General features: G+C 39.2%; 6 protein-coding genes, 5 long non-coding RNA genes and 1 pseudogene across 36 annotated transcripts; 4 read left to right on the plus strand and 8 right to left on the minus strand.

The window, feature by feature from the left end:
• Positions 1 to 10,825: 10,825 nt before the first annotated feature.
• Positions 10,826 to 19,369, minus strand: LOC309634598 (uncharacterized protein). The gene is made up of 4 exons (XM_082404910.1): positions 17,855 to 19,369; positions 16,307 to 16,404; positions 13,551 to 13,619; positions 10,826 to 11,801 (listed from the first exon to the last, which is right to left on the minus strand). Exons 1-4 carry the CDS (start codon positions 18,084 to 18,086, stop codon positions 11,646 to 11,648), a joined length of 555 nt encoding a protein of 184 aa, XP_082261036.1. The 5' UTR covers positions 18,087 to 19,369; the 3' UTR covers positions 10,826 to 11,645.
• A 13,977-nt stretch (positions 19,370 to 33,346) lies between these two features.
• Positions 33,347 to 75,124, plus strand: TRAF3IP2 (TRAF3 interacting protein 2). 5 transcript variants are annotated; one of them, XR_014248200.1, is made up of 9 exons: positions 33,349 to 33,870; positions 46,040 to 46,876; positions 56,800 to 56,992; positions 60,640 to 60,818; positions 62,869 to 62,957; positions 66,659 to 66,727; positions 67,811 to 67,927; positions 71,253 to 71,633; positions 74,524 to 74,639. XR_014248200.1 is itself a non-coding variant. In XM_082404774.1 (9 exons), the coding sequence occupies exons 2-9, from the start codon at positions 46,048 to 46,050 to the stop codon at positions 74,668 to 74,670; spliced, it is 1,692 nt and encodes a 563-aa protein (XP_082260900.1). In that variant the 5' UTR covers positions 33,357 to 33,870; positions 46,040 to 46,047; the 3' UTR covers positions 74,671 to 75,124. The 5 variants fall into 5 exon arrangements, 3 of the variants coding, with proteins under 3 accessions (XP_082260900.1, XP_082260899.1, XP_082260901.1); XM_082404774.1 differs by lacking the exon at positions 71,253 to 71,633 and adding an exon at positions 71,698 to 71,772 and having other exon boundaries at positions 33,357 to 33,870; positions 56,800 to 56,986; positions 74,524 to 75,124; XM_082404773.1 differs by lacking the exon at positions 71,253 to 71,633 and adding an exon at positions 71,698 to 71,772 and having other exon boundaries at positions 33,360 to 33,870; positions 74,524 to 75,124.
• LOC309634610 lies at positions 40,847 to 60,633 on the minus strand. The gene is made up of 5 exons (XR_014248233.1): positions 59,640 to 60,633; positions 54,396 to 54,509; positions 54,173 to 54,290; positions 50,759 to 50,833; positions 40,847 to 44,183 (listed from the first exon to the last, which is right to left on the minus strand). It is a non-coding gene; the product is annotated as an uncharacterized lncRNA (long non-coding RNA).
• A 3,022-nt stretch (positions 75,125 to 78,146) lies between the features above and the next one.
• On the plus strand, positions 78,147 to 130,952 carry LOC309634619. Of its 3 annotated transcripts, none has more exons than XR_014248248.1 (3): positions 78,147 to 78,676; positions 98,993 to 99,251; positions 130,693 to 130,952. It is a non-coding gene; the product is annotated as an uncharacterized lncRNA (long non-coding RNA). The 3 variants fall into 3 exon arrangements; XR_014248249.1 differs by lacking the exon at positions 78,147 to 78,676 and adding an exon at positions 78,703 to 79,061; XR_014248250.1 differs by lacking the exon at positions 78,147 to 78,676 and adding an exon at positions 87,217 to 87,297.
• LOC309634604 (uncharacterized protein) lies at positions 80,054 to 140,252 on the minus strand. Of its 12 annotated transcripts, none has more exons than XR_014248226.1 (6): positions 139,853 to 140,252; positions 135,795 to 135,890; positions 127,743 to 127,820; positions 92,618 to 122,396; positions 87,103 to 87,279; positions 80,054 to 84,027 (listed from the first exon to the last, which is right to left on the minus strand). XR_014248226.1 is itself a non-coding variant. In XM_082404914.1 (5 exons), the coding sequence occupies exons 1-4, from the start codon at positions 140,022 to 140,024 to the stop codon at positions 127,789 to 127,791; spliced, it is 399 nt and encodes a 132-aa protein (XP_082261040.1). In that variant the 5' UTR covers positions 140,025 to 140,252; the 3' UTR covers positions 122,097 to 122,396; positions 127,743 to 127,788. The 12 variants fall into 12 exon arrangements, 1 of the variants encoding a protein (XP_082261040.1); XR_014248227.1 differs by lacking the exon at positions 135,795 to 135,890 and adding an exon at positions 139,406 to 139,442; XR_014248230.1 differs by lacking the exon at positions 139,853 to 140,252 and adding an exon at positions 139,758 to 139,843.
• Positions 140,253 to 140,258: 6 nt separating this feature from the next.
• REV3L (REV3 like, DNA directed polymerase zeta catalytic subunit) lies at positions 140,259 to 330,795 on the plus strand. Of its 8 annotated transcripts, XM_082404699.1 has the most exons (34): positions 140,711 to 140,824; positions 148,347 to 148,577; positions 150,499 to 150,626; positions 202,427 to 202,616; positions 207,952 to 208,026; positions 211,709 to 211,869; positions 217,120 to 217,219; positions 221,589 to 221,683; positions 222,250 to 222,354; positions 223,381 to 223,465; positions 223,550 to 223,701; positions 235,191 to 235,310; positions 238,021 to 238,258; positions 250,390 to 250,532; positions 251,173 to 255,340; positions 258,648 to 259,561; positions 261,372 to 261,451; positions 262,787 to 262,912; positions 274,642 to 274,834; positions 276,010 to 276,121; positions 281,912 to 282,027; positions 284,698 to 284,816; positions 291,639 to 291,757; positions 293,539 to 293,680; positions 295,268 to 295,512; positions 296,459 to 296,567; positions 298,444 to 298,650; positions 309,335 to 309,444; positions 315,569 to 315,683; positions 319,766 to 319,903; positions 321,705 to 321,895; positions 322,583 to 322,829; positions 325,187 to 325,396; positions 329,685 to 330,795. In XM_082404699.1, exons 4-34 carry the CDS (start codon positions 202,522 to 202,524, stop codon positions 329,823 to 329,825), a joined length of 9,171 nt encoding a protein of 3,056 aa, XP_082260825.1. In that variant the 5' UTR covers positions 140,711 to 140,824; positions 148,347 to 148,577; positions 150,499 to 150,626; positions 202,427 to 202,521; the 3' UTR covers positions 329,826 to 330,795. The 8 variants fall into 8 exon arrangements, 7 of the variants coding, with proteins under 7 accessions (XP_082260822.1, XP_082260823.1, XP_082260827.1 ...); XM_082404698.1 differs by lacking the exon at positions 148,347 to 148,577 and having other exon boundaries at positions 140,688 to 140,824; XM_082404696.1 differs by lacking the exons at positions 148,347 to 148,577; positions 150,499 to 150,626 and having other exon boundaries at positions 140,259 to 140,824.
• A 44,605-nt stretch (positions 330,796 to 375,400) lies between these two features.
• Positions 375,401 to 384,095, minus strand: MFSD4B (major facilitator superfamily domain containing 4B). Its single transcript, XM_082404843.1, has 4 exons — positions 383,687 to 384,095; positions 381,797 to 381,965; positions 380,570 to 380,686; positions 375,401 to 379,232 (listed from the first exon to the last, which is right to left on the minus strand). The coding sequence occupies exons 1-4, from the start codon at positions 383,735 to 383,737 to the stop codon at positions 378,274 to 378,276; spliced, it is 1,296 nt and encodes a 431-aa protein (XP_082260969.1). The 5' UTR covers positions 383,738 to 384,095; the 3' UTR covers positions 375,401 to 378,273.
• A 79-nt stretch (positions 384,096 to 384,174) lies between these two features.
• LOC309634624 lies at positions 384,175 to 442,291 on the plus strand. The gene is made up of 2 exons (XR_014248255.1): positions 384,175 to 384,337; positions 441,552 to 442,291. It is a non-coding gene; the product is annotated as an uncharacterized lncRNA (long non-coding RNA).
• LOC309634605 (polyglutamylase complex subunit TTLL1 pseudogene) lies at positions 393,891 to 404,141 on the minus strand (annotated as a pseudogene). Its single transcript, XR_014249607.1, has 2 exons — positions 398,143 to 404,141; positions 393,891 to 394,662 (listed from the first exon to the last, which is right to left on the minus strand). The product of XR_014249607.1 is annotated as a polyglutamylase complex subunit TTLL1 pseudogene (transcript).
• SLC16A10 (solute carrier family 16 member 10) lies at positions 407,981 to 545,254 on the minus strand. The gene is given in 7 exon segments (XM_082404804.1): positions 407,981 to 416,071; positions 416,073 to 416,296; positions 418,609 to 418,837; positions 429,057 to 429,200; positions 452,527 to 452,989; positions 461,846 to 461,990; positions 544,734 to 545,254. Coding segments are annotated over 7 exon segments (1,605 nt in total). The 5' UTR covers positions 545,080 to 545,254; the 3' UTR covers positions 407,981 to 416,017.
• On the minus strand, positions 515,034 to 519,518 carry LOC309634626. The gene is made up of 3 exons (XR_014248257.1): positions 519,115 to 519,518; positions 515,951 to 518,754; positions 515,034 to 515,617 (listed from the first exon to the last, which is right to left on the minus strand). It is a non-coding gene; the product is annotated as an uncharacterized lncRNA (long non-coding RNA).
• Positions 545,255 to 545,377: 123 nt separating the features above from the next.
• Positions 545,378 to 573,025, minus strand: LOC309634620. The gene is made up of 3 exons (XR_014248251.1): positions 568,734 to 573,025; positions 566,506 to 568,617; positions 545,378 to 552,149 (listed from the first exon to the last, which is right to left on the minus strand). It is a non-coding gene; the product is annotated as an uncharacterized lncRNA (long non-coding RNA).
• Between the last annotated feature and the right edge of the window lie 3,691 nt (positions 573,026 to 576,716).

Consider the following 576,716-nt stretch of genomic DNA (forward strand, 5'->3'; position numbering starts at 1 on the left):
ATGGAAGGAGCCAAGGCAAAGACCAGGAGACAGCAAACTACTACCCTCAGGCAAAATCAGCCCCCTGTTCATTTTGTTTTCTTGGAACACAGCCATGCCCATTCACTTCTGTCTTGGCTACAGCTGATGTTTCCCTACAGTGGCAAATTTCAGCAGTTGCAAAAGAGACTGTATAACCCAAGAGCTGAAAATATTTACTACCTGGTTTTTCACAGAAAATGTTTGCCAACTCCTGCATTAGACAAATAAAACTCCAAGTCAGGATCCTGTTGTCCCCACATCCAATCAATCGCTCTGTCCATTCTGCGGACACATGTGCCAAGCTCCAATCTCAGCTCTGAGCACTCCATGAGAACCGTCTTATTTAGTTCTCACAACAACCTTTGGAACATACCGTTATAATCTCTGCTTTACAGAGAAGGAAACTGAGATTTAGAGAGATTGGGCCTGGATGACTGGGTAAATGGTGAGAGCATTAACGGAGGTGAAAGTCCCAGGAGGAGGAGCTAAGAGTAGGCAGGAGCTGGTGGACTCGGTGTGGACTCGGGCACGTGAGGTGCCTGCAGACATCGTGAGAGGCTGTCCTCGCTGATTTCCTGCTTGGTGTGGTGGGAAAGCATGATTTCAAGTCTTGCCCAGTTTTAGGTTCAAATCACAATTCTTCCATTACTAACTGTATGACTTTGGGCCAGCTACTTCTTCACATCTCCAAGCCTCTTAGCTTCTGTCTCCTCACAAGTGAAATGGACTCTTGTCAAAATGAAGTAAGGGAATATGCACACAGCACCTAGCATAGTGCTTTGTACGTGGAAGGCATTTGATCTGTGTGGGCACCTCCCCTTCATCTTCAGTCTATCCTTCACGTGGTGGAGAGTAACCTAAAATCTCAGCTGTGATTGTGGTGTTCTCCTATTTAAAAAATATAATGGCTCCCACTCACCCCCACTGGTGGAAGGGGACACGTTTGGAGGGGCTGCCCAGTCCATACCCCTTTCTTTAAACTCCCTACCCCACAGCACTACACTCTCTATTGAAGGTCAGGTTTTTACCATATGACCCTCCCCGACACCAGAACAGCTGATGATACCAGGTCAGATGCCTGACAGGGAAACCAGTCCATTGACTGGCCGCTAGCTAATGGAGTTGTCTCCTTTAAGTTGGGACCAAGAATTAAGAGGCTGTGGTGACAGACGCTTGGCCTACAGGTTAGGTTGAGTCAGGACCAGAGATGGCCCCATGGGGGAGCAGAGGATGCAGTCTGCAGAGAGAATCAGTGGCTGGAGACCATGGGCCACCAGAGAAAGAGTGCCTGGGAACAGCTGCTGTCCAGCGCCTGTATCTGCAGGTCCAACTCTACTTCCTGAACACCATTTCTATGAGATTCCTCAGACCCCTGAAGATACCATTTTGTCAGTGGAGCTAATTCCAGGGAGTTTAGGCCCCTACAGTCCAGCTCCACTGTTTGCCAGCCTCATCTCTCCTGTCCCCTCTACCATCACCCCCGCCCTGGATCCTGGCTGCTGAACTGCCCACAACTCCTCAAGCATGCTCTGCACTGCTCCAGTGTTTCCCCCTTGCCTGGAATGTTCTTTTGCCGTCTCGTCTCTTCCTTTTTTTTTTTTTTTGAGCGTCATTTTTATTTAACATTTTGTAAAAATGAGTCAATCATATTTTTTGTTCAAGTCAGTCATTTTTTCATTTCAGAATTAAAATTTATTTCACTTTGCACTGTTTCCTGCTCAGCATCAAAAGACGTTCTAGGTTGTATCACCTTGTACAGAATTAGATGATGTTCCCAGCCTTGTTTCTTTTTTTAACATCTTTATTGGAGTATAATTATTTTACAATGGTGTGTTAGTTTCTGCTTTATAACAAAGTGAATCAGCTATACATATACATATATCCCCATATCTCTTCCCTCTTGCATCTCCCTCCCTCCCACCTTCCATATCCCACCCCTCTAGGTGGTCACAAAGCACCGAGCTGATCTCCCTGTGTTATGCGGCTGCTTCCCACTAGCTATCTATTTCACATTTGGTAGTGTATATATGTCCATGCCACTCTCTCACTTTGTCCCAGCTTACCCTTCCCCCTCCCTGTGTCCTCAAGTCTATTCTGTATGTCTTCATCTTTATTCCTGTCCTGCCCCTAGGTTCTTCAGAACCAATTTTTTTTTTTTTTTTTTTTTTTTTTTAGATTCCATATATATGTGTGAGCATACGGTATTTGTTTTCCTCTTTCTGACTTACTTCACTCTGTATGACAGTCTCTAGGTCCATCCACCTCACTACAGATAACTCAATTTCGTTTCTTTTTATGGCTGAGTAATATTCCATTGTATATATGTACCACATCTTCTTTATCCATTCACCTGTCGATGGACACTTAGGTTGCTTCCATGTCCTGGCTATTGTAAATAGAGCTGCAACGAACATTTTGGTACATGACTCTTTTTGAATTATGGTTTTCTCAGGGTATATGCCCAGTAGTGGGATTGCTGGGTCATATGGTAATTCTATTTTTAGTTTTTTAAGGAACCTCCATACTGTTCTCCATAGGGGCTGTATCCATTTACATTCCCACCGACAGTCTTTTGCCATCTCTTCTCTTCTTAGCAGCCTATCCATCCTTGGAGGCCCAACTCAAACCTCTCCTCCCTCCTGAAGCCCTCTCTGATCCCTCAGTCGTAAATGGTGGCCCCTCCCAAGAACTCCCCACACTCGGCTCCGGTCACCCCAGGGCCTCCTGCACCCTTCTTCCTCAGGGCTCCTTCTCGCCTCTGTACTCACTGCCAGTAGGAACTTGACACTCAGATATTACACTGAATTTACTCCAAGGGTTGTGAAACTTAAGATACGATCTGAGTTTCTTCAATAAAGAGTATTATGCCAGTATAAGGCATTGTTGGTTAAAATGGAAATGCATTTAGAGAATGCTTCAGATTAAAGGCATAAAGATCAAAGGGCACATTTTTGGCCAGGAGTTCTGAGTCTTGCAGACCCAAGTAAATTTAGACATTTTATTTCCTGAACTGATTAGAACCATAACACTGGATTTGTTGCTGGAATATAAAACTTGGTGAAACTTCTAGCCTGGTGGAAAGTCTGTCACCTCTTTACTGTAAGTGGATGTTCTCGTCTGACATTAAAGCTCCCGTGTCTCTTGCTGAAACTGGCTAGTGAATCCAGAAGGCCTGACTTAGAAGAAGCTTCCATTGTTGACGGGGGACCTGTAGAGCCCTGCCCTTCGCTGGAGTTACAGGCACACCTGGCTTCCAGCGGATCAGGAGAGGGTATGTCTGTGTTGCATGTTCTCACATGTCCACTTGGATTCAAGATCCTGCGGACCCATGTCGAGAATAGAAAGCAGCTGCTCGTGCAGACAGCGCTTGAGACAATGGCTGCGTTTTGCCAATGTGTGAGAATTTCCCCACCAGAATCCTGACTGCAGCCATGGCCAGGCCGCTCCTCCAGGGCCCTCTGCCTGGGCCTCATCCCTGGGCTTGCTCTCCCCATCACACTCCCAGCCCGGCTGCCCAGTCTCCCTCTGGACCAGGGGCTGGGTTTGGGGCTCTAGGTCACGGGGTGAGCCAGGCCCTTGCCCCTGAGTCCAGGGAGGGAGGGAAACCCTGCTGGGGAGGAGGGACACCAAAGGAGCTGGTGATGGGAGCCCTCAGGACACAGCAGTGGATGCTCTGCTCCAGACAGGGCAGCAGGGCGGTCTTGGCCACAGGCCTTCAGCTTTTGGAGAAGCCAACCAGGCCAGGTCAGGTGGGCTTGACCTGACTCAACCCCTGAGAAAGCAGGTCGCTGCTGCAACAAGGACGGTGACCAGTGGTCAGTCTCGTGGGAGCAGCTGAGAGGTGGGGCCAGGATTTGGAGAGCGGGATAACCTGACTCCCGTCACGCCAGGTGAGATGCCCGGCTCACACCTCTTCTCCCACCTGATCTGGGGCCGCAAAGCAGGGCTTCAGCCTGGACATCAACCCCAGCACTTCAAGGAGGTGCCGTCCTATTGGATTTGATGAACTTGACCTCTAGCAGAACGTCCCGGAAGATCACAGACTTAACACAGCACAAGGGACTGGTTTTCAGAGCAAACCCCTGGTTTTATAGATGAAACTAGTAAAAGAAGAAAAATTCACTGAAGCTCCCATGTGCTTTATCCTGCCCCCGACCTTGTCCTTTCCATGATGAGAGTGTCTCCATGTGGAATGGCCTGCAGGGTCCTGTCCCTGGGCTGGCCACAGTGACGGATGCCCTGCCTCACTCCTCATGCCCTCTTTTGATAAATGTAACTCTCTCAAGTACCTCCCCTTACCCTTCAGAGATTCAAATATGCGCCTGCAGAGGTGGGATGGAGAATGCTGTGTAGAGGGGATTCTTGTAACTGACAGAAACTTTCTCCAGAAGCAGAATGACTCTAGAGCTTTGTGCCCCAGTTGGCGTTCTTAAAACTGAGAAACCCTTGGGTAAAGTTGTCCTCCACCTCCAGCTCACAGGGGAAATCCTACCGTTTGTCTTTGGCCCTGCCTAGTTCAGTTAGCAGCTCTTACCCTGGCTGGCTGCCTCCTCGAAAACTCACTGCTGACTCAGGCAGCTGAGAGAACAGGGTCTGAAATTTCCATTCAGTGCAGATTCCTGGACTCTTCTGATCTTGGGGTGAGATGCAGAAATGTACATTTTTGAATACATAAAGCTTTTCTTTTTGATGGCACAAGTGTAATATATGTAGATATACGTAATATCTACTCAGTGTAAAAACAATAAACGTTCACACAAAGCAATGACCCCCACCCCTTCCCAACACCATTCCTTCCCACAGGTTATCACTTATCATCTTGGTTTGTGTCCTTATAATCCTCTTGGAACACATACGTGGACAGGGCTTTTTCTTTTCTTTTTTTTTTTTTTAATAAATTTATTTATTTATTTATTTATTTTTGGCTGCATTGGGTCTTCGTTGCTGCGTGCAGGCTTTCTCTAGTTGTGGCGAGCAGGGGCTACTCTTCGTTGCGGTGCGCAGGCTTCTCATTGTGGTAGCTTCTCTTGTTGTGGAGCGTGGGCTCTAGGCGCGGGGGCTTCAGTAGTTGTGGCACGTGGGCTCAGTAGTTGTGGCAAGCAGGGGCTACTCTTTGTTGTGGTGCGTGGGCTTCTCATTGCGGTGGCTTCTCTTGTTGTGGAGCACGGGCTCTAGGCGCGGGGGCTTCAGTAGTTGTGGCACGTGGGCTCAGTAGTCGTGGCTCGCAGGCTCTAGAACGCAGGCTCAGTACTTGTGGCGCACCGGCTTAGTTGCTCCATGGCATGTGGAATCTTCCCAGACCAGGGCTCAAACCCGTGTCCCCTGCACTGGCAGGCAGATTCTTAACCACTGCACCACCAGGGGAGCCCAGGGCTTTTTATTTACATGAATGAAGCCATACTACACATACTGTTCTGCACCTTGACTTTTTTTTTTTTTAATTTATAGAGTACTTTATTTTTTTTAACTTTTATTTTATACTGTAACATAGTTTATTAACAATGTTGTGTTAGTTTCAGGTGTACAGCAAAGTGATTCAGTTATACATATACATATACATGTATCTATTCTTTTTCAAATTCTTTTCCCATTTAGGTTATTACAGAATATTGAGGAGCGTTCCCTGTGCTATACAGCAGGTCCTTGTTGGTTATGTATTTTAAATATAGTAGTGTGCATGCACCTTGACTTTTCACTGAGTAATCTGTCTCAGAGAACTCTTCTTTTTAACGAATAGTATTCAATAGGATTCCATAGAATGAAAATAGCATCATTCATTTAACTATTCTTCCATTGATGGATAGTTAGTTATTTCCAGATTTTCACTGTTACAAACAACCTACATCCTTGCACATTTTTTGGTGGATATCAGCAAGGATTTCTCTTGGAGAAATGTCCGGAAGTGGAATTGCTTTGCTATTCATTTAAATACATTCTTAAGTTTAATATGTACTGCTGAATTGTACCATCAAACCACTTAATCAGTGTATGTAAGTAATCATTTTCCTGGAATCTTCATCTTTTTAACAAGTGCCCAGATGATTTGGATGCAGCTGTCTAAGGACCATACTATGAGAACATAGTGTTTGTATTGGCTGACCATGGCTGCGATAACACTACACTTACACAAGTTATCCCCAAACCCAGTGGCTTAAAATAACAAGTTTCGGGGTTTTTTTTTATCGGTGTGATCCACAGTTGGACCACAACCCAGCTAGGCTTAGCTGGACTCTAGGCTCAGAGTTCCAAGTTGCCCATTGCAGGACTTGGATCCAGGCTTCAGGTCAAGTTCAGGTCTGTTCCGGGAGTGTTTGTGCTGGGGTCCAGGTTGAAGGGGTCAGTGGCTTCGTGGAAACGCTTATCTTATGGCTATTACACCCAGCCAAGCCAAACCTGCATACATTTTAAGTACGGTTGTTTCCTGGTAAGCAGGGGGTTGGTTTCCATGACCCCCGCAAACACCAAAATCCATGGATGCTCAAGTCCCTTATATAAAATTGTGTAGTATTTGCATACAACGTACACACATCCTCGTACACACTTTAAATAATCTCTAGATCACTTACAATACCTAATACAATGCAAATACTATATGAATAGTTGTAAATAAGATGTAAATGCTATGTAAATAGTTGCCAGCGCACAGATTCAACTTTTGCTTTTTGGAGCTTTCTGGAATTTTTTTCAAATTATTTTTTTAATATTTTCCATCCTGAGTTGGTTAAATTCTCAGATGCAGAACCTGTGGACAAGGAGGGCCGACAATATATCTAAGACCATACTCATACTCCTTTAAGACCTCTGCTTGTGTTGTGATCACTGATGACACGTCATGTGGCCAAACGCACATCAGTAGGGCAAGAGAGTATACCGGTCCTTGGTGGGAGCTCTGCTGCAAAGTTACAGCAAAGGGAAGTGAAGAATCAGGACCAGTTCTTTCACTCCAGTCTACCATAGTGGTTAAGGGCACAGGCTTTGGCTCCAGAACCACCTGATTTTGAACCCCTGCCTATGTGACCTTGGGGAAATTACCAAATATAGTTGACCACTGAACAACTCGGAGGTTAGGGGCACCCACCCCTGCGTAGTCAAAAACCTGCTTTTAACTTTACAGTTGGCGCTCCATATCCACAGTTCCGTATTCACAGATTCAACCATCCCAGGATCATATAGCTCTGCAGTACATATTTATTGAAAGAAATTTGTGTATAAGTGGACCTGGGCAGTTCCAACCTGTGTTGTTCAATGGTCAACTGTATAGGGCTGTTACTCCCCATTGTTGTGTTGAGATGATCCTCACCAAAAACGTGTTTTGGTCAACTTTAATAAATGCTTTAGACAAGTGTCTACTTTTAATATTTCATTTTTAAATTAGATTTCAAAACTGCTTTTGTAGTGGCAGGGTTGTTCAGTTTCCCGGTGAAACACACATGGCTGCAAGTTAGAAAATCAAGTCCTGGCTCCCTTGTATCCTCTCATTAATGTGATACTTACACCTTCCTTTGTGTTCATTCAAGTGGGGTTTAGAAAGATTCACTTAGTTCATTTTTTTCAAAGAAAAAAAAAAAATACAGTAATTACCATAATTCCTTAAAAGATTTCAATTTTAAAAATGAACAACCCAAAAATGATTAAGTGGAGTTTTCCAATAATTTTATCTATTTTTGAACTTTTTATTGAGCTCTAAAGCATTAATACACACAGAAACTGTCTTAATTAAATAGCGTCAAAAATTATCATGTTATAATTATTTACTATATGAAATTCAGATTGAGAATTTTTAACTTGAGAATTTTTTAGAATTCTGTGTATTTCAAACTTCTATTTCTCAATAATTATCTTTTCCCCCAAAATTTAGTCTCATTTGTTTAAAATTTTAAAAAGGAAAAAAACCTCAGGAATTCCAAGGCACTGCTTACAATCAAAATGTTTTCACACACACACAAAAAAAAACCTCTACAGATGCTGAAAACATGGCCCAGTTTGAGTCCTCTTTAGACTTGGGAAGTTTACATATTGATACATTTTAGACTAAATTGGTCATTGAAGAATATAAAAAGCAACATAGATGTATTAGTTTGCTAGGGCTGCTATAACAAAATACCACAGCCTGGATGGCTTAAACAATAGAAATTTATCTCTCACAGTTCTGGAGGCTAGAAGTCCAGGATCAAAGTGTCTGCAGGTTTGGTTTCTTCTTCAGGGTCTTTCTCCTTGGTGTGCAGATGGAACCTTCTCGCTTTCCGCACGTGGTCATTCCTCTGTGTGCGTGAATCCCTAACGTCTCTGTGTCCTCATCTCCCCCAGTCAGATTAGATTAGGTCCCACCTTATGGCCTCATTTTAACTTAATCACCTCTCAAAGGCCTTATGTCCAAATACAGTCACATTCTGAGGGACTGGGGGTAAGGGCTTCAACATACAAATCTTGGAGGGACACAATTCAGCCCCTAACAATAGATTATGGACAAAATAACTTTTAAAAATTTTAAACAGCTTAATTGAGATATAATTTGATTCACTTATTTATATAATTCACATGCCATCTGATTCATACAATTTAATGCTTTTCATAGATTCACAGAGTTGTGTAACCATCACCACTATCAATTTTAGAACATTTTCATTACCCCAAAAGAAATCCCAAGCCCCTTAGCCATCACTCACTCATTTTCTTCCCATCCCCCCAGCTCTAGGCAACCACTCTCTGTTTTCTGTCTCTATAGATTTGCCTATTCTGGACATTTCATTTAAATAGTATCATACAATATGTGATCATTTGTGACTGGCCTTTTTCATTTAGCATAATATTTTCAAGGTTTATGCATGTTGTAGCATATATTGGTTCTTTACTAGTTTATTGCCAAATAATGTTCCATTATATGGATATACCACATTTTATGATCCATTCATCAGCTGATGGACATTTGAGTTGTTTCTACTTTTTTGGCTAATGTGAATATGCTGCTGTGAACATTCATGTATAATAAGTTCTTATGAGGACATATGTTTTCAGTTCTCTTGGGTATATACCTAGGTATGGAATTACTGGATCATATGGTAACTCTATGCTTAACTGTTTAAAAATACTAAAGATTTACTCAAATACTGTTATTCAAGCTAAATAATTGGGGAAAGATATTCTATCTTCATGGACTGGAAAATTTAATATTATTAAGATGTCAGTTCTCTCTACATTGATCCGTTGAGTCAAGGCAATCCCAGTCAAAATTCCAATGGAAGATTTTATGGAAATTGACAACAAGATTCTAAAATTTATAAGGAAATGCAAAGGACTTAGAATAGCCAAAACCATTTTGAAGAAGAATAATAAAGTTGGAGAAGTTATACTATCAAATTTGAAGACTTTCTATAAAACTATGAAGCAGAGTGGTACTGGGGAAATAATAAACAAATAGACCAGTGGAACAAAATATACTCCAGAAACAGACCCAAACAAATACAGTCATTTGGTTTGCAACAAAGGCACCATTGTAATTTAACAGGAAAATGATGGTCTTTTCAATATAATGCCGCTAAATCATTTTGCATATACATGTGAAAAAAAAATGAACCTTCACATTTACCACACTCTATACACAAAAATTAATTTGAGGGTGAATCATACTTCTAAAGGTAAAACAATAAGAACTCTAGAGGAAAACATAGTAGATTATCTTCACCTTGGAGTAGGCAGACTTCTTTCAACTATAAAAGTAAAACATGATAAATTGGACCTTTTTAAAAGAAAAATTATGAAATGAGAAAGTGATAGGGACTTCCCTGGCGGTCCAGTGGTTACGACTCCGAGCTTCCATTGCAGTGGGCACAGATTCAATCCCTGGTGGGGGAACTAAGATCCCGCATGCCATGCGGCTTGGCCAAAAGAAAAAAAAAAAGATAAATTGGACCTTATTAAGCATAAGAACTCATGTTCATCAAAAACACCATTAAGCAAGTGAATAAGCAAGTCACAGACTTGAAGATATTTGCAATACATATTTCTTACAAGGCACTTAAACCCAGAATATATAAGAACTATAGGTCTATAAGAAAAAGACAAATAATCCATTTAAAAATGGGCAAAAGACTTGTACAGGCCCTTCACAAATGAGGATATCCAGATGGCCAGTAAGCATTGGAAAAGGTACTTTACAACATTACTTATCAAGGAAATGCAAATTAAAGTCACAATGGGATAGCACTGATTGGCTAACAGCAAAAGGGCTGACAATATCGATGTTGGGTGAGGATGTAGAGCGATTAAAAGGTCGTTTATTGCTGGTAGGAGTATAACTTTGTTCCACTGTTTTGGAAAATTGGCAGCAAAGTTAAGCGTATGCCTACTACCCTATGTCCCAGCAATTTCACTCCAGGTATATATTCATGAGAAATTACTGCACATACCTACTTGTACATGAATATTCATAGCAACTTTATTCTTAATAGCCAAAAACTGGAAGCAATCTATACGTTCATCAGTAGAAGAATGGATCAGGGCTTCCCTGGTGGCGCAGTGGTTAAGAATCTGCCTGCCAATGCAGGGGACACGGTTCGAGCCCTGGCCTGGGAAGATCCCACATGCCGCGGAGCAACTAAGCCCATGAGCCACAACTACTGAGCCTGCGCGTCTGGAGCCTGTGCTCCGCAACAAGAGAGGCCACGATAGTGAGAGGCCCGCGCACCGCGATGAAGAGTGGCCCCCGCTCACCACAACTAGAGAAAGCCCTCGCACAGAAACGAAGACCCAACACAGCCAAAAATAAATAAATAAATAAATAAATTTATAAAAAAAAAAAAAAAAAAGAATGTATCAGTGAAATTGTGGATAAATTCATACAACTGAGTATACTACATAGCAGTCAATAAAGAAGAACAAGCTACTGATACACGCCAAAACGTGGATGAAATCTCACACTTACTATGTTGAGTGAAAGAAACGGCGCACAGAAGAGTGCATTCTGTGTGAGTCCATTTATATGAAGTTTTAAAACAGACAGAACTGATCAATGGTGATAGAAGTTAACCTAGGGCTATATTGGGGTTGGGAGGGTGTTAACTGGGAGAACCTTCTGCAGTGAAGGAAATGTTATAAATCTTGATCAGGTCGGTGGTTCCACTGGTGTATACATAAGTAAAAATCCACTGAGCTGCACGCTTAAGACTAGCACACATTATTAAATGTAAGTTGTTCCTTGATAAAAAATAAATAATTGAGGGACTTCCCTGGCGGTCCAGGGGCTAGGACTCCGTGCTTCCACTGCAGGGGGGCGTGGGTTCCATCCCTGGTAACTAAGATCCCACATGCTGCTCGGCCCGGCCAAAAAAAAGAAAAAGAAATAAATAATTGAGAAAGACTGCTCATATTGAAAGAGACTCTACAAGGGTTTAAATTTAAGTCTACTCTCTCTTTGGGAGTCAGAAGGAATGTTTACCTTCTCTGGGCCTCAGTTTCTCATCTGTAAGTAGAGATAATACCTCATTATGAGATAATATCTCATCTGTAAATAGTAGATAATACCTCTACTATTTTGATAATGAGCTAATGTATGTAAAATACGTCATCTCACTTCTCTCTCCCTCAGTCTTCCCATCTGTAAAATGAGTATAAAAGTAGGAACTGCCTCAATAATTCTGAGCTACTTCATAGAAAGCACTAAGAACAGTGTGTGACACAGGAAGCTTTCGATAAATGCTAATAGTAGCAGCTGTTACTGCTATTGTTGACATTATGAATACGGACCAGATTAACTTCAAGGCCCATTGAGCTGCTGGAGGCATCTGTAAAACAAAAGCCAGGAAGATTAGGCGTCTGGCCTCTGACTCCTGTGACAAGGCTGAGATAAAACCCCAGGTCCCTTGACATTCCACCGTGAGGTCTTTCCACCGGCACTTGGCACTGGCTGCCTGAATAAAAGGGAGGAATGGGGCAAGTATGAATTCTGTGTTGATTTTCATGTGCCTGGCCCTCCGTGTCTGCCAGCAGAGTGTCCGTGGTCGTGAAGCATACGGTGAGGGGAGGAGAGGCACTTCTGCCTCCTCTTCCCCTGTAGGTACTTGGATGACCACTGCTCCTAAATTACCCCTGATATGCCAGGTTCCCTTCTAAACAGTTTACACGTCGAAAGGCCTATTATCCTCACATCACAGCTGAGAGAACTAGCAAACAAGGTGGCTAGGTGACTTGCGCAAGGTAATACGTGGGGGAAGCCAGGACTGAGTGCAGCCAGCCCGGTGCCGGAATCCGCTCTCTAATCTCCGCACGGTGCCGCCTCCCTAACGTGGGCTCAGCTTTTGTGGGAACCTTTCTTGGTCATGAATCACTCCTTGATGCACCTCGCCCCCTCTCTTCTCCACCTCACCTTTTTGGGGTTGAAGGAACCACAGCAGCCTTCGTGGTCCAGGCTCCCCCAGGGCAGAGTTCACTGCCCCTCGTGGCACTCAGCTTCCTCTCTAGCCTTATCCTCTTCCAGACCTGCAAAGCTGCCTCTAATGATCTGGCATCTGGGGATGCTCCAGGGCTAACCCAGACATGCCACTTGACATTTTTTGAAGATGACATTTCCTTCCTCTAACACCCACCCCTGTTTGGGAGAGTAATGATTTATAGCACCTGGGCAGCTTAGCCGTCTCCATAAGCAAGTCTGTCAGGGCGAACGTGGTTTGGGGCTTAGGTGTGTGAAAAGCCCTCAACTCTGTAGACTCCAAGGTCCCTTGTGTTCACAGATGTCAAGCTATGCCACCCTGTTAAATCAAAGACAAAGCTGAAAATGTGGATCCTGCAGCGATGCTGGGGGACTGATAGAGATTTCATGTAAAAAGCCCCTCAAATGTTTGGTTCAGTGAGTTCTTTCGGAGCTCCTTTGTCCCAAACCAGAATTCTAAAGTGGAACCATGTAACCATGTGTCAGAGAATAAAACTGTCGTCACCCCCACCCCCCCATCTTTCTAATTCTCTGGTTTCTCTGAAGTTCATCATAACCTCCAGAAAGGTGTCTGTTTGGGGTTAGAGGGGGCTGCCGTCAGGGTAACAGATTTCCTACACCAAGAAAACTCACAATATAAAAAGCTTTTCCGAGTCTGGGTTCAGATACCGTTTGCCAGTGTTTCCCCCTCCCCAGGCCCTCCTTGTGTGTTCTGTTCTGCTCCAAAGGCCTCAGGCTGATATAATTTGCAATCTAATAAAGGAGTGAGCGGGTGTTAGAGCGCACCAGCCTAGCTGCACGTCACCGCAGGAAACTGCTCTTTCCAGACCATCCTACATGGACTTTACACGGTGCCACGCTGCTGTCGAAAGTGATTTGCTCAGCGGGTGTTGGAGGGCAGGAGGCAGACCTTCAGGGGGTTTGCGCTAACCCTACTCAAGTCACATAAAGTCAGCCCCCGAGGCTCAGAGCAGTGTTCCTGAGGGCCTCAGACGGCAGAGGTCTGGGGTGATGCTCCTCCAAGGCTGACGTGGCAGAGGTGTCTCCCGGTGGCTTTAAAGCCTGACAGCCGTAAAACAGAGGAGGCGGCAGAGGTGGATCTTACTTGGTTTTTGCAGATGGCAGAAAACCCATGTGTAATATCCTTCATTACCAATGCACACTCAAAAAGAGTCTGGACATGTTGAAAGGAAAGAAATGAAGGGGAAAACATATTTAATATTTATCCATTTAAATATAGAAAACAATGCATTTTCTAAATATTTGCAGAGGGGATCAAATCTGCCTCTGCTGTTCGGTGAATAACGGAGAGAAGAGTGGAACCCAGAGCTTGGGGCTCTTCCGGGGGCGGAGGCTGAGCTTTGGCAGGAATGTGCTCCCTTCCTGCACCAGGACAAGTTCTGTTGGGCACTGAGGCCAACCGTGGGTCAATCCTTTTTGTACCAACAACTAACTCCCAGAAGTGAGAAAAAAAACAGGCCCTGATGTTCACCTTCAGGGAGTCTTTGTTCTGCTCCGTAAGGAAACCTAGTTGCCATGCTTTGCCTTCCACAGTGGGCCATGGAAAATTATTTCGGGACTCTGATATCCCACACTTATGAGACACAGGATGGAAGAGAATATACGATCCATCTTCCTGGTTTTAACGAGCTCAAACAAAAGGAATGATGGGTCCCATCTCTCTCCTATTTAAGATTGAGGCTGTCCTAGGGGTCTTAATTTACCCAGGGAAATTAACACTAGCTGCAGTAACAAAATCCCAGAAGTCTCAGAAGCTTAACACAATTTAGTCCCATTCTAATATAATGTGGGCTGAGCGGCTCACCTGTATAGCTTTCCTCTGAGCCGTGACTCAGGCTCTTTCCATCTTATGGCACCACCATTCCCGAGAGCTTCTCTGAAGCCTCTACTGGATCCTCTGCCTTCATCTGCCCATCAGTGAAGGGACAATGAACTGACAGTCTAATGGGACATTTTAGGGGCTAGATCTGAAAGTGGCATTTATTACTTCTTCCCACATTCCATCAACTAGAACATGTTGCATACTCTGGGGAATGCTGTCTCCGCATGTGCTTGAAAGAAGAAATAGAACTGGTGGCAATCTAGCCAGTCTCCACCACATCTAGGAATGGAGGGGAACCTGAACTAAGAGTTCAAGGCCTGACAGCATCCCTGTTCTACCAAGAAGCAACATTTAATAATCCCACTCAATCCTAATATACATTTATGTCACCTACATAGTGTGATTTCTGGACCATTAGAAAGCTCTCTGCTCCAAAATACGTTCTCTTGCCTGCCTATTTTGGGACTTTACCATTAGAGAATCATCCCATTGGCTTCAGCATCATCTTGATCTTGTCTGTCTCTTTTAAGATGCGTGCCAGTTATCAATGTATTGCCTCCCCAGCTCCAAATTTATCCTTCATTACCTGCTCTTCAAAAATGGACCTGTACCCTTTAAATATTTTCCTTCGCAGCTGGCGCCATTGTAAGTTACATCAATAGAGGATGCTGGAGAGACACTGCAGGAGGAAGGGGATTTCTGTCCTGGCTCCCTCATGCTTGCCTGGCAGACTCCTGCAGCTTACCAGGCTCCCGTAGCACCAGCAGCTTCTCCAGTGCCCAGCTCCTGTAATGCACAGTGGCCAGCAGCACCCAGTGGTCAGCAGCTTCCCTGGCGCTTCCCTCACCTTGAGTAGTTTTATAGCAGAGTACTTCTGGTGAGATATCGCCCTGTGATCAGCTTCTCCTGAAACCCTAGAAAGCAGATTTCCAGCAAGTTCCCCCGGTGCAGCATCCCGGAGTCTTCTCTGCCATCTGGTGAGCCACAGCTGTGCCCTCTTCAAGAAGGTCTGAATCTCAGCCCTGGGGGCCTCTTCCTCAAGACCTCTATCTCAGCCCTATGGGTTGTTGTTCCTTATCTGCCATTCCTAAATTCTTTGGAGCTCTCTTTACTTCTTACTAACTCTTTGCTACTTTAATCCCCTGTTATCGTTAATAATTTTTTATATTATACTTTCTCTGTCCAAATTACTGTATAGATTTTCCCTCTTGATTGCATCCAGAGTGATATGGGATGCAAATGTCCTTGGGGTTGAATTCACAGGCAGTCAATGACACTTTAGTGTAAAACAGTTTTGTTTTGTTTTCCTGGCATCTAGAGAGCAGCAGGAGCTGAGAGAGGGGACCATAAGAAGAAAGACCCAGCAGGGGATGTTGGAAAAATCCTAATGACAAACTTTGCCTATTTCACAGTTTTGCCATGGGCTGACTGTAACTGTTAAGTGTTAACCTTTATCTCAGTGAAAACATCTTTGGTTCCCTAGGGTCAGCCTAACAGCACCAGAAATAGAATGAAAGCCTAGTTTTTCTGGTGAAGCAGCAACTATTGCACTTTGTTAAGCTCCGTACATTTCCCTTTGTTGTTTTGTTTCTTAATCACACATAAAAGTGTGTTGCCATAGAAAACAGAAAGAGGACAGCTCTGGACATTTTATTTCATTGAACAGAGCCAGGCTACTCCCTGGGTGTACATTAGCTCCTTCAGACAGGACATTATCACCTTCAGGCTGCAAGGAAAATGTGAATCAAAACTATGAGGATTGTCAGACAATGAAATGGCTCAGTTAAGGAGAGGTTGGCATTGCCTTTCTCTGGGGATTATTAAGAATAGGATGGCAGCTTGTGTCTTTAGGATGGTGTACGTGTGGTCTTGATTAAAAGCAGGAGTAGGAACAAGACAACAGCCAAGCTCCCATCCAACTTAAAACAAAACAAAACAAAAAAGCAACATATCTACACAATTTAAAAACCCAGTTATACAGATGGCTTATTTAGAGAATCAACTGTCCTCTCTTTTACCTTCCTTCTCCCACCATCCACTGATTCCTGCTCCTCAGTTCTCTTCATGTTGTGGGTTATATCTTTTTCATATTCCTTCATGGTCATTCTAATGGGTCCTAGGAAGGGAGCAGACAGACACCCATGTGCACAGTCTGCCATCTTGAAAAATAAGCCTTCCTCTCAAGGTTGACTCAATTTTTTCTTAGGGAACAACTTAAGAAACAGAATCCAGTGCTCTGAAAATTCTCTGCTTGCCAAGTCAAAATGCATATATATGTGTATCATTTAAGTCTGTAATGGAAAACATACTTCTTCCATCTAGTCTAGTCCTTTTGACCTTCTAGATAATTTCTCTGTCCGATTGGCCACTTGAGTTCAGAACCCAGGCTTTTCGTCCTCATCCATCTGGTGCTCTTTGGACAAACATTACCTTGAACATCTACACTTTAAAATTTTCCGCATAGGTCAGCTGTTACAATGGCAGATTGTAATATTATTATCAGGATAAAAACAGCAATATTGCAAATAGTGTATTGGTTACAAGCCCAGAGTACTATGCCCTGTGAAGAGAGACACAGTGGCAAAGCAGCTAGAACCAAAGTGGCTGAAGTTTCAGACCCTCCCACCGTGTCCTTCCCCTCTCCTGAGGATGGGTGTCCCCTCTCGCAATAACTGTGTCCTCGGCTGGGGCCTCCTGCTGTATACCTACTACCTCTGCCCTTTCTGACAGAAAAATGGAGGGCTGGGTGGTGCATAGAAGAGAGAAATTAAGCTAAATTGATCTTTATCCAACCCGCCGCCCATGAATCCATGTATACCTCATATTTCCCAATTCCACTTCTCCTCAACTGCCACAAACACCACAGAAGGCCCTGCCCGACAGGCTCAGATAAGCTAGAGCCATGTTTTAATCAGTCAAGAGCATCACATTTAAGTTCCTTTATACTTGTGGCATTAGTCAATTATCTTTGTTTATTGACAATTGTTTTAAAGACAGCTAATTGGGAGATTAGGATTGACATGTATACACTGATGTGTATAAAATGGGTGACTAATAAGAACCTGCTGTATAAAAAAATAAATAAAATTTTAAAAAAAGAAGAAGAAAGACAGCTAAGTAGACAACACTGGTGGAATGCACCTTTATCTGGTTTGGTGTTAGTGACAGGGAAAAGAGCTGGGACTTCTATTTTGGAAAAGAAAAAAAAAAAAAAAAAGCCATCAAAGCTCCTTAGCACATAATACATTTCAGCAATCAGAGCCAGAATCCAAAAGCATAATAAAGAAAGGCAAGTGAAAAATGCTTATAATCGTCATATTTTAAATGCCTTATTTCCTGCCAATCTTATATCTGTTTCCAGAGAAGAGAAAGTTGCCCACTCTGCCAGCGCCTTTGTCAGCTGCCAGCTGTTACTTCCCTGGAAAGGGGGTCAGAAGGCTGCTGGTAGCTAATAGCCAGCCAGAAGCTGCGAGAAAGAACCGTCCCTCATGGGTTTTAGCTGCTGGCTGATTGTCAGCTGAGAGCTACAAGTTCTGGTTTAATAAAGCCAGCTATAGATTTCAAACCTTCTTTTTTTTTTCTTTTTCCATTTGTGCTCTGAAATTGTCGCACACTCCGAATGGAAGTCTGCGAGCACGCAGGCCTTTGTTCTGCCTTTTTAGTGCCAGCAGTAGAGTCCTCTCCAGACAGACACTTTGCAGGGTGGCCAGTGGGGTGAGGCGGGAGGAGAGGGGTTGGGCTGGAGAAGCGACACAATGCCCGGTGGCCCATGTGCAACCCGGGTGCAGATGGACCCATCAGAGAGGGTTTCCTGAACTCTCTGAGAGGTAGGCTCGGACTCTGGTTGTTTTTGTGACAGCTGGTGGTAGAGTAGGATGTGCCGGTAGGTCAGAGTCAAAATTTATTGACTGAAGCCCCCTGAAATGAAATGAGTCACCAGCTCCCTGCGCCAGGCATGAAATCCAAATCTGAAACTGTCCCAAGGCTCACAACTGTTCCCATAGGCCAGCAGTCAAGAATTCCCTTCTCTGAGACGTGGTGTGGAACTCAGAGCTCTGTGGATTTCAGAGGTTTGGGCGAGAGGAAGGGGGGCAGCAGGAATTCTGCACAACGGTGTGCTTTAAATTCAGATGCGTAGGGGCTGTCATGTGCAATGCATCAACGATGAAAAATAAACACCCAGCAGAAGCTGGCTTGGAGTTAAGGCGAGTGCACAATAAATTTCAACTGGTTAAATTAATCGCTCACTGCTTGCTGTGAATATTAATCCCAGGGAGGGAGCTGGCTTCAACCCAATCAAAAGACAGGTGAAAACTGAGAACAGCAAAGCATTTGGGATCTTTAGAGGGAAGGCTTACCTGTGAGCCAGGCGTTGATGCTGAGTCCTAAAGAGAAGCAGAATCTGCAGAACAGCCCCGCCTGCTTCACAGGCACCGCTGTGCTGCGAGGCCAGCCCACCATGCCCTCAGCCCTCACCTGTCCCCTCGGGGGCTCCTCAGGGACTTGTATGAGAAAGGCCTGGCCTGAGGCTGTGCAAGATGAAAGAGCCAAGACTTCTAATTTGTTTTTTTTTTTATTGTAGTAAAATATACATGACATAAAATTTATCATTTTAACCATTTCCAGTTCAGTAGCATTAAGTACATTCACAATGTTCTGCAACCATCACCACTACCAGTTTCCAGAATTTTTTCATCATCCCAAACAGAAACTCTGCACCCATTACACAAGAGTTCCTCATTCTCCCCTCTCCCAGCCCCTGGTAACCTCTATTCTACTTTCTATCCTTATAAATTTGAGTACTCTAGGCATCTCATATAAGTGGAATCATGTAATACTTGTTCTTTTGTGTCTGGCTTATTTCACTTAGCATAATGTTTCCAAGGTTCATTCGTGTTGTAACATGTATCAGTACTTCATTCCTGTTTAAGGCTGAATAATATTCTGTTTTATGTCTGCACCACGTTTTGTGTATCCATTCATCCATGGAGGACATTTAGGCTCTTTTTATCTTTTGACCACCATGAATAGTGCTACAATGAACGTGGGTGAACAAATATCTGTTCAAGTCCCTGCTTTCAGTTCTTAGATCTCTACGGAGATCAGTTCTATTCCCTAAACGACAAAAGAGATCATTATTTTATCTTTTTGTAATGATTTTTTTTCTTTCTGTTACATGAGAAATTAGGGAAATAGTTAAATTAGGAAACAGTCTGGTGATTCCTCAAAAAGTTAAACATAGACTTACCATGTGATCCAGCAATTCTACATCAGGGTATATACCCAGAAGAACTGAAAGCAGGGACTTGAACAGATATTTGTTCACCCACGTTCATTGTAGCACTATTCATAGTGGTCAAAAGATAAAAAGAGCCTAAATGTCCTCCATGGATGAATGGATACACAAAACGTGGTGCAGACATAAAACTGTCATTTCATTCATCTCTAGTTACACTTTTACACAGCAAACTAAAAGATTCACTATCATTTTAGTTCTGAAACAAGTCCTGTCTCTTAGCTGAAGGTCTGGGGATTAGAGCCCACGTGACTAAGGGATTACCCGCCCCACCCCCGTCTCCTCGTCTCCTCAGTCTGGTCCCTCTTCTACACGTCCTACCTTGTTCTCATCCCACATCGTCTGCTCCGTGCAGGTTGTTCACACCTGCATCAGAGCCCTTATCACTAACTCTCAGTCTTTGCCAACACAGGAAAGGAAAACAAATGATACAAAAAATAAACCACTATAGGTGCATGTCTGAATTCTAGAGATGGAGGGTAGTTGGACGGGGTGAGGAGGAGAGGAAGCAGAAGAAAAATGGCTTGATTGTTTAGGAAAACACCTGTTTGGTTATGAAAGGTGAGCATCCTGGCATCATCTGCCAGGAGAACCGAAGTCATCTGCATAACGAGGTTGTAGGAATTAGGGGCTTCCCCCCAGGCATCAAGGGAGACTTGTGCCCCATTACCCAGAATAGGCTCCAAAAATGGCTAAGGTCAGGGCTTAAGGAGAAAAGTAACTCCAGTGAGAAACTCTCCATGATAGGCAAAGCTGCAGGTCCTCAGAATAGCGATACCTCCTCGGGCTTGTGCTGTAGAATTTTGCTGCTTAAATTGTGGTCCACAGAATAGCAGCATCAGTAGCGCCTAAGAGCTTGTTAGAAATGCAGAATCCCAGGCCCCACCCCAGACTTTACTGGACCAGAATCTGTCATGTCAAAGCTCCCCAGGCAATTTATATGTACACTAAATTTTCATAAGCCATGTTTTTAGAGCATTGGTCTGCAGCTTTGGCTGTGCATTGGAATTGCCCAGGAAACTTTTAAAAATACTGACAACTCACCACCAGAACTCTCAGGTGATTCTAATACGTAGCAAAATCTGAGAACCACTGCCTTAGAGGGCTCCAATCTGGGCTTTTTCTGGCTGTGCCCCTGTGTGTGGTGGGAGGTGTCCATGGGCCGGGGGTGCACTGATAAACAGGCTATCCAGAAAAAAAAAAGGTTGATTTGTAGATTGAAATGTTTGCCAGTTTCCACTCCTCCCACAGCACAGCTGATTTCAAGCTACCAGTGCAACGCCCTGAAAGTGAAGTTAGGAAGCAATGACTTTTTTTTTTTTATATAAATTTACTTATTTGTTTTTGGCTGCATTGGGTCTTCGTTGCTGCACGCGGGCTTTCTCTAGTTGCGGCGAGCAGGGGCTACTCTTCCTTGCGGTGCGCGGGCTTCTCATTGCGGTGGCTTCTCTTGTCGTGGAGCACGGGCTGTAGGCGCGCGGGCTTCAGTAGTTGTGGCGCACGGGCTTAGCTGCTCCGCGGCGTGTGGGATCTTCCCAGACCAGGGCTTGAACCCGTGTCCCCTGCCTTGGCAGGCAGATTCTCAACCACTGCGCCACCAGGGAAGTCCAGGAAGCAATAATTTGACTCTCAAGAGCCTGTGCTAACCGGCACACCACTGCATGGGGCCAGTGGGGTGTGTCTACACCGAGTCTCTCCCCGTCCTTCAGGACCTTGGAATTCCCTGATGCTATGCAGGCCTCTTCCCAAAGGGGGTGATTCAGAGTTTAAACACGTGCCACAGTGTTCACAGCTGAGGTCCCTCGTGTGCAGGATGTAGCTGGTGTTAGGAAGGGCATGGGAGAGAGGGTGAGAGTTGGGCTTCCAGTGCTTTCTTGCCCCATCCCTGTAGATGTAGGAGTGGGCCTGCATTATAGGCTTGCCCCATTTTGAGTTTGCAGCTCTTTCCTGAGCTCTGCTATGGCATGGTGGCCCTCTGTTATCACCACGCATCCTCGATCCTTAAGAACACGCTTAACATGCTGGTTTGGGCTTAGGTGTGCTTTGGGGAATCGGTGGGGAGACAGTGCTCCTGCACTGGTTGAGGGAAGGAGAGAGAGGACCCCACATGTTGGAGGCAAGAGGACTCGAAGGATCAGGAATTTAAGTGGGAATACCCAGGAGGACATGACTCACCATCCACCCCCCAGGAGCCCTTGGAAATGTTGGGGAGGCACTGGACTTCCCACAGGATGCAGGAGACGGACTTAAGGCATTTTATTTATTTGTTAAAGGAAGGATGATTTCTAAAGTCTGGAGGACTCAGGACAAGGAGTCCAGAGCCTGGAGTTGAATTGCAAGGGTTAAATTCCCAGCTCCACCACGGACTAGCCTGTGGCCTTGGGGAAGTGGCTTAAGCTTCCACTTCCTACTCTGTTTCTACCTCGGGGAGAGTATCGGAAGCTAGTGTGCCCTCGGAAGGCAGAGAGTTGGGGCAGATCCAGGGCAGGAAAGGGTCAAGGAGGGCAAAGGGCCAGGTGGCAGTCATGCTGGGAGGCCCAGAGGGGACAGCCAGTGAGGAGGTGAGACAGAACAGGCAGCAGCCCCTGTGCGAGGAGTCTCCCGGGAGGATGGTGCCCTGAAAGAAGGGCACCCAGAACCGATGAAGGGAAACGATTAATGAAAAAAGGTCAAAGACACACATCACCTCCTTCCCAGGTTGTTAGCACCAGCCTTCTCCCTCTCACCCAAATGCCGAGTAACACTTCCTTTAAAATAGTCAAAGGGTGAGGACTTGAGCCCCACAAATTGCTGGAAACCCAGCCTCTCAAAGGGCCTGAAAGCTCCCCAGAAGGCTGACATTTCTACCGTGTGTGTGTGTGTGTGTGTGTGTGTGTGTGTGTGTGTGTGTGTACGAGAGAGGGAGGTTGTCTCGTGGGTTGTGAGGGTCTCATGGCCTCAGCTTGTCAGCCTCAATGACTGTCAGAGGCAGGCTCTTCTTTGCTTGTATGTTTCCAACCCCGAACTAGGCCATCCTCAGGGAGTCCCAGCCGGCAACTTCCTCTCTTAGACTAGCTTCCCTCCCTTCAGAGGACGTGCCCTCTCTCCTGGGGCCTGGCCCTATCCAGGAGGCCCCAAGAGGGGAAGAGCTTAGTATCCCATTCTGTTCCAAGGCCTGTCTTAGTCCTCAAATCCTTTCTATGGTTGAGCTTTTCTCAAAGTGATTAATAAGCTTCAAGGAAAATCTATCCTCTACCTAAAGCTCTTGGGGGGAAAATGGTTTCAGATGCAATTTTGGTGTGAAAATTCCAGTAAGACAATCAAATCAAAGCCCAATAGGAGTCTTGTACAACATTACATACCTAGGATATCGGTTCTGGTGTTATCAGGGACCCAGACTCCTTTCCTCTTGTTGCTCCCCCATCCTTGGGGTGTTGCTGTCACCACATGATCCCCCAACAGCTCACCCCCACCACCAAATCCACGCTCTAGCCAATGAGAAGGGGAAGAAGAGGAAGACATGCCCCTTTGCTCAAAGGGCATGACACTTCTCATTTCTTTTTTTTTTTTTTTTTTTTTCCACCACCTCCTTTTCCCACTTCTCATTTCTTGATCAGAACTTAGTCCACATGGCCATCCCTACTGACAGGAAGGCTGGGTAACAGAGTCTTTATTCTGGGGAGCCATTTGCCCAACAAAAGGTTCTACTACTATGGCAGAAGAAGAGAGTGAATGCTGGGGTTCACGCTGAGCCTCCGCTCAGACATCAACAACCCAAACTGGGTTGAGCTGCACCAAGCTTGGTCCAGTTCCCTGAGAGAGTGTCCCGGGGAAGGTGAAGAACAAGTCAGCTTACCCTCCAGGAGAGCCGAGGTGAGCACTTAGAAGGTGCTCGCGTTGTCACCATCTTCAGATAAGAGCAAGGTGCCCAGTGGGACACTGTTTTCACAGAGAACAGAAAAGCCCAACATGGACCTGAGGCTCTGCCTTCACTAATGGGAAGACCCACAGGCTCTCCTCTACATCTAGACCCTATGCCGAAGAGAAAGAGGGAGAAATGCCAAAATGTTCAATAATTACCAAGGAGAGACAGAACTGAAGGAGACTGAATTACTCTCACTGGCAAGCATATGGTCCTTTCCCCAAAATTTAGTGGAATGGGAGCTCACGAGGAGAGGTAGAATAGCTATAGAAAAAAAAGGTTGTGGAGGGACTTCCCTGGCGGTCCAGTGGTTAAGACCCTGTACTTCCACTGCAGGGGATGTGGGTTCGATCCCTGATCAAGGAACTAAGATTCCGCATGCCACCGCGTAGCGCGGCCAAAAAAAAAAAAAAAGGGTTGTGGAGTTTTGGGGGTTTTGGCGTAACCTAAAAGTTAAAACTCTCTCTCTCTCTCTCTCTCTCTCTGACACACACACACACACACACACACACATACACGAGTAAAATTTACTGGCCTATTGTTTTTAAGATGAAGTTCTAAGAGCATCTTTCTTACAGGTAGAACCACCGCTATCCCTGTTTACGCTTTCTTCTGTATGCAATCTGCCAGCCAGGCAAAGCTGAAAGGGAAGATCTTTTAAATTAAAAGAATACATAATTTTTCTCCTGCCAGGAAGGTGTGAGCATCAAGGCAACAAGCTGAGCAAGTGAAGACAAGTCTGCTTGTAATACCTAAGCTTTCAGGTGGCCTGAGAGGTGAGGTGGTCACTCTGCTCCCAGAACAGAACGCAGAGCAGAGCCGGCAAAAGCCCTCAAGAGGTACGTGGTTGGGCCTTTGGTTTTTGCTCAACTGGATCCTCACATGTGTTTGGATTCTCTGATTTGCAGTAAATTCTCTAACATACAACACACCCTTATTTAATTGTTAGCATAAGAATGTCTTATTGCTGCATACGAATATTTTAATATCATCTACTATTTTGTTCAGTTTTTTTCCTTTACAGTATTGACCGATAACTGACTCTTGGTATACTAATTGAATTATGCATTTATTTGATAGTTATTATTATAATACTAGCTAATATTTATCAAGCGCAATGCCAGACACTGCACAGAGGTCATTTTATCTAATCTTCCATAACAATCTCAGGGCTGTGGTACACAGTTAGTTATGCAGTTGGCGCCTGGCTGAGAAGGCAAAATCAACCCTGGTCCCCCACCCACCAAGCTCTGTGCTGGAGCAGAGGTCTCGTGCCCCTGGAGGAAAGGAGATGTCTTCTTTACACAAAGGCAACAGCCAGAATCAGTGCATTGGGAGCCTTGACCACCAATGAAACAGATACCTTATGTCTCCCATTATCCAGATTAAGAAACCGAGGTACAAAGAGGTTAAGAACTTCCCTAAGGTCACACAGCTGGCAGGAGGTGGTCGAGAGACTAGTCCGGCAGCCAAACTTGCAACTCAGGCTCTTAACCCAGATGCTATTGGTGTAGTGTCTTTCCCACCCCTGGGAATGCTCAGTCTTAGGTTGTGAGTGCCCAGAAGACAAGCATTCATGTCCACATGAGTTGCCTTGGGTTCTACACAACACGCTACATCAGTGAGCAGATGAGATGCATTCTTGACACTAAAGGAATGATTGCTCAGATCTTTGGGCAGAGATCTCCAGCTACTGCAGCCAGCTGCTTTAGACTGGAATTTCACGATGTAACAGGAAGAGAAGAGGCATTGAGAACTGTCAGGGAAACAACACCCTGAGGAAATCAACCCTCTAGATTCTGACGACAAACAAAAGTTTGGAGTCTGGAGGTCAGGCAGCCCAGTTTGCTCAGTGGGGAAAGCTTAACGAGAACTGTCCACCTACCTCCCTCGCACCCGCACCTCACATCTTTGTGGAGCCTTGAAAGATCAGTCTGTCCATAAAATATATCTGCCTTCTAACTTTGCACCCCAATTCCCACCATTTAATGCATTTCTCTGGGTTATAGTTGTCCTACCTGCCACCAGCACCCTCCAGTTCCTTCCTGCTTGCTCCCTGATGCCTGAAATTCCTTGAACATGGAACAAAGGCTTTCATTTCATAGAGAGTGCTGAAGCTTAAAATGCAAGCGCCCCTCAGAGAGGTAGCACAGTGATTTAAATTCACACCATGTAGCTGAGGTATAAATGAGGGATCAGGTTTTTTCCTGAGAGGACCTTTTGATGAGGGAAAGGCAGAAGAGAGAATAAGGATACTAGAAAAACCGGTGCTGAAGAAAGGACAGTCTAGAGAGGGTAAAGGGCACAGGAAGGAGGTGAATCTGTGTGGCCTCAGCATATGTCCGCACCCACCTTGAGCCCCTGGTGGGTACTGGGCAGCCCGGTGCAGGGGAGAGGCATGGCTTTCTTAGGGAGTCAGCTCTGGTCTGAAACCCAGCTGTGCAGCCCTAACAAGCTGCCTGACTTCTGTGCACCTTAACTTCCTCACCTGTAAAATGAGGGAAATAAAACCCACCATGCAGGCCTGCTTTGGGGACTATTTTATTATTATTATTATTTTTTTTTTTTTTAAAGGTTGACTACTTTTTTTTTTTTTAATTTTTATTTATTTATTTATTTATTTATTCATTCATTTATGGCTATGTTGGGTCTTCGTTTCTGTGCGAGGGCTTTCTCTAGTTGTGGCAAGTGGGGGCCACTCTTCATCGCGGTGCACGGGCCTCTCACTGTCGCGGCCTCTCTTGTTGCGGCGCACAGGCTCCAGACGCGTAGGCTCAGCAATTGTGGCTCACGGGCCTAGTTGCTCCGCGGCATGTGGGATCCTCCCAGACCAGGGCTCGAACCCGTGTCCCCTGCATTGGCAGGCAGATTCTCAACCACTGCGCCACCAGGGAAGCCCTATTTTATTTTAATTGTGATGAAATAACATAACATAAAATTTACCATCTTAACCACTTTTAAGTGTACAGTTCAGTGGCATTAAGTACATTCACATTGTTGTGTAACCAGCACCACTATTTATTTCCAGAACTCTTTTCATCTTGCAAAACTGAAACTCTATACCCATTAAGCAATAACTCTGCATTCCTGCCTCTTCTCAGTCTTTGATAACCACCATTCTACTTTCTGTCTATGAATTTGACTGCTCTAGGTGCCTCAGCTAAGTGGAATCATACAGTACTTGTCCTTTTATGACTGGCTTATTTCACTTAGAATAATGTCCTCCAGGTTCATCCCTGTCATAGTACATGTCAGAAATTCCTTCCTTTTATAAGGCTGATTAATATTCCATTGCATGTGTATACCAGATTTTGTTTATCCATCCATCCATCGATGGACACTTGGGTTGCCTTCTACCTTGGCTGTAGTGTATAATGCTACTATGAACATGGTGTACAAATTTCTCTTCAAGACTCTCTTTACTTGAGGGTTTCTTTGAGACCCTCAGTTCTTCTCGGTATATACCCAGAAATGGAATTATTGGGTCATATGGTAATTCTATTTTTAATTTTTTGAGAAATCGCCATACTATTTTTCACACAAGCTGCACCATTTCACATTCCACCAATGGTGCACATGGATTCCAATTTCTCTACATTCTCCCTGACACTTGTTATTTTCTCTTTTTTTATAGTAACTATCCTAACTTTTTTTAATTGAAGTATAGTTGATTTACAATATTGTGTTAGTTTCAGGTGTACAGCAAAGTGATTTGGTTATGCATGTATATGTATACATATATTCTTTTTTCTATTCTTTTCCATTATAGTTTATTACAAGATATTCAATATAGTTCCCTGTGCTATACAGTAAGTCCTTGTTGTTTATCTATTTTATATATGGTAGTGTGCATCCGTTAATCCCATACTCCCAATTTATCCTTCCCCACCCTTCCCCTTCAGTAACCATAAGTCTTGTCTCGATGACTGTGAGTCTGTTTCTGTTTTGTAAATAAGTTCTTCTGTATCATATTTTAGATTCCACATATAAGTGATATCACATGATATTTGTCTTTGACTTACTTCACTTAGTATGATAATCTCTAGGTCCATCCATGTTGTTGCAAATGGCATTAGTTTATTCTTTTTTATGGCTGAGTAATATTCCATTGTATATATGTACCACATCTTCTTTATCCATTCATCTGTCAATGGACACTTAGCTTGCTTCCATGTCTTGGCTATTGTAAGCACTAGTGCTGCTATGAACATTGGGGTGCATGTATCTTTTCAAATTAGTTTTCGTCTTTTCCAGATATATGCCCAGGAGTGAGATTGCTGGATCATATGGTAACTCTCCTTTTGGTTTTTGTTTGTTTATTTATTTATTTATTTATTTATTTATGGCTACATTGGGTCTTCGTTGCTGCGCGCCGGCTTTCTCTAGTTGCGGTGAGTGGGGGCTACTCTTCATTGTGGTGCGTGGGCTTCTCATTGCGGTGGCTTCTCTTGTTGCGGAGCACGGGCTCTAGGCGCATGGGCTTCAGTAGTTGTGGCTCGCGGGCTCAGTAGTTGTGGCGCGCGGGCTTTAGAGCACAGGCTCAGTAGTTGTGGCGCATGGGCTTAGTTGCTCTGCAGCATGTGGGATCTTCCCGGACCACGGCTTGAACCTGTGTCCCCTGCATTGGCAGGCAGATTCTTAACCACTGCACCACCAGGGAAGTCCCTATTTTTAGTTTTTTTAAGGAACCTCCATACTGTTCTCCATAGTGACTGTACCAATTTACATTCCCACCAACAGTGTAGGAGGGTTCCCTTTTCTCCACACCCTCTCCAGCATTTATTATTTATAGACTTTTTAAGGATGGCCATTCTGACCCATGTGAGGTGACACCTCATTGTAGTTTTGATTTGCATTTTTCTAATAATTAGCGATTTGAGCATCTTTTCATGTGCCTGTTGGCCATCTGTATGTCTCCTTTGGAGAAATGTTTATTTAGTTCTTCTGCCCTAACCATCCTAATTTTTAAATATAATCTGAATAAAGCTGCCCATGTACATGTCCAAAAGTCAAACAAATGAGTACAGAGAAGACTTGGAGAATAACATGGGATTATTTATCACAGACTTTCTTGAAGGGCAGAGGATCCCTCCTGCTCTCTCACTACTATGCTGTGTCTCCTCCACCTCCTCTGTGGGGCTCGTGCTACTTTCTCATCATCCCTTTCCAAACGTTCCTCTCTCATCTGACTTGCCCTGCTGTGTTCAGCCTCCACAGGAAGTAGAATCTGGTCTCTATGTGCTTTTCTCTCTTGGAAAGCAGCTGTCTGGAATTCTGGTGAATAAAATTTTCCACTTCATTATACAGATAATGAAAATCACTTGACATATAGTAGATAATAAATGCTAGCTAATCTTCTGGTACCTATCTCACAGGGGTACTGTGAACAGTTAAGTGAGTAAATAAATGCACACAAAGTTCTTAGAACGCTTAAGTGCTGAGGTTAGCTGTTATTATTGTACTGGTAGTAATGGGGAGCTCAGTTTGTTAGGATTTAATCACTTTTTAGCAAGAGATGCTGCCAACCACTTCAGGTCCAGTTGACCACTCTGAGGAAAGTCACCTTGGAGCAGATAATCTTTGGCTTTTCCAGAACTTTCAAGTGTTCCCCTTTAAGTATGCAAATGTAAGGTGAATAGACGCCATTGCCCTGGGGTAATGGAATGACAGAGCTTTTGTAGCTTGACAGAAGGTGCTGTTCCCAATAAACCCTTTGTAGGGGAAGGAGATGAATAAATCTGTACGGGGCTCAAGGAACCTCTCGAAAAGAAAAAGATTGAGAGGTAATCCTTTCCACGTGAGAGTTTGTGTTTCCAGGACCTCTCTGCTAGATTTGTGAGGTCCTGACTGAATCAGCTGACAGAACAGGAAACAGTTCTAGAGGGCAACTCGCTGAGAAGGAGGGCCACCTGGACGGTGGGGCAGGATCCCGGGGCTCAGCGGGGGTGGGTGAGAAGGGTGGTGATGGGCTCTGGCTTCTGCCTGCGTCTGGCTGACCCTCTGGACTAGAAACATCCCACCAAAGCAGTGGAGAAGTAACCAGTGGCTCTACAGCTTTGTCTAGTGGCTAGTTTATTTCGAACTGCCTGTATCTCCACAGTTTTTGCTTCCGAAAAAGACACAAGAACATGTTGAGAATCTTACAGTTTGCGTGCCTAGCACCCAGTGCACATCTGGAATAAGGCAAGGCTCACTAAAGGTTGTGGGACTGGAGTTAGCCAGAAGGGCAGGACCAGGCACTGGGAGCCTGGGCGTTTCTCCTCTTCCTGCCTCGGTTCCAGCAGTGACGCCAGAACTGAGCTATGGGGAGAGTTAGCCAATGCTAGGGACACTTTGGGTGAGGACCATCCTCAGAGAAATGCAGGACAGGAGTTTCCTTCTCTTCCTCATGGTGTGTCATAGTTTCACTCTGCCATTTCAGCACTTAAAATCATAGCATTTAAAAATGGAAAATCAAGGTTTGTCCAGGGAATGGATCTTTTCCTTTTTTCTTTTTTCCTTTCTTTCCAACTATTAAAGCTGTAGAATGGCAAGTTCTGGGCATTAGGTCCAAACGGTTTTGTTTACAAAGGTGGGGAAAGCTGACCTTTATGGAATTATGCCTTTTGCAAGAATACTGAGCAACTGTAGAATCTGGCAAACGCAAATCCTCCCCTCCTAGACTTTTAACTAGAGGGAGAGGGCTGGCCCACCTCTTGACTACTCTACCTATTATGTACACAGCAGCCATCACCATATAAACACTGCAGCATGGTAACTGGCACAGTCTCAGCCCCACCCTTTTATTGCCTACACCTTTCCCCACCCACATTAAGCGTTGTCAAGAATTGTGCAAAGAAAGCAAGTTATGTGGGCTCCATCCAAGCACATAGGAGGACAGACTACAGCAGGGCAACAAAGGAAGGGGAGGTAACATCCACCTAGAAGTGACAGTTCAGTAATCCTCCACAGACTAGCTGGGTGACCCTGGAGAGGTTACTCCAAGTCTTGAGCCTCAGATACCTCAAAGGTAAAGTGGGAATGACAGTAGTAAATGCATCTCACAGGACCCTTTGCAGGATAAAATGCACTAACAAGTAGTATATGGTAGGTCCTCAGTGAAGAGTTCCTCTCCTGGGACTTCCCTGGTGGTCCAGTGGGTGAGACTGCATGCTCCCAATGCAGGGGGCGAGGGTTCGATCCCTGGTCGGGGAACTAGATCCTGCACGCACACCGCAACTGAAGATCCCGCATGCTGCATCTAAGACCCGGTGCAACCAAAATAAATGAATAAATGAATAAATAAATAAATAAGAAATATTTTTTTAAAAAAGAGTTCGTGGGCTTCCCTGGTGGCGCAGTGGTTGAGAGTCTGCCTGCCAATGCGGGGGACACGGGTTCGAGCCCTGGTCTGGGAAGATCCCACATGCCGTGGAGCAACTAGGCCCATGAGCCACAACTACTGAGCCTGCACGTCTGGAGCCCGTGCTCCGCAACAAGAGAGGCCGCAATAGTGAGAGGCCCATGCACCGCGATGAGGAGTGGCCCCCACTTGCCGCAACAAGAGAAAGCCCTCGCACAGAAACGAAGACCCAACACAGCCATAAATAAATAAATTAAATAAATTAAAAAAAAAAAAAAAAGAAATTTAGAAGAAAGTGTGTTAAAAAAAAAAAAAACTTTAAAAAAGAGTTTGTGTCCTGTGATGCCAGCTAAAAGGGTGTGTGTATTAGCCTGAGAACAGCAGGGGGTACTCCTGGGGGCCGGAGGTGTTCATTTCCTAGGCTCTCTGACACTTTCCCTGTCATCCATATTTCACTGTAACTGCCTCAGGCATGTTCAGATGGAAGTTTCTTGTGTTCAGGATACCCTCTCTAAACAGTTTACATCCTCAGGCCACTTTTCAGTGGGGCCCCAGCAAGGGCTCCTAGGTAGGAACCATTAACTCCTTCCCCCAAGTGCTGCCTTTCTGCTCGGGATAAACTGAGATGGGAGGAAGGCCCAGCTACCAGCAATTAAAAGCAGCACTGCAACACTTGGTATCTCCCCACAGAGCCCTTAGGCTCACATCTGGGGAAACAGTTGGTGGGAGAATTGGAAAAAAAGATTCCTCTTGTTCTTGCTGATGGGTTGTATTCCAAAGGCAGTACTTGACAGAAGCATCTTTCAGGCTTTTCCCAATCCATTTAAGGGCATCTAAGAGAAATGAAAATTATCTTCACCCTGCCCTTTCTTTGATCTCCCTCTTTTTTCCTCCTCTTGTCATTCTTCGTGTCTTTTCTATTCTCATCTCCTAATACTGATAGCTTTTTCAAAATATCCTGGTATCAACTGCTCCATATGCAAAACAATGCTATTTTCCCCAAACTAAAAAAAATTATTATAATAATAATTTTGAGGCAGAAAGCTCAAGGCCAAGGTTATAAATACAATTTTTTAATCTTTTTTTTTTTTTAACTTTTTGGGTTTATTTATTTATTTATTTATTTATTTATTTTTGGCTGTGTTGGGTCTTCGTTTCTGTGCGAGGGCTTTCTCTAGTCGCGGTGAGTGGGGGCCACTCTTCATCGCGGTGCGCGGGCCTCTCACTATCGCGGCCTCTCTTGTTGCGGAGCACAGGCTCCAGACGCGCAGGCTCAGTAGTTGTGGCTCACGGGCCTAGTTGCTCCGCGGCATGTGGGATCCTCCCAGACCAGGGCTCCAACCCGTGTCCCCTGCATTGGCAGGCAGATTCTCAACCACTGCACCACCAGGGAAGCCCTTAAATCTTTTTTTTTAATGAATGAAGTACTACACACTTGTGGGAAAAGGAATCCAACATATGTATACTATACATATACATATGTATAGTATACATATTTTATATCAATACTATAAATAGGATAAAAGCCCTCCGTTCTGACCCATTCCCCTCAATCCTTTTCCCTAGAGGTGACCACCACTTAACAGTCTAGTATGCATTCTTCCAGACATTTCTGTCATTTTTGGTCATTTAGCAGATACGTAGTACTTGCCAACTACGTTCTGGGCAGAGTGATAGGTGTTGGAACCAATGGTGAGTAAACATAAATAAATAAATAAATAAATAAATATATATATATATATATATATATATATATATACACACACACACACACACACATGTATTTGTCATATCTCTTGGCAAAAATGAGATTATGTTTCTCAATAAATAATATCTCAGAGCCACTTTTCCTTGTATGTAGAAATAAATATATACGTAAATAAATATTTATGGTTTTTAACAGCTGTGTAGTATTCCACTGTAAGGATACACCCTGTATATGTTGTTTTAAAAACAAGCAGCATTCCCTCTGCTTGCAGAACATAGAGCAACCTGCTCCACATGGCTCACTTGAGCAGACCCCGGAGGTCTGGATGGGGATGCCCTGGGGCCCGTCCCCTGCTCGAGGGTAGAGGGGTGGCCAGCCGAGTGGGCTGACCCTCGGGACTCAGCAGGCAGGCGGGGCGTCCAGGAGCACGGTGCGCCTGCCCGGCACCCAGCTGGCCAGTGGGTAACTGAGTTCACACCCGGGTCCCTCTGACTCCAGAGCTGCGGCCAACACAGCTCCCATTACAGTCTGCCATCCTGGTCGTCCTGTTTCTAGCATCTCCTTTGGCCATAAACTCCGTAGGCACTGATTAAGCAAGGAGAAGGAAAGGCGAGGAAATAAACTTGAGGACATGAAAAATGCAGCCAGAGGAGGACTCTGTGTGTGTGTCGGGGGGGCGGGGGGTGGTTCTCAAAACTAGCCACTTTTTCATGCCTGTGGATGGGGCAGGGGGTGTGTGTGTGTGCGTGTGTGTGCGCGCGTGTGTGTAGGGGGATGGGCAGTGAGTCCTCCCTTTGTGATTAAGAGCAGCAAATGCAGTTAGAGACAGTAAGAAGTTGTTGCTTCATACTCCTCCCCATGATCTGCCCCCAGTTTCCTCCTCTGGAGCTGCTAATGAATAACCGATCTTAACACCCAAGTTCAATCCGGTCCCCAGGCACCATCTCAGGCCAGGGTACTACGACGACAACGCTGAGGTCCGGGGCAGTGGGAACATTCCTCAGCAGTTACTTAGCTGGGTGGTGAAAAAAATAAATGCAGCCTAATTGGCCAGTGGCCTTTTCTAGTGAATGAAGGAGGTTTCTGTTTTAAGAAATAAAGTGACTTCTCCGCGGCTGTTGATTCACTGCCCACAGGGAGATTTTTGAGCCGAGGCTTCCTAGCCTCGGTAGAAATTTGCATACAACTTCCACTTCCTGCTTCGGAGCCTGTTCCTGCTTACCTGGGCCGGGAGAGGGTGGAGGGAGGCCCGGAGCGACCCAAGGTGGAGTGACCCAAGAAGGAGAGAGCGTGATCACCCCGTGGCCCGGTCTGTCTGTCCGTGGTGGCTCTAAGGTAAGTTGTTCAGAGTTGTCACCTGCCTCGCCTTACTTCTTAACTTTTGACCCGTTTCCCAAAACAGTTTTCTCCTTTACTGAAATGTGCTGCCTTATTTTCCTCCACCTGCCTCTCCCCACCTTTCGTTTGTTTGTGTACAGAGAGGCCAGCTTGGGCTGAGAAAATGACAGCTACATTTCTGCTGTGAGAAAATGCTGGTGGTTTAGTATTTCAGACGGGCGAGCGAAGATTAACTCTTTGAGGAGTGGAGACACACACACGCCTGTGTTTGAGTACTTAGTGTCCCCACAAGTTTCGATTAAGAAGACAAGCGCCATTCTCCGGGGAGGGAGCCGGGGATGGCACAGATTAAGGAATTGGCTTCCAGCCTCAGACACATCAGTGGCAGAGATGGAAGGAGAACTCCCAAGTTTTCTTGATCCCTGTTACACTCGGGGGGAAAAAAAATCAACACCACGTTCTTGGGCCAGTAAGTTCATCTCCGCTCTGTGCTGGCTGTGGTGCCTTCTCAGCTCCTCTCCCACAGCCCTCCACCCTCCCAAATGACCCAGACATTTGCTGGCACGGACAGTAGGCCTGAGCCTTTAGGGAAAACCTGGGGAGAAGTGCTATTATTTGATCTTAGAAGCTAATCGAGCTTCCTGTGACTTTCAAGTTCAAGATGATTTCTTAGCATAGGGGGATATTTTTCAATGAACGGGGAAAAAAAGAGACCAAATAAATAATAAAAGCAGAGGACAAGAAACTTGGTTTCAAGTTCTCACTCCACTCCTTGCTGGCCCTGTGACTTATGCAATATTACTTTGGTTTCCCTAGGCCTGGATTTCTTCATCAATAAAATATGTGTGGGGTGGTGAACTAACAAGATTATGTCGAAATTCCCTTCTAACGAAATAAGGCTGGGGTGATGGGAATCCCAGAGGGGTAGCCATAATGGGTGGTCTTAGAAGAGTGCGTTTTGTTTACTGATTACTCAAATACATTCATCTTACCTCTCGCTACTAAGAGATAGTTAGTCCCTGGAGGAAAAGGACTCCTTTCTTAATCCTTCTCTACCCTCGAGCACTCAGTATACTATCAAACACCTTGTAGGCACTCAGGTTTCTTCCATATAAGCTGCTCTGATTTGTTTCACTCATCTGCTCTGGAGGCAAAAGGTGAAGCCGTAGTCTGGGTAAAAGGCTGAGAGTGGCGGCGTGATGTGCTGGGCTGCCTCGTGGCTCTGCAGGAGACTGCCTGGAATTTAGGTGGTATTATTGGCTCTAGTTAAATAGGAGAAAGCAGGGGGTTTCTTGAATTAGTTTATGTCCCATTTGGGTTACCCAGGAAAAACCAGTCTGTGCACTTGCCCACAAAGTCAAGGCAGGCCCGAGAGCTGGCAGACGAGCCTGACTTAGCAGGAGCTGGAAACCACTCCTTGGCTAGACCAGTCACTGTGTGGGGGGCCTTTAATGGGGGGTGAAGGGAAGCTGTGAAGCACATCCTGATACCATGTAAGGGTGATGACTAGGATCAGACGCATTATTAGATGACCGACACACAGAATCCTTAACCTTTTCCAAACCACTACTTTTTAAAAGATCCTGATTGTTTCTTTTGAGCTGTTAACTCTCCCTCCATACAGTTCCAACAGGCCCTGACTGTGTGGGATGGACTGACTCACGGCTTTTGGTATTGCTCAGCTGTTTCTGTGGAATATCAAGGCCCTGGTATGGTCCTTGTCATGTTTTTAGATGGCTTTCTCTATCACCCTGGGATGGGAGGACAGGAATTTCAAGATGTTTCACCTGTGATGAGTTACTGATTTTTTTTTTTTTTTTTTTTTCAAATAACATGCACCACTATCTGAAATCAGGCTGTTATTTGCTGCCAGCCTAGCTTTGATCCAGAAAGGCCACCCACAGTCATTCTTCATCTGGTGTCATTTGTGATGGGGTGGCACTAGACAGAAGCCCCCTGCTCTGCTCCGTGCCTGGGGTGGGCTGACTAGGAGTGAAACCGTGTTGGGGAGAAGACTTTTAACTTGGGGGTACTCACTTTGGGAGGGTGCAAAGATGGAAAATATTTAAGCCTGCTTCTCTCAAGATTAAGGTGTTAGTGATTTTCAAATGCTCTGAGAATAAGAAGAGAAGAAGGCAGACATAGTTGCACGAATTCAGAATCATAGTTGCAGGCACTCAGAAAGATCGATTATGCGGGTAGTTTGTCTAAATTAAATCTATGTTTCGAAGAATCGAAATCTCGGAAATATCCTGAATTCTAATCATTTTTCTGCTACAGGAAAATTTAGATTAGCCTTTCAAAACACATATGAATAGCAGGCAACTGCTGCAGGGAAAACAAAAAAGAGCACACAGATTGAGCCATATTAAACTTTAAATTCCTTTCAGATCCAACGAAATGACCCCTAATGTTTGATCACAGTTCCTTATCAAAACAACCCTGCAGGCCTTCCGTGAGAAAGCATCTGAGGATTAGAATCAAGAAGCTCTCCCCCTGGGCCTCTCCTGTTTCTTCCTAGTGCATTGTCACCGAGATATTTTTAGTTCCTGAAGCCCAGGCTGTCCTTCTCCCTCCGACATTTGACATTCTTTGCCATTCTTTGCGTCTCTTGCCCAGCAGGCCTCCTACTCGCCCACATGTGCTTCGATGCCTGAGTGTTAAGCTCACTCTGTGCCTCTGTGTGTGTGTGTGTGTGTGTGTGTGTGCATGTGTATAGATGTGTACACAGACCTTCCTGGGGACCAGAAGTTGTAAATTGGCTGAGGGAGGGAGGTGGGCTTTCATCCCCTCGTGATTCGCAGAGCTGAGCCAGTTTGGCGTGGTTCCCTGATAAAGCAGCTGAGATCAAGCTATTCAGGACTGACTGGAGCCCCCAGCCTGCTTGACCCCCTTCCTTCATCCTGAAGACGCAGGCTGGCTGAGGTCTGGGCAGCTCCCTGAGCGATGATGGAAACTTGGCTCTTCCCCACCTCACTGTTTTCCTGCACTCATGGTTCCAGTGTTTTTCCTTCTTCCTCTCCCAGGCGGGGTCCCCAAGTCTCCCTCCCACCTCCGATTTCCCTTCCTCCTCCTCTGTGCTGTCTGCCCAGACTCCTCCCAGCTCAGCAGCTTACCTCTAACACTCTTGCCTTTTGCCTGCATTCATTCTTTCCCTTCCCTTCCAACTGTAATACGTAAAAATCACAGTTTAAGCAATATGTAAAAATCACAGTTTAAGCAAGCCTCTCTCCTCCACCAATAAAGGACAAGTTTTTTAAACTTTTCCTTCAAGGTTTCCCACACTCCTTGCTTCTCTTCCATTTTCCTTTCTTCCTTTCTATCCCTTCTCCTCCCTCTGCCGATTTTTTCCTTTCTGCCCCTTCTTTTCCTCACTCGGGGGTCTGGACTGAATTAAGACTCACGAACGTGTGTTTAGAGAAACCTTATCTGAAACAAAACAAACAAACAAGAGAACCCATGGGCTGGTTTGAGGTTGTTCTCTAAACGGTTTTTACCAGCTTCCAGCGTGGTGGAGTCCGTCCTTTCCCATTAGCCCCGTCACTGAGTTCAGCAGCTCAGAGGAGTTGCAGAGCAAACTTCTGCACGTCAGGTCGGGTCACGCTGCACCGCCTTCAGCCTGCTGTGAGCTGTACTGTGCAGGGTATGAACAAGGGCCAGTAAATGTTCCCTTGTCTCCAGGGCTCACCACTGCTTCCAATCCTCTGGCAAACCAAATGGAAGAACTTCTCTGTCTGGGAAATTCTGCAAGTAAACTTGGAAATATTTCTTCACTGGAATTTGAACCTGAGCCACACGGTTCACTCAAAACCAACTTCCACTAAGCAAACCGATGTTGGGAGAGTTTGCATGCGTTGGGGCAGTAAACAAAGAACATTAATGAGTTTAAAGATCTTTTTAAAATCCGAAATTTTTGGACAGTTCTGAAAAAAAATTACTCTCTGGAGAATGAAGTGAGACCTTGAGAATCTGTGGCTGCAAGGATCTGGTCCAAATTGCATCTGAGGATCTTCTTAGCTGTAAATTTATATATTTATTAATATGTCCACCTGAAATATTCATGCTGTGTGTCTCTAGTACCCTTCAACCCTATTGTTGACCCAAAGAATGCTTTTTTAAAAAAATCCAAGCAGTTGGTAACAGCAAGCTTTGATCATTTAGGAGCTGGTAATGTGGTTTATTAATTACTCAGGCTGCTCACTCCTGCCCTTCCTCTGTTTCTTGCTCTGCTATTTGTCTTCTTCCAGGGACATAACACCTTCATTAAATCCCATCCATCCTTGCCTCCGAGGCGTCCCCTGGAAGATATCCCCTCTCTAGATGCATCGCCATTTATCGTCACCCTTTGTTTGTGCTCTGTCAACAAGTTTTCAATTTACTTTGAATTCAGTTTATGATTAAAATTTAATGAGATCCAATCAAGTGCTTTTCTCAAATCAAGATGCCTCTGCAGTCTCATCCATATCCTCTATTGTAGTGGCATGAAGGAGAGCCATCACAGGTTTCCAGCCTGGCCATTCTTCATAAAACACAGGTGGCATGTATCCACGCCTCCTTAGCTTCAGGGTGAATGGTTCTGAAACCTATCTATTCCAGGAGCTTCTAGGGTTTACTCAGCTCCTGCCACTCCCTTTCTCCCCTCGCCCCACATTGCTGTACAAGTCAGTGCTCCCAGCCGAGAATCAAGTGGGTTCAGTGCCCAGGCTCTGGTGCTGAACTGCTTGGATTTGAACCCTAGCTCGGCTACTTACTAGCCCTGTGATGTTGCAAAAGTTACTTACCCTCACTGTGTTCAGTTTCCCCATTCCTAAAATGGGGCTGACAACAGTACCTACAAATAGGGTGGCTGAGAGGATAAGTTAATACATGTAAAACACTTGGAACAGTATTTGACACATAGTAAACATTTAACAAATATTAACAATTATTGTTAACAAAGGGTAAGGTTTCTTAAGTATATCCATTTCATTAGGTTTATATTGACTTATCAGCATAATCTATATCAGAGCTTGATAAACTACAACTCGAGCCAAAGGTGGCCTATGGTCTGTTTCTGTACCTGCCTATTGCTAAGAATTTATATTTTTAAAGGGTTGTTTAAGAACAAACAAACTAACTGAAAAGCAGAGTATGAGACAGAGACGGTATGTGGTCCACAAATGTGAACTATTTACTACTATCTGGTTCTTTACAGAAAAGGTTTGCCAGTGCCTGATCTATGTGGTTTAATGGAAAGAGGTAGGAGATCTATAGGCTAGAATTGGCGGTGACTTTGGAAAAGCTACTTAATGTGCCCAAGGCTCTGTGCAATAGGAATGGTGAAGTGAAACCACATACCCCGCCTGTGACCCAGCTGTTTTAAGGACCAGATGAGATGATGTATATCAAATCTGCCAGAAATACACATGTTGGTTAAAAAGATATGGTCTCCATACATTAGGTTCATATAATAGGTTTAGTGTCCAGGTATAAAACAAGTGAACATTGTCTAGAAAACAGTTCTAAAGCCAAATCACTTGTTGTAAAAATAACAAAATAGCCATTGTTTTTGGAGAGCTTAATATGGGCCAGGCCCTACAGCCAGCACTTTATTTACACCTTCTTCTTTTACTCTCACAATACCCTCCTATGGGGCAAATGCTGTTATTTCCCCCACTTTACAGATGAGAAAAATGAGGCCCAGAGAAGTTAAGTAATTTTCTCAAGGTCACACATCTAATCGTGCAGCTAGCAGAGAAAGAATTTAATCATGGGGAGCTTGAATCTAGAGCCTGTGCATTTAAGTCCTGCATATTTTCCACATCCTAGAAATAAGTATTGATTCAGGGTAAGCCCGTCTGGATGGCAGAAGCCACAGTTAACTGTGAACGTGGACATCATATCTGTGAATATGTGCCCTAAGAGAGACTTGTGTCCTATGCACACCAGGCTGGGGTCTAAGAGACCTGCAGAAAGCGAGGCGGGCATGATGGGAGGAAAAGAAGCTTTTGGATGAACCATGAGATAAGAAAGGTAGTGCTGCGAAGACTGATAGGCTCTGTTTCGAGAAACTAATAATTGAAGGCAGAATGTGCTGGAGGAGAGAAAGGTTGCTGGGAACAGACATGAGCAAAGACTTGGAGGCAGCAAAAGAGAGAGAAAGAGAGAATGAATGGGAAATTCTGTGAATGGGACACCAGGGAGCATTGTCACAGGGGATGTCAAAACTGCTGATGTCTGGATAAGGTCTTATCTGCAAAACCAGGCTACGCAGGAAGGGTAGGGGGCAGAAAGGAAGCGAGAGAGGCTGGGACAGAAAAACTAACAGAGGGATTTGAAGAAAGATGCTGGTCAGAATCTAAGAGCTGGAACCACAGCTCACCGTCCAAAGGGCAGTGAGATTCCAGAGAAGGAAAACTGCTGTCTCTTGGGTCAGATCAGAGTAAGAACCAGGCTCACATACACCATGGTTTCACCTGGTTGTGTGGCCCTGGGACTAGCCCTCCATTCCTAGCTTGTGCCACCCCAGTCCCACCCCGGTCCCACCCACTCCCACCATGGACAAATGTCCCCACCCTCTGCTGAACGGTCTGTTGTATTTTTTTGAGATCCACTGAGTTGTTGTTTTTTTTTTTAATTATTTATTTATTTATTTATTTATGGCTGTGTTGGGTCTTCGTTTCTGTGCGAGGGCTTTCTCTAGTTGTGGCAACCAGGGGCCACTCTTCATCGCGGTGCGCGGGCCTCTCACTATCGCGGCCTCTCTTGTTGCGGAGCACAGGCTCCAGACGCGCAGACTCAGTGATTGTGGCTCACGGGCCTAGTTGCTCCGCGGCATGTGGGATCTTCCCAGACCAGGGATCGAACCCGTGTCCCCTGCATTGGCAGGCAGAGTCTCAACCACTGCGCCACCAGGGAAGCCCCGGTCTTTTGTATTTTTATGGGACGGTTCACTCTCTCCTGGGTGGTCTCAGCAGTGCCTCTCTCACATTGGTTCTTTTTTTTTTTTTAATTTTTTATTTATTATTTATTTATTATTTTTATTTTTGGCTGTGTTGGGTCTTCGTTTCTGTGTGAGGGCTTTCTCCAGTTGCGGCGAGTGGGGGCCACTCTTCATCGCGGTGCATGGGCCTCTCACTATCACGGCCTCTCTTGTTGCGGAGCACAGGCTCCAGACGCTCAGGCTCAGTAGTTGTGGCTCACGGGCCCAGTTGCTCCGCGGCATGTGGGATCTTCCCAGACCAGGGCTCGAACCCGTGTCCCCTGCATTGGCAGGCAGATTCTCAACCACTGCGCCACCAGGGAAGCCCCCTCACATTGGTTCTTAATCTTTGTGAACATCAGAATCACTGGTGGAGCTTCTCCTTTTCCTTTTTTTATCTTTTAAGTAGATATACAGGCACTTGGTACAAAACTTAAAAGGTAAAAAATGCTCTGAAAAGCAAGTCCCTCTCCTGCCCCTGTTCCCAGTCACCCAGTTCCCTTCCCAGAGGCATCCTGTGTTGCAGCTTTCGGATGTGATGGTGTGGGCATATACAATCTCAGATCGTACAAAGGGTAGTGTACTCTACACACTGTTCTGCTCTTTCCTTTTTTAACTTCACAGTAAATCTTGGAGATGGTTCCACATCAGTTCACACAGCACTTCCTCAGTCTTTTCAAAAAGATGCAGAGCGTTCATTATAAGGCTGGACCATAGTTTTAAAAAGCAGAACCTTTCTGGACGCGTGGGTTGTTTGTAGTCTTTGCTGTTACAAACATTGCTGCATTGCCTATCCTCATAGCCTCTTCGTTTTACATGATACTTGCATATCTCTGTAGAGGAAATTCTTGGAAATGAAATTACTAAGTCAAAGGACATAAGATTTTAAAATTCTGATAGTTATGGCCAAATTGTACAGATTACACTCCCCTTGGCAAAATATGAGAGAACCTATTTACCTGTGGGACTTAAACAGAAGAAAAAGGGAGCCCTGGCCCCGCCTCAGAATCTCTAGGTGTGAGGCCTGGACATCTGTATTGTGAGCCTCAGAAAGCGCTTCTGAAACAGAAACTCTCCTGGGGTCCCTGGCCAGCCAGCCTCTCCCTTCCCCCAGGGGCTTGAAGCAATGAGCTAGACATGGCTGTCTGCTCCAGCCTCTCCCTGGCTTCCGGCTTCCAAGCTCAGCATCATGCTGATAAGCTGAGACTGTCTAGAGCACCGCCAGCCCTGGGGCTCACCAGGGCCTGGCTGGCAGGTCTTCTGTCCCCCTCAGGGGTCATAGACTTCTCCTCTAGGTCATGGCTAGAAAACAGGGCTTTTCCACTTAAAACCAATTGCCACCCGCTGTTAAGGATGGGAGCACAGGCTGTGCCAGGGTTACAACCGCCTGGACATCATATAGAGAAGGGTCTGGAATAAAACAGGGAAATTAGAAATGGTTAGGAGCGATGAGACACTGAGTTAATTTTTTTCAATGTGCATTATTTATTTATTTTTTTTTTACAATATTGACATTAAAGACCAAAAAGTAAAACTGTCATTTCCGACCCAACCCACTGATCTGCCCAAGGCCTTCTGATGTGGTGTCGGCGTGTAGTTTTTCTCTGTGACACCCTCAGGAGGGTGGCAGGGTTTTTCTGTCAGTTCTGGCCGGGGTCTAGGGCTGGAGGGGCCCTCGTGGTGACTGCAGGCCTGCCCCACCCTCTGCTGTTCTTCGTGAGGCTCTGAGGATGCAAGAGGAGACCAGCTGCCTTCCTGTCTGGAGCAGAAGAGCAGATGTCCCAGCACGCTGGGTGGTGGACTCACTGTTATTCTGCCAGGGAGGGTTCAGGTCAACCCTGCTGTGGGGGGGTGGGACCTCTTCAGGCACGGCCCAGACCCGCCTCGGGGCCTGACACTTAGGGGAACTTAATACATATTTGAGAGAAAGAGAGGAAGAGGGAAGGGTATAATTTCAAGAACTCTGAAATCCTCCCTGCCACCTTTCATGAGCCTGACATCCTCACTGTCCGGGATCCTTCCAGCTACATGGATCTGTCTCCTCTCTGAAACAGGCATCAATCATTCATTCATTCAACAAATATTTATTGAGCACCTACTATGTACCAGGTATACTTCTAGATGCTGGGAATACAGCTGTGAACAGAAGAGTCAAAAATCACGCCCTCATGAAATTTACATTCTGGGGAAGGGGGGAGACAATAAACAAGGAATGTACTAGATATTTGTATTTATAACATATGTTTTATAGTATATACAGTGGTGATAACTGCTAGAGAGAATGATAAAGCAGGGAAGGGAGACAGAGAGTGCAAGGAGCATGTAAAAATTTTAGAGGGTGACCAGGGAGCCCTCACTGAGAAAGCGAGAGCTGAGTAAACACCTAAAAGAGAAAGGGATCAAGCCATGCAGATATGTAGGGGAAGAGTGTTCCAAGAAGAAGGCACAACAAGTGCAAAGGCCCTGAGGTAGGACCTTTGATTTCCTGTATTAGTTGTCTTCCTTTAGCTGGATCGCAAGCAACTTGAAGGTAGGAATAATGTTTTATGACTTCAGAAATAATTTTGTTTACCTTTCACAATATACCCTCTTGTACCTTTTGAGTTTTGTGTCACTTGTAGGTATTACCATTTGTAAAAAAATTTTAACTGAGCTTATGCCTCAGAAGAGGGGGTACACAGCACAGAGCTGGACACATAGTAAGGTTCAGTAATCATTTGCTGTTTGAATATTTGTAATGACAAATTTAAAACATCAGAGTTCATTTTGTTTTTTAAAGATTACTAATCCCATAGCTTTCCTGAAAGGTTGTTTATTGCCATACCAGGTTTATTCACTATCATCCGAGGAACCATCTGTTCATTTTCAGACCAGTTTCAACTCTAGAATTCCCACCCTAGGATGGACCTCAGATTCCCAGGCAGTGACCGCACTCCAGAGATGACCCCATTTGTCACCCTTTTTATTAGCTTCCTCCAAGTCCTTGAAGGTTCCTCAGCTAGAAGAGAATTTGCAACTTTTTAAATTTAATTTAATTTTTTTAGGGAAGCACTTCTAAGGTATTCACATTTGAAGACCCAGGGAGAATATAAACAATTGTACCTGAAGTGTAGAAAATGAAAATGAATTGCATACCAAGAAATAGCTGACAGCATTTAGTTCTCTTGCGGGCTGGCTTGCTGGCTGCCCCTCTTACCCCGACATCCCCCCCCCCGACACCCCCCCCCTTTCAGCTGTGGGCCCACAGATGCTTGCAGGAGATTACGCAACACTCAGCCAGCCCTTCGGAAAATACTTCTGTTTCCTGACCAGCTGAAGAGCATGTTGTATGGCATATCCAATTTCATAGCTGTAGAAAAATTGTAAGAAAGAAAGGAAAACAATGGTGAACATTTTAAAATACTCAGTAGTTGAAATATGTGTGTTTTGGGTAGGTCTCATCAACTGAAATCAGTTGAAATTTGTGTGTTTTTACAGGGTCTAAGCAATTTAGGTGATGAAGTCTATCCTCTGCAGAGTCAAGGGGCAGGAAGTACACCCAGCCTAGACAGCAGCCTAGAAAAGAGCCAGCCCGGGGCAGGGGACACCAAGGCAAGGAGGGAGGTCTGGCAGGGACTTGGAGCCTGAGGGAATTCTCTGTTGTGCCAGAAAATGGTACAAAGGTTGTTTGCAGCAGATGGGTAAGTCTGATACCAAGTGAGAGTCAGAGAAGTGTTAGAGGGCATTCATTTGGCAGGGAGTGCAGGGCAGATTGAGGTCTCTTTCTACAGGCCGGGAAGATACATTTGGTGGGAAACTACTGATCCCATTTCTGCTCTTTGGGGCAGCATTTTAAAATGCGTGCTGTCTTGTTGCCATTGGGTTGGGTACCGGGCACAAGAGAAGGGGAATTCATAATTTTCCAACTTGTCTTAGCACAATAACTGATGGGCATCGTGCCTTTGGGCACAGTAAGCCCTCAGTGAGTGTTTGTGTTTGAAATTCTACATGGATAAAATAGGAATTTAAAAATCCACCACCCCCGGCACCACCCTTTCTCCCTGTATGGCACTTGAGGTATGCTATGTACGAGGCCTGCATGGAACAGACGGCCAGGATTTTTTCTTTTCACTTCCTCGCTCCCACTATCCCTGCTCCGGAGACTTCTGCAGGCCTCCCGTCATCACCCTGTGACATCTTTTTCCGTGACCTGCCTCCTTCCTTCCCCTGGAGCCTAAGCATCCTGGGACATCATCTCAACCAATCTTCTGATAAGGGGAGGCGAATTTTCTTTCTCATTCTGTTATGTTGATTGAGAGTTCTATTTTTATAGGTAAAGCCAATATTACCTGGACTGTGGGCTAACTGCTCTGTGGGCTAAAGGCTAGTTTAGCGAGCCTTGTCCGTGCAGCTACTACATCACAGACCAGATGGTCATGCAGGCATCGTGCAAGAGGGAATTAAGCCCTCCAAATAACCTATAGTTGTAAGTGGAAAATGTCACTATGACCTTTTTTCCAGTGCTTTTTAAACTCAGGCTTTAAAAATCTTTTTTTTTTAATTGGGCAATAGTCACAGGGGGCAAAAGTTTAAAACTTCAGAAGGTAAAAACTCTCCCCCTCCCCCGTCTCCCTCAGCTTAGCTCCCTTCTCAAAGGCACCCAATGCACCAATGTCTTGTGTGTCCTCCATACACGTTTTATACGTGTGCAAGCAATTGTGCTCACACACACACACACATTCCCCTCTCTTTATTTTTTCACACAAAATAGCAGCATCGTATACACATTGGTCTGCACCTTGCTTTATTTTAATCACTTAACAGTATATTTTAGAGATCATTCCACATTCGTTACTGAGATTTCTTTCATCATGGATTCCAAATACACATGAAACAACCCACATGCTGATTACTTCTCCTTCCTCAAAACTTGGCTGTTGATTTTCATCCATGTCTTTCCCTTGCTGGTGTATGACTTCTACCACATAATGGTCCAGTCACATTCTTTGAATCGCCTTCCAGATAAAAATATCTTAATAAGCCTTAGTGCCTTTGCCTGGAGGATAAGTGAACAATTTTACGTGATCAGGGCTCTGCCAGCGCATTGGTGTCACTCTACTGTTAATTTAAACCACATCTTGAATGAGGTCCCTTAAGGTCATAAGGCGGGGGACTCCAAGAAATGATCTGACTTGTGAGGCTGTGGCATGTTTTCTCTTGTTCCAGAAACTAGGATGAGCCGAAGCATTCCTGTGGAGGTTGATGAATCAGAACCATACCCAAGTCAGTTGCTGAAACCTCTCTCAGAATATTCCCTGGAAGAAGAATCCGAACTACCTGCTCTAGATACAAGGAACATGGCACCCAACAGCTTATCTGCACCTCAAACCCCTCACTCTTCCTCAGGAGACTTTTCTCACGCTCACCCAACCCTGAAGCTTTCAAATCACCAGCAGCCTGTGTCCCAGCAGGTCACCTGCCTGCGCACTAAAGTCCTGGCAGAGAGTGAAGACAGCTTCTGGAGGAGACACCCAGACCCGGGCAAAGATTTTCCCTTGGGCTGCTCTGCAGACAGCGAGCCTGAGGCTGAGTCTGTGGCTGGAGCCCACCCCCTGGAGCATCAGTTTTCACTTATGGAAAAACGTAATCAATGGCTGGGATCTCAGCTTTCAGCAGCTTCTCCTGACCCTGGCCATGACTCAGACAAATCAGACCAAAGTTTACCTAATGCCTCAGCAGACCCCCCGGGCAGTAGCCAAGAGATGGTGCCACGGGCCCGGACCCACAGGAACCGTGCAGCCCCAGACCTGCGTACGATAGACACGGGATATGATTCACAGCCCCAGGACGTCCTGGGCATCAGGCAGCTGGAAAGGCCCCTGCCCCTCACGTCCGTGTGTTACCCCCAGGACCTCCCCAGGCCTCTCAGATCCAGGGAGTTCCATCAGTTTGAACCTCAGAGATATCCAGCATGTGCACAGATGCTGCCTCCCAGCTCTTCCCCACAGGCTCAGTGGAACTATCACTACTATTGTCCTGGAGGCCCCGATCACCTGGTGCCATGTAAGTGAGCTTTACCTCCTCTGGACATTCTGGGCTGGGTAACTGAGTAAACGGGAATCTCACCGTCAATGTCTTGCATGGTTAGACCAGCACAGACAGGTCAGAAGGCAGGGAGGACATTTTGCTTCCTATGGGGCCTTCCGCACGTGATTGGATTTGCAAGGGGCTTTAGAATAATGCTTTATCTTGGCCCAAAGCCCGTTCGTTCCGCTTGGAACCTGCTTCTCTAGGAAACTGTAAGTCTAAAACAGATTCCTCTCCAGGGTAGTGTTAAGTGAAACTTGCCGAGAGGCAGGGAGACGACGCAAATAACTTCTAGAAAACTTGTTTGTTATCCAAATTCTTGGGCATCTGGGGTTTTCCTTCTTTACATGCTTCTTCTCCACCTTAGAGTTTTCAGAGAAAGGGGACTTCTGTCAAAAAACTCAGAAGGTGCCCAGAATGTCATGGGGACTCTGAATTCATGCATTACATGAAGATCCAGTTGCTCCTGTGATTATATTGCTTAAAGGCCTTTGGAGATGGAACCACCAACATCTACCCTACCATCTAGCCACACTTGAGGAGTGGCAGTCCCCCTAACTTGTCGAGCTGTTTCACATCCCCCTGCGTTTGCCCACACTCTTCTCTCTACCCAGGATGTTTTTCCCCTTCTTGTACATTTGAACCAGTTCTATACCTTTTTTTCTTTAACTGCTTTTTTGAGATCTAAATTATATATTATGAAGTTCACCCTGCCCCCATTTAGGTGTACAATTCAATTTAGAGTTATACAACCATCACTATATACCTCTTTTAAGACTTAGCTCAAGTGTCCCTCTGGCAGTCTCCCCAGATCAGTCCCTCCTTTGGGCTCTCTGTTTCCTTATACTCTGCCTGTTGGGGCACCTAATGCCAGTATGGCATTTACTTACGGAATTGTTTACTTCTCTTTCCAGACTGTAAGTTTTTGCACATTCAGCAAAGGTGTATTTTCAATCCATAATTCCGCAGCATTTAGCACAGTGACCAGCATATACTAGATTCTCAAAAAATTATTTCTGAATGAATGAATGAATGAATGAATGAATAATATGTATCAGTGCAGTAAGCATCTCTGAAAGTGATAAAGTCTTAGACTGAGATAAAAGGTTCATCACAATTCTTGATGTCAGCTCTCTAAGAGGCTGCTGGAAAATAACAATAGGGCTTTACAGATGAAACATGGGCCTGGGAGATGCAATATTTTTCATAGCAAAAAAACACCATATCGAAAGCAGTTCAAATGGTCTGACCAAAGAGTCTGACCAAATCTGGTGCCTAGCTTTAAAATAAATTATAGAAATAATTACACATCCTATAATCAATCACAATTTATGTATTTATACATGTGCATTTAATATAAAGCTTCCTAAAGCGAATGGAGCAACAGAGTAATTCATAATATAAAAAAAAAAAAAAGTGAGGTAAAGGAATTTAACTTAGAAGATGCTTGGAAGAAAACAGGCAAGAATGAATGTGAGTTAAGAGTGAGGCTAAGAGATAAGGAAGCAGCGGAGCTTCGGGAGAAAGAGCCCCTAAGGTCTACAAGTGGGACTCTGGTGTTGGTGTGGGATGTTGGGAAGTTAGCTGATTGGGAAGCAAGGACGTCCCTTGTACTTTGAGCACCCAGGGATAGGATGGGTGTGGTGGCAGAGTTCCTTGAGCATGAATCACTTACTGAAAACTGAACCTTGGCAGGGTCAGGATTTGCATTTTTTTCTCAAAGATTTCTAGGTTAAAAAGGAATAATTTTGTGGAAATAATACCACAAAATACTTTTTTTTAACATTCTACTATCTGCATTTAAAGATAATTTTTCTGATCATAATACTAATGTTTGTTCACTCTCAAAGTTGAAATATGCCCAAAAGCCATGTTTCCATCACCCAAAAATAATTCCTTATTGGGGTTTGACATATTTACTGGGTTTTTGCATATATATTTAATATAAAACTAAAATAATTTCAGTGTAATTCTTCCAGCATCACCTAAAAATGCTGCATATTATTTCATCAGATGGATCTATCAAGTTGTTTTTAAGCTATTCTCTGTTGTTGGACATTTTAAATAGTTTCCAATTTCTGATCCAATAAGCAATGATATGATACATCATGTACATAAGTTTTTACCTGCATTTCTGATTAGTTTCTTAGATTAATATGTAGAAGTGTGAATACTTCATCAAGGGCTTTGTGATACTAAGTCCCAAGCAGTTGCCTTTAACCACTAACAGGAGAAAGGCCCATTGTGATAGACAGAGAAAGCATGGACTCATAATTTGAGGGTTCCAGGAAGATCTTCTCACTTGAAAATATTTTTCCTGTTGAACCCTGAAATGGCATCGTTAGCAATCTAGTCTTTGGAGGTAAGCATTGCCCTCTTTGGGCAGGCTCTGTTAAAATGCAAACACTCCCACTGGGAATACTTTTAGTCTCTAACACTTGCTTTCTCTCATCAGATCCCCTCCCCTTGCTCTCTATATTATTTCCTTCTATTGAAGTTGGGGAGGAAAGGGAGGCCTAGGATCCTGGGAGTGAAGATAAGTGATGAAAGGCAGAGAGCAGAGAACTTGGACAGAAGAAGGGAATAATTCACAGAAGACTTATAAGCAGCCAATAAGCATATGAAACCAAGCTTACTATTACTGAATTTGAGAAATGCAAAATTTTTAAAGATGTATTTTTCCCAATCAGGCGCACAAAAAGAAAAGAACCCTGGGACAACATCTAGTGTTAGTGGGTTTATGGGGAAATGAACTTTCCCATCTACCCTTGATAGGAATATAAACTGGTACAGTCTTCCAAGAGACAATTTCACTATCAAAATTTTAAATGTGTCCTCTTTGGTCCAGCAGTCTCACTTGTAGGAATCTGTCCTATAGACACATTAAATGAACATATAGAAATACCTGAATGAGGATGCTTGTATTAGAGTAAGAATAAAAACACTAAAATGCCTATCAATAAGGGGACAGATTATCGTAAATAATTATAAATTAGTAAATTATAAATAATTATCAAATTATGTTATAAAGAATATACATTATTGTAAATAAGTTGTGATTTATTTATACCATAGACTACTAGGCCCCTGTTACGTAGACTAAAATACACACTCTGACATAAAAAAGATTAAGGGAGAAGCATGAAGTGTTGATCCCATACATGTTATTTTTTTTTATTATATATGTTAAAAACTCCATTAAAAAGTGTGTAAGATGGCCCCAACTGTTAACTGTGATCATGCGGGAAGGGGAGCAAGGAATTAGGAAGAGACAGGGAGATTTTTCTTCTAACTCTACATAATTTTGTTGAATTTGTTAGAGCAAACAGGCATTACTTTTATAATTTAAAAAATAAGTAAAGGGACTTCCCTGGTGGTGCAGTGGTTAAGAATCTGCCTGCCTAGGCAGGGGACACGGGTTTGAGCCCTGGTCCGGGAAGATCCCACATGCCACGGAGCAGCTAAGCCCATGTGCCACAACTACTGAACCTGCGCTCTAGAGCCCGCGAGCCACAACTACTGAAGCCTGCATGCCTAGAGCCCGTGCTCCGCAACAAGAGAAGCCACAGCAATGAGAAGCCCACACACCGCAACGAAGAGTAGCCCCACTAGCTGCAACTAGAGAAAGCCAGTGCGCAGCAACGAAGACCCAACACAGCCAAAAATAAATAAATAAATAAATTTTAAAAATAAATAAAAGTTAAAAAGGAAAAAGAAAAGTAAGGGGACATGAGAGTGTACAGGTGGGCTCAGCCTAATCCACCTTGCATGTGCCTTGGTCCTGGTTCCCAGGGGCATCTAATCACAGGGAAGAGGGTCAGGGTCGGGCTGGGTTTGTCAGGGAAATTCAGTGCTTACAGTTTTTCTTCAGGGCACTGCAAGCCCAAAATATTTATGAAGCCTCCGATAGCAATGGCTCCCAGGAAGGTTGCTCTGAGGATTAAATGAGATAATGTATTAAAGACACTAGGAAAGTGGCTGGCTTGTAGTAAGCCCTCAATAACTAGCAGCTCTTAGTTATTATTGCTATTATCTAAATGGATCCTGTAGCCAGCCCTGTAAAGTACCCTTCTACTTCTAGATCCCCCTCGCTGGCACAGATTTTAAGCATTCAAAGCAGGTGTATAAATCCTTAGTTTCATGTCAGGGCTGTAACTGCATATAATTGCCAACAAAACCACTTCAAAAGAGCTGTTCACCTAAGTGATGCTTGTGCAGTTGGAAACCATGGCTACGTGGTTCTACTCGGCTTTAGAAGAGTATTACTTCCTCATCCATTAATGAAAATATAAATAAATAATGATCACCATGCAAATGGCATACCTTAGCCTTTGCAAGTTAAAGCAAAAATGGTTACAGGTCACCCCTTTCATGTCAAAAAAAAAAAAAAGTTATCAAAGCAGGTGAAAACAAGAAGTGGGAAAAGACTGTTTCTTTCCTCCCCCCCACCCCCGGGAGCAGTCAGCCTCTTACTGCCTCAAAATCCTTCCACTGAAGGTCACCAGACTGGAGATCATAGCTATGCAATCAAATAAAACCCATGACGCAAATAAATTGGGAGAAAAGAATGTATTAAGTCTAAAAGACTCTTATTTTACTGTAAAATTCTTGCTTTCTCTACCCAGGAGACTGAATAAAATAAACCTGTGGACACATGCCTACTATTGCTCATATGGACCCCAAAGAGTGATTATTTGTATGCTAGAATGCATGCAGAATTAAAAGTAAGGAAAAAACAAACCAGAAGGAAGAGATGATAAAGAAAGGCGTTGCCTTTCAGGAACTACAGCTGTTTACAGCTGTGGGAGTTCCTGTAATAGTTTATGCTGGCCATTTTGTTTTCCTGGCTAAAGTGATTGCGTTATATCATCATGTCTTTTGACAACTTGAAAATCAGATTTTATTTTCTCTCTCATAAATTCTTTTAATACCATTCTTAATAAGGAAGAAAAATGTTGAATGTTTTGACTGATAAGTGGAAAACCTCGTTTAGGATTTGGTTTACAAATTCCAAGTGGTCAAAGCCCAGTAACACGAAGACCGTGTGTACCCAGGCCAAGAGGATCATAAGATTGACAAGTAACATACAGTTCTGGGCACCTATTCATGATTGTGCAAGATTTGTATTTTTATTTTGTGATTAACACTGCATCAGAATCTAGGAGTTACTGTGCTAACAAATCACTTGTCTATCACATTCTACAGAATGCACTCTCTTTATGGAATTTTAAGCATGAGGACAAGTCATTGGGGGAGATATTTTAGGCAGTGATTCTTAAGTCTACCATGTAGGTGGCTGCTGGCTTGCACACCTCTCTTACGCACTGAGTGTGGGTTTGTGTTTCCAAACACATCCATAGACACACAGATTTCCTCTTTCTCTCTCCATTTGTTTTGAGCTACTCAGGAGAACTATAACCTATTTATTTCTATTCACCGCCTGCCTAGCCATAGAGGTTCAATAATATTTGTTGAATGAACAAAAAGAAATCTGTTCCCTACTTCCTGGGAAAAGGAGTGATTCCCTAATCGTGAGTAGAGACTTTGTGATATCAAGCCTTGGAAAGGCCACCTTTACTTGTCAAATGGGAGAGCAGAGGAAAGAAAGGAGGTCAATGAGATTTGGAAACAGACCTTGTTCATTCATTTATCAACTTATTCAACAAATATTTGCCCAGTTCTCTGCTAGGCACTGGGTGTGCAGGGGTGAATACAACACACATGGTCCTGTCTTTGCGGAGTTCACAGTCTACTGGAGATAAGTCTATACATAAGAAGAAATCGGCAAACAAAATAACAAAGTGTACGTGTTATAAAGGAAATAGCCAGGTGTTAGAACAGACATTAATAGGCAGGATGGTGAGAGGAGACCTCTTTGAGTAGGACACGTGTGAGCTGAAATCTAAAGGAAAAGAAGGTCCGGGAAGCAAGGAGTTTGGTGTAGTTAATGTACCAAAAGCAAGCGAGTGGGGCTGGAGCAGGGTGAGCAGGGAGAGAATGATATGCTAGAAAATGAAGGAGGCAAGGACTGTGGTAAGGAATTTGGATTTTTTTTCTAAGTTAAACTTCTTCTTTAGGAAAACAAAAAATTGAACTCTATAATCCTGAATAAGGAACTTAGAACAGTACTTGGCATGTAACAAGTACTCGATAAATGTTAGCCATTATATATATAGTACCCAGCTAAACTAGCAAGCCTTGGTCAAAATAGTGGAACAAAACTATCAAAATTTGAGCGATGAAAAGACATTCATTTACCCGACAAATACAGATTTTATTTCACAACTTTTCCACACAACAAACCAAATTCCAGACAAAACCAGTCAAGTTCCACTTACAAAAAGGAAACCTTGGGCTTCCCTGGTGGCACAGTGGTTAAGAATCTGCCTGCCAATGCAGGCGACACGGGTTCAAGCCCTGGACCAGGAAGATCCCACATCCCGCGGAGCAACTAAGCCCATGCACCACAACTACTGAGCCCACGTGCCACAACCAGAGAAGCCCGCAAGCCTAGAGCCCGTGCTCCACAAGAGAAGCCACCGCAATGAGAAGCCCACGCACCGCATCGAAGAGTAGTCCCACTCGGTGCAACTAGAGAAAGCCCGCGTGCAGCAATGAAGATCCAATGCAGCCAAAAATAAATAAATAAAATAAATGTATTTTTTAAAAAAGGAAATCTTATTTTTGATTGACCCTCTGATATTCAATATTTCTTTGCTTTAACAATCAAAGGACAGCATAGAGAACTATATTGTCAGTACCCTAATTTCAAAAATAGATGAGGTGGATCATTTTCATCTGCTCACACAAACCAGTGTAAGTTTTTATTACAGGTGGTCATTTCAGAAATGAGAGTTACAGCTAATCAAACACTTAGCCCACATGCCTTAGTGATTTTAATGATATGATTGGTTGCTATGAGACAAAAACCTGTTGTGTGAGGAATAATCTGTTAGAAATCATATGTCCTTGATTCAAAGGCTTTTGATTAACAGCACTAACATCCGCCTTCTGGAAAAGAAACAAACCCTATGATTAGAGCTTGGTAGTCCTTTTAAAGCAAATAAAACCTTATTAGCCACTTTTTAATGGATATGGGAAACAAGAATGGCTCTAAGCATTAAAAACTTTCAAGGCCACTGGCAACGTTGCTCCTCTTCTCCTTGTCTTCCTTCTTCCTACTTCCAGAGAAGTAGGAAGAGGATGCACACTGAAAATACCGCAAATGGATAGCAGATGAGACATAGACAGTCTAGAAGACCCAAGACCTACCAGGCAGATTGTGCAGTGCTCCATGGCTTCGCTTGTGTGCGTGTGTGAAGTTGGCTTTGTAACTCTTCAGTCTTCATTCATTCATTTATTGAGCATCCCCTGGGTGTCGGCACTGTGCCTGGAGATGTGGTGGCAAACAGACACAGTTCATGCTTTCACAGAGCTTAGAGTCTCGTACGGAAGGCAGGTAAGAAGGTGACAAGTAAGAGTCATGCTTACTTACACAAACATGATAAGCGTTAGGAAGAAAATAAAATAGGGAGATGGGATTTGAACAGGTGAATCCACTGGTGAACAGGTGATATCTGAGCTGAGCCCTGAATGTCGAGATGTTGATCTGTAAAGACACAGGGCAAAATATTCTGAGCACAGGGGATGGCAGACTCAGGGTCCCAGAGGTGGGGACTAGCTTGGGGCGTTCAAGAAGAAGAAAGACAGCCAGGATAGCTGGGGCTTGATGAGCAGAGTATAGTAGGAGATAAAATCAAGAAGGGCAGAGACCCGATCATGCAAGGTGGATTTTAAATGCAATGGGAAATCTCTGGAGGGTTGTATCTATAGCTGGTTTTGTAAATGGTCCACTCATACAAGACACCTAAAAACATGGCTGGCCTAGTTACCTGATAGCAGTGGCACTTTGTACCCTGTTCTATCTGCGGAAAAGAGCAGCAGGAGAGACCAGCCCTGTAGCCCTGAAACTCCAACTGGTGAGCTGGACCCCTTGGAATGTGTCTGACCTGCCCCAGGAAGGCTGTAAAAACAAAACCTCGGTGGTCTATCTTGTTCTAGACCATAGGGGGCTCTGTGGTCCTGTCTCCCCATTCTTAGAGATGCCTTCCATGTCCTGGTCTTTATCAGCCAAGGGGCTGGGATAGACCCAGTCAGATCCTTTTATCCTCCTCCCTTTCCTTAAGCCCCTAATATCATGACCAGGCTTAAGCAATAGCAGGGCAAGGGTCACGGTCAGGGCCGGGAGACAACCTGGGTTAAGAGGAGTGTGGTCAGTTTTGCCAAAGGAAGCAGGACAGGAAGGACCTAGCTGGTGTCACAGGTCAGAGCAGACAATAGACTAAATCCAGGGATTCTGACCATGCTTGAGAGACTGGCTTGTGCACATTTCCAGGGTCACCCAGCCAAGTTTCCTGAGTCCAGACAGTGGGGCCACACTAGTGAATACACATATTATTTGTCTTCTGTACTTGAGGCCATAGTCCCCTAGATATTCCCATGAAAACTTCAGTGGTTGCTGACTACTTACCAAACTAGAATAAAGTTCTTAACCACATTCTCGCTCTCCGCATTCTGGTTCGAACCTTCTCTATCTGTTACTTTCTTGCTCACTTCCTAGTTTTATTTCACTTTACATCCCGGCATGTATCCTACCTACACAGCAGGCAAATTGGTTATTATTTATATAATCAGAAAAAGAATAAAGACCAATAAATATTTTGAAAACCAAGGTTCTTTCTTGCCCTAACTAGCTATGCCTCCTCGATCATCCAAGTTCTTGCTTGGGCAGAGGTGGCAATGCTTGGATTACCAGGACATGCTCATGGTTCATTTGGCAGGGTTGTCCACCTGACTCTCTCCAGTCCCTCTCCAAGCTAGGCCTACCCCTAAGATATATCAAAGCTCTCAGATTTCCCACACCTGAGCCCCTTTGGGCCTGGACAGTTCCCCCAGAGCCTTCCTCTCCCACCCTTCCTGGGTTCCCTTGCATGCCTCCTCTGACCTTCGCTTCTCTTCTCTCACCTGGTCAGGCAGGTTGCCCTTCTTCCTTTGGGACTCTGCTACTCCTGGGTCTGGCTGGGACCAACTTTCTCCTAGGTTACAAATTCATATAAATCACTGCCAGGCCTGGCTTTGCTCTGAGACTGCCCTCTTCTAACTGCCCTGGCCCCAGGTGCACATAGCCTTTAGCAACAGAGGACTGAGAAAGTTGGGAGGTGTTGCCAACTGGTTGGCTACTTCCCAGAGGTATGAGCCAAGTTTTCATTCATTGACTTCTTCTTGAGGGATTGGTGTGTGTGTGTGTGTGTGTCCAGGGAAGGAAAAGAGCAAGTAGTGATTCTGTATCTACCCTTAGGATAATTTCTCCTAGCCTTGGGTTCTAAAAACTTGGGGAATTATGGTAGGAATAGTGGTGATCTGGACCCCTTGGGATGTATCTCACCTGCCCCAGGAAGGCTGTAACAGCAAAACCTGGGCAGTATATCTTGTCCTAGACCAAAGGGGTCTCTGTGGTCCTACCTCCCCATTCTTAGAGATGCCCTCCAAGTCCTGGTCTTTATCAGCCAGGCAGCTGGAATAGGCTCAGTTTGGATTATTTTAAGCATCTTATTTAAATAGGGGCCTATGTGGAGCTTTGTGCTTTCCAATTAGAACACCAAACTCATGATTTCACAGACATTTTTATTTAGGAAAAAAATAAAAACAATGACTCAATTTCATGAAAGCAATCAAGTAAATAATAGTACAGAAATATGGCAAACATCTTAGAGGTGGTTAACATTATCTGGAACCCTCAGTTGGTATCAGGACAAAAATTTGCACTGAGCTTACCTCTCCTTTCACACAAAGGAGCTAGGGTCAGCCTTCCCTGTTTTCTTTGCTGTCTTTACCTGCAGATGGCCACGACTACCCTCGAGCAGCCTACCAGCAAGTGATCCAGCCGGCTCTACCTGGGCAGGCCCCACCTGGACCCAGTGTGAGAGGCCTGCACCCTGTGCAGAAGGTCGTCCTGAACTATCCCAGCCCCTGGGACCAAGAGGAGAGGGCTCCACAAAGAGACTACTCCTCCCTAGGGCTCCTGAGGTATCAGTAAGTACGATGGGACCAAATTTCAAACAGTTCTAACATGAAAAAGAATGATGCCAATGCAATCAAAATGTATCTAAGCTCTCTGTTGGTTTGCTACCCAGGCTGCTGACCAAGTCACACACTGGAACGCCCCACATAGACTTTTCAGGTCAGGAGGAGAGGGAAGGTGGTTGATAAGAATCTCTTTACCAGACACATAAAGCCACTGGTGACTAGTCAAAATGCTCTTGAAGGAAAGGCTCTTAAGATGCTAAGTCACACCTGCTTCTTTTACTTTCAGATCCCCTGGCCTTTTAGCCCACGAAATAGGTTTTTGGTTTTACTATGACTGACTTCCAAAGCTATGAAGTTCTTTTTTATATCCCTAGTTTCTACACCTGTTTAAGCCCATTTCTTACTTCGAAATTTTAAATTCAATTCACTCTTAATAGAAATTTAAAATAACCTGTTATTTTCTTTTGTAATAAAAGAATTCACGCATGTTGAACACCATTATTAGGTCTTTCCGATACTTCTTCCAGAAAAACAATTTTGGTTTTTCTTGACTTTAATTGTTTAATTGTCTAATTTAATTGTCTAATCCTTTAATCATATTTCTCTTCATTGTTCTCTCTCTTTTTTTAATTTATTTATTTATTTTTGGCTGTGTTGGGTCTTCATTGCTGCGTGCAGGCTTTCTCTAGTTGCGGCGAGCGGGGGCTGCTCTTCCTTGAGGTGTGTGGGCTTCTCATTGCGGTGGCTTCTCTTGTTGCGGAGCACGGGCTCTAGGCGCGTGGGCTTCAGTAGTTGTGACTCGCGGGCTCTAGAGCGCAGGCTCAGTAGTTGTGGCACACGGGCCTAGTTGCTCCAAGGCATGTAGGATCTTCCCAACCAGGGCTCGAACCCGTGTCCCCTGCATAGGCAGGCAGATTCTTAACCACTGTACCACCAGGGAAGCCCCATTGTTTTCTTTTGACTTTTCAAGTTTTCTTTTTCTCTTAATTTATAGATCTAAAATATACAGGAACAACTCATGTAAATGGAGCTTCCTAATTTATGACAAAATTGGAAAGAGTAGATAAAATGTTTGCTCTTGCTCAAGCACGACTTTTATATACCACTCAGAGTAAATCTATATTCTGTTTTGAGAACAGAATGAGATATGAAGGTCCTATTAAAGCAGTTTTTTTCAGAAATAGAGAAATCGGTAATCAGCTCAAAGAGTTTATTGAAAGAAAAAAGCCCACTCTATTTACAATGGCAGATAAGGCACATCTGCCTTTCCTCTTCACTCAAAAGCCGACAAACCCTCAGATTTTCTTTGCAGACAGATGCCTTATTTTTTTAAAAACAAAATTGCGTGGAATTTATATAATGGAATTAAGTAATGATTCACAGCCAGATAAGCACTCTTGCATAAAAAAATATCTAAAATTCCAAGAAAACAAACAAAATTTAAGCATCTTTATGTTTAGTGTTGAATAGGAGAGGCAATAGTAATTTTTAAAATAAATTTTTATTTTGAAATAATTTTAGATATACAGAAGAATAGCAAATGTAGTACAGAGTAATTGCTTTTGTGACATCAATTTAAGCCTGCTATGGTCTCCTTGGATTTATTTTATCATTTTAAGATAATGAAAAATAAGTACAGGTAATGAAGCTAATTCTCCTCTTACTGGTCTTTTGAAAGAGAACCTTAATACAGAAAATTTACTCTGTCATTACTCTCCATGATATTGTTTTATATGAAAGTTTTTGAATATTATCAAGGCCTTAACATTGCTTTGTCAAATGAGTAACCGTCTTTTATAACAACTAAGCAACTTTGGGTACAAAGGCATTTAATCCAAAAAGAATATGGAACTGGATCCCCATTAGATGAAGGCATATGTCGTAAAATTTTTTTCTATATTAATATAAAATAAAAATAACTTCCTCAAGCATTCACAATTAGAAATATAATATAGTTGATGGGCTTCCCTGGTGGCGCAGTGGTTGAGAATCTGCCTGCCAATGCAGGGGACACGGGTTTGAGCCCTGGTCTGGGAAGGTCCCACATGCCACGGAGCAACTAAGCCCGTGAGCCACAACTACTGAGCCTGCGCATCTGGAGCCTGTGCTCCGCAACAAGAGAGGCCGCGATAGTGAGAGGCCCGCGCACCGCGATGGAGAGTGGCCCCCACTCACTGAAACTAGAGAAAGCCCTTGCACAGAAAGCGAAGACCCAACACAGCCAAAAATAAATAAATTAATTAATTAATTAAAAAAAAAAAAGAAATATAATATAGTTGAGATTCTGTATAATTTTATTTTAAATCTTGTTACATAGGACTTTCAGAATTTTTTTAATACTCTTTTGGGTAAAAATATGAAATCATAAGCAACAATCTAGGCATATACACACAGATTTTTATATTCAAAACTTTTGTAAAATTTAGAATATAAAGCAATTTCAAACATAACAAATAACAAACATTCCTGTTCCCACTACCTAGGTTTTTTAAAATGTTAACAATGCCACATTTACTTCATAGTTTTTTGAAGAAATAAAACATTACAGACACAGTTTTAGTCTCCATATCAGTTAGAATTCAGTTACAGAAAACAGAAACAACTCTAGCTATTGTAAACAGAAGGGATTTAATATAGGGAATTGGGTACTTACGACATTGTTGGAGGTTGGAGGAACGAGTTTTAGGCTGGGCTTCCAGGAATGATCCCAGAGCAACGTCACAGAACAGGAGACCAAAGAGGCTGCTTCCTCTGGCATGGTCAGAGAGGCGGAGGGTCAGAAAGCCACCACGGAGCTCTCCATTCTAGGCCATGCTGCCACAGCACTATCCAGAGTCTGGAAGCTGCCACCACCGCAGCTACTGGAAACATTTTGTTCCTGCTAGGTCTGCACTGGCAAAAAACGGATGCCCATGCCCTGCCCTTGACACTGTGAAGCTGTAACGGGACACTGGGATGCCTCCTGATGAACTCGGCATCTCATGACAGACAGCCCTTAACAACAGAAACCACAGAAGTGGCAGAAGCATGGCCTCCATTTCCGTCTACCTTCCAAATCTCACACGAGTGCATCTGGTTGTTCCTCTCAGCAGACTGTTCATGGGAATATTTTGATGACCAAAATAATAATAAAGATGCCATATAATAATATGGTACAAACCTCTTTAAAGGGTCTTCAAAATCAGATTTTTATTCGTATATTAACATAGATACTTTTAAACCTACATGGTCTTTTCTATCTTTTGAGATATAGTTAAATGTTATGTATCGTGAGCTAAAAGTTGTCTTTTTATCAGAATGCCTAAACACCAAACCTTGTATGTCACCCATTGTATTACTTTGTTTTGTTGGTGATCTTGTCTGATCTGTACGTGAGACTTATCTTCCCCATTAGACAGTCCTTAAATCGAGAAGTCAAATCCTTCTTCCGTCTTTGACCCCTAGCACAGGCCCTTACAAATGGCAGCCAGCCAGATTGCTCATGGACCAAAATCTCTGCAGAAAAAAACCTTGTCCTTCTGGGTCAGGAAAGAAATGGAGGCAGAGGAGAGAGATAGCTCACTGGTATTTCCCATAGTCATTAAAGGCTTTCTGTCCCCCTAGGTTTGTGTTTATAAAACATGAACATTTACTGTGAATGTATTCCTTTCCAGGGACCGGCTTTATAACCAGCCACCTCACAGAGCTGGTGTTCCTGAGGAGTCCTTGGAGTGTCCTGCAGAGTTGAGACCACAGGGTCCCCAGACTCCATCCGCAGCTGCTATCCCTAGACCCCCAAGTAACCCTCCAGCCAGAGGAACTCTGAAAACAAGCAATTTGCCAGAAGAACTGCGTAAGTTGTTTGCGATGTTGTTTTTTCCTTCTTCTTGTCAGGTCTTATACTTTAAGAGTACTTGATGATTATTCAGCCATAATCTTGGATATCTCTCACATACTACACAGTGAAATGAAATTTCCTTTTTTGCTTTTTGTTAGAAAAGTAACCAGCATTTTGTAGGACTGTTTGTAGTGATTCTGACACTACCTGCAATACTCACAAAGTGCTTAACAACTAGATTTTCTTCAACATGTACTCCAACAACAAATGACCCCCACGCTTTTTCCTTCTTCTAAATGATGCTCTTGAGTGGATTTGTCCCTGGATAGATTGATTAGATGTCCATGTGGTATTGGCCAGGGATCTAGCGTCTCACCATAAATTAGCAGCAGCCTTCAAGAACGAGGTCATTTCCTGTAGGAATAAGCAATCTTGTTTGGAAAAAGCAGTCTCACATTCTCCATACTGCTTTACAACCAAATGCAAACTAAGCCTTTTATTTAAAGAAACATTCGACTAAGTGTCAGGTGATGATGCTTTTTCCACATTTTGCAGCCAGAACCAGAAATGTTGAAATATCACCAAAATGTTCTCATATTAAGGTCTGTCAGGACAGTAAGTTCCAGAAATCTTAAGAAAACAGTCACTACTTGTGAAATTGTTACATTCTGCTGTGCTTGCTGGAATTCTAATAAGCCCTTTCCAAATCTAGGCACTGCTTTGAACCAAACTTAAAATTAAACCCTTTGCATTTGTTAATTCCAACTGGGGGAATCGATGCTCTTTGGTCATTTAAGGCTCTGAAAGATTTCTGTGACAATGATCCATTGTTGTTTTTTATTAAAAATTTTTGTTTTAATCTTCTTAAAATCTTAGACATTTAAATTTCGAGCATTTCTGGAGAATGGAAGATGTTAGGATATAGTCTGGGTGTCAGTTTATAGACCATATTTATCCTACCATAACCTATAAAGGGAGTCCTAAAATTCTTACAGAGGAATTGGTTGAATACTAGGTGTCGAGAAGAAAATAGAGTGCCATCAATATGCCTGGCTGCTTAAATGAGTCAATATGACCATTGAACATACTTCCATTTGAGAGGTGTGCTTCAAAAAACAAGAGCCTAAGCGTAGATAAGTAGGTTCTCTCCAGCCCCTGCTTTCTTCTCCACCCTCTGCCCCAGGGCTTCCTGAGATGTAGCCAGTTGATTCCAGACTAAAAGCCAACACAGAGAGATTATTCATCTACCACATTAACACGCTAGCCAGATAATTTACCCAAGACTTTAGCCTGGGAAAACACTGGTTCCCACCCTGACTGGGTTAGGCTTATGGGCACAATCCCATCTGCTGCTCTAGGCTGACTCAGGGAGAAGCAAGGGAGTCAATGATGCTGGACCTGCCAGAGGCGGGCTCTCTCCTTCAAGCTGCTGAAGTTCTTAGTAATGTTTCTGAGCTGCGCTTTAGTCTACTCCAACTTCCTGGCCTTTCCCCCACCAGTGAGGGGATGGGGGGAGGAGGGGGAGGAGGGGGAGGAGAACCACTTTCTCCCTCTCCTCACTTGCTCTTGTCAAGTTCAGGGCAGTGGAGAGCATCATGAGATCAAAAGAGGACGCTGCTGGGTGGCCCCTTAGCAGGGCTCAACTTCCTGGCCTGCTGTGAGAGTATTTTGTGGGCACAGAGCCAACTGTCTCTAATATACCAGGGGTGGCCTGATCTTAAGGCCCTGCAGGTTCTGGGTGATGGATTTTTTTGTTAACGCATCATGTGGTTTTTCAGAAGACCTCCTCTGCTTGTCTCAGCCTGCCAGAACTCTCTCTCCTTTCCATGCACCCTGAGCAGTCTGCATTCCCTTGGACAGACCCCCCTGCCCCTTTGGGCCTGCAGATCTATGTCCTGAGGACAGCAATTCACCCTGCTGTAGCCATAAGCCCTTAGACCACTCCCATCCTGAGGCTTCCCTTCATTATTCTAGAAGAACAAAAGACATTGCATACACTTTTCAAGTGTGGTTTAGAGTAGAATTATTTGACTAGTTTCTAATAAATGTGAAAAATCTCTCTTAGGGAAAGTCTTTATCACTTATTCTATGGACACGGCCATGGAGGTGGTGAAATTTGTGAACTTTTTGTTGGTAAATGGCTTCCAAACTGCAGTAAGTATTTTATCCAAAGAGAAGACTGAACAGTTAAAGTGAGTATAATGAAAAGAAAAACAAGAAAAATTGTAAAGAGCTGTTGATGTTTTAAGCTATGTTATTTGATTTACGTGATTATGAACTAAATGCTTATGGATTTAGGTAATTATTTTCTAGAGTTTAAACTACCCAAAGTCTCCAGCATGTTTTTCCTGCATGCCTTTTGCGCCACCCCGAGTGCCTCCGAACAGCCAGAATGGCGTAAACCCTGAGCATGTAGGCAGCTGGCTCCCGGCCTGAAGAAAACGCCAGGCTCTCTCTGCACTTGGCATCTTTGCCCATCCTCACCAATCATGCCCGCTTTGGTTATGCTTCCTGTGGTACAGGAGGCTGCAGGCTTCACCAGGTCACCTACTCATCTTACAAGGTCCTTTCGTTCTGCACTGGGTTGTGAGGTTTGCAGTGGAGGCCCCTGCAGCCTGGGGCCCCGCTGTGCAAAGCTGCTGGACCACACTTTGCTGCAGCAGCAATGCTTCTGGACAGGGAGGTACCTGGCCAGGTTCTCGGCTGGTCTAGGCTAGTTCAGGAAGGTAGACACCCCAGCCCTGCAGTTCACTGTGATCTTAGCCTAAGAAATCTCAGGAAGCACATGCTCCTCAAGTCCCCTGCAGTGCTTTGAAAAAGCTCAGCTTAAACCCATGTAAGTTTTCCTTAGGATAAATAGAGAACCACAGGAGGCTGCTTGGAGGACTGGCTTTCCTCGAACGCTGAGATCGCTTCTCTTCCTTCCCGGAGACCTCCTCTGGGTATTTAGGGACAGTCAATTCTAAAGAGTGGTGAAAAATTAAGGGAAATATCTACAAATAGGAATGTTAAAGGTTAAAGGATAAATGTTGACATTTAGTAGCTAAATGTCAATTTTAAAGATTATTTAGCATTTCTAACAAGAGTTTTATTCAAATTTTTTCTTCAGTCTATAATTCTTTTTAAATGGAAGTACATGAAAGTTGTTAAAAGTATACACTTTATACACTTCATGACTTTATACACTTCATGACTTCATGACTATATAAATATATGACTATATAGAGACCAACATTTCAATTTCTCATTTCTGGGATAAGAAACACTGTGGCAACCATGATATAAAATCAAATTACAAGACATAAGGTCAACATTTCAGAAAAGATCTTACTTTTGGTCCTTTCCAAATATGCATACTGATTATCTCTGGAGAAGAGGACAGGTTTTTGTGACCTTAACAATCAGGGGCTGCTTAGGCCGAGTTTAAATTTGTCCTTGATCCTCATCACTATGAAGCCTGTGGTAGAATCCCATAGCCCCATCCTGGACAGCTAAGTTACTATATTGATACATCAAGATCCCCTTAGTGGAGAAAAATAAACTTCATGGGTAATTTAATAAAGGGACAATTTTCCAAAGTTCTAGGTGAGTTTTAGGGAATCCACAGGGAATAAATAGTTCAATATCCCAGGACTAGCAAAAGCAGGAGTTCCTACCACCCTGAGGTCTAAAGAGGCAAGGGAACAGTAACGCCTGCAACCTAAAGGGGGTGCTGTATTGGCTTGCCAGGGCCGCCACAGAGTACCACAGGTGGGGGAGCTTAAACAACAGACATTTATTTCCTCACAGTTGTGGAGGCTAGTAGTGTAAGATCAAGGTGTCAGCAGGGTTGCTTTCATTCTGAGGTGTTTTCCTTGGCTTGTAGATGGCCATCTTCTCCCTGTGTCTTCACCCGGTCTTTCCTCTGGTCTTTCTTTATAATCTCCTCTTATAAGAACACCAGTCATATTGGATCAGGGCCCACCCATAAGACCCCATTTTACTTTAATCACCCTTTTAAAGGCCCTATCTCCAAATACAGTCACAGTCTGAGGCACTGCGGGTTAAGACATATGTTGAGACATACGAATTTGGAGGGAGGCGATTCAGCTCATAATAGTGGCTGGGTGGAAAAGTTGGCCTGACAGGAGCTGTGGATTTTAGTAGAGATCTGGAGAGACTCATGGAAGATATCCAGCACATTGTGCCGCCCAGAATGTCCACCTCCATAGCAAGGAAGGATTTAGGTGCTGGGGTAATAATGAGAATGACCATTTATTGAGTACTTACTTCATGTCTGGCATTTTGATGCGCCTTTTCCACGCTAACTCATTTTAATCCTCACAACCACCCTAGGAAGTAGGTTTATTAACCACATATTACAAATGAAAATATTAAGACTTAGAGAGTTTTGGGAACGTTTCCAAAGTCATGCAAGTGGGAAGGGCAGGAGCCAAGAGGAAAGCCAAGCCGCCTGTCTCTTCTCAGCCCTGACATCACATTGCTTCTCTCTCGTAGAACAGAAATGGATAATTGGCACAACCTCGGAGAGCTGCAGAAGCTCTCTCCAGATTACCTAATGTAGCCACTGGCCATCGGACATCTTAAAGCAGGAATCATCCAAACCAAAAGGAAAGCCTTTCCATTTTTGATGTTCCATCAGTTAAAAAGAAAAACATTCTGAACTCATATTTGTACTATATGTATCTGAGTTTGGTGTACACAAGGCAGGATCTTGTTCCATAGGAAGCTTAGAACTAGGTTGAAGAGATAAGACAGACATCAATGAGACATTCAGTAAATGAAAGAATGCTATAATAATGTGTTCAGTGTCCAGTACCACCAGTGGTCACAAAGGGGTAGAGTTCATTAAGGTGAGGAGAAGGAAGTCAGTGTGTGAGGAGCATTCACAGAGCAGGGGGGCTTGCACTGTGCTTTTAGGGTGCAGGGGACACCAATGTGGGGAGTAAAGTAGACAGGACATGTGTGGAAAAGAGAGGTAAGCCTGGATCACGGGTGGCACAGAAGCTTGCTGCATGGCTGAGACTTGACTTGATTGGCCCTAAATGGCGGCATAACATTTAGGACAATTGATCTGGGAGTAGTGTGGCTGAATCAAATAACCCCTCTTCAAGGACACTCTCCTTGTATTACCCATTCCCGTATATAATCCCTCTTCCAATCAAGAGCGCCTTGTGCACAAACACACTGCTCTCTGGCTGCAGAACAAGGCTGAGCTCAAGAAAGGCCTTCTTATTTGGTCTTCTGTAAAACAGAAAGTAACTGGTTTTTCTCCCCTTCGAAGGCTTGATATTTAATACCAGTCTTTTCAAGGCCCAGGAGTTCTACTTCTTGACTTTCATCATAAACCTTTTCCCCACCATCTCAGTAATTGTTTTTGTGACTGTTTCTTGGACTTGTTTCAGGTTTCATGCAATCCTTTCTAAATATATAGATCGAAACTGGACATAATACCATAATAATGACCTGGCTAATGCAAGCAAAGTACCATGTCGTATCTCAGTACGCACATACTACACATCCATTAAAATGCTCCAGAATCATGTTTGCCTTCCAAATTACAGACATATATATATGCATATGTTGCTGGCTTACATGCAACTGGTGGTCTACTATGTCTCTCAGATTTTTAAAACATAATTACAAATACTAAATACTCAAATGCCTACTAATCTTGAAATAGGAAACATTTTAAGAAAATTGTATCTTGATTTTTAAATTTACAGGCTCCTCCTTGCAAAAAGCATTAGTGACTTTTTCAGTCTTAAATGTATATAGCCTCCTGTGCTTTCTCTTGCTTTGCATCTAGACAGAGCTTCTCATTAAGAGTCACTTTCCACATCTTTTTCTTGTAGATTGACATATTTGAGGATAGAATCCGAGGCATTGATATCATTAAGTGGATGGAACGCTACCTTAGGGATGTAAGTACTTTCCAAAATTCTGAACTTGTTTTCTGGTGAGAAAGACAATTAGCTTGTGGAGTTATTTTATGAAAGAAGCACTGGCATACCCACCAAGGCCAAAGCTGACCAAGTCCCAACAAAGCTTCCCTTGTTGGCAGCCGTGCAAAGACTTGGAAAGGAAGGATGGGGTCACCCTCCTGGACATGCACAGGCAGGAAATAACTGTCGAACCAGACACAGGTGGTTGATAACAATCACAGCAAACAATTTTTTGACCAGAATAGGAAAGGAGGAAATGAAGGCGGGGAGTGGGGTGGGAGTGGCAGAATTCAATTGAATCTGAGGCCACCCCAAATGTTTTGTGGGATCAGGCTGAAGAGGTTTCCAGGGCAGCCTCACAGGCCGTGCAGCACATTGCCCACACACCCCCAGCCCCCGACGCCCCCTCACAGCCCTGTGATTTGTTTTCCACTGACAGAATCTATACCGACCACTGGGACACTTTGTGCTTTAACAAGATAGAAATTGATTGCTGCCAGCCTGTCCGTGTCGGCCGCCTCTTTCGGAGGGAGCGGTGGGGGACAGAGTCTCGGCAGGCTGGGGTTTTGAGGCTTTTCCTTTTGTCTGCAGCCTGATGTTTGCTTTGTGCCGCAGGGTCTGCTCCTCGGCAAGCAGGGCAGTCAAGGGTGCAGTAACTGACAGCTTAGATCCCGCTGCCCGAGGGAGGGGGTTTACATCGTTGCCCTTGCAGAGCCATTTTGCCACAATGCAGAGTCACTTAGTGATTCCGGTTTTCATTAGACATTTACTAGCGATGGTTGTAGAAATCGGTGTGCAGAACCGCATCCATTTAGGAGAGCCGGAGCCATTCGCTCTTGGTGTTTGAAGGGAGCTGGGGAGGGAGACAGAGGGGAGGAGGGGAGGCGGGAGTCTGCCTGGGCTGGGGCCGTGCCTTTCACTTTCTGCGGATGGAGGCCGGCCCCCCATCCCGCAGTGTATCAGAGAATGCTCACAATCCTGCTGGCCGGTCTCCAGCCTGCCGTCACCGAATGGACCACACTCCGCACTTCCATAAACATGCTTTCTCCCTCTCATTAACAGAAGACAGTGATGATAATTGTAGCAATCAGCCCCAAATACAAACAGGATGTGGAAGGTGCTGAGTCGCAGCTGGACGAGGATGAGCATGGCTTACATACTAAGTACATTCATCGAATGGTGAGTGAGGAAACCACAGCACCTCGGCGGCCCTGGGCCCTCGGAGTCGGGCTCTTTCTTCTGTGAAGGCCTGTCCTTCACCAGAGACCAACTGAGGAAGGCCGGCTGATGGGTGAAGAACCCCCGCAGGAGAGGCGGGTGTTGGTTCTCGCTCCGCTTACCTTCGGGACCTGGGACAAGTCCCCACATCTCTGGGACTCAGTGTACGTCTCAGTAACAGGGAGATTAATCTGTGATCTCTAAGTTCCAAGATTCTGGAAAGCAGTGCTTCGCTGGCTTGGTTGTGTATCAACAAATGTGAAGTCTGGGGGGTGCGGTGGGGTGGCGGGAGACAGGGCTGTGAGGGGAGTGGGCGCCTGCATCTGTGTCCTGCTCTGTCCCCTGCCTTTTCAGAGAGCCAGAGTAGCACAGCCAAAAGGACACCGCCTGTTGTGTCAAAGAGACTGTTCAAATCCAGCTGCCTCCTGTACAGGCTGTGTGACCACCGGCCAAAGGCTTAAACCTCTTTGTGCCTCCATGTCCCTATTCAAAAAATGGGTCACTAACACCGCGTTGTTGTGAAGATTGGATGAACTAATGTCTGTGGAGCATATGGCACAGATCAGATGCTCGGTCAAGGGAAGGGATGGTTCTAGCTCATGATATATGAGCAACACCTGAACTATGGGGGCCTGGTCAAACTAAAACCAGGGGGAGACATTTATAGGAAGTTTGACTTATGCAGCATCTGACAGAACATTCTGGCTGAAAGTATCACCAGCTTTGGAACTGGCTGTGTTATGGGCAAGCAACCTCCGTGCTCTCCATGACCGTATAGACCCTGTGGAGACGGTGCCTGCTTGACTAGGATGCCGGACTAGACTTGTGACTGTCACACTCTCCTGTAGAGTCCCTCCAGGTGCCCATATGTGCCGGGGGCTCTGGGCCTCCCACCCCACCCAGAGCTGTCTGCCTTTCTCAGGCTGGTTTACCAAGGATTCTGAGACTTAAAAAGGCTTGAAACTCACTGGACTAGAACTTGTAAGCTCCATTTCAGCTCGAACATTCCACAAGGGGGGAAGGCACCTGGAATGGGCATGAAAGGTCACTGATTAAGACAGGAAGATGGGGCAGGAAGCAGACATGGCCCAGACGGAATAAGTAAGCAGCACCAGGCAGGAGGCAGTCAGGCAGTCAAGGACATGCAGCTTCACCTCAGGGGAGGCGGACTGAAATCCAGGTCTGTCCTGTGGGTCGGGAGCACCGGAAAAAGGCAGGCTGGCTGGGTGGGTGTTCCCCATCTGGGTCTTCAGGGTCTCTGGCTCCTCTTCTACCAAGTGCCGACCACTTACTTGAGCTCAGAACCAATCCAAAGCAAAAGCCGAGGCAAGGTAGGGAGGTCAGAGAGTGAGGCAGGGAGTCAGGAGATAAGCATCCCTCCTATTCCATTCTTACCCAGCCTGACAGACCCCAGTGGGGCCCAGATGAGCCACCCTTTCTGCCCTAAAAGGTCATGGCTGGCTCTGGGTGCTGCTACCCCTTGGCTGTCTGCGTGGCCCCGAAGCTCTCATCTCTAGGAACTGCCCGTCCCGGGGCCGACAGCTCTTGTGTGTGAAGGGCTCCAGGCCCTGTCAAGCTCTGCTGGTGTGTGGTGACGCCAGGCAGTAATAGGCAGCTGAACCTCAGGGCTTTTCTGACGGTGCCCAGCCATGAACCAGATTGTCCCCAGACTTGATCTCTTGGGGCAACGATGTCTCGGGCCCTTCCTCATCACTGGAGGGGTCGAAGAGGCCAGCTGCAGAAGTGCCTTTCTGCCCACCTGGCTGACTTCCTGGTCCCCTCCAGGCAGCAGGAAACTCCAGGACAGAGGGAGCGAAGAGGTACCCATAAGTAACTGCATCATAGAGCCAACGGCTCCCAGAAGCCCCATCTCTGGAAACATAAGAGACAATAAAAATGCACCGCCACCGGGGTAGCCTAATGGACAAGCAAAATTGTACAGTATGCAGTGTCCTGGAAGTCAGGGACTAAATCCAGTTCTTCACTTTTAACTTACAAGCCCTACACCCTTCCTCTCACTTGTTTGTACTCATGTGGTTGGTGCTTTTAGTTGCACCTCACTCGGGCCATTTTAAAATATGCCTTTGGTGTCGTCTTCTGATTTTTAATGTGAGATGGCTCTGAGAAAACACCTCATGGACGGTTTGTGTGTGTTGTGACTCTGTGTGTGTGTGTGTGTGTGTGTGTGTGTGTGTGTAAGAGTGAGTGTTTATGAGGCTGTTTCTATGGTGATTTCAGTCATCACCACTGTCACTTTCTTCTCTGTTCTGTCTTTATTCCCATGCATGGTGAAGACTTCTCAGTTATAAAAATCAGTTGGAAGATGAGATAGTTGGGAACACATAATTCCTCATCTCCTTTGTCATCAGATGACTGAAAGCTTTGTTCTGGTTACAGGATTTGGAAGACTCTTAACTCCTCTCACATTGAAAATTCTGGTTTTGATAGAGTTCTTGGCAGCTAAATCTTGTGGGGCCACCACTGTGTCAGAGCAAATTGGAAGTAGTGTGGGAAACCTAAAGCTTGGCAGATGGAGCTTTTCTCATTGACCTCCTAGCCTCGCCTCCCTCGGCCTCCCTCGGCCTCTCTTGCCCTCCTGTGCTCCAGCCTCAACACATTACTAGCTGGTCCCAACCCCACAAACATTCCTTCACACCTCCAGACATTTGCTCATGCTGTTTCCTCTGCTGAGAATGTTCTTCCCCTCCCCCCATTTTCCCTGCCTGACCAAATTCTTATTTTCTTTTAGTATCCAAATGACAACTCCCTTGTAACTCCTTCAAGCCACTGGTGTAGAAAAGGATGGCCCCCACTGGGCTTCCACAGCGATTTGTTCATACCTTTCACACTGCACTGTGGTCGGTAGTTTTCCTTTCTGCCTGCTTATTAAACTGCTGGCTTTGTGAGGATAGGAATTATATCCATGATGTCTGGTAAACTGGTTCTCAAAAAAAAAAAGGATCCTGATTTGTAGCATTTGCCCATTTCCATGGTACAAATACTCTCACGTGGCCGATTTCAAGCTACCAATGTGAAGTCACTGAACACAGAATTGGGAAGAGATGCACGTGAGTGGCTTCTGTGAACTGCTATGAGGCAGCTCAGCACACCCTGTAAAGTGTCCTAGTCCTTGAAACCCCAAGTCCAGCACAGAGCATGACTTTTTTTTTTTTAATCTCAAATAGGTTTTTTACATATTTTAAAAATATTTGACAAGTGGTTTTCAATAACAGTAACAGTATTTCCTTTATTTTCTTAGATATTCTATTCTTTCTTGTTCTCTTAGGTGTTTTATTTTCTTACGTATTTTATTTGGAGAAGGGGTCCTTACCAGACTATCAAAGGGACCCATGGCATGAGAAGATAAAGAGAGTGTCTTTAGAAGATTGGGGAGAGACAGAAGCTGTTGTTAAAGATATGCACAAGATGGAGAGTCCAGTGCGAGCACGACCAGGGCACCGGGGTGCGGGGCCTGCCTTCACAGCATGGCGGGGAAGGTGGTGGTGCCGGCCGGGACCCCTGACCACAGAGCATGACTTTCAATAGGCCTTCGATACATGACGGATGAATGTGCAAATGGCATACACGTGTGATGGAGAGTTTAAGATTATGAGTGTGCGGCACTGAAGGAAATCAGAATAAAAATCCTGTGTGGGCTTGCATGATCGTAGGTACCATTAACTCCTCATCCTCATTCCTGAAATTAATCCTTCAGGTGTGTTCTCTTCCAGATGCAGATTGAGTTCATAAAACAAGGAAGTATGAACTTCAGATTCATCCCTGTGCTCTTCCCAAATGCTAAGAAGGTAAACAAACAAACGGTTTGGTTTTTTTTTTTTAATTTTATTTATTTATTTATTTATGGCTGTGTTGGGTCTTCCTTTCTGTGCGAGGGCTTTCTCTAGTTGCGGCAAGTGGGGGCCACTCTTCATCGCGGTGCGCGGGCCTCTCACTGTCGTGGCCTCTCTTGTTGCGGAGCACAGGCTCCAGACGCGCAGGCTCAGTAGTTGTGGCTCACGGCCCTAGTTGCTCCGCGGCATGTGGGATCTTCCCGGACCAGGGCTCGAACCAGTGTCCCCTGCATTGGCAGGCAGATTCTCAACCACTGCGCCACCAGGGAAGCCCACAAACGGTTTGTTTGTTATCTGGGATTTTAAGTGGAAAAGCTTGTCAGCTCTTTATCCATCCTTCGAGATAGCAGTGTTGCCAGAAAGATCAACAGGTTGTAGCACTCAGTTGACCAGCATGAGTCAGGAAGGTTTCAGAGCTTAACCTGATAGACCCTCCTAATTGTTCAAGCAGCCATCACACACAAAGAAGTAGTTTGTGTTTTAACTCATGAGACGAAAAGAGACTGTTCATCTGATACTTCTTATCTCTTGCACATAAAAGTCAAGATGTGTGCATTTTTTGCAGGCTGTTCCAAGGAAATGTTTTGTTGTACATAGTTCAGCTCTCAAAGCTGTAGAATGCGGGAATTAAACCCATACAGTTACCGAAGGGAACTTTGCTGTGGGTCATATGAGGGTTTTTTCACTGGAAGGGCAGGCCAGCAGATTTGGAGAATGGGGGCAAAACCATCTGAGGCCCCAAGCCAGGCTTGGAGAAGCAAAGGCAGCAGTGTAGTAAACATCTTGGGAGCCAGACCACAGCACCCTGAGCTCAGGCCCAGCCCCACCCTGGAGGATCCCTAGATGTCAGGACTGCACTGAGACTTCTGCCCTGGGTGAGGGAGGGTTCCATTAATGCGAACGGGACCCCTGGGGTTGCGCAGTTCACAGCCTGCCAACAGTGTGCTTTCCATCCCTCGCCCAGGCGGCTCTGACTGCTTTCACTGCAACATGTCCTTCCTGGTCTCCCTGTGTCCGCTTTGACCCGGTACAAGCCATCCTCTGTCCTGCCATCAAACAAGAATATCCGAAATGTAGATCTGATCTGTCTCTGTCCAGCTTAGAAATTTTGTGGTGGTTTCCTACTGACTACAAGATCACATCGGTCTTCCTTAGTATGACGTGCTTGGCCCTTCAGAAGAGGGCTGTGCCACTTGCCTGGCCTTCCCTCGTGCCACCGTGTGCACAGATGACACTACGCTCTGGGCACGGTGGCCTGTGTCAGCTTGCCCTCACACACGCCCCACTCTTTCATGTTTCTGTGCCTTTGTACTTGTGCTCTCACTGCTCTGCTGTGCCCTTCCTTGGTTGTCTGTCCGGCGAACTCTCGCTTATCCCCATAGCACCCAATCCCTCTAGCCTCTCCTGACGGCTCCTCCCCCGTGCCGAGGTACTTGAATAGTCCCTCTCTTGAGAGCTCTTAATTATAGTACCTTGAGTCAGTGGTGCGTGGCTGGGGCTGGGCTGTGGCTGTTGGGAGTAATTGTTTAGAATTACTGGAGCGTTATGGTGATAGAAAAAAGCAGACCAGCTTTTAGTTGGGTTTGTTAATGTTTTTTAAACTTCTTCAAACAGTCCCCTTGTTACCGGCTCTCAGGGCAGACTGCTCCACTTGGCATGCTATGGCCTAGAAAATAGTTACATTTTGACTCCATCGTAAGACTGTGAACTCCTCAAGGCAGTAATTGTGTCTTTTTCATTTGGGCATCGTCAATACCCAGCACAGCGCCTGACCTACAGCAGGTGCTGCGTCTAAGCTCATCCTGCAATCCCCAAAGGAGTCCTATCTACTCAGTGAAAAATCTATGAGGTCCTATCTGATACAGCCCCCTCTACTTCCAAAACCCCTCCCCTACTCTCTTTCATTCACTCTTCTCTGGCCGCACTGGCAAGCATGCTTCCACCACAGGGCCTTTGCACTGGCTCTCCTATCCGCCCGGACCCAGACATCCACAAAGCTTGCTCACTCTACTCTGTCACGTCTTTGCTTGTTTTCTCAGTGAGACCTCTCCCTCACACCCTATTTAAAACTGCAGATCTTTCATCCCTGCCCAGCACTCCCTACCCCTTTTCTCTGTTTTATTTTTCTCCACAGCCTGCATTACCATTGAACCCACTATATATTTTACCTATTCATTGTCTTTCTTTCCCCAACAGAATGTCCACTCCCCGAGGGCACTCTGAAACTGCACCCTCGCAATCCCTGGCTTACAGGTTCTGCTTTTGCCCGATAACTGGGATCTGGTGGGCTTCTTCTTCTGTGAGCCAGCCCTGTCGCTGGAGTGAAAGGATAATGAATTAGATTAAGCCCAAAGCCTTGGCACCCTTCTGCGGAAGCCACAGGGGAATTCACATCCCTCTGCATGACTTCTGTCCTACCCCTTTTATGGGAGGGTGGTGAAAAGCACACTGAGATGCAAAGGGCAGGTAGCCTGGGAGACTGAAGGAAGATGCTGGACACCTGTGCTTTCCATAACAAGCTACACAGCTTGCACCCGGAGCCAAGAACATTTCACACTTGAACCCCTTCCGAAAGCAAAACAGTACAACTCCCGGAAGAATTTAGTAGGAGACGCCCATGAAGGAAAAATTGGGAACTGAATCTGGGATCTAGAGTCCAGGTTTTTCCTCTAATGGCTTTTGCTTCTGTCACTCTCTCTCCCCAAGGAGCATGTGCCCACCTGGCTTCAGAACACTCACATCTACAGCTGGCCGAAGAATAAAAAAAATATCCTGCTGCGGCTGCTCAGAGAGGAAGAGTATGTGGCTCCCCCACGAGGGCCTCTGCCCACACTTCAGGTGGTTCCCTTGTGACTCCCTCCATCCCCAGATCTCGGGGCCGTGCCACGTTTGGGCCCCTGTTCTGAGGGGCACTCTTCTGGCCGAGGCTGTGTGGCAGCGTTCAGGGCTGTTGTTTTCAGTCCCTCCCTGAGGGGCCCTCCCACCCCAGAAAACCTGTTCTGCAGGGTCCTCTTCCTCCCGGCCACCCCAGACCTCAAAGGACCTTGTCTTTGAAACAGAGGCCGTGGGTGTTCTGCATTCCCTGCTTCTTAAGCCCACTGCAGGTTCCTCCTAAGAGTCTGACGTGTCCAGAATGGGCTCTCAGCACTTAGCAAGTAGACAATACAAGTGACGTTGCAATAAATGTCAACGACCGCAAACACTCTCCCATCGCTTTGGGCTACTTTTCTGAGTTAGCCAGATGCTGTGTGTCTTCAGACCAAACTGATTCATGTACAAATAATAAAATATGTACTCTTTTGTAAAATTGTGTTTCACTTATCTCAAAGGACATAGATAGATATTAATTTATCTGGGCAGGTGCTTCCAAGGACATCAATAAAGCTGCTTAAATAGAATATTAGACAAATGTAACAGACTACTTTGTATTAAAGGATTGAGGCCAGAGAGTTAAACCATCCCTTTTAACTTAATCTTGAAAGCTTTATTCCTGCAGTAGAATTTTTTGAACAAAACAACTTTGTACCACACACAACCATGATTCTAAATAAAATCATAGTTCTTAGGAAGACGAGTACTTATCAACTATAAATAAGAAACTTTGCTGATGAATTGCAAAGAACACTAGTTTTCTTTACATTATAACCTAGATGTCTACTGGGTACAGTGAATGTCTTTGTTTTTAAAACTAGGAAAAGAAAAGAAAAGCTAGTATACCCGAAGTCCTCATTTGTAAGACTCTATGACGAGTACCTTTAGTGTCATAGCATTTGGGACCTGGTAAAACCGATGTGCTTGTTTAGTTAACTCAGAGTGCCTGGAAAACACCCCAGACACAAACATCAAGGCTTCCTCCTCTCTTTTTATTGTTTTTTTTTGGAGGTGACACCATCATTAAAGATTCTACACACAGTTGTACAAAAATGGCATCAGCAATGATTACTCTGAAATGTTTCTAGTGTGTGGAGGTTTGATAATGTGATGTTATTACCCCTTCCTCACTTCGGAGGCCTGTCCTGAGCCCTCAGCCACTATTCCTCCCCGAGGTGAACGATGAGGGAAGTTACCCTGGTCCTCTTGCATTCATCTGCAGGTATGCAGGGGATGGAAGTGGGCTAGAGCTGACTCAGTAAAAATAACCTCTTAGCCTCAAAGCTTTATTCAGACCTAAACTGATGTTAGGGGTGACGCGTGCAGAGTGCAAGGCTAGAGTCTTGTCTGATATTTAGTGACTAACTGAAAACTTAAAACGTGATTTTTAATTTCAGTGACTGGTTTCAGAATATCTGCCTGGTTAGTTCAATTTCTGTATTATTCAAAGGCATCTCAGCTCATGGCTACAATCAAAGTATTAGACTAGCTCTTTCTCGGCTCAGTGACCCCCAGAATTGTTGTTGATACCCTTTTTCTTTGCTTCCTATTAAACAAATCACCTGTTTAAAGACTGAGCTCTTCTCGGAGCCGTGTCTGCGAGGGAGGCAGGTCCTCTGTTTCGAACATTCCGGACCTTGTTTCATGATGTTTTGCCAGGAGCCTTCTTAACCTCAGTCACTTCATCTGCCACCTCAGCCACTTTGCCAAATGCCCCATTGTCACCATCACCTTTGCCAAATGAATTGCAAAGTCCTGTGACCACTGGGAAATGATCCAGAAAGAGTCTCTCAAAACACACGATCTTTCTGTTTCTTCTTAATGAACCAAGAAGAATCAGTGAGACCCACCTCCTAGTGGCAAATGAAAGAGAAGGAAGGTTAGACTGTGGGAAAATGCCACAAAGAAGAAATGCCTCTCCCCCTGAAGAATTATGCAATATTTTTCAAGCTACATCGTTCTATAAGGGCCCACCAACCAAATAAACCACCACCAGAACGAGAAAGGATGAATGAAATCACCAACAAAAATGTAATTCCCATATCATTTATTTCTGCTGGGGAATCTTCAGTCTGGAAAGGACCCTAGAAGTCATGCACCTCTGCAGTTTTGCTTTAGGCATGAGAAAAGTGAGGTGCAGAGGCACCGTGGCTCTGCTGAGCTCACCATTGGGCTAGAACACCCTGGCTTCCAGTCTACAGACATTTATTCGGTGAACCTAGAAAACTTTCTAGGTTTTGATGGTAGATTTATTCAACAAATGACCCAGTGTCTCCTGGAGGTAAACTGAGCCTCATGAACATAGGAGAAGGCTGAGGGAAGATGCACCTCTGTCCTCTGGCAACTGGAGGATTAAACGATCACGTTGCAGCTTGTTCTGTGGGAAATTCTTTGGGGGGTTAATTATTGCTGTACAGAGGGTGACTTTTCTTGAAGTAGTTTGGCATGTTTATTTTATCCTGCTATTCTATGAAACCAAGGCACAATTGAGAAGATCTTGACACCTTCCAGAAGCTTACAGACAAAACCCGCCAGTAGATTGATTTCTTTTCGTTGTATCTGGCCAATCTCCAAAACAACAACAATGAAAAAGCTTTTATTTTTTAACACTGTGATAGTCATCTTTCCCTCTCTCTTCTTCTTTTCTGTTTTTTCTCCCCCCCTCTCCTAATTCTACACGAGTGGTACTCCTTGGAGTAATACTTAGCTGTTTGGAACACCTGCATTACCCTTCATGAGAAATGTGTGGGTCTGGCTAACTCTCCTTTGGGTGGAGGGAGGCTGCAAGAAGGGAGACACATCAACAACACAAAGAAGCCTCGCTCATTCAATACAGCTGGCACTGGGGAGGCCTGGTGCCCAGGCAGGACAGCATGTTCCTAACTTCATACTGATTTGTTCCATTTTCTATTGCAAAAGGCTTTTCAGATAGAATCGCTGGTGGGAGGCTTTCACAGACCCTGAGCAGTCACGTGCTGCCCACCCGCCCACGTGAGCCACAGCCCCACCATCTGTGATGGTGCATTTGCTCCCAAATCTTTAGCCTCAAGCCAAGCAGGTGGGACCTGTGAGAGGAACGCTATAGTGTAGTTTAGTTCTCTATTTAACTGCCCAAGAAACTTCTGAGTTTGGGGCTAGGTCACACTTACTGCAGTGTGTAGGAAGTGATAGTTGAGCCTTTGCTAAACAATGAAAGTCTTGGAGGAGCGAAGTGTACCTGGGCAAAGGTGACCATGTTCTGGACCTGCCTGCTCTTTTCTAGAAACGCTTGTACGGAAGGAGTAATTGCAGCCCCCAGATCTCCCAGGACTCGTAAACTAAGACCAGGAGGGCACACACTTCTTGTCCCTGGCCTGACCTCCTTTGCTCCGTTCACCAGGAAGGTGCTGACAACGGTAGATGGCAGGTGGGGGGGGGGGAGGGAGAGGGAGTGGGAGAGGGAGGGCGGCGAGAGTGAGAGAACTCATGCCTGATGGATCCCATTAGGCTTAGTGTGCAAAGCAAGTTGAGATGAAGTAGCTGCTCTGGTATGCATCCAAAACTGCTGTTCTATTTTTAGTCTCTCCCGCGTGCTTCTTAGCCCCGCATTGTGCGCCTGGGCACCTGGATCTGCAGCGAAACGTGGAACTGAGCCACTCATTTGTAAAGCTGGAAGGAAGGAGGCCGTGGATGCAGGGCTTGTTTATCGCTGACAGGGAAGGGAGACCTGGAATGTTAATGAGGACGGCTCTCTGAAGCATGCCTTCATGGTTAGCCAGGAGTTCAAAGGAAGAGGCAGGCTCAGTCCTGTGCCGAGCAAATGTGAACCGTTGATAGAGGGAAGGAGAAATCAATTATGCTGTCGCAGGCCTCCATGTCATTGTGTTGCAGTTGTTAGAAAAGGTAGGACAAGGACCAGCTCTCAAAAGGAAACAAAGCCACATGGCCTTGAAGTATAACGAGTTTGCCATGGCAACTGATGGAAATGAGCCTCCCGGGCACTGAGCAGGTGTGTTATCTTACAGAATAAATATACTTCTCTCACTCCCAGGTTTTTATAATAAAACCTGTGTTTGGATTACTTTCCCCTCCTCTGTTACCCAGAGAAGCTGGCTGTTGCTCAATCAGCCCAAGGCTCTGGTGAGGGAAATGGAATCGGTGTTATCAAAAGGGCTGCTTTCGAAAAGCTGGCGCTCGGCTTGGCTGCCAGCCTCGTAGCTGAGCAGCAGCTGGGCCACAGGTACCTGTCTGGCTTTTGCCACCTTCCAGGCGACGCCCGGCACAGAAATCCACCTGGTCACGCATTCATTGAGGCGTGACAGGGAGGCCCAGCTCTCATGCCGGCACGGTGGTCAAAAGCTGCATTCTTCCAGGGGGAGGAGAAATGTGAGAAGGTGAGTCAGGGACCCGACCAATTTTCAGCATCCTGTGTTATCCGGGATAGGGGTCAAGGGTTCCTTGAGTTTAGAGATTAACAGATTCTATCTTCCAATCTGTTGTTATAACAAAGTTCAGTTACTCAGAAACTTGCAGAGAGCTGCTGTTTCCCTGAGCTTTAAATCATCCCTCTCAAATGGGGTCTGGGGCGGCAGATTCTCATGTCTGAAATGTACACAAAATGTGGAGATTTTATAAAACGCTCCTGAGTCAGAAAGAAAAGTTGACTTTGTACTGTTACAAGGCCAAAAATAATACAGCAGGATAGTCCTATTTTCTTTGCTCTCACTTTGTGACTAAAAGAAAACTTCCACCCTGGCTTCAAATTGATTTTCAAAGCAAGATGCTCATTCATAAGAGGTTCCGAGAACACAGACAATTCTAAACTAGGTTTGGGCAAAACAGCCAGCCGGAGGAGAACTGTGCAGTCAGGGCCAGCCGGCTGAGTGCAGAACTCTCAGGCAGCAGTTAATGTTCCACAGCACCTGAACCCCATCCCCTGCTTCCGTATGCGCTCCTCCTTCCCTCCAACGAGATGCCCAGCATCAGCTCCTGCCCCTCTTGTAGAGTCCTGTCCCCCCAGACGATGCCCTAGCTGCCCTTCCACACATCACCTTATCTTTGACCCTAATAAGAAAAAATAATGGCTGCCTGAAGAATGAATTTAAGCTGTGGTGTCAGTGTGGAAAGGGTCTCATGCACTAGCCCTCCCAGGCAAAGTGGTGTCACCAAGTCCAGGCACTAAACCATGCTGTGTAGTATGCTTAAGGGGGGGGGGGCATTCCAAAGTGAGTGGGCAGGGCCTTCCCACAGTCAAGTTTTTAAAATTCAAGATTCTAAGCTAGGTCTTTGGATACCAGCCTATACTTATTCTTTGAAAAGACACGTGAAGCAGAAGTCTCTGATACCCCAGTGTGAGCATGAAAGTTCTGGTTCCATCCTGCTACCATTTCTTTTTTTTTTTTTTTAATTAATTTATTTATTTATGGCTGTGTTGGGTCTTCGTTTCTGTGCGAGGGCTTTCTCTAGTTGCGGCAAGCGGGGGCCACTCTTCATCGCGGTGCGCGGGCCTCTCACTGTCGCGGCCTCTCTTGTTGCGGAGCACAGGCTCCAGACGCGCAGGCTCAGTAGTTGTGGCTCACGGGCCTAGTTGCTTCGCGGCATGTGGGATCTTCCCAGACCAGGGCTCGAACCCGTGTCCCCTGCATCGGCAGGCAGATTCTCAACCACTGCACCACCAGGGAAGCTCCTGCTACCATTTCTAATGAAACTGTCATGTAAAAGCTAAACCAGAAAGGTCAGGGGTGTGGTGGGGAATGGGGAGGTTTAAGCAGCAGTGAGTCACAGATCAGCAACCAACATCCAGTTATTTACTAAATGCCTACTATGTGCAAGGGGCTTATGCTTGGCACAACGATCAGTGATACATGCTCTTGCCCTCCAATTATTTAAAATCTAACTGGGGAGAGAGGCCATCATGTGAAAAGAGATTACCCAAGGCAGCGTACAGTAGATGCTAAGCAAATGGGCCAGCTGGTCCCTTTTCCCTGCTCCTCACTATGATCGGGGACTGAGCTCTCATTTATGCAGTTTCAAGGTCAGATTTTCAAAGAAGCAGATGATTGGAGACTTTTCCTAATAAATAGAAGATGTGCTCACTCCTCTCCACATACACCTTTTAGATTATAATATTCAGGCCCTATAAATCACCATGTAAATGAGATCTGAGTTAGGAGATGGAATTTAAGAAATGGGGAAGTATAAAAATGCATCACAGAGCGTGCATATTAAACCAGTAAATGACAGTGCAGCCCACAGGGCATACATCAGGCCTCTCTAAAGAGCAGCTTAGACCCGTGCCTCAAGAAGTGCCAGACAATACTGCAGACAATACTGTAGTGGCAAGGTGAGGAAGTGCTTTTTACACTGCAGCCTCCACATCTGGGGGAGCAGAAACCTAGCCGGTGCTGGGATCAGCTGCGAGAGAGCAAAGGGATTTCTGCACTCTGTTGGGTAGGGTCTGGGGAGTGTTCGAAGTTGAGTCTGTCAGCTAAATACACAAGTAACTGAGCGAGAGAGCAGAGAATGATAATGTGCTGGAATGGGCAGAGAGACTTTCTCCATGAATGAGTATCGGCATGGTCCAGTTTCCCCAGACAAAATCTGTGGCAGAAAACTGACCAAGCTGATCTGTGATGTGTCTTGACATGTTTCGTACTTGAGTGAGTGGTAATCAGACAAACCTGAGTTTGAATCCCTGTTCGCTAACAAGCTGTGTGATCTTTGGCAAGTTACTTTACCTCTCAGAGTCTCAGCCATTGAAATGGGGACAACAGAACCAACTCCTAGGGGGGTTGTCAGGATAAGGTAAGATGGGTGATATAAAGCTTCTGGAATAGTGCCTGGCACATAGTAAATAATAAATTTTCCTTCCTTTCTTGCCCTTTCCTTCTTGCTTTCCACCTCATAATTAATGATTATTTATGGGAACTTTGGATATTTTCTTATTTCTAAAAAGTCAAATAGCAAATCCTAACAACAACAAAAAACTTTCATTTTAAAAATGAAGCCTTAGGAGAGGTCAGCATATGAGCTGTTAAGCTGAAAACTTCCATCTAGTTTTTCAGAGAAACTAATCAGCACGGTTTGTTTTCTTAATAAGGCCTGCAAGAGGCCATAGCAGACTCAGAACAATCACAGCACCTGGAGACAGCCTTCTTCCCTCCAGCGTCTTGCTAAGGAGCAAAACTCCAGCAGCACTGGCTTGGATGATTAGAGTTATATCAAACTTGGCAATGAGGTTTGACTTTAAAGGAAACTAACTTTAGAGATTTACAATGGGGCCTCAAAAATAGGATAATGGATTTGAAACTATTTTGAAAAGTAATTTGAAAGGCAGTATTGTGTTCATATTATACCTATTACTTAAAAGGAAGTTTTGAATTCAGGTTGGGAAAACTGCTATGCTCGCCCCTGGCTCTGCTTTTCCAAGAAATGAGGTATCACTGCCTTCTCCTCACAGCCCACTGTGAACTATCCAGCCAGGGAGAAAAGTGGGGGTGGGCCTAAACAAACATTTAGATTGGAAATTAATTACCATATTGATTAGTGTTTCTTAAACCTCTTCCTTTTTTCCCAAAAGGAAAAAGTTCTCTTGAGACCACCTTCCATGCTGACTTAAATAATTTTCATCATCTTTTTCCTTAAATATGTGCCAATGTATAATTAGGTATATATAAAATTAGGCTTTATACTTATAGCTCATTAAAAACTGTAAGTACACAAAATGAAAAAGTTCTAGACATCTGTTGCACACAGTGTGAATATACTCAATACTACCAAGCTGTACACTTAAAAATGGTTAAGACAGTAAGTTTTAGGTTATGTGTTTTTTTTACCACAATTAAAACAAACCATAAGAAGAAATCAAATTTAACAAGCTAGATAAAAACAAGATCACCAGATAAATTCAAATAAGAAACATTAATTTAGTGTAAAAGTGGTAAAATTTTGCTGAAACTAAGTAGCCAATGTTGGATTTAATTACAATTTATACATGTAATTATAAAAGCATAAGATGCTTTTATGCATTTTATGTCTCAATTGTTGACCTAAATATTTGATTTTGAGCATGATGGACAGTCCTTTGATTCACAATCATTATCATTACCATAATTTTTCCTTCCGTCAGGTTACTCAGTTGAAACCATCAGTTGATTATTTTAATTGGTCCAACTCATCTAAAAATGGTTTTCTCCAAAATATAATATTGATAATTATTTTTTTAAAAAGCTCCTAACAAAAGTCCTTCATGGAGAATATTTGCAAGCTGATATGTCATATAAACACACACACACAAACACATCTGTCAATAATCTGAAAAAAGTGACTGCTTTGCCTAGCTTCTTTTGAGTTCAAGCTATGATACCAAGAGACCTGTAATGACTCAGTTTTCTCTCTACTTTCCTCTATTTGAACTATTGTAAAGCTTCATTTATACCGGTGCCATGATTCATTTGGCTTTCACTTTGCATGAGTGCATCATTTGTGTATTAAGTCAGCCAGCTCAGTTCTTTTTTCATCAGCCTGTGACAATTAAAGTAGCATGGTTATTTTTATGATGGAAAGTCAAAATTAATTTATTAAATAAAGACATAAATCTCATCACTGAGCAGTTTTAGATTTATAGTTGGTAAGAAAACGCAATATAATTTTTACTGAACAGAAATCAAGATGGTTTTTGTATTTTGATGCCAGGAATGCCAATCTAAAACTACCACCAATTTAAAAGTTAAATATTGACACATTAACAATCACGCGGTACCAACCCAATTTTAAACACAAAGCACCAACACTAAAAGTATGTGGTTATAAAACGAACATCCCAGATATGCTTATATTTTATAATGTAAGTTTTTTTTAGATCATCATTGAAATGACAACACATTATTACTGATGGATCATCGATAATACAAACACAGACCTCTAGTTTAAGGAAAAACTGATACTATATACATAGATAATAGAAATCTTTAAAGAATTAGAACACCGCAAAAGTGGGGTGAGGAGGGCATCCCACGAGTGGGACACTTGGTGCCAGTGTTGGGCCCAAGCGGCTCAAGAGAGCCACCCCTGCAGAGGGTCGGCTTAGCTCAGTGTCAGAGCCAAAGCAGGCTGAGAGGATGGCTCAGTGCAGGGTGGCCCAGGTGGGCTGAGGATTGAGGGTCGGAGGGGCAGCCTGGCAGGAGGTTTCACAGCCCACGTGGGGTAAGAGGAGTGTTCTTGCAAAGGCATCACCTAGTGCGAGATGTTGGTGTCGAGGCAGCGTGAAGAGGATATTTCAGAGCCCAGGTTGGGTGAGAGGAGTATCCGTGTAGGAAGGTGGTCCAGCACAGGTTGTTAGAGCCAAAACAGGTATGTTACCTAATAAGATACAATAAGAACACAGCATCACTTCTGTGGTACTCCTGACAAAGACATAGGCATAACCTAATCATGAGAAAACATCATATGAGGGACATTCTACAAAATGACTGGCCCATATTCCTTCAAAGTGTCAAGAATATTAAAGTCAAGGAAAGACGGAGGAACTATTCCAGATTGAAGGAGACTGGAGAGACATGGGGAATAATTGCATGGTGTGGTTTGGAACTGGACTCCTTTTGTTATAAGGTATGTATGGAGAAATTTGACTGGAGTCTGAGGATTAGACCCCAATGTACCAATGTTAATTTCTCAATTTTGCTGTTTGCACTGGAGTTGTAGAGGAATGTCTCTGTTTGAGCTATGTCTCTGTTTGAGTTGTAGAATGTGAGCTATGATATTCAGGGGTGATGGAGGAATCGGACTGACAACTTCCTTTCAAATATTTCAGGGGAGAAAAGATCTTTGTACTTTGCTTACAACTTTTCTGAAAATTTGAGATCGTCTCAGAATTTTAAATTTAATGAGATTGAGGAATGTTGTTTCTTTCTTTAAGAAAAAGAGGACAAAAAATTCACGTATAAAGTCTGACCAACTATGTAGAAATGTCTTGCAAAGTGGTAAGAGTTCCCATATTAAGCACTTATAATGGGTCAGTCAGATGTTAAACTAAACAGTTTGTGTATCTTATCTCATTTAAATTTCACACCAATCTTACAAAGTGGGTACTACTAGTATCATTTTACAGATGAAGAATCTGAGGTTCAGAGAGGCTGAGTAACTTGCCCAGGCTCTTAACTAACCTACTGTACTGCTCAAAAAAAAAAAGATTGGAAAAAAATTTCCAAGATGATTGGAGAATATTAATAGCAGTAGTCTCAGCGCAGTGGGACTACAAATAACTTTTGGTTTTTCCTTTTGTAGTTTTCAGTATTTTCCAAAATATCTACAATGGCATGTTGCTTTTGTAATTAGGAAAAAAGAGAAAGTTGTCATTTACAAAATAATCATTGTGGACCGATGTTATAAAAATATGTTGATTATTCAAAACCATGCTGAACAACCCAAACTATTAGTAGTGATGCTATCTCTTAGTAGTGATATTATTGATGACTTTCATTTTTAATTTTTTGCTTCTCTGTAATTTACTGTTTCTATAATTAATTCTTTCATTCAACAAATACTTACTGAGCATCTGCTATGATTTATTTTTATAAGAAGAAAGAATTTTTAAAGAAAAAAATGTACTATATAAGTCCAAAGTTGTAAATTTTATTCAAAAGAGCAGTGAGGAACAATATGTATGCTTGGAAAAAGACAGGGCACCAAGATGTTACTAGCAGTTATGTTTCAGTGGTGAGTTAGTGGAAAGTTTATCTTTTCTTAATACTTTTCTATGCTCTCCCAGTTTTCAACAATATGTATTACTTCCACATTCTATTCATGGCTGTGTCTCCAGTGCTTAGAAGAGGAAATGGCACATGGTAGGAGTTCAAGAAGATGTTTTGAATGAACGAATGCTTTTGATTACAAATACCAAAAATATACAGTTTTTAAAAACAGCAATAAGGAGTTCCCCAGTGGCCTGGTGGTTAGGATTCTGGGCTTTCAGTGCAGTGGGCCGGGTTCAATCCCTGATGGGGGAACTGAGAACCCGCAAGCTGCGCAGTGCGGCCAAGGAAAAAAAACAACAAAATAGCAATGACCTTTACTTATTCATTCCATTACGGTAGTTGGCAAACTGTGCATTCAACCTGTGCTCTCCTAAGCTGGAGAAGACATAAGAGAAGGCCCAGGTGTAGTAGGGAGCTCTAGTGGCCATTTGATGGGTGGTGGCGAATGGGGAGAACCATGTGATGGGAAGACAGGGTGAGGAGAAAGAGGGGAAACTATTCAGAAGAACACCATAATGTTATTTTATTGTATTTATTAAGATTTCTATTCAACCTATTTTTAGGAGAATTGGTGACACATCACTATACCAGCATATATTGAGGACAGATCTTGTGTTGTATAGTTGAGTTTCTTGGCAGTGATACCTGAGGTTCACAGAGGAGTGGAGAAGTGGGATGAGGTTGGGATGACTCAGTCATAAGCTTCTGTTTTGCTTGTAATTATGAAGCTCATTTTTCTGGTTTTATAAAGTAACATGGATCAAAACCCTAAGAGAGAATGGATATTAGGCCAGTGTGGGAGAGATGTCCCTTAGATGGTCCATGAAAGGACCACCCTTCAACCACCCAGCAACCATCTCTCCACTTGGCTCTTCAACTCTCAACTCATTTTGGAGGGAGGTTATGTGCTATATGATTTTGCCAAATTTGAAGATTCTCAAAAGTCACATGAAGTAGTCCTTATGTGTATCCAGGGATTACTAGAAGAAACAAACCTTTCTGGTCATCCTTGAATCCTTTCTTTCTCTTACAGCAATACATTGGTAAATTCTGTTTGTTCTACCTTCAAACTCTCTCCAGAGTCTGACTACTACCCACTCTCTTATCTTACTTGGATTATTGCAAGAGCCTCTCAACTATTCCCTGCTTCAGCCCTTGGCCCCCTGGTATATTTTCCTCACAGCAACTACAGGATTATTTTAAAACCTAACTCAGATCATGTCTTCACCCAAAAATCTGCAATGGCCATAGGCCTTATAATGAGGTGCCCACTTGGGTCCCACAACTCTCTCTTATGTCTCTGACCTACTTTTCTACAGCTCTCCCCTTGCTCGCTCCCCTCTAGCCATCTTGACTTCCTTGCTGTTCCTCAAACATGCCAGGCACACTATGCCCTTGCTGTAACCTCTGTAGGATGCTGTCCCCACCCCATCCAAATGGCCCTCTCTCTCTCCCTTGGGATCTCTCCTCAAATGTCACCATATCAGAGAGACCTTTCCTGACCATCTCTGTGAGTGGAAACCACCTCCCCAGACACCATCTCCTTTACCTTGCTTTTTTTCTTCATAGCAATCATCATCATTGGGACAGTTCTGCCCACCAAGTGTGCCTGATTTTCCTAAACATATGATATGATTGCACTTCCTCACCTTTTGAAGTTGGGTGCAGCCACCTGACTTACTTTGTCCAGTGCCACGTGAGGAGAAGGGTCGTGTGTCACTTTCGGGCATAAGCCAGTGCGCAGTTCACCACTCTATCTTCTCCCTCTCCCACAGAGACTGGCCATGCTCCAGATGGGGATTCTCCGGGCAGCCTGGGTCCCAGAGTGTAGCTGCACAGAGCTGAGCCCCCAGCTGACCTGCAATGAACAGCCAGTGTAAGTCAGAGATAAACTTGGTTGTTTTAAGCCACTGAGATTGGGTTGTTTATTACCACAAAATAACTAGCCTATCCTGACTGACACACTCTGACATATTCCATATTTGTTTGCTGTCTCCCCCTTCCCCCGTCTAGGATGCAATCTTTTTGATGGTAGGGCTCTATTCACTGTTATATCTCCAATGCCTGGAACAGTGCCTGGCACGTGGCAGGTATTCAATAAATATCTGTTGGCTGACGGACTGAATGATAAATTGATCACCCCAACTGAAACAGGAAGATTTAACAATGGCAGGTGTTACTATTCCTGGATGCATCTACAAAAGCATTCCTTCGATCTTATCTGAATGGGAACAAAATGGTTCCCGATTCAAGATTAGAAGTGTGGCCGCTCATCTCACCAGACACAGTCTGAAAGCACAAATCACCTATGGGTACATAACATAGCGAGTTGTGAAAGCACATAAAGTAGTTAAAGTTACAACACAAATAGAGATCTGGCATACTGCTGAGGGGACTCAGCGACAACCATAAATAAAAAGCATTAGCGACATTTGTGTCGATGCTGACTGCTGATGTGGTTTCCTTTCCCCTGTGTGGACATTAGCATTTATAATGAACCGAGCTTCAGAGGCCTGGGATTTTATCTGCCGTTATCACAAATTGGTGTGGGAGCCCCTCTCAGGACTTTTGCAAAAGCCATGTGTGCTTTTCTGAGCTGCTTTCTTTTCATGGGCTTCCTCCTGGTATGCCTGAATTTGGATGGGGATAATGCATTTCCTGTATCATGTGGCACCGTACAAGGAAACGCATTGTATCCCCTCAGAGGAAGAGTACATCTGTAAGTAGTTTTTAAGAGTGTACTGAGGATCTTGTTAGGGTGGCTTATTCTCCCAGTTCCATTTGGTTGATGAAGTGGATCACGTGACAGATGTGCATAATAAACTGCTTCAGTTGCTGCCAGTGGGAAGCTCAACCTATAAAATGCGGAATCTCACGGACTCATTGAGGGCCGAGCGGGCTGATCACTGAAGAGAGAAGTCTGCCTCATTCTGAACTGTCATTTCTCACTGCCTCATACAATGCACCAGTGTTACTAGGCTTTGCTTTTACTTCCTCCCAAAGTAACTGCCTTTCCACTTTATCCCTAATTCAAACTGGAAAAGCAGTTGTTTCTGTATATGATTCCCCAGAGAGCAAACATTATTAAGATGTGCAAGTAATCATCCATTAAATATACTTGCGAGGAGTCTTCATGTTTTGTCATTTAAAAAGGAAATGTATGTACATCAGAGAGTAGGATTGCGGGAGTTTTTTTTTTTTTTTTTTTTTTGCCTCTTCCCCATCTCTTTTCCCCTCATCCTTTTCTATATTTTCTTCCTCTGTTCCATTAGCTTATTTTTTCTCTTTATATTCACTGGTAATTCCCTAATGACTACAGTCATAAGGGATGTAACTTGTCTCCCATTTCCATGGGTGGTACAGACAGTGACATCCAAGCCAAAAACCACAGGTGACCAACCTATTCCAGGAGTGGTCTAACTTGCAGCTCATTCTAGATGCTCCTGGGTCACTAAGGAACAGTGACTGGAGAAATAAAAAGCAATAATGCAAATTTTAGCCCTAGATATGATCATAGGGAGAATGATGAAAAAGGCTGTAAGTCCATTTGATTCACTTCCACCTCGGAGCATCCACATGTCCTCAGCACCACACTGGGCACTATGGGGAGCCAAAGAGAAAGCGCACAGCCCTTGAAAGTCAGTGAATAAAATAGGGTGTACGATGACATATACAAATGCCATAGTAGCAGCACAGGTAATAGGGCCTTAAGGTGGTGCCAGGGGGAAGATCTCAGTGAGAACTTAAATGGTCAGGCAAGGATTTGGGCTGGAGGCAGGAACTGAGCTAGACCTTGAAGGACAAGTAGATTTTGAATGCTGTCAAAAGAGCAAAACAGTCTATTAAAGAGGTCAAGAGTGCATGACATCTTGATCAAATTCAGCTGTTAGGGACACCTCACAGCCCCAATTTCCCAGCTAATCACATGTCAGCTGCACAGGTTATCTAAAGAACATTATATATATATATATATATTCATCAGATGTTAGTATAAGGCAATTAACCACAACATGAAGTACTGAGACGTCACATCTGTAAACTTTAAATTGATTGTGAAGACAGCAGAATTGTTTTTCTTGTCTACCAGCGAGTGTCATGGATTAAAAGTGCTGCTGAATTTAAGGAAATTATATTTTAAAATGTAATCTGGGAAATGAGAGCTTAATCTTCTAGCAGCAAAACAGCTTATGAAACTTCTTTTGGAGACTTTTCAAAATGTGAGATTTGGCTTTAGTGAGTTTAGGGAATTTTCCTTTGGCGACAGAAAGCTGGCCCTGGGACACTATAGAAAGCCCCCGGCACCTTAGCTACCTCCTTCTGACTCTGATTTCTGGCAAGAGCCAGAAAATCCCTGGCTCTTTTCTGCAGAGGAATGGCAGAACTTGACAGCAACTGCTGAGTTCACACAGAGATGGGGGGTGCCTCGTTCCTAGGGTCAGCTGGGGTGGGGCTGAGAAGCAGCTCAAGGCCAAGAGTTTGGCTTCCTGACCCTTACAGAAAAGTGTAGTGCTCTTTAATTTATTCCTAATCAGAATACTTTGCTGTGGTTTTCCTTTTAGAAAAGGAAAGACGTGCCCTTTTAACCATTTCCTCTCAAAAACCTTTGTTAGATTTGATTTAGTTGTTTCAATACCAAAATAGCTACCACATAAAAAGTATGACTAAAAATGTCTCCTATTCCTGTTTCACATAACTCAGTAATATGTTTCTGAGGTCTTGAGCCTGGGACTATTAGTCCTTTTGGTTGTGAGGGACTGGAAGGAAAAATTAAATAGAGTTTATGAAAAATAGAAAGAAACCCTTTTGGACCATCTTCCTTATTCTGAACGCTATGAAACCTTGAATATAGGGGTACACGCACATGGTTTGCCCGCGTGCGTGCATACACACACATACTCTGACACATCACCTATTTTACTAAAAAATATTATGATAGAAAACTTCATTATTTTTGTTTGTCCTGGTTGTAGTCCTTCAATGATGGGCACCTGAGAGGCAAATGTTTGCAGGTAGCTGAAGGTACAGCTATGTGTTCTGCCCGAAACCTAAAATTAGATTGAGTTGACAGTTCTATCTGGAGAGATTTTTCCCTCAGTGTTTTCACTCCCAAACTCTGCTACCTCCCACTTCCTGCAGAGAGTGGAATCATCGTAGATAGTACTCAAAAGTAATAACTCCTGAGAGACTCTCTCTGCAAAATCAGCATGCAAAAGGCTGTTGGCCGCAGAAACTAAGGACTCTTGGCTATAGCAATAAAATGTTAAAGTCACACAACAGTAAAAGGAAGCTGGGTTTCCTATATTTTAAATTGTCTATTGTTTCATGCTTCGCTTTAGTGAAATCCAGAGAAATGAATTAAAGAGTTCGCTTTTAGAGTCTTTATAAAAGTAACATATTTTTGTTGTTATTCCTTGAAAGATGATGAAAATTAAGTGCTGAAATTTAGAGGCCTTCTGAAAGTGACTTGGAATAATTATATTTGTTAAACGGGGCAGCCCTGATGTCATATGCTATATAAATCAACTTTCATTATTCTTTAATGATTCTTTGCAATTCTTTTTTCTAGAACTTTGCAAGCTTGACTTGTGTTCACCTTGCTGTGGAATGTTTTAAAGGGCATTTCATCTAATAACAGAGGAAAATGATAGATTATAGATGTCAAATCTTATAGTAGTGATTTAGGTAGCTAGGGTAAGATTGTAAGCAATAAAATAAAAAATTTCCAGATCAACCTCTACATTAGAAGCAAAAAAGAAATCGCTGTCTGCATAATTAAAGCGAAACATGTCAAGATGCTTGTTAATATGCTAATCTGAGGGCTTTTTTTTTTTTTTTTGGCTGCTTGGGTCTTCACTGCTGCTTGAGGGCTTTTCTTTAGTTGTGGCGAGCGGGGGCACTCTTCGTTGCAGTGCGTGGGCTTCTCATTGCAGTGGCTTCTCTTGTTGCAGAGCACCGGCTCTAGGCACATGGGCTTCAGTAGTTGCAGCACATGGGCTCAGTAGTTGTGGCGCACAGGCTTGGTTGCTCCGCGGCATGTGGGATCTTCCTGGAACAGGGATCGAACCCATGTGCCTTGCATTGGCAGGCGGATTCTTAACCACTGCACCACCAGGGAAGTCCCTGAGGGCTTTTTTTTTTTTTTTTTTAAACTTGAAATCATAAAGCAGAATACTTGGAATATTTATCAGTTTAAGCAAAGAAGTTCTGTATTTATGAATGAGTATGAAGTGATTTCATTGTAAGTGTACTCTGGAAATACAGATATCAAGAAAGAAAAAACACCCCTCAGTCTCAATCTCTTAAGCATTTGGGGTCAGGACAACGAGGTGGTTAAGTGTTGGCCTGGGTCTAAATTTTCACCACGTCCCTATCAGCTGTGTGACCTCATGCAAGTTATTACTTAACCTCTCTGGGCCTCTGTTTCCTCGGCTGTAAAATGGAGAAGATAGTGGGTCCTATCTCATAAGATAATTGTGAGGATTACAAATAAAGCATTTAAAATAGAATCTAACAGAGCAAGCACTCAATAAAAATGGTTGTATAATATCTTTCCTCTGCCCAAACTCCCTGGAGCTTTTCCTCTTACTACCAGTGAAAGCCGACATCCTTATCATGTCCTCTAAGGCCCCATACAACTGGCCTGTTTTCTTTCTGACCAGATCTCAGACTGCTTTCCCTCCATGCTCAGCTCACACGCTGGCCTCCAGGCTGCTCCTCAGACACACCAGGCACCCTCTCATCTCAGGACCCCTTGTCTTGAAAGCTGTCCCTCAGACATCCTCAAGGCTGGCTTGTCACTTCCATCAGTTCTTTACTTCAAAAGCACCTTATCAATGAGACTTTCCCTGGATCACCATCTAATATACCTCTTGATATTTTATAGTCCCCTTTTCTACCTTATTTTTCCTCTTAGCACTAACTACTTCCTAACATACTATATATCTTACTAATTTATCTTTTTTACTTTCTACATCTTCCACTAGAATAGAAATTGCAAACGGCAGGGATTTTTGTTTTAGTTGCTGTTGTATCCTCAGTGCCCAGAATGGTGTTCGTTACAATAGTAGCTGTCAATAAATATTTGAAGGCTGAATGAGTGGATGATTTTCCTTAATTTCTAAAAAATAATAATTATATCCTATACATTTACTTCCTCAATCCAAAGTTTAATGAAATGTAGTTTTTTTGTCACATACATTTTCCTTGGTTGCAGTGATGACTGTCAACAGCAACAACAGCTGCTTGAAGGCCGGATAAGCATATAATGAAAGTGAAAGGACAAGGTTAGGCCACCCTGGCCATGATGCAGCTGTTTCTTCTAAGCCTTCATTAGTTCACCTGGAGGAAGAAATAATGCTGTTCGCTGCACCTCCCTAGTTCCTTCTTCAGCCACAGATAAATCAGGGACAACTTCTGATTTTCCCTTGCTACCCTGTTCTTTTAATAGCTACAAAGGGGTAGGGAAGCTTCTTAAGTAAATATGGCACATGATTTCCAATACCTGAATGTATGCAAGGGCAGAATATATAGAATACTATTGAGTTACCAATGTGGGAGGATCTCTCTCTCTCTCTCTCTCTTCTCTCTCTCTCTCTCTCTCTCTCTGCCCCCAGGGGTTATTTAAAGGGCGTTTCTCAACACGGACACGTTACAGGGGCAGGAGGTAACATGGAGGATAAAAGTTCCTGAACATCTACTGTGTTCCCAGTGTGGCTTCACATACTACATCTCCTCACAGCCATCCTGCATGGTCGATATTATCATCCCCAATCTCTAGATGGGGAACTGAGGTGAGACCAAGGCTCGGAGAGGATAAGTGGCCTGTCCAAGGACGCCTGACTATTAAGTGGCAGAGCAAGACACGGAGCGTTTATCAGGAACATGTCAACCACTTTTGTTTTCTCTTTCCTTTTTGCCCCATAAGCACTTTCCTAAGCATTAGACCAATTTGTGTGTCTTGAGCCAACAGCTTCTGAATTAGAGAGTTAGTGCTCATGATGGATTTCTGCCACAGCTTAAAGCTTAAAACTGTTGGGATCTCAGCAGCTTCTCCTCTTCTCATCAGTGAGGTAAGGACCTGCACGCTAGGGATGGGCTGACATGACAGGAAGAGCAGCATCTGTGCCCCATCCATACTCCCCGTTAGTAACCAGATGTGATCTCTCCCTTCCCCAACAGCTATAGCTCCTCACTTTACTTCTTTGAGGGCACTTACACTGCTCTGCCTTGTTTGATGAAAATGTATGTATTCATCTCATTCTAAACCCCTTGGAGGCACAAGGTAGGATTCCAGGTAGGATTCTACAGGCAGGGTGCATCTAACCACCAGACAATGCTGGGGTGGGAAGAGATCACCCAGTCCAACTTCCTAATGTTATGAATGGGCCACTGAAGCCTAAGAAGGACACACAACTTGTCCAAGGTCACAGAATTGAGACCAGAACCCTGGTTTTCTTATCCTTAGTTCCTTAATATTTCATTATACCACATGACTTCCCTTGTCTTTGAGGAGAGGTATGATGCGTATTGAATGTGCTTTGTGAAAAACCATCTGGTAAAAGTCGTGCAGGTAACACAGGGGTCTGCAAAGACTGCATGTTGGGAAAAAATAGCAATAGTTCAGGAAATAAATAGCAAACACTTTAAGTAGGTTGGTGGCAGCAGAAATGGTTGGGGGGAAGGGCCAAATTCAAGAAATATCATGATAATGGACTTGCTAGGACTCATAACTGATTTGGGGGAATGAGTTTATGGGATTACAAAAAGAGCCAAAGCTGAAGCAAGAGCAAGTGTGGCGTAGTGGTTAACACAGGTCTGGTTTCAAATCCCAGTTTCCACGTGTTTGTTGTATGACCCTCCTCCCTTCATTCAGTGAATATATATTGAACACCAGTATGGGCCAGACATTGTTCTAGGCACTTGGGCTATATCAGAGAATAAAACTGACAAAGATTCCGGGTTCTAGCTATGTCTTAACCTTGCTAAGACTCAGTTTCCTCATGCATAAAATGGAAAGAATAACATCCATTCATACTGTTGTGAGGATTAAGTACTCAACAAATATTAGGGATCATTATGCCTAAGTTTTGAGTCTGGGTAGCTATGATAAAAGTGATGTTAACAGAAACTGTGAAGTTGGAAGGATAAGATGATCTTCAAGCAAGATTCAGTGTGGGTGTATTGAGTGATAGTCCTTTATCATCCCAAGTTTCTAATAACATATGTGACCCAGGATTGTTACAGAGTTTGGTCTTGGATTTGGGGAATGGTAGTCTGGATTTGCCTATGTGCCCTGATGTCCTTTAAACAAAGAGGTTGAGACTGTACCAAAAATCCCAGGTTCTTGAGTTTGAACTATGCTAGGTAGGAGGAAGAGGCCTCTGTAGAAAGACACTGTTGGATCTGGGCTCTGTCTTGATATGCAACAACCCTGGCAGAATTGGGAATAAGGTGGTGTATGGTTGGTCAGTGGGCAAAAATGAATACCTAACCATTCTCTGGAATGAACTATGAAACTCTACTGTTGGAACTTAAGACTGCACAATAAGGAAACTTCAAGTGCAGTTTGAGACTCCAGGCTGAGAAAAAACCAATGAATAGAAAACCAACACTGTTCGATGGCAGTACCTAAGTCATCAGAAGTGAGAGAGATTTTGGGGGTGCCTACCACCTCTGTATGGGCACAGATGGGAAAGCAACCTGAACAGCCAACAGGGTCTAAGAACATCCAGATTACCAAGTGCTCCATGTCTAGCCACTAGTGGTTCTCAAAAGTGTGGTTCCTAAAGCAGCAGTATCAGCATCAACTGGGAACTTGTCAGAAATGCAAATTCTTAGGTCCCATTCCAGACCGACTCCCAGAATCTCCAGGGGCACAGCCCAACAATCTGTGTTTTCACAAGCACCCAGATGATTCTCTGATGTTTATTAAAGTTTGAGAACTACTGAGATGCACTGTTGAACTAAGAAATATCTTCCTACCTAGAGGCCTCCAGCCTCTATTTCCCTCCTTCCAAAAAGTATCCCCTTGATTCCCTCTGTGTTTACATATTTTCAGGCTTTTAAAAATGGGACCATGAGGTGGAGAAATGATAAAATGAAGTTCCCATGGGTGCTTGAGTCAGTGCAGACTCCTTTCACTCAACTTTATCCTTTCACTTAAAATCTAACAAGAAGGTTGCACACAAATATTTATCCCTATAAAAATTTTCCACTTATTTTCATGTTCATTAGTAAGCTATCTTTCATTTTTCAGTGTTCTCTGCGGGACTGTGAACAGGATCTAACTGGGCTTTACACCCAATGTGAATTAAAGGAATTATGGATAATAAAAATTACAATAGCAGCTATGATTGAATACTTACTATGTTGTAAGCACTGTGCTTACACTACACGCTTTTTTTTTTTTTAATTAATTAATTAATTAATTAATTTATTTTTGGCTGTGTTGGGTCTTCGTTTCTGTGCGTGGGCTTTCTCTAGTTGTGGCAAGCAGGGGCCACTCTTCATCGCGGTGCGCGGGCCTCTCACTATCGCGGCCTCTCTTGTTGCGGAGCACAGGCTCCAGATGCGCAGGCTCAGTAGTTGTGGCTCACGGGCCTAGTTGCTCCGCGGCATGTGGGATCTTCCCAGACCAGGGCTCAAACCTGTGTCCCCTGCATTGGCAGGCAGATTCTCAACCACTGCGCCACCAGGGAAGCCCCACAACACATGCTTTTACACAAACACAACACTGTGCTTTTACATGACTTACTTAACTTAATCCTCTAATAACTCTAAACTCCTATTAACCCATTTTTACAGATGAGAACATTGAGGGTCACACAGGTTAAGTAAATTGGCCAAGGTCAAATATCATGAAAGGGCATATCTGTCATTTGAGCCCAAGCAATTTGACTCCAGCACCAAAGTTATGATCACTATGCCATTGGTCTGCAACATTAGAATCACCAGAGAGCATTCCAAAACTATCCTTGTCTGGGTCTCACCCCAGAGAGTCTGACTTAATTGGTCTGGGCTGGGGCCCAGGCAAGGATGCTTTTGGAAAGCATCCAGGTGATTCTACCACAGCCAGGTTGAAAACCCCAATATATAACATAGTCTCCATGCTTAAGTATAGTACCCAAGGTCAGCTGCTAGGAAGTGGTGGGGCTGTGTGCTGAATTTAAATCTGTGTGGGGGGCTTCCCTGGTGGCGCAGTGGTTGAGAATCTGCCTGCCAATGCAGGGGACACGGGTTCGAGCCCTGGTCTGGGAAGATCCCACATGCCGCGGAGTGACTAAGCCCGTGAGCCACAATTGCTGAGCCTGTGCGTCTGGAGCCTGTGCTCCACAACGGGAGAGGCCACGATAGTGAGAGGCCCGTGCACCGCGATGAAGAGTGGCCCCCACTTGCCGCAACTAGAGAAAGCCCTCACACAGAAACGAAGACCCAACACAGCCATAAATAAATAAATAAATAAAATTAAAAAAAAAAAAAACTGTGTGGGTTCAGAGTTTGGTTCAGTCATTACCATCACCTTGACCAGTACTCTACCATTTCCACCCCAATACCACCTTACAACTTTCACAGCATATTCCAAGACAGAGAAATAAAGGTTCTCCAGTTAGCATATCTTATGAAAGATGTTGCTTTCAGGAAATATTTTCGTGACTTCTCAAATAATCTAAAGCCTCTTATTCTCCTCCTCCTCTTCTTCTTCCTCTTCCCCTTCCTCGTCTTCTTTTTTAAAGGTTTGGCCTCTGGAGAATATTTCAAGTATAGTGGCAAAACATCTAACTTTCCTGTGAGCTTAAAAAAATGAAGTGGTTCTTCAGAGTAAACAAAAAAATCTTTTCATCTAAAATTTTACTTTAGACCAATTCAGTGCCCTGGGAATTAGTTCCAATGTTTGGCTCAGGTTTCTGGCACTGAGCACTGAGCTCTGGCCTCAAGCCTGCACAGGGTCACCTTACAGCTGCACCTCAGGGCTACTCGCCAAAAAGCTGGTCTCATGGCAGCACTACCCTATGGCTTAATACCAGAACACTGAGCCTTGATAGCGAACCTGGCTGAAAGCACTTCACATGACTGCAACTCTGTTTAGCAAACAACTTATGGAAGTCACCTGGTGAAGCATGGTACCACCCTCCCACATTTCTCGGAGAAAAGAGAAGTAATTTTCATTAGTTTCTCTAGGAGCAGAGAAGGGTGTTTATCAAAGTTGCATTTACAGCCAGAAACTTGTGGATTGATATAACCATCACATAAAAGGAGAAACATCTGTCACTTTCATTTGTAGCCGTGTTTGTAGCAGCTCTTTCAAAAAGGAAGACTAGAGACCAGCTAGTTTGGGCGCTGTATGGTTAGGCCATTCAAGATGGCTGTTTTCTTGCTCTCTATACATCCCCTGCTTGACCAGTGCCTGCGTCACTCACATGACTATCCAATCCTCTTAATTATAGGGCTTAATTTGTCCCTGGTAACTGGTGAGCCCACCTGACCAGGCTTCCCCCTGTAAATGGTAGCCTCCTTCTCCGCCGCCCCGGTAGTGAAGACTGCTGTCACGTCCTGCCCGTTGTCTGCCGCACATGGTGGGGTTTCCCTCCAGGATCCTTTGTGTAAGCTCCCCCTATCCAATAAACCATTGATGGCTCTGTTGCTATCTCCGGGCTCTTTCTTCAGTCTCTGAGGCTGGGCAACTACAGAGCTTGAAGGGTTGGGGGGGACAGCCCAACAGGGACAAAGAGATCAGTGTCTGAAACCTGGTTTTCCCACTAACCAGGGGGGTTTGGGCAAATAACTTAAACTCATTTTGCCTCAGTTTCCTCACATATAAAATAAACTTCGAGTTCGTTAAATGAACTCTAAATCTCAGTCCTAAAATTGTATTACATGTATAAATATTTATAGCTTTTCTAACTGGTGTAACCACTTGAAACTTATCTTCTTACTAGAGAAAAATCTGAATTTCTAAAAGTCTGTGGTTGACATTAAAGATGGAACTTAAGAACAAGGAATTGCAGAGTTTTAGCTGTAAGAAGCTAGATAGATAATATACCCCAACTTCCTCATCTTATCTTCTCCCTCTTAGTCTTTTCTTTCCTTTCTTCTTTTTTCAACAAATATTTTCTGAGTTCTGGTATACACCAGGCACTGAGCTAAGTGCTGGAGACCAAAACTGAGTTCTTAGCCTTAAAGAACTTCCAGTACAGTGGACACAGACAAGTGAACAGGTGATTAAAACACAATGGAGTGAGGCTACAATAGAGGTGAACATAGGGTGCAATGGAAGACAGAGGCCAGTCTCAGGGTGAGGTAAGGGTGGGAGTCAGGGAAGGGTTCCTGGAGAAATGACATCTAAACTGAGACCGGGAGAGGAGCCCCATTTCTAGGCAGAAAAGCAGCATATACCTTTGAACATCACAGAGGCAACTCTGGAAAGGTGGGGAATATTTCCCCAGGGCATGCAACTGGCCAGTGGCAGAACTGGTGGTACAACTAGAGCTCAAGGTGCTAACTCCAAAGTTACAGGCTTGGTTGAATGTCAGTGACATGAAGTAATAGTTTTTGTTTTTGTTTTTTCGGCACAGGTGAAACATCACAGTGCCTGCCTTTGTTGCCATCACCTTAATTAAGACTCAAGCTCTTCCCTGGGTTCTCTCGGTTTAGGATCTCCCCTCTCTGGCTCCAGTGTCTTCAGCAGTAACTCATCAACACAGTACAGTCACATCACAGGCCCATCACCTGAGAAGCACCACCACCAGTCTACTCCAGGAATGAAGATCTTTCAGCTGCAGAGCGTTGTGGATGGATAAAGTGCCTGGCTGACCGGTTTAGGAGACAATCCAGGTTAGTGACAGCTCAGTTACAGGGCAGTTATAAGGCATCATGGTTGTCTTCAAATATTTGAAGGGTTGAAGGAGGGATTAGATCTAGTCTCTGTGGGTTGAAGGGGAAGAAGAACCAAATGGATGTACATAGGTACAGATAAGTTTATCTTCCCTAAATAAGAACTTGAGGCTGGTTGCATTGGAAGTAATGAGTATCTTTACAACAGAAGTATTTAAAACCAGGGCAGAATGACCACCTGACTGGGATGTTTCCAAGGGGATTCATGCCTCTAAGATGTGATTTATAGAAGCCTAATCAAATCCTTCTGGCTCCAAGCTTCTGTGATTCTATATTTTCACACTTGGCCCAGGCCAACTGAGGTCTAACTGTTCTAGTTTCTTATCTACTCTTCACAAAGTATTGACTCTCAGTTCTAATTAATTAGCATTTGCAAGCACATTATTTTTACATTTCTAAGCAAAGATACTCTTATTGTTTTTTTGCGATATTTAAAAAGGCAATTTAGTGTTGGGTTTTCTTTTTCACGTATAGCATTGATATATTGATATTTACCTCTAGGTAGTGAAGCTGCTATACTTCTGTGAGAAAATGGGCAGTGGCACACGCACATGTGCACACATATCCACATATGTAGTCTGGTGTGTGTGTACTGCCTTATTTTAGGTATGCTTTGTCTGTGTACTTATATGCTGTTCATGCTAGGATCCATCCTCTTTCACACCCAAAGAAATTTTACAAATTCTTCCTTTCCTTTCTTTCACTTTTGTTTTTTATTGTGGACACTGTGCTGCTGTTCCCTGAGTCTAAAGATGCGGGGGGAGAGAAGGGAGAGTGCAGTCAGTGAAAATTGAAGGTATTCCTGGCAGTTCTTGCAGGTGCAATTTTGATTTTGTTAACCACAAATTATTTTCAGAGAGCAGTGGCAAAAGATGATTTATATTGTTTTTTAAGGCAGAATTCTCTGTTGCTGACATAGTAGAATAAGACTTATAATATGTTTTTACCTGATTTCTATGCTTGGTGCATGTCATGTGTTATAAATCAGATATATTAAATAATACTTTGTTTAAAATTAGTATTTGGGTAATATACTATGTGGGATCTAAAATATGTATGTTTCAAAACCACATAATAGCTTTTCAAAAGGAGAAAAATAATGCAAGCTTATTTTCTAAGTGTTCAAAATCAAACAACATTAAAAGGACCTGTCGAAATGAGCTGGCTCTTCCCTAAAAGCCATGGAACATAAATTACTTTAACATACTCTGCAAAGGAACTTGTCCTGCACTAGCTCCCATAAGCTGCCTTAGAGAGAGGTTTATGCTCAACTACACATTAGGAAATAAAAAGCGTTCCATAGCTGCTGGTTCGTAACAGCTTATTGTGCACTGAGAGGGATGCTGGGAGTGGCTCAGACAGTCCCCAAGCACTCAGTGCGAAGCTGTGGGTTAGGGCCTCTGGGAGAGCTGTTGACTGTGCACAGGATGAATAAATCATTTCTCTCAAGGTAATCTGTGGCGGGCTTCCCCTCAAAGAGTCGTAATCATCTGGCCTCTGCATGCAAATGTAAAAGTAGAGCATTCTGTTGTACTGAAATGGCAGCACATGGAAAAGAGCACCACCAAAAATGACAGACAGAACTTGCAGGGGCAGCAGCAAGCAGGTCTATATTGGCTGATAGACTTTTTCCCCCTTCCAGCTGTTGTTCATAAGATAAAAATGTTTTCACTATTGATTTTTTGTTTGTTTGTTTACTGTAAAGAATGGTAAAAGCGGGGGGACACCAGGCAGAATCCCCTAAAATCACTGCAGGGACAGAGCCAGGACCTGAGGAGGGCAGGTGATTTTAAAAAGAAAGAAAAGGACAACTGGGAGCAGAGGATGGGACAAAGTCTGCAAAGCCAGAGAGCAGATGACAGAAGATTCTACAGCTGCTCACTGCAGCTGCTCTAATAGTCTCCTCTGCTTCAGAGCAGAGACAAATGTGTTTAGAAATGAAAGGCAAGAGGCAATGGGAAAAATGTACCTTCCATTTCTAACCAACTGGAATATAATCTTCACAAAGCTCATCTTGTTCTCATGAGGTGGTTATTTTTAGGATTCAAATATAGGCAGAATACTAACCAGCAAACCCTATGTGCTTCTTAGCTGGAAGCACAACTGGGTACACCCAAATTACTGAGAGCACATTGCAATTTCTAAGGACAAACTTGTAGTTGGAGACTTGAACATTAGAAATGGTAGCAATTTAGTAATATGATAGTTTATGGCCTTACCCAACTGTTTCTGAACTCATAAAATGCTTTGTCACATGTAACCTTAATTTTTATATGCTTTAGGCCACATAATGGCTTTAAGCCATTATTTCTTCTTTTAAACGCAGTACGAATAAAGATAGTTGATCCCTCTACTCTGACATGATTTCCAAGAACTCTGGACCCTATTGAGCTGTGTGCTATCCCGAGGAGTGGCTCTGGTTGACTTGAAATCCTAGCCTGAGGAGATAAATACATGATTGGGGAGGGGGGGAGGGGCAGGCCAACTCTACCCACCCCCATATTTCCTTCAGGATCCATAGGCCTCCTAAATGGTAAGGTTTTCGCCTCCTTGATAGCAGAGAGCATTTATGATTAGAAAAAGATGTTCTTCAAAAATGTCAGCAACTGAGAGAAGTCACAAAAGAGGAGGAAGAGAATGAACAGTAACTGCATAGTTACTGGACTGTTTTACAGATTTAAAAAATATAACAGGCTCAGAAACTTTAGTAACTTGTCTAACGTCACACAGGAGGGTCAGAAGTCAAACGTCTGTGAGACTGTAAAACTTTCTACTACAAGACAGCATGGCGGGGCGGTGAGCAGGTGGGGCGTCTCAGAACTCCCTAGAGCTCTCCCTCCTGAAGGGTTATAAAATGCAGACAGAGAATGTGTATTTCATTGATTCAAAAAAGTTGGAGTCATTTCTGAGGCTGTATGCCTTCGCGGGGCAGTGGCACCCTCCTCCCAACTCCAGCAGGGCACTTAGAAACCACGTGAGTTTGCTCCAAGGCCTCCTGCCAGGCCTGAGTCTATGCAGGCCTACGGCTAACAGGTGCATGATCCCCCAGCTCAATTAGGCATGACAGAAATCTGAAGGGCCAGCGGTCCACAGTGTATGTTGTAGTCTGAGCAGCCTTAAGGATAACAAACATGCCACTGAATGCAAAGCACTTAGTTCTTTTTTTATTATTTTTATTGGAATATAGTTGATTTACAATGTTGTTAGTTTCTGTGGTACAGCAAAGTGAATCATATACATATGACATATACATATACATATGTCCACTCCTTTTTAGATCCTTTTCCATGTAGGTCATTATAGAGTATTGAGTAGAGTTCCCTGTGCTGTACAGTAGGTTCTTACTAGTTATCCTTTTATATACAGTAGTGACAAAGCACTTAGTTCTATTGAGACATGTTCTTACCAACATGTTTAGAGAATTGAGATGATTGCAATGAGCAATTCAACTAACAGAATTATTCTGACCTCCAGCTTGAGCCATATTCATCATCTGACCCCACTCTGTCTAATCCTAAAGTACCTCCCATGACTCCCCCAAATCTGTCCGTTCCAGAGACAAAGTCTCTTTGTTGTTCCTGCATGGCTCCCTCACTCCTGCCTTCGTGCCCCAGCTGCTACTGAATCCTCTAACATGCCTTCACTTCCCTCCACCCAAGCAAATCCTACACCGTCTTTCAAGGCCCATCTCAACACCCAACTTTTCTCCAGTGAGTGTGCCTTTAACTCCAGTCAGCTTGCCTTTAACTCCAGTCAGCAATGGTCTCTAAAATCCTGAACAGCAGTAACAAGTATCTCCACTCTTCATTTTCATATTATGTTCAACTTAGAACTTGACTGTGAGTGCTCTGTAAACTCTCGTTATCCCATCTTTGTAAATACCCACCGTCATCAAATTGTAAGCATCTTGAAGGCAGAGGCTCTGTTGACAAACTAAAATGACTGGCAAAGAGTACCACAGCAGTGATTTTATTCCTAACCCCAAATCTATTCTTGTGTTCACTTTGGATTTAAACCAGATGTGAGCTGATGAACGCTGTCCTTTGAGACTCAACTAAATTGGCTCAAGTCCTGTTCCTTTGTGCAGTGGGAACCCTACATTCCTTCCTAACTGTTTGGGGGATTCTGGAAGGGGGTGGGGGTAGTTTACAATTTCTCTTTCTAGTCACATCTGGCTCCAAGTTCTTGCTTCTGTAGGCCTGCAGACTTCAGTAGCTGGAAGGAGCGTATTGCTATCCCCGAGACCACCATCTCCAGACATGGAACTCAGCTCCTTTTCTTGTTTCAGTAAGTGGGCTGAAGCAGGAATGATGCCCACTTAACGAGAAAAATCAGAAGTGAGGCATATGTGTCCTCGGTCTTCAAATATTAATGCTTCATTGTGGGTACTATTTGCCTTTGAAGATTTAGAAGAGAAATGCTTTGTATTAATTCTTCATTACATAGAATAGAATGCTAGAAATTTACTTAGAATTTTTCTTTGCCATTTTCTAAGTGACTCTGATTTATTACTTCAGCCATAACCAAGGAATAAACGAAAGCTGCTTCATTATTTTTCATGTAGGACAGCATAGTAATTGCTAATTAAACATATACAGACTTCTGAAGTTTAATCATAATTTTACTTCAAATAGATATTACTGTGTTTTCTGTTTCTTTGGCCCAAATGGGATGCTTCTTGCTGAGAGGGGCAGTATAATGTAGTGGATGAATACAGACTCTAGCGTCAGACTGTGTGGATTCAAATCCTATCCTATTCCTTACTAGCTACGTGACTTGATAAACTACTTAACCTCTCAGTAACAAATGGGGCTAAGAATAGTACCTAGCTCATATGGATTAAATAAATATGTGTAAAGTGTTTTGAACAGTGTGTGACACATAGAGAACACTCTGGGGGGTTTAGTTGTTTTCTTTATTCGGCATCACATGGTTTATGCTATATATGCATTGTTATGGGCTGAATTGTGTCCCTTCAAATTCATATATTGAAGCCCTAACCCCAAAAACCTCTGAATGTGACTGTCTCTATTAGAGGCAGGGCCTTTAAAGCAGTAATTAAGTTAAAATGGGGTCATTAATCCAAAATGACTAGTGTCCTCATAAGAAGAGGAGATTAGGACACAGACAAATAGACAGAGGGATAATCATGTGAGGACACAGAGAAGGCAGCCATCTGCAACCCAAGGAGAGAGGCCTGAGAAGAAACCAAACCTACCGCACCTTGACCTTTGACTTCTAGCCTCCAGAAATGTGAGAAAAAAATCTTCTGTTGTTTAAGCCACCCAGTCTGTGGTATTTTGTATGGCAGCCTTAACTAATACATGTATCAAAATTAAATTTGGTAAAAAAAAAAAAAAAAAAAATTATATCTGGTGAGAAACTAATGGTTTGTCATTACATTTCTCGCAGCATTTAATTGGTAGGATATCTTTAAGTTTTGATTTTTTGTGAGTCTGAAATCATAGTGGTTAAGAGTGCTGAGCTCTAGTCTTGGTTCTGTCACTTTCTAGCCATGTACCTTTAGGCAAGCAAAGCCTAAAGACATATATAAGGACTGTTTAAGCCCCGCTACTTCATAGGTATGTCAAGACTAAATGAGATAATACGTAACACAATGCCAGGCACACAATAATATTAAGTTAATGAAATTCTGTCTGTCTAAATGTCTTCTGATGGTGGTGCAGAGGGGAAAGGGGAAGGCATTTTCTCAGTGCCTGACATTTTCTGCTTTTTTAAAAAACTAGGTAAGAAAGCCGAGGTCCATAGAAATGAAGTGATTTCTCCAAGGTTTTAGAAGGTGCGGTGGAGCTGGGATTCACAGGGAGGGGGGTCTGACTCCAAGATATACTCTCTTTCCACTATACCACATTACCTTTCCCATTAATTTTCTTAGGTTCTAGTATGCTGTTCCCAGTACCTACCTAAATGCATATATATATACATTTGATGCATGGGGCCAAAGCACTAGGAAATTAAATATCATTTTCAAAGGGTCTTTTCATATATGAAAGAAAAGCAAAAAAAGAAAAAATAAAATAAAATCCAACCTTTAGGTAGAAGTAATTCTAGCTTTGGTAACTCTACTGTCCTGCAATGGAGATGTAAGTGATTTATATTCTCATGTTGTGGTGTCCTGATTTGAACCAACAGACTCTGATTTCTAAGGGATTATAACTTGTGCTGCTATTGGACCAACCCCAATGTCTAATTTTAGCACAAAACTTGGTCTGGCAATATTTAGTCCCAGTTAAATAAGTGTGTTCTCAATTGCTAATGGCTCTCTTATTTCATTTTGTAACTTTTCCGTACACACCCCCAACCCGGGTCAGGAGTCACAGACCAGCTACCTATGGAGTTATTTTAAGATACCCAACAAGGCGTTTTCCAACTAGTTTCTTTAACAAAACAATAAGGTAATCATTTCTTGAATCATTTGGTTTTTACTAAATTACTTCCCAGAAAATATTTAATTCCATCACGTGAGCAGTTAACTCACATATTTATTTTATTTTTGTTAAAAATAGACTAGCTCTTAAAGATACCAACTTTTAAATGTCTCAGTGTGAATGGCCACGTACACATTTCTACCACTTCAGTTAAAAACAGAAGTCCAAAGCTGGGTGATGGGACTGTTTTTCTAAGTAGAGCTAAGATGTTTACATGAACTACTTTGTTCTAGAAAGTATTTTTGCTACTTCACTAGTTTTGTATTATGATAGAAGCTTGGTTTACATGATATTTAGATACTTGGGTTTGAAATGTGAAAACCCCTACGTTCAAAAACTCTTTAACCCAGTAGAAATAGTTTGAATGCTTACTGTAGATCACAGTGCAAATCTGCAAGACAAATAACTGGATTGTTACTGTCAACAGAATGCAACAGCAAAAGGCTGAAAACTTTTTAAAAATCTTCACATCTAAGAGAATATAGACAGCATAATTTGAGGCAAACAAGGAAGCAGAAAGGCTTATCCTGCTCCTTTTGCCCAATTTCAAGGGTAGTAGCTATGTGGGAGGGCTCCATAGTTATGTCAAAGGGTCTGAAAATCCACATATTCTCCAAAAACAGTTTGAGGGTTGCATAAGAAAGAGGTTGGAAACCACTGCCCCAAGCCTCCCTTTGACTTTCTTCCTTCTGCGTCTTCAGGAAGGGATGAGTAAGAAAAGGAGAGTAGCTGTAAGTGGAAGTGGAGATGATGGCAAAGCAGTATTTGGTGCCATTTTCATCAACCAAGTTGATGAAAGTTGTGCAATGGAGCACAGTTAGGATGCTATTTCTCCTTTGTTCTATGCTAGCTCAAGTACTGAGTTACAATGCCCTCAAACAGAGAATTCAGCCACTGCATGGACAGAGACTGTTCACCTGAATTTCTGTAATTTGAAGTCCCTCAAAATGACTGGAAGGGCTTGGAGGGTTTCTAAACAAAGCAGGCTATTAAATTGCATTATTTCCTAAACTAAGTCAATATCAAATTGAAAAAGAATCGGTAGAATTTCCAGTCAGGTGGCACAGTGAATTCATGCTTCAATTCATCCTGTATGCTCTAAACACATGGTAAGGCAGATAAAGTAGAAAAAGAGAAAACCAAAAGGTCATTGCTGGGCTCAAAAAAACAAGATAAACATCTTTGTGCACTAGAAACACAACAGAAATGCAAAGCAGTGAGCTGGGCTAAAGCTGCAGCCTATCAGGCAGGGCCTGGGTCTTGAAACAGCTAGTGGCAACTGGAAATTTAGCTCTGGTGGAATACCAAGGCTAAAATGCTCTAGTCAAGATGGAGACCAAAGCCAGCATTGTTCTGAAAGCCAGGAACTGGTGCAGACCCACCATCCTGGTTTCCCTAGGACACTCTCTGCTTTACCAGTGAAACTCCTGAGTTTCTGGAAACCCCTTAGTTCCAGGTAACCAGAGATGATTGGTCACCTGACTTTTCCCAGCCTCATAAAAGGAGGCTGGACAAAACTACTGCCAATATACTTCCTGGAGCTGTGGGTTTATCAGAAGCAGTGGACCCAGGAAAGGAAAAGGACAAAAAACATCATTACAGCAAGTGAACTAAGATACCAGCTGGCTCAGTTACTAGATTAGACATATTCCTAATATCGATAAGGAGCAGGAGTCCTCTAAAGCCATTTTAAGATCTTGTTTCTGGACTGGAGCCTGGAATGGGGATAAGGGCAGATCAAAATATTCATTAAATTGGAGATGGGGTAAGAAAGAATAACAGAAATAACTCCCACTCAGTGATTGTGCAAATCAAAATTCCAAAACACAAAGAAGTTAATGCTAAAAAGACAGTTGTGCAATGATAGAGTAAGCAGTACCAGACTAGATCTCCTGCTATAAAAAGTTATAAAAATAAAACAATATATAAAACAATCATTTTCAGAAGTTGAACAACGGTTTGTATGGGACTTTGTTTCCTGGGAAAAGAAAACAAATGAGTTGAGTTCCACAAATGCCCCAGCTTTCTGCCTGGAGGCTCTCTGTGAATTCACAAAGAAGGAAAACTTAAGCAGAGGTTGGTGGTTTTGCTGAGTTTAAGAGATTGGAGCTCAGGAAGTAACTGCAGTTTGAGGAACAGAGTAGCAGAGAGGAGAAAGATGTGCAGAGACAGAGTTCCAGAAATCTGCGCAAGGGTCATCTTGAGTGTTTGTTTGAATATTAAGATGCACAAGCATAAGATAGGACCCCATAAGGCCAGGCAAAACTACTGGGAGAAGAACAACTCTCAGAGAAAGAACTACTGGGGATCTGAGACTTAAGCAACACTTTAACAGAGATGGGAAGCATTTGAGTTCAACCGGTAGAGAGACCTCTTGAACATGTGGGTGCTAAGAGACAATCTTCCATGGCATTTTTCCATGTCTTGTGACAATTTTGTCCCAGATTACCTTTCCAAGGATATTTGTATATCCAATAGCCTTTCGATGCTATAGTGTCACCCTCCAGGACAAAGGGCAAATTTGTTTCCTGACCAGGGTAATAAAGAGAATGGCTCCTTCCAGGGCAAAGTTTGGACAGGTTTGCTAGCAGCTATCTTATGAGAGGTTTCCTAAGCTCAGGGTTCCTCAGCTGTGATACAGAGCCACTGTGTGTGTAACATCCACTTGGATCCACTCTGCAATGCCCCCATGATGTACAGGGACCAAAGGAAACCAAGGAGAATATGAAGCTCAGGATGCCTGTTGTGCTGTAATAAAATCCTTTGTCTCTGACCTAGGAGTCTCCTGTTTTCTGCCGGCATCTAGGCTACTGTTGTAGGCTTGCAAGTAGGGTAAAATCTCAGACACTGAATAGTCCCTGACTGACAGCATTTAATAGAGACTTCAGAAAGGCCATACTATAAACGTACAGCTAAAGTAGCCCTAAAGCGTTCTTTAAAACAGGCGTTGGCAAATCCAGCCTACAGAACAAATCCAACTGGTTTCGAATGCCTTTTGAGACAAGAATGTTTTTTACGTATTTAAAGTGTTGTTTAAAAAAAAAAGAAGATGCAAAAGAGACTATATATAGCCTGTAGAGCCTAAAATACTTACTACCTGGCCCTTTAAAGAAAAATTTTGACTCCTTCTGCTTTAAAACCATCTTAACAAAGCTTTAAAACAAGACTTGAAAGGACCAAGCTGATCTGGAAGTAAATTAACTGCCTGCTGGAACAAAATACTCTCAGAAGGAAGACAAGAAAGTCTAGAAGCTCAACAGTATGGTGAGTACAATGTCCAGCAGCAAAGAAAATTAGTAGATGCATAGAGAAGCAAGGAAATGTAACTCATAACTAGGATAAACTCAGTCTATTACAATTAATAGAAAAGGACTTTAAAATATCTCTTATAAATATGTTCAATGATGTAATAGAAAACATGAAATAATTTGGAAACAAGTAAAGTATCTAAATAGAGACATTAAGAAGTTTTAAAAATCATATATAACTTCTAGAGCTGAAAATACATTATTTGAAATAAAAAATTTAAAATTTCTTTGGAAGGGCATTACAGCAGCAGATTATACACTGTGGAAGATCAGTGAACCTGAAAAATGGACAATGGGACTTATACAACCTGAAGCACTGGGGAGAAATAAAAGAAGGACAGAGCCCTAGTGAAGTGTGGAACAACATCAAGGAGTATAATTCAGAAGTAGAAGAAAGAGTGTGGCAAGAAAAAAATATTTGAAGAAATGATGATTGAAATGTTCCCACAGTAGATGAGAACCATTAACTCATAGATTGAAGAAATTCAATAAACCCCGAGAGGGATAAACACAAGATCATCACACCAAGGAACATCATAATTAAGTTGCCATAAACCAATGATAAAGAGAAAATCTTAAAAGCAGCCAGAGGAAAAAAAGATATATTACATAGAGGGGAACAGAAATAAGAATGATTACCGATTTTTCATCAGAAACAAAGCAAGCCAGAAGACAAGTGTTGAAAGCAAACAAACGTGCAAATAAATAAACATCATCAACTTAGAATTCTTTATACAGAAAATGTAACCTTGAAAATGAAAACAAAAGAAAGACCCTTTCTGGACGTGTTCGCAAGTGGGAAAGTCTCCCTGCTGGGTTATAGTCTGCTTCTGAGTGGACTTGACTGCTCTGTGGGACCCAAGTGAACCTGTAGGTTTGTTTCTGCTTTTGTTTTTTTTAAGCTGTGCCGCACAGTTTGTGGGATCTTAGTTCCTCAACCAGGGATTGAACCCTGGCCCTTGGCAGTGAGAGTGATGAGTCCTAACCACTGGACCGCCAGGGAATTCCAGAACCTGTAGGTTTGACTCCAGAGCAGGGTTGAATATAAATGTTGCCAGCACCTCATGGCTGCTCTTTACTGGTACTGGCCACTTGCCAGATTCTGCTCTCTCAGATCACAGTCTCCCGAAAAGGAGAGTCATCTGGGACCTACCAGGCTGCACTGAATTGATCTGGTTGTGCCTTCCACACACACACAGGCATAATGACTGATTGCTTAGAATGAGTTCCTCTAGGATTACCATTCTGGTTGTGCCTTACACACACACACACACACACACACACACACACACACACACACACATGCATAATGATTGATTGCTTAGAATGAGTTGCTCTAGGATTACCATTTTTTCTCCAAATTAGTTTTTTCTTTAAATTTAACCTTCAGTTTTGAGTCACTTAGTTGGCTGCTGCATCAAGTGATTCTTTGGTTTTATAGGTTGCCTCCTATATAGTGATGCCAGATGGGATCAGCACAGCCCCAGGTGCTAGTTGCTAATGCCTATAAAATACCACCACCAGCGCCACGCCTCCCCCCCCCCCCCCCACAAAAGGAGAATCATTTAAGAGTTCTTTGGACTTCATCTTCAAAAGTAGCCAAAGAATTCAAGTGACAGGCTATCCCAGAAAATCTTTTGCAGTTAGTGAAATTAGGGTATAACTAAGAACATTCAGAATACTACACACACAGTTTAGGTGATCTTGGTATAGTGGTGGGACAGCAGTGATTATAAAATGAAAGTAATTAACATGTACATACTCTGTTGGGGGAGACTAAAGGAAAAGAGGTGTTCAGCCTAGAAAAACATTTCTCAGTGGATTTCCTATGAAGTCAGTGTGTCTTGGGTTTAACTTTGAAACAAATTAAAGAATTTAAAAACTGAAAAAAAAAAAAAGACCCTTTCTGACAAACAAAAGTGAGAGAATTTGTCAACAACAGACCTGGACTACAAAAAATTGTAAAGAAAATTCTTCAGGCTGAAGAAAATAATACCAGATGGAAAACTGAATACACACAAAGGAATGAACACTGGAAATGGTATACATATGGATAAATATAAAATAAATTTTAGGGAATTCCCTGGTGGTCCAGTGGTTAGGACTCTGTGCTTTCACTGCTGGGGCCTGGGTTCAATCCCTGGTCAGGGAACTAAGAGCCTACAAGGTGTGTGGTGCAGCCAAAAAATAAAATAAATTTTTAAAAGATTATTAACTATTTAAAACAAAAATAATCACAATGTACTGTGGGTGTATAAAACATATGCAGAAGTAAAATGACAACAAAAACACAGAGGATTGGAAGGGAGAAATGGAAGTATACTATTGTAAGGTGAATAGTATTGATATAATATTATTTGAAGGTAGACTCTGGTAAGTTAAAGATATGTGTTTTACCCTAAAGTAACCCTTAAAAAGCTAAAACAGAGGCATAACTAATAAACAATAGAGAAGATAGAATGATTTAAAAATACTCAAATATCCCAAAAGAAGGCAGGAAAAGAAGAAAAAAGAACTTAAAACAGATGGGATAAATAGAAAACAAAGAGCAAGAGAGCGGACTTAAATCAACCATTATCAATAATTATAGTAGCTGTAAATGGACTAAGCACATCAATTAAAAGGCAGAGAAATCTCACTGGAAAATAAAGCAAGACCTAACTGTATACTGTCTATGAGAAATACATTTTAAACATAGAGATAGATTAAAAGCAAAAGGATTGAAAAATATAGACAATATAAACACTAATTATAAGAAAACTGAAATGGCTATATTAATATTAAAGTATACTTTAGGTCAAAGAACATTACCAAAAATAAAGAGGGATGTTTCATAATAATAAAAGAGTCAATCATTAGAAAGATATATAACAATTCTAAATATGCATTCACTTAATAACAGAGCTTCAAAATACAAGAAGTAAAAACTAATAAAACCAAAGGGAGATACAGACAAATTCACACTAACAGAGATTTCTACTCCTGTTTGACTGATAAAATAATTGATAGAACAAATAGACAGAAAATCTGCAAAGATAAACATGACTTTTATAACACAATCAACGAACTTAGTCTAATTAACATATATAGAACGCCTTATCTGAAAACTTCAGGATACGCATTTCTTTTCAAGTGCACACAGAACATTCACCAAGAAAGATTATTTGCTGGGCTGTAGAGCAAGTCTCAAAAAAATTAAAATGAAATTATAAAAATACAGTTTCTGACCATAAAATAGAATTAAATTAGAAGTCAATATAAACATGTGCAAAATCCCCAAATATCTAGAAGTTAACATATTTTTGAATAGCCCATAGGTCAAAGAAGAAATTACAAGGGAAATTACAAGAAAGTATTTTGAACTGAATAATAATGAAAATACAACATATCAAAATTTGTACAATGCACATAAAGCAGTGCTTAGAGGGAAATTTATAGCAGATCATCTTTGATTAGGGACCATAAAAAAATAAGTATAAATACTTGAATGTCTGAATTGAATTAAAAAAAAAATTAAATAGCAAGCTATTGAAAGATATGAGAGTTCAAAAGGAATTGATACATACCTTTTTTTTCCACAGTATATTTCTCTTAAAGTATACGAGAGTCCCACAATACCTCTAAATGAAAAGAAATGCCTATAGAGACCCAACTGAAGCTAAAAGTATGTTTAAATTATGTCTGTAAAATAGAATTGGCGAAATAAATTTAAAAATTTAGTCAGCATGACTAATACTCCCACGTCATTTTCCAGTTACATTCTCATAAAGACAGAGTCATACTTTCAACAAATATTTACTGAGCATTTACTATGTTTCAGGAATATACCAGGAATATGGGAGGGAAGTAAAAAAAGTCTCATCCACTTATGGATTTTGCTTGGGATGGGGGCAGACAGACTATAAACAGCAATTAATAAGTGAAAATACATAGTATTTCACCACATGGAATAAGTGAAAAATAGAGCAAGGAAGGCGGGGTGGGGCGGGGCAGCTGTAATTTTAAAGAGTGGACAGGAAAGGCTTTATTGAGAAGGTGATGTTTGAGGAAAGATCAAAAGAAAGTAAGGGAACGGACCATGTAACAATCTGGTACAAGTGGTATGAGTGTGCCTGGTGTTGGAGGTAAGATGAAGAGGTCCCTGCGGCTGGTGCAGGAAGAGCCCAGGGAGAAAAGCAGAAGATTGAGTTAGAGGGTAAGGGGAGGCCGAGGGCAGGGAAGACCAAATAGGGCCTTGAAAGCCTTGGTAGGGACTTTAGCTTTTACCCTCAGTGAGATGTGAAGCCTCTGGAGGGTTTTGCGCAAAGGAGCAGTAAAATTTTGGATTTTCACAGAAGCATTCTGGCTGTTGAGGTGAGTACAGATTGAAGGGGAGCAAGGGCTGAAAGAAGGAGACCACTTAGGAGGCTACTGCAAGAATCCAGGAAGAGCGCTGAGAGCTGCTTCCACCAAAGTGGTAGCAGTTTATGCGAATGCGAATAAGCCAGTAGAGAAGGTGGGAATGATGATGCAGGAGAGAGGGAAAGGTTGCTGATTCACTGTCTTTGAGTAGGGGGGAAGGGATAGGATCTAGTGCACAAGCCGCAGAGATACAGAGCTTGGTATGTTTCATTCCAAGGAAGGAAGGCAGAGAATATGCACAGATACTGGCAGGTGACTGTGCTGGTGGCCGGGGGATCTCTGGATATTCTTCTCTGATTACTCCTATTTCTCAGTGAAATAGGACACAAGGGCTGAAAAAGAAAGAGGGAAGGAGGTATTGGTGGCTTGAGGAGGAGAAGGTATGAAACAGTGGATTAGGAGAGTAAGAGAATGAATAGTTTGGATTTGCCGTGGTTGGTGTTCACAACCCAAGATACATTTGAAACAGTTCTCTAAACATTTTGCTCCTGAATCTATGTACATGAAGAAAGCATAATTTTGAAGCCAAGTAATTACCAATGTCTATCTATCTTTATTATCCATATTCTATTCTGGAGAGAGAAAGAAAATTCTGCCTGCTAGTAAGGGTAGATGTGCCTAGGAAATGTATAGCTCAATGTGAATGAAATGTTGGCAGATTTGTAGCTTTCTTATGTTTTCACAGAAACTAGATTGAGGTTCTCTGTTTTGAATTCCTTCTTTATTACAAGACTACCTTCAAAAGAGATTCAGCACATTATAAATTTAAATGCAGTTATTATTATGTGTATTTCCCATTTACCTGTACTCTAAAATTATAGCTGAAGTAAAAACTTAAAGGAAGAAATTAATGTCATAGAGGGAAAAAATACTTATTTAAGAGGCTGTAATGTTAGAATTTTTTCCAAAAAGACCATGAATTTTCTAATGACCAACTGACATGGAAAGCTTAGAAAAGATAAGTGAGTGTTTTTTCATAGCCTGAAGATACCAGCTAATAAAATCATCTGAAATAAATAAGGGTGAAAGTTGTGTCATAAACATGCCAAAATTATAAATTTATAAAACCTCTGATGACGTGGCAAGGAGACTAATTATCATTTTATATTTCTTCTATTGACGCAACTCAGGAAAATAGCAAAGCAAGCTTGGTATTATACAAGACATGAGCAGTGTGTTGGTTCTTCTAAAACATCTTCTCCTAAAACTCTGTATTTGAGAAAAAAAGAATTCATACCTAAATTACCACATTATTGGACTACACTTACATGTATATATTTTTCCAGAATCTAAACCTTTTGTAAATGTCTCATCATCCCAAATGCCCCTAATTCGGGATCTCTACGTGTCGATATTCCAAGATGGGTACCTCCTGCACCCCCAGCATGTTGATCCAAAGAACAGGTGTCTTTACAACAGATACATTTTTTAATTTTTAAAGATTTATTTATTGATTGATTGCTGTGTTGGGTCTTCGTTTCTGTGCTAGGGCTTCCTCTAGGTGCGGCAAGCGGGGGCCACTCTTCATCGCGGTGCGCGGGCCCCTCACTATTGTGGCCTCTCTTGTTGCGGAGCACAGGCTCCAGACGCGCAGGCTCAGTAGTTGTGCCTCACGGGCCTAGTTGCTCCGCGGCATGTGGGATCTTCCCAGACCAGGGCTCGAAGCCGTGTCCCCTGCATTGGCAGGCAGATTCTCAACCACTGCACCACCAGGGAAGCCCCAACAGATACATTTTTAAATGATGTCGTAATGGGTTTTCCTTTTGTATGTGGGGGGATGGCAGATTATTATTTAAGAAGATTAGGCCACTTCCTATAATAATTGCTGCTCATGTTTGGGAATAAGATTTTTTAAAAATCATTAGGAATATTTAAAGCCAACTGAAGACTCAATACACTCTACCTTTTGGTGTGAATGAGGCAAAGTTAACCAAATTAACTTGCTGGTTCTTAAGCAAACATTCTGGGTTCTAAATATGCTGTTCCAATTACTCTTTCGTTTTTTAAATTTTTGGCTGCGTTGGGTCTTCGTTGCTGCGCGCCGGCTTTCTCTAGTTGCTGAGAGCGGGGGCTACTCTTCATTGCGGTGCGCAGGCTTCTCATTGCGGTGACTTCTCTTGCTGCGGAGCTCGGGCTCTAGGCACACAGGCTTCAGCAATTGTGGCATGCGGGCTGAGTAGTTGTGGCTCACAGGCTCTAGAGAGCAGGCTCAGTAGTTGTGGTGCACAGGCTTAGCTGCTCCCTGGCATGTGGGATCTTCCTGCACCAGGGCTCAAACCTGTGTCCCCTGCGTTGGCAGGTGGATTCTTAACCACTTCGCCACCAGGCGAAGTCTCTCCAATTACTCTCAAAGAAAGGGGAATGTAGTTACAATTCCTAGGCAGAACTATTTATTCTGCTTAGTTCAAGTTTTGGTTTTGAATGGCTTTAGGCAGTTTTTCACTCTTGGGTAAGGGCTGTCCAGCCATTCTCAGGTAGGTTTGACTTTTTCCAGATGGGCAGTTTTAAAAATATTGGTTGAAAATGAGTAATACAAATGTTCAGATTAGATCCAACCCATGATCACGAGGGCCTTTGGGTCTGTGGATGTACTGAGGGAAGCTTGTCCGCTGAAGCTGCTTCTCTATAGGTTAAGAATGCATACCAAAGCAACCTGATTTAAAGAAGCACTACATTATTAATGCTTGAAATATTATGGGGGGGAGGGACCCAGATATTAACGTAAAAAAATTGTAAAGGGCTATTCATATTTTCAGCCCATGTTACCACTTGAAGTAACAAGAATTTTTATAGCTCACTGAAATGCTTTATTATTTATCCTAAATTTGTCTTTTCATTCCTTCACAGAAAGGAAATGTAACAAATAAGAAAAAATTTCAGTCATAATGCCCCTGATATAAAATATTCCTCATAAATAAGTTTTAAAAAATAATTGCTGAACTGAGCATCTTCTTTTATTCATAGCTTTTAATCATCTCAGCAATTCTTGCCCCTCATTTGCACATATAATTGAAGGTTGGCTGTGCTACACTCCAAATTTCATTCTGCTTCCATCAACCATGTTCAAACTTCCAAAGTTTCTCAGGTTTAAATTTCCTTGCTTTCTGACAATAGCGCATCTATTTTGTGTGAAAGAGGAGAGAGCATGCCTTATGTTGATTGTTTAAATACACATCTAATCCTAAAGCCTTATGTGCACCATTGATATCAAACAGAAGCTATAAAACCTGGGGAAACTCAGAGCCAGCCCAAGTAAGCCCTCTTTGTTTGGAGCTTGTTAGATCTTCCTCAGGAAAATGGGAGTCTGTGCTGGCCTCTGCCTCCGTGTCTGAGAGCACTCTGTCCCCAAGCCTCGTGGGGTGCCGTTACAGACCACTACCATCATTCTCAGCTTCTCCAGGGTAGGCGCTCACCTTACTTACTTGCCCATCACGTAAGTACCTATTCAGTACTTACAGATATTAAGTACCGAATACATCTTTGTCAAATTGATAAATAATTCCATAAGACAAGGTGTGTGAACTTGATGACCTTAAAGTTTCTCTTCTGATCTAAAGTTCTATGATTTCTATTTGTCTCAACCTCTACCTATAGATTTTAAGAAATCCTAAGGATGTTTACTTAATGAATAATATACAAAAGTTGCCAATTTGGTCATTAATGAGGTGTTAATCCTTTTCCTGCATTATTTTAGTGATTTAAGACCCAGAGTGAAGTAAAATCCTGTTAATAGTTATTCTAGATCAGTGCTGTCCAATAAAAATAAAATACAAGCCAAAAAATACAAACCACAAATGTAATTTAAAATATTCTGGTAGCCATATTAAAACAATGAAAAGAAACAGGCTTAAATTAATTTTAATATATTATTTAACGCCATATGTCCAAAAATATTGTTTCAATTTTTGGTGTGTGTGTTAAGTCTTCAAAATCCAGTGTGTATTTTACACCTGTACACCTCAATTTGGACTAGTCACATTTCAAGTGCATATGTGGCTAGTTAGTGCCTGTTCTTTTGACAACAGTGTTACAGCCTGTTGTTCAAGTGCTCTGTGGACCAGGAGCTTGTTAGAAATTCAAATCCTTGGAATCAGAATCTGCATCTTAACAAGTACTCCAGGTAATTTGTATGGACATTAAATTTGAGGAGGGAGTATACAAATTCTTTTTCCAGTGAAACTTTGTTTTGGCTACTTTTATAACTTTCTCTTTTCTTTTTTCGTTTTGGGCCACACCGTGTGGCATGAGGGATCTAGTTCCCTGAGCAGGAACCCATGCCCCTTGCAATGGAAGTGCGGCGTCTTCACTGCTGGACTGCCAGGGAAGTCCCCCACGTTTCTAATTTGTATAAATTTTTCATGTGTCATGCTTCCTGGGTTTCCCACTCCCCGTTTTTAAAATAACTCGTTTTTTATTCTAGTTATAAAAGCATAACCTGTTTATATAGAAAAATTAGAAATTAATTTTTCTATAAAATAAAATTTTTCTATAAAAAAAAAATCACTTGTCATCCCACCAACCAGAGATAACTTCTATTGACATTTTGGGTGTTTATCCTGCCAGTCTATAAAATGTTGTTTATTTCTTAATTATATAATACACAAATAAATTCTTATCGTTAAAACAATAACATGTAAAATGAGGTGCCCTCAACTACTTCCCCAAATGCAGTCCCCGCCTGATCCATTCACCAGGTGAAGGACATTTGGGTTGTTTCCAGTTTTTGGCAATTATAAAGTTGCTATAAACACTGGCTTTCAGGTTTTTGGGTAAATATGTGGGAATGAGATTGCAATTAGAAAACTTTTTTAAAGGCTGCATTGTACTTCAGAATTTGAAGGTATATGAATATATATTCACTTATTCATTCAATTAATGAATATTGAATACTTATGCTGTATTAGGCAATGAGGATATAGCGAACGTAGTGTTGGTCAGCATTGGTCCCAACCCTCATAGAATTTGTTTTTAATCAAATCCCTATTAATAGACATTTAAATTATTTCCAATTCCCCTATCATAAACAATGAGTTTTAAAATTTCAATTCAGTCATCTGCTGTCTACCCAAAATTTTCCTTGGAGTTTTCAAGGGAAAAAATGAGCAACTAGGCAGTTAGTCTTGGTTGAGGGAGTCACCCGACTCTAACCACAGCACTGGTTAGAGGTGGGTGGAAGGTGGGAGGGTAGAATCTAACCTCAGGTAGCTGTTGCAGATTAATTCTAGGTTAATGTGGAGAACCTGGGATCATCCTTCATCTTCCTAGGCCAGTGGTTTTCAAACCTTAGTGAATACCAGGATCACCTGGAGGGCTTGTTAAAACACAGATTCCTGGACCCCACTTTTGATTCAGTAAGTCTGAGATGGCTCATTAATTTGCATTTTTAACAAGTTCCCAGGAACATATTTTGAGACTGCCCTAGGCTATTTCTGGGAGTTTCTGAGCCTGATATCTTAAATTTGGACTCTCCATCAGTGGTTAGGAATTCAGAGATCTAGAAGTAGCTATCTTTGAAGTTACTGGAGAAGTTACTAATGCAGACGAAACGTCTGTGGGCCTAGAGGCTCCTTTGTAGGATCACCTGACAACTCCAGTTCCTTGAATTTTATTTCTTTTCCTCTTGACTGCTATCTTCACGCAGATTTTCCCGCGTTACGCTGGTTGGCAGGGGAGCCTCTCCTCTGGCACTCTCAGCACCGTCAGTAGGCAGGGAGGCACTCCAGTGGAAGGGTTCTTCCGGAGCAGTGCCTTAATATCAAGCTCCAGAGTTTCCTAATCTGGGTTAGGGATGACTGGGTTTCTAGCTGCAGGAGCCTAGTGATAATGGCAAGGCATTTACCTGAGACTTCAGAAGGGCTGAGATGAGACATGCTTACCCTGGATTTGGGGGGATCTTGAGGATATGAGCTAGCTCTTGGAGCTGCAGGGCCCAGGTCCCCCAGGCAGAGGAACCACAGTTCTAAGAGTTGCTGGTTAAGTGTAAAGCTAACTCAGAGAAGGCTTTTTGGTTTTCTTCCCTTAGCTGGTTTGGTGGGCAAGTTCAAATGAGGGATATGTGGGTTCATTCCCCTCATAGTGGTTTGAACCCAGTTTGAATCCAGCCACTCACTAACTCCACTGCTAACTAGTTCTTGGAAATTTTCCTCATCTGTAAAATGAGGACAGCACCCCCATCCCTCAGAGTTACTATGAGGACTAATACAGTAACATATGTAAAGCACCTTGTTAGCTCAGTACTCGACACACAGCAGGACCCTCTTTATCTTCTGGGAGCGTGGGTCGGAGTGAAGCTGTAGCACATCATGCTGTGGGACCTTCAGTGGACTCATCACAAAGGATGTTTGATTTTCTTTGTATATAAGGGTACTGGCATTACTACCTCTGGAAAATGAGGCTAGCTAGCATTGGGGGCCTGCTGTCAAGTCACTCACAAGCATACACGTTCCCTACAGAGGAGGTAAGACTGGAGCCTATAATAGCTGCCAGGATAAGAGCCTGGAAGAGTAGGAATGTAAGGTCAATTTGGAAGAATGAGCGTATAGGTTAGCATGACAAAAGTGTGCTTTCATTTGTCATTCCCAGATACTCTAAAAGGTTAATACTACTTGTAAGTTCACTATATACATTATTCCAACAACCTGACTTATTTGCAGTATAGGACCTATGTTTATATTCCAATTTTACGTTTTACTAGTCAGGAATCTTTTCCTGTTGTCTTGGGCATATCTCAGCCAGTGAAAATAATTTCCCCCTGTGTCAGAAACTTACTCAAAGAAGAAAATAACCAGAAGCCTGCTTTTAAAAAAGTCTGTAAAATGAAAACTTTGGATACAACAGAGTATTTGTGAAGGTGTTTTTTTTTTTTTAATAAAAAGTCCTTTTAAAAAAAAAAAGGATACAAACAAACTCCACTGTCAGAGGAAATAGTAAATCATTTCAGAATGGAATGTACAGAGTGCACTCCCATCCCCACACTCCTACTGTCCTCTCTGAGTTCCTGCTACTTTTGTTGAAGACGCATCATGGATGTGAATCTTCATTACAGTCTTCTGACTCTGCTCCCGTATCTCCCATACTTAGTGGAAGGGAAGATGGGTGGTGCTGTTCCCTAGGACTTCAAATGCTTCAAAGGAAGCATTTTCTCACTGAAATGTTAAAAATGGTGTTTGGGTTCCCTTAACTGTGAATTAGATAAATTACTGAGAGCTAGCCCGAAAAGCTAATAGCCATTTCAAGATTGTTTCTATGAGAAACACATTTGTAGGTCCAAAAATTGGCTAACGACCAACAAACATTTGAAATACAATCTGTTATAGATTGGGAAATGACTGAATATTTGTAAAAATTTGATTTATACAACTTCTTTCAAGTGTGCAGTAAGCCACAAGCATTTCTTGAGTCCCTGAACATGCTGCATTAACAAATGTAGTGTAGTACCGGTACTAACATATCACTTAAAGTTCAGACATAACTTGGGGGTTTGTCATACTATTTGCTCTACTTTTGTGTATGTTTGACATTTTTCGTAATAAAAATAACATTTATTTGAAATTCTTTCAAATAAAAATACTGCATTTCATTAAAAAAAAACCCTTTCAAACATAAATTTCAAAAATCCTCAGGGGATCAACCTAGGGCAAAACTGGGAGGCAATATAAGAACACCTAATAAGACGTAAAAACTTGAATTTTGAATTGCATCCATAATATAGATACAGCAAATCAGCTATCAAAATGTTGAAAACATTTGAAATAATGGACCTATTTTAAAGCCTCCAAAATCTCCTATCAATGTTGTTTATAATTACGAATCTTTCAAATGCCTAAGTAAAAAAAACAAAACATTGCAATTGATGTAAAAAAGGAAAATGAAATTCATCTTTCAGTATATTTATCTCTTTAAGATTTAGCTTGATAAAAGTCTACTAGACTTCCTAAAATATAATTTTATTAAATTCAGAGTTAAAACATTTACTCTTTAGATATTTACAGCCAACTAATAAATTTCCTATAACATCTTTAGTATCTTTTATAAACAAAATATTTTAAAAACCTACAATGTCATGATGTAAAAGAGAGCAATAATTATAATAAATAAAATAATAAATGAAATATGATATGCCTTCTGCTACGTACCTATGAGTTATACCGAATAATCATTACAACAGATGTCCTTAGAGAACAAAGGAGAATGAGAAAGTATAAAGGTAGAGGAAGGCATGGAAGATATTTTCTGTTATCATCTACTGTGTGGTCTTTCACTGCACTATTTTTTAAACAAAAAAAGGTTTCCGCCAGGGCAAGCCCCGCTTCAAATGTCCCCTTACCCTCCTGACTAGAGGATAATGTGTTTGTGTAGTATATGATTTCATCAGACAAGGCTGTGAACACATGTGATTTATTCAATGATCCTATTCCGCTTCCTTTTAAAGATAAAGAATGCATTTAAGTCGATTGTGTATGAGACTGTGGTCATTCCTTAGAAGGCTCCATTCAAACAGAGAATAACATTACCCTATTTTAAAACATTAAGAGTGTAGCCATTTCTTTGGTCTTCATTTTCTTTCCAGGCAATATGAATTAATACTTTCATTTATTTTAAAAGAGAAAAATATAAAACACAAGTAATTACTTTGAAATTGTTTTAATTTTCTTTGTATAAGCAAAACAGCCCCGTAAAACATTCACTTTTCAAAAATCTTTATATACAAACAACAGTGTAGGATGGAAGAAACAACTAAAAACAACACAGCCACCCACACAACAGCTCCTAACAGTAGGCCCCGTCAGGGTGCAGCTCTCATGAAAACAAGCTGCTCACATTCCCAGAACCACAATCCCCAGGAAGGAATCTTGTCCTCTTTAACTTGCTGGGTGGTAGAGCCCAGAGGAATCACTCAAACTATGAAAATCCCAAAGCATGTTCACCTAGGGGGAAATGAGGAGACAGATATGACTTGAGCATGGTAATTATTTTCTTGTAGTAACAGTAAAGAAAACCTTAAGTGGTAAAGGCTGCATGAGTTCCAACTTCAACAGGTAGCTAATTGTGTATGTATTTTCCAGACACAGCATTTGTTAGCTAAGGCAGAACACACAATGTATACTTGCCACTGTCTTTCAAATAATATTCTCTAAAGTATTCACATTTATTGATTATAGATACATGTAAGTGGTATTTAAAATAATAAAACATAGTAAACACCAGACATACTGTTCTAGGTACTTCATATAGTTTATTTCACTTAATCCTCACAGTAACTCTATGAGGTAAGAACCATTATTATTCATGTTTTACCAAAAAAAAAAAAATGTAAGTCATACAGAAATCTAATTATTTGACCAAGATCACATAGCTATAATGCAAAACTAGGTACCTTGTCTCCAGGGCTCTTGCTTTAAATTTAGCTCCAGTTCTGTCTCATGAAATTGGATTTTTAACCCCACTATCACAGAACTATTCTTCCAAGACTGTAAATTCTGTTTCTTCTCTGTGAACTTCCACCTCTTCCAATGAAAACGAATAATTGTTCATCTTCTGCCTCCCAATTCACCTTCTGGTTTCACCTGCTTCCGTGTACAGTCTGGACCCCTAGTCATTTCAACTATGCCCCAAACTCCTCCCCAGGCGTCTCCTACGCAGTCAGACCAAGGTGGTGGCCTGCACCGGCTGCCTCTGTTCCTACCACTGCCTCCCAGCAGTCAAGCATTACTGCTGACCCAAGAAAAAGTCATGCTGCCTGTTGCTAAGTGGGCCTCACTACCGATCGGCAGTCCTTCCGCTGACACTGCACAGCATCCACGGCGGCTGTTCCAAACGTCTCCCAGGATTAAGTCCCCAGACGCACCCGTGTAGCCCTTTGTAGATGACCTTACCATGGCTCTGTTTAAAATGCATCCAAAGTAGGGTTGTCAAAATACAGGTTGCCTGGTGATATTTGAATTTCAAATAAATAAGGAAACATATTTTAGGATAAATGTGTCCCAAGTACTGCATTATAGAAATATTTAAATGGTATTTAAACTGATAAAAATAGCAAACTGTGTACCGAGAGCCTACCAAATATTGCATAGAACATACTTAATACTCAGAAGTTATTCATTGTTTACCTGAAGTTAAAATTTTACTGGGCATCCTGTATTTTAATTTGTTAAATCTAATTCAACCGAATTCCCCTCTTTCCATTCCCAGAAGTACCCTTCCTTTTTTCAAAGGTTAATTCTCTGACCTATGGTATTGATCTTTCCTCCTTACTTCACTTTCTTCTTTATCCTACATATCCCTTCCTTTCTACTTTCAAGCATGCTCTGGTCATTCCTACCATGGTATTAATGGTCCCAATTCTCCACCCCTGTGTGAACTCATGCCCTTTGCCATGTCACTTTGCAGTTTCTCTAAAAGGTGAATTCTATCTCCCACCCCCTTGAATCTGGGCTTGGTCACACAACCTGCTCTGTCCAATATGAGGCAGAAGTGCCAGTGTGCCAGTTTGGAGTCTAGGCCTCAAGAAGCCTTGTACGTTTCTGCTTGCCCTCTTAAAGCTCTTCTTCCAGATAAGAAAAAAACAAAAACATCTGAAAAAAACAAAAACACTAATTCGAAAAGATACATGTACCCCAATGTTCACAGCAGCATTATTTACAATTGCCAAGATATGGGAGTAACCTAAGTGTCCATCAACAAATGAATGGATAAAGAAGATGTGGTATATACATCCAATGGAATACTACTCAGCCATAAAAAAGAATGAAATTTTGCCATTTGCAGCAACATGGATGGACTTCAGCATTATGCCAAATGAAACGTCAGAGAAAGACAGATACTGTATATCTCTTATATGTGGAATCTAAAAAATACAACAAACTAGTGAACATAGTTTTAAAAAAAAGCAGGCTGACAGATATAGAGAACAAACTAGTGGTTACCAGTGGGGAGAGGGAAGGGGGAGGGACAATATAGGGGTTGGGGATTAAGAGGTACAAACTATTATGTATAAAATAAGCTACAAGAATATACTGTACAACACAGGGAAAATAGCCAATACTGTATAATAACTATAAATGGAGTATAGCCTTTAAAAAATGTGAATCACTATAATGTTCACCTGTAACTTACATATAATATTGTACACCAACTAACTTCAATTAAAAAAATGCTGCAATGAAAAAAAAAACCAAAACCAAAACCAAACTCTTCTTCCGTCTCCATGAGAAAGGCATGCTCAGGGCAAGCCAAAGAGTCCCAGGAGGATGACAGATCTGTGAAACAGAACCCAGCCTAGAGGAAAGCCCACATTAGGCTTTCAGATATATGAGCAAGCCCAGCTGAGATCAGCCAACCTTCAGACACTTGAGCTATAATAATAATTACTGTCTTAAGCCATTGTGTTTGAGTGTTTATTATGCAGTAAAAACTGAGACATCTACCCCAACTTTCTTTCTTGCACTCCCAACCTACTGCAAAAAAGTATCCTTTGTTTTTTTTTTTGCCTTTGTTCTCTCACCACTTATTTTCATTATCTGTACTAATTCTCTCTTAATTGACACCAAAAACCTCTTAAAGGTCAGTCCTATCGCTTGGCTCTCTCATCCACCTTGGCCTCTGTATAGCACCTGACACTGTAGATCACCTGACACCTCTGTTAAATTTCCCCCTCCTTGACTGTACAGCACTAGTCTCAATTTCTTTGATTATTTCATCTACTTCAGGGGCTTATCTTCTCTCTTCCACTCTTCTGGGAGGTTATTCATTCCCCCTAACAGCAACTGTCATTCATTTGACTCACACATCTTTATCTCCACCCCCCAATCTCCCTTCTAAGCTCTAGTTCAATTGGTTCTCAAACTATAGTGTGCATTAGAATCACCCAGAGGGCTTACTGATATTCAGATTGCTAGGGCCCTACTCCACAAGTTTCATATTCAGTTAGTCTGGGGCGAGGCCTGAGAACTTACATTTCTAACAAGTTCTCAGGTAATGCTCATGCATCACTTTGAGAACCACTATTCTAGTTTCATATTTCTAACAGTCTCCACCTGGTTATCCACAGGTGCCTCAAAAATCACATACAGTGTCAATTAGAGGTTTTTTATTGTAAGCCCTAGGAACCAACTTGGGCTAACTAAAGCAAAACAAGAATTTATCAGGGAGTTCACAGAATCAATGTGAAGGCTGGTAAACCATGTTCCAAATAAGAAAGGAACAAGAAGAGAGACTGCTTGACAGTAGGAGCCTTACCTCTAAGTCTGCAGAAGTGAACAAGTGTTTCTTGTGTTCTTGAGTCCCTCTGTTCAAGATCAACTCTGAGAGTCCTTTACCCACCCCCGAGTTGTACCAGGGCAGTGACAGAAAGGATTATGGTGGAAGTAGCCACCAAGGACTCCTCTTCTTTCATACTTAGTTCAGACCCTCATAATCAAGCAGGTGGATTACTACAACAACCTCTTAACTGGTTTTCTTGCCCCTAATCTAACTTCCAGTTCATTCTCCTCATCATCTTCTGTTCTCTCTTTAAAACGTGTCATTTTCTTCTTTGCCTTGTATGGTGTCATGTTCCTGTCTTATCTTGTTTTATGTAATAAATTGCTTTTCTTTATGTGCAAGTGGTTGGGATACTTTTGCCTTAGCAGACTGATAAAACGGAAAAGTAATTTTAGAAGGTAGAGAATACATCCTATTATAAAATGAGGATCGATCTAATTAACCTAGTAACCAGGAAACGATCAGAAGTGGTCCCAAAGTTTTGCATAGAGACCCCTCTAGGAGCCTTTAAGAGATCAATATCTCGCTAGACTAAAAACTTCCTCCTCAAAAGGACCCAGTCCTCATTGTATCACCAGCACCAGCTCATAACAGGCACTTAAGAAATCGTCTCCAGGCCCTCCTTACTTTAGATTACTGTCTGTATTAGCCTCCTGATTCCCTGGTCTGCAGTCTCTGCCTGCCTATCTCCTCACTACCAAATCCTTCCTGTACAGCACTGCTAAATCAAGCCAATCATCATTTCCTGCTCAAAACTTTCTGACTCCCCAAAACATGCTTGCCAACTCTAAACTCCTCAGTATTCAAACCCTTCCATAATCTGGTTCCAACCAACTTTTCTAGGCTTTCTTCCACTCCTTACATATACTGTCAACCAGTCTAGACAAATAACATTTCTTTAACTTAAACTTTTCTGCTCTTGTTGGTTTGGTTCCACTTTTTGGAATGTGTTTGTTGCACGTGTCTACCCTACCCTACCTCCAAAGTCTTGTTAAACACCTGTCAGTGTTCCTAATCTTTTTTTTTTTTTATAATTTTTTTTTAATAGCTACATTATTTATTTATTTATTTATTTATTTATTTTAGCTGTGTTGGGTCTTCGTTTCGTGCGAGGGCTTTCTCTAGTTGCGGCAAGCGGGGGCCACTCTTCATCGTGGTGCAGGGACCAGTCTTCATCGCGGTGCGCGGGCCTCTCACTATCGCGGTCCCTCCCGTTGCGGGGCACAGGCTCCAGACGCGCAGGCTCAGCAGTTGTGGATCACGGGCCCAGTTGCTCCGCGGCATGTGGGATCTTCCCAGACCAGGGCTCGAACCCGTGTCCCCTGCATTAGCAGGCAGATTCTCAACCACTGCGCCACCAGGGAAGCCCCCTAATCTTTTTTAATCCATGAATCACATCCCAGGTTCTTTTGGTCATGTCTTCTTGTACCCCATACCCCTTAGTTCCAGGTTAAGGATTTTCTATTTGAAGCTATTTAAAATTAATGTCTTGTTTGTATAAATACTTCATAACAGTTGAACATATACTATCTTAAACTATCATTATATACTTGTATTATTTGTTTTACCAGATTTTAAGAGCATTAAGGAGCTTTCTACTAACTAATTTTCTGTATTTCCCAGAAACTACTCTAGTGCCTTACACATAGTAGTGATGAGTATAATCTGTTGAACAAATGAAAAAATGGATGTTTATAATATAGGGCTAGTGTTTGAAGTAGATCCCCTTTAGATAGCAGCCAGTGGCTGTGCCGGGAATTCCTGAACTGCTGGAATCAGGGGGTATAAATCTTGGTAGCTTGGAACTAGAAGGTGAGTCTAAACCAAAGATGATCAGGTTGTAGTCAAATGCCAGGAGGCCAGACACATGCATCAAGTAAAAAGATCCAAAGGTCAAACCTGAGATGAAGTGTAGAGCAAAGGGTATGGAATCAGGCAAAGACACAGTAGAAGCAACAACAGTTTAAAACAGGTTGATGGGGATCTGGGATAGTGGACTTCATGGCACTTACCAAATCAAAATGAGTGGTTTGTTGGTAAAATGGAGTTGCCTAAGAATCAGAAGTTGGGCTGGCAGCTATTTATCATTTCTAGCAAAGAAACACATACATGGAAATAAATTTATAATAGCAAACATAGGAAAATATAAACAGGCCTGCTTTGAGGGGTAGATTTAATTTGAGCTCCATTTTCTTGCTTCTGCCCTGTCATCTTAATTTATTTCACACCTTTGCACAAGTTCACATCCAAGTTCTAATGTATTTTTTGATTCCTTTATATTATGGATAAAGAAAAACATATTTTAAGAGATATAGTATCATAGTACTCAATACCAAATAGAAAAATTCAGAAAAAAATTTTTGCTATATTTTTTAGACTTTCAATCTACCAATCAGTAAAGCTACAATAAGAAAACTATACCTAATAACCACTGATTTTCCTACATTGACTGTTCATAGACTGGAAAATTCCAAGAATATTTCACAAAGGTTTTTAAAAAAAATTTTAATGCAAAACAAAAAAAATCCTAATTATAAGAAATGCGTATTTTATTATTGAGGGCTCTGAAGAATTTAATTCCTACAACCTACCTTGCCCTATAAACCATTTGTTTTGTTTGCCTGTCAATCTGTGAGGCTGGGTTGAGGAGCAAAAATGCACAGTGTTTCCTTGTACTAATTAGCATCAAGCATTGTGGCAAAAACTAATGTCCACATGAAAAGCACAGCAAAATTCACTTTAAATCCTACTGTAAATATGCAAAAGTCCTCTGCATGAAGTCCTCTACAAAAGTCCTCTGCATTTATTTTTATTGTAAAATAAATTTTATTTTGAATTAAATGTTGAATAAATTATACTTTTAAAACCTATATTATTCTTCCTGATATTACTGAGAGAAGGATAAACTCCCATATTAATTTCTTTAAAAATTAATATTTGGCAAGCAACATAGAAGAGTAGGAAGATCACTTACCAAGGAGCTACATTACCTGGGTCCCACTTACACTTGGGGTCTTAGGCGAGTTATTTATTCTAAGTCTCAATTTCCTCATCATAAAATCTAAAGACTTGAATTAGTTCGGTGGTTCTTGCAAGGAAGATGCATTGGAACTGCCTGTGGACATTTCTGACTTGGTAGATGTGAGAAGGGAGGGCCTGGGTAACTGTGACTTTATAATATTTCATAAGGGATTCTGATGCATATTACTGGCTAAGAACCAATGGTCTAAATAATTTCTTGGGTCCTTTGCGATTCTGAAACTCTACTCTTTACATCCAATCAATGGACTTTTAACAGCTCCTAACTTTCATCATTATTCTCTTCTTAATGAATAAGTGTATTTTAGGAAATAGAGAAGCTGTAATTATTATAATAATAATTTATTCTAAATTATGAATAATAGCTTACAGTTACTGAGTGCTTACCAGTTCTAAGGTATTAACTCATTTAAAATATGTAATTTAATCTTCACAATCACACCGTGAGGTAGGAACTAGTATTATCATCTGTATATTACAGATGGGAGAACTGAGGTACAGAAAATAATTTGCCCAAAATCACAGAGCAGGTAACTAGGGAAATTGGGCCGTAGAGCCTGAACTCTTAACCAGTATGCTACGCTGCCATTCAATAAATGAACTATATGTACAAACATACCCATCCCTGCTCCCCATACACATAGCACTGCTTTCCCTGCTACTTCTGGGGAAAAAAAAGGGTGTGTTTTTAGAAATTTGTGGGATCAGAAATGATGGAAAGGGGAAGCTGGGGAAGGCAAGAATGAAATGACTTAAGTGAGCTGAGCCTAAGACCCCTGTCCTGAGTGACAACAACTAGAGACCACTTGGATTCACAAAGGCCTCTAAAAAGGGTAATTATGTGTAGGAATGATTTCCCTTCCATTATCATTTCATTCCATAATGTCTAAGACATGTTCTTTTTGATCAAATATTAATTTTAAAAACATTAGAAATTTACCTTATTGGATGGACTAGACCCAAAACCATAAAGTAAAACAGGAAAGTAAGTACAAAAGCCAAGTTAGAGTTTCAGAGAGAGGGTAATAATTGAAATGATCCAGCCTAATACTAATTTTGGGTATACAAAGAATTTATAACACTATACCTTGGCTTATGAAGTATGAGGTTCAGATGGTAGAGATTAATACATTATAAGGATAACCTTCTCTTCCCAACAGTATAGATAAAGAATAATCTAGCCGAGGTTGGTGGTCCTGAATTTACAGTGTTAAATGCCAATCTGCACAGCAGTTATTTTTTCTGTCTGGGTGCACTCAGCAATCTGGGAGCAGACACCCAGTTAGAGCTGTTGTTTTGTCAGGTAAGTGATATCAGGGTAACAGGGCAAAGGAGATGTGGTTCCTGGCAAGAGAGTGGTAATTTAAAATAGAACGCAGCAGGAGATGAAAGAAGTGAAGGCAGGAGAAGGCTGATAGGGAGAAAGAAGAGAAGTCTATGGACTGGAGGTCCCAAGTCAGAGAAACCTGAGAAGGGTGAGAGGCTGCAGTGGAGTGAGGAAGAGGACTGGAAATGAGATGTCAGGGAACTGAGAATGGCTGTACTGGGAGTAACTGAGTGACAGAGCTAGGATGAAAGTTCTGGCCAGACAAAGTCAAGTCTGCATTTATGAGGTTAGAGGTGAAACAGATTGGGTGTATGACAAATCCAGGATGTGGCAATACAAGCGAGTGGCTGAAGATCACATCAAGGAACTTTGAGGCTGGTGCTGGGTGAGCTGTCTACTTGAGTGATGAATTCACTCAGGATGACGGGAGGAATGCAGGTAAAGAGGAAGACGTAAGCCACGTGTCACAGTCATTAGTAAATTAAGTCTTCAAAGGCTCTGGATATGCTTAGTACAGGGGACTGTGTATTCTAAAAGGGTATCCTTCCCCCTTATCTATGAGTTTTCTTAAAACTAATCTTTGCTCTACTTTTTAGATTTGGCAAGAACCTCTGCTTCACATTTTCATCTTAAGGAGAGGTCTTCTCTGCTAAAGTCGAATGGAAAATGAAGTTACCTGCTAATTCAGGCAAGAAAAACCTCAGCTCCCTACTCTCAAAAATTTCTGAAAATAAATGTTTTAAAAACAAATTACAACTCAATTGCCCTAGTTCTGGTTTGAAAACATCTGGTGAGACCACTGGGTACAGTTTCCCACTACCCTTTTTTTTTTTTTTTTCTTCTTTAGGTATAAAAACACACATACAAAGGTTTCTTATAATCTTGAAAGAACAGGGTGGCATGCTATTTACTGACAGGCTGACCCTTACACAAAGAACCCCAACCTTCAACAAGCTAAAATGACTGTTACTGATGCCTTCAGAATATTGTCTTCTTCAGAAAGCATCATGTTTTGTCCAAGTCATACAGAAGTGGCTCTATTATGGATACCATTTGGTCACCAGATGGTGCAAGGCAGAGGTCAGGGGAAAATTATTTCTGCAGTACCAACTGTAAGTCTGATACTGTGCGAGGAAAAATAGGAAGTGCCAAATATGATTCCTAATGTCAAGAAACTTACAATTTACTTGTCAGTTACATAATACTTTAGCCCAGAGCTATGTCTTACATTTTTTTGAATCACCCACAGCATCTAACACAGGACTTTATAGATATCAACAAGAAGTTAATAAAAAGTTAAAACAGCAATACAAAATGTTTAGAATTAAGTAATAAAATACATGTTTAATATAAATGACCAAGAGAAAACAGTTTACCTTGTGTCATTGCAATCTACGAAAAATCTTGCTCCTATTCTAATTTTATATTTTTAGTTTGAACATGTACTGACACAGGAAGGTCCCTATTCCTACTCATTGAAATCTTCAGGGAAGAAAAGAGCCAGGTCAGCTTTCCTTAGAGGAAGGAATTGGAGGTCAGGCTTATACTGCACTAGGGAATCAAAAGTAACTGAGTCCTTACCCGTAACCTTTCTCAGATAGTCAAGGAAACTAGCCTTGAGCAATAGCTCTTTTAAGCATGCAAAACTGTAGGTCAACCTGTTACTGAAACCCTTTCCCTCTTGGGTGCTTTGATTTTACATTATACTGTTATCCTTCCATTCACTTATCAAAAAATTATTGAGCACCTACTATATACCAGTGATTTGTTCCTATCTATTATTTCTGATTCCTTCACTACCTCTTCATTTTCTACCCTACCATTCACACTTTGTCGGTCCTCAGGTCTATTCTTTTATATCTATCTATCTAGTCCTTCAGAACGTGTACCAGTTCTCAGAGGTTCCCAGCCTTTAGGCTGGTATCTCCCAACTTACATATCCAACACACAAGATGGAAGGTCTTTTCTTTTTATACAAACTATTCACCTTTTATTTATTTTTAAATTTTTATTGGAGTATAGTTGCTTTACAATGTTGTGTTAGTTTCTACTGCACAGCAAAGTGAATCAGCTGTACATATACATATATCCCCTCTTTTCTGGATTTCCTTCCCATTTAGGTCACAAGATGGAAGGTCTTAAATGTCCTGCTACTGCTACACCTCACTGATCATTCCTTCTGAGTCTTTCCTGCTGGCATCTCTTCCTCTAGGGAAGTACTAGGTTCTGAAATTTTTTCAACATTCTTAGTTTGCCTTTTCACCCTGTACTCTATCCTTACACAATTTCATCTCCCTCTCCGTATCAATCGCCAAGTTTAAGAATGAATTTATTTCTATTCTCGCTCTTTCCATGCTTTAGATCTTCATCAAGCCTGTTGCCCTTACTTTTATCCGGGTAACTCCTCTTCCTCTTTAAATATTAGCTTAAAGTCATATTCTTCAAGAAAGTCTTTATTCTTCTCTCTAGACTAAGTTGGACAGCTCTGCCATGTGACTTTATGTCACCCTGTCCTTTTCTTTGGAAGTATCTGTCATCTCAAATGATCTGTTTAATGGCTGTCTTGTCCACTAGACCAGGGGTCAGTAAACAATAGTCCATGGATCAAACCCAGTCCCCCCGCCTGTTTTTTAAATAACGTTTTATTGGAACCCAGACACGCTTTCCTATATGTATTGTTGATGACTGCTTTTGTGTTTCAATGGCAGTTGAGTAGTTGTGAGAGAGACCATATGGCCTGATAAGCCTAAAATTTATCTGTCCCTTCACAGGAAATGTTTGCCAAACCCTGCACTAGACTATTAGCATGAAGGCTGAAATCATGCCTGTCATTCTCACTTCTATATTCCCAGCACCTAGCATAATACCTGGTACATAAGTATTTTTGGACTAATTGTATTTCAGCCTCAAGCTTTAACCCATCTTGTCAGTGATATGAATGAGATCACGTTAACTGGCCTGTGTTTCTAACAGCATTATAATCACTGCTTATTCAGATAATGATTGCAGTATTCTAGTCCAAGGCAGGTAGAGAAATTAATCAAATAAAACACAAATGAATGGATTATTGCAACCACAGGTAAGTGCTCTGGAAAAAAAGAAACATAGTACAATTAGAGTGTGTAACAGAGAACCATAATCAAATATATAGCTTGGAAAGGCTTCCCTGAGGAAGTGACCTTTGACCTGAAATTTATTTATTTATTTATTTTAAAAAGATCTCTCTTTTTAAAAAATATTAATTAATTAATTAATTAATTATTTTATTTTTGGCTGCATCGGGCCTTTGTGGCATGCGGGATCTTTCTTCATTGCGGCATGCGGGATCTTTCTGCTGTGGCACACAGGCTTCTCTCTAGTTGTGGCACCCGGGCTCCAGAGAGCGTGGGCTCTGTAGTTTGCAGCACACAGGCTCTCTAGTTGAGGTGCGTGGGTTCAGTAGTTGTGGTGCATGGGCTTAGTTTCCCTGAGGCATGTAGGATCATAGTTCCCCAACCAGGGATCAAACCCACATTCCCTGCATTGGAAGGCGGATTCTTTACCACTGGACCACCAGGAAAGTCCCAACCTGAAATTTAAAGAATGAACTAACTGTGCAAAAAGAGGTGGAGAGAGGAAGAGCAAACCAGGCAGAAAGAATATCACATACAATTCTCTCTTCTTTGGAGAGAAAGAACATGGCATGTACTGGAAACTGATATTCTTGTCAAATAATGAACAATAAAGTAAGTTCCTTCAAAGTTAAGAGTAGGATCCAAAATGGAGCTAATCGATGGGATATTTATAACAGTGTAAAATTTGAAACATTCTGTTATTGGCCAACAGTAGGAAAATGGAAAACTGTTGTATGTCCACGGCACAGCATATTATGTATCCATTAGAATAATTTATAGAAAAATTCTAATTTGCATGAGAAATGTTTCTGCTACAATGTAAAGTGAAAAATACCAGGGGATTACTTCCACTGTGTAATATATTTATAGAAAAATTTACTAGGAAAAAAAGGACTAAAATGTTAATCATGACTGCCTTTGGGTGGGATTGAGTGTCCTATATTTTCTTTATGGTTTTCCATAATTTCTTTCCTATGTATTTCAAACCTTTAAGATTGGAAAAATACATTTTATTGAGAAAATAAGGAAATATAAGTGTTGGTCTGTGACCTACACATCTGACAGTAAATAGTCTTTCCTGGTCCCTGGAATGGGGATGTAAAATTAGGATCAAAACCCAGGAGAGTTCACTGTCAATAACAAAAATTATTAGTGGATGTTCTCCTGGAATGTGATTTAGGCTGTGAATATGTAAGTGCAGTGGGGACTCTGGGGCCAGGGAAAACCAGCCTGAGATATGCTGCTCTACAGACACACTGCTTCTGAGATTTTGAATCTTGATTATTTAAACTGAGAACTTAATCTAATCTTCCTCCATGTGTGTTTGGTTTCTTCCTGCCTCGTCATGATCCATCAGAAATGCCCCAATATCAGTTCTGGACATGTAATTTAAATGAGGGTCCTGGAAAGCTCAATCATCAATTCTAATATTACTTTATTCTTTTTTTTTTTTTTTTTACTTTATTCTGAAAGCTTCTTTTTTGTTTCTCAAACATCATCTTTAATTTATAGGCTCAATGGTCTCTCCCTTAAAACTATTACTGCTAATTTATGGAAGTGGAAGAGTTGAGAGTTGTTTTTTCAAAGTTTTGCTTCTCCCTGTAACTGAGTAGATTAATTGGTTAAAATGATAAGAACAGAGGGAAATTCAGCTCTCACCACAATGATTAATTTGACTTTCCTTTAGTTTCTTTTAAAAAGAGACATAAAACCCCATTCTTTTAGTCAAAAAATATTTTATCATTCAGGCAGTACATATTTATGTGTCTACCTTATACCCAGACAGCTGCTATGAATAAATTGGGGGAAACCTGCATGAAGTCGTTTGAGAGTGAGGAGAGCTGATGGCAATTGCCTCCAGAGTTTGCCATACTTAATTAGGTCTTCCAAATCCCTTCTGGGAGGAAATGAGTTTCTTTACCATCATGGTTTCATAGAGGCCAGACACTGTATGAAGGATTGGGTAAAAATTTCCCTTAGAAAAGATCAACTACCATTTATATGCATGTGACACCTAAAACCCACTGATCCCCTTTAAACTTTCATCCCAAATGTTTGTTTCATGACCAAGGTAGGTGGTATTATTTTTCTGACAATGGAAAAAAGGTCACCATAATTCTGCTCTCCCAGGTATGAGAATTTTGAAATCTTTTTAACTCAACTCTGTATTTTGCTCTGCTTGAGAATCCATAGCAAAAACTGCACATGACCTTTCCAGGATCTGCAATGATCATGGTTCCTAGCTGCAGACAGTGGAGTCCACTACAGGAGTTCAGTAGAGAGAAGTAACTCCTCTTTGGGGGGCACTTAGAAATGTATGAGGGCATTTTTATCACAGTGGCATGTAGTGCCCAGGGGCCAGGGATGTTAAATATCCTGCACAATAAAGAATTGTTTCATCCAAAATATCAGGAGAAGCCCCCTTGAGAAACACTGAGCTCAGGGTCAACTTCATGGGCATGCAAACTGTGCAGTCATACAGGGCCCACTGCTTGCTTTAATGCTCTGCAGTTACCATTCTGAAATCTTAATACTTTTATGTTTGAATGTCTGTTTTATAAAAGAAGTGGTACAATGGATCATACCTGCAAGCAGAGGAGGCAATCTGTTTGTCTTCTTGCTTACTACCCAGTTTGCATACAGTCTGCATAATGCCTCACAAGCACAGGATGCTGGTGAACCTAAGCGTACAGGAACTCAGGGAGTTACAAAGTGACTACAAGGCAAACATGTTATATCTATGACTGATTTAGTGGAGGCGCTGACAGTTCCAAGAGGCTATGCTTTCCATTTCAACCAGAACTTGCTTCAGCTGCAGAAAGAAGGTAATGGCATCCTAAGAAATACAAGTGACCAAAGAACTCTATCGTAGCCTTACTTGTGTGTGTTAATTCCCTGTATGACCATTTACACTGAAAATGATGACACAGAAGGAAGGGGAAAGGCAGGGCAACCCATAGTTCCTTTCTGTTCAGTCCTTCCTTACTCAGGTTGGTAGGATGTGTGCATATCAAGAAGGGAAAGAAAAACAGCTGAGTTAGTTTTGTGCTGCATTTACACTGTTCTGATAAGCACAAAATACATCCTCGTGGCATGTACAAGCTACGAAATATGAATTGTGTCATTTTGGTGATTCCATATATGAGTTAAATGTTCTTATATTTGCATTTATAAATGGCACTGCACAATATAAAGACAAATGGTAAAATTCATTCTAATAATTGAAATTCTAATTTTTCTTAGAATGACATTAAAAAGCAAATTAAAAAACAGCATGACAAGTTGAGGGAGAGATGACGGAAGAAAGAAAAAGCTTTGTATTTTAGTACATATAATGGCACTTTTTTCCTGCTTTTTGAACAGGGGCCTTTCATTTTTCATTTTGCTCTGGGCTCAACAAATTGTGTAGCTGACTGTGACTGAGCTAGTTTAAGCAGAAAGGGATTAAAGGATAGTGTTTAGCTCATAGATCTCTGAGAGGACCAGAGAACCAGGCTTGGATAATACACGGCTAGAAACAACATCCAGGAAAAACCAAACCGGGAAGAACACTTCATCCCACATCACATCCGCTATTCTAGCAGAAAGCCATCCTAGCACCGCTTGCCAGTCAGCACCTATGGCTCTCAAAATGGATGCCAGAACTCCTCCCCAGCTACCCGGAAGAACCATACCTCCACCACGGTGTCTGCCAGAACATCCCATCTCCCTGAGTGCAACTGAGGCAGATCTATGTCTTGAATGGGTGCATCTGATTGCTGGAAACTAGGTTACATGTAGTGAAACGCTGAAGCCAACATATAATTGTTAGCATCTTCTCCAACTAACTCCCCATTCAGTGAAGTCCCTTTGGTAGCTTGGGAGTATTCACACCATGAAAATGGGTCAATGCTACGAATCAGGGTCTTTCCCCTCCTCCAGCCATTGTTAATGATTTACCAGCACACCACGCATCCATTCCAGGACTCTAGTATTTTTTAACTTTCTAGCTTCTAAAGTACAGAAAAGCAAGCTAGAAGGGGGGTTGGATAAATGTTGAATAAGCCACCTTATAATATCTGCCAAAAAATTATGGTATCCATTGCCTTCTGTTCTAGATTACAAATTGCTAACAGACATTGAACAGTATTGGTACAGAACGCTGAGCAGGCTTTTACTAAAGGCATGACATGGTGAGTATAGGTTAGTGAACTAGAAGGGATGATAAAATGTCACTTGATATGACTGAAATATATTTCTATGATGCTGGACTATTAACTCTCTCAGGGCAGGAACCATGTCTGTTTTGTTTCTCGCTGTATCTCAAATCACCTGGCAAATAGTCACTCAACATTAACAGCAATAACAAAAAGAGATGCTTTAAGTTTGTTAAGTATAGAGTTCAATTTTGGCATTTCTCATATTGTATGTAGATAACAGTTCCAAATGATTTTACTGTTTTCAAATGAGTTAAATTTCTGGATGTCAAAGTTTATTATGATACTTTCACATACATTATCTCATTTGATTAAGCCTTACAATATCCCTGAAAAGTTAAAACAGGAATTACTATCCATTTCATAGATGAGAAAAGAAACCCCCCAAAATACAGTTACCTTTCCAAACTCATTTACCTAGTAACTGATGGTTTAATTTTTCATTCTCTGACTCAAAACTCCAGAGCTCTTTCTTACCTCAGGAGAATATAATTATAAAACACATTCGATAATGATTAATTAGGGGAGTATTGTCAGGTTTTCAGTTTGAGCATTAACTTAAATTTGATTACATGCAATGGACACAATATCCTAATTTCATGCTGCAAATGTTTTTCTTCAAGAGTGAACATTCTTTCCTTGGAGTTCTAGAAGGATTTGAATGATGGTTGCAACTGCCTTTTTTTAAAGTAAATGAGTTGATTCAAGAGGTAGGAGGAAAGAAACCCTTTTCTAGAAATAGCTAATCTGTGAATCTCATACTTTTACCTTTTTCTAGTTAGGAATAATATAATTTAAATATTATGGATGTACTTGATTATAATATAGTACAGGGATTCTCGATTTTATATTACTTAAGAATCATGACAGAGGTGGGTGGTCCAGGCCCCATCCCCAAAAAATGTAATTTAGTAAGTGCCAAAATATTAAATTTTAAAGAACACACTAGTGCCATGAAATACTGTGAGAATCACTGGTACTGTGCATCTGATATTCAGGTTGTACAAAATATTTTACCAGAAAACGCATTTAGTATGGTAGTCCTATTTTTAAGTCACTTCTATAGCTTTCTAAAACTAAAATCAACTTAGATTTTGCCTCTTAAAATATTAGGTAAGGTCCTGTATATTAGTAGAAATCTTGCCACCTATGTTTACAATCATGCTCTCAGGTTGAAAACTGCAGGCTAATTTGCTGTGGTAATCAGTCTCGAATCCCTAAGAACATAAACTCTTATTAGCATTGCATGTTATGGGATTTATAGACAGCTGACCAGTGATCTGTCCCTCTAGGCCTTTTGATTTTCCTACTTTAAGAACCACAATGGTTCCAAATGAGGATCTCTCACACCACTTAAAATATACGGCAACCTACTAACCATTAAAATAACACCTGTATAATACACGTGTGAAAGAATGATCTCTAATTTGAGTAGACTGAAAATGACTGTCAAAAGTCCTAATTCTGTGGCATATTTCAAACTTGAAACCACGGTTTCTGCCTTCTACTGCTTCAATCTTTTTGCTGGGAAGAAACCCTAATGGATTTTCAAGTGAAACTCTCGTTGCACGGATGAGGAAACTGAGGCCCGAAGAAACCAAATTATTTGTCCAAGGTCATGCCCAATATTAGTGACCAAGTGAGACAAAAACCCAACGGTTCCAATATAATGGCCAAGCCAGCTGCATGTTACCACCCTTTTTTTGCTCTCCGTTTCACAACTGCACCCCTATTCCCCCCTCCCCCACCCCCGCTTTTGGATAAAGTTGTTTTGTCTAACGGTCTTTCCCCACCCCCTTTTGCTTTTATGCCTTAGGATAGTAAACCCTTACACAAACTGTTAATGAATAACACTGGAAGTCCACATCTGACGTGGTGACTTTCTTGGGCCTTTTTCTTCGGCCGAAAATTTCGCCGAAAGGCTCTTAATCCTACGTTCCGCGGGGAAGGGAGGGGAGGAAGGGGAGGAGGGAGGTCACTGGGAACTGACAAGTCCTTACATGTCCAGGAGCGCGCCCGGGACACAGCCTGTGGGCCCTAGGAGAAAATCAAGGAAGGACATACTAGGGCGAGAGGGGAGGAAAGGGGCGGGAGAAAGACACCGCGGTGGGAAATCCCTGTGCACTGCATCTGCCAAGCCCTGGCAAACCTAAGCAGAGCTGAGAGTGAATAAAACTCATTAAGCAGCCAGGCGCACACACTGCGCAACAGCCGCGAAAGAGGGGGCGCGCCGGCTCGCGCCGCATGTAGGGGAACAAACGGCGGGGCGGCTCTTTTATAGGCCGAAGCCCGCGCTCGCGCGCCCCCGCCCCTCGCACCGCCCCTGGGCCACGCGCGAGGCCGCAGCGTTACCTGAGAAGGGCCGGCTGCGTCCGCCGCTCGCCCTCCCGCGAGGCTGCGGCGGCACGAGAGCTGCGCCTCGCCTCCCTGCGGGCGGGTTTTCTTACCTTGTAAAAAGCCGTTTCCGCGGCTGCCCCCGCCTTCTCTGCAGGATGTGAAATGGCGGTCGGCGAGGCGAGCGCGATCACCGGGGCTCCGGCCAATCCTGCCTAGCCACCAAAACGGCCCTGAACACTGGCGCCCCCCTCCCGCCAGGCCCTCCGAGCCCATCCATGACATCGGCGCTCCGCCGCCCCCTCCCTCCGCTGCCCCTCACCCAGGTGGCCGTGCCCACCGGCCGAGTCATCGATCCCCCGCGCCCGGCGCTGGCCGAGCTTTCCGGCAGCCTCCGCCCTCGCTGCGTGCCCGGGGGCGGGGGAGAAAACACCTACTCGGCCCCCGCCTGGATGTCCCGCTGGGGCGCCCGCCCGGTTCCCTCCCTTTCCCGCCGCTTCCCCTCCCCCAGCTACTCACAGCCCTCTCTTCGCCGCACACACAACCCCCCTTCTTCCCTCCCCCAGTGGTTGCGTCCGTGACATCATCATCATGGCAACAAGAGCTGCAGCCTGGGACGGAGGAGCCCGTGTGATTCCCGGCGGCGGCGGCGGCGGCAGTGGCGGCAGCAGCAGTAGCAGCACCAGCACCGACGAAAGCGCGAGAGCTTCTCTCCTGTCGCCCCTCGCCGGGTGCTCCTGAGGAGGCGGCGGCAGCAGTGCCCACACCGCCCCGCCCGCCGCCGCTGCTCGCCGTGTTTGAGTGTGAGGGGAGGGGGCCGAGCCGCGGAGAGGAGGGGGCGCCGCCGCCACCGCGGCTGTGGGGCCGCCGCTGCGGAAGGAGCCGCCGCTGCTGCTGCCGCTGCCAGGTCTCTAGTGAAGAGGAGGTAGTGGCGGCGGCGGCGAACATGTTTTCAGTGAGGATAGTGACTGCCGACTACTACATGGCCAGCCCGCTGCAGGGGCTGGATATCTGCCAATCCCCCCTCACCCAGGCCCCTGTCAAGAAGGTGCCGGTGGTGCGAGTCTTCGGAGCGACCCCGGCAGGTAAGCGGGCGCGGGCGGAAGCGGCGGACGCCCGGGCAGCCCTCCCCGCCGCGCACTCGCGCACACGCTGCCGGCCCTCTCCGCAGATAGCTGCCGCGTCTTCCCTCCCCTTGGCCCTCCTCGCCTTTCCTCCCGAGCCTGAGCCTGACGAGAGGCGCAAAAATGGGGGTCCGCGCGAGCGTTGCGCGCCGCCCCCCGCATCCCACCCCAGGCGGGGAGGCGGCGGGCGCCGAGTGTTTACACTGCGTGCGGCGGTCGGGAGCCGGGTCCGCACTCGGGGTCGCGGGCGGGCGGAGCGGGCACTGCTCTCGCCCCGGAGGACGGGTCAGGTGGCCGCGCCATGTCCTCCGTGAATGGGTGCGCGGGGCCCCGCTCTGAGGTCGGTCGCTGGTGGGACCGCGGACACCCTCTGCGTCTCCCAAGTTCCCCTTGCTGGAAATGGCTTTCTGAGGAGTGGGGAAGTGTCAGCTCTGTTGTCAGTCGCTCCTCGTCGCCTCTTCTCACTAGCGCTCTCCTCTGCCCCTTCTGGAGATGCTGTGGGCTGAAGAGTGGCGCCTGGGGCCAGATAATCTTTCTTGTTGAAGTGACCATGTGGTTCTGCTGTGAGCGCAGGTCGTAACTCCTTAGAGTTTAAAGTAAAGCCTCAGAGTCTGGGGCACAGGGCTGCGTCCCCAGGTGCATTGCTTTCAGGGAAATGTGTATCCACGGAAGTAGGAAATGCGTGTTTATGTTGCCCAACGTATAACATCCCACTTAATAGCGTGAATTTCATAGGAACCACAGCTAAGCCCAGCAACGCAAACATTAAAAAAAAATGCCCCTGTGCTGGGGTGTAGCATTGCATTTTAAATACACGTACATTTAAGATAAAAACTATTTTGAAGAACCAGTGGGGTGGGGAGACAAGCTACGTTCTCAAAAGCTCTTGGAGATTTATGATAATGTAAGTAGGATAGTGGCCAAATTTACAAGGTTTTTAAATTGTTTTGCTTTTCTACATGCTTTGAACTGCCTACGTGAAATAATGGAGCTGCCTCCTAGAAAGAGATGCTCTTACCTCTAGCTATGTACTGCCCTTTGGGATTTTAGATAGCGTTTCCCACTTGATGCTCCTTGCCCTAATCACCATTCATCTTATTACTGCAGTCAGTTTTCCTGTGGGCTATCAAGATAATAGCACTTTCCCAAACACAAGCACTCATTCTAAGCAGTTATCTTTTTTTTTTTTTAAAGCAGTTATCTTTTAATGTGAATTCTCTTTGTTAAAAATTTCAGTGTTGTTAGTGAGATTTGATAGAATGCTTCTTTTTAAAATAGTGAAAAAGATTTTGATGATATGGACTTTTTAAGATGGGACATTTGGGTGCTGTTAACAATTTGTTGAAAGTGTAACACCTGAAACTTTGGAGGCAATAAAGAGTTCTGAAGGATAGATTTTCTGCCCTTTTAAATATAGTGGTGCTGTCTTTGTTTCTAATTGGAATTTCAGTGTAATATACTGTTTTTTGTTTTTTTTTTTTCACTTCAGGTGCAGAGAAGGAATAAGATAGGGATGTTGATATAGCTCTGTTCAGCCAGATTGTGAAATTATAAAGGGACATGCTAATAGGATATACTGTGGCATTGCTGTGTATTACAGTTTGTATGGTTTGGGTTACTTTTCTACACATAGTTTTTTTTTTCTCTGCACAAGTCATGAAATATGTATCCCTGAGTGATTTGCAAGCTCTGTTTTATAGGGAAATTTTGTTTGTGGAAAAAAAGTGAATTTCAGAGTGAGCTAGGAGGAATTTTATTATGTGAAAAAATATTCTTTAAAAAATAAAGAGTATGGTGTAGTTTTGTGTTTCTCAATATTAAAAAAATAGACATGTGAACTAGTCTATAAAAAGAAATACGTGTTTCTTCCTCTTGGACATCTTACAATAGATTACCAGCATCTCCCCCTCCCACCCCTTAAAAAAACACTAGATTAAAAAATCACTTTGAAATGTATAATGTAAATCAATATAAAAGTTAGACTTTTTTGTACATACATTGAAAGATATAAAACCTGATACAGAGAAACCCAAACTACAAGTTGTTAAGGATAATTGAATTGAGTTTGCTATAAATATAGTTCACAAACATAAAAATTTTTGTGTTTCCCAAAAGGTGAAAAATTTTGACATCACTGGCATACGTTTAGAGTTTACAGCTTTCAGAATCAAGCCAGCATTTTTAGCATGTCAGAAACTCCCAGTAAAATTAATATTAATTGAATATAAACAAAAACTGTACAATTATCTGCTTCTGAATTCTCTCCCCAAAGAAAAGTAGTCCAGTCCACCTAGTAAAATAAATTTTGAAAATAATTAATATAAAAAAGAAGTCAATTTGGCTTAGTAAAAGTCTGAATGCTAGAATTTTTAATGAAGACAGATTTATTGTTTGAAAGCACAAACTATCTACTAATTAGTAAAATTAATGAAAAATTGTAACACATGATAAATCTATGTTAGAGTGTTATAAACTTGTCTTTCATACATAGGAAATTTTGGAAGTCCTCAATTCTTTACCTTGGTTTGGAGAAAATATGTTTTTAAACTGAATTTGCTTTTCAAATGAAGTTGTGAAAAATAGCAGCAGAAGAAATTTTCTCCCAAATAAAGTGACCATTTCAGATTTATATTATAAATTTTGAACCGATTGGTTTATTACATTTTTACTAGTTCAGTTTTCCTATTATTGCATGAAAAGTATTTTTCTGCTTTAGAAAACAGTCCAGTTGACTTCTGATTGTCCTGTGTTTTGAGGGCATATTTGAGTAATTTAAGAAATAAATTGTCTTAGGCTTAAAAGCTCTCATATCTTAAGTTGGTGAAATTTGAAAAGGTATTTTAAAAAGTTGTACATTCAAATTTGAATGATAAACCCTGACTGACTGATTTAATCCCTTGGTGGTTGAGGATATTGGTTCCTGAGAGAATCAATTAAATTTTCTATATATAAGTGATGGAATTATTTTTGAAAAACCAAAAACCTCTTCTGCTTTTCTTTCACTCATTTAAAAATGTCTTGAATATTGTTTTGACATACAATGCATTGAGCAATATAACAATTTTTTGGTAACTTGTTTTAGTGGTGGGAAGCAAGATTATAAATAACTAAAGTACAGGACAGCGTTTTTTCACTTAGATTTGAATATGGGTATGAGTGCTCTGGGAATTCACTTCAAATAAAATCCTAAGGCTTTATTGTAAGGATCTGACTCAGGTGGATCTGGGAAGCTGCCCAGTTAGCACATACTAACTCTTGCTTATTAGTTGCCTGATGTAACTCATTTCATGTTGAGCTTAGACAGCTTTCTCAGTTTTCTCAACATCAATTTAAACAGTATTATCCTTTCAAAAAGCTTCCCTGCTGAGATGCAGAGTAGGAGTAAATAGAAGAGTGTGAGTGAGATGTTCACAAAGCAAGTAATTAAACAAAGTAGGACAAACAGACTATAGAGGGAGCTGCTTGACTTTAAGATTACTGTAAGGAACTCTGCCATCTCCCCCCCTCTAAGTCTTTCTCCAGCTAGTGAAAATATTAGTAGATTGTTCTAGATGCTATGAAATCAGGTTATTCAACATAAGAAATTGATAATTGTGAAATGCTATATAAAGTTATGTAGTTGCAAAATAACCTCACTTTTTTGGTATTTTGGTGGATTATTAAATAAATTTGAGATGAGTACAATTTTGAAAGCTAAAGCATTTATCAACAACTCAGATTATGAATAATTTCTCTAATAAAAGTCTTGTTCTTAGGCGTTTTTTTTTTTTTTTGCTAAACCATTTAAAAATATTTTAATATCACATAATGCCTATTTGATATAAATATTAGAAAGATTTTTCAGGAGCACTACTGAGATTTAGTGATTTACCACAAACAAAATTAGTCACTTTATTTAGTAGGTATTTGAAGCTTGAGTTGCAAATTTTATTAGTCTTCTGTATTGTGTTTGACTTAAAATAACCATCAGTTAATCAGAAGCTTATTAAGCAGGAGTCCTCTTAAATCTGTGGACACAGTGGAATCTTGTAATATGTGATTCAGTTCATTCAGTGAACACTTAATGAGAACCTACTGCATATATATTGAGCTATTTTTTAAGTGCCGTCGTTATGAACAACTTTTACTCTCCAGAAGCTCACAATGTAGGAGGGATGATAGACGTGTAAACATAAGTCAAACATAGTTTAATTGGAATATAAAAGAAATGTGTAAGACAAAGTGAGGACTCAAAGGAGGACATGTTCAGTGACCACCTAGCAGGCAAAAAGGGGAGTCAGGGAAGGCTTCATGAAGGAAGTATGGATTAAGTCATTTTAAAGCAATTTCAAAAGAATATAAAAATTCTGATAGAGGAACAGATACAAGGTAATTCACAAATGGAGAGAAAACTGCTCTTGGCTGGGCAGCTTGGCAATGCATGTCAGGATCCTTGAAATGTTGTTTTTTGACCCAATAATTCCAGTTTTAGGGATTTTAATCTATGAATGTAAATCTTTTGGCAAAATCTGATTATCTTTTGAATCCATCTACTTCTTTCATTATCCATCACCACCCTAGTCTAAACTACTAGCATTTTTGGATGCATTTACAACAAATAGCCTCCTAATCTTGGCCTACCCCAATCTTTTCTGTTCCCTTCTAATCTGTTTTCTACACTGTAATCAGAGGGATCTTTTCAAAATGCAAACCTGATTATATCACCATACTACTTGGTATGCTTCAGTAGCTTTCCATTGCATTTAGGATAAGGACAAAGCTACATGTCTTATGTGGTGGCATCTACATGTCTTACAAGGTCTTGCACAGTCTGGTCCCTACCTCTCTATCCAGTCATGGCTTGAGCCATGTCCTTCTTGCCTTGCTCTTTATGTTCCAGCCATATTGACCTTATTTCAGTCCCTTATTCTTGCCATGCTCCTCCCTCAATGAGGCCTTTGTACCTGCTGTTCCCTCTGCCTAGAATGTTTTTCCTTTTCCTTCACCTAAACTCCAATTTGTCATTCCTCAGGGAAGCCTTCCATAGACTCTCAAAGCTCCATAAACTCTCCTTCATAACACTTGTTATAGTTGTAATTTTTATATACATTGGAGATTAATGTTTGTCTTTCCCAGTAACCTCCATAAATGCTGGTAATGCGTTCATTTTTGCTCACCATTATACAGCCAATGCTGACCACAGTGCTTGAAACTCAAGCATTTGTTGCAAGAATTAATCAATAGATGATAGGCATAACAGGGAACAACCCCAAATGTTCAACAACTGAGAAATGGTTACATAAATTGGACATATTCATTTAGTAGAATTTATGTCATTAAAGTCATGTTTTCACGATTATAATATAAATATAATATAAAATAATATGGGAAAATGCTATCAGTATATTACATGAAAAAATCAGTTTGCAAAATAGTCATTTATGCAGGAAAAATGCACCAGAATATAAAGGTTGGTTATCTCTGGGAGGTGTATTTTGTATTTTTCAGATTTTCTTCAGAGAACATATATTGATTTTATAATTTGGAAAAAAAAACTATACAAGATTAAGGAAAAGCTATCAGAAATATGGGAAAAAGACTTGAGGTTGATATTGGGCTCCCAGATAAGTATCAACTAAAATGCATGATTGCATGATGATAGTGTTAAACTTGATTATATAAATTCAGTTTAGGAACTGCAAAATGATTCTTATATTAAAGGAAGCCAGTAATTTCTAGTTTTATTATACTCATTTATATGTAAACTGATTTTAATTTTAAAATGTTTTGCAGAGTAGGATGGCTTTGGCACATGACAGCAATGAAACAGAGCAGAGGCAGAAACAGAGCAGAAATTGACTCTAATATATATAAGAACTTAGTGTATGATAATGGATGCTACCTTTCCTATCAGTAGTGAAAAGAATTCTTTAATAAAGTGTTGGCTTCCAGATAAGTCAGCAGATTGAAATGTGAAAACAAACAAAAAATGTAGGATAATTATTTTAATTTAATCTAGGAATGATGAAGGTCTTTCAAAGTATGAAACAACTGAAGCCAGATTGCTGAATTTTACACTGTAAAAATAAAATTCTGTATAACGACAAAAATCATAAAGTTAAAAGAGAAGTAGACTAGTAAAAATTATTTGTACACTTTTCACAAAGGACTAATTTCCTCTTAATATACAAAGAGCTCCTAGAAAACAATCCAGTAGAAAAAGTGAGCAAAGAGAATTCATATGAAAAGATGCACAATTTTATTATAATGAAGATGTAAATTAAAGCTACAGCATACCATTTATCACCTATCTAATTAGGAAAGATTGATACATAGTATAACTTGGGGAGGGTGAGAGGAAGGGGAAATGGGCATTCTCATATATTGCTGGTGGGAGTATAAAATGTTCATTTTCTATGGAAAGCAATTTGGGAATCATTTTCAGAATTTAAAAGTGCACGTATATTTTAGTGGTGGTTTTTTTTTTTTTTTTTTGGCCGTGTCGCGCAGCTTGTGGGAACTTACCCTACTAAGGATTGAACCCGGGCCCCTGGCAGTGGAAGCGCAGAGTCCTAACCACTGGATCGCCAGGGAATTCCCTTTTTTTTTTTAGTTCTTTTTTTCCTTTTTCACGTATATTTTGATCTAGCAACTTCATTCAAGGATTTTATCCTCTGAAAGATTTTATATATGTGTCAAATGAGCATATAAGAATATTTGTGGCAGCATTGTTTGTCATTGCAAAAGGTTGGAAACAACCTAAACATAAACCAGTAGGGGAGTAGTTAAGTATTATTATGGCATATCTATTCAGTGGAATACTAGGCAGTCTTTAAAATAATGAGGCAACACTATGTGTACTGCTGTGGTGCCATGTCTGATATATTAAGAGGAAAAAAAGCAAGATGCAAGACTCCATGTGTGGTATGCTGCCATTTGTGTGGCTTAAAAAATATATATGTATGTATAAAATGTATAAATATAAATAAATATATGTAAATAAAAAAATATATTTATAAGTAAGTATATATATTGTATACATATATCTGGAAGGATACATGAGAGTTTTGTAACAGTGGTTGTTGCCTCCAGTGAGGGTAACTGGTGGCCTAGAGGACAAAAGTGGGAGTCTAATTTTTTTATAGTGTACTGTTTGGTAACTTTGGGATGTTTTTTGCCATGTGCATGTGATACCTGTTCTAGGTTAATTTTTTTAGGTTATGTTGTGCTTGCAAGAATTGGTAAGGAAGAACAAAAATAAAAGGGCATAGTAGCCCTAAATAGTTGTCAAATGATTACTGCAGTACTGTTTAATTTGAGGTCTTCTAATTCAGAGCTTCCAGTTGATGTTATGTGGCTCTGGGCCCTAGTGGAGTGCGGTCTGAAGGTAGGGTGTGGGGTTTCTGTAAGCAGAGAGCATGATGAGCATAACTAGCAGTTATTGCTGTGTTTGATATTTTAAGTACATTAAAGAAGGTGCTTTACTACTTGGAATCTACTTCAGCCAGCCAGAGTATGCAGCTGCCTCTTGTCAAGAAAGGATCGTGGAGCTGTTATTGGAGTTTGCATTCTGGGTGCTTGAGGAGCATGTCATCCAGTGCAAGGTGCAGCCACTGATGATGAGAGGACTGGGTAGCTGGGATGTTGCCCTGGGGGACCTAGCTCTACACCTGAATTTCGCCTGTATTGGATCCTCTTAGCTGTTTGTCTGATGTGCCATTTAGCTTACTGCAAGGTGACTGCCTGATAGTGCGTGTATGTTCTGCAAAAATAAATCATCATTGTTATTTTGAAATATTGTTCCTGATGTGAAAAAGGTTGGATTTGAAATTCATTCATATTGTTACAAATTTTATTTAAATTAAAATTTTTCTTCCATAATTATATAAAGAAAATGTGATAAATTTTTTTCGGCAAGCACCATGTCAATGCCTCCAAATGCCCTCTTGTTGGCCAGTGTGCTGAACAAATATTATTTACAGTGTGAAAGGGGTTGGAAAACACTGTTCTGGTGAAATTCTCTCATTTTATTTAAAGAAAACTGATATCTAGATAGATAAGCTCAGGGATTTGTCCACTTTACAGTTGGTTGGTGTGGGGCTGGGTCTGAAAACTGGGGATCTTGACTCGGCCCTTACTGCCTGCCTCACACTGGCTCCCCAGACCTGAGGGAAAATTGGAAAGGCATTGGTTATAATTGAAAGACTAACATACCGACGTTTAGAGGAAAAAAATGCACGTACGCAATTTAGAAATCTTTGAGGGCCTGCGGTGTCCGATAGTGCTTAGACTCTTCCTGTAGACTAGGTTATAGTAGGATTTGTTTTGTGATGACTGTAGCTATCTTCTTTTAAAGAATAATATAAAGGTTAGACTATAACAAGAGGAATTTAGGACAGATATAAACAAAAATTGATACTAGAATTGTATGTATATAGTTTTCCAAAGAAAAGGGGAATGAATCAGGAGACCTTTCAAGTTCCTCTGGTGCTGTAATTAAACTTTTTCTGGTCTTGCTTTTGATTGGATTAGAATTTGTTCAATTAAAAATGAGTGAAAAATGATTGGGGTTTAAGTAGGTTGGGGTTAAATAGGCTTCAAAGAATGTTGCCATTAGCCTTAGATATTTCAGAGAAATGCTTAGAAACTTATTAAGGTATGGGATATGGGATGGTATATCTCACTTTGGTACCTGGCTGCCATTTTAACACCACAGTGATGCTAAATAAGAGAGGAAATAAATAATGGGAGTTAAGGTACAGTAAACTTTGGGTAAAATTGTGTTAACTTATAGTTTCCAGATAAGATACAGATAAGGCAGGAGTAGGTGTCTTAGGCAATTTAAAGAAAAACACTTCACTGTCTAGACATAAAGTAGATGCATTTTGAGACCAGAACAAATTATAAGTAAAACCCTCTTAATGACAGCTATGTAACCTTTTGGTGTGTGGTTGGGTGGGGTTTTTTTGTTTGTTTTTGGTTTTTATTTATTTGTCATTTCTTTTAAGTTTTCCAGATGATCTTCTGTGTTTCTTCCAGTTCTCTGTAGATTTTTAAGTATTTCACTTTTTTAAGTGAAAAATATTTTGTTGCTTAATTAGTATTGGCAAACTGGACTGTTTTCTGCAGCAGAAATTGAATATATGCCTAGGAAAGTAAATTTGGAGAAAAAAGGGCAGTAATTGTCTTCAGAAAACTTAGGGTTTTTTTTTTTGTCCAATTCTGTTTTCTTTTTAGATGATAGCTGTGGGAAGTACTAAGATTTTGAGGTCAATTTCCTTGGGGACAGTTATTTAATTTTCTTTGGATTAAGAGAGCATTTACTATATATATGATTCAAAGAATAAAAGAAAGCATGTTACCTCAAAAATGCTTGTGTAATATATAACAGTTTAACAAGAGTTTTCTATTTTTCTTCCATTTATTACAACTACCAAGGTAATATAACAAGGATTAAAAGAAATATCTTATTTTGCATACATATTTATACTTCAAAGTAATTTATACATTAAATTAGGTTTTGTTTGAGATGGTGAAATGAAAGACTTTGTAAGTAAGAATACATGTTGATATGTGAAAAAATGTGAAGTTAAAACATGTTGGCATACTCCTAGTTTCTCAGAACAAGAAAATGACTAATCTAAATTTCATTTCAGAATAAAAACCAAGACAAGCCACATAAAAGCAACCTAAAAATTAAACTGTCATCATATTATTTGTTTTAAAACTATGGAATAATATATCTGAGGAAGATTTCTCTCAAAATTGTTTTTCTCAATTTCAAGTAAGTAATTTATTTTGGTTAATATATTGGGGATGAGGGGAGGTGGGGGTGAACCTTGGCATTGAAGTTGATAAATCTACTCATCCTTAAAGTAACAACTCAAATATTAACCACTTTAAAGCCTTCTGTGACTCCTTTGCCCATTCCCAAAAGATTATCTCTTTGGTCTTCCACAGTCCTAGCCTCTTTTCACATGGCTGATAAAGGACTGACTACACTGAGTGTTGTGTTTGTCTGTAGGAATAGTCATATGGCACTACCCTCGTGTGCCTCCTGCCCCTCACCCCTACCCCAGGACCCTCCACACTGCCTCTGCTGCTAAGAAACCCTGGATAAGTTATTTTATTTCTGTGAGCCTTAATTTCCTCCTCTGTAAAGTGAGTTTTAATAATTTCTACCTCACTGGATTATTATGATTAAACATGGTAAGCAGCAAATATCTGGCATATATAGTAACATAACTGTTACTTTCTTTCTAACCCTTCTAACTCCAGGATCTGCCACATTACTGCATATATACCAAGCACTCTTTAAAATGTTTGAGTTGAATTGAAATGAAAAATGGAATTTTTGTAGCATTTATTCATTCCTCAGAATAGGACAAACTAAAATACCTGTACATTGTGGTGTAAGGCTCTTTACAGTAGGTCACTGACTCATATGTCTAAAGTCTAGGTAATTACTGGTTTAAAACACTTTTAAAAAATTGGCTGTTTTTTATAAGTACCCTACCCAGGCCTGATTTTTCTTTTTAAACTGTTGATGTGTGTGTGTATGTGTGCCTATACATATACATATATATACATATATGTGTGTGTGTGTGTGTGTGTATATATATATATAGAGAGAGAGAGAGAGAGAGAGACAAAACTATCCAAGCCTGATCTTGCCTTGAAAAAGGGCAGTGTTAAGCCATTGATCAAGGAGTAACTACAGTTTTCCAATACTGCCATTTAGGTTAAGTGTATTTCTTGTGAAAGAGCCTTATTTTCCAAAGCCATTAGTAGTGCCTTCTTTTTTTTAAATGATGGTAGAATGAGTTGGAAGTGTGTGTGCACCAGAGATCATAGTAGAGGTGACAGTGGGAACTATCGCTCTCTTCTTTTTTTGCCTTTTGTGAATTAGTAACACACACACACAAAAATTGAAGCCTTTGGTTTTTAAACCCATTTAGTATTGTGCAATGTGGACCAAATGAATTCATTATTGCCTAGAGTTTCAATTTTCTTCACCATATTTTTTCTACATATATTCCCAGGTTTTGTTTTGTTTTGTTTTTTAATAGCATTGTCTTCTGGATTTTTCACGAAGTTATTAGAAAGATTTTCAAATTAATTTTGATGAATCACACTTTGGTTGATGTTGCTTAGTGATTATAAAATAGAAGCCAAGTTAGTCAAAAGACTTTAAGGTTACATCATTTTACTAACAGAGGTTATAGACCATTTATTGAGCCCTTACTGTGTGCCTTATTCTAAGTGTTTAATTTTCACAACTCTATAAAATAGTTACTACTATCCCCATTTTACAGTTGAGGAAATAAGGCATGAAGAGGTTAATTAACTTTTGCCTGAAGTTATTCAGCATATGTTTACCTCATAGCATGTGAGAATTAAAATGAGGGAACATGTATTAGGCCATTACCTGCCTAAACAGAAGAAGCAGAGAAGCAAAATCTGAGATGTATGTCTCCTAACACGTCCAGAATCTGATAATAGCCATTATTGAGACATGACAGTGACCATGAATGTATTCTTATTCATTAATTTTTTTTTGTAATAAATATACCCTGCTACCCTGTACTGACCCTTTTTTTCCTGAGCAATATTAATGTCTCCTCTCAAATTCATGTTCCTATTTGAACTGGATTATTTTGTTTTTATGTGTATGTGCTTATAAGGTGATGGTAGGGCTTTACTATAATATCAATCTGATATAAAATATTTTTATAAGTTAATTAAATAGTATATGGATATATTCTCATTGTGAAATTTTAAAAAGCAGAAACAGGTAAAACAAAAATTTTCCGTGGCCACTGATCCTATTCACCTCCCCACTTGTATCAATTTTTGTATAACAAACCTGCCCCAAAACTTAGTGTATAAAACAATAGCCATTTGTTAGCCCATGATTCTGGCATGGGCTCAGTTCAGCACTTCTGCTCCTGCTTCTGGCTGGGCTTGCTTATGCGGCTGCAATCAGCTGAGAAGTTGTCTGGAAGCCAGTTGGCCTAGAATGGCTTCACTCCTATGTCTGGAGATTGGTGCTGGGGTGGTGGAGAGCCATGTGTCTCCAGCAGGCTAGCCTTCCATGTGGAGGCAGTAGTAGGGTTTGTAGGAGCAGCAAGTGAAGGCAAGCCCATATATTTTGTCTTTTCTGATGGACCAAAGCAAATCACATGGCCAAGCCCAGAGTCTGTGTGGGAGGAATTTCCTAAAAGTGTGTGACTCATTAGGGAGCCATTACTGCAACGATCTGCTATACCTCTGTTGCTGGCCGACTCATTTTTCAGGAAACATTTGTCAGTGTACAGTGCCCTGCTCTTGAAAAAGTATAGTGTTTAAGCAATTTATTTACCATTTCAGATAAATTTAGTTAATTTCTTGTTCTCAGTTGTTTTATTCCATTCTCATCATCCTTTAGCATCATTCCTGGTCCCATTCACCCAGCAAATTTAATTGATCACCCACTAAGTGCACAAAAGGCCATCATGAGATGAGGAGCAGATGGAGCAATACTACTGTGTTCATCATCAAAGTTTCTTAAACTTGTCCACCTGTCTGCTTCATTATATGAACAATATTCTATAAAAGCAGACAATTACCAACAGATTTTTTTAAATGACCAACAGCTCACACCAGCCTGAATATATCTTATGTACTACATTTTTTAAATGTCTTACAAGGATTTCTTCCAGTAAGAAGAACTATAATACAGAGGTTGTTTCAATCTGTACTCCCACCAGCAGTAATGAGACTTGTTCCAGATTTTCACCAAGGTTATGATCTCAAATGTTTTGATCTTTACCAATCTAATAGATAAAAATTATGGATCTCAGTGTAGTTTTAATTTGCATTCTTTTATTATGAGTGAGGTTGGATGTCCTTCCAGATACTTGAGAGCCATTTGTATTTCTTTTTCAGGATACTACTCGTTTATCTTTTACCCACTTTTCTGTTGTGAGTCTTGGTCTTTTGCTTACTGATTCCAAGGAGCTCTTCATATATTAGGAAAATTGGTCTCTATCTGTGAATTGAGTTACAAATATTTTTTCTAGTTTGTTTATTCTTATGGTAAATACATTTTATTTAAATAATTTTTTTTCATTTTATAACGAAGTTTGTATCTTAACTGACGCTTTTAGAACACATTTAGTTGAGGTTAGGTTTAAGTATTAGCTTTGAGAATGGAAGAACACTTATTTAGAGAACTTACCTTTCAAAACCCTGACTTAAAATGAAAAGTTTCAAAAGGATCCTATCTTTGATATACTTTTTTCTCTTCTAAGTTTGGTGCTATCATGAGACCACTCTTTTTGACAGACCAGTCCAAGAAGTAGGATCATCCTTTGGAGGGTAATTTTTAGATGATTGACTGTAGAACATAGGTGGAAAATACATTTGTGTTACTTAGAATAATATTGCTTTGAGTCTTGTCTAGTTCAGTGTGCATTGTGTGTATGTGTTTGTGTGTGTGTGTGTAATGTGTACAGTATATACACATATATATAGTGGTAGTGTTTCAAGCAATGCTCTCGTATAACCCTTTATCTCTTTAGCCAGCCTTTACGTAATCAATCATATAGCTATATTAGTGTGGCTACATTTGGCTATTGTTTTTCCAGTGGGCCACAAAGAAGAAAGACAAGCAGACTGTGACCTTTTTTGAGAAAGCAATAATGCTACCCGAAACCCAAATAATATCCTACATTTTTAATAAGATTGTAACGAGGTAGGAAGAGGATAGCAGAGGCATCTATGATATATGCAGCATCTGACATTATGAAATACTTTGACTTCTTCCCTTGAGTTCTATATAAAAGTGGATTAGAAAACTGCAAGGCTAAAGAGATTAGCATGTTTTAAGTCATTTAATGTAGTTCTCAAAAGTTTTTAAAGTTGGCAAACCCTTTCTTCATAATAATTTTACCCAGCAGCATCAAAAAAAGCAAAACCAAACAGGAATCCTTAAGTGATTTATAGTGAGGAATAGTAGAAAACCCTTTTTTGCCATGCTTTACATGGTTTTTAATTTTTCAAAGTTGTCAGGGTATTGTTTAGGGTCTGTTATATCATCGCTATCTTTATAAATGTTTCATTGACAATTAAATTTTTCTATTTATTTGATACCAAATTGTTGACATACTATTATTTCCTTGATTGATTCTTTTAAAAAAATTCTAATATTTCTGAGGTTGTAATACATCTCACAATGTGTACATTTAACACAGTAATTTTTTCTCCTGAAAAGCTAGTATTCAACTGATGGTACATCTTATAATAGATGACTTCCTGAAGGAAATGTGACATTTCATAATTTGTTTTCTTTTTTTTTTTTTTTCATCATTTGTTTTCATTCTCTACTTATTTTTAATCTAATCTGTCATGGAATGAGACTTTCCCACTTTATTTTGTTCTTCATTTTTGCTTTGCATCTCTAATTGTTTTAACTTTTGTATATTTTGATGTTGTGTTATTGGCACATAAAGCTTTATAACTGATAGGTCTTTTATAGCAGTACTTTTCAAACTAATTGTGGTGAAGAATCAATTTTTTCTGATACCTCTTTAAAATACATTAAAAATGAATTACTAGGGACTTCCCTGGTGGTGCAGTGGTCAAGAATCTGCCTGCCAGTGCAGGGGACACGGGTTTGATCCCTGGTCCCGGAGGATCCCACATGCTGCGGGGCAGCTAAGCCCGTGCACCACAACTACTGAGCCTGTGCTTTAGAGCCCGCAAGCCACAACTGCTGAGCCCACGTGCCACAACTACTGAAGCCCACATGCCTAGAGCCTGTGCTCTGCAACAAGAGAAGCCACCACATTGAGAAGCCCACACACCGCAACGAAGAGTAGCCCCCGCTCGCCGCAACTAGAGAAAGCCCGCGTGCAGCAATGAAGACCCAACAGAGCCAAAAATAAATAATAAATAAATTAAAAAAAAATCCACCTCTTTAAAAAAAAAAGTGAATTACTAGAAAAATGAAATGAGAAAGAAAACCCAACAAGCTCCCTTTTTGTATTATTATATTATTAAACAGATATAGAATTCCTGTCAAATTGCTGTAAGAGTTTCTAGTTTGATACTTGTCTTGTTGCAAACCTATAACAAACAACTCCTTCATAGACTGCATTTGAGTAGCACTGTAGATATCTTTTTTTAATCAGTCTAAAGAGACCTTTTAATTTTCTTGAGTCCTGTTTCTTGTTCCACATCAAAATTATTAACTATTTCCTTTTAGTTTGACTATTTCCATGTTGTATAATTGCCTGTCACTATTTTTAATTCTTAAGTCATTTCATTTTTTTAACCCCATCTGAGGATCTTTCCAGTAGAGGTTTTAAACTATAAAAATTTGCTATAATTGATGTATTTGATTTTTACTCCTATAATTTTATACTTTTTAGTAATTCTGTTTTACTCTTTGCTTTCTGTTTTTTGCAGCATAAACTCTTATGTGCTTTGTTAAAAAGCATGATACAGTAATCACTTTTAAAAGCATATATACAGAAATGTAGTTTTTTTTTTTTAATGCATTATAAATTTATTTATTTGTTTTGGCTGTGTTGGGTCTTCGTTTCTGTGCGAGGGCTTTCTCTAGTTGCAGTGAGTGGGGGCCACTCTTCATCGCGGTGCGCGGGCCTCTCACTGTCGTGACCTCTCTTGTTGTGGAGCACAAGCTCCAGATGCGCAGGCTCAGTAGTTGTGGCTCATGGGCCTAGTTGCTCCGCGGCATGTGGGATCTTCCCAGACCAGGGCTCGAACCCGTGTCCCCTGCATTAGCAGGCAGACTCTCAACCACTGCGCCACCAGGGAAGCCCAGAAATGTAGTTTTAATGATAAAATTTGGGAACAAATAAAAAATATTTTCTTTTATGTGATACAAGGAATTTAGCTTATTTTAATTTTTATACTCTCAGCTTCTGAGTCTTTAACTTACAAATGTTGAATGTTTTAAACAGTATATCTTCTCTTTAAAAAAATTTTTAGCTTATGTGTTAAATTTCAGTAGAACAATTTAGACTTACCTCTATGTATTAATTTTGTATGGAGCACCACCACTCATCTATTTATACCACACCGTTTATACCCATTCTTGAGTTCCAGGTTTAATTTTTTTTTTTTTTTTGGTTGCCTCAAATACATTTCCAGGTACTATTTTTCAGGAGATATCCAGGTGGTTTACTTTTCTGAACCCTTGAATATCTGAAAATGGCTTTTTTTGTGTGTACATGTTAATGAGAGCATGGCTCAAAATGGTATTCTTGTGTCCCAGGCTTTTCCTTTAAAATTCTCTAAACATTATTCTGGTGTCTTTGAATTTTGACTGAGATAAGAAAGTCCTTTTGATGTAGAGATGCTGGTGTTTTTTTATTTTGGGGTAGTTCTTCCATTATGCCTTTGATTATTGCTTTCATTCCATTTGTTATGCTGTTTTTGTTTTTAAATTAATGAAATACCTGTTATTTGTGGATTGGTTCACATTTCTTTTCTATACCTGTCTTCCCTCTTATTTTTAACTTTGTCCTTTCACATTCTTGGTGATCCTTTTTGTTTTCATCTTCTTACATTACTGATCTATTTTCCTGTAACACAGATTCTATTCTTTCTTACCTCCAGTATGGATTTCAATTTTGTTGTTTATATTTCTTTCCTTTTCCTTATCTCTTAGCGTTCCATTTATATCTTAGTCTATGTATGTCTATTGTGTTTTTATTCCTTCCTTTTTTAACTGATCATCTTTCCTTATAAAAGATGTTTCACAGAAACTGTATTTTCTTGTATCTTATCGAGAACACAGCAGATACTGTCTACATTTCTTCTGTTTCCTAATGTAAATTGTCACAGATTCTTTTCTTTGGCATCTTAAGAAGGTGTGCTGAATGTTTGTATAGGTCCCAAGTTTATCCTTCTATGAACAAGAGGCTATTTATCCACTCCTGGTGTTTGCAAGTAGGCAGAGTATGGAAAGTCCAATTGATTATCTTCATTTTTGCTTATAAACTGATACAATTGCCTTCCCAGATATACAGAGCTAATAATTGAGCACAGCCCACTTAGATGAAAACATTCATTTAGTATGCCCCTACTGGATTGAGGTTTAAGAGTTTTCCCCCGTTCTGACTGCACAGTCTCTGTCATGTGGGAGCAAACTTATACCCAGATAACCTGAGGATCTTTCTTTCTGTCTGTTTTTCTGTCTTCTCTTTCTGTCTGTCTGTCTTTCTATCTTTCTTTTCTCCAGAGCATTACATGAAAGTCTCCAGGTTGTAAAGGCCCTTAGGACTTCTGGTGGTTTTTATCAGTGAGGGAAGCTCATTTAACATCCAGAATGGAGAGAGCTATGCTCCATCAGTTTTGTTGATACTAGGAGTTGTGTTTTTAGAATAGATGAAGAAAGAGAGGTATTGAGTGAGAAAATATAACCTTGGTATTGAGTGAGAAAATACAATCTTGCATATTTTAGAAAGATTTTAGTAGGGAACTGGTTTCTGTTGGAGCAGATTATATCTCCAAGGTAGAGAATAGTGCTGTATATCTTAAATATTTTAGTGAAAAATTGGAAGAGTTATTTTGTATTTCATTGATTCTAAGATGTTTATCCTCCCCTGCCGCCATTTTTACATCTCAGTAATTGGGATGGGTCTTACAATCAGTGATGCACCATATTTAATTGGAAGCGTATTCTTTCTTAGTAGTACAAAAAATGATGTCTTATAATCATTGGCATTTTACATTCAGTGAAATATATAAATAGATGTTTAGCTTAGTGCCATTCTAAATTTAATCTCCTCACTTCTTGTGGGTAAAAAATTAATAGCTTTTTTCCCCCTGACTATTTTGGTCTTGGGTTAACTCTGTAGCTTTATTCACCTGGAAACCTGATAGAGATAGAATGTCAGTTGTGTAACCAAGCACCATTGCTTTTGGTAATAATGAATCATGATTAGTAAAGTACATATGGACTGGGAGGACTGTGAATAAACTGTAGAGACCAGTGTGAGGCAACAGCTTTGGGCTTTCCTGAGTGTGATAACTCTTATAGTTGAGTGAGTCTGTTGTGAGACTGGGAATCTATGTCTTTAGGACTGGAATTGGTGGTTACTATTTGGTACTTCCAAGCTAGGGTAGTTACTGCACTGATCCTTGTGATTGCGTTCTCTTTTACCTGACCTGCCACCTGGGGGCCAAAGAGAATACTCCCTGAATTGCTGTGAAGACTCCTACTGAAGAATAACTACCTGACACTGCCTTGCTGGCATGTTGTTTCATGTTTTATATCTTGCTAAGTATAACCAGTATCTAGTGTGGCCTCTTTGGGTCATGTACGTCTCAGTGTCTACTAACAACAGTGGTGGTGTTCTTGTGTTTGGTGATTTTATTTAACATTTTTTTTTGTTTTCAGTATTTGCTGAGTGAAGCTGTATTTATTACTTATTCTTAGTAAGAATTTTAAATTATAAATATATAATATGAGAATATCTGTAATATGTATAGGGTAAGGAATATAAAAAACATCTATTTACTACCCAGAATAAACATTACAAATATCTTTGAAGTCTCTGATTGCCTCGTCCTCTCTTATCTAATTTTGGTTAATCGTTTCCTTGTTTTTCTTTATAGTTTTACCTCATTTGTAAATATCCCTAAACAATATATTATTTGGTTTTATCTCTTTAGAGTTATTTATGTGTGTCTGTTCTTCTGTGATTTCCCCCTGCCCCAACCCAACATTATGTTTTAGGGAATCACCTATGCTGAATTATATAGCTGTAGTTCATTCCTTTTTACTGCTGTATAGTATTGTGTTATATGAGTATATCACAATTTTATTTATTCATTCTCCTATCTGTGAACATCTGAGTTGTTTCCTGGTCTTTTTTTTTTTTTTAATCCCCAATTACTAACAATGCTGTTATGAAAACTGTTGTACGTGTCTTCTAGAGCATGTGTATAAGAATTTATCATGGCTGTACTAGGGGTGGAATTGCTGTGGTATGATGTGTACATCTCTATTTTATTGGGTAATGCCAAATTGTTTTCCAGAGTGGTTCTATCAAATTATATGCCCACCAGCAGTGTATGAGAGTTTTTGATGTTCCCCATCTTCACCAACACTTAGATTTGTCAAACTTAAGTTTTAAATGAATTCTTATAGGCGTAAATGATCTCCCTCATTGTGAGTTTGTATATTTTCTCTCACTAGTAAGGTTGAATTTTTCCGTATGTTTATCATCTGCTTATCCTATCAAATATTGAGAGGAATGTTAAAGTCTCCAACTTGTGGATTTGCTGGTTTCTCTTTCAGTTTTATCAGTTTTTGATTCAAGTATTTTGAAGCTTTAGTTGGGTTCTTACATATTTAGGATTATTATATCTTCTTGGTGAAATGGCTTCTTAATCCCTGGTAATATTCCTTATTCTGAAAGTCTTCCTTGTCCGTTAATAATATAGCCACTCCAGCTTTCTTTTAATTAGCTTTTAACATGGTATATCATGTCAAGACTTGTGAAGGGTCTGAGATTTTTACATTCTTGCAAGCTAACAAGTTAACTTGCCACAAATTTCATAGATGCTGGCATTAGACAGTAGATTCCTGACTTTCCAATTTATTGACTACTAATAAGGAGGAATTGCAGTTGGGAGATAGTTGCAAGTCAAGTACTGAGAAGTAGATTCAAAGACAACTACCACAGTACAGACCCATGGAGAATTGTCTCCTAACATACCTTTTCCCATCCTTTTACTTTCAACCTACTTCTGGTTTTATATTTAAAATGGGTTTCTTGTAGATAGTATATAGTTGGGCTTATTTGTTTACCTAGTCTGACAGTCTCTGTCTTTTAATTGATGTGTTTAGGTTTTTTACATTTAATGTAATTAATAATATGGTTGGACTAAACTCTATCACTGTGCCAGCTGTTTTCTTTTTTTTTTTAATTCTTATTAGTCATCCATTTTATACACATCAGTGTATACATGTCAATCCCAATGTCCCAAATCATCACACCATCACCCACACCCCCCGCCACTTTCCCCCCTTGGTGTCCATACGTTTGTTCTCTATATCTGTGTCTCAAGTTTCTGCCCTGCAAACCGGTTCATCTGTACCATTTTTCTAGGTTCCACATATATGCGTTAATATATGATATTTGTTTTTCTCTTTCTGACTTACTTCACTCTGTATGACAGTCTCTAGATCCATCCACGTCTCTACAAATGACCCAATTTTGTTCCTTTTTATGGCGGAGTAATATTCCATTGTATATATGTACAACATCTTCTTTATCCATTCGTCTGTCAGTGGGCATTTAGGTTGCTTCCGTGACCTGGCTATTGTAAATAGTGCTACAATGAACACTGGGTGCATGTGTCTTTTTGAACTGTGGTTTTCTCTGGGTATATGCCCAGTAGTGGGATTGCTGGGTCATATGGTAATTCTATTTTTAGTTTTTTAAGGAACCTCCATACTGTTCTCCATAGTGGCTGTATCAATTTACATTCCTACCAACAATGCAAGAGGGTTCCCTTTCCTCCACACCCTCTCCAGCATTTGTTGTTTGTGGATTTTCTGATGATGCCCATTCTAACTGGTGTGAGGTGATACCTCATTGTAGTTTTGATTTGCGTTTCTCTAATAATTAGTGACGTTGAGCAGTGTTTCATGTGCTTCTTGGCCATCTGTATGTCTTCTTTAGAGAAATGTCTATTTAGGTCTTCTGCCCATTTTTGGATTGGGTTGTTTTTTTTTTTTTAATATTGAGCTGAATGAGCTGTTTATATATTTTGGAGATTAATCCTTTGTCTGTTGATTCGTTTGCAAATATTTTCTCCTATTCTGAGGGTTGTCTTTTCATCTTGTTTATGGTTTCCTTTGCTGTGCAAAAGCTTTTCAGTTTCATTAGATCCCATTTGTTTATTTTTGTTTTTATTTCCATTACTGTAGGAGGTGGATCAAAAAAGATCTTGCTGTGATTTATGTCAAAGAGTGTTCTTCCTATGTTTTCCTCTAAGAGTTTTATAGTGTCTGGTCTTACATTTAGGTCTCGAATCCATTTTGAATTTATTTTTGTGTATGGTGTTAGGGAGTGTTCTAATTTCATTCTTTTACACGTAGCTGTCCAGTTTTCCCAGCATCACTTATTGAAGAGACTGTCTTTTCTCCATTGTGTATCCTTGCCTCCTTTACCATGGATTAGTTGACCATAGGTGCATGGGTTTGTCTCTGGGCTTTCTATCTTGTTCCATTGAGCTATATTTCTGTTTTTGTGCCAGTACCATATTGTCTTGATTACTGTAGCTTTGTAGTATAGTCTGAAGTCAGGGAATCTGATTCCTCCAGCTCCAGTTTTTCCCTCAAGACTGCTTTGGCTATTCAGGGTCTTTTGTGTCTCCATACAAATTTTAAGATTTTTTGTTCTAGTTCTGTAAAAAATGCCATTGGTTATTTGATAGGGATTGCATTGAATCTGTATATTGCTTTGGGTAGTATAGTCATTATCACAATATTGATTCTTCCAATCCAAGGGCATGGTATATATCTCCATCTGTTGGTATCATCTTTAATTTCTTTCATCATTGTCTTATAGTTTTCTGCATACAGGTCTTTTGTCTCCCTAGGTAGGTTTATTCCTAGGTATTTTATTCTTTTTGTTGCAGTGGTAAATGGGAGTGTTTCTTTAATTTCTCTTTCAGATTTTTCATCATTAGTGTATAGGAACGCAATAGATTTCTGTGCATTAATTTTGTACCCTGCAACTTTACCAAATTCATTGATTAGCTCTAGTAGTTTTCTTCTGGCATCTTTAGGATTCTCTATGTATAGTATCATGTCATCTGCAAACAGTGACACTTTTACTTCTTCTTTTCCAGTTTGTATTCCTTTTATTTCTTTTTCCTCTCTGATTGCCGTGGCTAGGACTTCCAAAACTATGTTGAATAATAGTGGTGAGAGTGGACATCCTTGTCTTGTTCCTGATCTTAGAGGAAATGCTTTCAGTTTTTCACCATTGAGAATGATGTTTGCTGTGGGTTTGTCACATATGGCCTTTATTATGTTGAGGTAGGTTCCCTCTATGGCCACTTTCTGGAGCGTTTTTATCATAAATGGGTGTTGAATTTTGTCAAAAGCTTTTTCTGCATCTATTGAGATGATCATATGGTTTTTATTCTTCAATTTGTTAATATGGTGTATCACATTGATTGACTTACGTATATTGAAGAATCCTTGCATCCTTGGGATAAATCCCACTTGATTATGGTGTATGATCCTTTTAATGTGTTGTTGGATTCTGTTTGCTAGTATTTTGTTGAGGATTTTTGCATCTATATTCATCAGTGATATTGGTCTGTAATTTTTTTTTGTAGTATCTTTGTCTGGTTTTGGTATCAGGGTGATGGTGGCCTCATAGAATGAGTTTGGGAGTGTTCCTTCCTCTGCAATTTTTTGGAAGAGTTTGAGAAGGATGGGTGTTAGCTCTTCTCTAAATGTTTGATAGAATTGATAGAATTCACCTGTGAAGCCATCTGGTCCTGGACTTTTGTTTGTTGGAAGATTTTTAATCACAGTTTCAATTCATTACTTGTGATTGGTCTGTTCATATTTTCTGTTTCTTCCTGGTTCAGTCTTGGAAGGTTATACATTTCTAAGAATTTGTCCATTTCTTCCAGGTTGTCCACTTTATTGGCATAGAGTTGCTTGTAGTAGTCTCTTAGGATGCTTTGTATTTCTGCGGTGTCTGTTGTAACTTCTCCTTTTTCATCTCTAATTTTATTGATTTGAGTCCTCTCCCTCTATTTCTTGATGAGTCTGGCTAATGGTTTATCAATTTTGTTTATCTTCTCAAAGAACCAGCTTTTAGTTTTATTGATCTTTGCTGTTGTTTTCTTTGTTTCTATTTCATTTATTTCTGCTCTGATCTTTATGATTTCTTTCCTTCTGCTAACTTTGGGTTTTTTTTGTTCTTTCTCTAGTTCCTTTAGGTGTAAGGTTAGATTGTTTATTTGAGATGTTCCTTGTTTCTTGAGGTAGGCTTGTATTGCTATAAACTTCCCTTTTACAACTGCTTTTGCTGCATCCCATAGGTTTTGGATTGTCGTGTTTTCATTGTCATCTGTCTCTAGGTATTTTTTGATTTCCTCTTTTGATTTCTTCAGTGATCTCTTGGTTATTCAGTAACGTATTGTTTAGCCTCCATGTGTTTTGTGTTTTTTACATTTTTTTCCCTGTAATTGATTTCTAACCTCGTAGCATTGTGGTCAGAAAAGATGCTTGATATGATTTCAGTTTTTTAAAATTTACTGAGGCTTGATTTGTGACCCAAGATGTGATCTGTCCTGGAGAATGTTCTGTGCGCACTTGAGAAGAAAGTGTAATCTGCTGTTTTTGGATGGAATGTCCCATAAATATCAATTAAATCTATTTGGTCTATTGTGTCATTTAAAGCTTGTGTTTCCTTATTAATTTTCTGTTTAGATGATCTGTCCTTTGGTGTAAGTGAGGTGTTAAGGTCCCCCACTATTACTGTGTTACTGTCGATTTCCTCTTTTATAGCTGTTAGCAGTTGCCTTATGTATTGAGGTGCTCCTATGTTGGGTGCATATATATTTATAATTGTTATATCTTCTTCTTGGATTGATCCCTTGATCATTATGTAGTGTCCTTCCTTGTCTCTTGTAACATTCTTCATTTTAAAGTTTATTTTATCTGATATGAGTATAGCTACTCCAGCTTTCTTTTGATTTCCATTTGCATGGAATATCTTTTTCCATCCCCTCACTTTCAGTCTGTATGTGTCCCTAGGTCTGAAGTGGGTCTCTTGTAGACAGCATATATATGGGTCTTGTTTTTGTATCCATTCAGCGAGCCTGTGTCTTTTGGTTGGAGCATTTAATCCATTCATGTTTCAGGTAATTATCGATATGTATGTTCCTCTGACCATTTTCTTAATTGTTTTGTTTTTGTTTTTGTAGGTCCTTTTTTTCTCTTGTTTTCCACTTAGAGAAGTTCCTTTAGCATTTGTTGTAGAGCTGGTTTGGTGGTGCTGAATTCTCTTAGCTTTTGCTTGTGTATAAAGCGTTTGATTTCTCCATGGAGTCTGAATGAGATCCTTGCTGGGTAGAGTAATCTTGGTTGTAGGTTCTTCCCTTTCATCATTTCAAATATGTCATGCCACTCCCTTCTGGCTTGTAGAGTTTCTGCTGAGAAATCAGCTGTTAACCTTATGGGAGTTCCCTTGTATGTTATTTGTTGTTTTTCCCTTGCTGCTTTCAATAATTTTTCTTTGTTTTTAATTTTTGCCAGTTTGATTACTATGTGTCTCAGTGTGTTTCTCCTTGGGTTTATCTTGTATGGGACTCTCTGCACTTCCTGGACTTGGGTGGCTATTCCCTTTCCCATGTTAGGGAAGTTTTTGACTATAATCTCTTCAGATATTTTCTCGGGTCCTTTCTGTCTCTCTTCTCCTTCTGGGACCCCTATAATGCAAATGTTGTTGTGTTTCATGTTGTCCCAGAGGTCTCTTAGGTTGTCTTCATTTCTTTTCATTCCTTTTTTCTGTTCCGCAGCAGTGAATTCCACCATTCTTTCTTCCATGTCACTTATCTGTTCTTCTGCCTCAGTTATTCTGCTACTGATTCATTCTAGTGTAGTTTTTATTTCAGTTATTGTATTGTTCGTCACTGTTTGTTTGTTCTTTAATTCTTCTAGGTCCTTGTTAAACATTTCTTGCATCTTTTTGATCCTTGCTTCCATTCTTTTTCCAAGGTCCTGCATCATCTTTGCTATCATTATTTTGAATTCTTTTTCTGGAAGGTTGCCTATCTCCACTTCATTTAGCTGTTTTTCTGGGTTTTTTTCTTGTTCCTTCATCTGGTACATAGACTTCTGCCTTTTTATCTTGTCTATCTTTCTGTGAATGTGGTTTTTGTTCCACAGGCTGCAGGGTTGTAGTTCTTCTTGCTTCTCGTGCTAGCTGTTTTCTGTTATTCTATCTGTTCTTTGCTTTTTTCCTCTTTTGGATTACCTGGATATTTTTTATTATTCCCTTTCTCTCTACTATCTGCTCATTTATTTATATCTCTTTTTGAAATTAATTAAGTGGTAGTCTTAGGGTTTGTAATGTATATTTGTAACTAATCAAGTCTTCCATTATATACTAGTACCTAATTCCATATATACTATAACAACTTTATAGCTGTTTCCTCCAAATTCTTCCTGCTCATCCTTTGTGCATTTGTTGTCATGCATTTCACTTTTATATGTGCTATTAGCACACAATAGATTACTTCTATTTTTGCTTTAGACAGTCATCTTTTAGAGAAATTACAAATAAGATGTAAATGAGGTTTTATATTTACTTTCATTTATGTCATTTCTAGTGCTGTTGATTTCTTTATGGATCCAAGTTTCTGTCTGCTATCATATTCCATCTGCCTGAAGAACTTCCTTTATTATTTATTGTAGGACAAGTCTGGCGGTAATGAATTACTCAGTTTTTTTATTTTCTGAATGACTTTATTTTTCCTTCATTTTTATAGAATACTTTTGCTGAGTATAGAATACTTTTGCTGAGTATAGAATTTTAGATTGCCATTTTCTTTTCTTTTAGCACTTAAATGATGTCACTCTAGGGAATTCCCTGGCATTCAAGTGGATAGGACTTGGCACTTCCACTGCCAGGGCCTGGGTTCGATCCCTGGTTGGGGAATTAAAATCCCCGCAAGCCTCATGGTGCAGCAAAAAACAACAAAAAAAGATGTCACTCTGTTGTCTGGCTTGTGTGGTTTTGCTGTAATTCTTTGATTCTCTGTATAATAAATGTCTTCTTTTTTCTTTTTCTTGGTCTGTCTTTAAGATTTTCTCTGTCTTTGGATATGGTGTGTCTTTACCTTTGAACATGATGTGTCTTGTTTTGTTTGGTGTTCTCTGAACTTCTTGGTTCTGTGGTTTTCTATCTTTTATTTAATTTGGAAGAATCTCAGCCATTATCTTTTTTTTTTTTTGACCTGTTCTCTGTCTCCTTTTTGTGTGTGATTTCAATTATATGTACGTTGGATCATAAGATACTGTCTCATAGCTCTTGTGTGATTTGTTCTGGGTTTTTTCTGTTTTTTTCCCACTCTGCCCTGCCCCCCCCCCCCCCCCCCCAGTATGGTGAGATTTATCTTTAGGGAGATTTTCTTGATGATAATAGTTGTTGTTGATATTCCTTAAGTATTGTTATGTCAGAATGTGAAGTTACACTGTAGAGGCATATACTTTTTGTCATGTCCTGAGATCTTTCACATTATTAGTAAAATATAAATTTGTAATAATTTTTGTTCCAACTAAAACCAGTGTGATTAGATTTGTGTACTATGAGATATGGCCCAGAATTGTTGTTATTGTGAAGATAGAATATAATGTAATAATTCCAGTAACTTATGAAGTAAGGTATGTTTTAGTTTTATATGCTGAAACATATTCTTATTTTTCTATGTTAATCACTTGAAATTCGTTGGATTTTCATTCTGAATTATGAAACAACTGAAAGTTGTTATTATAACTTTACATATTTAATTTGGAATAAGAAAATAATATTACATATTACCAAGTAGCTAGACCCAGATATGTTTATTTTACTCTCCTAGGACTGTATAGAATTACATAGACATTAGTTACAGTGTAAGTAAGAATTTAGCATTATTTTGTTTTGTTTTTTTTAACCTGTTATTTGAGAAAGTGTTTTGGAGGTATAAATGGGATACCTTTTAAAGGAGAGATTTTTCAAGATCATTAAAAATTAATAAAACAATTAGTATAAATAAAACAAATTTAAAGCTTGGAAATTTCAAAGAGTAAAAAAAAGTTTTTTTGAGTAGATCAAGATGCTTTGAATTATCAAAAGTAATAAATGAGACTTATCTAGTTTCTTTTTATATTATAAGGTAGATGAATAAAAAGGAATACTATCTTAGAAGAAAGGAAGAGATGCTTCTAATTTTTTCCTTTACATCCACTGAGGTGTGTCAGACTTACAAAAAGAAAAAAAAAAAAAAGGAGTCTTTGGATATGTCTGTTTCAAGTGTCTAAAAGTTTAATCATAAAAAAACCTTACATTTGAAGTCTGGAGCTTAAGAGTGTGGAATGGGTATTAGTATCTTTACAAAAGTTGTTTGAGGGGAATGAACTAGTTCATTGTAAGCATTTTTGTGTGGTCTCAGCTTTACCTAATAAGATATCTTGTCATTGATGAATTTTACTTTTTCACAGAGAGGAAAAGTGTTTTTTTTGACCCATGTCCCAGTAGCTGGCAGATTTTGAAATGAGGATATCTCTAAGTTGATACTGGAGAATAGTCACATAAAAGGACAAGGAGCCAAATGCAGGAAGAATTTTCTTTTTTGGCCGAAAGACCCAGTATATACAGATTCTTTTAAAAAATTGAAGTAAACTTGATCATGGGCAGTTTCTTGTTTAGTATGTTAAATTCCCACTATAGCCGCACCATAGACTCAATAACAGAGGGTTAGGCTTTTGCTGACAACTGTGATATTTTCTGGCTCTCTTTTTGCAGTTGTAGAACTGGAACACGGAATTGTTTTTCCTCTGATAAAAAGGAATACTCTGAATTACTTAAATGCAACTGGAAACCTGATCCTACGCATATTGATATATGTACACACACAGAAAAGAAAAGTGAAACATGTATGGTGATTTTTTTTTAATCCTAATACGTTTTTTTCCCCATAATTATTCTTTGATACATTATAGGGCTTTGGTAAATATTTATTGGAGAAAAGAAGAATTCTTTGCATATTATCTTAAACAGGTGACAAACCCTTACATGTATTATAGATTATGGACTTTCAAATCCATTCTCTGTCCATTTCTATTGTTACTTCTTTAATTGAGGTCTCATTATTTTTGCTTGGACCATCATAATAGCCTCTCACCTTGCCTTTAACTTCACCTTTATTTATTTATTTATTTTAATTTTTTGGCTGCATTGGGTCTGTGTTGCTGTGTGTGGGCTTTCTCTAGTTGCGGTGAGCAGGGGCTTCTCTTCATTGAGGTTCGCGGGCTTCTCATTGCAGTGGCTTCTCTTGTTGCAGAGCACGGGCTCTAGGTGCGTGGGCTTCAGTGGTTGCGGCACGCAGGCCCTAGAGTGCATGGGCTCCAGTAGTTAGTTGCAGCATGCCGGCTCAGTAGTTGTGGCTCACGGACTCTAGAGCGCAGGCTCAGTAGTTGTGGTGCACGGGCTTAGTTGCTCTGCAGCATGTGGGATCTTTCTGGACCAGGGATCCAACCTGTGTCCCCTGCATTGGCAGGTGGATTCTTAACCACTGTGCCACCAGGGAAGTCCCCTAACTTCACCTTTTTTCACATCTAGCCCTTATAAGGTCACTAACGTGATCTTTTTTAAACTCAGATACCATCCAAATGTTGACATTGACAATGGTACAGGAAAATAGGCGAAAAACAGCTAATAACCTAAATGTTTAAAAATAAGGGATAATTACACCTATATGGTACCTATGGTCTGCTATGCAGTCATCAAAAATCTTACTAAGAAAGAATAGAAGGGAGAAATGTCCACTTGCATGACTAAGTGAAGAAAATAGGCTTCTTCAGAGTGGTTTGTACAGTATGATCCTTCTGTTTAAAAATGTATATAATGTAGGGACTTTCCTGGCAGTCAAGTGATTAAGACTTTGCCTTCCAATGCAGGGGGTGTGGGTTCAATCCTGGGTCAGGGAGCTAAGATTCCACGTGCCTCATGGCCAAAGAACCAAAACATGAAACAGAAGCGATATTGTAACAAATTCAATAAAGTCTTAAAAAATGTATATACTGTAAACACAGAGAAAAACAAATACACCGGAGTATGAACTGTTTATCTCCAGGTGGTAGAATTGAGTAATGTTTTTCTTTTTTGTGTTTTTTTCTATGTTTTGAATAAAAGCACTTTATAGTTAGGGAGAAAATTAATAAACCCAAACATATAAGCTATTCACATTATTCTGCTGTTTGAAGCCATCACTAGCTTCCCATATTCTACAGAGGTATTTCCCCAAAAGTAGTCCATGGATATAACTGCTTTAGAATCACCTGGTGTACTTATTAAAAGTAAATTTCTGGAGTCCACCCCAGGCATATGAAATAAAAACCTTTGGGGTTATCCTAGGAATGTGTACTAGCAAGAGCCACCTCTGATCGTTACATATTCTGAAGTTGTCAAATTGGCCTGCAGTATTCAGTAAAACTCTGGATGACATAAAACTTCTCCATGATCTGACACCTGAGTGCCTTTGCAGCCTCATCTTCCTCCCCAAGCACTTTGCTCTTCAGTTTGAACTGCTGGCCCTTGCTCAGATGCATATTTCATGGCTCTGCATTTGCTTTTACCTTAAGGAAAGCACGAACTCTGGCTGTTCTGGGTGTGGAGTACCTGGCATAATTTTGTCCCTCATAGAATGTTTGATGACTGGAATGACCATGTCCATTCAGTGAATTCTTCATATTTCAAAACTGTCCTGAGATATCACCTCTATTGTGAAGCTCTCCTGACTTCAGTCAACTCAGAGTTGATTGCTCCTTTGTGCTGTCATTGTACTTGTATCTCTGTTAGAGCAGTTATCATATTGACTTGTCTGGCTTCCCTATTTAGAGTGTAAATTTCATGAGGGTACAGCAGTATGCTGCCAGTCTTTGTGTCCTTAGTGCTTGTTGCCTAGACATGCAGTAAAAATTAGTAGAAAAAACTCATAGTGGAAGGACAAATACTGTATGATTCCACTTATATGGGGTATCTAGAATAGTCAAATTCATAGAGAAAGAAAGTAGATTAGTGGTTACCAGGGGCTGGGGGAAAATGGGAAATGGGAATTTGTTGTTTAATGGGTGCAGAGTTTCAGTTTGGGTTGATGGAAAGAAATATTCTAGAGATGGATGGTGGTAATGGTTACACAACAGTGTGAATGTACTTCATACCATTGAATTGTATACTCAGAAAGGATTAAGATGGTAAATTTTGTATATGTTGTGGCACCAAAAACAAAAAAAAAACAAAACCACCTCATGAAGGTAAAGGCCTTGACCTATTACTCAACTTTCTTCTCTGCTGTTCCTAATGTTGTTTAGTTTTGTTGTTAATTGTTTTCTTTTGACGTGGTAGTACTTGATTATAAAGATGTTTGAAATTGATGTACAGAGAAGGCCCATAGGAAAATCTATAACAAATCAACATAATTTATAAAGTAAAGGGGAGAAACATAGTATCTACCTTTAAAAAGTCACATATTTAAAGAAAATATTATTATGATATTACAAATAGTAATTAAAATTGAAGTGGCTGTCACCTGCTACTAACCAGTATATATTGGTGAAACAGAAGCAGTATTGCATTGTGGAATTTCAGACTTGGTAAGGTCAAAGGATCTTTTTTCCTCTACTTGGAATTGTTTTCCTGCTCAAGTCCAGGATGATTGTCAAGTGACACATTGAGTACCTTGGCAGTATCCTAAGTGGTTTTTATAGAGGATCTCATTTGAGCCCCTTGTAGCTCCATGAAGTAGAGACGATTCTATGCTCCTGTAAGAAAAGCATATGTGCTGTTAAATACTATTGACCTGGAACCATTGCAAACCCAGTTGTATGTGTGTGTGCATGCATATGTGTACATTCCTTCCAATACAGTGGTTCTCTCAGACTCAGTTTGCAAAATTATTTCTTTGGGAGCAGTTCAAAAGGTAGATTTGGGGACTTTTCACCTAGAATGTCTGATGGAGAAGGTCTGAGATGCTTCTGATTTAGGTAGCCCTTAGAACATTATATAAGAAATACTGTTTTGATGAAACATGACATTTTGGACTGGTCAGGGTCTCTTTTAGTAGCAAATTATTCTCATTATTGGAATGGTTAAAATGTAATAAGAAAGGCATATTATTATTTCTCCTTATGACTATATCATTCCTATCAACTCCCTGTTCTTGTCAATGATTTTTACATCTCTACTTTCTTACCTTTTGCCATTGTCTATCAGGTGTTGATAAATCCTGGTGAGTGACAGGCATGATGAAGGGAAGATATGTTCATTTCTCTGTTCTTTTTCTTTAATCAGTTTTATTGAGGTATAATTTACATACAACAAAATTGACCAATTTTAAGTATACAATTAGGTAAGTTTCGACAAATGTGTGTGGTCATGTAACAGCCATCACCAGAATCATGATATTTAGGACATTTCTATCACCCTAAAAAGTTCCCTTCTCCTTCAGTCAAACCCCCCTCCCCACCTCCAGCAACCACTGGTCTAATTACTATAGTTTTGCCTTTTCTAGAGTTTCGTATAAATGCAGTCATACAGTATGTAGCCATTTGTGTCTTCATCCACATTGTTCCATGTATCAGTAGTGTGTTCCTTTATATTGCTGGGTTATATTCCATTATATGGATATACCATTCACTGGGAGCTGGACGTGTGGAGGTTGTTTCCAGGTTGGTCTATTATGAATAAAGATGCTGTGAACACTCATGTACAAGTCTTTGTATGAATATATATTTTCATTTCTCGTATAAATACTTAGGAGTGGGATTGCTGGGTCATAAGTTTACTGCATAAGAAACCACCAAACTCTTTTCCAAAGTAGCTGTATCGTTTTGCATTACCTCCAGCAGTGTTTGGGAGGTCCATTTTCTCCATACTCTCATCAACATTTGGTTCCAGTTTAGTCTTTTTAAAATTGAGTTCTTTCTAGTGGGAGTATAATGATATCTCAGTGTCATTTCAGTTTTCATTTCTAAGGACTAAGGGTACTGAACATCTTTTAATGTGCTTATTTGCCCTTGACATATCTTCTTTGATGAAGTATCTATTCAAATCCTTTGCCCATTAAAAATATTGTTTTCCTTCTGCTCTGGTCCCCCTGCCCCATTATTCCATTACTTGGCCCTGCTCCCCTTTTCTCTGTGTCCTTTGGAGAATGGTTTCTTACACTTAGAACTTCCCAGACTCCCAGCTCAGGCCCAAGGCATTTCCGTACTCTTCATGTAGAGTTGTGAATCTATATTATTTTATATGGGAACTCTTCATGATTCTATCTCCTTTCTGAAGTTCTCCTGTAACCCATGTGGGATAAATTTTATGAACAAATCACTTTTCTGGCTCTTTCTCTTGTGAGATGACTAGGATGTTTAATACCTCATTCCACTCTTGAGTACTCTTTTAAGATTTACAGAACCAATACTATCCTTTCCCCCTTTTTATACTTAGTCATTCCACTCAGGAGGTGGTATCTTAGGTTTCTTGGGTGTATTGCTTCCACATAACACAGACTGGTTGGTTGTCTTTCCCAGCCAAAACAGCATAAGCAACAGATTGAGCAGAAGCAGATATGAGAACCCAGCATTCTCTTAGTAAGCCAGACATTAGAGAGATTTACAAAAATGTAAAGCAATTTGTCTTTGCACTAATTTTTTTCTTTTGGAAAACAGAATGAAATGTTACTCGTGTTAATGTGTAATAGGTTTATTATTTTTAATGGATGAAAATGTCAATACTTTATGTATTTCTCAGTTTTAATATGGTTTCTAATATGGTTAGTATTGGTATAACCCACATAAACAAAATTCTGTGGGGTCCTCCATAACTTTCAAGAGTGAAAAGCAGTCCTGAGACCAAAAGTTTTCAGAACTGCAATAGCTAGGGTTTATTGAGGACTTATTACATGTTTTTACTTATTTAATTCTTAAAACAGTACTATTACCTAGGTATTATTATCTCCAGTTTACTAATGAGGAAATTGAGGCAGAGGGGGATTAAGTAACCTCTCCTAGTTCATATAGTTAGTAAGTAGAGAAGCTGGGATTCGAACTCAGTTGGTCCTTTTCAAAATTTTAACCTCTTGGATTCTTCTTCCCAGTATACAGTTAATCACTAGTTCCTATTATTTCTTCATTTAAAATATTTTCATTTCTCTCTTTTCCTGTTGTCACATTCTAGTCCGGGTCCTTATTGCTTCATTCTTAGAGGCAACAACTTCTATTTGTGCTCCTTCTCTGTTATTGTCAAATTAATTGTCCAGATGTACAGATTTTCTCATTTTTTCCCTCCTATCCATACTCTATAATAGCTTGCTCTTGTGTACTACTTTAAGTCTATATTTTCCTATCTTTTTTTTTTTTTTTTTTTGTAGTTGTGTATAGCACTTATCCTCCACTTTGGGGACTCAAATTCCATGTATATGAGTCTGTGTAAAGTTGTCACATAGGTTACTGATGTTCATTTTTTTTTTCAGACTTATTTCTTTGTGCTTTATTTTGGACAGTTTCTATTGCTGTGCCTTCACGTTTATTAATTTTTAATTCTGGCATTTATAATGTGCTATTAATTCATCCATTGTATTTTTCATCTCAAACATTTATTTTTCATCTTTGATGAGATGAAAATTTTGATTTGTGTTCTTTTTATATTGTCCATGTCTCTGCTTAACATGTTTAAGCATTCTTCTACTTTCCTTAACATATGGATTACAGTTATAATAACTATCTTGATATCTTTGCTAATTAATATCTGTCATTTCTTGGCCTATTTCTATTGCTGCTTTTTCTTCTCATTATAGGTCATATTTTCCTGTTTCTTTTCATGCCTGATACTTTTTTATTCCTTGCCAGACATTATGAATTTTACCTTGTTGTGTTCTGGATATTTATGTATTTCTAGAAATATTCTTGAGTTTTATTCTGGGACACTGTTGAGTGATTTGGAAGTAGTTTGACACTTTCAGTGCTTATTTTTATGCTTGGTTAGGTAGGACCAGAGCAAAATTTATCTAGGGCTCATTTTGCTCCACTACTGAGGCAATAACTTATGATTATTCCACCTGATGTCCTGTGAGGTATGAGATTTATTCCCTTTCTGAATGAAACACAGATTATTCCTGCCACTGTCTGAGCCCCTGGAATTGTTGCCTCTGCTCCTTTTAGTTCTTTTCCTGCTTGGGGTAGATTCCTCACAAGAATGTGGTGATATTGCTCTAGAAAGACTTGAGGGGGACCCTCTGCAGATCAACCCCACTCTCTCTCTGCAACTTTCTCCTCTCTGATACTCTACCAGACAAATCCTAGCAATTTCCTCAACTGAGGGATATTGCTGGGCTCCACCTAGGTTCCTTCTCGCTCTGCTGCCTGGAAACTCTTAAGCAGGGAGCTATTGGAAGGAGCTCACTTTGTTTCCCTTCTCTCAGACTTACTCTCATGTACTAGCCTTTGTCCAGTGTCTGAAAACCATTGTTTCATATATTTTTCTGTTTTTTTCATTGTTTCAGGTAGGAGGGTAAATCTGTTCCCTATTACTCCATCTAGACTTGGAAGTCCTGTCTATTCATTTGTTATAAATGCAACTCAAGTATTAGCGCTCCTCCAAAATGTTGCATAATCCGTTTTTTAGTCAGGAATCATTTAGTTGCAAAGAACAGAAGCCCTTTCAAAGAAGCTCTAACAAAAAGATTTATTATAATACGGAGAAATCTTTCAGATCTTCATTGCATGGTCTTTTTTCCCATTCTCTTCTTTGCACACCAGTTTCCTCGGCAGAGTTCTTTCCATTTACCTTTGACTCTCCTTTGCCAGGGTATTAACTCTGGCTTTAACTTAATGACCTTTCAGCTCTAGTCCTTATACTATGTAATCAGATTACCTATTTATGAGAATAGCCCTTAGGAGCCAGAAAATTAATATTAATCTTGGATTAGCAGGGTTCAGTAGTGACATAACCATGATTAATATTAAATAAAAGTAAAATTTTTTAATTAATAAGCATTTTAAAACAAGTATCTTGCATGAGAAATATCAACCTGTAAATACCAACTGGGAAGTTAAAGTCTCAAATAATACTCAATAAACACAATGTTTGTACCAAGGTAGCTCAGACATTTTGCTGATTTTTTTTTGTTTTTTTTAATAAATTGATTGATTGACTTATTTTTGCCTGCGTTGGGTGTTCGTTGCTTCGCATGGGCTTTCTCCAGTTGTGGCGAGTGGGTGCTACTCTTCGTTGTGATATGCGGGCTTCTCATTGCGGTGGCTTCTCTGGTTGCAGAGCACGGGCTCTAGGCGTTTGGGCTTCAGTAGTTGTGGCACATGGGCTCAGTAGTTGTGGCACGCAGGCTCTAGAGTGCAGGCTCAGTAGCTGTGGCACACGGGCTTAGTTGCTCCGCGCCCTGTGGGATCTTCCTGGACCAGGGCTCGAACCCATGTCCCCTGCTTTGGCAGGTGGATTCTCAACCACTGCACCACCAGGGAAGCCCTGCTGATGTTTTTTGATTAATAAATACCATGGTTCTTCAGAAAACATTCACCGAGCATATATTATATACCAGACACTGTCCAAGGCACTAGTGATTCAAACAAGTTTATACTCTAGAAAAGGGGTTGGCAAACTACAGCCCTGAGATCCAAGTCCAGCCCCACCACCTATTTTTATAAGTAAAGTTTTATTGGATCACAGCCCCTCTCATTCATTTTTGTGTTATCTGTGGCCGTTTTCATGCTTCAATAGGATCTGAGTAGTTGCAACAGAGACTATGACCCACAAAGCCTAAAATTTTACTATTTGTCCTGTTATGGAAGTTGCCGACCCTTGGCATAGGGTGATTATATACATTTTTTTAAATATAAAAAGTTTGACTTCTTTTTGCAGTGTTAGGACCTTCTTTAATCAGGTCTTAGACTTTGACCAAAATGAATTATTTATAAAGAGGTTAAATTTCTTTCCTAAAGTCCTGACATTAGATTAGAAGTTCTCGGTTTCATTAATTAAGACCATAGGATTGTTTTGTCTCTTAGTTAATTTCTGGTTGGATTTGAGATATCTCACATGAGGGCATCTGGGTTTACTGGTGATTCAGAACACATGTGGTGTGGTATTTGGCAAGAGGCTAAAGGCCAAGTGTTGCAACCACCCACATAACAGTCTTTTGCAAACCATCAAATGCTTTCTGTAATTTTAGAAATAAAACCAGATTTTTTTCCCCTGCAGTATGTTAAAACAAAAAAGTAATATGCTTTGAGATGGTAAGTATAGTTGAAAATTAACTTGTTTTCAAATGTAAAAATTAAACACAGAACCTCAGGAAATACCATCTGAGTCTAAATGTGCTTGTGAGTTTAGTATGTAGTTCCTTTCTGTTCACAGTATCATTAGTTAAGGTAAAGAAGTCTTATACAGATTTGCATGAAGTTATTCACCCTTCAAGTCTCTGCTACTATGAAAAGAATAGATGTTATTCATTTTTAAAAATTTTTATTTATTTATTTTTATTTTTATTTTGGCTGTGTTGGGTCTTTGTTTCTGTACGAGGGCCCTCTCCAGCTGCGGCAAGCGGGGGCCACCCCCCATCGCGGTGCGTAGGCCCCCCACCATCGCGGTCCCCCCGCCCCCGTTGCGGAGCACAGGCTCCAGACGCGCAGGCTCAGTAGTTGTGGCTCACGGGCCTAGTTGCTCCGCGGCATGTGGGATCTTCCCAGACCAGGGCTCGAACCCGTGTCCCCCGCACTAGCAGGCAGATTCCCAACCACTGCGCCACCAGGGAAGCCTGATGTTATTCATTTTTAATATGTGCTTATCTCTTTTAAATGCGATAGCCACTAATCTCAGTATCAGATGCTAGATACTCCTCCTGCTCCACAGGAGAGTCCCGCTGTAGAGAATCTAAGAAAGAAAAAGTAAAGAGTCCCTGTGATTGGGGGAGTTTTTATAACTAAGATAACCATACATCCCAGTTTTCTTGGGATGTTCCTAATTAACCCTAACGTAGTTATTAATAGTGCCCCCCTTTATTGTCAAAAATCCTAGTTTGGGTGACATTATATGGTTATCCTCTTGATCTATAATCACGTTGACCACTGAGCAGCTGAACCGGCCTTAAGCTTTAGCATTTAACCAGCCTCAGCATTTATTCTGATCCTAATTCTCACAGGAGATTTGGTAGATTGATGGCTGCAAGACAATACAGTTGTTAAAGTGAAACTTAACTCATACATAGGCTTATCTGATAGCAAGAGCCTAGATTTTGTGGGTTTCTACAGCTCAAAATCCTTTGAATCCCCTTTGAATCACTGCTAACAGTGAACTTTTTTTGTAGTGTCTAAGGACTTTCTCAGTCTCTCTCCAATCTTCTTTTCTAGGCTTTTCTTTTCCTATTTTTCTTTCCCTTTCCCATGAACCCATATTTCAGCCCCACTCATATAGTTGGATTTTCCTGAATATATTCTATGCCTTTTCTAATTTTCATACCTTTCTTATATTGTTCCTTTTAATTTTTTCCTGCTCTACGTTTTCCAGTCTCCTCCTATCTATGTCTGTTAAATTCCTACCCATCTTTTAAAGTGCAACGCAGACATTACTTCCACAAAGCCTTTTTTGCCACACCCCCATTCTAATTAAATTCTCTTTTCTCTAGGTTCCCTAAGCATTTTGTTTCTATCTCTGTTATGTCTTACCATGTAACTTGGTGCCCCAACTCTGTCCCTAGCTCTTTAAAGGCAAGAGACTGTATTTAATTCATTTTAAAATCTACAATGCATATACAAAGCCTTTTAGATACTAGGTGTTCAGAAAAAATGTATGGTCAATTGTTCGTGTATTCCTCTAATTTCTTTAGAACAGCTAGGCTAGAAAATATTTTAAAAAAATTTTTTAGTAGATTTATACCTAAATTTATTAATAAATACATTAAATGTAAATGAGGTAAATACTCCAGTGAAGACACAGAGATTGCTAGCATGTATACAACAAAACAAAATCCATATATATGCTCCTTACATGATACAAAGTTTAAATATAAAGCACAGGTGAAAATATGGAAAAAATGTATCATGCAACACTAACCAAAAGAAAGCTTACTATTCCAATATAAGACAAAGTAAATTTTAAGGCAATAGCATTACTAGAGATAGAGATATTTTAAGAGATACAGGAAATATTTTAAAAAGAGATTTTCTTTGTGAGCTTTGTAAGGGTAACTTTAATATGCCAATTTCTAAATTTATTTAATACCTTTAATTATTGTTTCTTTGTTCTACTTGCATTCTTTTTTTTTAATTGGAGTATAGTTGATTTACAATGTTGTGTTAATTTCTGCTGTACAGCAAAGTGATTCAGATATATATATACACATACATTCTTTTTTATATTCTTTTCCGTTATGGTTTATCACAGGATATTAAATATAGTTCCCTGTGCTATACAGTAGGACCTTGTTGTTTATCCATTCTATATATATTAGTTTGCATCTGCTAACCCCAAACTCCCACTCCATCCCTTCCCCACCCCCCTCCCCCTTGGCAACCACAAGTCTGTTCTCTATGTCTGAGAGTCTGTTTCTGTTTCGTAGATAAGTTCATTTGTGTCATATTTTAGATTCCACGTATTAGTGATATCATATGGTATTTGTCTTTTTCTGACTTTCTTCACTTAATGTGATAATCTCTAGGTCCATCCATGTTGCTGCAAATGGCATTACTTCATTCTTTTTTTATGGCCAACTAGTATTCCATTGTATGTGTGTGTGTTTGTGTGTGTGACACACAGAATATCTCCTATCCATTCAACTGTTGATGGACATTTATGTTGTTTCTATGTCTTGGCTTTTGTGAATAGTGCTGCTGTGAACATAGGGGTGTGTGTATCTTTTTGAATTATAGTTTAGTCTGGATATATGCCCAGGAGTGGGATTGCTGGATCATATGGCAACTCTATTTTTTAGTTTCTTGAGGAACCTCCCTACTGTTTTCCATAGTGGCTGCACCAACTTACATTCCCACTAACCATGTAGGAGGGTTCTTTTTCTCCAGCATTTGTTATTTGTAGGCTTTTTAATGATGGCCATTCTGACTGGTGTGAGGTTGTATCTCATTGTAGTTTTTTTTTTTTTTTAAAGTTAATTAATTTATTTATTTTTATATTTATTTTTGGCTGTGTTGGGTCTTCGTTTCTGTGCGAGGGCTTTCTCTAGTTGTGGCAAGCGGGGGCCACTCTTCATTGTGGTGCGCGGGCCTCTCACTATCGCGGCCTCTCTTGTTGCGGAGCACAGGTTCCAGACGCGCAGGCTCAGTAATTGTGGCTCACAGGCCTAGTTGCTCCGTGGCATGTGGGATCTTCCCAGACCAGGGCTTGAACCCGTGCCCCCTGCATTGGCAGGCAGATTCTCAACCACTGCGCCACCAGGGAAGCCCTCATTGTAGTTTTGATTTGCATTTCTCTAATAATTAGCGATGTTGAGCATCTTTTCATGTGCCTGTTGGCCATCTGTGTGTCTTTGGAGAAATGTCTATTTAGGTCTTCTGCCCGTTTTTTGATTGGGTTATTTTTTGGTTGTTGAGTTGTGTGAGCTGTTTGTATATTTTGGAAATTTAAGCCCTTGTCCGTTGCATTGTTTGCATATATTTTCTCCCATTCCATAGGTTGTCTTTTTGTTTATGGTTTCCTTTGCTGTACAAAAGCTTGTAAGTTTGATTAGATCCCATTTGGTTTTTTTGCTTTTATTTCTGTTGCCTTGAGAGACTGACCTAAGAAAACATTGTGACAGTTACATCAGAGAATGTTTTGCTTATGTTCTCTTCTAGGAGTTTTATGATGTCTTGTCTTATATTTAAGTCTTTAAGCCATTTTGAGTTTATTTTTGTGTATGGTGTGAGGGTGTGTTCTAGCTTCATTGGTTTACATGCGGCTGTCCAACTCTCCCAGCACCACTTGCTGAAGAAACTGTCTTTTTCCCATTGTATATTCTTGCCTCCTTTGATGAAGATTAATTGACAGTAGTGTGTGTCTATTTCTGGGCTCTCTATCCTGTTCCATTGATCCATATGTCTGTTTTTGTGCCATAACTGTTAATAATCAAGCCATCATTTGTCCTTGATCTAGTGAATGTCAGTTGGGAAGTTTTGTTATAGAATTCTAATCAGTACTCTGATCGTATCTTAAACTTTTCATTTTCTTCACTCAGATTAATAATTAGCTTTTTATCTCGCATAACTTATGAACTGAGGATTGTGGCTTATAAGTGAAATAGGATAAGTCAGTTGATCTCATCTACCTCATTTGTGTTATAGACTCCGTTCTTGGGTCATCATGTATGTGATAGATAAATTAAGTCTAAAGTTAATCTTTTCTCATGTTGGGAGAATTAGGATTATAACACCACTGACTTGTTGGAGCATTTCAAATTAATATAGTATCTTCAGCTGCTCAGCACTTAAAGGTACACTTTATATTTCACCATGTTCTTGTGAGGTGGATGTTGGTTTGAAATACCTGAGAGCTTTGGAAACCTATTAGGGGGAACCTTACAGTGGGGTTTACATCAGATATAATGGACCAGTAGATTCTTTCATAGACTTTAAGGAAGAGACATCAAATTCTTCCAGTTACTTCCACTTCTGGAAATTCATCTAGATTGGGCCAAGAGGCAGGTTATGTGTGTTTGGGGCAGTGGGGGAGGTGGTGGGACAGTCCAACCAAATTGCAATCTCAGTCTCAGTGTTTGGCCCTTCAGTCTGCGGTGATGACTTAGGGTCACCTTGAATTGTGTCACCATAGACCTTCATCAAGAGGGGAAAGTAGTAGCATTTGATAGTGCAGAAAAATTCTCATCCTTAAATCAGAATAACAAAGTTAATTGTGGTCTGACAAGGAGCTTAAAGATTATGGGTTGAAGAACTGTCTTTTATGATATGTTTTATTTATTTATTTAAATGAGCATTTTTTTGTTTTGTTTTCTAGAGGTTGGATTTTTATTTTAATTTTTATGTACCTTATTTTTTTTTTGGCTGTGTCGGGTCTTAGTTGCGGCATGCTAGATCTTCATTGCAGCATGTGGGATCTTTAGTTGAGGTGCACGGACTCTTCGTTGCAGCGCGTGGGCTTCTCTCTAGTTGCAGCGTGCGGGCTCTCTAGTTGAGGTGCGCGGACTCCAGAGCGTGTGGGCTCTGCAGTTTGTGGCACTGGGCTCTCTATTTGAGGTGCGCGGGCTCAGTAGTTGTGACGCGCGGGTTTAATTGCCCTGCAGCATGTGGAATCTTAGTTCCCTGACCAGAGATTGAACCCACGTCCCCTGCATTGGAAGGCGGATTCTTAACCACTGGACCACCAGGGAAGTCCCTATGATATGTTTTAAAGAGAGACAGATTGGTACATTTTCTAAATAGGAGATTAGAAATGGATGATTTGACAGATTTGAGAAGAGACTCGGAAGGCTAAAAATTGTCTAGAAATGCTAGAATTAGGAGAGTACTCCTCTTGGCAATTGATAAAATTAAATAGGAGAAATTGGTGAACATATAAATTATTTTCATTTAGGACAGAATATAGGTTAATAATATAGGAGATATTATTTGACAAACGCCAGATAAATTTGCAGTCAGCATTGGCAGAAGTAAAGATTAGGATGGAGTATGGATTATGGAAGAAACATCAATGTTGTTAACTGTGAATAGGTACTTCCTTTTAATCACTAATTTTATTTGATAAAAAATATGTCTCTGGAGTTTTTGTTTTTATTTTTTTAACTTGTTTGAAGTGGTGCCTTGGTAAAGTGAAAAGAACACTAGACTAAGAATCAGGAGCTTAGAGTTCTTCGGGTTCTGAGGTCCTTGAACTTCTTCTCAGTCAGTTAAATGTGTGACTTTAGGCACTCTGAATCTCTTGTTTCATATATTAAATGGGTAAACAAACAGATATACCCATACAAGGAGTTACTATGGAGCAATTAAAAGGAATGAACTACTGATACATGTGATGTCATGGGCGAACATCAAAATCACTGTGCTGGACAAGAGAAGTCAGGCACAAAAGGGATATGTACAGTGTGATTTCATTTTTATGAAGTGCTGGACAAAACTGTTGAGAAAAATCAGAACAGTGATTGCCTCAGAGGAGGTAGGGATTGACTGAAAAGCAGCACAAGGGAATTTTGGGGGTGATGAAAATGGGAAATGTTCCATAACTTGATGAAGATACACATATTTGTCAAAATTAATCAAGGCACAGTGCCTGTGCATTTCACCAAATGGAAATGTTATGACTCGTCCCTCATTCCTCCCAGAAAAGAACACTAAACAAATACTGAATTCTAGTTAGTAGATATGCCTTTCTCAGTGGAAGTGGCTAGTAATTCTAAAACTACTTTTTATGTTTTCTAAGTTTATGCAGACAAGTAAATATATTTAGGAAAATGGTAGCCAGGTTTCACACTGTTGGACAAGAGAGAAACATGGAAATGGGAACAACTAGAATGTCTCTGGGGTATTAGGTTGGAATTGAAGGTACCAGTATGAACTCAGTTTTTACTATATAGAGAGAAAGATAGATAAGTAGGTTGGTAGATTGGGTGGGAGAAAAACAGAGAGAGAGAGAAAGAAATGAGGGAAGGAAGAAAGAGAAATCAATATAGCGGTGTGTATATGTGTATAAATATATAAATTTCCTAGCTCTGTTTGCTTAGAGGTTCTGGAATTATTGACACCCCCATAGCAATAGCAATGAACACACTTTACATCCAGATCTTGATTTCTAAATAACGTTCTCACTAAATGTACCTTTGAGAGAGAGCTGATTGCATGGCTGGGGCAGAGAATGTGCAAGATGAGCCTGGAACATCTTATTGTTCCAGAAAATAAGAATGTGTTCAGGTAGTGATGGGAACATATCAAAAGGACACAAGAATTCTGGTTTCCACTCAGACATGAAAAAATTAGAAGTTGTCACTCTTGTCCTCACAAGAACAAAGTTGAACGATCTAAAAATCAATAACTCTGCTTAGATCCATAAGAGAATTGAGGTCACACAGCAAACCAATATCCTGGAAACTAGAGAGACAAATACAGAGAATCACAGCTTACCAGGAGCAGAAGCTGATGGAGCCAGGAACTGGTAGGAAAACTTAAACTGTAACTGATGAACTTCCAGAAGGTGAGTGTGGATTAGCTTGAGAGTTAAAAATTCCTGGGTGCTCAGTTTTAGGGAAGGGGTCCCACACTTCTATGAGTTTTTCTTCTACGAGCTCTACCAGGTTCTCACAGCAAAGATTGGGGGGGAAATCCCTTTATGCTTCCAGCAGAGGGAGTGGAATAGTAACCATTCTGAAATATGCTCAGAGCATTCTGTTCTCCCCCTGCCCAAAGGGGGAAACTACCAGAGCCTAACCAACTTGGGGAAAGGGAAATACCCAGCTCCAGCTCTCTCTAGCCTTGTTGCCTCATCTAAGAGGGGAGAAAAGGCCGAGAGGCACTTGCGAAGGCCACAGCCAGGAACACAGGGCCACTGAAAGACTCAGACCTAACCATAAGATTACAGAACATTTTTCCTTCCCCTTATATCTTACCACCACGTCAACGGGGCTCCTGTATAGTAACAGAGGATTACAGATGGAAAAACTACAAGGCTTGCACTTTATTTAAGGAGTTTCTTGGGAAACTCAAAGACAACAGGAGAGACAAAGATAAGGACATTAGAGGAAATTTTAGCCTCTGATACCTGTAGCTACAGTAAATACAGGCTAACTCCTAGTCAAATATGGCAGGGATTTTAGAATTGTCAGACTGGGAATTTAAAATTACACTGATTAATATACTAAGGGCTCTAATTGGAAAAGTGGATAACACAAAAACAGATTGGTAATGCAAGCAGAGAGATGGAAACTCTAAGAAAGCATCAAAGGGAAATACTAGAAATCAAAAGCACTGTAATAGAAATGAAGAATGCCTTTGATGGACTCATCAGAAGGAAAATGGAGGAAGGAACAAAAGAAATATTTGAAGTAATGGGCTGAGAATTTTCCAGAATTAATGACAGACACCAAACCACCAATCTAGGAAGCTCAGAAGACACCAAATATGATAAATACCAAATTTACACTTAGGCATATCATTTTCAAATTGTGAAGAATTACACTGGACTTCTTCACAAACCATGCAAGCAAGAAGAGAGTAGAGTAAAATGTTTAGAAAGGAAGAGCATTAGAGAAGACCAAGTGAAGGTAAAATAAGACCTTTGTTTTCTTATTCTTAATTGACATAATAGATAACTGTTCAAAATAATAATAGAAGCAACGTATTGAGTAATTATAGGTTTTGGAGAAGTGAAATGAATGATAGCAATGTTATAAGGGAAAAGAGGGAAGAATCTGGAATACTATTATTAAAAACTTGGAATACTGTTATAAAGTACTTGTACTACCTGTGAAGTGCAGTCCATATAGTGTTATTTGACAGTGGATGTAGATTAGATTTAAATGTATGCTGCAAACTCTAAAGCAACCAAAAAATTCAGTTTTTCCTTTTAATACTTTGAAGATGTCACTCCACTGACTCTGGTTTGCATTGTTTTAGATAGGTTTGGCAATATGTTTCTGCCCCAAATTTTGGACTCCCGATTTTCATGATTTATAACTCTGCTTAATTTAAACTCTGCCCCCATGTGACCAATTGTATGCTTAGTAGCACTGACTGGCCATATCAGTTCGGTACTCTTAAATAACTAAACATAGTCCTAAGAAAACTTCCCTTTAATTCATATACAAAAGTTGTAGGGTATTTGGGGGAGGAGGGGTTGAGGAGCGGGAGAAGGCTTTGCTGCTTCTGCCTTTTGAGAGAGCAAGTATTAAATACAGTGTAGTGCCAGAAAACTACTAGAGCTAATCAATGAATTTGGTAAAGTAGCAGGGTACAAAATTAATGCACAGAAATCTCTTGCATTCCTATATGCTAATGATGAAAAATCTGAAAGAGAAATTAAGGAAACACTCCCATTTACCATTGCAACAAAAAGAATAAAATACCCAGGAATAAGCCTACCTAAGGAGACAAAAGACCTGTATGCAGAAAACTATAAGACACTGATGAAAGAAATTAAAGATGATACAAACAGATGGAGAGATATACCATGTTCCTGGATTGGAAGAATCAAAATTGTGAAAATGACTCTACTACCCAAAGCAATCTACAGATTCAATGCAATCCCTATCAAACTACCACTGGCATTCTTCACAGAACTAGAACAAAATATTTCACAATTTGTATGGAAACACAAAAGACCCCAAATAGCCAAAGCAATCTTGAGAAAGAAAAACGGAGCTGGAGGAATCAGGCTCCTGGACTTCAGACTATACTACAAAGCTGCAGTAATCAAGACAGTATGGTACTGGCACAAAAACAGAAATATAGATCAATGGAACAAGATAGAAAGCGCAGAGATAAACCCACGCACATATGGTCACCTTATGTTTGATAAAGGAGGCAAGAATATACAATGGAGAAAAGACAGCCTCTTTAATAGTGGTGCTGGGAAAACTGGACAGCTACATGTAAAAGAATGAAATTAGAACACTCCCTAACACCATACACAAAAATAAACTCAAAATGGATTAAAGACCTAAATGTAAGACCAGACACTATAAAACTCTTAGAGGAAAACATAGGCAGAACACTCTATGACATAACTCACAGCAAGATCCTTTTTGACCCACCTCCTAGAGAAATGGAAATAAAAACAAAAATAAACAAATGAGACCTAATGAAACTTAAAAGCTTTTGCACAGCAAAGGAAACCATAAACAAGACGAAAAGACAGCCCTCAGAATGGGAGAAAATATTTACAAATGAAGCAACTGGCAAAGGATTAATCTGCAAAATTTACAAGCAGCTCATGCAGCTCAATATCAAAAAAACAAACAACCCAATCCAAAAATGGGTAGAAGACCTAAATAGACATTTCTCCAAAGAAGATATACAGATTGCCAACAAACACATGAAAGAGTGCTCAACATCATTAATCATTAGAGAAATGCAAATGAAAACTACAATGAGGTATCACCTCACACCAGTTAGAATGGCCACCATCAAAAAATCTACAAACAGTAAATGCTGGAGAGGGTGTGGAGAAAAGGGAACCCTCTTGCACTGTTGGTGGGAATGTAAATTGATACAGCCACTATGGAGAACAGTATGGAGGTTCCTTTAAAAACTAAAAATAGAACTACTATATGACCCAGCAATCCCACTACTGGGCATATACCCTGAGAAAACCATAATTCAAAAAGAGTCATGTACCACAATGTTCACTGCATCTCTATTTACAATATCCAGGACATGGAAGCAACCTAAGTGTCCATCGACAGATGAATGGATAAAGAAGATGTGGCACATATATACAGTGGGATATTACTCAGCCATAAAACGAAACGAAATTGAGTTATTTATAATGAGGTGGATGGACCTAGAGTCTGTCATACAGAGTGAAGTAAGTCAGAAAGAGAAAAAGAAATACCATATGCTAACACATATATATGGAATCTTAAAAAAAATGGTTCTGAAGAACCTAGGGGCAGGACAGGAATAAAGACACGGACTTAGAGAATGGACTAGAGGATATGGAGAGGGGGAGGGGTAAGCTGGGATGAAGTGAGAGAGTGGCATGGACATACATACACTACCAAATGTAAAATAGATAGCTAGTGGGAAGCAGCCGCATAGCACCAGGAGATCAGCTCGGTGCTTTATGACCACCTAGAGGGGTGGGATAGAGAGGGTGGGAGGGAGATGCAAGAGGGAGGATATGGGGATATATGTATATGTATAGCTGATTCACTTTGTTATAAAGCAGAAACTAACACACCATTGTAAAACAATTATACTCCAATAAAGATGAAAAAGAAAAAAAAATACAGTGTAGTAGTTCAGTTTTGTTGTCATTTAGTTTTTATTGTCTGAAAAAAAACTTTCTTACATTGACAGCTCTTTCTTGATCCTTAATTTCTTTATCTGTTTTGGTAATGATCAGTTTAAGTGGAACATCTCTCTATAATTTGACAAAATATCTTAATGTGATTCAGGATTCAGTACTATACTTAGTGTGTCATTATATGGAGATAAAGATGTATAAGTGGTTTTAGTGGCTAATGTTTGTATTTCTTATTTTATTCATAATTTATTTCTGTGATACAAATCCACTAATTCATTTTAATGAATGCATTGACTCTAATGTTATATTAAAAATTAAGTCTTCTCATTAGAGACCTCTAAAGAAAACAATGAGTATGGATAGGTTAAAAAATATATGTAACACAATATTGTAAATCAACTATACTTCAATTATATATATAATTATATATATATAATAGCTTTATTCAGATGTAGTTCACATACCATACAGTTTACCTGTTTAAAGTGTACAATTCAATGTTTTTGAGTATATTCACAGAGTTGTGTAACCATCACCACAGTTTTAGAACATTTCTGTCACTCTAAAAAGAAACTCCATATCCAGTAGCAGTCACTACTCACTCCACCCAGCACCATCAGTCCTTAAAATCTCTAATAACCTTTCTGTTCCTGTAAGTTTGTGTATTTTAGACATTTCATGTAAACGGAATCATACAGTGTGTGATTTTTTTGTGTGTCTGGCTTCTTTAACTTAGTATAAGGTTTTTAAGGTTCATCCATGTTGTAGCATTTATCAGTTCATTCGTTTTTATAGCTGAATAAATATTCCATTGTATGGATGCCACACTATATTTATCCATTCATCAATTGATGAACATTTGCGTTATTACTACCTTTTGGCTGTTACGAATAATGCTGCTATGAGCATTTATGTGCAGGTTTTTGTGTGGATGTATATTTTCATTTATCTTGGGCATATATATAGGAGTGGAATTGCTGGTCATATGATAACTCTTTGTTTAACCTTTTGAAGAACTGCCAGTCTACTTTCCAAACCAACCACAGCATTTAACATTTCCACCAGCAGTGTATGAGGTTTCCAATTTCTCCATAACACTTTTTATAGTCTGACTTTTTGATTATAGCCATCCTAGTGGGTGTAAAGTCATATTTAATTGTGGTTTTGATTTGCATTTCACTGATGGCTACTGATGTTGAGCATCTTTTATGTACTTATTGGCCATTTTTATGTTTTCTTGTAGAAATATCAATTCAGATCCTTTGCCCATTTAAAAACTGGGTTATTTGTCTTTTTTCTTGTTAAGTTGTAAGAGTGTTTATTCTAGTTACAAGTCCCTTATAAAATATGATTTCCAAATACTTTTTTTTATTTCTTAAGTTGTCTTTTTACTTTCTTTTAGATAGGTAAACTTTTAAGGTCCTTGATTGTTTAGCTACCATAAAGTATGGTTGAGCACCTTACTAGATTTGCATAATTTAATTATTTGTAACATTTTATTGATGTGCCTTTGAAAGAAAATTCAGGCATTTATATACAAATTTGACTGAATGGTTTAAGTTTATTTTGATTAGCTATTAATATTGCTTTAAATCATCTGAGTTGAATTTTCAAATTGTAATCAGATTATTAATTTTACTGCAAGACCTTGGATTACTTAACCTTTTAGTCAAAATACCACAAAGATTAATATGTGTGACCATTCTGGCTAAAACGTCGGAAACTAAAACAACATTTGTTTTACAAGTCAGAATTTTATTTTTAGCGAAGGTTAATAAACACTAGTTTTTTTAATGAAATTTAGTCTGAAGGGTACACATTTTCTTGGAGATTCTAGCTTGAAACCACTGTTAGCAGTTTAATTTTTTAAGGCTAAAAGTTTGATGGTATACCATGGTGTGTGAAATAGTATCCAAACTGAGGCTCACAATCACAGTGAAAGTAAAGGTAATTACTCATTTCCTTTCTATAATAATAATTGCAAACTAAATTACATATGAACTTTGGGCAAGTCATTTCATCAGTTTTTTGCAATGTTAATCATAAAAGAATTTGTATGTTATATTTTGCTGTTGGTTATTTTACTGCTGTTTAATATGGAAAGGTGGTCCTTAATTTAGTCCCTTCTAGTCCCTTGCAAATAGGGGGAGATAGGAGGACATTATGAATATCTTCATTAGCATTTGAAAAGCAATATTTATAAGGAGAAAAAATAAAAGCAGTCAAATTTTCTACTAGACTCAATTTTTGAAAGCCCTATTAGGAGTTTACCCAGTATGAAAAAAATCCTGTTGTTTCAGTTTTCTAACCATAAATTCTCAATTCTCTGAGATCAACTTTGGAGGTTCTACAGTTCAATTCAGTTGTGACACTAACTACCTGAAGTTTGTGCAGACCCCACAAGGTAAGGGATCAGCCCCATAAGATTGTCCCCATTGTCCCCAGCCACAAATGGGGTCCCCAGGGCCACCTGCACTTCTGTTCATCCAACTACAGTTTAGTTGGATGAACTAATCCCACAACCCCTCCCTCAGCTCCCTGTCAGGTTCAATAAATTGCTATAACTTACAGAATTCAGAAAAGTGCTATACTTAATACAGTTTATTTAAAAAGATACAAATGAGCAGCCTGATGAAGAGATACATAGGGCAAGTTTCAGAAGGCTCCTGAGCGCAGATGCCTCTGTCTCCATGGAGCTGAGATGGCATCACTAATCAGGAAACTCCCCAAAGCCTCATTGTTCAAGTTTTTATTGAAGTTTCCTTACAGAGGCATGATTGATTAAGTCATTGACCATTGGTGATTGAACCTGAAGATGAGATGGGGGGAATGGTGTTGAAAGTTGCAACCCTCTGATGATATGGTTGATTCCTGGGTAACCAGCCCCCATTCTGAAGCTATCTAAAGACCCCACCAAGAGTCACTTTATTAGCGTAAACTCAGGTATGGTCAAAAGGGGTTCGTTATGAATAACAAAAGATACTCCTGTCACTCAGGAAATACCAGCGGTTATAGGAGCTCTGTATCAGGAATAAGACACAAAGATCAAATATATACATATTTTTAAAATTATACCACACATGCTTATCTAACATATATCAAACACCTGCTATATTTCAGGCTCTCTGCTAGACATTAAGAATAGGAAGAATAAGAAGACATGATGTGTGTGTTGAAGGAACTCACACTGTAGGTGTGAAGACAGAGACAGTGAAGTTGTATATTACAGGGGGTTAGGGTCTGAAGCTAAAGGTGTAAGATTAAAACCTCATAGGGAGAATTTCTCCAACAGTCTTTTAAATTGCATGAAATCTATCACACTACCTTTCAATGAGTCCAACAGCTTAGTTTTCCTCAGTTTTGACAGTAATCATGGTCTCCTCAGTTGAGCTCTAGTTAAGATAGTTGGTCTGCGATCAGGGCCATGTTTTATGAACACTATTAACTGTATCTTTTAAACAATAGGATCATACTTAGTTGCCTCTCTCAATAAGAGCTGCTTCCACTGTTAGAGGCACGTAGGAACTGAGAGACTATCTAAGGAACAGCAGATTTATATATCTCATAGTGCTGGAGGATAAATTTATTGACGGGACATACTGGTACCATTTAATTGTGTTCTCATATTATTCATTTGGTCTCCTTCTCTGTGTCTCTTCCCATCTCCCTCGATCCCTTCCTACCCAGTAAATAAGACACTTACATCATGTGATTCCACTGTGTATAAGCATATGTATAACATAATAAGTGTCATAATAGATTTATACAGGTGCTCTGAGGACATAAATGAGAAAACAAGTTTTAAACTTACTTTTGTAGGTAAAGGAAGATGTTCATAGTTGAATTAGCAAGTGAGCTCGTGCTTCAAGAATGAGATGCAGTTAGTGTTTTCCGTCCAAATACTAATTATACACTTTATTTTCTTCAAAAAATTCTCTTTAAAAAGGTACTCTTTATGTCAGTCTCTTTCCTGTTTTCTCAGTGATTCTTCTGGTTATAGAGTATGTTAATTAATTCAAGGGAATGTACTGAGCACATCTGAGACATGGCTGAGGCAAAGGAGTCTAATCTCCAGAGTTTCTTTGGCTTGTGGTACTTCTGTAACTTCTTCTTATTTTGCATAGTACCCCAAATTGTACTGGTGAATGTAAAAGTGAGAAAATTGGTCTTCCCCAATGAGTAGAGAACTGCAGGTCAAGATATTATGTGCCCTTTGGCCACCTACACAGTTATGTTATAGTTTAACATCTGCTATTTTGCTCTTTGTTTTCTCTGTGTATAAGAGCAGGAAGCTGTTTTGTTGCTCTGCTCCTCCATTACAACCTTATTTATGCTGAATAGATATTTTCTAGTATACTATTTTAATTCTGTTATTGTTGCTTGTGTATATATGTGTTTGTGTATATTTAAGTTATTTTCCTTGTGGTGCCATGGCGATTACAGTTGACATCTTAATTTAAAACAGTCTAGTTTGGATTAATCTCAATTTAATTTTAATATATAAAAACTTTGCTCCAGTGTAACACCATTTATACATATTGCATCTTTATACATTATAAGCCCATCAGCACAATTTTATAATAATTATTTTATGCACCTGTCCTTTAAATGAGTTAGGAGAAGAAAAGAGTTACAAATATACATTTTTATTATCTTTTGTGTTTACTTATATAGCTACCTTTATTCCTGATCTTTATTGCTTAGTGTGGATTTAAGTTACTGTCTGTTCCTTTCGTTTCAGCCTGAAATGAAATACCCTTTAGTATTTCTTGTAGGGCAGGTCTGCTAGTGATGAATTCTCTCAGTTTTCATTTATCTAGGAATGTCTTAATTTCTTTTTTCCCCACCTCACCTAGCTCTCCTTCACTTTTGAAGGGTACTTTTGCTAGATATAGAATTCTTGGATGACAGTCTTTTTCTTTCATCCTTTGACCATGTCATCCTACTGCCCACTGGTCTCCATGGTTTCTAATGAGAAGTCAGCTATTTATTAATCTTCTTGAGGAAACTTTGTATCTGAGAATTGTTTTGTTTTGTTTTTGCTGCTTTCATGATTCTCTTTCTGTCTTTTGACAGTTTGGCTATGAAACATCTAGATGTGGATCTCTTCAACTTTGTCCTACTTGGCGTTTATTGAACTTTTTAGGTATACATACTAATGTTTTCCATCAAATTTGGGAAGTTTTTTGTCATAATTTTTTCAAATATTCTTTCCACTCCTTTCTCTCTCTCCTCTCCTTCAGAAACTCACATTGTGTATATGTTGGTATACTTGATGGAGAACCACAGATCTCTGAGGCTCTGTTCATTTTTCTTTACTCTTTTTGTTCCTCAGATTGGGGAGAATCTCAGCTGACCTGTCTGAAGTTCACTGGTTCTTCTGCCAGTTCAAATGTGCTGTTTACCCCCTCTAGTAAATTTTTCATTTCTGTTATTGCTCTTTTCAACTTGAAAATGTCTGTTAGAGTCTTCTTATTATTGTTTTAATTGCACTGGGTGGAAATACCCTTTTCATATTTAAATGCCAGCTTTCTATTTGATTCTTTTTTATAATTTCTGTTTCTTCATTTATATTCTCCATTAGGTAAAACATGACTCTCAAACTCCTTTAATTCTTTAGACATAATTTGCTTTATTTCTTTGAAATATTTATAATAGCTGGTTTAAGGTTTTGTCTAGTAAGACCAACATCTGGGCTTCTTCAGAGACAGTTTCTGTTGACTTTTTTTCCTATGTATGGGCCATACTTCCCTATTTCTTTGTATGTCATAATTTTTTTGTTGGAAACTAGACATTTTAAATATAATAAAACTGTCACAGTTTAAATAATGTGACAGTTAAGAAAATCATATTTCTTCCTACTCCCAGGATTTGTTTTGCTCTGTTATTGGTGTTGCTGTTTGTTTCTTTAGTGATTTTCCTGAGCTAATTCTGTTCAGTCTTTGTTCTTTGAAGTCTGCTCAGCTAGCTCAGTGGTCAGTTACTGATTAGCCAGAGATTTCTTTAAATGACTTGAACCAATAGGTCTCTATTCAGCTTTTGCTGAGGGGCTTTGTTTGTGTGCATGTGTTGGAGCAGAGCTTGAAGGTCAACCAGAAGTGAAAGATTAGGGCCTTCTCAGGTCTTCCTGCACATTCACACAGCTCCTCACATGTGCATAGCCTTCTAAATTCCCAGGACTATTGCAGAGATTTTCAAAGCCCCTTATGGACATTTCATTCCTCAATTTTTTCTTTTAAATATTTTGGTCAGCCTCTTATTAGCTGCAACTAGTAAAAATCACTCAGGCAACTGCAGTGTTAAACAGTTGTTGTTGACTATTTTCAACAAATATGCTGCAGATAGGACTATACACATAGAATGAGCTCTTGAGTCTTATCAAACAAAGACAAGCCCTGAGAATGGCGTATTTTACCAAGCTGCCAGGCACGTCAAATAGTAACAGTTTTCTGAGGCTTTGGGAGAACTTCAAATCTATTCTGGTCTCTCCAGTATCTGCTTGGCTTTGGGGTTTCATAGCTACCATATTGGCAAGATTTTGGTTTTCAAGGCTGATCTGGAGCTGGGGATGAGAGATTGAATTCGGTCAAATTAAGACACTAGAAAGCTTGCTCTTCTTGCTAAGAGTCAACTGGTTTTCTTGAATAAACATTCCTTAGATTGTCACAAGCCTTTAATTTAATGTCACAAGCTAAAAAAAAAAGTTGATTTTGACAGTGTTTTGCAGTATTCTTTAAAAATTTTTTTTCTTGAAGTATAGTTGATGTACAATATTATATGTTACAGGTGTACAATAATGGTTAATAATAATGGTTTAAAATTTTCAAATATTATACTCCATTTATAGTTATTATAAAATATTGGCTATATTCCCTGTGTTGTAAAATATATCCTTGTAGCTTATTTTATACATAATAGTTTGTATCTCTTAATCCTCTACCCCTATATTGCCCCTCCTCCCTTCCCTCTCCCTACTGGTAACTACTGGTTTGTTCTCTATATTTGTGAGTCTTTCTTTTTTGTCGTATTCACTAGTTTGTTGTATTTTTTTAGATTCCACATATAAGTGATAATCATAAAATATTTGTCTTTCTCTGTCTGATTTATTTCACTTAGCATAATAACCCTCCAAGTCCATCCCTGTTGTTGCAAATGGCAAAATTTCATTCTTTTTTATGGCTGAGTAGTATTCCGTGTGTGTGTGTGTGTGCATATTGCACAGCTTCTTTATCCATTCATCTGTTGATGAACACTTAGTATGCTTCTGTATCTTGGCAATTATAAATAATGCTGCTCTGAACATTGGGGTGCATATATCTTTTTGAATCAGTGTTTTCATTTTCTTTGGATATATACCCAGGAGTGGAATTGCTGGGTCATATGGTAGTTCTGTTTTCAGTTTTTTTGAGAAACTTCCATACTGTTTTCCACAGTGGCTGCACCAATTTACATTTCCACTGACAGTGTATGAGGGTTTCCTTTTCTCCACATCCTTACCAACATTTGTTATTTGTGTTCTTTTTATGATAGCCATTCTGACAGGTGTGAATGATTAACATTGTGTTGAGCTAAAAGATGCAGTGTTGAGCATCTTTTCATGTGCCTGTTGGCCATCTGCATTTCCTCTTTGGAAAAATGTTCAGGTCTACTGCCCATTTTTAAATTGGGTTGTGTTTTTGATGTTGAGTTGTATGAGCTGTTTATATATTTTGGACATTAACCCTTTATCCGTCATATCATTTGCAAATATTTTCTCCCATTGAGTAGGTTGTCTTTTCCTTTGACAGTATTTGCCAGTATTCTTGTTGCTTTTATGGAGGAGCAGGTTTTTCAAGGTCCTTCCTCTGCCATTCTGGAAGTGCCTCTTCCCATTCTTGTATATTTTTATCAGCATTCTGCTTCCAGTCTCTGATCCAGCCTCTCATTGCTTGCCTTTCTCTTATACATTTCTACTGGACCTTTGGATCTCTGGTTCCATGGCTAACATACTTATATTCTCAATTATTCACTGACTATTACCTCCCTTTCTTGCCAGGCAGCCCTTTCAGGGGCTGATTCTCTCACATCCCACATAAATCAAAATCCTCTATTCCTCCCTTAAATAGTAATATTCCTCAAGTTTCTGGCTTACAACCCTTCTCTTGTCTATTTTCCCTGAACATTCTTACCCAATTGTTGCTCATACTCTCAAATCTGTCTTCTTCTCTAGCCTAGATCGCTGTCTTAAGCTCCTCATCTGTATCTAATTTTGCTTAACATAAATCTTCATTTGGAATTTCTACAGACATGTAAAATTCCTCAAAGTTCAAAACAGAAATCAGCCTATTCTTCTTTCTCAGTTTTCTTAGAATGACATTCCCATTTATCTAGTTGCCTAAACCAAAAATATGGGTCATTTTTTATTATTTCTCCTTTACCCTACCTTCAAATTACAGTAAGTTACCTTTCAGTTCTGTGCCCTAAATCTTTCGATTTAGGTTTTCTTTATCTCTACTGACATCTCCTGCCTGAATTATTCCAACAGCCTCCAAAACAGATCTTCCCATTATAGTTCTGTCCCCAGCTTCTCCACAGTGTGTCCACAAGGGAACTTTATAAAATGCAAATCCAAATAGGTCACAGAATCCATGCAGACACACACACACACACACACACACTTTGCCCTTCTCTCCATTGCATTCCTTGCTCCATCCTAATTGCCTTTTTCCTATTTCCAGACCATGTCATGTTCTTGTTTGCTTTCAGGTATCTATACATACTGCAGTATTCTTTCTCACTTTGCTTTTTTATTGCTTCCTCAGGGAAGCCTTCTTATATTCTCACAAACTGAGTTAGATACTTCTGGATATAGAATTACCATACTGTAATGGCCTATTTACTCATCTTTATCTCCAAGTAGAATGTCAAGTCCATGAGATCCAGGGCTGTGATTATGAGCAGCCTGTGGCCTAGCGCCGAACATTGGGCTTCCACAAATTATTTGATGAATAGAGAATTTATGCCTACATGTATGAACGACAGAACCAACCATGTTCAGCACTGAGAATACAAAGATATATTAGGCAAACGTATAAATAAAATAGGCCTTTGAAACATCTGGTGTTTGAGGGATATAGCTGTTAGTAATGTAGGATTAGTAACTTAAAGCCAATGATTCTAAATAAAGTCCTGTATACCTTAGTGGAAGAAATAAAATGGCATGAATATATGAGACTCCAAAGCGTTATTTATAAATGAAAGGAGAAAATGAAGAGAAACTATTCAACAGGAAGTTATATACATATGCCCTTTATAAAGTTAGTGTTTATACTTAGTTTTTGTTTTATTTTGTTTTTAATTTCTGGGTCATTGAGAAGTAGGTGACTTCTTCCTTCCTGCCTTTCTTTTACACAAATTGTATAATATTTAGAAAATACGTATAAGCAACAACAAAAAAAATGAAATCACCCATTATCTGATTTAATGTATTATATATAGTTTCATAACTGAATTAAATCTGAACATCACCAGAAATAGATATGTCATAAACATCTCTTTATGCTAGGAAATATACATCAATACCACCTATTGCTGAGGTTAGCAGACTTTTCTTTATAGGGCCACATAGTACAGTTTTGAAGCTTTGAGGGGCTAGAAGGTCTCTGTCACAACTATTCAACTCTTCCTGTAGCAAAAGCAGCCATAGTCCATTCCAAATGGGTGTATTCCAATAAAACTTTATTTACAAAAACAAGTGGCAAGCAGGATTTGGTGTGAGAGCCATAGATCTGTTCTGTGATACAGATGCGCCATAATTAGTCTTGGGGAAGTTTATTATCTTCAATTTTTTACTATTATTAGTTATACTCTCTTAGCATTTTAATATCTAAATCTCTATGTACATTCTTAATTTTTTCCTTAGCATAAATTCTGAAAAAATGTAATTTCTAGGGCTAAGAGTACATCTTTAAGACTTTTCTTTTTTAAACGAGAATAGGTGATATAACACTTGCTTTCAAACTGTGACTATGAGGAGTTTTGCTTGATTAGTTTTGTGGGTTTTGTGGGGATGGAAAAAGAAAGACTGGAGGGAAACATTGAGTTAACGATAGTAATATAAAACTTAAAAAGAGATGTTCCATGAAGAAGAAAATATGAAAAATTTCATAAGTACAGATTTTCCTGTTCATATAACCAAGTGTTTTTGTTTGTTTGTTTGTTTGATAGCTCTGTAGAGTTTTGTTTAAAATCTTGTGTAGATTGAGATTTGGGAGATGGGGTTTGCAAATTACAAAATGAGCATTTCTTTTTCAGTCTCCTAAGATACTCTTAGGTCAGCATGATTTTGATTGTGATTACCAATCAGCTTGTTTTTTTAAAAAAAGAAAGAAAAAAGAAGACGCCGTTAAATTTTGCTGTTCTGGTTGACAAGGAAGTCTAATCAGTTAGATCAGGGATTGGCAAATTACTATCCATGGACAAAATCCCTCCTGTTGCCTGTTTTTGTAAGTGAAATTTTATTGGAACACAGCCATGCCCGTTCACTTAAGTACTGTCTATGATTGCTTTTAGACTACAACAACAGAGTTAAGTAGTTGTCAGAGACAGTATAGTCCAGAAAGCCTAAAGTATTTACTATCTGCCACTTTACAGAAGAAAATTTGCAGACCCTAGAATTAGAGGAATGGCACATGTTAGTCTTTCTATTTATTGAAAATGGATCCACAAAAGCAAAAGTAATTTTGCTACAGATAAACTAACAAGGTTTTAGAAGCACAATTAATTCAGAGCCCAAATCTGGGCTCTTAAAATGTAGAAGAACATGTGAGAAAACAATATAAGAAATGTTGGAATACAGAGGACTTAATGTGTAGTGTAATTCTAAGTTATGTGAAAGATTAGATTTAGAGCACCCAAGTACTGGCTGTTACAGAGGCACCTACCTTAGTTATAAAAGCCCTCTTACACACAGTTGGAAAATAGCCAGTTCCACAGAGTTTTGCTATAGTGTCTTTAAAAGCGAGCAAGTTATACTGTGACAAGTTCCGTGGCACTTTTCGTGAAACAACCTTGTTGCAGTTGCTGAGTGAGACGACATCAGTCAAATTGGAAAATTCACACTCTTAAAAATTTTTTGAAACCTGTGTACATAGGCTTATTCCCCCAATGACAGTCTTTATCCCTACTGGATTTGTTGCCTTAATTCAGTTTCACATGACAATAACAGGGGGCATTCAGAAAGTAGGGATATTTTCTTTCTTTGGATCCACGTTACCTGGAAATAGCTAATATCCAGGATCCCAAATCATTTAGTAAGGTTTCGAAACAGCATAGCTTTTATTAATTTTATAAAAAGTTTCTTAAAAGAATCCTGTGTGTGGAACTCTTTGGAGTATAGTAGAAAAGCCTCTAGGCTGAAGTCAAGCGTTCCTCTTCGCTAGGCCGCTAAATAGATGTTGAAAAAACCTGAATCCGTAACCAGCTACCTGGACTTCTTTTATGAGAGAGAAGCCACTAATTTAATGCTTACAAGCACTGATTTTAGGGTGTTTTCTCACAGCCGAAAATAATCCTAAGTGAGGGGGTCAGGGTAGACTAGTTTATTTCTGAGGGACTTTACATCTGTATGGCTCCACATATTTGTGTGGGATAGAGCTGATGGAGGGGAAAAAATAAAAGTGGTCTGTATCTTGTCCAGATAAAGCAATGCTCTGACAGAACCACAAATTTTATAATGATAAAAGACATACTGTTGCCAAAAAGAAATTGACTCTCGTTCATTTTTACACATTTCTCTTTCTTTGTTTAACTTTTGAGTTTCCTTTTTTTTATCTTGTTTCTCATAATTTCTGTGACACTTATTCTGTATTAGAGCTGTTATGGTTCTGCCAAGAATTCCTTAGGCTGTGGTTGTTCTTCAGGAGATTGTTCTTGAGGAAGGGTGATGAGTAAAGCACTGAGCTATCCCAGCTGCTGGAGAACTAGATGGAGGTGCATCTGTCTTGATTTAGTGACTACAGCTTTGCATGGGACGTCGGCTTATTCAGGGTAGGAAAGTGCAATAAGCTGGAGATCCTTAATGTCCTTCTGTAACCCTGATGGTGGTGCCTTAGTTGTATCAGAGTCCCTCTGTTTTCATAGATTTGTTTTTTCAGATATTCTAGGCTTTCACACCATTCCTTCTCCTTAAGCAACTATTCTGTTTTGCTGGTGGTTCGTTCATTCGTTTAATAAATATCTGTTAAACACATATTAATGTGTCTTGTGCTGGATCCTGGGGATATTACTATCATTCAAACACAACACCAGCTCCCAAGAATTTGCAGTCAAATGGGAGAGTCAGATAAGGAAACAGGTGTTTACAGTACAAAATAAGAACTGAGGAATTAAGGATTAAGGAAGCCAATATTTACTTTCTTAAAAACATTGAACCAGAATGGTTAAATGGAAAGAGCATTGGTTTTAGATTTTGTTGATCTGCTTTTAAATCCTGATTCAATTACTTAATAGGTATGTGACTTTGGGAAAGTTAACCTTTGTGATACTTGCAAAGTTGTTCTAAGTTTTAGAAATAAATATATATAAAGCACTTAGTCCAGTGCCTGCTGAATAAATTTCTGCTTTTTTTTTTCTAAATCATACATCGCAAATTATTGTTCCAAAGCCTATAAATAGAAAGATCATTTCTCTGGCCCCTACTTCATAGGAGATGTGAAAAGAGGATATTGTAAAATTTTTATGAACTTTGTGAACATCCTGCCTATAAAGAAACTATCAGAAATCAAATTTTATAATTATTTCTTATAAAGTTTACCCAGATTTCCATTACTAAGATATGGACTGTAAAATTCATATCTTAAGAACTTACAATATTGTTTGTGAAATATGCTAGTAATTTTGTAATCACCGGTCTTATATTTTATTTGTCAACTTAAAAAGGGGATACTTTTCTGTCTCCTCACCTCCCTCACCCTGTAGTTTAGCATGCCAGTTACTTTTAACCAAATAGTGGTTTATATCTAGAAGTATAATGGTTATAACCTTTTTTCATGAGATGTTTAAAAAGCATTCAAATAGATCATCAATAAATTGATAAAATAGCAATATATTTTCTTAAGACTCACTCATCATTACAATTTGAATTTTTTCTATTTGAAGAATTGAAAGCTGCAATATTTAGGAAATAGTATCATGCCGTATTTAGAAATAGAATAGTTAAAGAATTTGCTTTTAACTGAAAATATTTTTTTCATTCCTTTGAAATTAAGTAACATAAAATTAGAAACTGAAATTGGTCTGACAGCAACACAATTTGTAATTCTTCAAAAACGTCAAAGTTGGTAGCTCAAATCAGAATACTGTACTCGGGAGGGCATAGATCTTATTCCATTATGTGACCTTTCCAGTTTTGCTATACTTTATGTAATAACTATTCCAGATTTATTTGTTAATTCTGTTATAGCTGTACCTTAAAAATAAGACAAGGTGATGTTATTTACTATAAAAAGTGTAAATACAAGTATCAACAGAACATAGAACTATTTTCTATGTATTTTATATAAATCACCCTAAATTATAAATAGGAAATAGTGATCAAACAAATACTTTTCTACCAAAAGAAAAAGCCAGTGGAACAGAGTGGGATGAGGTGGGAGAGAAGCCCTAGGATTGTGTTGGCAGGGCAGTAGTAAGTGACAGCATGAGAAAAATGCATGTGTTCTTCCATCACTGCTGTTCTCCTCTCTGTTTGAATTAGACAAATGGCATGTGCCCAAGGGGAACGAGGGACAATGTTCAGAGGAAAGGAACCACTTTTATACAGCCCTGCCAGATTCATGAGAATAATGATGCATCTGCTTTTTGTTGCTGCTGTTGTTACTTAACCTTGTCATGGATACATTACTGTTTCTGTAGCACTTCTTTTGTGGGTTCTTACTCATATTACTTTCTCTATCATGGCTATACGGGATTGTCTGTTGGCAAATCAGCACCATTTACCCCTTCTACACCTTGCCTGATGTAATGGCTTCCTGGAAAGTGTGCATGCTGGTTTTTTTCCCTCTTTGTATCTCCCCTGTCCCACTCCATCAAATGTGCAATTTAAATATCCAGAAGTCCATTACAGACAATTGATTTGTAGGGGTTTTCTTTTGATTTGTTTTTGTCTGTTTTGATTTTTTTTCCCTAATAACAAAATTTCATTTTTACCCTTCCCAACCCACGCCCCCCCCCCCCCCATAGCAAAACTCCACACACTGGAATGCCAAGACAGACATGTTGATTGATTTATTTAGTAAACTTTCAGTGAACTTTTGTAAGCTTCATAACACTGAGTTAAGTGGTATTATAGGGCAAGGGTCCCCAACCCCTGGGCTGTGGACCGGTTACCAGTCAGTGGCCTGTTAGGAACCCGGCCGCATAGCAGGAGGTGAGTGGCAGGCGAGCAAGCAAAGCTTAATCTGCTGCTCCCCATTGCTCGAATTACTGCCTGAACCATCCCCCCCGCCCCATTCCGTGGAAAAGTTGTCTTCCTTGAAACTGGTCCCTCATGCCAAAAAGATTGGGGACCGCTGTTATAAGGCAGTTCAGTGAAGTACATAAAAGTAGTTAGATTGTGAGGGTGAAATATTCAAACGTATTTTCACCAAAACTACTATTTAAATCAAACTATAATGCTTATATTTATAAAATGCTTCTAAATGTTCTGTTGTAAAATATAGTCAATACAGGTGGCTTTAACTATGGGTTAGTTTCTTCAACCCTTCCCTCAGATAAGCTGTGTTGTCATTAGACCATTTAAATGACTTGTATTCTGAGCTTTGTAATGTTAAGGTTTTAAAATGCATCTCAAGTCTAAACTTTACAATGTGTTACATTTTAGGTCAGAAGACGTGTCTTCATCTACATGGCGTCTTTCCTTACCTCTATGTGCCATATGATGGTTATGGACAGCAGCCAGAAAGCTATCTTTCTCAGATGGCATTCAGTATCGACAGAGCACTTAATGTGGCTTTAGGCAATCCATCTTCCACTGCTCAGCACGTGTTCAAAGTGTCATTAGTATCAGGAATGTAAGTATATGATAACATCTTTTAAAATTTCTATTTATCTGTATTTATATTACTGTTCTAGTTAAAAGAAAACATATCCAATTAAAATATACTCTGTTCATTTTTCTTTTATTTCTAATCTAATGGAACCAGGGTGAATTTCTTACTGTAACTTTTTAAAGTCACTTTTTATTGCAATGAAAGATTGATGGTTAACAGTAATTTTTGTTTTAACTTTTTCCATTTCTCTGCTTCCTAGAACTGTAGAAAGTCATGTAATTTATTCATCAAGTATTTATTGAGCACCTTGTATATTGGTGAACAAAACAAAGATCCCTGCCCCCATGGAGGTTACATTCTAGTAATGGAAAACAGACAATAACCAATAGATAGAACATGAAATAAATTTATTTATTACATGATAATTAATACTATAGAACAAAATATGTAGAACAGGTAAGAAGGATCAGTAGTATGGGGTGGGGAAGTAGACTGGTGGCAGTTTTATATAGGGTAATCAGGGAAGGTGTCATTGACATGGTAAATGACATTTGAGCAAAGACTTGAAGGTGAGGGAGTGGGAACAAAATGGAGGCCAGGTGTCTGGAGTGGAGGGAAAGGAGAGTGGGCAAAATGAGGTTAGAGAGATATGAGAGAATGGAGATCATGTTGGCCAGTGGATCGCCAAAACCACTTTTACCTGGTTTGACAGCCATGAGAATGCACCTCTCAGATCTCCAAATACAAAGAACATAATTGAACAGTGGTTCCAGCTACTGCACTAAAATCCATCTATCATTCTGTGTAAACTGAAGCTGCTTTCCATAGGCTACTCCCAGCCAGCGGCTAAGCAGAGCAAGGCTACTAAGGCAGGCCTGTTTCTGGGAGACACTTGGGAACTCTGGGGCAGCCTTTCTGAACCTTCACTAGAATCACACTGCAATAAAAGACACTTCCACCCATCTTCCCTATGTCCCTCTCTCCTTCACTTAGATCAGACCTGTATCTAAGTCTTGTGGCTGTCCCACCCTCTCCTGAGTTCATCCTCATATTCTCTCACATGTGTTTCCACTAACAAATTTCTTACACATTTTGACATCTACTTCTTGGAGGACTCAGACTAACACACTTGAGAACTTAGTCAAAATACATTCTTTGGTCTCACCCCACATCTAATGAAGCAGATACTCTGGTGGTGGGACCCAGAAATTTGTGAGCCTTTCTGCTGATTCTGATGCATACTCAAGTTTGAGAAACCACCGCAGTAGGCTATTCTAAGGACTTTGGCTTTTACTGAGCTATTGCATGATTTTGAGCAGCCAGAATCTAACATATACTTGAAAGGGTTCCTTTAGCAACTCTGGGAAGAATAGATCATAGGGGCATAAGAGTTGAAACATTAATCTGGGTGAGAAAATATGGTGGCTTGAACTAGGGTAGTAGCAGGGGACTAGTGAGAAGTGGTCAGCTTCTAGATCTATTCTGAGGGTTGAGTCCCCAAGATTTGCTGTCTGATTGGATGAGGTTTGTGAGAGGAGTCAGGGATGACTACAAAATTTTGAGTCTGTGCAGATAGAGCAGGCTGGCAGGAAAGATTTAGAGCTCGTACTGGAACATATGAGTTGAATACATCTGTATGAAATCCATCTTAAATCTGTCTACTTCTTCCACCTTAATCCAAGTTTTCTCCTGGACCACCACAGTATCCTTTTAATTGAATTTCCTTCTTCTGTTCTTATCTCACTCCAGAGCTGCAGAAGTACCTGTCTTGTAATGTAAATTGGACCCTTTTAAAATCATTTAAAATCCTTGAGTGGCTTCATACTGTTTATAGAATAAAATTTAAGCTTCTAACCACAGCCTATGTGATCTGACCCCTGCCTGCCTCTGTAACTTTGCTCACTGTGTTCCATCCAGAAACACTGGTCTTCTTTCAGTTCCTCTGATGTGCTGAGCTCTTTCCCACCTTTGTACCTGCAGTTTCCTTTCCTTGAGTGCTCTACCCCTCTCCAGTCCTTCAAATCCTTCACCTCTCCAGAGAAGTTTTCTCTGACTTCCCTCCTTAAAATAGGTTGTTATTATTATTATTCTGTATCTTAGCCCATTCTTTGTTTCCTTTAGTACTTTACTATAGTTTGCAGTTATTTTAATTTTTTGTTTATTAGTTCTTATGTGTTTCTCCCACTAGCATGTAAGTTCCATGAGAAAAAAGACCATGTTTGTCTGTCCATCATTATATCCCTTGCACCTTGTATGGTGTTGGGCACTTAGTAGACAAGGCTCAATAACTATTTGTTTGAATAAATGAATGAGGTAAAAGTTCACACCCATCCTATGATAGCAACAGTTAGGTTAAAGATAATTATCAGCTTTATATTCTAATTTTTTTATGTTTAATGATTCCTCAGAACTTTCCTATATATATTATCATTTCAAAGTTGAATCTCCAAACAGCCTAGTGGAATGAATAATGAGTCACCAGTCTTTCTATATTTTTGGTGGGCATTTGTTAAAAGCATAGCCATACTTTTAAGTTAGTTGAGTTACAAATCTGGAGACCTGGAAGCAAAAGATGAGCTGTTCAGTCTAATTTATGGCTGCCATTCTCTTTTTTTCTCCCATTCTCATGTTTTCTATGTTTTTTTCTTATATAGGTCCCCTTTTCCCTTACCATGCATTGTAACTTCTATGATTCCTTTACTCCTTCAGTATTGCCTACTTCTTTAAGTAGGCAAGTTGCATCTAGCTATCAAATTAAAACTTGAACAAATTTAATTCCAGTCTTCCTAGACTGTATACTATACTGAAGCTGGGTTAAGAGAGAGGACCATGATCTTAGGCTCATTTCAGGGGTTCCTTGTCACTTAGCTATCATGATTCTAGAAAATATTCTATGAAAAGATTCTTAATCCATCTAAATTAATTAAATGAGGTTTTTTTTTTCACTATCTGTGCTCATTTTTATTCTCATTGTTATATTAAAAAACTAACTCCAATTATGAGATATAATTTTTTAAATATAAAAATATCTACTCTTGAACTCTGCTCCATTCTACTTTCTTTCTCCCAGAGAGTCTCCCTGTGGAGAAATTCTTTTGGCAAAATCAACTAAAGTCAACAGCAGAAAGTAAGGATTGCAGGTTAAATTATACAGAGACTTTCTTGGCCAGAAGAAGCAGAAAACTGAATTTATAGAATTTCCAGGCTATATTTTGGGGCAATAGATACAAAAGCAGAATCCTAGATTTACAAAGAATTGTAGGGATTTGATAGTCTTGTATTCAGTTTTTGAAATTTATAAGATTCTAATTGTAAAAACCTAAAGATTTTTAGCAAAAACAAAGCAAAGATAATGTGGACCACACCAGTGCAGATTTAATTCTCTTTTTTTTCCATTTATCTGGCTAAAGGTATAACTCCTATCTTTAGACAGAGAGCTATATTTATGTATATGAAAAATACCAAAGCAGGAGGAATAAAGAATTGAATTTTGCTGGTGAGAGAGAATGAGATCAGTCATATAATGTGTGTTTCACCCCTTCCTTCATGGCAACAAAAATGGGGTGAACAGCATCAAACTAGACAGGAAAGGGTAAGTGTTATTTTAAAACTAGAAAAAAAAAGGGTAAAGGGTAGGGGATAGGGAGTGATGGTCAGAGTAGGCCTTTCTGAGGAGGTGAGTTTAAGCAGAGACCTGAATGAAGACTGAAAGTAAGCCATACAAAGGTTCAGGGCAGAACTTTCTAGGCAGAGGAAATGGCAAATTACTTGAGAGTGGATCAAGTTAGAAGGTGCTGAAATGTTTAGAATGGCTGGAGGAAAAAGGAAGCGTGGGTGTGAGATAAGATTGGAGTGAGTGGTAAGGATGAGACAAAGAACGTTTTAGACCTTTTTATTTATTTATTTATTTTTGGCTGTGTTGGGTCTTCGTTTCTGTGCGAGGGCTTTCTCTAGTTGTGGCAAGCGGGGGCCACTCTTCATCGCGGTGCGCGGGCCTCTCACTATCGCGGCCTCTCTTGTTGCAGAGCACAGGCTCCAGACGCGCAGGCTCAGTAGTTGTGGCTCATGGGCCTAGTTGCTCCGCGGCATGTGGGATCTTCCCAGACCAGGGCTCGAACCTGTGTCCCTTGCATTAGCAGGCAGATTCTCAACCACTGCGCCACCAGGGAAGCCCCCCCCCCTTTTTTTTTTAATAGAAATTGCTTTACAGCAATCATACAGATGGTTCTGACCTAAAGGCTTGAAATAGCTTATATAAAAAAAAAGTTGTTTAAATATACCTCAAATAATGACTCTGTTGCCAGCTTACTCCTGTATTTAAGATCTACTACACTGTCAGACATGACAGAGAGAAATGGTGTCCTAATGAGGGTAAGTTCTATCTAGTGCCCATCATAAGGGGAAAATATTTTTTTAATGAAAAGAAATTGAGTTTATCCACCTAAAGATTTAACCAGCCACTATTTACAGACAAACTCTAGGCAAATACTTTTTATTTTGTCTATAAATTCAGACCTATTTATATATTGTTTCTAATTACATCATCTTTGAAAATGGTAGTCTGTATATCAGAGTTTCAGATCCTCCTGAAATGATATAACATGATAGCCCAACTTATTCCTTCTTGCATTGAGGACTTGTTTCTCTCCCTATCACATAGATTTTTGCTTCTCCCTTTACCCCCTCTAGCTGATACCCTGAGAAGAACCGAGCCTCAACATAAATAGGGTCCTTAGTAAAGCCGTCGTCTTTTCAATCTCTTAAGTTCCTGTCTACATAGTTTTCACAGGTTTCCTTTGATTTGAGTGTGTGTTTTATACACACATACGCATATGTACATATGTATAACAGGTAAATTGTCTCTGCTTAGTGAACTTGTAAAATTAATAACAGAGACAAATAAAGAAAGTGATACAAATTCTGTCAATTAAAGGACTTTGTTGATGAACAGCTTTAGTTTTTGACAGAAAAAGTGGGAAATGGGAAAAGGTATCAGAAAGGTCTCTGTTCTTCTCATACATGGTCTGAGTAAAGAGTCACTTTTTAATAGAGCCATGATGATTGAAATTAAGGTATAAATAGTTTGCTGCTCCTTTTTGTCCCTAGTTTTTTTTTAAGTGGTATTTTTAAACTTTTTTAAAAGAAGTAACAAGAGTTTATCATGTCATATGTTAACCTTGTGGTAGGTTTAATTGAAAAGTCTTGGAGGTTCTTTTGTTTTGTGGCGGGGGGGGGGGTTGGTAATATTCAATGTAAGTAAGACTGAATTAGGCCAGCTGAGTCCATTTAGGGCAATAAGTTGCATTATTTCATCTCTGATGAAAATAAATTGAAATATCTTTTTCTTTTATTTCAGGCCTTTTTATGGTTATCATGAGAAGGAAAGACACTTTATGAAGATCTATCTTTACAACCCTGCAATGGTGAAAAGGTACAAAGATAAATGAAATAAAAAATGAATAACTATCACTTAAGTATTTTAATAATAAAAAGAAAAATCTAGAAGAAAGGCCTGTTTGTAGCGTTATTAAAGAAAGAGACCATAATATGTACATACATGTGTAAAGAGAGAGAGTCATGGCTTGGACTCTAGGAAGGATATTTTAAGGGTAAGGGACCTTGTTTTACACCCAACTGCTTCTTTTCTGTTTTAGATTTAGAGAGTTTGTAGAAGTATATAAAGAGAGATGGTTGGCTGCCTTGTATAATAATCCTACTGCCCTGCTAGCCAGACCAAATGTTCAATACCAAGAGAAATTCATTCTTCAGTTTCAAAGCAAGGAGAAATATGTGAGAGTGAGGCCAGAGTGGGAGAACTTTCTACTGTGAACTTAACCACTTTTCAGTACTTAAAAGATTTTTCTGATGAGATAGGTGATGTTATTAACATTTTTTTCCATATTGTTTAATGAAATGTATCACCATTTAGAAGATTTATATAACTTAGTGGATCTATATTTTCCAAACGACCAGTGCATGACGTTAGAAAATTATGCATGGGTAAAAATACTCCCAAGTGTTAGGTAGACCAATAGATTTTAATATAACAGAGTACAAAAAGTTCATTGATATGGTTTCAAATTCCACATTATTGCTGACCTTTAAGAAACTACCACTCCATTGCATTTCTGTGTAGTAGAAACAAAGATCAACGTTTACCTGAAAAGACTATTCAGTTACTCTTCCTTTTTCCAATTATTTATCTGCGTAAGGCTGGATTTTCTTCATATGCTTCAACCAAACAATATATCAGAACAGACTGGGCTGAAGCAGATGTGCAAATCCAACTGTCTTCTATTAAAACAGAGGTTTGCAAAGATGTAAAACAATTCCTCTTTTCACTAAATTGTTTTTGTTTTGGAAAACATAGGATTTTGTAATATATAAAACACTTATTTATGTTAACATATAATGGGTTTATTGTTGTTATTTTAAAATTAGTAAATAAGTTTCTTAAAATTTTCTGTTTTAACTTGATTTGGTAAGTGTCAATGGATATAAGCCACATAAACAAAAGCTCTTTGACGCTGTCAATAATTTTTAAGAATGAAAAGGGGTCCTGGGGCCAAAAGTTTGAGAACCATAAAAATAAAGCTCTCTTAATTTTCTGTCACAGATTCTTAAAATCTGTTCACAGCCATTCTGTCCTTCTCACTGCCTATTACAGTGGAAGAGATTTACCCCCTTACCTCTAAAGCTCATATTCCACCCTCTTTGACCTTTTCTTCCATCTGTCAGTTATCCCCATCTCCCTTTCCACACCATTTAAATATTAATAAGACTCTGTTAATTTTACACATACACACATTCATACTCAAAGACATTCATACTTACAGCTATTCTCCCAGAAGATTTTTTTTTTTTTTGCCTGTGTTGGGTCTTTGTTGCTGCGCATGGGCTTTTCTCTAGTTGTAGCGAGCGGGGGCTACTCTTCCTTGCAGTGCACGGGCTTCTCATTGTGGTGGCTTCTCTTGTTGCAGAGCACGAGCTCTAGGTGCGCAGGCTTCAGTAGTTGTGGTGTGCAGGCTCAGTAGTTGTGGCACATGGGCTTAGTTGCTCCGCAGCATGTGGGATCTTCCCGGACCAGGGATCGAACCCGTGTCCCCTGCATTGGCAGACGGATTCTCAACCACTGCGCCACCAGGGAAGTCCCTTCCCGGAAGAATTTATCTATATTTTGTGTGTTCAGTATCTTACCTCCCATTCACTCTTTAACTTACTCCAATATAGGCTCTACTTCAACCATTTCACTCAAATTACCTTCATTAGTGACCTCAGTGTTGTTAAACCCAATTAACACCTCTTTGTCCTTACCTTTTGACTGCTTGTCAGTGCTTAGGTACCTTAAAATAAAGCTGCTTTGATGTAAACCTTTTCTGGTTTTCCTCATACCTTTCTGGTCATTCATGTTTACAACACTTTGTCGATTCCTCTTTTAACATTGTGGTTGTTTCTTGGACTTTCGTCTTAGGCATTGATTTTTTTCTCTCTATATGTGCCCTTCACTTTACAGTCTTATATACTCCCATTTTTTTAAATGTTTATGCATTTGGCTTCCAAATGTATATCAGCAGCTTGAATTTTCCTCCAGAGCTCCTGACCAGTATATCAAACCATCTACTGGATAAATAGAATAGCACTATAGTTAAGAGTGAGGGGTCAAGTCAGAGAAAATTTGGGTTGAATTTTAGCTCTTCCACTTTTTATTTGTGTGATTTTGGACAACATTTTGATCTAAGACCCAGTTTCTCTGTTTATAAAATGGAGATAGTAGTACCATAGGTAGTAAGAATTACTTGAGATGAAGCATTTAGAGCACCTAACACAGTGTCCAGTACATAGTGCCCCAAAATATGTTTGCTTCCTCTACTCTGTTAATAAAATTATCCTTATCCTCATCTTTATTATCATTTATTTCTAATATTTTTATAGAAATCTCCCTGAGTGCTCCAGTATACCTAAACTCCAGTATGTCTAAAACTGAGTTTGTCTTTATTTCCTCTCCAAATAAAATCCCCAAACAAACCTGTTTTCTTCCAGTAATGTAGCACCACCAACTAGCTGCTTAACCAAGATATCTAGGCATTATCCTCAACTCATATTGTCTCACCCTCCATATCTAGTTAGTCATCAAGGCCTGACCATTTTATTTCTTATATGTCTCCTGAATCAACACATTTCCATGATCCTTGTTAAAGCCACCATCATCTTATTTTTTCCACAGTAATCTCTCATTCTCTGTCTCTAGTGTTCTTCATTCTCTAGCTAACCTGGTCATTTCATTTTCCTGCTCTTCACTTCACAGGCAAATTCCACCACCTTTTCAGATGTCTTTAATAGGCTCTGCATGATATGACTTCTCATTACCTCTCTACCCTCCCCCCACCACCACCATAGCCTCTGTCTCTAAGCCTCACTCAGTGGTTTCAGTTCTTGAATAAACCACATTTTCTTGTGACCATTTACATGTGCAATTTTATTCGCATGAAATACTCTTCTCCTCTCTGAGAAAAAGTATTTCCAGTTCATTGTTTAGTCTCCTGCTTTAGAGACTTCTCTTCAAGAAGGCTTTGCAGAAGCTAGTCTGGTTAATATCCCTTCTAGATGTTTCATATACTTCCCCTGCATAGCACTTGCACTATTTATAATTGCCTATTGTTTGTATTCCCCATCATGAAGGAAAAATAACTCAGAGAATAAAAATATCAAAAGTGGTAACATCTCTGTGTGGTTGATTGAGTCATATGTCCTTTTTTAGAATTTTTGTATAATCTTTTCAATTTTTTTTCTGAACTTTTTTAAAAAGCTCATATTAAAAAAATCCTTTTGACATTTTAGGTTTTTCAGTATAGTTAGCATTAAATTAGTTTTAGAAGTCAAAATATTCTTCATTCAAGGCATTTTTTGTCATTTTCTTTCAGAGCATGCACCTTACTTTAAAACTTGATTTTAAACTTTCAATTTCCAACAAAATACAAATTTCCAGTATAATTGAAATCAAAATTTTGTGTGCTAGTATAATGTGTTTTATTCTCTATATTTGTATAATCACCATTTCACTTAACATTTTAGGAAACATAATTTTATGATATAACTTTTTTTTTCTAATTTAGGATATGTGAACTTTTGCAAAGTGGAGCCATAATGAATAAATTTTATCAGCCTCATGAAGCGCATATTCCCTACCTCCTACAGCTCTTCATTGACTACAATCTGTATGGAATGAATTTAATAAATCTGGCTGCTGTCAAGTTCCGAAAAGCAAGGAGGAAAAGTAAGGTTAATTTTGCAAGTTCAAATTAAAGCTTTGAACAAGTATTATGTAATTTATGATTTATAAAATAATATATATTTAGAAAATAAATGCTGAGTGGATAAAGAATAAAAAGAAATATGCAAAAATGTCTTAGAGTGTATCAGGAAAAGAATCTCAAAGTAAATTTTTTTGGTAATAGCTTTATTGAGATATAATTCACATGCCTTACAATTCACTCATTTAAAATGGACACCTCTGTGGTTTTTAATATATTCACAGAGCTGTGCATCCATCACCACAATCAAATTTAGAACATTTTCAACACCTCTAAAGGAAATCCTATAGTCTTTATCAATCACCCCCAATCCTCCCATGCCTCCACCCCTTAGCAACCATGAATCTTCTTTCTGTCTCTCTGTTTGCCCATTCTGCACATCTCATATAAATGGAATCATATGTTTGTTTGTTTTCACTTAGCCTAATGTTTTCATGGTTCATCCATGTTGTGGCATGTATCAGTATTTCATTCCTTTTTATGGCCAGGTAATATTCTGCTATGAATATGCTACATCGTTTATTGATTCATCAATTGACGGATATTTGGGTTTCCTCCTTTTGGCTCTTATGAACAGTGCTGCTGTGAACATTCATGTACAAGTATTCGTGTAGCCGTATGTTTTCATTTCTCTTGGGCATATACCTAGGAATAGAATTTCTGGTTAAAATGCTGTAACATCTTTTGCATTTTATTGTTGGATTCCTTCTCCTCTACTTAAAACAAAGTGAAACCAACATTTTTCCTCCAACCCTGCTGTCCTTTCTGTTATAATTATTTTCTTCTCTTTCACTGACAAACTTTTACAACCAAAAGTTAGCTTTTTTTTCTCTTGTTGTTTACCAGCTATTCTTTTTTGGTTTAACTCCTTGGGTTTCTTCTACCATACCCAAACTGTGCTCTGAAAAGTAACCAGGGAGGACTTTTGCCCCCTGAATGGTGGGTTAGGTTATTGGGATCCACCCTCCTACTAAAACCAATTTAAGAACTAGGTAAGATTTTTTTTTTTTTTAAATCTTAATCTATCGCAGAGACTATAAACAATAAAGAAGTACTGGCCGAAAGAGGAGATAGAGTGCTGAAAACAGCCTTTGCCCTGAGGGGTTTGCTAATCCTGGCTGCCTCCATTGAGACAGCCTTACTAGGTGAGGGAGCCAGAAACAACAACTCAGGGCCTGCTGGACAGGTTGGAACCCTCCAGAGTAAGGTAGGGTTTCAAAGAGATAGACCCAAACTAGGAAGTGGAACAACTTTGAGGCATTTCAGCCCAGTTTGAATCTCCTGGGACTAAAAGAGATTCCCAAATCTAGAACTTCATCTTAGGTGGTGGAATCATTGGGTATCCATATGCCAGAAAATAAAAATAAGAGACCAGACAGATACTTCATACCTTGTATAAAAATTAACTCAAAATGGATCATAGACTTAAATGTAAAATATAAATCTATCAGACTTCTAGAAGAAAACAATGAGAAAATCTCCTGACAAGTTGATTTCGTCAAAGTTAAAAACTTTTTCTCTGTAAAAAATAATATTAAGAGAATAAAAAGATAAGTCACAGACTGGGAGAGAATATTTTCAAATTACATATCTGATAAAGTACTTATATCTTGAATATATAAAGAATTCCTAAAACTCGATAATAGGAAAGCAAACAACCCCATTAAAAATGGTCAAAAGACCTGAACAGACACTTCAACAAAGAAGAAGATATAAGGATGGCAAACAGGAATAGATGATTCTCAACAGTATATATCATTAGGGAAATGCATTTTATTTATTTATTTATTTATTTATTTATTTATTTATTAATTAAGAGCTCCTGACTTATTTATTTATTTATTTATTTATTTATTTATTTATTTATTTGACTGTGTTGGGTCTTCGTTTCTGTGCGAGGGCTTTCTCTAGTTGCGGTGAGCAGGGACCACTCTTCATTGCGGTGCGCGGGCTTTTCACTGTCGCGGCTTCTCTTGTTGCGGGGCACAGGCTGCAGACGCGCAGGCTCAGTAGTTGTGGCTCACGGGCCTAGTTGCTCCGCGGCATGTGGGATCTTCCCAGACCAGGGCTCAAACCCATGTCCCCTGCATTGGCAGGCAGATTCTCAACCACTGCGCCACCAGGGAAGCCCGGGAAATGCATTTTAAAACCACAAAGAGCAACGGTTACACGCCTATTAGAATGGTTAAAATCCAAAAAAAACTAGGCATAAACAAATGCTGGTAAGGATGGGAACAGCATCAACTCTCATTCATTGCTTGTGGGAAGGCAAAATGGTGTAGTCACTTTGGAAGACAGTTTGGCAGTTTCTTGTAATGTTAAATATAGACTTACCATATGACCCAGCAGTTACATTCGTGTATGTTTACCAAGTGATTTAAAACTCATGTCCACCTAAAAACCTGTATGCAAATGTATATAGCAACTTTATTTCATAATTGCTAAAAATCTAAAGTAACCAAGATGTCCACTCAATGGGGCAATGGATAAACTGTTAATATACCAAAACAGTGGAATGTTATTTATCAGTAAAACACATCAAGCTCTTGATTCATACAACATCGATGAATCTTTAATGCATTTTACTAAGTGAAAGAAGCTAGACCCAAAGGACTACAAGTTGTTTGATTTTATTCATACAACATTCTGGTAAAGGCAAAACTATAGAAATGTAAAACATATTAATGGTTGCCAGGAGTTGGAGAAGAGGAGAATGTTGACTACAAAGCCAATATATAGGGGAAATTTTAGGATGAAGGAATTATTCTGTATGTTACTGGCATGGTGGTATGATTCTGTGCATTCTTGAAACCCATGAAATTGTACCTTAACCAAGTATTGGTGGTTAACATCTCCAGTGATGGCATGTGGATATCGTGTCCCCTCTCATATGATATGATGAGGCTGCTTCACATCTGTGGTATTCTTCATGGAAACCCATAATAACAATCTAATCATGAGGAAAACATCAACGAACCCAGATTGGAGGACGTCCTATAGGGGAACTGACCAGTACTCATGACTGTCAAGGTCATGAAAAACAAGGAAAGACTGAGAAATAGACCAGAGGAGACTAGGGAGACATGATAACTAACTACAATGTGTGGTACCCTACATTGGATCCTGAAACAGAAAATGGAGAGTAGTGGATAAACTGCTGAAATTCAAATAAAGTGTATAGTGTAGCTAATACGAAGGTATCTGTGTCAGTTTTTTTGTTTTGACAGATGTGCTATAATGTAAAATGTTAACAATGGGAGGGGTGTGGTAAGCAGATTCAGAAACTGTACCATCCTTGTAACTTTCCTGTATTTAAAATTATTCCAAAATAAAAAGGTTATTGGGGGAAAAAAGAATAACAGTTTGGTTATCAGTGTCAAATATAGCTGGGAGTTCAAGAAGAATTGACGAATGGAAAAGGTTCTAGAGAATGTACGGGAGGTATTTATAGGAAAAGGAGGTCAGTTTTACAAAAGTTTGTTTCCAGTAGGTGAAAAAGCATGAGAAAAGTTTGAATTACCAAATACATGTAAGCCATTTATTTTAGTTATAAAAGTTAGATGAGTATTGGAAGGGATTTTTTTTCAAAATATGGAAAATTTTTACAATCTGAAGGCAGAAATAAATGAAATTTCGTTGGGGGAAATTACAAGCAGGGAAATTTCAAGTATGGTGAAATAAAATGTTTATTTTAGGTTTTTGTTTTGTAAAAAAAAAATAGATAAAAGATTATAATGAAATCATGAAAAGAATAGGTGAATTTTTTTTGTATTTTGTCACGTAATATCAGACTCATAATTAAATGGACAGTAAACTTCTTATTGTAAATATGTTACATATATATGCACAACTTAACATTTTAATCTTGTAAGACAAGTTAATTTAGTACATAATGTAGTCTTTTGAAAGTAAATTCAAAAGTGAAAAATATTTAGAAATTTTAATATTACATATGCATATACCATTTTGTCTTATTATTCAGTTATATACTCAGTTGCCAAATGAAACGGAGATGTTGCTAATTACTGTTGTTAAGGTGAAGTATATAGAAGTAATTAAATAGAGTAAATATCTTTAGCATCACAGAGGGATTTTTTTACAGTTCTCCATAGTGGCTTTATATTACATTTTTAACATCCAGAGTTGAAAAGAATTATATATGTATTTATAAAAGAAAATAATACATAAAGTAGAGGTAAAGTGTGAATTCTTATACTGTGATAGATAACTTTGAATTAGTAAACTTGTATAGATTTTTCACTCATATAAATTTCTTAGAAAATAATATTTGTGTTTTAATTTACAACTTGCGAAGTAATTTCATATAAATGCCCTAGCCACATAACAGCAAAGCCTTCAAAAACTTCTGAAGGTATATAGAATCAGTTACATGGTTTGTTATGTGTTTTGTTAAAATAGCAAAGATGGTAAGTCTAATTAATTACATAATTTTGTGATCAAGCTAACCAAATAAGAAAAAGTATCAAATTTAGTTGGAGAGGATTGCAAATTTAATATCTTTCTTAATGTTAGGATTCCTTCTTTGCCACTCACTCAAGCTTTCTTTATCTGAAAATTTAAATGCCCCATAAGAGATCACAAAAAAATTGCTAAAATTTAGAGACTACTTCCAAAGCATGGCCCCAGGACTCTGTTTCTGCAGCTGGGACAACTAAGCAAATGCATAGTTCCCTCCAACTGCTAGTCAAATTGTATTTGCATTTGCCCCAGGTTTCCACTCACTGTTAACTGCCATTACTTTCGAAATGCATTGTGTATTTTCTTTTTATTCAGGGATTAGCATTAAAGTATGTTTTGAATTTTATCTGGAATCTGATTTCCACTAGAATTTTAGTTGAGGCTCATATAGAATACCCTAGGAATTTAAAGTCTACAAAAATTCTTAGTTCTTTATTTTTAAAATGAGATTTGAAGCATACCTATCACAATTGCGCATTTAAATGTATCATACTTTTATTCTAGTATGAAAGTATTGTGGCCATTTCTCTTTCATATCCATATATTGCAAATACTTTTCCCCATCTCGGTTTGGAATCGTTACTCTCCGCTGTGCATATGCATTCCGGTATGTTTATGAATTTTTAGGATACAATTTTAGGAACTGGTCATATGGGTTGTATACTAATATACTTAAAGGGTAATTATATGTAAGTTAAAAGTGGAACTTACCCCTTTTACCTTTTTATTCCTAGGTGATCCATTACGTGCGAGTGGATCTTGCAAGAATCAGCTACCAGGAAGAAATTCTCTTACTGGTACTTTATTTCGGTGGGAAGAAGACGAAATACCAAGGTTAGTTTATGTTGTAAAGGAAAGGAAAAGTTATTTACATATATCCTACTCTATTCAGAAATCAGTGGTTAGCATAATTTAATTTTAACCTTTATTATAATTGTTTTTTATCTATAAGTTTATCAAAAAAGCAAATCTCAACATTAGTGTATTACATGGATCATAGATTTCAAGAACAGACCGTGAAAATAGCATGAAAATATACCTAGTTATTACCTAATTAATAAAAGAAATCTGGATGTGTTTATACTTCTCTCCAACATCCATCTTCTTTGTACATTCTAAATTGACATCCTATAACTTGTCAAGTAAAAATCGCATAATAAAATAACAGTTTAAAACCTAAATGGCGGGACTTCCCTGGTGGCATAGTGGTTAAGAATCCATCTGCCAGTGCAGGGGACACGGGTTCGATCCGTGGTCTGGGAAGATCCCACATGCCACGTAGCAACTAAGCCCCTGTGCCACAACTACTGAGCCTGTGCTCTAGAGCCTGTGAGCCACGACTTCTGAGCCCACGTACCTAGAGCCTGTGCTCTGCAAGAAGAGAAGACACCGCAGTGGGAAGCCCACACACCGCAGTGAAGAGTAGCCTCCACTCGCTGCAAATAGAGAAAGCCCACGCATAGCAAAAGAGACCCAACACAGCCAAAAAAAACCCTAAATGGCGAATATTTTTAATAAAAATAACCCCTAATTATTTCCAAATATTAAATATTTGTGGGGAAAAAAGTGGGTTGACATAATGTATATGAATAATACAACTTATAATTTCTTTTGACTTTTATTATTTATTAGACTTTCTTAGAGATGGTAACATATTCCAAATGTTTAGATTTCCCTACCATAAAGCAGATATATAATCAGTACCTATCTAAATTATCAGTAATAGCTTAATCTACATAGAACTCATAGGATTTCTGTTTTATGCCACAAAGTTGTTGCCCAAGCTTTCTTGATCCTTTTATTGATCATTTGGATATTGATAGGGTGGTATGGTTTCCTCTTTTCACTACACATATGTCACCTGATACTTTTTTTTTAATTTTATTTATGTATGTATGTATGTATGTATTTATTTATTTATGGCTGTGTTGGGTCTTCGTTTCTGTGCGAGGGCTTTCTCCAGTTGCAGCAAGCGGGGGCCACTCTTCATCGCGGTGCGCGGGCCTCTCACTATCGCGGCCTCTCTTGTTGCGGAGCACAGGCTCCAGACGCACAGGCTCAGCAATTGTGGCTCACGGGCCTAGTCGCTCCGCGGCATGTGGGATCTTCCCAGACAAGGGCTCGAACCCGCGTCCCCTGCATTGGCAGGCAGACTCCCAACCACTGCGCCACCAGGGAAGCCCTCCTGATACGTTTTTAAGCAGATATTTTTTATGTAAAGTGCAAAGTAGAAAAAGTGTTTAGTTAAATGACTTTATTTTTTATTTCAAAGTAAGAAAGTGTGAATTTATTAATCAGTTGAAGATAAACTGTCAAAATATTTGTTCAGAGCTTAATTTATATAGTTTAAGATCTTAATATGTTCTTCACAGAATTTCCATATTATAGAATTACTTGGGCTTTTTAAGACCTAAAATTAAGAGAGAATCTCATTAAATAATGATTGAAATACATTGTTTCATGACTGGAATATTATACCAGATTGAGACTTCAAAGACTTCAAATGGACAGTGACTTGCTTTACCTCTGGATTCAGTCAACATGTATCAGGACTTTTTGGTAGAAGTTGTATATGTACACATACACATGTACTTCTAGGTTCCTTCTCAGATACAGCAGAATTGTTTTTATAATTGTGTTGAAGTGGTATCAACTTTAGAAAGAGCATTATTTACCACATCAAATTCAATTTCTAATCAGTCCAGAGCAAAGTGATTGACAAACTATTTACTGTCTCATTTTTATGCCTGTGATACAGTTCCTCTATGTCTCTAAAATTGGAGCAAATCAACTTAACCCAAGGATTTTACCTACTCACTAGATCCCGTGGTTTTCAAAGTTCTACACTGAGTAACTTGTTTTTTGCACGATCAATTCAAGTTCAGGTTTATTTTTATTTGAAGCCTTTTTGAACAGACATCTTTCTGGTTAGGTCATAAGACTATAGTAAAGCTTCACTGCTTATGACTTAGTTTGGAGAAGCTCTCTGTATTATAATGAAAAGTTTGAATCATTACTTTTAAGAGCAAAGGTATGAAAAGGCAAACTAGTGAAACTAGACAAGGTATTCAGAATTAGAATTTATAATAAATGTAGGCTAGCTATATATTTTTGTCCCAAGTTTTTAGGATTCTTATATTAAACATGAAAATCCATAATTTCATCAAATACAGATAACATAATGTCAAACATTTTTGCCAAATCAGTGCTCTTAAATTTTATTAGTCTAATTTTTATCCCCAGTACTAGCACCTTCCTCTGGGTACCTTTTTTTGTTTGGTTTTTTTTTAACCCAAAAGTATTTTATATCCCTTCACAAATACTATTTCAAGGGCCATAACAAATAGAGAGCAACAAACTCATAATAAGAGTGCTGAGTTAGCAGCTGTACTAATCTTACCTGCTAGCTTGTTGTAAATTACCACATATCCTGGACCTTCAGGGTCATTTGCCAGAGTGTTGAATTCACAGAAGTTGAGTCTACTGCAGTAATATCAACCTGGCTGTCCATCAGAATGATCTGAAGAGATTTTTTAAATTGTAGATGTCTGAGCTCCACCCTCAGTGATTGTAATTACTGACTGTAATTGTCTGTTGTGTTAAGCTATGAACAGAAATGTTCAGAGAGGCATGGTTGGCTAAATACCATTGTATTGCTTATCTACCTTTCATGACTAAAGTGAATGGTCTACATGTATTTGCTGACTCAATTTTTTTACTCACTTTTTCTGTTTACTGGAAACAAATTTTTAATTCTGAAAACTACTTCCTTTCCCTAGGAACTCCTCCTATACTGAATATCTGAAGTAGGCAAGAAATAGTTGTAAATTTCTACTATGAGATTGCATTTTTTAATGTTATTGTTTCCCTCCTTTGTCACAAATGTTCTACTCCTGGAAAATTCACCCTTGAAATGTATAATACAACGCTTCCAAAAGTGTGAAACTTTTTAGTATAAAGGAGAAAACTGTTGGCCAAAAACTATTTTATCTGGTACTTTAATTCATGGCATAACTGATGTTGGTAAATTATATGGGTAAAGAAGACAAGCTATATTGAGAATTACTTTTTCTGAAAGTTAAAGGGATGGATATATTGTGATAGGTTGACTAATATGTCCCTTCTCTATCAATGGTAAAAAGATATATGTGTGTGTTGTGTCTATGCATATATATAAATAGTAAAAGTTCTGTGGTTTAACAAATTAATCTCTAATATTCCATCAAAATTTCTATTCAAACACCCATTCCTTAGGTATAGACAATGGAAAATGAGGTTTTGTTAATGTTTCTCATAAAACATTTTAAAATGTTTCAAATATTAATGAAATCTTCTATCACCCACTTTCTAGTAAAAGTTCTCTCCTTTTCATTTGGTGTCCCTATTGGTAGGAGATCTGAATTTTAGAATGGATAAACTGGGATCCATACTAGTTGTCTTATGTTTATTCTGTCAAGCAGGGACATGTATATGGTGTCATCTTAAATCTTTCATGTGGCTCTGATGAAAAACAAAAATGCTTTTGAGTCAAAGAGCATTAGTGGGAAATAGTTCTCTGTAGTTCTCATAAAAAGTAATGACCTCATGGTGTCACCTCTTTTCCTAGCTATGATCCCACTATTGGACTCATGTGGTTTCTCAATTCTATAGTTATGGAAAATTTTTAAACATTCCCCAGCTCAGCAGTAGTTGAGGGCAGGGAGAACAGTATCATTTGCCCACTTTTCAGTATGTTCACCTCCCCTCATCTCTTGTTATATATATATATATTCCCTCCTCATTTTTAAAAACCATCTATGATTGCAGAGATAGATGCCTCTGGGCAAATAATTGCATGTGTGTATGGTTTTTGATGCATCCCCTCTGTTGTCCCTCTGTTATTTTATCCCATCCTGCCCTGGATGTGACCCACATGCTGAAACATTGTACATTCCTTTTCTATAAAATATAATGAACCAAAATATGTAAAATAAACTCCAAAAGTATCTCAATGGAGTTGTGAATTTTGTGTTTCTCTTCCTGTTTTTCATTTCTTTGTATATACACACAGAGTATCAATTATGTCATGAATAATTGTGAATTAATATAGGGTCACTGGCTTTCCTGGTTACCACGTAAACATGAAAAATTGTTAAGTAATAAAAATCTTAAGAAAATTTTCTCTTACATAATTATTGTGTCTTTTGATACTTCTTTAATACAGCTCTTTAATACTGGAAGGTGTTGAACCACAGAGTACTTGTGAATTAGAAGTGGATGCTGTAGCTGCTGATATCTTAAATCGGTTGGACATTGAAGGTATGTACACAGTTATTCTTAATATATGTTTTTATTTTTAAAAATCCGTGACCAAAGGATGGAAAAAGTAGGGAAGAAAACATTACTGGGGAAGTGAAATTATTTAAAGAAGGAGGATGTAAAATGTTATGAAGATTTTTTTCTGTACCTCTGATGGGATAGTCATTATTTTTTCATTTATGCTTTCATTCATATAAGTTTGTTTGCATAGACATGAACCTAAAGTAAGTGTGACACTAAATAAATTAGCCATTATAAAAGAATTTACTATGCCTGCCTTTTAATTTTTTTATTTTCAGGTTATATACCAGGGAGGAGACTTTCAGGTCTGTTGGCTATCATCAAATGTTTGAATCTTATTCACTTGCTGTGTTTTTGGGAACTAGTAGGAAAACTAAAAAAGGAGTAATATAGTAAATATAGGTTGGGATAATTTGTCTGTTTTATTACACAAAGTAGGTAATTGTTTTTCTTAAAAGACAGTATTTTTTTTTAAGTATGGATTTTTTTAAGCAAGTATTTTTCACTTTGACCCTTGTAGTATTGAAGTATTATTATGATTACAGCTCAAATTGGTGGAAACCCTGGTCTACAGGCCATATGGGAAGATGAAAAGCAACGGCGAAGAAACAAAAATGAAACTTCTCAAATTAGTCAACCCGAATCACAAGGTATAAATGATTTTCTTTTAACTGGATATTTTAATGGAAAAGTTTAAGCCATTGAATTTTTACCTTGACATTAGATTTTGCTTTTCAGACTACCTTTAAATTTTCTATATATATTTTCCCTATTCTCATTGCTCTGAACCATAATTCTGTACCTCCAAAGTGTCACTCATTGTCTCTGTTCGTATGAGAAATTGACATCTTCATTGGCCTTGGTTTTCACTGGTAGTACCTTTTTCTCCTTTTTCATTCTGTGGTATGTTTTAACCTCTTGTATTTCCAAATGAGCTATAGAATACTTACAGAAGAGCATGAATCCCAACTTAGAAACACTTCGTTTAGTTCATTACGCTTTGAAAATGTCACCCATGAAATTCTGCCCCCATGTTATTTTCTGGGTATGTCATATAAATTCTGACTTTGATTACCTTGTGTATCTCTGAAGAAAATACTCTAAAAATAGTAAATAGTAAAAAAAATTTTATTTTTTACTAAACCCTGCTATATTCAAAAAGAATTTGAAGGGGCTTAAGTAATGCCATGGATACAACAAAAATTTTTAAATAAAGGTAAAAGAATAGAAGACATAATTCAAAAGGCAAATGTATCTGAAATACAGTAGTAAGCCTATACTGAAGTCCAATTAAAATTTATATTATAATCTCTTGGACACTAAAAATCCTTTGATAAGTTTTGAATGCCTTTAATGCCTTTTAAAATAGAAATATTTTATAAAGGGAAAATTTCTAGGTTCAGGTTGTATGATACATTTATAGGTAGAAAATAATGTTTTTCTCTTTTAGATTTAAGTTATAGAACTTAATCTTAGACTGACTTTAAGTGCTTAATTTCATAGCTTCAGTAACAACCATTTCTCTTTTGTTTGATTTATAATAGGACTACTTTTAGGTGGTGTTATATGTGTCAAGGATAGGAAATTGCTACCATTTTAAAAGCTCTTCTAGGAAAAAGGAAAATATTTCATTCATTTGCTATCTACATTTTTTAATGCACTTTTAAAATTCAAAGATCGCAGGTTTGTGCCAGCAACAGAAAGTGAAAAAAATTTTCAGAAGAGACTTCAGGAAATTCTCAAACAGAATGATTTCTCTGTGTAAGTGGTTATTTATTATAGATCTCAGAACTAATTTTATTGCTTTGATATATAGTTTGTTATAAAGGATATGTTTTAATTAAGCAGAACATTATCAGGATCTGTGGACTACAGCGATGGATCCCAGGAGTTCTCTGCTGAATTAACATTGCACTCTGAGGTTCTGTCTCCTGAAATTCCTCACTGTACACCGGCTAATATGGTAGAAGTCCACAAAGACACAGAGTTGAGCAAAGGTGAGGTTTTCTTTCAAGTGTACAGAAAATACCATAACAGACATCCTGTGTATCTAGCACTGAGATATTAGTATTTGGTTGAGTTAGCTAAATTTTTTTTTTCCTAAGAAGTAAACATCATTGATGTAGCTAGCAGAAACCTCTCTCCCATTCTTTTACCTTTTCTTCATCTCTAGAGGTAAGCACTATTTTGAAGTTGGTACAAACTGTTACCATATATGATTTTATATTTTCTTATATATGTATGTCCAAAACATATACTATTATTTTAGGTTTTAGATTTTACATAAATGGTGTCCTACTTGGCGTAGATTAAGCAACTTGCTTTTTTCATTCAGCATTATGTTTTTTAACAACTTAATTGGGGTATAATTTATGTAACATAAAATTCACTCATTTTAAGTGTATAATTCAGTGATTTATAGTAAGTTTACAGAGTTGTACTAACATCTCCATAATTCAATTTTAGAATAGTTCCTTCTCAAAAGATTCTTTTTTTCCATTTGCAGTCATACCTACAACCCCAAGTAACCAGTCATCTACTTTCTTGTCTCTTAAGATTTGCCTTTTCTTGGATATGTCATGTAAATGAAATCATACAAAATGTGATCTTTTGTGCCTTGCTTCTTTCACTTAGCATAATGTTTTCAGGCTCATCCATATTGGAGTATCTCTATCAGTATTTCATTCCATTTTATTGCCTAGTAGTATTGCATTCTACTGATATATTTTATTGACTAATTCATTAGTTGATGAAAATTTGAGTTGTTTTCACTTTTTGGCCCTTAAGAATAATGCTGCTCTGAACATTTATGTCTTTGTATGGGTATATATTTTCATTTTTCTTGAGTAGATACCAAGGAAGAGAATTGCTGGATCGTTTGATAAATTTGTGTTTAATTTTTAATAAATTGCCAAACTGTTTTCCAAAGTGACTGCACTGTTTTACATTCCCACCAGCAGTATATGAGGGTTTCAGAAACCCCACGTTCTCACTAACACTTGTTATTATCTGTCTTTTTTTATATAGCCATCCTAGTATGTGTGAAATGGCATCTCATTATGGTTTAATCATCATATCCCTCATGAATAATGATGTTGAGTATCTTTTGTGTCAGCAATAATAACTTTGAAATCTATCCTTGTTCTTACATGTTTCTAGGTCATTCATTTTAGCTGCTGATTAGCATTCTTTTGTAAGACTAAACAAGTGTTTCTGTTCTCTACAACTATTAGATGGTTTTCACTTTTGCACTGTTGTTAACAGTGTTACGTCTGTCACCTTGTGGCCATGTGCAAGAGTTTCTCTACAGAAGACATACAGAAGTGTAATTTGCCAGGTCTTAGGGTGTATGTATTATACTCTACCTAGATAGCATCTATTCTAACAGGGTTTTTGTAATACAGTTAGCTTACACATGATTGGTAAATAAGAGAATAATGAAAGTTTTACTTAGAAGTCATGCTGTTTCGCGTTAAAATTTTTCTAGGCAAGGGGAGCCAGAATAGGAGGAGTAGAATTGCAGCCTTCAGAAGGAAAGGAAAAGCCCTCTTTTCAGTGCTGCATTGGCAGCAGGGGCTCTTTTGACTGTATTAAACAACAGCTAGAAATGAGCACCTACACCCACCCAGGGCTTCCTCCTTCCCTAGAGTTGCATCCTAGCATTGTGCCCTCGGTGACTCATGGCAGGTTTCACCCTCTCCTCAGTACTTTAATGGCAGCCTTCTGGCTCAGAGCTCTACTTCCATTTGCTTTGTCTTAGCATCTGCCAGCCCCATCCTAATCGAAATGTACCCAGAATTTCCATGCTATTATTTTCTGTGCATTTTTAATATCTGCTATGACAGCCTCCAGCCACACTGAGCTGCCTGCCTGACTGAGCAGTTTATTTCCTCGGGTACCAATTATTGATTTTGTTAGTGTTCTCATTACAGAGTTGCGTAAGTTTTGTCTTAGCCTTTTATTTTCCTTATAAGCTCAATTTTAGTGCTTAATTTTTCAGATTTTGAGGTATGTTAACAATAAAACTATCACATTTGGTAGTAAAGCCAGTATTTCAAAGTTGCTCTATAGAATGTACCTAAGTTTATATTCCCACGATGTGTTAGAGCTTATACTTCCCTACATCCTCAACAATATTTCATAGTGTAAGATGTAAAAATTTTTTGCCATTCTCATTCTTTGAAATCTAAATCTCCTTAGTTTAATCTGCATTTCCTGATTACTAATAAGTTTGAGCATTTGGATCTCTTTATCTGAGAATTGCTTATTCATGTTTTTTGCTCATTTTCTATTGGATCTGTACTCTTTTTCTTACTAATTTGTAGGAATTCCTCATATTTTCTGGATATCAAGCCTTTCTCAGTTATATTTATTGTAGAGATATTTTCTCCTCATGTAGAATTACACTTTAAAGTCTCCACAAAATTTTTGTTAGCTTTTTTTTTCAATTTTCGTCCCTTTTTTTTAAAAGTGTTTTACGTGTCTTCAATTTTAACCTTAAATTTAACAATTGTTTTCCTTTACTGTTTGGTTTTTGAACCTGGTTTACAATTCCTTCCCTATCCGGATGTAATGAAAGTTTTCATCCTTAAGGTTTATGTGTGCTTACAGATTGGATTTTCACATATAGGTCTTCAATTCATCTGACATTTTACTTGTGTATATAGTAAGGATCTTATTGTTATTTATTTTTCTAGATATAAAGAGCTAGTGGTTCCAACATATTTATTGAAAAGTTTTTTTTCCACTGAATTTCCCAACCTCGGTTTTGTTCTCCCATGTTAATATCATACTGTTGTAATTACTGTTGCTTTGTAAGTAATGATATATATCAGGAGCAGATCTGCCCTATTTAGCTTCAAAATTATCTTATTTACTCTTTTTTTTAATACATCTTTATTGGAGTCTAATTGCTTTACCATGTTGTGTTAGTTTCTGCTGTACAACAAAGTGAATCAGTTATATGTATACATACATCCCCATAACCCCTCCCTCTTAAGCCTCCCTCCCACCCTCCCTATCCCACCCCGCTAGGTCGTCACAAAGCACCAAGATGATCTCCCTGTGCTATGCAGCAGCTTCCCGCTAGCCATCTACAAAATTGTCGTATTTACTCTTGATCTTTAAAAAAAGTTTTCCCATGTTAATTTTAAGATCAGATTGTTTTGTTTCTGGGAAGAACCCTGTTGAGATTTTATTGGAAATTTATTGAATTTATAGACCAATTTAGAAACATTTTAAGTCTTTCTATATACCAAATTAGCTCATTTATGCACATGATATATTTCTCAGTTTATTTAGTCTTCTTTCATGTCTTTCAATAAAGTTCTGCAATTTTTCTGGTAAAATTATTTTATATCTTTTATTAGATATACTCCAGGTGCCTTATAAATGTTGCAGTTTTATCTTTCAAAAATTAACATCATCTGGTATTAGGAACTTCACTGACCTTGTGTGTCAGTCTTATATCCAGCAACTTTTATAAGTGCTTAGTGCTAATAGTTTATGTCTTTTTGATTGGATTTTCTGTGGATAGAGTCATCGTCAGAAAATAATAATTGTATTACTTCCCTTCCCATCCTTATACTTTTTCTTTTTTAATGTTTTAATGCAGTGCTTAAGAACTTAACAGTAATATTAAGTAGATATGAAAAAAACATTTTTCTTGGCTTTAAAGTGAATGCTTTTATATTTCATCATTAAGTATGAAATTTACTACAGGATATTGGTAGATAAACTTTAATCAGTTTATTATCTCTTCTATTTCTTGCTTGTTAAGAAGTTTGGGTTTTTTAAAATCATGAATGGATATTAAATTTTACCAAATGTGTTTTTTTTTTATTCTAATGTGTTTTTTTTTTAATTTTTTATTTACTTATTTATTTATTTTTGGCTGTGTTGGGTCTTCGTTTCTGTGTGAGGGCTTTCTCCAGTTGCGGCAAGCGGGGGCCACTCTTCATCGCGGTGCGCGGGCCTCTCACTATCGCGGCCTCTCTTGTTGCGGAGCACAGGCTCCAGACGCGCAGGCTCAGTAGTTGTGGCTCACGGGCCCAGTTGCTCCGCGGCATGTGGGATCTTCCCAGACCAGGGCTCGAACCCATGTCCCCTGCATTGGCAGGCAGATTCTCAACCACTGCGCCACCAGGGAAGCCCTCCGCTTGTATTTCTAACATTGTTTATGCCTTCTCTCTATTTTGTTGTGATCATTCTTACCAGTCTTGTCTATTTTGTTATTAGTTTGAGAACCAGCTTTTGTTTTCACTGATCTCTTTTTTTTGTTGTTTTGGGATGACCTATTTTCTGTGGTTTTTTTTTGTTTGTTCTTTCATTTTGACTAAACACTATTAGGCTAGCTATGTGTGTTAAAATATTTCTAGGATGTGTTAAAAATATTTCTTCCTGAAGCTTTTAACTCTCTTTTAAAAACTGTTGAAAAACACTTAGTTTTAAGTCTGAATATCAGAAGCAGAAAAATAGAACTGTTTCCAATTAGCTTTCTTATAACTGCTTGCCATATTTTGCTATATAGTCTTTTTTTTAAGATTATTGGTTTTTTTTTTTAATTAATTAATTTATTTTTAGCTGCATTGGGTCTTTGTTGCTGCATGCAGGCTTTCTCTAGTTGTGTTGAGCGGGGGCTACTCTTCGTTGCGGTGCGCGGGTTTCTCATTGCCGTGGCTTCTCTTATTGTGGAGCACGGGCTCTAGGTGCGCGGGCTTCAGTAGTTGTGGCACATGGGCTCAGTAGTTCTGGCTTGTGGGCTCTAGAGCACAGCTCAGTAGTTGTGGCGCATGGGCTTAGTTGCTCCACGGCATGTGGCATCTTCCCAGACCAGGGCTCAAACCCATGTCCTCTGCATTGGCAGGCAGATTCTTCACCACTGTGCCACCAGGGAAGTCCTATATAGTCTTTTTTTTCCCTACTATTATGTGCTTTTTATTCTCCCTCTCCCTTTGATTAGATTATGAGATTCATTTTATCTTCTAAAAATTATTTAATCCCTCTGTACATTAGACCTTCTATAAAAATCACATGGCAAAAGACTTACATTTTAAAATCATGAATTAAAAGATATTGAGAAATATAAAGTTAATGTAAAATGAATTATTTGAAATTTTTAAACTATAGAGAATTTTATTATTCAAATTGGACAACTTGTCTTTTCTGTTCATTTTATAAATTTTATTTTATTTTTTGTAAGTGGTGAAATTTTTATATTTTAAAAAAATTTTTTTGAAGTATCGTTAATTCACTGTTGTGTACAATAATTTCTGCTGTACAGCAAAGTGACTCCGTTATACATATATGTATATATTCTTTTTCATATTCTTTTCCATTATGGTTTATTACAGGATATTGAATATAGTTCCTTGTGCCATATAGTTGGACCTTGTTGTTTATCTATCCTATATATAATAGTTAGCATTTGCTAATCCCAAACTCTCAATCCTTCCCCTCTCTACTCCCCTCCCCTTTGGCAACCACAAGTCTCTGTGAGTCTGTTTCTGTTTCGTAGAGAAGTTCATTTGTGTCATATTTTAGATTCCACATAGAAATGATAACATATGGTATTTGTCTTTCTCTTTCTGACTTACTTTGCTCAGTATGATAATCTCTACGTCCATCCATGTTGCTGAAAATGGCCTTATTTCATTCTTTCTAATGGCTGAGTAATATTCCATTGTATAAATATACCACATCTTCTTTATCCATTCATCTATCAGTGGACATTTAGGTTGTTTCCATGTCTTGTCTGTTGTGAATAGTGCTTCTATGGACATAGGGGTGCATGTATCTTTTTGAATTATAGTTTTGTCTGGGTATATGCCCAAGAATGGCATTGCTGGATCATAGGGCAACTCTGTTTTTAGTTTTTTGAGGACCTTCATACTGTTTTCTATAGTGGCTGTACCAATTTACATTCCCACCAACAGTGTAGGAGGGTTCCCTTTTCTATGCACCCTCTCCAGCATTTGTTATTTGTAGTCTTTTTAATGATGGCCATTCTCACTGGTGTGAGGTTATACCTCATTGTAGTTTTGATTTGCATTTCTCTAATAATTAGCAATGATGAGCATCTTTCATGTGCCTAATGGCCATCTATATGTATTCTTTGGAGAAATGTCTGTTTAGGTCTTCTGCCCATTTTTCAATTGGGATGTTTGCTTTTTTGTTATTGAATTGTAGGAGCTGTTTGTATATTTTGGAAATTAAGCCCTTGTCAGTCACATGATTTGCAAATATTTTCTCCCATTCTGTGGGTTTGTTTACAGTTTCCTTTGCTGTGCAAAAGCTTATAGATTTGATTAGGACCCATTTGTTTATTTTTGTTTTTATTTCTGTTGCCTTGGGAGGCTGTCCTAAGAAAACACTGGTACAGTTTATGTCAGAGAATGTTTTACCTATGTTCTCTTCTAGGAGTTTTATGATGTCTTGTCTTATATTTAAGTCTTTAGGCCATTTTGAGTTTTATTTTTGTGCATGGTATGAGGGTGTGTTCTAGTTTCATTGATTTACATGCAGCTGTCCAACTTTCCCAACACCACTTGCTGAAGAGACTTTTTTCCCCATTGTATATTCTTGCCTCCTTTGTTGAAGAGTAATTGTCAGTACATGTGTGGGTTTATTTCTGGGCTCTCTATTCTGTTCCATTGATCTATATGTCTGTTTTTGTGCCAATACTATGCTGTTTTGATTACTGTAATTTTGTAGTATTGTCAGAAGTCTGGAAGGGTTATGCCTCCTGCTTTGTTCTTTTTCCTCAGGATTGTTTAGACAATTCTGGGTCTCTTATGATTCCATATAAATTTTAGGAATATTTATTCTAGTTCTGTGAAAAATGTCATGGGTATTTTGATGGGTATTGCCTTAAATCTGTATATTGCTTTGGGTAGTATAGCCATTTTAACAATATTAATTTTTCCAATCCAGGAGCATGGGATATCTTTACATTTCTTTGAGTCATCTTCAGTTTCCTTTATTAATGTTTTGTATCAATAGTTCTCAGCATATAAGTCTTTTACCTCCTTGGTGAGGTTTATTCCTAAGTATTTTAATTTTTTTTGATGTGATTTTAAAGGGGATTGTTTGTTTACATTCCCTTTCTGGTATTTCATTTAGTGTAAAGAAATGCAACCAATTTCTATATGTTAATCTTGTATCCTGCTACCTTGTATTCATTTATCAGTTCTAGTAGTTTTTGTGTGGAGTCTTTAGGGTTTTCTATATATACTATCATGTCATCTGCATATAATGACAGTTTTACCTCTTCCCTACCAATTTGAATACCTTTTATTTCTTTTTCTTGTATGATTGCTGATGCTAGGGCTTCTAATACTATGTTGAAGAGAAATGTTGAGAGTGGGCATCCTTGTCTTGTTCCAGATTTTAGCAGGAAGTCTTTCAGCTTTTCATCATTGAGTATTATATTGGCTGTGGGTTTGTCATAAATAGCTTGTGTTATGTTGAGGTATGTTCCCTCTATACTCACTTTTGTAAGGGTTTTTATCATGAATGGATGTTGAATTTTATCAGATACTTTTTCTGCATCTATTGAGATGATTATGTGGTTTTTGTCTTTTCTTTTGTTGATGTGGTGTATCACATTGATTGATTTGCATATGTTGAACCATCCTTTTGACCCTGGGATGAATCCAACTTGGTCATGGTGTATGATCTTTTTTACGTGTTGTTGGATGCAGTTTGCTAATATTTTATTGAGAATTTTTGCATCTATATTCATCAAAGATATTGGCCTGTAATTTTCTTTTTTGGGTAGTGTCTTTGTCTAGTTTTGGTATCAGGGTGATGGTGGCTTCATAGAATGTCTTTGGGAGTATTCCTTCCTCTTCAGTCTTTTGGAAGAGTTTGAGAAGGATCGGTATAAGTTCTTCTTTGTGCGTTTGGTAGAATTCACCTGTGAAACATCTGGTTCTGGACTTTTGTTTGCAGGGAGTTTTCTTTTATTACAGATTCTGTTTCACTTCTAGTGATCAGATGATCTGTTCAAGTTATCTATTTCTTCTTGTTTCAGTTTTGGAGGGCTGTATGTTCCTAGAAAGTTGTCCATTTCTTCTAGGTTGTGTAATTGTTCATAGTATTGTTTTATGGTTTTTTGTATTTCTGCAGTATCAGTTGTGATTTCTCCTCTTTGATTTCTTATTTTGTTTATTTGGGTCCTCTCTCTTTTTTCTTGGTAAGCCTGGCCAGAGGTTTGTCAATTTTGTTTACGCTTTCAAAGAATCAGCTCTTGGTTTTATTGATTTTTTTCTATTTTTTTAAATCTCTATTTTATTTATTTCCTCTCTGATCTTTATTATCTCCTTCCTTCTGCTGACTTTAGGTTTTGTTTGTTCTTCTTTTTCTAATTCTTCTAGGTGATGTGTTAGATTGTTTATTTGAGCTTTTTCTTTTTTCTTAAAGAAGGCCTGTATCACTATGAACTTCCCTCTAAGAACTCGTTTTACAAATTTTAATGTACATTGATTTTTATCAGAGTAATATAACTGTCTGTACATACCAGGTAGGATTTAGAGGCTAAAGAGATTGTAAATATTTAGTGATTCACAGTTTCAGGGTTTTTTTTGTTTGTTTGTTTTTGTTTTTGTTTTTGTTTTTTTATTTTTCACACACACACACTGTATTTTATTTTTACAAGAGATAAATAGACTGACAGCAAGCATTGTACATGGATGACCACAACAAAAGCAACAATGATTGCAATTACCAAACATGAAACACACTCATACTATGTCATAATATTGACATTTAGTCCAGTAATCCTCCACTGTAACAGCTCCTTTACTTTGCAGTGAAAATTGATTTGTATATTCTTTGCCTCTGAGTCCTTGTGGGATTTTTTTTTTCTTAATTCAGACAGAAAGTCACAAAAATTATACTCATCCTCATCAGTTCACTCAGTCCCATGTAATTAATTTTTTTTTTTTCATCTTGATCTTTTGTTAGCACTTTTATGAGTTCATCAGTTTTTCATTAGAGTTCTGAAAATGCTTATTCATTCAGTTCAGCAGTACAGTCAGTTACTAGAAACCTGTACTTGTCAGGGTCTTTTCCATGAATTTCTTGAAGATGAAAGCCTTTTATAGGAACATATTTGCAAAAGCATCAGAGTACACCCAGAACTGTCTGTAAATGACAAAAGACTTAAAAATGACCACTGCTAAAGATTTGATGAAAGTTCATAATAATGCAGTTGACAAGAAAATTAGTTATTTCTGAGATATACATTTTAAAGTAATAACTAGGATTATTACTTATAACATTATACCAGAACATATAAGATTTTTAGAAATTTCATGTAATGTCTGAAACATTTATATTAACATATTTCCATACATATTTCCATACAAATACAAATATAAGATTTTTAGAAATTTCATGTAATGTCTGAAACATTTATATTAACATATTTCCATACTAATAACCCAATGAAAGTTTAGTATTAGTTGTTTTGTTTGTTTTTTTATACTGCAGGTTCTTATTAGGCATCAATTTTATACACATCAGTGTATACATGTCAATCCCAGTCGCCCAATTCAGCACACCACCATCCCCACCCCACCGCAGCTTTCCCCCCTTGGTGTCCATATGTCCATTCTCTACATCTGTGTCTCAACTTCTGCCCTGCAAACCGGCTCATCTGTACCATTTTTCTAGGTTCCACATACATGCATTAATATACGATATTTGTTTTTCTCTTTCTGACTTACTTCACTCTGTATGACAGTCTCTAGATCCATCCACTTCTCAACAAATGACTCAATTTCGTTCCTTTTTATGGCTGAGTAATATTCCATTGTATATATGTACCACAACTTCTTTATCCATTCGTCTGTTGATGGGCATTTAGGTTGCTTCCATGACCTGGCTATTGTAAATAGTGCTGCAATGAACATTGGGGTGCATGTGTCTTTTTGAATTACGGTTTTCTCTGGGTATATGCCCAGTAGTGGGATTGCTGGGTCATATGGTAATTCTATTTTTAGTTTTTTAAGGAACCTCCATATTGTTCTCCATAGTGGCTGTATCAATTTACATTCCCACCAACAGTGCAAGAGGGTTCCCTTTTCTCCACACCCTCTCCAGCATTTGTTGTTTGTAGATTTTCTGATGATGCCCATTCTAACAGGAGTGAGGCGATACCTCATTGTAGTTTTGATTTGCATTTCTCTAATAATTAGTGATGTTGAGCATCTTTTCATGTGCTTTGTGGCCATCTGTATGTCTTCTTTGGAGAAATGTCTATTTAGGTCTTCTGCCCATTTTTGGATTGGGGTGTTTGTTTCTTTAATATTGAGCTGAATGAGCTGTTTATATATTTTGGAGATTAATCCTTTGTCCGTTGATTCGTTTGCAAATATTTTCTCCCATTCTGAGGGTTGTCTTTTTGTCTTGTTTGTGGTTTCCTTTGCTGTGCAAAAGCTTTGAAGTTTCATTAGGTCCCATTTGTTTATTTTCGTTTTTATTTCCATTACTCTAGGAGGTGGATCAAAAAAGATCTTGCTGTGATTTATGTCAAAGAGTGTTCTTCCTATGTTTTCCTCTAAGAGTTTTATAGTGTCCAGTCTTATATTTAGGTCTCTAATCCATTTTGAGTTTATTTTTGTGTATGGTGTTAGGGAGTATTCTAATTTCATTCTTTCACATGTAGCTGTCCAGTTTTCCCAGCACCACTTATTGAAGAGACTGTCTTTTCTCCATTGTATATCTTTGCCTCCTTTGTCATAGATTAGTTGACCATAGGTGCGTGGGTTAATCTCTGGGCTTTCTATCTTGTTCCATTGATCTATGTTTCTGTTTTTGAGCCAGTACCATACTGTCTTGATTACTCTAGCTTTGTAGTATAGTCTGAAGTCAGGGAGTCTGATTCCTCCAGCTCCATTTTTTTCCCTCAAGACTGCTTTGGCTATTCGGGGTCTTTTGTGACTCCATACAAATTTTAAGATGATTTGTTCTAGCTCCGTAAAAAATGCCATTGGTAATTTGATAGGGATTGCATTGAATCTGTAGATTGCTTTGGGTAGTATACTCATTTTCACAATGTTGATTCTTCCAATCCAAGAACATGGTATATCTCTCCATCTGTTGGTATCATCTTTAATTTCTTTCATCAGTGTCTTATAGTTTTCTGCATACAGGTCTTTTGTCTCCCTAGGTAGGTTTATTCCTAGGTATTTTATTCTTTTTGTTGCAATGGTAAATGGGAGTGTTTCCATAATTTCTCTTTCAGATTTTTCATCATTAGGGTTTTTTGTTTATGTTTTTTTAATTACTCTGTGTGACTGGTTAGATATTCCTGTGGCTTTCATTAAGTTTTATTATGTTTTTATTTAACATACGTCAGTAACACTTCAAAATTTTAAATAGGTTTACATTGTAATGTTTCCTAATTTACACAAATTCTAAACAATAACTTTCAGATTTAGGTCATTTACTTTAATGTTTTTGTATTCTTTGTACTCTTAAGGTCATATTAGACACAAAGTGGAGGAAGCTGTTATTAATGAAGAAGCAATTTTGAACCTCATGGAAAACAGTCAGACTTTTCAGCCTTTGACCCAAAGACTGAGTGAGTCACCAGCTTTCTGTAAGTAACAATTGTGCCATAAATTTTCAGTGTCTTATATCAACAAAAGTGCGTATGTCAGGCAGTATTTTTTTCTTTGATTTGAAGAGGTTAATATTGCATGTTTGATAAATTCTTGCTCAGTATAAAAATGAAATCTTGAATTATAAGATGTAGTAGCTTCCTTTTTGTTTTCTGCACAGCTTTTTCTGAAAAATAGTTGTGAAAGAAAATAATTCTTTTTTTTTTTTTTTTTTTTTAACTTGACTTTGTTTGGAAGAGAACCATATTGCTTTAAGGGGAAATATGCTTATTTTGAATTAAAATTCTCCAAAGTTAAGAACATTAATAAAATACTATAATTGATTCTTTCTTGGTAAGTATCAGGAACTTCCCTGGACAATTCCTTTCGAGCTGTTAATTTTTGACTAGCATGTAGAACATGACAGTTATTTCTGAGTATCTTTGCATCTCCATAAATGCATTTTCATTAATATGATAAACCATTTGCTAGATATCATTTCAATAATTTAGTCTAAATTACTGGCATTTTTCAGAAATTTATTTAAATTTTCTTTGCAAAAAGTGAGATATCATTGAACTTCATGCCTCTTGCTTTGCTTGGTATAGTGATTTTATGTTTCTTGCTCACTTTCTGTTTTTCCATTCTTACTGTATCAAATGAGGTATAGCATCAAATGTTATCCTACCTCTCTACAGTGTCCTCTCTCTGTTATTTACATTTTCATTTGAGTGGAAGATTAATTGAATGACTAGGGACAGTACCAAAATTATTGTACACAGTCATATTTCAAGAACATTTTCTATGGAGGTAGGTAGCTCTTTTCTTTTTTAAATGAATGACATGACATACGTAGAAAGAAATGATCCAAAGACCACATTTAAAAATTAATTTGAAGTTTATAATCTAAAATGTTTTATTTCTCTGAGTAAATAAATATGTATATACCTAAATTATATTTTAGTTATAAAAAAACAAAGAAATTGAAAAAGAGAGACATATCCTTATTTCATTATATTAGGCAAATATAATGTATCACCAGCTGATATAATTCCACCTTGCATAAGGTTACAAAGAATGCAGTCTCAGTGTTAGAGATCTGAGAGTCAAGTATCTATACATTATTTGCCAATATTAACCATTTTTAAAGTATGAGGCAGGAAAAATTAACTGCAATGCTAGGTTTAAGAAATGGATTTTTGCCAAAATGGCTCTTATAAGCAAATATCTTCAATTTTGCCTTACAGTTGGTAGCCTTACAGTTGGTAGCATGATTGAACCAGTTTCTTTCATGTCAACAAAGAAAACCTGGAACTTAATTGTTTAGTAAATGGGGAATCTATGATCTCATTTTACAGAGAAAAAGGTTGTGTACTAGATTAGAACAAACCTCCATCTTTATGATCTTTTTAAAAAAAATAATAGCTTTTATTGGGATATAATTCACATATTGTAAAACTCACCTTCTAACATGTACAGTTCAGTGGTTTTTAGCATTTCAGGTATTTATGCAACCATTTCCACTATCTAATTCCAGGACATTTTTATCACCCTAAAAAGAAACCCAATACCCATTTGTAGTCACTTCCCATTTTTCCCTCCTCTCAGCCTCTGGCAACCTCTAATCTATTTTCTCTTTTGCTGGATTTACTTATTTTGGGCATTTCATATAAACAGAATCATATAACCTTTTGTTTCTGTATTTCACTTAGCATAATGTTTTCAAGATTCATTCATGTTGAGGTATATATCAGTATTGCATTCCTTTTTACTATTGAATATTGTTGCATCATATGGATATATACCATATTTCATTTTTCCATCTTTCTGTTGATGGATATTTGTGTTGATTCCACTTTTTTGGCCATTGGGGTAATGCTGCTATGATTATTCATGTATAGGTTTTCGTGTGGACATATGTTTTCACTTCTCTTGGATACATACCTACCTAGGAATGGAATTACTGCCTTATTTGGTAACGCTGTGTTTAACATTTTGAGGAACTGCCAAACTTTTTTTCCCGAAAACAACTGCACCATTGTACAATTCGACCAGCAGTGTTTGAGGGCTCCAATTTCTTCTCATCCTTGTCAACACTTGTTATTATCTGTCTTTGATGTTAGCAACCCTACTGCATATGATGGTGATATTTCAGTGGTGGTCTTCAAGGTTTTTAAGTAATGTTATTAATCACTTTTAAAACTCTCTCGTGTTTTTCAACTACAGGTTTTGACTGTCCTGTGAGCTAAATACAGCTTAAGAGAGGGATAAGTTGTTCACATTATCATTTTTAAGGCACTTTCTTAGCATTAATTCATATATTTATTATATATTTTATACTTAGTTTGATCAGTTGTGATTATATTTGGTTTAGTGCTCCTCAACCTTGCTTGTGCAGTAAGAGATTGGGCAGCTTGTTAACATGCAAATTCCTGGGCCCTACCTCAGAAATTCTAATTCATTAGGTGTGAGATGGTGTCTGGGAATTTTCTTTTTAAGGACACAAAATCATTTCTAATGCAGGTGGTCCAAAGATTACACTTTAATGGAAGAACTGCATCAATACATAAATCTTTGTACCAGCTGTATCCTTTCAGCATGTGCCAGCATCTGTGATTCTTGTTGTTGTTTTATATATAATTGATCTGAATTATTGAATTATTCAGAAAATTTAAGTTGTTTGTTGGTGATGCTTCACTTGTTTTATAGTGGACAGTAGTCCTGATGAGGCTCTGGTACATCTTCTTGCTGGTTTGGAAAATGACGGATATCAGGGGGGAAGAAATAGGATGCCATCATCATGTCGTTCCTTTGGAAACAGTAAAAATCCTCAAAATAGTGATGATGAAGAAAATGAACCACAGATTGAAAAAGAAGAAATGGAGCTTAGTTTAGTAATGTCTCAGAGATGGGACAGCAATATTGAAGAACATTGTGCCAAAAAGAGGTAACTTTTTAGTTATTTCAGTTGCTTTAATAACTTCCTTTGGTCATTATCATTGTTCTTTAATCAGAAATTATTTCTTACTATTATTCATAATAAAAAATACCTAATAAACTAAATTGACTTCTTTGAAATCTCTTTTAAATAGTGTGTAAACTTTATATTCCAAGCAAAATAAAATTTTGGTACATTTAAAAAGATTAAACCTAACTTTATTTTTTTCCATTATTAACAAGATATAATTGATATACACCACTGTATGAATTTTCGATGTACAGCGTAAAGGTTTGATTTACAATATATTATGAAATGATTACCACAACAGATTTAGTTAACATCCATCATCTCATATAATTACAATAAAAAGAAATGGGGGAAATTTTTTGTCTCCTTGTAATGAGAACTTTCATATATATCATACATACAGCATATATGTACATATGTATTATACAGCAGTGGTAACTATCGTCACCGTGTTGTACATTATATCCCTAGTACTTATTTGTCTTATAACAAAGTTTGTGTCTTTTGACTACCTTGCTCCAATTTGTGCTCTCCTCATAAACCTAACTTAGAAATCATCTGTCTGTATATACAGTAGTAATATGTGGGTCATAAATGGGGCAAAATAGAAGTGCCTCCTTATCTCAGAACTTGAGGAAAAAAGAATGCCCTTTGAGAGTTAAACTCTTATGGGTTGGAGCAACAAATATAGAGTCAGCTTGAAGACAAGGAATGGCTTCTATGTCTGATTAGATCGAAGGAGTTAAATATTAATGAATGAATGAATGTCAGAAGCAGTCACTGATACTCTGTTCCATTTCTCAAAGAAAATGAGTAAGATGGCAGTGTGGTTTTCTTTTTGTTCTTTTTTTTTTCCCTTCTTTTTACATTTTAAACTTTTTTTTAAAGTATAGTTAATTTACAATGTTGTGTTAGTTTCAGGTGTATAGCAAAGTGATTTGGTTTTTTATATATATATTCTTTTTCAGATTCTTTTCCATTATAGATTATTACAAGATATTGAATATAGTTCCCTGTGCTATACAGTAGGCCCTTATTGTTTATCTGTTTTACATAAAGTAGTATGTATATGTTAATCCCAAATTCCTAATTTATCTCCCCTCCCCCCCACTGTCCCCTTTGGTAACCATAAGTTTGTTTTCTGTGTCTGTGAGTCTTTCTGCTTTGTAAATAAATTCATTCGTATCATATTTTTTAAAATATTTATTTATTTATTTTGGCTGTGCTGAGTCTTAGTTGCGGCACACAGGATCTTTGTTGTGGCATGCAGGATCTTTAGTTGCGGCATGCAGGGTCTTAGTTGTGGCATGCAGACTTCTTAGTTACGGCATGCGGGATCTAGCTCCCTGACCAGGGATCAAACCCGGGCCCCCTGCATTTGGAGTGTGGCGTCTTACCCACTGGACCACCAGGGAAGTCCCCATTTGTATCATATTTTAGATTCCACATGTAAGTGATATTATATGATATTTGTCTTCCTCTGTCTGACTTAGTTCCCTTAATATGATAAGCTCTTGGTCCATCCATGCTGCTGCAAATGGCATTATTTCATTCTTTTTTATGGCTGAGTAATATTCATATATATATATACACACGTGTGTGTGTGTATATATATCCATATATATATATATATATATATATATATATATATATCCCACATCTTCTTTCTCGATTCATCTGTCGATTGACACTTAGGTGGCTTCCATGTCTTGGCTATTCTGAATAGTGCTGCTGTGAACATCGGGGTGCATGTATCTTTTTGAAGTAGAGTTTTCTCCAGATATATGTCCAGGAGTGGGATTGCATAATCATATAGTAGCTCTATTTTTAGCATTTTAAACCACCTCCATACTGTTCTCCATAGTGGCTGCACCAATCTGCATTCCCACCAACAGTGTAGGAGGGTTCCTTTTTCTCCACACCCTCTTCAGCATTTGTTATTTGTAGACTTTTTAATGATGGAAGTTCTGACTGCTGTGAAGTGATACCTCATTGTAGTTTCAATTTGGATTTCTCTAACAATTAGTGATATTGAGCATCTTTTCATGTGCCTGTTGGCCATCTGTATGTCTTCTTTGGAGAAATGTCTGTTTAGGTCTTCTGCCAGTTGTTTGATTGGATTGTTTGTTTTTTTAAAATTTCTTTTAAAGTGTTTATTCCTTTTATTTTATTTTAAATTTATTTATTTATGGCTGCGTTGGGTCTTCGTTGCTGCCTGTGGGCTTTCTGTAGTTGCGGTGAGTGAGGGCTACTGTTTGTTGTGGTGCATAGGCTTCTCATTACGGTGGCTTTTCTTGTTGCAGAACATGGGCTCTAGGCGCGCAGGCTTCAGTAGTTGTGGCTCGTGGGCTCTTGAGTGCAGGCTCAGTAGTTGTGGCTCGCGGGCTCTAGAGTGCAGGCTCAGTAGTTGTGGCGTGGGCTTAGTTGCTCCATGGCATGTGGGATATTCCTGGACCAGGGCTCAAACCTGTGTCCCCTGCATTGGCCGGCGGATTCTTAACCCACTGCACCACCAGGGAAGCCTTGGTTTTTTTTTTTTATATTAAGCTGCATGAGCTGTTTGTATATTTTGGAAATTAAGCCCTTGTTGGTCACATCATTTGCAAATATTTTCTCCCATTCCATAGGTTGTCTTTTCATTTTGTTTGTGTTTTCCTTTGCTGTGCAAAAGCTTTTAAGTTTAGTTAGGTCCCATTTGTTTATTTTTGATTTTATTTCCATTAATCTAGGAGATGGATCCAAAAAAATGTTGCTGCAATTTATGTCAAAGACTGTTCTGTCTATGTTTTCCTCTAGGAGTTTTATAGTATCCAGTCTCACATTCAGGTCTTTGATCCATTTTGAGTTTATTTTTGTAAATGGTGTAGAGAATGTCCTAATTTCATTCTTTTGCATGTAGCTGTCCAGTTTTCCCAGCACCACTTGTTGAAGAGACTGTCTTTTCTCTGTTGTATATTCTTGCCTCCTGTGTTGTAGATTAATTGACCTTAAGTGCATGAGTTTATTTCTGGACTTTCTGTCCAGTTCCATTGATCTGTGTGTGTGTTTTTGTGCCAGTACCATACTGTTTTGATTACTGTAGTTTTGTAGTATACTCTGAAGTCAGGGAGCCTGATTCCTCCAGCTCTGTTCTTCCTTCTCAAGATTGTTTGGTTATTTGGGGTCCTTTGTGTTTCCGTACAAATTTTAAAATTTTTTGTTCCAGTTCTGTGAAAAATGTTACTGGTAATTTGGTAGGGATTGTATTGAATCTGTAGATTGCTTTGGGTAGTATGGTCATTTTTAACAACATTGATTCTGTCAATCCAAGAACACAGTGTATTTTTCCAGCTGTTTGTGTCATCTTCAATTTCTTCATCAGCATCATAGTTTTTGGAGTATAGGTCTTTTGCCTCCTTAGGTAGGTTTATTCCTAGGTATTTTATTCTTTTTGCTGTGATGGTAAATGGAGTTGTTTCTTTAATTTCTCTTCCTGATCTTTTTTTTTTAATATAAATTTATTTATTTTATTTATTTATTTTTGGGTCTTTTTTGCTGTGAGTGGGCTTTCTCTAGTTGTGGCAAGTGGGGGCTACTCTTTGTTGCATTGTGCAGGCTTCTCATTGCGGTGGCTTCTCTTGTTATGCAGACTCTAGGCATGCGGGCTTCAGTAGTTGTGGCTCACGGGCTCTAGAGCACAGGCTCAGTAGTTGTGGTGCATGGGCTTAGTTGCTCCGCAGCATGTGGGATCTTCCCAGCCCAGGGATCAAACCCGTGTCCCCTGCATTGGCAGGCGGATTCTTAACCACTGCGCCACCAGGGAAGTCCTCTCTTTCTGATCTTTCATTGTAAGCGTATAGAAATGCAACAGATTTCTGGTATTAATTTTGTATCCTGCAACTTTACCAAATTCATTGTTGAGCTCTAGTAGTTTTTTGGTGGCGTCTTTTGCATTTTCTATGTATAGCATCATGTCATCTGCAAACAGTGACAGTTTTACTTCTTTCCAATTTGAATCCCTTTTATTTTTTTTTCTCTGATTGCTGTGGCTGGGACTTCCAAAACTATGTTGAATACAAGTGGCAAGAGTGAGTATCCTAGTCTTGTTCCTGATCTTAGAGGAAATGCTTTCAGCTTTTAACCATTTAGTATGATGTTAGGTGTGGGTTTGTAATATATGGCCTTTATTTTGTTGAGATGTGTTCCCTCTATGCCAACTTTCTGGAGAGTTTTTATCATAAATGGATGTTGAATTTTATCAAAAGCTTTTTCTGCATCTATTGAGATGATCATATGATTTTTATTCTTCAGTTGGTTGATGTGTTGTATTACATTGATTGATTTGCATGTATTGAAAATTCCTTGCATCCCTGGGGTAAATCCCACTTGATCATGGTGTATGGTATTTAATGTATTGTTGGAGTCAGCTTGCAAGTATTTTATTGAGGATTTTTGCACCTATGTTCATCAGTAATATTGGCCTGTAATTTTCTTTTTATGTGATATCTTTGTCTGGTTTTTGTATCAGGGTGATGGTGGCCTCATAGAACGAGTGTGAAAGCATTCCTTCCTCTGCAGTTTTTTGGAGTAGTTTCAGAAGGGTAGGTGTTAACTCTTCTCTAAATGTTAGGTAGAATTCACCAGTGAAGCCATCTGGTCCTGGACTTTTGTTTCTTGGGAGTTTTTAAATTACTGACTCAATTTCAATACTGGTAATTGGTCTGCTCATATTTTCTATTTCCATTTCTTTTTTTTTTCTTTTTTAATATTTATTTATTTATTTTGCTGCGTCAGGTCTTAGTTGCAGCATGCGGGATCTAGTTCCATGACCAGGGATTGAACCTGGGCCCCCTGCATTGGGAGCGTGGAGTCCCAGCCACTGGACCACCAGGGAAGTCCTTCCATTTCTTTTAAGTTGTCCATTTTATTGGCGTGTAGTTCCTTGTAGTAGTCTCTTATGATCCTTTGTATTTCTTTGGTGTCAGTTGTACCTTCTCCTTTTTCATTTCTGATTTTATTGATTTGGGCCCTGTCCCTTTTTCTCTTGATGAATCTGGCTAAAGGTTTATCGATTTTGTTTATCTTTTCAGAGAACCAGCTTCTTAGTTTCATTGATCTTTTGTATTTTTTTTTTTAGTCTCTATTTCCTTTATTTCTGCTCTGATCTTTATGATTTCTTTCCCTCTACTAACTTTGGGTTTTGTTTGTTCTTTCTCTAGTTACTTTAGGTGTAAGATTAGGTTGTTTATTTGAGATTTTTCTTGTTTCCTGGGGTAAGCTTGTATCGTTATTGTTATAAACTTCCCTCTTAGAACTGCTTTTGCTGCATCCCATATGTTTTGGATCGTAGTATTTTCATTTGACTCTAGATATTTTTAGATTTCCTCTTTGACTTATTCAGTGATTCATTAGTTGTTTAGTAACATATTGTTTAGCCTCTGTATGTTTGTGGTTTTTGCAGTTTTTTTCTTGTAGTTGATTTCTAGCCTCATAGTGTTGTGGTTGGGAAAGATGCTTGATATGATTTCAGTTTTCTCAGATTTACTGAGGCTTGCTTTGTGGCCCAGTATGTGATATATCCTTGAAAATGTTCTCTGTGCACTTGAGAAGAATGTGTATTCTGTTGCTTTTGGATGGAGTGCCCTATATATATCAATTTAGTCCATCTGGTCTAATATGTCATTTAAGGCCTGTGTTTCCTTACTGGTTTTCTGTCTGGATGATCTGTCCATTGATGAAAGTGGGGTGTTAAAGTCCCCCACTATTATTCTGTTACTGTCAATTTCTCCTTTTATGCCTGTTAACATTTTGAGGTGCTCTTATGTTGGGTGCATATATATATTTGCAATTGTTGTGTCTTCTTGGATTGATCCTTTGATCATTATGTAGTGTCCTTCTTTGTCTCTTATAACATCTTTATTTTAAAGTCTATTTTGTCTGATGTAAGTCTTGCGACTCTGGCTTTCTTTTGATTTCCATTTGTGTGGAATACCTTTTTCCATACCCTCACTTTCAGTCTGTATGTGTCTCTGGATCTGAAGTGAGTCTCTTGTAGGCATCATATATACAGGTCCTGTTTTTGTATCCATTCTGTCAGTCTGTGTCTTTTGGTTAGAGCATTTAGTCTGTTTTCATTTAAGGTATTCATTGATATATGTTCTTATTGCCATTTTGTTAATTGTTTTGGATTTGTTTTTGTAGGTCTTTTTTTCCTCTTTCTTTTGTTCTCCTGTGATTTGATGACTGTCTTTAGTGTTACGTTTGGATTCCTTTTTCTTTTTTGTGTATATATTATAGATTTTTTGTTTTGGGGTTACCATGAGGTTTTTGTATAGCAGTCTATATACATACGTGCTTATTTTGAGTTGCTGAGCTCTTAATTTCAAATGCATTTTAGATACATTCTATTTGTACTCTCCTCCTGTCGTGATTACTATTTTTGATATTATATTTTACATATAATTGTTTTATGTATATCTTAACTGCTTATTGTGGATACAGATGATTTTACTACTTTTGTCTTTTAAACTCCCTACTAGCTTTGTGTATGGATGATTTCCTACCTTTATTGTATGTTTGCCATTACCAGTGAGCTTTTCCATTTTGTCATTTTCTTTTTTCCAGTTGTGGCCTTTTCTGCCTAGAGAAGTTCCTTTAGCATTTGTTGTAAAGCTGGTTTGGTGGTGCTGAGTTCTTCTGGCTTTTGCTTGTCTATAAAGCTTTTGATTTCTCCATCAAATCAAGGAACTTTGCTGGGTAGAGTATTCTTGGGTGTAGGTTTTTCTCTTTCATCACGTTTAAGTATATTGTGCCACTCCATCTGGCCTGCAGAGTTTCTGCTGAAAAATCAGCTGATAGCCTTATGGGAATACCCTTGTATGTTATTTGTTGCTTTTCCCTTGTTGTTTTTAATATTCTCTCTTTATCTTTAATTTTTGTCAATTTGATTTCTGTGTATCTCAGTGTGTTCCTTCTTAGGTTAATCCTCTATGGGACTGTCTTTGCTTCCTGGACTTGGGTGACTTTCCCAAGTTAGGGAAGTTTTCAGCTATTATCTCTTCAAATATTTTCTCATGCTCTTGCTCTCTGTCTTCTCCTTCTGGACCCTTGTAATGCAGAAGTTAGCACTCTTGATGTTGTCCTAGAGGTCTCTTAAACTGTCCTCATGTCTTTTTTTTTTCTTCTTTTTTCTTTTTTCTGTTCAGCAGCAGTGATTTCCAGTACTTTGTCTTCCAGTTCAGTGATCCATTTTTCTTCCTCATTTAGTCCACTGTTGATTCCTTCTTTTGTTTTTTTCTTTTCATTTATTATATTCTTCAGTTCTGTTTGATTGTTCTTTATATTTTCTAATTCTTTTTTAAAAACTTCTGATTTCTCATTATCTGCATCCATTTTTCTCCTGAGTTCTTTGATCATCTTTACAATCATTACTCTGAACTCTTCCTCAGGTAGATTGCCTATCTTCACATCACTTAGTTCTTCTTCTGGGGTTTTATCTTTTTCCTTCATGTGAAACATATTCCTCTGTCTTCTCATTTTGTCTAAATTGCTGTTTGTATTTTTATGTATGTGGTAGGTTAGTTATGTTTCTCGACCTTGGAGAAGTGGCCCATTGTAGGAGATGTTGTATGCGTCCCAGCAGTGCACTCCCCTCTCATCACTCAAGGGCCCAAGTCCAGGTGGTCCCAGGGTAGCGTCTAGTCTGCATTTGCGGACTTGGTCTTGCTTGAAGTGTTCTTGCTTCTGGTGTCTGCCCCCTGGTGTGTGAGGCTGGTCTAGAGGCTTGTACAGGCTTCCTGTTGGGAAGGGCCAGTGCCTGCCCACTGGTGGTTGGAGCTGGGTCTTGACCCTCTGGTGGGCAGGGCTGTGTTTAGCAGCTCGTCTAGAGGTGGCTGTGGGCTCAGGAAGTCCTTATGCAGCCTGTCTGCTGATGGATGGGGCTATGTCCCCACCCAGTTTGTTGTTCGGCCTGAGGCGTCCCAGCACTGGAACCTAAAGGCTGTTGGGTGGGCCTAGGTCTTGGTGCCAAGATGTCAACCTCCAGGAGAGTTCACACAGATGAATGCTCCCCGATATGTCTGCCACCAGTGCCTGTGTCCCCAGGGTGAGCCACAGCCACCCCCTGCTTCCCCAGGAGACCCTCCCAGACCAGCAGGTAGGTCTGGCCCAGGCTCCTATCAAATTACTGTTTTTGCTCTTGGTCCCAGTGTGTGTGAGATTTTGTGTGCACTGTTTAAGACTGAAGTCTCTATTTCCCCCAATCCTGCAGAGTTTCTGCAATCAAGCCCTGCTGGCCTTCAAAACCAAATGCTCTGGTGGCTCCTGTTTCCAATTGCAGACCTCTGGGCTGGGGGAGCTGACATGGTGCTCAAACCTCTCACTCTAATATAATTATTCTCCAGTTTGTGGGTCCCCCACCCAAGGGGTATGGAATTTGATTATACTGCAAGTCTGCCACTCATACCCAACTCATTGTGGTTCCTTCTTTATGTCTTTAGTTGTAGAAGATCTTTTCTGGTGGCTTCCTGTCTTTTTCATCAATGATTGTTCTGCAGTTAGTTGTGATTTTGGTATGCTCATGAGAGGAGGTGAGCTTAGTGTCCTTCTACTCTGCCATCTTGGCCACTCTCCTTGGCAGTGTGTTTTTCTAAATCAGTTTCTTGTGAGGTTGATTGGTTTGAGTCTGCCCCTGAGCTGTATGCTCTGTGTGTGGAAAAAGCTGGGCCTCTGAGCTTAAAACACTGAGTGTGCCTCTACTTCAAACTTGTGTAGGCAGTACTAAAACTTCTAAAGTCTGTTTTTGAAAGATGAATGAGATTAACCTATATATCATATTTACGCACATATGTATTACATATATACATATATAGTATTATAAATTTATATGTAATGTAGCTCTAGTTTCTCAACATTATCTAATATAAAAAAATAAAATTTCTGATACCATCTCCTGTTATCTGAGTATATATCAGAACCCTCTCTTCTATATTTTCACAGTATGCTCCTACAAAGAATTCCATTTTTATTCTGTGAGTAGGAAATTCCAAACCTGTGAAATAATTATTTCATACTTCCTTCCCAGTTTCACATACTTGGTTCCCTTTGCTGTCACAGTGTTAAATCGGTCAAAGACTCAGCTCCTTGACCTTTGAAGACCTAATTTTACCCGAGCCAGACAGAATCAATGTTCTATTTCCTGATAGATTTGACCCTCAACAGTGTCATAAAAGTGCCTTTTGCTGATATTTCCTAATCTGTTAAAAAAAAGGGGGGGTGAAAGACATACAATTTCTTGTAGCTATTCTATAAATTTTTTTGTCAATTTTTTTCTGTATAAACTTTATAAATCTTTTAATGAAATATCCTGTTCAGAAATGCCTCAACCACATCAACATCTTTTGGAGCATAAGCAATCCTAAATGATAATAGGCAGTGGTATAAAATGGCTTTGTTCTTGTGTCTCTGGTTCTTATTTCTGTAATGACACCACTTTGCCTTCAACTTCTGGAAGTTTGTAACTTCAGTGTCATATTTAATTTGCTCTCCTTTACACCTCTAGTTGTTGTTAAGCCTATCTAGTTTAAGCCTTCATTATTATTTATCTGGAATACTATGAAATCACTTTTTAACTGGTCTGCTTGCTTCTAGTTCTGCTCCCCTATAATAGGGGTGATACTTACGATTATTAAATAAACACTTTGTGGGCACTTAGAGAAGCAGAGACTATCAAGACCTTTCATGAGTGCAAGTCGTGCTCTACTGCCTTTATATCCATTTTAAATATGGTTACTTAGAGAAATGTAATAATCATATTGAGTCTTAATTTCAGCCAGATATTAAACAAAGTCTTACATAGCATCCTTGTGGATAAGGAGTATACATGGTAATAGTGACTGATTAGGTGGGTTCACAGAGAACTTGCATGATTTTGTATTCAAAAACCACTTAAATGCTGCTGTGTGCCAAGTTTCATGCTAGATTGAATTCAGATTGTCAGAAACATTGGAGATTGGTAATTCATTGAATGACAAAATATAGATTCAAAAATATCTTGAAACTAAAAAGATGATGCCTAATAAAGTGTAGAGTCATAGGTTTTATGTTCAATCAGTCAGCTTCACAAATATAGACTAGATAGACCTACGATTCATTCTGGGCTTAACAATTTCTGTGGGAAGGTCATAAATTTTACTTTATTAAGAGCACAATAAATCTGTAGTGTTGTATGGTTGCCAAAATAGTGAATTTAATTATTGTCTACCAGCTGTACCTGGGGTAACATTTATTATTCTGACAGATTTTGGATTTTATTAGTAAAATAATTATAGTATTTATCTGATGTATTTAAATCTTGCTGTAATAAATAGGATTGCTTCTTTAATATTTTAGCTAAATTTGTTGACTGATATTTTTATTTGATCATGTGGCATTTCATGATGCATTTTCCTTACTTCCATTTGTTTTTCTTTTTCTTCATCTTTCATTGTTTTATTTTGATATTGTCCATTTGATTTTTACCTTCAACCTATTATTAGCATTTCTTCTACGGTTTCTTAGATTATACCTGGTTTAGCTATTTATACTTTCATGCCCATATTAAGTAGATACACATTCAAATATGTAACATTCTTATAAAATCACCATCTCCTTGTTCCCAGTGGTGCCAACATGTTTAAAATAATAGACCTGGTTGATCCCATGATTAATTAATGCTTGTGTGTTCATTGACTGGACCAATTCTGTGAAAACCACCCCCAGGTTAACCTTGAAAAAACAATCCTGAACATTTTATAAATGTATGTTAAAGAGAGATTGAATAATAGAAGTATATTGTCTAGAAAAGGAGTCATTTAATTCTATTGATACTTGTACATTTAATATTATATTCCTCCTGAGTACCATATTTTAAGAATACTGAAAAAGGAAAGGAAAGGGAAAGAAGAGGAAGAAAACTAGAAGGATTTGTTAACGCTGTCACTTTTAAAGAACAGTAGAAAGAATAGATAATGTTTGGTCTAATTAAAGAGGAATTATGGAACAAATGATAATGCCTTCAAATATTTTAAAGGTTATCATGTGGAACATGGCATAGACCTGCTACATATGGCTACACAGGACAAAGGCAGGAATGAAAGATTTTTGTGTAATATAGGAAGAAAATTACTAACAATTAGAGCCATTAATAACAGAAAAGATTACCCTGTGAGACAGCAAGCCCTTTATACTGAGAATATAAAAGTGGAGATTGTAGGGTCTGTTAAAGATAAGATTTTTGCATTGGGTAGAAAGCTAGACTAGGTGACCTCTAATAACTCTTTCATCTCTTAAGAGTGATTTTAGGACAAATTGTGATTTGGGGAAGGCTTAATGGAAAAACTATTCCATGTATAATAAAGCAATATTTTCAAATTTTCAGGACAAGTGAAAGAAAAAATTAAGGTATGGATAGAAAGTAAGTTTGCCCATCCAGATAGAAGGGAAAGTATCAAGCTAGGATCTAGTGAAAAATTTAAATCAATATGAGATGAAACTTAAGGAGAGTATCCATCTGGGTTTCACAGTCCATCTGCATTCCTCAGCAACCCTACTTTATAGCCACTGCTGGGATTGACTCAACACCTGTACTGCTTCCTTTCCTGTTTCTGATCCCTTTTATTTTCTCTTTCAGCCTGGACCTGAATACCCACTTGCCTACCTTTTTGTTTATTTTTTCCAATTAATAATGTAGTGATTGTGTATTTATGGAGACTTCTTAAAATATGCTAGGATGCCACCTTTTTAGAAATTACCGGGTTCTCACCCAAGCTGTTATGTGTATATCTAATGATAAGCCGAGGGGGAGAATATAAGGAAGAACATAATTAGATATGGTAATCCAGGATATTGTGGAGCTATGAATACAGGAATGATGGTGTCTTCTAGCTCACATGAAATGGATTATAAAGTCTATTTACAATAACTTTTGGTAGGGCATGATACCAAAGCAAAGTAAATCTGCTTTTCTTTTTAAAGTTATAATTTTCAGATCCTGTTTATTCAGTTTTACTATTATAGGATCAAATTAGGCAAATTGAGTCGGACGTGCTTTTTTCTAATGCTCATACTCACTGGTGAATCTTAATATTCTCTAGATCACTGTGCAGAAATACCCATAGAAGCTCAACAGAAGAAGATGATTCATCTTCAGAAGAAGAAATGGAATGGAGTAATAACAGTTTGCTTCTAGCCAATCTTTCTATACCTCAGTTAGATGGAACTGCAGATGAAAATAGTGGTAAGTAAAGTACTCTACTGTGAGTATTTCATTATTTAGGGGCAGAAAATATATTTGATTTTGAAAAATATAATCACACTCTCTGCATAGTTGGCTAAGTGAGGCTATGACAATACTGTTAGATTTTGTCCTTCTGCAGGATGATTTCTTTTGAGAGAATGTAGATATATGATTTTTTCTCATTTCTAAGAGTATAGCATTTATTAATCACTGATTTAGAGCTTTATAAACTTTAATCAGTTTATCATCATAACATTTAAGTAGCATAGGAAACTATAAGAAAAATGCTCAGCTTATTTGAAGTGATAATGCAAGGACATGTTATTTTATGGAAAATTTTGAAGGTGACAGTATTTTTCCCCTTATTCTCCCAAAAGGCATGAATATTGATATCATCTATTTCTGATCAAAGAAATATGTGTTTAAAATAATGACTACTAATCAAATGTAACTGACTCTTGATTATTTAGATTGTGGTATTATCCTAATGATAGGAATGATCTTTTTGTTGAGATAACTGTTTTAAACATACGAATTTAATTTCATATAATTTCTTTCATGGTGATAGTATCATGGTATGGGAAAATATTTTAAAAATTAAGAGTGGAAGTGAAGTAAATTCTTTTTTCCCCCATTTCAGACAATCCACTGAACAATGAAAATTCTAGAACCCACTCTTCTGTGATTGCAACAAGCAAGCTATCAGTAAAACCTTCCATCTTTCACAAAGATGCTGCTACATTAGAACCCCCATCTTCCGCTAAGATTACCTTTCAGTGTAAACACACAAGTGCCCTTTCTTCCCATGTTTTGAACAAGGAAGATTTAATTGAAGACCTTTCACAGCCAAACAACCTAGAGAAAAGTCTAGATCATTCAGTTGCTTCTTTTACAAATGAAAGCACTTACTCTGTGAAATACCCTGGGTCTTTAAGCAGTACTGTCCATTCAGAAAACTCTCATAAAGAGAGTAGTAAGAAAGATGTCCTCCCAGTATCTTCCTGTGAAAGTAGTATTTTTGATTATGAAGAAGATATTCCATCTGTTACAAGACAAGTACCAAGTAGAAAGTACACAAACATTAGAAAAATTGATAAGGATGCCCCTTTTATACATATGAACCGTCACACTAACGAAAATACATTGGGCAAAAATTCTTTCAACTTTTCTGACTTAAATCATTCAAAAAGTAAATTATCCTCTGAAGGAAATGAAAAAGGAAACAGCACAGCTCTGAATAGTTTATTCCCTTCATCATTAACTGAAAATTGTGAATTGCTATCATGCTCAGGGGAGAATAGAACTATGGTGCATTCTCTTGATAGCATTGCTGATGAAAGTGGACTAAATAAACTTAAAATTAGATATGAAGAATTTCAAGAACATAAAACAGAAAAACCAAGCCTCAGCCAGCAAGCAGCACATTATATGTTTTTTCCCAGTGTTGTTCTTTCTAATTGTCTCAGCAGGCCACAAAAACTCTCTCCTGTCACATATAAACTACATCCTGGCAGTAAACAGTCCCGGTTAAAAATGAATAAAAAGAAGCTTGTAGGTCATCGAGAGAATTCTGCCGGAACTACTGAGACTGGATCCTCAAAAGATAATTGTATACAAAATAATCCTTGTAATAGTAATTCTGAGAAGGATAACGTATTGGCCAGTGATTTAATTAAGGCCACCCGTGGAGCTTTTGAAAATAAAACATCTACAGACAGTTTTGTAGACTGTCACTTTGGAGAAGGAGCCTTAGAAACTGAGCAGTCCTTTGGATTGTATGGAAATAAATACACACTTAGAGCCAAACGCAAGGTAAATTATGAGAATGAAGATAGTGAGTCAAGTTTTATAACACACAACTCAAAAATTAGCCTACCTCATCCCATGGAAATTGGTGAAAGTTTAGGTGGAACTCTCAAATCTCGAAAACGCAGAAAAATGTCTAAAAAGCTGCCCCCTGTCATCATAAAGTATATTATCATTAATAGATTTAGAGGGAGGAAAAATATGCTTGTAAAGCTAGGAAAAATAGACTCTAAAGAAAAACAAGTAATATTAACAGAGGAAAAAATGGAACTGTATAAAAAGCTTGCACCTTTGAAGGATTTTTGGCCAAAAGTTCCTGACTCCCCTGCAACCAAATATCCTATTTATCCACTAACACCAAAGAAAAGCCACAGAAGAAAATCAAAACATAAGTCTGCTAAGAAAAAAACTGGTAAGCAACAAAGGACAAATAGTGAAAATATTAAAAGAACTTTGTCTTTCAGGAAAAAACGGTCACATGCTATTCTTTCTCCTCCCTCACCATCTTATAATGCTGAAACCGAAGACTGTGACTTAAATTATAGTGATGTTATGTCTAAACTAGGTTTTCTTTCTGAGAGAAGCACAAGTCCCATAAACTCTTCTCCGCCTCGCTGCTGGTCTCCCACAGATCCAAGAGCTGAAGAAATTATGGCTGCTGCCAATAAAGAAGCAATGCTTTTTAAGGGTCCTAATGCATATAATAGCAAGACTGTTAATTCCCGTATAGGAAAAAATAGTCGAGCAAGAACGCAGGTTAAGAAATCAAAAACAAAGCTTGTTAATCCCTCTGTAGTTACTAAGAAAAGGAACAAACGAAATCAGACAAATAAACTAGTAGATGATGGAAAAAAGAAACCAAGAGCAAAACAGAAACAAAAAGCAAATGAGAAAACTACACCAAGAAAGCACATAACACTAAAAGATGAAAAACTAAAATCTCAAGCTGGTGCTGAAGTTAAGTTTGCGCTGAAACATCAGAATGTGTCTGAGACCTCAAATAGTTCTGGAGGCTCTCAACTACTTTTTAAACAGAAAGATGTGTCACTAATGGGCTCTGCTATAGATCATCCCCTTTCTGCTCCTCTCCCCACTGGAATTCATGCACAACAGAATTTATCTGGCTGCTTTTCTTCTTTCCTAGAAAGCAAGAAGCCTGTAGATTTGCAAGCATTCCCCAGTCCACAGGATGATTTGCATTCATCAGTTGTTTGTAGTTCTTTGGGACCTGGAATCTCAAAAATTAATGTTCAGCGGTCTCATAATCAAAATGCTATGTTTACTCTAAAAGAATCAACTTTGATTCAAAAAAATATATTTGACCTTTCAAACCATTTGTCTCAGGTAGCACAGAATACACAGATGTCTTCTGGTATCATGTCTCCAAAGATAGAAGAGAATGCAAATGTACAAAAAAACTATTTGTCGTCTCTTGGAAAGTTAAATGAATATCGTAATTCCATAGAATCAAAGCCAGACCAGACGTATGCCCCTAATTTTTTGCATTGCAAAGACAGTCAGCAGCAGATTGTGTGCATGGCAGAACAATCAAAGCACAGTGAAATTTGTTCTCCAGGAAAAGCAGCTTCAGAGGAAAGTCAGATGCCTAATAATTGCTTTGTAACTTCCTTGAGAAGCCCAATCAAACAAATAACATGGGAGCAAAAACAAAGGGGCTTTATTTTAGATATGTCAAATTTTAAACCTGAAAGGGTAAAGCAAAGGTCATTGTCAGAAGCAATTTCACAAACCAAAGCACTTTCTCAGTGTAGAAATCGAAATGTGTCAACACCTTCAACATTTGGTGAAGGACAGTCTGGACTGGCAGTTCTAAAAGAATTGTTACAGAAAAGACAGCAGAAAGCACAGAATGCAAATAGTATGCAAGACCCATTACCTAATAAACAGCAGCCAAACAAAACTATCTCTCGTTCCCTTGAGCATAACAAATCAATTAAACGAACACGATCAGTAACATCTCCAAGAAAACCTCGAACTCCCAGAAGTACAAAACCTAAAGAAAAAATTCCCAAACTTCTTAAAGTAGACTCTCTAAATTTACCAACCTCTGGCCAGTTGGATAACTCCCTATCGGATGATAGTCCCATCTTTTTTTCAGATCCAGGATTTGAAAGTTGTTATTCACTTGAAGATAGCTTGTCTCCTGAACATAATTATAATTTTGATATTAATACAATAGGTCAGACTGGATTTTGTAGCTTTTATTCTGGAAGTCAGTTTGTCCCAGCTGATCAGAATTTGCCTCAAAAGTTCCTAAGTGATGCAGTTCAGGATCTTTTCCCAGGACAAACTGTAGAAAAAACTGAATTTTTAAGTCATGATAACCAGAAGTGTGATGAAGACAAACATCATGCCTCAGATTCAACCTCATGGATTAGATCTGGTACTCTAAGTCCTGAATTATTTGAGAAATCATCCATAGATAGCAATGAGAATCATCGCCACAATCAATGGAAAAATACCTTTCATCCTCTAACAACTCGGCCTAATTCAATAATGGAGTCTTTCTGTGTCCAGCAGTCAGAGGACTGTCTAAATGAAAAATCTAGATTGAATAGGAGTTCAGTAAGCAAAGAAGTGTTTCTTAGCCTCTCACAGCCAGGCAATTCAGACTGGATTCAAAGTCATACCAGAAAAGAAATGGGACAGTCTCTTGATGCAGTCAATACCTCTTTTACTACAATACTATCCTCCCCTGACGGTGAACTTGTAGATGCAGCCTCTGAAGATTTAGAATTGTATGTTTCAAGAAACAATGATATGTTGACACCAACTCCTGATAGTTCACCAAGGTCTACCAGCTCTCCCTCACAATCTAAAAATGGCAGTTTCACCCCTCGAACTGCTCACATTCTGAAACCACTTATGTCCCCACCAAGTAGGGAAGAAATTATGGCAACTTTGTTGGATCATGACCTTTCAGAAACTATTTATCAGGAACCATTTTGCAGTAATCCTTCTGATGTACCAGAAAAGCCCAGGTAATCAGAATTATTTTTTCCCCTTGGGTCACTCTGAATAATTATAATGTATGTAACAACATTTGGTACCTGACTACTACTTTTTTGGCTGTGATACTGTATTTGTAAGTATATCATTGTGAAAACAATTTATAATTATGGACATATTAAGAAAATCCACAAACTAGCTGGACGGTTGCACCTAGAGAAATTTATTTAAGTTGATCAGTGTTGGTCTTGGATCTACTATTATTTTGCACTGCGTCAACATTAAGGATTAGAGGCTCACTGTGACATGATGCCAAATTAAGGATGTCATAATACTTAATACATAATACTTATAAGAGTATTATAATTATCATTTTAAAGATAGTATTTATTTCTAAAATGGTAAACTTTCATAATTTTAAAAACTTCATTTTTTAAGTGTTTGAAAATAAGCATACATATGTTTTAAATACTCTTATGATATATCTCTAAATGAAGATTATTTTAAGTTGTTTCTATTACATACCACTCTCTTTTCATGTTGCCAACATCTTCAATCATATTGTTACTATTGTTAGTTTGTATAGTTATTAGGGGTGCAATATGGATTTTGGTTCCCCTAATCTCTTCTTTCTTTCAAGAATCTTTTCAGAGAAGTGGTAAACAGAGAGACAGATGCGCGTGCGTGCGCGCGCGCACACGCACACACACACACACACACACACACACAGCCAATAGCAAAATCTGAAGGAATCACAGCACTGGCCTATTTGTAAACCAGTAGTTAAGTAGGTATCCTGTCCTGCCTGCTTCATCAAGATAGAACATATCTGATAAGAGTTAAGTTGGGGAACATGGCTTAATCCAGGAAGTTTAAGTGATGGCTTTTGGTCCTGCCCCTGTGTCTTTCATCCCTTTTCCTAATCAGTTGCAGAGAGAGGCAATTCATTTCACACATCCAGTCAGAAGCAGAGAAGAATGGCTAGGACTGCTGAGGCAGACCCTGCTTAGTCTAAATGATGGAAAGAGATATGAAGTGCCAACTAAGGCAAGAGGCCACCCTGCATGTATGCACTGACCTTGAGCACCACAATGCTCCTGACCCTAGTGAAAGAGACAGTGAGTGCTGGGCTTTTTACCCGAAGATTAGCAATAATTTCTGCAGGAGTCCATTTAAGAAAGGGGTGAGAAAAAGTCATCAGAAATATAGAGTTGAAGAAGTTCTCTCCTCTAAGCACTTGAAGTGAAGGGCAGAAAATCCCTCCCCCTACCTTACCCCCGCACTTCCTAAAACACAGTTTTGCTGTTCTGTTTTGCCCAGTACCCACATGTGGCCTTTTAACATGAATGGAACTCTTTATTTTTATTTCACTGCCAGAATATATGAATGTATAATCCTTAGACATTAGTTTCCATTATTTTGGAGGCTTTGACTTTACCAGTAGTGATTATGGTATATTTTTTCATTGATCTATATTTTCTTCCTCAGCCTTACACATCTTTTTAATTCCCAGTTAATTAATCATGTGCTAGTCATTTACTCTGTGTTGCTGCTAGTTGTTGTCCAACTTTGACACTTGTTCTGCGGCTGAAATAAAAGGATGATAGTCATGATATTTGAAAAACAATTTTTTTTTAATTAAAAACTGTGTATTCACTGTAGAAAATTTAGGAAGTATAAAAGAAGTAAAAATTGCACCATTTCTCTACCTAGTAACAACCACTATTAATATTTTAATGTGTTTTCTTACTTTTTTAAAGTATAGCTTTTATTTTGTTTTATGAAATGTTCTTACTGTAGTCACAATATTGCATTGAAATTGATTCACTTACCATTATAATGTAAACATTTTCTAAATTTGAGTCTGTTGAAGCATCATTTTAATGGCTGCATAATATTCTATCATGTGATTATTACTGGACAGAAAGGTTGTTCTCTGTTTTGCTACTATACATAATTATGTGATTAGTATCTTCTTCATAAAGCATTTCTTCTATTTTGGAATTTTTACTTACAGCTCTCGAAGTAGGATTACTGAAAAATTTCAGGCTCTTCATATATATTAATTACAACATGAGCTGTAGCAATTAGCATGCTGCTGACAGTATTCAAGAAAGCTGAACTTACCACACCTCAGCAATTTTTGCTATTTTTTACTTCATTATGATCTCTGTATTATTAATATTAGAGTTGGGTATAGTCACATGACATGTGTACTCACTTCCTTCAATAGCAATAATCCTGCTTCTAATTTTTCATAAAGCTGCAAGGTGGGTGTTGGGAAGGTATTAGATCCTGATTACGGAGTTAAATAGTAGGGGCCAAAATCTTTCCATGTAAAGGGGAAAAGGAAATGTGGTAACTCTGGTGCTGCTCCTTCAGCTTCAATCAGAAAACAAGAATTCAGTTCATTGAGTTTTATCTAGAGAATGACCAGGTCATTTGGGAAATCATGCCCTATGAGAAGTAACTGAAGAAACTAAGAACTATCTTCATATCCATGAAAGAGATACCATGAAGAAGAAAAAGAGTTATTTTATGTCGCTGCAGAAGGCAGAAATAGTACCAATGGATATGTGAGAGAAGGAGAGAGGTTTAGCTTAATATTTATAATAACTGTTGGAAACTAAACCAGGTTACCTTTTAATTAGTGATTCCTCACATACACATACATTAGTAGCACTTAAATTGTGTGGGCTCTGCCAACTCCTAAGTTCTTATGTTAGTATTAAACCTTGTCATGTAAAAGGAAGAAAGAATTATGGTAGTTTACCTCAACTGTATGTAATTTTTTGTAATATTTAAGGGAATTTGGTAGGGTACGAAGATTTGTTTGAACTGACTGGCTTTGCTGAACTACTATGTACAGAGAGTAGAGAATGTAGAAAGAGGCTATAGATAAAATCCAGGGATATAGTCTCAGATGATAAACTCTTCCATTGTTTTTATCCTTATGTGGTGACAGTGGAAAATTATTTAAGATCAGAGGAAGGGAATCTGATGAGTTTGTACTATCTCCTTGAAGAAAAGAAGACTTCATTGGACACTTCAGACAAAAAAAATACCTTCTTTCCCTGGTATTGATGATACCTTCTGAAGGAAGTTAATTTAGTAGTCATATACCTGGAGGAAAAGCATATTGAGACTAAAGATAGAGTGTACCTGCCTGCATAAAATGTGTGTGTTGGAGGGGGTGGGTAGGGTGTGGAAAAGGAAGAAAGAGGTGGGCATTTTTAAGACTCCAAAAGGAACTTTTAAAAATTTCTAGGTTAAGGAGCTAAATATTTTGGTAATTGCTCTTTGAGGCAAAACAGTCGTTCTAAATTATGTTGTTTATAGGGAGATCGGTGGACGGCTTCTCATGGTAGAAACACGACTTCCAAATGATCTGGCTGAGTTTGAGGGAGACTTTTCCTTGGAAGGACTTCGTCTATGGAAAACAGCATTCTCAGCAATGACTCAAAATCCAAGATCTGGGTCACCCCCTCACAATGGCCAAGCAATTGTCAATAAAGGGTCAAGTAATAGCCATAAAATGGTTGAAGATAAAAAAATTGTGATTATGCCTTGCAAATGTGCCCCAAGTCGACAACTGGTTCAAGCATGGCTTCAAGCCAAAGAAGAATACGAACGTTCCAAGAAACTGTCTAAAACGGAGCCAACTGGAGTTGTAAAATCTGATGAGAACTTCAGCTCCTCAGTTAATCCAGATGACAAACCTGTAGTGCCTCCAAAAATGGATACAACTGCACACATACTCCCCACTACAGCACATACCAAGGAAGATGTTGATAATTCTCAGATTGCTTTACAAGCACCAACCACAGAATGCAGTCGAACTGCAAGTGAAAGTCACACGCTGCCACCAGTTGCTTCTGCAGATGATGCTGAGAAAGAAGAGGATGATGATGATGACTATTGTGTTGGTTATAGCTCCCCTGATTCCCCAGTGATTCCCCCTTGGCAAGAAGCAACATCACCAGATTCCAAAACATTAAATGGAGGTGACAGACCCTCATCACTAGTAGAGGACCTACATTCTCTGACTATTGAGAACTTCTTAAAGCCTGTAAAAGATGGTATACAGAAAAGCCCCTGCAGTGAGCCTCAGGAACCTCTAGTGATATCCCCAATTAATGTTAGGAGAAGAACTGGGATATGTGGATCACTTTGCCTTCATAGTACACCAATCATACAGAGAAAACTTGTGGAAAGGCTTCCTGAGGCAACTGGCCTTAGCCCTTTGTCAACAGGTAAGTTTACAAGTAACAAAGCCTCCATAAAGCTTTTCAAATATTAGAAATGAAAGCAGCATTAGACTATGTAATGAAAATCAGAGCTTTTTAAATGAAATTTTAGCTCAGCTAATGAGAGATTATTATTTTATCATGTCTTGGAAAGACATCACATGGAGACTTTTTTATCTTTCTGCTGTGAAATATACTTACATCTACTTCCATCCTATCTTCTTGCCTTCTCGGTAAAATATAAGAGCCCTTTCAGAAACCTTACCTTCTTCTCAACTTGATTTTTCCCATTGGCTTTGATATATACCCAAATCTCTCCCACCCTTTGAAACAGAAAAAAAACCAAACACCTGCCTTGACCTTACATCTTCTGGCTTCTGCTCTTTTTTCTCTGCTTCTCTCCTTTAAAGCCAAATTTCTTAAAAGATTTGTCCAATTTGACAACTCTATTTCTTTACCTTCTACTCATTTCTCAACCCACTCCAAACTGGATTGTGCCCCCATCATCCCACCAGTATGGCTCTTGTAAAGATTCTTTATAACCTTTATGTAGCTAAAGCTAATGGATGTTTTTCAGTCTCCCTATCACATACCCTCTAAGCAGCCATTGTCCTGCTGACCACACCTTCCTTCTTTGAGCTTCTCCCCTTAGCTTTTCCCCTACTCCTCTGTTTCTTCCTACTTGCTTTCCTTTGAAGCTTATCTCACATTCTCAGTTATTATCTGAATGTTGGAGTTTATTAAGGCTTAGCCTTAAGCTTTCTCTCTCTATGTTCTCTCCCTCAATGACCTAATTCCTGCCCACAGGATTACTATAGATAACACAAATTTAAATTTCCAGTTCAGAACTCTCTTTTAAGCTCCAGCTGCCTTTGGCATTTCTACTTGAATGCTCAAAGCCACCACAAGGTCAGTATTTTTTAAACTTAATTTATGATCTCACTGCATTCATTCACCACCAACCACATGGCACACTTTATGCACACACATGCCTGCACATTGAAAACCATTGGTCCTCTTTCATTTTTCCTTATTTCAATGAATAGTACCACGATTTCTCTGTCACTGAGTTACACAGGTCAGAAACAAGGGATTTATTTATAATACTCACCTGATTGCCTCACTGCCTATCCTGTGGTTTCCACACTTCTTTGTTTCCTAAATTACCCAGATCTCTCTACCTCTGTCTCTGCCACTACCAAGCCCTCATCTCTCACCTGGGCTTCTACCCTAGCCTTCTTATTCACCCTTACCAATCTCCAGTTTTTTTTGCTCAGTAATCAGGGAAAATCCACGCTCTGTTCCTAGTTAATTCCTACTCTTTCTTCTGATTTTAGCTCAAAAAAGCCTTCCTGATCTCCCCGGCTAAAAATTCCCAATTATATTCCCCTTTGTTGTACTTACCCCAGTTATAATTTTATTTTTCTGTGTGTATTGATATTTGATGAACGTCTGATTTTCTGTCTAGACCCCACAAAGGTAGATACTGTCTTTTCCTCGTCATCATAAATACTTGATAAAGCAGTGAATAAATGGATTAAGTGATTCCCTAGGATCATAACTTAGGTATAAAGATCAATAATTAAAATCTAAATGTTTTTATTTAATAATACAAATTTTAAAAGTTAGTGTGGGGAACACAGGTTTGAATTAGTTTCATTTTTAAATTATGAGGTCTTTGTGAGGAATTTATAGGACAATACTCATGAATGGTACCTAAGAGTTTGGAACAACAACAACAAAAAAAACCCCAAAAAAACCCCACAGAAGCAGGCAATTTTGATATGCATGTTAAATATAAAATTTCTTTCTACAGAACCAAAAACCCAGAAATTGAGTCATAAGAAAGGAAGTAACACTGACGCTTTTAGAAGAGTACTCTTAACACAAGCAAAGGTAACTATGCTAAACATATTTAAAAATCAGTGGATAAGATCCATTCTTATTCTTAGATTTCAGTTAGATAATTGATAACTTTGTGTCTCAATTTTTTAATAATTTTATTATATTTTTGCATCATTTTATTTACATATCTTTGAGACAACAAGAAATTGCCTAATTTTTTTAAAGTTTTTTTTGTTGTTGGGATCTAAAAGATTCTTATATGTAAATACAAATATTACAGAGAAAGTGAATATGATAGCCAAAATGTGGATTATGAGGATACAAATACATTAACTGATTACTGGCAAAATCAGAACAATCCAATGACAGCAGAGCTCAAGTAAGTGATTTTTGATCCCACCAAAAATATATCCTTTTTCTGGGTTTATTACTTTTTTCTCAAATATAACATTATTGATTTTTCAGTCCATTTTACTAAGTAGCAAAGGAAAGCAACATTATTTACTACTGAAACTCTGAAAAATCATAAATGCCTTTATTCAAATACTAAAAATTGTGGTAATACTTAACCTAGAAGTATATGGTTATGTGAAAAAAGTATACATTAGACATGTATCCTTAGAAATATATGATAGTGATCACTTCTATATTGGTCACTTCTCATAAATATCATTAACTACATAAAATATATTTTAGTATTTTTATTTTGAGATTACAAATGCTTTTTAAAACTTTCATTTTTAAATCAGTATTATTGAATTACAAGTCATATATATTAAAAACAAGTACGAGTGTATTGTGAACATAAATCAACACTTTGGGGAAAATCGTTAATGGATGTGGAAATCAGAAAAAAATATTTTTTTAAAAAATAGATTCTGTTCTTTCTAACCCCTTGAAAATTATTTATGCTTTAGTTTATCTTTCAGATACATGTTGTATTAGGGTAAAATAAAAACCCACAATTTCAAATTTTCTTTAAACTTTAGCCAAACTAGTTGCAAATACATTGCTTGCTTGCTTGCTTGCTTGCTTGTCATACTTCCAAGAAAGGTCAAGATAAACGTCCATGTGGTAAAATGTCAACTCTCTACAAGACTATTATTTTCAATATTTGGGGTCTGTAAACTCAAAAATCAATTTATGGTTGGCTTACAGATTATATCAGATATTTCTACATATATACAGTTCTAGTATCTTGAATTACTAGCCTGAAAAAAAATGCTAATAAAATACTTAAGTCCCTTCTTGAATCTAAAGAGATGATACTAGTTTATCATATATTACTAAGTACATAAAGTATGTTGTCTAAGCAGAAATAAGTAATCAAAAGAAAGGAAATAATTGCTCATTTATCTTTTTCTGGCTCTGTGTTTTTTTGAATAGAATCAATGTGCAGCAGTAAATACTCCAAAGAAAGACACTTCCCAGATTGATGGACCATCTTTAAACAATACTTATGGTTTCAAAGTCAGCATACAAAACTTACAGGAGGCAAAAGCTTTACATGAGGTAAAACGGTAACAGTAAGGACACATGCACTTTAACTCTTACGTTTCATTCTATGGTACAAGTACAGAAATTTTTTACTGATGGAGGAATACATTGAATTCTATACCTGTTAATTTTTATTTTGTTCTTATTATCCTTTCTATTTTGTATATTTATATAAAACAGAGAAACGTTAAAACTAGTCATCAGTTATTGAGACTGCTTTGTGGTTTCACAATTTTCACAAAACTTATACCTGAAATTTAAAAAGAAGCTAAAATTACAAAAGGTTTTTTAGCTATTGGAAACTCTGTATGTTACTCTGGGATTATATTATATCCTATCCCAAACGTGGTGTCTACTTGTATTTTCTGTTTGGTTGGCTCAGTGGATTAGTGCTTGCTACAGTTCATTTGTTCACATAATCTTTATAACCCAGTTACTTTCACAGCACAGACTGTATGCAAAGACTAGGAAGCTGTCTTGAAAAAATATACATTCTCACTAGAGAATATGTATGAATGGTTCACTGCAAATTTATCTGTATTAAAGAAAACACAACAGTAACATTTGACTGGCAATGAGGTGAAAATTAGAATATATTTTCATTGTTTATACCTGAGCCGTCAGTACGGTAGCCACTAGCTATGTGGCTATTGAGAATTTTTAATTTGGCTTATACATCTAGGAATGGAATTTTAAATTTCGTTTAATTTTAACTAATTGTTTCCATTAAAAATTTTGCAACCTCATTGAGATGTGCTATAAATGTAAAATGCATACTGCTTTCAAAGACTTGATAGGAAAATAGAATATAAAATACCTTATCAGTAATTTTTTATATTGATTACATGTTGTAAGGGTAGTTTTTGATATATTGGATTAAATGAAAATATTTTAAAATTAACCTATTTTTACCTTTTTTTAATATGACAGCTAGAAAGTTTTAAATTATGTATGTGACTTTCATGATATTTCTTTTGGTCAGTGCTGGTTTATACAGTCGTTTTATGTTTTTGCCCTTATAGCAGAGAATGTGATTCTTTTGTTGGTTTTTTGGTCTCAAGTCAGTTCTGTCTTCTAAGAATTGGATGAGTAGACTAAGAGGAAAATTTAAATATTGTCCTCATTTTTACCCTAAATTTGAACTAAGAATTGTACTTTTGAGAATTAGATTGGAACATAGTCTAACTCCCTCATTGTTTATTTGTACATTTTGTCATTCAACAGCATTCATTTAGTTCCTGTTTTATACCTGGCCTTGTACTCTCCCCTGAAGCCCAGATAAATTAAGTAACAAACTCAGGAATATTTATCTTATCAAGTACACACCCGAAATTCAAAATTTAAAATACTTTGTTAAAAAATATTTATTAAAGCAAATTTGATAGAGCTTAACAAAAAGACTTGTTACAGTTGATTTTTCTGTTATTATTTGAAAAATATATTTTTCTTCTAATACTGTTATTTTATTCTATGTAACCCTGTTTCAGAATCCTGGGCCTTTTTGAACTTAAAATCACTTTGGGGGTCCAGCAGGTTGCTCATAGCTTCCCATCACATGCTTCCTTCATCTCAAGGCACACTCCAAATAGCCACCTGGTGGTCAAATAGGGAATGAACGAAACAAATTACTATATTCTATTCTGTTTTCTACAAAATTGTGCTCACAGCAGTTTTTCCTGTTTCCCGTTACCCTGGGCTAACCTCTCTCTCTCTTGAGTATTTACTCAATTCAGAAGAGAAAATTTGCAATCGTTGCCCTTTCTTTTTTTAACATCTTTATTGGAGTATAATTGCTTTACAATGTTTAGTTTCTGCTGTATAACAAAGTGAATCAGCTATATGCATACGTATATCCCCATATCCCCTCCCTCTTGCGTCTCCCTCCCACCCTCCTTATCCCACCCCTCTATGTGGTCACAAAGCATGAGCTGATCTCCCTATGCTATGCAACTGCTTCCCACTAGCTATCTATTTTACATTTGGTAGTGTATATGTGTCTTTGTTACTCTCTCACTTTGCCCCAGCTTACCCTTCCCCCTCCCCGTGTCCTGAAGTCCACTCTGTACGTCTGTGTCTTTATTCCTGTCCTGCCCCTAGGTTCTTCAGAACCATTTTTTTTTTTTTAGATTCCATATATATGTGTTAGCATACGGTATTTGTTTTTCTCTTTCTGACTTGCTTCACTCTGTATGACAGACTCTAGGTCCATCCACCTCATTACAAATAACTCAGTTTTGTTTCTTTTTATGGCTGAGTAATATTCCATGGTATATATGTGCTACATCTTCTTTATCCATTCATCTGTCGATGGACACATAGGTTGCTTCCATGTCCTGGCTATTGTAAATAGTGCTGCAGTGAACATTGTGGTACATGACTCTTTTTGAATTATGGTTTTCTTAGGGTATATGCTCAATAGTGGGATTGCTGGGTCATATGGTAGTTCTATTTTTATTTATTTTTTTTTATTAATTTAATTTATTTTTGGCTGTGTTGGGTCTTCGTTTCTGTGCAAGGGCTTTCTCTAGTTGTGGCAAGCAGGGGCCACTCTTCATTGCAGTGCGCGGGCCTCTTACTATCGCAGCCTCTCTTGTTGCGGAGCACAGGCTCCAGACGCGCAGGCTCAGTAGGTGTGGCTCACGGGCCTAGTCGCTCCACGGCATGTGGGATCTTCCCAGACCAGGGCTCGAACCCACGTCCCCTGCATTGGCAGGCAGACTCTCAACCACTGCGCCACTAGGGAAGCCCCTATTTTTAGTTTTTTAAGGAACCTCCATACTGTTCTCCATAGTGGCTGTATCAATTTACGTTCCCACCAACAGTGCAAGAGGGTTCCCTTTTCTCCACACCCTCTCCAGCATTTATTGTTTGTAGATTTTTTGATGATGGCCATTCTGACCTGTGTGTGGTGATACCTCATTGTAGTTTTGATTTGCATTTCTCTAATGATTAATGATGTTGAGCATTCTTTCATGTGTTTGTTGGCAAACTGTATGTCTTCTTTGGAGAAATGTCTGTTTAGGTCTTCTGCCCATTTTTGGATTGGGTTGTTTGTTTCTTTGATATTGAGCTGCATAAGCTGCTTGTATGCTTTGGAGATTAATCCTTTGTCCATTGCTTCATTTGCAAATATTTTCTCCCATTCTGAGGGTTGTCTTTTTGTCTTTTATGGTTTCCTTTGCTATGCAAAAGCTTTTAGTTTCATTAGGTCCCATTTGTTTATTTTTATTTCCATTTCTCTAGGAGGTGGGTCAAAAAGGATCTTGCTGTGATTTATGTCATAGAGTGGTCTGCCTGTGTTTTCCTCTAAGAGTTTTATAGTGTCTGGCCTTACATTTAGGTCTTTAATCCATTTTGAGTTTATTTTTGTGTATGGTGTTAGGAAGTGTTCTAATTTCATTCTTTTACATGTAGCTGTCCAGTTTTCCCAGCAGCACTTACTGAAGAGGCTGTCTTTTCTCCATTGTATATCCTTGCCTCCTTTGTTATAGATGAGTTGACCATAGGTGCATGGGTTTATCTCTGGGCTTGCTATCCTGTTCCATTAATATATATTTCTGTTTTTGTGCCAGTACCATACTGTCTTGATTACTGTAGCTTTGTAGTATAGTCTGAAGTCCAGGAGCCTGATTCCTCCAGCTCCGTTTTTCTTTCTCAAGATTGCTTTGGCTATTTGGGGTCTTTTGTGTTTCCATGCAAATTGTGCAATTTTGGGGTCTAGTTCTGTGAAAAATGCCATTGGTAGTTTGATAGGGATTGCACTGAATCTATAGATTGCTTTGGGTAGTATAGTCATTTTCACAATGTTGATTCTTCCAATCCAAGAACACAGTATATTCTCTCCATCTGTTTGTATCATCTTTAATTTCTTTCATCAGTGTCTTATAGTTTTCTGCATACAGGTCTTTTGTCTCCCTAGGTAGGTTTATTCCTAGGTATTTTGTTCTTTTTGTTGCAGTGGTAAATGGGAGTGTTTCCTTAATTTCTCTTTCAGATTTTTCATCATTAGTGTATAGGAATGCAAGAGATTTCTGTGCATTAATTTTGTATCCTGCTCTTCTACCAAATTCATTGATTAGCTCTAGTAGTTTTCTGGTAGCATCTTTGGGATTCTCTATGTATAGTATTATGTCATCTGCAAACAGTGACAGTTTTACTTCTTCTTTTCTGATGTGGATTCCTTTTATTTCTTTTTCTTCTCTGACTGCCGTGGCTAAAACTTCCAAAACTATGTTGAATAATAGTCATGAGAGTGGGCAACCTTGTATTGTTCCTGATCTTAGAGGAAATGGTTTCAGTTTTTCAGCATTGAGAATGATGTTGGCTGTGGGTTTGTCATATATGGCCTTTATTATGTTGTGGTAGGTTCCCTCTATGCCTACTTTCTGGAGAGTTTTTATCATAAATGGGTGTTGAATTTTGTCAAAAGCTTTTTCTGCATCTGTTGAGATGATCATATGGTTTTTCTCCTTCAATTTGTTAATATGGTGTATCACATTGATTGCATATGTTGAAGAATCCTTCATTCCTGGGATAAACCCCATTGATCATGGTGTATGATCCTTTTAATGTGCTGTTGGATTCTGCTCGCTAGTATTTTGTTGAGGATTTTTGCATCTATGTTCATCAGAGATATTGGCCTGTAGTTTTCTTTTTCTGTGACATCTTTGTCTGATTTTGGTATCAGGGTGATGGTGGCCTCATAGAATGAGTCTGGGAGTGTTCCTCCCTTTGCTATATTTTGGAAGAGTTTGAGAAGGATCGGTGTTAGCTCTTCTCTAAATGTTTGATAGAATTCGCCTGTGAAGCCATCTGGTCCTGGGCTTTTGTTTGTTGGGAGATTTTTAATCACAGTTTCAATTTCAGTGCTTGTCATTTGTCTGTTTATATTTTCTATTTCTTCCCGGTTCAGTCTCGGCAGGTTGTGCTTTTCTAAGAATTTGTCCATTTCTTCCAGGTTGTCCGTTTTATTGGCATATACATAGTTGCTTGTAGAAGTCTCTCATGATCCTTTGTATTTCTACAGTGTAATTTGTTACTTCTCCTTTTTCATTTCTAATTCTATTGATTTGAGTCTTCTCCCTTTTTTTCTGGATGAGTCTGGCTAATGGTTTATCAACTTTGTTTATCTTCTCAAAGAACCAGCTTTTAGTTTTATTGATCTTTGCTATTGTTTCCTTCATTTCTTTTTCATTTATTTCTTATTTCTGATCTGATCTTTATGATTTCTTTCCTTCTGCTAACTTTGGGGGTTTTTTGTTCTTCTTTCTCTAATTTCTCTAGGTGTAAGTTTAGATTGTTTATTTGAGATTTTTCTTGTTTCTTGAGGTAGGATTATATTGCTATAAACTTCCCTCTTAGAACTGCTTTTGCTTCATCCCATAGGTTTTGGGTCATGTGCTTTCATTGTCATTTGTTTCTAGGTGTTTTTTGATTTCCTCTTTGATTTCTTCCGCGATCACTTGGTTACTTAGTAGTGTATTGTTTAGCCTCCATGTGTTTGTATTTTTTTACAGTTTTTTTCCTGTAATTGATATCTAGTTTCATAGCGTTGTGGTCGGAAAAGATACTTGATACAATTTCAATTTTCTTAAATTTACCTAGGCTTGATTTGTGACCCAAGATATGGTCTATCCTGGAGAATGTTCCATGAGCACTTGAGAAGAAAGTGTATTCTCTTGTTTTTGGATGGAATGCCCTATAAATATCAATTAAGTCCATCTTAATGTGTCATTTAAAGCTTGTGTTTCCTTATTTATTTTCATTTTGGATGATCTGTCCATTGGTGAAAGTGGGGTGTTAAAGTCCCCTACTATTACTATGTTACTGTCGATTTCCCCTTTTATGGCTGTTAGCATTTGCCTTATGTCCTGAGGTGCTCCTATGTTGGGTGCATAAATATTTACAATTGTTATATCTTCTTCTTGGATTGATCCCTTGATCATTATGTAGTATCCTTCTTTTTCTCTTGTAATAGTCTTTATTTTAAAGTCTATTTTGTCTGATATGAGAATTGCTACTCCAGCTTTCTTTTGATTTCCATTTGCGTGGAATATCTTTTTCCATCCCCTCACTTTCAGTCTGTATGTGTCCCTAGGTCTGAAGTGGGTCTCTTGTAGACAGCATATGTACAGGTCTTGTTTCTGTATCTATTCAGCCAGTCTATATCTTTTGATTGTAGCATTTAATTCATTTACATTTAAGGTGATTATTGATATGTATGTTCCTATTACCATTTTCTTAATTGTTTTGGGTTTGTTTTTGTAGGTCTTTTCCTTTTCTTGTGTTTCCTGCCTAGTGAAGTTCCTTTAGCATTTGTTGTAAAGCTGGTTTGGTGGTGAATTCTCTTAACTTTTGCTTTATCTTTGAAGGTTTTAATTTCTCCATCAAATCTGAATGAGATCCTTGCTGGGTAGAGTAATCTTGGTTGTAGGTTCTTCCCTTTCATCACTTTAAATATGTCCTGCCAGTCCCTTCTGGCTTGCAGTGTTTTTGTTGAAAAATCAGCTATTAACCTTATGGGGAGTCCCTTGTATGTTATTTGTTGCTTTTCCCTTGCTGCTTTTAATATTTTTTCTTTGTATTTAATTTTTGATAGTTTGATTAATATGTGTCTTGGCATGTTTCTCTTTGGGTTTATCCTGTATGGTACTCTCTGTGCTCCCTGGACTTGACTATTTCCTTTCCCATGTTAGGGAAGTTTTTGACTATAATCTCTTCAAATATTTTCTCAGTCTCTTTCTTTTTCTCTTCTTTTTCTGGGACCCCTATAATTCGAATTTTGGTGCTTTTAATGTTGTCCCAGAGGTCTCTGAGATTGTCCTCAATTCTTTTCATCCTTTTTTCTTTATTCTGCTCTGTGGTAGTTATTTCCACTACTTTATCTTCCAGGTCATTTATCCATTCTTCTGCCTCAGTTATTCTGCTGTTGGTTCCTTCTAGAGTATTTTTAATTTCAGTAATTGTGTTGTTCATTACTCTTTGTTTGCTCTTTAGTTCTTCTAGATCCTTGTTAAATGTTTCTTGTATTTCCTCTATTCTGTTTCCAAGGTTTTGGATCATCTTTACTATCATTACTCTGAAGTCTTTTTCAGGTAGGTTGCCTATTTCCTCTTCATTTATTTGGTCTTGTGGGTTTTACCTTGCTCCTTCATCTGTAACGTATTTTTTTGTAGTTACTTTTTTTTTTTTGATGGGTTGTGCTGTATTTCTGTCTCACTGGCTATTTGACCTGAGACGTCCAGCACTGGAGTTTGCAGGCAGTTAGATAGAGCTGGGTTTTGGTGCTGAGATGAGGACCTCTGGGAGGCCTCACTCCGATTGATATTCCCTGGGGTCTGAGGTCCTCTGTTAGTCCAGCAGTTTGGACTTGGAGTGTCCACCACAGGAACTCGGGCCCGACTTCTGGCCTGGGAACCAAGATCCTGCAAGCTTCGTGGCACGGTTAAAAAAAAAAAGAGAGAGAGAAAAAGGAGCAGTACAATATCAAAGAATAAAAATATAAAATTAGAAAGATAAAAAATATATTAGGAAAAATAAAACTATAATTGAAACAACTGCAACAAGGTAAAATAAAACCACAACAGAAAAAAGAAAGGGTGGGGGGGGACAAGCCAAAAGGAGAGAACAATAACAAAGTATAAAGAATAAAATAAAATTAGAAAAATAAAAGATTAGGAAAAATAAAAATATAAAAGAATCAACAACATTGAATCAACAAAGCAAAACAGAACCCCAGTCTAAAAGAGGAAAAAAGAAGAAAGGAAAAAAAAAAAAAAAGCCTTGGCTATGGGGGTGGAGTTTAAGTGGGGGGTGGAACTTAGGCAGGGGCGGGGTTTAGGGTGGGGCATGACCTAGGCGGGTGGTGGGGGGGTGATGTTCAAGCGTGGGATGGGGCCTCTCCTTAGGACCTGCGCAGAAGGAGAGAGGCAGCAGGTGGAAAGGAGGGCCTCTGGAGTGTGGGGTTCTGGAGTTTGGAGGTGGGGCCCTGAGTGAGGCTGTGTGGGCGGGGTTTAGGTCCAGCTCGTTGGAGGGGGTCTCGGAGTGTAGAGGTAGGGCCCTGGGTGGGGGTGTAGGGGCGGGGCTTGGGTTCTGCGGGGCAGGAGGGAGGCTCCAAGGGCACAGGATTAGGCCCGGGAGCCCAACAGGCTTCCCAATGCCTAAGTGGACAGGGAAAGCACTGGCCCTGTTCCCTTCCATTCCCTCGCACCCCTCCTGCACCGTATCCCCCAGGGTCTCCCCTGTCGCCGCTGGACCCCTAACCATGGGTGGGTCCCACTGGGTGTAGGAACTCCTCCCCTCCCCCAGCCACCCCTGAGGGGTGCCGGTCCCAGAGGTCCAGCCTTTTACTTTTGCTCCCCCTTTCCTCCCTCCCATTCCTTCAGGACCCACGTGGCTGGAGGGCACCTGGGTGGGTAGAGGATCAGGCCCGGGATCTCAGCAGGTTCCTGGGGGTCCATGTGGGCAGGGGAAGCCTGGCCATGCTCCCTTTTGATCCTCTGCCCTTCCAGTGGTCCCCCAATTTCCCCCTTCAGTCATGGGATCCCTTCCCCTCCCCCAGCCGCCCCTCAGGGGTGGCAGTCCCAGGCCACCTCCACTTCTCCTCCCCCTTCACTCGCCCCACGCCCCACATCCTACCTGGTCGCTGGGGGTTCCTCCCATCCCCTTAGGTGTCTATGGTCCCCCACTGGTGTCTGGTAGGTGCCCTAGTTTTGAGGAGATGTGAATCCACGTTCTCCTATTATGCCATCTTGACTCTGCCCCTCTTGTCCCTTTCTTACCCACCTCTTTACTGATAACACTCAGTAAATCTCTCTCTCCATCTCTTCATTCCATATGTTGGCTTAAGAAAAAAATGCCCATAAGAACAGTAATGCATTTTATGTCGAGGAATAAAAAGGCAAAATTTGAGTGTGCAATTTGGCCTGGTATATAAATAAGTCAACCTCCAAGACTCTTTTTGACCTGAAATTGTCTTCAGTCTTCTCCATAGTCTTTCCATGTGCTCATTGTTTTCTAATTAAAGTGGTTTTTTTTGTTTTGTTTTGTTTGGGTTTGGAGAGAGGTTTTCCATTTCACATTTTTGTACATGCTTATTGTTTAAAAGAATAAATCCTGAAGAGTATATATTTAAAAGTAAAAGTTCTTTTCATTAGCTCCCCATTTTACTTGGTTTTTTTTTTAATATTACTTGTTTTTTAAAAAAATAGAAACAGCAATATATATTTCTTAAGGAAAGTGGTGGATTTTTTGGAAATTTGTTTTATTATTCTATATGCCTTATACATGCATAATTAATGTTCTTATATTTTAAAAAGTACTTAATAACAAATTTACTAATTAATGCATGCACTATTACATACACGTACATGGTAAAAAATTTCACATCATGACAAAAAGATTACCACAATGTTCACTGCAGCTCTATTTACAATAGCCAGGACACGGAAGCAACCTAAGTGTCTATCAACAGATGAATGGATAAAGAAGATGTGGCACATATATACAATGGAATATTACTCAGCCATAAAAAAAACAAAATTGAGTTATTTGTAGTGAGGTGGATGGACCTAGAGACTGTCATACAGAGTGAAGTAAGTCAGAAGGAGAAAAACAAATACTGTATGCTAACATATATATGGAATCTAAAAAAAAAAAGGAAAAAATTGTTCTGAAGAACCTAGGGGCAGGACAGGAATAAAGATGCAGACATAGAGAATGGACTTGAGGACACGGGGAGGGGGAAGGGTAAGCTGTGACAAAGTGAGAGAGTGGCATGGACATATATACACTACCAAATGTAAAATAGATAGCTAGTGGGAAGCAGCCACATAGCACAGGGAGATCAGCTCGGTGCTTTCTGTCCACCTAGAGGGGTGGGATGCGGAGGGTGGGAAGGAGACGCAAGAGGGAGGAGATATGGTGATATATGTATACGTATAGCTGATTAACTTTGTTATAAAGCAGAAACTAACACACCATTGTAAAGCAATTATACTCCAATACAGATGTTAAAAGAAAAAAAGATTTCCATTGAAAAGTAAGCTTCTCTCCCACCTGACTAAGCAGTCCACTTCCCCAAAGGCAATAAACAGTTTTATGTTTTTTGTCTCTTTTCAGACATTTTCTATGCATATACTTAACATTTTTTACATACATGGAAGCATACTATACTCATTCCATTTATCAATGTATTATGGTGGTCTTTCCACTTTAGGACATGTAGATCTGGCTCATTCTTTTGAAAATTTTAAAGGCTACAGAGTTTTCCATTCTGTAGTTTTTATGGAAGCCACATAATTTATGTAACCAGTTCCCAACTGATAGACATTTAGGTTTTTAGTCTTTTTAACTTACAAAAAGCTGAAAATATTATCATCTTTAGTGAACATCTTTGTGCATATATATTGGCTACATATATGAATATATCTACAGGCTTATTCTCAAGAGTAGAAGTGCTAGATCCAAGGATATGTCTTTTTTTTTTAATTGAAGTATAGTTGATTTACAACATTATATAGTTTTAGGTGTACAACATAGTGATTCAATATTTTTATAGATGATAATCCATTTAAAGTTATTATAAAATAATGGCTGTATTTCTCTGTACTGTACAAAATATCCTTGTTGCTTATTTATTTTATACATAGTGTTTTTTATCTCTTAATCCCCTGCCCCTATCTTGACCTTCTCCCCTTCTCTCTTCCCACTGGTAACCCCTAATTTGTTCTGTCCTTTTAAAATTTTGGTAGATATTTCTAAGTTGTCCTCCAAAGATATCTACCAAATTCTACTCCCATCACTAAGGAGAGCCTTGCATTTACATTTCTTCAACAGATGGCATGCAAGATAAATACAAAATATAAATTCTTTATTAAATTTATATGATCTGAGTAATTACCAGTAGTCTACTAATTTTTCATTGCCGGGTATATGTATATTACTGGTACAGTGATGGCTATAATTCTAGCTGTAATCATTAATCATCCAACATATATCTTGTTTTTCTTACCCAAGAGTTTATTCTTACTCTGTCTTAGAAAGAGAACAAAGGATTACAGTTAAGAAGAGTTATTAACATAGGAAAATAAGTGTAAAAAGCAAAATATTATATTTTTTGCATTATATGTCAAAGAGAAAATGTGCATGGGCAAAAATCTGGCTATTGTGTAGTTGACACCATACAATTCTTATGATTTTTTTTTTTCAGGAAAAACTGTAATTAAAAATCTGCCTATTATGTACAAAAGTCTAAATTTAAGTAGCCCTCAGAGGATTAATAGGTAGGAGTTTCAAACTAAAAAATATATGTCTTTTCAGTTTAAACTATAGGTAAAACTGTAATTTTAATTTAATTAACTGAGTAGAAAGTAAAAAGTAAAAGCAACAGACTTTGGTTTGAATGTACAACCACCTGGACTAGTCATTCTCTTTCTCAAATAGAAATTGCGAAAATTGAGAGGCACTGTATGTACTCTAGACAGATAGTTTTAAGTATGTGTTATCATTAAGAAATTACAGCGTAAGCAGATTTTCTAAAAGAAAAACGTGAATTGATTTAACCTAATCTTAGAAGTAAAAATCTAGTTTTAATTTGTGGAGTGTTAAATTGTGAATGTGTCCTTTATAACCATTTTTTTCTGTAATTTTACACATGTATTTCCTTAGAGTCTTAGTGAAACAGACTTCTTTCAGCATGTTTCAAAAAAAATGTTTAAAAGCGTGATTTTTATTTCCTTTTATAGATACAAAATCTTACTCTAATCAGTGTGGAATTACATGCTCGAACTAGACGAGACTTAGAACCAGATCCTGAATTTGACCCAATCTGTGCTCTGTTCTACTGCATCTCATCTGACACTCCACTACTGGATACAGACAAAACAGAACTCACAGGTGTAATAGTGATTGATAAAAACAAGACAGTCTCTAGTCAAGGTATTGTTCATTTTTATTAATTTTATACCTACCTAAACTAGGATGAACCTTTTAATGGGGCAGTTTCTGTGCTCAAGATCTAAACCAAGCAAGCATAAGGAACTCCTCTCTAAAATGTTTGCTGAGGTGGGAGTAGGAAGTGTTGTTTATAGCTTTGTCCTAAATTCATTATTCTTGAATTATTGTTAGAAGTCAGAAACAATACAATATAAAGAGCTTAATAAAATTTCCAATTAGCATATCTAATTTGATCTAAATATTATCATATAAAATACTAATTGTTAATACTGAAGTCAAGTGATTGTGTATCTCTAGGTTGGGTGGACAGTCTTCCTTATATATGCATGCTGGTATTTTGCTGCTAATACAGAGTTTCTCTTTACTTTAAGAAGTTAAGTTACTACTGTAAGTTAATGGTTTATAAAAGACTTAAGATATATTCTAATTTTGTTGATATCTCTTCCTAAATACATACACTTTTGGTTCAGAGGTTCTTCATATAGGATACCACGTAAGGCACTTTATAAAATACCAAGTGTTCCTCTGCAATTTTAAATAGTAATTTGTGAATTCAGTCAGTTGAGGAGGAAGTCTTAACCTATAACAAAACTGTACAGGAATTTGCAGTTTAATCAGTGATGTGCTTGAGCTGGCTTGTACCAGTTCACAAGCCAATTGCTAAATTTTCATGAATTATTTGAACTAGTTGATGTCACATTGGTAGTTTCAAATTAGCCATGGTGGGAAGTTTTCACATCTTGGATGTAGGCAAGCAGTACAAATCAGGGCTTTTTTTTTTTTTTTTTTTTTCCTGGAGAGGTGCTTATAAGCATTCTCCAGCAATACCACTGAGTAAAATATTCTCCACTAAAGCAAGCCTCTTCCTGTAGGAAGAAACAAAGTAATAATATTTCTTTTTGGGTGACACGTTATCTGGGGAATTTTGTGAATGTAGACTTTTCCGGAAAATAATTGAAAATATGAAGTTTGAATTTTCAGTTACATGTTGTACTAGAAAACCTTTAAGAAAATTTTCAAGAAACTGAGCTAATTATGTATTTACTTTGGGGAATGCTGTCTCATTTTAAAGTATTTTAGTTGCATAGTCTTACTCAAAAGTAAGGGATAATATTACTTAAACAATTATATATAATAAATATTTTGTTTATTCTTAGATATCAGATATCAGACCCCATTACTTATTAGATCTGGAGTTACAGGACTAGAAGTTACCTATGCTGCTGATGAGAAGGCACTTTTTCAAGAAATTGCACATATAATAAAGAGGTATTGTTTTGTATTTTCTGATTTTTTTTTCCAGTTTTTGTTCAGAGTCCTTTTGTGCTACTGTTGATTAATATAGGTGAAAGTTAAAAATAGGAAGTGATGGGCTTCCCTGGTGGTGTGGTGGTTAGGAATCTGCCTGCCAGTGCAGGGGACACGGGTTCAAGCCCTGGTCTGGGAAGATCCCACATGATGCCGTGGAGCAACTAAGCCCGTGTGCCACAACTACTGAGCCTGCGCTCTAGAACCTGTGAGCCACAACTACTAAAGCCCGTGTGCTACAACTACTGAAGCCCACGCACCTAGAGCCTGTGCTCTGCAACGAGAAGCCACCGCAAGGAGAAGCCTACGCACTGCGACGAAGAGTAGCCCCCACTCGCCGCAACTAGAGAAAGCCCGCGTGCAGCAACAAAGACCCAACTCAGCCAAAAATAAATAAATAAAAAAGAAAAAAAATTAAAAAAATTTTTAAAACTAGGAAGTGAATCCCTTCCTATGGCCCTTGAAAGAAAAGTTAGCCCGGAAAGTATTTTGCCCTCACCTCCAACCACCATCACCATTTCCAGCAGATTAGGGATAAGAAAAAGAGTATTCTAGTCTCAGGATTTGGGGCCAGTGAAAGAGAAATATTAGCTTAGCCTCTAGCTTTCCCAGTTGGATTTTAGCATTTTTCTATGGTGATGAAATAATGGGGAACTGTACTAAAGTTAAATTCTATTATTCATTAAATAGTCTTCTACCTTGGGAGCCAGCCACCATTTCAGTACCTTTTTTCTTTTTCTTTGTTTTTTTAAAGAAAATGTTTTCTGAGTTTTAAACAAATCAGTATTTCCAAAAAACTTTGGAATGTAATTTGTTCATAAATTTAGGACTATCTGGTACATACTCTTTTGTGCACATAGTTTCTTAAAAATCTCTTTTGACCATTTGCTAGTTGGCTTTGATGCTTGATAGTAGAATCTTGTCAAAATTTATGAAAAAGATTTTTTTTTTTAATTTATTTATTTATGGCTGTGTTGGGTCTTCATTTCTGTGCGAGGGCTTTCTCTAGTTGTGGCAAGTGGGGGCCACTCTTCATCGCGGTGCACGGGCCTTTCACTGTCGTGGCCTCTCTTGTTGCGGAGCACAGGCTCCAGATGCGCAGGCTCAGTAGTTGTGGCCCACAGGCCCAGTTGCTCCGCGGCATGTGGGATCTTCCCAGACCAGGGCTCGAACCCGTGTCTCCTGCATTAGCAGGCAGATTCTCAACCACTGCGCCACCAGGGAAGCCCCTGAAAAAGATTTTTTAACCAAAAAAATTTTAATTTAAAAATTAAACAATTAAGTGGATCTCTTTTGCATTTTCTCAAGAGTATCTCTTAGTAGCCATTGCCCATTGCTAGATTTAGGTTTTTAAATGCCTAAAGCAGGCTGGAAAATACTCTTTGGATCCTGATGTATGGATAAAAGCTGTCCTTGAGCGTGTTGTTACACTCAAGCCTTTCTGTTCTGCTTTTGTAGTCGAACTTTTTCCTATAAAACTGAGACGATATCCTGCATTAAAGATCAAGGTGCTGTTTTACTGACTCAACATCTGATTGCATCCCAGATGGGTTAACATAAACCATTTTGAAAATTAGAAAAGCAGAAAACGTTTTCAGTGAAACAAAATTAGACTAAGTGTCAAAGTATAAAAAAAATGATATGCTGCTACCCACCACTCTAGGGAGGAAAAAAGAGGAATGTATTTTTACTATTTATAGCACTGGTGACTGGATGGGTTCCCATCCATTTGAGTCTTGCCATTGTCAGTCCTATCTTTTATCTTCTCTTAGAGATGTCAACATGTCAGGTACTTTCAGTGCCCCCACTGCAAGCAACTTAGCAAAAGGAACATGTAAGAGTTTTAGGCAGATGCCATTCTATGGACCAGCACATATCCAGTAATGTCCCTGGGCTTTGTATGCTTGTCTTCTCCTTGTTAGGTTTATTCCCAGCAATAGGATTACCTGCGAAAATTGAGAATCTTGTCAATCATTTGCAAGTGTAGAACTTTTTTAAATGTCCATAACATGACTTACACTAGTTGTTAAGAAAAATGCAGTAAACAAAATAAAGCTAACTTCTGGTTCTTACTCAAAAGATCATATGGCTATTAAAAAAAGAAGAAAAATGCTTAAATATCAACATTTCAATTCTGTAATGTCCTTTATATATTAGTCCAAACAACTCCCTAAAAGATTATTTCCTTCTTACACCTCATTTGTTGAGTACCTACTCTACACAGGTTTTGCTAAGAGCGTAGGCTTGGGAGTCAGCCAGCTCTGTCTTTTTGTCTTGAGCAAGTTACTTATCTCTCTAAACTTTGGTTTCCTCGTCTGTAAAAGGGGTAATAGATATGAGAATTAAGTGAGATAAAGCACATAAAACTCTTAGCCTGGTCAGTACTTAAATGTTAACTGTGTGTAAGATACAGTTCTTAAGTGCTGAATATAAGATTGAATAAGATATAGATGCATATTCTCAAAGAGTTTTATTGTCCTTATTTTTCTATTCTTAATATTTACCTGCTCAGGTGGCAAACACATAAAATAGTGTAAAGCGATATTACACAAGTAAAACCAAATCCATTATCTTCTTGTCACAAACATTTTTCTCTTTCTGTATTTCCTTGAACTATTAATTTCACATTTCCCCAGATTCCCTAACTTAAATAATTTAAGTTTTGAGTCCTTCCTTTTTTTCTTCTCTAATCCATGCATTACATCCTATCCATTTAACCTCAGAATTATCTTTCAAGATCATTCCTTCTCCCCTCCCCATGCCCATTGCCACTCCCCTAGTTAGAGCCCCCTCACCTCTCATCTGTACAGATGTTATTGGGTTATCTAAAATATTAATTGTAAAGCAGCTTTTTTCTGCCTAAGCAAATAAAATTATTTTCATATTTGCTGCTTTTTCTGATGCTTCATCAGAAGCACAGTTTTGTTCTTCACTACTAATCCTATCTACCCAACCTTGTTCTTTCTATAACTTTTAGAAACCTGGTAGAGTGAATAAAATTTACAGAAATTGCAGAACAAGTCACCAAGATTTTGTTATTGTCACTGAATGTTTTCACAGAAGAAATATGGAATCCTTGGGACTTTGAACTTGAAAAAGATGTTTTATCAGCTTTGAGAGTCTTGTAAAAACTAAACAGCCTCTAGGTCAAAAAATAAATATACATAATCTGAAAAATAATGAAATGACAGTTTTTCTAAAAACAAAATCTATTTAATAAATCCATTAAGAGAAGCATTAAGGGTGGCTTTTTGTTTTTTCAGCGGTCATCTCTGAGCAGTAGTAGTTTATAAAATAGGTACTTGTTAATTGAGAAAAAAATACTTTCAAAACATTATCAGAAAATAAGTGTACTTAATCACTGTATTAGTCATTTACCACAACGGAACAAGTAGCTGATTGGAATAATAATTCTTAATAAGTAGATGTTATATGAATCAAAAAAATTCAGATGAAGAAGGTGGAAGAACTATGTAAGAGTTATAAGGGCTCTGTAATCATCTGGCATCTTCTTCATGTTGTACCCATGTTTAGAAATGTATGTGATAGGTACTCCAGCAATCTTCCAAAGTCTTCTCTTAAGATCAAGGTTAACTGTGACCAAATTGTAATGCCTGTTCTAAATATTCTTAGTATTAATGCAGTCAGCTGCATGGGTTCTTTCGTGTGTGTATGGGAATCCTTCAAATCTCCTTTCCCTGACGATCCTTAGAGTCACTTAACACTTCTGCCCCAGTTTCTCAAATTTAGACATTACATAGTTAGTTTTATAGGGAGATGCACTTGTCATGCAGATCATCTTTGACTGCTCTGAGAAGAGTTTAACTTGAATGGAAGAGTTGATGAAGTTGCTGTCAACAAAGATGTGTTGAGATATTGGATGTTATTTTAGAAGACTAATGAGCAGGAAGGGTGTTGGGGGACTTCTCTTTTCTTGAAGCCCTAGGAATTTTCTGGACTTCCTTTTTAAGAATTAATCTACCCTTTTAACCTCTGATCTCTGAGACTGAGCCTTTGCCTCATTGTTGCACATTGCCTTACTTTCTTTGGCTTCTCCCTGCTCTCTCATGTTATAATCCTGCTCTTTGTTCCAAAATTACCAGCCACGTGGCACTTTCTACCAAGAAAACACTTTTATAGGTCGGTGAAAAGATCCATTTGGCTGTTCTATTAAATTAATCAGTTTTATTAAATTAAGTGGTTTTCTCAGAAATTTCAGTCCTTTTTATATAGAGGAAAGCACATGGATATATGTTATCTTTTTCTCCTGACAAGTTTGAAGGCTACTTTGTAAGTCTGTAGTATAACAATGGATCACAAGCAGATCACCAGATATTGAAATTTACGTTAGGGAATGTATTTTATAGGGCCTTTAAGGAATAGGAAAAATGAAAAGAATATTATTGCAGAAGTTTGAGCCTAGTTCTTTTGACATTAGCCACTTAAGTAAAGAGACATTTTTGTGACATTCTTATTTTTGTTATCTAAGTAAAAACTAATGTCATTCAATACCCATTTAAAGAAATTAGCTATGGAAGTATGATAAAATATTAGCAAACCAGTTCTAAAAATAGATCTGGTCTGCCCATGATCCATTGTTATACCACAGACTTGCAGAGTAGCCATATATTGCTTACATTAGTAAATTGGGGTAATCTATAACTGCAGACATTGGATGAAACTTAAAGTGTTAAGTGATGTAATCTGGACAGGCTGCACATCCCATAATTCAGAGTGACTTTATAAGCAGTTATGTAAAACCCAACTTTATAAATTTTTGTGATCTTTCACTCTGCTTTTTTGGCTTTTATGAATAATGGTACAATAATCAGAGTAACTTGGAACTTCTAATTTGATAGCATTACAGTAGTTTTCACTCTCAAAAGTTTTTGTTCTCCACTTAAGACTGTAATCAGTTCTTCTCTTGCCCACACAATTTTCCCATTGAAGTCAATCTTCATGCTTATTTTCCTTTGTACTATAATCAAACATTTTTTTATGGTGGTCACTGTGGAAGTCCTCAGAAGAAGCACAAAACAGCTCCTTCTAAGGTGGATGCAGATTGTCAGTTCAGTTCTACCAGTGCAACTGTGTGACCCCAGTAAGCATATTTTTCACTTAGTTTCTGATGTTTAGCTTCCCCACATTAATCTCACCCCTATTAATATTTAATTCTTCCATTAAACTGAGTCACCTTCCTCTTAAGTTTAGAGGACAAACTTATCATTACGGAGGCCTTACTTTATGTGAGGACCAAGTCTTTACTAAGAGGGAAAAGGAAGAAATTTTCATTTTCTTTCTCAGCATTACAACTGTTTAAGGACAGTAGAGGGTAGAGGGGTAGAGAAGTGACAACAAACAGGGATCATTTTCAAAATACAGTATCCACACGTGCCCTCATACTTCACCCCACCCCTACCCACATTATATCTCAATTATACCCTCACTTATACACTTTACTGGTAATGCCTGCCTCCCACCCCAATTTTTAGCAGCCTCTTTGCCAAGTCATATCAAGTAAATACGTAATTTAAGTAAAAACTACTTTTGCTTTACAAAGTAGCTTCGAACTAAGAACTCTAACCACCCCATCCCTTCCTCTGAAGAAATTCTATAGGTACCACTATATCACCTGAGAAACATTATAAAATATAGATTTTTAATTTTGTCATTTATATCATGAAGAAGTAGTTCTTCTGGTTAAAGGTTCAAATGTGTGCTCCTTGTTTAATTTTTTCATTCCTTCTTTAGGTATGATCCTGATATTCTGCTAGGATATGAGATTCAGATGCATTCCTGGGGTTACCTCTTACAGAGGGCTGCTGCACTGAGTGTTGACTTATGCCAGATGATCTCTCGGGTGCCAGGTAGGAAGCACTATGAATGTTTTATTGTTAACTACAGGACAAATTACAAATAAAGACAAGATTATTATTTTAGCCTGATTTTTAATACTAAATTGTGTAAGTTCTAGATATATCATAACTCCATTATAAACTTTAATCATACATATATCCCATTTTTATCCAGCATTTTAACATAAATACTTTTCTGCATTATGAGATAGTCTTTATAATCATTATGAAGCACGTAACATTTCTTTGACTTGATATACCATAATTTTATTTTATTTGTCTGGTTCTGTGTTTTATCCATTTGGTGAGGAAGGAGGAGATGGTAGAGGAACACTAACTGTTTTTTTATTTGGGTGTCAGGCTAAAAAATTACATGAATTTTGAAGGCTGTTCCCCAAAAGTGTGATTCTAATTGAAGAGAGGGGCAGTAATAATATTCATATCAAAATTAGTTTTTCAAGCATTTTTTAAATTATGTTTTGTATAGTTACTGAATTTTTAATAACTTTGTTTTAAAGGCCCCCCCGCCCAAGTCGGACTAGGACAAAGTAGCATATACTTTGGGAGGCGTAAAGATCAAATACAAAATTAGTAAAACCAATCAAGATACCTCCTGAAAGGGGTTATGAAGTCAATAAAATATCTAAAGTGTTGGTAAATGTAAAAGGAAAAGTTGAAGCTAGAAGATTCAAGGACAGTAAATATTTTGAGTTTTGCAGAAGTTTAGAAAAAATGGCAGAGCTGCTTTTAGTTTTTCATTGCATTAATTGTTTGTAACTTCTCTGTCCCTTGAGTGATAGGAATAGTGATATATCTCAAATTTTTCAACATTTCATTGGGGATAGGTTTCTGAACCATTCAGGATAGGTAGCATGAGTGTTCAGTGCACTTATTAATTAATTAATTGTAATGAGTAAAGTATATGACTTCAGAATAATGAATGAAAGCTCCTGTCCTTTTAGATCACTGCTGAAACCCTTTTTATGAGGCAACATGGTGCAGTAGAAAGGGCATGCTTAGGGAGGCATAGTAAAGAGCACCAATGGTAAAGAGCACACATTCTGGAGAAAGACCACCTGGGTTCAAATCCTGGCCAGCAGGATTCAGACAATCCAACAGGATAGGTTTCTTAACTTATCGATACCTCAATTTGTTCATCTGTAAAATAGGGACGTAATAGAACTTATCTCATAGGGCTATTATAAAATACTTAGAACAGTGCCTGAGAACATAGTAAACATTACGTGTTTGTTAAATGAAAAAGTGAAAAAAAAAAAAACACTTTTTTTAACTTTCTTTTTTAATTGATTTACAATATTGTGTTAGTTTCACACAGTATAGCACAGGGAATTATATCCATTATCTTGTAATAACCTATAATGGAATATAATCTGCAAAAATACTGAATCACTATGCTGTACACTTGAAAAAAATCTTTTAAATGTTATGTTTTTAAAATAAAGAAGAGCAGTAGGTTTGTGTACATGGTCTTTGGAATCAGGTAACCCAGGTTTAGAATACTGGTTTTGTTACTATATGGCCTGGGGCAAGATAAAACATTTCCGAGTAGAATGTACTATAGTGCAAAATAAAAATTATACTAACATAATAAAGTGGCTATATTAAAATAAAATAAATAATGTTAGTAAAGTTCTTAGAACATAATAGACATTCAAATATGGTAAATATATTTATTATTCTAGAGCTTCTATCAACAACATTCATGTATACCCAGTGTTATATAGGAGAAATAAATTTTAATTTCTAATTCTAGATAAAATCATCACTTAGAAACTAGACTCAGAACTCTGTTCGCTGTAAGAGGAACTCTTCATCTAGTTTTCCATACGTAGTTAATAGAATTTCACCCTGAATATGAACATCATTAATTAATGTCAACAAATTTTCAGAGAATTGTTTAGGTTAAAAATTCTACCATTTTTTTCCCCAAGAAATGACCAGTTTAATAACAAATATTTTTCATCCAAACACCAAAGAAATGATGTGGTGTTAGGTATTCATAAAAATAGCACCAGGGCTTCCCTGGTGGCGCAGTGGTTAAGAATCCTCCTGCCAATGCAGGGGACACGGGTTCGAGCCCTGGTCTGGGAAGATCCCACATGCCGCGGAGCAACTAAGCCCGTGCACCACAACTACTGAGCCTGCGCTTTAGAGCCCGTGAGCCACAACTACTGAGCCCACGTGCCTAGAGCCCGTGCTCTGCAACAAAAGAAGCCACTGCAGTGAGAAGCCCATGCACTGCAACAAAGAGTAGCCCCCGCTCGCTGCAACTAGAGAAGGACTGTGCGCAGCAACGAAGACTCAACACAGCCAAAAATAAATAAATAAATTTATTTAAAAAACAAATAGCACCAGTAATTATCATATTTAAAGAGAAAAGCATTTATTTTTAAAAAAACGTGTATGTATATGTGTTTTATTGTTAAAAAATATATACAGTTTTCAGATATATTTATTTCACAAAATTCTTTTATAACTTAAAGAGGAAAGAAAAACTTATTAGTCAATGATTATTCTCTTAAGTCTAATACAAAATAAACTGAATTACATTTAATCTTTAATCTTCATCTTGAATTTTTATTATTCTCATTTTCTTTTGCATGGTTTGCTTGGAAATTTGGTGTCTGTGAGTCCTGATGCAACCTATATTCATTTCTATAGATGACAAAGTTGAGAATAGATTTGCAGCCGAAAGAGATGAGTATGGGTCGGATACAATGAGTGAGATAAATATCGTTGGCCGAATTACACTAAATCTTTGGAGAATCATGAGAAATGAGGTAAGGTACTTTATCTGAAATTTGGTTTGGAAATAAGAGATCAGATCAATATATAGTGATTTTAATCATTATAGAATATTAGTATAGCTTCCTATATAGCTTATGCTTATTTGTGAATTATTTTTATTATACTTAGAGTTTCAAAAATAAATACTACTTTCTAAAATGCAAAGCTATAGAAGTATTTAACTTTGTTATTGATGAGTTTTTCCCGTTTGTGTCTAAGCACAAATAGCAGTGGCTATAAAAGTCTACAGCTATCATAAAATGTTATCTTGTATGTATGGAATGTTGTATAATTTCATCATTTTTTGCTCTTAAATCATTTTTACACTCAAGGCCAGATAAACTCAGCTTGACCTTTTTGATTTATTACAGTAAGAAAAATTTAGTCTAGATATAGGAAAGAACTTTTTGAACTAAGGATATTTAAAACCTGGGTCAATTGGAAACACATTACTTGGAAATAGTTAATAGCAGCATCCAGTTGAGTCTCTGGGGGCCCAGGTAAGGATTTTTGGTAGTATGAAACTATCTTATTAATATGCAATCACTCAGAGAAATAATTCTGTCACCAGAAATGTTAAGAAAAAAGATACCTACAATAAATTGCTCTATTCTCAGATTTTGGACTTGTAATATCAGATAAAATGTTTAAATTTAAGAGAGAACTCTATTCTTCAACTACTTCCCTTTGAAAATACTTTCTCTTTCTATTATACACTCATTCGCTGTGATCTTTTCTGGCTCTTCTAGATTTATATAAAAATTTGAGTTTCCAAGCATGCCCTCTGCAATTCTTTTGGGACCAATCACAGAGTAATTCTTCCAGATAAGAAAATATGTTCTTTATATAAAATTTAGGTATTCCCATTTTTATTTTTATTTTCTCTCTGCACCATGAGCTTAAAGTTATACTCACATTTTATCTAATTTGAAAATGTACCATATATGTATCTGCTTGAGGATAATTTTATCCTGTTGTTTCTTCTTAAAATATTGTCAGCACAAGAATCCTCCAGTGACTTCAAAAATACAGTTGACCCTCAAACAACATGGGTTTGAACTACACAGATCCACTTATTGGTGGATTTTTTTTTTCTCCGATAAATACATACTACAGTACTACATGATCCACGGGTTGGTTGAATCTGCAGTGCAGATTTGCAGATACAAAGAGCTAACTGTAAAGTTATACACAGATTTTCAACTGCATGGGGTTGGTGCCCTAACCCCTGTGTTGTTCAAGGGTCCACTGTAATTCCTAGTATGTATTTCAAACTTCAGTTTCCGATATTGCCTGAATGAACACATAAATTAAGTATATAAACAGAAAATTAAATTATTGAGTCTTACTTAGTTTTAGGGGTCTTTTCATTCCTGAAGATCCAAAGGGCAACTATAGCAATTATCAACTGTTAGCTTAAAAATCACAAATTAGAGAGTAAATATTTTTTCAGAGTTTAGGGCTTTCTTTAGTCCTTACTGAAAATTCAGGGTCAAAGGCTTTCTCTAATTCTAGGCTAAATGTATACCATCTCTGATCTTTATTTGTATCTGTGCGGAACAACTGTGAAAAAGTTATGAGTAGGGTAATTTACACCACCACCACCTCTACTTCCTAGATGCGCCAAATTAGATTATCACTTTTTTCCTAACCCTAAATACTTCTGGCAATTTGGAAATTTCCGTGAAATCCTGAATGAACTTGTGGGAAGTACTGTCTTGTATCTCTAGTTGTTATAGAATTTTAAGGGTTATGACTTTGGCCCTAAGAGTTTCTTCATATTAGAGGCCCTCAAACTATTTTTTCTGGATTTAAACAGTTCCAGAAGCTCCTTTTTTATCTTTATTTCTTTTATCTGTATCTCCCTCATGACACTTAGCTGTTTCTAGCTCTATTATTGTTTTCTTAAATATTTATAGTTTGTTTTTAATGTCCCTTATTAAAAATAATTTATATTCACTATAAAAAAATGCAGAAGAGTATGTAAAATGAAAGTGAAATCCAACATCTCCACAACAGTTGCACTCCCCAGATACAATTTACAGTTGAATGGATACCTTTTTTTTTAATGCTACTTTGGATTTTTAAATTTTTTTAAATTTGTTTTTTAATATACTAGTTTTCACTCTCCTGCTTAACATAGAATTACTGCTGTTCCCTCCAGACTTTGAATCCTCAGTAACAAACGAAGTGCCTCTGAAATAGTGCTCATGATATACTTGACTGCTTGAATGAAAGAATAAATGACTCTTCCCCAGCGGATTATATTTAGAGGCCTTCTGGATATCAACTTAATCCAGGCCTTTCAAGAATTTGCAAACTAGGTTGGAAATAGATCTGATTCAATTCAACAAATATTACGGAATGCCATCGCTAGTGCACAGATTTGGGCCTCGGTTTAGATCAAATTAAGATTAAGGGTATAGCTGGTTCCTCCATTTTAGCAGGCAGATTATCTGGGTGCAGATGTTGTTAGATGGGTAGATGTGAGGATGAGAATCTGTGGAAGTTCTCTTCTGGTTGCTTCAGTTTTCTCAGTGAAATAGGAACCACTGTTCTCAGCTGGGGAGGGGCTCTTTGGGTTTGAGGAGAGAAGAGTTATTTAGGAGAATTTGAGAGTGATTAAGAAAATATAGAAGCTAGGCATTGACAGCCCATTTGAGATTTGCATCAGTAAATTAAAGAGATACCTGCCAGCTGTGTTCAAATTCACAGATATAAGTGCAGAGTATCAGAGGGTTAGATTTGAGCACAGCTCACAAGCAAAGGGTTATGGCTTTACTAAAATTTAATTAATTAAAAGGACAAGAGGGGGCAGAGAACTGAATGTTAGTGCAAAGTTGGGATTATAATGACTGACTGTGGAATTTGAGCTAGGTTAGGAGCAAAGAGGTCAGGGCATCTCACGGGGAGTAACCCGGAAGGAGACGGCGGTCAGAGGATGGGTTACATGAGATTATGGAGAGGGTACAATTACCGGTAATCACAGGTCTTGGAGTATGATCGTCGGAGTGGCTAAGGTGATATGGAGGCAGTGATGTGAATTACCTCTGAGACTTGTCTTCTGGTAGCAGTGTGGAAGGGGGCAAGACCAGAGGTAGGAAACCAGTGAGAACATTATTGTAGTAGCTCAAATGAAAGTTGACAGTGATATAGCGATTCACAAAACAATTCAGAGAGTAAATCCACAAGAATTGGATGTACAAAAAGATGAAGAGGAGGAGGTGTCAAGAATGATTATCAGTGTTCTGGCATAGATGATTTAAGATCATGTTTAGGTGGGAAAATGAAGATTAAGGATATAGAGCATGAGGTATCAGTCAGATATCCAGGTGAAAGATACTCAACAGACATTTCAATAGGAAAGTCTCAAATATGGGGTAGAGTCTGGATTAAAGGTACAGCCTTGAAAGTCACATGAGAGTGTGGATGAGCTCACCAAGAAGTGAATGGAGAGAGCGATCAGGATTGAGCCAAGCACAATTTTGTGAATGAAAACATTTTGAGGAGCCGACAGAGGAATCAGATGCTACGAAGGAGTTGTCAGATAAGATAGTGAAGAACACTCCCAACAGTCACTAGGAAGATCAGATGCTTCCACACAAGCATGTAGGCCTCCACCTCAGTTTGGAACATTGGAATCTGGTTCTAATATTCCCTGTTACAGCGTCAGTCTGTCAATAAGCATCTGTTAGGTAAAATAATATGCTCCCTTGTATTCATATATTGTCTTTTATAGACTTGTCATTTTTAACTTCTGATACTCACAAACTTGCAGGATAAGTAAGACAAGAAAGTAGTGAGGTATTATTCCAGATGAGAAAACTGACATTCACAGAAGTGACTTGCCTAAAAGCTTCATAGCTAGTATGGGGTTAAGAATCAGGATTGTGGGCATGCGCTCTGTCTTATTTTGTATATTTTATTTTAAGTATATATAAGGTAAAACATGTGTAAAATAAAATATATAAAATAAGCTCTCTGAGAACAGAGAGCATGTTTAAAATGAGTATGTGTCTGTGTATGTATGTATATACACACATATCCCATATATATTATATGGCTTTGATAGGGCATCTATCACTGACCCCATAGGCATGTAAGAGCCAAATGAGACATAAATGATATATATACATTTAGAGGAAAGACTGTTGAGTCTTGGTGCAGAGTGAGGAGGGAGTGGGAAGGAGGTACAGAGATGTTCTTGCTGTCAAAGAACACTCTAGAAAAGGAGATAGACTTGTCACCAATAATTGGTGTGTTTTAGGGTGCAGAGTAAGCAGCTGAAACAAAAAATACCACACGGCAATGAAAAAGAATGAAATATTGCCACGTTGAACAATAGATGAATCTCAAACGTAATGCTGACCAAAAGAAACCAGATAAATAATAGTACATATTAAATATTTCCATTTATATGATGTTTAAAAATAGCAAGACTAATCTATAACTTTGGTGAGTATTGAGTGGGAAAGGGCACAAGGGAGCCTTCCAGTGTCCTAAAAATTTCTTCATATGCATGGTGGTTACATGGATGTATACATAAAAATTCATGAGTTGTTCACTTTAAATTTGTGTATTCTTCTATAGAAAGTTTATGTCAACCAAAATTTTTAATTGAAGACTCTGGGGAAATGAGGAACAACTGCGGGAATAAGGCGATAGAGGATAATAGGGCACAGGTGCTTCCTTATGGTCTCCTTCCACTTTCCTCTTTATTTTCTCAGTTCCCTTGCACTAATTCTCTGATCGCCTCTCCCCATTCTGAATAATTTGTTTCTGAAGGGACTAACCATTGGGTACTGCACATTGACTCTGTGAATAGAAAAGTGTAACCATAGCTCTATCAGCTGATTCCTTTATCAGTAAAATAAATGGCCAAGGACTGTAACACTTTCTTCCTCTATCAGTTCTGACTTTGATCTACATAGTACATTTTTCCAATGTTTAACTTACTCAGATTGCCTTCTAAAACAAGTAACAAACTCCTAATTCATAGTTTTAGATTCACTGTCAACTTTGGAGTAAATCACTCTAAAGATTGGAACATTCTAAAGGTGGATCATCTTAATTTTAGAGTTCATGTTTCCTTCCTTTAATTTTACTCACAGCTGGGATTATAGGTGACCATTTTTACGCTTCTGTGACACTAAGAAGACCCAAAGTAGAGTGGGTGCTATAAGGTTATAATATTTTAGTCTTAATCCAATTTATGACATAGTTCTATTTGAAATAAACTCAACTCAGAACATAGGTGTGCCATCTGCCTCAGATATTGGGGACCAATTTCTAAAATTTAAGTTTAGTTTGAGATCACAGAATCCCCTAGTTAATCCTTATAGGTCAACCTACATGGCAAACTTCCAAGTTTTCCCATAATGAGAGAGCTGCAGGACAACATGGTGATCTTTTCTGTAGAGATTTTTTGATTGTTTTAATGATGATATATACTCTAGCAGAAGTTTAGGTTTGGTCTAAAGTGCTATACTCTTTATTAGGTAATCATGTAACTACCTGAGACCAGATATTTGGTTCCATTCTCTATGAAACTAAATAGAAAAAAATTTTAAACTAAATTAAAATATTCATTAGCATGTAGAAGAGTCACTTAAATATGGGAATTTTATAATAAAATGAGTTATTTATTTTTGAGAGAAGTACTCCAGGGCAATACTGATTTTTGTAAAAGAAATGGTAATTTACTTCCATTTACCCCCATAATGGGTTAGTACCTGCTTTATACTGGTGACTTTAGAATAGATATGCTCATTCCAAAGTTTAAAAGTCTGTGTGTGTGTGTGTGTCTGTCTGTCTGTCTGTCTGTCTAAGTGTAAGTACATACACATACTCCGAAGTATGCCACATTCTGATGCTGTCGTTCTGGAGATTGATAGAAATTGTAGATAAAGAAGACCAGTTTTTTTTGGGTCACTGCACTGAGATGAGCTTAACAGTCAATCCCTGTTTTGTACTTGCTGGATTGTAGAAGTGGAAAAGAATATATTTTAAAATTGTAATATACAAATGTGAAGTGCTGTTTGAACTATTCCTCAGAACCTTGAGCTGACCTAAGAATGGTGACTGCTGGTTCCTTAATTTCCATTTTACACTGAAATACCTGCCATTGTTTAGATTGCTTGTGTCTTGTAGGTATTTCTGAGAGATCATCTAGCTAGAGGTATGTTTTATGAATTTGGACCCTTTTTCAGTATTCTTCTCCCAGTAACACAGCTTTCACCTACATATTTTGAAGATGGGAAACATTTCTGTCATTTCTTTTTAATCTTTTGCTTTCGGAATGAAATTGACTCTATAATGTCCATATATTGGGTCTTAGTACTGATGTAATTCTTGGGAGCAGGATGAATGCCTGCCTTTAACTAGATAACTCATCCTCGAATCTGTGGGAGCCTGTTAATCAGCATGTCATCCAGGATCAAAAAGTAAGTATGGAAAGAACAAAAAATTAACTTGCTTGACAATGCTTCTGTTTGTCAGTATTTGTATTGGCATAGAGTATAAACAGAAGTGATAAGAACTGGGATCTCTAAATTAAGTATTATATGACCAAGTTGAATCTCTTCAGGTCTGATTACTTTTCTAATTAAATATTAATTTATTACAAACATTTCTGTCCAGTAGGCTATATGTATAGTTTTAAATTAATTATGATTCAGTTGTAACACAAATCATTTTTACAAGTAGCTTTCATATCTACTATGAAAAGTTAGAAATAATATTTAGGATTTTTTAGAACCAAATTTGCATGTAAGTATGAGCATTATTATAATGGAGTTTTCCCTTTTTTTCCCTAGGTGGCTCTAACTAACTACACCTTTGAAAATGTGAGCTTTCATGTTCTTCATCAGCGTTTTCCCCTCTTTACTTTTCGAGTCTTATCAGATTGGTTTGATAACAAGACAGATCTATACAGGTAATGTTTTATAACTCTGAAGAGGATAATATCTCTTTTTAAAAATCAGTATTATTGGAGTATAATTTATATACAATAAAATGCACACATTTAAAGTATATTGTGCAATGACTTTGAAAAATGTATACACCCTGTAATCACTACCCCAATCAAGATAAAGAACATTTCTAACACCCAGAAAATTCCCTTATATAGCTTTGTAGTTAATCTACCTATTCCTTAACCACCCAGGTAAGTATGAATTGAATTTCTATTACTATAGATTAGTTTTGTCAGTTTTAGAACTTTGTATTATTAGAATTATTTACAGTCTACCGCTTTGTGTCTGCTTTCAAGAAACTCAGCATGTTTTCTGAGCTGCAACCATGTTGTTGCATGAACCAGAGTTTGTTCCTATTTTTATTACTAAATAATATTCAATTGTATGAGTATACTACAATTTATCCAGTCACCTGTTGATGGACAGTTGAGTTGTTTCTGGTTTGAAGCTATTATGAATTTGTAGCATGTGTCAATACTTCATTTCCTTTTATTGCCAAATAATATTCCATTGTGTGGGTATATACCACATTTTATTTATTTACTCATGAGTTGATGGACACTTGGGTTACTTCCACATTTTGGCTACTCTGAAAAATGCTGTTAGGAACACTTGTATACAAGTTTTGGTGTAGATGAATATTTTTATACCTCTTGGATATATACTTACGAGTGGAATTGGTCAATTATACCGTAACTCTATTTTTAACAATTTGAGGAATTGTCAGTCTGTTTCCAATGCAACTGCACTATTTTACATTCCCACCAGCAGTGTATAAGGGTTATAATTTCTCTGCATCCTCACTAACACTTGTAAGGAGTGTTTTTAATTATAGGGTGATTTTTTTTTTTTTTCTTTTCATGTTCATTTTCTAGTTTTTCTGTACGGATTAGTCATGTGTCATAGGAACAGGTTTTTAAACTTTTTATTGAACTATATTATGTGACTATATTGTTTTAAAACCCACATAATTAAAGGTTGCAATATATTTGAATCTTAATATTCCTTAAATGAATAAATTTTATTCTTTATCATATACCTTTGGATAATTTTTACATTTTATTAACAAAATATTAAATCAAAACTTCCTTTCATAGCTTTGGTGAAGGTTTTTGTTGTTGTTTGCTTATTTTCTTAACAAAAAAAGTAGGGTAAAGAGGTTTTCATGGCTTAAATCAACAGAATATTTGTATTTTCACAGGAAATACTGATCTGACATATATATTTACCCCACGTATGGTCTCATTAAAACTATTTTCCTGATTTTTCTAAATCTTCACCAAATTACTCTGTTGCTTTCCATAAGACACCAGTGCATACTTTTTTTTAGACCGGTATTAACAATGATAACCCAAAGCCTCCATGTTTTTTAAAAGCCTATAGATAGCATAATTATAATTGGATAATTATTGCATCATTAGCAGTGGCATCTAAGAGACAATGTTCATTTTTTATAATAAAAATAGAGTAAAATCAAGCAAAATATTGAAAATAATTATCCTTAGTCTTATCACAAGCATTATTTTAAACTTTACATATTTGCACTAGGTTTTATGCCCTTGAAGTATCTGAAACTTTCTAATGTTTAACTAATTAACCTACTTTGCTAAAGGCTCGATCATGACTCCCTCCATAAATAACCTCACTTTTAATAGGTAGTTTTTGACATAATGAAAACAGTACTAGTTTCAAGTATACAAATTTTTCCCAAACGTTCATAGCATGGATTCTCTTTTAACAGATGGAAAATGGTTGATCATTACATTAGCCGTGTCCGTGGAAATCTCCAAATGTTAGAACAGCTGGACCTGATTGGGAAAACCAGTGAAATGGCTAGACTTTTTGGCATTCAGTTTTTACATGTACTGACAAGGGGTTCACAGGTAGGAAATCAATTTTCTTGCACACTTGAAAGTTCTATGTGAATGATACACGTACTTTTGAGATGTTTGAGGTGATTTGATTTTTTTTTTTTTTTTTTTTAACTTTCTATCTATCTGGTACCAACTAATACATACATGTAGCTAGTTAATCAAATCTTGTCATTTCATTTACTGGAAAAGCTTTAATTTACTTAACAGCTCCGCTTTTTATTTTTTCTCCACACCAACTTTTTGGCCACTGCTGAGTTTTGCATGATAATAAGAAAATAAATGGCTATGCCCTTGAGGATGGTGTTATGTTCCTGAATACCGTCAGTGTGATTAGGGATGACTTGAAAGGCCACTCAGAACTGGGGATGTGGCAAAGAAAGTCTACCTCTCTTTTGTTTTACATTCCTACTTTTGGCTGTTCCAACTCCCAGCAGATAACTTTAATATAAAAAAAAGAAGAAGGAGGATTTGGGAATCAACGTAAGTGGGCTGTATCACTTTTTTTTAAAGTTAAAGAAAAATGGGAGCTTGGAAGCCATTTAACTCATCTCTTTCTAACTAGTTTCCCAAGGATATAATGAAAGATTTTTGTTTAAATGCCTTGCTGAAAATGGTTTCATGCTTTTATTCCACAAATGTTTATTTGAATACTTTTAGTGTGTTAAATAAACACTGTGCTAGCCATCCGGGATACTACATTAAATCGCTTAGTTTCCTTAACCTCATAAAATCTTTTATTTTAATTATTTTATGTCTATAACATTCCCCCAATCTACCAATTCAGTAAATATAGCAAAACTAGAGCGCTAACTACTTGGGCATTACCTGTTGCTGTATTTAGTTTTATTGCTATTATTAAATAGCTTATAAAGCTATTTATTTTACTTATTTATACTCCCACAAGTTTTAAAAACTATTTGAGCTGGCTTATAATAAAAGGCAAAGATACTTTAAAACCATATGAGAATACTTCAGTGAACCCATGCTGGTTCTTGTGAGTGCTTTCTTTTTCTAAACTATAAACCATCTGCTTTATAGCAGTTATTATAAACTATCAGTAATTGCTTGATTAATTTTTGTGAGGGACCAGTATTAACCTGACTACCTTTCAATTCTGGAATCCTGTGTTCCTTCTTGGGAAATTGAGATAACATTTATCCATCTCAAGTGTCCTGACCCCCATTCTCTAATTTTCCCAAATAAATTTGTCAAAGATTATTGGCCAACTTTTTTAATGAAATTGTCAAATTGTACAACTGTCTTTTCTACAGCTGTTTATTATGATATTGCTATCTTTAAATATTAAAAGAAATCTAATTGTGCCTGTCTTTTCAAAAATAACTTATTGTGTAAGTTATTTGACATATTTTGCAGTTTTTATAAAAGTTATGGGAATAGGAAAAGGACTTACAAAGGGTTCCCTTCTGATACCTGAAAGCCGATTAAATAACCGTTATGTAACTGTGTTGTAAGAAGTCTTACAGCCGTATTTTGAAGAGCAAAACATCCCCCAAATGATTTTCACATATTCAAAAGACCAATATATTTGTATTTAAGTTTCTTCTTCCCTCCCTACTTCTACCTCTCTGCCTGCAGTACCGTGTGGAATCAATGATGTTGCGTATTGCTAAACCAATGAACTATATTCCTGTGACACCTAGTGTACAGCAGAGATCCCAGATGAGAGCTCCACAGTGTGTTCCTCTAATTATGGAGCCTGAATCTCGTTTCTATAGCAACTCTGTTCTCGTTCTGGATTTCCAGTCACTGTATCCTTCTATTGTGATTGCATACAACTACTGTTTCTCCACCTGCCTTGGCCATGTGGAAAACTTGGGGAAGTAAGTTTTTTTTCATATTTACAATTACTTTGTTGTACTTTGTATTTCTTACTAAAATTAGACTTTCTTTGAGTGCCTCTTTGCACATGAGACTGCCCTTATGAGCAAGGTGAATGGGCTGTAGCGCATCTAGTCTGCTCTTTGTAGTTACCTTACTAATAATTAACATGGATCACCGTATGACTGATTGAGCGTCATGGATGATTAACTCATATGAAGAAGATTGTGAATACGATCAGCCTTGCGATTTATCTGTTCCATCTTCGTGTATATCTATGGTCTTTTTTAAATGAGTTATATTTAATTTGTTGGTATAAATCACTTTTCAGTGGAACAGTTTGAGGATTATGATCTTATAACTTCAGCTATGACCTCCTCTTGACTTTTCTTAGAAATAGTTTGTTTTCTAAAAAAAAAGTTAAATTGCCAAATGTTAGATTTTATTTTTTCCTGTCAACCAAATTTTTTCTCATAAGAAATACAGTCTTCCTTTATAATGATTTCTGTGTAATTAAAACCAAGTGTTATAGTTTTAGTCTGAAGTATATTCACTCCTTATAGAAAGCTTTTATGGAAATTGTATTGGTAATTGTCTTTTTAGTAAGAACAGGAATTTGGAAAAGTTAGTTGCAGTCTTTTTACTTAAGGCTTAAATTTTTCTTTAGGGAACTTAGTGTAAGGTAGTCATATGTTGAGCTGAAATTTGGTATTTTAGTATAGATTTTTCCCATGTACTTTAGGATAGTGCTGTTTAAGAAATGTTTCTAATATTTGAAGAACTGCTTTTTGGTAACTAAACAAATAAACATATTACTAAGTATATTAGTTCATGTTTAGATGTTTAAAAATGAGTTTCCAATAGAATTAGAAAGATTCCTAAAATTGCCTAGAATCTCTGTTCTGTGATTTGAGAAAGTATTTGCTTAATTTTTTTTTTTCTTAACAGGTATGATGAGTTCAAATTTGGCTGTACCTCTCTAAGAGTACCTCCAGATTTACTTTACCAAATTAGGCATGATATCACAGTGTCCCCCAATGGAATAGCTTTTGTCAAGGTAATACTCTCTTATAAATGAAAGGTATCAACTGTGGCTTAACCTTTGGAGAGCTAATCGTTTAGATGTTGTTGGCATATAATACCAAAAAAAAAAAAAAAAAAAAGTTTGCTTCAATATCTTATCTCAGAAAGTCAAAGATATAGGGAATCTTCTAAGAAATTTTTTTAATCATTTTTAAAAAAAAAATAGTAATCTTGTTTTGCATGAATTTAGGTTTAAAATCTTTTAATTATTAGATTTTAGTTTTTAATGAACTATTGCAAGAAATAAATGTGCCTATATACCTTCTGCCCTCTATTAGAATCTGGCAGGCTTAAGTAGCTAATTGATGATCACAACAATGTTAACTTATAAAGATTAAAATTGCCTTAAGGTGTATACTTTACTAATTGTTTTATATATTTTAAATTAAATTAAGACTGTCTTAGAAATAATGATATTCTAATGTATTTATTGATTGTATTTTTTAAGAAGATACCCAAACTAATAACAGAGTCCCTTTTTTCTCTCCCTTGTCTCCCCTCAAAAGAAGCTAAAAAAGCCTCATAAATGAATAAAGACAAATAGGAAGAGATCTAGGAGAAGATTATATTGCCTCTCATATGCCAACTTCATTCCTTTCTTTTCTATTTCCTTAGCAGTGAGTCTATACTAGAATCGTGGGATGGTACGGTGGTTGGTGATGGTAGCATGGACCCCACTAGCCCTCAAATTCATTCTGGTGTACTTAGCAAAAGTATCATCGTTCTCTACTAGTAAGAGGATGCTGTGTTTAAAGAGTACTATAAAATTAGCCATTTAGATATGAGGAAAATTTTTACCAAGTGAGTTCATGATATATTCCATTTTGGAAAATACTACATTTTAACATAATAACATATATTATGTCTTAATATAAACATTATGGCTGCTTCAGAAGGTACACAGAATGAATTAGAGGTTACAATATGTTTTCATTGTCACATATCTAGCAGCTTATTATTTTATCTCCCTTTAACAGCATTTTAAGAACTTGCATCTACATTTTGACCCAATGTGTAAAGCTTAATGAAAACTAGATTTTTTAATATTCAGGAGTGTGATTATCCTATTCCTGAGATTTTAATTGTTCAGTCCAACATGCATTACCTTGCACGTGTCTGTGAATCATCTTCAGAGTTAATACTGTTTTGTGGTTTTCATTCCTAGTGGAGTTCTCATAAATTCTCCCTAGTCTTGATTAATACAAATGATTTTTTTTTCTTTTTTTGGCATCAACAAATTTTATCACCTCACTATTCATCCCCTCTTCCAGATTGCTAATAAATATAGGCCGGAGGGGATGGCTTAGTGGTCTAAGCATCAGATTTGAAATACCTAGAGTCCCTGGAACTGCAGGTTTGAATGTCAGCAGAGTCAACCCAGCTCTTCATTCTTCCAAGGTAGATAAATGGAGTTCCATGCAGATTACTGTGTGGGGTCATTAGGATGAGATCTTTAAAAACTGAGGTTTGTTATGAGTGATACAAATCCCGTGTGTCTTTCTGAAAGAGTGGGGGTTTGGATCAAAGTTTTGACAAAATTTCCCTCTGAACTCATTATATGGTCTCTTATGTACTAGTTGGCATCCTCCTCCCTGGAGGTCTTTGAACTCACATAGTAGTGCTACATTAGATTTATAAACATTACAGGAACCTTTTAGGAGAAAAGTCCTCTTCAAAAGAAAGAAAATGTGATGATTTTATATTGATGGCCACTGGTCCTGTGGCCACGCTATTGTTCGTATGTTTCAATTCATGACAGTTGGCCATTGTTATACTTTGTGCTTCCTTCTTAATTGTCTAAATCTATAATGTTTAAGGGATTTAAACATTCTTTTTTTCCTTTATGATAGCCTTCAGTAAGAAAGGGTGTGCTACCAAGAATGCTCGAAGAGATTCTGAAGACTAGACTGATGGTGAAGCAGTCGATGAAGGCTTACAAGCAAGACAGAGCCCTTTCACGAATGCTCGATGCACGTCAGCTAGGACTTAAGCTGATAGCAAATGTCACATTTGGCTACACAGCTGCTAATTTTTCTGGGAGAATGCCATGCATTGAGGTAAGTGATACAAGTCTATAGTTTTTTTTCAAAAGAGACTAAAGCAGCATTAAATGAATGCCTATTCATTAAACCATTTTGTTTTGAAACTTTAGACAAAAGGGTTTCATTTCCATAACATAGGATCAGTTTTTCTCAAACCAGGACTTATATATTGATATATACATATTCTTAGGAATTTGTGCATTTTCTCTATGAGAACTCTTTGTGTTTTGTTCAATGATAATTTTAGAAATTAGCATACACATATTTCTGCATAATCTGGATGACCATATTGTAACCAATTACTGACATGAGATTTCAGTGCCGCCTTTACAGCATTGTTTACAGTAACACTGGTACTAAATAATTCTTTTTAATGTATAGATAGAGGTCTGATGATAGTTCAGTTGTCTTCTCCAAATGTCAGAATAAAAACAATCATTCCATATTTACTAGTGTACCAGTAGATATAAAGCAGAACCTTTCTTTTGCAGTGGTAGTTGCAATTAAAAGACACTTTTCATTAAACAAGACTAATTTCTTGTTATTTACTAAATTAGGGTGTTAATTTGACATGAATACAGTCAGTGTAGTATGACAGAGTAATACAATAATTTACTAATGGTTGAGAAAGGAACAGAGTAGGCTTGTTTGCTTGATGATCTTTTCATGCCAAATGAAGGCTAGAGCATTGTGGTATACCATATTTGCAGTAGTTCAATAAGAGAAAAGCATTGGAAGAATCAAGTTCCCACAGAGCTCACAGTAGGCAAAGTAAACTCCAAAAACCTGTGCAAGGGACTTACGGTTTCATGTCCAACATGTAAGAAACTGAAAGTCTCTACTCTGTCCTCACACCAAGTAAGCTGAACAGACAGAAAAATCAACAACTCTTCTTAGATCTGTCAGAGAGGTGAAGTCACAGGGTAAACTGCTGCCCCCAAAATTGAAGAAGTGTATACAGAGAGTCACAACTTACCAGAGCAGAAATCAAGAGCACAAATCTCTGTGAGAACCAGTGCCATGGTAGGGAAAACCGAACTATAACTGATGAATCGCTGGAGGCTCAGGGTGGACAAATCTGAGCGATAAAAACTCCAAAGGACCCAGTCATCAGGGTCCCCACACTTTTACGAATTTTACCTCTAGGAGCTCAACCAGGTTCTAACAGTGAATATGAGAAAAATTCCCTTGTGCTTCTGGCACAGAGAGAGGAAAAGAACCATTTTGAAATACACCAGAGCATTCTGTTTTTAACAAAGTCTGCCCTCAGGAGAAACTATTTAACCAGAGCTTAACCTGCTGGAGTTTTATCAGAGCCTAACTGACCTGGAGAAAGGGAAATACCCAACTCCAACTGCTCTAGCCTTCTACATGGAAGAAAAATACTGCAGCCCACTCTAGTCCCACCAAAGTGTCCCACCAGAGTGGGGTGAAAAACTGAAAATCACACGTGAAGTGTACAGTCCAGAGGCACAGGTTCACTGAAAGACTGAGACCTACTTGTAGGACTAAGGAGCCCTTCCCCTCCCCCAACACCTTACCACCACATTACTAAAGGCCTATTTATAGCAGTTCCTTTTACCCAATACATCATGTCTGGCTATCAAAAAAAATTGCAAGACTTACTAAAAGCCAAAAAACACAGTTTGAAGAGACAGAGAAAGCATCCGAACCAGACTCAGATAAGGCAGGGATGTTGGAATTAGACTGCAAATCTAAAACTATGATTAGGATGCTAAGAGCTCCCTCCAATAGCTAAAGTAGACAGCATGCAAGAACAGATGGGCAATGTAAGCAGAGAGGTGGAAATTCTAAGAAAGAACCAAAAAGAAGTGCTGGAAATCAAAAATCCTGTAACAGAAATGAAGAATGCCTCTGACTACTACACTGAACATGGCTGAGAAAAGAATCTCGGAGCTTGAGGAAATCTTAGCAGAAACTGCTAAAACTTAAAAAGAGAAAAAAAGACTGAAAAAAAGAGATATCCTAAAACTGTGGGACAGCTACAGAAGGTGTAACATACATGTAATAGGAATTCCAGAAGGAGAAGAGAGAAAGGAACAGAAGAAATACTGAAACAATAATGACTGAGAATTTCCCCAAATTAATGTCAGACACCAAACCACAGATCCAGGAAGTTCAGAGAACACCAAACAGAATAAATGCCCCAAAAACTAAACCTAGGGACATCATTTTCATACTGCAGAAAATCAACACTAAATTAAAAATCCTGAAAGAAGCCAGAGGGAAAAAACACCTTGCTTATAGAGAAGCAAAGATAAGAATTATATCCAACTTTTCCTCAGAAACCGTGCAAGCAAGAAGAAAATGGAGTAAACTATTTAAAGTGTTAAGAGATAAAACCCTTCAACTAGAAATCTCTACCCTACAAAATTATCATTCAAAAGTGAAGGAGAAATTAAGATTTTTCTCAGACAAGTAAAAATTGAGGGAATCTGTTGGCAGTAGACCTGCCTTGCAAGAAATGCTAGAAAAAACTCTTCAGTGAGAAGGAAAATGGTAATAGGTCAGAAACCTAGATCAATACAAAAGAATGGAAGAGCATCAGAGAAGGAATAAGTAAAGGTAAAATAAACACTTTTATTTTTCTTATTCTTAATCTAACAATTAACAATTTATTCAAAATAATAATAGCAACAATGTATTTGATTATGTATGTTTATATACATGTATGTGTAAGTAAAATGAATAACAAATGGTACAAGGAATGGGAGGAAGGGATTAGGATTATTTTATTATAAAGTACCCACACTACCTGTGAAGTGGTATAGTGGTTTTGAAAGTGGTATATTTTAAGTAAATATAAATATTGCAAAATTTGGGGCAACCACTATAAAAAGTTTAAAAAAAAAATACAACTAATGTGTAAGAAGGAGAGAAAACGGAATCATATAAAATAGTCAAAACCACAAAAGGCAGTAAAAGAGAGGAAAATAAAAATAGGAACAAAAACAAAGGCAACACATAGAAAATAAAATCAGGAAGGACACGGCTGAACAACATAATCAACCGGATATAATGGACATTTATAGACTACTTCATCCAACAACAGCTGAATACGTATTCTCAAGCTCACATGGAACATGCACCAAGGATAGACCACATTCTGGGCCATAAAGCACTTTTAACAACTTTAAAAGAATAAATCATACAATGTCTGCTTTCAGATCACAATGGAATTAAACTAGAAATCAATAACAGAAAGATAGCTGGAAAATCCCCCAAATACTTAGAGATTAATTTAAGCAGCATATTTCTAAGTAACGCATGGGTCAAAGAAAAAAAATCTCAAGAGAAATTTTTAAATATTTTGAACTAAATGAAAATGAAAACACAGCTTATCACAATTTGTGGAAGTCAGCAAAAACTGTTAGGAAATTTATAGATTGAATGAATATATTAGTGGGAAAAAGACCTAAAAGCAATCATCAACTAAGCTTTTACCTTAGGAAACCAGAAAAAGAACAAATTAAATCCAAAGCAAGCAGAAGAAAAGAAATAATAAAAACTACAGCAGAAATCAGTGAAATTGATTTTCTCAATTGATTTCATGTTTTCAGAACCCCAAAGCTAGTCTTTTGAAAAGATCAATAAAATCAGTAAACCTCTAGCCAGCATAACTAAGAAAAAAAAAAAGAGTACACAAATTGCAAATATCAGAAACAAAAGAGGGGACATCACTTCAGTTTCCATGGACATTAAAAGGATAATAAAAGAATATTATGCACACAAATTTGATAACCTAGATAGAGTGAACCAATTACTTGAAAGACATAATCTGCCAAAACTTGTACAAGAAGAAATAGGCAATCTGAGTAGGCCTATATCTATTAAAGAAATTGAATCATTAATTAATAGCCTTCTAAAACAGAAAGCACTACACCCAGATGGGTTCACTGCTAAATTCTACCAAACATTTATGGACGAATTATACCATCTCTCTACAGTCTCTTTCAGAAGATGCAAGCAGAAGGAGTACTTTCTAACTCATTCTAATTACCCTAATACCAAAACCAGACAAAGACATTGTAAGAAAACTACAGATCAATATCTCTCACGAACATAGATGTAAAAATCCTCAATGAATATTAGCAAATCAAATCCAAAAATGTCTAAAAACAGTTGTACACCACAACCAAGTGAGATTTATTCCAAGTATGCAAGGTTGGTTCAACATTGAAAAATCAGCTGAGAGCCATCACATCACATTCAGGTTAAGTAAGAAAAATCACATGATCATGTTAACATGCAGAAAAGGCACTTAACAAAACCCAATACCCATTCATGATACAAACTCACAGGAGACTAGGAATAGAGGAGAACTTTGTCAGTTTGATGGAGAATATCCACCAAAAAACCTGCAGCTCATATTATACTTAACCATGAGAAACTTGAAGCTTTCTCACTAAGGTCAAGAACAAGACAAGGATGTCCCAACTCATCACTGTTTTTCACCATCATACTAGAAGTCCTAGCTAATGCAATAAAACAGGCAAAAGGAAATAAAAGGTATGCAGATTGGGAGACTTCCCTGGCGGTCCAGTGGTTAAGACTCCACACTTCCAATGTAGGGGGTGCAGGTTCGATCCTTGGTCGGGGCACTATGATCCCACATGCCGTGCCATGCGGCCAATACAATAAAAAATAAACCTTTCAAAAAAAAAAAAAAGGTATGCACATTGGAAAGGAAGGTAAAACTGTCTTTGGTTCCAGATGACATAATCCTCTATGTAGAAAATCCCCAAAAAATGACACACAAAAAAACCCTCCTGGAACTAATAAGCGATCATGTAGCAGGGTTTCAGGATACAAGGTTAATACACAGTGTATACCAGCAATGAACAAGTGGAATTCGAAATTAAAAACACAATACCATTTGTATTAGCACCCCCCAAAATGAAATACTTTGGTGTAAACCTAACAAAATATGTACCAGACCTATATGAGGAAAATCCCAAAACCCTGATGAAAGAAATCAAAGAACTAAATAAATGGAAAGATATTCCACGTTCATGGTTAAGAAGACTCAGTATTGTCAAGATGTTAGTTCATCCCAAATTGACATAGAGATTCAATGCAATCACAGTCAAAATCCCAGCAAGTTATTTTCTTGATATTGACAGACTGATTCTAAAGTTTACATGAAGGGGAATTCCCTGGTGGCCTAGTGGTTAGGATTTTGGGCTTTCACTGCCATAGCCTGGGTTCAATCCCTGGTTGGGGAACTGAGATCCCACAAGCCACTCGGCCAAAAAAAAAAAGTTTACATGAAGAGGTAAAAGACTCAGAATAGCCAACATAGCATTAAAGAAGAATAAAGTCAGAGGACTGACTTACTATAAAGCTACAGTAGTCAAGGCAGTGTAGTATTGGCAAAAGAATAGACAAGTAGATCAATGGAACAGAATAGACATTCCAAAAATAGACCCACATAAATATAGTCAACTGATCTTTAACAGAGGAGCAAAGGCAATACAGTAGAGCAAAGACAGTGTTTTCAACAAATGGCTCTGGAATAACTGGACATCCACATGCAAAAAAAAATGAATCTAGATACTAACCTTACACCCTTCACAAAAATTAACTCAAATTGTATCACAGACCTAAATATATAATGCAAAACTATAAAACTCCTAGAATAACATGAAAAAAATCTAGATAACCTTGGATTTGGTGATGTAACACCTTGGCTTTTTAGATGTAACACCACCAAAGGCATGATCCGTGAAAGAAAGAATGATGAGCTGGACTTAATTAAAATTTTCTGCTCTACAAAAGGCACTGTCAAAAGAACAAAAAGAGGGCTTCCCTGGTGGCGCAGTGGTTAAGAATCCACCTGCCCATGCAGGGGACACGGGTTCGAGCCCTGGTCCGGGAAGATCCCACATGCCGTGGAGCAGCTAAGCCCATGTACCACAACTACTGAGCCTGAGCTCTAGAGCCCACGAGCCACAACTACTGAGCCCGTGCACCTACAGCCTGTGCTCCACAACAAGAGAAGCCACTGCAATGAGAAGCCCACACACTGAAACGAAGAGTAGGCTCTGTTCGCTGCAACTAACGAAAGCCCAGCAATCACTCTCCTTGTTATTTACCCAAAGGAGTTGAAAATGTATGTTCACACAAAAACCTGCACACAGATTATCATTATAGCAGCTTTATTCATAATTGCCAACATTTGGAAGCAACCAAGATGTCCTTCCATAAGTGAATGGGTAAGTAAACTGTGGTACATTCAGATAGTAGACTAGTATCGAGCACTAAAAAGAAATGAGCTGTCAAGCCACGAAAGACATGGAGGAAGCCTAAATGCATATTACTAAATGAAAGAAGCCCATCTGAAAAGGCTGCATACTGTGTGATTCCAACTATATGACATTCTAGAAAAGTCAAAACTATGGAAACAATAAAAAGATCAGTCATTGTTAGAGTAGAGGGGAGGGGGAAAGATGAACAGTCAGAACACAGAGGATTTTTAGGGCATTGAAACTACGGTTGACTCTTGAACAACACAGGTTTGAAATGCCTGGGTCCATTTATATTTGGCTCTTTTTCAATAAATACTGTATTATAAGATGTTTATATCTAGTTTCAAGTTTGTATATTTTTAGGTAATATTAAAAAATACTTTGTCAGTCCTAGGGATTCATATTATTACTCACATTAGAAAAACACTCATCTAAATGACCTGATAGAAAAAGTGGAAATTATTTTCTTAATAATGTAGAACCAGAATAGCAAATCTTTTCTTAGGCCATTTCCACATTCCACTAATATTTTTCCTACCTCTCAATTTAAAATTTGTTTATTAATGTATTTTGTAGCAAAATAATACAGAAATTAACATTTCTTTTTAAACTATATAAATATTCGGGGGGGTGGGATAAATTAGAACTTTGGGATTAACTTATACACACTACTATATGTAAAATAGGTAAACTACAAAGATCTACTGTATACAACAGGGAACTATATTCAATATCTCGTAATAACCAATAATGGAAAAGACTGAAAAAGAATATAGATATATAATTGAATCACTTTGCTGTATACTTGAAATTAATACGACATTGTAAATTAACTGTACTTCAATTTAAAATATATATATATGTATGTGTATATATTGTGTGTGTGTGTGTGTGTGTGTGTATATATATATATATATATATATATATATATATATATCCTAACCTTAGAATAAGTAGAATTTGGGGGTTTTGATCTGGCAGTAGACGTTGAGGAGTGGAGTTCTGCCAGGAAGTACGCTACTACCTAACAAGTTGAAAACTGACTGCCAAGCAACATCTGCCTCCTTGACCCTGGACTTTTCAGATATTCTGAGGTTAATGACTGCAAGCTTGCATTTGGCCCTTCTTTACATGCCAGCATCACAATTTAATAATGTTAACTTATTTATGAAGTCATTAGTGGATAAAGCTGTCAACATCACAGAAAGGGTCTCTCATGAACATGTCAAAAGTTAGCTCCAGTGGAGTCAACATGGAAGCTATTGTCTTTAAAGGCAAATAGACTACTTACTATGGCCGTGTGCTTTCCTTCAATGAACACACAATCAAATACATTTGACAGGGGTTCCCTGGTGGCGCAGTGGTTGAGAATCTGCCTGCCAATGCAGGGGACACGGGTTCAAGCCCTGGTCTGGGAAGATCCCACATGCCGCGGAGCAACTAGGCCCGTGAGCCACAACTACTGAGCCTGCACGTCTGGAGCTCGTGCTCCGCAACAAGAGAGGCCGCGATAAGTGAGAGGCCCGTGCACCGCGATGAAGAGTGGCCCCCGCTTGCCGCAACTAGAGAAAGCCCTTGCACAGAAACGAAGACCCAACACAGCCAAAACTAAATAAATAAAAATAAATAAATAAAAATAAAGGAATTCCTTTAAAAAAAAATTTGACAGTACCACCAAGATCACATAAAATATGCTAGATCTAGACTATCAAAGAGAAAGACAAGACTTTGTAAGCAAGAATTCCTATAAGAATGCAGAGAATGAGTAATGTAGCTAATAGTTGTAGGTTAATGTTTCTGCCTCAGCTCAGCACTGTCACTGATGTGTTTATTTCATAAATTAAAAATTTTATGTCTTCACATTTTTCTCCTAAACTATTTACTATTCGTGATAAAGCTGTATATACACATACATGTATATCTGACAACTTTTTCAACTGGCTGTTCATTGTCTCTTTTTCTTTTTTTGTGAGATATAATTGACATAACACATTATATTAGTTTCAAGTATACAACATAATGATTCAATATTTGTATATATTGCAAAATGATCAATATCATTTAGACCACAATAAGTCCAGTTAACATCCCTCACCACACATAGTTACAATTTTTTTCTTGTGATGAGAGCTTTTAAGATCTACTCTCTGAGCAACTTTAAAATATACAATATTATTATTAACTATAGTCACCATGCTGTACCTTACATCTCTAAGACTTATTATTGTATAACTGGAAGTTGGTACCCTTGACCACCTTCACCCATTTCTGCCCCTCCCCCACCCCACCACCTCCTGCTTCTGGCAACCACCAGTCTCTTCTCTGTATCTATGAGTTCAGTGGGGTTTGGGGGGTTTTTTTTGTTTTAGATTCCACGTATAAGTGAGATCATAAAGTATTTGTCTTTCTCTGTCTTATTTCACTAAGCATAATACCCTCAGCGTCCATCCATGTTGTTGCAAACGGCAAGATTACCTTCTTTTGTATGGCTAAATAATATTTCATTGTATATAAACCCTATTTTCTTTATCCACTCATCCATCAGTGGACACTTAGCTTGTTTCCATGTCTTGGCTATTATAAATAATGCTGCAGTGAACACGGGGATACAAATTATCTTTTCCAGTTAGTGTTTTTGTTTCCTTCAGATAAATACCCAGAAGTGGAATTGCTGGATCATATGTTGTTCTACTTTTAATTTTTTGAGGAACCTCCATACTGTTCTCCATAGTGGCTGCACCAATTTACATTCCCACCAACAGTGCAGGAGAGTTCCCTTCTCTCCACATCCTCACCAACATTGTTTTCAGAGAATTTTTACTTTAAGTATTTTTCTTATTATGACTTTTCAGGATCCCAACCATTGCCTAAATTGTGAAATCAATTAATTTCCTCTTTTTAAATCCAGTCTCTTGGCCCTGTAATGTTTTTCAAATTAGGAACTATGACACAGTCGCAGAATCAGTTTTAATGTAATTGCCACTCCTTTCTTCTCTCCCACTGCTCCCCCCCCTCCCCCGTGCCCCTCCCTCTCATGCCTCTAAGTCCTTCACACTGCGTGGACTTCAGGGCCAGCTGCAGAAGAGTTCTGATTCTTCCAGATACAGCTTAAATGGGTCAGACTAGACGGCAGGAGGCAGACATTTAGGACCAGTATATGTGTGTATTTGTATGTGTGTATCTCAAAAGCATACTGGACTCTAACACTATGGCTCACCCATTTAGCTATTTGCTGCCACGTATTTTTATCTTGTGTGAAAGTGGCAAAAGATGACAGATTGAATGTTTTATTCAAACTTGAATTTCAATTAGGTGACATGATTTTTTTTTAATGTATTAGGCTATAGTTCATATTCTCAAGGTTTTCTAATGCACTAAAGGTCTCAACAGGATTCATGATCTTAATTTAAAACCTAAATTAAGTTTCTGCTATCAGTTTTTTATTTATTCCTTTGTTCATACACTTAATATTTCCTGTGTAACAACTTTAAACAGGCTTTTAAAATAAATGTTATTCAATCCTGCATTTAGTTCAGATAATTCAGACTTTACAGTAAAAGGGGAAAGATCATTATAAATACTGTTTGCGTCTTAACACAAAAGAAAATGTGCATAATTCTTATTTTAAAACTTTAAAAAGTAATGTTCCATTTATGCTGAATGGCAGTTTCCCCAACCCTTAGCTTTAATGAGTTTGATAAATGAAGCAGCAGTGCTATACTAGTCTCCTTAAGTTCTTTAACTATGAAATATAATTAGCCTGCTTCTCATATTTGTCAAGATCCACCATCTTCTTGTTTTGTCAACTCATGCCATGATCATTGTTAAAACTCACCAATCACCAGTGAAAGAACTTAGACATATATCTGCCTACTTGATTTAAATTGAACCCTTGTAATATATTTTCTATCATATAATTATGCATTTTTCCTTGTATCAATATTTAGTATCATCTAAAAAATATGTATAACCAATCACTGAGATATAGGTTCAGCATAAGCTTTACTGATACTGAAAGAAATTATAACACTCCAACAGAAAAATTTTGAAAGACCCACATGCACATACATAGTGTAATTTCCTGCCTAGTTGGTTATAAAGGCATTTTAGAAAGTCCTTGAGTAAATAAGGCTTATTCTTCTAGGATCAAATGTAGCTATGTGTATAGTGCAGTCCATTGTACTCACTGATACACTCACAGGCAAGTCTGTATATTGATTGGTTTCTTTTAAATTATTCATTCATCTCATTTTCTTCTTGAGTACTTGTAGACAGAATGATGGCACTGGTGACTTTTTTTTTAATGTTCTTTTCTCCTTGTTTCATTTTTAGAAATATTTAATAATTAAAGTTAAGTATTATATATTAAAGTCTATTGTCTTATACTAAACTACATTAAGAAATTATTTTCAATGTGTTTGTACCAACAGGTTGGTGATAGTATTGTTCACAAAGCCAGAGAAACCTTGGAACGAGCTATTAAACTGGTGAATGATACCAAGAAGTGGGGTGCTAGGGTTGTATACGGTGATACTGACAGGTAATGAACTTTCTGTTTTGTAGTTGTCTTTTTGCATCTCCTCAGATACTCATTTCAGTGTTTGAAATGGCTTAAGGGTAATCCTTCCTAAAAATAGAGTTCTACCTAAGTTCTTTTCAGTCCTTATGATCTTGTGATTGGAGTTAACACAGGTCCTGATTTACCAGATATGATCTTAAGAGACAGAAAATGTGTATGACCTGAGCCACAGAGTGCGAAAATCCCCAAGGCATCCCTCCAGGTAGCCAAGTAGATAGGGATCTGTAAAAACTGTATACACAGCAGTCTAATCTGTTTAAAGAAACAGCTTTTGATGTGAAGAATCCCTCAGATAGCTGCAGCTCTCTGAATTTAAATATATATCTTAAAATAATCAAACTGTTTTTGAAAGACAGTTGCCAAAGATGTGAGTGGTTAACTTTTCACTGGGCCCCAAAACCTGTTGACCTTCTTCTATAAACAGTGCAGATTCTAGATACATTTTCCATTTGATTCCAGAGGCTCACAGACTTCATGAAGCCATCATCCTGAAGCCCATTCTATCCAAAGGATAGAATTGCCTTTGAATCCTGAATAACCTCAGCCTGCTTGCTTGCTTTGATATTTTTCAGGGCCCAGTTATTTATGTAACATCTTATTTATAAGACTTATTAAAATTTTTCTAGAATATAGGTATTATGCAAATTTCTTAGAGTCTGAAATTTTTTTCACATTGAAGGCTTAGAGTCACAGTGTGATCATTCTAAGAGCACTTGCCTCAGGAGCTCTGATCACTTTACAGTGCAGTGGAGCAAGCAGAGATAATGCTTCTAATCACTGAAAATAGCTTCTAGGTAATCTTTAAACAGCATTTAATCTTCTCCGGTTTTTTAATGCACATACAATCAGCATAATCATATTAATGCTGAATGAGACCTTTCCTCCTATAGCAGCTTCATTATCAGCAGGTGGGGATAGTTCCAAGTTATCCAGGCCCCAGTTATCCATAGTCTCTACTGTTCCCCGTCAAAAGCCACTCCTCACTTTGACTTTGGGTATTTCACTGCTCTGTAAAACCACTTCTGCTGAATAGTCTAGCCAAATAAAAATTACTGGAACATAGTTTTTCACCTTGTTATTAGAGCTCCTCACAAAATACTTAGGGAAGAGGAGAAAGTTAAACTTTAAATTGTTGAGTTTAATTCAGGGTTTAAACACGTCAGTAGTTGACAACACGCACCCAGAAGCAGAAGTTGGCATGATTCTGACTGTAAGATTTTTAGGAATTCAAACAAACCAAAAAACACAGACTTAGAATGTCAGAGCTGGAAGAGGACTTTTAGGTCAGGAGTTTTCATGACCTAAAAGGGTTGGGAGAAAACCCTAGGAGGCACATTCTCAGATGCTACTTAAGAGCAGATTCCCCTGGAATAAGAAATTTGTCTAAGATTGCCCAACTAGTTAGCAGTGGAGCCATAAATTGGTATCTCTCTACATAAGACATCACAGGTTTTTATTATTCTAATCAAAAAAGTGTAGGGACCTCCCTGGCAGTCCAGTGGTTAAGACTCTGCACTCCCAATGCAGGGGGCACAGGTTTGATCCCTGGTTGGGGAGCTAAGATCCCATGTGCCATCAGCACAGGGTAGATAGATAGATAGGAAGGAAGGAAAGAAGGAAGGGAGAGAGAGAGAGGGAGAGAAGGAGAGAGGGAGGGAGAGAGAGAGAGAGAAAAGAAGGAAAAGAAAGAAAGAAATTGTATTTGCAGATGTGCAGTATCTTTTTTTTTTTTTTTGGCCGCACTTCCCCACTTGTGGGATTTTAGTTCCCCGGCCAGGGATCAAACCCGGACCCTGGGCGGTGAGAGCACCGAGTCCTAACCACTGGACTGCCAGGGAATTCCCTGCAGTATCATTAGAGCTTTTGATTACCATTCACCATCTGATTCATTCAACAAATGTTTACTGAAATACACTGTATGAGGGCAGTTCACTCTAGGGCATGCATTCTCAATGGTAATAATACTGCCCAGCAGTGTACAAGTTGGTCCTCGAGGAGCAAAGAAGTACAGTGGGTTTTGGCCCCACAGAGCTCAACCCTACCCAACAACATTTTAATCCTTAGTAATTATTTTCTCTTGTTAAATTTACTTTTAACTTTTTTGGGCGGAGGACAATAATGATAACATACTGAGAAGCACTGCTCTAGGGATAATAAATGTATCCTTGGTGGAGGGAAAGAGTTCTTAACCAAGAGTGAGATCTGGCTTCTCTTTCTAGCTGTGCTCCTAGCTGATTGCATGGCCATCAAAAAGTCGCTTAGCCTCCCTGAGGCTATCGTCAGAATGAAGGAAATCTGATACATGATGAAGAATGACCATTGCCTCCCTCCAGTTTCAGGACTGCTGACTTTATGAATCTTGGAGTCTAGCTAAGGGAGATTGGTTAACAAAGCATCAAAATTACTCTGTTAGAAGGGTGTTTCTCTCTCTAGAGCAGTTATGCATTATTGTCCATTTAGACAGTATAAATGTAAACCCTGAATTTCTTTATATTGTAGTGGTCCAAACAATTATTCTATATAATAGTGGTTATCAATAATATTTATCCCACCCTAGTGGGATAGACCTACTTCCATCAGTTATTGAAGCTCTCTGTAGTAGTGATTCTCAGGCAGGGTAGGGAAGGACGTTTGACAACACACATACTGCCGAGGCAGCAGAAGGGTGGTGGGGAACTAGAACAGAAATCTCTTTGGAAGTTCATCTGAGTATAATTGAGAAAAGCCTCCTAGGTGATTCTAATATCCCCACTTAACTCCCCACCCCATGTGAAATGAAAATCACTGCTTTAAATGTGAACTTGGATCTATCAACCCAAAGATAAACATTATTTAACTACATTAAAAGCACCAGTAACAGACAAATAGAAACTTTTTTTTTTTTTTTTTTTTTTTGGCTGTGCCACACAGCTTGCAGGATCTTAGTTCCCCGACCAGTGAAAGTATGGAGTCCTAACCAACTGGACCATGAGGGAATTCCCTAGAAACTTATTTTAAAACTGTCTTTCTCTTCGTAGGCTGGTCACCTACATTCTGTTAAGTGACCCAAAACTTCCATTAATCCTGGTCAGCTCTCTTGAAGCTTAGCTCCAACTAAAACTAGCCAAAACAGCACAGATGAACTCAGGTAAAACCCCTAACACTACTAGGTAAAATCTCAAATATATACCCTATAATAACTTTTAAGATGTAAAGTATGTGTACCTTTAATTTTTTATCAACTTTATCAAGGTATAATTTTTAACAAAAAAGTGCATAGTTCAGTATACAAAATGTATAGACCCATGTAATCAGCTGCCACCCCAGTCAAGATATAGAATATTTCTATCACTGTAGAAAGTTCTGCCACGCTCCTTTGCAGTCAGTCCCTCACTTTCATCCCCTACCCCCAGGCAACCACTTACCTGATGTCTATTACCATAGCTTAGTTTCTCTGTTCTAGAGCTTTATAGAAATGTGTGTAGAAACACTTCAATTCATTATTGCATCTGAACATTTTAAGCATAATCTTTTTTTTTTTAAGTTTGGCATATACATCTAAAGTTAAACATACCCTTAGCATGACTCAACAATCCTACTCCTTGATATTTACCTAAGAGAAATGAAAACTTAGGTCTACACAAAGACTTGATGCACCTCTTCACTGCAGTTTTATTCTTGATAGTCCAAAACTGCATACAGTCCAAATGTTCATCAACAGATGAATGGATGAACAAATGTAGCATATCCATACAATGGAATACTATTCAGCAATAAAAAGGAACCAGTTACTGCTACTTTAGCAACATGGGTGTATCTCAAAAATATGCTGAGTGAAAGAAGCCAGACTTGAGTATGTACTGTATATTATATAAAATTCTTGAAAAACAAAACTAATCTATAGTAATTGAAAGCTGGTCATGTGTTGCTGGGAGTGGAGAATTATTGCAAAGGAGTACAAGGGAACTTTATGGGGTCATGAAAATGTCCCTATATCTTGATTCCGGTGGTAGTTACACAAATATATTAATTTTCTAGGGCTGTCACAGATTTGGTAGCTTAAGCACAGAAATTTATTTTCTCACAGTTCTGGAGGTTTGAAGTCCAAGATCAAGGTGTTAGCCAGTAGCTGTGGTTTCTCCTGAAGCCTCTCTCCTTGGCCTGCAGGTAGCCACCTCCTCACTTTGTCCTCACATGATCTTTCCTCTGTTCATGTGCATTCTTGGTGTTTCTTTGTGTAATTTCCTCTTATAAAAACACCAGATTAGGCTCACCCTAACCACCTAAATTAGAGTACCATTTTAACTTAATCATCTCTTTAAAGGCCCTATCTCCAAATACAGTCACATTTACAATGGGGGTTAAGGTTTCAACGTATGAATTTAAGGGGCACAGTTCAGCCCCTAGCAAGCCTATACGTTTGTCAACATTCATGGAACTGTACACTTAGAATGAGAATGTATTCATTTTATTATATGCAAATTATATCTCAATGAAGTTGATTTTTAAAATAATCTTTCAAAAGGAAATGTTGTAATAATCTGTTTTTTTTTTTAAAGGCTATACTGGTATAATGAGCATCAGATGGGCCTAGAAAGAAAATATTATAAAAAGCTTTAGGTGGTTCAGAATATAGCCTAGCTTAAAAGTATAATTAGCTATCTAAGGCCTATTTGTTGTACCTTATGTTAAAATTAATTCAGATTGATAAATTTTTATTTTCAAGGCCTTAAGTAATATTAAATAAATACTCCTTAAGCTTTTCAGATCAAACTCTAACACAAGTACTATCTGCAATATTGGCAGAGAAAGAGCTTTTCAAAAAAAACCATCCAAATGAGATTGAAAGTCCAATATAAAAGCATTTAAGAAATAATAAGATTGGTTTATGTGGCTCCAAGAATCTTAAAGTCCATGTTTCAAGAAAGTATTCATTTCTACTATTTAATGTCTTTCCACTAAAGTTATAAATGAAGATCAGCTTTATAATCTCTCTTCCTTAAGTATATTTATTTGCCATTACTTCTCTTGGTCTCAGATTGTGGTATATACTGAAATGTAAAGTGCTATTACAGAGTTAGCTGGATTATATTAGGAAAAAATGCCCAATACTTTTATCAGTTATTTTTTAGTATTTTTCATATTAGAATTTTTTTAATCCGTATTAGAAATCCTTCCCTCTTGACCTGCGTATACTGATGGTGGGATTGTATGTCAGAAATATCTTTCTGGACTTCAGTTTCACATTATCTTTCAAAAAATATTTTTAGTATATACCACTTATCTAGAAATTCCTCTTCTAGGAATTTATTCTAAGGACATAGCTTGCCAAGTTATTATTATATATTAAATATTAGAAAAAAAATTTAATGACTTAGATTTCCAGTGGTAGGGGTTTGGTTAAATTATACTACATCCATACATTGAAATACAGTACAACTGTTAAAATAATGTAAAAGAACTAAGTCACATGGGAAAATGTTCACAATATACCATTAAATGAAAGGAGAAAGTTATCAAGCTGTGTGATCTGTGATCCCAAATGAGAAAAGATTTACAGATGTACACAAAAGGCTTCTAGTGTCTTTTTTCTGAATGGTGAGATTATAAATGGCTGTTTTCTTTGTGCCTTTTTGTGTTTTCTAACTGTTCTTCTATGAACATATTTTTACAAAATATACATGTGTTCTTTTCTAAGTTGGGTGGTTCTGGAAGGAAATTCCCTCCCATATCACAAGTAAATTTTCCATTTCTTTATAGTCATCATCTTTTATTTTGTGACTGACGTAATTGTGTGTCATGGAAAACTGTAAATGTATAGGAATGACCCAGGACCTTCTTGGCAGCTGTGATAGCTGTTCTGTGTGTAGCTAAACTAGAAACATTAGATGTCTTGAAGATCTGTAACAAGATATACTGTGAGCACACAGGAAAGTGTGACAAAACAAGAAAACTCAGGTAGGGAGCAACTTAATAAGGAAGAATAAGGGGGAAAAAAAAAGGTTTTCCTTGGTTTTAGAGTATTATCCAGGAAAGTTACTATTGATGAGATTTTTTTTGTTACAATGCCTTTCTCATTACCCTACTTTATTTTTAATCCTCTTAGTATGTTTGTGCTACTGAAAGGAGCCACTAAGGAGCAGTCTTTTAAGATTGGTCAGGAAATTGCTGAAGCTGTAACTGCTACCAATCCTAAACCAGTGAAACTGAAGTTTGAAAAGGTAAGAGAAATGTAATACTACTAACCACATATAAAATTCACATACCTTCTGTAGATTTCTGACTTTTTCAATACATTTTCAGATTTTGTAATGGTATATGGGTCTGTGAAAGTGTTAAATTTAGAGTATTTTCCCCTTATTTTTGTATAATTTTCTCAATTTTTTTTGTAATGTCTTATATAAAGAAATGAAAAGACTATTCCAGTTAACTATTGCTGTGTAACCCCAAACTTAATGGTGTAAAACAAGCACCATTTTATTGAGCTTACAGATTTTTATGGGTCAGGAATTCATGAAGGGTGCAGCTGGGATGGCATGTCTCTGCTCCACAATGTCTAGGTCCTTAGCTGACAGCCAAGGACTGAAATCACCTGAAGCTTGCTCACTCTCATGTCTGGGGGTTGATGCTGGCTGCCATTTGGGACACGAGGTGGGGCTGTGAGCTGGAACATCTACACTTGGCCTTTCCCTGGGGCTACTTGTTCTTCCTCACAGCATGATAGCTGAGTTCTAGGAATGAACATCCCAAAGAGAACCAGATGAAAGCTCTTTTGCTTTTTATGACCTAGTCTCAAAATCATATAGCATCATAGCCTGTCTAGATTTGAGAGGGAACACAGGTCCCCTTCTCTTAATGGGAAGAATGTCAGAGTCACATTGTGAGAAGGCTATGTGGGATGGAAGATATTATTTCTTTGGAGAATGCAGTCTGCCACAGGACCTTCGACTGTTTCCACTTTACTTTGGATATGAAATATGCATTTAGTTCTTTCTATATAAAAGACACTGAGCTAGGAGAGGTGTGGAATGCAAAGAAGCATGAGACACAGTCCTGCTCTCTAAGAGCCAATAATCTAAAAGGAAAGATTAGAAATGTATGTAAATGATCTTTCATTGTAAACTTAGGAAGCAGTCTCTCTAAGCACTGTAAGAGTACAAAGAAAAGGAGGTATTGTGTCCTCCTAGGCTGGATGGGGAGACTCCATGTAGGAGGTATACATTGCATTCTGTCTCAGAAAATGGTTAGAATTTCAATAGGCAGCCACGGTGCTGCAGTCATTCTGCACAGAAGAAAATGGTATATAGAAGGATATGGAGTTGGAAACGCACAACATGGGAATACAGAGTAGCAGGAGGGAAGTCTGGAAAAATGAAGTTAAGACCAGATTATAGAGTGTCTTGAATGCCAAGCTAAAGTGTTTAAACTTTATTCAGGAAAGTTTATCAAACAAAAGCATGACAGAGCTTTTTGGGGAGGACTGGCCTCGCAGTGGTGCGGAGATGGATTGGAAAGAGGAGAATCTCAAGACAGGATGCCTCTTGCAACCTGTATATCCTGATGTAGTGAGATAAACTAGCGAAAATAAACAATTCAAGAGAAAATGGAAAGAAGGATAGGCAGGAGTTAAAAGTGGTTGATTTAGGAGAGCAGGTGTGGAAAAGATAAAAGAGGGAGAAGAGAATCAAAGATGACTCCCAAATGTTTATCATGCACCTACTCTGAAGCAAGAATTGTGCTAGAAGAGATTCAGAGAGGACTTGGATACGGTATCTGCCCTGAAGAGTGAGCATTCTAATTGCAGGGAGAGAGGGAAGAAAAATTAGAAGACAGAGCGATGATGAGTGCTATTCTAGAAGTATGTGTGTGATGCTGTGCACACTCAACCTATCTGGCAAAGTGAAGAGCATGGTGTCCTTAGAAAGTAACACCAGACGTGAAAATTTCCCTGAGATAGATCACAGGCCTAAACATAAAAGCAAAAACTGCAAAACTTCTCAAAGAAAACAGACATTTGTTAAGAATTGTGATGCATATGTTCATGAATATCAGTCTGTAGTTTTTTTGTTTTTTTTTTCTTGTATTGTCTTTTTCTGGTTTGGGGACAGGAAAAAAAAAAATCTGACCTCAGAAAATGAGTTGGAAGTGTTTCCTGTTCTACTTTCTGAAAGAAAAAGTGTGTAAAATTGGTACAATTTTTTCTTAAATGATTGGTAAAATTCATCAGTGAAGCAGTCTAGTCCTGACATTTTATGGGGGGGAAGGGATTTTCAATTACAAATTAAATATCTTTAATATATATTATTCAGGTTTTCTTCTCATGTCAGTTTTAAAACTTGTGATTGTCAAGGAGTTTGTCCATTTCTCCTAAGTTGTCAAATTTATTGGCATGAACTATTTATACTTCCTTATTGTGATTTTGATATCTGTAAAATCTTTAGTAACATCCCTCCTTTCACTTTTGATAATTTGTTTTTCCATTTTTTCCCCCCTGGATCATTCTAGCTAGTGGTTTATCCATTTATAGAACTTTATGAAGAACCGTATCATTAATTTCCACTCTTTATTATCCCCTTCCTTACACTTACTTTGGGTTTAGTTTGCTTCTCTTTTCCTGTCTTCTTAATTTAGAAACTTGAATCATTGATTTTAAACAAAAAATTTTAATATAAGCGTTTAACGATAACAAATTTCTCTCAAAACACTACTTTAGCTTCAAATTTTGATATCTTGTGCTTTTATTATTATTCGTTTACTTCAGTGATAATGACCTGTAGGTTATTTAGAAGTGTGTTAAGTTCCAAATTTTTAAGGATATTCCAGACATCTTTTTGTTATTAATTTTAATTCCATTGTGGTCAAAGAACATAGTCTATATAATTTCAATGCTTTTAAGCTTGTTAAAGTTCATTGTTTGGTCTAGCATATGGTCTCTTAGTGAATGTTCCCATGTGACCTTGAAAATCCCTGTGTATTCTGGTTATTGGGTGGAATGTTCTATAATGTCACTTAGGTTAACTGATAGTGTTGTTGAAGCCAACAACAATCTTACTCATTTTCTGTCAATTTCTAGAAGAGAGGTGCTAAAGTCTCCAAGTATAATCATAGATTTGCCTGTTTCCTCCTTTTAGTTCTGCCAGTTTCTATTTCATGCATTTTGAAGTTTTCTTATTAGGTGCATATACATTTATGGTTATGTATCTTCTTGACAAATTGATACTTTTATCTTTGATAATATTCCTTGTCTGGATATCTACTTTTTCTGATATTAATATAGCCACAACAGCTTTGTTTTGGTTAGTATTAACAAGTGTATCTTTTTTCTAACCTTTCTATGTCCTTATACTTAAAGTGGATTTCTAGTAGAAAGCATATTGTTGTATCTTTTTGATGGGATCTAATCTGATCATTTCTGCCTTTTACAAGTTACATTTTTTACACCAATTTTTACACTTTATACACCATTTTTACACTTTTTACACCACTTACGTTTAGTGTGATTACTGATACAGCTTTGGGGCAGAGGAAAGGACCAATTTGGTAACATAAAAAGGGGTGGGGACACACACCCATTCATCCAGGAATTCCAATTCAAGGTGTTTATCCTGTGGATTTATCCATGCAAGGTTGTTCACTGGAACACTATTTGTAACTCCAGAAGATTGGAAACATCCTAAATAACCCATAGTAGGTAACTGGTTACAAAAATTATTATATCCTCATAAAGTGGACTGCTATGTAGCTACAAAACAAAATGAGCTTTCTGTGCAGGATGGAATGCTCTCCAAGATAAGTTATTAAATGAAATAAGCAAAGTGCAGAGTGATGTGGAAGGTAAGCTACTCTTATGTATATAAGTACATGTACTTAGATAGAATATTTCTGGAAGAATATACAGGAAATCAATCACCGGATGCCTCTGTGGAGGGGAAGGTAGACTTTTCATTGTATATTCTCTTATAACTTTTTAATTTGTACCATATGTAGGTGTTACTTAAAGTCATCTTTTAAATTGTTTAAAAAGATATGATTGATGACTTTGAGAGAGCAGTATCAGCTGAGGAAGGAGCAAAATTGATAGTGCAAGTAAAGGAGTGAGTGAGGAAGTAGAACAACTCGCTTTGTGTGCTTTTACCTGCAAGTGTTGTCTCATTTTGTATCATGAATTCGTTGGGCCCTAAGCCACATTTAGAATTTTTTATAATTGACATCTGGTTAAAGAGAGAAAAAGGCATATAAAAATAAGATATTCATGGTTGGGAAAAAATGGTTATTGATAGACATTTTATTAATTTCATCACAGGTATATTTGCCCTGTGTCTTACAAACAAAAAAGAGGTATGTGGGTTACATGTATGAAACACTGGATCAAAAGGACCCAGTATTTGATGCAAAAGGAATAGAAACAGTCAGAAGAGATTCCTGCCCTGCTGTTTCTAAGGTAAGTTTTATCTATCTTGTTGTCATCTTTAAGAAATAAGTGTCTAGGAGTTCCCTGCTGGCACAGTGGTTAAGAATCCACCTGCCAACGCAGGGGACACGATTCAATCCGTGGTCCGGGAAGATCCCACATGCCGCAGAGCAACTTAAGCCCGTGCGCCACAACTACTGAGCCTGCGTTCTAGAGCCTGAGAGCCACAACTACTGAGCCCACATGCTGCAACTACTGAAGCCCATGTGCCCTAGAGCCCATGCGCCACAACTACTGAGCCTGCACGCTCTAGGACCCTGCGTGCCGCAACTCCCAAACCCGCATGCTGCAACTGCTGAAGCCCGCACACCTAGAGCCCGTGCTCTGCAACAAGAGAAGCCACCGCAATGAGAAGCCTGCACACAACAAAGAGCAGCCCCCGTTCGCCGCAACTAGAGAAAAGCACACGTGCAGCAACGAAGACCCCACGCAGCCAAAAAAATAATAATTTTAAAAAAGAAATAAGTGGCTAAAGAATCCAGTACAAATCCTTAAGCACATATCTAGGTGGAGGAACTATATAGCCTATATGACTATGTATAAGAGGAACTGTATGATTTTTTGAGAATTTCATTTCTAATGAAAACAACTTATTTAAGTCCTTAGTTTCTGATATCTCCCACACCTTACCTTTTATCACAATTGCTAAAAACCAACACTTGAACTTGATAAAAATTTCCTGCCTAATCACCTAGAGATGTTATCATATGGCAACACCCAAAAGCTATGGAGCAGGATAAAGAAGAGAAACTGAACAGAGAAATTTCATAAGTAATATAATCCATCCTAGATTAACTGAAATTCTGTTTACTTGGGTTACCAAATACAAGTTAGGGAGATTTCTGAACAATGGTAATATAAATTACCTAAATTTCTCAACCATAGTATCTTATATTTATTTTTTCTTTATTCAGGCCCAGATTCCTTCTATAACAAACCAAAAATAAATGGTATAAATGGAATAGCACTCTATACGCTGAGTTTTACGAGAGCATTAAAAGCGTAATAGATTGACTGATAGCAGCCTATTATGTCATATATAATATTATGTAAATTTGAGATATTTTTTAATACTAGTTTCTGGAAAAGATATCCAGTGCATTCTTCCTCTGAGGGAAGAACGGTGCTTTGGCTAAGTTAGCAACTTCTTGTGTAAATATGTATGGATTCCAGTACTCAGAATAAGATACAGAGCTTTCACCTGGAACTAATTTAAATTCATTCCACTGTATAAATCTACTGCATGTCAGTCATTTTCTAGTGGAAATACTCCAGCACAGAAAATTCTATCACAGTTAGTATATATTTACTGACACTATAAAAAGGCAAAAAGACTGACTTTATTTCACTGCTTGGTGATGTTCAAACTTCTCCCTGTCCACCTGAATCCAGCCCTTTCTGTAATAGGGTAAATAAAAAATAATACATGAAATGATGTCTGGCTTTTTGTGCCTGGAGTGCTCTTGGCTATTTAGGACAACTTAAATGTTTCATGTGGCTCATCACACACAGCAAATGTTTCATCTGCATGTCATTCCGATATGATTTTCCTCAAACTACATAATATTCTATTTTTAGAAATCACAAGTTAAATAAAGTCTCCAAAATATTTTCCAGTTTCAATAATTTTTATTATCCAGTCATTGTAAATAGCAGATTGTTCAGACAGATCAGCAAGTTTCAGTAATTACGTAATTGAAAGTATAACAGTAATGATGAAATATATTGGGGGATATTTTATCCTTATGAGCATATCCATTTTTTTTTAAAGATACTTGAGCGTTCTCTGAAGCTGCTATTTGAAACAAGAGATATAAGTTTAATTAAACAGTATGTTCAACGACAATGTATGAAGCTTCTGGAAGGAAAGGCCAGCATACAAGATTTTATCTTTGCAAAGGAATACAGAGGAAGTGCCTCTTACAAACCTGGCGCGTGTGTGCCAGCCCTGGAACTTACAAGGTAATGATGCGCACAACAGCACAACCCCCAATACCTAGTAAGTGTTGTCCTGGGATTCGGAATGGTTTGGAGTAGATGAAAAGACACCCAGTCCGCAGGCACAGATACACAATTGTCTATTCCCCTGCCCACGTGAAGTCTCGCTAAAGTGAGTGGGTGACCCCCATACGTTGCAAGTTCTAAAGAAGAAGAAAGAGCTCCTCTTCTGGCCTTCCCTGCAGAAACTAAATTCAGTGAAATTGTAATCTGTTACAGAGCTAGAATTGATTGTTTTTCCCATATCAGAATCACTAGGTAGTCCTTAATTTTGATCTACGAAAGCACTGAAATGGTATCATTCTAGAATCAGATCATCTCTCTAATCAGCTAAATTTTATCTTCCATTATTAGATTTACAATAGTTAATTCTTACTCTTAGGGGATAGAAAACAATTTAAGGTAGCTGATATCTGCCAACTCATATCGTTCTCCATGTAACAGTAATTTACAAAGTAAGTTTTATTAAACTCTTACAGCATATCCACTTGGTGCCAACTAAGTGAAGTGTATATAGTTGTCAAAAAAGTTATTGAAGGTTCCCCTTGTCGATTTCTCATGGTTTCATTATTGTTTAATTCTCATTTAATTTTCTGGAAAGATGCCTTCCATGACAGTCTTTGAGTGACTGTTTTATCTGGATTTAAATAGGAAAATGCTTACTTACGATCGGCGCTCTGAGCCTCGAGTTGGGGAACGAGTGCCATATGTCATCATTTATGGGACCCCCGGAGTACCACTCATCCAGCTGGTAAGGCGCCCAGTGGAAGTCCTGCAGGACCCGACTCTGAGACTGAATGCCACTTACTATATCACCAAGCAAATCCTTCCACCCCTGGCAAGAATCTTCTCACTTATTGGTATTGATGTCTTCAACTGGTATCATGAATTACCAAGGGTAAGCCTACTAAATAGTACCTGTGCTATGACTCTAGAGAGAGAATTCACTTAAAATTTTCAGTAGAACTAAAGATTTTATTTACATGCTATCAGAGCAAAGCAAATGCTTTATTATCCTATGCCAACAAAGGTGCTACATTTTTCTGGTTTGGTTTTCTACAAACACCTTCCCAGCTTCTGTCAGATTGGCCAAATTATAGAAGATTAAAATAAATCCAACAACTACTTCAATGGTAAACATGTAACTATAAAATAACTCAAAGCAGCTAATAAAAATTAAACAAAGGAGAGCAGAAAATCCCTTCAAAATGGGTGTTTAAGAAATGTATAGGATGTTGGGGCTTCCCTGGTGGTGCAGTGGTTGAGAATCTGCCTGCCAATGCAGGGGACACGGGTTCGAGCCCTGGTCTGGGAAGATCCCACATGCCGCGGAGCAACTAGGCCCGTGAGCCACAACTACTGAGCCTGCGCGTCTGGAGCCTGTGCTCTGCAACAAGAGAGGCCGCGATAGTGAGAGGCCCGCGCACTGCGATGAAGAGTGGCCCCCACTTGCCGCAACTAGAGAAAGCCCTCGCACAGAAACAAAGACCCAACACAGCCAAAAATAAATAAATAAATAAATAATTTAAAAAAAAAAAAAAAAGAAAGAAATGTATAGTATATAGTAGCTAGACATAGTCCTGCAGAAACCAGACTAAGGAAATAATGTTAAAATAGCATTTTACTAAAGTAAAACATGCAATGTGGAATCTTACCAAAGGGAGTTTTGCTTGTACTCTTTTTTTCTTAGTTTACCCATTAGAAGCCTGAAGGAACGATTTGTGGTTCTGTAATAATCTGGGATACATTACTCTAGGAGAGTAGCAGTTGTTATCTGATGTTTAGAATTAGATCTGCTGTCATTTGCTCAGACTATGAAAGGCTGAGCGTATTCAGGAAAACTGATAAAAGTTGATACTTAAATTATTTTTACTTTCTCAGTAAGCACTTAGGGCCTCACGGAAAAGAATAAGCTGGGAAGCTGAGGTTGAAGCTGTGCTTCAGAGAATCTGTGCTGGCCAACATCTGTAATGCTGTGTCCTGGCTCTACGCCACAAAGCTATTACTATTTTTCATTTCATCACCAGCAAGAATGTTAAAACAATGGCATTTATAAAAGGCTGACCTAATAACTTTTATGCAGAGTGACTTATAAGACAGCAAGGGAGTACACCAAGGGTACGATTGTAAGATGATAATGTTATTTCAGTGTGAAAAACAGTATCAGAAGACATCTCTGAAACCAGTATTACTTCAAATGAGGAATGCTTAGGTAACATGTATCTAATTTCATTTGAAATGTTCCAGGTTTACTTTTGCTTGAATTTTGCACCTTACTGCCTAACAAGTTATTTTTAACCTTCCACTTACCTTGCTTCCATGGCCCAAATTGTGCAGCCTTAAACAGTATCTACTCTCAACCTGAATTTCTTCCTTTGTCCTCTGTGATCTCCATTGCCCCATATGATCTCATACATCTACATATCTCAACCAAAAAACTGAGTGACAGGGATTTCCCTGGTGGTGCAGTGGTTGAGAATACGCCTGCCAATGCACAGGACACAGGACACGGGTTTGATCCCTGGTCCGGGAAGATCCCACACGCCACGGAGCAACTAAGCCCATGCACCACAGCTACTGAAGCCTGAGCACCTAGAGCCCATGCTCCACAACAAGAGAAGCCACCGCAGTAAGAAGCCCACGCACTGTGCAACGAAGAGTAGCCCCCGCTCGCTGCAACTAGAGAAAGCCCGTGCACAGCAACAAAGACCCAACGCAGCCAAAAATAAATAAATTTTTTAGAAAACAAAAAACTGAGTGACAGGAGACTAATTTTCTTTTTTATTGAAGTATAATTGACATACAATCTGGTATTAGTTTCAAGTGTACGACATAGTGGTTTGACGTTTATATACATTATGAGATGATCACCATGATAAAGTCTAGTTATCATCTGTTACCATTTAAATTTATTATAATATTATTAACTATATTTCCTATTCTGTATATTATATCCCAGTGACTTACTTATTTTATAACTGGAAGTTTGTGCCTCTTGAGACTATTTTTTTCCCAAAAAACAAAAATAAAACAATATTATCTGATGATATTAAGGTGTAAAGGAAGGACTTTGTTCGTTTCTGTAGCCCCATTGCCTAGAACAGTGCCTGACATATAGTAGCTATTCAGTATTTGTTGAACAAATGAAATAATGCCTTAGTAAACCTGTAATTAGCATGAGAATAGCCACTCTGCTATGAAGCTGGCTCAGACTTATTTCTGAATTGATGTTTTTCTGAACTGTTGTTTTTATAGATCCAGAAAGCCACCAGCTCCTCTCGAAGTGAACCTGAAGGGCGGAAAGGCACTATCTCACAGTATTTTACTACCTTACACTGTCCTGTGTGTGATGACCTGACTCAGCACGGCATCTGTAGTAACTGTCGCAGCCAACCTCAGCATGTTGCAGTCATCCTCAACCAAGAAATTCGAGAGTTGGAACGTCAGCAGGAACAACTTGTAAAGGTACAACCTTGTTCAAAAGACCCAGAATCCCAAGCAATCTGATTCTTCAGGGAAATGTAGTCAACTCTTGAGGGAGGTGTAGTGTAAGGTGTGAAACTGGTGTGAAAGTGGAATAAGGATTCTAAGTTAATAAACTTCCTAAAATCCTAAAAATATCATAATTGAACTAAACTATTAAAAATGGCTAAATTTGTTTTATAATTTAGTTTTTGTTTTTATATAATAGTGTATTATGTTCATTAGAACCATAGAACTACAATGTCCAGCCACCCAATTTCTTTTATAATAGTATTTCTAAAAAAGAAAGAAAGTACTAATTGCTTTGTTTACCATATCTACTTACCATTCTCATAAAAATCTGGTTTTCCTAGAGAATTGCTAGTAAACTTGGAAGGTTTGCAATTCTGAGAGTCAAGATAGAAAATTAACAGTTAACATGATTGAATCTTCCTGTCTGCCAGAGGCTGGCTGTTCTAGGCCCTCTTACAGAAGAGTAAACTGACACAGAGAGATTAAGTAATTTGCCCCATGTTCCACTGGTAATAAGCAGCTGAGGTGGGATACAGACATAAAATGTAGAGATAATTTTTCAAATGTGGAATTCCAGCAGAAATAAACAATAGGAATCTCTTGAAATAAGTTAGAAAATTAAATCTAAAGAAAAAATATTATAGCACTTTTTTTTAAGTAGTATATTTCTTAAAGGACTGATTATATCTTCTTATACCATCATGTTTCAAGTTACAATTTTAGCTTTCAGGCGAGAGAATAACAATTTTGCGGTGCAGTTTGTTTTGTTTTGTCTTTAGAAGAGCAATATATAAGGTTATTGGAGTGTTTTAAAACCAACCACATAATTGAGAGGCAGTGTGATATAGTAGAAAATGAATCAAGCTGATAGTAAGAACATCAGGATTCCAGTCTGGACTTCATAGTATTGGCCATGTCCTCTGGCCCCCGTTTTCTCAGAATGTGGGTTGATGCTCTTTCCTAGGTCCTATCTAGCTCTATCATTGTGAATTCTCCTAAACGATCACTCCTGGCAGCTCGTCTGCTCACATGCCTAATGTAATCCAACCACCAGTATGTAAAGGCCAGGTTCTACACCATGCCCCTCAAGGTAAAAAGGCTTTTGAACCAAGTCAGAGTATCCACAACCTCCTAGGAGGACAACCTAGCTGCCACACAGTTGAAAAGGGAGAGAAGCCATCTCTTGGGAGACTAGGCTCTTAGAATAGAAGGATGATTAAGGACTGGTAAAGTATACACTGTTTCCTCTGCACCATTCTAGCTGCTATTCTGCACTGGCAGAAAACTCTTAAGTTGTATAGTGTATAGCCAGTCATCCAGAATGCATTAAACAGATTTCATTAAGGACAGTAAGATCTCAAAGTATGATTATATTGATGCAACCACAGAAGCCTAGCTTACTGAAATGATAAAGTGACTTTTCCCTCTCCTAAATAGTTGTTAAGCACGCTCACTTTTCTCCTTCCCTTCTGTTACCATCCTAGTCCAGTGCACTGACCACATAATTCCTTTTGTATTACCATCCGAGTCCATCCTAGTCCTGTTACCATTATCTCTCCCCAGACTCCTGCAACAGCCTCCTACCCTGACCCCCCGCCATCCTGTCCATTCTCAACACTAGCTCGAGCTTCCCCACCGAAGAGAAAGTGAGCCCAGTGAGGGCAGAGGCCCTGCCCTTCCCTTGCTGAGTTGGCTGTGCCTAGCACGGAGTCCAGCCCATGGTGGGTCGTACATGTATTAAATGAAGAAACAGCTTCTTGCTGAATGCACAGTTAAAGCAGCAGTAAGTCTCTGGAGTGATGGCCAACCAATTTTCAGCCACTCTGTCCCAGTTTTTGTACCACTTTGTACTAGTGGTTCTGGTTAGTACAACCACTAGTCACTGGGTGACCCCAGCTTCTGTTTTTTAGGTTACTACCCCAATGGCAGCAACTAGCCCTCATAGAAAATTCCCTAGTTGGCGTCTAGTACAAGGTGCAAACATGGGCAGAACCTCCAGAGCGCCACTGACATCAGAGGCTGTAAGTGGCCTCCTCCCTGGACCTTACTGTCTTCGGCCCCCAGCAACATGCACTACGCTAGTTGGTGCCATCAATTTAACCAGACCCTTCCTTCAATATTAGGTCTTCTTATAAAAATGCAGTTTTAAAAGTAACGCTGTTTAAAATAAGGATGGTTCATCATCTTTAAAGAGATATTTTAACTTTAGGATTGTTTTTTTCCTAAGAGAATTAAAATGTGTGTCTCCTGTGCACTAAATAATCTGTAGCAATTTTCATAAAGCAGAAATTACAGGAGATAAAATGAGAAATTGTCAGAAACATTAGTAATAGATTTGATACACCTCTCTCAGCCCAAGACCAGTCAAGTGATCAGAAATCAGTACAATTATTAAAGATCTAAACAACATTATAAGATAGACCTTTTGATTATATATCAAACTCTGTAACCCAACATTAGAAACTATACCTTCTTTTCAAGTGTTTATGGAATGTTAAAAAATTGAACATATTTTAGTCTATAAAGAAAACCTTAATAAACTTCAGAAAGTTGAAATATTACAAACATTTTATCAATACAATTCTATAAAGCTAGTAGTTAATTATAAACTCAGAAAACAAAATGATCCTTCTACTTGGAAATTTTAACACTCCCTGTTAAACAAACAACACATATAAGATTCTAGACAACCATAGCAGGTCTCAAAGAAAAGTTCATCAACTTAAACACTTTTAATAATAAACATTAAAAAATGAACTTAAGCATCTGACTGAAAATTTTTTAAAAAACAAGAAAATAAGCCAAAGGATAGCAAAAAGAAAGAATCAATAAATATTAAAGCAGTTTTTGTTTTTGTTTTATGTTTGCTAAAATGTAAGTTTCCAGGTTGTGGTGTTTAAAGTTTTAAACGTAAGCTGCTCGGGGTTTAAATCACCAGTAAAGGATCTTGAAACTAAACATTGAGTTAAATTTAGTGAGGCAAGTAATTCCATCCTGGTTTATTTATCAGGCAAGCACAGCGAGTGCATAAATATTTATCAGTTTGTCCCGGCACCTGAACGTAGCTGCAGTACATAGAGCTGCAGTGCAGACATTCCATATTTGGGAGTAGGTTTGAGTCTCTTGGCAGAGATCTAACTGGTGAAAGTCTTCAGAGGAGAACAGCACACTTACTCTTCAAGAGAGCACGCTGAAGTACAGGGCTCTCGGTAGTTTGCTTGTGGCAGTATCATAATACTGGATACAGTAACCAGTGTGCTCAGAAACACTGGCCTTTCAATTGACTGGAAGATACTGGCGCAAAGAACAAAGATTTTTTGCCCTGTGAGACCTCTAAAACAGAAGCTCTTAGATACAGATCAGAGAATTAAGTAGAGCATATCTGATTTTATGGTAGCTGCTATTTGCTATCCCTTTTTTTAATCACTTGGATACACTATTCACATAAAAAATCAGCATATATTTTCTTGACCCTTGGGGCCCTCACTAGTAGCCTTTAATGTTTTTCATGTTGCATCAGTTTTTTAAACTGTATGTATAACTTGAGACTTTATATATTAAAATCTGATCACTGGGTAAGACATTATTATGATTTATTATTTTCCTTTAGATCAGATCTCATTATACATCAGAATCACCTGAGAGCCCTAAAATGTACAGATTCTTAGGCTTTTATGCCCAGAGATCCTGATTCATTGGTCTGGGATGGGGCTGAGGCATTAGTCTATTTTTAGGTTCATGTATATAGCCAGCGTTGAAACTACTGGTCTAGACTACTACTTTCAAATTCACATGCTTTGATTTTTTTTTTTTTCCATACTAGCATTTTCTCTTCTGAAATAAGAAAGTGGGTAACTTTTTTATGATTGGCATACAAAACGTTTAATATGAGTAACTTGAAAAAATAGTGTACATAGCACATTTAAGAGACAGTCTTTGAACAGTAATTGGGTAGCCTATTATGTGGATGTTAATATAATAGGATTCTACCATAAATGAAATTTGATCTCTGGGATGAAATGAATCCTTAGGGAATTTTGTGCTCTGTGGTTTGTGAAATAATATCCTTTAGAAATGTCTCAACTTAGGGTTGGCTATGCTTCAAAGAGATGAAAATTAATGAAACTTTCTGTAATATGTGCCATATGTCTGCCTGTAATCTGTGGTGGGTCACAAAGGAGGGATTATAAAAGTTTGTTGTTTATACATCTAGATAGAAACTTTCCTATCATTTGATGTACTCCTCTTGTACTTTCAGATATGCAAGAACTGTACAGGTTGCCTTGATCGACATATCCCGTGTGTTTCTCTGAACTGCCCAGTACTTTACAAACTCTCCCGAGTAAATAGAGAATTATCCAAGGCACCATATCTCCGGCAATTACTAGACCAGTTTTAAATTGTCAATATCACAGAATTCCAGGTGCTATTTTTTTCAGTGTTTACCACTAAACTGTTGTGCATGGTGCTTTTTCAACTTTCATCAAGTCAAGTCAAGTATGTTCATTGTCTGTCTGTTATCTGAAGACTATGAAGACTTTTATGCTGAGTTAAAAATTGTACTTGTTGATCTCTGAATAGCTCACTTCTTACAGTGTACAAACCCCTCATCCTTTCCCCTTTTCAACATTGTTTTATAATGCAGGTGTCGAATTTGCTACGGTATGCGTAACATCTTGTAAATCCATTTGAGTAGATTATGTTTACTTCCCTGTGGAAGGAGCACTGAAAACCTTTAAAAAACATTCGTGTTTTCCTTGAACTGTCTGTATCAAGACGTGTTATCCATTCACTTTATAATTTTGACTGCGAAATATTTTGTAAATACACTTTTTTTACTTTTCAAACTAAGTAAAATAATGTGCAATGAATTTTATACAAATGATTTTCAAGTTGTTTGGTATATATTTCCTCTAGGTTTTGCTTGACTCAGAGTAGAGTTGTTATTTTGATCAAACTGTGCAAACAATAGTACCATGTGTAGCATTTTGAAACATTATTTTCTAAAACCGCTGTCTTGCTTTAGCTATTAATGGGGCATTGTGAGGAACTGTGCAAAGACTTTTTTGTTACAAACCTGTGGGCCTGTTGCAATACTTTAAAAATAAAAAATTTTATTCCATTTTTGCTTGTTTTGTATAGACATTTCTATTGCTTCTAAATATGCTTAAAATATTTTCTTTCCTTATGTACTGTACAGTTAATCTTATTTGCCATCATCTTGAACACAAAATGTGTATTTAGAATATTTGTATAACTGTATAAAATAAAAAACGAATTATGTGGTCAGTGCATTGTTTTCTAAACTGGAAATCATTGTTTTAAAAGTTAATAATGGAAACCATATTAAAATTGAATAAACTACGAAATACAGCAGTGTGGTTTTATCTTGCTATGAATAGAATGATCTTCATCTATTTTATAAGCCTACATTAGTTATATCCTCACTACCTTCTCCTCTGAATTTTAATGAGGTAAATTTAACTCGTTATATACTAATTGATGTTGCAATTCCCTAACCAAAACTTTAAGATTTTTTTTTTTAAACACTTTTTTTATTATTTATTTATTTATTTATTCATTTATTGGCTGTGTTGGGTCTTCGCCTCTGTGCGAGGGCTCTCTCCAGCCGCGGCAAGCGGGGGCCACTCTCTTCATCGCGGTGCGCGGGTCCCTCACCATCGCGGCCTCTCCTGTTGCGGAGCACAGGCTCCAGTCGCGCAGGCTCAGTAGTTGTGGCTCACGGGCCTAGTCGCTCCGCGGCATGTGGGATCCTCCCAGACCAGGGCTCGAACCCGTGTGCCCCGCATTGGCAGGCAGATTCCCAACCACTGCACCACCAGGGAAGCCCAAGATTTTTTTTTTTTTAATGGGAGCAAAAGTAGTCTAGGAAATGTTTAGCTCTCATGCATGTTCATATTCATTTAGACAGATAGATAGATAGTAATTAATTTTGAAGCCAAGACTTTCCAACAGGAAAGCAAAAATTTTATTAGTACTTTTTTAAAACTTAATGCCAGGACTTCCCTGGTGGCACAGTGGTTAAGAAGAATCTGCCTGCCAAAGCAGGAGACACAGGTTCGAGCCCTGGTCCAGGAAGATCCCAGAAGATCCCACATGCTGCGTAGCAACTAAGCCTGCGTGCCACAACTACTGAAGCCCGTGCACCTAAAGCCTGTGCTCCGCAACAAGAGAAGCCACCGCAATAAGAAGCCTGCTCACCGCAACTAGAGAAAGCCCGCACACAGCAACAAAGACCCAACACAGCCAAAAATAAATATATTTTTAAAAAACTTAATGCCAATATTTTCAATAGAAAAAAATTAATTTTAAGATAGAAAGCTCATCTGGTTATGCACCAGAAGTAGGTCTAGGTACTGCCGAATTCAGTACTTCCAAATATTGGGATTTGTTTTCTGAAAATTATATGGTAAATATGTAATCAAAGAGATATATAATTCATGTCTGCACATATTTCTCCTAAGCCCTGTGGAGACATCATAAATCGCCACTTCTGTGGATCTTTTTTTGTTTGGGAGTCTAGAGCTAGTCCTTAGAATTAGGATTTTCTTACCTTTGCATGGGTGGCCATTGATGAACTTATCTATTACTTTCCCTTTTCTAAGTTCTGTGTTATCAGGACTTCCACTTATATCTTTCTCATCAGTATAGCTAGACACGTTCTCAACAGAATAATCATTCTTAATCTCTTTATAATTGGACATAGCCAAACTAGCAAATGGTTATTCAATACTAGTGCCCAAAACAAGCTCAAAACAAGTTTTAAGCACTTAGCATATCTCTGGTTCCCTTTTGTGCAGGGAAATGCCTCCCTTCTAACCCTGTCCTCAGAGTCTGTAGCCTAACTGCCTTTTAATGAGATGCATCTGCTGTTTCAGTAACTGTCACCAGTGAGGGTGCTGAAACATGGACCTATTTTACCAAAAAATATTTCATAAGAAGCTTCCAGCATACTTTCATAATTATTTCCCCTCTCTTTTAGAACAGCTATTAATAAAGTTTTGTGTTTCACCCAGACCAGAAAAAAAAAAAAAAGTTCATTTTCTGAGTAATGCTAAAGAAATAATCTCATTAAACATTTCCTTAAGGTTGTTAAAACATCATTTTCTCTCATTCTGACCACTTCCCACCAACGTGCTTCCCTAGGTGTGAAGTATTAACAAAAACTACTTACAACTCTAGCTCCCCTCTTCACTCCCACAGAGGTCCCAGTCAACAGTGGGAAAGAGGCAGATGCTGAGCCATGTAATACTAAGTCTACACGAACTTCAATTTTCTAATAGTGTCTGTGAAGAAGGCCAAAACGTTGGGGAAAAACATTAAAATGTGAACAGAAGAGCAGTTATAAAGAATTCTTAGAGGAGGTAGTCCTGTGAGGGCTGGAGAGTTTGTAGACTGTATTCAGCCCTGCCAACTGTCACATGACATGACCTCACTAGTCTCAGAAGAAGCACGTTCCCTGCCATCAAGAATGCTGCCCTTCCAGAGCTGTATTTTATACTAGCAGAGTCTTGCTGCTGAATAATCTTCACCTTTCCATCTACTCTCCGTTGTTTTCATAATAGCTGAAGCACAGGGGGCTTCCCTGGTGGCGCAGTGGTTAAGAATCTGCCTGCCAATGCAGGGGACACGGGTTCGAGCCCTGGTCCGGGAAGATCCCACATGCCGCGGAGCAACTGAGCCCGTGCACCACAACTACTGAGCCTGCGCTCTAGAGCCCGCGAGCCACAGCTTCTGAAGCCCATGCGCCTAGAGCCCGTGCTCCGCAACAAGAGAAGCCACCGCAATGAGAAGCCCACACACCGCAAGGAAGAGTAGCCCCTGCTCGCTGCAACTAGAGAAAGCCCGCCCGCAGCAACAAAGACCCAACACAGCCAAAAAAAATAAATAAAAATAAATTTATTTTTAAAAAAATAGCTGAGCACATGGATATTCCTTAAACACCTATCAAATAAGATTTAAATTGATTTCTCAGCTTCAGAATGGTATTTCTTAAAATACACATTTGATTTTATAAAGTAAAAATAAACCTGGCTATAAATGAAATTACTAGCACTCTGCCAAGAAAAGGGGGAAGAGAAGGGAAGGCAGCAGTGCACAAGAGCTATTTTCAGGCTGGATATGTCCTGATCTCTCTCAGTGAGACCTGCACCTCTTGGGAGGACAGTCTGCCAATTGCACTCTACTCATTGTCACCCCCCTAAATACCCGTCTCTCCCCTGATGTGAGGGGACATGTTACCTTTAAACATTTTTGGTTTTATACAAGTGAACGAATTCTGATACCATTAATGCTCTGGAGTTCTGCTTAATAAGTAGCTTTATATAGGAAAATACTCATGGATTGTTTCTAGCATTTGGGATCTGAGGAGGAAGTCATAAGATACAGCACTAAACCCACAGCATCTGTCTCATTTCCTCACCCTCATAACTCTGTTTTGTCACTTTGGCCAGCTCCAAGAGTGGCTTACAGAGAAAAATATCTTGTAGAGGAACTTTCAGATGTGTAAAATCAGGTTTCCGTATACATGTGGGGAGAAAATGCGACCAGGGAGACAAATCAAAATACCATCTTACTGCCTGGGAGTCTTTTACTGACTTACTTCTTGTTGGAGGGAAGGACAGGGAGGTTGGGGGTAAATAATAATAGGTTAAGAGTAAGGAAACCCTGTGCCCTGGGGTTTCATATGATCGTTCATGGTAACGCAGCCCTTTGGAAAAGCAACTAATTTGGTCACAGATACTAAGAAGTTTAAAAATAGTCATATTCTTTGAAAACTGAGGATAATGCCACCTGCCCTAATAGGGGCTTTATGAATGGGAATGTGGCGAATGCAAAATAGTTACACAAATGTAAAGTATTAGTCATTCAATAAATATTTAATGAGCATTTAAGATATGCCCCGCATTTTGCTCATCCAGAGAAACCAAGGTAATCCCCTGTCCTCATGTATATCACAGTCTATTAGTAAAGACAGATAATTGACATTGGTTTCAAGATGATATAGATTTTTTGCCTCTTCCTCCTCCATCATATAAACCCAAAAATAAAAAAGAGAATGCCAGAATTGATCACTGTTAGAGAACTCCAGGAAGGCTTAGCAACGTAAGACCCCAGGTGGGAACTGAATATTTAAAAGGAGCGGTTAGTCTAGTAGGCCAGCACTAGCCCCAGGACCAGGCTTCACCCACTAGTGCGCAGGCACCAGCCCTGCCTGGGGTCTCCTGGACCCTGACTCTGCTGACCCCTGAGCCAGCACTAGCCCCGGGGCCCCCTGGGGTTCCACAGCCAGCCACCTCATGACCCAACCCTGGCAACTAGCAGGCAGTAGCCTCTGCACAAGACAGGGCCTGGCAACCAACTGGACCAGGGGCCAACCAAGCCTACTAGACTGCCCACACCAGTCAGCCTGCCACAACAGAAGGAGCCACGCAGCCAACGGAGGAGGCATCCCTAGAGCATACAGATCTGGTGATGAGAGGGGAGTGCACTGCTGGGATACACAGGACATCTCCTGCGAAAGGCCGCTTCTCCAAGGTCAGGAAATGTAACCAACCTACCAGATACATAGAAATTTAAGTTAGGGAAAATGAGGTGATAGAGGAACATATTTCAAACGAAGGAGCAAGATAAACTCCAGAAGAAGAACTAAGTGAAGTGGATATAGGCAGTCTATCCAAGGAAGAATTCACGGTAATAATCATAAAGATGATCAAAGAACTTGGGAGAATGGATGCACAGAGCAAGAAGTTAGAAGTTTACAACAAAGAGTGAGAAAATATAAAGAACTACCTACCAGAGATGAAGGATACAATAACTACAATGAAAAGCACTAGTAGGAATCAACAGTAGATTAAATGACACAGAGGAATGAATCAGCTAGCTGACAGAGTAGTGGAAATCACTGATGCTGAACAGAAAAAAGAAAAAATAATTAAAAGAAATGAGAACAGTTTAAGAGACCTCTGGGACAACATTAAGTGGCACTAATATTCACATTATAGGGAGATTCCAGAGGGAAAACAGAGAGAGAAAGAAGCTGAGAAAAAATTTGAAGACACAACAGCTGAAAACTTGCCTGACCTGGGAAAGGAAAAAGACATTCAAGTCCAGGAAGCACAGAGAGTCGCAAACAGGATTAACTCAAAGAGGACCACACCAAGACACACTGTAATTAAAAATGGCAAAAATTAAAGATAAAGAGAGAATATTAAAAGCAGAAAGGGTAAAGCAGGAAGTTAATACCAGGAACTCCCATAACGCTATCAGCTGACTTTTCAGCAAAAACTCTGCAGGCCAGAAGGGAGTGGCATGACATATTTAAAGTGATGAAAGGGAAAAGCCTACAACCAAGAATACCCAGCAAGGCTCTTGTTCAGATTTGATGGATAAATCAAAAGTTTTATAGACAAGCAAAAGCTAAAAGAGTTCAGCACCACCACACCAGCACTACAAGAAATATTAAAGGAACTTCTCTAAGCAAAAAGAAATGACCACAACTAAAAACTTGGAACTTATGAAAGGAAAAGGCTCATCAGTAAAGCCAAATATACAGTAAAGGTAGTAAATCATCGACATACAAAGCTACTAGAAAGGTTAAATTACAAAAGTAAAATCATATATATCCACAATGAGCAGTTAAGGGATACACAAAATAATTAGATGTAAAATAATGACATCAAAAACAGTAACTGTGAGAGTAAAAATGCATGGTTGTTAAAATGCATTTCAAATTAAGAGATCAGCAACTTAAAACAATCATACACATATACATACTCTCTCTCTCTCTCTCACACACACACACACACACACACACACACACACCCCTACGTCATGGTAACCACAAACCAAAAAATCTATAAAAGATACACAAAACAGAGAAAGAAATCAAAATCTAACACTAGGCCTCCCATGGGGACCTGGCCTGAGGAGCAAGGGCAGGAGCTTCGAGACTAGGGCGGCCCGAAAGATAGAGAAAACAACCAATGGAATAGGAAGCATCTTAAAATTAGATGCAAGAGTTACTGAGCTCTGACCACCACAGCAACAGTCAGCTCTACCCACCACCAGAGCCTCCCATCAAGCCTCTTAGATAGCTTCAACCACCAGAGGGCAGACAGCAGAAGCAAGAAAAACTACAATCCTGCAGCCTGTGAAACAAAAACCACATTCACAGAAAGACAGCCAAGATGAAAAGGCACAGGGCTATACACCAGATGAAGGAACAAGATAAAACCCCAGAAAAACAACTAAATGAAGTGGAGATAGGCAACCTTCCAGAAAAAGAATTCAGAATAATGATAGTGAAGATGATCCAGGACCTCGGAATAAGAATGGAGGGAAAGATCGAAAAGATGCAAGAAACACTTAACAAAGACCTAGAAGAATTAAAGAACAAACAAATAGAGATGAACAATACAATAACTGAAATGAAAACTACACTAGAAGGAATCAATAGCAGAATAACTGAGGCAGAAGAATGGATAAGTGACCTGGAAAACAGAATGGTGGAATTCACTGCTGCAGAACAGACTAAAGAAAAAAGAATGAAAAGAAATGAAGACAGCCTAAGAGACCTCTGGGACAACATTAAATGCAACAACATGCACATTACAGGGGTCCCAGAAGGAGAACAGAGAGAGAGAGGACCAGAGAAAATATCTGAAGAGATTATAGTCGAAAACTTCTCTAATATGGGAAAGGAAATAGTCACCCAAGTCCAGGAAGCACAGAGAGTCCCACACAGGATAAACGCAAGGAGAAACATGCCGAGACACATAGTAATCAAATGGGCAAAAATTAAAGACAAAGAAAAATTATTGAAAGCAACAAGGGAAAAACGACAAATAACATACAAGGGAACTCCCAGAAGGTTAACAGCTGATTTCTCAGCAGAAACCCTACAAGCCAGAAGGGAGTGGCATGATATACTTAAAGTGATGAAAGGGAAGAAGCAACAACCAAGATTACCCTACCCGGCAAGGATCTCATTTAGATTTGATGGAGAAATCAAAAGCTTTACAGACAAGCAAAAGCTAAGAGAATTCAGCATCACCAAACCAGCTCTACAACAAATGCTAAAGGAACTTCTCTAAGTGGGAAACACAAAGAAGAAAAGGACCTACAAAAACAAACCCAAAACAATTAAGAAAATGGTCATAGGAACATACATATCAATAATTACCTTAAACGTGAATGGATTAAATGCTCCAACCAAAAGACACAGGCTTGCTGAATGGATACAAAAACAAGACCCATATATATGCTGCCTACAGGAGACCCACTTCAGACCTAGGGACACATACAGACTGAAAGTGAGGGGATGGAAAAAGATATTCCATGCAAATGGAAATCAAAAGAGAGCTGGAGTAGCTATACTCATATCAGATAAAATAGACTTTAAAATAAAGAATATTACAAGAGACAAGGAAGGACACTACATAATGATCAAGGGATCAATCCAAGAAGAAGATATAACAATTATAAATATATATATGCACCCAACATAGGAGCACCTCAATACATAAGGCAACTGCTAATAGCTATAAAAGAGGAAATCGACAGTAACACAATAAGAGTGGGGGACTTTAACACCTCACTTACACCAATGGACAGATCATCCAAAATGAAAATAAATAAGGAAACAGAAGCTTTAAATGACACAATAGACCAGATAGATTTAATTGATATTTATAGGACATTCCATCCAAAAACAGCAGATTACACTTTCTTTTCAAGTGCGCACGGAACATTCTCCAGGATAGATCACATCTTGGGTCACAAATCAAGCCTCAGTAAATTTAAGAAAATTGAAATCATATCAAGCATCTTTTCTGACCACAACACTATAAGATAAGAAATGAATTACAGGGGAAAAAATGTGAAAAGCACAAACACATGGAGGCTAAACAATACGTTACTAAATAACAAAGAGATCACTGAAGAAATCAAAGAGGAAATCAAAAAATACCTAGAGACAAATGACAATGAAAACACGATGATCCAAAACCTATGGGATGCAGCAAAAGCAGTTCTAAGAGGGAAGTTTATAGGTATACAACCCTACCTAAAAAAACAAGAAAAATTTCAAGTAAACAATCTAACCTTACACCTAAAGGAATTAGAGAAAGAAGAACAAACAAAACCCAAAGTTAGCAGAAGGAAAGAAATGATAAAGATCAGAGCAGAAATAAATGAAATAGAAACAAAGAAAACAATAGCAAAGATCAATAAATCTAAAAGCTGGTTCTTTGAGAAGATAAACAAAATTGATAAGCCATTAGCCAGACTCATCAAGAAAAAGAGGGAGAGGACTCAAATCAATAAAATTAGAAATAAAAAAGCAGAAGTTACAACAGACACCGCAGAAATACAAAGCATCCTAAGAGACTACTACAAGCAACTCTATGCCAGTAAAATGGACAACCTGGAAGAAATGGACAAATTCTTTGAAAGGTATAACCTTCCAAGACTGAACCAGGAAGAAACAGAAAATATGAACAGACCAATCAAAAGTAATGAAATTGAAACTGTAATTAAAAATCTTCCACCAGGGCTTCCCTGGTGGCGCAGTGGTTGAGAGTCTGCCTGCCAATGCAGGGGACACGGGTTCGAGCCCTGGTCTGGGAAGATCCCACATGCCACGGAGCAACTGGGCCCGTGAGCCACAATTACTGAGTCTGCGCCTCTGGAGCCTGTGCTCCACAACAAGAGAGGCCGCAATAGTGAGAGGCCCACGCACCGCGATGAAGAGTGGCCCCCGCTTGCCACAACTAGAGAAAGCCCTTGCACAGAAACGAAGACCCAACACAGCCATAAATAAATAAATTTTTTAAAAAAATCTTCCAACAAACAAAAGTCCAGGACCAGATGGCTTCACAGGTGAATTCTATCAAACATTTAGAGAAGAGCTAACACCCATCCTTCTCAAACCCTTCCAAAGAATTGCAGAGGAAGGAACACTCCCAAACTCATTCTATGAGGCCACCAGCACCCTGATACCAAAACCAGACAAAGATACTACAAAAAAAGAAAAATTACAGACCAATATCACTGATGAATATAGATGCAAAAATCATCAACAAAATACTAGCAAACAGAATCCAACAACACATTAAAGGGATCATACACCACGATCAAGTGGGATTTATCCCAGGGATGCAAGGATTCTTCAATATACGCAAATCAATCAATGTGATACACCATATTAACAAACTGAAGAATAAAAACCATATGATCATCTCAATAGATGCAGAAAAAGCTTTTGACAAAATTCAACACCCATTTATGATAAAAACTCTCCACAAAGTGGGCATAGAGGGAACCTACCTCAACATAATAAAGGCCATATACGACACACCCACAGCAAACATCATTCTCAACGGTGAAAAACTGAAAGCATTTCCTCTAAGATCAGGAACAAGACAAGGTTGCCCACTCTCACCACTATTATTCAACATAGTTTTGGAAGTCCTAGCCATGGCAATCAGAGAAGAAAAAGAAAGAAAAGGAATACAAATTGAAAAAGAAGAAGTAAAACAGTCACTGTTTGCAGATGACAGGATACTATACATAGAGAATCCTAAAAATGCCACCAGAAAACTACTAGAGCTAATCAATGAATTTGGTAAAGTTGCAGGATACAAAATTAATGCACAGAAATCTCTTGCATTCCTATAAATTAATGATGAAAAATCTGAAAGAGAAGTTATGCAAACACTCCCATTTACCACTGCAACAAAAAGAATAAAATACCTAGGAATAAACCTAACTAGGGAGACAAAAGACCTGTATGCAGAAAACTATGAGACACTGATGAAAGAAATTAAAGATGATACCAACAGATGGAGAGATAAACCATGTTCTTGGATTGGAAGAATCAATATTGTGAAAATGACTATACTACCCAAAGGAATCTACAGATTCAATGCAATACATATCAAATTACCAATGGCATTTTTTACGGAACTAGAACAAATCATCTTAAAATCTGTATGGAGACAGAAAAGACCCCGAATAGCCAAAGCAGTCTTGAGGGGAAAAAACGGAGCTGGAGGAATCAGACTCCCTGACTTCAGACTATACTACAAAAGCTACAGTAATCAAGACAGTATGGTACTGGCACAAAAACAGAAACATAGATCAATGGAACAAGATAGAAAGCCCAGAGATAAACCCACGGACCTATGGTCAACTAATCTATGACAAAGGAGACAAAGATATACCATGGAGAAAAGACAGTCTCTTCAATAAGTGGTGCTGGGAAAACTGGACAGCTACATGTAAAAGAATGAAATTAGAACACTCCCTAACACCATACACAAAAATAAACTCAAAATGGATTCGAGACCTAAATGTAAGACCAGACACTATAAAACTCTTGGAGGAAAACATAGGAAGAACACTCTTTGACATAAATCACAGCAAGATCTTTTTTGATCCACCTCCTAGAGTAATGGAAATAAAAACAAAAATAAACAAATGGGACCTAATGAAACTTCAAAGCTTTTGCACAGCAAAGGAAACCATAAACAAGACGAAAAGACAACCCTCATAATGGGAGAAAATATTTGCAAACGAATCAACGAAGGATTAATCTCCAAAATATATAAACAGCTCATGCAGCTCAATATTAAAGAAACAAACAACCCAATCCAAAAATGGGCAGAAGACCTAAATAGACGTTTCTCTAAAGAAGACATACAGATGGTCAACAAGCACATGAAAAGATGCTCAACATCACTAATTATTAGAGAAATGCAAATCAAAACTACAGTGAGTTATCACCTCACACCAGTTAGAATGGGCGTCATCAGAAAATCTACAAACAACAAATGCTGGAGAGGGTGTGGAGAAAAGGGAACCCTCGTTCACTGTTGGTGGGAATGTAAATTGACACAGCCACTATGGAGAACACTATGGAGGTTCCTTAAAAAACTAGAAATAGAATTACCATATGATCCAGCAATCCCACTACTGGGCATATACCCATAGAAAACCGTAATTCAAAAAGACATATGCACCCCAGTGTTCATTGCAGCACTATTTACAATAGCCAGGTCATGGAAGCAACCTAAATGCCCATCGACAGACGAATGGATAAAGCAGTTGTGGTACATACATACAATGGAATATTACTCAGCCATAAAAAGGAACGAAATTGAGTCATTTGTTGAGACGGGGATGGATCTAGAGACTATCATAGAGAGTGAAGTAAGTCAGGAAGAGAAAAACAAATATCGTATATTAACGCATGTATGTGGAACCTAGAAAAATGGTAGATGAACCGGTTTGCAGGGCAGAAGTTGAGACACAGATGTAGAGAACAAACGTATGGACACCAAGGCGGGAAAGCCGCAGTGGGGTGGGGATGGTGGTGTGCTGAATTGGGCGATTAGGATTGACATGTATACACGGATGTGTATAAAATTGATGACTGATTAAAAAAAAATGCAAAAAAAAAAACCTAACACTAAAGATAGTCATCAAATCACAAGAGAACAAAAGAAAGAAAAATAAAGACCTACAAAACAACCCCAAAACAATGAACAAAATAGCAATAAGAACATATATAATCAATAATCATCATAAATGTAAATCGACTAAATGCCCCAATCAAAAGACACAGAGTGGCTAAATGGATACAAAAACAAGACCTGTATATGCTGCCTACAAAAGATTCACTTCATATCTTAAAGACACACAAATGCTGTAAGTGAGGGGACAGAAAAAGGTGTTCTATGCAAATGGAAATCAAAAAAAGCCTGAATAGCAATATCTATATCAGAAAAAATAGACTTTAAAACAAACACTTCTACAAGAGACAAAGGAGGACTTTACATGTGATCAAGGGATCAATTCAAGAAGACACAACAATTGTAAGTATATATACACCCACGACTTCCCTGGTGGCGCAGTAGTTAAGAATCCGCCTGCCAATGCAGGCAACACGGGTTCGAGCCCTGGTCCAGGAAGATCCCACATGCTGTGGAGCAACTAAGCCCATGGGCCACAACTAGTAAGCCTGCGCTCTAGAGCCTGTGAGCCACAACTAGTGAAGGGTGCATGCCCTACAGCCCATGCGTCGCTACTACTGAGCCCACACACCGCAACTACTGAAGCCCGTGTGCCTAGAGACCGCACACCGCAACAAGAGAAGCCACCACAATGAGAAGCCCATGCACCACAACGAAGAGGAGCCCCCGCTCACTGCAACTAGAGAAAAGCCCGCACAGAACAACTAAGACGCAACACAGCCAAAAAATAAATTTATTTAAAAAAAAATATATATATATATGCCCCCAACATAGGAGCACTTAAATACATAAAGCAAATATTAATGGACAGAAGGGGAGAAATTGACAGTAACACAATAGTAGTAGGGGACTTTAATACCCCCCTTACATCAATGAACAGATAATCCAGACAAAAAATCACTAAGGAAACATTGGCCTCAAATGACGTATTATATCAGGCACACTTAGCAGATACAGATAGAAGATTCCATCCAAAAGCAGCAGACTACACATTCTTTTCAAATGTACATGGAACATTCTCCGGGATAGATCACATGCTAGGCCACAGAACAAACCTTACTAAATTTGAGAAAACTGAAATCATATCGAGGATCTTTTGTGACCACAACACTATGAGACTAAAAAAACAACTACAAGAAAAAAACTACAAAAAAACCACAAATAGGCAGAGGCTAAACAATATGCTACTAAACAACTAATGAATCACTGAAGAAATCAAACAGGAAAGAGAAAAATACCTGGAGACAAATGAAAACAAAAACAAAATGATCCAAAATCTACGGGACACAGCAAAAGCAGTTCAAAAAGAGAAGTTTACAGCAATACAAGCTTACCTCAGGAAACGAGAAAAATCTCAAATAAACAACCTAAACTTACACCTAAAGGAACTAGAAAAAGAAGAATAAATACCCAAAATTGATAGAAGAAAAGAAAGCATAAAGATCAGAGCAGAAATAAATGAAATAGAGACTAAAAAACAATAGAAAAAAATCAATGAAACTAAAAGCTGAAAGTAAGGACCTACTGTATAGCATAGGGAACTCTGCTCAATATTCTGTAATAACCTAAATGGGAGAAGAACTTGAAAAAGAATGGATACATGTATATGTATAACTGAAACACTTTGCTGTACACCTGAAACTAACACAGCATTGTTATCAACTATACTCCAACACAAAATAAAAATTTTTTAAAAAGAAAGAAATGAAATAGAGACTAAAAAAAAAATTGGAAAAAAAATATCAATGAAACTAAGAGCTGGTTCTTTGAAAAGGCAAACAAAATTAATAAACCTTTAGCCACACTCATCAAGAAAAAAAAGAGAGAGGGCCCAAATCAATAAAATCAGAAATGAAAAAGGAGAAGTTACAATGGACACCACAGAACGACAAAGGATCGTTAAGAGACTACTACAAACAACTATATGCCAAAAAAATGGGGAACCTACAATAAATGGACAAATTCCTAGAAACATACAATCTCCCAACAGTGAACCACCAGGAAGAAACAGAAAATATTCAACAAATTACCAGTAACAAAACTGAATCAGTAATTTAACAAAAAAAAGAAAAACCCTACAAACAAAAGTTCAGGACCAGATGGCTTCACTGGGTGAATTCTACCAAACACGTAGAGAAGAGTTAATACCTACCCTTCTCATACTATTCCAAAAAATTTCAGAGGAAGGGGTGCTTTCGAACTCATTCTATGAGGCCAGCATCACCCTGATACCAAAACCAGACAAAGATATCACACAAAAAGAAAATTACAGGCTAACGGCATTGATTTAAAAAAAAAAGCAAAAATCCTCAACAAAATCTGAGCAAACTGAATTCAACAATACATGAAAATGATTATACACCACGACAAGTGGGATTTATCCCAGGGATGCAAGGATTTTTCAATATCCACAAATCAATCAGTGTGATAAACCATATCAACAAATTGAAGGATAAAAACCATATGAGTGGGACTTCCCTGGCAGTCCAGTGGTTAAAACTTCACCTTCCAATGCAGGGGGTGTGGGTTCGATCCCTGGTCGGGTAGCTAAGATCCCACATGCCTCGTGGCCAAAAAACCAAAACATAAAAAAAAACCAATATTGTAGAAGCAATATTGTAACAAAATAAAGAAGCAATACTGTAACAAATTCAATAAAGACTTTAAAAATGTCCACATCGGGGAGGAGAGAAGATGGCGGAAGAGTAAGACGCGGAGATCACCTTCCTTCCCACAGATACAGTAGAAATACATCTACACGTGGAACTGCTCCTACAGAACACCCACTGAACGCTAGCAGAAAACGTCAGACCTCCCAAAAGGCAAGAAACTCCCCCCACCCCCGTACTTGGGTGGGGCAAAAGAAAAAAGAAACAACAGAGACAAAAGAATAGGGACGGGACCTGCACCAGTGGGAGGGAGCCGTGAAGGAGGAAAGGTTTCCACACGCTAGGAAGCCCCTTCACGGGCAAAGACTGCGGGTGGCAGAGGGGGGGAAGCTTCGGAGCCATGGAGGAGAGCACAGCCACAGGGGTGCGGAGGGCAAAGCGGAGAGATTCCCACACAGAGGCTCGGTGCCGAGCAGCACTCACCAGCCCAAGAGAGGCTTGTCTGCTCACCTGCCAGGGCGGGTGGGGCTGGAAGCTGAGGCTCGGGCTTCGGTTGGATCGCAGGGAGAGGACTGGGGTTGGCGGCGTGAACACAGCCTGAAGGGATTAGTGCACCACAGCTAGCCGGGAGGGAGGGAGTCCGGGAAAAAGTCTGCAGCTGCCGAAGAGGCAAGAGACTTTTTCTTCCCTCTTTGTTTCCTGGTGCGCGAGGAGAGGGGATTCAGAGCACCGCCTAAATGAACTCCAGAGACGGGCGCAAGCCGCGGCTATCAGCGCGGACCCCACAGCAACAGGGGCGCAGAGGAAAAAACGGAGAGATTCCTGCACAGAGGCTCGGCGCCGAGCAGCACTCAGCAGCCTGAGAGGCTTGTCTGCTCACCCGCCGGGGCGGGCGGGGCTGGAAGCTGAGGCTCAGCTTTGGTTGGATCGCAGGGAGAGGACTGGGGTTGGCGGCGTGAACACAGCCTGAAGGGGTTGGCGCACCACAGCTGGCTGGGAGGGAGACCACCGGGAAAAAGTCTGCAGCCACCGAAGAGGCAAGAGACTTTTTCTTGCCTCTTTGTTTCGCGGCACGCAAGGAGAGGGGATTCAGAGCGCTGCCTAAACGAACTCCAGAGACGGGCGCGAGCCGCGGTGATCAGCGCGGGCCCCAGAGACGGGCGTGAGACGCTGGGGCTGCTGCTGCCACCTCCAAAAAGACTGTGTGCGACCACAGGTCACTCTCCACACCGCCCCTCCCAGTAGCCTGTGCAGCCCGCCACTGCCAGGGTCCCGTGATCCGGGGACAACTTCCCCGGGAGAACGCACTGCGCGCCTCAGACTGGTGCAACGTCACGCCGGCCTCTGCCACCGTAGGCTCGCCCCGCCTCCTCTGTACCCCTCCCTCCCCGCGGCCTGGGTGAGCCAGAGCCCCGGAAGCAGCTGCTTCTTTAACCCCGTCCTGTCTGGGCGGGGAACAGACGCCCTCAGGCAACCTACACGCAGAGGCGGGTCCAAATCCAAAGCTGAACCCCAGGAGCTGTGCGAACAGAGAAGAGAAGGTGAAATCTCTCCCAGCAGCCTCAGAAGCAGCGGATTAAAACTCCACAAACAACTTGATGTGCCTGCATCTGCTGAATACCTGAATAGACAACGAATCATCACAAATTCAGGAGGTGGACTTTGGGAGCAGGATATATTAATTTTTCCCCTTTTCCTTTTTGTGTGAGTGTATATATATATGCTTCTGGGTGAGATTTTGTCTATACAGCTTTGCTTTATAATAGCTTTATTTTACTTCACTATATTATAGCCTCTTTCTTTCTTTCTTTCTATTTTTTCTCCCTTTTACTCTGAGCCGTGTGGACGAAAGGCTCTTGGTGCTCCAGCCAGGCATCAGGGCCATGCCTCTGAGGTGGGAGAGCCAACTTCAGGACACTGGTCCACAAGAGACCTCCCAGCTCCACGTAATACCAAACGGCAAAAATCTCTCAGAGATCTCCATCTCAACATCAAGACCCAGCTTCACTCAACGACCAGCAAGCTGCAGTGCTGGACAACCTATGCCAAACAACTAGCAAGACAGGAACACAGCCCCATCCATTAGCAGAGAGGCTGCCTAAAATCATAATAAAGCCACAGACACCCCAAAATACACCACCAGACGTGGACGTGCCCACCAGAAAGACAAGATCCAGCCTCATCCACCAGAACTCAGGCACTAGTTCCCTCCACTAGGAAGCCTACACAACCCACTGAACCAACCTTAGCCACTGGGGACAAATACCAAAAACAACGGGAACTACGAACATGCAGCCTGTGAAAAGGAGACCCCAAACACAGTAAGATAAGCAAAATGAGACGACAGAAAAACACACAGCAGATGAAGGAGCAGGGTCAAAACACACCAGACTTAACAAATGAAGAGGAAATAGGTAGTCTACCTGAAAAAGAATTCAGAATACTGATAGTAAGGATGATCCAAAATCTTGGAAATAGAATAGACAAAATGCAAGAAACATTTAACAAGGACGTAGAAGAACTAAAGAGGAACCAAGCAATGATGAAAAACACAATAAATGAAATTAAAAATACTCTAGATGGGATCAATAGCAGAATAACTGAGGCAGAAGAAAGGGTAAGTGACCTGGAAGATAAAATGGTGGAAATAACTACTGCAGAGCAGGATAAAGAAAAAAGAATGAAAAGAACTGAGGACAGTCTCAGAGACCTCTGGGACAACATTAAACACACCAACATTCGAATTATAGGGGTCCCAGAAGAAGAAGAGAAAAAGAAAGGGACTGAGAAAATATTTGAAGAGATTATAGTTGAAAACTTCCCTAATATGGGAAAGGAAATAGTTGATCAAGTCCTGGAAGCACAGAGAGTCCCATACAGGATAAATCCAAGGAGAAACACGCCAAGACACATATTAATCAAACTGTCAAAAATTAAATATAAGGAAAACATATTAAAAGCAGCAAGGGAAAAACAACAAATAACACACAAGGGAATCCCCATAAGGTTAACATCTGATCTTTCAGCAGAAACTCTGCAAGCCAGAAGGGAGTGGCAGGATATACTTAAAGTGATGAAGGAGAAAAACCTACAACCAAGATTACTCTACCCAGCAAGGATCTCATTCAGATGTGATGGAGAAATTAAAACCTTTACAGACAAGCAAAAGCTGAGAGAGTTCAGCACCACCAAACCAGCTTTACAACAAATGCTAAAGGAACTTCTCTAGGCAAGAAACACAAGAGAAGGAAAACACCTACAATAACAAACCCAAAACATTTAAGAAAATGGGAATAGGAACATACATATCGATAATTACCTTGAATGTAAATGGATTAAATGCTCCCACCAAAAGACACAGGCTGGCTGAATGGATACAAAAACAAGACCCATATATATGCTGTCTACAAGAGACCCACTTCAGACCTAGAGACACATACAGACTGAAAGTGAGGGGATGGAAAAAGATATTCCATGCAAATGGAAATCAAAAGAAAGCTGGAGTAGCAATTCTCGTATCAGACAAAATAGACTTTAAAATAAAGAATATTACAAGAGACAAAGAAGGACACTATATAATGATCAAGGGATCGATCCAAGAGGAAGGTATAACAATTGTAAATATTTATGCACCCAACATAGGAGCACCTCAATACATAAGGCAAATACTAACAGCCATAAAAGGGGAAATCGACAGCAACACAATCAAAGTAGGGGACTTTAACACCCTACTTTCACCAATGGACAGATCATTCAAAATGAAAATAAATAAGGAAACACAAGCTTTCAATGATACATTAAACAAGATGGACTTAATTGATATATATAGGACATTCCACCCAAAAACAACAGAATACACATTTTTCTCAAGTGCTCATGGAACATTCTCCAGGATAGATCATATCTTGGGTCACAAATCAAGCCTTGGTAAATTTAAGAAAATTGAAATCGTATCAAGTATCTTTTCCGACCACAACGCTATGAGACTAGATATCAATTACAGGAAAAGATCTGTAAAAAATACAAACACATGGAGGCTACACAATACACTAATTAATAACGAAGTGATCACTGAAGAAATCAAAGGGGAAATCAAAAAATACCTAGAAACAAATGACAATGGAGATACGACGACCCAAAACCTATGGGACGCAGCAAAAGCAGTGCTAAGAGGGAAGTTTATAGCAATACAAGCCTACCTCAAGAAACAGGAAACATCTCGAATAAACAACCTAACCTTGCCCCTAAAGCAATTAGAGAAAGAAGAACAAAAAAACCCCAAAGCCAGCAGAAGGAAAGAAATCATAAAGATCAGGTCAGAAATAAATGAAAAAGAAATGAAGGAAACAATAGCAAAAATCAATGAAACTAAAAGCTGGTTCTTTGAGAAGATAAACAAAATTGATAAACCATTAGCCAGACTCATCAAGAGAAAAAGGGAGAAGACTCAAATCAATAGAATTAGAAATGAAAAAGGAGAAGTAACCACTGACACTGCAGAAATACAAAAGATCATGAGAGATTACTACAAGCAACTCTATGCCAATAAAATGGACAACCTGGAAGAAATGGACAGATTCTTAGAAATGCACAAACTGCCGAGACTGAACCAGGAAGAAATAGAAAATATGAACAGACCAATCACAAGCACTGAAATTGAAACTGTGATTAAAAACCTTCCAACAAACAAAAGCCCAGGACCAGATGGCTTCACAGGTGAATTCTATCAAACATTTAGAGAAGAGCTAACACCTATCCTTCTCAAACTCTTCCAAAATATTGCAGAGGGAGGAACACTCCCAAACTCATTCTACGAGCCCACCATCACCCTGATACCAAAACCAGACAAAGATGTCACAAAGAAAGAAAACTACAGGCCAATATCACTGATGAACATAGATGCAAAAATCCTCAACAAAATACTAGCAAACAGAATCCAACAGCACATTAAAAGGATCATACACCATGATCAAGTGGGGTTTATCCCAGGAATGCAAGGATTCTTCAATATACGCAAATCAATCAATGTGATACACCATATTAACAAATTGAAGGAGAAAAACCATATGATCATCTCAATAGATGCAGAGAAAGCTTTCGACAAAATTCAACACCCATTTATGATAAAAGCCCTGCAGAAAGTAGGCATAGAGGGAACTTTCCTCAACATAATAAAGGCCATATATGACAAACCCACAGCCAACATTGTCCTCAATGGTGAAAAACTGAAACCATTTCCACTAAGATCAGGAACAAGACAAGGTTGCCCACTCTCACCACTATTATTCAACATAGTTTTGGAAGTGTTAGCCACAGCAATCAGAGAAGACAAAGAAATAAAAGGAATCCAAATCAGAAAAGAAGAAGTAAAGCTGTCACTATTTGCAGATGACATGATACTATACATAGAGAATCCTAAAGATGCTACCAGAAAACTCCTAGAGCTAATCAATGAATTTGGTGAAGTAGCAGGATACAAAATTAATGCACAGAAATCTCTTGCATTTCTATACACTAATGACAAAAAATCTGAAAGTGAAATTAAGAAAACACTCCCGTTTACCATTGCAACAAAAGAATAAAATATCTAGGAATAAACCTACCTAAGGAGACAAAAGACCTGTATGCAGAAAATTATAAGACACTGATGAAAGAAATTAAAGATGATACAAATAGATGGAGAGATATACCATGTTCCTGGATTGGAAGAATCAAAATTGTGAAAATGACTCTACTACCCAAAGCAATCTACAGATTCAATGCAATCCCTATCAAACTACCACTGGCATTTTTCACAGAACTAGAACAAAAAATTTCACAATTTGTATGGAAACACAAAAGACCCCAAATAGCCAAAGCAATCTTGAGAACAAAAAATGGAGCTGGGGGAATCAGGCTCCCTGACTTCAGACTATATTACAAAGCTACAGTAATCAAGACAGTTTGGTACTGGCACAAAAACAGAAATATAGATCAATGGAACAGGATAGAAAGTCCAGAGATAAACCCACGCACATATGGTCACCTTATCTTTGATAAAGGAGGCAAGCATATACAGTGGAGAAAAGACAGCCTCTTCAATAAGTGGTGCTGGGAAAATTGGACAGATATATGTAAAAGTATGAAATTAGAACACTCCCTGACACCATGCACAAAAATAAACTCAAAATGGATTAAAGACCTAAGTGTAAGGCCAGACACTATCAAACTCTTAGAGGAAAACATAGGCAGAACACTCTATGACATACATCACAGCAAGATTCTTTTTGACCCAGCTCCCAGAGAAATGGAAATAAGAACACAAATAAACAAATGGGACCTAATGAAACTTAAAAGCTTTTTGCACAGCAAAGGAAACCATAAACAAGACCAAAAGACAACCATCAGAATGGGAGAAAATATTTGCAAATGAAGCAACTGACAAAGGATTAATCTCCAAAATTTACAAGCAGCTCATGCAGCTCAATAACAAAAAAACGAACAACCCAATCCAAAAATGGGCAGAAGACCTAAATAGACATTTCTCCAAAGAAGATATACAGATTGCCAACAGACACATGAAAGAATGCTCAACATCATTAATCATTAGAGAAATGCAAATCAAAACTACAATGAGATATCATCTCACACCGATCAGAATGGCCATCATCAAAAAATCTAGAAACAATAAATGCTGGAGAGGGTGTGGAGGAAAGGGAACACTCTTGCACTGTTGGTGGGAATGTAAATTGATACAGCCACTATGGAGAACAGTATGGAGGTTCCTTAAAAAACTAAAAATAGAACTACCATACGACCCAGCAATCCCACTACTGGGCATATACCCTGAGAAAACCATAGTTCAAAAAGAGTCATGTACCAAAATGTTCATTGCAGCTCTATTTACAATAGCCAGGACATGGAAGCAACCTAAATGTCCATCGACAGATGAATGGATAAAGAAGATGTGGCACATATATACAATGGAATATTACTCAGCCATAAAAAGAAATGAAATGGAGGTATTTGTAATGAGGTGGATGGAGTTAGAGTCTGTCATACAGAGTGAAGTAAGTCAGAAAGAGAAAAACAAATACAGTATGCTAACACATATATACGGAATCTAAGGAAAAAAAAAAAAAAAGGCCATGAAGAACCTAGTGGCAAGACGGAAATAAAGACACAGACCTACTAGAGAATGGACTTGAGGATATGGGGAGTGGGTGGGGTGAGATGTGACAGGGTGAGAGAGTGTCATGGACATATATACACTACCAAATGTTAAATAGATAGCTAGTGGGAAGCAGCCGCATAGCACAGGGAGATCAGCTCGGTGCTTTGTGACCACCTAGAGGGGTGGGATGGGGAGGGTGGGAGGGAGGGAGATGCAAGAGGGAAGAGATATGGGAACATATTGTATATGTATAACTGATACACTTTGTTATAAAGCAGAAGCTAACACACCATTGTAAGGCAATTATACTTCAATAAAGATGTTTTAAAAAAAAATGTCCACATCAAAAACAAAAAAAAATTTTTTTTAAACCCAAAAAACCATATGATCATCTCAACAGATGCAGAAAAAGCTTTTGACAAAATTCAACACCCAGTTATGATTAAAAAAAAAAAACCCTCCAGAAAGAGGGCATAGAGGGAGCATACCTCAACATAATAAAGGCCAGATATGACAAACCCACAGCCAACATTGTCCTCAATGGTGAAAAACTGAAACCATTTCCACTAAGATCAGGAACAAGACAAGGTTGCCCACTCTCACCACTATTATTCAACATAGTTTGGGAAGTCCTAACCACAGCAGAGAAGAGAAAGAAATAAAAGGAATCCAAATTGGAAAAGAAGAAGTAAAACTGTCACTGTGTGCAGATGACACAATACTATACATAGAAAATCCTAAAGACACTACCAAAAAACTACTAGGGCTCATCAATGAATCTGGTAAAGTTGCAGTATACAAAATTAATACACAGAAATCTGTTGCATTTCTATACACTAACAATGAAAGATCAGAAACAGAAATTCAAGAAACAAGCCCATTTACCATCACAGCAAAAAGAATAAGACACCTAGGAATAAACCTACTTAAGGAGGCAAAAGACCTGTACTCCAAAAACTGTAAGATGCTGATGAAAGAAATTGAAGATGACATAAACAGGTGGAAAGATATACCATGTTCTTGGATTGGAAGAATCAATAGTGTCAAAAAGACTATACTTCCCAAGGCAATCTACAGAGTCAATGCAATCCCTATCAAATTACCAATGGCATTTTTCAAAGAACTAGAACAAAAAAAATTTTTATTTGTATGGAGACACAAAAGACTCCAAATAGCCAAAGCAATCCTGAGAAAGAAAAAAAGAGCTGGAGATATCAGGCTCCCTGACTTCAGACTATAGTACAAAGCTATAGTCATCAAAACAGTATGGTACTGGCACAAAACCAGAAATCAATCAACGGAACAGGGTAGAAAGCCCAGAAATAAACCCACGCACCTATGGTCAATTAATCTATGACAAAGTAGGCAAGACTATACAATGGAGGAAAGACAGACTCTTCAATAAATGGTGCTGGGAAAACTGGACAGCTACATGTAAAAAAATGATATTAGAACACTCTTTAACACTATACACAAAAATAAACTCAAAACGGATTAAAGACCTAAATGAAAGACCAGATACTATAAAACTCTTAGAGGAAAACATAGGCAGAACACTCTCTGACATAAATCGCAGCAATATCTTTTTTGATCTGTCTCTCAGCGTAATGGAAATAAAAACAAATGGGACCTAATTAAACTCAAAAGCTTTTGCACAGCAAAAGAAACCATAAACAAAATCAAAAGACAACACACAAAATGGGAGAAAATATTTGCAAGCAATGCAACCAACAAGGGATTAATCTCCAAAATTTACAAAGAGCTCATGTGGCTTAATATCATAAAAACAAACAATCCAACCAAAAAATGGGCAGAAGACCTAAATAAACATTTCTCCAAAGAAGACATACAGATGACCAAGAGGCACATGAAAAGATGTTCAATGCCACTAATTATAAGAAAAATGAAAATCAAAACTACAATGAGATATCACCTCACACTGTTCAGAATGGCCATCATCAAAAAAATCTATAAACAATAAATGCTGGAGAGGGTGTGGAGAAAAGGGTACCCTCCTATGCTGTTGGTGGGAATGTAAATTGGTACAGCACTGTGGAGAACAGTATGGAGGTTCCTTAAAAAACTAAAAATAGAGCTACCATATGATCCTGCAATCCCACTACTGGGCATATACCCTGAGAAAACCATAATTCAAAAGGAAACGTGTACCCAATGCTCATTGCAGTACTATTTACAATAACCAGGACACAGAAACAACCTAAACATCCATCGACAGATGAATGGGTAAAGAAGATGTGGTACATATATACAATGGAATATTACTCAGCCATAAAAGGGAATGAAATTGGATCATTTGTAGACGTGGATGGACCTAAAGTCTGTCATACAGAGTGAAGTAAGCCAGAAAGAGAAAAACAAACATCGTATATTAACGCATATATGTGAAATCTAGAAAAATGGTACAGATGAACCTATCTGCAGGGCAGGAATAGAGACGCAGACGTAGAGAATGGACATGTGGACACAGTGGGGGAAGGGGAGGGTGGCACGAATTGGGAGACTAGGATTGACATATTTACACTACCATGCATAAAACAGATAGCTAGTGGGAACATGCTATAAAGCATAGGAAGCTCAGCTCGGTGCTCTGTGACGACCAAGATGGGTGGGATGGGGGGCTGGTGTATATCGGTATACATATAGCTGATTCACTTCATTGTATGGCAGCAACCAACAAAACATTGTAAAGCAATTATATGCCAATAAAAAAGGAATTATACTCCAATTTAAAAAAAAAAACTACAATGAGATATCACCTCACACTGGTCAGAATAGCCATCATCAAAAAATCTACAAACAAAAAATGCTGGAGAGGGTATGGAGAAAAGAGAACTCTCCTATACTGTTGGTGGGAATGTAAACTGGTACAGCCACTATGGAGAACAGTATGGAGGTTCCTTAAAAAACTAAAAATAGAGCTACCATATGATTCTGCAATCCCACTCCTAGGCATATATCCAGAGAAAAACATGGTCTGAAAGGATACATGCACCCCAGGGTTCATTGCAGCACTGTTTACAATAGCCAAGACAAGGAAACAACCTAAACGTCCATCGACAGAGGAATGGATAAAGATGATGTGGTACATATATACAATGGAATATTACTCAGCCATTAAAAAGAATGAAATGATGCCACTTGCAGCAACATGGATGGACCTAGAGATTGTCATACTGAGTGAAGTAAGTCAGACAGAGGAAGACAAATATCATGTGATATCACTTATATAAGGAATCTAAAAAACAATGATACAAATGAACTTACTTACAAAACAGAAACAGACTCACAGACTTAGAGAATGAACTTATGGTTACCAGGGAGGAAGGGTAGGGGGTGGGATAGTTAGGGAGCTTGGGATTGACATGTACACACTGCTGTATTTAAAATGGATAACCATAAAGGAGGCAAGAATATACAGTGGAGAGAAGACAGCCTCTTCAATAAGTGGTGCTGGGAAAACTCGACAGGTACACGTAAAAGTATGAAATTAGAACACTCCCTAACACTATACACAAAAATAAACTCAAAATGGATTAAAGACCTAAATGTAAGGCCAGACACTATAAAACTCTTAGAGGAAAACATAGGCAGAACACTCTGTGACATAAATCACAGCAAGATCCTTTTTGACCCACCTCCTAGAGGAATGGAAATAAAAACAAAAATAAACAAATGGGACCTAATGAAACTTCAAAGCTTTTGCACAGCAAAGGAAACCATAAACAGACCAAAAGACAACCCTCAGAATGGGAGAAAATATTTGCAAATGAAGCAACTGACAAAGGATTAATCTCCAAAATTTACAAGCAGCTCATGCAGCTCAATATCAGAAAAACAAACAACCCAATCCAAAAATGGGCAGAAGACCTAAATAGACATTTCTCCAAAGAAGATATACAGATTGCCAACAAACACATGAAAGAATGCTCAACATCATTAATCATTAGAGAAATGCAAATCAAAACTACAATGAGAGATCATCTCACACCGGTCAGAATGGCCATCATCAAAAAATCTAGAAACAATAAATGCTGGAGAGGGTGTGGAGGAAAGGGAACACTCTTGCACTGTTGGTGGGAATGTAAATTGATACAGCCACTATGGAGAACAGTATGCAGGTTCCTTAAAAAACTACAAATAGAACTACCATATGACCCAGCAATCCCACTACTGGGCATATACCCTGAGAAAACCATAATTCAAAAAGAGTCATGTACCAAAATGTTCATTGCAGCTCTATTTACAATAGCCAGGACATGGAAGCAACCTAAGTGTCCATCAACAGATGAATGGATAAAGAAGACGTGGCACATATATACAATGGAATATTACTCAGTCATAAAAAGAAACGAAATTGAGTTATTTGTAGTGAGGTGGATGGACCTACAGTCTGTCATACAGAGTGAAATAAGTCAGAAAGAGAAAAACAAATACCGTATGCTAACACATATATATGGAATCTAAGAAAAAAAAAAAAAACACAGACCTACTAGAGAATGGACTTGAGGATACGGGGAGGGGGAAGGGTAAGCCGTGACAAAGTGAGAGAGTGGCATGGACATATATACACTACCAAACGTAAAATAGATAGCTAGTGGGAAGCAGCCGCATAGCACAGGGAGATCAGCTCGGTGCTCTGTGACCACCTAGAGGGGTGGGATAGGGAGGGCGGGAGGGAGGGAGACACAAGAGGGAAGAGATATGGGAACATATGTATAACTGATTCACTTTGTTATAAAGCAGAAACTAACACACCATTGTAAAGCAATTATACTCCAATAAAGATGTTAAAAAATAAAATAAAATAAAATAAAATGGATAACCAACAAGGAAGGATCTACTGTATAGCACAGGGAACTCTGCTCAATATTATGTAAACAACCTTAATGAGAAAAGAATTTGGAAAAGAATAGACACATGTATATATATAACTGAATCACTTTCGTGTATACCTGAAACTAACACAATATTGTTAATCAACTATACTCCAACATAAAATAAAAAGTTAAAAAAAAATATGACCATCTCAACAGATGCAAAAAAAGCTGCTGACAAAATTCAACACCCATTTATGACAAAAATTCTCCAGAAAGTGGGCATAGAGGGAACCTACCTCAACATAATAAAGGCCAGATATGATAAACCTACAGCCAGCATCATACGCTGTGGGGAAAAGCTGAAAGCATTTCCTCTAAGATCAGGAACAAGACAAGGATGTCCACTCTCGCCACTTTTATTTAACATAGTTTTGGAAGTCCTGACCACAGCAATCAGAGAAGAAAAAGAAATAAAAGGCATCTAAATCAGAAAGGAAGAAGTAAAACTGCACTGTGTGTAGGTTACATGATACTATACATAGAAAATCCTAAAGATGCTACCAGAAAACTACTAGAGCTCATCAATAAATTCAGTGAAGTTTCAGGATACAAAAATCAATATACAGAAAAACTGCTGTGTTTCTAGACACTAAAAACAAACAGAAAGTGAAATTAAGACAACAGTCCTTTTTATAATTTACAATTGCATCAAAAAGAATAAATAAATAAATAATAAATTTAACCAAGGAGGTAAAAGCCCTATACAGTGAAAACTGTAAGACACTGATAAAAGAAATTGAAAACACAAACAAATGGAAAGATATTCCATGCTCATGGATTGAAAGAATTAATATTGTTAGAATGTCCATACCACTCAAAGAAATCTACAGATTCAATGCAGTCCTCATCAAAATTCCAATGGTATTTTTCACAAAAATAGAATAAACAATTTTAAAATTTGTATGGAAGCACAAAAACCCCAGGTAGTCAAAGCCATTTTGAGAAAGAAGAACAAAGCTGGAGGCATCATGCACCCTGGTTGCAAACTATATTATGGAGCTACAGTAATCAAAACAGTATGGTATTGGGGGAAGTGAAGATACATAGATCAATGAAACCTATAGAGAGCCCAGAAATAAACCCACACATATATGATCAGTTAATTTACAACAGAGGAGTCAAGAGGATACAATGGGGAAAGGACAGTCTCTTCAATAAATGGTGTTGGGAAAACTGGATAGCTACCTGCAAAAGAATGAAACTGGACCACTATTTTACACCATACACAAAAATTAACTCAAAATGGATTAAAGACTTGAATGTAAAACCTTAAACCATAAAAATCCTAGAAGAAAACAGGCAGTAAGCATCCTGACATCTGTCTTGGCTATGATTTTCTGGATTTGACACCAAAAGCAAAGGCAACAAAAGCAAAAATAAACAAATGGGACAATATCAAAAAGTTTCTGCACAGCAAAGGAAACCATCAACAAAACAAAATGGCAACCTACCAAATGGGAGAAAATATTTAATATCCAAAATATATAAAGAACTCACATAAATAAATAGGAAAAAAAAGGCAATCTGATCTAAAAACAGGCAGGGGATCAGAATAGACATTTTTCCAGAGAAGACATACAGATGGCCTACAGTCATGTGAAAAGGTGCTCAGCATCATTAATCATCAGGGAAGTGCAAATCAAAATCAAAGAGACATCACCTCACATCTGTTAGAATGGCTATTATCAAAAAGGTATGAAATAACAAGTATAAGCATAGATGTAGAGAAAACGGAACACTTGTGCACTGTTGATGGAATTGTAAATTGGTGCAGCCACTATGGTGAACAGTATGGAGTGTCTTCAAATAGAATACAACTATCATATGATCCAGCAATTTCACTTCTGGGTATTTTTCAAAGAAAATTAAATCACTTTCTTGAAAAGATATATGCATGTCTATGTTCACTGCAGCATTATATACAACAACCAAGACATGGAAACAACCTAAGTGTCTATCAACAGATGAATGGATAAAGAAAATGTGATATGTATGTACATGTATGTGTGTGTGTGTGTGTGTGTGTGTGTATATGGTGGAATATCAATCATAAAAAAGAAGAAAATCCTGCCATTTGCAACTACATGAATGGACCTTACAGTATTATGCTAAGTGAACTAACTCAGAGAAAGACAAATACTGTATAATATCACTTTTATGTGGAATCTAAAAAAAAAAAAAAGCTGAGCTCATAGATACATAGAACAGATTGGTGATTGCCAGAGGTGGGGGATGAGGAGTAGGCAAAATGGGCGAAGGGGGTCAAAAGGTAAAAACTTCCAGTTATAAAATAAATAAGTCCTGGTGATATAAAATACAGCATGGTGACTGTAGTTAACAGTAGTGTACTGAGCACAACAAAGGAAACCATAAACAAAATGAAAAGACAACTCACTGAATGGGAGAAAATATTTGCAAACAAAGGGACCAACAAAGGATTAATCTCCAAAATATACAATGCAGCTCTACGTCAAAAGAAAACAACCCAATCAAAAAATGGGCAGAAGATCTAAACAGACATTTCTCCAAAGGCAACATACAGATGGCCAAAAAGCACAGGAAAAGATGCTCAATATCACCAGTTATCAGAGAAATGAAAATTAAAACTACATTGAGGTATCACCTCACACCAGTCAGGACGGCCATCATCAAAAACCTACAAACAATAAATGCTGGAGAGGGTGTGGAGAAAAGGGAACCCTCCTATACTGCTGGTGGGAATGTAAATTGATACAGCCACTATGGAGAACAGTAAGGACGTTCCTTAAAAACTAAAAACAGAACTACCGTATGACTGAGCAATCCCACTCCTGGGCATATATCCAGAGGAAATTCTAATCCGAAAAGATAAAAGCACTCCAATGTTCATAGCAGCACTATTTACAATAGCCAGGTCATGGAAGCAACCTAAATGTCCATCAACAGAGGAATGGATGCAGAAGATGTGGTACTTATATACAATGGACTATTGCTCAGCCATAAGAAAGAATGAAATAATGCCATTCTCAGGCCTAATCAAGTTCATGGAAGATGAAATGGGCATGTAACAATAAACCAAGCCCCTGCTTCTTCATGGAAAGCGTTGGGGACCCTTGGACATTGCAGTCAGTTATGCTTGAAATCCTATCATATCTGGCCCAATGCCAAGGCTTCTAGAGGTTTTTATTTATGAGGAGCCAGAAAAGGCCAAGCTTTGCCCACAGTCCCTGGCATGAGGCAAAGGTACAAGAGGATCCCTGCACAGAGTGAAGTGCATAGCTGTAAACTAGGTCACTGAAAGCAGAGATCGTAATAGCCAAATAAGGACACCGGAATGTCACTTATAACTGCTCCCATAAGACAAGGGAGAATGTGATCATTTAGTTTCTCTCAGCTTAAACATCCCACTTTAAAAAATATCCTTTCCCAAGACTCCAGTAAAGTATGAAGGGGGTGGGGAAGTTGCTGTATACCTGAATCATGATCCAAGTTAGAAGTATTTAACCAAATTATCACCATAGTTGTTTTAAACAAGTTAAAAAATAGGCAGTTTTTCAGCTGCTGGGTGCTGTACAGAAGGGGAGCAAGGAGAGGCATACCAGTTTCTGCCTGATGTGCAATTTTAAAAACCTCCTTTCCATTCTGTAACACAGACATATCTGTAATCCTCTTAATCAGGGAAGTATCATTCAAGTAAAATATTAACTAAAATATGCAGCTAGTAATAGCTTCTTTGGTGGACTTTTAAGTTTAACAATTAGGTCATAAACTTCTTAAGAGGAACTGAAGGACCAAAAGTGCTAGATGTCATCAAAGATATTAGACGTCATTTCTAAAATATCCATGTAAAGTGAAAATAAAATACTGTTCACATTTTAGGGACCAATACACTATCACATACATTTTGGAGCATTCACAAGCCAAAATCTAGAAATATTCTTGACTAATTTCTGGAGAGATGCCAAACTCACTTTTAAACATCCATGAAATGAAATGAGATACAAATCTTACCTTAAAGCAGTATTAGTATTTACTTATATCAATATTTTACTCAAACAAGCTTTTACATTGTACAAAGCCACGTAAACAGTGAGCAGGCTTAAATCTGGATGTAGTAAATCTACAAGATCACCACCCCTACTCCATTAAGCCCCCCAACTCAAAACTGACTAGCAAAAACCTGTCTAGAAGGGCAACCTCCAAAAGGTCTGGGTTCGGTTTTGTTTTGGGCAGAATTTCAAACAATACTGGTTACTCCCTTTAACTGACCAAGCAGCAGCGGAGGTATCAGGAAATAGGAGAGTTCTTCTTCTCCATTTTTCCTTCAGAGAAAGCACACAGAATCTCAAGCATCCATAAAAGAAGCATGACGTAAACAAGCTGTAAATGAGCCTTTAAAAACCATTGTAACTAGCAGAAGTTCCAGTTCTTTGCATTGATAAAAGCAGTGGTTCTCAATCTCTACTGCACATTACATTACCGGGGGTACCTTCAAAAACGTCAACACTCAGGCTCCACTTCAGAGCGATTAAATTCTTATTTAAGTGAAAATGCTGGCATCAGTAGTTTTTGAACACTCCTAGGTGATTCTAACAGCAGTTACGTTTAAAAACCACTGGAGCAAAGACTCATCACTAGACCAAGGGACAAGAATACATGCCGCAATCACGTTTTTCCCTCAGGCCGTTTTTCCTCCTAGAGCTTATGGGTTCTGGAGGGTGTAGCAGCAAAATGTCACTTTGCCCTGCTTCTCTATGACTAAGCTCTTCTCATACCACAGTCAGGGACCCCACCCCCAGCCCCCGCCTCCGGGCCGCTGAGATAAACCCAAGGTAACAGGGTCATCTAACTGGTTCTGATCCCAAAAACAATAAAGCCACGAACATCTCCTGTAAGCCTGACTCCCTAACAAAGCAATTCTATCCCTGGTTTTTGCTGCGCTGATATCTGAAGACTTGTAATGACCTTTGTGAATAAGATAATCATGTGGGAGAGTTACTGCTTTTCCATTATGAACAGACTAACGCAAACTTGGAAACTTTGATAGGTATTGCTTTTTTCCTTTAAATACTTGTGTTTCTGTTTAGCAAGCCAGTCCTTCTCTTGCTCTCTTGCAGGTAAACTTTTCCTTTCCTAAATGCTTCCGTCTCTGAGTTTATTCAACAAGGGTAAAGGCCCAAAGAGTATGTGGACCCAGAACTGGGTATCTCCTCCTAAGGGCAAAAAGTTCTCTGCAAGCGATTAAGTGAAAGAGCTGAGGAATGAGAACCTGCTCAGTTAACCCACAGGTGTTCGGAGGTGTGACCCAAGATCCAATTCAACCATAAATGCCTCCTTTGGCTGCTCTGAACAAATGCCGGGGCTGGTGTCAGACTCTTCTGCTGCAGCCTTCTTCAGCAGGTTTTCACTATATTTAACCTCAACTGCACTGTGCTAAAGAATTTTTATAAAACTCTAAATCAAGAATCACTCCAAAGATTACATGTAAAAATACTGGAAATGAACAGACACAAACATGCACCAAGGAAACAAGAGCTTGGTTACTTTACTGACTTTTCTGGAACTGGGTAAAACCTATTACAATAGGCTTTACTGACTCTTCAGCTAACAGAAAGGCTGTCATAGCATATCTTAGTTGAAATAGTAAGTGTAAGTTTGATGAAGGCAAGACTCTCATCTGGCTTGTCCTCTGCTATAATCCCGGGGCTGATTACTGAGCATGGTAAATGCTCAGTAGATTATCTGTTAAATGACTGAAATGTTTAGACTTGGAAATCTTTCTGGTTCACAGAGATTAGAGCTTTAATAATACCTCTTGACAACTGGAAATCCTCTTGTATCTCACTCAAGTACAAATGCTACCTCATTAAGAGAGAGCTTTTTTCCTTGATTGAAATCAAACAGTTCACTACTAACCTTGCCTAATAAGCTCTTCAAAAAAGATCTGCCATTCGGTGTGACTTTGTTTTTCCAATTTTTGATTCAAAACATGAACAAGACCATCATACCCAGGGCCTAACAATTTGAATTCCATTCGAGCATCTGCTAGCAAATATCCATTAAGCCCAGCACTACCCCAGGTACAGAGCAGACAGGGGAACTTCCTTTTTGGTTGTCACAGCTCCTGACTCAGAGCAGCTTGGGGAGGAATGTCGAGATGGCCACTCTCTGGATGGGGGCAACAGGCACTGATCCAAGGGGGGCCCATTAACAGGCTGATCAGCAACTCCTGAGGCCAGGCTCTGCCCAGTAAGGGCAATGGCAGCTACTCAAGTCATTCAGACAGGTTCCTTCTGGAATTTGGACTAGAGATATACAGAGGATGGGCCAAAGGAAGGAGGAACAGGGAGAAGTTCCACAGAGAGGCAGAGCTGCTTTGAGAAACAAGCAGAGAGCAAGCAGCCTGGCCGCAGCCCTGGACCCACCCCAGCCCATGGTTCCCTGACCACACCACCATCTGGTTCCAAGGTGGCCAGAGGGGTCTCTGTGTTTATAAACAAAGGAGAACATGACACAAGACCAGCCATTTAGGAGAAAACTGGGATCAAAACTCCAAAACACATGATAATGATACTTGGTACTCCAAGGACAGGAGAGGAAGGTCATTAATACTTAGTCTACAGTGCCTAGCATAAAGTAAGCTCTCAATCATTTGCACAGTGACTGAACAAAGATTGGAAGCAGAGATAACAAAACTTTGAGGTAGATACCTGACATATGAGTTCATTTATTCAGTATGTGGGTGATACTAAGCTGATTATAATGGGCCAAAAGTCTGCCTAGAGTCTGAACCAATGCTAATGAAAGTGTTTCTCCTCTTCCTATAACTGGTCTCTTCTGGAAGACGTGCATTAGGATAATATCTAAGCAGAATAATAAAAATAAAGCACCCCCCAAAATTAAAAATAGAATCATCATACGATTCAACAATTTCACTTGTGGGGATATACCTAAAAGAATTAAAAGCAGAGACTCAAGGACCTACTGCATAGCACAGGGAACAGTATTCAAAATTTTGTAATAACCTATAAGGAAAAAGAATCTAAAAAAGAACATATATATATACACACACACACATATGAATAACTGTGCTGTGCACCTGAAACACAACACTTTAAATCAACTATACTTCAATTTAAAAAACTTTTTAGAAAAGTAGACACTCGAAAAGATATTTGTACATCAACGTTCATAGCAGCATTAATCACAACTGCCAAAAGATGGAAGCAAAGCAAGTATCCATCAACAGATAAATGGATAAACAATATATGCATACAATGGAATATTATTTATTCTTACAAAGGAAATTCTGACACATGCTACAACACAAATGAATCCTGAAGACGTTATGTTAAGTAAAATAAGCTGGTCATGAAAGGACAAATACTGTTTGAATCCACTTATATGAGGTACTTAAGAGCAGTCAAATTTACAGAGACCGAAAATAGAATGATGGTTGTCAGGGGCTGAAAGGAGGGTGGAATGGGGAGTTATTTTTCAATGGATTGAGAGTTTCAGTTTTGCAAGATGACAAATGTTCTACAGATGATGGCAGTGATTGTAGCACAATAACGAGAATTTATTTAATGCCACTGAACTTACAAATGGTTAAAATGATAAATTTTATGTTATGTATATTTTATCACGACTAAAAAGAATTATTTTTTTTTTAAAAAAAGAAAGGACCGGGCTTCCCTGGTGGCGAACTGGTTGAGAATCTGCCTACCAATGCAGGGGACACGGGTTCGAGCCCTGGTCTGGGAAGATCCCACATGCCGCGGAGCAACTAAGCCCGTGAGCCACAACTACTAAGCCTGTGCGTCTGGAGCCTGTGCTCCGCAACAAGAGAGGCCGTGACAGTGAGAGGCCGGCACACCGCGATGAAGAGTGGCCCCCGCTCACCACAACTGGAGAAAGCCTTCACACAGAAAAGAAGACCCAACACAGCCATAAATAAATAAATAAATAAATAAATAAATAAATAAATAAATATAAAATTAAAAAAAAGAAAGGACCTTATTAATCTCAACAAATTGTTGAGAAGCTAGAAAACCCAACCTCTTAAGCTATTCATGTCATCTTACAACTTCAAAACATTTCTCCAGGCCATCCATTAACTAACATAACCAAATGCATCAAAGGTGAGCTGCAATAATTTAGAGGCCAGAAACTAAGGCATTCTGCAATTAAAAATATAAGTCCAGGGACTTCCCTGGTGGTGCAGGGGTTAAGAATCCACCTGCCAATGCAGGGGACACGGGTTCGAGCCCTGGTCCGGGAAGATCCCAAATGCCGCGGAGCAGCTAAGCCCGTGCATCACAACTACTGAGCCTGTGCTTTAGAGCCTGCGAGCCACAACTACTGAGCCCGTGAGCCACAATTACTGAAGCCCACATGCCTACAGCCCATGCTCTGCAACAAGAGAAGCCACCACAATGAGAAGCCCGCACACTGCAACGAAGAGCGGCCCCCACTCACTGCAACAGAGAAAGCCCGCATGCAGCAACAAAGACCCAACGAAGCCAAAAATAGATAAATTAAAATGTATATATACATAAGTCAAAAGGAAGACATGAAACAATATGCAAGAATTAATAGCCACAGGGCAAGAACCTATGGGATCCTCTCTAAAAGAATTAAAAGAAATAAATAGGGCAGAAATAGAGGACAAGAAAAGACATAATTACGATAACCACAGAAAAATGTTGGAAAATAATTCTCTTTGACTGTAAAAATTCAGTGCTATACAATTTTAAATCATTAAATATGAAACTATTTAAATCTAAATAAAAATCCAACTCAAGTTCAACCCAGCTCAAATACCAACTGGCCAAAGTGCATTAAAGGAAAGAGCTTAAATACTCCTCTGACTTGGTTTGCTTCTTTTATACACAAGGAAAACCAAAACCTTCTCTTTTAGATCACCAGGTCTTTCTTAAATGCCACAATTTATACTACGCCATTTGACAAGGTATCTATCACAAACTTTGTGACCCCACATAGTAGTTAATTAATCTCTAGTACAACAGGAAATAAAGACTTCCTGGAAATATCTGTGTGATTACTTGTTTGATACCTTGCTTCTCCAACTGGACCTGTGCTATCCAATATGGCAGCCACCAACCCAAGTAGATACTGGACAGTACTGCATTAGAGGTAAGTTCCCTGAAGGCAGGAAACTTCTGACCTTTTCACCAGTGCACACTTAGCACCTCCCACAGAAAATGCCAAATAGGAGGCATTCAATAAACATGTGAAGTAAACATTCAACAGCTAATGTGGTAAATGGAGAGGACTGAAGAGAACTCAGAATAGTGTGTGTAAGAGGAGGGGGTTCATGGGGACTGCAGACTCCCAGTGATTTAGGGTCAGATTTAGAACAGCTAAAACAGGAGGAGGAACCAAGATGGCGGAGTAGAAGGACGTGCTCTCACTCCCTCTTGTGAGAACACCAGAACCACAACTAGCTGCTGGACAATCATTGACAGGAAGACATTGGAACTCACCGAAAAAGATACCCCACATCGAAAGACAAAGGAGAAGCCACAATGAGACGGTAGGAGGGGCACAATCACAGCAAAATCAAAACCCATAACTGGTGGGTGGGTGACCCACAGACTGGCGAACACTTATACCACAGAAGTCCACCCACTGGAGTGAAGGTTCTGAGCCCCATGTCAGGCTTCCCAATCTGGGGATCTGGCTACGGGAGGAGGAATTCCTAGAGAATCAGACTTTGAAGCCTAGTGGGAATTGATTGCTGGACTTCGACAGGACTGGGGGAAACAGACACTCCACTCTTGGAGGGCACACACAAAGTAGTGTGCACATTGGGACCCAGAGGAAGGGGCAGTGACCCTGGGAGAGACTGAACCAGACCTACCTGTTAGTGTTGGAGGGTCTCCTGCAGAGGCGGGGGCTGGCTCTGTTTCACCGTGGGGACAAGGAGACTGGCAGCAGAAGTTCTGGGAAGTACTCCTTGGCATGAGCCCTCCCAGAGTCTGTCATTAGCCCCACCAAAGAGCCCAGGTAGGCTCCAGTGTTGGGTTGCCTCAGGCCAAACAACCAACAGGGAGGGAACCCAGCCCCACCCATCAACAGTCAAGTGGATTAAAGTTTTACTGAGCTCTGCCCACCAGAGCAACAGTCAGCTCTACCCACCACCAGTCCCTCCCATCAAGCCTCTTAGATAGCCTCATCCACCAGAGGGCAGAGAGCAGAAGCAAGAACTACAATCCTGCAGCCTGCGGAACAAAAACCACATTCACAGAAAGGCAGCCAAGATGAAAAGGCAGAGGGCTATATACCAGATGAAGGAACAACATAAAACCCCAGAAAAACAACTAAATGAAATGGAGATAGGCAACCTTCCAGAAAAAGAATTCAGAATAATGAGAGTGAAGATGATCCAGGACCTCAGAAAAAGAATGGAGGCAAAGATCAAGAAGATGCAAGCAATGTTTAACAAAGACCTAGAAGAATTAAAGAACAAACAAACAGAGATGAACAATACAATAACTGAAATGAAAACTACACTAGAAGGAATCAATAGCAGAATAACTGAGGCAGAAGAATGGATAAGTGACCTGGAAAACACAATGGTGGAATTTACTGCTGCGGAACAGACTAAAGAAAAAAGAATGAAAAGAAATGAAGACAGCCTAAGACCTATGGAACAACATTAAATGAAACAACATTCGCATTATAGGGGTCCCAGAAGGAGAAGAGAGAGAGAAGGAACCAGAGAAAATATCTGAAGAGATTACAGTTGAAAACTTCCCTCACATGGGAAAGGAAATAGCCACCCAAGTCCAGGAAGCACAGAGAGTCCCATACAGGATAAACCCAAGGAGAAATATGCCGAGACACATAGTAATCAAATTGGCAAAAATTAAAGACAAAGAAAAATTACTGAAAGCAACAAGGGAAAAACGACAAATAACATACCAGGGAACTCCCAGAAGGTTAACAGCTGATTTCTCAGCAGAAACTCTACAAGCCAGAAGGGAGGGGCATGATATACTTAAAGTGATGAAAGGGAGGAACCTATAACCAAGATTACTCTAACTGGCAAGGATCTCATTCAGATTCAATGGAGAAATCAAAAGCTTTACAGACAAGCAAAAGCTAAGAGAATTCAGCACCACCAAACCAGCTCTACAACAAATGCTAAAGGAACTTCTCTAAGTGGGAAACACAAAGAAGAAAAGGACCTACAAAAACAAACCCAAAACAATTAAGAAAATGGTCATAGGAACATACATATCAATACTTACCTTAAACATGAATGGATTAAATGCTCCAACCAAAAGACACAGGCTTGCTGAATGGATACAAAAACAAAACCCATATATATGCTGCCTACAAGAGACCCACTTCAGACCTAGGGACACATACAGACTGAAAGTGAGGGGATGGAAAAAGATATTCCATGCAAATGGAAATCAAAAGAAAGCTGGAGTAGCTATACTCATATCAGATAAAACAGACTTTAAAATAAACAATGTTACAAGAGACAAGGAAGGATACTACATAATGATGAAGGGATCAATCCAAGAAGAAGATATACAATTATAAATATATATGCACCCAACATAAGAGCACCTCAATACATAAGGCAACTGCTAACAACTATAAAAGAGGAAATTGACAGTAACACAATCATAGTGGGGGACTTTAACACCTCACTTACACCAATGGACAGATCATCCAAAATGAAAATAAATAAGGAAACAGAAGCTTTAAATGACACAATAGACCAGATAGATTTAATTGATATTTATAGGACATTCCATCCAAAAACAGCAGATTACACTTTCTTTTCAAGTGCACACGGAACATTCTCCAGGATAGATTACATCTTGGGTCACAAATCAAGCCTCAGTAAATTTAAGAAAATTGAAATCATATCAAGCACCTTTTCTGACCACAACACTATGAGATTAGAAATGCATTAAAGGGAAAAAAATGTAAAAAAACAAACACATGGAGGCTAAACAATACGTTACTAAATAACCAAGATATCACTAAAGAAATCAAAGAGTAAATCAAAAAATACCTAGACACAAATGACAATGAAAACACGACAATCCAAAACCTATGGGATGCAGCAAAAGCAGTTCTAAGAGGGAAGTTTATAGCTATAACAAGCCTCCCTCAAGAAACATGAAACATCTCAAGTAAACAATCTAACCTTACACCTAAAGGAACTAGAGAAAGAAGAACAAACAAAACCCAAAGTTAGCAGAAGGAAAGAAATCATAAAGATCAGAGCAGAAATAAATGAAATAGAAACAAAGAAAACAATAGCAAAGATCAATAAAAATAAAAGCTGGTTCTTTGAGAAGATAAACAAAATTGATAAACCATTAGCCAGACTCATCAAGAAAAAGAGGGAGAGGACTCAAAGCAATAAAATTAGAAATGAAAAAGGAGAAGTTACAACAGACACCGCAGAAATACAAAGCATCCTAAGAGACTACTACAAGCAACTCTATGCCAGTAAAATGGACAACCTGGAAGAAATGGACAAATTCTTTGAAAGGTATAACCTTCCAAGACTGAACCAGGAAGAAACAGAAAATATGAACAGACCAATCACAAGTAATGAAATTGAAACTGTAATTAAAAATCTTCCAGCAAACAAAAGCCCAGGACCAGATGGCTTCACAGGTGAATTCTATCAAACATTTAGAGAAGAGCTAACACCCATCCTTCTCAAACTCTTCCAAAAACCTGCAGATGAAGGAACACTCCCAAACTCATTCTATGAGGCCACCATCACCCTGATACCAAAACCAGACAAAGATACCACAAAACAAGAAAATTACAGACCAATATCACTGATGAATACAGATGCAAAAATCCTCAACAAAATACTAGCAAACAGAATCCAACAACACATTAAAAGGATCATACACCACAATCAAGTGGGATTTATCCCAGGGATGCAAGGATTCTTCAATATACGCAAATCAATCAATGTGATACACCATATTAACAAATTGAAGAATAAAAACCATATGATCATCTCAATAGATGCAGGAAAAGCTTTTGACAAAATTCAACACCCATTTATGATAAAAACTCTCCAGAAAGTGGGCATAGAGGAAACCTACCTCAACATAATAAAGGCCATATACGACAAACCCACAGCAAACATCATTCTCAATGGTGAAAAACTGAAAGCATTTCCTCTAAGATCAGGAACAAGACAAGGATGTCCACTCTCACCACTATTATTCAACATAGTTTTGGAAGTCCTAGCCACGGCAATCAGAGAAGAAAAAGAAATAAAAGGAGGGGCTTCCCTGGTGGCGCAGTGGTTGAGAATCTGCCTGCTAATGCAGGGGACACGGGTTCGAGCCCTGGTCTGGGAAGATCCCACATGCCACGGAGCAGCTGGGCCCGTGAGCCACAACTACTGAGCCTGCGTGTCTGGAGCCTGTGCCCGGCAACGGGAGGGGCCGCGATAGTGAAAGGCCCGCGCACCGCGATGAAGAGCGGTCCCCGCACCGCGATGAAGAGTGGCCCCCACTTGCCGCAACTAGAGAAAGCCCTCGCACGAACCGAAGACCCAACACAGCCATAAATAAATAAATAAATAAATAAAGTAGCTATGAAATTTAAAAAAGAAATAAAAGGAATACAAATTGGAAAAGAAGTAAAACAGTCACTGTTTGCAGATAACATGATACTATACATAGAGAATCCTAAAAATGCCACCAGAAAACTACTAGAGCTAATCAATGAATTTGGTAAAGTTGCAGGATACAAAATTAATGCACAGAAATCTCTTGCATTCCTATACACTAATGATGAAAAATCTGAAAGAGAAATTATGGCAACACTCCCATTTACCATTGCAACAAAAAGAATAAAATACCTAGGAATAAACCTACCTAGGGAGACAAAAGACCTATATGCAGAAAACTATAAGACACTGATGAAAGAAATTAAAGATGATACCAACAGATGGAGAGACATACCATGCTCCTGGATTGGAAGAATCAATATTGTGAAAATGACTATACTACCCAAAGCAATCTACAGATTCAATGCAGTCCCTATCAAATTACCAATGGCATTTTTTACAGAACTAGAACAAATCATCTTAAAATTTGTATGGAGACACAAAAGACCCCGAATACCCAAAGCAGTCTTGAGGGAAAAAAACGGAGCTGGAGGAATCAGACTCCCTGACTTCAGACTATACTACAAAGCTACAGTAATCAAGACAATATGGTACTGGCACAAAAACAGAAACATAGATCAATGGAACGAGATAGAAAACCCAGAGATAAACCCACACACCTATGGTCAATTAATCTATGGTAAAGGAGGCAAGGATATACAATGGAAAAAAGACAGTCTCTTCAATAAGTGGTGCTGGGAAAACTGGACAGCTACATGTAAAAGAATGAAATTAGAACACTCCCTAACACCATACACAAAAATAAACTCAAAATGGATTTGAGACCTAAATGTAAGACCGGACACTATAAAACTCTTAGAGGAAAACATAGGAAGAACACTCTTTGACATAAATCACAGCAAGATCTTTTTTGATCCACCTCCTAGAGTAATGGAAATAAAAACAAAAATAAACAAATGGGACCTAATGAAACGTAAAAGCTTTTGCACAGCAAATGAAACCATAAACAAGACGAAAAGACAACCCTCAGAATGGGAGAAAATATTTGCAAACGAATCAACGGACAAAGGATTAATCTCCAAAATATATAAACAGCTCATGTAGCTCAATATTAAAGAAACAAACAACCCAATCCAAAAATGAGCAGAAGACCTAAATAGACATTTCTCTAAAGAAGACATACAGATGGCCAAGAAGCACATGAAAAGCTGCTCAACATCACTAATTATTAGAGAAATGCAAATCAAAACTACAATGAGGTATCACCTCACACCAGTTAGAATGGGCGTCATCAGAAAATCTACAAACAACAAATGCTGGAGAGGGTGTGGAGAAAAGGGAACCCTCGTGCACTGTTGGTGGGAATGTAAATTGACACAGCCACTATGGAGAACAGTATGGAGGTTCCATAAATAACTAAAACTAGAATTACCATATGATCCAGCAATCCCACTACTGGGCATATACCCAGAGAAAACCATAATTCAAAAAGACACATGCACCCCAATGTTCATTGCAGCACTATTTACAACGGCCAGGTCATGGAAGCAACCTAAATGCCCATCGACAGACAAATGGATAAAGAAGTTGTGGTACATATATACAATGTAATATTACTCAGCCATAAAAAGGAACGAAATTGAGTCATTTGTTGAGACGTGGATGGATCTAGAGACTGTCATACAGAGTGAAGTAAGTCAGGAAGAGAAAAACAAATATCATATATTAACGCATGTATGTGGAATCTAGAAAAATGGTACAGATGAACCGGTTTGCAGGGCAGAAGTTGAGACACAGATGTAGAGAACAAACGTACGGACACCAAGGAGGGAAAACCACGGTGGGGTGGGGATGGTGGTGTGCTGAATTGGGCGATTGGGATTGACATGTATACACTGATGTGTATAAAACTGATGACTAATAAGAACCTGCAGTATAAAACAAACAAACAAAAAAAACAACTAATACTAGTTAGGTCTTTGGGTTATTTGCATGGAAATATGTTAATATAAATGTTTCAGACATCACATGAAATTTCTAAAAATCTTATATGTTCTGGTATATGTTATAAGTCATAATTCTTGTTATTACTTTAAAATGTATATCTCAGAAATAACTAAATTTCCTTGTCAATTGCATTATTATGAACTTTCATCAAATCTTTAACCGTGGTCATTTTTAAGTCTTTTGTCATTTACAGAGAGTTCTAGGTGTACTCTGACGCTTTTGCAAAAATGTTCCTATAAAAGGGTATCATCTTCAAGGAATTCATGGAAAAGACTCTGACAAGTACAGGTTTCTTTTAACTGACTATACTGCTGAACTGAATGAATTAAGCATTTTCAGAATTCTAACGGAAAACTGATGAATTCATAAAAGTGCTAACAAAAGATCAAGATGAAAAAAAAATTGATTACATGGGACTGAGTGAACTGATGAGGATGATTATAATTTTTGTGACTTTCTGTTTGAATTAAAAAAAAAAAATCCCACAAGGACTCAGAGGCAAAAAATATACAAATCAATTTTCAATGCAAAGTAAAGGAGCTGTTACAGTAGAGGATTACTGGACTGAATGTCAATATTATGACATAGTATGAGTGTGTTTCATGTTTGGCAATTGCAATCATTGTTGCTTTTGTTGTGGTCATCCATTTAAAAAAAAAAAAAGAAAAGAAAAGCTAAAACAAAACAAATGAAATTCCCAAAAGTAGCAAAGAACTTGACATTCCCAAAAAGTGGACCTTGCTACCCAAAGTGTGGTCAATCCAAGGGCCAAGAGCACCTAGGAGCTTGTTAGAAATGTAGAATCTCAGTCCTACCCCAGTCCAACTGAATTAGAATCTGTATTTTAACAAGCAATTCTAATGCACATGAAAGTATGAGAAGCACTAGGGTAGTTCTCTACCCTTCCACATTGAGCAAGTAACCCTCTCTCAGCAAATTTGAAAAAAACACTACATACAACTGTATGTAAATCTACAGTAATCTTCATAAAAATTTAAATTAAAAAAAAAACATTTCTGGGACTTCCCTGGTGGTCCAATGGGAAAGACTCTGCGCTCCCAATGAAGGTGGCCAGGTTCAATCCCTAGTCAGGGAACTAGATCCCACACGCATGCCGCAACTAAAGATCCTGCATGCTGCAACAAAGGATCCACGTGCCACAACTAGGAGCCGGCGCAGCCAAAATAAATAAATAAAAATTTTTTTTATAAAAAGAACATTTCTAACAAACTTTGAATCATACAGGAAGCTTTTCTGTATCCCTTCCCTATCACCTCTACCTCCACAGCATCCCCATAGTATAAGAAAACATCAATATCTGTGGGTTCACATATACAAACACACACAAACATTTACAACACTATGAACAAAACAAGGGCACTTAACAAACACAAATACAGGGCATCCCAAAAGAATATATCTACTTCCACTAAGAATTTTAAGCTCTATTTTAGTAATAACTTTTTAAGCGGCAGGATTGAAAATGGTACATTGCTATGGTAAAACAAAAGTTCTGGTTATGGGAAAGCTATCCTGACTATTCAGTAAATCTACCTGAAACAAAATCATTTTACATGTAATCTGGGTGTCACACATTTTTCAGGAATGTGTTGCTACACTGTTTTTGTTTTTAATAAACTACAATTCTTCAAACTAAAAACCAGTCCACCAAATGTAGTATCAGTTTAATCTGGACACAAAATTCAAGTTGTTTCTGATACCTTATCTGATAGAAGGTAACTTTTTTTTTTACCCCTTTATCCTTGACTTAGGAAATTAAGTTGAATAGAAATGTAAGAACTTTCTAGGTGTTTAGGATTATGATTACTTATATTTGTCCCTTATATTTTTAGGTACTTCCCTAATCTTCTATCATGACCTTTCTTTATACCTTCATTACCTGTATAATAAAAACTGATTTTTAAAAAAGATTTTTCGGGCTTCCCTGGTGGCACAGTGGTTGAGAGTCTGCCTGCCAATGCAGGGGACACGAGTTCGAGCCCTAGTCTGGGAGGATCCCACATGCCGCGGAGCAACTGGGCCCGTGAGCCACAACTACTGAGCCTGCACGTCTGGAGCTTGTGCTCCGCCACAGGAGAGGCCGCAGCAGTGAGAGGCCCACGCACCGCGATGAGGAGTGTCCCCCACTTGCCGCAAGTAGAGGAAGCCCTCGCATAGAAAACGAAGACCCAACACAGCCAAAAATAAATAAATAAATAAATTTTAAAAAGATTTTTCTTTAAAAAATAATAGTAATTGAAAAATGCTCTCAAAGTGTTCTTGGACTTTACTATGAAAATACAATTAAACTGAAACTTACCTATTTCTCTCCTATTATGCTGCATTTGAACGGGTTTTAAAAAGCACAGTGGAAAGGACACAAAATAAAATCTCAAGAAAAAAAAGCCTAACTCCGAGTTAGGTTTATTGGCCTGGTCTATGGGGCACTTTCCATCCCCTCACTAGTACGTTCAGTGGGCTGCATCTATAATCACTTTCAATGACTGCTGAAGGTCTTTCTTCCCCCCAGCTCAAACCTTCTAGCTCTCTTGAGTTTTGCAGGTACCTGAGTATAGCAGACACACTCCAGGGTGACCCCCAATAATCAGATACATCTCTATACTAGCTTCTCCCCTTGAGTTTGGGCAGATCTGCGACTTCCTTCTAGCCAACAGAATATGGCAAAGGTGACAGGATGTCACTCCTGTGATTACACTATATTATAAAAGACACCAGCTTAGCCGGCTCTGGTAAGAGATTCTCCCACTGGCTTTGAAGAAACAAGCTGCCATACTTCTGAGAGGATCTAAGAGAGGGCCACACAGCAAGGATCTGTGGGAGGTTCTAACAATCGAGAATGGTGCCTGCTGACAGCCAGCAAAAAACGGAGACCTCAGTCCACCACAGCAAGGAACTGAATACTGTCAAAAACCACACGGCCCTGGAAGGGAAGCCCAAGCTCCACAAAGAAGCACAACTCTTCCAACAGCCTGACTGCAGCCCTGTGAAACCGTGAGCAGAGAACCCAGTGACACCATGCCCAAACTCCTGACTCAAGGAAACTATAAGGTTAAAGAAACAAAAACTCTGCTGTTTTAAGCTGTTAAATTTGTGGTAATTTGTTACTCAGCAATAGAAAATTTCGGTATTGGTTACCTGTGTATCAGCAGACACTTACTTAACTAAGAACTGATTATTAGGATGAATGCTAATTCCTGAATTGTACTCTTATCCTTCCAATATGGATATACATTATCAAACTTTAACAATGCCTATAATCTCATCTGGCCATTCACATTTTGGTTTGTGGAATTCTAATGCATTTTTCATGGATTTCCAAATTTTCTGCCATGTTCTTATTACCTTCTTTCCCTGAGTTGCCTTTTTACCCTTTAAATGTAGATGCTGCAGGTAGAATCCCTATTCTAGCAAGCCGTGCAGATGCCAAATAGTTGCTACTGCCTAAATTCCAACAACCTGAGAAAAAGCAGTAAATGGAGCAGAGATAATCTCCAAGTTCTAGCTAAGACAAAAATACAGTATCGGGGCTTCCCTGGTGGTGCAGTGGTTGAGAATCTGCCTGCTAATGCAAGGGACACGGGTTCGAGCCCTGGTCTGGGAAGATCCCACATGCCGCGGAGCAACTAGGCCCGTGAGCCACAACTACTGAGCCTGCGCGTCTGGAGCCTGTGCTCCGCAACAACAGAGGCCGCGATAGTGAGAGGCCCGCGCACCGCGATGAACAGTGGCCCCCGCTTGCCACAACTGGAGAAAGCCCTCGCACAGAAACGAAGACCCAACACAGCCAAAAATAAAAAATAAATAAATAAATAAAAGATTACTTAAAAAAAAAAATACAGTATAAAAAGAGCAAGAAGAATAGGCTTTTCACTGCTAATTTCTTCACCAGCCCTCTCCAAAACTGTCAGATTGTTAATATGAGCCAATAATGGACAGTGGCCAAGAAAGGTAGTTTTCCACTTAAGAAAAAACAAAGGCAAATTTATAGAAATTAGATAAAAAGTAGACATACTGCAACCAAGTAGAAATTAGGTATTATTCAGCATAAAATGTGCTAAAAAGTAGTGAATAAAATCTGTCATCAATGCCAGTCATTTATCAAAGGATAGCCCATTTGCCATACTCATGATCCCTGACTCTCAGGCTCCCAAGCCACTTTCTAATCATTACTTTGGTTTCCCAGGTATTTCAAACTCAGCAAAGAGGAAGCCCAGACGGCTTCAAGTATTGTATCCAGAGTATTGTATCCACTTGTATCCAGAGGATACAAGTGGAGGGGGATACAAGTGGAGCGGGATACAAGCATTCCAATCATTGGAAAAGACTGTGTCTCATTGTAAATTAAACTAGCAACCTAATTTACAGCGCAGTACAACATGATTACCAACCAGACTCAATGAGGGGCAATTCCTGGAACAGCAAGGCTCATTCCCAGACGGTGTCACTGAGCTAGGCAAAGGACCTCAAGAGACCCTGTCCACAGCCCTACTACTAACATAGTAACCCTGAAACAGCTTTAAAAATCTGAACAAGGCATCTCCAAATCCTGTTTGAACATAATTAGAGAAAATAAGCATATAAAAATAACTTCTCTTTTTAAAATGTCTGTAAAAATAGTATAATCTCCATAATTGAATGAATTACTATAGTCACTGAAACTAAGACACTGACTGTAAAATGCAACACTACTTTATAGAAGTATATGGGAAAAAACTGTCAATTAAGTTTTGCCACAATGTTAAATGATCATTGATTTCAACACATATTCTGATTTCAGAGATGTTAAAAATGTGAAAAAGGTGCATCTCAGAATCGATGAAATACGGTACTAAAAATGTATTCTTCAGACAATTATTCAAATAAAGTATTAAACACTGAGTCTTAAATTGACACTATTCATAGTCAGTAGCACATTCTTAAAGCTATCAATTTTTTTCACTTCTCATTTGAAATGAAGAATGGGGTGGCACTTATATTCATTTCTAGCAGCTATCTTGCACAAACTTTAAAAATTATGGATTCCCAGTTTGAAAGTCATCGCATTTTCATTAGAGAATCACAGATCGGAGATGAGATAAACGAGACCTACATAAGTTAAATGACTGAGTACAGGGCCAGAAGACTAGTAAGCAGCAGTGGAGGCCTGAAGCCAGGTCTGTGCCTGTTCTGTGTTCTCTTCATAGAAATCAGAAATCATATGAGTAATTAGCATTTTCTGGTCCAACACTACAGACAGAGTGAAACAATTAATAAAAATCTCTGTCCATTTTCAAAGATGCTCTTTTATGAAATGATTCTCAACTTCCCTGGCAGAATACTGACGACGGATAACTTGTTCAGCTAACCAATTCAACTACTAAACAGTTTCATTCTAACTGAATGGCACCCAACTTCTCAAAAACAAATGCCTTCTCTGCACACTCTGAGGCCATAAAATAGTGCCTAATCAGCCACATGCCACCAAACGCGAGCCTCACAACAGGATCCAGCTGTATGAGATCATTGGTTCTTTATGAAAGGCTCTGGGAATGACAAAACATTTCAAAACCTTTTAGCATTTGCTATACTCAGACCTAGAAATTTTGACCCCCAAAGCTTGTTGAAATCTGTTATGCTTTGCTCTGACTGGCCTCTTTAGAACTGGTGATTATTCAGGGAAGTCAGTAAATAATCCCTCTTCTCTAGGCCTTAGTCCCTTTTGTCCTGGTTTCTTGCAAAGTGATTCACAGGGGACTTGCCCATATTAACTGGAGAGGACTCAAACATTAACGCATTTGAGTGGGATTGGTTGGAGACGTCAGCTGTGGGCTCCATCAAAATATATCTAGATGTCTCTATTACAGAATTCCTCATTGTATCATTCATTTCGATCACTTCAAAGTCCATTTCATTCCATTTTTCTGCATCTTCTTCTTCATTCTCTTCCTCATAGTCATTTAGCCCAGAGCTAGAGAGCAAAGCTTTCTGGTCCTAGCTTTTACTGTGTTCTTTTTGCTGACGACTGATAGGCAAGGTGGCTAATTTATACAGCACAGGAAATAAAACAGCAGTGGCTACTGATGACCCCAAACAGGTGTACAAAACTACAGGCAAATCAGGGTATTTTCCTTGAAGAATTCCAATTACTGCAGGAATAGCCATTTCTCCCAGGGCAGCACCGACTACAAAAAATGCTGCAGCTTTCCCATGGATGGTCGTGTACTGCTCAATCCAAGACACACCACTGGGAAATGTGGTTGCCATTGAGGCGCCATACACTGAAGTTGCTATCCAGAGACAAACTCGGCTCTTGTCAAAAAGCACCAGAAATAAAGATGAACCCAGGCTGCCAATGTTGCTCAACACAATCATGGTTCCAGGTTGTAAACATGTAGCAAAAAAGATTGCCATACCCCTGCAGGCTGCAAAGGTCCCCCAGAAGATGGAGTTCAACCCAGCCGCTTCACTTTCTTTCATGCCAGCATGGCTGGTTGCAAAGGAGAAAACGTAAGAGCCATATGTTACCTCGGCTCCAACATAAAAAAAGAAGAACAGAAAAAGGAGACAAAGAAGGGCATTGTGATATTTAGCTCTTCGAAACCTCTGAGCAGATGCTTTTGCTTTTTCCTGCCTTGAGCTTTTCTTTACAAACAGAGCGAAAAAAAAGAGAGAAACTACAAAAATATAAGCACCGATAACAGCATAAGCCCACAGTAAATTCATATCGTCAGGTATTCCAAGTAGAGATTCTGAGTCAGCTTCAGATGACTGGTTGAAGGCAGAATGGTTAAAGTCAGCCTCTGTGTGGTTTTCAGCAGACACCATCCTGCCCAATGCCAATTTAGCCAGCAGGGGAGCCAAAAAGGCACCCAATGCAAAACTGAAGTGTAAGGCCTGCATATGGGGGGCTCCTTTGTCCCCCCAAATAGCCAAGATTAGGACGTTACCACCTACCAATGAAAGATGGGGAGAATGATTTAATCATAGTAACTTAGTAAAAAAAAAGTTCAAAATAGATGAGTCTATTTTACATGGCACAAGGATTATAATATTCTAAGTTATCAACTGTTGCAACTAAGTCAATTCTATGATTAAGAAACTCTAACTCACCAATACCACCAGCGACCTCTAAGCACTGAACATCACACACTCACAAATGGGATTCTACAAGCTAATAAACCACTATTTCCTAGAGCCAAGTACATTAGCCCAAGGCTTTTTATAATACAGTTCTAATACCAGGGATAGGAGGGGTGGGGGTAGGGAAGGATATTTATATAGTTATTTATTCTTAAACATTTTAAATATATATTATCATCAGATAGTGGCCAAATTACCAAATTTTTCTGTACCTGCAATCGGTAGCCACTTGAAGAAAATTATTTATGTATATGGCAGATGCAAAACACATGTTCAGGAACCTGAACATTACAAGATTCTGCTGTGCCCATTGCAGGAAACAAGGAACACGGACACCTTTTAACACCCTCAGTTACACTGTCTATGTATATACATGGTGAAAGGCAAGAAGTCTCAAGTCTTGTGTTTTCTCTCTTTCTTTTTAATATATTTGCAGATAAACATACAATTCCATACAATTCCATCCTGTAATTTCACAACCAAATTAAGCCCAAAGTAAAAAAATATTTCCCCAACCTATCAAATAACAGGGGAGCAAGGAAGAGGGGGAGAACGTTGGTTTTAGGGGTGAACAAATGTCACATATGTTATTTAGTAGGTTTTAAAAGATATGAAGATACATGGAGAGGATCTCCTGCAGGAGGGCAGGATCTTCTGAGAGAATAGGAAAAGAAGGGAAATAATACACAGCACAGGTTTCTCTTAGTTCAAAAGGCAGAGTGCATTTTAAATTGGGAGAGCTGCTTCTATGTTTCCTCGGCCAAACAGTGGTTCCAAACTTGGTTTGTTCTATTAACCCATCAATTCCTGCCATATTACAATGATAAAGTTCTATCCCGAAATGAAAACCTGCTCACCTGCACTGTAATTACCCACCTGGGCCCCCCCCGCCCCCTGTAAATCAACAGTCTCTCAAAGAACAAAATTCTCTGAATTCACTCTGTGGTTGGCTGCTCAAAAAAGGGCACCCTACTTGGCAAGAAGAGTAGTTGCCGGAAAGGTGGTTCTGACCTGGAGACCCCATGACCAACTCAGTAGGTCAGTGTCATTTTAGGGGACACTGCAAGTGACAATTTAATATCATATGCTCTACTTTTTCTAGTAGAAAGTCCCTACTCCCAGAGTTGACAATGAAGGGCTCACTGACCTGTATCCAGAATGCCAATTGAAACACCAAAGATGGACGTGACGACAATCAGTAACACCGCAGTCTTACAAAATGGAACAAGATAAAGACCAATTGTGGTAGCGAACATTGACGCCCCTGAGAAGAAAAGTAAAAGTCAGCTATAAAAAACACTATTTATGGGAAAGGGTTATGGATCAAGTCAACATCAATAGAAACTCCCAAAAATGTAAAACAGGTCAAATTAAAATTGAGTAATAATGAGTAGATGAGAGGTTCAGCTTCTACTAACAGTTATTTCATTTAAAAGCTTTTATCATCTTTATGGACTATAAAATATAAGTTATTCTAATATAAATACATTTCTAGTACTGCTAATAATCAAACCATACATTATACCACAAGGCAAAGTTTTATAGCAAAACAGAGCTCAAAAATTATTCATTTAAATGTTTCATATTTAACAACCTAAAGAGATGTTTAGATATGAGGTAAAAAATTAAAAAGACAAAAATTAAATGCAATTACTATAGTAGTTCATAGTAGAAATGTATTAAACAAATTTGGGGAATAGGGAGGGAAATATAAGAAGTATATTCTTTCGACACACTATGGAAATCAGAGAGATTATTTACTCATTCATCAACAATGGTAAATTATCTCCTTACGTCCAAACCAGTTTTATCACATTAATCTACATTTTCTTTAAACATGTCAATTTATCCAAAAAAAGAGTAAGTTAAAAGCTTTGCCATCTATTTTGAGAGTGAGGTAGAGAGGTCTGGGGTAATCATTAACATGGGGCAGCTGGGACAAAAATTGAGCCTTCATCATTTCACCCACCATCCCCTCCCACCTCATTCTCAGTTCAGGGTCTAATCTGGGGAGGTTCAAGGAGTTTATGCTGATCTATGGTCCCAGGAGATCTGCCCTAAACCCTGACAATCAGAGCTCTTTGGACAACTAGTATGTTATCCAGCGGTGGTGCCTAAACTACAATGAAGGTCGGGAAGGCTAAGGATCGCTAACACACTCTAGGGCTAATCTAAATTTCCAGAGGGGTTTAGACCGGATTCCCAGTAACTGCCAAGATGAAAGCAGGCACCAGGGAAACCTGACTTCCACTGAGGATACCTAAACACTACCCTTAAGTTGTCAACCATTCTGCAAGCCAGTATGTTTCATATTTAAAAACAAACTTTAAATTCCTCGAAAGTCACAAAGAAGCGAAAATTGTTGTTTACTTACCCAAAAGAAGAAAATGATTCATATTGTCAAAAAGAACTCCACCAATCACAGAGCCACCCAAATATCCAAAGGCACGGCCCACAAAAATCAGAGAAAGACTGCTGATATTGCGGTTCACATTTGTTGCCAAATCTTGAAACGTGGGTCCCAGTATAGCGACACTCATTCCCTAAAATTTAAAAAGACAGAAGTTTTCATTTACAATCATTAAAATACTGTCTATCTAGGTGGTAGCTTTTTTTCAGTATTAAAAAGGGAGGAGGGGATTTCAATGTAATGTAGGAGATTAAGCCCCACAGTTAAGACAAATTCATAATGAAAATACTAGTACTAGCAGAGCTATAGACTCCTATTTCTGGTGTGTCAAGTCCTAGTGTTTTTCTAGTTTTGACAACTCTCGATTTTTACAAAATTCTTTAATTCTTTTGGCTCTTTGCTGCAATTCTGTTTCCTTTTTGAACAATACCAGAAAAAAACTACAGTATTTGTATTAACAGTAAAATGTGACATTAAAAAATTTGTGAAATCGTTTTGAATAGTCTGAAATATACTGCACGCACAAATAACACCAGAATTTTGATGTTGAAAATTTAAGTTAGCAAACCATCAAAGTATTATCCCCATTTTTTGATGTTGTTAAAACAGCAATATTTCTGGATGTACATGGGGTCCTTCCTCTGAATTACACATATAAAACATGCAAGAGATAAACAATTTGAATGTTTCTAAATCTACATTTTTCTTCAAAGAAAACCAAAGCCTCAGGAGTACCATCTGTAAGGCTTTCTTAGAGAATATTACATACGCGTGTATGCAATGACTTTAAAAATAAAATTTTACTCAGAGACATGTAACTTTAGCAAAAATTAGGGGCTGCAGTTGGCTTTCACAGGAAATTCGTTGGACACACAAAAAATGTTTCCAATCGGTCTACATTTCAAGAATAAGTGATTCTAATTGCACGAATTTGCTCTAAACGCTTGGGTGTAGCCCCTCTCCAGGCCTGAGCAGTCCCCAGCTACGGGCAGGCTTGGGCACAGGCGCAGAGTAAGTGCCTAGTACAGGAAGGGAAGGCTGCGCCCCAGCTGTAACCAAATTAGTTCCCACCTGCAAAGCACTTAAAAGGACCTGGCACATCATCTGCAATGAGTTTTCTTCAAATACAAATACTCTAAGAATCAAGCGTGGCTCAAAGGAAGAGACACTAAGTGGTCAAAAGTGACTCTGCTCAGAGGACTTAACTCTCCCAACTCCCCAGGATCCCAATATTTAAGACAAGTGACCACAGGGCGGCCAAAGGGGTTGGCAAAAGGCCAAACTAGCCTTGCAGTTTGTTCTTAGAAAAACAATGAAGGACCTGAAATTTTGTTTTACGTAAGATTGTAGGCAGAATAAAAAACATTATTCCTGGCTCAACCACTTAACCAGCTGTGTGGTACAAAGAAGTCACTTTCCCTCTCTGGGTCTATTTCCCCACCTGCAAAAATAAGGGGTGAATTTGGTCAGACGAGGAAGAGGAAAACCCAGTAGAGCAACTTTGTGCAATAATTGGGGGTTTGGGTGAACGCAGGAGGCGGGGGGGGGGTGCGGGGGCGGCTATAGACCTGGCAACCCCTCTTGCATGCCCCCGACCCCACGGAGGAGAGGTAGAAAGGTTTGCTGGAGCTGGAAAATATTTTACGAAAATCGGTTTCACACTTGACAATAACCCTCTACGATTATAATTGTGCCCATTTTTCAGATTATGAAACTGAGGCTCCGGCAGATTAAGGAGCCCAAGGACACCCAGTCTGCAAGCGGCGGAAACGAGACAGGAGCTCGGAAGGCCGCGTTCTCTGCAGGACTTCTGCTCACGACTCGGCCTGGGAGGGTTCCAGCCCCGGCTCTCACCAGCCCCAGGAAGGCGGCACACAGGAGGACGGTGATGAACCAGCGCAGCATGCTCCCAGCCCGGCCGCTCCGCCGGGAGCCCGCCACCGCCTCCGGCTCATTCTCCTCTGGGGCCTCGGCCGGGAACAGCCGCTGCCCGGCAGCCAGGGCCCCGGCCCCACAGGGTTCCAGTTCCAGCTCCAGCTTGGAGGCTCGCGAGCACAGGTCTTGCTGCCGTCCGGCTTCTCAGCGGAGCCTCGAGAACTCCGAGCCCTGCCCCGGCCCCACTCCTCCAGAGCCGGCGGTCTCAGGTGGCGCCACCTCCCCGGGGGAGGCCCTAGTCCGGGCCGAGGAGTAGAACTTCGGAACGCGCCGGGTGTCGCCGGCAGCGGACGCGCGCCCTCGCACACGCAGGGCGCCTGCCCGGGCCACGTGACGGAAATGTGGCCTCTAGCCAACCGCGGCCTTACCTCAAACCGGAAGTTTATAGGGTTGCCCAGGAGACTGGACGCCGCGCTCGGGCCTCAGCATCCCACTTAGCTGAGCGCACAGAGGCCCTGCGGGCGGGCGCCGCGCGGCGGAGCGAGCTGAAGCCGCATCCTGGGACCCGACGAATCAGGAGGGAAGATGCAGCCAAGCCGTCAGAAGGAAGTGCTGGCCAAGAAATACAAGGTATGGCTTCGCTCCCTCTCCCCGGGTCTCCTGGGGAGTAAAGGGAACCCCAAGGTCTGTCCCTTATACAACTTTCTAAAATTCCTGACCTAGTTCCTTTAAGGTCTGTCGTCTATTGATCTGCCGTTCATCTGTTACTCCACAGCATTTGTTGAACCACATATGTAAGCTTTCACGTGTATGATCTCAATTGATCCTCATAACAACACTCTAAATTCCGTGTTATCCTGATTTTAAGATAGGAGGATTGAGTCATAGAAAGTAGCAACTTGCCCAAAGTCAGTCAGCGAATCAGTGGACACAATAGCTCAAGAAATCTGGAGCCAAAACTTCGGTTTCAAGCACACTCTCACCCCCAGTCCCTTCAAATAATTCCATTGTTGTAAGGAAGTGGAGCAGGGCTTTGATTTGCAGAATGCCTGAATAAGGTTATGCCAGTGGGGGCTTCCCTGGTGGCGCGGTGGTTAGGAATCCATCTGCCAGTGCAGGGGACACGGGTTCGAGCACTGGGCCGGGAAGATCCCACATGCTGCGGAGCAACTAAGCCCGTGTGCCACAACTACTGAGCCTGTGCTCTAGAGCCCGTGAGCCACAACTACCGAGCCCATGTGCTGCAACTACTGAAGCCGGCGCGCCTAGAGTCCGTGCTCCACAACAAGAGAAGCCACTGGGATGAGAAGCCCGTGCATAACAAGGAAGAGTAGCCCCTGCTCGCCGCAACTAGAGAAAGCCCGCACGCAGCAACAAAGACCCAACAAAGTTATGCCAGTGGATGAAGGAAAGGCCTTGTTTTGTGTATCCTACTCTAGCTTTTTGTTTCCTTTTGCTCTTTGACCAAAGAGACCACAGCCTCAAAATGTGTAAATATTTTTCTTTCTCGTTTATCTGAAATGTTCTTTTCCACCTGATTACTCTCCAGCTCACCCACTTAGGCTCCCAGATTATACACACCTGAGTCTCATCATCATTTCCCTTGCAACCCATCTCTCCAGCCCCATCCATTTGGTCATTAATCACTTCCCAGTTTACCCCAGAAAGTACAGGTGTTATGATTTAAGAGAACCTGTTTTAGTTTTTCAGAGTCAGGGAATGTCTCTTTGAGAAAAGTGTAATGTGATTGAAACAAAAGGCATATACATATGTTAAAGAGAATAGAATATGATATGGGAGAAGTAAGTTAGGTCCAAATTTTTAAGGGCAAATAATTCTTCTGCCTCCATCTCTTTCTCCTCTCCTTCTGGGACTCTGATGACTTGTATGTTAGACCTTTTGATATTATTGCAGAGATCCTTGATGCTCATATGTTCTCTTTTTTTTTTCTAGTTGTTTTTTCCCCCCTCTGCTCTTCAGTTTAGATAATTTCTGTTGATGTCTCTATCTTCAAGTGCACTGCCTCTTTCCTCATCTCCATTCTGCTGTATCCACTGAATTTGTTTATTTCAGTTATTGTACTTTTCAGTTCAAAATTTCCACCTGGTTCTTTTTCATCGTTTCTTTTTCTCTGCTGAAGATGCCTTTCTTTACATTTATCTTTACCTCCTGGAGCATGTAATAGCTGCTTTAAATTCTAGGAAAATGCCAACATCTGTGTTATCTCAGGGTTTGTGTTTGTTGCTTGTCATTTCCCTTGGGATTTGGTCACATTTTTCCTGTTTCTTTGTATGACAGGTAATTTTCTATTGTATCCTGGACATTGTGACAGTTACATTACGCAGACTCTGGGTCCTGTTAAAATCCTCCTCTGGAGAATGTTTGTTTAAGCAGGCAATCAACCTGATTGAGTTCAGGCTGCAAGTTTCATATCGCCTTCTGTGGATGATGGTTCCAATCTCAGTTCAGTTATCAAAGCCTGTGCTGTGCTGCTCTGGGCCAGTCCTGAACATGCACCACTCGGGCGTTCATCTGAGACTTGGGCAATGGTTTAATGCTCAAATCAGTTGTCAAAGCCGTTGCTGTGCTGCTTCAGGTGTCTGTCACACACAGGGGCAAACCCAAGGCGCTTGCGTGGTTCATACACAAAATTTTAGTGATCACCTTCTCTAGCTCTCCCCTACCCACCTCCCCACTCACTTTCCAACCCAGAGCGTCTCCATTTCTCAGTTCCTTGAACAAGCAAGATGGGGTTTCTATCAGAGTTTTAGTTACCCAGGCCAGGCAACTCATTGCCTTGAAGGGTTTTTTTCTAAGTTTTGATTCCCCTCCTTTGTTGACTCTTCAGAGTCCTCAGGTACTTGCTCTTTGTATTTCATCATGAGTTGTTAGTTGTCATCAGTGGGAGAGGGGCTGGAGTAGGCTTATGATGACCGAACCAGAACTATCCCTACCTATCTTTGAAGAGTCAGCTGAGGTGTTACTTCCTCTAGGAAGCCTCTTATGACCCTCCTCTCAGTCTCGGGACTGTTTTAGTTTCCCTCCTTTGTGCATAATTCTAATAGGCCACCAGCTACTCCGTATAGAATTTTCCTATTTATGTGTCAGCTTCCCTTTTATACCAAGGGTGCCTGAAGGAAGGCACTGTGTCTTATTTATCCTCGAGCATAGTGCCTGGCACACAGTTTGTCTTCAGTAAATGTTTGTTGAATGTAGTAGACTTTTTCTGAAAAACCTAACCGAAAATCTGAATTCCTATGTAGCTATTGCTACTCCTAAATGTTCTCACACATTCTAGCTTCTGTTATAGTTATTTCAACACTTCTCTTTAGTTCCCTAGGAGATTGTAAGCTCAATGAGATGGAAACTATGGATCTCATGTCTCTATCTCCCCTGAGGCATTGTATTATATACTTAAGATATTACATAATTGAATTGAGGTTCAGTTAACTAATTTTAAAGTTAAATGTTTTAATTCACCCTGATTAAACATCAAAAATTTTTTTTCTCTAGATGGAAAGATCTACTTTCTGATTCTCCCCGCTTCACTCCTGAAAGCAGCAGGATACTTTTTCCGCTTGCCTCCAGAGGTCACTCACCACCTTTTTTTTAAAAAGGGGTGATTAAGATAGGGCATTGCTTCATGCAGCTTTCTCTTTAGACCATTTTTGAGAATAAATCTTTTTGTGTGAGACAATTCAAGAGAAATAAAAATGTTGATGGGCCATTCTTTAAATAAATATAGTTTTATTGATTCCCTTGAAAAAATGGATATTTTACAATATATATGACAATTTATCTTTGAAGAAAATATCTGGGTCTTAGTGGCTAATATGGTACTACCTTGGCATATTTGTGAAATGGCAACAGGGAGGCAGGTTTTTCAGCTTTCAACTTAAAATTTTACTTTGGACGAGAATGAGAAGTTAGATGGATTATGTTTAGGGACTGCATATCACTGTTAGGACCTATTTAATCTTTATTCTCTGGAGGGACCATCCTTTTTACTTATCAATAAATGTCTCATTAGTGCTTAAAGTGAAAAACTAGGTGTCATCATAACTATTTCTATCAGTATACTAAACGATCATTCTTTAACCTCATGACTAAAAGCCCAGTCTATTAAAACCAACTCTTACAAAGATTTAATTTCAGTAAGATAACTTTCATGTTTGTGCTATGTATTCTGAAAAGTGAGAAATAATATTGAAAGTATCTAACATTGGTGTCTGTTTGATGGAATTAACTTTTTATCTTATTAAAAATAAAAAATTACTGGTTTTTCATTAAATTTCCTTTTAAAAATATAAACTTAAAATTTCCTTTAACTGGATTCATTGTAACATTTAGGGCTGCAGGACTCTTTGAATCTACCATCATAATGGTCTCCTAGGCTGTACTGGTCAGATAAAATCTTTGCTGTACTGTACCATTATTAGCCAAAATCAATATATCAAGAGAATAAAAACAAAGCAACCAAAAGTGAGAGCATGGCTACTGTAGACTGCACAGAAAAATAGAATAACATTTCTTAAGGTACTAAGGGCTTCAGAAGCAATTAGGTTCATCTGCATCAAAAAAGAAAGCCACTTTAGGGCTTTAGGTACTTTGTAAGGGATATGATCTCCATCTGTACAAAGAAGAGGCCACTTATCCAGAGCTGTACACTGCTCTGCCCTGGAACAAAGGAAAAACTGGAAATTACAGATGGCTTTTAGCATTCTTGTTTAATCACTGCCATCTGATACCACACTTGAAACTACCTGCTTGGAAAAAGTCCAAAACCTTTGCAGAAATCCCCACAGTGACAAGGACTGTTGTGTTGCTGAACTAGGAACAAATGCCAGTAACAGTATTTCTTTTTAAGTTTCAAGCAAACTATATAAAATCCCACCTGTTCATTTATTTAGTCATTAAATAGCTATTAAACACCTAGCATGTGCCAGGCATTGTTCTAACAATGGCATTGTTCTAAGGCTCTGTGAGTGACGTTTGAACAGAACCCTAACTGAAATGAGGGAACTGAAGTGCAGGAAGAGCAGTCCAGAGAGAACAACAGGTGCAAGGATCCATTAACAGGAGTGAGCTTGTTGTGTTGGAGAAATAAGAAAGGCTGAGATCAAGCAGTGTTCCTGACCGGGCATGCCTTGTGTTAAGGACTTTCTGGATATGTTAGAAGAATACACTAGAGGGGGGCAGGTTGGAGAGTAGAGAGAACAGAGATCTAATTAGGAGGTTATTTGATTAGGTCAGATTTGTGTAGGTGGTGAGAGCGGTCAGATTTGGGAACTATATTGAAGATAAAAATAATAGTATTTGCCAATGAACTGGGTGTATGAGAGAAGGAATATAAAAAATGACTTCAGGGACTTCCCTGGCGGTCCAGTGGTTAGGACTCCCCGCTTCCACCGCAGGGGGCACAGGTTCGATCCCTGGTCGGGGAACTAAGATCCCACATGCCACGCGGTGTGGCCAAAAAATTAAAAAAAAAAAAAAAGTCTTCAAGGATTTTGACCTATGTCAAAGAAACCCAGAGCTGGACGGTAGTTAAGGCTATAAAAACAGATTTTACTCAGGAACTATTATAATAAAGGAAAAGAGACCTCAGTGTAGAACTGGGCTCAATTCCGAATACAACAAGGAAAAGTGGGGATTTATAGCCAAGGATCCTGGTTGAGGGCGGGGGGAAAGATCAGTGGATAGAAAATTATTAAGAGGGAACAGAGTAAGGGGGGTTCTGGCTAAACTAGCCTAGCAGGAGTCTTGCTGAGGGCAGGCCAGGCTGATCCGGCATCACCAGGGGGATGGTGGGGATGAGCAACCCAATCAGATATCAGACTGCTCAGCTATCTAGGGGGCGGGGCTCTGGCTAAGCCGCTGTAGCAGGATTCTTGCTGAAGCTGGGTGATGCAAATGGTAGTCCACAAGTTGAGGCCCTGTTGGGAAAAGGATTCAGGAGAGACTGTTGTCTAAGCAACTGGTAAATAGTGCTCCTATTTATTCAGGTGGAAAAGATTGTGGAAGGAGCATGAGCGCTGCTGGGAAATGGAAGAAAATCAAGAATTCAGGTTGAATGTGTTAAGATTATGATATTTATTAGATAATTAAATGAAGGCATCAAGTGGGCAGCTGGATATTCAGTTCAGTGGAAGGATCAGAACAGTAGATATAAACTGGGTGTTATCAGCGTGTAGATGGTATTTAATACTGTGTAACGGGGTGAGATCACCTAAATTGTGAGTATAGACAGAAGAGGGCCAGGGAGTAAGCCCTGAGGGCATCCCACATGTAAAGGTAGGAAAGATGAGGAATATCCTGCAAAAGAGACTAAAATAAGAAGGAAATCAAGAATGTGTGGTTTTAGAGGCCAAGTAAACAAAACTCAAGAAGGCGTGTGATCAACTGTAATCGGTGGAGAATACACTGGATTTATAGAATCACACACATGTTCTTAAATAATTATGTAACTTTCCTCAGCCTCACTTTCCAAGTAGGTAAATCTGGAAAACCAAACTGAGGACTCTATCTCTTGAATTTAGGAAACTATTACAGGTTTTTGAGTAGTAAAGAGTATCAAGATGAAAGCAGAGGATTAAGAACATTAGCAGGCAGTATTGGCCAGTTGAATTGGAGCGGGAAAAAACTAGAGAATGGGAAATGATTTTAGTAGTTTTATTACGTAGTTCAGCAAAGAGATAATTGTCTTTGTGCCACAGTGGTTTGGTGAGAATGGAAGGGTGGGTATGGAGGCAATAATTCCCATGACCTTTCTTTTTTGTCTGTTTTCTTCTGTATGTACATGTTCCATGGCAGTACCAGAATTTCTATATAAGAGGGCATAAGATTGCAAGTTGGTTGGAATGTGGGGAGAATTAGGGGACTTGTATTCAAGATAAGTCATTTTTACTTCGATTGTAGCTTTATTTAGAGTGGCTGAGCGTAAGGAACTAATGGAGGTTTTGAGTAGGCCAAACCACTCCCCTATCCCACCACAAGCCACCCCTGAGTAAAGGCTCAAACGATGTGAAGAATATGGCCAAAAGAACTTAGATCTAGCTTTCAGGCCACTTCAAAGAGAGAAATTATGTACAGCGGAAAATGTTCACCCAACCCAGCTCTTTATGAGGAGGCTGGGCAAGGGTCAGCTCAGTTGTCCATTAGCTTGAGACAGAAATGATTCTTATCTCTTTTCTCAGTGGTGGCTAGACCTATTGGGAGTTCAGTGAAGGGGAGCTGAAGTAGTCAAAATCCATGAGAATGGGTCAGACTGAGTCATTAAGCAAAGGGGCCTGGTGAAGAATAGGAGCTGAAATAATGAGCTAAAATAAGGGGGTTGAGAAGCCACAAGAATGAGGAGTTAAGGCAAGGACATGGACCTAGCATGCCAAAATGGCGTGTTCATCAAGCCAAACTTATATCTGGTTTATGTAATGTCAGTTACCACAAATAGTTTATTATATTACTATGTTTCTTGACAATTAGAGAACATTAACTGTATAATCAAAAGAATTACTCAATGATGGTTTATTGGATCTCCCTGATTAGGTTTTCAAATGATTCCTGGCTTCTTTGATGATAATTTCATAAAGAAGTAAAAGTAATGTGCTGTGGACTAAATTGTGTTTCTCCCAAAGTTCATATGTTGACGCCCTAACCCCCAGTGTGATAGTATTTGGAGGTAGACCCTTTAGGAGGTGATTAGGTTTAGATGAGGTCACGAGGTGATTAGGTTTAGATGAGGTGGATCCCGCATGATGGGATTAGTGTTCTTTTAAGAAGAGGAATAGACACCAGAGCACACTCGCTCTCTTTCTGCCATGTGAGGTCACAGAGAGAGGAAGGCAAGCATCTGAGAGCCAGGAAGAGAGCCCTCACCAGGGAACTGAATCAATCAGACCTCTGATCTTACTTCCCAGCCTCCAGGACTGTGAAAAGTAAATTCCTGTTGTTTAAGCCACCCATTCTAAGGCATTTTGTTATGGCAGCCTGAGCCAACTAGGATAGAATCCTTCACAGTATTGTTTTGTGTTTTTAATGCAGGCATGCATTAAACTCTTCATGATAATAGCTGAGTTAATCTTTAAAACTGCATATTTTCTCTTATACGCAACTATTTTAAATGTAGACTGTGATTATTAAACCTAAAAAAGCCCTGTTTGTTTAGTAGTATCTATTAACCTGTTAAAATTGTATTGATGCTGCCATTTAGAGATGGTGAAAAGAGAGAGAGAATGATGAATAAGTGAGATAGTTCAGCTACTCAGGCTAGACCCCAAGGTCAAGTCTCTTCAGAGCTCAACTTTCCAAGGTTAGGAACTCAATTATTAGTTCATCTAGAACTGATCAGCTCCCAGAAAACTGACTGATATGAGCAGACCACAAGATGATAATTTATAAACAGAGTGATCTGCCCTGTATCTAGTATTCCCTAGATCTAGGCACTCCTCCCCAGTGAGCAGGACCAGTCTGGAAGTCAAATGATAGATTAAACAAGGGTCAACAAACTAAAGCCCACAGGCCATATCTGGATACATTCTGTTTTTGTAAATAAAGTTTTATTAGAACATAGCCACGCATATTCATTTACACATTATCTATGGCTAATTTTGCACTACAGTGACAGAGTTGAGTAGTTGTGACAGAGACCTCATGGACCACAAAGTCTGAAGTATTTACCGCCTGGCCCTTTACAGAAAAAGTTTCATGACCACTATATTAGAAGGTTCTCTATTAAAGCAAAAAATTAAGCAGAAGGAATTATATATGTCCTTAAAACTGTAGAACCAGATAAACTGTCCTTTCCCACTGTCAGGTTAATTTGGGGGCTATATTAGCAAAATCAGAACCCTAGAAGTGCTGGGCATATACTGACAAATGCTTACCATCTAATGTTCTTTTTAAAAATATCCTTGACTTCTGAATTACAGTCTTCCCATCAGTTTATCTCTCATTGTTATGATTTCTAAATTTCTGTCTTTCGTTTTAGGGAGATGACCTAGCCTGTGCTAAGATTTAGATAGCACCTACTTTTATTATCAGCAGTATCTTTATAAATCATTACTTTAGTATGTTATTTTCTCAGAAGATTTCCACAGATAGCTACCTCTGTCCATTTAAAGTTGGTTCTTATTAGTTTCAAAATGTGAATTTCCCCCTTCCATTTTCGGGGTGACATTTTCTGACTTTGTCCACAAATTCTTAGAGTGTGTTGCATCTGTAGCTGTTAGATCAAGGGTGACCCACAACATGCACTGACCATCTCAGTTTCTCAATATTGAATCATAGAAGGAAGTTTTTTCTTGCTGGTCAGAAAGGTTCAAATGAGCAATTATTGGTAGCTTTTAGCATCCTGTCAGCTGGTTATCGATTGATTGCCTCTTAGCACCATATTCACCCTTAAGTACCTGCTCTGCAATAATGGATTGGACCATTAAGCATTTCTCTTTTACAGTGCGCACAGTGCTGAAATTCTCAGCAAAGGGCGCTGGAGGGACATTGTAGGAGGAAAGGGGCTTCTCCTTTGTTTTTTTGCTGCTATCATTTTCATTATTGCTGTCATCACTGTTAGAGTATCATCATTATTACTGTAGCAACTGTGAGATACAAGGTATAGCCATTTCTTTTTTTTTTTTTTTTTAATAAATTTATTTATTTATTTATTTTTGGCTGCATTGGGTCTTCGTTGCTGCGTGCGGGCTTTTCTCTAGTTGTGGCGAGCAGGGGCTACTCTTCGTTGCGTTGTGCGGGCTTCTCATTGCGGTGGCTTCTCTTGTGGAGCACGGGCTCTAGGCGCATGGGCTCTAGGCGCACGGGCTCTAGAGCGCAGGCTCAGTAGTTGTGGTGCTCGGGCTTAGTTGCTCTGCGGCATGTGGGATCTTCCTGGACTAGGGCTCAAACCCGTGTCCCCTGCATTGGCAGGCGGATTCTCAACCACTGCACCACCAGGGAAGCCCCAAGATATAGCCATATCTTGGCTACTGTAAATAATACTGGCATGAACATAGGGCTGCATATATCTTTTTGAATTAGTATTTCGTGTACCTGATGCTAATTTAAGTTGGCTGTAAACCAAACATAGCTGTTGTTTCATATGTTGCAAAGCAGTGACATTGAAAAAAATAAATTTTTTCTCAAGATTTTCTTATATTTATTTATTTATTTATTTATTTATTTATTTTTAACCTTCCAAAGAAATGCCTTTATTTATTTACAGGGTTTAGGAAAGGAAAAAAGCTCTAGAAAAAGGAAGTTTCCAAAATAGGTCTTCAGCAAGGGTGGGTGCAGGCTGGAGTCTTGCTCTCGCTAGTGGTCACTTCCAGGTTGTGAGGACGGTCCTCCTGGAGTCTCTCGATCGGCCCCCTCTAGGCCCCAGCGACTGGCCCGGCCGACTTCTCAGCTCTCGGTCAGCCCCGTCGCCCTGTGCCAGCTCCTCTTCATACAGAATTTCATAATTGCCAAGGACTTCCTCTGGGGGTGACTTGTTCCATTTACAGTCTGGAATTTCGCCGTTAGGGATGGCAATGTTGAGGGTGTCATTAATCAGGTTATACTTAAGGATTCGGTCGTTGGCAGGGCTGGAGGTGAGGGGTGGGGACGCGTTCACCTGGATCAGCCAGGGCTTCAGCTTGTCGTTGATGATGATGTCATAGCCGTAGCACTCAAAGCAGTGTTTATCGTTGTTCATCACGGGCGCCACAGCCTTCAGGGACTGCACGACGATCCAGATTTTCTTTTAGTTTCAATTATTGTATCCATTCTTAGTATTTTTGGAAGTAAATTTTCTTAAATGATTTTTTCCTTGTGAATGTTACATATGCACATAATAAACATTCACTATCATGAGAAATGCTTCCATCCATTTGTAATGAAACTCACTTGACTGCAAGTCATTACATGGCCAATTTTCCACTGTCTTTTTTTGCCATCTCAGTTCTTCTTGAAACAGCACCATTGCTCTATGAAATAGAAGAAACTATTTCAGTTTAATTTCTTTTCATCTTCATACTAATAACGTCTTACACGGGTGGCCAGATTATGTTTTCTCTAACATTGTACGGCTAACCAGATTTTGTTTGTTTTGTTTTTTATTTTCTGTCCCAGAACTTTTGGGATCTTTAACACATACAGTTATTCTGCTCATGTTATATAAGATAAAGGTGAGAAAAAATAATTTGAAGTTTTAAAAATATTTCTAAAAAGAGATAAAATTTATAAGTTCACATTCTCTTTTACACAATTCCAAAATCCCCAAATCTCTGAAAACAGTAAGTTTTTCATAACTTTGGCATCAAAACTTAATTGGCAGCACAGTCTGACCCAAGCTGATATGAAGCTACTTATGATTTTTATTCACTTGGTGTGAATGTGATATTAATGTTTGATTACATACCCCATTGGGCATATTAGGTAATAGACAATACATTGCTATATTACCTTCCCATAATTAAAAAAAAAATCTGGATTCTGAAACATATATGCATCCAAGCCTGCCAGATAAGGGATTGTAGGCCTGTATTACCTTTTTAAAGGTGATTTAACTATTAAACATTTAGGGAAAAGCACATACGCACATACACATGTAGACACACCAATTAAGCTACCATTTCTTAGGGAGTATAAGACATTATGTACTTTCCATACCTTATATCTAATTCTCACCTGAAAAGTAGGTATTACTAGTCCCAGTTTACAAGTAAGGAAACTAAAACCAAAAAGGCTTAACTCTTTTGCCTAACCACTAACACAAGATATCAAGCAGTATTGTCATTTCTAAGGCTTTTTAAAATTTCAGGTTCTGTCTATAGATGATTTCAGATTAATGTAGAGTTGCTATATTCCTCCTTTTAACAAATGTTTAAGTGTACAATACATTACTGTTAACTACAGGTACAATGTTGTATAGCAGATCTCTACAACTTACTCATTTTGCTTCACTGAAACTTTATGCCCATTGATTAGTAACTCCCCATTTCCCTCTCCTCTCAGCCTCTGGCAATCACCACTCCACTCTTTGATTCTATGAATTTGACTATTTTAGATACCTTATTTAAGTGTAATCACACAGTACTTGGCTTTCTGTGAGTGACTTATTTCACTTAGCATAATGTCCTCAAGGTTCATCCATGTCACCACGTATTGGAGAATTTCCTTCTTTTTTAAGGCCGAATAGTATTCCATTGTATGTGTATACCACATTTTCTTTATGCATTCATCTATTGATGGAAATCTAGATTATTTACACATCTTGGCTATTGTGAATAGTGCTGCAATGAACATTGAGTGCTAATATCTCTTCAACATACTGATGTCAATTCTTTTGGATAAATACCCAGAAGTGGGACTGCTGGATGATATGGTAGTTCTATTTTTAATCTTTTGGAGGAACCGCTATTCTGTTTTCCACAGCAGCTGCACCATTTTGCATTCCCACCAACAGTGTGCAAGGGTTCCAGTTCCTCCACATCCTCACCAACACTTGCTGTCTTTTTTTTTTTTTTAATGATAGCCATCCTGACAGGTGGGAGGTGACATCTCATTGTGGTTTTGATTTGCATTTCCCTAATGACTTGTGAGTCGAGCATTTTTTCATATACATGTTGGCAATTTGTATGTCCTCTTTGGAAAAATGTTTATTCAAGTCCTTACACTATTTTTAAAGTGTGGTATTCATTTTTTTTCCACTATGGAGTTGTAGAAGTTTCTTATATAATTTGGAGATTAACCCCTTATCACATATATGGTTTGCAAATATTTTCTCCCATTCCATAGGTTACCTTTCCACTGCAATGATTGTTTCCTTTGCTGTGCGGAAGCTTTTTAGTTTGATGTAGTTGCACTTGTTTATTTTTGTTCTTGTTGCCTGTGCTTTTGGTGTCATATCCATGAAATTATTGCCAAGACCAATGTCATGAAGCTTACCACATTTTGCAATCATTTGTGCTATTCTGAAAGAAACAATAAAACCATCTTTCCGGTTTAGGAAAACTTTGTTAAACATCCCAGTAAATAGTAAGACAGTTTTCAGACTTTTCAGAATGCTTTATCTCACAAGAATGCTACTATCTTTGCCAAGTTTTCACCATGTTTCCTTGTAAAGTGGTCACTTAATCTTGATGGTTTCATTGCTTCATTAGAGAAAAACATGTTAACAAAATGGGCATATGGTAACCGTTCATTTTTGGGCAAAGATATAAAACCCAACTTGAAATATTCAACTGAATATTGATACTTTTTCTCTATAATTAATGAAATGACTAAATAAGTATATCCTTGTAGATCAAATTGCTGTGAATGCCACATTACAAATACAGACTTAAGCTGTATTAGATGAGTATCGACTACTCAAATACCATGAGTGGCATTCCTTTGATGATTTTCCAAAATGGAGACCCACCCATGGTAGAGTTCTAACTAAAATAAAATGCAGTCTTCCCTTGAGTTACATGATAGTTTATGTTTTTGGAAAATTTGGTGTTTATTGGAACTATGCAAAAAAATTTATGTTTAAATGTACAAGAGGTTTAGTGTCTAGGCTCAGATAATTAAAAGCCAGCTTTTTTTCACTCAGTGAATATTTAGCAGGACATTCAAAAGTTGGACAGTGTGTGGGACTATCCCACACATCGTAGGATGTCTAGCATCTCGACCCCTGCCCACTAAATGCTAGTAGCAACTCCCGGTTACTATGACACCCTCACAGATTTCCAGAGTACCCTCTGGGTGCATTAAGACTTCAACTGAAAACTACTCATGTCAACTGTCTGCCTCAAAGCTTGGCAAATAGTATTCTCTGAAATGGCCAGGGGCAACAGAAGTTAGTGACATTTCTGTTGTATGCTATAAGGATTCTAGATAAAGGTATTCTTTTACAAGATGCTTCATAGTAAAAGTTAATATGTGATAAGAAATTCAGGGGTACTACCTTTGTTCTTAAGCTTCAAAGCTTTTAAAAATTTATAGGCATACAGTGATAAAGGATTGTCATTGCTAGGTGGCAGAGCTTCCCTTACCAATGAAAGTTGCTTGCTCTCTAGTATCTAAAGAGACTAGTCTTTGTCTAAAAACTGTGATAATGTCACCTGGGACAGATACCTTGGAAGAAATGCCATTCTCCTTAAGGCCCATGACAACCATTACCATTCTCTATTGCCACTAGGCCCATAACAAAGATCAAATCTCAACATGATTCAGGGGGACAGGTACACACTGTGATCCAGGAGGACATAGCTTGCACACCAAAAGAATTGCAATACTTCATTAATATATATTAGCAGAAACCTGGTGAGTGTGTAGGAGTAGATGCTAAGGATATTAGAGCAAGGAGAGCAGAATATAACATTAGATCCAGCTGAATTCATTGATATGGGTACACTTTACTGGATATTGTGAATTCAAAGGGTTAGATCATGCAGCTGGAGTTGGCTGTAACAGCTTACTTGGTTGACTAAAATTTGGAGTCAGTGGTGGTCTACAGTTAATGAGGTTGAGATGCTAGAGCTTTCTTGTCATGATGTAGCGGAGGGAATCCGGAGGTTGGCCTCAGTCTTTTTTCATAGCAAACTTCAATCCTCAAAGATTTTGAAGCAATGCCTACAAGATCTCAAAGGAAAGAAGGCATGAGCCAAACTCTCAGTTATACAGGCAAAAGACAAATAGTCTGAACATGAAAGAACACAGGGAATGTTATTTCCTTGACCCTATTGGAGAAATCTGTTAGAAGATTCAGCCAACCAAGAGATGAGTGGAAAAACAACTGCAAAGGGATTGGCAATGATTATTGACATGAACTGTACGACTAGGACAAATGTGGGGATTTTGGTGACAGAACAGAATATAAATGTTATTAGCCCTGATAATGTAGAAATTATATCAAAAATTAGTTATATCATTAAATTAGTTATATCACTAATGAAAGGTGGGAAGGAAAGGGTGGAGAGGGGTAAAAGTATACTGATTTCTTCATCTTCAATAACTAGGGGTCAAAGTTATCTCTTAATGCTAGTAATTCAAGTAGTAGAGTTATAAGTATTCTTTTGAACAATGCAGAGGTAAACACTAAGAGAGCTATTACCTACTAAAAAAAGGTGATGGAGAAAAGGGTGGGGACAAGGAGGAAAAGGGTATTTATTAATTTTGTCTTTTTTCATAGTAGAAAATTATTAGACACTGTCAGATGAGGAGGGAGAAGATGGATTATTCAATGAGTAATGTCTAGTATCAAATCGGATAAACATTAAAGAAATAGATTCCTACTTCATACCATACCTCAAAATAAATCATAGAGTTTAGAGATTTAATGTAAAAATGAAGCCATAAAGATATTAGAAGGGATTTTAAGAATATAGTTACATAATAGGGTAGGCCTTTCTAAACATTTAAGCAATGAGGGAGTCTATAAAAGTGAAAACTTTAATTTGAAAAAAAAAATCAATGTAAAAAGACAAACGGGAAATTTTTACCAACACTTTAATTAGAGTCTCACATAATATATGAAGAGTGCTCACAAACCAGTAAGAAAAAGATAAACCCCCCAACAGAAAAATAGAAAAAGGGTAAGAATAGATAATACCCCAAAGAAGAAATGCCATGGCTGAGAAGTTTATGAAAAAATATTTGCACTAATTAGTCATAAAAAATGCAAATGTGGACAAATATTGTATGATTCCACTATATGAAGCACCTAGCGTGGTCAATTCATAGAGACAGAAAGTAGAATGGTGGTTGTCAGGGACTAAGGGGAGGGAGAAATGGGGAGTTAGTGTTTAATGGGTACAGAGTTTCAGTTTAGGATGATGGAAGCATTCAGGAGATGGATGGTAGTGATGGTTGCCCAGTAATGTGAATGTACTTAATGCCACAATACACTTTAAAATGGTTCAAATGGTAAATTTTATGTTATGTAGATTTTACCACAGTTGAAAAAAAAACAAACATGCAAATTTAACATGAGGTTTTTTATAACCTATAAATTTTTCAGTTTTTAGAATTTAAAAAATAATAATACCTAGTGTTAGAAAGGTGCAGAGAAAACATATGGTAATACAGTTTGGTAAAACATAGTAAAAATAAAAAGTACTTGTCCTTCTACCTAGAAATCCCACTACTAGGAATCCAGCCTAAAGGAAATAAAGATGAGCATAAAAATTTAGCTATTAGATTGTTCATAGCAGTAGTGTTTATTATTGTGGAACGTGAAACTACTCCAGATATCCAATAATAGAGTTACATCAAATTAATAGTTCATCTATGTCATGGGATAATTGTGCACCCATCAAAAAAATGATGTAGAATTATAGTAACCGATATATGTGGTAAACTTCTGTTATTATGCCTTCCCAGAATCCATTCACCCCTTTTTCAGGCAACAGAACTCCAGTTTTCTTAGAAGGGACGACCCCTTCTCCTCTTATTCCATGAAGTGGGTTGACCACTAGCCAGCTTCAGGTGGCATGAGGCTGAGGCCTGGTTGAATCAGTGTATTCTGTCTTCCAGCCTCAGTGATGGGTTCAGAGCTAGGCACCTGACCTATGTTAGACCAAGATGTTTCAATCCCAGGAATTTGTCCAAAATTGGAAAAGAGCAGCTCTTTTTTTCTGCTAGAGTTGATAAAAAGGGTAGCTTAGAGTTGTTGGAAAGAGCTTGCCTGAATTAAGCCTACAGAAAAATAAGCAGAGTTGAGACATGGCAAGGATACAGCTCCTATGACATCATTTGACCCTAGATCCTAGCAGTCTGATTTCAGACTGCACCTGAACTTTTCACCCTTTGGCTTAAGCCAGTTTAATTTTGTTTTTTATCACCTAACAACAACAACAAAAAGTCAGGGAGTTAAAGAAGCATGTTGCAAAATAGTATGCATATTTCCTCACTTTTACAAAACATTTTCATAGATAGAGTCTTAAGGGACATATTCTGTAATGATAAAGGCAATTATCTGTGGATGAGCAGATTGTGGGTGCTTTTTATTTTATTCTTGCTTAATGTTTCAAGACGAGCCTTTCTCTTTCTGTAAAATTAGAAGAAGGATTTCCGTGAGTGTCCCCTTCAGCTCTACTATGCTAACATTATATTTTAGATTTAAAATATATATGGGGGCTTCTCTTTAGCCAAATATCTATCATCTGAGTCCCTGCGGTTACAAGGTTGACTATGGAGATAGACTCATTGCTACCGGGATGTCATTGCTCTTCCTCAGCGGATGGAGGGAGGGAACATATGTATGAACACACATACATCTACACACACCTACATATGTGTATGTATATACATATGTGTGTATGTATGTATATACACTAGAATTTTCTAATCCTACTCTATCACCATAGTGTTTATTCTAGCCTTCCACCTTTCCATATATGTACCTCCCTTCTCCAACAGTGGAAACCTGGTCCTTACTATCTTCAGTCTATTTACTTATCTGTTCAAGCCCCATATAAGAATCAAATCTCCCGACTCTGTGGGCCCTCTCCTCTGCCCTGGAGCAGCCATGTCAGCCAGGCTCTCCCCAGTCCCGATCTTCTAGAGAAGAGGTTCAGAAACTAAGCCATGATGTACTCCCAATATTTAGAGGTTATATGAGCAGGGCCCAGCAAAGCCAACTGAGAAGAAGTGACTAGAAATCAGAGATAAACCAGGTAGGTGTGTTATACTGGAACTCTGATTCAGAGATCAGGAACTGATTCACTGTAACACATGCTGCTGATCATTCAAATAAAATGAGGACTGAAAAATGACTATTTGATTTAGGGATGTGGAGGTCAATGGTAACCTTGAGAAGGGCAATTTCAGTGGAGTGGTAGGGGCAAAATCCTGATGGAGCAGATTCAAAAGAGAATAGTAAGAGATAAAATTGGAGAGAGTGAATAGAAATTTTTTCAAGAACTTTCTGTCTTTGGTTTTGGTTTTTTTCATTTGTAAATGGATGGAAAGAAATGAGGCAATAGCTGCAAGGGGCTTGTGGATTTAAAAGAGGTCTTTTTATTTCCCCAAGATGAAACAAAGAATAGCATATATATATACATATGCTAATGGAAATGATCCTGTACAGAGGGAAAAACTGATGTTACAAGAGAGGGAATAGGTAGTTGAGGAAGGAAGCTGGAAGTGTTTAATTTGGGGGTGGGAGAGATGCAGGGGCAGCTAGTGAACAGAATATTCCAAGAGCTGATTGGAGTGCTGCAGACCCAGGGGTAAGGGTTAGGGAATGAAGTAAAGACTGAAGAGATCTGATACGTTGAGAGAGAATGGAGGGGATGGAGGAGTCAATGGGAAAATGATCTCAAAGCTGAAGAGCAGGCCGAGGGAAGTGAGGAAGAGGGAATGAAGTGATAAGCGATAAGCTGTGATAAGAGAGCAGGATGCTGGTATTTAAGATTTCAAAGATGAAGCAATTTCCAGAGAAGACAAGGTTCCAAGTGTCGCCGTTAAGTCTGCGTAGAAATAAAGTTGTTCCACATGAATAATGAACAGTGAATCAAAAACTATCTGCTGGGTAACTGATGGATGTGTAGGAGTGACAAGGGAGGTTGGCAGGTGACCGAGACAAGGGCAGGTAAGGGTGGTAGGGCTGGGTGGGCTGAGCACGGGAGGCAGAGGGCCCGGTTATGCTGCAGACCATCACCTGTGGTAGCGAACGTCCTAGTTCTGGAAGGTCCAAGAAGACACTGGTGACTCCTGAGGATTTTGAAGGAGAACTCTTGTATTTAAGGATTTAGGTTCATCTGTAGGAGACTGTGAGAAGAGAACTTTAAAGCCTGAAAGTCTGATACTATGATAATTCTTTGATTGAGTCATACCTCTAGAAACTTTGTTTTCTGTATACATTAGAATTCTATTTTTTTCCTATAAAAATTACTTCCTCAAGAGAGTAAATTTTAGAGACTGGTTCAAGATGGCAGAGTATAAGGTTGTGTGCTCACTCCCTCTTGCGAGAGCACCGGAATCACAACTAACTGCTGAACAGTCATCGACAGGAAGACACTGGAACTCACCAAAAAAGATACCCCACATCCAAAGACAAAGGAGAAGCTGCAGTGAGACGGTAGGAGGGGCACATTCACAATAAAATCAAATCCCATAAGTGCTGGGTGGGTGACTCACAAACTGGAGAACACTTATACCAAAGAAGTCCACCCACTTGAGTGAAGGTTCTGAGCCCCACGTCAGCCTTCCCAACCTGGGGGTCTGGCAACGGGAGGAGGAATTCCTAGAGAATCATACTTTGAAGGCTAGCGGGATTTGATTGCAGGACTTCGACAGGACTGGGGGAAACAGAGACTCCACTCTCGGAGGGCACACACAAGTAGTGTGTGCATCGGGACCCAGGGGAAGGAGAAGTGACCCCATAGGAGACTGAACCAGACCTACCTGCTAGTGTTGGAGGGTCTCCTGCAGAAGCGAGGGGTGGCTGTGGCTCACTGCGGGGACAACGACACTGGCAGCAGAAGTTCTGGGAGGTGAGAAGTTCTTTGGCGTGAGCCCTCCCAGAGTCCACCATTAGCCCCACCAAAGGGCCTGTAGGCTCCAGTGCTGGGTCACCTCAGGCCAAACAACCAACAGGGGGGGAACCCAGCCCCACCCATCAGGAGACAAGCAGATTAAAGTTTTACTGAGCTCTGCCCACCAGAGCAACACCCAGCTCTACCCACCACCGGTCCCTCCCATCAGGAACCTTGCACAAGCCTCTTAGATAGCCTCATCCACCAGAGGGCAGACAGCAGAAACAAGAAGAACTACAGTTCTGCAGCCTGTGGAAGGAAAACCACATTCACAGAAAGATAGACAAGATGAAAAGGCAGAGGACTTTGTACCACATGAAGGAACAAGATAAAACCCCAGAAAAACAACTAAATGAAGTGGAGATAGAGAGGCAACCTTCCAAAAAAAGAATTCAGAATAATGATAGTGAAGATGATCCAGGACCTTGGAAAAAGAATGGAGGCAAAGATTGAGAAGATACAAGAAATGTTTAACAAACACCTAGAAGAATTAAAGAACAAACAAACAGAGATGAACAATACAATAACTGAAATGAAAAATACACTAGAAGGAATCAATAGCAGAATAACTGAGGCAGAAGAACGGATAAGTGACCTGGAAGACACAATGGTGGAATTCACTGCCGCAGAACAGAATAAAGAAAAAAGAATGAAAATAAATGAAGACAACCTAAGAGATGTCTGGGACAACATTAAATGCACCAACATTCACATTATAGGGGTCCCAGAAGGAGAAGAGAGAAAGGAAGGACCCAAGAAAATATTTGAAGAGATTACAGTCAAAAACTTCCCTAACATGGGAAAGGAAATAGCCACCCAAGTCCAGGAAGCTCAGAGAGTCCCAGGCAGGATAAACCCAAGGAGAAACATGCCGAGACACACAGTAATCAAACTGACAAAAATTAAAGACAAAGAAAAATTACTGAAAGCAACAGGGGAAAAAAGACAACATACAAGGGAACTCCCAGAAGGTTAACAGCTGATTTCTCAGCAGAAACTCTACAAGCCAGAAGGGAGTGGCACGATATATTTAAAGTGATGAAAGGGAAGAACCTACAACCAATATTACTCTACCCGGCAAGGATCTCATTCAGATTCGATGGAGAAATCAAAAGCTTTACAAACAAGCAAAAGCTAAGAGAATTCAGCACCACCAAACCAGCTCTACAACAAATGCTGAAGGAACTTCTCTAAGTGGGAAACACAAGAGAAGAAAAGGACCTACAAAAACAAACCCATAACAATTAAGAAAATGGTAATAGGAACATACATATCGATAATTACCTTAAATGTGAATGGATTAAATGCTCCAATCAAAAGACACAGGCTGGCTGAATGGATACAAAAATAAGACCCATATATATGCTGTCTACAAGAGACCCTCTTCAGACCTAGGGACACATACAGACTGAAAGTGAGGGGATGGAAAAAGATATTCCATGCAAATGGAAATCAAAAGAAAGCTGGAGTAGCAATACTCATATCAGATAAAATCGACTTTAAAATAAAGAATGTTACAAGAGACAAGGAAGGACACTACATAATGATCAAGGGATCAATCCAAGAAGAAGATATAACAATTATAAATACATATGCACGTAACATAGGAGCACCTCAATACATAAGGCAACTGCTAACAGCTATAAAAGAGGATGATTATAGATGCAAAAATCCTCAACAAAATACTAACAAACAGAATCCAACAACACATTAAAAGAATCATACACCATGATCAAGTGGGATTTATCCCAGGGATGCAAGGATTCTTCAATATACGCAAATCAATGTGATACACCATATTAACAAACTGAAGAATAAAAACCATATGATCATCTCAGTAGATGCAGAGAAAGCTTTTGACAAAATTCAACACCCATTTATGATAAAATCTCTCCAGAAAGTGGCCATAGAGGGAACCTACCTCAACATAATAAAGGCCATATACAACAAACGCACAGCAAAAATCATTCTCAATGGTGAAAAACTGAAAGCATTTCCTCTTAGATCAGGAACAAGACAAGGATGTCCACTCTCACCACTATTATTCAACATAGTTTTAAAGGAATTCATATTGGAGAAGAAGTAAAACTGTCACTGTTTGCAGATGATATGATACTATACATAGAGAATCATAAAGACACCACCAGAAAACTACTAGAGCTAATCAGTGAATTTGGTAAAGTTTCAGGATACAAAATTAATGCACAGAAATCTCTTGCATTCCTATACACTAATAACAAAAGATCAGAAAGAGAAATTAAGGAAACACTCCCATTTACCATTGCAACAAAAAGAATAAAATACCTAGGAATAAACCTACCTAAGGAGGTAAAAGACCTATACTCAGAAAACTACAAGACACTGATGAAAGAAATCAAAGATGACACAAACAGATGGAGAGATATACCATGTTCTTGGATTGGAAGAATCAATATTGTGAAAATGACTATACTACCCAAAGCAATCTACAGATTCAATGCAATCCCTGTCAAATTACCAGTGGCATTTTTTACAGAACTAGAACAAAAAATCTTAAAATTTTTATGGAGGCACAAAGGACCCCGAATAGCCAAAGCAGTCTTGAGGGAAAAAACTGGAGCTGGAGGAATCAGACTCCCTGACTTCAGACTATACTACAATAGCTACAAAGCTATTGTAAGCAAGACAATATGGTACTGGCACAGAAACAGAAACATAGATCAATGGAACAAGATAGAAAGCCCAGAGATAAACCCACGCACCTATGGTCAACTAATCTATGACAAAGGAGGCAAGAATATACAATGGAAAAAAGACAGTCTCTTCAATAAGTAGTGCTGGGTAAACTAGACAGCTACATGTAAAAGAATGAAATTAGAACACTCCCTGACACCATACACAAAAATAAACTCAAAATGGATTAAAGACCTAAATGTAAGACCGGACACTATAAAACTCTTGGAGGAAAACATAGGAAGAACACTCTTTGACATAAATCACAGCAAGATCTTTTTTTGATCCACTTCCTAGATAATGGAAATGAAAAATAAACAAATGGGAGCTAATGAAACTTAAAGGCTTTTGCACAGCAAAGGAAACCATAAACAAGACGAAAAGACAACCCTCAGAATGGGAGAAAATATTTGCAAACAAAGCAACTGACAAAGGATTAATCTCTAAAATATACAAGCAGCTCATGCAGCTCAATATCAAAAAAACAAACAACCCAATCCAAAAACGGGCAGAAGACCTAAATAGACATTTCTCCAAAGAAGATATACAGATTGGCAACAAACACATGAAAGGATGCTCAACATCACTAATCATTAGAGAAATGCAAATCAAAACTACAATGAGGTATCACCTCACACCAGTTAGAATGGGCATCAGCAGAAAATCTACAAACAACAAATGCTGGAGAGGGTGTGGAGAAAAGGGAACCCTCTTGCACTGTTGGTGGGAATGTAAATTGATACAGCCACTATGGAGAACAGTATGGAGGTTCCTTAAAAAACTAAAAATAGAATTACCATATGATCCAGCAATCCCACTACTGGGCATATACCCAGAGAAAACCGTAATTCAAAAAGACACATGCACCCCAGTGTTCATTGCAGCACTATTTACAATAGCCAGGTCATGGAAGCAACCTAAATGCCCATCGACACGAATGGATAAAGAAGTGGTACATATATACAATGGAATATTACTCAGCCACAAAAAGGAGCGAAATTGGGTCATTTGTAGAGACATGGATGGATCTAGAGACTGTCATACAGAGTGAAGTAAGTGAGAAAGAGAAAAACAAATATCGTATATTAACGCATATATGTGGAACCTAGAAAAATGGTACAGATGAACCTGTTTGCAGGGCAGAAATAGAGACACAGATGTAGAGAACAAACGTATGGACACCAAGGGGGGAAAGTGGGGGTGGGTGTGGTGGGATGAATTGGGAGATTGGGATTGACATGTATACACTGATGTGTATAAAATGATTAATAAGAACCTGCTGTATAAAAAAATAAATAAAATTAAATTAAAAAATTTAAAAAAGAATTGCTCAACTATGGAATGAGTTTACTTTGCGAAGTAAACAATCTCCTATCATTTTAATTAAAAAAAAAAAAAGCAAGTGAATTTTATCCTGCTTAGGATCAGTAACAATTTGTCATATCCATTCTCTTCCATTTCCCTCAAAAGCCCTCCAATGGCCTGTACGTCTGGTACCTATTTACAGGCATATAAATAATTAATATATTCAATGCATATTGCAAATTTCATGTTTGATGTATAAAATCTATTTAGCACCATTAAACATCAATAGTGATTTGCTTTGTAGTTAGGTCTCATCAAATAATAAACATCTTCTGACTGCAGCCAGTTTTTCTCCAAGTGAGTAATCCACAATAGCAGGGGATTTTTTAAAAAATTCCAGCCTGGCTCTTGATCATCCCCTGAAATTTTCAGTGAGTAGGAGATCACTTAGTACCAGCTGAATTTAATAAGTTTAATCAGTGTAAGTTAAAGAAGCAATAATGTAAGTCAACTGCAAAAAAAAAAAAAAAAGTATCAAATAGAAATCGTTTTTAGGCTATCCGGTGCTTTTGGTTTATTTCTATCTGTGTTCTTTGCCCTAGAGAAATAACAATACCCAAACACACTTGAAATACATATAGGAAGCTTTAAAAGCACACAGCTTATTTCTCTTTTATTCAACACAGACTGTTTCCTTCACTTTAGTAATTTTTCCTTCCCCCCTCTCCCCAGGGAATTTCATAAATATAATCACAAAGCCTTATAGAAATTTGCTAAAATTTTTTTATTGTATTTACTGAGAACATCACATTGTTCCACAGTAAAATGATCTTATCCTCCAAATGATTACAAAGCACTCTTCATTAAAAAGGTTTCGGTTATCTATATTAAATTGCACATTATAAAAAAAATCAGTTATAAATCATACTCTTTAAAAAGAAACATAAGGCAAGTACTAAAATACTGCACACTGATCAAACCCAGCATAATCATTTCACATAGTGATCTATATTTAAACAACTACTGTGCCAAAAATGGCATCCTGTGTAGGTAGGTAGAGAAGCAGACTCACACTGCAGAGTGCAGCATGCACTTGGAATAACTTGGTTTTGATGTCTAAAATAAAACATGTTTTTCTAACTTTGAAAATATGCAAAATAATTTAAAAATTACTTTTCAGGTAAACATTAAAATAAAACAAGTTGACATAAAAAATATCATGTTATACTAGGAGATACTTAAAATATCCAAGCTCTCTCTCAGTAATACTGCAGGGTTCAGTTTGTCAGAGCTATAACTTTCAGGCTAAAATAAACTGGTAGGAGAACAAAATGACAAAATGCAAATTTATCAAGCATTGGGCAATGCCTTTATAATCTTACATTTCTCAAACCACAATATTTTAACAATTACATGAGAAGTTATTACTAAAGGGATATTTCAACTCTAGTGTAAATTTTTTTAAAAATTTTTATTGGAGTATAGTTGATTTACAATGTTGTGTTAGTTTCTGCTGTACAGCAAAGTGAATCAGTTATACATATACATATATCCACTCTTTTTTTTTAGACTCTTTTCGCATATAGGTCATTACAGAGTATTGAGTAGAGTTCCCTGTGCTGTACAGTAGGTCCTTATTAGTTACCTATTTTCTATATAGTAGTGTGATATGTCAATCCCAATCTCCCAATTTATCTTCCCCCTGTAACTTCAGATTAACAAGCCCCCATTCTCCCTTCCACATACAACTCATGTTAACAGTAGAATGGAATTATCATTAGTTAACAGAGAATCCAGTATACTCTAGTAGATTCTAAATGTCTGGTTTTCCTAATTAGGAAAATGATAGTGTGTATTATTTTCCTAATTTATATTTTTTAAATCTTCACAAAATAGAGTTAAGGCAAAGTCTATAAAGACAGCAAGGTTAAATAAAAACCTGTGGTCCCCACTTCCTGTGAATACTACTTACAGGTACATTAGGACTCAGAGACCCACATGGAATTTGGGGTAGAGTTTTAGGTGCATGTCACACAGTCAGCCATGACCATGATGCTGAGAGCCCTTGATAATCACAGGTCTGAGATTTGCTGACACTGACCCAGACACAGTCCTTTCTAATTTCTTTATGTTAAATCTGAAAGATGAACAGTGATACTTTCAGTGTCATTGTTTTTAAAAAGTAACTCATTGTCCAAGTTTTAAGATTGATGACTCCCAAAACTCTAATCTTAGCCTGAAAAATAGCTTAAAATATCTACTTAAACAAGCTCAATAGAAAGCTATTTTGTATATATATAGAGCTATATGTATAATAAAATATACATAACATTTTTTTCACATACCCTCCGAGTCACAGAATACTTTGAATAGCTAACTTTATGCTAGAAACATTGACCAGGGATTTCTCTTTAAAGGCATTACCCTGGGGGGCTGTGTTCATCATTGAGTTTTCATTTGGTGATCATTTTTTGACTTTCATACTCAACGCCTTCTGTGTTAACAAAAATTGCATACCTCTAAGTAGATTTTGAACTCAGTAATTGTTTTATAGGAAGTTTTTCTCCTCAGACGTATCTACAAAATGCAACATGCATAATACTGCTAGATCTACACATTTCTTATTGACATATATATTTAAAAAGGAAAAAATAATTTTGCAAGGAACATGAAATTTAGCACCAGTCTTGATCTGATCTTTCTCTGGTAGGAAAAAAAGGCACCAAATACAGTCAGTTCATAGCCTCGGGTCAAAATACAGCACTCTTTATAACAAACCCTGGGTCCCTGAAATAATATTCCAATATAGGCTAAATTACGAAAGATATGTTGACCCATTACTGTCTAGCATTTTAGAACATACTATAGAAGATTACATTTGGTGAAGATAACAGTAGAAAAGGTTCATGTGTTTACACACATATTTAACAAATTGACTCTTCTAATAACTGACAGATACTGAAAAGTATTATCTGATAAAGAATAAAAGTCATGTATCAGAGGCTCCAAAATAGTGTCACAGATCTAATTTGATTTCTAAATGTTTTATATTGATAGTGATATCACTTACATGCTTAGCGACATTCAACTCCAAAATACTCTTCTTACAGCACCCATATCGAAAGGCTAGAAACATATTTAATTAGATTGGGAACTTGCGGGTTAACTCCTACACTATTGCCACACTCAACGGTAGCATTTTCAAAAACTCCAGCAGGACAAAAATTCATTGCCACTGTCCCTGTTCCACTAGGAAAGGGGTGCCTCTTACAGGAGTTGTTTAACACGTAAGCTGTAAGGTTAAGGCACAAGCATACAATCTCTTGTCAGTGATCATCCATCTTCCTGCCAAAGAAAACACAGATGAAAACAACCTCATCGTCAAGCTGCCAGTGTAATTTGAAAAGCCACTGGTGAAGCATATTAGTAAGTGTTCATTATTGTATATAGATTATAAATTTCTTCACTTTTTTCCTTTTTCAGATTATCCACAGGCCACAATAGTTAATATTCCATTTTTGTTCCTTTTAAATCCATTTATCAGAACAAAACACTTAAATTTTATCGATATTTCGACCCCCTTAACAACTTGTATTCCCTTGCCTTTTAATCCCAGAATCACCATTAACTCACTGACTAAGCAAGAATTAAGCTGGATTTTTAGTCAGACGCTGAAAGCTGAGGTAGGTGGACTGCCATGATCAAGTGAGTGTCATGATCAAGCACTTAGAAAGGTTTCATTTCATTCCCACTGTCTTTCCAACATACTAATAAAAGATTGAAATCTTGTTTCATAAATGAGGTAGCCTCCTATTTTATATCTGTCAAAAAAAAAATAGTACCGTGGAGAATTTCCTTGAATGTATAGAGGCCAAGATGATTAATGTTTACTTTTAAAAAAATTAATAATTTTTTTTTTTGGCTGTGCCAGGCGGCATGCGCGATCTTAGTTTCCTGACCAGGGATCGAACCCATGCCCCCTGCATTAGGTGTGCGGAGTCTTAACCACTGGACCGCCAGGGAAGTCCCCCCAAATTAATAATTTTTAAAAGGACAAGCTAAATAGACTACTATGTCCCAAACATCAAGGTTTGGGTGATTCAAAGATGTGACAATGAATTGTTTCATGAGTCATAAGGAGTTATCTGATAAAATCCATATTAGGAATTATGATTCTAAGTTATGTGCAGGTTTCATATTTAGCTATGGGCATTTGGCCCTTTATTCTTGAAAATTGTAGCCTATCACTTGTCGTGTATTTATAAAACAAAGCATTAGTCTCTGCCAACAAATAAAATGATAAAATATGGCTGCGGCTGTCCCATCACAGCGAACCTGGGAGCTGTGTGTGTCTGTTCTCCACCTTATTATTCTTTGCTCCTTCTTTGCCAGCTACAATGAAGTTTTCAGTTAGAAATTTCCCGCAGAGTTTTAAATACTTATATAAATTAGTCACATATTTTAAAACTACGGACTTAATTAGCTTATACTTTCCACTTGTATCTCTAGACTCTGGGATGTTACTCTTAATACCGTTCACCATAAAGTGAAACCCAGCCTAAGGCAGGTTCATTAGGAACTGCATCCCAGAGGCCCACTACATTCCAAGGCATCCTCCATGATGTGCTTTCAGGACTATGATTTAGCAAAACTTTAATGGAATATGAAAATCAAAGTTTAAAAAGTGAGCTCTCTGAAAATATTTATATTAAGAACTTGACAGTCTTTCCTCTCAAAGCATTTACCTTAAACATTTAAAGTTTTATGTTAGCACAAAAGATGACAATTATATGAAACTTATTACCTCTCCCAGTTTTAATCATGTAATTAAAATTTTTTTCGGTGTATCATTAGAACTCTAAGTTGAAAGCTGAGAGCAAGCCATTCTCCAGGTTACACAAAATTGGATGGGGTTCCATCCTCTGAAATCATAGGGACTGGTAAGCAGTGCACCTAAGCAACCAGTAGCACTAAGCAAGGATGTTAATGGACTTTTCAGCAGGTTTTTGAAGGATGTGGGGAAGTAAAGGGAAAAATTATAAAGATAATATAAAAAGAGGCATACTAAAGGGTCTGAAAGTTTACCATCACCAGGAAGTCCTCAGAGCCACCCATGCTATAGGTTGCCTACCTCTAATCTCATACCACATTTTCTATTCAGTCTTACTTGATTTAACATCAAGAGTTATCTGGACATGGGACAGCTTACAAATAACAATGGCACAAATTAAAATGTTCTTAAGTGCAGTTAAAAGGATTATAATTACCAGAAGTAAACATATGTGTACTTTACAACCAAGTGTACATTGACTTTAAAAGTGTGAAGTTGAAGCTAACAGCATTAAAGGTTTTTTTTCCCATACTTGGGCAGAGCCCATGGGATCATCTGCAAACATGTATAAACAGATAATGCATGATCATGAAATGCAAATGAAGTCCTGTTTCTATTTATGAATAGAATTTGAAGCTTAAGGCAAGCACTATGCAGTTTTCAGTGGAAATTACACATCTTGTAGTAGGGCTATAGACTAAGCATTACAACCGTGATCAAAGAGATTTATAAATTTTGAATATAGTATCAATAATCTGGGTGGTTCATTATTACTTAAATGGATGCATCCCAGCAATGTCTACTGCAATAAAATTTAACCAGAATGTTTCTGTAAGATCCTTGGGCATCTGTTACAATAATACCCTATCCAGCCTTTCTGTAAAGTTGCTCCCCTTCTTATGCTATTGTTGGCCTCAAATGCCAGGACCTTTTAAATTTGAGTTTGCTGAGTCCTATCAGAATTAGGAGGATGAGATGAGAAAGCAGAGTTCTGTATCTATTCCTTTTTGGGGGTGGGGAGTGGGCAAGGAATAGCAACTTTATTCAGAAAGCCAGCCGAACAAGAAGACGGTGGACTCGTGTCCTGAGAACCATCATGCCTGAGTTAGAATTCAGGCTTCTTTTATACTAAAAGGGGAGGGAGTAAAGTCAAACATTTCCTGGTTCTCTTCAGCCTCCGGAGGGGATGTGTTAATTTCTTCCCCCGTGCAGTCATTCACAGGTGGGCCTGGTCAGGATGTTTCCTGTGAGCTAAACAAAGGTGTTTTATTTTATTTTTATTTATTTATTTATTTTCACAAACAAAAAAATTTTATTGTATTTGAATTATAATGTTGTGTGAATTTCTGCTGTACAGCGAAGTGACAGTTTGTATCTATTCTTTTAAACAAGTGTCTTGGACTGAACAAAAAAATGTAGGCCCATCAGGTCACTTAACTGCAATAGTTAACACTCTGTTCAGAAATTAGAAAGGATTTACTTTGAAAGACTAAAGTAATATTTCTTGGTCTAAAACAAATCTTTGTGAATATTAATATTTTTTATTTTCTTAGTATATATTTTAGACGTTTATAACTATTTGTACCAAACAACATATTACTAAATATGCATTTTATGGAATTTAGCATCTTACCTTTCATACTTTTTAACTTTATATTATTACAGCACAGAACTCCCCATAAGAGTCTATTTTAGTAGAGCCTTTTCAGTGTTATAGATCCTGTTTAATTCATTCCATTAAACTGAAAACTAACATATGTATAATATTATACACAAACAATATTCTGAGATCTAAGTTTTATTATAAATACTTGTCATGTTGCTCTTTTATCATGGAAAATAAGCAAGATCAAGTCTTTGAGTTTCAGATTATTACTTTTCTTCCCCTAAAATCAGCAAACATTTTGAAAGGAAAAACATTTTGGAGGTCTTTACAAAATAAATTTTCTATTTTAGATCTAGTCTTTCTGTAAAATTGGGGGGTAGTCAGGAGTTTATGCTGAAACTGTAGGAAAAATAAACATAATGGCAGGTTTGATGATTGTACTTAGTTGTATGGTTTTGCTGATTTCAAAAGCACTGATAATAATGAGGAAATAATGTTTTATATAACAGGGCATGAATAAATGAAGAACCTAATAATGTATTACATTATCATTTCTCAGTCATTTTGTAAAAGCTTAAAATAAGAACATGAAAGGGCAGCATGGTCAAAATGTAGATTTTTTTTTTTTTTTTTAATGCAACAGAACTTTCCAAAAAACAAATTATCTAAGTCCCCTGAATATGAAATGCGGAAGAATTGGAAGTAGTAAGTTGCAGAATGTCTCCAAGATCAAAATTATTTAAAGTTCTGTTAGAAATAAATTCCGTATTTAGTATTTACACTTTGAACCTTCAAGGTTGCAGGTGAGAAAGCTGATACTAAGAGGAAAAGTTATTGGGCTTTCCAGATGTGTAATTAACAGCCTCACTTTACTCCTCCCCCTGCCTGCCCTCCTCCCCCACCAACAACTACAAATCCATATGCTTTCCAGGCATCTCCATCCTCAGCTAGAGACAGGAATGGAAGGACTTTGCCTTTCACAAACGATCGAAGCTGAAAAGAGAAGTAGGGAGATAATAGGTTGCATTTCTCTCAGCACAGAGAATTTAGAAACAGGTGGATCCTGGAGGTGCTTTATAAAAAGACAGCATTTTCCCAGATGAACAAGCTACATTTGAGGAAGATCTAATATACATATGTATTTAGGATTTAAATATGCTTTGCACATATTAACTTAAAGAAAGACCTAAATAAGAAAGAAAAATGTACTAAAATATAATTTCAGGGATGAGGGACGTGTTCTGATGTTTTTTAGATGAGTATGGGTCATGCCATGACTTCGGTTTTAATTTTAAGTCTTTAAAACTCAAATAGCCTTCTTATATTTGTGTATAAAAATATTTTTTAAAATACAGGCAATGTTAAAGGGGAACACAATAGGATAAGTACATATGAATGCAAATTTTTGCCAGAAAGTTTTACCAATTTGAGCAATTCTTTCTATCAGAAATAGATATTTTCTTCACAAAGATGTTTTTTTCCCATTTGTGCCTAAAACTGCAACTTGATAACGTGCTCAGTAAGACTTTGTTTAAATATCAGGTCCTAGTGCAACAAATCAGAAGTCAGAAAAATTCTAAGTTAAAATGCCAGAATATCTTTCAATTCTTCTATTTTACTTTATTGTTACAATTTAAACAAATTCAGAAATCTGGGGTGTTTCTGGCTACTTGAGTAAAACACACTGCAAATCCAAAGGGGAAAAATGTAAATGGAAGAAATGTCTGATTTCTGAACTGCTCTGCCCTTATGAACAGGATTCTGTTCATTCCTGTTCATCTCACACACTGATTCTGAACACCTTGTCAGTACCTGCTCCAAGGAGGTCCCTTGACACTGGAGCAAGTCAGAATAACTTACTTACTTTCAAAGCTTATTTAAGAGCAGGCGAGCAATTTTAACATAGACTTGAGATTTAAGTAGATCTGATATTATCTAGAATCCAGGCTTAAATTTTGTTTCCAAATAGCAGAAGAAATTAAAACAGAGATACCAAAACTAAAAACACCATGTGAGACGACAAACAATATTTCCAGTCCTAACCAAACTGCAACCCTTTCAATATAGCTTGAGGTATTTTTAAATATTTGTATAAGCTAAATAGCGTTCACAGTTTCTCAAGTTACTTTTTACTGAGATAGCTTCATATTCTCATAGTATTTGACTTTCAGACAGGTTTTCTTGTACATGAAATTGAGTCTGAGTCTCTGGTCTCAGACTCATGGAAATATTGGACAGCTATTCAGTGGCAGAAAATGGTTCTTGTAGTAATAAGGGTTCTATTTCCCGATTATTGTGCTATTCCTAGGATGCGATTAAAAAAATAAGAAATTTGCAATTCATATAAAAGGAAAACTTGCTTAAACTTCTAAAAGCAAGTCCAGTCTGGTGGAGGTATATAAGACATTAAATAACAGAGTCAGATTCCTTTTTAAAGATTCCAGATGAGCTTGACAACAGAGAGTTCTGGTTCTCCAACATTTTCTCCATCTTTTCTCCTCCAGTGGTTTTATTGATCTCTCTTTGCTTCTTACTATGGATCCATGGGATAAAACAAAGGACAGCACCTCCAATAAGGGGAGGGATTCCAGCGAGGTAGAAGGCCACATCATAGGAGCCCAGCTTGTCACGGAGTAACCCTGGGAAGGGAAAAAACTGTCACCAGGAGAGAACAAGTATGGCTCTTGGGGTCTCAGATTAGTCACTCTGGTGGCCTACTGCCAACCTAGTATCTTCATCTCAGCAGGCTAGTTCAAACATCTCAGATATCAGACATTTTTAAGGAAATGGGTCTGAAATATAAACCTTTTCTGATATGAGGAAGGAAAAGATCGCATTTCTTTAATCTTGTTGCAAGTCTGTGACAGGCCTCTGAGTTTTCCTACCAAGATATTACATGGAAAAAATATTTGCAACCAAACTTTGGCTTTCTCAAAACCCTTCAGAGGCCATTTGGGATATTCTGACACATGGTGTAAAGGTCCCGTTTTAGCTGAAGGTGGACGGACCGTCAAGCTGAAACTTCTCTCATACACACAGACCTCAAAATGTCTACATTTCAAACCTTTCTTGGGCCTGTTTATGGAATAACATGAAACTATTTAAAAGTATAATCCAAAATCATGAAAAATTATAAATCTAAGAGTCAGGATGAAAAAAACTAGGTTGTTAAATACATTTTGGAAAGAAACTGAGGTTTGTCAGCACATGGGAGGAAAATATAAGAATATATGTGTGGTACTCTAATAGATCCTAGGGCTCTGCTTCTAAAAACTGTCAGAATACTCCTTATTCCTAATTTCTCTAACAAAATCCAGATTTAAAAAGTTATCTTAGTGTTTTAAACTTTTACTATACAACCTAAGTTATCTGAAATGTTCTAGGAACACATTGTACTGAATATCTGACTCTGCTAAGTAAACAGCTGAGGATTTGTTCAGGTAAGTACCAACATAAAAAAAAAAAAAAAATGTGTACAGTCATTCCAAATAGAAACCTAAAATATACAACATATCTAAATATATGCTTTTCCTATCCCCTGAATCAGAATATTCTACATATAACTGAACCTTTCATCCTTATGAAAACAAATTAATATGTTTGGTTGTAATACTATGATCCCTCAGAACCTCCTGTTGTTCTTCTGCCTGCTTTGAAAGTTTCCTGTTAACTCCTTCATTCTTGATCTGTTATAGTCACTTCTAGTAGCAAACACCATTTCTACGAAAGTGCTGCTTGTAATTTGCTGTGGACTTGGAAACCCTAACAAACTAAGCTTGTAAGATGTAAACATAGTGTATTACCTGGGGGAGAGGGGAAGGACTGGAGGGTTTTCCCTAAAAGGAGACTGTGATCTTTAGAACTTATCTTTTATTTGGTCTGCTCAGTAGTGGTTCTGCTTGCTTGATACATGACTTGGTTCCCAACTGGCAAATTTGCTGATATGTGTGGTTCTGAATATGAGAATGAATTGAACTGAACTTTCACTGAGCCACTCAGATACCAGACACAGATGATAGTACATACATTTAAATTTTAGAATAATTTTATCAAATCTTATAATAATTTACAGTGGCACCAACTAATACTGAACGTGAGACATCTTTATACTATCATTCAGAAGATTTCTAAAGGTGAAATTCACATAACATAAAATTAACCATTTTAGTGGCATTTAGTATACTAACAATGTTGTACAACCACCACCTCTCTCTAGTTCCAAAATATTTTCATCACACCAAAAGAAAACTCCACACCCATTATGCAGTTACTCCCTAATCCCCCTTCCCTCCATCCCCTGGCAACCACCAATCTGTTCTCTGTCTCTATGGATTTACCTATTCTGGATATTTCACAGAAATAGAATCATATAATATGGGACCTTTTGTATTTGGCTTCTTTCACTTAGCACATGTTTGAGGTTCATCTACCTGGTAGCATGTATCAGTACAGCACTTCATTCCTTTTTATGGCTGAATAATACTCCACTGTATGGATATACCACATTTTGTTTATCCATTAATCTGCTGATGGACATTTGGGTTGTTTCTACTAAGTGTTATTTTTCATTAACTACTTCTCAGGGAGCTATGATCTCTTACACAAAGCATACATATTTAGAAATCTTTTAGAATCTTCACCTCTTCCTAAAAAGAAATCACACTGCTATTCCTCCAAAACACATACTAAGTGAAATATAGGAACTCTGAAAGCTCAAAGTCCAGAACCTAACTGCTACACATTTCACTGAGTGTTTTAGATATCAGTAAGAATAAGAGGACCTCATCGGCAAATTTTTCCAACATGCCATCTACAGCTGGTCTTATTAAAAATGTTATAGATAAGGCACATACAAAGCAAGACACCAGAAACCAATAAATCATAATATATTTAACATATAAGTGAGACTTAGGACCTACAGTAGAAAATGCTATGAATTAATATAATTTACCTGCAATGGGTGGGCCCACAGTCATGGGTATAGACATGAATCCGAGTAGAAATCCAATTGCTTGTGAGACATCCTGGGCACCAACTAACTCAAAGGCAATGGGGGCCATAATGGAAATGAAGCATCCATCGAAGAGACCCATGATGAGACAGACAGCAATGAGGGCCCCAAAGACGCTGCACAGGGGAATCATCATGGACATCAGACCAATGAAGAAAAAGGACAGGACCTAGGACAGACACCACAATGTCAACTCTGCTCTCGGGAAAAGTGAACGTCACGATTACTGAGCAACAGGCTTAGGACTTTTAAGTGGTTACTGGTCAGTCGCCTCCTCAGCCCAGTTCACCTTGATTTTATATACATAATCAACTCCCATAATCATCTCCCCCAAGTTCCCCTAGCACTTTCTCAATATTTCCATTAAGGGACAAGAAGAAAGTAAGGGGGGCTTCCCTGGTGGCGCAGTGGTTGAGAATCTGCCTGCCAATAATGCAGGGAACACGGGTTCGAGCCCTGGTCTGGGAGGATCCCACATGCCACGGAGCAACTGGGCCCGTGAGCCACAATTACTGAGCCTGCGCTTCTGGAGCCTGTGCTCCGCAACAAGAGAGGCCGCGATAGTGAGAGGCCCGCGCACCGCGATGAAGAGTGGCCCCCGCTTGCCACAACTAGAGAAGGCCCTCGCACAGAAACGAAGACCCAACACAGCCATAAATAAATAAATAAACAAATACTTAAAAAAAAAAAAAAAGAAGAAGGTAAGGATTTAAAAAAAAATAAATTTATTATTGTTTTTTTTAATTTTATTTTTGGCTGCATTGGGTCTTCGTTGCTGCACGGGCTTTCTCTAGTTGCAGCGAGCGGGGGCTACTCTTCATTGCGGAGCGTGGGCTTCTCATGCAGTGGCTTCTTTTGTTGCAGAGCACGGGCTCTAGGCGCGTGGGCTTCAGTAGTTGTGGCACTTGGGCTCAGTAGTTGTGGCTCATGGGCTCTAGAGTGCAGGCTCAGTAGTTGCGGCGCACAGGCTCAGTTGCTCCACGGCATGTGGGATCTTCCCAGACCAGGGCTCGAACCCGTGTCCCCTGCATTGGCAAGCGGATTCTTAACCACTGCGCCACCAGGGAAGCCCAAAAGTAAGGATTTTTATATACTTACTTTTCTTTCCAGGCTGAAAGCTCTTTGAGATCAGAATCTGTACAAAAGTCATCTTTGAACTACATATTATAAGGTTTAAGGATCTTGTACCTGGTCAGTGCTCAATACATATTTGTTCTTTGAATATCAGCTCAAATTCACTCATCAGACATGATTTAAAAATTTTACCCTTGAAACTGAATGCACTTTACTGGTATTAGTCCTTTGCATAATGAAAATATGCCAGCCAGATCCGTCCTTCACATCACAGAACTTCTAGTTTGAAGAATACAGAGATGTAAGTTTTAGATATTTAAATAATCAATTTAGAATATAGTGCCTGCTAATATTCCAGACATGGTGAGCATAGGTAGATCAAGTGAGAGAGATTAAAATAAGTAACTATGATTTGATATTCTATAAATGTGTACTGAATTTTGATTATTCAAATTCCAATTAAATTTTGACTGTCAGAGGAAATATATGATGCATAATATGCAGTGAAAACAGTGAACACATTCTGCTATAACATCCTAAGAACTAATTTATATAATCCAGTTTTATTTACGGTATAAATCAATGACTATTATTACCAAAGAATATTTTCAAACATTATGTCTTTTGACGCTAAGTCACAGATATACCCTATTTAAGCACCCCAGAGTTAAGGCTGAGAAGTATTTTGCACCACTGAACACTTTCATTTTAGCGTTAGAGTAATTAATAGAATCAAACACTTGATTTTCCCTGCCATTTGGTAGCTACTGTGCTATGTTCTGTGTACGGTGCTATGTGAATAACATCTGGTTCCTACCCTTGGGTTGTGGGGAGATGACCATGTAAATAAATAAATGCATATGAAGTGTTCTAGATGTTGCTGTAGTTGTATATTCAAAGTATGGTGGGTACAAAAAAGGAAGGAGTGGCCAATTCAATAGCTTTTTTAGGCAAAGAACTAATTAAAATTGGATCATTCACTCATTAGTGGAAGAAATGTTTTAAAAAGAATCAGCTTTTTTAAAAAGTATTCATATAATAGCAACTATTATTTATTTAATGTTTATGAAATGCCAGGCATTTTTCTAAGGACTTTAGGTCGTGATTCTCATAACAATTTTATGAGATGGGTACTAATGTTTTCCCCATTTTACAGATGAAGAAAATGATGCTGGGAGGTTTAGTAACCCTGGATGGAGCCAGCCTGGAACCCATGGTCTGCCTGGGCAGTAGGTAGCAGGGAACGATGGAACAATTTCCAGAGGGTACCCTCCGATGACAGTGGGGCTGGGGAGGAAGGGAGAGGCCACATAAAGCAGCCATCTGGATCACCGTCTTCATCTGCTCTGTTTTTCCCAGGACCCACTAGGCACGTCTATGGCATACCAAGCTTGGTTGCACGCCTCAGGGCAGCCCCTCACAACCTTAGTGCACATCAAGATCACCTGAGGAACAGGGATCTGGGAACGGTGATTTTCACAAGCTCCCCAGGTGACTTTGACACAAGTTGTCCACTGACACCACAATAAGAAACATACTCTTGAAAAAGGTTTTAAACTCCAAGTTGGTCACTTTTTGACAACATCATATTATATAGCTGAGTCAATTTTTCTTCTTCATTATTAAAATATAGCTTTATGGTAGAATTATAATTAGTTTAAGACTCTGAGTCGGCTATTTGAAAAATAAGTCTGGCACTTCACATTTTCTAAAGAAGATAATCTCCACATTCTGATTTTTTATGTTCTACTTAAACATCCTTTTCTCCAATCCAATTTCCCTCAAAGCGTAAGCATAATTTCTTAGTGGTGGGTAATTACTGGGTTTGCAGCCTATAGATTGGAAAGAACTAATAAGGCTCAGAGGGACAGACCAGGTTCTAGCTCTCTGTGACCTTGATAAAAAGACTCCCTGATGCTGCCCATCTACACAAAAAGAGATTTAAAGATAAATCAGAATGTAGAAAGTGGGTTGAAACTAGCAAGTAAGTGAAGATTTGAGTTATTTTTATTGAAAAACTAATAAAGACAAATCCTAATATTATTAATTAGATACATTTTTACTCTATCTACAAACACAAAAGGAGATAAATACTTGAATCTTAGAAATGTATCTATCATTACAAATTCCAGAGAACCTGGAGTAAAATGTTAGGACATCACGGGGCCAGATGCAATGCGTTTAATTGGTAAAGCTGTATACCAAATATTCCCAACCACACAACTGTAATTCTACTAGGTTAGCTTTCAGTGTGCTTCCTACTCTTTTACTATTTTGTTCAGAACAAATCTCTTCCAAGGTAAGACAACCAGAGTGACTGTTGAAAGCTTAGCACAAAGTCATTTTTGCTCAATAAACAAATGTTTTCTTGGACCAATTTATGTAACATGAGACCGAGGCACTTATGGTAGTTATCCTGATCTTTCTATCCATTTTTGGCCCCTTCAAATTTTTGTTCTTTGGTCAGTTTTGTAAGAAATCATATAAGAGGGGCTTCCCCGGTGGCACAGTGGTTAAGAATCCGCCTGCCAATGCAGGGGACACGGGTTCGAGCCCTGGTCCGGGAAGATCCCACATGCCGCGGAGCAACTAAGCCCATGTGCCACAACTACTGAGCCTGCACTCTACAGCCCATGAGCCACAACTACTGAGCCCAAGTGCCACAACTACTGCAGCCCACCTGCCTAGAGGCCAAGCTCTGCAACAAGAGAAGCCACCGCAATGAGAAGCCTGCACACCGCAACGAAGAGTAGCCCCTGCTTGCCGCAACTAGAGAAAGCCTATGGGCAGCAACATCTTCGTTGCCTTTTGCCAACGCAGCCAAAAATTAATTAATTAATTATTTTAAAAAAGAATTGCTAGTGTATAGATACACAATGGATTTTTTTAAAAAAGAAATCATATAAGAGTTTCAAATTTATTATTATATATTTTGAGCATATTACTTAATACTTTACCTGACTGCAAGTTCTCCTTTTCTCAATTCAAATTATGTTAATTTATATTCTCTTTTTCAAATATTTAAAACTGTTAAATTTTAATAACAATTGTTAAATAAAAATTATTAGTTGTTATTTAAAAGTAAAATTTCTTGGTTTTTCTTTAAGAATTGAATTTATAGAAATTTACACATTTATTCTTTAGCATTTCTCAGAAAATACCTAGCTACTTCTGCCTTATTTGTAGCTATAGTAGTGAGAAACACTGCTCTTTCTCAGCAGATGTAACTACCCCAAATGTAGCTAAATTAGGAGGTAAGCAGGCCAAGCTGGTGAGGACATACATAGTCCCCACATGCATAGTCCCCACATGCAGGGACATTTGAGCCACAAGGAGCACAGGCCAAGGTTTAGCACACTGCGTGTAGGAGGTTCATCACTTCCCAAAACATCTACTGATCTGTAGATACTAGGCCCCAGTTTGAAAGGTGAATAAATTTAGTATCACATACAATCTTTTTTCCACACCAAACGCAGTAGCTCTGGTTAGATTTAAATAAGAGATTCAAAGGTTCCTAATCCTCTTCTAGGCTCTGGCACTGACATTTAATAAGGCATTGACTGTTGAGATGTCTTCCTTGCTTTTGTTTCTTAAAACCATACATGGAAATATCTTCTGTCATAATTTAACAGGCTCTAGAAGAATAACCCCCCGCTTAAGTTAGTTTATGTACCTAAGAACAAACAAACAAAAAAAAAATGGGTTTTTTTTGCTATTACCGTTCCCATTTCTGTCACAAAGAGAGCATTTTTAGAGAACTGTCAGGGGAAGTTTTGCTCAGGAATCTAAGTATATGACTGAAGAGGAAAAATGAGCTGCACCTGAATAGCAGAAGGCACTTTCGGAGGCAAGAGCACAATTGGCCACAGTTAGAATCAAGGGTTGCTCCTATAAATTTATTCACTATAAAGTTTCCAGACTTTCAGAGCCTCTGGCTAGGAACCCAGTAGTTGGCAGCAGAGATCTGCAGGTCCATCACACTAAAGGGAAGTGTTTAGGGCACAGCCAAGTGGCTGGCTTCTTCTAAAGCACACAGTTCTCTGGAAGTGCTGCACAGGGAGTCTGTCCCAACAGCAACAACAAAAAAAAGAAAACTGGACAAGGCTGATCAGTTCATTCTACTTCAACCAGAAGAGGAAGCTTACACAGGAAGTTGGATCCAAAAGTGATTAGTTTTTCTAAAATCCAAAAAGTTTTCTGAATTTCAAAAGTAACTCATGAATACATTCTTGAAAAATTTCAAACCTTAGAAAAATATATAAAGTAATATATGAAAGTCTCCCTTCAACCCCCTCCCACCCTCAACCCATTCCCACTTTCCTCGTCAGGAATAACCGCTCAACAATTTGGTGAGCCTCCTAGACCTCTTCTGTGTACACACATGTTGTTTGGGTTTGTCTGCTTTACATACATGGATATGACGTCCACACTTCAGTATGTCCATGGCACAGAGAAATCTGACACGATGGGAAAGTGATCTAAACCCAAAGTTTTTTATTCTGTCATTAGAGTTACAACTTACAAACCTTTGAAAATTTCACACTTTTGAAACAGTTACATATTAAACATACAAATCTGCAGTAATTTAATGGTGACTAGAAAGACAGGTCTGTGAAGTTAAGAAAGATGACTGAGAAGATACCAGGACACAGCCTTTCCCCTCCTAATAAAGTACTCCAGGAACCCTTGCAAAGATTTTCTTTAACCATCATTATTCTATATAATGCAGTTCGGTCTCTTTGCTCGGCATTTAGAATTGTTAGGCTGAAAATACCTGGAACCCAGGACCCTGATGGAAGTTTAAATTCAGAACTCTTAAGCAGAAGTGTAAGATATATTCCTAAATGCTGTTACCTATAAGCAAAGATCCCCAAATCAGGATAACTAAGGTCTCCTTCTTGATACCTGTTCCAAACCAGGATCTGCCTCAGTATTTAATAGAATACTAAAACAATAAAAGCAAGGATCTATTAATAATCCACTCTGGGCTGGCACTTTAAATAAGCTGTCACCAGGACTTCCCTGGTGACACAGTGGTTAAGAATCTGCCTGCCAGCGCAGGGGACATGGGTTCAAGCCCTGGTCCGGGAAGATCCCACATGCCGTGGAGCAACTAAGCCCATGCGCCACAACTACCGAGCCTGCGCTCTAGAGCCCGTGAGCCACACCTACTGAGCCCGCGAGCCACACCTACTGAGCCCACGAGCCACGACTACTGAAGCCTGCGCGCCTAGAGCCCGTGCTCCGCAACAAGAGAAGCCAACGCAATGAGAAGCCTGCGCACCACAACGAAAAGTAGCCCCCGCTCGCCGCAACTAGAGAAAGCCTGTGTGCAGCAACAAAGACCCAACAGCCAAAAATAAATTAAATAAATAAATAAATTTAAATAAATAAATAAATAAATAAATAAGCAAGCAAGCAAGCTGTCACCATGAGTCCTCACACAGCCCTCTGCCAGATCTAGAGACAAGTCATATCACACTCCAGAGCCTGTGCTTTTCTACTCTGCAGCCTCCCAAACCCAAGATGACTGTGCCCCAAAAGTAGACCATGTGGGAGGCTGTGAAGTGTGTTCTGGGCCCGGAGGCTACTCAGAACCCGTGTGATGGGGACAGAGAGGGAGGGGAACTGCCGTGGCCCCACCAGGCTGAGCTGTAACAGACGAAAGCAGGGAGCAGGCATGTCTGAGAAAACACAGCACCAACGAAAGGCAGGAGAGGAAGGTAAGCAGCAGAAGCATTCCAACCCTTAAAGGCCGCCAAAGGGCGGACAGCCAGGCAGGGAGAGAGGGAGAGGGAGAGAAGGAAGAATAAGCAAACAGGCAGAGCTGGAGTTGGTCGCAGCAGAAAAGAAAGAGCCAAGAATCAAAACCCACACTGAATGTTTGGGAGTTGGGGCAGGGAAGCCAGGAAAAAGGAGGGACAGAGCGGGGTGGTGAGCCCAGCCGCCTGCGTGGGGTAGGCCTGCGTTGGCCCCTGTGCTGTCGGTGGCTCCCAGCAGCACAGGACACACTGAAGGCCGCCTTTCTCCTCCGCGGGCCTCCCCGGGCTGGACTGCAGTCATCTCGCCTGTGACTCAGCCCGTACTACCAGGTGCTACACACACTGCACCACATTTGGATGAAAAAAATCAGATGCGACCTAAAAGAAGCCAGGCTGTGACTAACCTTTCATCCAAAATGAAATTACTGATTCTAAACGCACTGCTGTGTAACTGCAGACCAAACATGGGACAAGCTAGGAAAGGCTATATTTTCTTTCATAAATCACATGAAATACTAACATATGTGCCCCCAATATGTTGTAAGTGACCCGACTGCCCTGCCTGTAGGGGGAAACTTTCTAAAGTTATAGTTGTTCCGGAGTAAAGTGCTGATGTGTAAAACATACCATGACCTCATCCATCACAGCACCTTAGTCTGGGCCCCCATCGCCTCTACCCGGACACAGTATTGGCCTCCTAACTGGTCTGCCTCCCTCCAGCACTCCTGCTTCCCTCCCAGTAATACAGCCTCCACACACAGAGCGACCACAGCGACTTTAAAATGTAAAATCCCGTCATTCTCCAACAAAGACCTACTAGCTTCAAGTAAAATGTCTGCATCAGGGATTTCAAGGCCCTGTTTAATCTGGGCCCTCCTCTTCCCATGCCCTGCTCTTCCCAACCTCTTCCCAGGCCACTCTCCCTGTCTTCTTGAGTTCCCACTCACGCCCAGCTTTCTCCTGCCTCAATCTTGCTCCAGGAACTCAGGGACCACGTCTGTCTTGTTTGTATCACCCCCACCAGGGTCTGGGCTGGTGCTTGGGGCACACAATGGGCACTCCTTTTTTATTTTAATAAATGAAAGGAAGCCAAAAGTCTGTAATACAACCAATTTCCATTAGAGGGCTCCCTTGACACTTGAGAACAAGACAATGTTCTGCTAAGTGTTCGACAGGGATATCAGCAGTTGGGTATTAATAAAAGGGGGAATGATCCTAACACAGTGAACATTTTAAAAAGTAGCACTCTACCAGCTGTCTGCACTTCCTTCTAGCTGTGTGACCAGACTCCTTCCTGCGGCTCTCTGCCTGGCGCTATACACAAACACCCACAGTGAGGTAGCCTCTCTGTTCTTCCGCGTTGGCATCCATAAGTGGAAACAGCGACGGTACCTTCCTCAAAGGGCTGGGCAAGGAGGAAAGAAGATAGTGTATGTACAGCATTCAGTTCATCGTCTGGCACGTGGAAGTGCTCAGTAAATGGTGATGGTTACTACTTCAAATCAATTAAAGGCAATTTATCTGTAATAAATGTCTTTTCCAACCATGTCCTTCGCCCAAGTTCTACCTTTCCTTCAAGGCCCTGCTCAGGTACTGCCCCTCATCTCTACAGTGAACAGACGTGCTCAATCCCCAGTCCCAAGCCCCCCTTTTGTCTCTCCTTTACCTTCCTTCCACAGCCAATCCCTTGACAAAGTTGCCTGTATTTCCATTCAATCAGCTGATCATGATCAGTCATTTGCACCTGCCACTCCACTGAAACTCCCCTCTGCTGCTAAATCCAGTGAAAACCTATTAGTCTTTAACGTGCCTGCCTTCTCACTAGTTACTGACACTGCTGACCACTCCTGCGCCTGGAAACATTATGTGCCTTGCTTTTTTCCTACCAGTCTGGCCACTCCCTTTCAGTGTCCCCTGCACACGCTCTACTCACCCCATACAAGCCCACGAATGCCAAAGTCCCACAGGTCTCTTAGCCACGCTCTCCCACGAGCTCCAAACTCAACTTGGCTTTCCCACAAGCACTACCAACGTAACATGGCAAAAACAAACTCATCATCTTACTCTGTTCTACTGAATTACTGATCTCGATAAAATAGCAAAACCTTCCACTGTTACCTGAGCCACAAATCTCAGACCCAGCTTAGGTGGCTCCACTGAATTCTCATTTCCTGTATCCCTGTTTGATCCCAACATCTCTGCCCTGGTTCCTCCTGCCTAGACCATTTCAGTATTCTCCAACTAGTCCCTGTGCCTCCGCTTTTTAAAAAAATAATAATAATAGCTTTATTGAAATATAAATTCACATACCAAAAAATTCACCCACCCATTTAAAGTGCACAATTCACAGTGGGTTTTAGTTTAATAACAAGATTGTACAACCATCACTACCATCTAGTTTTAGAATATTTACATCACCCCAAAAGAAACCCCATACCCAGGAGCAGTCACTCCCCATACCCTCCTTCCCATAGCCGCTGGCAACCACTAAGCTACACTTTCTATCTCTGGATCTGCCTATTCTGGACACTTCGTATAAAGGGAACCACACGATATGTGGCCTTTTGTGACTGTCTGAACTCTTGCCCTTCCTCCTCTGCATTCCACCCTTCACAGTCACTAGGTTAAGCTTTATAAAATACAACTCATGTCATGTCACTCCCTTGCTTAAAATCCTTAATGGCTCCTGGTAGATTTCAGCATACAGTTCAGCCTCTTCTGTGCTCATAAAGGCCATTCCCAACTTGACTCCTGCCTACCCCTCAGCCAATCAATCTACTATTCTCTCTTTAGTCCATTCAAACATTGTTTCCCAGACCTAACATCTCTTTGCCCGTGTGGCTTCCTCTGCTTGCAACAAACACCCTTTTCTGTCTTCCTTATCTATTTAACTATTACTCACCTCTTAACACTCCGCCAGCCCAGGAAGCCTGCTCAGACCTCCTCCAGTGGTTTAGATGCTTTGCGCCTATGTTTCTATGGTACCCATCTAGCATACCATTATTCCACTGTGCTGCAGCACTGCTTTATCTGTCTTCCCAGGAGACCATTAACTACTGAGCACACAGACCATATTTCATCTGTAGCGTTTAGCACAGTGTCTGGCACGGAGGAGTCACTTAAATACTTGTCAAATAAGTGTCGACGTGATCTTGGAATAGCACACCCCACAATACCCAGGAGGCGATCTGCAGTAAAGAAACTCAAAAGACACGCACACCCCTGAATTTCACAGGGTATTGCAAAAGGCACGTGACTATGAGAACTATGCCAAAAATAAAGCATTCTTAGAAAAAGCAATGGGCAAAAAAACATTTTGGTTTGGTGGAGTTCCATGACAAGACAAAGATTGTTGTTTGTTCGCCAATTTCTCATGTTGAAAACCCAAAACTCATAACTGATTTTGCCCTTGAAAGGCTGCTTGTAAAAGTTAAGTTCTAGAAAATATTTCTCATTTTTACAGAAGAATTTAAGCAAATAAGTACATATAATGAGCCATTAGGTGATAAGGATAAATTTGCCGGAGGAAAAAAAGGCTTATTAAGAAAGTACCTGTAGATAAACTTTCTTCACACCAGGCACATAATCTGCGATCCGGCCGAAGAGCAGCCGTCCAACTCCTGAAGTGATGCCAATGCACATGAGAACCACCTCTTTATTTTTCTCATCTTGAAACCTTTCATTCACGTGTTTCATCTGTAGACCAAAGAGAAAGAAGCCACACTAAATACGGTAGGAAAACTGGACAAGTTTTGAAGCTTTGTACAAATGCCTTTGTGTCTCTACCATGTTATGGACTCTCATCCCCTTCCAAATTCAAATATTTATAAAATTTGTTCTGTAAAAAAAATTTATAAAATCTTTCATGAGAACACATGAAGAAAAGCTAACATGGTTTCGCTTGTTTATAAATGAAATAAGAATTTTTACAAGAGGGCTTAAAAAACATTTTTAATAAAAAGTAACCAGCACACCCTTTATCAGTTACCACTGGGCCATGAGCTAAAGGAAGAGACCTTTGAACACACCGTGCCACCTTGTCCTCACAAGGTCACCCAAGGATCCGGCCATCATCTGCTCCCCTGAAAGGCAGTTTAAGGCTCAATTCTGGAGTTTCGTCTCTTCTAGGAGGACCTGAACCAAACTGAAATAAGTTATACTGGAGCTTACAGGATAAAAGCATAAGGTTCTCGGCCTGAGGATTTGCCTATTTGTGTGGCATTAGAACAGAAAACAACAGAGTCCGTTTAACAGAAAGAAGAAAGGCCTGGAGAGAGAATGTTTGCATTTAAGTCCTGGTTCCATTCCTTGCTAGCCTTGTGACCTTGGGTAAGTTGTTAACCTCTAGGGCCTCAGTCTCCTTGTCTGTAAACTGCAGACAGCAACAGTACTTCAAGAGGGTGCTTGTGAAGATTAAATAAAATACCTCTGTAAAGAACTTAGTGCCTGACACACAGTTAAGAGTGATATTAATTTTAGCCTTTTTTTTTTTAAAGGACCTTTTCCCTCAATTTACAGTCTACTTAGAATAGTGACTGCAAATCTACAACCCGACAATGTTTTAAAAGGAGTGTGACCAGCAGGTGTTATAATGGGTGACAAAACCTGTGGCTCAGCACCCACTGTCTAACACAAGCTTTGCTCCCACGGCCCCTAAGTTCCACGCTTTCCACCTCTTGCTCAGCGCTTCCACTTTCTCAGTGATCACCTATCTGTGCTCACAGCAAGGAGAAAAAGCATGTCTGTACTCCCACTGCTTTCTCTGAAATCACTGAGCTATTGTAACAAACAGTTGTTTCAAACAATCAGACTCACTGTCCCCTACACCAAACGCTGGCCTGAATTCTGAAAGCCTGCAAAGCAAATTTGCCGGAAAGCACGATGGCCCAGCTGGTACCCTGCCGCACTCACCCCCTCACAGCCTGCCTCCCTCCGTTTCAGTTACCACCACTACTGCTGGCCCAACTACCCAGGTTTAGAAACTGGACAACCATCCTAGATTACCCCCTCCCTCCCTTCAGATCCAGCAGTCACCACCCAGTTCTGATGATTTTACCTCCTAAATCTCTCAGACACTCTTCCTTTGGTCCATGTCCCCCGCAGTGTTTGAGTCTGGGTTATCACTCGTCACCTGGACCCCTACAACAGCCTTTAACGTGCTTCATGCTACAGCCCCCACTCCTCAATCTCTAACCTGCATTCTCTGAGACCACCTGATTAAGTTCAAAATTAAAAATAACACTGCTCTGCTATGACCCCACAGCCTTCAGGGTAAAGCTCAAACTCCTGGTTTGACCGGTAAAGCCTCCCTACTTTGCTGCCGAGCCTCACCATGTCAGCACTGTGCTGTCCAGTACAGTAGGTGCTAGCCACGCGTGGGCTATCCAGCACTTGAAATGTGGCTAGTTTGAACTGAGATGTGCTTTAAGTGTAAAACACAAAAAAAAAATTTTAGAAAACTTAGTGGAAAAAAAACCACACAAAATATCTCAATAATTTTAAAACACTGATTGCATGTTAGAATAATATTTTGGCTATATTTGCGAAATAAAATATATTATGAAACTAATTTCATTTGTTTTTTTTTTTAACTTTTAAAAATATGGCTACTAGAAAATTTAAAATTACATATGTGGCTTGCATTATATTTCTATTGAAGAGTGCTGGTCTAAGAAATTCACTTGTGGCCACAAAGATAAAACAGCTATTGATAAAAGTGACCTCAAACTGGCTAATTCCTCCAAGTCCTTATCAGAGATGGATTCCAGCTCAATTCTGAAGAAAACAAATAACCTGATCTAAGGCAGGTGAGATAATAATTATGTGTATTCATCAGCTTTATTTGGAATTTGAATCCAGACTCTGATGTATTAATCCACTTTAGGAAACACCCAAAGGATCTAGAATAACTTTTTAAGACATTCTTTAGTATTCAAAAAAGACTGAATATGCTAGTCATTCTTTTGATGAAACTAAGAACACCTGTCTGCCAAATTGCTATTATCCTTTATTAGTGGTTTATTTTTTTCCCCCTGCTCTACACTTTGTAATCCTTAAAAGAAATAATGAGGTGAAATGTTTTGGGTCTCTTGAAATAAGGTAAATTTGGTAAATTCAAATTATGCTTAAGTGGAAACTTACTTCTTCAGCTATAAGGGGCATTATTTCATTGAATTTTATTATTGTTGTCATTGTTTAAGTAAAGCAAGAACTTCAGCTTCTAATACCTCCTTCCCTACCCTCAGCCAAAATTTGCAAAATAAAGTTGTGGTTTATTTTGGTTTTGTTTTTTGGGTTTTTGTCAGGAAGTAAGGGAATCTGGGTGATTGGAGAATGGAATCTGGGGATGCTGCATCTCTGGGTCCTAGAGAGCCTTTCTTGGTGAGGGAGCAGTACCCAGGAAAGCTGGTGTGTTCTACTTACAGCCTGGGCCTCCCATGACTGCCGCCAACTATTCTACGAATCCCTGCCCATCTCTCTATCCTCTGGAGACTGGCACACATTTTAGTTTAGCAGAAGGCATGAACACTGGGCAAAACTGATTATTTCCAATAAAGAGTCACATGGAAAGGGACATGAAAATGTTGAACAGATGTTTCCATATTTAACCTAACTTATTTAAATTGATGCAAAGCTTATATTAGAAGCCACTATCTACACAGGGGATAATGCCATTTCGTATGGCAGTGGTTTAAAGTGGACTTTATCCAAATGTGTAAGTGCCTTTAGGGAATTAGTCTTTTGTTTCTATTCTAAACATTTGTTTGCTCCAGGGCTGCACACCTCTCAGGGATTACCAGAGCCTTGCTGACTGACAGCTTGAACGCTGCCTGCTCCTGAAACATTTTCCATCATTCAAACAACTTTCGCTAACCACAGAAGCCATTTTTGGATTGTGTGAAACCCTATTTATTGTTTCGTTATCCAAAAATAACCAAGAACTTAAATCCCATAATATCTGCTCATTCTTTATCCACGGGTGAAAGAAAGACACACTAGCTCACAGTTTACCCCCTTTCCTCCTAACCATCCCCACCTCAAGTAAATGGTGATTCAGCCTCTCTCTATAGATGACATGTTTCTGACCAGCCAACTGAAGAGAGAAGTTCCTCCCCGCTCACTAGAGCCCAGAGGCAGAGCTGTTTTGAGAGGTCAAGGGCAGCAGCCTAAGAAAGTGACCCTCCTGCTGGATTGGCCTAGCCCTGTCTGCTCCCCTCTCTACCTCTGCCCTACAGGGAGCCTCAGTGCCAGACATCTGGAGACATCGGGTAGTGTTCTTCCACTGAGATCCCAGGCTGAGTCCTCCGGCTGTCAGAGAGTCAACCATGAAGGAAGCTCAGTTTGGGGTGGCCATAGTACAAAACCAGGTCCAATACAGCTGACGTTAAGTGCATTAGAAACTCAAGCTTCTCCTTGACAAATGGTTTCACAACAGAAGATGGCCCAACAGAAGGGAATCCCAACTCACTTTCTTTACGGAAGCCCCTGAAATCCAGTGATGCTACGCATCTGCAGAACAAGGAGGTCACTGGTCCAAAAGGTCCAATAATTAGGGAATTCCCTGGCGGTCCAGTGGTTAGGACTCGGCACTTTCACTGCTGAGGGCCCGGGTTCAATGCCTGGTCAGGGAACTAAGATCCCACAAGCCGCACGGTGCAGCCAAAAAAAAAAAAAAAGTTTAATAATTACTTATACTGTTTTCTAAGATTGTGTTATTTGGCCATGCGATGATGGTCATTAGCCTCACTGTCCTTCCACACACACAACTTTTTAAGGGGATGGGTCGTTTTTGTTTAATATCTTTTATGTAACTTATTACATAACAACATGATAAAACTTTGGTATATACAATTTCAACTATACATCTTTGGGGGTATAGTAGTTAAGAAAGAAGGGAAACTACAGGAGATGTAAAACAAAGATAACTTTATTTCTGACAGTGGACTTGTGGGAACAGCTGACTGACTCAAGTACCAAGTGCTAACAAAGGCAGTATTTTAGGAAGGCCGGGAAAGCAGAGCAAAACCAGGCCCGATAGAGCACTGCAGGCTATGGGACTAATGAAACTACAACTGCCTTTGCAGGACGGAGGAAGAAAAACAAAATGACAATATTTATCATCCACTGCTGTTGCAGTTACTACGCCCTTTGGGAGATTAACAGATTCCAGACAGCAGTCATCATCTGTCCTTGTCTGTGAGCATTTGATTCCCTGATCCTCTGCCCTCCTCTTCAGATCCACACCAACAAGCTGAAAAGAAGGTGGGCAACAGGTAGTCACGTGCACTCCTTTTGTGTCTAAGAGAATAAACTCGGCGGGGACAGGGGACCTGTATCATTTACATTTACACAGTACATTCAAAAATGGGATAGTAAATGCTACACAATATTTTCAGGGGTTGTGGAATTCAGAATGATTTCTGCAGCTTCCTACTTCCCAACAGAGATGCTGCATTCAGAGCACTTCTGCTCACATGCTGTTCACTCCTGAGATTAGCGGTTTCAGCTTGTTGCCTCTCACTTGCATGCAGTTTTAACTTCTAAGAATATATCCTTTCAACATCTGAACAGCTACTCCATAACTCTAAAAGACCATTCTACTTAAATATACTTTTTGAAAGGTAAACACAAAGAAAAGAGCCTGGTCCCTTTAAAAATTAGATGTACATTTGAAAGGCAGTAGAAGGCCTGCTAGAGTGGTTAATGGATAATCTCAGATTTTGTTGCAAATCAAAACTTTATATTACCCTTTGACTTCAAAGAAAGATGAACAGAAATCTTCTGAATGGAATGAGGGTTTGGTTTGGTTTTTTCTTTCTTTTTTAAACAACTATGTTTTCTCTATCTCTTGTTTTTGCTAAGAAAAAGAAGTAAGGGCATTCATTCCCTGAGGAAGTTTTACATGGGCAGTGTACACCAGCAAGCCCAGTGAGGTAACTAAAGATAGCAGGAAACTAAGTCTATAGATATGGGTACATAAAATTAAGCCCTTTATATCATATAATATTGAAATAGGACTCTATAGCCATAAGACAGTCATTGATTAGGTCAGCCTCAAAACATCATTTTAACTGGTTAAATTTGATAAACTGTGCTTTGAAATAAAACAGCTCCAAGATGTACTTGAAGTGAAAACACAGAATTTCCTTGCCTGCCAACATTTTTAAGGACTAAGGTCTTAGGCAGCCCACTGTCTCTTTACTAGTAAGATATTTGACACGACTAAACCCGTGGTGCGGGTACCGCCTGCCTGCTCAGCAGCTGACCCAGTGGAGGGCAGACCTTTGGCCTGGCAGGACTCTAGGAGGCATGGGTAGTTGGTTCTGTTTGTTTTTTTAAACGGCCAGTCTTTCCATTTCATTAAGATGGGTTTCCATGGTGCCAGTATTCACACATGGTGCTGTTAAGACAGATAAATGTCAGGACTGAGAAAAAAAGAGGGAAGAGTTTCCAGGAAAATTATTAAACAGCCACCAAGGGGTAGAAAAAGAGTTTGGAAGGAAGGAAGATAGCTAATGGTTTGGAAAACCTTGGTCTGATTTTGAAAACATTTTCTAACTCTAAGAATTCTTTAAACCCTTTATTATTTTTCTCTTTTTGTTTTTTTGAAAAATAATTTTCCTTAGATTAAAAAAGAGAAGTCCATCCTTAACATAGCATTATTTAGATCAGATCAAGATTCGGCAACATGTTCTAGAGGAATTGTCTATCAAAACCAATTTGGATTCAGATACCAGTTCAAATAATCCTGAATTACAGAAGTTAAGATGAACTTCATCTTAAAATAAAAAATAAGTCACTAGGATTTTTAGGTAACTTGAAATTATGTAGTGACCCTGACAATAATTTCTGTGTCAGATATTTCTCAAATTATCAAAAATTACTCTAGTCCTTCCAGAACAATGAAAGATGTTTAATCCATTTTTTAAAAAAATTCATTCCACCTAAATCCAAATATGATTCTGAATAGTTTCTTTCTTGAAGTCTCATTCTTGGCACACCAGGGTCACCACTCTCTCAGACCCTTGGTTCCTGGATAGTTTGGATGAACACAATGGACTGTGAATTGTTAAGACAGTGCCCATCTGTGAAGGAGGTAGACTGCCTCTACTCTGGTCAAGATGGCTCGGGAGGTCTCAGCCATGGTCCACGGCATGACCGCCTGACTAACGCTTTAGTAGAGTACTTCGAAGATACACGGTGATAGAAAGGTCTCCGAAGATGTGGACTCCTGGTTGTGATTAATGCTCTTCTGAGGCATCATGTGTTTCTATGTTTGCATTTGTTTAAAAAAAGCTGGGGGGGGGGGGAATATGCTCTTTTAAACTTACTCCTGGATTTATCTGGTGATAAAATCACCTATCAGCTAAATGTATATGCAAATAGATAGGTGTGGGTTATGGAGTCTGCAGTCATTAGTTGAATTGCATGAATTTGGAAAAGTAGTCCAAGATGAACAAATGCACTGAACAAAAAGGCTAGTTCAATAAGGTTAAATTTTAGAAGTTTAAGACAGGCTTCATCTTAAAATAGAAAGGGATAATTTCAGAAGGTATTATTCAAATCACTAGGATTCCTGGGTAATTTTATAACTTTACTTAATGAGCCTGGCTATAATGCTAATAAGCCAGATATTTTGTAAATTATCATAATTGGTTCTATTTCTTCTTGAACACAGAAAGATGTGTAGACTGTTATTTTACTGAAATTTTAATTTGTTTAAGGTAGATCTAATTTTTGAGAGAAATTAGAGCACTATTAGTTCTTATTCAGCTTAATTTTGCCCTTAATTCTAAAGTGAAAAAAGATTGATCCTTCCATGAAAATTCTACCTTCTTCTACCCTCTCCTCACTAAGATTCCCTCAGACTAGTGGTGCTGGCTAGAGAACCCTTTTACCAAAAACCATCTGTCCTCCTTTCTCCTCTAGTCTTCGTAAGTCACACCATAGTGAGTGTCTTTTCTATTAATTCTAAGAGTTATCTAATTGCCAACTCTCTCCCTAGTATCACATAAAATTCAAAAAAATTTTTATCTGAATGAAGATTAAAAAAAATGTTAGGATTGGGGAATTCCCTGTCAGTCCACTGGTTAGGACTCCGAGCTTCCACTGAAGGGGGCATGGGTTCGACCCCTGGTTGGGGAACTAAGATCCCACATGCTGCGGGGCACGTCCAAAAAAAAAAAAAACCAATTGTTAGGATTAGGCCCAGAAAAGTTTTCCTTCCACTGCTGTCGCTTTCACATACTTCTGAGATTGTCTACCCTGATTTTTTACCCCTTTCTTAAGAATAAGACTATTTCAGAGTTTGGGGATGTTGGTGATTAACATTATTTTAAACATGTTCAGTCCTGTCTTATGATTTTAGTGTTCAGGAAGAAAAGGACCACACCCCTTTAGGATAGATAAGAAAGTACAAAGCCTGAGTAGTCTGGATTAAGGCAACTGGCATGGCAGAGAGAAAACTTTTGTGGACTGAGAGTTGGAAGGCCTAGGCATAGCAGGAAGAAAAAAGTCTTTGGAGTCAAATTATGAGCTCTACTCCTTACTGAGTCTAAGATCTTGGGCATCAGTTTCTTAGTTTCAAACCAATACTGCACACTGGTTCACAATAGTGGCAGTACCACTCCCTTGGGGGTGTTTCGGAAATCTGTGGAGGATATTTTTATCTTTCTGATATAGTTGTGCCCAAACATTACCTTTTTTCCAATTATTTTTTTTTATTTTAACAACATTTATATCACATAACATTTACCATTTAAACCAGTTTTGAGTGTATACAGTCACTGGCATTAAGTATTCACCTTCTTGTGCAACCATCACCACCATCCATCTCCAGAACTTTTTCATTTTCTCAAACTGAAACTCTGTACCCATTAAATAATAACCCCCCATTTTCCCCCCTTCTCCAAGTCCCTGGCAGCCCCCATTCTACTTTCGTCTCTATGAATTCGACTCCTCTAGGTATCTCATCTAAGTGGAATCATAGACTTTGTATCTGGCTTATTTCATTTAGCATAATGTCTTCAAGGTTCCTCTATGTTGTCCCATGTATCCCAAGCATTACCTTTTAAAATATGCATTATTTTATTCAAGAATTACTTTTTATTTCTCCTTGTGTGACAAGTGGGGCATTACTGATTTTTTAAAAAATTATGTATATAGGTAGGTTTCATGACCTAGGAATTTTATTTCAGGGGAGAAAAGGAGGCACTGGGTCTGACACACTGCTCTAGATGTGTGACAGGGTGGCTGTGAAGGTGAACGTGATACAGAACTTATAAAGCACCTCAGAAGGAAGAGGTAGGATGGGAACCCTAGGACTGGGCAATCCCTACTCCAGGATCCAAGGCAACCCCAAGAGCTAAAGAACAGGAGCCAGGAGACACTGGCAGGGAATTGTGAGAAGTCCCTGAGACAGCTCCCGAGGAGAAAGAAACATAAAAGGAAAAAATGTATTCACAGAAGCAGATACAGTTAAGTAGGAACAGGGATACCGGATGTATGTTGAGGCTATTATAATGCTTCATAAATTAAATAATCAACATATGGCAACATTTTAAATTGCACAGATGTGTACATGGTTCAAGAGCGTGGGTCATCTGTTAGGCTACTTATTGGGCTGTGGTCACCTAGGCATCCCATTCTCCTGGAAGCAGCTTGGGAGATGGTACAAGGCCTAAGAGGTGTTGTTTCACTTCAGCAGGGCTGACTATGTACCTCGAGCCACCCATTTCCGTATCTTTAAATTACTCCACATTGACACGAGTCTAGATAAGCATACTTTTACTTCTATTATTTAACCTTTAAACCACACCCTGTCACTAACTATTTGTATGTGGCCAGAGAAAGTCTCAAAACCAACTAACTCCTCTCCCTATAAAATGGAAATAAAACTGTTCTCACCTCCAGGGGTTGTATATTGAAGATCAAAGAAAAAAGAATTTGAAGAACATAAAGTACTATTAGAATGAAAAGTAGTCACGAGTAGGGAAATTAGTAGACATCATATTCCAGCAATTCAACCAACCTATAGCTCAGCCTCAAACTGGTCAAAAAGTATTTGTGTGCCAGGCACATGCTCGGTGCTGGGGATGGAGCAACGGAGAGGAGGCTCTGTCCCTACCCTTGTCTAATCTATCTTAGCTGGTTCTTCTTTATCATTTCCTGAGGCATTAGGACACTCCCCACACAAAACTCCCCAATGTATTTTGTAGATAAATCCACAGTTTTCACCAGCCTTTCCCATACTTACATTGAATACATTATACAGGATAAGGGCCTAACAAAAATACACTACTGCTGCTTTTCAACTTGAGTTAAAATTAGATAGTCTTAAATGTTTGTGGATTTCGTTCTCCCCCACAAATTTTAAATCTTTTAGCAGTTTGGGGCCTACATTCTAGGGATAATTTTCATGCCTGAATGAACCATGCATCACTTCTAAAAACTACTGTTGAATTATTTGTAAATACTTATTTTTGGCTAAATAAATATAATTTGGAACACATGACAAGCTTACTCTACCTCACTAAAAGCAGCAGCTCTGTTTTAGTTTATTTGTAAATAATCAGTTTTCTAGATTTCTTATGTATTAGTTACGTAATGTCTTCCTATCATGTTCCTATGCTAGTGTATTACAATTCGAAAGAAAAAAATTCCAAAAAAAAAAAAAAACCCGGCTAGCTTTTTTTTTGATGAAAATGTTCTGTAGATATTTAACGTCGCCATTAATTAGTCACACACAAGTGGCCAGAGAAGTAAAGATCCTTATTCATCTCAAGTAGGAGAATGCTGGTGAATACTGCCTAAGGCACAAAACTGATAAATGGGCAAATTTTCACTAACCTGAGTAGTCAAATTTCAGCAGATGTTGAGATCTGCAGGGAAATAAATGCAAGGTTAGAAAAGCAAGAAAAGCATAGACACCATTGAAAAAAATCTGAAAAAAAGTAGGGATAAAGTGATGGAGAGAGGATGTCTACTCCTGTAATAATCACATGAGAACTGAGAAACTGTAGTGTATTATCAGAAGTTATAAGTCGTGAATGAAGTATCTGGAGAAAAAGCAACGCTTGGGTCCTATGCAAGAATTTTAAGTTTCTAACATGCAGATTTGAATATATCAGATAAAAATAAGTTGAATTAAAAAATTCATCAACTGTTGGCTGGCCTTAAAGATGGAAACTAGAGAAATTCCATGTCATAGGCTTCCTGAGGGCAATAGGAAGCTGTATCATTTTTGTATCTTCCAAATACCTAATGCTGCCCTTCATCGAGAGAAGGAACCTCCTGGCACCTCCTCGCACCTCCTCAAAGAGGCTGTCCCTGACTTTACAAACTAAGGTTACGTCCCACCATCACCTTCCATCTCATTTTATTTTCTTCAAAGAAAATATCACTATATGAAAACTACCTTGTTTATTTATGTGCTTACTTATTTATTGAGCTCCGTGAGAGCAGAGATCACGTCTCTTCTCACCACTGCATCCCCACACCTAGAGGCACCCAACAGGTGCTCAGTGAATACTTGTCAGATATTCACTTGAATGCTTGAATCTGCTCAACCTGAATCTGTACAACTGAGTTGTAATTAGAGGAAGTCACATACGTTCAAGAAAATACAACAGTGACAGAATGGAATAACCCATTCTAATTCTATTCTAATAACATCCCTGCCACTGACTGTGCAACTTTGAGCAAAATAAAACCTCTCTGATGGTCAAGGTTCTCATCTATTAGTGGGAGAAACCAGTATTAGCACTGCTTTCCTCATAAAAGTCTGCTGTGAGAGTTGATTCAAAAAATATACGTGTGAAGGAAATACCTTTATGTTCTTTCTGGAAGTTCATTGGGATGGGAATGAATGAATGAAATGAAAATAAGTGAACAAACAAAACATTTCCAGACCACATAATAGGGAAAAAATGTAGGAGTTGTGCGTGTGTATATAATCAGCACACAGGGAATCTTAATGGTTAATTCTGATATTTAAATTAATACACTATACAAAGAAATATTCTTGTGTCAAAGAAATTTTATAAGCCTATTTTTGAATGAAAAATAGAAGAACAAAAATTACTTAAATTAGAAAATCTTGGTGAAAAAGCAATGTGATTACTTTTTATTCTGTAAACTACCAGAGCATTCTGCATAGCTAATAAGTGTTAAAGTAACAATAATCAGAATAATAAACCAAATCAAGAACAAAAAGAAGGAAGGGGGGGAGGGAGGCAAGGAGGGAGGAAATAATGAAACTTTAGCCCCTAGTATTTAGCCTCTAGTGTTTAGTGTCCAGGCTAAAAACAAAATTAAAATGTCAACTCTGCCTCTTTTATTTGGTTGTAGTGCCAAGAAGACTGAGATAGGGCAACTCGTCAGATTATACAACTCCATTGGAAATAATTTTAAAAAATGTTTCCAAAACTCTGCAATCATCATTCCAGGGCTGAGGACATGTAATGGGCACCAGGGCTTTTCTCCTGTCAGAACCTTACAATGAACAGAGATAAACACAACAGGAGAGGTCAGCTCAGCAGCCCAGTCCTGGCCCAATATACAGTAGCCTTTGGTTTACATGGATTCTGCTATGAATCCTGCATTCTCAGGGCTCTGCCACACAATAACCATAACCCTGAGCTCTAAATATATCCATGAAAGAAAGACGACAAAGCCAGTACAACTGTTACTGGCAGCTTTGAAGAACTAGACTGTGTCAAAATGGGAAAGCAACCTCCCGATTGGGAAATGAACCCTCTAAATTGACTAGAGTTATGTAAGGTGAGACACCTTCATTCGTCTAATGATTCAGTTTCTACTACATACACATTTACACTTTAGGCTACGATAAGCTTCCATTCATTTTCCACGGATATTCTTACATGTTACACCAGGTTCTGCCACTTTTATAACTATGTAACTTTTGGCAAGCAACTTAACCTTTCTGTGTCTTAGTCCCTCTACCAGACTTAAAAAAAAGAAAAGTGCAATTAAATGACCTGTACAATCCCTTCAATGCCTAAATTACTGTCCTACTTTTTTTTGCAGGCATTTAAATATCTTACTTCAAAGCCACACTCTTAAGAAGACCAGGCTCAAGCCCCAGCTGCACCAGGCACCGGCCTTGCAACCCTAAGCAAGTTGTCTTAACAACCCCAAGTCCGGTTCCTTTCCTGCTGAATGGAAACCGATCCTGCCCATCTCACAGGGTGGCCCTGAGGCTCCGGTGAGAGAGAATATTTGTGGGAGCTCCTTATAAACTAAATGTTAATTAAACACGTGGGAAATAAAAAATACTACATGTGTTTAAAAGAAACTTATAGTTTAAAACAAACCCTTGCATGGCTGTGAGGACTGGGCATACAGAATCTTAAACCGTGCTCTGAAGACTGAATGCTACAGTTGTTCTGGTCACGTTACTCTGAGAATAAATCAGTTGAATTTGACATGGATGCAGACACAGCTGGATTACGTAACTGCACACCAGTTGTCCATGTTTGCAATTTTGCCTCCAAATGGTAGGCACTACCTACCATTAAATGAGCTTTTCTCCAATTTGTTACGAGGGAATATAAACTTTCTGATTACAAGTGAGCTGCCAACAAGTGGAGGGGTGAAGAAAACTAGATACAGATAATGGGGCTAGAAAGTGGGGAAAGCAAAGGGGAAAATGGAAAGTGGCAGGGCATCTGGGAGCTAATACATAAGAGATGTGCAGCCCTCAAACTTTCTTTGGATCTAAAGACTCTTCCCTACAGTATGAATACATAAAGTGGCCTTTTCTCCTGGTGCTCTGTAATCCTTGGAGTTAGTGTCTGTGAGGGCTTTTCCAAAGAGGTGTGTCAGAACTTAGAGATAAGGTTAAACCAGCAGAAATATACTCTCAATGGATCAGACAATTCTTTCCTCTCACCAGAGCCACCTGGTAAATGTGGGGTAAAAGCCAGTGACCAGGTATAGCCTCACAAAGGAAGATTCTTCAAATTAAGATTTCTATTTCTATTAATCCTCTATCATAACAATTTATTTTCTAGTTGATATAAAAATCATGATAGAACCCTTATCAGCTAAATTTAGGTTCCTCAAACTTGAACAAACTTTAATTTGATATTAATACAATGAGTTGAGGGATAAGCAAATATCCATATTAGTTAAATTTTGAGATTATTCAAAAGTATATTTTAACAAATAAAACATGAGACAGTTAAAAACAAAAGCCCTGGTGAAATTTACACATTAACGAGACAGAAGGACAGATACAGAGAACAAACTAGTGGTTACCAGTGGGGAGAGGAAAGGCGGGAGGGGCAAAATAGAGGGTAGGACATGAAAAGGTGCAAACTATTATGTATAAAATAATTAAGCTACTAGGATATATTGTATAGCACAGAGAATATAGCCAATATCTTATAATAACTTTAAATGGAGTATAACCTATAAAAATATTGAATCACACTATGCTGTACACCTGAAACTAATATAATATTGTAAATCAACTATACTTCATTTTTTTTTTAATTAATTAATTATTTATTTATTTATTTATTTATGGCTGTGTTGGGTCTTCGTTTCTGTGCGAGGGCTTTCTCTAGTTGTGGCAAGCGGGGGCCACTCTTCATCGCGGTGTGCGGACCTCTCTTGTTGCAGAGCACAGGCTCCAGAAGCGCAGGCTCAGTAATTGTGGCTCACGGGCCCAGTTGCTCCGCGGCACGTGGGATCCTCCCAGACCAGGGCTCGAACCCGTGTCCCCTGCATTGGCAGGCAGACTCTCAACCACTGCGCCACCAGGAAAGCCCTATACTTCATTTTAAAAAGAAGAAAAACATTACAGATATAGCTGGGGGGAAAAAAAAACAAAAGAGAAGGAACAGCTTTTCCAAGGCTTTTAGGGCCTTCTCAGGACACTTAATGATCCATCAGTGGCCTCAGAGATTTTATATATAACTCTAAAATTCAAGCAATTTGCTTTTTTCCATTTTCCTATAATAGTACTTATGTTATTAATCAAATATAAGATAGCTCTTGCTATAAATTTATACATTTGTCCATTTTTTCTTCTGCTATGCTCAATGTTTATTGTAGGAAACAAAATTGAACATAAAACTATATATATTCCATGTTCTGCTTGTCACAGGCTGTGAAAAGCAATTCAGTTTTCTCATATTCACAACGTACTAAAGACCAAAAGAGGAGACGTGGGGTCTGGAAGAAAGGTTAGGTGGCATCCCATCTGCCCCATTAGCCTGTTTCCTCAGGAGTCCTCTCCATGGCTGGGCAGCATCCTCTGAGCGCCGGGATGGTCCAACCCTGCCTCTGTGCTTCGTTCTGAGAGAAGAGAGGGAAACTTGCAAGGCAAAGAAAACTCTGGTCCAGGCCCAGTGTGGCTGACAGTAGGCGGCACTCCACCTCTGAGGTGATCCGATGAAGGAACAGCAGACTATTTTATGAAAAGAACATGGGACTTAGAGTCCGAGATCTATGTTCAAATCCCAGCTCTGAGCAAACTCAGTGAGTGACCTCGACTGAGCATAGCTTAACTTAGCAGAGTTGTTTCCTTAGCTCCAAGTATATAGTTATTTATTACACTTATTACACTCATCCTTGTGATGGTTACCTGAGATTTTTGTGGAGATGCTTGGCACATGACAGATTCTTGACAAATGTTACCTGAATCCCCCTCTGAGGAAGCCACAAAAGAGATGAAAGCATGTCTGCTGTTCCTATTTACATGGCTCAGTGCCCTGAGCTCTGGCTTGGGATAATATTCTTGCTGTCACCACAACATGGCCAGAGGTGACCTGGCCAGTGAGGTCTAACAGCTACATTCCAGTACTGACCCACAGAGCATTTGGCATTAAATCAAAGCCATAAAATATCTCCTGAGGTACTACATGTCCCATTTATTGGCTTATTTGCCCAAAATTTCATTTCTAGTTTAAAAACACAACTTGTTAGGACTTGCCTGGTGGCACAGTGGTTAAGACTCTGCGCTCCCAATGCAGGGGGCCCAGGTTCGATCCCTCGTCCAGGAACTAGATCCCACACACAGGCCACAACTAAGAGCCCACATGCCACAAATAGTTGTGGCCGGCAAGCCACAACTAAGGAGTCCACGTGCTGCAACGAAGACCCAATGCAACCAAATAAATATTTTTAAAAATTAAAAAATAAAAACATAACTTTTTGTTCCCAATTACAGCTGGACTTGGTGTCCACTTAAGTGCCCTGTCAGCAGGCAAATGATGGTGCCTTCAATCAGTCTCAGAAAAGTGGGATCTTCCCTACCAGATCAGAGTTTCTTTTGAGAACAATTACTATCTGCCACAAAACTGACACACTTATAACTTACGGAGTTTTTTCAAAATGGGCCAATAAACACATATGTTGCAGATTTCAACGCATGAGTCAGTCATCTTCTCTCCGATAGAGAACTATGTGGGTCAGAGCTTAAAAACCAAAACTTGACTGCCATATGTTATGGAGTCAGAGAACACAGGTGCAGCTTTTCAAGGCGAGTAGTGGTGGACAGATGTGAAAGCAATAAAAACTAAGTCATCATTCTCGTACTGAGGATGGAACATTGCCGCTGAGAAGAGTTGCATCATCGTTGTTATTTGTAGGCATTTGTCAGTCATCCGGCTGACGTGGCCCTGTGGTCAGTGCTCTACCAAAGCAATGCAGACTTGTGGTCAGGCTCTGGTCCTGCATCCTCATCCTGTTCTCACACACACCACCCAAGGCTCTGCAAGATTTTCAGTTGCTACACAGTAGAGCAGACACCAGTTGTCTAGCTTTCCCTGTTAACGGGGATAGCCATTCATTCCTTCCATACACTTACACAATAGTGACAGAGACACAGAAATTTCTTCCATTTATAAAGTTTCAATTTCAACATGCATATAAAGCTATGGGTCAGAAGCAAAACACATCAACTCTTTTCCCCATCAACAGATAGCATTAGTGTTACTTAGTCTTAGGTTTGCTGAATTTGAGCTTATTGATTAAGTGTTGAATGGATATGAATACCATCATGTCCTATAGGTATAACATGTGAAACATCATTCTGGTATCAAAGTAGAGAATTTTAAAGATCAAAATGGAGAGAAAATGAATACTCCTTATATGGTGTCACTTTAGACTTATCCATAAGATAGTCATTCAACAAATATTTGAGCACTCACTGTACGTTAGGCACTGTGGTAGATGCTTGGGTTCATTCACTGAACAAGACAGAGAAGGACCCTTAGCCTCGAGAAGTTTACATTCTAGCAGAGGTATACACACACAGAGCAAACAATAATCATCACAAGTAAATTATGTAACATGTTAGAAGGTATGGGGACTTCCCTGGTGGTCCAGTGGTTAAGAATCCGCCTTCCAATGCAGGGGACGCGGGTTCGATCCCTGGTCGGGGAACCAAGATCCCACATGCCTCGGGGCAACTAAGCCCATGTGCTGCAACTACTGAGCCCATGCACTCTGGAGCCCACACACCACAACTAGAGAGAAGCCTTCAAGGCACAACGAAGAGCCCGCTAACCGCAAAGAAAGATCCCACATGCCACAACGAAGATCCCACATGCCACAACTAAGACCCAATGCAGCCAAATAAATAAATAAATATATTCAAAAGAAAAAAAAAGAAGGTATGAAGCGCTATGGAAAAAGAAATAGCAGTGTGAGGGGGTTTGGGAGTATGTGGAGGGGAGAGGGAAGAAGGGGGTTTTAACCAGGTGGTCAGGGTGAGCCTCACTAAAAGCTGAATAGCAAAGAGAGCAGAGTGGCAATAGCAGAGTGAGTGAGGGGGACCGGGCCAGATGAGATCAGAGATAGGAGGGGACAGACCATGGAGGACCCTGTAGGCCACTATAAGGACATTAGTTTTTACTCTCAGAGCAATGGGGAGCCACCCAAAGATTTTGAGCAGAGTGACTTGTGTGTTGAAAGAACACCTGTGGCTTCTGTGTAGAGTACAGACTACACAGACTAGTACCGACTACAGGGGGCAGGGAAGGATACATTTTGAAAGGAGAACCACCAGGATTTCTGGCCTGGATCAGGAGTGTGGTATGAAAGAAACAGGAGCCAAGGATGACTCCAAGGTTTGGGGCCTGATGGAATTGCCATCTCCTGAGATAAGGATGGCTGAGGGCAGAGCAGGTTTTGGGGACAGGGGTAAGATCAGGACTTCAGGGCTGGACATGTTAAATCTGAAACATCTAACAATCATCCAAGTGGAGATATTAAGTAAGCAGATAGCTATAAGAGTCTGGTGAAGAATTCAAAAGAGGCCTGAGCTAAATATAAATTTTGAGCCACTGGCATATATATGATATCTGAATGTAGGAAATTAGATGAAACCATCATTTGGAATGAGTAGAGAAAAAGATCAAGCGGTAAGCCCTAGGACTGATATTCAGGGTCAGGGTGAAAAATAAGGAACCAGAAAAGAAACTAAGAAGGAGTGATAGAGAGGTATGAGGAAAACTAAGAGCATGTTATGTTTCTGGAAGCTAATAAAGAAAAACTGGACATGGAGGAGCCATAAAAACTTCAATCCTGGGCTTCCCTTGTGGAGCAGTGGTTAAGAATCCGCCTGCCAATGCAGGAGACACAGGTTCGAGCCCTGGTCCAGGAAGATCCCACATGCCGCAGAGCAACTAAGCCCTTGTGCCATAACTACTGAGCCTGCATGCCACAACTACTGAAGCCTGCGCGCCTAGAGCTCGTCTCCGCAACAAGAGAAGCCACCGCAGTGAGAAGCCCGCGCACCGCAACGAAGAGTAGCCCCCACTCGCTGCAACTAGAGAAAGCCCGTGCGCAGCAATGAAGACCCAATGCAGCCAAAACTAAAATAAATAAATGAATGAATAAATAGATAAATTTATTAAAAAAAAAAACTTCAATCCAAGCAACCGACAAGGGATTAATCTCCAAAATATATAAACAGCTCATGCAGCTCAATATCAAAAAAACAAACAACCCAATCAAAAAATGAGCAGAAGATCTAAATAGTCATTTCTCCAAAGAAGACATACAGATGGCCAAGAGGCACATGAAAAGCTGCTCAACATCATTAATTACTAGAGAAATGCAAATCAAAACTACAATGAGGTATCACCCCACACCAGTCAGAATGGCCATCACCATTATGGCCAGCATCACAGTAAACACTGGAGAGGGTGTGGAGAGAAGGGAACCCTCCCTACACTGTTGGTGGGACTGTAACTGGTACAGCCACTACAGAGAACAGTATTCAGGTTCCTTAAAAAACTAAAAATAAAGCTACCATACGACCCAGCAATCCCACTCCTGGGCATATATCTGGAGAAAATCGTAATTGAAAAGATACATGTACCCTCAATGTTCACTGCAGCACTATTTACAATAGCCAGGACATGGAAGCAATCTAAATGTCCATCAACAGAGGAATGGATAAAGAAGATATGGTACATATATACAACGGAATATTACTCAGCCATAAACAACGAATGAAATAATGCCATTTGCAGCAACATGGATGGACCTAGAGATTGTCATACTGAGTGAAGTTAAGTCAGACATAGAAAGACAAATACCATATGACATCGCTTATATGTGGAATTTTTTTTAATGGTACAAATGAACCTATTTACAAAACAGAAATAGAGTCACAGATGTAGAAAACAAACTTATGGTTACCAAAGGGAAGGGTGGAGGGATAAACTGAGAGACTGGGATTGACGTATACACACCACTATATATAAAATAGATAACTAATGAGAACCTACTGTATAGCACAGGGAACTCTACTCAGTACTCTGTAATGACCTATATGGGAAAAGAATCTGAAAAAGAGTAGATTAAAAAAAAAAAAAAGGTAGATATATGTATTATAATGTATAACTGATTCACTTTGCTGTATAGCAGAAACTAACACAACATTGTAAATCAGCTATACTCCAATTAAAAAAAAATCCAGAAAACCAAAACAAAACAATTCTCAGGCAAAATGGGCAATTCACAACAACTAAAGCAGCTGTTACTGGGAATGGCTATTTAGAAAGTTATGTCTCACCTAAATTGATCTATAAGATTTGTACACTTACTCTATTTCTTTAATTTTGTATCTATGAGATGATGGATGTTTACTAAACTTGTTGTGATAATCATTTCATGATGTATGTAAGTCGAATCATTATGCTGTACACCTTAAACTTATACCGTGCTGTATGTCAACTATATCTCAATAACAGTGGAAGAAAAAACAGATCCATACCCTTACAATAGAGATTACAAGTGGGTAGGCCTAAAAGAGATCACTGACCCCTTCCATGAAGCAATATGATTCTTCATTTTTAAAAGTCAACTACTAAAAGAAAACTTCCAACCTTGCTCTGAGAAAAAGAATGCCACAAAGCATACATATTTTCTCTCAGATCATCATGTATAATGTAATAAATAAGTAAAGATCTTAGGATTTTTAACATAACCATGAGAGCACTTCACTGTATTTCAGAATCTTCAAAGGAGGCCTAGATAGATAAATTAGTTCCCTAGTTAATTAAGGATCCAGTTTCAACAACAAATCTCAGGCTTAAGGACCAACTCCAATCCTATGAAGCTTGTACTAACCACTTTTGCAAATGGACACCACCTCTCTCCTTTGACTCTTCCACAGCCTCACTAAAACCAGCAATTCACAATCACGTTGCCTGAAATTTAAATAACTCTCATTTTTATACCAGAACTGAATAGATGCTTTACAGACATTTTCTCTCATCCTACAACAACTCTGCAAAATTGGCTTTATCCCTATTTTATAGATGTAGAAACTGATGCTTAGAGTGTGTTATCCAAGGTTACACAATGAGTAAGGGACAAAACCAGCATTTAAACCCAGATCTGTTTTACTTCAGAGCCTTCACTTTTACCCACTATGCAGTACTACCTCTTGCATGAAAGTATTACACTAATAATTACCAGCTGCTGTGTCCTGTGACCCTGGGCAAGTTTCTAAACTTCTCAGTGCCTCATTCTTCTCATCCATGAAATGAGGATAATACATTACAGGTACTGCATTGTGGTGAAGATTATATAAGATAATGTATGTAAAAGTCTTTAAAACTATAATTGTTTATATTATTACACGTACTAGATTTTATGCTCCTTCAGAACAGGTTCTTATGCCTTACATGCATATTCCCTTCAACACCCAGTAAAGGGTTTAACATGAATTGAACATCTACTTGTCTTTGGAAAAATTTGAGACACCTTTTCCCCCTCTGAGGAGGAAAGTAAGTGGTGTCCCATTGCATGAAGCCTGGGATTAAGTATCCGTAATCCACACCTTAAATTACAACATAGTGACAAACTCAGTGTACCCATCAAACATGAGATTTAAACAGCCTGCATGACATTTAACTGTCTGGTGTTTCCTTTCCAACGTGGCTTTAGTGCCATAACAGTTCAAAAGGGAGAAAATCCCAAATGAAAAATATCAACACATTTTGTAAGAAAACATGCCCGGAAGGAGGGAGAGCAGAATAAGGCCTGGTTTGTTATCCGAGTTAACAGAGACCTCATTGTTTTGTGTACTACCTGATTTACAGCCTCCTGATGACAGTAGTAACTATAACACCGTCTAACTCATTACTCACTGTGAAATTTCATTTACTTTAAGAAAAAGACCAATAACATATTTATTAAATTTCCTTAGGCATACTCACATCCCCCTCAGTGAGATGGACATATCTAGTAGTATATCCAGGGACGGGAGTCAATATGCCCCAGACTAAGACTGTGCTAGATTTGCTACCAAGTAAGCACAGCGGAAGGGAACCAGCCCCTGCTCTGCTGATATGTGATTCTTGGGAAGCCACTTAACATCTCTGTTAATGATGGATCTGTTTTCCACTCTGTAAAACATGAGCTAATATTATTTTGCCTACCTCACAAGTTTACTGTGAAGGTCAAATGAAATAATATATGTGAAATTAATTTATAAATTGTATTACCAGAAATAACTAGACAATCACCTACCACTTGTCCTTTAGTAAATGTCACATACTAGCAAAGCTGACGTACTAATTTCTCTGAGTGTGTTCACCTTATAGTAACAAAGAGAATTTTTTAAAAAATCTACTCGGGGGACTTCCTTGGTGGTCCCAGTGGTTAAGACTCCGCACTTCCACTGCAGGGGGCGCAGATTTGATCCCTGGTCTGGGAACTAAGATCCCACATGCTGTGCAGTGCGGCCAAAAAATTAAATTAAATTAAAAAAATGAAAAGAACTATAAAATAAGAAAATAAAAATCTACTCAGGAATTCCCTGGGGGTCCAGTGGTTAGGACTCCAGGTTTTCACTGCCAAGGGCCTGGGTTCAATCCCTGGTTGGGGAACTAAGATCCCGCAAGCCTCAGGGCGTGGCCAAAAAAAAAAAAAAAAGAAAAAACAGCAGGCATTTAAAAAAAATGAAAAATAAAAAATCTACTTGTCTCTGAGAAGGACACAACAAACACTTTCTTATCTACAGAGCTATGGAAGAGGTAACTGGTAAAGTTGATCTTTCCACAATGGATCTATATATTTTTTAAAAAAATATCTTCAAATGGTTCAGCTATGCCTTCCTAAAAGTGTGAAAATGGATTATCAGATCAAGATGTAGCCAGAGATTTCATATGTGACAAGCGTCACATACTAGGTCATTTTACCTAGTATCTCAGTCCCTGCAAAATGCCATGTGGCTCAGAGTACTAAAACTAGTCCTCTCCTTGTCTCCCCACTGGTCATCCCAGCTGCTTTCTCAGTACCTATGGCAAAAAGAAAATAAGGAGAATTGAGAATTCAAAATTATCTTAGATACAGGACATGCCTACCACCCCTCTTTGGGTTTCCTTGACCTAATTCCTTTCTGAACTAAGCATAGGAACCCACAAAGGACTGATGATGTAGTTTACTAGCTGACCCCTTGACCCCAGTAATTCTCTGAACTATATTGCCAACTTGCACCAGAACTTTAACTAAAGAAAAATTGCACAAATGTCCAAAAGTAGACTGAAAGCTAGAAAGGCTTCAAGTCACACACACAGTATACACACAAAAGAAAAACTTATCCCACTACCATTTTTGTTTATCATTTATCAACTATGTTGAACTGTACATACATTTTCAGTCATAACAGTAAGAAAAAAGGAAGAAACATAATAATAAGCACTTTTGAGGAAATTCTGCCAGGGGCAAATACTTTAGACACTGCTTACTCTTATTTCATTATAAAGAGGCCAAAATTTGCCTTTGCAATATAAACAAACAATATAAAGTGCTTGAGGCTGGCCGCTCTCGCCTTCTGAGATGGCCCACACTCTGTGGAATGTGTTTCTCTCTAAATAAATCCATTTCTTACCTATCAAACAAAAATAATAATAATAATGATAATAAAGTGCTTGAGCACTTGAAATCCTAATTTCCTACGAAACCCTTGCTCTCTCCCATCATCTGGAACTTGCTAACATTTCTCAAATAATCCTCTGAGTAGAATTTCCATTTTCTCAGAAGTGTCCCACAAGTAGACAAAATGTTTCTTTGTGTCAAGGCCGTTGGCTTTTACTATTTACTTAATTTTTGTACCCTTCTGTTGAAAAATAATTTATTGATGTTGACAGAATCATTGCACCATCTTTGTCCCTGATTATGATTTGTAAGCCACTTGAAGAAAAAGTAACCTATCAAATTTTTTGTATTGATGACATTTGTTCCAACATTTTAGTCTTTTTTTTTTTTTTTTTAAAGAACCTGTTTTTGTTTGTGTAGGTTTGGCGATTTTTAAAAATACCAAAGCACACCATGAAACATATTATCTGTTTAATGATCTGATGGATGTGATGACCTTGTCTTAGGAGACCTTGAATTTCAAGAGCCCCTGAATTACAAACAAGATAATATTTAAGGCCAACTTCAACCTGATCTCTATTGCTCTTCTAAGAAGTTTTTCTGTATGAAATAATAATATCCGTTACCAGCAAAGCCAGAGAAGTATACTTACCAAGTGAACATAAGGCACAAAGTATCCAAAAAGTGCAAGTGGTATTCCAACTGCCCACACTGCATATGCTGTCACCTTGAAGATGGCAAAATTGAAAATTTTTTTTGGAGGACTGAACTTTCTCCTGGAAAAGAGGGAGAATCTGTTGCCTCCTTTGGTTCCACTGTCTTTATCTTTGGCACTGGAAGCAAGAGGTCGGTAAGTAAAGCCAGCCAGAAAGAGAACAAACATGAAGATGCAGAGGACCCTCAGGGTATAAAAGAGGCCCACGCTGTCAGTCAGTACCCTTAAAAGGAAAGGCAGCAAAATTGTGAAGATACTGCTGCCAGCGGTGACAATGCCATTCACCAGTCCAAGGCGTTTCTTGAAATAGTGTCCCAAAATGACCAATGAAGGCTGGTAGGCAAAGGAGCAGCCACAGGCAAATATGATTCCATAGGTCAGGTACAGAGGCTCGATGGAGCTGTGTAAAGACGAAAAAGATGGAAAGCAGCTTTCATTATTTTTATCATGTGCTTGGTAGAATAAAACCTTATTGTAAAACTGGGTTTCAGTTAATCAAAATATTTTCTACAAATAAAAATTAACCAAAAACAGAGGTGAAAAACTTAGTAAGTCAAGAATACAACGCTGAAATATTTTAATTTAATGTGAACGTGTAATAAAAAATGCCTTGAGTATGTGAAAAAATGACCGTTAAGGTCATCAGTGATTTGATTCCTCCTTCTCTTTCTATGGATTTCAGGCAAACCATGCAACATTGGGTAAAAACTGTTGTGTTCTCCGCAACTCAGAAATAAAGGACAGTGCCAGGAAGGGCCTCAGTAAAACTGACAATGATTAAAATAAAAAATAAAAAAAAACTAGTCTTGATAAAAGTTTTTTAAAAGTATAATTTAACTATGAAAGCTCACTTTTTTAATGGAGTTTTCCCAGGCACTTACTAAGCAATCTACTCAAAGAAAAGGCTGTATCTGATATTTTCTCCACAAGGTTATGTCACAAACGTTTGCACAGGGGAGCAGTTCTGTTGCATTTTGCTGGCCTAAGGGCTGCAGACCAACCTTCGCCCTGTACTGCACTGTTCTTGGTATTGTGCAAGATAAGGAGAAATCATATTCTGATTGCAGGAATACTAAATGAAGTGTGTTCACTAGTGATCCCAGTTTGTAAGCTTTAGGGCCGTGTATGTCTCAAAAAAACAATAAAGGATTAAGAATTCTTTATTTTAACCAAATAACTTAATTATACACTTCTTATGAATGTAAATGAACATAGGGAATTCCCTGGCGGCCCAGTGGTTACGACTCTTCGTTCTCACTGCCGAAGGCCTGAGTTCGATCTCTGGTCAGGGAACTAAGATCCCACAAGCCTCACGGTGGGGCAAAAAAAAAAAGAAAAAGAAAAAGAGAGGGCTGAAGCAAGAGGAGGCTGCAGATGGAAGGAAGTAAAAAAACAAAACAAAACAGTAAAGGAACATACAGCATTACATACTTTGAAACAATTAAGGTAAGGAGTGAAAGAAAACTCAAAGTTTTTTTTCTTTTGAAAAGTTCAATTCAAAAGGCTGTTTATCAGTAGTAAAGGCAAGCTATTTATTAGAAACTAAGATAGATAAAGTTGGTTAATAATTAAATTTTGGACAATAATTCTAGCCTAGCAATATGCTGAGGTAATCACAAGGAATTCTAGAATCTGATAAAATTAAGGCAGGTTGGCAATCCTCTCTCCCTGAGATGCCCTTTCCCCCTCTATGAATTCACAGTTAGAACCATCTTCAAATCAGGCTCAAGAGCCACTCCCAGACTCTCCCAGATTAACCTTACCTCACTCTGATCACCCTTTATTGAAACTCCACTCTTTATTCAATAAACATATATTTAACAGCTACTATGTTCCAGATACTCGGTGAAAAAAATATTTAAAATGTGGTTATGCCCTACTTCTAGTCTGCTTAGTGAAACAAGACATCTACCCCAAATAATAAGAATATAGAACAAAATATAAATAATACTTCATTCATTCTGCATCAGTTTTTCCACCTAAGTAGTTTTCCAGGTAACTGCAACTTCTTAAGGTGCTAATTTATTTTTATTTAACATTTTTAAAGGAAAAATCTAAATCTAAATACATTTCTCTGCCTTCTTCAACGTGTATATTTAAAATAGTATTGACAGCAAAGTATCATCATGAACACCAATATCTATACAATTATACCACATTATTATAAAGCTGTCAGTTGGAAAACCAGAGAGCCACTGACATAAATCACAGACATTCTTTTGCACAACACTTAAATAGAGAGTGCTGGGTAAGATTAACTTTGTATCTCTCCCACAGAGTAAAGCACATAAGCTTTGTAATGGCATTTCACTGCTGCTGGAACCTTTTTTACTTCTAAATTTTCACCTTAGTAACAGATGGTTCAAACTATTGAAGTATGACAACTGAATATGTACAGTGTAAATCAGTAAGATATCAAGTATGTGTGGAAAAAGGATTCAAAGAAGACACACTGATGCAACCTGGGGTTGCTAGAGAAGGCTTTCCTAAAAAGGCAGAACTTGAACTAGAGGAAAAGAGGGCTGGTCCACTGTTCGACACTTGGAATTTACACTACATCTCCCCCTTGCGCCTATGTATTGTTCTGAAAGTTTGGTAGCTTTTGATCAGTGGGGGGTTAAATAATGAAACTGAATAGAAAACATGACAACATTACATATAGTAAGGTAAAGATGGCTTCAAGACATTTTGTTTTAGTTAGGGGTAGGGATGGGGGAGGGAAAAAGAAAGAACTAGGTCACAATGTAAAATACATTTCATAATTTTTATTTCTCAATGGTCAAAAATGTTTGAGAAACACTGCTTGCTGTAAGCAGGTTTGTGTATATGTGTTTTGTCTACCAAGTTAGGTAATAAGTTACATGGATTTTCTATCTCTTAGTTTCTCTCTTCACCAAAGCCTGAGTGTTAATACTTCAGCAAGCGCTAAGATCACTGACAATGGGCACCTGGAAGCTTCCAGACCAAGTGGATATCTGACAAGGTGGTTATCATACAATGCTGTATTACTGATAAAGAAGAACTGAAAGTAAATGATCTCACAGAACTACCTAAGCAGACTCTTATTCCAAACAAAACTGGTTTTTGTTTCTTTAAAAAAAAACTTTGGCAAAAAAAACAAACCACAAAGGCACTTTAAAGGTGGAATATTTATTTTCTAACAAAAAATTAAAATAATTGTTTAGAATCCAAATAAAATATCTAAGTTAGGTGAAAGAAAGAGGCTTACTTTAGAGTTCAGGAAGGGGTATGTGTGGGAAGAATGGGGGTAAAATTAGCAACCCAAGGATTCTGTTGACTAAAGCCTGAATATTTAAAAATAAACAGGGCGGGAGTTCCCTGGCGGTCCAGTGGTTAGGATGCCATGCTTCCACTGCAGAGGGCCTGGGCTTGATCTCTGGTTGGGGAACTAAGATCCTATATGTTGCGTGGTTCGACCAAAATAAATAAACAAATAAATAAATAAAGATTACAGGAACAAAAAAATAAAATAGAAAATAAAAATAAACAGGGTAGGGGCTTCCCTGCTGGCACAGTGGTTAAGAATCCACCTGCCAATGCAGGGGACACGGGTTCCAGCCCTGGTCCAGGAAGATCCCACATGCCACGGAGCAACTAAGCCCATGTGCCACAACTACTGAGCCTGTGCTCCAGAGCCCATGAGCCATAACTACTGAGCCCGCATGCCACAACTACTGAAGCCCATGTGCCTAGAGCCCATGCTCCGTAACAAGAGAAGCCACCGCAATGAGAAGCCCGCACACCGCAACGAGGAGTAGCCCCCACTCACCGCAACTACAGAAAGCCCACAAGCAACAACGAAAACCCAAGCAGCCAAAAATAAAATAAATTAAATAAATTAAAAAAAAATAAACATGGCAAGCAACATAAGTTTGATTTTTTTTTTTTTTCTAATAACCACGATAATGCTTTTCAACTAGAGCACGAAGATAGCTAGGGAAGAGAAAGGCACAGGATGAAAATAAACTACTGAAGTAGAGACAGGATGAAAATCATCTTAAGGTTTTTCTTGTTAATCACCTCCTGTTAGCCAGACCTACCTATTAAACCAGTGTTTCACTAAGTGGGGATTATTCTGACAATGAAAAGGGATTTATGGGTAGAACTGGAGCTGGAGGGAGAGGTGTTTCTATGGTAATGTGCCCACCAGCTCTTTGCACTTAGTTCCTCTGCAGTGCACTACAGCTTTTAATAGACACAGGGAAAAGTGTGTTGATAGGAAGTTTTATTTTAAGCTGCATTTGACCACTTCATTTTGTCATGATCTTTTTAAATTTCAGCATTGTTCTTTTTTTAAAAAGAGTCCCAGGCAAGATAAACCCAAGGAGAAACATGCCGAGACACATAGTAGTCAAGCTGACAAAAATTAAAGACAAAGAAAAATTATTGAAAGCAACAAGGGAAAAGTGACAAATAACATACAAGGGAACTCCCAGAAGGTTAACAGCTGATTTCTCAGCAGAAACTCTACAAGCCAGAAGGCAGTGGCATGATATATTTAAAGTGATAAAAGGGAAGAACCTACAACAAAGATTACTCTACCCAGAAAGGATGTCATTCAGATTCGATGGAGAAATCAAAAGCTTTACAGACAAGCAAAAGCTAAGAGAATTCAGCACCACCAAACCAGCTCTACAACAAATGCTAAAGGAACTTCTCTAAGTGGGAAACACAAGAGAAGGACCTACAAAAACAAACCCAAAACAATTAAGAAAATGGTAATAGGAACATGCATATCGATAATTACCTTAAATGTGAATGGATTAAATGCTCCAACCAAAAGACACAGGCTCACTGAATGGATACAAAAACAAGACCCATACATATGCTGTCTACAAGAGACCCACTTCAGACCTAGGGACACATTCAGACTGAAAGTGAGGGGATAGAAAAAGATATTCAATGCAAATGGAAATCAAAAGAAAGCTGGAGTAGCAATACTCATATCAGATAAAATAGACTTTAAAATAAAGAATGTTACAAGAGACAAGGAAGGACACTACATAATGATCAAGGGATCTATCCAAGAAGAAGATATAACAATTGTAAATATTTATGCATCCAACATAGGAGCACCTCAATATATATGACAACTGTCATCAGCTATAAAAGAGGAAATCGACAGTAACACAATAATAGTGGGGGACTTTTAACACCTCACTTACACCAACAGACAGATCATCCAAACAGAAAATTAATAAGGAAACACAAGCTTTAAATGACACAATAGACCAGATAGATTTTATTGATATTTATAGGACATTCCATCCAAAATCAGCAGATTACACTATCTTCTCAAGTGCACACGCAACATTCTCCAGGATAGATCACATCTTGGGTCACAAATCAAGCCTCAGTAAATTTAAGAAAATTGAAATCATATCAAGCATCTTTTCTGACCACAACGCTATGAGATTAGAAATCAATTACAGGGAAAAACAACGTAAAAAACACAAACACATGGAGGCTAAACAATACATTACTAAATAACCAAGAGATCACTGAAGAAATCAAAGAGGAAATCAAAAAATACCTAGAGACAAATGACAATGAAAACACGATGATCCAAAACCTATGGGATGCAGCAAAAGCAGTTCTAAGAGGGAAGTTTATAGCAATACAAGCCTACCTCAAGAAACAAGAAAAATCTCAAATAAACAATCTAACCTTATACGTAAAAGAACTAGAGAAGGAGCAAACAAAATCCAAAGTTAGTAGAAGGAAAGAAATCATAAATATCAGAGCAGAAATAATTGAAATAGAAACAAAGAAAACAACAGCAAAGATCAATAAAACTAAAAGCTGGTTCTTTGAGAAGATAAAGAAAATTGATAAACCTTTAGCCAGACACACCAAGAAAAAGAGGGAGAGGACTCAAATCAATAAAATTAGAAATGAAATAGGAGAATTTAACAACAGACACCGCAGAAATACAAAGCATCCTAAGAGACTGCTACAAGCAACTCTGTGCCAATAAAATGGACAACTTGGAAGAAGTGGACAAATTCTTAGAAAGGTTAAACCTTCCAAGACTGAAGCAAGAAGAAACAGAAGATATGAACAGACCACTCACAAGTAAGGAAATTGAAACTGTGATTAAAAATCTTCCAACAAACAAAAGTCCAGGACCAGATGGCTTCACCAGTAAATTCTAACAAACATTTAGAGAAGAGCTAACACCTATCCTTCTCAAACTCTTCCAAAATATTGCAGAGAAAGGAACACTCCCAAACTCATTCTATGAGGCCACCATCACCCTGATACCAAAACCAGACAAAGACACTACAAAAAAAGAAAATTACAGACCAATATCACTGATGAATATAGACGCAACAATTCTCAACAAAATAGTAGCAAACAGAATCCAGCAACACATTAAAAGGATCATACACCGTGATCAAGTGGGATTTATCCCAGGGATGCAAGGATTCTTCAATATACGCAAATCAATCAATGTGATACACCATATTACCAAACTGAAGAATAAAAACCATATGATCATCTCAATAGATGCAGAAAAAGCTTTTGACAAAATTCAACACCCATTTATGATAAAAACTCTCCAGAAAGTGGGCATAGAGGGAACCTACCTCAACATAATAAAGGCCATATACAACAAACCCACAGCAAACATCATTCTCAACGGTGAAAAACTGAAAGCATTTCCTCTAAGATCAGGAACAAGACAAGACATTCTCGCCGCTATTTTTCAACATAGTTTTGGAAGTCTTAGCCACGGCAATCAGAGAAGAAAAAGAAATAAAAGGAATACAAACTGGAAAAGAAGAAGTAAAACAGTCACTGTTTACAGATGACTTGATACTATACGTAGAGAATCCTAAAGATGCCACCAGAAAACGACTAGAGCTAATCAGTGAATTTGGTAGAATAGCGGGATACAGAATTAATGCACAGAAATCTCTTGCATTCCTATACACTAATGATGAAAAATCTGAAAGAGAAATTAAGGAAATACTCCCATTTACCACTGCAACAAAAAGAATAAAATACCTAGGAAAAACCTACCTAAGGTGACAAAAGACCTGTATGCAGAAAACTAGAAGACACTGATGAAAGAAATTAAAGATGATACCAACAGATGGAGAGATATACCATGTTCTTGGGTTGGAAGGATCAACATTGTGAAAATGACTGTACTACCCAAAGCAATCTACAGAATCAATGCAATCCGTATCAAACTACCAATGGCGTTTTTCACAGAACTAGAACAAAAAATTTCACAATTTGTATGGAAACACAAAAGACCCTGAATAGCCAAAGCAATCTGGAGAAAGAAAAACGGAGCTGGAGGAATCAGACTCCCTGACTTCAGACTATACTACAAAAGCTACAGTAATCAAGAAAGTATGGTACTGGCACAAAAACAGAAATATAGACCAATGGCACAGGATAGAAAGCCCAGAGATAAACCCACGCACCTATGGTCAACTAATCTATGACAAAGGAGGCAAGCATATACAATGGAGAAAAGACAGCTTCTTCAATAAGTGGTGCTGGGAAAACTGGACAGCTATATGTAAAAGAATGAAATTAGAACACTCCCTGACACCATACACAAAAATAAAGTCAAAAGGATTAAAGACCTAAATGTAAGATCAGACACTATAAAACTCTTAGAGGAAAACATAGGAAGAACACTCTTTGACATACATCACAGCAAGATCTTTTTTGATCTACCTCCTAGAGTAATGGAAATAAAAACAAAAATAAACAAATGGGACCTAATGAAACTTCAAAGCTTTTGCAAAGCAAAGGAAACTACAAACAAGACGACAAGACAACCCTCAGAATGGGAGAAAATATTTGCAAACGAATCAACTGACCAAGGGTTAATCTCTAAAATATATAAATAGCTCATGCAGCTCAATATTTAAAAAACAAACAACCCAATCAAAAAATGGGCAGAAGACCTAAACAGACATTTCTCCAAAGAAGACACACAGATGGCCAAGAAGCACATGAAAAGCTACTCAACATCACTAATTATTAGAGAAATGCAAATCAAAACCACAATGAGGTATAACCTTACACCAGTTAGAATGGGTGTCATCAGAAAATCTACCAACAACAAATGCTGGAGAGGGTGTGGAAAAAAGGGAACCTTCTTGCACTGTTGGTGGGAATGTAAATTGATACAGCCACTATGGAGAACAGCATGGAGGTTCCTTAAAAAACTAAAGATAGAATTACCATATGACCCAGCAATCCCACTACTGGGCATATACCCAGAGAAAACCGTAATTCAAAAAGACACATGCACCCCAATGTTCATTGCAGCACTATTTACAATAGCCAGGTCATGGAAGCAACCTAAATGCCCATCGACAGACGAATGGATAAAGAAGATGTGGTACATATATACAATGGAATATTACTCAGCCATAAAAAGGAACGAAATTGGGTCATTTGTAGAGACGTGGATGTATCTAGAGACTGTCATACAGAGTAAAGTAAGTGAGAAAGAGAAAAACAAATATCGTATATTAACGCATATATGTGGAACCTAGAAAAATGGTACACATGAACCGGTCTGCAGGGCAGAGATGTAGATGCAGAGAACAAACGTATGGACACCAGTGGGGGAGAGTGGCGGGGGGCAGGGTGGTGGTGTGATGAATTGGGAGATTGGGATTGACATGTATACACTAATAAGTATAAAATGGATAACTAATAAGAACCTGCTATATAAAAAGATAAATAAAATTCAAAAAAAAATTAAATAAATAAAATAAAACAAAAAAAGAATGCAGGCAGGAATTCTCTACCTGGGTTGAAATAAATAGCAAAGTCTGGATTTCATTAATAAAAATATTTCATATCAAGCCTATGAACAAGCACTTCAAAATACCACTTCTTGTACCCTTTGGTGCTCAGACTGAGCTGACCTTAAACTAAGCCCATTGTTTTAGACAACTTACTGTTAGGAGTTAAGATTTTTCTATGAATGGAAAAAACAAAAGGAGAAACATTTTTTCTTGGCTCCAGAGAACATATGTATCCTGACTGACATCTAACTCTGAGGCACTGCAAGCAAAAGCATTCAAATTCACAAGCTCTGATTTGCTGCTGTAGACAGCAATGCGTAAGTGACACTGCTTACAGTTTAAGCACTGAAAAGGAGGATTTTTCCTTGTAAACTGCGAAATTTCTGAAAGGAAATCTTTAAGGTAGCTAACAGTTTTTGAAAAGCGACATGAAGAAGCCAAGTCCTTACCTTACAAAAGAACTTGACACGAGTCCAACAAATCCAACAGCAGCACCCACGACAGCTGTTCTCCGGCAACCAAACACGTCTGTGAAGACGCTGACGATTGGGCAGCAGAAGAAAATCATCCCCATGGAGAGAGAACTTACCCATGCTGTAAAAGAGGAAAAAAAGGGACGTTATGACATGGTAAATTCTATTCGTCCTTACCTAATAAGATATAATACATATTCAGAAAAGTATTAATGCAGAAAAGATATTACCCAGATTGATGAATGGGGGTAAGTTGGAATAAGTAACAAATTTGAATCACAGATCAAAGGATTGACCAATACTAATTATAATTAGCAAAGCAATTATTTGTGTTTAATGGAACTCTTGAAAAGTTTGTATTCTTAAATAAATCAAACATTCTCCTGTGACCTAAACACGATTAATCTCTAACCTGATATCTATGGTTAATTTTAAACAACTTCAAATCTATGGAAAGAAATTTATTTCAAAAAATTGAGATACGTTTAGGAACGCGTGCCTAGGTGATGAAACTGCAAAGAAATGATGACCACCGAACTCAATACAGTGGTGAAACTCAGGGGAGAAAAAGGAATTATAATCATCTGGACCCAGTAGATAAGAACTGAACACTTGCCTAGAGTCTGGGCTTTGTGCTTTTGTTAAAGGAATCAAGTCGTACACAGGTAGGCTGTTTGTTGACCTCGATAACAGTTACTGTGTATTCACTTTATTTATAAAACCATACATACATTTTATCTTCTTTTCTGAAAGTATGCTATCTTTCACAATAGAAAAGATTTAAGAATCAGGTCATAATTTCCTGTTCTGATCTGTAAAGACCAAAGCAAAAGGAAAGCCAAAAAGAGAAACATACTGAGTACAAATGATCATAAATTTGTGCCCAAGAAATGAGTGATCTTATAGGATATAAAATCTGTAAATTCTTAAAAAGTATATAAACTAGTGGGGCCTAAGTGAACATGAGCTATAAAACAAACAGACCTGGGTCCAAATCCCCCAGCTCTGTAACTACAATATATCCTTCAGCAGGTCACTTCCTCTGAGTCTGTTTTCTCATCTTGAAAGGGAATTGAACACAGACTTTTCCAGAATTACTAAGGATTAGAGAAAATGTATCTAAACCACTGCATCTAGCACAGGAACAATTAATAATTCAGAGTTTTAACAACAACAACAAATTGTCTTATAAAATGAAACAGATGATCTCCAGCGCTCCATCCAGCTCTGACAGTCTACTAGTATATTACTCTATTTCCTCATCAAAGGAATTAAGTCCAGATCCTGGACTAATGACCATTTCTTAATAATGTGGTCCAAATGGATCTTCACCAGACTAACAATTTCATTTAATTCTTTGCCTTCTTACCTTTTAAATTATTTTTTAAATTATGTATATTTTAATCAGCCATAATTCTCTTTCCTTTCTTCCCTTACCAGAAAGGAGACTATGATCTTAAAACAAAACACAATGGGATGTAAATAGAGATTATTATACTAAGTGAAGTAAGTCAGAAAGAGAAAGACAAATACCATATGATATCACTTATATGTGGAATCTAAAATATGGCACAAATGAACCTATCTACAAAACAGAAACAGACTCATAGACATAGAAAACAGACTTGTGGTTGCCAAGGAGGAGGGAAGAGGGAGAGGGATTGACTGGGAGTTTGGGGTTGGTAGACGCAAACTATTACATTTAGAATGGATAAACAACAAGGTCCTAATGTATAGCACAGGGAACTATATTCAATATCCTGTGATAAACCATAATGGAAAAGAATATACAAAAAAAGAATGTCTATATGTATATAACTGAGTCACTTTGCTGTACAGCAGAGATTGGTACAACACTGTAAATCAACTACACTTCAATAAAACACACACACACACACACACACACACACACACACAATGAAGAGACTGTACAAAAAATGCAGTCTTGGCTTAGGTGTTGGTGGGGGAATTCAGAAGTGGACAGTAGAGAGGCGATTGGCCAGATGAACTAGCACAACCTCAACCCCAGATGTGCAGAGCTGTTTAGTATGGGCTTGCTCAAGGAGAAGTGCAAATTTTTTAGTCTATGTTATATAAAAATGTCACTGATTTATAATAATTTAATCTTATTCAAAAAAAGTTTAGTCATCTATCCTGTTTATGAAACAATCTAAACAACCTAGGCAGACTAGAAGAATAGCATCCTAACGTTTATTTTTGGATAAAGGTGCTTTTACAATTAAGTGAAACACCAACACTAAATAGGAGCCCACATTAAGAAATCCAAGAGCGGAATTCCCTGGAGGCCCAGTGGTTAGGACTCCGCATTTCCACTGCAGGGGGCACGGGTTCGATCCCAGGTCAGGAAACTAGGATCCCGCATTCCGTGTGGTCCGGCCAAAAAAAAAGAAATCTAAGAACATATACTTACATTGCATGTAATGCTCACATAAGTCAAGGCACTTTTCAAGAATAAAAACAAGGCTTAATGCATTACCATAGATGTCGGACTACTGCAATGCCAAACGTGAACATTTTTACAGAATTTTTATGTCCACTGAACATGCACTAACTGCAGGATATAATCAAATATAACTTTATTTTTGTCTCAGCTATCCTCTTAAAATGTATGCAGGGAGAAAATGTTCCCCTGGCACTGGATGACCACTCAGCAGGCCCACACGATTCTTCTAGCCAGTGCTAAGTAACAAAGTCCTACAGTCACTTTAGGTTACAAACCAATCTTCACTAGGTAATCAAATCTCTTTTCCCACCCCCAGCTGGGAAAAGAGTAAGCTCAGCTATGTCTCTTTTCCATGACCCTTCTCCCCTTCCCTAGTTGCTGTCGTCTCCAAAGTGGGCATGAGAGAGAGGAGTGCTGGGAGACGGAAGGCAACAAGATTCCAACTTCAGAGGTCCTGCCAAAAGGCCTGTCTGGTGATGTCTGAAGTGGACTCTTTTCCTCAGATGCACTTCTGTGGGTTCTTCAGAGTCTCACCTCAGAGTTTCTTCTGGCTATAGCTCCACCGACGTGGATAGTTCAGTGGATAGTTCATTCTCCTCCTGGCTTTTTGGCTGTCACTTAAAAGACTCACTGTTGGAGCCTCATTGCCCTTCTAGGCGGTTTATTTGGGCAGGAATTAAAACAGCTCCAGGCCGCCTCTCTCCTCCACTAGGCCTGCCTCTGCTCTGCAGGAAGTATTCATATTTCCTTTGCCCTGACAAACACTGGAGTGTAGGCAAATTCCAACACAGCCTACCTCTTGCTGTGGGAGCAGTCAGCCAGCTACAGTTCTCTCCTTGATGGATTTCTCAGGGGATCCAGACCTCAGTCCTCTGTACCCCCTAACTGAAGAGAATTCTTTAAATCTCTAAGTGGTCCCTCTAAAGCTCCTCTCACTAGATATCAAGTGAGAGAGTTTGTACCCCCAGTTCTCCCATGGTGTGTGTGTGTCGGGGGAAGCAACAGCATAATTTTTAAAAGAATCCTCACAAAATGTTCTTCCATGACCCATAAGTATCCTTCTTATGTGTTTTAGAGCCTCTAACTGGTTCTTGAACATGAAATACCCCACTTCTAAATTTCACACTCTTGTACCTTAATGCCTCTGCTAAAGTTCCAACATCTTTTTTTTTTTTTTTTTAATTTTTGGCCGCACCATGCAGCATGCAGGATCTTAGTTCCCCGACCAGTGACGGAACCCGTGCCCCCTGCAGTGGAAGTGGGGAGTCTTAACCACTGGACCACGAGGGAAGTCCCCCAACATCTTATGTTACAATAAAAATTAGGAACAGATGAGGTTAGGTCTATCTTCTGATCAAATTCAAGAAGAAATTAATTCTTTTTTTTTTTTTTTAAATCTTGAAGATTTGATGAAAGTTCATAATAATGCAGTTGACAAGAAAATTAGTTATTTCTGAGATATACATTTTAAAGTAATAACTAGGATTATGGCTTATAACATTATACCAGAACATATAAGATTTTTAGAAATTTCATGTAACGTCTGAAACATTTATATTAACATATTTCCATACAAATAACCCAATGAAAGTTTAGTATTAGTTGTTTTGTTTGTTTTTTTATACTGCAGGTTCTTATTAGTCATCAATTTTATACACATCAGTGTATACATGTCAATCCCAATCGCCCAATTCAGCACACCACCATCCCCACCCCACCGCAGTTTTCCCCCCTTGGTGTCCATATGTCTGTTCTCTACATCTGTGTCTCAACTTCTGCCCTGAAAACCAGCTCATCTGTACCATTTTTCTAGGTTCCACATACATGCGTTAATATACGATATTTGTTTTTCTCTTTCTGACTTACTTCACTCTGTATGACAGTCTCTAGATCCATCCACGTCTCAACAAATGACTCAATTTCGTTCCTTTTTATGGCTGAGTAATATTCCATTGTATATATGTACCACAACTTCTTTATCCATTCGTCTGTTGATGGGCATTTAGGTTGCTTCCATGACCTGGCTATTGTAAATAGTGCTGCAATGAACATTTGGGTGCATGTGTCTTTTTGAATTACGGTAGAAATTAATTCTTGTGAAGATTAAGCGAGACTTTTTTTTTTTTTTAATTTTTGGCCGCACTGCACTGCATGTGGGATCTTAACTTCCCGAACCAGAGATTGAACTCATGTCCCCTGCAGTGGAAGCAGGTAGTCCTAACCACTGGACCACCAGGGAATTCAAGAAATTCATTTTTTTTTAAATTTTTATTGGAGTATAGTTGATTTACAATGTTGTGTTAGCTTCAGGTGTACTGCAAAATGAATCAGTTATACATATACATACATCCACTCTTTTTTTCTAATATTCTTTTCTCATATAGGCCATTACAGAGAGTACTGAGTACAGTTCCCTGTGCTACACAGCAGGTTCTTATTAGTTATCTATTTTATATATAGTAGTGTGTATATGTCAATCTCAATCTTCCAATTTATCCCTTCCCCTCTTATCCCCTGGTAACCATAAGTTTGTTTTCCACACCTGTGACTCTACTTCTGCTTTGTAAATAAGTTCATTTGTGCCTTTTTTTTTTTTTTAAGATTCCACATATAAGCAATATCATATGATATTTGTCTTTCTGTGTCTGACTTACTTCACTCAGTATGACAATCTCTAGGTCCATCCATGTTGCTGCAAATGGCATTATGTTGTTCTTTTTTATGACTAATATTCCACTGTATATATGTACCACATCTTCTTTATCCATTCCTCTGTTGATGGACATTTAGGTTGTTTCCATGTTCTGGCTATGGTAAATAGTGCTGCAGCGAACATTGGGGGTACATGTATCTTTTCAAATTATGATTTTCTCCGAATATATGCCCAGGAGTGAAACTGCTGGGTCATACGGTAGCTCTATGTTTAGTTTTTTAAGGAACCTCCATACTGTTCTCCATAGTGGCTACCAATTTATATCCCCACCAACAGTGTAGGAGGGTTCCCTTTTCTCCACACCCTCTCCAGCATTTGTTGTTTGTAGGGTTTTTAAAAAATATTTATTTATTTATTTGGTTGTGCCGGGTCTTAGTTGCGGCAGGCGGGCTCCTTAGCTGTAGCATGTGTGTGGGATCTAGCTCCCTGACCAGCAATCTAACGAGGGCCCCCTGCATTGGGAGTGCGTAGTCTTATCCACTGCGCCACCAGGGAAGTCCCCATTTGTAGATTTTTTTGACGATGCCCATTCTGACCAGTGTGAGGTGATACCTCATTGTAGTTTTGATTTGCGTTTCTCTAATAATCAGTGATGTTGAGCATCTTTTCATGTGCTTTTTGGCCATCTATATGTCTTCTTTGGAGAAATGTCTATTTAGATCTTCCACCCATTTTTTGATTGGGTTGTTTTCTTGATATTGAGCTGCATGAGCTGTTTGTATATTTTGGAGATTAATCCCTTGTTGGTTGCTTCATTTGCAAATATTTTCTCCCATTCTGACGGTTGTCTTTTTCTTTTGTTTATGGTTTCCTTTGCTATGCACTTTTAAGTTTAATTAGATCCCATTTGTTTATTTTTGTTTTTATTTTCATTACTCTAGGAGGTGGGTCAAAAAAGATCTTGCTGCGATTTATGTCAAAGAGTGTTCTGCCTATGTTTTCACCTAAGAGTTTTATAGTGTCCGGCCTTACATTTAGGTTTTTAATCCATTTTGAACTTATTTTTGTGTATGGTGTTAGGGAGTGTTCTAATTTCATTCTTTTACATGTAGCTGTCCAGTTTCCCCAGCACCACTTATTGAAGAGGCTGTCTTTTCTCCACTGTATATTCTTGACTCCTTCATCACAGATTAGGTGACCAAGAAATTAATTCTTGAATGAATATATTACTCGGCACTGTAAGCTCATAAAATTTCTCGTTTTTGTAAAATTTTAACATGGCATGACAAAGAATCCAAGGTCTTATGGGTTTTATGCTATACACCATAAAAATAAAAGAGATTGTTGTTCTCTTTTACCCCTTCCAAGTCTGACTATGATTATTATTAATAACAGAAACAGAGAAACTGAAAGACATAGTCACTATACCCATCATGGTAAAATTCTTGTTTAAAAAAATGCAAACTAGCCCTAATCCCTCTATGTAATTCAACCAAACACCCACACAGGGTTTCCTAATGTTGTTGAAGAGCAAATATTTTTCAATGGAAGAGGTACTATTTAAAATATGGAATAACAACTTTTCCGAGTAAAAGTGCCTATTATGTTCTAGGCACTATCCTAGGCTGCTGAGAATATAAAAACAACTAAAAGATTTCTCTACCTTCCAATAATTTCCATCTAGTAACATATATGCAAATATAGGTCCAACCAGAACACCATATAGAATGTGCTAATCATCTTAAAAAACACAGATGTCAAAAAATATGTAATGAAGAAGGACTTAAAGATCTCCTGAAATTTTACCAGCTTGGAATCCCTAATCAGCAAACATTGTTACAGACTGTTGTACCTTCTTCACATTTGCAATACTGTTTTTCAAATGTATGTTAGTGATAAAATATGGATACATTTTAAAATGCTAATGACTTCATAGTAGACCTCTTTCTCATTAGGTATTTCTCAATGAATTGTACTTTATATATTTACTGCTGTTGGAGGAGTGGCGTACACATGTATCTTAGGAATTGATTTTGAGGTTGTTGGCACTCCTCTATGATTCAAGTTAGCTATAACACAAAAGCCCATTTCCCTTAAAAAAAAAAAAAAAAGAATAAAGAAAGGCTTTAGAATGTGCTTGTATACTCTTATTTGAATGTGTGCGTGTTTGATGTTACAGAGATAAACATCCAAAAAATAGCCAGGTTGGGAAATCTTTTTTAAAAAATAACAATCAGCTTTCCAATTTCCCTATCCAGACCCTCTTTGTTTCCAACTCCATACTGAGAACAAATCCTCAGCTCTCAGTGCATGGCCAAAGGAGAATGCAAATCACTCGGAGAAAGTGGTTAGGTTTAATATTTTAAAAGATTTTTACTTGCATATTAAGTAAAACAAAGGTGTTATAATTATGCAGATGTAAATGATTGCAAGGACAAAGTGTTTACAATTGAAAACACCAACAGGGAAGATTGACTATAGTTAGTTTAAGGTTGATAAATATTCTTTTGCCCTGTTTTGAGAGATTCAACCCCCATTTCCACTTGATCTTGGCCTCTTTCAAGACAGCTTTGCTCTATAATATCTGATCCTTGGTCTAATAGCCTCAAATAAAATGAAACAACATATCAAAACTGAGATTAAAATGCAAAATAGTATTTAACAAAGTCCCAATGACTTTTGGAGCATGGTGTTGTCTGGCAACTACACAATTTAGGAATGAGTAAATTGTACTTGATTTGACCATTTTATTGCCACCCTAAAGGTTATTTGGTAGTTAAATGTCACTTAGGAGTGGTTTTTAAATTATTTGCTATCAACTTCTGTTAACGGCATCGGAGTGAAGTGGTCAAGTAAATCCTCCTGCAGATAATAACTGTGGGGGGGGGGGGACTTATTTAAACACACTGGAAAATGTCTAAAAACAGAAGTTAGAGGAGAGTTTACACTTGAGAAGCTGAAACTGGAAGAAATAAGAATTACAAGTTTGTGGGCTTTCTTGAGGATCAACAAACTATGCAGGTGCTGGGTAGACTAGTAAGGGGTCAAACTAAACAAAAGCAAGAGATGGAGAAAAAGAAGAAAAGCAACAGTTGGAAACTGTATGAACTGAACAGAGATAGCAGCTGCTACCTAGCACAGAGAGACAGACTTTGCAGTCTGAGTCCAGGCAAACTAACTGCCTCCTAAGAACAAAAACTCAATAACCCTTGGAAGAATACAATGGAATAAGAGTTGCTTCAAATATTATCTGCAATGTCCAAGTATTGAACCTAAAATTACTAGACATGCAAAGAAACAGGTAATCAATATTAACTGACTCTGAATGGACTAAGATGTTGAATTCAGAAAACAAAGACTACAAAACGTCTATTACAATTATGTTAGAAGTATTAAAGGATAATATTTTCAAAGTAAGTTAAAATATGGTCTTATTGAGTGAACAGATAGTGAATCTCAACAGTGAAATGTAAACTAGAAAAAAATGGAAATTCTAGGGGTGAAAAGTACAACAGCTGAAAAAAATGCATTTCAATAGGATCACTAGCAACTTGGAGATAAAACTTAACAATGAATCTGGGAATTTGAAGACAAAAATTACCCAATCCAAGAAAAGAGAGAAAAATAATATTGAAAAAGAATGAACAAAGTCTTAGAGATCTGTAGGACAAAAATCAAGAGGCCCGGGGACTTCCCTGGTGGTCCAGTGGTAAAGAATCCACCTTACAATGCAGGGGACGCAGGTTTGATCCCTGGTCAGGGAACTAAGATCTCACATGCCGCGGGGCAGCTCTGCATGCCACAACTACTGAGCTCATGCACCTCAACTAGAGCCCGTGTGCCACACACTACAGAGCCCACGCACCCTGGAGCCTGCACGCCACAACTAGAGAAGAGAAAACCCACATGCCACAACTAGAGAGAAGCCCGCGCACCACAAGGAAGAGCCCATGTGCCACAACGACAGATCCTGCATGCCTCAACGAAGATCCCGCGTGCCAAAACTAGACCTGACGCAGCCAAAACTAAATAAAACAAATAAATAAATCATAAAAAAAAAATCAAGAGGCCCAACATAAATATAACTGAAGTCTTAGAAAAGAGAGAAAGAGAAAAGAGCAGAAGGTCTTCCCTGGTAGCGCAGTAAGTTAAGAATCAGCCTGCCAATGCAGGGGTCACAGGTTCGAGCCCTGGTCCGGGAATATCCCACATGTCGCAGAGCAACTAAGCCCGTGTGCCACAACTACTGAGCCTGTGCTCTAGAGCCCACAAGCCACAACTACTGAAGCCCGTGCGTCTAGAGCCCGTGCTCTGCAACAAGAGAAGCCACCGCAATGAGAAGCCCGTGCACCACAACGAAGAGTAGCCCCCGCTCACTGCAACTAGAGAAAGCCGCATGCAGCAACAAAGACAAGGAAGGGAGGGAGGGAGGGAGGAAGGAAGGAAGGAAGAAAAGAAAAAAGAGCAGAAAAAGATATATGAAGAAATAATGCCCCCCACCCCAAAATCACAAATTTTGTGAAAAACATTAATTTACAAAAACAAAACAAAAAAAAACATTAACTTACAAATCTAAGAAGCTCAGAGAAATGCCAGCAGTATAAACTCTAAGCAAACCATTCCTAAGCACATCATGGTTAATCTTCTGAATGCCAAAGATAAAGAGACAATTCTGAAAGCATCCAGAGAAAAACGACATACCGAGGGAGAACAATGATACCATTATCAGTTGGCTTCTCATAAGAACTAATGGAGGACAGAAGACACTGGAACTGTCATATTAAAAGTGCTGAAAGAGAATAAACTGTCAATCATGAAGTCTACAACCAGCTACTAGCCTTCAAAAAGTGAAGGCAAAATAAAGATATTTTCAGATAATAAAAACTGAGAGACTGTGTCACCAGATTTCCACTGCAAGAAATCGTAAAGAAAGTTCTATAGACTGAAGGGAAATGATACCAGCTAGCAATTTGGGTCCAAAGGAAGGACTGAAACATACAAACACACACAACACACTGTTTTCTCCTAATTTCTTTATAAGATATATGACTATTTAAAGCAAAAATTATAACACCGTATAAAGATGTATTATATACATGACGACAACAGCGCTAAAGATGAAGGTAAACAAAAATATACTGCCACAAGATTCCTATATTTCATCTGAAGCAATTTCATATCAACTTAAAATACATTGAGATGTATGTTGTAATCCCTAGAGAAAGCACTTTAAAAAATGCAAAGAGATGCAGCTCGACAGCCAATAGAGAAATTAAAATTGATTACTAAAAATTAGTTGATTAATGAAAGGAAGGAAGAAGAGAAAGAACAGAAGAATAAGAGGCAGATGAGACATATAAAAAACAAATAGCAAAATGTCAGACCTAAATATGCCCATATCAGTAATGACATTAAATAAAGACTCCAATCAAATGACAAGATTGTCTAACTGGATAAAAAAAAATCAAGAATCAATTATATTCTGTTTAAAGAGATGCACTTTAAATATAAATACACAAATAACTTGGAAATAAAAAAGATATGTCATGTAAATAATAACCCCAAGAAGGCTGGAGTGACTGTACTAATATTAGACAAAATAGACTTCAAGACAAGTAGTATTACAAGAAACAAAGAGGGCTACTTCATAATGATAAAAGTCTCAACACATCAGGAAGATATAACAATGTCAAGCTTATGTACACCTAATATAACAGAGCTTCAGAAATACAGGAAGGAAATGTGATCCCTACCTTATACCATATTTTAAAATTACCTCAAAATGGATCACAAAACTGAAATGTGAAACTGAAGTATAAAATGTCTAGAAGAAAATCTTTTGTGACCTTGGGTTAAGCAAAGATTTCTTAGATACAACAGAAAAAACATAATCCAGGGACTTCCCTGGTGGCACAGTGGTTAAGAATCCGCCTGCCAATGCAGGGGACACAGTTTGATCCCTGGTCCGCGAAGATCCCACGTGCCGCGGAGCAACTAAGCCCGTGCGCCTAAACTACTGAGCCTGCGCTCTAGAGCCCGTGAGTCACAACTACTGAGCCCGCATGCCACAATTACTGAGGCCCACGTGCCTAGAGTCCATGCTCCGCAACAAGAGAAGCCACCACAATGAGAAGTCCGCGCACCGCAAGGAAGAGTAGCCCCCGCTTGCCACAACTAGAGAAAGCCCGGGTGCAGCAATGAAGACCCAATGAAAAAAGGAAGGAAGGGACGGAAGGAGGGAGGAAGGGAGTGAGGGAGGGAGGGAAGAATGAATATTAAAAAAAAAAAAAAAATAGTCCATAAGAAAAAACTGATAAACTTCACTTCAGCCAAACTAAGAACTTCTATTTGAAAGACACTGTTAAAAGAATGAAAATACAAGCCACAACTGGGAGGAAAGATTGGCAAATTTATATATCTTACCAAAAAACCTGTATCCAGATTATATAAAGAATTCTCAAAACTCAATAACCAAGCAACCCAATTAAAAAAAATAGGTAAAAGATTTGAATACTCACTTCACAAAAGATTATACAAATGGAAAATATGCATTTTTGAAGAGATGCTCAACATCATTAGTCATGAGGGAAATAGAAATTAAAATGACAATGAAAAAACACACACACCTATTAGAATGGCTAAAATGTCTAATCATACCAACTGTTGGTAAGGATGTTTAGCAACTGGACTGTCATACGCTGCTACTGGGAATATAAAATTGCACAACCACTTAGAACTGTTTAGGAATTTTTTTTAAGTTAAATATACCCCTATCATATGACCCAGCCATTCCACTCCTAGGTATTTACCTAAGAGAAACAAGAGCATATGTCCATACAAAACTTGTGTATAGATGTTTATAGCTGCTTTATTTCTAATAGTCAAAAACTGCAAAGAATCCAAACATCCAGAAATAAGTGACTGGATAAACAAATTATGGTATATTCATATAATGGAATACTACTCACCAAAAAACCAGGAGTGAACTATTAATAAGTACAACAACATGGATGAATACCAAAATAATCACGCTCAGTGAAAAAAGTCAGATCAAAAAGGAGTACATAAAGCATGATTCCATTTATAAAAAATTCTAAAAAATACAAATTAATATACAGGACAGGAAGCATATCAGTGTTCACCTGGTTGTGGGGAGGCATCTGGAGGGAGGGATTGCCAAAGACACAAAGAAACCCGAGTGTGATGGATATGTTCCCTATCTTGACTGTGGTGGTGGTGTTTCTCTGGTGTATACATGTGACAAACTCATCAAATTATATATTTTAAACATGTAGCTTATTTCATGTCAATTATACAATAATGCTGCTCTTCAAAAAAAATAAGAGAGGGCTTCCCTGGTGGCGCAGTGGTTGAGAATCTGCCTGCTAATGCAGGGGACGCGGGTTCGAGCCCTGGTCTGGGAAGATCCCACATGCCGCGGAGCAGCTGGGCCCGTGAGCCACAACTACTGAGCCTGCACGTCTGGAGCCTGTGCCCCGCAACGGGAGGGGCCGCGATGGTGAGAGGCCCGCGCACCGCGATGAAGAGCGGTCCCCGCACCGCGATGAAGAGTGGCCCCCGCTTGCCGCAGCTAGAGAAAGCCCTCGCACGAACCGAAGACCCAACACAGCCAAAAATAAATAATAAATAAATAAATAAAGTAGCTATAAAAAAAAAAAAAAAAAAGAACTGTGGTAATAAAAAAAAAAAAAAAAGGGGAGAGGGAATCATTTAAAAAAAAAAAAAGAGAAACCTTGTATTTATATGAGATGGTGGATGTTCACTGAACTTAATTGTGATAATCATTTCATGATGTATGTAAGTCAAATCATTATGCTGTATACCTTATACTTGTAACTGACATACAGCACTGTGCATCTCAATAAAAGTGGAAGGAAAAAATACAAACCTATATGGAAGATTTCAACAACAACAAAAACCAGATATCATAAAAAGACAAACACACAAAACAAAACTGACAGAACTAAAGGGAGAACTAGACAAATCCACAATCACAGTTGTATATTTTAGCACAGAACTCTCAATAATTAAGAGAACAGGAAGACCAAAATTTTGAGTTAAATATAAAAATCTGGATGACACTATCAAGCATCTTAACCTAACTGACATTTATAGAACACATCCAACACCAATTACAGGTAACTGTTTGCTCTGCCAAGGAAACTGTTAATCACTGATGAGGGTGGGATGGGGAAAGATAGAAGGAGAACTAACACACATAAAATGCCTCCTAATCCATGGGTAGCGCCTGCATAAAACTGTCATCAGATTCTCAGGCAACGCTGTGAGGTATTAGGTTCATTTTAAAGATGGGGGAAAAAGAGATAAGAGGTATTGATATTTAGCAACTTACCAAGGTTATGCAACTTTGGTGAGATTCCAGGTGGAAAAAGGAATAAGAAGACATGCCCAAGAGTCCTTCATTAAAAAACATCTACCAGGGCTTCCCTGGTGGAGCAGTGGTTAAGAATCTGCCTGCCAGTGCAGGGGACATGGGTTCGAGCCCTGGTCCAGGAAGATCCCACATGCCACAGAGCAACTAAGCCCATGCACCAAACCTACTGAGCCTGCACTCTAGAGCCCACAAGCTACAACTACTGAGCCCATGTGCCACAACTACTGAAGCCCGCACACTTAGAGCCCACGCTCCACAACAAGAGAAGCCACCACAATGAGAGGCCTGTGCACCGCAGTGAAGAGTAGCCCACACTCGCCGCAACTAGAGAAAGCCCTCGTGCAGCAACAAAGACCCAACACAGCCAAAAATAAAATTAATTAATTATTTAATTTAAAAAAATAATCCACCAAAGAAAAGGGAACCCTCCTACACTGTTGGTGGGAATGTAAATTGGTGCAGCCACTATGGAGAACAGTATGGAGGTTCCTTAAAAAACAAAAAATGGAGTTACCATATGATCCAGCAATCCCACTCCTGGGCATATATCTGGAAAAACAAAAACTTTAACTCAAAAAGATACATGCACCCCAATGTTCATAGCACTATTTTCAATAGCCAAGACATGGAAGCAACCTAACTGTCCATCGACAGATGAATGGTTAAGAAGATGTGGTATGTATATATATACACTATGGAATACTACTCAGCCATAAAAAATAATGAAATAATGCCATTTGCACCAACATGGATGGACCTAGAGATTATCATACTAAGTGAAGTAAACGGGAAAGAGAAAGACAAATACCATCTTATATCACTGATATGTGGAAACTAAAATATGATACAAATGAACTTATTTACAAAACAGAAACACTCACAGACATAGAAAACAAACTTGTTACCAAAGGGGAAAGGGGGTGGGGGAGGGATAAATTAGAAGTTTGGGATTAGCAGATAAAAACTACTATATATAAAATAGATAAACAACAAGGTCCTACTATATAGCACAGGGAACTTTATTCAATATCCTGTAATAAATCATAATGGAAAATAATATGAAATATATATTTATATGTATATATCTGAATCACTCTGCTGTACACTAGAAACTATATATATATACACATGTATATATATCTGAATCACTGTGCTGTACACAAGAAACTAACACCCTGTAAATTAACTATACTTCAATTTTAAAAATAATAATTTCATTAAATAGCAAAGAAATAAAAGAGAGCATAGGAAAACAATATAAAAGATTAACAAAACTAAGAGTTGGTTCTTTGGAAAGATAAACAAAACTGAGAAGCCTTTAGCTAGACTAACCAAAAAAAAAAAAAAAAAAAAGACAGGACTCAAATAATATTGTAAATGTACATGTACAGCATGGTGACTATAGGTTAACAGTACTCTATTGTACACTTGGAAGTTGCTAAGAGCATAAATCCTAAAATGCTCACCACAAAAATAAAGTTTTAACTATGTGAGATGATAGATGTGTTAACTAACCTATTTGTGGTAATCATTTCACACTATGTATGTATGTAAAATAAACACATTGTACACCTCAAAAAAATAGAAAAATCCCACCAGGCGCTCAGAGCCAGGCACCATGCTTGATGAAAAGCTATCCCTCCCCGGAGAAGCTCACAATCTAACTTAATTACAAAATCTAGACCTCAGTCAAGATGACACAGCGAATTCATCCTCTGTTCCAAACACAAATTAACAATACAGTCAAAATATTTTTTTAAAAAAGAAAAGGATACTGACAAAAACAAACAAACAAACACCTAGCCATGAGCTACAGACTAGCTGCAAAAAGGGATGGGGCAGTAAGTTGAGCCTGCCTTCTGGGGCCCAGGTCAGGAAGCAGGCATTGGCAATTGTAAAGAGGACAAAAAGTGCTCCCTGTGAGATAGAAAAGGAGAGCCAAGCTCACTGGCTGAGGTGAGAGCCAGAACTCCCCCCACACCTTGTGACAGGAGGCTAAAGGTGAGAAGTTAGTGATTCCTATATACATTAAAGATTTGAAACCCTACAAGCCTCTAGGGGAGGAGGAGGATACAGACTCAGCCTCATGACCAGGCCCTGAAACAAGGTACCCACTGGCTCTCTGGCTGGGTCTGTAAGATTTTCAGTGTTACTGTGGAACAAGAAACTTAAAAGGCCTAATTCTAAACTGAGAATTCAGGGAGCCAGGTGGAAGAAAGTATAAACCGATAGGTAGGGAGGGTAAAAAAAGGAGAGAATCAAACAAAACAATATACCTCCCACTCAGAATGATTCTGTAAACTCAAATTCCAAAAAACTGAAGCCAATCCAATGCTAAGACAGCCAACAAAATCACCAATTAGCAAATACAGTCACTCCAGATGAAATTAATTCTATAGACCAATCTGACCACTCCAAAATAACTATGTTTAGAACTTTCGAAGAAATAAAAGAATAATTTTCATTCTAGAAAATAAGAAATTATGAAACAAATAAGCAAAAATAAAACAAGTACATTAAAAAATGAAACAAGCAAAACTAAAACAAGTGCATAAAAATGTATTCATTAGAAATCCTGGATATGAAAAAAATAGTCACTGAAATTAAAAAATTCAATAATGGAAAAAACTTTTTATTCCAGATTACAAAGCTAAAAAAAAAAAAAAAAAAAAAAACTTAAGGCTCTTAAAATAAAGGAGAAAATCTTGACCTCATGATAGAAAAGGACTTCTAGACATAAGCATAAATCATAAAGGAAAATATGGATAAAATCTGACCTCACTAAAATACAAATTCTGTGCAACAAAAGACACTAGAACCAAAGCAAGAAGAGATGAGCCACAGAATGGGAGATCACTGCAGTACATATCACTAGTAAATTATCATCTTGCATTTATAAAAATAGCCTATGAGTCATTAAGAAAAAGACAGCACAGCAAAAAAACAGGCAAAAGAGTTGAGAGGAAATATACAAAAGAGAAAACACAATGGCCAATTAACATTTACAAAGATGCTCATTAGCAATCAGAAAAATGCAAATTAAAAGAATAATAAATCACCATAATTTGGCAAAAATTAAGAAGTCTGACCACACCACGTTTTAGTGAGACTATGGGAAAATAAGAACTCTTATGCAAACCAACATAAATTGAAATAACCATTGTGAACAGTAATTTGGCAACATCTAGAAAAGCCAAAGATGTGCATACCCAAATTCTAGCAATTCCACTCCCAGGTGTGTACACCAGAGAAACCTAACACATGTGCACAAGGAGACATGATTAAGAATGTTCACCAAAGCATTGTCTGTAATAGTAAAAGAACTGGAAACAACCTAAATGCCCATCAGCATTAGAACAAATAAATAAATGTGGGTATTAACATATACAATGGAATATGGACTCACACATATGAAGTAACAGTATAAAACATGATGGAAATAATAAAAGCAAATTCAGGATAGTGATTACCTCTGGGAAGGCATGGATAAAGATTAGGAATGGAGAAGGGTACAAAGGGGACTACAATTGATTCTGTAATGTTTTACATCTTTTTAAAAGGAGAAAACACTAGAATCTGACTACTAAGTAGTTATATAGAACAGGCATTTGTTATATTATTCTCTACATTCCTCTGTTTGAAATACTAAATAAAAAAGATACATAAAGTTAGTTTTCAGATCCTCAAAAGGTTATTCTAGCAGAGGCAAAATAGCTTTACAGGAAAGGGCTAAAAACAGAGACAACAACTTCAAACTCCCTCCATTTTAAAGCTTGCTTTAAAAATGAGAGAGACAAGAATCCGCCTGCCAATGCAGGGGACACAGGTTCGATCCCTGGTCTGGGAAGACGGAACATGCCATGGAGCAACTAAGCCCGTGCGCCACCACTACTGAGACTGCACTCTAGAGCTTGCGAGCCACAACTGCTGAGCCCATGTGCCACAACTGCTGAGGCCCACGTGCTTGGAGCCTGTGCTCCGCAACAAGAGTAGCCACCGCAATGAGAAGCCCACTCACCATAACGAAGAGTAGCCCCCCTCTCCGCAACTGGAGAAGGCCCGCGTGCAGCAACGAAGACCCAACACAGCCAAAAATAAACAAATGAATACATTTTGGGCTTCCCTGGTGGCGCAGTGGTTAAGAATCCGCCTGCCAATGGAGGGGACACGGGTTCGTGCCCCGGTCCGGGAAGATCCCACATGCCGCGGAGCGGCTAGGCCCGTGAGCCACAACTACTGAGCCTGCGCGTCTGGAGCCTGTGCTCCGCAACAAGAGAGGATGCGACAGTGAGAGGCCCGCGCACCGCGATGAAGAGTGGCCCCCGCTTGCCACAACTGGAGAGAGCCCTCGCACAGAAACGAAGACCCAGCACAGCCAAAAATAAATAAATAAAATTAAAATCTTTCCTATCCACCAAAAAAAAAAAAAAAAAAAAAAAAAAAAATGAGAGAGACATTATTTTGGCAAAACGGAAACCTTCAAATCTCACTTACTAGTTCTTTTAAAACATGAATACAACAGAAGGAGTGGAGTCAAGAGGGCGAACTAGGAGGACGCGGAATTCACGTCTCCTCACAACTAGGGCACCTACCAGGCACCAGTGGGGGATCATAGACACCTAAGGGGACGGGAGGAACCCCCAGCGACTGGGTAGGACGTGGGGCGTGGGGGGAGTGAGGGGGGAAGAGAAGTGGAGGCGGGATGGGACTGGTGCCCCTGAGGGGTGGCTGGGGGAGGGGAAGGGATCCCACACCCGAAGGGGGAAATTGGGGGGCCATTGGGAGGGCAGAGGATCAAAAGGGAGCTTGGCCAGGCTTCCCCTGCCCACTTGGGCCCCCAGGAGCCTGCTGAGATCCCAGGCCTGACCCTCTGCCCACCGAGGTCCCCTCCAGCCGTGCGGGTCCTGAGGGAATTGGAGGAAGGGAAGGGGGAGCAAAAGTAAAGGCCAGACCTCCAGGACCAGCACCCCTGAGGGGTGGCCAGGGGAGGGGAGGAGTTCCTACACCCAGCGGGACCCACCCACAGTTAGGGGTCCAGTGGTGACGGGGGAAACCCTGGGGGAGGGGCGCCAAGGAACGGAAGGGAACAGGGCCAGTGCTTTCCCTGTCCGCTTAGGCATCGGGAAGGCTGTTGGGCTCCCGGGCCTAATCCTGTGCCCTCAGAGCCTCCCTCCTGCCCCACAGAACCCAAGCCCCGCCCCTACACCCCCACCAGGGCCCTACCTCTACACTCCGAGACCCCTTCCAATACACTGGGCCTAAACCCCACCCACACAGCCTCACTCAGGGCCCTACCTCCAAACTCTGGAATTCCACACTCCAGAGGCCCTCCTTTCCACATGCTGCCTCTCTTCCACGCAGGTCCTAAGGAGAGGCCGCGTCCCATGCTTCAACCTCGCCCCGCCTAGGTCCCGCCCCACCCAAAACCGGACCCTGCCTAAATCCCACCCCTGCCTAAACTCCACCCCCACAGACAAGGCTTTTTTTTTTCTTTTTTCCTCTTTTAGATTGGGGTTCTGTTTTACCTTGTTGACTCATTGTTGTTGAAAAAAACAAACAAAAATAAACAAATGAGACCTAATGAAACGTAAAGGCTTTTGCACAGCAAAGGAGACCATAAAAAAGACGAAAAGACAACCCTCAGAATGGGAGAAAATATTTGCAAATGAAGCAACTGACAAAGGATTAATCTCTAAAATATACAAGCAGCCCACGCAGCTCAATATCAAAAAAACAAACAACCCAATCCAAAAATGGGCAGAAGACCTAAATAGACATTTCTCCAAAGAAGATATACAGATTTCCAACAAACACATGAAAGGATGCTCAACATCACTAATCATTAGAGAAATGCAAATCAAAACTACAATGAGGTATCACTTCATACAGGTCAGAATGGACATCATCAAAAAATCTACAAACAATAAATGTTGGAGAAGGTGTGGAGAAAAGGGAACCCTCCTGCACTGTTGGTGGGAATGTAAATTGATACAGCCACTATGGATAACAGTATGGAGGTTCCTTCAAAAACTAAAAATAGAACTACTGTATGACCCAGCAATCCCACTACTGGGCATATACCCTGAGAAAACCATAATTCAAAAAGAGTCATGTACCACAATGTTCATTGCAGCACTATTTACAATAGTCAGGACATGGAAGCAACCTAAGTGTCCATCGACAGATGAATGGATAAAGAAGATGTGGCACATATATACAATGGAATATTACTCAGCCATAAAAGGAAACGAAATGGAGTTATTTGTAGTGAGGTGGATGGACCTACAGTCTGTCATACAGAGTGAAGCAAGTCAGAAAGAGAAAAACAAATACTGTATGCTAACACATATATATGGAATCGAAAATTTAAAAAATGGTACTGATGAACCTAGGAGCAGGACAGGAATAAAGACACAGACGTAGAGAATGGACTTGAGGACACGGAGAGGGGGAAGGGTAAGCTGGGATGAAGTAAGAGAGTAGCATTGACACTACCAAATGTAAAATAGATAGCTAGTGGGAAGCAGCTGCATCACACAGGGAGATCAGCTTGGTGCTTTGTGACCACCTAGAGGGGTGGGATAAGGAGGATGGGAGGGAGACACAAGAGGGAGGGGATATGGGGATATACGTATGCATATAGCTGATTCACTTTTTTATACAGCAGAAACTAACACAACACTGTAAAGCAATTATACTCCAATTAAGATGTTTAAAAAAAAAAAAAAACAGAAAAGCTCTCTGTTATTCCTCCCCCTCCTCCATCACTTCTGTATACCGATAGCATTTCATGATGCTTACAGTTGAGAAAAGCACCTTTGGGGGCTACAAATTCCTAAATGCTGGCAGTTAGGATCATAGTTCTGATTATGATCTAAGGCATACATTTGCCTTAAAAGTGTCAATACAAGTAGTTTGAGGTATATTCTATGGTTTCACTCATACTGACTGCCTGGCTAACTTGTATCTACAATTCTCAGAAACCTCATTCTCAGATAAAAACACCCAAGTCTTATCTCACCCATAAGATCAAAACTTGAGACTTTTCTGCTTTTTTAAAAACGAATTGGGCTTCCCTGGTGGCGCAGTGGTTGAGAATCTGCCTGCCAATGCAGGGGACACGGGTTCGAGCCCTGGTCTGGGAAGATCCCACATGCCACGGAGCAATTGGGCCCGTGAGCCACAATTACTGAGCCTGCGCGTCTGGAGCCTGCGCTCCGCAACAAGAGAGGCCGCGATGGTGAGAGGCCCGCGCACCGCGATGAAGAGTGGTCCCCACTTGCCGCAACTAGAGAAAGCCCTCGCACAGAGACGAAGACCCAACACAGCCAAAAATAAATAAATAAATAAATAAATAAATAAATAAATAAACGTGAATTTCTAAAAAAAAAAAAAAACGAATTTTATTTTAGAATATTGTTAGATTTACAGAAAAATCGTGAAGACAGTACAGAGAGTGCCCATATACTCCCCATCCAGTTTCCCTGTTACATCTTACATTAGTATGGTACACTTGTCAAAATTAATGAACCAATAATGGTACATTATTCAGTCTGTACTGAAGTCCATTCTTCATTCAGATTTCCTTAGTTTTAACCTAATGTCCTTTTTCTGTCCCAGGATCCCATCAAGGACACCACCTTACATTTAAGTCATCATGTCTCCTTAGGCTCCTCTTGACTGTGACAGTTTGTCATTTTCCTTGTTTTTGAAGACCTTGACAGTATTGAGAAGTACTGATCAGATATTTTGTAGAATATTCCTCAATTGGGATTTGTCTGATTTTTTTCTCATTAGATTGCAGTTAGGAGTTTTTTAGAAGTTAGACCACAGAAGTGCCATTTCATCACTTCATATCAAGAGTCCATAGTATTAACATGACATCACTTTTGACATTAACCTTGATCACCTGGCTGAGGTAGTATCTGTCAGGTTTTCCCACTGTAAAGTTTACCTTCTATTCCTCCTTTTCATACTGCATTCTTGCAAGTCACTAACCACAGCCCACATTTAAGGAATAGGGAATTATACTCCACTTCCTTGAGGGCAAAGTATCTACCTACATAAATTATTTGGAATTCTTCTGCATGGGAGATTTTTCTATTCTCCTACATTTACTTAGTTATTCAATCATTTACTTATATCAATTTGGACTCATGGATATTTATTTTACAATTTGACTTATAATCCAATACTGCTTTTTTTGGTTGGCCATTGGGAGCTCTTTCAGTTGGCTCCCATCACCCTTTGACATACCCCAATTATTGTGGAGGAGGGTTTTCTTGTGGGTTTTTGTGAGGGTTTTTTTGGTTTTGTTTTGGGTTTGTTTTTTTGTTTGTTTGTTGAGTACTTCCTCCTGGCTTTCTGGTACTATAACATGCTCCAGGCTCATTGTGTATATTTTCTGCTCCAACCCTATTTCTATAAAGAGCCCTAGTTCCTTGTATTAGAGAATGGTGTTAGAAACCAAGACCTGGGTGCTAGGTGTGCTTGTTGCTACAGAGGTGCTGTTGCTTCTAGGCCTGCTTAACTGACAGAGCAGGAAATACAAGCATGTACACTAACCCATGTACATACACATATCTATAAATATTCTCTATATGTAACTATTCATATCTATATTAAAGTAAACATGAATTCGTACTGTTATCTCCAACTCTAATCCATTATTGCATGAGTCATTCTAACCTTCTCCCTTGCTTGTCTGTACCTTCCATTTTTACATTGAAAATCTCCTACTTTTCACCTCAGAAAGTTACACAAGTAAAAGGGGAAATGAACTTATGCTTTGAAAGGAAATCACTTCTCCAAATAAGCATATTTTTCTGTCTTGTTCATAATATCAAGACTCTATAAAGAACTTTAAAGCAACACTGTTCACCCAAATGTAAAGTGAACTAAAACTTCTCTTCCCCATATTTTCCAGGTCATGGCATACATAGAAAATAATAACATTTGTACAGCCCACTGAGGCAAGATGGACAAGGCTGCTCATGGCTGGAGGCAATGGCTGGAGGCAATGGCTCGGGGACATGGGACTCAGAAGCACTGAGGGAATCAACAGGGATGCTCACCCGTAACCATTCACCTAGCCTGGGAAGCACTGAACTGAAGTAACATAACTCTAAGCACTACTACAGAGATTTCTGGAATTGTGTATCACACATTCCTCCTAATATATGAAAAGTAACAAAGTCCACAGTTAAAACACATGGGTGCCTCATACCCATATCAACGGCTAAGTCTCCAGGGTTCACCTTTAATTGATGGCTCTGAGAAATTCAAAGTAGTAGACTTACAGTCTTGAGTTTGAGGATTTTTTTTTTTTCACTCCTAACTTAGATTCACAATTCTGGCCTCTAATACAAAGCTCCTCACTTCTTATTAAAACTTACACCAAGAGTAATGAACACTTTCTAACCTTACCACTGTTTAAAGTAGAAGATAAAATCCCCCAGCCCACGTCCATAGGCAGTGTGCTAGTCATATGGCTAAATGTGGGTGTTGATTAGGTTCTCAGTTTTCACAAGAGGATGCCAACCTGACAGTCTGCTTGTTTGATCTCTAAAGGAGATTAACCCAGTGTCCCTCAACATACCCACAATACAGGTCCTAAACTCCTAGACAGCTCTTATCAAAAGACCTGTTGAAAGCAAGCATATGTAAAGAAGTTGGGAAAATTGTACAGTGCACCCTCCACATTACCTTGGATCCAGCCTGCCCTGGAACCTATGAGCTTGGATTGGATCACGCTGGCCTCTGGTATAGCTGCTTTCAGAGCTGTGTCTTGAAGTCATAGTCTTGGCTTTCATCAGGAGACACTTAGAGAAACTGCCTGATGAAATCCATTATTACATCTACTGTAAGGGTAATGCCAACATTCCTTCATCACTCAGTGCTTCCTACAAAAAGCTAAGAGTTAGCGAACACTCGGCTTCCGTGAGTACTAGGTAAACGTTCTTCTCTGTACACCTCCACTGTGCTTCCCTTTTCATTTTGGTTGCCAGGAAGCTTACAGCCAAATTTGTTATTGCATTACAACAACATAGGCCCTGTGACTTATGGATTAGGTACAATTTTCCCCCTGGTCTTACCCACATACCGTATATTTTCAATGGTTCCTGATTTCTTATTTTCTGTTCCCATATTACCATTTTATTTTGTGTAGTGTTTTATACTTCTGAAACTACTTCAAATCCTTTGTGGAATGTGGTAGTATAAATTAATACACATATAATCCTATTATTACTACAGTTGTTTAAACTTTGCAGTAATAACAGGATTAATGGCCTACAGTGGGAAACTTAGTTAAGAGTAACATTTTTTACTAAATTCAAATATAAAATATTGAAAAATATTCTCCAAAATTGCAAGGAAATAAGCTGTTTTTCACCTGACCATCATTTTCTAGACTATCAAGAAAAATACTTTCCTAATTAGATCCCCTTCAAACATCCATTTTCCCTACACCCAATTCTGTGCACCTCTTCTCCTTCATGGCAAACCTTTGTCTCTTTTCTTAATTGCTGGAACTGTAAGAGTGGTAGCTACACCAAGAATTAAAATCATAACTAATGATGGTCAACAGGAACACTTAAAATATATTCAGAGCAAAAAACTAGGGAACAAAAACCTAGGAAGAATGGTTGACATGCTGGTTGGCAAAATCAGGACTCAAAATCCATACAAAGAAAAATTGAAAGCAACAACATCAAATTTAATGGAGAAAAAATATAGCATTTTACATGTAGAGTCCAGGAAATTAAATGGACAAATATGAGTGGGAAATACAACTTTATTCATGCAATAACATGTACTGAGTCCTAGACTTCTGGGCACTGGAGATCTCAAGTCTCTAATCTCAAGAAGCTCATAATCAAAAGAGACAGACAAGGACAGAACAGTGTACAGTGTGATAACTGACCCTGGTGTGAAACTTGTATTATGGGACCATTTAGGAGGGGTACCCACCCCAGACATGGGAGGGAAAGACCTATCCACTCTTTCCTCAGGGTAACACCCAAACTGTCTTGGAGGATGAACTGGCCTTAATCAGGCAAGGATTGGGGGGTGGGGGGATGGGGAGAGGATGCAGGAGCATTCCAAGTAGAGGGGAAAAAGCATGAACAAAATTAATATCAGTAAGTGGTCGTCTAAGGGTGCAGCCAGAATCACAGCACAGCCATGCCTGTCAAATACAGACTTTATCCTTTAGATGTTACGGAGTCATCATTAGGATTCAACCTGGGAATTCACATTATCAGATGGTCCTTTAAAAAACTTCACTCTGCCAAGGTTGGAGAGCGGGCTCTTCATGGGGGAGATTGGAAGGGAGGCAGCAGGAAGGCTCCTACAAGTGACAAATGGCAATGATCTGAACTCAGAAGTAGTGGGGTATCCAAAGGGACAGACCAAAGAGATGTGAGTGATGGAATCAACAGAACTTATGATTCTTTAGATATAAAAAGATGAAGGGAGTGGCAACAAGGTTGACGCTTAAGAGATCTGACTAGGTGACAAAGTCGGGGAGGGGCAGAGACAGAGTCTAAGAATAAAGAAAATGAACGGATTTGGGGAGTGGAGAAAGGGAAGATGATGAGTTAGTTTGAAAATGCCAGCAACTTACTCAATATACCTGAATGTAAGCTAAGTTTCTTTTTCCAGAAGTATTCCTCAGGGAAGATGTAGTTGCTTTATATTAAATTCTCTTTCAAAGGTTTCCATAACATGGGGCACTTTCTCAATTTCTATATTTTGAAAAATTATTGTTGGAGAAGACAAATAAGCCAGAAACTACCTCAACTGTTGCTACCTGAGATCACCTGATCCTACCTGAGCTCACCTGATAGTTGGAATTGGTTAAACAGGAGCAAAGAAACTTAACACCGATTTATAATTCTCCTGGGAGCATACCTCACATTTGCGTGTTTAAATGTTACAAATTTCAAAAAGCTACATAGTAAGCAGATATGTTGCAGAGATCACAAATATGTATCCATAGGACAAAAGCATCTGTCCTAACACTGTTTGGGTAGGGACTTGCCACAAGGAACCTTCCTTATTCCCCAGCCTCTAGTTTCCATTCAGGGGCTTCCCAGGCGAGTCAACACAAGGCCTGTCTCCACCCCTCAGCAACTACTCCTGGGGAAGATGACTATCGGCTAGGTGCCTTTGGTAGAAGGAACTGAGCATGCTCAGTCAGCTCCCTTCTGGGCTTCTCTCCTCCTTCCTAGTGGCTTGTCCTCAGGAGGTCCAAATTCTCTGACCATTCAGGATACAAGCCTACAGGGTAAAGCCTGCAGGAGAGATTTACAGCTGACCACTTCAACTGTAAATGCCACCACACCAGCCCCATCCTTTAAATGCAAAGAGAGATATTTAGATGGCCATAGATCATAATGATATTGATGACGATGATGATGATGATAGCTGAAATTTACTTAAAACTCACTGTGTGCCAGACACTCTGGCTGCTCCATACTTATTAAGTTGTTTAATATCCACAGCAATGCACAGAAACCTCCGGCATTCCTATACACTAACAATGAAAAATCAAAAAGAGAAATTAAGCAAACAATCCCATTTACCATCACAACAAAAAGAATAAAATACCTAGGAATAAACCTACCTAAGGAAGCAAAAGACTTGTAATCAGAAAACTATAAAACACTGATGAAAGAAATCAAAGATGACATAAACAGATGAAGAAATATACCATGTTCCGGGATTGGAAGAATCAATATTGTGAAAATGACTATACTACCCAACACAATCTACAGATTCAATGCAATCCCTATCAAACTACCAATGGTATTCTTCACAGAATTAGAACAAAAAATTTTACAATTCGTATGGAAACACAAAAGACCCCAAATAGCCAAAGCAATCTTGAGAAAGAAAAACAGAGCTGGAGGAATCAGACTCCCTGACTTCAGGCTATACTACAAAGCTACAGTAATCAAGACAGTATGGTAGTGGCACAAAAACAGAAACATAGATCAATGGTACAGGATAGAAAACCCAGAGATAAACCCACGCACATATGGTCACCTAATTTACGACAAAGGAGGCAAGAACATACAATGGAGAAAAGACAGCCTCTTCAATAAGTGGTGCTGGGAAAACTGGACAGCTACACGTAAAAGAATGAAATTAGAACACTCCCTGACACCATACACAAAAATAAACTCCAAATGGATTAAAGACCTAAATATAACACCAGGCACTATAAAACTCTTAGAGGAAAACAAAGGAAAAACACGCTTTGACATAAACCATGTCAAGATCTTTTTTGACCCACCTCCTAGAGTAATGAAAATAAAAACAAAAATAAACAAATGGGACCTAATGAAACTTAAAAGCTTTTGCACATTAAAGGAAACCATAAACAAGACGAAAAGACAACCCTCAGAATGGGAGAAAATATTTGCAAATGAAACAACGGACAAAGGATTAATCTCCAAAATATACAAACAGCTCATGGAGCTCAATATCAAAAAAACAAACAGTCCAATTAAAAAATGGGTGGAAGACCTAAATAGACATTTCACCAAAGCCGACATACAGATGGCCAAGAGGCACATGAAAAAATGCTCAACATTAAAGAAATGCAAATCAAAACTACAATGAGGTATCACCTCACACTGGTCAGAATGGCCATTATCAAAAAATCTAGAAACAATAAATGCTGGAAAGGGTGTGGTGAAAAGGGAACCCTCCTGCACTGCTGGTGGGATTGTAAATTGATACAACCACTATGGAGAACAGTATGCAGGTTCCTTAAAAAACTAAAAATAGAACTACCATATGACCCAGCAATCCCACTACTGAGCATATACCCTGAGGAAACCATAATTCAAAAAGAGTCATGCACCACAATGTTCATTGCAGCACTATTTACAATAGCCAGGACATGGAAGCAACCTAAGTGTCCATCGACAGATGAATGGATAAAGAAGATGTGGCACATATATACAATGGAATATTACTCAGCCATAAAAAGAAACGAAATTGAGTTATCTGTAGTGAGGTGGATGGAACTACAGTCTGTCATACAGAGTGAAGTAAGTCAGAAAGAGAAAAATACCGTATGCTAATGCATATATATGGAATCTAAAAAAAAAAAAAAATGGTACTGATGAACCTAGTGGCAGGGCAGGAATAAAGACATAAACATAGAGAATGTACTTGAGGACACGGGGTGTGGGGGGTAGAGGGGGAAGCTGGGGCAAAGTGAGAGTAGCATCGACATATATCTATACACACACATATATATACTACCAACTGTAAAATAGCTAGTGGGAAGCAGCAGCATAGCACAGGGAGATCAGCCTGGTGCTTCACGATGACCTAGAGGGGTGGGTGGGAGGGTGGTCCAAGAGGGAGGGGACATGGGGACATGTGTATGCATATGGCTGATTCACTTTGTTGTGCAACAGAAACTAACACAGTACTGTGAAGCAAATATACTCCAATAAAGATCTATGAAAAAGAAAAAAAAAGAATTGAGAGGAAAAAAAAAAAAACCACAGCAATCCTATGAGGTAGGTTATTCTTGAGGAAACTGAGGCACTAAGATTAAAAAACTTGCTCCAAATCACAAAAAACTAGTGGATGGTGAGGCTGGAATTCGAGCCCTGAGCCCTCACTCTTTGCCACTATGCTATTCTGCCTTTGAAATGATTTAACCAAAAACTGTAATACAGTCTATATTAAAAGGATTAGAAAAGAGGTAGAATAAAAGAGCTAAATCTTCATCTTCCAAAGAAGGAAGTCTATAGATAAGTTTGAAAATTCATAATATAGCCATATAAGCATTTCATTTAAAAATATGAAGGTAACCACAAGAAACAGCTGAAAGAGCTGAAAGCAGTTGCCTTTGGAGCAGGATGCCCAGGGTGAGGGGGAGTGGGACAGGGAAATGCTACTTTCTATTACAAGCCTTACAGAAATTGGATCTTTTATACTACATACATGTATAACTTTAATCATAAAAGTTAATTTGAGGGACTTCCCTGGTGGTCCAGTGGTTAAGACCAGGGGTCCCCAACCCCCAGGTCGTGGACCGGTACCAGTCCACGGCCTGTTAGGAACCCGGCCACACAGCCGGAGGTGAGCAGTGGGCGGTGTGAGCGAAGCTTCATCTGCCACTCCCCATCGCTTGCATTACCGCCTGAACAATCCCCCCTCCCCCGTCTGTGGAAAAACTGTCTTCCACGAAACCAGTCCCTGATGCCAAAAAGGTTGGGGACCTCAGTTAAGACTCCACGCTCCTGGGACTTCCCAGGTGGCAAAGTGGTTAAGAATCTGCCTGCCGATGCAAGGGACATGCGTTCGATCCCTGGTCCAGGAAGACCCCACGTGCCACGGAACAACTAAGCCCATGCACCACAACTGCTGAGCCCACGCACCACAACTACTGAAGCCCACACACTCTAGGGCCCATGCACTCTAGGGCCCACGTGCCCCAACTACTGAGCCCACATGCTGCAACTACTGAAGCCCGCGTGCCTAGAGCCCGTGATCCGCAACAAGAGAAGCCACCGCAATGAGAAGCCCGCACACCACAACTTAGAGTAGCCCCCGGTACCGCAACTAGAGAAAGCCCACGTGCCTAGAGCCCGTGCTCCACAACAAGAGAAGCCACTGCAATGAGAAGTCCGTGCACCAGAATGAAGAGTAGCCCCACTCGCTGCAACTGGAGAAGCCCGCGCACAGCAACAAAGACCTAACGCGGCCAAAAATAAATAAAGTAATTTAAATAAAGTAATTAATTAATTTTTAAAACTTAAAAAAAGAAAAAGATCCTGCATGCCGCAAACTAAGACCTGGTGCAGCCAAATAAATAATTTTCTTTTTTAAATATTCCTAGGAATAGACTAAATCTGTGGGTCAGATCTCAAAGACAGAGCAGTCTTCCCTAGCCGCAATCAGAATACAGTTTCTCCTGATCAGGGAGCAGACGGGTGGGTAGTAAAAAGCAGCCTTATGCTTATAACTAGTTTTGTCTGAGCTAGAAACCTAGCTCAATTACTAACTTGACAGAACATCTAACCCTTAAAAGCATAAATACAACTATCCTTCCTTTAACAATAAGAATATTGTGAAGGGAATGTGAAGGCAATGTGAAGGGAAAATGGAGGGTTAAAGTAATAGCTAGAGAGCAAGCCAGAGAAGGGTCCTGACTATGAACAGGCTGCTTTGCTAAGCAAGTCATCAGTTCTGCTGAGGAGGGTAGCTATCAGGCCAGCACAAGCAAAGGAAGACAATTATTTCCCCAAAAAAGCATTTTGTGAGATTTTAGAGAATTTCAAAGTGATTTACAATAATATAACTTTATCTTGCTATTTAATACTGAACAACAGCATGACTTGTTTTAAAAAATAAAGAGGAATATTACACCTAGGAGAGTTCAGAGGTCATTCCAGACAGCTACATTCTCCCCATTCCCTTCAAGAGTGAAGAAAGAACTGCCTACTCCACTCAAAGGGGTTTACCTGAGTACAAGTAAATTAGGTAGGTCTAGGACAAACTCAAGGGTAAAATTTCCAGTTAATCTCACACCATCACCCCTTCTGCAGCCCAACACAGAACTATGCATACATTTTCTATAGTTTTGTGCTAAGTAACTTTTATTAAGTGCTTACTATGTGCAGGGCACTGTTTAAGTGCTTTGTATGCATTACTCATCTAATTCTTGTTATCCTTGTACAGCAGAAGAAACTGAGGCAAAGAATGGTTAAACAGATTGCCCAAGGCCCCAAAGATAGAGCGGAAGAAGGGAACCCGATAGTCTGGAGGCCGTGTTCTTCACCACGCCACACTCCCCACCAACAGCAGCCAAGCTCCTGTAAAGAGCTACAGCAAACCTTTGGAGACACACAGGAGCACCTCCTCCTGAAACTGTCACATACAAACATATCTTGATAATCTAAGAAAGCATCAACCCACACAGATAAGAATCCATCTGTTAGGCAGAAACCCATCTCAGTAAAACCAGTGCCTCCTTGCCCTCCGAAGTACCAACTAAACAAACATGCTGTGATAACAGCATTCCTAGCTACAAGTAATTCTGCCAGGGAGTGAGTTACTATCAAGTAGCAGAACATTAAGAGATAACATTTAAACTGCCAAAATAAACCATAAACTGCATGTATAGACTGGATTGCAAGACAAGTCTCTCACTCACATTCCTCCCTGACAGTGGATATTGGACCCAGATCATCTTTTATACAAAAGGATTTACTAAGACAAGTTGAGTTGATGAATGATTGAGGGGAAAAAAAATAGCTTAAAAGAAAGATAGAAAGGATACCAAAACCATTCATCCTTTGCTCTGTTCTACTAGGTTCTAGAAATCTTGATCTTTTTTTTTAATTGTAGTTGATTTACAATGTTTTGTTAGTTTCAGGTGTACAGAAAAATGATTCAGTTATACATACACACACACACACATATATATATATTCTTTTTCAGATTCTTTTCCAATATAGGTTATTAAAAAATATTGAGTATAGTTCCCTGTGCTATATACAGTAGGTCCTTGTTGTTTACCAATTTTATATATAGCAGTGTGTATATGTTATTACCAAATTCCTAATTTATCTCTCCCCCACCCCCTTTCCCCTTTGGTAACCATAAGTTTGTTTTCTATGCCTGTGAGTCTGTTTCGGTTTTGTAAATAAGTTCATTTGTATCACTTTTCAGATTCCACATATAAGTAATATATGATATTTGTCTTTCTCTGACAGCTCATTTAGTATGATAATCTCTATGTCCATCCATGTTGCTGCAAATGGCATTATTTCATTCTTTTTTATGGCTGAATGGTATTCTGTTAACCTGTCATTGGACATTTAGGTTGCTTCTATGTCCTGGCTATTGTAAACAGTGCTGCAATGAACACAGGGGTGCATGTATCGTTCTCTTTTTTTTAAGCTATTTTTATTTTTGGCTGTATTGGGTCTTTGTTGCTGCACACGGGCTCTCTCTAGTTGCAGTGAGTGGGGCTACTCTTCGTTGCAGTGCGCGGGCTTCTCGTTGCGGTGGCTTCTCTTGTTGCAGAGCGTGGGCTCTAGGTGCGTGGGCTTCAGTAGCTACAGCACGTGGGCTCAGCAGTTGTGGCTCGTGGGCTCTAGAGCACAGGCTCAGTAGTTGTGGCACATAGGCTTAGATGTTCCACAGCATGTGGGATCTTCCTGGACCAGGGATTGAACCCATGTCCCCTGCATCGAACCCATAACCACTGCGCCACCAGGGAAGTCCCTCGTGTATCTTTTTGAGTTATGGTTTTCTCCGGGTATATGCCCAGGAGTGGGATTGCAGGATCATATGGTAGCTCTATTTTTAGTTTTTTAAGGAACCTCCACACTGTTCTCCATAGTGGCTCTATCCATTTATATTCCCAACAATAGTGCAGGGGGGTGTCCCTTTTCTCCACACCCTCTCCAGCATTTATTATTTGTAGACTTTTTGATGATGGCCATTCTGACTGGTGTGAGGTGATATCTCATTGTAGTTTTGTTTGTTTGTTTTGTTTTGTTTTTTTTAAAGTAAGGGGTACCTTATTTTATTTTATTTATTTATTTATTTATTTATTTTTGGCTGTATTGGGTCTTCGTTTCTGTGCGAGGGCTTTCTCCAGTTGTGGCAAGCGGGGGCCACTCTTCATCGCGGTGCGCGGGCCTCTCACTATCGCGGCCTCTCTTGTTGCGGAGCAGAGGCTCCAGACGCGCAGGCTCAGTAATTGTGGCTCTCGGGACTAGTTGCTCCGCGGCATGTGGGAACTTCCCAGACCAGGGCTTGAACCCATGTCCTCTGCATTGGCAGGCAGATTCTCAACCACTGCGCCACCAGGGAAGCCCCTCATTGTAGTTTTGATAGAAATCTTTATCTTCTTGCCCACAGCACGAAAGGAAAGAAAGATTTGTCTTAGCCAAATCAAAATTATCTCTGCCATTCTGTTTAATCTCAAAATCAAACATAACAGGCTATGGAAAGTGTAAGAGTGAAAAGGTAGACGGATAACCAAGTAAGGCCTAAAATGGGTGTGATGTGATGAGTAGTACTCCCTAGAGCCCCACAAGAATGACCCCTGCCCTGGTCCCCTACAGATCACAGATACACACTCTCACAGAAATCTCATCAAACAAAACGTGGACTCCTGGCGCTGATACAGTGAGACTCATACCTCTTAACACTTTGCCTGGTTCAGGCCTCAGAGAAGCACATCTCCACACCTGCTGTCCTGTGTCCATGAAACAAAAGGGATTCCGCCTAAATGTCATGACGTTGTGGCTGTGCCACTGCCACACTCAAACTCTGGCACCACAGAGGGCTTGAGTGTGTGCAGAGGATATGAGCAGTGGAAGCACTTAGGTAAGAGACAAGTAAAGCCCTTCCTCTATGACAGCCCAAACACAATAGGTTCTTTGTGTTTTTTTAATTATATTTATTTACTTATTTATTTATTTTTAGCCACATTGGGTCTTTATTGCTGCACACAGGCTTTCTCTAGTTGCAGCGAGCAGTGCCTACTCTTCGTTGCGGTGGCTTCTCTTTGTTGCAGAGTCTGGGCTCTAGGCACACGGGCTCAGTAGCTGCGGCTCTCAGGCTCTAGAGCACCGGCTTCAATAGTTGTGGCACACGGGCTCAGTAGTTGTGGCTCACGGGCTCTAGAGCGCAGGCTCAGTAGTTGTGGCACACGGGCTTAGTTGCTCCATGGCACGTGGGATCTTCCCTGACCAGGGTTCAAACCCGTGTCCCCTGCACTGGCAGGCGGATTCTTAACCACTGCACCACCAGGGAAGTCCTACAATAGATTCTTGCATAATGAAGCTTTACTTACGAGTACTACTGAGTGTTCATTTCCTGTGCAATTCATGGTTCTGGTGTACTAAGTAGCATGGTAGTCATAGCTATTACTCTTAAATAAATACACATCTTGGTGAATCTAATATGAGTGACACAGAACACTGACAGTTTATGCTGGGAATTAATAGACACTGAATACTCGAACAGTTTTGATTTTACAGAACTATTTAATAAGACTTTAATAACTTCCAAAAATAAATTCAGCTATAGTCTGTATTTCAAAATTAAAATTCTGATTTACATTCTTTATTTTGCCTTGATTTTTTTCCTCACGTAACTATTTTAATGAGATATAACTCACATACCATAAAATTTGAACTTTTTTTAAAATAGTGAAGTCAGTGGTGTTCAGTATATCCACAAAGTTGTACAACCATCATGATCTAATTACAGACCATTTTCCTCATCCCCACAGAAACCCTGTACCCATTAGCAGTCACTCCCATTCCTTCTTCCCCACAGCCCCTGGCAGCCACTAATCTGCTTTCTGTCTTTACAGAATTGCCTATTCTGGACATAAAATATGCTTCCATTTTTGTGTAGCTTCTTTCATTTAATACAATGTTTTCAAAGCTCATCCACTTTGTGTTAGTACTTTGTTAGTACTTTGTTCCTATTTGTGACTGAATAATATTCCATTTATGAATATACCACATGTCATTTATCCACTCATTCACTAATAGACATCTAGGTTGTTTCCTCTTTTCAGTTATTATGAATAACACTACTATGAATGTTTGTGAACGAAGTTCTGCGTGCACATATGTTTTCTTTAGTCTTTTTTTTTTAATCTTTTGATCACGCCACACAGCATGCGGGATCTTAGTTCCCTGACCAAGAATCGAACCCATGCCTGCTGCAGTGGAAGTGTGGAGTCTTAACCACTGGACTGCCAGGGAAGTCCCGTGCACATATATTTTCAATTCTCTTGGGTAGAACTGCTGCGTCACATGGCCACTTTTTGAGGAATTGCCAGACTATTTTCCAAAGTGGTTGCACCATTTCACATTCCCACCAGTAATATATGAAGGTTCTAATATTTCCACATCCTTGCCAACATTTGTTATTGTTCATCTTTTTTTTTGTCACAGCTATCCTAGTGGGAGTGAAGTGTATCTCACTGGATTTCTATCTGCATGTCCCTAATGACTACTGATGTTGAGTATCTTTTCATATGCTCATTGGCCGTCTGTACATCTTTTTTGGAGAAATGTCTATGCAAATGCTTTGCCCATTTTTAAATTGCGTTACTTGTCTTTTTATTGTTGCATTGTAAGAGTTCTTTATATATTCAGGATTTGCAAAAAATTTTCCCCCATTCTGTGGGTTCTCTTTTCCCTTTCTTCATAGTGTCCTTTGAAACACAAAAGTTTTTAATTTTGATGAAGCTCAATTTATCTATTTTTTCTTTTGTTGCCTGTGCTTCTGATGTCATATCTAAGAAATCATTGCCTAATCCAAGGTCATGAAGATCTATGTCTATGTTTTCTTCTGATAGTTTTCTAGTTTTAGCTCTTGTATTCAAGTCCTTGATCCATTTTGAATTAATTTGTGTATATGGTGTGAGATAAAGAGTCCAACTTCAGGTACTTCCCTGGTGGCACAGTGCTTAAGAATCTGCCTACCAATGCAGGGGACATGGGTTCGATCCCTGGTCCAGGAAGATCCCACATGCCGTAGAGCAACTAAGCCCGTGTGCCACAACTACTGAGCCTGCACTCTAGAGGCCGCAAACCACAACTACTGAGCCCATGTGCCACAACTACTGAAGCCCGTGGTGCCTAGAGCCGTGCTCTGCAACAAGAGAAGCTCCTGCAATGAGAAGGCCGTGCCCTGCAACAAAGAGTAGCCCCCCCTCGTCACAACTAGAGAAAGCCCACGCACAGCAATAAAGACCCAATGTGGCCAAAAATAAATAAATAAATAAATAGAAATTTATAAAAAAGAGTCCAACTTCATTCTTCAAGTGGCTGTCCAGTTTTCCCAATGCCATTAGTTAAAAAGACTATCCTTTCCCCCACTGAATTGTTTTGGCTTGCTTTTTTATCTTAATAATTTTTAATATTTAGAACAAAAATCATACCATTTTGAAAACAAGTAAGATTTTCATTTATTTTTTACAGTTTTACAGACATAATTGTTATGCAATAAACCGTACATAAAGTGCTCAGTGAGAAGCTCTGGCATGAGTATACACTCATGAAACCACTGTCACAATCAAGATAATATTTCTATCACTCCAAAAGTTTCTTCATGCCCCACTGTAATTCCTTCCTCTTGTCACTCGCCAGACAACACTGATTCATTTTCTGTCACTATAGATTAGTTTGCATGTTTTAGACTTTTACATAAATGGAATCATACTATATCTATTTTAGTTTTTACTTTTACATTTACTTTTACTTATTTTTTTATTTTTTATTTTTTTGGCCACTCCATGCAGCATGCAGGATCTTAGTTCCCCGACCATGGATCAAATCTGTGCTCACTGCAGTGGAAGCGCAGAATACTAACCACTGGAGTGCCAGGGAATTCCTACATTTATTTACATTTAATTACATTCCTACACTTAATTTACAGCTTTGTAGAAAATTATTCAAAGACTGTGGTTTGAATACCAATACTTTTAGCTTATTCTATTTTTTATTAATTTTTATTGGAGTATAGTCGCTTTATAATGTTGCAAAGTACAGCAAAGTGAATCAGTTATATGTATACATATATCCCCTCTTTTTTAGATTTCCTTCCCATTTAAGTCACCACAGAACACTGAGTAGAGTTCCCTGTGCTATACAGTAGGTTCTCATTAGTTATTTATTTTATACATAGTAGTGTATATATGTCTATCCCAATCACCCAATTCATCCCACCGCCCCTTCCCCCTTGGTATCCGTAAGTTTGTTCTCTACATCTGTGTCTCTATTTCTGCTTTGCAAATAAGTTCATCTGTACCATTTTTCTAGATTCCACATATAAGCGATATTACATGATATTTGTTTTTCTCTGACTTACTTCACTCTGTATGACAGTCTCTAGGTCCATCCACGTCTCTGCAAATGGCACTATTTCGTTCCTTTTTATGGTTGAGTAATATTCCATTGTATATATGTACCATATCTTCTTTATCCATTCCTCTGTTGATGGACATTTAGGTTGCTCCCATGTCCTGGCTATTGTAAATAGTGCTGCAATGAACACTGGGGTGCATGTATCCTTTCAAATAATGGTTTTCTCTGGGTATATGCCCAGGAGTGGGATTCCTGGGTCATACAGTAGTTCTATTTTTAGTTTTTTAAGGAACCTCCATACTGTTCTCCATAGTGGCTGCATCAATTTACATTCCCACCAACAGTGTAGGAGGGTTTCCTGTTCTCCACACCCTCTCCAGCATTTATTGTTTGCAGATTTTTTGATGATGGTCATTCTGACTGGTGTGAGGTGATACCTCATTGTAGTTTTGATTTGCATTTCTCTAATAATTAGTGATGTTGAACATCTTTTCATGTATTCATTGGTCATCTCTAAGTCTTCTTTGGAGAAATGTCTATTTAGGTCTTCCACCCATTTTTTCATTGGGTTTTTCGGGGTTTTTTTTATATTGATCTGTATGAGCTATTTGTATATTTTGGAGATTAAGCCCTTGTCAGCTGCTTCCTTTACAAATATTTTCTCCCATTCTGAGGGCTGTCTTTCCATTTTGTTTATGGTTTCCTTTGTTGTGCAAAAGTTTTTAAGTTTAATTAGATCCCATTTGTTTATTTTTGTTTTTATTTTCATTACTCTAGGAGGTGGGTCAAAAAAGATCTTGCTATGGGAACAGATGTATATGTATAACTGATTCACTTTGTTATAAAGCAGAAACTAACACACCATTGTAAAGCAACTATACTCCAATAAAGATGTTTAAAAAACAATTTTTTTTTAATTAAAAAAATTTAAAAAAGAGATCTTGCTAATAACCACTCCTCCCAGGCCACATCCAAAGTGGAGGAATCTTTTTAAGGAGTCTTAAAAGTAATGCTTACTCATTGGAAAAATAAAAAGAAACACCTTAGAAAGGCAAAAAAAAAAAAAAAAAAAAAGATCTTGTGGCAATTTATGTCAAAAAGTGTTCTGCCTATGTTTTCGTCTAACAGTTTTATAGTGTCCAGCCTCACATTTAGGTTTTTAATCCATTTTGAGTTTATTTCTGTGTATGGTGTTAGGGAGTGTTCTAATTTCATTCTTTTACATGTAGCTGTCCAGTTTTCCCAGCACCACTTACTGAAGAGACTGTCTTTTCTCCATTGTATATTCTTGCCTCCTTTGTCATAGATTAGGTGACCATAGGTTCGTGGGTTTATCTCTGGGTTTTCTATCCTGTTCCATTGATCTGTATTTCTGTTTTTGTGCCAGTACCATACTGTCTTGATTACTGTAGCTTTGTAGTATAGTTTGAAGTCAGGGAGCCTGATTCCTCCAGCTCTGTTTTTCTTTTTCAAAATTGCTTTGGCTATTCTGGGTCTTTTGTGTCTCCCCGACCACGGATTGAACCCGTGCCCCCTGCAGTGGAAGCATGGAGTCCTAACCACTGGACCACCAGGGAATTCCTACAGTTACTTTAATTTACATCTTTATAGAAAATTATTCAAAGACTGTGGTTTGAATACAAATACATTATTTTTTAATCCTTAAATCATCATAAGACTAGATCTTGTTACTAGTACACCAAAATATCTTGATAATAACATAGTGATTTTGCTGAAACAAAGTAAATGAATTATATAGAATAATTATAGTAATTTTTTAATATCTGTCTTTATTTTGCTTTATTACTCATCCAAACATCACAGGCCTATCAAAAGAATACTAAGACATTTTAAATAATAATTGAATTCAGTCATCTTTGACATTTTGCTAACTTTCAATTATTTAAAGCCATAACTTTACATATTTCCTAGTTTTGTTGCTATGAAGGTTGTCAAGGTAGAGAGCATATTTTAACCGTTTTTAGACATAAGGTATATAGGACTTCATTTGTACTTTTTTTTTTTTTTTAATTTATTTATTTTTGGCTGCACTGGGTCTTCGTTGCTGTGTGCGGGCTTCCTCTAGCTGCAGCGAGCGGGAGCTACTCCTCATTGTGGTGCACAAGCTTCTCATTGCGGTGGCTTCTGTTGTGGCAGAGCATGGGCTCTAGGCCTGTGGGCTTCAGTAGCTGTGGAACGTGGGCTCAGTAGTTGTGGCTCACAGGCTGTAGAGCGCAGGCTCAGTAGTTGTGGTGCATGGGCTTAGTTGCTCTGTGGCATGTGGGATCTTCCCGGGCCAGGGCTCGAACCCATGTCCCCTGCATTGGCAAGTGGATTCTTAACCACTGTGCCACCAGGGAAGTCCCATTTGTACTTCAGAAGCAGGCTGGGCTGGCAACATTCTGTTTCTTCATAAGTATGTTTGTAATTATCCTTCAAACTATACAGGTAAGTTTTTGCTCTTTTCTATACATAGGTTATATTTCACAGTAAAAGAAAGAGAAAAGGAAAAGGAAAAAAGCAGCTCAGAAAGTCACATTACATGACCCTAATGAACACTATACACCTTCCAACTAAACTTGGCATAAATAATGGGTGAACTTCCCTGGGCGGTCCAGTGGTTAAGACTCCGCGCTTCCACCGCAAGGGGCACAAGTTCGATCCCTGGTTGGGAAACTAGGATTCCCGCATGCCGTGTGGCACGGCAAAAGGAAAAAAAAAAAAAAAGAATGGGTGAAGTAGAGTCACTATGCTCACTTTGTTTATATGTGAATTCAGCTTCTGGAGGATTTGAATCAAACATACAACTCTCCAGGATCATTGCTCCGTGAGGCAACCAGGGACCTTCTACACAGATCAACTCCAATACTATCAGAAGAGCTGGGAGGGAACCAAGGGAAAAGCACATCCAAACAGCACCGTGGCAGGCCAGGCACAGAGCCAAGGGCTTTCCACATACATATGTCATTTAATCCTTGCAGCAACTCTGCCAGACAGGGAGCACGGGCTCCATTTCACTGGTAGCAAAGCTAAAGCTCACAAAGATTTTTTCTCCGAAAGGTCACAAAGCTAGTTAGTAGAGTGCTGGCTCAAGGTCAGTGTGCTGAAGATTCATTCATCAAATACACCAAATTAATTGATTCATCGATGATGGAAGAAAGATCTAGGAATTGGAAAAACAAGCAAATCATCAAGATGAATAAGACAACCAGGCTAGGGGTTCAAAGACCAGATTCTAGTCTCAGCTCCTTAACACACACACCTCCCTGCCTGAAATACACTCCTGCCATCCTGTACCCCATTTATTTATTTATTTATTCCAACTCTTACTAGGTAATACAACTTTTCTGAATTCTCCAAGTCTTCTACAATGTTAGTGTATTACTTCTATAATTGGAAAAAAAAGTATTTGTTTCACTCTATGCTTATATAATGTATACTATATACCAGGCAAAGTTCTAAGTGTTTTTTTAAATATTAACTTATTTAACCCTCATAACAGCCCTATGAGGAAGGCATCATTAGGATCCCCCTTTTACCTAAGGAAACCAAGGAATAGAGAAATTAATTTGCCCAAGATTACATAGCTAGTAAGTAACCTAGCCAGGATTCAAACACAAGCAGTTGAATCATGCTCTTAACTGCTATACATTATTACCTGTCTATTAAAAAACAGATTATCCTGAAAAACAAAACAGAACAAACCAGACTATCCTGGTGGGAAAAAGCTACTCTATTATCCTAGAGGACTCAAACAAAGCAGAGATGGGCAGGTGGCAGCATGGATGATGGCTAAACGGAGCTCAAGTCTGGGGCCCAGGGATGGGGGATACACTAACAGAAAGAGAGGTACCTCGTTAACAGCAGCAGCAAACAAGAGTGGCCTTTCTGCCTGATAAGACTGCAGCCTCCCTGAGGGCAGATGTAATGCCTACCAGACCACAAGGCAGCTCCACGTGCCTGGTGCTGAGAGTAAATCAACCAGGGCACCCAAAAAAGGTAAAGGCCACCCAAAAAAGAACAGCCTGGGGAAAGATGCTTCCTTCCAGGCACTATTCATATGTAAACATCAAGGAAGTGGCCACATGTCAGCGACAGGTTCACTGAAGACTGTCACATAAACAAGTTTCCATACTACAGAAGAAAGCCTGTGTGTGAATTTAACAGGAAGATCTGCCCCCCTGGAAATCTCACTGTGCTGACTCCACTGCAGCGCATTTCATCTAGAACGCACCCCCCTGACCTATGTATCAGTGCATATGCTCCAGTACCAACGTCTGTCTCACATGTTTGTTGTGCTAGAAGTAGGGGGCAAAGCCTTAGGGCATACAAAGAGGTGCTTTAAAGTAAACTACATATTCTGATACAGTGATGTGTCTCATAATTAAATATTCCACTTCATCACTCAAATGTAGGCTTCCTTAATTTAAAGTGTGATGGCCTCAACTTAACATAAAACCTGATTTTGGAATTCTAGTCTATATAAATTATTTTCTCTCAACCAGATGGAATCCAATGTGCCAAAGCCAAAAAAGAAAGAAAGAAAGAAAGTAAAATTCAAAGTAATTATGAAGGCAAAAAGAGGAAACAAGTGTCTCTATCAACTGTCTCAGGCCTTCTCCAAACAGGTTTAACAGGATTTCTACTTTGCCCCATTGCCTTTCCCTTACCTCTTGTCACGTCCAGAAGCCCAAGAGAAAGGGCAATTGGGGTGGGGGAGCTCTCAGTAAACACTCTGAACATAGGACTCCATCCTCAGAGTGTTTGGATTTAGACCATGGAAGACTTGAGTGCCAAGTGGTTAGTCTGTAGTTACACAAATCTGAAACTTAAAAATCACTTTGAATTAAACTGAATTTAAATACAGAATAACAGATTTATCACTAAAATCATATTTGTCAAGTACGTACTTTGTTCTTCCACTCTGATAAAACTGGTTTTATAAACAATAAGTAACTACTAAAGCCACTGAAAAGAGCAAAATATTGATAATTCTGACAGACTCTGATTGCACTGCCTACTCGCTAAAGCTTTACCCTCCAAGTACCATATCAGGTAGGGATTGTTTTTCCTCTTTTCCAACACTGAACTCAACCATATTGTAAGTTTCACATGGTTCCAAATCACTGTAGTTTTCCATTTCCACCTGGCTTTCTTGGAAGCCTGAGAGGCTGCATGGAAAGATGAAGGCTTTCCAAGGTCCAAACGTACAGCTGCTCCTTCCAAGGCCAGCTCTACAACTGACGTGGCCGCCTCGTAGGCATCACCCCAATCAATTATTAATGCCTTGCAGCCTTTTCACATTCCACTCTTTTCCTTTTCACCGGAGAGGCTTACTACTTAGCTTAAAAACCCATTATAACATAATGTTAAATGAAAAATTAATACGCTATAACTATGTACAAACTATACACAAATAAACACAAGAACTGGAAGTGAATGTGAAAAACTAAAAGCAGTTAATTTGCTGGGGTAAAGACTTTTCTTGATTTATAAAATACTATTATTATTATATTGTTTGTGCAATAAAAAAAAAACCACTAAAGAGGTAATAATCACAATCTGTCACTGGTTAAGCACCCTTCTATAAGGGACAACACATCCTCTTTGAAGAAAGAGAGGTATTGGTTCTCTCCTCAATAAATAGCCTTTCTTAACAGATTGCACTTCATGTGTATACAGGTGGAACTATTCAGAATAGAGAGGTGTATTATATGGTCCATGGAACAAACTTCTATATTCCTTCTTAAAACCAACTGGTATTGTCTTGATCAGCTAGCCTTTTTCCAATAGAAGAGTGCCACCCCCCCCCACTTCTTACCAGACCACTAAATAACCAATTAGTAACCGATAAATATATAAAAGTGTGAAAAAGTGATTAAAAGCATAGTCTCTAGTCTAGAGTTAAGCATGGGTTTGAGCCCTGGCTTCACTGACCTGCTCTGTGACCACAAGCAGATTAATTAAACTCTCTGTGACTCATTTTCCTCAAAAGTGGAAAGATATCGCCTACCTTGGAGGGTTTAAGGATTAGTAGAATAATGTAGGTAAAAAAGTGTGTAACTAGTTCTCAGTAAGCACTCAGTAAATGTTAGCTAATATCATAATACTTATATATAATTATTATAATGTTAATTGATAATTATCATAGCTAAACTGATGGAATGATTCAAAGAAACAAACTTCCAAGGGACTAGAACCCTGTTCTGAGAAGATAACACACGCGTATCCCTGTGCCTTTTGGCCTCGGTGGAGATGAGAAAAGATACTGACAGAGTCTCAGGTCAAGAGCCAAGGAGGCAGCATCAGGGGTTGTGCTGCCTGAATTCACAGGGAACCTGGGAGAGAAGTGGTCCAGCCCATGCAGGCTCACTTAGGCCACCTCAAGGAGCCACAGTTTAAACAGCATCCCTCATCTCTGTGCACAACAGAATCTTGCTTTTCCCTTCACTCCTCTACTTCCTAATCTCTATTTTGTATCCAGTGTTCAGAAATAGCCTCTTTACCCTTTTCTTCCACTCTGTCTCCACGTTCCATGCCCTTCACATAAATTGTTAGAGAAGCAGATAACAAGAACCGTGTCACTGGAGAGCTGACTCTGTGAGAATACATGATAAACAGCATCCCTTATCAGATAAGGTGTACACCAGCAGGAACACTGTGCAGTGCTGAAACTGCTAATCTGCTGTACACTAGTCTTATGACACAGAAGACTGCTAGCTACAGGAAGAAATAAATGTTTCATCCATACCTTTGTTTCTTTCACAGCACCTGGCCTGGGCTTTTCCCCAACTGGACACATCCCTTGCCTGCTCAAAACCCCACACTTAGAAGAAAATCAAGCTCTTTACCCTGGCCCCTCCACCTCTCTACACTGGACAACGTCTTTCGGTTCTGTGCCACCTTCATCCTGCCTCTCAGCCTCTGCACTTCTGTCTTCCCCCTCCTGGAAGGCTATTTCCCCAGATCTTCACATGGCTATGGCCACTCGGGTCTCAGATTAAACGGCACTTTCTCCAACAAGACTTCCCAACTAAGAATGCCCCTTTCAAGCATTGTCCCCTGTTACTTTCCTCAAAGTCCCTGCCACTCCATGAACTTCATATTGACTCATTTACCATTTCTACCACTAAAATGTAACTTCAATTAGAGTAAGGACGCTATCTGTCTAGTTCACCACTGTGTCCCTGATCCCTAGCCCAGTGACTAGCACATAGAAAAGGGCTCTTGATTTTTGTGGAGTTAATAAATAAATGAGTGATAACCTCTGAAGATGATAACGCTACCTAATAGTTATTGATTGCCTACTGTTTGCCTCTACCGTTCTAAATATTTTGTACTCATTATCTCATTTAAACACTCAGACAACATTACAAGGTTCCCCATTTTACGTATTAGAATACCAAGGCTTAGAGAGATTAACTTGTTGTAGGGTCACTCAGACAGTAATTGGCAGAGCCAGGATTCTGGTCTGATTCATAAAAGAATATATAAGGATATAAGAATAGGGGCTTCCCTGGTGGCGCAGTGGTTAAGAATCCACCTGCCAATGCAGTGGACATGGGTTCGAGCCCTGGTCTGGGAAGATCCCACATGCCACGGAGCACCTAAGCCCATGTGCCACAACTACTGAGCCTGCGTTCTAGAGCCCGCGAGCCACAACTACTGAAGCCCGCATGCCTAGAGCCCCGTGCTCCGCAACAAGAGAAGCCACCGTAATGAAAAGACCACGCATCACAACGAACGGTAGCCCCTGCTCGCCGCAACTAGAGAAAGCCCGCGTGCAGCAACGAAGACCCAATGCAGCGAAATAAAATAAATAAATTTTAAAAATATATATATAAGAATATAAAAATTTATATTCTTAGCCATGGTGCTATACTATCTCCAAGTCAGATTTCTTCATTTGTAATATGATAATAACCATGTCATCTCACATGACTTAACATGTTTATTATGAGGAACAAATACATAAGAACAGATTGGAAAATATAAAGTGCTATGCAGATATATTACAATATCCTAAAATAGTCACGAACTGCCTAGGATACATCTAACTAGGTCAAAAAGAAACTCGGTAAGCAATAAAATTCTTTAATCTCACACTTCATCTCTGGTACAACTGTCAGCAGTGGCGTGAATCTGACACTCCTAGATATATTTCAGCATAAGTCAATGCATGTTCTACCCACCTACCCTTCCGCTGCTACTGCATAACTATGAAGTATGGGAAGAAGCCAACCAAAGGATTAATGTTAAAAAGAGGACTTACAAATACCAAGAAAATACTCCTGGTGAAGTCAGCTTCACCTTTATAACCAAACACCAGCAAACTGGTTCCTCATTCATCATGTGGGAAAACATGAGATAACTGGAACAGTCTTCAAAATCTTTGTATCTCTGATTCTAGGACTTTAAGATAATTTTCACTGAAGTTAGTGGTTCTCAACTGCAAATCTAAAAATAAGGCACGATTGATTATAATTCTAACATTTATGACAAATCTGATATACACATAAACGTATGCCATAAAATGTACATGTGCCTGTGTCTGAACAAAGCCACTACTGATTCAAGTTACAATTGCCATGCGTGTCTTCGCTAAGAATGTATCATGTAAGTCAATCGGTATAGAGAAGAACGAAGGAACATAGAGTTTGGAGTCCAAAGGTCTAGGTTTGTGCCGTAGGGTTTGCAGGTACCTCCTGTTTGATCTAGTCAATCTGAGCCTCAGCTTCCTCAACTGCACAGTGAGGATGATGATAATGATGATGACAATAATAATACCACCACCATCCTACATGTTGGTCAAGTTAGGATTAAGGGTGTTATTTATGCAAAAATACACCAGAAAGCATAAAGCAGTAAACAGACTTTACATTTTTTATATAGAAATTGGCAATCCTAACAGCAAATATCCAGTATAAATAAAAACTTTTATTGATATTCAGGAATGAAGAGAGTTGTAGGAAATACTTATTTAACCATAGAAATATCCAAGGAATTACACTCCCTTATTCAGAGTGTCTAGAAAACTTAATAGAGGCAAAAAGATCTCAAGGGCAATTTGATGAGACATCGAGAGAGTAGTTGTTTGGCAAACTCGTCAAGTCAGATACTCTTTCAATGAGTATTAATCTTAACGTCTTACTGTGTGTCCTGGTTTTCCAGAATATGCCTTTCCAGAAATTTCAAGGGAGGTAAGTGAAAACCACTCCATGCCCATATACATTTATCAAAACATACTACCAATTCTACAAAGGCTCATCCCAAACTACTTCCATTAGTCCTGGAGATGAACTAATAATCTGTAACTTAATAACGCTGCTTTAAAGGTTGATAATGTGAGCTTTAGTGTGGTTAGTTACAGAAACAGAAAGATCTTTGGATTAAAATAAGTCTCTGCAGATTTCATGATCTATTTAGATCTAGTTGAGGAATTTAGAAACAAAAATAAAGACTAATTCAGAGTTAAAATTATTTTTATTAATAAAATTTAAGATATTTTAATAAAATACTTTTCTAACTATATTTCATCTTCCCAGTATAGCAGTCCTAAGGTTAAAGTATGATTATCTCTGATGAATTGTGCTATTTAGCCATCAGCACTTATGAAACCAAGTGCCCCTAAAACTGAGTTCCCTTACCAAGTTTATAACTACTCTCTATCCAAAACTTTATTCCCTTTCTTGTCCCCTCTGACCTCAGTCCTGTGCTAACTGAACACTAATCAACCAGAGTCCGATGACTAAGGTTGCTGTTGTAGATAACATCGTTAATGTACTAAAATTGCTGTTGTCGATATTATCATTAAAGTACAAACTCAGGTTGTCTCTCCAGGACCAGATGAGCTCAAAGACCACCTGGCAAGAGATCTGTAAACCGGAGACATCCTGACTCCGAAACCACAATTGAGAAATGTCACAGAAATGTCACAAGACGATGAGTAACCCCAGCTTCTTTGTTCTTCCCCTTTGAAACATCCCCAACTCTAAGACCACGATGAAGCAGATCTGAGGCTTGTCTCCCACTCCCTTGCTTGGCACCCTGCACTAAGCCCTTACTTTGCTACAGACACCCGCTGTCAGAGTTTGGCTTTCTGTGCCACGGGCACATGAGCACACTTACAATTCAAAGTCTTACTAATTAACAGTGAGGAAAATTTCCAGATACTGCACAATGAACTGAACTCTGACAGTTATTAATGGATGAAACTGCAGAGGTAGGAAAAACAGTTGATAAGCAGAGTTTCTAAACATTTGTTTTTCCTATAGAAAGTCTGTAAGGAACATTTCCTGCTTCATGTCTTCAGAGATTTATTTTTACATCATACTAAAGATCACACTAAAAATTATCACTCTCTGCCACTCCCACTCAATAACCTAAGCCAGAATAAAGTTTTAGGGATTCAATGAAGGAAAAGCACTCTATTGGGGAAATTGAAAAACTTCTAAATTTTTTTTTTCAAGCTATAAGTACAAAAGTCTATTTCTCAGCCATCAACCAACCCTGAATAATTAGGTTCAGAATGAGCAGATAAAAGGCCCTAACTTAAGAGCTGAAAGCATAGGGCCCTCTGTATTTCTATGGCCAATCCCATCACCCAAAGTTTACTTACTTCATGGCAACTACAAAGCCCACTGCTAATCAAGAACCCCTCTATCTTATGTCTGAGGATGAGATCACCCTGGACTTAGACCAATTTTCTCTTAGGACCTCAGGGTGTTTGGTTTGCCCTAATGTTTCCTGTCAGTGTGTCCTGGAGTAGAGCCCTGGAGCCCATGGCTTTTTCCCACCTCTGACCGGCTAACTTTCCTGCTTCTTCTCATCCAGTCCTGACCCCCAACTCTGGGCCTTCTTGGAGATTTAAAAAGGAAAAAAAGGGAGGAGGTGGGATTTAAGCCAGTGTCTCTCTGATGGTAACATAACAGAAACTGTACTGCTCTTTTTCTGATGAATGAATGTTGGTGCCTCCTTTCCGGAGGGCATTTAGGTGAGAAAGGACCCTTCGAGCTGAGGGTCACAGAAGTTAGTATGAAGAAGGACAAAAACAAATCCAGCACCCCAGGGAAACTATCTCTGATGAGGGGCTCCGATTCCTATTTGCCCCTTAGGCCTACATCAGAATATTTAGGAACTTCTATTGGTTGTTAGTCTACTGGAATACAACAGAATCAGATGAAGTTACTGCCAACTCCTGATTCTGGGGTTCAAACAGTGAACCAAGTAACTGAGGGGCAGTGAGCCTCAGCCAGTAGGTCTCCCTGATTTAATCCTCACTAAATTAGACACCGAGGAAGGAGACTGTCAGACACAGAGATCCTTCTCCAGAGGGAGGAACACTAACACATACCTGAGCGTGGGCGTGAATTACACAAGTGAATAAATAATTGATCCAGAGGCTGAAAGGGAAAGGATTCTTTTACACTGTAGTAATCTGAAGACACTTCTTTGAAGAAGAAGAAATGAAAATCCAGAAGCAAAGTTATTGTGGAACCAGGCAGAGGTCAGCCTGCTAGGATGGGGACAGGTGGGAGGAATGGGCTAGAGTCCGAAGAAACGCCTGAAGATAAAAACACACACATGGGGAGTAATAAGATCCAGCTCACACCAGCTCCAAGATCATGCTGATCTTTGCAGAAGGAAAGTTAATATGCAACATGTGAGTAAAAGGCAAAGGTGAAAATATTATGCCACGAACAGGTGAGGCAATGTTTATTTTCTAAATGAAATGATTCTCAGTAATGAAGAACTGGTAGTAAATAAAATACCAACAGCAGTATCTAGTCACTATGCTCAGCACCCCTCTCCCAGGAGATGGGCAATGGTCAGCAGCTGAGGGTGAATCCAACCCAGCAAACAGCCTAAAAAGAACCCACCAATTCTCTCTGGGAAGCAGAAGCTGTGTTGAGTGTGCTAAGAACTTGATAAGAACCGGGCAACAAGAACTCTCACCTAAACCAGGCGTTACGTCTGCATAGAAGAGCTGCACCTGAAGGATCTCAATCGTGTCCTGGAAGCTTTCAGAGCAGAGTGAGACAAAAGGCCAGAGTTCCTCCCCAGCCAGCCACCGTGGAGAAGGGAGTTCTCACCGGTGCACAGTCCAACAAGCATTAAAGTTTCTCTTGCCTGGAAAATCAGTGACCCAGTCCAGCCAGAATTGCAACTCCTTTCTGACAGCATATTGGGTTCCATCTTTAAAATCCCAAATCATCTCCTTCTTTGTCTATGCAACTGAAGTGGGTTTCTAGGGAATACCAAGAAGCAGGCTAGACTAAAGCAAAGGGGCAGAGTCCCTAGGACATATAAGAGCAAGACACGGGAGGCTGTCAGTGAGGGGAATGCATGAACGAAGGGCCATATCTATCAAGGCCAAGAGACTCACAAACAACCGTAAGGGCAAGCCATGGTCAAAAAGCCCACCGGCTCCCAAAGTGAGAAACCAGGACGTTGACAGGCAAAGGGACAGGGGGACAGGAAGGAAACTTAGTTTGGAGCAGAAATCATTCCTGGCATTACATGCTCACGTAAAAACCACCTGCTTAGTATAGTAAAGATGTGTTCCTGCAGAATTTACTGTATATAGTGGGAATATAGTAAATACAGGGGAATTACTCTTCTGACCAAAAAGCTTCACAGGTCTGTTTTATCACACATTAGATTTCATGTTTGTATGATCCAACTTGAAGAGAGCTTACCTTTCTATCTGAAACAAATCAACAGAGGCCACTGAAACTGTGCAGTCACAGTAAAGAAAAATAAAAATTTTTAATGATAAAATTCATGCTAATAATTATCTTTATGCTGTGCAATGCCAGTCTTAAATGCAAATATAAGAATGTTTAACTCATATGCAGAATCATTGAAATTACACAATTTACATTTCACACCCCATCCCCAGAAGGTACCTGGAGCTAGCCAGAAGAGACAAATTCAAGCCAGGCTCAAGAAGGTTGGAAGGAAGAAGAGAAGGTGCTGTGCGCGTGCAGCCAAAGCAACAGGAGCATTCCTCTGGGCACCAGGGTACTCGTGGGAAGAGCGTGGGCTCTCAGGGGCGGGTGGGGAAGGGGGGCAGTGTTGCAAGCATACGCTCAGGCCTGATGGCTGCTGGCTTTTCTCTTCTGACCACCAACCAGACCAAGGCTGTGGGGAAACAGAGCCGGGCATCTCTCCTGCCCATTGGCCAGACACTGCAATCCACGCTAAGGGACACCCAAGGGTTTTTAAACCTCCACACCTGGACAGAGTAGACACCTGGATTGGGGGCGAGCTAGAGGCGGACACACCAAATGTGCCAGCGCGCTGCCAGCCTGGGGCTGGGTTGGCTGCCACCACTCCCCACAACGCTGTGAGACGTAAGCACCTGACCCCAACCCTCCCTGAACTTGTACCCAGGCCCCAGCAGGAGGTGGAGGGCGACAGTAGAACATGGGCCGCCTCCTCCCCAACATGAGCCAGTCACCACCCCAGGTGAAGGGTAGCAGTGGACATGGCCGGTGGCTGGAAGGGGAAGCAGAACAGGGCCTAGGGATATGGAAAGGTAGAACTGCACATGAGCCAAGGCCCCAGACCTCCAGCACAGGCTCCATTGTCCCACTGGACCTCATTTACAAAACAAGATCAAATATAAAATTATCAAGAATTTCAAGATGCTGACAGCAAAACATTAAACCAAGCACGGAACCCTTCTGAGCACAGAGCCCTTTGGGACTGCACAGGCCACATGTCCAGGAAGCCAGCCCTGCCTGATTCTCTGCTATAACATGAAAAAAAATTTTAAAGGAGGCTAGTCTGTAGCTTTCCAAAGAGTCTCCTAAAACTACGCTTTAAGTGGAAATGGAGTAACAACACAATTTCTCTAAAAAATATGTTCTTCCAAATACAATGAAATCTTGATAATGCTGGTGTCAAAGAACTAAACTAATCCGGACCTGCAGGGTAATTAGACTGCTTCACCTCCTCCAACAGAGTGAGGGAAGCATGTGTGTCATTCTGTTTTCCAGGTTATTATTTCACCCGTGACTCATTTAAACTGGAGGTTTAAGAAGATGGTCGTATTGTATACACAAAATCACTTGGCAATAAACATTCCAAATACACTTTGAATAAATAAATAAATGAATAGAAATATTTGACTAAACACTTTATATTTTTTCCATTAGGGAAACAAAATTCCCACTTGCCTCATATCCACACACACACACACACACACACAATTTAAAAATTATTCCTCACAAGATAAGCTGTATTTCAGAGTGGCTCAGATTATACCAGAAGTTCTGAAGAGTAAAAATAACCCTGACACCTTAAGATAGATTTTGTCAAATCAATTCTTCCTTTTTCCTTTTCTTTTTCTTTTTTTTTTTTTGGTCATGCTGCACAGCATGCAGGATCCCAGTTCCCCGACCAGGGATCCAACCCGCGCCCCCTGCATTGGAAGCCTGGATTCTTTAACCACTGGACCGCCAGGGAAGTCCCATCAATTCTTAAAAAAAAAAAAAATTAACCATTCTGCAGTGATTGCAACAACTCTAATATCTTGTTCAAATACTAATAATCATCACTATGACATGATGGCCATCCTCTTTCCAAAAAGGCTGTCAAGTAAACTACAGTACCTGTTGGCACACAGCATAAGTTAAAGTCACCAAGATCAGTGCTTAAAATGGTTCATGGATGGGTGCTGGTCCATCAACTACTTATTACCAGTTCACGACAAGATAACTAAAGAAACTGAGAGTGTTTAGAAATGTTTATAGCAATTTGAAAGGGGAATTTTATGTCTGATAGATTTATAATATAAAATACAAATACAACATATGTTGCTTTTTTTCCTTTTTTAGTAATTTTGGACTGGAGATATACACACAATAACAGATTCCTATTGGCATTTTACTTTAGTTCCATTTAAGGTATGAAATTTATACTGTGTAGAAACTCTTAAGTGCAGAAAAACATATTGAAAATGCAAAGGCTGCCAGAGTTATCTTGCCCTAAATTAAACTAAGTTAAATCTCTAAAACAGTGACATGTAGGAAAACTAACATGTCTCAACTCTAATCTCTGGTGCAGGGGCCCATTTTTGTGTACTTATGTATACTTTAAAACAATGTTAATGAGCACATTTCACACTGGTATTATGCCAGTGATTATAAGTAGACCCAGAGGAAAATGTCTTGATTATTTTTCCAAGAATCTGAGAACGTATTACACAGGGGAAAAGGAGAAATGGAAGAAATGCTTCATGAAACCCAAACTAGAGATGTTGGAAGAACAATGTCAGCGTCTTTCTCTGAATATCAGTGTGATTCTGCAAGTGAAGACGTGCAAATCAGCATTTATAGAGACAGATGCAAGCAATACAGTTGTGACCACATTTTTAATATTTCTAAATATTTTAAGTTAATTTCTATGATGGATGTTCCCATTAATACTACTTAATGATTTAAACCAGCTACATATTTAGAAATTGCCCCTATGGGACTTCCCTGGTAGTCCAGTGGTTAAGACTTCACCTTCCAATGCAGGTGGCACGGGTTCAATCCCTGGTAGGGGAGCTAAGATCCCACATGCCTCAGGGCCAAAAAACCAAAACATAAAACAGAAGCAATATTGTAACAAATTCAATAAAGACTTTAAAAATGGTCCACATAAAAAAAAAAATTCTAAAAAAAAACTGCCCCTAATCAGCTTTAAAAGAAATTCCTTTATCATGGAAATTATGAGTGTGGATACATAAAATATTTGAAGGAAGACATCCAAAATAATAAAAATAAAGACCAGAAATCCTACCAGTACCATGGTTTCCAAACTAGTAAGGTTATGGAGTTCTTTTGTAGTGTTCTTTAGTTTCCAAAATTCCAAGTCCTAGATAAGGCCTGGATATGATCAAGTTTCAGACAACTTTCAATATATTCACCATAACTGTTTTTCATTTTTTTCTGAGAGCCAGAGTTAACAACCCATGGCACAGTGGGGTTAACAGCAATTATTTAAGTCCAAAATAAATGCATCCTATTTTATTTGGCTTACTCACTCCTTATACTAAGACGTGAAAATCTGCCTCTTCCTTTCTTATATTAGGATATCTACTGATATCTAAGCACATCTGTGTATTTGATTATAAAATCTAAATATAATACAAAATATTCCTGCCAGTACTTCATGGCTTCAAAATGTCCCGAATGCAAACAAACAGCAACAATTTTTAAAACATTGTAGGGGACATCCCTGGTGGTCCAGTGGGTAAGACTCCACGCTTCCAACGCAGGGAGCCCAGGTTCGATCCCTGGTCGGGGAACTAGATCCCACATGCTGCAACTAAAGATCCCACGTGCCACAACTAAGACCCAACACAGTCTAAATAAATAAATAAAAATTTTTTTAAAAAAACAAAAACACCATAAAGACAAAAAGCAAATGACAAACTAGGAAAAATATTTGCAGCTCATATCACTGACAAATGGCTGAGCTTCTCAATAAATTAGGAATTCCTACAAATCAATAAAAAAGCCAACATCCCAGTAGAAAAACAAAGGATGTAAGAGTTTAGAAGAAGGAAATATAAATAAGTGACTCTCTGAACACAAAAGATCCTGAACCTTATCCATAATTATTAAAATTACCCATATAAGATACCATAATGATTACCTATTACAATTTTCCATAATATAATTTTACCCAGAATAAGAGAAACATGAAAAAAAAAAAAAACAAAAAAAAACAAAAAAACAAAAAAACAAAAAAAAAAGAGAAACATGTTATAATGAAATACCACTCTTTCTCTAACATACTGTCAAAAGCTGTTAACTAATTGTGTTAGTGCAATTGAGGGTAAATTGTGCATTCTCATATACTACTTTGGGGAATGTAAAGTGGCACCACCTCTATGGAGACAATATGGTAATTTTTGTTAAAATTAGAAATACATACCAAAAAGCATATTATTGGGTCAAATGATGAAATTAAATTCAGATGGCATATATTAGAGAAATATATTGTATCTATGTTCAATTTATTGAAGTTAATAACTTGTGGTTATATAAGAGGATATCCTTATTTTGAGAAAATACACATTCAAGCATTTAAAGGAAAAGGGCAATAATATATTCAACTTATACTTAAACAGCTCAGAAAAAATGTTTCCTCGAATACATGTCTGTATATGTAAATGCACACACACACACACAGCACGAGAGAGAAAAGAGAGCAAATGATAAAGCAAATGGAATAAAATGTTAGGAGATGATAAAGGGTTTTCAGCAATTCTTTATACTATTCTTATTCTTGCAACTTTATTGTTAAATAACGTTTTTAAAAGTGTGGAAAAATGGGGCTTCCCTGGTGGCGCAGTGGTTGAGAGTCTGCCTGCCAATGCAGGGGACACGGGTTCGAGCCCTGGTCTGGGAGGACCCCACATGCCGCGGAGCGACTGGGCCCGTGAGCCACAATTACTGAGCCTGCGCGTCTGGAGCCTGTGCTCCGCAACAAGAGAGGCCGCGATGGTGAGAGGCCCGCGCACCGCGATGAAGAGCGGTCCCCACTTGCCGCAACTAGAGAAAGCCCTCGCACAGAAACGAAGACTCAACACAGTCATAAATAAATAAATAAATAAATAAAAGAACGTGAATTTCTTTAAAAAAAAAAAAAAAAGTGTGGAAAAATGCACATACCCTTTGACCCAGAACTTTCCCTTTTAGGATATAAAACCATTTGTCAACTCTTGCTACAGATGATGAAAAAGAATGAAGCATCTCTATGTGGTCTGACTGGGCCCATCTCTTATATATATAATTTAGTTTAGAAAGCAACATTGAATATTTACTACTTTTACCCTGTTTACTTCCAATTAGAATCTGAGGGGACCTATTTGTGTGTCGGTGATTTTTTTTTTTTTTTTGGCTGCACTGCACAGCACGTGGGATCTTAATTCCCTGACCACGGATCAAACCCATGCCCCCTGCATTGGGAGCACAGAGTCTTAACCAGGGAAGTCCCTGTGTGTCAGTAATATTAAGTTCAATCCTCTTTTCAGAACTCCTGGGCTGATTTAGCCCAGATGATAAGGTCTGTTCAGAAGATGTGGCACATGGTTACCAAGGAAAGAGAGCCCACTCGGTCCCCTTGATCTTGGCTTCGCTGAACCACACTTGCCTTCAAAGTCACAGCAAAGTCCCACCCCCATCTTCTTCAGCAGGACATCTCCTGTTACTGTGCTTGCCTTTGGTCCCACTCCTGTTTTGATGATTCTCTTTCCCTGGTTTCGTCTTCCTGGGGCCCTATAGTATCTTCTGGATGGGGATGAGGACATTTCCTTAGTCAGATCTGAACCAGCTTCTCTAGTTGTGTGGGGCAGGAGAGGAAAGTAAAACTATGTGCTGATACCTATTCTCAACTGCTTTGAGCCCTTCACAGCTTCCTTCTTAGTGGTCCACTTCAGCAAAACCACCTGGGCTAAATCATCTATGGGTGCCACATAGGACTGAGTGAATGAATAAAAAGAGGTGTAAGGCTACCACAACTTTCATGAAATTCACTTTCCAGGTTGTACTTTGCCTTTTACTGTTTGCATCAGTTTTTCAATTATAATTAATTTCCTAAAAATAGAGTAGATTGTCAACAAGAAGCCCTACAAGGCCAATGGTCTGAATGATAAAGTTCATCTGTGAATGTTTCACCTTGAGGCAGCAAGATGCATTTACTTTATATTTTACATTTCTTCAATGACATTGCATATTTTTTCGTGTTATATTGTATTTCTTCTTTGGTCAATTGTCTGTTGATGTCTTTTACCTATCTTTGTTTTGGAGTGGTAGTCTTTGTAAAAACTATAAGATAATAATGACATCATATCCAATGTTCTGTCCATCCTAAAAAAATGGCCCCTAAAATGTCAATAATTTGGCTCTACTCTCTCTCCCTTTCCCTCCTTCTTTTCTTGTGGTACAGTAGAAAGGGCACTAAATTTGGAGGCCTAAAACACAGGTTCATTGCTGAGTCCCTGGGATTTATCTACTTACATATAAAGTGAAGGGGCTGGATCAACTGGTCAGCAAGGCCTTAGATGTCTAAAATTCTTTAGTCTATTAGTCTTTTTCTATTCCCTCCCCCAATCATCACTAGCCTCATTCTACCTGTGATGGTAAGATGACTTAACTGTGAGTTCATTATAGGACTTTTTTTTTGGTAGCCATAAATCACTGGTGATGTAAAAATCAAAGGAAGAAGTACAGAGAAAAGAAATGGTCCTTCATGCCCTCAGAAGTTTCAGTTTCTATGTAAATGGTAAAATTAGTTAAGATTCTACCATCTCAGGGTCAGACTTTGGCTCTGCTGAGGATGTTAATGGCATTATTGCAAACAAATAACTTCAAAGCAAATAACCAAATATTGACTAAAGCAGACACAGTCCAAAATTTTGGTTTATTTGGTAGTGCAAAAGAATAAGCTAGTCACATCAGCTCTGATCCTCCCACTTCTTGGACCAATCCTCTTCAATATTCTGATTTCCACACACTTGCCCTCAGCCAACTTACTTCTAAAAGACAAAATTTAAATAATCAATTTGTGCGTTGCTAAAGCAAACCTGGTTTAGAATGTTTTGGTTTTATCATCAAAAGGGCCACTACTTTGCATTTTCTAGTATCGCCCATCCTAATATCTGCTATTTTCTTAGAAATTCAAAGTTTTCTTTAAAAGATCTGGCTCCCCCAAAAATATAAGTACAGTTTTTTTTTTGTTTTTTTTTTTTAACAAATGGTGAGGGGAGAAATCCACTCAAAATTCTACCATTCTAATACAACTATTGCTTGTTTGTTTCTTCATATTCCCTTCATCTTCGTTCACATTCATGCATATTTTTAGAGTCACAGTCGGGTGATACATCCTGACTATGTATCACCATCAAACATTTTCCATGTTGCTACATAGAAGTCATTATCATTATCAGTTGCAACATAATTCATAAAGTAGATCAACATCATTTATTTAACCACTTCTATATTTGGGGGCATTTGACTCCAAAGTTTTACTCTTTTACAGTAATGGTATCGTGAAGATCTTCAGGCATAAAGCTTTTTCTTAGGAGTCATTAGGCAAGGTCCTAGGGAATGAGATTCTGGGTTAAGTGGTGTGACTATATTTGGCATTTTTTAAATAGATCTTGCCAAATTGTTTTTTCAATCAAACAGTAAGGATTATTAAACACCTAAGTGTGATGCTAAAAATATTATGGGATGTGAGAAATATTCCCTTTTCATGGGTGTGGGAGGTAATGGGTCGCTAAAGGCAGTGTGATAAGACACACTACACTCCTTCGGCCCCTGATTCCTCAACGCTTGGGACATAATAAGCAAACATCCTACTACAGTCCTTTCATCTGGTGGTAGGAGGGCAAAACAATCTTTTAGGTTTCAGTAAAAGGATAAAGAAAGAGTTTGTAAGGTTCATGACCCTATTTTAAAAGTATCACACCTAGGGCTTCCCTGATGGCGCAGTGGTTTAGAATCTGCCTGCTAATGCAGGGGACACGGGTTCGAGCCCTGGTCTGGGAAGATCCCACATGCCACGGAGCAACTAGGCCCGTGAGCCACAACTACTGAGCCTGCGCGTCTGGAGCCTGTGCTCCGCAACAAGAGAGGCCGCAATAGTGAAGAGGCCCGCGCACCGCGATGAAGAGTGGCCCCCGCTTGCCGCAACTAGAGGAAGCCCTCGCACAGAAACGAAGACCCAACACAGCCAAAAATAAATATAATAAATAAATAAAAGATTACTATTAAAAAAAAAATACTGTGCAGCTATTAAAAAATTAAAAAAAAAAAAAAAGTATCACACCTAGAAATCTGAAGAGACAGTACTTATTTTTGTTCAACTTGTACAGTGATCCTTTTTCTCAAGACCTGATTCTTCTCTAGACACCACAACTGAAAAAGAAAGAATAAGGGGGGCTTCCCTGGTGGCGCAGTGGTTGAGAATCTGCCTGCTAATGCAGGGGACACGGGTTCGAGCCCTGGTCTGGGAAGATCCCACATGCCGCGGAGCAACTAGGCCCGTGAGCCACAACTGCTGAGCCTGCGCGTCTGGAGCCTGTGCTCCGCAACAGGAGAGGCCGCGACAGTGAGAGGCACGCGCACCGCGATGAAGAGTGGCCCCCGCTTGCCGCAACTAGAGAAAGCCCTCGCACAGAAACGAAGACCCAACACAGCCAAAAATAAATAAATAAATAAATAAATAAAAAGAAAGAATAAGGGAGCAACCAAAAAAATGGCTTCAAAGAAACAAACAATGGAAACACTTTCTTACTACTTATAAACAGCAAGAAATAATGCCAGCCAATTCTATTCAACCTGTAACATCTTTATCATTAACAACTTTCCCCTTTTTATCATTACTAAGACAACACATGATACATCTATTTTTTTTTTAAGTATTTCTGTTCTTTTTTTTTTTAATTTTATTTATTTTTGGCTGCGTTGGGTCTTCATTGCTGCGCACGGCCTTTCTCTAGTTGCGGCGAGCTGGGGCTACTCTTCGTTGTGGTGCACGGTCTTCTCATTGCGGTGGCTTCTCTTGCTGTGGAGCACGGGCTCTAGGGCGCATGGGCTTCAGTATTATCTTTTAATTCATACACAAAAACGGAGATGTAGAAAGCCCTCGGCCTTCCAACAACAACAACAACAAACCCCACTGCTGTGGTATGATAGATATAGGAAAAAGTCTGAAAGAACACAAAATCAAATGCAGTTGTCCCTCAGTACCTGCAGAGGATTGGTTCCAGGACCCCTCTTGGATACCAAATTCCAGGGATGCTTAAGTCCCTTATATAAAATGGTGTACATCCTCCTATATACTTTAAATCATCTCTAGATTACTTATAATATCCAATACAATGTAAATGCTATATAAATAGTTGTAAATGCAATGTAAATACTATGTAAATAGTTGCCAGGCGTGTGGCAAATTCAAGTTTTGCGTTTTGGAACTTCCTGGAATTTTTTTTCCCGGAATATTTTCGATCCACAGTTGGTTGAATTTGCAGATACAGAACCGTAGACATGGAGGGCCAACAATACTATACTAGAAAGTAAAACAAGATCCACTATATATAGGCTTTTGCAACTTGCTTTTAATGTAGCTTCTAAATATATACTTTTCATTAGGAAATATTTACAGCATACATAAAATTATAGGAACTCACCAACCAGCTTTATCTTTTTTAATATTTATTTGTTTATTTATTTTTATTTGGTTGTGCTGGGTCTTAGTTGCGGCAGGCGGGCTCCTTAGTTTTGGCACGTGAACTCTTAGTTGCAGCATGCAAACTCTTAGTTGCGGCATGCATGTGGGATCTAGTTCCCTGACCAGGGGTCGAAGCCAGGCCCCCTCCATTGGGAGCGCAGAGTCTTAACCACTGCGCGACCAGGGAAGTCCCCAACCAACTTTATCTAATCTAACGTTTTGCAATATTTGCTTTAGATTTAAAAATATATAGAGTTGAAGCCCCTCGTGTGCCCCCGTTATCTGTTTCCCTCCCTCCCTTCATAGAGATAAATCACATCCTGAATTGGCTATATATCATTTCAATGTGTGTTTTTATATTTTTATTACATAAGCATGTTTCAATAAAATATATTTACCTTATTCAATTCTAAAACGCATGCCTTTTCATATTATATCTCTAAAACTGGGATGCACCTTACAATCCCCAATAAAGCATTACATCACAATTTAATCTGCAGGTTTTCCCCTTTGTCAGTGTACATAAAATAGGGGTGCATCTCAGCAACAGTTGTTTAGATTCTATGAAATGTGGTAGTATTTTTTCCATGTTTTTTTTTAAAATGAAATGTAAATGGTATCATGTTAAACATTCTACAACTTCATATTTTCATCCCATACTATGAGATTTACCAATGCTGTTACATGTATGCGGCATCTTTAAATGTTCTTAACTCACCACTACACACCACAAGATTAGGAGCCCTCTAGGTAAGGAGCAAGTCCTATGCTAGCTAGTGAAAATGGCAACCATTATTGCTCAAATGTGTGTGCTTGGCTAAAGCAAAGAAAAGGAGTAACAAGATGGAAATAAGAAAAAAGGGAAGGAAAGAAGATAAACAGAAGATGCTTCCTTGATACGTAAGTAGCTGGGGACAGCAGACGACTGCATAACTAAACATGATGATTCAGGAATAAAAATGATGACAGGAGGAACTGTTCCCTGGAAATCTGTGCTGTTGCTACTCCAGAGCCCAGCTGGAGATGCAGTCTGCTCATGTCAACCAAGCAGGCACTCAGACCCCAGACCCCACCCGCCTTTACCCAGCCAACTTCGCTCACTGACCCCAAGGGGGCCCAACACCAGCATCAGGACAGGACAGGGCAGGCCACAGGGACGGAGAGACGACAAGCAAGCGGCATTTACACAACAGGGACTGCAGTCTCCGTCTGCTTCCTCTGCTTCTGCTCCTCCCCGCCCCTCCATCCCACCTCCTCTCTCCACTCCCCTCCCCTGCTCATTTATGTTCCTCCTTTCTATTACTTTACTTGAGGAAGTCTACTCGAAGACCTGTGTCCACTGTCTGTCTGCTCTCCTACACACATAGACACACACGCACAATCATTCAGTGAAAAGCCATAATGATCACTCAGTACTCGATTTTGCTGATGAGACATAAGAAAATTTCCATTACTGGTTCCTAAAGCCAAACTCCAGTTTTAGCTTATTCAGAGTTTTAAAAGGTAAGAAAATAATAGGACTAGAGTTCCTAATAGCTTTTTCTTTTCTCTTTCCATATGATACAAAAATACCTTGGTGGAGGCAGATTTTATTTCTAAAAAGAGCCTCAGTGGCCAAACACACACACAGAGTCCTTACCTTCCAGAATCAGAGGACATACTGTAATAATTAGCAATATAATACGTCCCTGTAAGAATTAACACTTAGATTGTATTTTGCCCCTTTATCTCCATTTAACCACAAGCTTATGACACTAGTTTATCTAATAGCAGCTAACAAAGAAACATATGTTTCTCTGCATATTTTATGCATATTTCTTAAAAAAATAAAAGTATTACTGAATTCATTAATAAATGTACCTTTTAAAGAAAAATAGAATTCCTCAATTAATTTATTAATAAACTATATCTTTTTATCTTTAACAAAGATAATATTTTAAACTCTAGTGTATTTTATTTAGTATAAGGTAATAGAACTAAACAGTCCCCAACCATTTTACTGATTTTCTTTCTCCAAAACATTCTGTAAGCCATAAAATCTGCAGGTATTCTGGTGTTTTGGAGCATTCTGCAACTTAAGTTCCTGTTACTTGCTGACATATTTGACGTGTATTTGAACATAAATTATTGGAACATTCTTTCAGCTGTCAAGTTTGATTAACTCACTTTCTGTCAAGTTATCCTAATTAACCCACAGCCTTCAAGCTTTGGGATTATTGCTGTCAATTCTGTACAACCATTTGTTTAATGCACAGTCTGCTCTAATACCTTCCATGGTGAACCTGCAAATATAAACCCTTTCTGATTTTTTCTCATTAACTAGACATTGGAAAGTACCATGCCGTATAATCTGTATTAATGTGTGAATACAAGTTTTGCCTACTTCATATGAAGCATTCAGAAAGAACTCATTTAACAAATAAATTCTCTCAGTGAAGGACTTTCATTTGTTCAAAAACTTCACTGAATGCCCACTATGTGTCAAGCACTGTGCTGGGCAGTACAGATATAATTGTAAACAAGGCAGACATAGATAACCCCGCTCTCATGGGCCTTACACATTTAGTAAGGAAGACAGACATTAACACATAATTACAACCAAACAGAGAGAAAGCTAATGCCACAATTAGTGCCTTGCACAGCACCTGCCAAAGTTAAGCTCAGTACATACTGTTATCATTACCTCAATTTCAAAAATACAAATAGTCTACCCAGTAAAGAACTATGTTAAAGTTATAAATCAGGAGTGATACAAAGGGAGGAAAAGAGATGACAGTCATGCTTCAAATTAAAATTGTGGTATAGTGGTGATGGACGCACAACACTGTGAATGTACTTAATGCCACCGAAGTGGACACTTAAAAATGGTTAAAATGATAGATTTTGTTATATATATTTTACTACAATAAAAAAGCAGCATTTAAAAATTGTATTAGGTTGTTAAATGTTGAATCAACTTCAACAAAGACTTATAACACGTGAGTACTTCCGCATCTCAGAACGGTACATAAAAGGTGGAGAGAAGAGGAAGTCATACAGCACACAGCTGAAAGCAGACAGAAAATGTGAAACTGCTTCAGTTCTCTTCTAACCTTACTGAATTGTTCAGTTCACCTGCTCTGCTCACACAGCCTGTAGAGCACAGCTGAGAAGGAAAAAAAAAAAAACCACAACCTTAGAAACGGGTTTCACTACAAATTCACAATTTCCAATATTTCCAATCTCGGTTCAGTTCTCAGAACTCTTCTCAATCCTTTTCCTTAACAGTAATCAGTTCCCAAACCTTTGCCACGCTCTCAAATCTGCTGTTAAATCCCACATTATGCTTAACACATACCCTCCTTCTCAGAGGAAGCAAAGGCCCCCTCAGTTTCCTGATCCTCACCAACCCTACCCCTCCATTTGTTTCCGTTCTTACTTTCCCCTCTCCAGGTCCTGAATAGGTGGCATCTCTGGCAAATGCACTGCCCCCCACCCCACCAGCAGCAGCAGCTGTGCTCTGAATTCCCTCATCTGTGACCTGCTCATGAATCTTATTCCATCAAGTAGCCACTTGGTAACTTGACCTTCTCCCCCTCTACAGGCTCCTTCTCCTCAAGCTACTCCCATGTTTAAAAAAAATTGTTTCCCTCCCCCCACCCTAATCCTCTTCTAGCTACCACCCTATTTCTCCCCTTTCTCATTTCTAAGCTTGCACCACCATCCCTACCTCCCAGTCACTGCTCCACAGACTACAGTCAGGCCCCACTCCCTGCACACCCAGGCCAATAAGTGTACGCTAGCTGAAGACATCAGTGATTTCCCAATGACTCATTTCAATGGACCCTCTTCAGTTTTTCTTAAAAATAGAAAATCTCAGCCATATTTGACTCTCTTGATCAGCAGTACCACCATTCACCTAAAATCACCCAAGTGAAAAACCTGCCTTTCCAGAGTCCTTGCATACTATTTCACCTCCTCATTCAGTCACACACACACACACACACGTACACACACAAAAATACATAGTATTATCCTCTTGTTAAATTAAAAAATACAGGTAAGCTTATAGAATAAAATGAAAATTAAAATAAGGTGCACGAGAGACAAAAAACATATGTCCACACAAACACCTGCACACAAATGCTCATAGCAGCACTATTCATAGCAGGCAAAAACTGGAAACCCAAATGTCCATCAACATGTGAATGGATAAAAAATTGTAGTACAGGCATGCAATGGAATACTACTCAGCAATAAAAAGGACTGAACTCCTAGTACAGTCGTCCCTCAGTATCTAAGAGGAGTTGGTTCCAGCAACCCAGCAGATACCAAAGTCTGCAGGTGCTCAAGTCCCTTACATAAAGTGACAAAGTATTTGCATATAACCTATTCACATCCTCTTGTATACATACTTTAAACCATCTCTAGGTTGTAACCCAGCAGGACCCTCTGGGGCCTTTCTGGGACAGACCCCTCCCCCATATCCCCTGCTTTAGCTCCTCTCTGAAGTGCGTAGATAATAGTGTCTGATGCACATTTCCTGAGTTATTTTACACATGCGAAAACCACCACCAAATGGAAGAAATTAACTACTTGACCATGAGCATGTAGCCCCCAGACCTAATGGCACCTGAGGATTGATAATGTTAACCCCTGTGACCCTGCCCTGTTACCTCACCATCAACCAATCAGAGAATTGCGCATGAGCTGATCACACACCCTGGGACTCCCCTCCCACACCTGGCTTTTAAAAATGTTTTGCTGAAACCCATGGGGGGTTCAGGTGTTTTGTCACAAGTTGTCCTAGACTCCTTGCTTGAGGCTCTGCAATAAACGCTGTGCTCTCCTTCCCCACAACTTGCTGTCAGTAGACTGGCTTTACCGCCTGACTCGAGCAGACCCAATTTGGTTCAGTAACAGGTTACTTATAATACCTAATGTAAATACTATGTAAACAGTTGCCAGCATGTGGCAAATTACAGTTTTGCTTTTTGGAGCTTTCTGGAATTTTTTTTCTGAATATTTTTTTTCTGTGGTTGGTTGAACCCAGGATAGCAAAACCATGGATATGGAGGGCCAACTGCACATGCAACGACATGGTAGAGACTCAAAAGCATCATGCTGAGTGAAAGCTAGACACAAAAGAAAACATACTGTGGGATTCCACTTATAGAAAATTTTAGAAAAAGCAAAACTATAGCGACAGAAAGCAGATCAATAGTTGTCAGGGACAGAGGTTCCAAGGATAGACTGGCTGCAAAGGGGCATGCAGCAACATCCTGGGGTGATGGAAGGCCCTGTATCATGACTTCAATGGTGATTACATGACCGTATACATTTGTCAAAACTCATCAAATTGTAGACTTAAAATTGATGAATTTTATCATATGTAAATTATCCCTCAATAAAGCTGACTTCCAAAAGTTAAAGTGAATCTTCTAAAATGCACCCTAGGGACTTCCCTGGTAGCGCAGTACTCGAGAACGTGCCTGCCAATGCAGGGGACACAGGTTCGAGCTCTGGTCCGGGAAGATCCCACATGCCGCGGAGTAACTAAGCCCATGTGCCACAACTACTGAGCCCGTGCTCTAGAGCCCACGAGCGACAACTACTGAGCCCGCATGCCACAACTACTGAAGCCTGCACACCTACAGCCCATGTTCCACAACAAGAGAAGCCACCACAATGAGAAGCCCACATACCGCAACGAAGAGTAGCCCCTGCTCGCCACAACCAGAGAAAGCCCGTGAGCAGCAACAAAGATCCAAAGCAGCCAAAAATAAATAAATAAATAAATTTTAAAAATAAAATGCATTCTACTTAAGATTTCTGTGTCTGCATTTGCTTTCCATAGTCCTAATTCATATTTTTGTTCTATGGTAATTCAGTCCTATATAGAGTATTGTGTTTCTCATAATAATACAAATCCTTCTCTAACTGACTGGAAACAATACATAGAATTCTGTTTTATTTCCAGAAACCTTATCAAGGCAACAATTTACAATGTAAGTGTGTGAATTTTGTTATTATCAAAATGGGAGTATCCTGATTGTGATAAATAAGTAGTATGTCTCTGATTCCACCTGCATAGCAATTTCATTGACTCTCAAAAAGGTTCTTTGGGAACCTCTTGAATGAAGACCTCAAACTCCAAAAGGTGAACACTGGCCTGTCTTTGAGACACTGTACCCATGTGGAAAACACGAGACAAGGACTTCCTCCTTATTTTATTCCCTTGGGATTGAAATGTGTACTTTTCTTTATTCCCATCCCACCCCTAGCACCTAATAAATACAGTAGTTTATGTTGACTCCTTCAAAATATTTAAGGCATAAATAAATGGAACTGCTGTCAGCAAAAGACTCACTTCCTAAACAATCTGTATTCAAACCAATTTTATAATGTTATCAATTTGCCTAATCCTAACAATTTGACTTCCCTGGTGGTTAAGACTTTGCCTTCCAATGCAAGGGGTGCAGGTTCAATCCCTGGTTGGGGAGCTAAGATCCCATATGCCTCGTGGTCAAAAAACCAAAACATAAAACAGAAGCAATACTGTAACAAATTCAATAAAGACTTTAAAAATGATCCACATCAAAAAAAAATCTTTAAAAAAAAAAAAAAATTCTTGCCTAGTCCTAGTAACCAGAAATACATACACAAGTTGCAAGCCTTAACCTGTTAAGGCAGTTCTGTTAATCCTTAGCTGGGGTAAACCTATGAATGCCTACCTGAAAACCACAAGATAGTGTATTAATGTATGTTCCCTGTGGTTCCACATACAGTTTCCAGAGTTATAGAACGATCATGCTATAATGCAGGGGAGAAAAGGGTGAAGGCAACTAGTTTCCATTCACTTATAATTAGTCTTAGAAAGGCTGATTAATTATGACAGTTCCACTAACTCACTGACTTGCTTTCCAAAAAATTAAGGATATTTCCAGCTAAATAGAGTAATTATCCAAAGATTAGTGGCTGGTGATTAATTTATCCTCTTAAGTGACCATAAATAATAGGGATTACATTGCCTTGACATTTTTCCATAACCCATTCTCAGTTGCCACCAGACACCCAAAATCATCATGATGAATTAGAGGAAGAGACAGTTTAATTGGATTAAGCATTACTTTTATCTGATTTTTTTCCAAAAAATAATAATAGTCTGCCTTTTGCTTTAAGTGTCTCAATACTTGTTTCCTAATCAAAGCTACAAAAAAAACCTACCACGTATACCAACTAATTATAATAGCATACACATAATGAACACTAAGTTATACAAAACAGTGTATTTTCAAGTCAATACCAAAAAACATACATTGGTGTGTTGGCATGGGATTTAAAAGACTATATGGCTTCTGTTTCTCAAACTCTGAGGAAAAAATACTTGAGTTGGCCTTCCCTCTTCCTCCCCTCCCCATGATCACTGGATATCAAATTGACTTGTCATCAGGCCAGTACTTGAGTTCAACCCCAGAAGCACAACAGTAGACAAGCATGGTGGAAACACTGCCTTAAACACTGACATGTGCTTTAATACAGACCTTGTAAATGAAGCCAAAAGGTACTAAAAGATGAAACAGTTACTGGAAGGAAGGGTAGGGGGTAGGGGTGTCTTGGCTTACAAAATAAGGCAGATACCCTCTTCTTGCACAATCATCAATTCCCTTTCACCCACCCCCTGCTTTTACTGGTTCTTCCTCCAGGGTCACTGCACTTCCAGCAACTTCAGCTGGGCTTCAATCACAAGAGAGCAATTCAGAACCTGAATTCTGAGAGATTACAGCACAGCACGTGAGTCAACACACACGCCCACATACAGGGACTGTGCCAACCTACTCAGTAACAAGAGTGTCTGACATATCTGTTGTGCATCCAAAGCACTTTGACATTCTTTTATCTTACTTGAGTCTCACTGCTACAACTGAGGAACTGAGTAGCTGACTCAGTTCCTAAACTCTGTGAAGGCTGATCTACAAGATAACATCTTCCTGTTGAACAAGTTTTCCACCACTATCAATACTTTACATTTAAATTATAAATATATAAATTAATTGAAACGATTCTAAGCCACTCCCACAGGCTCTTGGTCTAAAACATCTTGAAAATAAGACTTACAGACTGGTTTAATTATACGGTGAATGCAAGAAACAGTAAATGCCGATAGTCTCAGAGGTTATGTAAAACTAAAGGGGGAAAAAAAAAACCCAAGTCTTAGGACTAAGTTTTGGAAATACTTAAGACAATGACAGTAAAAAGTACAATCTGACTTTTGGAAAGTTGCAAATCTGAATTAGAGAAATCTAAATGCTGGAAAGATTTTTTTTTAAGGATGAAGTTTTGTTACTTTTAAATAAGATGATTTCAATGGAAACCAACTAAGCTACCTAGGAGCAGCCCCTGGGGCTTCTTGAGACAGAATTTCTCAGTTTCTATGATTACATCACATTCCTCATAAAGAGACAGGCTCTTTCCAAAGCTCCACCTCTGGCCTCAGCTTCACTCTGAGGCTCCAGGTTTACGTGTCCAGTTATCTGCTTGACATCATCCCCTGATGCCCTGCTGGCATTTCACACTCATATGTCTAACACCTGAGTCAGCCTTTCCCTGTCAACTCCTCCTCCACATGCCCCTGGTCCTGTCAGTGGCACCATGCAGGACTGTCTACATCATTTGTAGGGCCGAGTACAAAACGAAAATGTGGGGCTCCTAGTTCAAAAATTATTTAGATGCTGTCCCCAGGCATAAGCATCACCTGTTTCCATGCCACTGTCCACATGCATCACTTGCCAGACTTCCCTCAGTCTGTCCTTTGAAATGTCTCACATCTACCCCTTCTTTCCCACTTCCACTGCTGGGCCCCAAATCTACCCCGGCTCTCAGCCAAGACCTCCGTAAGTGATGTTCCTCCTCTTTCTTTCCCTCTGCAACCCAGTCACAACTTTTTAAGGCACACTTCAGACATCCTTGATATCTTCCCATTGCCTATTAAATCACATGCAAACTTCTTAGCTCGGAACTCAAACCTTCCATTCCCCATTCTTTCCCAGCCTTATCTTCTGGGACTTTCCTCTACAACTCCTGGGCTCTTGCCAAACCAAACTCCTTGTCATTCATTTAATGAGCCCAGTGTATAGTCGAGTATTAAAGAACCTGGGTCCTGATGCCAGAGACTTAAGTTCAAATCCAGCTCCACTACCTACTAGCCTCAGTTGCCCATCTAAAACATGAGGCGGCATAAGAGTAGTTATACCACAGGATAAATAAAACAATATAAAATACATAGTAAAGCACAGTAAGACGTTCATTATTAGCCTGTACCCTCCCCTGGGATACCTTTTCTACTAAATCTGTTGAAGAAAGTCTACCAATCCTTTAAAGCCTAACTCAAAAACTACCTCCCTAAAGCCTTCCCTGATCATCTCAGTCAGAAGTCATTTTGCCTTCCCCTAAAATCCAGTATCTTGTTTACACTGCATTTATTTAACATGGGTGGCATACCGCCTTCAAGTTATTTATGTACATAGCATTTTGTCTCCCCTCATAACCTCTCAAGAGTATGGAATACTCCAGATTCCTTTCTGTTTCTTGCATGGCCCCTAGTACATAGATTGTGCCCAAATGCTTTCTACATCACTTTTAAAAATAAATAAGAGCAAAAAATAAGAATTTTAAACACACATACACCCAAATTAATTAATTAAAGCTATTTCAACAGAATTAGCTGGGTCTGGAAGAGGCTGAGGCAAGGTGACAGCACATACAGAGAATGAGACAGGGCTGCTCTTGCAGGCTCGAGCCTCTCAAGGACGAGACGTCAACCTGAAGGAGTCACTAAGTCCTCATGGCCAAGTCTCCAGACGGTTAATTTCCATCCCCACTCCCAACCCCAAAAAAGGCCCTGATCAACACCTGGGCTGAGAGAGCAGAGGAAAGGGAACAAGGGCATGCCCCACCTGCCAAGGTGTGTCAGATGAGAATCTAAGGACTAGGATAATCTCAGGCCTTTCTAGTGTTCCCACCTGTGGTAACAAAGTTTTACTCTAATATATTCACTTGTATGTGTCCTCTTATATTTCCAGATATTATATATAATTCCCAAGCCATTTACTGCTTCTAAAGGGCTCAAAAGCTGGTAAAACACACTGCCCTAAAAGCAAGGAAATATGATTTAAAACTAATTTTTTAAAATACCATTGGTAATTATCAAATTAGCAAATATTAATATAAATAAAACCTAACATTGGTAGGGTTTTCAGGAAGCTAGTATACTGCTGGTGCACAGTAAACGGACTCAAGTTCTCTAAAGAACAATCTGACAATGTGTAACAAGCGTTATAAAGTTGTTCATACCCTTTGAACCAGTAATCTCACTTTTGGACATATACCCCAAGGAAGCCATCCAAGAGGGGGAAAAAAATTTTGTTCAAAGATGTCTACAGATATGTTATTTACATTGCATAACACAGCCTGCAATTCAAACACCCAGCAAAAGGAGGTCTGGCTGAGTAATCTAGGGTAGATCAGTATGATAGCCGAATATCACATTTACTGAAAACATGAAGCAGGTACGCTACCTGATAAAGAAAAATCTACCTTAAAAGGATTGTTCACTGAGAAACAGAAAACAAAATATTCACATATAAATCTACAATTCCTTATTTCCAATTTTGGAATCCCAAACCCAAAGTTTTTTTATAAGATGGCATCAATACTCACTTGGAAGTAAAACATGATCTGAACTGACATGAGGGTACTTATGGTCTCTATTTGTCCCAATTACTCTGAATAGCCATACATTTTATTGCAGAAATATCAGTGTATTAGATTATAGGGTGCTGCCTCAGACTCCCCTGGGCAGGGAGGGGCGGGGGGTAAAAAACACAGCTGTATGAACCAGGTTACTTTTTTAAAATCAAAAAAATTCGACCCCAAAACACGTATGGCCCCAAGAGTTTCAGATAAGGGACTGTGGCTCTGTGCTAATGACATCAGTTGTAAATTTAAAGAGTTAAAGTTTGGTATTCCTCAGCTTTGTTGAAAAAAGTGTCTGAGGGACTTCCCTGGTGGTGCAGTGGTTAAGAATCCGCCTGCCAATGCAGGGGACACGGGTTCAAGCCCTGGTCCGGGGAGATCCCACACACCGCAGAGCAACTAAGCCCGTGCGCCACAACTACTGAGTCTGTGCTCTATAACCCGCGAGCCACAACTCCTGAGCCCTTGTGCCACAACTGCTGAAGCCCGCGCACCTAGAGCCCATGCTCTGCAACAAGAGAAGCCACTGCAAGGAGAAGCCCGCGCACTGCAACGAAGAGTAGCCCCTGCTCGCCACAACTAGAGAAAGCCCACGCGCAGCAACAAAGACCCAACGCAGACAAAAATAAATAAATAAAATAAATAAATTTATTTTTTTTAAAAAGTGTCTGAAAGGCGTGCATTCTTTCAGGGAGGCTCCTTATAATGCTACATCTGCCGGAGTGTGTGAAAAGACAAACCAAATCCCTCTCCAAATAATTACAAATTCCAAACCAATAAAACTGAACTAATTACAATTTCTTTTTGCTTAGATTCAAGAAGATTTCACATTTCGGAAAAGGGTTAGTCTTCTGTCCTACTGAGCATCATTTTACAGACACAAGTTTATTGAAAGAAATGATAAACTGTCATATTTTTATAAAGAACACTGAGCTAAAATTTAGGTCATTTAAAAGCATTATTTCAAATCTTTTAGTTTAAATAGTCATTTAATATGTAACCATTTTTTATCCAGGCAAAGATTTTTTTTTTTCCTGGTGGCAACACAATGCGGCTTTGAGATTTTTTTTTTTCTGGTGGCCAGCAGCAAAATGTGGGGAATGCTCTATTTGCCTTTGCCCTCGTACAAGTAGCCTGTGTACCAGAAACACAAAAGAACCACCAAACAAGAGGATTCCTGATTAGTAATTATTTATCACTCTGGATTTACAATTATGCATACAAACACAAATATTCATCTATTATCTCTTCTGACCCTTCTCTAGTCCCTCTAACCGCCCTCCAAAAGAGAAATATCAATAATAATTTCCTGTGCTGTGTCTGGCTGGGGCTCAGGTGTGATTAGCATCGCATGATCTAGCTCTTAGCGGCTGTCCATCTGATATTAAATATCTCCATTTTGATCCAAAACAAAATGTGGCCAAATAATGTAACATGATTTAAAATCAGTTCCCTGGGACTTCCCTGGTGGTCCACTGGTTAAGACTCCGCACTTCAAATGTAGGGGCCACGGGTTCAGTCCCTGGTCGGGGAACTAGGATCCCACAAGCTGTGCGACACAGCCAAAAAAAAAAAGCCTCTCCTCCTAATCTGTTCATATACAATTAACGAAAGATTGTCATTATAAAAATAAAATCAGTTCCCTTTACCAGTTCCAGTCTATTCCATAATTAACATTTTTCTCTGAGAAGAAAGAGACAAAACCTAACAACTACAATGAAAACTCCATACATCTATCATTTATTCCCATAAAACTGCATAATCTTAGGCCAAATTTACTATTACAGTCATTAAAGTTAATACTTCTAATGCTAATGGTTAATTATTTTTTAATATTAATATTTTTATTATTATAAAAGCAACACTTGTTCAACATAGAAAAACTAGACGCTACAGATAAACCAACAGAGACTAAGAAACCCAAAAACCTGGCACTGGGAGGTAACTTTGGAGTCGGGGGTACTGCTGCCAAAGTTCAAATGTTACATTGCTGCAGAAAAACAACGGCAACTTTCTGCCCCCATCTGCGCTAAAACATCAATTAACTTTGTGGAATGCGGTTGTTTAAACAACCGTTGACAAATGTGAATCCTTTGAGATGCTGCCATTTGAAATTGGAACGTGAAGTCAAAACTAATAAAAAGGATAATTAAGCAAGATGAAAAGGTTTTTACTATTAAAACCAGTCACCAGACTAACCCACCCCACTTGGCATTAGTACCTACACAGAAAAAGTCAATAAATACCTCTGTTTAATGAGTAGTGGTTTTCTACTCTAATGAAACGTATCTCAGAATTGGTTTTTGGATCCAGTCTAAGTTGGTCACAAGACTAAATAAATTTTGACTTTCTGAACACATGCAGAACACTGTTCATGCAATTTACTCTTTAGCAAAAAAAAAAAAAAAATGGGTAAAGCTGAACCACAGACCAATGCACCTTTCCCTGAGTTTTATACGTTAATTTAACCACTGACCTTTCATTTAGATTTAACTATCTAATGATAGGAAAGCATACCTTGAACTGAATTCAAAACTCCAGTCACTGACTCTCAAGTTGGAGGACTGGAGGAGGAAGGCAGCACAGTTCCCCCTCACTAAGAGGAGCATATCAGAGAGGCACACTTACTTTTAAAAAGCATATTCAGTATTATAATTTTGCCTTCAAAAAAACAAAAAAAGAATCCTAGGGAATTCCCTGGCCATCCAGTGGTTAGGACTCATCACTTTCACTGCAGGGGCCTGGGTTCAATCCCTGGTCGGGGAACTAAGATCCCACATACCACGTGGTGCGGCCAAAAAAAATCTTAATTATTTCCATAATACCACTAAAAGGGACAAAATCTTAGCTGGTGGAAAAATACAGAAACATGGCTTTATCTTCCGGGTATTAGGGAATCTCACTCAAAAGTTAAACTACCCTTGGAGGTGTGTATCAAAATTTTCAACAGCTATGAGACTTTTATGTTTGGGAACAAAGGGGGTTAGAAACACTGCTTTGGTCCACGTACCTTATTTCAAATCTTTATTTCATGTGTATCCCCATAATTAAAAATTAGTGAAATGCAATAGCCAAGACATGGAAACAACCTAAATAATGTCCATTGACAGATGAATGGATAAGGGAGATTTGGTACTGGGTTGACCAAAAAGTTCCTTCAGTGTTTAAGTAAAAATAAAAGACACATTTTTCATTTTCACCAAGAACTTTAAAGAACAATGTATTCACTGTTTTGTTCCACTACCTTCTGTCATTTTTCAGGCAACTTCATAATTCCATCTTCCAAAACTTTTTCTTTTTGAGCAAAGAACTGTTCCAGGTGCCTTTTACAGTCTTACAGGGAATTGAAATTTTTTCCATTAAGAGGATTTTGTAAAGACCAAAATAAATCGAAATCCAAAGGTGCAATGTCTGGTGAATACAGCAGATGAATCAGAACTTCCCAGCCAAGCTGTAACAGTTTTTGCCTGGTCATCAAAGAAACATGCGGCCTTGCGTTATCCTCATGGAAGATTATGCATTTTCTGTTGACTAATTCCGGACGCTTTTCGTCGAGTGCTGTCTTCAGTTGGTCTAACTGGGAGCAGTACTTCTTGGAATTAATCGTTTGGTTTTCTGGAAAGAACTCATAATAGAGGACTCCCTTCCAATCCCACCATATACACAACATCACCTTCTATGAATGAAGACCAGCCTTCGTTGCGGTTGGTGGTGGTTCATTTCGCTTGCCCCACAATCTCTTCTGTTCCACATTACTGTACAGTATCCACTTTTCATCGCCTGTCACAATTTATTTTTAAAAACAGAACGTTTTCATTGCGCTTAAGTAGAGAATTGCAGGCAGAAATATGGTCAAAAAACTTTTCTTCGCTTAACTTATGTGGAACCCAAATATCAAAGCGATTAACATAACCAAGCTAGTGCAAATGATTTTCAACACTTGATTTGGATATTTTGAGTATGTCGGCTGTCTCCCACGTGGTATAACTTTGATTGTTCTCAACGCCTCGATTTGATTGCTATCAACTTCAACTGGACTACCCGACCGTGGAGCATCGTCCAGCGAGAAATCTCCAGCACGAAACTTCACAAACCACTTTCGACACGTTCGATCAGTGGCAGCACCTTCTCCATATATTGCACAAATCTTTTTTTTGCATTTGATTTGCATTTTTACCTTTCTTGAAATAATAAAGCATAAAATGCCGAAAATGTTGCCTTTTTTCTTCCATCGTCAATATTAAAATGGCTACACAAAAATTCACCAATTTTGATAATTTTTTTTTAAGTGCACGCTGATATGACAGCTGTCACAATACAATCCAACAAAATTGTTTCGAATGAACTTAAAGACAACTAAGCACTATTAGAGTCAGCTTACAGAAAAACCCAAACTTTTTGGCCAACCTAATACATATATACAATGGAATACTACTCAGCCGTTAAAAAGAATGAAATAATGCTATTTGCTGCAACATGGACACAACTAGAGATTATCATACTAAGTTAAGTAAGTCAGAAAAAGAAAGACAAATACCATATGATATCACTTGTATGTGGAATCTAAAAATATGACACAAATGAACCTATCTATTAAACAGCAACAGATTCACGGACATAGAGAAGACTGGTGGCTGCCAAGGGGGAGGGGGTTGGAGGAGGGATGGACTGGGAGGTTGGGGTTAGCAGATGTAAGCTTTTATATATAGAATGGATAAACAACAAGGTCCTATATAGCAAAGAGAACTATATTCAATATCCTATGAGAAACCATAATGGAAAAGAATATAAAAAAAAGAATAATTCAGTTATATGTATAACTGAATCACTTTGCTGTACAGCAGTAATTAACACAACATTGTAAATCAACTACACTTCAATTAAAAAAACTTAATGGGACTTCCCTGGTGGCACAGTGGTTAAGAATCCTCCTGCCAATGCAGGGGACATGGGCTCCATCCCTGGCCCAGGAAGATCCCACATGCCACGGAGCAACTAAGCCTGTGCATCACAACTACTGAGCCTGCACTCTAGAACCCGTGCACCACAACTACTGAGCCCGCGTGCCTAGAGCCCGTGCTCCACAACGAGATGCCACCGCAATGAGAAGCCCACGAACTGCAAAAAAGAGTAGCCCCCGCTCACCACAACTAGAGAAAGCCCACGCGCAGCAACGAAGCCCCAACACAGCCAAAAAATTTTTAAAAATTTTAATTAAAAAAAAAGAAAATCATGACTACATTAATATAAGCATGTAATAAAGTTAGAAATTCTATCTGGCCACTTTCTTAAAAAAAATGAAATGAAATGAAATGAAATAAAATAAAATTTAAAAACTTAGTGAAATGAAAAAAGACTTCAATTTGGGAATAAGGCAAGTCACCTCCTCAATTTCCTAGTTCTAGTTCCTACATGCAAGGCGGAATGCAGGCATTTTGCTGTTAATGAAGATAACTTAGCTAAGAAGGTATGATCACACACATGTGGTACACAGATAACTAAGAGCACTGCTCTCCTCCATTACTCCAGTCCTAGAGGGCGGCTCTGGGTGGTGCTTCTGCACAGCTCCCACAAGAGCTGGAGTTGCTCCTTCTGAAACACTGCCAATAAAAACACCCACAGTTGTGCCTGGGTGGCACCAGGCTAGACGGGTGCTCAGAGCTGGGGTGAGCTGACTGTTGGAGCAGTGTTTGGGGTTTCGTGTGTTTGGGGTTTCGTTTGTTTTCGTTAAGGTTTGTTTCACTTCAATATGAGATCAGATCTCTAGCTGGGTTGTGATAACTCTAAATGCAATGGATTGGACGACTTCACAGGATTTCTGATAACTTGGGTAGGAGAAACTAAAGGTTCTAGAGAACATTTAGGTAAATATGCAGAAAATAGTTTCAAGGGGATAAAAGGGCAGTATTCTGCATTTCAAGACAACTTTAACGGAAGGATAAATTTTTGTCCAGCTAAAAAGATGCTCTTAAATTCAACTTAACGGATGTTAATATTGATATCATGTGTCCCAACCTTAAACCATGCAAGTTGCAACTTCATTATCTATAAATAGAGGTAATGACACACTACAATGCTACTCTAAAAAATAAAATTGAGTAATGTATATGAAAACCCTTTCTTTATGGTAAAGAACTATGTAAATTATCACTTAAACAAATATGGATTATCTTAAAAGTGCCTTTCACAGAATGCTAGATTAGGATGGGTTGAAATTAGGTTCTCTGTCTTCCACTCTACTCTAAGCTTAATTCGTAACTCACTTGAATTCGTGCTACCCCCAAAACATTCCACATGCATCCCCCCAAAACGTAACAACAGTTGCATAAAAGCATTGTTTATCCCATAGTTGTGATAAAAGAAATAAAATGGCCAACCATTTCATCAGAATCTTATAAGGACCAACAACCACACTGAAGAGAGGAGTGGCACCCATAAAGTCACAGAGGCAAAGACAGCAGGACAGATTTGGGAAACTGCAAGACCTTTGGCTAGGCTGGAGCGTAAAAAGCAAGAAGGGAGAGGGAATTCCCTGGCAGTCCAGTGGTTAGGGCTCCACGCTCCCACTGAAGGGGGCCCAGGTTCGATCCCTGGTCAAGGAACTAAGATCCTGCACGCCGCACAAGATGGGAGAGAGGTGAGAAGCACGGCTAGAGGGTCAGGCAAGGGCCAGTGCTCAAAGGCATTTGGTTTTCCCAGAACTAATGGGTATCACTGACGGCTTTTAAATAGAAAAATGATATGGTCCAATGTTTCAGAAAAACCACTCACATGTATAACTGAGGACAGGTAGACCAGTTAATGGGTTATGACAATAATTGAGGCCAAAAGTAATGAAGGCATGAATTAAGGCACAGCACTAAAGGAAAAGACAGGGATTGACTTATGAGGCATTAAGGAGGTAAACACAAGAGGACTGTCTAATTTAACGAAACAGGAAAGGAAAGAGGAGAAATAAGAAATTAAGATGGATTCCAGGTTTCTGACATGAGCCATCAGAGGTGTTATGCACTGAGAGAATTCAGAAGGAAGGCTACGCCTATCCACAGGTGTGCTGCTGTTTTTGGTGGCAGGTGAACACTAAGTAGGGTGGCTAAGAAATTAGTTCATTTTAGCTAAGTATGATGTATCTGTGCATCTAAATGGAATTTTCCAGAAATAGGTAATATGGGTCTTGAACACAAAAAAGAAATTTGGAAATAACACCCCAAGATAGTGGCTAGAGCCACAGGGCATATGAGACACCCAGGGAAGGCAGGAAAAGTGAAGCAAGCACATGGCCTGGGACTGAGCCTCAAGGAACTGCAACATGGATTCAACAAGGACCCTTATAAAAATGATACAACAAATCACATCAAGAGCACAGAGTAAAATTTATTCTAAAAGATACCTCAAAACCTCTCCTGAAATAATTCATACACTTTTATTTTTGGTTGAGTTGGTTCTTTAGAGTTAATTCTATTGATAAAAATTCCACGATAAAACACCACAGGAATACTCATATTGTTGTACTTAATCAGAATTCACTACACACTATTTACACTTTTCAGTCTTGCTCTGAACTCAGAAACATTCTGGAAACGGAGTATGAAATGCTCACACCATGCTCATGTCTTTATTATTCCAAAATCCCGGAACTATTTTTGTGGTCTAATAACTTATTTTAACAGGCAGTTTAGATGAATTCACATGGAATATAAGGTTGGATGTTTTAAGACGGAAGAGAATGAAGGAAATTCAAGCATCGTAACAGCTGCCATAAGTGAGTTCTCTTGGCTTTTCAACCTCTCTTTGAGTGCAAATAAGAGTCAGGTATTATCTGAAGAGCAATCTACCTCCATACATGGAAGGTAGAGTTGCGTTAATGATTATAACCAAAGAGCCTCCCTTTTTGGACCTTTTTGATAGCCTACTTTCCTTTAAAACTGTTGGATTTTTAATATCTTCATTTGTACTTGAAAATATCCAAAAGAGGAAGATAATGTGCAGTGTTTCTCAAACTTATTTAACCACAGCCCTCTTCTTTAAAGAAAGGCTATTAAAGAACACATTTTGGGAATTACTAAAAGAAGTAAGGGTCTTCTTGACCAAGCCTCTAGACCACAAAGACATAATTTCTTCAAAAGAATATCACTAATGACCCTAAATACTGATTCTGAGAACATACTTGTTTTAAATAGTTGTTTTTTAAACGTCAATATACCACTAAAATATTTTTTTCTTTTTCCAGGAAGAAGGCAGATAAGTAAACTAGACTAATACCCTAGTAAAATCCCAGAGAATATCCACAGCACTGTGTCAGGAAGCTAAAAGAACCCTAGAATCTTTCTCAGTTCCATGAAGGAACTAAAAATAGGCTTTCCAATAACCAAAGTTAAAGCAAAGTTGCAATTTCTAAGGGAAAACAATGTTCCAGTTAATTGCAGTATGTTTTAGTTTTCCCAAAAGTGTCTGATTTCCCCCCATCCCGGCAAGAAGAACGTACAAATGAACAGATAAAACTTAACTGAAAAGAGACAACTCAAGCTCAGCTTGCTCCCTCTGATGGACCTTTCTAACACAGCAGTATGTGCAAGGCATATCTCTGAGTGCCATGTCAACAGCAGCCAGGATAACGTAATAGGGCTGTGATGCACTCAACATTTTTAATTGGTTCTACTGCCTAAATCGGAGTTCGGCTTTCTTCCCCTTTCCAAAGTCTTAATTTCACGAAGTGAGATTTATTGCCACAGAGAAGAGGCCATCAAATGCCTTTCCCAGCCTCCACCATTCGTGGGAATTTCCTTAGAATTTCAGCCTCTTACATTAAGACTGAGTCCTGGTATACTGCAAAGAGAAGTACTCTGTTTACTTATTTGTATCCCACAGCAGATCAAAAGGGAATCAGCTGTTCTCTTTGGGAACAGCTGACTTCCTCTCTCTATTACCACCTCCAGTGCCCAGCACAGAGGGTGTCAGATACTTGGTAAACATTTGTAGAATGAATAAGGAGTAACATTAAGATGTGTAAACTCGCTTATATCTTAGTGTGAATGAATTTCTCCACGCCCTTTTTCTGAGAAATTTTGGGTGGATCATCAGTGACACAGAAAGAGGTAAGAGAGCCCTGAAGAGAAGAAGTAAAGCCTGAGGAAGGTTCCTCTTCAGTTCTGCCTGGAAGTACTGTCCTGCTATGGATCAGTCTAAAGGAGCCTGGTTCTTCAAAGGAAACCCCAGACTTCTTCTTGAATGCCATGTGAAATTATCTTGCTTCTCCGTGAACATCTCCCTATACTTCAAAAACCTAATTCTTTCTTTCTTTCTTTTTTAATTTTGGCCACACCACACGGCTTGCAGGATCTCAGTTCCCCAATCAGGGATTGAACCCGGGCCACAGCAGTGAAAGCACCAAATCCTAACCACTAGACCACCAGAGAACGCCCAAAAATCTATTTCAATGAGACATCAACAACTGGCAATTGCTTACTGACAGCCAAGTAAGACCAAGAAACAGGGACCCTAATCTTTCAGACCTCTTTTCTAACGCCAGAATTCTTGGTATAGTACTCAGTCAATTTCTAACACTTGAATTAACCAAACATAAAGAAGGTTGGATTAGCAGAATGTTATCTAGCCAATGCAACATGATCTAGCATTAAAAACCTAGCTTCTGAAGTCACATAAACCTGAGGTTGAACCCTGGCTCCACCACTTACTTAATCTCTATAAGCCTGAGTTTCCACATCTGAAAAGAAAGATTAAATAAAGCCTATCTCAGGACTTCCCTGGTGGTCCAGTGGGTAAGACTCCATGCTGCCAATGCAGGGGGCACGGGTTCAATCTCTGGTCTGGATCCCACATGCATGCCGCAACTAAAGATCTCACATGCCGCAACGAAGACCCAGCACAGCCAAAATACATAAATAAATTAAATAAATAATAAATAAAAGCTCAACAGATAAGTTTCTTTAAAAATAAATAAATAAATAAAGCCTATCTCATGGAGTTGCAGTAAGGTTTAAAATAGGAATGCATGTAAAGTGCTTAGCACTGGGCCTGGCACATGTGAAGTTCTCAAGAAATATGAACCATCATTTGGAAGCCTAGGTTCCCATTCCACCACCACCTCCCTGTGTATCCTTGGGCTTATAATTATAAAGAAGCTAATGAACACATGGAGACTGCCCTCTAATGCCGGAATTATCAATCATGAATAACGTAATAGAAAATGGACCAAGGGCTTCCCTGGTGGCGCAGTGGTTGAGAATCTGCCTGCCAATGCAGGGGACACGGGTTCGAGCCCTGGTCTGGGAAGATCCCACATGCCGCAGAGCAACTAGCCTGTGAGCCACAACTACTGAGCCTGCGCGTCTGGAGCCTGTGCTCCGCAACAAGAGAGGCCGAGATAGTGAGAGACCTGCGGCCTGCGCACCGCGATGAAGAGTGGCCCCCGCTTGCCACAACTAGAGAAAGCCTGCGCACAGAAACGAAGACCCAACGCAGCCAAAATTAAATAAATAAATAAATAAATTTAAAAAAAAAAAAAAGGAGGGAGCGGCTGCAGAGAGAGGATATGGAATGCACGGGCTCCAGTCTCTCTCTTCCAGACTTCGAAAATGGACCGAAACTTTGAAAAAATAAAAGCCTTAAACAGTTCCAGATATGTTTTATGTTGTACTTGAAGTTAGCATACGTTTGATCACAGATGACTCAGCATTAGAATATCCAAATAAAAAAGACTGAAGAGTCAAACTTCAAAGCAGGTGTTCTCAAACACTTCAGGGCCTACTATAGATGAGACTTTATATGAAACACGTGTGTGTGTGTGTGTGTGTGTGTGTGTGTGTGTGTGTGTGTGTGTGTGTGAGAGAGAGAGAGAGAGAGATAGAGATAGAGAGAGATGGAGGGAGGGAGGGAGATGGAGGGAGGGAGGGAGATGGAGGGAGGGAGGGAGGGAGGGAGATGGATGGAGGGAGGGAGGGAAAGAGAAAGGGGGGAGAGAGAGAGAAAGAGAGAGAGGAAGAGAAGGAAGAAGGGAGGGAGGAAGAGAAGGAGGAAGGGAGGTAAGAAAGGAGAGAGAGACAGAAGGGGGGTGGATCTCAACATTAACTGGCTAAAAGACTATCCTGTCACCATTTTTTCACCGATGAGGTGACCTCAGACCTTAAAGTTTATCTGCTGTACATGTTTCACATATCAACCAAGTACAAGTACAGGCTTTTGTGCCATCTAGCTGGGGTGTTACACAGGGCCATTACAAGTGCACAGGGCCCCTCTGCAGGAATTAGATAAAGGGCACCCAGAGCACAGGCTGGTTTCCAGTCACCACTGACCCTGAGTTGTGTACCTTTGGGCAAGGGCACAACCAACCACACATGGCAGTCACGCAGACGAGCACCAAGATCTTCAGTATTTAGCTGGCACACCTGTATACCTGTTTGTGTGGTACACACCCCCCCACACACAAACACGGCTGAAAGCCGTCAAGGATTTAAATGAGTAAATGGAGAAAGACATTCAACAAAACTGAAAATAGAGAGTTTCAAAAAGTTCAAGAGAGCAGGTCCCTGTGGCCTCCCTCCCCTTCAGCTACCCAGAGTTGGCCTATTGTAGCAATGGGAACCTTGGGGACAGTAGAGAGACAGAGGCTTTGACACTGCAAAACTCTGATCCCTGGTAAAGCTATGGTGTCTCTCCAGCAGTTGCTCACTCTCCCTCTCAAAAAAAAGTTAGGAAGGAGAAAAAATAAGACACTCCACAGACACCAATGGATCTACTCACCTGAGTTTGCAAAACCAGTGGTAAACAAAAGACTGTTTTGTTTTGATGTTTTGACTGCAATAAACGTCTGTAATCCCAGGCAAGAATATGCTAAATACTGAAGGAACTACTCTTAAAATGTTGACTCTGTGAATTCTGCCTCCTTGGGCTTTTTCCTCCCAGATACCTGATACTCATAGAGAAAAGACACAAAATAATTTTTGTTTACTACTGCATATGCATATCTATCCTGCTAAACTGTACAATAGTTGCCTTCCAAGCAGGTACATCATATTACATTTTGAACACTTTTTGTACCTAGCCCTGTGACCTGCAGAACACAACAGCTTTAAAAGCTATTTAAGGAACAGAAATTCCAGGTTAAATATGGTACCTGATTCACATGCGCAAGGAGCCAATGTACAAGAATATGCATGGCAGCATTGTCTATAGTAAATTTGGAAGTAACCTAAATGTTTATTAAAGGAAAAATGCATATAAAGTATAATATATTCATACAATGGAAAACTATGAGTTAAAATGTAAAGAATTTAAGCTACCAGCTCAAATTAAGGTATTATGGGGATAAACTGCAAACACAATGCAGAGTAGAAGAAAAGCTGAATAATGATACATATAGTATAATACTCTTTATATATAAGGCTTTAAAACTCCCAACATTACCTCTCTCTTAGAATTTGTTATGAGTCTTGCATATTTTTTGTATGCACACTAAAGACCTAAGGAAAACTCTAAAAACAAATGAAAAAGTTAAAAAAGAAAAAAAGACCATTAACCATATACTTGCCCAAATGGCAAGGAGGGAGCCTGATTTAGTAGTGGAAATCACTTGGCCCTTTAAGTCATAAGATGCGTGTCTTATCTCCATTCTGGGGTCATTAAGACACTTTATTTCAACAAGCTTCACTTTTCTCACCTAAATGGGGTTGACAACGCCTGCCTTGCAGGATGACGTGAAATAATGTACGTAAAGGCATTATACAGAAGGTCTTGGATTTGGTAGATCAGGTAATAACCAACCCTCTACACGGAAAAAAATTTTGAGTGTGCACCTTTTTCATCTAATTTGGTATATGATTAAATATGACAAAGAACACACTAGGAAAGGGCAACCCTTCATCTCCCTCTTCCCAGTCCCTGATCTGGCTGTCTCCTATATTTAGCAGAGTGACATCCCCTTCCTCCCCCCCAAAAAAAACGCCACGAAACCGTGGTTCCTTCAGGGCCCCCTTCCGAACTCCAGTGACCTTGGAATACATATCTTTCATCTCGCCAACCCTGCCTCCCCGCAACACAAACAGCCCTCTGCAGCGCCGGGGGCAGATGAACAAAAACCCAACCGTCACGGTCACGAAAGAGACCGTAAAAATGACGGAGCGGTGTAATTGGGTTTGGAAGGGTCTGTTTGTTTTCAAAAATTAAGAGAAAGTCTACCGCACACTCTTAGCCCCTATTCTGCAGAGAGGAAAGCAGGAAGATCTAGGCAAATAAGTTTTGCGACTTGTTTCCAAATACAGTGCCTACATCTGGATTCAACACAAAGACAGGCGCACCGAGCCAGGCTGCTTTTGCAATTGGACAGACCCACCCCTCACAACCTCCGCACACACGGACCCACAGAGGCGCACTAGGCGGCGCCGACGCTCGCTCCGCACGCGGGATGCGCGGGGGTCCCCGTGCCAGCCCCCTCGGGGCTGGTCGCGGCGGGTGCTGTGCCTCACCTGTCTTGAAGACCATCTTGTCATCGTCCTTGGACCCGAAGGTCTTCAGCATGGACACGAAGAGCACCCCGCAGGCGTTCTGGATGCCGAATACCGACCCGTTGCACCACATGGCCGCCAGCATCACCAGCCAACCCCAGCCGCCCTCAGGGGGCTCAAGGGGCTCAGCGCCCGCCGGCCCCGCCAGCCCCGCCAGCTCTACCTCCACCTTCTCGGGCCCCGCCGCCTCCGGGCCATCCAAGGGTCCCGGGCCGGGCAGCGGAGCGGCCCCTGGGGGTGCGGGGCCGAGCGGCTGCGCCTCGCTCGTCCCCCGCGCGGCGGCGGGCTCCTCCTGGGAGGGCACCATGGCCCGAGGCGGCCCTCTCGGGGGCCGGGGAGCGCGAGGGGCGCGAGTTCCCGGCAGGCTCGCGGAGGAGCCGCCGAGTTGGGTTGGCGGGCTAGTGAGGCCGAGGTGAGGGTGGTGGAGCCCCCCGTGGGCAGGCGGCGCAGGAATAAGGCTCGAGACTCCCGGTCCACAGCCCCGCACCCTGACTGAGGAGGCGGCCTGGCAGCCCGCTCTTAAAGACTCCCGCCCCCCCGCCCCACCTCCTGGGGGCGTGGTCGGCGGTGGGACCTACCCCGGCCCACCCCCCCTCCCGCGGCGCGCGGAGCCAGGTGCCTGCGGGTGGCTGTATCTGCGCGCGCGCCTGCAGCGGGGCCTCCTCCTACCCGGCGGGGGTCACAGATGTGTAGGTCACCCCGCCACAAAGTGTTAACGGAAGGGGCGCGTCTCCTCCTAGGTGCACGCTGGGTGGGTCATCAGGACCACAGTGCGGGACCTTCTTTAGCCTCAGCTCACTGACAGCCTCACGACCAAACTAACATTGTCTCTTTGTTTTCTTTTTGTTTTGTTTTTTGGCATTCACCTCTTATTACTAGTTCTAATACATAAGATACGTTATGCCACCTGCTGACTTAAAAAGGAAGTCGGAAAGATCAGTGGCCTTGTTTAATTTCTCCTGCATTCATATGCAATTTCCTGTGAATACTTGGCATAATGAACAGGCTCATTTTGGAAGACTGTTATACCAAAGTCTTCAAATAACAAACATTTTTGACAGACAGCTGAAAAACACTAAACTACAGCACAGTTGTTTGTACTTTAAACAAACACTAGCACCTGTATTCAACTCCTCTGTCTCCCTGAAGCATGGAGCAACAACGTATGTAAAAGAAATGAAGAGTAACTAGCTGCGCAATATTGAGCACATTTTTTTTTTTTTTTTTTTTTTTTGGCTGCACGGGATCTTAGTTGCAACATGCATGGGGGATCTAGTTCCCAGACCAGGGATAGAACCTGGGCCCCCTGCATTGGGAGCACGGATTCTTACCCACTGGACCACCAGGGAAGTCCCTTGAGCACAATTCTTAATTTCTCAGTTACTCAAATTCTTCACTTCAGAGTCAAAATATGCTAGTTACTTTATGATGGAGTACACAGATGAGTGTGATTGATCACATATCTGCCTCTACCTGTTCAAAATCTATTAGAAGTCCTGGGATAGAATAGGAGTGTCAGATAATAAGTGTTACAACATATATACAACAAAGACAACACATATACAACAAAGAGAAGTGGGATGGAACCATTAAATTCCTTCAAAACACTAGAGAAGAACTTATACAGCAAATAGCCTTTGAACTGAGCCCTGAATCATACAGGGAACTTCAGTGGGCAAAGATAGGGGAAGAGCATTCTAGGTAAATAGCGGAAGCTAAGGGAAAGCAGGGTGTACTTGAGGAACAGGGAATAAAGCTCAAGTATATGTCTTAAGGATGGGATTAGAATGGTAAACTAAAGAACAGTCGCCCAAGTGCACAAAAATGAATGTACAAGGTTGTTATTCCAGCACTGCTGGAAAATAAAAGTGGAAGCAAAAGTGTGCATCAGTAGAGAATTGATTGAATACGTACTATATAACCACTAAAAGTTATGATGTTCACCTCTGTTGACTTTGAAAGTCACAACATTTCATTGAGCAAAGAAAGCACATCCGAAAAAAAAAAAGGTATGGATTATAACACAAAATATAAAACAGATATCCATGAGTCAATATTGATATAAATAAATGATTAAGTACATAAATAAGGGGGGAATAAACACCTCCTTGCCTGACCTTCTTTCCCCTCTTTTGAATGGTGAATTCTCACTCTATCTTCAAGGCTTAACTCTAAAACGAAGTCACCTTTATCAATTCTCCCTCCAGGCTTCCATATTTTATTTATAACACTTTTCACAGTCAGCAGAGTGGTTTTCAGTCTCCTTAACTAGAGTAAGAATTTTCAGACGGTCAGATGATGTCTCATGGAGCTTTGAACCATAGCACCACGCACAGTGTAAGTGAACAACAAATAGTTGTTGAACCAAATTGAATTGAATTAAAAAAATTTTTTTTAAGAATCACACAGCATGAAATTGATCACATCAACTTCATCCCATATTTTCAGGTGGAAAATTGTCAGTATTTTTTAAACAACATGAATTTCCCAATATAAAAGTAATACATGCTCGCTATAGTAGATACCATAAAAATAATAAAATTTTTAAAATTTATTATTACACCACTCATATAACCTCTCTTAACATTTAATAGTTTTTAATTATTTATGTATTTATGGAGGATAGAGCATCAGTTTTGTAACTACCATTATTGCATATTTCCCCTATAAACTATGGTATGGCATCGTAAAAAAAATTACGAGTCTTTTAACCCTTAATGAAAATTGCTACATCCAAGATGATGAAAGAAACATAAAGAAGCCCAATGAGATGAGGATTCCCAGTAGACTTTGCCGCAGGCCATCTTCAAAGGTCCATGTGACTTAGATCTGTACATCAGCAAAGTTATTTACCAGTTACCACATGTTATGAATCTTCAGGACTGCTCACAAAGCTACAAATCTACTATGTTTCCTTCCAGTCTTTTTTTTTCTTTGCATTTTTAAATAAAATCAGAATCACAGTATTGTGGACTGTGTACCCTCCCCCCCCACGCAAAAAATCATATTGAAGCCTTAATCCCCAGTACCTTCGAATGTGACTGTGTCTGGAGATAGGGCCTATAATAAAGGTAATTAAGTTAGAATGAGGCCATTAGAGTGGGCCCTAATCCAATCTGACTGGTGTCCTTATAAGAAGAGGAGATTATGACACAGAAAGAGAGAGACACAAGGGAAAACCAAGTGAGGTCACAGGAGGAAGGCAGCCATCTGCAAGCCAAGGAGAGAGGCCTCAGAAGAAACCAAACAAACCTGCTGACACCTTGATCTTGGACTTCTATCCTCCAGATCTGTGAGAGATAAATTTCTATTGTTTGAGCCACCCAGTCTGCAATATTTTGTTATGGCAGCCCTAGTAAACTAATATACATAACTAAGCACAATTTTGTACCCTGCATTCTTTTCACTTAAGCCACTGTATCATAAATAACTTCCCACGTTATTAAATATTCTTCAAAAACATGTTTAGTGACTATATAGGCTTCAACTATAGAGATGGACCATAATTGATTTAACCATTTCCTATCACTGCGCATATAATTTATTTCCGGTTTTTCACGATTATAAGTAATACTGCAATAAACATCCTTACACACAAATATTTATCAGCATCTGTGATAATTTTTTAGAATAAATTTCTAGATGTGAGATTACTGGTGAAAAGCACATGCATATTTTAAGACACTAAACACATTGATAAATTTTAAAGCAACTTTGTCAGTTTATAACCCCACCAGCACTATATGAGAATGCCATGTTAGTGCCCCTCAGGAAGTAGGGAATAATATGATTATTTTTAAATCCTGCCAATTTAGGATTAAAATGAAATCTCATTATTAGTTTATTTTTCAAATCTTTAGTTATAAGTGACAAATATATTTATTAATCATCTGTATGTCTTTTTTTATAAATGGTCTCTTGATAGTCATTCTCCACTTTTCCCAACAGGGAAATGATGTTTTTTTCTTAGTGACGTTTACTAATGTTTCTCATATAAGTCCCATGCATTTCTCATTAGGATTATTTTCAGACATTTCACTTTCATGTTATTGTTGCTGCTGATGTTGTTGTCACTGATTTTGTGAATGAATTTTTTTCCAGGAGAGCTTCTAACTGGTTGTTGCTAATACAGTAAAAAACAATTAAGTTTTTATTTTTACTTTGGTCTAACTTTGACAGTAAAGCATTATCTACTAGATTAAGATAATGAACACCAGCCTAATAAAAAAAAGAAACCTCTTATCATTTTATAGCTTGTTAGATCCAATCCTACATCTTAAATGGGTAAGTTTTAACTATGTGTACACATTTACCCATTTTACATTCTTAATTGAAAGTAACTTCAACATTTTCTTTTTTCTAATGCAAACAACTTCTAATGCAATGACTTCTCTCTTCACATATTTTATTTTTATATAAAGTGTCTTTAAAAGCAAAACACTGTGCATCAGTTTTTATACTGTTGATTGTTCAATAAGCCTTCTCAAACCCCTATTAGGGGATCCGAAACCAGATTAAGAAGGTTGAATAATCTTCAGAGAAGATGTCTCCAAACTATGCTATGCTGACACCCTCCAACAGAAGACACAGGCTATGGTGGCAAGAGCACTTGGAATCAGAAGATGAGCTCTGTCACTTCACCATCTGTGTGACCCTGGCTCAGTCACTTGCCTGTCTGCAGGTCAGTTTATTTTGTTTTTGTTTTGTTTTAATTAATTAATTAATTAATTTAATTTTGGCTGCATTGGGTCTTCATAGCTGCACATGGGCTTTCTCTAGTTGCAGCAAGTGGGGGCTACTCTTTGTTGCAGTGCGTGGGATTCTCATTGCGGTGGCTTCTCTTGTTGCAGAGCACAGGCTCTAGGCACGCGGGCTTCAGTAGTTGTGGCACGCGGGCTCAGCAGTTGTGGCTTGCGGCCTCTAGAGCACAGGTTCAGTAGTTGTGGCACATGGGCTTAGTTGCTCTGCGGCATGTGGGATCTTACCGGACCAGGGCTCGAACCCGTGTCCCCTGCATTGGCAGGTGGATTCTTAACCACTGCGCCACCAGGGAAGCCCGCAGGTCAGTGTTTGAAACCCAAACACAATTCCTCAGCCTCTAACCCCAATCCATCCACCCCACACTCCATCCAGACAGTGCTACCTCAGTCATACTACAGTTTATCTCAGATATATTTTAGTACCACGAAAGAGGTTTGGGGAAACCCGTTCTTTAGCAGCATTTTCTTTGCAAATATTCTGGCACGAGAACTGTGGATTAGATGCTTAATCAGCTTCATTTGCAGAGGGTAACACTGTCCAACCCAATCCCGAATTGTAGGAGTGTGTCCTATTGGTGGCCTGTGGCTCCCCATGCTTTGATCATCTACACCAAGTGTCCCCAAAGCATGGCTGCCCAACACAGATCTGTCAACTGCAGCGTCCTACCATTAGCACCCTGCTACTGTTGAAGCATACTAAATGGAATTAAATTTACTGTCATGAGAAGGGAAAACATATTGATAATTTAAATTTGGTAACAAGAGTCCCTTTCCCTGTGGTACAATGGAATTTAAGAGGACTTTGGAGGCAGGAGATTTGAACTCAAGTCCTGGCTCGACCCTTCACAAGCTGCTGACACAAGGCCCTAAGACTGTTGAGGAGATGAAGTAGGATAAAGACCAGAAGCTGTCTGTGACCTGTGCCTCCCTGTGGAGGGGCTGTAGCATTATTGTTGCTGGAAGAATGTCCTTAGTTGTAAATATTTCTTGAAATTTTGTATTCTTGGAATCATACGATATTACCTCTAGAGAAGGGATCTTATTACTTTGTTCAACTTTCTGCTTAAAGCAAGAGTCTCTTCTAGAGCATCACAGCAAAACCAAAGAGTGTATGATGTGTGAGAAATTGTGTCCATGTATAGAAAAGCCCACATGATGTCATGGAATCCGTTGTGTAACAACGTGGCTTACAGTTACACCTCAGCCCCTCCTCACTTTCTGAGGGGCTGTGCTCTTCTTGGGCTCGGTACAAAGACTGGCTGCTTGGGTTGAAGGTGTAGGATGGTGTCATGGAAACTTGTTCTCCCAAATCACCATGTAAGTAAATCCCTATGGAGTGCCTTCTGCAGACACAGGGAAACCTAAAACACCAGGCAGAGGGAACTTCAGGAATCGTGAATTTTAAAAATATTTTTACTGTGATCCACAGTTAGAAACACATTTGATGTCTCAACCCAGTACATACACACACACTCACGGACACACACACAAACTGGAACAAAAGTTTAACAAAACAATTTTTTATGATACAGCACATTCTGAGTACAACAGCGCATTCTGATCTATTTTATTTCATTGAAAAAAAAAAAACAACCTGCTGGTAAAAACTCTAAATTGATTTTACAACCTACAAATGAATTTTGGTTTGAGGTTTGAAAAACACTGATCCTGTCCAATGCTCCCATCTTACAAATGAAGAAACTGAGTCTGGGAAAAAGGAAATGGCTAACTATTCCACAAAGACACACACATTTACAGCATGACAGTGGCAAGGCACCAGGTCTCCTGATCCTCATCATGGCCTTCCCTCAGAACCTCCTATTACTTCTCCTGTCTTCTTGTATAGAGATATAATATTGCCTATCTCTATTTTAGGAGCAAGATATCAGTCTTCTATCAGAGAGGGGATGAAGTGTCCTCCTCTCTCCCATCTTCCCTGGATGCCCCCCATTGTTGTGGCTGCAACAGGGGCCCCTGCAAGCTCTTTTCCTAAAAACCTAACATACCAGTGACCCCAGAAGAGAGACCCTTGCGGGGGGGGGGGGGGATGTATAGGTATCTATTTCCCCTTATAGGTGTCTATTTCCCCACTAGTCTTATGCTTGTGGGGATTTTTTCTTTGGATTAGTTTGCCAACCCCTGGAAAGGGTCATCTGAGAGTCTGTCCTCAGGAAATTAAAATAAAGGGTAGTTCCTTTCTATGGGGAAAGATGGGATGTGGGGAGAATCCTGCAGAGAACTGGTCCATGACTAACTCTGGTTGATCAAAAGCTGTTTGGGGCAATTTGGCACTGGTGATGGGGAACCCATGTCCCAAAGCTAGTTGTGATGGACTTCAGAGAAGCAAGACAGCACCTATTTACCCTCAAGCAATAGCTATCTCTGTCCTCTTGTCCTAAGGCCATTCCATCTCCTTGCTCTACTCCCCTTTGCCTATCCTGCATGAGAGGCCTTTAAAGGGCGTATATTTTTCAACCAATAATTCCTGATAAGATGGGCACTATCTTATATACAGTTATTTAAAGGAGTCAGGAAAACAAATAAAGAAACAAAATCCAGAGCCTCTTTTTGTTGTTGGTTTTTCCACAGGCCATACTTTTGAACACAAAGAAGAAGGCTGTGGAAATATCAAGGAGAAGGAAATGGTTAGAGAAGACAGACAAATTGACTACTGGCCATGAAAAGCTTATGACTGGGAGGTTTTTACTTATCCCTTCCTAGAAAAAGAATGTGCAGACTCTAGGAAGTTTGATCGGTTTTTCCCTAGAGTACCACAATACTTCTCTTAGTTCTTCTTTCTTCTCCCCACCCATCTTCCCAGCCCATCCCCATCCCACTTGCAAACAATAAGACTTAAGACCAAGATACAGAACTTGAGATAAGGAGTCAAGGACAGGAAGCAAAACTGCAAAATTGGCAGGTTAGAGCCAGAGACATGTGAATCCTGGAGAAAGTATTGTCTTATTTATCTCTCTCTGCTCAGAACCCAATGCAGCTCCTGCCTGGCACCTGGTAGGTGTTTTGTATATTCTTATAGAACAAATAATTGACAAATACAATATGAGAATAAGCAGAAGGTCTATAGAAAATCAGCTCAGACACTGGATTCCAGACTCCAGGAATGCAATCTGGACACCAGGAAGTACAATCAGCAGAGAAGACTGAGCTAGACTCAGAATTCATAGATAGTCACAAGTCAGAATCAAGAATAGCAGAGAACAGGCTTTCCCTGGTTAACACAAAATGGCTTTCTCCCATTATACGGCAGGTATACTTAAATGACCAATGACGATAGATTGGCTCAGCATCAGTAAAAAGAAGTGAAGGTTTTCAGAAAAGAAAAAAAACCCTCAAAATGAATCTATAGCTACTCTGAAACAATGCAAAATTATTCTGTATTATAAGAGGTATAATATCTAGAATTGTGATGTTCACTGTGATAGCCACTAGCCACATGCAGCTATTTAAGTTTAAAATAATTAAAGTTAAATAAAATTAAAACTTCCAGACTTCCCTGGTGGCGCAGTGGTTAAGAATCCACCTGCCAATGCAGGGGACACAGGTTCGAGCCCTGGTCCGGGAAGATCCCCCCTGCCACAGAGCAACTAAGCCTGTGTGCCACAACTACTGAGCCCACGTGCTGCAACTACTGAAGCCCACGTGCCTAGAGCCCGTGCTCAGCAACAAGTGAAGCTACCACAATTAGAAGGCCGCGCACCGCAGCGAAGAGTAGTCCTCACTCGCCGCAGCTAGAGAAAACCCACACGCAGCAGCAAAGACCCAACGCAGCCAAAAAATAAATTAATTAAATTAAATTAAAAATTAAAAATTAAAACTTCCTCATTCTCATTAGTCACAGTTCAGATGCCCAACAACTACATGTGGCTGGTGAATACCATATTGGACATCGCAAATACAGAACATTTTGACCATAACAGAAAGTTCTATTGGACAGTGCTGATCTAATGAGCAAGATAATAGTTCCCCCCCTGCTCTGGTGCATTCACTCACAATGCATCACTCTTCAAATAAAATATAGACAAACAAAAAAAAACTTCAAAAGAGGATAACTGCAAAGCTAAAAATACATCACTTGAGGAATAGTTCAAAGAACTAGAGATATTTAGTCTGGAGAAGAGGAAAATCCAGAGTAAATATGAAGATTAACTTCAAATATTGAAGAACTGTCATATTGTTCCATGTAACTTAAGGGATAGTATTAAACCCATGTGTCAGAGTTAGAAAAGATTCTAGCTCAAGAGAAGGAAAAACTTCTTTCCCATCAGAGCTATCCAAAGGCAGAATGGACTGCCTCATTAAGGAATGAGCCCTCTATCTTGGAGTGTTCAAGCAAAGGTTGAGCACATGCCTTACACACAGATATTAAAAAACAAAAAAACTTGTGAAAGAAAGGTTATTTGTCAAATATATCAGGAAGGAGGTATGAATTCAAACATGAATGAGCAGTTAAACTTGATGATCTTTGAAACCCCTTCAAATTCTAAGAATCTCTGACTCCTAGGATTGTTTTTCAGCCACTGGGTAAGAAATTCAGGAGAGCATGGGGAGTAGGAAAACTGTCTGTACTATTTTGAGCAAGATCAGGTGGAAACTCAAGAATGCGACAGGGTGAGAGAGAGCTCCAGAGAAAAAGAGAGGAAGAAAGTGGATGATGAAGCAATTTAACTGGAATTAAATGGAGCAGAGGGACAGAAAAGAAGGTGCAAGAGGAAAGGGGGATCCTGAGAAAAAGAAAGACAAAGAGAAGAAAGAATGGTTTGGGGAGAAAGAATGATACATGTGTGGGACGTTTGTGATAAAAGGCACAAATAGAAGCCTCAATTTTTACTCTCCCTAACTCAAAAAATGACCGAATAAGCTCTTTTTAAGATAGTTTGCTTAGAGGTCTGGGCGGAGGGCTGGCAGGCAGCGGCTGGGGCCGCGAGCGGGGATCGCGGCGTGGAGGTGCTGGCAGACGCGGGCGGCAGCGAGTCCGGAGCCCCTGGGCCGGAGCCGAGCTACCGCAGTGGGGACCAGGGCCCAGAGCCGCGGCGACTGCGGCCGGAGGATGATGGCAGCGCCCGCCAGTGCCGGGGCACTGATTGCAGCCCCAGACCGCAGGCGCTGGCTCTGATCGGTTCTTGCGGTGGCTCTCGGGCTCTTTGGTGTATCGGCCCTGGAGGTGTATACATCAAAAGAAATCTTCGTGGCAAATGGGACACAAGGGAAGCTGACATGATGGGAAAGGAAATAGCCACACAAGTCCAGGAAGCGCAGCAAGTTCCATACAGGATGAACCCAAGGAGAAATACGCCAAGACACACAGTAATCAAGGTGGCAAAAATTAAAGACAAAGAAAAATTATTGAAAGCAGCAAGGGAAAAACGACAGATTACATACAAGGGAACTCCCATAACGTTAACAGCTGATTTCTCAGCAGAAACTCTACAAGCCAGAAGGGAGTGGCATGATATACTTAAAATTATGAAAGGGAAGAACCTACAACCAAGATTACTCTACCCAGCAAGGATCTCATTCAGATTCGATGGAGAAATCAAAAGCTTTACAGACAAGCAAAAGCTAAGAGAATTCAGCACCACCAAACCAGCCCAACAACAAACACTAATGAACTTCTCTAAGTGGGAAACACAAGAGAAGAAAAGGACCTAAAAAAACAAACCCAAAACAATTAAGAAAATGGTCATAGGAACATACATATCGATAATTACCTTAAACTGAAAGCTTTTCCTCTAAGATCAGGAACAAGACAAGGATGTCCACTCTCACCACTATCATTCAACATAGTTTTGGAAGTCCTAGCCACGGCAATCAGAGAAGAAAAAGAAATAAAAGGAATACAAACTGGAAAAGAAGTAAAACTGTCACTGTTTGCAGATGACAGGATACTATACATAGAGAATCCTAAAAATGCCACCAGAAAACTACTAGAGCTAATCAATGAATTTGGTAAAGTTGCAGGATACAAAATTAATGCACAGAAATCGCTTGCATTCCTATGCACTAATGATGAAAAATCTGAAAGAGAAATTAAGGAATCACTCCCATTTACCACTATAACAAAAAGAATAAAATACCTAGGAATAAACCTACCTAGGGAGACAAAAGACTTGTATGCAGAAAACTATAAGACACTGATGAAAGAAATTAAAGATAATACCAACAGATGGAGAGATATACCATGTTCTTGGATTGGAAGAATCAATATTGTGAAAATGACTATACTACCCAAAGCAATCTACAGATTCAATGCAATCCCTATCAAATTACCAATGGCATTTTTTACGAAACTAGAACAAAAAATCTTAAAATTTGTATGGAGACACAAAAGACCCCGAATAGCCAAAGCAGTCTTGAGGGAAAAAAACGGAGCTGGAGGAATCAGACTCCCTGACTTCAGACTATACTACAAAGCTACAGTAATCAAGATAATATGGTACTGGCACAAAAACAGAAACATAGATCAATGGAACAAGATAGATAGCCCAGAGATAAACCCACACACCTATGGTCAACTAATCTATGACAAAGGAGGCAGGGATATACAATGGAGAAAAGACAGTCTCTTCAATAGGTGGTGCTGGGAACACTGGACAGCTACATGTAAAAGAATGAAATTAGAACACTACCTAACACTACACACAAAAATAAACTCAAAATGGATTTGAGACCTAAATGTAAGACCGGACACTATAAAACTCTTAGAGGAAAACATAGGAAGAACACTCTCTGACATAAATCACAGCAAGATCTTTTTTGATCCACCTCCTAGAGTAATGGAAATAAAAACAAAAATAAACAAATGGGACCTAATGAAACTTAAAAGCTTTTGCACAGCAAATGAAATCATAAACAAGACGAAAAGACAACCCTCAGAATGGGAGAAAATATTTGCAAATCAAATATTGAATTAATATTGAAATAATTGATTCGTTTCAAATAATATTGAAACGAATCAATGGACAAAGGATTAATCTCCAAAATATATAAACAGCTCATGCAGCTCAATATTAAAACAAACAACCCAATCCAAAAATGGGCAGAAGACCTAAATAGACATTTCTCCAAAGAAGACACACAGATGGCCAAGAAGCACGTGAAAAGCTACTCAACATCACTAATTATTAGAGAAATGCAAATCAAAACCACAATGAGGTATCACCTCACACCAGTTAGAATGGGCATCATCAGAAAATCTACAAACAACAAATACTGGAGAGGATGTGGAGAAAAGGGAACCCTCTTGCACTGTTGGTGGGAATGTAAATTGATACAGCCACTATGGAGAACAGTATGGAGGTTCCTTAAAAAACTAAAAATAGAATTACCATATGACCCAGCAATCCCACTAGTGGGCATATACCCAGAGAAAACCATAATTCAAAAAGACACATGCACCCCAATGTTCATTGCAGCATTGTTTACAATAGCCACGTCATGGAAGCAACTTAAATGCCCATCAACAGACGAATGGATAAAGAAGATGTGGTACATATATGCAATGGAATATTACTCAGCCATAAAAAGGAATGAAATTGAGTCATTTGTTGAGACGTGGATGGATCTAGAGACTGTTGTACAGAGTGAAGTAAGTCAGAAAGAGGAAAACAAATATCGTATATTAACGCATGTATGTGGAACCTAGAAAAACGGTACAGATGAACCGGTTTGCAGGGCAGAAGTTGAGACACAGATGTAGAGAACAAACATATGGACACCAAGGGGGGAAAGCCGTGGGGGGTTGGGGATGGTGGTGTGATGAATTGGGCGGTTGGCATTGACATGTATACACAGATGTGTATAAAATTGATGACTAATAAGAACCTGCTGTATAAAAAATAAATAAAATAAAATGAAAAAATTTTTTAAAAAATGATAGTTTGCTTAAATAGGAGTAGAAAAAATAGGAATCAGATATGTAACTAGAGAGCTTGTTACAAGGAGAGACAAAAACAGATGAATATGATAAATACAAAATACTACAAAGGTTCTGAAACAGCAAAGCAGAGAAGATTTGACTACCCACAGAGCCAAAAGGTTTCTTCTTCTACCATGTATTCACCTTCCACCCTTCAACAGTCTAATAAAAATAATAGAACTATTTTGAAATAAAGATTATATCATTTTCTTATTAGCTGCTTTAACAAATTACCACAAATTTACTGGTCTAAAACAACACAAATTGGTTCTCAAACAGTTTTGGAGGTCAGAAGTCTGAAATGAGTCTTACTGGACTAAAATCAAGATGTCATCAGAGCTGGTTCCTTCTGGAGGCTCCAAGTGAAAATCTGTTCCTTGTCTCTTCCAACTTCTAGAGGCTGCTAGCATCCCTTGGCCCACAGCTACATGGTAATCCAGGATAATCACCCCATCTCACATTTTCAAAGTCCCTTTTACTGTGTAAGGTAACATATTCACAGGACTTCTTTGGAAAACCATTATTTTGTCTATCATAAGGATGGTAAGCATCTGCTTTTCATAGTTAGAAATGTCATGTGAGCATTCGAAATTGAGGCCACTGACCCAGCATTTGAAGGACATATGTTATTATTAGGGAGCATGGTGGTAGAAAAAGCAATAATCAGGATTTTGGGGGCCTGGGTTCTTGTCCTATCACTGCCATTAGCTAGTTGTATGACCTTGAGCAAGTCACTACCTCTTCTCTGGAATTCTCCTTGCCTATGAAATAAACTCATTCTCCAATGGGAAATTGTTGAACCAGTGTTCTTAGCCTATTCTTTCTACCTTGTGATAAAGGGCATAAATTTTCCCTAAAAGTTAGCAGTTCATTCATTGTTGCTAGGAAGCAAACTGTTTTCTTAGTAGCCAAGTGGTCCAGGCTTCCAGACAAACTCTGGGGCACTTTGTGAAGCATGTCACTTAGTCTCTGTGATGGTGTTAGTCTGCACTCTGTGTATGTCTATCAAGTCTCCTAAGAAAACAATGTTCTGAAGTTTGTGAAGACCTCTGAACTCATGTGAGTACAACATCCTAGGCTTGTTTCCTCAAATAATATTTGAAACTATTATTTAAATTCATATATTCATATATTCAACAAACATTCATTGAGAACCTACTAGGTACAAAACACTGTACTAGGCTGATTCCTAGCAAGCTTGGTTCTTGAGTATAATAAAGACTCACACCTAATAGATTAAATGGAACACTTGAACATTACCAGTTAGCAAACAGTTCAGTAAACATCTATGAGGACTAAACACAGGAAATAAGGAACTCAAGTGCTCTGACCTCAAGCAATACCATATAAATATAATACATATGAACATGCCTTAAGATCAGGTTGCTTTTTTTTCCCCAAAGTTTTCATTTTCCTTTGTATTTATTTATTTATTGGCTGTGCCGTGCAGCATGCGGGATCTTAGTTCCCCGACCAGGGATCAAACCCTCACTCCCTGCAGTGGAAGCGTGGAATCTTAACCACTGGACATCCAGGGAAGTCCTTTTCCTTTTTATTTATAATTTATGAAAAAAGTGTCAGCCTCCATCGCTATCCCTTTCCAGGTGATGCTTCTTCTAGTACAAGAATATGAAAGCAGAAGTTTTTTTTTTCTGTGCGTGTGTTTTGTTTTTTTTTTAATTTATTTATTTTTGGCTGCATTGGGTCTTGCGCGTGGGCTTTTCTCCAGTTGCGGCTAGCAGGGCCATTCTTCGTTGTGGTGCACGGGCCTATTACTGCGGTGGCCTCTCTTGCTGCAGAACACAGGCTCCAGGCATGCGGGCTCAGTAGTTGTGGCACGTGAGCTCCGTAGTTGTGGCTCACAGGCTCTAGAGCGCAGGCTCACTAGTTGTGGTGCACGGGCTTAGTTGCTCCGCGGCATGTGGGATCTTCCTGGACCAGGGCTCGAACCCACGTCCCCTGCATTGGCAAGCAGATTTTTAATCACTGCGCCACCAGGGAAGCTCGAAAGCAGAAGTTTTGATCTTAGCTTCTGAGTGTTTTTTTCTGTTACAAATAGTATAATCCCATTTTTTAATTTTAAAAAGTATGTTGTGATTTTTCCTCTACAGGGTGGAATTTTGAGTGGTTTTTTTTTCTCTTTTTCATTTATCTGCATTTTCTAATTTTTCAATAATGAACATTTATTTATCATATAAGGAAATATGTCAAAACATTTTGATGGAAAATAAATAGATCCTTACCATTTTGACAAATTAACCTTTAATGTAATTTTCTGCTGGAAAACTTAGATGTATACTACTCAATTTCCACAATAGTGGTAGATGTCTATACCACCTGATAGCTTCAAGTAATAATTATAGTCATAAAGCATTTATGAGATTGTAAGATTAAGTTTTGACTCCTCTCCAACTCATTCTGGAACCTGGGGAATTGTCAGACTTCTCTGTACTGTGATTTCTGGCCACATTTCATTCTGGGATTTTTTTTTTCCCTGACCTGGCACAAATTAAGAGCAATATGGGCTTTAATGGCCAAACAGCCTTTGAAATCTTTCTATTTATTATATTTATATCCACTAATGGTCACTTTATGTTATAAAAAAATTGAGGGAGTTAATTTGGCACAATTATTGTAAATCTCTTGAAACTAGCAAGTTTCAAAACCTGACAAGCTAATTGATTCCCAAATTAGATACTAAATCCTCATTGCAGCTTCCTGAAGGTCAACCCGGAAAGACAGAGCTAACGTAAGCACCCACGTAAGGTTATAATTTAACCAGTGGTTCCCATTTGAAATGACCACATTCCTACACAGAAAAGGAAATGTTTGTTCAACAGTTTTATCTGTTTTCTTCCATGGGATTTGAAGGAATTTACAATGTATTATTCTAACTCCAGCTACTGTCTTGAACAAACCTCAGGATGAGCCCAATTCACAAATAAAATATATCAAAGATAGTAGTCTGATACAGTTGTACTCCTTTACTTAACCCCTGAGAGATTAAGTCATTCGAGGTCACATGGTTACAAGAAAAGGAGGCACGAGAACATCGAGTTCCCAGTCCTTGGAATAATCAAGAAGCCCTGTTTGGTGTTTTACTGAATCACACAGATCTCCTCTTTAATTTGCAGCCCCGACAGTCTCCAGTTCTCACATATTATAGCTTGTTGTTTCAGACTCTCTCCTTATTCTTTCATTCCACAGCCATTTTTGAGCACCTGCTCCATGCCAGCACTGTATTAAATGTTGGAAGAATAACCAACACGTAGTGCTGGGCCATTCACAAACCCTCTTCACCAACATCGTATCATTTGGCCATGTAATGTGAGCTATTTACAATGTAAACCGAGACCCAGTCACACTTGCATCATCTCGGACTTAGTGTGGTGCCTGCTCAATGCACCAAATGTTTGTTGAATGGATGCATAAATGTAGGAGAGAATGAGGAGTGAATATATAAAACCTTATATCCCTGGTTTATGCATTTTTTGTTTTCATGGGATTATCAAGCATTCATTCGCTTTTCTCCACTCTTTTTTCCCTTGGAAAAGCTTTCTGGTCCCTCTCATTTCTTTCTCCCCTGTAGAGCATCTCCTAGTGATGCTCAGAGGCAACACCTCAGCTCCCCAGAAATCCCTAAACCTTCTGCCTCTCCTTGCCATTGGCTGCTAACAACCTCTGGGTGACACCGTAGGTCAGTCCCAATCTGGCCTCTTTTTTTGAAACTAATGAACACTTTTTTTTTTTTTGGCTGTGCCACAGGGCTTGTAGGATCTTAGTTCCCCGATCAGGGATCAAACCTAGGCCCCAGCAGTGAAAGCACAGAGTCCTAACAACCGGACCACCAGGGAATTCCCAAAACTGACCAACTCTTATTAAGAGTTTGTCAATTGGATTAAGATGCAAATTTTGTACTCCTATTACTGTTGTAGAATAATTTTAATTGGGATAAAAATCTGTGTAACTAGGTTTTCCTTGTCAGATTAGAAATCAAGAAAGCAACATGTCAAGAAAACTGATGGAAACCATAAGCTAAGCTGATGTACATTTAGTCCTCAGGGTAAGGGTAACAGGCAAAATCAGGAAATGGATGGTGTTCAGGGATTGCTAAAAATATTTCAAGCAATTATCTACCAGCCTTACAAACAGAAAGGTGTTTTGTTTTTTTTTTAAGTACCTTCCAGATCCACCAAAATTTTAAAACCTTCCAGAGCATCACCTTGAAAATAGCCCTGAGGACAGATAAGACTCCAAGAAAATAAGACCTACCTTTCCCACCTAAAGTGGCAATGGTCCAGTTCCTTCCTGCACTTGTCAACAACTATTTATTGAACATCTATTTGCCAGGCATTCTTTTTTTTTAAATAAATTTATTTATTTATTTATTTTTGGTTGCGTTGGGTCTTCGTTGCTGTGTGTGGGTTTTCTCTAGTTGCGGCGAGCAAGGTCTACTCTTCATTGTGGTGTGCAGGTTTCTCATTGCTGTGGCTTCTCTTATTGCAGAGCACAGGCTCTAGGCATGCGGGCTTCAGTAGTTGTGGCATGCGGGCTCAGCAGTTGTGGTGCACGGGCTTAGCCGCTCCACAGCATGTGGGATCTTCCTGGACCAGGGCTCGAACCCATGTCCCCTGCATTGGCAGGCGGATTCTTAACCACTGGACCACCAGGGAAGTCCTGCCAGGCATTCTTGAGGATACAGTGGTTTTTAAAAAAAAAGACTAACAAAGACACCACTGGGTGGTCAGGAAAGGAGATACTGCTCCCCCAGCCAAGAGACCAGAGAGGGAGAGGGTGTGAGATGAGATCCTGGAGGCAGGAGGCAGAGGGAGAAGGGCCTGAAGTCAGAGGAGGCAGTGGGGTTTATTCTGAGGACGACGGAGTGCCATAAGAGCAGTGGAGTGGCAGCGTCTGATGGGTTTCTATCTGTGCCACATTCTGTGGCTGGAACAACGTTAAGATAAAACGGCCATCTCAAGTGGCACAAAAGTTACTGACCACCCCCTTTGCCTCATTCATCTGGATACTACTGTAGAGGATTAGCATTGCCATTATATGTTTTGTTACTTTACTAACCTCTTCCCTGTTAATAAAGATTGTGCCAGGTTTTACCTAAATTACCACATTAAATCATCATGAAAACTTTATCTCTAAACCATCCCTAAGACTTCAAAGGCCTCCCTCTCCCAAGGCATCTACAGCATTGTGCCCTGTTGAGATGACGCTCCGATAATGTGGCAGGAAGAGTGTCAAGATTAGGGTCTCCCACAGCATCTTTCACCACCGAGGCAAATAAATGTGCCTGTAGATTTTGATCAGGAGTAAAAGTGTATTCCTTCTCTCAGCACATATTTATGGGCATTAGAGATATGAAAACAGAACATAGCCCCAGTCCTTGTCCTTAGTCAAGTAGGAGGGAATCTGGTAAGAGCTCTTATCTGTTGCCCCCTTTTTAATCCCTCCCTCTCCATCTACGCCCCTCGTGTATTTCTGTGATAGATAATGGAAGAGAGAACTGGGGGTGAGACACATGGAAAGAGGGAGAATTGCTCACGCCTAGTAAACACACCCCAGAACCATTATGCATGAGATCAGGTGCAAATTGAGATCAAGGTTGGCCTCTGGAAAAAAAGAAGATAGGCTGGGCGAGTGGCTGACTACAAGCGTCGGGGCCAGGGTTTGGGGCTGTGTTCTGCCACCGACCAGCAGCGTGACCCTGGGCAAGTTACTTATCCTCTTTAAGTCTTAAGTCCTCACGTGTAAAATGGGGGAAATAATGCCTACCTCACTGAGTTGCTGTAAGGAAGTGATATGTAAAGCGCCTGGCTCAGAGCCTGACATACTGTGTTTAATAATGGGTGGCTTTTCTTGCCCCAGAGAATAGGAGAGGAGACCTGGATGTGGAGGCGGGGAGAGGTTATGGTGGAGGTGTGGGAGAAGGGGTGGCCTGGCAAAGGCTGGGCCCGCCAGGCCACGCGGAGAGTGAAATTCACGCTTCCTCTGCCGTCTTGTGCACATGTAAGCCCCAAATCAGAAGGGAGGTAAGCAGGGCATTGGCACCATTGAGAAAGCCACCCTCCCAGTCCCCTCCCCACCTTTCCCCAGCCATACTGCCACTAGCTGCTGCTCATTGAAGGCACTGACAGGGCGGCCTCCACAGGGAGGCGACGCTGGGAGACGGGGTCTGTTTACTTGTCCTGTTACGCTGCTGCTGTCTCCCTCAGCCCGTCCCGCTCGTCCAGGTAAGGTGTCCGAGGAAAACGGACACTTTAACTGGGCCTAGAGGAACAGTGTAGCCCAGAACCTGCTGACTTTACAGTCTTTACACGTGCCACAAATAGTTATCAAATGTCTGCAAGTGCAAATCTGGAAGATACGACGACACCTAACTGGACAGCGGTACAAAGGAGCACTAGGGGTTAGAGGAAGCGGGGCGGGGGGGGGGGGGAGCAGTGACCGCATCCCATGGGGACGCTCCACGGAGCAAGTGGCTTCCGAGTCAACGGAAAGGGAGGGTGTGTTTACCACAGAGACTGTCTTTCAAGCAGCTCTTACTGAGACAGAGAGAGAGATTGAGAATTAGCTAAAAGAAAACAGGCTAAGAGGAGGGTGTGTTTTAACACCAGAGTGACTTGGGCATGGGTGTAGGCTGAGAGACAGAGCAGACTTGGCTGAAGGAGCAAGTTCCCCTAGGGGCTGTGAGGGAGCTGGATGGGCCTGAGCAGAGGGGGCAGCGCTTCCTGTGATGGGGAGGAGGTGAGCTTAGCTGGGGATGTAGGTTAAATGGAAGGGGAGCAGGGTTTTCAGGTCCTTGTAGCTTCCCGGCTCAATTTTCTCCTCTCGCGTGGAGCTTGGAGAGAGAGGTGACGCTGTGCAAGAGTCATTGAAGACTGCTGATGGGCACGGAGGGCCTGGCTGCAGCTGGAAACAGAGGTTTTGTTAGGGCCCTAGACCTCGGGAGTGTGCAGTTTCTTTTAGCAAACGACAGAGCCGCTGCGTCCCGTTGAGGGAGACAGACTGTAGGGTGAGTAACAGGAAGTCGGAGGCAGGGTGTTAAGGTTCAGGTCATCAACTGTGTGGTCAAGTCTGGATAGGAAAGTTGGAGGACATCAGCCTGACACACTCAGACAAAGCAGGGAGACAGTGAGACTGACGGTCCCCATGCAGGGAAAGAGGAAGTGCGGGAGGAGTGGGACTGCGATGACTGGAGAAACGCTGTGCTGGGCTGAAGAGTCTCCTCCAAAAGTCCACGCCCACCAGGACTTCAGAATGTCACCTTATTTGGACACAGTGTCTTTGCAGACGTAATTAGTTAAGATGAAGTCATAATGCATTAGGATGGATCCTAAATTCAATGATTGGTATTCTCATAAAAAACAGAGACACAGAAATACACACACACACAGAGGAGAATGTCTTATAAAGACAGAGGCAGAGGTTGGAGTGACATGGGTATAGGAACCAAGGAATACCAAGGATTGCCGGCAACTACCAGAAGCTATAGGAGAGCGGCATGGAGCAGATGCTCTTCAAGGGCCTCTAGAAGGAATCCACCTGCTGACACCCTGATATTGGACTTACAGCCTCCAGAACTATGAGAGAATAAATTTCTGTTGTTTTAAGGCACTCGGTTTGTGATATTTGTTACGGCAACCCTAGGAAATGAATACAGACAGGAGGAAGGTCATGGTTGGAGAGTTGGGGTTGATGGCGGCAGCATCCCCTTTCCCACTTCTGTGCTTTGCCAAGACAATGAGGATGAAGAGGGTTGGTAGATGTTAGAGAGACCGTGAGGTGGACTCGGTGGGACCTGGCAACTCATTAGATGATGGGATGGTGAGGGGAAGGGGACGTGGACAAAAGGGGCAAAGAGGACTCGAAGGTTTCACGGCCAGTAAATGAGTGACCACTGACCTCCCTGTCCCGTGGCTGGCACTGCCATTCTCCCCGAGAAGAGCACACGGTCTGAGAAGATTCAGGAGGCTGGGGGTCTTCTCAGGAAAGAAGTGGAGGAGGGGGCCACGCTGCAAAGTGATGAGTGAGTTTGTGGTGAGGAAGTGGAGGTGGTCAGAAGAAAAGTCTTCTAAGTTTAGGAATGAAAGAGAGGAGGTTCAAAAGACCAAGTTTAGCACTGGTCTTTGCTGGGCTAGAAGAGGGTTTGGGTTTTTTTTTAAATATTTATTTATTTATTTGGCTGTGCCAGGTCTTTAGTTGTGGCATGTGGGATCTAGTTCCCTGACCAGGGATTGAACCCAGGCCCCCTGCATTGGGAGCTCGGAGTCTTAACCACTGGACCGCTGGGGAAGTCCCGAGGTGTGTTCTTCGGACATCAGTGTGGTTTGTCTGCTAAAGGGTTATCTTGGGCTGAGAAAAATTAGTATTATCATTTTTTTTCTCTCCCACCCCATATATGTATATTAAATATATACATACATGAACCATAAATTAAATTGAACCATATCTCTGCATCATAATCCTGGCTATTAAAACCTTCTACCTGAGTTGGCCACAGACAATGAAACAGAATTGGAAGAAAGCTCAAAAGAAAGAGCACATAGGGCTTCCCTGGTGGTGCAGTGGTTAAGAATCCGCCTGCCAATGCAGGGGACATGGGTTCAAGCCCTGGTCCAGGAAGATCCCACATGCCTCGAAGCAGCTAAGCCTATGCACCACAACTACTGAGCCCACGTGCCACAACTACTGAAGCCCGCACGCCTAGAGCCCGTGCTCCACAACAAGAGAAGCCACCGCAATGAGAAGCCCGCGCACTGCAACGAAGAGTAGCCCCCACTCACTGCAACTAGAGAAAGCCTGCGTGCAGCAACAAAGACCCAACGCAGCCATAAATAAATTAATTAGAAAAAAAAAGAAAGAGCACATGACTGTGACCGTGTGTGTGTGTGTGTGTGTGTGCGTGTGTGTGTGTGTGTGTGTGGTGAGGAGACGAGAAGTACTTAGAAACTGGGCGTCTCATCCCAACAATTCCCTTTGGTACACCTGTGTGGTCGATTTCTGGGATGGTGGCTCCCACCCTTACCTGTCCTCACTCTGCCCACATGATGATCTTCCTCTGGAGGTGTGGCCATAGCACCTGCCTTCAGGAAGTCCTCGGTCTGGGTCTCCTCTGGTCAGCAGGGGCCGTGGCTCAAGGTTCCCTTGGAGGGGATTACCTCCTCCCCTGTGCAGGTAGATCACAGCCAAGGCTGCTCCCGCTTCTTGTCTCTGCTGGATAAGGACACATTCCTAATGTTGTGTTATGTCTTACTTTGACAGCAATTTGTTGTTGTTATTCTTTATTATTTCTAAGTACAACCACTTTGTCTACATTCCTGGCATAGAAACAAAGAGCTGGTTAAAACTAATACCTTGTTCTAATGGAGCCTGGAGATCAAAGCCAGAGGATCAGGGTGGGCAACTCTTCCAAGAGCCTGAAAGCCATTTTTCTTCCAGCACAATCTTGATGCTCTCCTTCTCTCTGTTTGCTCGGATGATTCTTAGATGTAATAGAATCCTCTTACTCCACTTGCAGCCTCATGCCAAGAAAGAATTCATGCTTATTTATCAAAACTTCCCAAAGAATAAAGTAGGATGAAAATTAAGAACAGAGGCAAATCAAAGCTTAGGTGTTTTATTATGCATACCGCCACCCACGGAGCCCAGGTCTGCTGATTTGAAAGATAAGTGGGAAAGGGCCAGAGAGGAAGAACCAGGGAAACCGGTGAAAGGGAAGTTTCCTGTGCTCCTCTTGTCCACAGCTCTGTGTTGCCCAGTGACTCCACAACATTTGAAGGCCAGTATAACACATGAGGAGTACAGAAGAAATGCAAATCTTTCATTAATTCATTCTACGTTTTGAGCATCTACTATGCATTGGGCATTGAGTAAGGAGAGTTCTGGAAACATAAAAAAGAGTACTATACATTCTCTGTCTTGCAGTAGGATTAGGATTAAGGCCTGGACAAAGCACACGGAGGAGGGAGTTGCAGATACTGCCTGGGGAAGTTGGGAAGGCTTCAGGGAGGAGGTGATAATTCAGGTAATTCTGCAGGATGAGTAGGAGATTGCTAAGTATTAGAAACAGTATGCACTATAGTACAGAGCTGTAAAGAACACATTTTGTCCAAGGAACATTAAGAAGCTGAAGGCTGGTGTAATTTAGGCAGTGGTATGGGATGTGGCCAGAGAGGCAGGCTGGGAATATTCTATGAAGAACCTTTTCTACCCCACAAGAAATTTGGGTTTTTATCCTGTGAATGGAGCTCTGCTGGGAGTCAAGTAGGAGAGCTGCTTGGTGATAGACTGGACTAAAAGCTGGGAGACTAAGGATGAAGGGTGATAGGTGAGAGCATGGAAGGAAAAGGAGAACTGGCAGAAGGGAGGGAGAGGAAAGAGTCGAGGTGAACTGCCAAGATCCCTGGCTGGGCAACTGCATGGGTGGTAATGCTATTAACAGAACTGAGGAGTACAAAGTTTGGCAGCAGTTTTGGCAGGGGAATCTCACATTCACTCCAAACCTGTTTAATGCACCTTGGAGCACTCCGCAAGAAACTCAGAGGTAGCTGACAATACAAGACTGCAGAGCAGGAGGTTGGGACTTGTAGCACAGGAGGGGACAGACCTACAGGAGGAGATCCACCCACAAGTCGAGAATCAAGATGGGCATTACTGGGGACTTCCCTGGCTGTCCAGTGGTTAGGACTCGCACTTCCACTGCAGGGGGCACGGGTTGGATCCCTGGTCAGGGAACTAAGATCCCCACATGCCACGTGGCACGGCCAAAAAAAAAGAGATGGGCACAGTATAGGAATTAAATATGACATGATGAGCTACAAACGAGAAAGATCCTAGAAGAGTTGGTGATCCAGGAGGTTGGAGCACAGTAGATGGAGAAAGCTCCAAGGAGCAGGTATATTCTGCCAGGAATACCTGACTCCCACACTCCCACACACATCTGTGATAAAAGTGAAGAAAATCCATCAGGTAGAAAGCAGCTGACATCCTTCCTTTTTCTTTCTTTGTTTGACTCTTCCCAATGCCTCTAGGCCTCATCTCTGGTTCAAATCTACCCTTGCAGCCAGAAGGGGAGTCAAGACCACAAGTCAAGGAGTAGACAGGTTACTCCTTTCCTGGATAGCTCAGTTGCTGCAACCTGGAAAGGAAAAGCAATTTATTTTCTTTGTTATAAGGTTTATTTTTTTCACCATTATGCAATAAAAGATATAATAAAAGAAAATTTGGAAATAATGAAAAAAAAGGAGAAAATACCTATAGTTTCAGAAATCACCATTAACCTTGTGGTACATCTCCTTCCAGTCTTTTTCTATATACATAAGAGTTTTGCTTATTGTTAGTAAATGATGAGGTTGTTAAGTTTTGTTTAGTGTTAGCATACATATAATGGTTCATTTAAAATGATATTATAAACTACGTTATTACATGTGTTTCATAAATACCACTTTTAGTGGCTGCATAAATTGCTTTGATTGGAAATAATCATTTATTTGAATCAGTTATAACATGTACTTGGTAAAAAATTCAAAATGCAAAAAGGGTATACGTGAAAAATGTCTCTCTCATCCCTATCTCCCAGCCATTCACTTCTCCTTAAACATAGTACTAGTTCCAGTCTATTGTGTTCTTCCAGAGATAATCTACATATATGCAAATATGCATTTACAAATAAATAATCTTCCTTCTTCTCCCCCTAATGATAGCATATTATACACATTCTCTGCACTTTGTTTTTTTCACTTACCAGTGTATCTTGGAGTCTGTTCCAGATTACCAAATTAAAGCTGCCTTGTTCTTTCTATTGGAAAAGCAATTTCTTAGCAGGCAACAAATGGTGGCTCTCCCAGGAGCAGCAGGACCCTCCCTTGAGCCAAGGTGACAGGCAGCAAGTGGCCTGCCAGACAGGTCTGCCCCTGTGAGCCAGGAATGTCAAGTCTGATATCTCCATCTCCTACCCACAGGGTGGGGGCACTCAGAAGCCCAGGAGGCAGGAATGTGTCCTGTTGATAAATGGAGGCAGCAAGTACAGAGAAAACCAGACTGGAAGACTGAAATTTTCTCCAGATATAAGGTTGTTTTCTGTCTCATGTTCACTGGCTTACACAAGTCTACATGCTCTAGGAAACTTCCCCAGACCTCTCCAGCCTTCAGTCTCTCCAATGCCTCAAAGATAGATGAGCTGCTCCAGGGATGGTGTGACAACCTTGCCACAAACAGCCCTCCATCTCCTAGCCATGGCCCTTTTCTCTTAGTTTTCCTGACGTTTCCCAGTTAGAGGAATGCCTTCTGCCCTAGCTCTATCCTGCTAGCATTTAGGGTGTCTTACATTACTAAATCAACTAGTCCATGCACTGAATATTCAGAAAGACACCAAAAATCTGAGGTTTGATATTATCATAATAATATTAAAAGTCCTAAAAAGAGGAAGATTATTGAAGAGAGATGTGGACAGTGTCCTAAAGTATTTGTTGGAAACAAGATTTTCATGTTTTCCTGAACTTCTAAGAACTCCCGCTGGAGATTGGTTCAAGATGGCGGAGTAGAAAGACATGCGCTCACTCCCTCTTGTGAGAGCACCGGAATCACAACTAACTGCTGAACAGGAGGACACTGGAACTCACCAAAAAAGATACCGCACATCCAAACACAAAGGAGAAGCTGCAATGAGATTGTAGAAGGGGCGCAATCACAATAAAATCAAATCCCATAACTGCTGGGTGGGTGACTCACAAACTGCAGAACAATTATACCATAGAAGCCCACCCATTGGAGTGAAGGTTCTGAGCCCCACATCAGGCTTCCCAACCTGGGGGTCTGGCAACAGGAGGAGGAATTCCCAGAGAATCAGACTTTGAACGCTAGCGGGATTTGATTGCAGGACTTCGACAGGACTAGCGGAAACAGAGACTCCACTCTTGGAGGGCACACACAAAGTAGTGTGCACATCAGGACCCAGGGGGAAAGAGAAGTGACCCCATAGGAGACTGAACCAGACCTACCTGGCAGTCTTGGAGGGTCTCCTGCAGAGGCAGGGGGTGGCTGTGGCTCACTGTGGGGACAAGGACACTGGCAGCAGAAGTTCTGGGAGGTACTCCTTGGTGTGAGCCCTCCCAGAGACTGCAATTAGCCCCACCAAAGGGCCTGTAGGCTCCAGTGCTGGGTCACCTCAGGCCAAACAACCAACAGGGAAGGAACTCACCCCCACCCATCAGCAGACAAGGGGATTAATGTTTTACAGAGCTCTGCCCACCAGAGCAACACCCAGCTCTACTGACCACCAGTCCCTCCCATTAGGAAGCTTGCATAAGCCTCTTAGAGAGCCTCATCCACCAGAGGGCAGACAGCAGAAACAAGAAGAACTACAATCCTGCAGCCTGTGGAAGGAAAACCACATTCGCCGAAAGACAGACAAAATGAAAAGGCAGAGGACTATGTACCAGATGAAGGAACAAGATAAAACCACAGAAAAACAACTAAACAAAGTGGAGATAGGCAACCTTCCAGGAAAAGAATTCAGAATAATGATAGTGAAGATGATCCAGGACCTCGGAAAAAGAATGGAGGCAAAGATTGAGAAGATACAAGAAATGTTTAACAAAGACCTAGAAGAATTAAAAAACAGACACCTAGAGGAATTAAAGAACAAACAAACAGAGATGAACAATACAATAATTGAAATGAAAAATATACTAGAAGGAATCAATAGCAGAATAACTGAGGCAGAAGAATGGATAAGTGACCTGGAAGACACAATGGTGGAATTCACTGCGTGGAACAGAATAAAGATAAAAGAATGAAAAGAAATGAAGACAGCCTAAGAGACGTCTGGGACAACATTAAATGCACCAACATTCACATTATAGGGGTCCCAGAAGGAGAAGAGAGAGAGAAAGGACCAGAGAAAATATTTGAAGAGATTATAGTCAAAAATTTCCCTAACATGGGAAAGGAAATAGCCACCCAAGTCTAGGAAGCACAGAGAGTCCCAGGCAGGATAAACCCAAGGAGAAACACGCCAAGACACATAGTAATCAAATTGACAAAAATTAAAGACAAAAATTACTAAAAGCAACAAGAGAAAAACAACAAATAATATACAAGAGAACTCCCATAAGGTTAACAGCTGATTTCTCAGCAGAAACTCTACAAGCCAGAAGGGAGTGGCATGATATATTTAAAGTTATGAAAGGGAAGAACCTACAACCAAGATTACTCTATCTGGCAAGGATCTCATTCAGATTCAATGGAGAAATCAAAAGTTTTACAGACAAGCAAAAGCTAAGAGAATTCAGCACCACCAAACCAGCTCCACAACAAATGCTAATGAACTTCTCTAAGTGGGAAACACAAAAGAAGAAAAGGATCTACAAAAACAAACCCAAAACAATTAAGAAAATGGTAATAGGAACATACATATCAATAATTACCTTAAATGTGAATGGATTAAATGCTCTAACCAAAACACCCAGGCTTGCTGAATGGATACAAAAACAAGACCTGTATATATGCTGTCTACAAGAGATGCACTTCAGACTTAGGGACACATACAGCCTGAAAGTGAGGGGATGGAAAAAGATATTCCATGCAAATGGAAATCAAAAGAAAGCTGGAGTAGCAATACTCATACCAGATAAAACTAGATTTTAAAATAAAGAATGTTGGGCTTCCCTGGTGGCACAGTGGTTAAGAATCCATCAATGGAGGGGACACGGGTTTGAGCCCTGGCCCAGGAAGATTCCACATGCCACAGAGCAACTAAGCCTGTGCACCACAACTACTGAGCCCGCGTGCCACAACTACCGAAGCCTGCACACCTGGAGCCCGTGTTCCGCAACAAGAGAAGCCACTGCAATGAGAAGCCCGTGCACCACAATGAAGAGTAGACCCTGCTCACCAAAACTAGAGAAAGCCCGCACAGCAACGAAGACCCAATGCAGCCAAAAATAATCAATAAATAAAAAATAAATAAATTTATAAAAAAAAAAAAGAATGTTACAAGAGACAAGGAAGGACACTATATAATAATCAAGGGATCAATCCAAGAAGAAGATATAACAATTACAAATATATATGCACCCAACATAGGAGCACCTCAATACATAAGGCAAATGCTAACACCTATAAAAGAGGAAACTGATAGTAACACAATAATAGTGGGGGACTTTAACACCTCGCTTACACCAATGGACAGATCATCCAGACAGAAAATTAATAAGGAAACACAAGCTTTAAATGACACAATAAACCAGATAGATTTAATTGATATTTATAGGACATTCCATCCGAAAACAGCAGATTACACTTTCTTCTCAAGTGCACACGGAACATTCTCCAGGACGGATCACATCTTGGGTCACAAATCAAGCCTCAATAAATTTAAGAAAAATGAAATCATATCATGCATCTTTTCTGACCACAATGCTATGAGATTAGAAATAAATTACAGGGAAAAAAACGTTAAAAACACCAACACATGGAGGCTAAACAATACGTTACTAAATAACCAAGAGATCACTTGAAGAAGTCAAAGAGGAAATCAAAAATTACCTAGAAACTTTGTTATAAAGCAGAAGCTAACACACTATTGTAAGGCAATTATACTTCAATAAAGATGTTTAAAAAAAAAAAAATTACCTAGAAACAAATGACAATGAAAACACAATGACCCAAAACCTATGGGATGCAGCAAAAGCAGTGCTAAGAGGGAAGTTTATAGCAATACAAGCCTACCTCAAGAAACAACAAACATATCAAATAAACAACCTAACCTTACACCTAAAGCAATTAGAGAAAGAAGAACAAACAAAACCCAAAGTTAGCAGAAGGAAAGAAATCATAAAGAGCAGTGGAGAAATAAATGAAATGAAAACAAAGAAAACAATAGCAAAGGGCAATAAAACTAAAAGCTGGTTCTTTGAGAAGATAAACGAAATTGATAAACCTTTACCCAGACTTATCAAGAAAAAGAGGGAGAGGACTCAAATTAATAAAATTAGAAATGAAAAAGGACAAGTTACAAGAGACACCACAGAAATACAAAGCATCATAAGAGACTACTACAAGCAACTCTATGCCAATAAAATGGACAACCTGGAAGAAACGGACAAATTCTTAGAAAGGTTGAACCTTCCAAAACTGAACCAGGAAGAAATAGAAAATATGAACAGATGAATCACATGTAAGGAACTTGAAACTGTGATTAAAAATCTTCCAACAAACAGAAGTCCAGGACCAGATGGCTTCACAGGTGAATTCTATCAAACATTTAGAGAAGAGCTAACACCCATCCTTCTCAAACTCTTCCAAAATATAGCAGAGAGAGGAACACTCTCTAACTCATTCTATGAGGCCACCATCACCCTGATACCAAAACCAGACAAAGATACTACAAGAAAGGAAAATCACAGACCAATATCACTGATGAATATAGATGCAAAAATTCTCAGCACTAGCAAACAGAATCCAACAACACATGAAAAGGGTCATAAACCATGATCAAGTGGGATTTATCCCAGGGATGCAAGGATTCTTCAATATATGCAAATCAATCAATGTGATACACCATATTAATAAACTGAAGAATAAAAACCATATGATCATTTCAATAGATGCAGAAAAAGCTTTTGACAAAATTCAACACCCATTTATGATAAAAACTCTCCAGAAAGTGGGCATAGAGGGAAACTACCTCAACATATTAAAGACCATATACAACAAACCCACAGCAAACATCATTCTCAACAGTGAAAAACTGAAAGCTTTTCCTCTAAGATTAGGAACAAGACAAGGATATCCACTCTCACCAGTATTATTCAACATGGTTTTGGAAGTCCTAGCCATGGCAGTTAGAGAAGAAAAGAAATAAAAGGAATACAAATTGGAAAAGAAGAAGTAAAACTGTCACTGTTTGCAGATGACATGATATTATACATAGAGAATCCTAAAGATGCCACCAGAAAACTACTAGAGCTAATCAGTGAATTTGGTAAAGTTGTACAAAATGCACAGAAATCTCTTGCATTCCTATATACTAACAATGAAAGATCAGAAAGAGAAATTAAGGAAACAATCCTATTTACCATTGCAACAAAAAGAATACAATACCTGGGAATAAACCTACCTAAGAAGGTAAAAGACCTGTACTCAGAAAACTATAAGACACTGATGAAAGAAATCAAATATGACACAAACAGATGGAGAGATATACCATGTTCTTAGATTGGAAGAATCAATATTGTGAAAATGACTATACTACCCAAAGCAATCTACAGATTCAATGCAATCCCTATCAAATTACCAGTGGCATGTTTTACAGAACTACAACAAAAAAATCTTTAAATTTGTATGGAGACACAAAAGACCCCGAATAGCCAAAGCAATCTTGAGGGAAAAAAACGGAGCTGGAGGAATCAGACGCCCTGACTTCAGACTATGTACAAAGCTACAGTAATCAAGACAATATGCTACTCGCACAAAAACAGAAATATAGATCAATGGAACAGGATAGAAAGTCCAGAGATAAACCCACGCACATATGGTCACCTTATCTTTGATAAAGGAGGCAAGAATATACACTGAAGAAAAGACAGTCTCTTCAATAAGTGGTGCTGGGAACACTGGACAGCTACATGTAAAAGAATGAAACTAGAACACTCTCTAATACCATACACAAAAATAAACTCAAAATGGATTGGAGACCTAAACGTAAGATCAGACACTATAAAACTCTTAGAGGAAAACATAGGCAGAACACTCTATGACATAAATCACAGCAAGATCCTTTTTTGACCCACCTCCTAGAGAAATGGAAATAAAAACAAAAATAAACAAATGAGACCTAATGAAACGTAAAGGCTTTTGCACAGCAAAGGAAACCATAAAAAAGACGAAAAGAAAACCCTCAGAATGGGAGAAAATATTTGCAAACGAAGCAACTGACAAAGGATTAATCTCTAAAATATACAAGCAGCTCATGCAGCTCAATATCAAAAAAACAAACAACCCAATCCAAAAATGGGCAGAAGACCTAAATAGACATTTCTCCAAAGAAGACATACAGATTGGCAACAAACACATGAAAGGATGCTCAACATCACTAATGATTAGAGAAATGCAAATCAAAACTACAATGAGGTATCGCCTCACACCAGTTAGAATGGTCATCATCAGAAAATCTACAAACCACAAATGCTGGAGAGGGTGTGGAGAAAAGGGAACCCTCTTGCACTGTTGGTGGGAATGTAAATTGATACAGCCACTATGGAGAACAGTATGGAGGTTCCTTAAAAAACTAAAAATAGAATTACCATATGATCCAGCAATCCCACTACTGGGCATATACCCAGAGAAAACCATAATTCAAAAAGACACATGCACCCCAATGTTCATTGCAGCACTATTTACAATAGCCAGGTCATGGAAGCAACCTAAATGCCCATCGACAGATGAATGGATAAAGAAGTTGTGGTACATATATACAATGGAACATTACTCAGCCATAAAAAGGCACGAAATTGAGTCATTTGTTGAGATGTGGATGGATCTAGAGACTGTCATACAGAGTGAAGTAAGTCAGGAAGAGAAAAACAAATATCGTATATTAACGCATGTATGTGGAACCTAGAAAAATGCTACAGATGAACCAGTTTGCAGGGCAGAGGTTGAGACACAGATGTAGAGAACAAACGTATGGACACCAAGGGGGGGAAAGCCGTGGGGGTTGGGGATGGTGGTGTGCTGAATTGGGCGATTGGGATCGACATGTATACACTGATGTGTATAAAATAGATGACTAATAAGAAGCTGCTGTATAAAAAAATAAATTAAATTAAATTTAAAAAAAAACAAAAAAAAAACCTACAATGAGGTATCACCTCATACCGGTCAGAATGGTCATCATCAAAAATTCTACAAACAATAAACGTTGGAGAGGGTGTGGAGAAAAGGGAAACCTCCTGCACTGTTGGTGGGAATGTAAACTGATACAGCCACTATGGAGAGCAGTATGGAGGTTCCTTAAAAAACTAAAGATAGAATTACCATATGATCCAGCAATCCCACTACTGGGCATATACCCAGAGGAAACCATAATTCAAAAAGAGTCATGTACCACAATGTTCATTGCAGCACTATTTACAATAGCCAGGTCATGGAACCAACCAAAATGACCATCAACAGACGAATGGATAAAGAAGATGTGGCACATACATACAATGGAATATTACTCAGCCATAAAAA

Source organism: Balaenoptera borealis (genome assembly GCF_965194805.1).
Source record: "Balaenoptera borealis genome assembly, chromosome: 9".
NCBI lineage: Eukaryota > Metazoa > Chordata > Mammalia > Artiodactyla > Balaenopteridae > Balaenoptera > Balaenoptera borealis.

Coding starts and splice junctions, on each gene's coding strand:
- TRAF3IP2 (XM_082404773.1), top strand. CDS start 46,048: ATGAGCCGAAGCATTCCTGTGGAGGTTGATGAATCAGAACCATACCCA. Junction 62,958..66,658: donor TAAATGGCTTCCAAACTGCA/GTAAGTATTTTA, acceptor TTTTTCTTGTAG/ATTGACATATTTGAGGATAG. Junction 67,928..71,697: donor CTAAGTACATTCATCGAATG/GTGAGTGAGGAA, acceptor GTTCTCTTCCAG/ATGCAGATTGAGTTCATAAA.
- MFSD4B (XM_082404843.1), bottom strand. CDS start 383,737: ATGCTGCGCTGGTTCATCACCGTCCTCCTGTGTGCCGCCTTCCTGGGG. Junction 380,687..381,796: donor GAATCATTTTCTTCTTTTGG/GTAAGTAAACAA, acceptor TTTTCTTCTCAG/GGGCGTCAATGTTCGCTACC. Junction 379,233..380,569: donor AATTGGCATTCTGGATACAG/GTCAGTGAGCCC, acceptor TTTCATTGGTAG/GTGGTAACGTCCTAATCTTG.
- REV3L (XM_082404696.1), top strand. CDS start 140,686: ATGTTTTCAGTGAGGATAGTGACTGCCGACTACTACATGGCCAGCCCG. Junction 221,684..222,249: donor AAATCGGTTGGACATTGAAG/GTATGTACACAG, acceptor TTATGATTACAG/CTCAAATTGGTGGAAACCCT. Junction 322,830..325,186: donor GGTATCATGAATTACCAAGG/GTAAGCCTACTA, acceptor TTGTTTTTATAG/ATCCAGAAAGCCACCAGCTC.
- LOC309634598 (XM_082404910.1), bottom strand. CDS start 18,086: ATGGGTCCATCTGCACCCGGGTTGCACATGGGCCACCGGGCATTGTGT. Junction 16,405..17,854: donor AAAAAGAAAAAAAAAAGAAG/GTTTGAAATCTA, acceptor CTCCCTTCCTAG/GACCCATTAGAATGACCATG. Junction 13,620..16,306: donor TGGATGGTGGGAGAAGGAAG/GTAAAAGAGAGG, acceptor CAACATGTCCAG/ACTCTTTTTGAGTGTGCATT.
- LOC309634604 (XM_082404914.1), bottom strand. CDS start 140,024: ATGTCATGGATGGGCTCGGAGGGCCTGGCGGGAGGGGGGCGCCAGTGT. Junction 139,337..139,852: donor CGGAAACGGCTTTTTACAAG/GTAAGAAAACCC, acceptor CGCGGAACGTAG/GATTAAGAGCCTTTCGGCGA. Junction 135,891..139,237: donor GTTATTCATTAACAGTTTGT/GTAAGGGTTTAC, acceptor CTGTACGCTTAG/GTTCACCAGCATCCTGTGCT.